This window comes from Felis catus, chromosome A3 (assembly GCF_018350175.1).
Source record: "Felis catus isolate Fca126 chromosome A3, F.catus_Fca126_mat1.0, whole genome shotgun sequence".
Lineage (NCBI taxonomy): Eukaryota > Metazoa > Chordata > Mammalia > Carnivora > Felidae > Felis > Felis catus.
In genome coordinates, this window is record NC_058370.1 from 2,920,413 (window position 1) to 3,365,166 (window position 444,754).

At 48.8% G+C, this 444,754-nt stretch overlaps 2 long non-coding RNA genes and 1 pseudogene across 3 annotated transcripts; 2 read left to right on the forward strand and 1 right to left on the reverse strand.

Annotated features, from left to right (window-relative positions):
- The first annotated feature begins 647 nt into the window (after positions 1-647).
- On the forward strand, positions 648-6,909 carry LOC109498505 (annotated as a pseudogene).
- A 141,397-nt stretch (positions 6,910-148,306) lies between these two features.
- On the reverse strand, positions 148,307-415,908 carry LOC123384245. 2 transcript variants are annotated; one of them, XR_006594993.1, is made up of 4 exons: positions 415,729-415,908; positions 336,075-336,215; positions 301,095-301,302; positions 148,307-148,528 (listed from the first exon to the last, which is right to left on the reverse strand). It is a non-coding gene; the product is annotated as an uncharacterized LOC123384245 (long non-coding RNA). The 2 variants fall into 2 exon arrangements; XR_006594994.1 differs by lacking the exon at positions 148,307-148,528 and adding an exon at positions 223,903-225,251.
- Positions 351,688-354,665, forward strand: LOC123384246. Its single transcript, XR_006594995.1, has 2 exons — positions 351,688-352,260; positions 352,922-354,665. It is a non-coding gene; the product is annotated as an uncharacterized LOC123384246 (long non-coding RNA).
- Positions 415,909-444,754: the final 28,846 nt, after the last annotated feature.

The window sequence follows — 444,754 nt, forward strand, 5'->3', positions numbered from 1 at the left end:
GATGCTAAGAGGGAGGCAGGACTTCTGAGGAAGCCCCATCCCCCAAACCCAGGGACACAGTGCCTTTCTAAGACTGTTGTTGGACCAGAATGTCACAGAGCTGCCTCTTACCCCCAGACTAACAAGCACAGAGGAATAAGCAACAGCAATCCTCAGTGTGGCCCAGGGGAAAGGAATAGAGACTCTTTTGGAGGCACCGACATCCAGGGAAGTCCTACAGCAGAGAGTACAGCAGTATCACTAAGAAAAGCTCTGACAAACCAGCCCCCACCTGAAATACAAGATAATACAGAGAAATTTGAAGCCAATAACCATAGCAATAACAAAACCCAAACCAACTCAATTTCTAGCTAGATTGGCTAAGTACCACCACACTAACAGCCCAGCAGAGGAAGGAGCCTGCCACATCCAAACATAAGTACTATTTACCTGGGTCTCTACCATCTCACATATGGCATTCAGGGGTAACTAGCATGCATGTACAAGCCAGAAATTATGAGACAAACAGAAACTCTGCCAAGAGACAAAATAATCAATATAAGTAGGCTCAGGAGTGGCTCAGATGTTGGAAATATACATGATTTAAAACAGCCATGATGGAGGCCTTGCAGATGCCTCCACCACCCAGAAGCCCCCTACATTGCCTAGCCATGGTCGACCCCACCATGCTCTTTGACATCACCACGGAGGGTGAGTACTTGGGCCATGTCTCCTTTGAACTGTTTGCAGATAAAGTTCCAAAGACAGCAGAAAACCTTCATGCTCTGAGCACTACGGAGAAAGGATCTGGTGATAAAGATTCCTGCTCTCACAGGACTGTTCCAGGATTTATGTGCCAGGGTACTGACTGGCAGCAAGTCCATCTATGGGCAGAAGTTTGATGATGAGAATTTCATCCTGAAGCACTTGGGTCCTGGCATCTTGTCCTTAGGGAATGCTGGACCCGACACAAGAAGTTCCCAGCTTTTTGTCTGCACTGCCAAGACTGAGTGGTTGGAGGGCAAGCATGTGGTCTTTGGCAAGGTTAAAGGGGATAGATATTGTGGAAGCCATGGGGCACTTTGGGTCTAGGAATGGCAAGGCCAGCAAGAAGGCTACCCCTGCCAAATGGACAAAACGAATACATTCGATTTGTGTTGTATCTCAACTGCCAGACCATTCCTTCTGTAGCTCGGGAGAGCACCCCTCCGCCCTCACCTGCTCAAGATCCCCTATAATCTTTGTGTTCTCACTGCAGTTATGTGGGTTCCATGTTTTCCCTTATTACCCTCCAAGTCTAGCTGGATTGCAGAGTTCAGCTTACAATTATGAAATTAAAACTGAACACCACCACCACCAAATAGCCATGATGGATGTGTCAAAAGTTTTGGAAGAGAAGAAAGACAGAATTCAGGGACAGTTGGGGGATTTCAGTAGAGAGATTATAAATAAAAGTCATGGTAGTGGAGATAAAGACTTCCTTGAATGATGTACATGGTGCACAGGCAGATTATGATCCCTGGCTGCTGAAATTTGCAGCCAACGAGAGAAACGTTGGTGTGATCCCAGACTAGGACAGGTAAGAAGAGGGCTTGGCTATCTCACTCAAGAACTTTGACATTCTTGGGAACCATAAAGGTCTTTGATCTTGGATATGAAAAGATGTGATCAGTGCGTTTGAAAAATAGTGCCATGACTATTGCCGACAAGGAGGCTCTTCTGGAAGCCAGTGTGAAAGAGGCTGAGTGGTGGGTGAGGGAGGTGGCAGGTGGAAGGGAACTGACTCCCAAGATGCAGGGTGAGGGACAGGGAGGCCTCACCCTCTCTCTGAGGGTTCCAGCTGCACAGGCTGCTGATGCTGTGATCCCACTTGGGATCTCAGAACCTTTTGTGGAGGAGGAGAGAACGTGAAGTGAGTTTCCACAGATGCTCCGGAGGTTCCCGTGGGAGAAGTGGACACACGTGGTCAGTTAGGGAAAGAGTGTTAGTGGTGGAGAAGCGCCAGTACCCCTGAACAGAAGAAGGTGGACTCAGCAATGCGGAGGTGTCTGTCCCGGCTACAACATCAGAGGAGACGCCCAGGGAGAGACGGGTAGGAAAAGGGTGAAGACTATTTCTTGCCCTTCCATATTTTCCCCTAAACTGGAAATAACTTGATTTCTTACTTTCCCTCTAACCTGTGATACTTTATCTTCTCTTGCTTTTTATTTATTTTTTACTTACTTAATTTTTAAGGTTTCCTTATTTATTTAGAGAGAGATAGTGAGAGAGTGTGGGAGGGCCAGAGAGAGAGGAGAGAGAGAATCCCAAGTGGGCTTCGCGCTGTCAGCACAGAGCCCACGAACCATGAGACCATGACCTGAGCCAAAATCAAGAGTCAGATGCTTAACTTATGAGCCACCTTTTCTTGCTTTCTCAATAAGCATGTCACAGGGAAAATACACAAACATGTCCACGTGTAATTAAATATTTCCCAAAGAAAGGCGGGCTGCTCTTTTGTATCGACAGTTCCCTTTCTGCTGGTTGCTGTGCTCGGCCTCCTTCTTTTAAATATTGTTCAGACTGTATCTAGCACAGTGTCAGCTCCTCCGTGGTGCCCGATGAGATTGGATGATGGTAATTATATGCGTCACTGGAACAGCACTGCTGTAAAACCAGCAGCCATCCCAACCCATAATGTCAGAGTTTAAAAAACAAAAACAAAAACAAAAACCTTATTCTTCCTTTATATTATAGCACTGGATCAGAATCACGGGTTTCAAACCAAATAATAAAAGTAATTTCCTATGATGAAGATAGGGAGAAAAATAGTATTCATTAGACACCTCCTATCTACCTGGGATTGTGTTAAACAGATAGATAAATGCCATAACGTAGTATAGAGATATAAAATATAGGGGCACCTGGGTGGCTCAGTCGGTTAAGCATCCGACTTCGGCTCAGGACATGATCTCGCAGTTCGTGAGTTGGAGCCCCGAGTCGGGCTCTGTGCTGACAGCTCAGAGCCTGGAGCCTGCTTCGGATTCTGTCTCCCTCTCTCTCTGCCCCTCCCCTGCTCAAGTGTGAGCGCGCTCTCTCTTTCCTCTCTCTCTCAAAAATAAATAAACATTAAAAGAAAATTTTTAAAAACTTCACCACAGTGTCAGGTGACTCAATGGTGGCATGAGAAGTGTTTAGCCCTTTCATTTGCTAAACTGCATTTCCTTTTTAAAATATTTTAAATGAACACAATTACCTTTAAAATGCACTTAAGGGGCGCCTGGGTGGCGCAGTCGGTTAAGCATCCGACTTCAGCCAGGTCACGATCTCGCGGTCCGTGAGTTCGAGCCCCGCGTCGGGCTCTGGGCTGATGGCTCAGAGCCTGGAGCCTGTTTCCGATTCTGTGTCTCCCTCTCTCTCTGCCCCTCCCCCGTTCATGCTCTGTCTCTCTGTCCCAAAAATAAATAAAACGTTGAAAAAAAAATTAAAAAAATAAATAAATAAAATGCACTTAAAATCTCTTTCTCCCTCTCATTACAAGAGGATCTACTCGAATTTCCACATCAGCTTACTCTAGCACATTCCACATCCCAGATTTGTTCTGGAAACATCCTGGGAATTGAGGTACTTATGCTGTTCTCTGCCATCTTGTGACACACAGGTATGACCTGTTTGGTCTTCTCTAAGATGTTTCCTTGATGGGGCTGTTTGTCCGAAAGGATATTTAACCCAAATCTAGGTTGTTTTTCATTTCTTTCATTTTTAAAACATTTTGCTACTATGCATATGACACAAACAGAAAACAGTAAAAATTTTAAAAGCACATCTGAATGATCGGTTACAAAATGCAATTGACTCGGCCATCCAGACCAAAACAGAATAGTTCTGCATTCCAGAAGCCTGCCTCCTGTGCCACTGAATGCCCTCTCCCCACTTCCCCCTCCACATCTTTATATCCTCTCTCTGCCTTCTTCTTTCTAGTATAACCACACAAATATACAGCTCTATATATTACAGTTTAGTTTTGTAAAATATTAGATAAAAGGGATGACAGTCTGACTTCCCTTGTGTGATGAGAGCAACTGTAGTATCTCCTTCAGTGCTGGCATGGTGACGACAGAATCGCTCAGCTTATGTCCGAACATGTAGTCACTGTCTCCATGTTACAACGGGTTCTTGTTTTGCTGGGTATAGAATTACAGGTTGGTGCTTACTGTCTGTTAGTCCTTCTCACTGTCTTCGGGCTTGTACGTCTCCTGTTGAGAAGAGGGTTGTCAGCATCAGTTCATATTGTCGTTTTGAAGAAAACTTGCCTCTTTTGTCCAGCTATTTTTAAGAATTTAAAAAATTCCCTTTGCCTCTGGTGTCCAGAAGCTTTACTGTAACGTACCCTCGTGTGTAATTTTTAGAATTTACTGTTTGGATCTGCAAAGCTTCTTGGATCTGTGATTTTTGTTTTTTCATTAGCTTTATAAAGTTCTCAGCCTATATGGGGCGCCTGGGTGGCGCAGTCGGTTAAGCGTCTGACTTCAGCCAGGTCACGATCTCGCGGTCCGTGAGTTCGAGCCCCGCGTCGGGCTCTGGGCTGATGGCTTGGAGCCTGGAGCCTGTTTCCGATTCTGTGTCTCCCTCTCTCTCTGCCCCTCCCCCGTTCATGCTCTGTCTCTCTCTGTCCCAAAAATAAATAAACGTTGAAAAAAAAAATTTAAAGTTCTCAGCCGATATAATATCACTTCTGCCCAGTTTTCACTCCTCACTCTCTGGTATTCCAATTCCACACACGCTGGCCCTCCCTCAGTACCCTTGGGGTGTCTTCAACCTTATCCTGTACTTTCCATAATTTGTTATTCTGTGATATCCTCTTGACTTTGACATTTGACCTATCTCCCACTTCACTAATTATTTCCATGTCCAATCTATATTAAATCCTCCAACTTAATTCTAAATGTTTATGTATTTTTCTATTCCACAATGTTCAATTAATTCCTTTTTTAAAGAATTTTGTAGGTTCTTTTGTAAGAATTCTCAAAGGCTCTGTTTCCTTGAACATGATCATCAGGTTCTTTACAGTCCAACAACTCTGGGGTGCCTGGGTGGCTCAGTCGGTTGAACGTCCGACTCTTGGTTTCAGCTCAGGTCAGGATCTCACAGGTTGTGAGGGTAAGCCCTCATCGGGCTCTGAGCTGGTGGTGTGGAGCCTGCTTGGGATTCTCTCTCTCTCTCTCTCTCTCTCTCTCTCTCCCTCTCTGCCCCTCCCCTGCTCTCTCTCTCACAAATAAATAAACTAAAAAAAAATATGGTCCTCCAACCCCAATCTCTGGATCCACTGTGAGTCTGTTTCTGTTGCCTGTATTTGCTGCTGATTTCTGCACATGTTGTCCTGCCATGTCAAGGTGCCCAGTTATTTCACGCAGTGTGCCAGAAGCTTGACTTTTTACAGAGCTTTGCAGAAATTATTCAGGTCCCCGTTGACGGATTTATGTTTGCTATAGCAATCCCAGAGCAATCCCATTTGAGAGATCACTAGAAGCTAAGGTGCAGAGGCTGTGGTGATCTGTTGACTCCTAGTCTGCCCCAACGACCTTAGAAAAGAAGCATCTCCTGATGTCAGCTTTCACTCCCACATCTTACACCCGCCATCCTTCATTCTCTTACTTTCTGTCGCAATCTCGCAGAGTTTTTAATATGTTCTATGATTGGTCTCATCCACTTAGTCTACCATTTTTAAAAAAGGTTCTTTATCGGGGCGCCTGAGTGGCTCAGTCTGTTAAGCGTCCGACTTCGGCTTAGGTCATGATCTCCTGGTCTGTAGTTCGAGCCCCTTGTCGGGCTCTGTGCTGATGGCTCAGAACCTGGAGCCTGTTTGAGATTCTGTGTCTCCCTCTCTTTCTGCCCCTCCCCTGCTCACGATCTCTCTGTCTCTGAAAAATGAATAAACCTTTAAAAAATTTAAAAAAATAAAAATAAGAAAGGTTCTTTTTCGATCCATTAAATAAATATCTGTTGAGTCCTAGTCTGTGCCAGACTGTGTGTCTGCATGCTGGATGTTCACTGGGGAGCCAGGGAGAGAAACACCACCCATGCAGCATTCATAGTCTAGTGTTTTAAGATTTAATTACTTGACCTCTGGTCCTATAGGACCTTATAAGGGCAGATTTGAAATGAATCCAGAAAGTACCATCATGGTCCACAGAAATGGCTGATCTCACAGGGTGAGCAGAGTCCTGGAACGATGTTGAGGGATCTTGCTGAAAAACACAGAGGAGAGTCCTGGTCATGTGACGACACGTATTTGTTGGGGCAGGAAGTCCAACGTGCCCTCCTACCCTTCCACCAGCACTGCCACCTGCAGACCATGGTGACAGTGACTTCTGCGATCCTGACCTGGCCCGCTGATGGTCTGGTTGTGGTAAGAGGACAGAAGGGGAGGAGTTGAAAGAACTTACTTAAGAGCCATTTAAAATTTAAACAGTGTTCATAGCCATCAAAGCCTCGAGGTGTTCTGAAGCAACACTACTCCCTCAGAACACTATTCCCTCATGTTTACACGATCTCTTCAAAGGCCCATTAGATCTAAACCTTTGATGTGTGACCGACTACTTCAGTGGTGGCTTTTTGTCAGCTCAAATTTAAATCCAGTGGGGAAACGGACAAATTGGCTCTTTTATCCACCACTTTCAGTATCAACTCACAATGAACCGGGATATTTTCCCCACTTAAAAGCTACATGATGAGTTTATGAGCAGGACAAAGCAAATAAATATTCTGCCCAGGAGCTCCACCGGAACACAGAGTCAGACTTTCGGGACCGGAGCCGTGCACGCCACTCTCCTCCAGCTGAGCCTGTCTGATTCCATCTCTTCCTTGGGAACACAAGCACAGCGTGTGGAGAAGCCACCGCCTCCGGCCAGTGTTGGGGAGGGTCCTGTGGACGCCGTGGCCCTGGGCTAATGCAGGCGTGCTGCTAAACTGAGGAGCAAGGGTCCTTCCGTAAAGGCCAGGGGACGATCGTTGCTGGAAGTGAGCTCGTGACGTAGAACTGAATCAACCCATCTCCAGCCCCCTTTGTTCTCTTGGACCAAACCGCAAGCTCACTGTAGATGCTGCACACACCTTTCTTTCTCCAGACGTCAGTGCTCGCTTTGGAAGGGGTGACCCAGGTGTGATGAGCGGGTTTGCACTGGGGACATCCAGTCACCTGCCCAGTGCTGGCGTCTCCTCTCCCGGCACTTCCTTGAGAAGACGCAGCATCCCTGTGAAAGCTAGTTTACCCACTGAAGAGGGTGCGGAAGAGAAGACACACGTAGACAAATCTAACGATGAAATCATTCACACGTCTAGAGGATACATGGAAAGCTTTGCTTTTCAAAAAGTCCTCTTATGGGAAATCCTTTTATATTAGTCAGCTCAGGCTGTCGTAACATGAGACCCCGGACTGGGGGGCTTAAACGCAGAAGTCTATCTCCTCACCATTCTGGAAGCTAGAAGCCCAAGATCAAGATGCCAGCAGGCTTGGTTTCTTCTGAGGACCAGGAGACTCTCTCCTTGGCTTGTACACAGTCGTCTTGCTGTGTCCTCACACGTCTTTGCTCTGCATCTGTGTCTCCACCCCCTCTGCTCTTGAGGAAGGACACCAGTCATATTGAATAAGGACCTGTCTGTATGATCTGCTTTTACCCTCAGTGACTCTGCAAAGGCTCTATCTCCAAATACAGTCACAATCCGGGGAATTGGGGGTGAGGACTTCTACATACGAATTTGAAAAGAATACAATTCAGCCCATGACACCTTTCTAAAGATGATGCAGAGCCCTAAAATAGATTCCCAACTTCAACTAAATGAGATCAATTTTTAGAATTCTGCAGCATAGAAATCACTGTAACAAAAGTAAAAAGGCAGATGAGAAACAGCGAAACACATTTGCTATTTATGTCACAAAGGTCTAATTTTTAAAAATACAGATGGATCAATAGATAAAGCCAGTTGGGAAAAGCCAAAGTCCTCTGGAAAATGGACACAAAGTCTAGAGCACTCACAGAGAGGGAAATAAAAGCTGTTTTTAAATTTTTTTTTCAACATTTATTTATTTTTGGGACAGAGTGAGACACAGCATGAACAGGGGAGGGGCAGAGAGAGAGGGAGACACAGAATCGGAAACAGGCTCCAGGCTCTGAGCCATCAGCCCAGAGCCTGACGCGGGGCTCGAACTCCCGGACTGCGAGATCGTGACCTGGCTGAAGTCGGACGCTTAACCGACTGCGCCACCCAGGCGCCCCTAAAAGCTGTTTTTAAATGATGGCCAAAATGAAATGCAACTATAAACAATCTTGAAATCACATTTTTTCCCCACTGATCACAATGACAAAGGTTTGATGACCCAAACTTGACCAGAGTGGAATGAATGATTTCGTATATATCGTAAGTTGATAGGACCTTCAGGTCAGACATTTGGCAAAGTCTATCACCACTGCAATTATACAAAACCTTTGACTGGCACTTCTCGGTCCCACAAACAATAGGCCTTCATACGTGCGAAGTGACCTACGTACCAGAACACTTGCGGCAGGGTCGTACGGGATGGCAAAAGACTGAACACCTCTAAGCAGGAGTCAGCAGGTCTGTTCCCAGTGAATACTTCACAGCGGTCAAGGGATGTGGGACCGCTCCGTATGTACTGATACGGGACCATCGGCAGTCTGTAGTAAGGGCGGTCAGTGTTTGTGAATGCTATTATCTGGGATAAAATGTTCACCCGGATGGATTTGAATGTTTCTGAGAGCACACACAGCCAACCTGGATGCCCCTAGGGGAGAGTCCGTGGCACCCGGGAGGCGGAATAGACAGGACACTGAACACCTGTCCCTTCTGGGACTAAACACCACGCAAACGTTTCAGCACAGAGCCCCAAAGCAAATATGACAAAATGTTAATATCTGTTCCAAGGTGGGTGCGTGGATGATCTGTTCTATTATCTCCTGTCGTTTCGTGCTCATTTGAAATGTTTCATAATTAAAATTTAAAAATAAAAAATCACATCTTTTTGCCTATTACATTTTAAAAAATGATTCCCACACATACGCACCTAAATTTGTCCATACTTTTCACTGTTCCTTCTATCTTACTCAACCTCTCATAATTGCAAGGGAAAGAAACACACGCCAACAGGCTTTCGACAAACAGAGAATTTAGTGGCTCCTATTTTCTGGAAAGGCCTGGGTGTCGCCTTCAGGTCCAATTGGATCTAGGAGCCCAAATGATGCCGTCCCTCGTGTCTTTCTCTTCCTCAGGCAGGTGATGCTGTTTACTTCTTACTGGTTTTTGTCAGGAAGCAGGGAAGAGAACGTTGCTCACCAATGGTCGTGAGGACTCTCACCACGTGGTCACAGTTGCGACTTCAAGATCTAGCCATGCAAATGCGTATTCCTCCTTCGCAAATAGCAAGCACGGTGTCGGCATGTACTTTGGAACCGAACAAAATCCTTTCCCCAACAAGCTCCTTCATGGCTGTCGGCATCCGGAAGGTCCTCACCCGGATCGGTTATTTCACTGGGGATTGTCAAGGGGCGATTTCCTAATTGTGTCGTCCCTTACTCATTTATCACCTGCTACTTTTCCGCAAAGAGTTTTCCTTATTAACAGAGGATAAACTGGTTCTGAGCAAATGCTTGATTTTTTCCCATTGGTGATCAATTTTCAGGGTAAGAAGCTCATTATAATTGTCCCTCGCAATGGTGGCAATCTTATTTTTCCCTTTTTCCATATCACAGTTAGGGTTCTCCACAATCTAACGTGGAGTTGGAGTTTGGGGTGCGGGATGTTTATTAGAGAGAAGCACCTGTAAAGGGGAGGGAGCACAGGGAGACACTGGAGAGTGCTGTAGGCAGATGAAGCCCCCCCTAACCCCCAGGGCAGAGGGTAGCTCCCGGGTGGGCAATGCCCTTCAGAACCAGGCAGCTGCCCATGGGTCCGAAGCTGGGCTGAAGTGCTGGGCCTTAACGCCCCTCCCCACTCGGCACTCCCACCACCCAAAGAACATCACCTTGAGCCGCAGTTCCCTGAACTTGAGGCAGGTCCTAAAGGAACCACAGCGGATGCCCTCTGCTGACCTGCATTCATGGCACCAAGTACTTGTAGGGCACATCTGGAGAGCATGTCCTCACCTGCCACTCTCTCCATCTGTGTGTTTTATTTGAATGTGTATTTACTTTTGAGATAGTGGGGAGGGGCAGAGAGAGAGAGAGGGAGACACAGAATCTGAAACAGGCTCCAGGCTCCAAGCTGTCAACACAGAGCCTGACGCGGGGCTCGAACTCACGCACCGTGAGATCATGACCTGAGCTGAAGTCAGACGCTCAACCAACAGAGCCACCCAGGCACCCCTCTGTGTATGTTTTTAATTTCGTGTTTGGTTCTGCTTTGCTTTATATTTTAATGACATTACGGGCTCATGTATTTTATGTTCTATATCTTACAATAAAAATGTTTGATTTTGATGTTCAAACAATCTCACATTTAACCAGTGGAATTTCCTATGACACACCATTATGTCTTTGAGCCCTATTTCCTTCTAATGGGAAACGATATGTATAAATTCAGATTTGAGCTTATGTGCTACTGCCCCGAGGTGCTATTGCTTCTAAACTCTCCATGGAGCGAGTGAGGATATGAGTGTGTGCGTGTTAAGTCATGAGTTTTTATTACTATTTTCTATTCAAATTCAGCATGACAAAGTTTATTTTCTTGCCTGTTTTGACTCTCTGTCTATATATTCCCTAATAATATTAATACTGTTATTTATTCTAAAAGATACGTAAAAATGGCATCAAAATTATGATGCCAAAATCACCACTAACAATAAAACCGCTGAGTGAATTTTAAGATTCATCTGGAGTTCTTTTTATCCTTAGAGTATAATCATCAAGGATGCGGAGTCAGGGTGCTTTTCAGAGATTACTCGGAATACTGTTTCTCTGTGTTACTATGTCACCACTTTGATACAAAATTAGGCCCGTTTGTTTCTGCTTACTTCCAGCCTGGGGGTTTGGGGTGTTTTGTGTTTTTTTTCTCCTTTTTTTTTTTTTTTTTTGATTTGCTTTTTGAATGCGTAAAGCATCTACAAGCTTCAAATCATTCAGAATACTTTGACATTTTTTTTCCCCACTGAGATTCCTTTTTTCTTCCTTAGTTTTGGGGCTTCTAAAATTGGCATATTTTCAAATTTCTTATCTGGGTACATTGGCATTTGTTATGTACATAGGGAGTAGAAAAGCATTTCCCTGAATGTGAATTATGAAACACCGCATTCGTGAGACGCTTCTCGAACAACAAGTTTGAGAAACTCTGTGGACCACCCCCCCCCCCACCCACACACACAACTACATTCACCTAACGCAGTAACGTATAATGGGCGCCAAGAGTGTCTTCAGTAAGGAAGGATGCTCGATTTCCTCCACCACAAATTACCACGGATGTTTGATCCCGGAATGCCCGTTGTATCACGCACCGGCAGCCCGCGGAATCAGTGCTGGTTCGTCCTAACTTAAATGCGACTCGTTCTAAGCAAAGATGAGGGACTCACGCCTTCTCATCACATCTTTGTTATGACTCCCAGGCCTTAAAATACTGGCACAGAAAAACCCATTATTTGGGTGTCTCTCAAGAAACGGCTAATGCCTCATAAGCACATACGTGGAATAGAAGCTCTGTCAGAGGAAGTTGGGTTTTTTGTTTTTGTTTTTGTTTTTTTGTGCCTCTGCTGACACGGCGCACTAAGGACTACATTTGGGTGGCACGCCTCAGGCCCTTGAGGCCACGTGGTGCATGAAAGAACGAGTGAACTGTCACTTTCTTAAGGAACGAGCCTTCACATACGCCGACAAGGTAAAGACAGCATCATATGTTTTCTTCGCCACCTACGTTTTGAAAAATCCATAGCTAAAAAATTTACAAATAAGAGGCTTAGTGAACATGTAAGATCTCCTGGAAAACCGTTTTTTTTAAACAAATATTTTTAACCTATAATGTGCAAACAAATATTTTTAACTTATTATGTGCAAAAAAAACCCAGTATATATAGACATATATACACACACGCTAACAAAATCTGGAAAAAAGATCATGTAAATGGGTGGATAAACACATTGCACATTCCATATTCTTCCCCAACGCATATTCCAGAAACACAGAGACTCAGGTAATGCTCACAAGTGTCCATAAATGGCTTCAAAGTCAAATGCGTTCAGGAATCTTCTTTTGGACAAATTTGAGCTAGTTTCTTTACTGCGAAACTCTAAAATGATTTCAAATTCAATAAATCCTCAGTGTACTAATATTTATTGTGGATCTCTAATCGGGAATGGATATTTTGTGTCACTTGCAAATAAAGTGTTTTATTTTTCTAGGTGAGTCATTTTGCAGGACTGATGTCTCCTTCCTCACTTCCGGAAACCTTGGTCAAGTTAAAGCACCAGGCACAGGACCGCTGACAAAGCTTCCCTCAACTGAGTCAGACGTGAGCCTAGCCCCAGAGTGACTGCACGTGAACGTGCCACAGCTGTGATTAGCACGTTGCGGACTCTCGTGGAAACCGTAGGCAACTCGCAAGAATGCACAGGGTGGGGGGTGAGCATTGAGGTGGAGACTCTGAGACAGACTCAGAAGGAAATGACCGGACATAAGAACATCGCATCCGAAATGTAGAGCATCCATGATGGGCTCTGGGGAGACGGGGAGGAGGGAAGAGCCAATGGGTGTGGAGACGGGTCAACAGAAGCTGGAGTGGAATGACTGGGGAAAAATAAGGAGAAGAAAGCAAGAACTGATCAGGAGAAATTTTGAGGGGTGCCTGGGTCGCTCAGTCGGTTGAGCCTCTGACTCTCGGTTTCAGCTCAAGTCATGATCCCAGGGTTGTGGGATCGAGCCCCACACCAGGCTCTGGGATGAGTGTGGAGCCTGCTTGGGATTCTCAATCTCTCTCTCTCTCTTCCCCTCTCCCCTGCTTGCGCTCACTCCAGCTCTCTCTAAAATAAAAAAAAAAAAGAAGAAACTTTAAAGTAATAACAGTTGAAAATTTTCCAAAATGAATGACACCAAAACACAGATCCAGAGAGCTCAGCTCACACCACACATAATAATTATCGATAAATCTACACCTGGAAATAACACATTCAAACTACACAGAAACAAAGGCAAAGAAAATTGGAAGAAACTAGGGGGAAAGGCTTTGCTGCATAGAGAAACATGGATACACTTTACCTAGTGCTTCCTGTCAGACACAGCGAGAAGAATGGTAGGGGTGAAATAGAGTGTTGACAGGAAGTTATCCTTAAAAGGGAAGGAAGGGCACCTGGGTGGCTCAGTTGGTTGAGCCTCCGACTTAGGCACAGTTCATGGTCTCACGGTTTGTGAGTTCGAGCCCCACATTGGGCTCCCTGCTGTCAGCACAGAGCCTACTTCGGATCCTCCGTCCCCTTCTCAGTCTGCTTCTCTCTCTCTCTCAAAATAGTCAAATAAACTTTTTTTTTTTTTAATGGAAGGAGAGCTATTTTCTCAGGAAACAAAACTAAGGGAATCCGTTGCCAGCAGACCTTCCCTACAGGGAATGGTAAAAGAAGTCCTTCAAGAAAAAGAAAGTGCTATGTAGGTCTGAAACTCAGGTCTACATGCAGAAAGGCGGAGCTTCGGAGAAAAATATAAATGAAAATAAAACATAACACTTTGTTTCTTATTCTCAACCGATCTAAAAGATAACTGTGTTTAAATTAAATGCTACACGTGCATTAGCAACAAAAATACCGGGTGATTAGAGCATATGAGGAAGTGAAATAAAGAACACACCGCCGTGTTGGGAGACACCTACGGGAGGGATCGAAGGTGCCGTGTTACAAGATGACGGCAGGTGTACACTGGAGGTGGAGGTAGATGGCTCATGCCTATTGCAAATCCTTTCAGCATCTTCCGGCACATATTTAAAAGAGGTTAAGTTATATCCTAAGAGAGGAGATAAACCGCAACTGTATAAATGCTTCCACGGAACCAGAGAAGAAAGAAGTGTGGGGGTGCGTGGGTAAAGAAAGCACAATGGTAACAAAAAGAAAACACATACATTTGTGGAGGATATTGATCCGACCGTATCAATCGCTTCAGATGCGAATGTTCTAAACACACCAACTGAAAGAAAAGGATTGGTCGAGCCTGTTAAAAACAAACACCTGACTATATTTGTCTGGAAGATGCCCAGCGTAAACACACGTGCAAACACTCAGGTGCGTTCAAAGTAGAGCCGTGGGGAAACATCCGCCATGCTAACGCATTAATAGAGGACGCCTGTAGTAGCTGTATTAATTTCAGACAGCACAGGGTTCAGAGCCAGGAAGGTTATATTGGATAAGAGTGGTGTTACCTAATGATAAGGCAATCGATTCTTTAAGGAGAAATGTAGTTGAACCTTGAAACGTTATGCTAAATGAAAGAAGACGGTGACAGAACCCAAACATCGTGTGGTCCAATTGATACGAAATGTCCGAAGCAGATAAATGGATGGTGACAGTAGGTAAGTGGTTGGCTGCCCAGGGTTGAGCGATGTGGGGACAACAGCGAGTGGCTGACGGGAGGCACAGGCTTTCTTTCTGGAGTAACAAAAATGTCTAATATTGATTGTGGTGATGGCTGCACAATTCTGAATACTCTAAAAACCATCAGGTCATATGTCTTATATGGATGGATGTGACAGTATGTAAGTTACCTCTCAGCAGAGTTGTTAAAGATAATAGAGGGAATTGGGTGTGGGGTTTATGGGAGTTCTGTGTACCGCCTTCACATCTTCTCTCTAATCCCAGAAGTCTCAGAGTAAACGAAAACATGGATTTGAAGAAGCAAGTCACACCCGAGCTGATCCCCTGCTCTGTGGTCTCTACTGCCTGGCAACTGGATGGCAGTGATGGGAGGCAGCTTCTTCACTAAGGGAACGTTCTGCACTTCTCTCCCTGAACAGAAGCTTCTTCCTCGGCAATAACTACTCTGCATTCAGATGGCAGAAATGTCATTGGGTGTCACACTGGGTCTCTGAGAAGACACCCGCGGGCAGTCTCCAAAAGTCGGTAGTTAAGTGAATACATCTCTCTATTAATTATGCATCTGCATGAGATTTAGAAGAGCCAACTGTGCAAAAATACATCATTTGGAAAAAAAAAAAAACTTTATCTGCACCTAATTTTCCAATTATACTTGTGCATGGAATCATATACCATTTGCTAGCTGTAATTGTTCCTCTAGTTAATAGCCCTCCACTACATCAACGAAACTGTACCAAAACATAATTCTATTGTACTTAAGCTAAAAAATCAAAAGTAAGTGTTAATGTATACATTTTTTTCAGCTTGATGTTCTAATTTAATTGACTTCTCCAAAGCAAGCAAATGATGCATGAATATGTGTCTAGATTCAACGTTCAAATGCTTCAGTAAAAAGGGAGAGTAGGTGGGAAGGCGGTTCCAGATGAATCCTACCAAGATCGAAGAATTACAGATTCTGTCTAATATTACCACGGATTTTCTCCCACTTCATACCGAATTGCTAAACCTTATCAAATGGCAGGATAATTAAGCCAGCCTAAGGGAATCATAAGCACGTCGCCAGGAACGCCCCTCGTCACGTCCACATACAGCTGTCAGCAATTTTGAATCTCAGACTGTTACACTTCCTTGGCAAACTCTAATCGATGAGCCAGCCACAGAGGATCAAGGGAGCTGGGAGGAAGTGCCACATCATCAAGTAATTGGCTTCATGGATCTGCCCAAATGAGTCATAAAACTATTCATCAATAGCCTGGGTTGTGTGGTCCTGAGCTGTTATGTGCGTAACCCAGGGGATCCTCAGATCAGAAAAGCTTACTGTACGATTCCTTTGGCAACCCATTCATCATCCCCACCTTAGACTAGAAGGTGGCGGGGAAGCAACTAAGGCCACGGTCTCTGTTCAACCAGGGCTCCAAGGCGCCAACTTCCCTGCCAATGTGGACATAAAATCTGAATACACTTACAATGCCATCCTGTAGAGGTTTTCTGCCTTGAAATTTTGCATTTCTCCCAACCCTCGTAATTACTGTTGGCCATAAAGACCCTCGTGCATATTCAGAAATGTGGCCATGCTTGTCCCCGTGGTCTGTGATGTTAGTTTTCCATCGGGTAATGTGGTCTGTGACAGAAATTTTACTTGGGTAAATTCCTGAGCTATAAAACAGTGCCCAAGTGTCTTCTGAACAAAGGGAAGACAACTGTGGGGGGAAACACGTGGGTGTCACTGAAGATTCCGCTGGTAGAGGGGGTGTCCCCTCTGATGGGCAAAGACAACTGCCCAAACTCCACAGAGACAGTACTTCTTTCCACTTGTTTCTAGAGACTCTGAAAGAGTAGACAAGTGAATATAGTTTTTGAGGATTTTAAAGTGAGAGCTAGTCATCAATATGTTTTGCTTCAGAGGAAGAGTACTCGAATTGGCACAACATCTTCGATATTTTAAAACACGTGTGAATTCCACGGTCTACAGCATGTATTGACAACTTAAATTTAACTTTGGAGTTGAAGCACAGTAAGGAGGCTTCTCTGTATCACAGAAGTAGTTCATTCCCTTCGTTTCTTCTTCCCTAACGCCTTCGTTTCGTCACGCCATGAGGCCGAAGAGAAGGGAAATCCAGCACTGCTCAGGGTGGGGGGGAGGGGAGACAGAGGGTGATGGTTTTGCCCCAAGCTGTCTGCTGCTCCAGGAACTGAAGTGTATGCTTTAGGTCGGGATTCTAGAAACAGAGCCTGAGATGGGGATTCTTATTCCAGTGGTTTGTTGGAAAGTGTTCTTAGGAGGAGGAGAGAGAGGGATGTGGGAGGGGGCAGGGGAAATGGCTCAGCTCGAATGCAGGCTCCCTGGGCAGCTCTGGAGTATCACTGAAACAGCTTCTCACCTTGAGGCTAGGAGCATCCGGGGAGGTTGTGGGAGAATCACTTGTCTCCCCGGGGAATTGGCAGTAGGTTGGAGGGGGAGGGAGAGAAGAAGGGTGGGCCACAGGCAGGTAGCATCCCGGAATGAAGAGCTCCCATCCAGGTGAGGGAAAGTCTCTGCTGCGAGCTGGCCCCTCTGCAGCCTGCACCCAGCAGCTGCTGTGGGGCAGGTCCACCTGCCGGGGAAGGGGATCTGGGTGGGCACCTACTGCATCTTCTATAGCGGCTGTTCCCAAGCCCAAGTCAGCCCCAGAATCATCCGGAGAGCTTCTTAAAGCCCACCTCCAGAATGTCCCACTCAGCAGCTATGGGGGAGTACCCAAGAACCTGCATTTCTACCCAGTTTCTCTGTGACGCTGATGTGCTGATTTTAAGACCACGTTTCGAGACCGTGGATCTACAAAATGGATCCATCCAGGAAGCGACCGGATCTTGTGCAAGACCTAAATTGCTCTTTGTGTATGTGGCTCCCTTTGGACTGAAACATCCCCCAACCCTCTTAACCACATTAACCATTACTTTCAGGCGTCACATTCAGGGCCACCTTCTGAGGGGTCTTCCCCAACCTCCCACGCACAGCACATCTCCCTATTACACACCTCAGCACCTTGAAGCTCGCTCTCTAAGGCTAAATGCAACGAACATTGCACATTTGCTTTGTGTTATTTGGTCAAAGACTCTCTTGCTGGGCCAGAAGTGACATGGGGAGAGGTTTCGTGACGCTTTGCTTGACATGATACACCCAGGAGTGTGCACTCGTGGTGAGGAGCCCGGAATCTGGGTGGGCTGGTTCCACAAATGCCCCCTCTACATACTTAGAGCAAAGTACTTTGGTGTTCATTTTATTGCAAATTGTTCTATTGCAAATAAACTCTAATCAGGTAAAGTTTTTTCATCATGTCAAGGTCTCAGTGCCTCACCTACAAAATGGGAAGGAGAGACCACGTCTTTGGGTGGTGGCGGGTGTTCAGTGAGGTAGCAGGCCCTGCCCGCTATGCAGTTAAGCGGAGGCTATGTGCTCACCACCATTATCGCCCAGCCCCGTTCCTGGGATGCAGTGAAGCACTTATTAAATATTTGTTGATAAACGAATGAGTAACATGAATATAAAAGTTGTACTCCCAGCGAAGTACCTGTCAAACAATTTTTGAAAACTTCTTCCTTAAATCATGTCAATTACACAAAATTTCCCAGCTGGAGCTCTGAGTCCTGTCCCTGGGACACCTCTACTCCTTCAGGCCTAAAACTATCAGTTTCTCACTGGGAACCTTCAAACCAATCCAGAAAAGTAACATTAGAACACAGAAAAGATTCAATTTACCAAACAAGAAGTGAGTATCCAAGTGCCTTGTTGTCAATAAAAGTGAGGAGACGGGGTATCTGCCCTTGGGACCCCATTGGGTCTGACGCTAATGCCACTCCTCCCCACACCTCCCCCTCATTATGGAAACCAGACTGTCCTCCCTCCTTCCTGAGATTTGTGCAGATTCCTTCCAACAAATGGTGTCCCATCGCCTTCTTCAAGGCCGGCAGCAGAAAGAGTCTCCTGTCTCTACCAGGTTGTCCAGCATTTGGACTCACTTTGACATGAAACCCTGTGGCCGCTGGCTGGTTTCAGGATCTCCCTCTGGCTGCTCACAGGTGACTTGAACGCCTTCCATGGCTTCTGGATCTCACAGGGAGTTTCTCTCTGCTAACACTTCCTTTAGCAGAGGTTGAGCCACTTTTCCATTCTGTTGGACAGGATGCCCCCCCCCCATGTCCATCCTGAAGAGTGTCTGTGCAGACTGAGCATTGCAGGTGTCCTTTGTTCTAGAAGCCGCACTAATGGTAAATCCCTTGGGGCTACTCGAGCCTGTGTGGGAGCCCCTTTCACAAGACTGTATTACCTTTGGTTCAAAGTTACCAAGTTTCTTATTAGTCATCCCAGGATTGTAGATTGTAGTGTTTTGATGTTGTTGCTACGGCTCATGATCTGTCAACAAAAATTGTCACTGCTCTTCCTGGCTTCGCATCCCCCGCAGGTGACAGGATGGAAAGGGGTGGGAGCCCTACTAGTGGCCCCACCTGTGACCCACCCTGTGGCCTCCAAAACAAACTGCAACAGACTTGGAGGCTTCAAACAACAAAACTCCTCCTCTCATGGCTCCGGAAGGCAAAAGTCCTGAATCAAGGTCTCAGCAGGGCTGTGTCCTTCTGGAGGCTCTCAGGGGCAGTGGGCGGAGGGGGGGGCATCTTTGCTGCTTCCAGCCACTGGGGATCGTGGGATCCTTGGTTTGTTGCCACCTCGCCCCAGCCACTGTCTGTGTCTTCATGTGGCTTCTCCCCTTCTCCCAGTGCCCATGACTTCTTCTCTTTCATCTTTTATAGAGACACCTGTCCTAGGATTTCAGCCCCACCCAGACAATCCAGGATAATCTCATCTTAACTTAAGATCCTTAAGTTAATTTAAGGATCCTTAACTATGCCTCAAAGACTGTTTTTCCAAATAAGGCCACATTGACGGGTACCAGGGGCTACAAGGAGGATATGTTCCCACCGGCAGTGGTACAGCCTCAGTCCTGAATCTTCTCACAGGAAAGAATCTAGCCAAGAGACCAAAAGGCATGAGCAAGCAGAGTTTCTTGAGTATCACAAGGTGATGAGTGGGAAGCTGGAGACAGGCTCAAGTGCCCAGAACAGAATTGGTCCCATGGCTTTTAGTGGTTAATGGGGGGTGGGGAGGTGGGGGTGGAATATTCATTACTTGGATGCAGGAAGAAATTGGAAGTTCTTCCAGCTCATGCCATCCACAATCTTGGGCCTGTCTATTTTGATCTGGCTTCTTGTGGAGGGTGGCCAGGACAGGGCTCTGACCTCCCCATGGCCATCGAGGAAGGCTTCTCCCTCCTGGTGGTGTGCCTGAGTGAAGGTCTTTTGTCTTAGTACCTAGCATCCCCTAAGAAAGCCCACGGTGGGGAAGGGAGGGGGCTGGCCAAACCATAATGCTCATTGTAGATTTTTAAACTTCTTTGCGCATGTGCATCCTGTGGCTTCTGTGTTGGAATTCTCCTTGGCCATCTGGGCAGGATGTGGGGTCTGGGGTGTCTCCCACCCAACATCCGCCGCTGGCCTCGCTTTCCTGTGGGACCCATGCCTCCCACAACTGTCTAACTGCCTATCACAGGTCAGTTCTGTCTTTTGGGGGCCATCAGCCAACCAACCACAGGGCCCAAGACAAGACTGGCATCCCTATCACACCAAAGTAGAGACTGCTATAGATAAGGGCTACACCTAAGATTTCAAGAAGATTTAATTTTTCCTAGAAATGTTTTAATTCCCCTTTGGTCGCTTTCTTAGTTGGCTCCCAGGCATAGGATGTAATTATAAAGAAACGGAATGAGTGTTTTCTTTTTTAAGAAGTCCCTGCCAAAATTCACACATAAATGAGTAATATCAGCCTAAAAGATGTTAGCTTGGGATGTTTCCCAACTATTCAAATCACAGTTATCCTCTGAACCACTTAATAAATGATGTTAGAAAAATCAGACTTATTACCTTAGAGCCTCACTTTGTATTCAAATTATTCAGACTCCGAGCTTCTTTCTGCTTCTAATTTCACTATGTCTCTTATTGTATCCGAGAGATTAGCAGCTTAAATACAGTTAATGCACTGTTTGCAAAGCAGTGCCCCCTCTCCCAAATGACCAAGGGTAAGAAATCGCTGAGAACATTCACATCTCCACAAGGCTATCTGGTCTTGAGACAAGATCTGCTGAGATCACCTTTTCTTCTGGATCTTTTGAACTGATAGGAGCTGTGATTTCGAATGATATCTTAACAGGTGTCACCAGGGATAAATTTTTTTCTTTGTATGGTGTTTGGAAATTCTGCCTAAAGGTCTGAATCTGCAATGTAATCCCTGCCTGCTTGCCGTGGACGACGTATTTAATCTTGAGCTTCGGGAAGGACGTCAGCCTCACTCTGGGCCGCTGGTCAGTTCTAGTGGGCTTGAAGAACATAGGTGGAATGCATCAGGACATTCTTAGCAGAAATGGTGCCCAGCGCAGACGTACCCCTGCATCAAGGGAGCCCTCCCACTCGGCCTGTGTTGGGCGACACCCCCCCCCAAGTGGCCCACCTCAGCTCAACAGCATACCGAACCCTCATCATGTCTGCTGAGGTGAAAGCAACGACAAAAATGAGGGCAGAAATCAGCCTCAGGAAAACCTCACTGTATTTCTACTTAAATATCGTAACCTCTTTCAAAGGAAATTTTCTGATCGGTTGCATTACCCACGGCCCATCCCATCAATTTTATAACACAAAAGCATCAGCAGTAAAAGACAGCTATTTATAGCATCGGCCAGAGGTACGTTCTCTCACTTTTGAGCGTAGACAGAGAATCTCAATTAAATATCAGCAAGCTGAATGCCTGTATGTGTGTGTGCAGGTACACACACATGCACACACGAGCACAGGCACACGCACAATGAAATCATCCGACAGACATTCACTTACCATCTGTTAATTGAATATCAAGAAATCTGTGAATGTAATTAAACTTACAAATTAGAGGACAGTTGTTTTAATAGATGAACAAAATTATGTAATAGGATTCAACAGTCAAATAGGATTTTTGAAAACTTCGGGCAAATTAGGAATAAAAGGAACTTTCTTAATACAATAAAAGCACAAGCAAACGTCAGCCTTAGTTTTGAAATGGTTGCAGTCAATATCAAAGAAAAATACCCTGCATATCATTTATTATGTACGAATAAAGACCCATGGAGAATTAGCTCAGGCACAAGAAAACCAGCCACTGAACACAGCAGGGAGCCCAGAAACGTGGGGCCCCGGAGGGGGTCAGGGGTGCCCTGTAAGGCAGGTGGGAAATGAGGGGCATTCGACAGATGGTACCAGCACACCTGTGCACCTCACCGAAATGCACATCCTTTCCTTACTTTTCATCACATCCCAGAGTAAATTCAAAGTTGGCTACAAACTGAAATTTGAAAAACGTGAAATTATTTCAAACATAACAAAAAAACCTCCTCAAGTAAATTATGACAGACTTTTCTGACTTTGAATGGAGACAAGGTTCTTGAATGCAACCAAAAGGTACAAACCAAAAAGGGAATGACTGAGGCTCCGTTAATGACAATGAACTTTAAAATATCTACAAAGCACAAGATCCCTTGAACAAAGCCAACGACAGCTACAGCCTGGCCTTAACGCACGACCGCATGCATGATGGGGAAGGAGGGTGTCCAGGGCGTATAGAGCAAGGTCCTACAAAGTAACTAAAAGAACAAAACAGACAACTGATAGGAAACAAATACAGACAGACAGTTCATAGAAGGGGGGCCCGAATGTGCACTGGACATTCAGTGAGATGCTCAAACCTACGGGTAACTAAGGAAACGCAAGTCAAGATCACAAAGAGACAGCCTTCCTCATCCGTTCATCAGATGACAAAAGATTTACTTGTTGGGTGCTAAGCACGGCTGAACATTTAAAACCAGCTTCCACGCTCTGTCGGCAGCAATGTGATGGAGGTGGGGGTTTGGCAACATCTGGTAAAAGATGCCAGGACACGAGTGTACTTCATCTCATAAACCCAAGCCCGGACACACATCTGGAAGAAGAGTTTTTGTTCCGAAGGTTAAGAAGACATATGTACCTTCCGGCCTTATTTGTAATGACAATAAAGTGGAAACAACGTAATAGTCCATGGGTACAGAGGTAAATAAGTGGTGATTTATTCACACAATAGAGGAGAGCGTACTATTAATATGGTCTGCAGTTACACGTGCCAGCATGAATAAACATAAAAAAAGTGAGTTAAGCAAAAGAGAAAGTTGCTGGATCTTATAAGCGACAGGGAGGTGTTTGCCTAGTATTTTAGAGTTACAGAAAATGTGATGCTATGCATTGCTACGAGCACGTACCTTTGTGGAAAATACACTTAAAGGGACTCCTGGGTGGTTCAGTTGGTTAAGCGTCTGACTTCGGCTTAGGTCATGATCTCATGGTCCGTGAGTTTGAGCCCCACGTCGGGCTCTGTGCTGACAGCTCAGAGCCTATAGCCTGCTTCAGATTCTGTCTCCCTCTCTCTGCCCTTTCCCTGCTCACGCTCTGCTTCTCTCTCTCTCAAAAAAGTAAATAAACATTAAAAATTTTTTAGAGGGGCGCCTGGGTGGCGCAGTCGGTTGAGCGTCCGACTTCGGCCAGGTCACGATCTCGCGGTCTGTGAGTTCGAGCCCCGCGTCGGGCTCTAGGCTGATGGCTCAGAGCCTGGAGCCTGTTTCCGATGCTGTGTCTCCCTCTCTGTCTGCCCCTCCCCCGTTCATGCTCTGTCTCTCTCTGTCCCAAAAATAAATAAACGTTGAAAAAAAAAAATAAAAATAAAAAAAATAAAAATAAAAATTTTTAGAAATGAAAATATACTTAAAAACCATGAATGGATGAGATGGTCCAACTCACAATGGCCATGACCTCCGGAGACAGCGGGGAAAGAAGGAAGGCAAGACAGAGGGAGGTGGAAACAGGTGGCTCCAAATGGGGATAAAAGGAGGTAAAATCGGGGTACTGGGTGGATGGGTGTGGTTGTGGGGGCTCTTAAACAGTCTTTGGGGCTGCCTGTGTGGTCTGATAGAGAGGGCAAACTTGGGCTGAATTCCTCCCTCTTATGGGCTTGGGCAGAGAGAATGTTTGAATGTGGGCCTAGAATCCGAAGGGCCCCCATCCTTCAGGCTTGGAGTGTCACGTTTGGACTCTGACTGCTAACACAAAGTCATGAGATAGAAAGACACACGCTGTTGACCACTAACCCCGTGGCCATTCCCAACTCCCTCTCCTTGTACACCTTCCCTTAGGGAGACCATAAAGCTTCCCCAGCCTTCTTTGCGGCTAGAGAAGTCTGGAGGATTCAGAACTGGCCGAGGAGGAACGCTGTTGGAAAGGCAGGAGAAGAAAGAAGTATTTTCTCCCTGGCTCCTCGCCAAACTCTGGATGTGATTCTGGAGCCTCAGCAACCCTCTTGTGACTTACAGGGAAGGCTATCGGAATTAGCAACTGCACAGGGCTGCCAACCAACTCTGGATCTCCCTCCCATCCATCTTAAGTAGGAGGATCGAACCTCTCTATTGATTTTTTTTCTCTGATGATAAAGCATCTTAATGAATGCACTCACTTTAGGTAAGAAGTAATCTGCTCACAAGTTGCCACGGTGCCCGTAGCATATAAGTAACATGGAGTGGCCGGAGACCTGTGCACGGAAGCAAACGGGCGCTATACCAATAACGTGTCCAGTCCCTCCCTCCAGCTCTCGTCCTCAGCAGAGATTCTGGGGACGAAGGACCCGCCCCGGCGTCATGTTGCCAACAGCGATCTACAACAGCGAGAGTGCCTGGGTCACTTCGCACAACTCTGACCACCGGAGACTTTGGTTCAGGGGGTCAGTTGAAGAGAAGAGAGCCTGGGGGCACCCTGAGAGATGTCCACCGCACATCACGCTCTGTGGCTTTTGTTTGGAGCACCGCGCAGGGCTTCGTACATTTCCTGTTCCCTGTCGTTCTCCGAACTCCTCCAGGGCCCACCTGTGACGTTCAGCACGAGAGTCAGAGCAGGGATCGCCAGCCTGGAGCGCGGAGCCGGTTGTTATGAATTACAAGTAAACCAACTATAAACGATTGTGGTGCACAAGGTTATATTTTACACTGATATAATCTACTTCCAAAATCCACCTTAATTAAACAGCAATCTTTTTGCTCTACTTTCAACGGTAAATACGTCCCCCCTTATCTGTACCCTCGGCATCATTAACGCCGCTCCAGGAATCTATTTTTAAAATCTCACTGTGACATCTTCAGCAGAAAAATGACCTGACCGTCTTACAGGGCGCCACAGCCGTTTGGCAGGATACGACAATTCTTTTTTCCTCCCCCGATAAATCAACGTTCAGAAAATGCTCGCTTCGAACTCTTCGATTCAATCGTACGAGTGGGGCCAGCACGTCCAGTCCCACAAAACGAAGGAGGGCTAATCGCAAACAACGTCCGTGCCTGTGCTTCTCAGGCACTACCTTTCACCTTGATCACGCGCCACGTTTCACCACCAAGGTGGGCCGAAGTCTCCCCCAGGGTCAGAGTCGCGTCCCGGGAGCGCAGGGAAGCGGGAGATTCCGCGAGCTGACGAATGCAGAGTGAAAGCTGCCAGCACGCACTGCAGGTGTAAATCAGACTTCCCCCCAAAGCATCTGTCTTTCCGGGGTCCTGTCCTCCTCGTGGCTCTCAAATCACCTACGTGGAGTGTGTCGAGCATCTTGCCTGCATCAGAAAACCACACCTGCTCGCCCCGGACCCATCCTTCCCACGGCGGTGGGAGTCACGGGGCGAGGTGGGCTGTGCGCCAGCCCCCGTGCCTTCAGGGCTGGATCCTTCCAGGCACCGTGCCGGTCCCCTGGCTCACATCATTTCCCTAAAGCCTCACAAGAACCAGGTGAGGTCTACTCCTCCTCATCTTATTGTTATTGTCATTGTTATTATTGCCTCCACTGGAGAAACACGAAAAGGAGGCACAGACACGGATGTACATGTGAATGAGCTCTGTCTCAGCGTGCAGGATCTCGAACGCTGACTTTCACCTACAGCAGGGTTCAGAAAGTCATTACCTTTCAGTCCTAAGTTAACATTCCTCACGTGAGGCAGGTACCGCGGTACCCGACGGGGGTTGCTCCTTTGGAGAAGGGTCCTGCCAGGGGGAGGCAGGCAAGAGCAGCGTGGCCACTGTTAGGGAAGCAAAGCAGACTTTCAATTTCTCATAAAAAGCACGGTTATAGAGGTCATGCTGAGCACTGTCTTTCCCCCACACTCGGCATTAGGTCCGTGTTTGCCGTCTGAGGCAGACTGAGCGTTCCGACCCTAGACCCTGTGAGAGGCACCGTGGGTGCCTGTGCGTTCGGCACCAGCCCTGCCACCCTGGAACCCACTAGGAGACCAAGCACAGAACAAATCCCAGCAGGTGCATAAGGGCCAATCTGGACGGTCAAGATTCCACTCCACGTCCACAGCCGACGGGCCCAGGGCCAACTCCAGACCGCGCAGGAGCCACGCCATGCGTGTCTCCTGGGATGGGAAACTGGGAAGGGGAGACCAGGAGCTTGAAGAGGCTGGTCACAGAGCTTCATGGCTCAACGGGCGATTCGTGACGGTGAGGGAATCAGAGAAGAGGGGCCTGGACAGACTGCGGCAGCCAGATTCCAGGACTTTCCATCTGTGATGCAATACGGGCTGCGGTCTCTCCCTCATCTTCAGACCACCCCTCCCCTCTGCCTGAACCAGCGAGGGTGGACGTCTGTCTTGACCACATCAGCAATCTCAGAAGATCCACTACAGATGTGCTGCTCAGGGTACGAATTTTTAAAGTCAAACCCATTTAAGTTTTCCTTTCTTCCTCAGTGACCCCCCCCCCAACTTTTGTTGGCAAGGGTCCACTCTAAAATCAACACCACACTGGATACCAGCGGGAGAAGCACAGTAAGGGGACACTCCCAGCGTCAGACCAGCAGTCAGGTGGGGGAGGCTGACGGACAGACAGACGAGCTAACACAGGGCCGGACAGGGCAGTGCATCCGTGAGCTGGGTGGGCCGAGGTGACGGGGACCTTCCGGCGTGGAGGCCAGCCCAAGGGACAAGTCCAAACGCACTGGGAAGGCGAGTCTGATGGCTCCTGAATACAGAAACAGATACCATCTAACACTCCCCGAAATAGAAAGGAAACTCTTTACAATTCAGGGTAGGCACTTGCTGAGCAGGAAGAACCCAGAGCCGATGCCTGGCAGTGTTGTGATGAAGCGTTTGTCCCCTCACATCACAGCCCGAACTCTGCCCTGGTCCCTTCACTTTTTGTCAGGTCTCTGCTTAAATGTCGCCTCACAGAGTCACTTCCTGCAGGCCTCTGACCAGGACGCCCCCCCTCCCCACACACATTCACTCCCTTGCCCTCTGCTCCTGGTATTTTTCTCCATGGCATCTGTCACCCGGCACACTGCTCGGAGTCCCTGCCCCAGAACGCGAGCCCCTGGAGAACCTGACTTCCTTGCACCGCGTCGCTCCACCCACGGCACCCTAGGACTGTGCCTGGTGCCCAGTAAGCTTTCAACAAACGCCTATGGAGTCCATAAATGACCCTTAAAGAAAATGCGATTCGCAAGCCCACCAACGAAACCCCAGAGACAAGCAGGGAACCTCAACACTCCAGCAGAGCCAATGGCAAACACGAGATGTAGCCTGGAGCGGCGTGACTCGCACCCGTCACTGTGTGTGGTCCTCAGGACAGCCCAGCGGGCGGGCACTGGCGCCCCAACTCCCAGGCGAGCACACGGAGGCTCGTCGGGAGCATGTGACTTGCTCGAGACGTGGCCAGACCACACAATCCACAGCGGAAACAAGACTGAGGTCTAGATCCTTCCAAAGCATGACCTCTTAGCTCTTCCCCTCTGCACCCAGGGAGGGAAGATTTGAAGCGGGTTTAACACCTTCTCGTGATTTCTGGAATACTTTCCAAGGGCTTACGTTGCTTTTGTATCTCCAGCCCGTCCTGCAAAAAGGCCACAAGGTCCCAGGTGTTCTGAGGCTCTGGGGACACGTGCCCCAGTGTCCCCGATGACTGCCCCACCAGCGTGTCCAGGGAGAGGCACATTCAGTTCTGAAACTCCAGGTCCCGGGTGGGAACCCTGCTTGTTTCTGTGGGAAATGGATTCGACAGAGGGATCATCTCACGTGTGTGGTTGTTTTAAAGTGCACTGAATTCTGTGTGAAGATTTCATTTGATTGACAGTTTTGCAGGAAGGACGGTTCCCAGATCCAGCACATGAGACCCACGTGTCGCCTACGCCAGATCTCCCGAAACCTTCACAGCAAAAAACCCCAAAGACCTAAAGATACAAGAACTGTTATTAAAGTCTTTCCCCCTTGACGCTAGCTTGTCAGGTTCCTAGTTTCTCTCTTTAAAAAAAAAAAAAGAAAAAGCCTCATCTATTATGATTTCAAATAGTTTTTTTTTGGTTTTTTTTTAATGTAATTTCGGAGAAAGGTTTGTGCTTTGGTTTAGTTTTTGCCTTGAGGAACATGGAGCAGGGAGGTCTGATTCCCAGCCATGGTCCCCATGAGAGTCTCGAGGTAGATTAACGGTCCCTCCACCCCCCTTGCCCGCCTCCTTTGCCTTCCTACCCACTCCTCCTGGAGCCTCCAGATGAGGCGCGAGGGAGCCTCACGGGGACCCCGGCCCCAGTCTACCAGTCTCAGAAATTTCCAGGCTTTAATAGTTCCCTACTTCTCAGTACTCAATTAACCTTTTATGAGTTAACATTTTCTCACCCAATATTCCAGATTTGCTTTTCTCCCTAGAGAGCACGAACGCACAATGATACTAATGATATGACCATATGCTCAAAACAAATAGCTTATTAAAAGCATTGTTGCCTGAGAAACTTAGGCCAGCATGTTTTTCCACTTGATGATACTTTTCCATAAATACTTCAGCTTGGTTTTCTCCTAGGCTTAATTACAAAATAACCATCCAACTTGCCCTATGCATTGTCAGAGTCAAAACGGTAGAATATATTTGTTTTCCATATTTTGAGCTGTCACCTGAAGACAGATCCCCAGGCTACATGAAGTTTTAAAATCCTTTAATATACATCGGCACACAAATATTGTTTGTAGGGATATAAAGTGGTACACCACCCTGAAAAATATTTGGTGATTTCTCATAAAACTGACCATTCAACTGCCATTCACCCCAGCGATTGTGCTCTGTGACGTTTATCCGGGAAAAGTGAAAATATATATTCACATAACATCTTGTATGTGAATGTTCCCAACAGGCTTATTTCTAATAGCCAAAGAGCGCAAACAGCCTAGAGGTCACTCGGTAGATGGATGGCCAATCGGTCCATCCAAGCCACGGGGCATTGATGCGTGCCGCAGCGTCGGTGAAGCTTGAGGGCATTGGGTGCGGTGAAAAAAAGCCAATGTCAAAAAAATAACAGACTCCCTATTTCCATTTATATAATGTTTCCAAAATGACAATGTCGAGAAGCAGAGAACAGATTAGTGGTTTCCGGGGAGAGGAAACCGTGGCTATGACAGGACCGCAGTCAAGTCCTGTGCTGATGGAAATGCTCGGCATCCGGACTGCACCCACGTCAATAAATGGATTGCGATGCTGCGCTGTGGTTTCACAAGACGTTACTGAAGGGTAGCCGAGTGGCCACCACAAAGTATGCTACTTGGCAAAGGGTTATTTTGAAAAACAAAATTTTTTTTTCCAACGTTTATTTATTTATTTTTTTTGGGGACAGAGAGAGACAGAGCATGAACGGGGGAGGGGCAGAGAGAGAGGGAGACACAGAATCGGAAACAGGCTCCAGGCTCTGAGCCATCAGCCCAGAGCCCGACGCAGGGCTCGAACTCACGGACCGCGAGATCGTGACCTGGCTGAAGTCGGACGCTTAACCGACTGCGCCACCCAGGCGCCCCCCAAAAAATTTTTTTAACATTTATTTTTGGGACAGAGAGAGACAGAGCATGAACGGGGGAAGGGCAGGGAAAGAGGGAGACACAGAATCGGAAGCAGGCTCCAGGCTCTGAGCCATCAGCCCAGAGCCTGACGCGGGGCTCGAACTCACAGACCATGAGATCATGACCCGGGTGAAGTCGGACGCTTAACCAACTGAGCCACCCAGGCACCCCGGCAAAGGGTTATTTTGAACCGAAGGCAGAGACACGATAAAGATTCTCTGTCCTCCTTCTATTTGCCCTGAAGCAGGACATAAGTTTGTGAAGGTGTCCTCTGTCACCTGACTACCAGGAAAGACAGAAGATGACCACCAGGGGCAGGTCTAGTCATCACCCAGAGTGGCCCCAGAGGACTTTACACAACAAACTTGACCATGCAGCCCTTCTCTTCCATCAGTGCCCCCTTCTGCTCACCTTCCCACAGTTTTCTGCCCCTGGAATCTCAAACTCCTTTTCTTGTGTCTGGTCACTTCTTTACAGGGTGCAAGGTACTTCTGTTAAGAGGCTATAGAAGCCCACATTCTAATCACCTTTCGAGTTGCTAGCGCTCCTGGGTAGTGTGATGGACATGCCATAAGCTTCGTTAATCTGTCTTTTGTGAGTCTAATTTGCAGCACGCCAGCCAATGAACCTCAGACGGGTGGCAGAAAAGACGCGTTGTCTACCCTATGTTACCATTGGGGAAAACTGGGCACAAGAGTATGTGGGCTGTCTCTGTATTGTTTCTTACAACTGTATGTTGATCCACAGTTGTCTCAAACAAACAAACAAACAAACAAACACTGACAAATTGTTTTCTAAAAGGAAATAGCCAATGTTCCTACCAGACAACAATTGACAAGCCAAGCTTCAGGACTAAGTCAAAGAACTGAGTCTTCAAGGAATTACATCTATATTCATCTCTGGAAGAGCCTTCTAAAACACGTCCTTAAAAGTAATAACAAGTTTTTTTTTTTTTTTTTTTTTTTTTTTTTTTTTTTTTTTTTTTTTTTTTTTTTTTTTTTTTTTATTTATTTTTGGGACAGAGAGAGAGACAGAGCATGAACGGGGGAGGGGCAGAGAGAGAGGGAGACACAGAATCGGAAACAGGCTCCAGGCTCTGAGCCATCAGCCCAGAGCCTGACGCGGGGCTCGAACTCACGGACCGCGAGATCGTGACCTGGCTGAAGTCGGATGCTCAACCGACTGCGCCACCCAGGCGCCCCAGTAATAACAAGTTTTAACCAGAGATATAAAATTCCTTCTTGATAGTCCCACTGCTTCGTAACTCTGCTCGGGGGCCAAGCAACTGCTAAAATTAATTCAAATTAGGTGTTAATGTTTGATCTGAAATAAAGTGTTACCTCTCCCAGGTACCATTTGCATTTCATTGTAAAGTTTCAAGTTAACCCAGAGGAGAGTTTTAGTGGAACCACAGGCAGATGGAAACACCGCCTTTAATGCCTTTCAACCCCACTAGGTGACGACCCACATCGGTGTTGGCCTGTCTGAACCCAGTATTGGGTAGGACCCACCCCCCACACCCCCCCAGGGCTGACTAGAGACCCAGCCACCCAAGGGAGGCAGGCAGTGTGATCTGTCCTCTGTGGTCCACCCTGAAGCCTGCCACACAGTTTCTCTCCTGGTGGGGACTCTTCCTTGCAGCCTCCTTCGCAGGGTGTTCCATATTGAGGATGGGGTTGGAAGCTGATGCTTTGATTGTCTTTGATGTTTTCAAAGGCAGGAAAGGCTGTCATCTTTTCGAGTGGCACTCAGCTCTAGGTAAAGAATGTTTCTGATTTCTAGAGTGTCTATCAGAGGCAATTATACCGTGATTGACCTGTTTGGCATTAAAATGTCTCCTAACACTTTGCTCCCATCTTGGGAGATGAAGATATTATTTCTAATCTTCTCAAGTCTGTCTGCTTTGAGAGTTCACCGGAGTTCTAAACTTTGGGGATGAAAAGCACCAGATGGTTGGTGTGTATTTTTTCCTGCACAGCTGACATCTTCAAAATCAATATTGTAAGCCCAGCATGGAGGGTGCAGAATCTTGACTTTATTTCAATGTATGTATGGTAAATAGCCAATTTGTCCCAGGTACAGTGGCAGGTGCCACAGGCACAGAGGTAGAAAAAGGCAGGGGTCTTGCCCACAAAGAGTTTCTAGTCTGGCGTGTGTGGTTGGGGGTGGGTGGGGACACGTGGAGAGGAATGTTACAATACGCCGTGCTATCCATGGATGTTGCCGGTCTCCTAGCCCCATAGCCCTGATGCTTCATGGCGATCCACGCAGGGACATTCCCCTCCTCTTAAACATGAACGTGTCCTCTGTTTTTATTCAGGATACACTTTTCTCCCAAATTTGTACGCAAAAGCTCACATCTTTAACCTGTTTTTCATATTGGGGCATTTCCACTTTCATTACTGCTTTATTTTGTGATTTTGTGATTCTAAATCATGGAGTAGCTCAAATGTACAAAGACACAGAGTTTTCACAAAGGGCGGGTTTGGATTTGGGAGGACACTGAACGTTGGTGAATGTGCTAGTAACGTTCCCACCCTTACCCAGTGAACCCCTTTCCTTCTCTCTGCAGAAGTTACCAGAGTCTGAAATGTGTAGATGTTTTCCTCTTTATGTTTCTTGCTCTGAGTTTTTACATGTGTATGTATCCCTGACATATAGTGTCATTTTATATGGTTTACTCATAATTAAAATAAAGCGGATCTGATGGTACAGATCCTTTGAAACCTCTTTTTATCCCACACCTGCATTGTAATTTGGTTATTTTCCAGATGTATTTGCACGGATGCATTTTAAGTGCTCTGAAACAGGGGTTGTCAAACTTTCTCTTCAAGGGATAGAGAGGAAATATTTTAGGTTTTCTGCACCATTGAGCTTGCTGAGAGTTTTACAATATTCCATTGTATCCCATAATTTGTATCCATTTCCTAAGTGATCTTTTAGTTGGTCTCTATTTTCTGTTATAACAATGCAATGATAAACATAAGTGTGCACCGTCTCCTTGTGCATGCGTGAGAATTTTTAGGGTATAAATCTAGAAATTACTCATTCGAGTTCTTCTTCTGTGCACCGAGACAGCAGCCCCTCCCCCATAGTAGACTTTTCATGAGCAAGAAAATTAATATTTTTGGTGTGTACCAGCCAGTGCATCAGGGCAAGGAGAAGGGACATTTGTTTGCCTTTTTTTTTTTAATCCACTGAGATGTCGGAGGTAATTTGTAACCATAGCAATACGGAGATGATGCTGGAGAATCCATTCCCTTAGTCAATTCCTCCAGTGATCATCTGTAAATGTGAAACACTTAATTGCCTTAGGTCTGAAAGGTTCTTTACCCAACCCACTCTCGGACGGCAACGCAGGTGGCTATCAATTGTAGAAACTTAGCATTTAGCAATCTGAAGTTTTCATTCCCTTTTATTCTAGCTTCTCTTGTGCTTGATGAAAAAGAAATCTGGTAACTAATTGTTATTTCTTTTAATAATCCTCCCCACCCCCACCATGATTGCTTTTGAGATTTCCTCAGTTTCTTTGGTATCCCGCCATTTCAGCCCAGTAAGGTTAATTGGGATTTATATTATTTATGCTCTTCAGGGCTTTGGGTGCTTGTTAACTGTATAGATTCTTGTTCTTTGACTCTGGAAATTTCTGAAGCATTACCTCTCTGATTATTGCTTCCCCTGCATTCTCTCTATTTTCATACCTGAAAATCCTACTAGATCTATTTCTGAACCCTTCTGGCCTCATAACTCCTGCTTCTTATTTTTCATCTCCATAAACCTCTCTGGTGCATTCTGGGAAAATGTCTAATTTGGGTGGCTTATCAAGAAACTGGAAATTAAAAACCAGTAACCAGAACGTGGAAGGTTGAAGAGGAGTGATCAGAGTTAAGGAGTTCTGACGTCTACATGTTCTTTGAAAAGAGAGTATACAGAGGGATGAATTTTCGACTTTGAAAGTTAAATACCTACTGTTAGAATGTTAAAGGTTACCACTGAAGGGATGTAAATAAAAGGCAAAACTTCCAAATCTGATAAAAGGCTACAGGGGGGAAAAGAAAACTCCTCAGTCTAAGCACCATAGGAGGCAGACATGACATTAAGACAGTATGATTGTACAAGCAAATCCAAATAGTTTTTAAAAACCACAATAACTGAAAAAAGACTATACTATTCACTTAAAAGCAAGAAATATTTAGATTGTTTTTTTTCCTAATTTGTTTTAATGTTTATTTTTGAGAAACAGAGCATGAGCAGGGGAGGGACAGAGAGAGAGGGAGACACAGAAACCGAAGCAGGCTCCAGGCTCTGAGCTGTCAGCACAGAGCCCGACGCGGGGCTTGAACTCACAAACTGCGAGATCATGTCCTGAGCTGAAGTCGGATGCTTAACCAACTGAGCCACCCAAGTGCCCCCAGATTATTTCTTTTTTTTTTTTTTTTAATTTTCTTTTTTTTTGAACGTTTATTTATTTTTGGGACAGAGAGAGACAGAGCATGAACGGGGGAGGGGCAGAGAGAGAGGGAGACACAGAATTGGAAACAGGCTCCAGGCTCTGAGCCATCAGCCCAGAGCCTGACGCGGGGCTCGAACTCACGGACTGCGAGATCGTGACCTGGCTGAAGTCGGACGCTTAACCGACTGCGCCACCCAGGCGCCCCCCCAGATGATTTCTTCAATCCAATCATATGCTATTTCCAGAAGATTTCTAAGATAAACGGAAGGTCCAATGGAATGTCCAAAAAGATGGGAAGTTATGGGGTTCAAAGCGCACCCTCCACAAATCATAAGCAGAGATAGCGAAGGCAGCTGTGTGGTCAGCCCCGGGAGGCGTTAGGATGAAGGAGACGCGGAAGGGTATGAAGTCACTACCTTGTGGAAAGTGAAGCGATTCACCAGAAATGGTGGAAAATTCTGGACTTGCGTGCACCAGGCAGCTTCCAGTGAATAAGTAAGTGTTGACAGAAAACCAAGAAGATGACAGGTCTGCTGTGCTCATGAGGAAAGCGATACACGTTCCAGCACAGGGCAGATAATGCAAGTGGTGTGGACGGAGAGGCTCTGACAAGGAACAGTTACAATCAGTGGAAGCCATTGGCCACTTGAGTCAGCCACCGAAAAATGTAGACTTCTTTCCACGTACCCTGAGAGTGTTCAAGCTAGTCTTCACAACTGCCAAATAATGAAGTGCCCACCAGGAGAGGTCAAATATGTTGATGTAAGTGTCCACAGCTGGGCGGAAGTAGAAGTCACTGAAATGAGGCAGGGAAGATGTTGAGCACGTTGCCTGATGTGGGAGGTTGAGTGGGAATTGAACTAGCCCCATCTTACTGGATCTTCGTTAGCTCTCCAGCTCTTAGCTGACTTCCTCGGCTTTTCAGAAGAGGCAAATCAGTCGATCGATCGATTATTGCATGAGCTGGAATTTACACAACGGTACGAAGAGAACAGTATTAAAAACTCAGGCACAAGTTTAAGGCATCAAGTTTACACTTGGCGGTGTAGTAAGACACCATCAGGTAAGTGGTGTTCTCTTCAGATCTGGGATATTTCCCCCACACCGTGTGGACAGCTGAATGTCTTCACATTTTGTTCACTCCCCCGCTGGACTGTGTGGGAGTCCTCCTTCCTGACCGCGTGCTACAGTGATCCAGAAGCAGGGGTGGAGCGGGGATGGGCAACACAACCAGAAGATTGGGTGCAGTAACTCCTCTGGGTTTTCTGATGATGTTCTTTCGGAGCTGGCTTTTCCTGTCCTGTCTTCCGTCTAGAAGATCTTCAATCCTGGTCCATGGGCGTGCATTCAGCCTTCTTCTTGGAGCATCACCTACAGAGTCAGGGAGGATCATGCTCTTCCCTCCTTCGAATCTGGTGGTTGACCTCCACCCGCCGAGGCGCCTCCTTCTGGGTATCTGCAGCCACCCTAGAACTTTCCGCTGGAGTGGCCTCTCTCCTGGGCACCCTTGTTTCCTTTGGCCAAACTGCTGCCTCTCACATGAGTTCATCAGAGGCTCCTCTTTCCTTTCCCCATGGCTCCATGCCATCCTCTCTCGACACTGGGCTGTGGTCTGACCCTCGGTATTCCTTCGAGGTTGTCTCACGTGCACCACATCCAGCAGGGAGCCCTCGATTTTGTGGCATGTACACACCCTTTTCTTTTTTGATGCTATTGTACGATTTCCTGCCTTTGGCGTCCTCTGCTGCTTTCAATAGGAACTTGGTTAGTGGGACAGGATATCTATAATCAGTGCTCCATTTTATTAAGATGCCTCTCTTATTTTGCGATTAGACGTGTAACTGGATCTTAAAACCAGACAAGGGAAACAAATCCAAGATGATCCTTGTACCCGTCATTTCGGTATTTTTGGTTTGAATAATGTAAACATCATGTAGCTAAAAAGTAATCAACAAAGGTCCCTGAGTACCATGGAGATGGTTTCTGGCAGCAGAAAAACACATTAGTTTTCCATCTCTATAAACTGAATGCTCATTTAGAAGAAACATGAAGTCTTTACTCTGAAACTACATATCATTAGGCAGATATTTTTGGACATTTGAATCTGAAATACATTTGTAAAAATTCTGCGCCCAGACACAAACCCATATGGCACAATGGTTATTTGCTTTCGGCGTGCCAGTTCTGCAAAAGTTTCCCATTTTTCTTTTCCCTTGTAATTTGTAGTGAAGCTTAAGCGATTGCAAGGAAGTTCTCAACTTTCCATTAAACAATAAGGCAAGTAATTAAATGGTGAAAATAGTAAGGTATAACCATAAGTTGTATTCTTAAGAGATAAGGCAATGCTTTTTTTTTTTAAGTTTAATTATTTAGAGAGATAGCGTGTGAGCAGGGGAAGAATGGCGGGGGGGGGGGGGGGGGGGGGGAGAGAATCCCAAACAGGCTCTGTGCTGTCAGAAGGCTTGATCTCAGGAACTGTGAGATCGTGACCTAAGCCGAAACCAAGAGTCAGGAACTTAACCGACGGAGCCACCCGGGTGCCCCAAGGCAATAGTTTTTAAACCAGGGGTGATCTTGTCACATACAGGACACGCGGACACATTTGGTTGTCGCAGGACAGTGGGGATACTACTGGCATCCATGTGTGGGGACCAGGATGCTGCTAGAAATTCCACCCACGCAGAGTAGCTCTGTGCACAGCAAAGTGGCATCCGGCCCCAAATCGGCCAATTATGAGCAGTGTCCAGGTTGAGGAATCCTGGAATAAGAAAGGTCTGATCTGATTTGGTTTTCAGAGATGCCAAGAAATATAATTCGAGAGAAATTATGTGCTCCCTTCCCCGAAGGCAGGCATACGCCTTTTCATTCTTACCTGTCCCTCCAAGATAGTCCCCACCAAGAAGCATCAGGTTAAAATCTTGCAGAGCAAGTACTGGCTGGTCTGGCATTTGGAAAGCAGCCACGAGTCTTTCTTTGTTTGTTTTAATGTTTATTTATTTTTGAGAGAGACAGAGACAGAGACAGAGCATGAACAGGGGAGGGACAGACAGAGAGGGAGACCCAGAATCCAAGGCAGGCTCCAGGCTCCGAGCTGTCAGCACAGAGCCCGACACGGGGCTCAAACCCACAAACTGCGAGATCATGACCTGAGCCAAAGTCAGACCCCTAACCGACTGAGCCACCCAGGCACCCCTGCAGCCATGAGTCTTAGAAAGGAAATTGGGTTTAGGTAAAAGCGTCCAGGGTCCAGCCAGGACTGTCACCTGGCCGTGGAGGAAATGATTTCACCCCTTCCAGTTACAGATCTGTCATCTAAGAGAGAGCTAATGACACTGAACAGACAGAATCATTTAGAGGAGAAATCAGATCACACAGTAAGAGCATCGTACACACTGGAAATGGTACGCACACTCAAGGGAAGATTTTGAGTTTATAATATTTCATATACTTTCTAGCTAGCCGTAGGTGTTTGAGCCTTCAAATTCATTTTTTAAATGCAACCTTTTTTTTTTTCTTACGGTGTATGGAAATAAAAAAGCACAATATAAATAACTTATATTCTCTCTTGGGTACTTTTACTCTACCTTAATTTTCCCGTATTTGTTTTTCCTTGTCCTTTCATCCAATCCACCTGTTGCTGGTGCGGACCAATTGAAATCCGGGCAGAGGAGAATCGCTCACCAACCTGCCCACCGCTGTAATCAAACCCCACGAATGGCTCCATCATTCATACAAAACCCAGGAGCGCACTCAGCACAGTCAAGAAAGCGAGTGAAGTTAGAGCAGGGAGTTGCCATTGAAATCATGGAAACTGTAACAGTCTTTCTTCTTGGTAAGTAAAAGCTAGAACTCATATTTTAAGTGGTAAATAGGGGGAAATGATTGAGTAACAATGAGAATGGACATTTACCATTTTAAGGGGGGAATTCTTCCTTAAAGCCTTCCCCAGAAGTGGAAATTAGAAAGAGAGGAACATCGGCCAAGGTGCTAACACAGCAGGATTTCTGTCTCACTCCCCTGTCCCCCAGATGGCAAGGGGACATTACCTTGGCAACAAGGAAGGAGGGAGATGCTCGAGGAGAACAGAGTGGGGACGCTTGGGAGTACTTCACTCTTGTAATTCTCCGGTGGCACTGAAGGGTAGACTCCTTGTCCCCATTTCACAGATGAGGAAGCCGAGGCTTAGGGGATGGGCCCCGCTCAGGCTTTCCCCCATCTGAGAACGTGGAACCCACGTTTGTCCAACTCTATGACATGTAACGCTTCAGCCGAGCCGTGGCCTTGTCACCAGAACCAAGGGTTTCTTGTGCCCACAGCATGTACTGCTGTGGAAATAATGGGCCACGTCAGCTCAAAGTGCCGTTTTCTCTAACGCCATGTTATACTATTAAATTCTTAGGCCTGATAATGCAACAGACCTTGGTTTCATTATACTGAGACCTTTGTGAAGCCCTCAATTCCCCCAGATATCACTTTTGTAGACTACCTTGCTTTGATTTCATCTTTTATCCATAGTTTTAGCACCTGCCTACCTCCTTGAGGGTAGCTTTCACAAGCAAAGTCTTGAAGGCAGTTTGATTACAATGACACAAGCGCAAATCCAGGAATGCCCACCCATGGGCCAGACCCACCTTACTCCATGTTCAGGCGGTATGCTCTCCTCCTCGCCTGTGCCAATGGTCAAGGCTCGGAGCGGTGGGGCCAATGGCTCTGAACTAGTGGTCAGACCCTGGTGGCCTCACCCCAGATCGGTATGCTCATCAAGTCTCCCAGGTGACCTCTGGCTTCAGAGAGATGTCCCCACGGATGTCACACAGACAACCAGCAGGTGGGTGGGAAGGTGTCCGTGGATGGCCTGGGTCGGAGCTCCGGTTCCAACCCCGTGGAGTCTTAGTGTCCTGCTCGGCAGAATCCCAGACTTGGAGATGCAAACCGCAGTGCTCCTAGCACAGCAACTGCGCGGGTCGTCAGCCCCGCAGCCCCAAAGAGGAAATGACATCAGTCAGCACTTGGTTTTCTTAGTCTCTGTCCTTTAAAGGAAGTCCTTTTATTATTTTTTTCTTTTTTTAATTAGGGGAGAAGAGTGGAATTCAAGAGAGTTGGGATCAGGAAATGGGTGGGGCCCCACGGGACCCTCTTCTGCAGATGTGACCAGAAGGCCACATGAGGCCCCAAGCTGAGGCCATTGCTTATGCACGGAGGAAGTGGCCGTGAGGCTGTCACTCATCGACAGAGCTAGTAGAGGTCTGCAGCGGCTATCAAGGTGCAGGATGCCTATTTCGCCTTAATTGTAATTATTCTCTTGGCGAACCTAGGCTTCTGGGCTACAATCGCCGGCAGTAAGTACCTTGTTAAAACCTAACTCCTGGAGTGAAAAACTGACCATCGTCCCCAGACAGAAGTGACCGTGCCTGGCCCGCCAGCCTCGGCTTCTGTTTACATATTTTCTCCCTCTTTTTTTGGTGCCGTGGCACGCGCGGTCAGAGTCCGTTTCAGAGACGGAGAAACGACGGACTGGCCGGAAGCTTTCTGATCAGCTTCCCGAGCCCTCGGGATGGTTAGTCACCTGCTCTGTCTGCCATTACTGCATTTTTTTCCCCTGGAGTATTTAGATAAAACCCTACATGCTAGTTCACGGGAAACATTCAAGAAATTAGGCTGTTTCGGTCGCCCTGCTACTACTCTGTGCTGGCTAGGAATTCACCACGTGAGGAGAAAGGGTCTTGGCGGCCGGACAGCAGGCCCCGGTTTTCCCAACTGTGGTCGAATTAAGTGGCTGAAGAATTGTACTTCAGGTGTGAAATGGCGGCTGTGCTGTTGAACTCCATCGCGGGGAAACCCGCGGAAATGCACTGGGGAGGCAGCGTGGGGTGCGTCTGTACACTCTGGGAGGAAGCCGGGTGACGTCCCGGAGGAGGAGACTGAGCAGGTACCCCGAGGGTCCGAGCTGACTGTGCTAAATTCTGCCCGCTTGGCCGCACACCTGGATTTCGCACACTGGTCCTCGGCACCTTGAGGCTCTGTGTGGCCAGCGTCGTGGGACCCCTGGATCAGAAACCGTGGCGGTGGGGACACCCTTCCTGTGCACGTGCCGTGTGCCGGGCTCCGGGCTGAGCATGGCACAGAGGTCATCCTCACTTTCAAACTGATGAGGGGCAAGCTGAGACATCAACTGCCCTCCAACGTCACCCGTGCACTTGAAAGTGGCTGCGGTGTTGGGCCTCGTCTGGGGCACCTGCTTCCCGGCATCACCGGCTGTGCCGTCAGGCAGTCCGGGAACAAAGCCTGGTGTCGGCACTAACGGGTGACAGGGGCTTGGACACCTGCTTGGCCTCTCTGCACCTCAGCCTTCTTGCCCACAGGTGATGCCACAGGGGTTCCGTTGGGAAACAGAGACGGTGTGAGTCTGTGGGCTCTAAGGGGTCCTTTTTCTTCTCTGCACCCCCACCCCCTTCCTGGGTGTCTTGGCCCTTAAGGAGATCAGGAAGAAATGGAGAGTGTTTGCCGTGGGATATGATGGCTTAACAGGGCAGGATTCGGAGACTCGGGAGTTTGGCCCTGAGTTTGGCCACGTGCCGACCAAGGGGTGCAGGCCACCTTTCGAGGTTCTGCCTCTCCATGCCACCCTGACCGCGGTGTGAAATCCAAGAACAGGCACAAAGTCATTATCAGGGCTTTCAAAATAAGATCTTCAAGGAAGTAAATAAGACTAGGTCTCCAAGCGGAAGAACCCCATCCCCTTCTCCACAGCCTTTGGGGTCTTAACGGCCAGATAAAGGGGTTTGCCTTTGGGCAAGCTTGACCTCCAGCTGCCCATGGACCGTCCAAGTGGCACAACCACACAGCTTGGAACCCCTTACCACCCCTGACACGCCACACTGGGTGCCCCCGCTGGCCCTGCTCCTGCCCGACCTCTGCATTCTCAGACTCTCGAAGACGAGGGACGGTACCGGCCGCTAAGAGGACGGAGCGTTTCCTCTGTGCGCTGGACACAGGAGGCCAGGCGCATGCTCCAGCCTCAGCTTTGCCACTAACCGTCTGGTCGACCTCCGTGAGTCCTGTTCCCCGGCAAGACAGCTTCTCCGCCCCAGAACTGAGCCGTCTGATCGCAGTCAGAGCACCCAAAGCACGCAGCCCTCGTCGGGCGGTCACGGCCACACTGCCCACAGCCACACACGTGCTGCATCCAAGGTGCCACGTGCATTCGCTCACTTCGTCCCGTGGCGAGGGTGATACCACTCAACAAATGTTTTATCTTTTCTATTTGCAATAATGTCGCTCGCATGCACGACAGAATGATGATTTGGGGCAGCTTCATTGCTTAAAGGAAAATGTTCAGTGATTTTTGGTCCGATGGGTGAAAACACAGGTACTTAAATGTTAAATGTTCCTCGTCAGGTCCTACCTACGTTTTGAGTTAGTCTAGCAAGTGGCTTTCTCACACTGTATAAAAATATACCTGCTGGACCCCCATGGTCCCTTCTTATAGGGTCCTCAACCTCGGCACTGCTGATGGTGGGGGCCAGACGGTCTCTCTTGGGTGGGGGAGGTCATGTGGTGCGCTGTGTGACGTTTAGCAGTGTCCCTGGCCTCCACCTGCTACATGCCAATGGCAACAACCAAAAATGTCTCCAAACATTGTCAGATGTCCCCCAGGGTGAGGGGGAAATTCACTGCCCATTGACAACCACTCCCCTGCACCAACTCCCCCAAATGTAGATGGAGTGAAGCATGATTGCTATGATAGAGATTTTGGTTGTTTCAGTTTTTAATTAAAAATTCTCACCTCAACAAAGAAATGCCATCAAAATGTCGAAAAACTGACTTCTTCAAAACTTTTGCTTTCCTCCCATTTAATTTATCTCCTTTGACTGTGATTCTCTGACGTTTACAAGCATTTGGTCAGCATGGATGGGGGTAATTAACTGCGAACCTCAAGCCCTCCGTGATCAGGAGAGGACACCTTTGCTTACAGGGTGGTGCTGAGCAAGGCTGTCTCATCTTGGGTAGACGGACGTTGCCCTTGATTGCATTTGAAGAAGCAAGGACACCTGTGATTTGATTATCTGGACGGAGCGGGTGTACCATAGGTAATTTTATTCTCTCAAATCAAGGACTTGTTGCAATAAGTAAAAAGAACAGTAACGTTTGGCTGAAGGCAGTGTAGTGTGATGGAAATTAATGGCACTGCCCGAGTAGATGGCCGGGCACATCTTTCTCTGGCTGCTGTGTTTTCTTAGGCATGCATTTGTGGTAACCTGCGTGACCCTGACTGCTCCGTGGAGCCCTCATCCCTGCCCTCTGAAATAGATTTAGCACATGAATGAGATGGAAATTCAGGCGCTCCTATGTGCTAGGTGTTGGCCACTGAAAACTCACCTATGCTGACAGAGGGCTTAAAAAAGATTGCAGAAGAGAACAATAAAGTCCTGAATCTGCCGCTCCTGTATTGCTCAAACCCCAGGAATGGCCAAGATCCCGAAGCACGGGGAAAGCCGGAGGAGGGGAACGCATCCGTGGTTCAGCAGAACGCCCGCATGACTGTATCTGGCTCATGTTCTCCCACTGACCTGGTCTGTGAGACATTCTCTCTGTGGACACATCCGGAGCCCGAGAAAGACAATTTGGAGTGTCCCGTCTCTTGCAGGAACTCGCGGGAGAAGGCTCGGTGTGGGCCGGAAGGACTCAGCTCAACCTGGAGGAGTGAGTCTAAGCTGTTCCCTGCAGACGAGAAAAGTGCTACCGAAAATTTGTCACCTAGATCACAGCCGCCCCAGGCTCCATCCGGGGGACACGGATTAATGCTGGGGGCATGAATGAATGCATGGGCGAGGCGGTGAGGAAATCAGTAAATCGCCTGTGGTGTTCATTTCAGTGAAATCCACCCTGGAAAAATGAAGGCGATGGTAACAATAGCCAAAGAAGAGCCGCAAAGGCTTGCAAGTTACTACAGGCTAAGCACCATTTTCAGGGCTTTCCACACGGTATCTCATTTAAGCCTGGTCAGCGCCCTATGGGCCAAGCACTAGCAATATCTCATTCTGAAGACGGAAACAGCGAGGCACAGAGAGGCTGCATCACTAGCCCAAGGTCACAGAGCTGGGGAATAGCAGTACAGGATTGAGAATCCCGGGGTGTCCCCCCCCCAGAGGCTGCGCTCTAACCTTGTTCCGTGTTTCCTCTCTATTAACGTGATATGGGGGCACCCGGGTGGCTCAGTCGGTTGAGCATCCGACTTCAGCTCAGGCCATGATCTCACGGTTCGTGAGTTCGAGCCCCACGTCGGGCTCTGTGCCGACAGCTCGGAGCCTGGAGCCTGCTTTGGATTCTGGGTCTCCCTCTCTCTCTGACCCATACCCACTCACACTCTGTCTCTCTCTGTCTAAAAAATAAATAAAAACATTTAAAAAAAATTTAAGCGATACGGCATTATTTGCTGTACCTAAACAAGCCTGGGTTCTGCACAAACACGGATTGATTTGTTTACTTGAGTTGTGAGCTCTCCTCTTGGTGGTTTATCACAATTAGCTGGGAAGTGTCTGAAGCAGAGCGAGTGTATGTTCCCTCAGCCCCCTCTGGAAACTCACTCGGGAAAGCAAAACCGAAGGGTACGGACGGGCAAGCGGGGTTCGGTGTGCGGGCGTCTGCATATCCCTGCGGAACATGACGAATGCATTTCCCACGGAGGGTACCGCCTGGATTCGGAAGCCTTGTTTGGAGCACGTAACAAGCCGGGTCAGGAAGAAAAACGGCTTCCAGGGCAAGATATGCCGTGGCCTCTGGGCCCTCGGCAGCAGTTGCTATAGAAATGCCCGGGCACGTGTTCTGGTGAGCACGATGGGAGTGAGATTAGTCACGATCTTTACTACTGGTTTAGGGCTCCAGTCAAAACCGTGTCTCCATAGAAAGGAAACCAACCGTCTCCATGAAAGTTAATCCATGATTGGGGGGGGGGGGGAAGCCAGTATATTTATAATTATCTGAGAATCAGGAATGAAACATAGAGGCCTTCTGTATTTAGCTCTTTCTGCTTAAATAATGCAGCAATGGGAGAGATTTTTGTGGGAAGTGTAATTTAATATCATTGAGTGGGGGAATTGGAACGTTTCACCCGCTCTGCTATTGAATGACACGCTCTCAGGCCGGCAGCAGACTTGTGTCAGGGCCGAGCTGAGGCCTCCCTGGGAGCTCAGTGGGGAAACGGAGGCACAGTGAATGTTGGGCACAAAGGGCAGGAACGAGCACTGTTTTGTAAATCTGAGCCTGAGGCACTGGCCGGGCGGTGTGAGTGCAGAAGGTCTTCCGGCTGAGGACAGGGGTGAGACGCACCTGTGTAGACAGTCCTTCCACACTCCGGGGTCCCTCCTCGGCGGTGAGCATGGGGCCAACCCTTTGCTGACACTGTCCGGCCCCAAAGCCGGTGTTTGAATCTCATAGTAGAAGACTTTTCATCTTAGGTAGAGGATTCCCAGCCCCCATCGAATCTCCCCAAACCCTGTGAGTTTCCTATTGTCGCTCCTGCACAAATTACTGTAAACATCGCACTTTGGAACACCACTCATAGTCGCCACACCCCTGAGTGTCGGGGTCCAGGCAGGCCCTTCCTGTGGTCGGGGTTTCCCACGGCTGCAGCCAAGGAGCAGCTGGGCCGCCCAGCTCCTATGGAGCCCAGCTCCAAAATGTGTTCACTTGCTTGTGGCCCCGGCTCCTGGCAGATGGCCCTCCCTGTGGGCCATTCACAGCTTGGCTGTTTACTTCTTCAGAGCCAGCACAAGCATATTGTTCTACTGGGAGTCTCTGATGTCAGAGAAGGATGAGATCCTCTTATAAAGGACTTTCCATCACCGGGTTATGTCAGGCCCACCCAGGTCGATCTCTATTTAATTATAGCCAATGAAATAGGGACCTTAACTGCACCCAACACCCCTTCACCGTTCTCAGGTGATATGATGTGCTCATGACAGTGACCTCCCATCCCCTTTGCCCTATTCTGCTGGTCAGAAGCAAGTCGCTGGTCTGCCTGCTCTGGAGGGGAGGGGATTTGTACAAGGGTGTGACTCATCACAGGTCACCTTCGGGTAGGTAGGTCTGCCACACCCTCTCAGCCCCGGCTCCAGATCCTTTCAGGGCACAGCAATTGGAGGAGGCCCGGGAAGTTGGAAGTGTGTGGGTTTTGTTCAGCTCTGGGATTCCCAGTACCCAGGCCCTGGGGCCCCAGATGGTCCTTAAGCCTCCTTCCACTTTGCTTTCCTGCTTAGGTGCTCCAAGGAGGCAGGGGCTACATGTCCCATAGAGGGGGCCCTGGACCACTCCCCCACCCATTCATCCATCTGTCTGGGTGTCATGGCTGACTGTGTGCCTACAGTGTCTCCATCCCTACCCTGGCCTGGAACGCCACACTGGCCCCCAAATTGCTTATAGTTCAGTGCGTGTGGTGGCGAGGGGGGACCAAGCCTGTCTTAGTTTCTGTTGGCATTACCCATGTCGCCTGGCCTGGCTCACAGAGAAGAGCAGTCTGTTGGTTGTCATAGCTCGGAAGTTGAGGGATGGCCTGTCTTCAGGCACAGCTGGCTCCAGGGCTCTCAGTCGTGAAAAATACGCAATCAATAAAGTTCTTTTCTGTCCCGTTCTGCTCTTCTGGTGGGTAGGCTGAGCCTCCTCGGCTGTGGGCTCTTAGCAAACACCACACAGCATCTACAAACACCCCTGACAGCTTGTGACGTCCTCACGCACAGACTAAGTTCACACACTCCTCAGCAGGGGACAGTGATTCACATCACCCCCCCCCCTTATCACCTCGTTTCAGCCAAGGCTTCGCTTTGTACCCCGTCACTTGCTGCCCTCCACTTGAAGGTGCCAAGACAGTTTTAGGGACAGAAAGCCAACTCAATGCATTAGCTCTGTGACCAGAAACACAAGCTGCAGGCATGGCTGGATCCAGGAGCTCTCATGATATCACTGGGGCTCTAGCTCTCTCTGTGCCTTTGCGCCGTTTCCCTCTCCTTCTCCAGGGAGGCTGTCTCTCCGCGGAAAGGAAAGATGGCCCTGAGGCACCAGGACCAGGGCAGCGCAAATTTGCACAGATTCAAGGAGAGGCTCACTCTCAGGGTCATGCCTGATAGCTACGTCCCCCCTTACACTTTGTGTCCTGGCGACCCCCCTCCCTCGCCCTAGAGCCAGCCCTGTGCACGCTTCAGCAGTTGGGCAGAAAGAGCTCTTGGTTCAAGCAGTTTCCATAGATGATAAGGAAACTCCGGTAACAAGTTTGACTGGCCCTGCCTGGACACACGATCCCACTTGCAGTACCGCTGACCAGACAGGACCCCTGGGCCCCCGGGAGCCGGGTCTTCTGCATCACGGTCCCTTGGGAACCACAAGTACCGGAGGGTCGGCCCCCAAAGCACAAGCTGGACGGGCAAATGTTAACACGTGGTCTCTGGGGTTCCACCCGAACCCGCGAGCACCTAAGTGCACCCTAGCTTTTATTACCTGGTACCGCTGCGTGCTTACAGATCTCAGCCCTTCAGTCAAACTCGGAATCCGTGAGGATGAGAGCGGTGCCTTACGCCCCCACAGCGCTGAACACAGAGCCTCGTGCCTCCAGGCGCCCGCGGAACCTTCCTACTATGACTTGATTCCGCACTGGGGCTGCTGAGGAAGTAGACTCGTACGCTGCCTGGTGGCAAAGCTTGACGGCTCCCCCGACTGGCGAGGCTAATCCGCATCAGGGATGGGATGACGCCGTTTCCACGGATGGCCTCTTATGGGTCACATGTGCGTGCAAAACGCAGCCTCCTCGCGGAGCTGCGAGAACCCGACTCTCTCTCTCTGTGATCCCTGCTTCGGAGAGCTCGGCCCGGTGGGGGAAACGCTGGATTCTACCTTTGTGCTTTGGGAACACCAAAACCGGGCCTCATACATCCCGGAGACACCTGCTCCTTCTAGCCAATGGGAAAACTGGGCGAATGGCAGCGTGGCGGGCCTCTGGGCCTCCGATCCAGAGCGCCTGGATCAATGAGGAAATATCACTGCCTGCCTTTGCTCTCGCTGAGCAGCTCGGGGTCTCGGCTGGGTCCCAGGGAAGGCTCTCCTTCCTAAGGACACCAGGGTCGCAGCTTAACAAAGGACGGGTCTTGTCGGTGGGAGGCAAGACCAGAAGACAGCATGGTGGGGAGCTTGGCAGATGCGTCCGAGCTCCGCCTTTTACGCGTCGGGTCGGGGAAGCTTCTTTGAGGAAAGACTGGAGTCAGAAAGAGTAGAGGTCTCCTCCCAGGTATCAAAGGGTATGAGCTCCCGGCGGGCAGGGCTCCCTGCGACACGCACACAGGCCTACTGAGGCCCTACTGTCAAAACGCCCGACGGCTGAGAAGCAGTGCTCTTCTGACGGCTCCTCAGAATAAGTGGGATGATGCCCAGACTGGGTGGGCCCGGTTCCCACACTGGCAGGAGCGGAGTCAGACGGGCACCGTGTACAACTGAGGGGCTTGTTACAGGAAACAGGGAGCATCGAAAAGCAAGGGGGAGTCTAAAGCCGACAGAGGGGGCTCCACGGCTGACAGATTTCCTGCCCTGCGTCCTAAGGGAAGGATGGACTGATGCCGTCTGGCGGTCGATACCTGAGGCTTTTTTTCTGTCTCAAAATCTCAGCTCAGACGCACCCTCTCTCTTTTCAATTGTTTTAAAGCTGAACAAAGTTTTCATTTGCTCTGACTTTCTCGTTGATGGTCTCTGCACACGATGGAGCGTCTCTTCTGTAGGACGAGGCCTCCCCAAACTCTGTTTGCTGCCACATAGTCCCAAGTGGTGTCTTAGGTGTTTTGTTTGTTTTTTCACCAAAGACGTGCCTTGTCTGAAAGGTCCAGGAAAAGTGGGTTAAATGAAGCAAAACCAGGGTCTCTCCTGCAGGACTTGTCAGGACCTTTAATATATCGCTGTGCCCCGTGAACCTTGGAGAAGGGAGGAGTATTCTGTATCTGCTTTCCATGGATGCATTTGACTACAGAACACGTCTTTCACGGAACATACCGAGACTTGGCAAATGTTGTTAAGCTTTTCCAAGCAAATGGCTGAGACGCCACATCTGAGTGGCGTCCATGGGGACCCCAGGGCACAGAGACCAATGTAGGTGATGAATGAGGACAGACCAGAATGTTGGGATCCCTGAAGTTCATAGATTTTTTATTTTCTGTGCAGACTTAGCATCATCCAACTTCCAACTGAGAGCCTCGTCTCTCCATCACTAAGTTCATCGCCATTTGGTCAAATACAAATATCTGACATTTTCCCAGTATTTAAAACAATTTTTCTGGCATCCTCTAAAGTTCAAGAACTTGAAGTCACATTGTTTTCTGCGTATAAGTAAAAATAACGCCAATCCCTTTCGAAAGATCCTTTCAGAAAGGACGTTTCCTGTTTCTCCTCTTGGGGGGGAGGGGTGGGACCACACCCTCCCTCTAAAAGAGACCAAGTCCTCATTTTGCAGAAAAGAGCATGGGTATTTCTTCTGTCAGTTTCTAGACGGAGACAGAATGTGCTGCGTGGCCCTGACGCGTGGCAGCAGGAGGGAGCAGACGGGGGCAGACTGCAGCCGCCGTGCCCCCCGCCATCCAGGACCCACCCCGCTCACCCAGTGTTCACGAAGCTGCCTCGGGGGCCGGGCGCCCCCACGATCCTTTTCCGTCACATCAACACTGTCAGGAGTCCAGCAGAGCTTAGGTCCCCACGTGGGCCCCGTTCAGATTTGACAAAGGCGCCCCCACCGGATGCCCCGGGTTGAGGCGCTGGCAGGGGGCACCTGCCCGACTCTGGCGCAGTTTCCAAGTCACTCCTTCAATGAGCAGTCCTGGAGTATCCGACCTGTGCCCGGCCCAGGGCTCAACCCTGGCTGCAGTGTGGACACAGAAGTGGTCTCGGTGTCTTGGGACTCAAAGGCCAGCAGGGAAGACGGTCGGTGACGGAGGGTAATGTGTGTTGACTGTCCTGCTGGGGAACAGTGTGATAAGGAGGCTGAGGGCAGGGGTGCCCGGGGACGGCTGAACCACACTCGCGGGGAGGCCCCGCAGGCCACCACATCAGAGCAGGGATGGGACTGCCAGACCCTGACGGGTCAGTGAAGGCACGGTCCTGAGCCAGGACAAAGGTCTGCTGTGGTTCCCACCCACCTGGCCCTCTCCAGTGGCAGCTGTTGGGGGCAGGGCTGGGCTGTCCATCCTGAAGTCAGGCCCCCGCTGAGCTGTCCCCAGCTGCCCTCACCCCATTTCTTAGGAGACACTCACACCCAAGGATGGCCGTCCCTCGCTCTCCCCCAAGCTCGGTCGAGGACAAACGCCCTGCGTGCTCACTGATTCAGTCCCTCTCTCTCCTGTTCGTTAAAGCATCTCAGGGCCACAGGTCAGAAAGTAACACAGCTGATGCCTGCACAGTTTGGGGCAGAGTCACCCCTCCCCTCGTTTGCAGACCCAGTCACACGGAGCAGGGGTCGTGTGGCTCTGAGCCCCCGGCTCTCACACCGCACCGCTCACTCCTGAGCAAATCTTCACTGAATTGTGGTTAGGATTACAACCCCAGCCAGAGCAGAGCCCGCCTGGGCAGCCTGCTGCTTCCGTGGCGAGGACGTGTCTTCGCCTCGTGGATGGCCCTCTATGCCCCTCCATGCCCGGCCTGGCCCTCTCCACCGGAGTGTCACAAGGTGAATGCCTACGGGGGCCCCGCAGGGAAGTTCAGGGGCAGAGCAGACACCCCACCCGTAAGGTGATGAAGAGCCACGGACATGGGACCTTTGAGTGTGGGACGCGCCGGGCAGCGTGAGGAGGGCGGCCGGCTGGGAAAGGAGACGCACGGACCTGTCTTCCAAGCAGAGGTGGGACCCCAGGGATCCCACATCTTCCTGTTTTCCAGATAAACTAGAAATCCAGATTTCATGTAAAATATCTCATTTAAACACACACACACACACACACACACACACACACACACACAACATTACAAATAAATTTGAAACTCAGTCTGGCGTCACCTGGGCCAGAGAAATCAGATCGATGGGCTTACTTTGGCCGAGACGGCCCCTTGGTGACACTTTCTTCCACCTTCTCACGTCAAGCCCCTGGCAAGGGGCCGCACTCCCTCACCACCCAGGGCCAAAGGTGGTGGAAACACGATCCAGGAAAGAAGCCTTCTGACTCTGACCTACTCCAGAAGGCCAGTGGGAGCTGCCTATTTTTAGGTCGCTACTTTGTCTCTGTACTGAGTGCAGGCGAGCAGATGTGAAGGCAGAAGGGATGTGCCCTGCAGGCTGCGGGGACATCAGCTCGGCGAGTCCCGGCCCTGGCGGGTTCGCGTCTGCCCACCTGCCCCGGCCTGGGACCTGCCTGCCAGAGACCCCACGCCCCTCCCCCTCCCTGGCACAGCCTCTCCGTGTTCCGGGCCCTCTTCTCTCCTCTGTAACGGAAAAGCAACAGTGGGCTGCCTGTAATCTAAGCTTGTTTTGTTTCCAGGCTGTTTATGATTTAACCTGCGCCCACGGGGAGGGAAACCGATGCCCTACCACGGCCGACACCGGCTAAACCCGCCAAAGAGCAGGCAGACGGTGCTGAGGTTCTAGGTCAGGGTTTGCTCAGGCCGGAAGATTTAATTTGCCTGACTGCGGGGCCTGTCAAAAGTTTCCACAGTAACCACTGGGGTCCTCATACAGCAGAAACTGCAGAGGAGGAAAATGAAATCCTGGGTCAATGTCTCTGTTTGGAAACATTAACTTATGTTCAGTTGCAGAGAGAGAGGGAGAGAAGGAAAGAAGGGAAGGGAGGGAGGGAGGGAGGGAAAGAGCGAAAGATCTGGGATTGTTGCAGCAGATTGGCCAAGGAAATCAACACACCCGATGGTGACATTCATAAGGAAACACTGGGAACCCAGGGTTACTCTTCGTAACTCTGAGGCCCCCACCTGCAGGGAAGGGGTGATGCAGGCCAGCTGAAGGAAGGTGAGGTGCCCTGGGCAGGAAGCTGCAAGGCCAAGGGACCCAGGCCTAGGGCGCCCCCCCCCTTGGTGTGAATGGCTATGCATGCCTGGGGGGTCAGGAGAGGGCACCCAAGAGCCTGGGGGTCACTGTGTCCGCCCTGGCTGTTCTGGTGGTTGTCCCCCCTCGTCTGTGATTCTGACTTCTCTGCTGAAGGACCCATGCCATGTGCCTGCTGGGGCATGGCCCTTGATCTCCACGGGGTGTCGGGACCAAGTAATGCTTTTGGGAATGGGAAGGAAAGGTTAACCTGGGGTCGGGCGGAGCGGGGGCTGGGAGGGCAAAACAGCGAGGAAGGGGTGGGGGGCACTGGACAGATGTGCAGTTTCCAGGACTGAGGCAGACAGTCACTCGAGTTTACAGATGGGAGAATTTCCCCGTTCCATGTGCTCCATTCCAAGCGGAAGCAGAAATGGATTTGCATTGCTCCCCAAATACTTAATATTTACAAAGTAAGTTCCCAGGGGACAATCAGGCACATACACACCAGCCTTCGGGCAAGTCGAAAATCCCCAGTGATACAACTGGCATCACACAGCCCAGGGTGACGCTCGGGCAGGGGCACACCTCCCAGGGACACGGAGCCTCAGTCTGATCACGAGCGGACATCAGAGAAACCAAACTCAGGGCTTTTCTACAAAATAACTGACCGACGTCTTCCCACCTGTCGAGGTCACCAAAGATAAGGAGAGACAGGATGGCCCCCCATTGCAAGAGATGAGGAAGGCACGACGCCCAGACACAGTTTGGGATTCCAGAACGGGTCCCGGGACAGAACAAAAGCATCAGTGGGAACATGGAGAGGTTCAAATAAGTCTCGTACCCTGTTGAGTAGTGTTGCGGCAAAAATGTAATTTCTCAGTTTTGGTAAAAGCTGTGTGTGGTTATTAACATAAGGGGGTCTGGGTGAAGGGAGTATGGGTACCCTTTGTATTATGTTTGCGACTTTCCCATTGGTCTAAAATTCCCTCCAAATAAAAATAATAAAAATGACCCTTTGGAAAAAGAAACACTTCTCAGAGGTCCTCCCTACATCATATCCAAGAGTGTTTAATATCCCTCATCCACAGACTCCTGACCTTTCTCTTTGATTCCATATTCACACTTGAATCATGCATGATGAAGTCATCGGTGTGCCTCAGGACACATGACAGAGGGCACTGCTGAAATCTCATAAATAAATTACCACATAGATGCTGGGGGAGGACGGTTTCACCTCCCTGCAGTTTAGGGAGCATTGTGTCTCCTTTGATGTAAAGGCTGAACCATGTCCTTGGTGCAGGTAGTGTCTGAATGGCTGTGGAAGACTGAAGGCCCATGCAGGTCACTGTGGTTGTCCCTAGAGATAGATGTGGGGACAGACAGATGCTCACCATTCCAGGGTTGACAGCTCTGGGCTGCTTGCAAAGAAGTGAGCTCAGAATCCTGTTGTGCAGATACGAAAGGCAATCTGAAAAAGGCGTAAACGCTGATGTCCTGCCACTTGCCCCACGGGGCTGGGTCTGAAAAGTTGGAACACGGCTCCATAACAGGGCTGGGGTTCGTGCTCTGCGGGGCGCACTGTTACGTGAAGGTTCTCACTGTGGGGAGATCCCCGCCTCCGAGAAGATGCCGATCCCTTGCTCCACACAGGAGGACACAAAGGGAGTGTATTTGTCAGCTGTTGCCACAATGATGCTGCATAACAAGCTACCCCATAACCTTAGGGCTTACGACAGCCAGCCTCCATTCCTCGCTCGTGGGTCTGTGGGTCACCCACAGGCTGGCTCATCTAGACTGGGCTGTGGTCCAGGCTGGGAGTTCAGTCCGAGTCTGACGCAGGTGTGGACGTTGTGGGACCACAGAGAGTGTGGGCTGGGAGCGATGGTATAGACCACTTGTGATACCTCCTCCAACTCTTCATGTTCTGTTGGCTTTGCCGTCTGTCTCATGGGAGCCGCACCTCCTTGATTCCCATCTGGGGAAATACCCCTGCCCACGGTGCACGATCCCAATCAGCTTGGTCAGCCAGGTGCTCTGCCCCGGCCTGGCCATGGAGGGGGTCTTCTGACTGTGCACGGGCAGTCAGGAGACCCTTTCCCCTGACCATCAGGGTGAGTCCAGGGAAGGGTACGTATTGGAGCTAGACAAACTGACTTCCTCTCGAGGTCAGTGACCACGCTGGCTCTTGCTGTGGTGGCTACCAAGCAGGGAGGCCACAGTCTGAGACAGCGATCCACCTCCCTGGCCACCCGTGGTAGGACAGGACGAGAGCAATGTGGACAGAAGCCGCATGTTGGGGAGCGAGGCCCTAACAACGTCACAGAGCCCCCGGGTTCCCTGGGCCTGACGCTCCAAGGTCTAAGCGATAAAAACCCTTCTCATAAAAATGAGTTTTGCTCTTTTTTTTTTCTAAGACACATTCAACATCCAAGTTTTACGAACTCACAACCATTATACATGGAGAAGGAAGCAGACTTTTCAGTAATTCATCTTTTTAAAACATAGTCATTCAGGGGCATCCCGGTGGCTCAGTCGGCTAAGTGTCTGACTCTAGATTTCGGCTCAGGTCACGATCTCAGGGTTTGTGAGTTCGAGCCCCGCATCAGCCTCTGTGCTGACAGTGCTTGGGATTCTTCCTCTCCCTCTCTCTCTGCCCCTCCCCTGCTCACTCTCTTTGTCTTTCTCGAAATGAATAAGTAACCTTAAAATAATTTTAAAAAACATAGCTATTGATATAGAACTTACACATGGACGCTTACCCATTTAAAGCATGTGGTTACATAGTATTAAGTAAATTCACAGAGCTGTGCACCACCCCTGACAGGCACACGGAGACCATCTCAGCAATGAACTGTTCAACTGTCTCGTCCCTCCAGAGGAACGGGTGAGACTTGATGCCCCGTGTCTCTTGTCCCTCTTCCCCCACGGGTCCTCTCTGGAAGTATTGCTTTTCCCCATCAACACTGAACCTGGGCCTGACCTGCTGTGTCTGCACGAGGTTATGCCAATGGGAGCCTCCTAGGACTATGCGGTCCAGAAGGTTCCTATTATTTACCAATCCAGGATATGTTAAAATGCTGGAATCTCTGAGAGGGAGAAGAAATTGTATTTTCGGTTTAACACTCCACCCCCCGCCCCGGGAATCAGCTCATGGGAGATGCGATCCTAGGACCTGAGATTCCGGGACCCGAGGCCACACTTGGCTGCATTATTTGGGCTCATTGCGTGAACCCCCGGTGAGCTATGCTGGGGAACCTGGTTGGATGCAATTTGAAGTGAATTTTGTTGGGCGATATCCGGGGACATTTCCGGTCATCACAGCTCGGGGGGGGGGGGGGCGTGCGCCATCACCCAGCGAGAGAGGCCAGAGACGCTGCCCAACATCCTACCGTGCTCGGCACAGAATGGTGTGCCTCACACTGTCAGCAGCACCAGGGCTGAGAAGCCTCGCACAGAAAGCTGAATTCTTTACCCCGACGAAACACACACATTTTCAAAAGGTATTTTTAAGGGTGAGACCAGAGTATGCTGTGAGTGGATATTTTTTTTTTTCTGGTGCCGACAGACCTATAATTTGTCCCGACACCTGATGGTAATAGGCTCTTCTCCACCATGTGAGGAAAAAAAAGACTTTACAGCTCCTTTAAGATGTCAGAGGGGAGCCCTGATGTCTGCAGAGGTCTCAGGAAAAGGAGCTCGCCCAGGAATCCGTTCTTCTCTTATCACCCTGCAACGTGTCTTGTCTTTCTCTGTCCTGCACAGAGGATGTTGGTTCATTCCAGCAGCCTGGTGAGAAACTAACATCTGACCCATGTGACTTTGGATCCTGGGCATAAATAAGAGGGAAGGCATTTTGCTGGTGGTGAAGGCGAGCTTTGAGATGCCTGACAGCTTGTTGTTGACCTCTGGGCAAAATGCAACTGAACTGAGTAATCCAGGTGGAGGTCCTTCGTAGAATCGTTGAGCTCGGGTTTCGTGGTCAGCTCTGAACTTGCTGGAGAATGCCATTGCCAGGGAGACCCCACATCATCAAAGGGTAGACCACACCAAAACCGGTGAGCTGGATGTGTTCGCTGGGCTCTCGGATATCAGTTCTCTCTTTTTTTTAATTTTTTAAAAATTTTTTATTGTTTATTTACTTTTGAGAGAGAGAGACAGAGTGCAAGCAGGGGAGGGGCAGAGAGAGAGACACACAGGCGCACAGAATCCGAAGCAGGCTCCAGGCTCTGAGCTGTCAGCAGAGAGCCTGATGTGGGGCTCAAACCCACGAACCGTGAGATCACGACCTGAGCCAAAGTCAGACGCTTAACCAACTGAACCACCTGGGGGCCCCTATCATTTCTCTTTTGCAGGTAAGGAATTTAAGGCTCAGTGCACAGTGATTTTTGCTGCCCAGTACGTGGCAGAGCAGTGATTTAAATCGAGGAGAAAATTCAAACACTCCTCTCTTAGTCTATTTCAGAAAACCCAGAAGACTTAACAACTAATGGAAAACTTATACATAAAATCCAAGTATTCTGGTAACAACAAGGATTTCTGGGGGTTTTCTCTTGATTCTCTTTGAATCTTACCTTTTTCTTGCCTTGGCTTGGCCACCTTCTAACCTGACTTCTTTATGCCCTGGGTATCTTACATTGTCTCCCCCCTGCCATGATGCATGGCCACGGGCATACTGCCCCCCACCCCCCCACCCCCGCAAGCCACTCCAGAATGGGCTGACAATCCTAGAAGCTGGGTGATGGCCCCGTACAGAGTATTTATTCAGTGCCTCTCAAAATATGTTCCGTAGATCATGAGACTGTTACAAGTGGCTTGTTTTGGAATTCTTTATTACTAGGGAAATACAGTTGAATGCCTACTCTGAACGCAGCGTCCCTCGTGATGGTAGGTAATGGAGCTAGTTGGATAAATGTGTGGGCATACGCAGCCCCAGACGTCAGGCTTATGGGGAGAGAACGGTCTTTATGGATCTCCAGGATGCTGTGAAATGACGGCCCCACGTGGTTGCCTAATAACTTGGAGGGTTTTCTTCTTGCGCTCCTTCGGAGGGTGGAAAGAACACTGGGGGGGAGTAGAGGTGCTCAAGCGGGGGTCTTCGGCTTCCTCCTGCCGCTTGATGCTGTGGCTGTGGCAGGCTTCCCTGGGAGCCCTCTGCCTGCAGAGCTCAGCAGAAGGGGAGAAACTGCTTCTAAACCAGCAAATGACAAATTTCCTTCACTTACGCGGGTGCCGGAGGAGCGGGTCAATGTGTGCTGCTGTTTAGATTAATCACAGTAAACACCGCTCCTGCGTCGACCTGTCACAGACCAACAACGGCTAAACTAGGTGTTATTTAATCATGTAACTCTGAACACCGGCCACCCTCTCTGCCCACAGAAACATGACTATCTGGTTCTTTAACAAATATCTGAAGGTTTCAGCTGCCAACGGATATTGATCGATCTCGGAGCTTCTCCCCAAAATCAATACGAGCATGTAGTCAGGCCTTCAGGCTTTGGGACGCAGGGAGCTGATGGTCTGGACTTCCCCCAGCAGCCGGAGATCTGGGCACCTGGGCGGAAAGACGCGCCCGCCCTGCCCCCGCCTCGGCCGCTGGTCTTGCAAGAACGCTGTTTGCTTGGGGAAATCAGAGACGCCCCCGGAGGAGTCGCGATTTACCGACCGAAGGAACTTCCATGGGGCTGGTCCTCATCTTCCCCTCTTATCACCTAAGCGATTTTAGTGGATGATATTTAACGAGATCCACATCGTTCAGACAGACTTCAAGCTGTGGCCCAGCAAGGCAATACCAATTTACTAAACATCCCTTCCAATTTTTTTTTAAACTGCTTCGTGCCACATAAGTTGCACTGCCATTGAGATAATTGGATCCTTGTGGCTCTTGATTTTTCACAGATACACTATTTTGAAAATAAATCATGAACCATCATCTTTGAATGTTAAAGTTAATTTGCACGGACTACGCCTTTCCACCTCGAGGCATGCCTGGGTCTGCCTCTCATCACAGGTGACCGACGACATCGGATCCTCCTTCCTTGCCATCCGAACCGCCAGGTAAAATCAGCCCGAAGTGGCCACAGTCCTTCTGACTTCTGGTCAACCATCTTGTCAGAAACGAGTAGGTCCAAATACTCAGCAACTTTGCCATCGGTTGAAACGATGGTTTCCAAACGGCATCCTGTTTTCCTGGGTGCTGCCGGAGGACCTTCTGCATCCATGCGGAGAGCGTGTGAGTTGTGAGCAGACAGGACATCTCAACGACCGTTCGGTACAAAGGAATAGGCCTCTCTGATACTTGAAGAACTCCACCACATCTTTCGATAGAGAATAGTATAGGACTTCCTTTTCCTTTTTTAAAAAAATTTTTAATGTTTATTTTAGTTTTGAGAGAGAGAGAGAGAGCAGCGGAGGGGCAGACGGAGAGGGAGACACAGAATCGGAAGCAGGCGCCAGGCTCCGAGCTGTCGGCACAGAGCCCGACGTGGGGCTTGAACCCATGAGCCACGAGATCGTGACCCGAGCCGAAGTCAGACGCTTCACCGACTGAACCCCCCAGGCGCCCTGGGATTTCCTTTTTCAAAACGATCTCTCTTTCTCCTTCTCTCTCTCTCTCTCTGCCTGCAGGTAACATAAACAGAAGCACAAAGCAAACAGCTGAATGGGCCCTTGCACAGCCTTTGATTTCAAAATGCTAATGCACTCCCCTCCCTAAGTTGCCCCACACCCTGAACCGTCAAATAGAAAGTGTCAAAATTATGGGCAGTTCTCAGTGACCAGCTAACCAGGTGCACGTCAGGACCGTAAAGTACCACAACGTACACACATCTCCCCCACATTCATTTCCTCTGCTTCCCGCGACCACGGCACCTCCATCATCCTTCAGCAGAAAGGCAGGAAGGAGGGAGAAGCATGCAGTAAATAAAAGGGCGAGTGCATTTTGCAGTCACGAAATGTTAAATAAAACGCTACTTACTGCAAGGCAGGGGCGAGGAGGCAGTGGGGTGGAGACGTAGCCCAGCAAAGCAGAATGAGAGGAGGTTCTCCCAAAGCCTCCCGACGGCCCCTCTGCTGACCTTAAACTTTCTTAGAGGAGCTCTTTGGGGAGGATGCCAGTGCGCGGATGGAGAATAAGGAAGTTGATGTGAGCCCCCCACGTGACTGCCTGGAGGCAGCGTTCTCGGCCCTGGCTCGCCAGCCGCGGGCCTGTGTGCGCTTCCAACTCACTGGCTCGAGGGGCGTGGAGCTCGGGTGTCCAGCTGGTGAGGAGGGGCTAGCTGACGGGGAATGACGTGGTGGGGACCGGAAGCCACAAGTGGCGGGCTCCTCTTCGCTTCTGTCAAGCAGCACCATGGCAGCACCTTGCAAAATTTAAGGAGCCCGCGCATCACCCAGGGATCGTGACAAAATGCGGGTGAAGCTTTGTGGGTGTGGGTGGGGCCAGGGTCCTGCAATTCCTTACGAGCTCTCTGGAGACTCTGTGCCGCTGCCCCATCCCCCATCCCAGAGCCACGCCTGCAGGAGCGAAGCCCCATGGGGGGAAATGCTTCTGGGTCTAGAAACATGGACGCCTGTAGAGAAACCACTTATCTTAGATCACAGGTTTTCATCTGTGGGTTCGTCACACATTTCGTGAGGCTTCTAGCGAAAAGTTGGCACCACCAATCAAGTAGAAAAATTGCAAATGACACCAGGAAGGATATAAGTTAGAGGTAAATCGACACCATCACCTCCTACCTGTGTTTGATTTATCGATCGCAAAACGAGAAGGTGGATTTATAGCCACGGGGGATAATAGTCCCAAGAAAGGGCCTCGCAGACTGTTCATCATTCGATTGTGCATTCAGACTTCCTTACAAAGCACCTACTATGAGCCAGATGTGCTCATGATTCTGTAGCTCTGTCTGGGACTTGCTGTTAGGGATGGTCGATTAATCACTGTGGTAAGGCAAAATACGAAATACTCATGTCCTTGCAGAAGTATCTGGGGCTTTGTCAAGACCCGATCCCATCCAAGGGAGGCCTCTGCCTACACACAACAGATCTGGGTGGTAAGAGGAACGAGAATCACCCTCTGCCCTTATGTTGATGTTATGGCCATCTCTTGCCCTCCCTTTCATTATTATTATTATTATTGTTATTGCACTGTATTTCTCTCTTCTTCCCTTGAGACTGACTTAGCGACATGAACGCTCAAAATACAAATAGTACCAGGAAAGAATAGCAGAGGTTAGCTAAGCACTCTTGGGCATGGTTCTGTTGCATCCTGCCCACTGGGAGTTGTTACTTGCGGGATGGGACCATGTGCAGTCGACTGGATTCCATGCCATCCCCACGGAGTGTCGTCTATTGCCACCATTCTTTCTTGGTTCCCTGTCCTAGCGACCCTCTGAAACCTCAGCCCACCATCGCAGAGGGTCAACCCGATGTTTGGGCCAGAATTTTTGCTGCCAGTGATGGAGAAGAAGGATGAATCCCTTGCTCCACTGCGGCTGCTAACTGCTCTGCCCTGCACTGAATCCAGTGTCGGGATTCAAATCATTATTCTTCTGCCTTTTTTTTTTTCCCCCGCTGAAGATCTCCCTTCTCCAAGATCTCCCCACGCCTGACCTCCGCTAGACCTCCAGTTAAAAGGGAGATCCGTTTTCAATGATGGGGACTTGCTGACACTCTTTTGCTACATGTATCAAATTTGCTTTTCAAACGCGCAGCTGATGGTCTTGATGTGTTTTCCTATCGCTTGTGCCACTCAGTGGTGTCTAGTTCAGCCTGGAAACATTTTCTTTGACGCTCTGTGATGTTTTCAAAGTTAGGAACAAACCCCATGCTTTTTCTTCTATTTTTTAGCCTTCCGCACAGCGGCAGGTCAAGCTGTGATCGCTGGTGGGAGCAGAGATGAGAAGCAGAGGTCCCCTGACCTTCGTGTACACTTGCTTTCCCAGAGACCGCATGAGACGCTCTGCAATGCCGAAGTGCAGCCCTGAGCCCATCCTCACTTAGGACGCCAGCTTGTGTAGCAACACGTCGGCTGGGTAGGTTAGAAGCATCAAATGGGGGCTCTCACGCTGACCCTCGGAGATGAGCTCCACTGAGCTCACAGACAGTTCACTTCATTAGCCGGCTGGGTGACCTTTCGCAATTTCCTCCTCCCCACGCCAGATGAGAACCCCTGTCCGCCCCACCGGGCACTGCGGGAAGGAGCCTTTGATGTCAGCGTGGGGAACACTCTGGAATCTCGGAAGGGTGGTGGGAGAGCCAAGCGCTGAAGTAGATGGGGGGGGGGGCGGTGGGACGCAGGGAAGGTGAGGAAGGGGCAGAGGGCAGGGGAATTCGAGGCTGCCCAGCGCTTCTGGGGCCAGAACGAGGGCTCCGGGAGGCTGTGGGTGCTCAGCGGCCCTGGGACGACGTCCAGTCAGCAGGGTGGGAACGGGGCCGCAGACCTGGACCTCCAGGTTATCCAGAGAGGAAAATCCCTCCAGCTACAGAAATCTTCCAGTTGCCCGTGGACTCCCACCTGCTGGGGTGCCCAGCCGGCTTGGCTCTTAATAAGCATGCACACCTGAGAGCAAAGACAGGCAGACTCAGCCCCTGTTGGGGATTTTGTCCATGTGCCGGATGGTGTGAGCTTCTTCCTTGAAAGATGCCGTGAAGTGGGCGGGTCCGTAAGTAGGAGGCAGCACATTTTCTGGCACCTGCAGTGATCTCAAGTAAGACTGAGAGATCTGGCTTGGGTTTGCAGCGGCGAGATCCTGAACCTGACTCTGAAGCAGGCCGCCTCCCTGTTTCCTCCCCTTCCCTCTCCCAAAGGAGCTCTGGAGCTGAATAGCCTTCACGGCTCTGGTCTCCATACGGATTATTCCTTTACTGCACAGCAGGTGCCTGGCATCATCCTCAGCACCTTACAAATAGATGTCAACAGTGCTCCCACTTTGCAGAGGGGGATACTGAGGCACAGGGGAGTGAGTGATTTCACAACCGAGATCACAGAGCTGGGGCCGCATGGCGGCATCCCACGGTGTCACCCGGACTCCAGGCCCTCCGCCATCGGCAGTGGCCGTGTGCTGTTCCTTTGAAGGAAGGGCTTGCACAGCAGGAGCGCTGAGCCAGCAGCTGGACGCCTGGTCCCAGGGGAGGGGCCTCCACGGGACAAACCATGATTCCCACTGCCTTGGAGATGGAGAAAAATGGACAATCCCCAAGCAGTATATAAATCCATATACAATGAGTTATTGACCATATAATTGGAGAAAATGCTCACCACGGGACTAGAAATTGTAATTAGGTCTCTGATCCCTGCGAGTCCCACAGAGAACAGTGATGTGATGCCAAGAGCGAGGCATTAGGCTGGGACTTGGTTTCTGCTGACCATCTGCACGGGGGCATCAGAGGGACCTCCACTCTCTCACCTTTCCCGTGGGCTTCTCGGCTGTCTTTACGGAAGCAGGTCGAGCCCTGGGCAGACCGAATGAGAATCCTGCAAGCAGTAAGTGAAGATCTTGGCAAGTGGGTGCTGGTTAATGCCTTCTCGTCACTTGACGCGCAGCCCGATGACGAAGCCGCCACGGATCACCGTCGACCAGGCCCTAGGCGGCCACGTGGGAAGAAGGCTGGGCGGCATTACAATCTATTAGCAAACACTGCATGGAATCAATATGATACCTCTTGCTTTTTCTCCCACTCGAAGGTCCCGTCCAGCCGTTTCGGACACCAGTTCATCATTAGCACGAGCTCTCGAAGCCGGGGAGGGCAGCGAGCACACAGTGGGCGCTCAATACGTGTTTGCCAAATGAATTGTGCTTATTAGACTGTTCAAAGGGAGGCTTTTATCGATCGCTCTGTCTTCAGGAAGCAGGGCGGGTGAGCAGCTTCCTAACGGTAGCACAATATCTGAAGAAATTTCTGTCTCCCCTTAGGCCTGGTTTTCAAAGTTTTCACTGCAAACAATACAGCTATTTAAACCAACAGCAAGTTGGAACAGTGGCTTCTCCCAGCGTGGTGGAAGCCAAAAGCTCTCGCGCGCGCAGGCTCTCAGCTTGTTCAGAAGTCTGCGGTGTTGTTGTATTTCCAAACTAGGTCTAGGGGCGCCTGGGGGGCTCAGCTGGTTGAGCCTCTGACTCCTGGTTCGGCTCAGGTCATGGGATCGAGCCCCGCGTCGGGCTCTGCGCTGACAGTGAAAAGCCTGCCTAGGATTCTCTCTCTCTCTCTCTGCCCCTTCTCCACTCGCTCTCTCCCAAAAATAAATGAGGAAACTTTAAAAATAAGTAAGTAAGTAAATTAGGTCTTGAATAAACAGCCTGAAGAATGGGAATCCTGCACGTCCTAAAGCTTCCGCCTGGGTGTTCTGTGCCCAGAGCCTCCCTTCGGGTCCCCAGCACGCCACCTGCCCCCACTGCCCACGTGGCCTCCCACATCGTGTCTGCCCCGTTCCCCGGCTGTATGCACACAGCTGTAAGCTTTTCTTCAGGCTTGTCTATGGGCTGCTGTTGCCGACGTATCGTGGGCCAAGCCCATCCCGCCGCCTGATTTCGTATGACCTATAAGCTAAGATTGTTTTTAATACTTTTTTAGACCTTAATTTTTCATATACTTCTGGATTTATAGAATAATTGAGCAGAGAGTATGTCGAGTTCTATACACCGGCTTCCCCGCCCCCTTGGCCCCGGTACACACTTTGCCCTACTAACGTCTTTTGTTAGTGTGGTATGTTTTCCACGACCATGACCCCATCTTGATACGATATTATTAACCAAAGTCCGGTGCTTCCGTGGGGGTTCACTCTCTGTGTCGTATAGTCGTGGAAGTTTGGACCCAATACATGGTGTGGATCCACCATTAGAGCTTTAAACGGAAGTGCTTCACAGCCCCCCAAGTCTCCTCGTGCCTCACTTGCTCAAGAAACCCAAAGGAACATCACACTTCATGACATGTGAAAAGTAGGTGAAATTCAAATCACAGTGTACCTGAAGTTTTATTGGGACCCAGCCACACCTGTTGGTTTACATGTGGTCAGCGGCTTCTCTCCTGTCGCAGCAGACTTGAGTCGTTACAATAGAGACCATGTGATCTGCAAAGCCAAAAATATTCCCAGCAGGACCAGTTTGCTGACCTCTGGTCTAGACTATCATTTCTGGAAAGTCCGAGGTGTTGGGTCTCAGCACTTAGTGAAAGGATTTGATCGTAGGAGACTTTATATCTTGACTGAATTAAGGCACGGAAGTCCCCTCCAGAATGTTAGCAGTCGTTTCCAAAGCCAGCTGTCTCCCAGAGCACTAGAGTCCTTTCTACCACTTTGCTAGTGGTGTTCATCTGTTTTGTTGCAGGGATCATCTGACCTACAGAAGGTTATCGGTTTGATGGTTTGTTGAAATGTGAGGTTAACAGAATTAAGAACCGTCCTGCTTAGTGGCAGAACGATTCCAGCATCATCTCTCCCACTGATGTCAAGGTGAAGACCATGCTCCCTTGGTCATCACAGTCCTATGACCAAACACCACCTGTCTGTTGTCTACACTGCAAAACGGAGAGTCTCTGACTTTCCTCAAATTGTTTTATGTATGTCTTTGATGTTTGGAGGTAGATATTACCACCTGCATTTCAGATACGAGGGAACTGGGGCTAAGAGGCGTTCGAAGCCTGCCCTGAACCGCAAAGTAGTAGACAGCTGAGTCAGAGAGGTCCAGAGCTAGGCAGGCGCAAGCCCGTTTTGTTTGTTTGCTTGGTTTTGCAGCGACAAATTAACTTCCAAAGTTTGTAGGAGTCTCTTAGATAAAAAGTCACTTTCAGTCTTTTATTAAGGATTTTGACCAAGCGAGACACAGAAGAAAAGTTTGAGAAGATTTGGAAGTTCCCATCTGAAGAGGCTTGTAAGACCAAGATAAAAATACAGGGTTTTCTGTTCCAATTAGAACTGAATGTTAGAATGAATTGCTATCAGGTCACTGTGACCCATAAAACTTGGCTCTTCTCTCTATGGGAAGCCTTTTCTTGTTGTTTTCGCTGAAAGGGCTTTTTCTTTTAAAAACCCGGAAAATGCAAAGCAGAAGAGAGGCTGGAAAGCTTGCCCAGTATCCTGTAAGGCAGCTGCAGTTGACTTCACATTCTGGTGCATCTTGCCTCCTTTGGGTGAGAGATAGCAATTTATGATCAAATTATCTGATTTCAAGAACTGTTCATTGGCCATTAGCATTGTTCTCTTGGCCTGGCTGGGAGAGTCAGGGACTCTGGAGGTGGGCAAGCTCCCAGGCGACCTCAGCGTTGAGAACCGTCCCGCCACACTCAGCCGTGTGCCCAACTGGGCATGGGGTGTTTATATAATGAAAACCTTCAAGTCTGACGATGAATTGTTAAATTTATCTCTTATTGAGGCTGAAGTAGACGTTTTTGTAACACTTGCCAGAAAACCTATCTGGGTGGTATATTTCATGAGCACATGGATGTTACAGACTGAGAACCCCCACCGACGCAGGGAAGCCCCTAGTTAAGGGGATTTCCCCCTTTTTTTTCATAAATGCAGCTGCTGCAATATTTCCTTCTGGCAGGAGCGTGGCAGGAGACCAATCTGAGACCACACAAATTTGTGTTTGTTTTTACGCAACCATATTTTCTCCTTCCAAAAATGGTCTCTGCATTTATCTTTAGTTTATCGTTTTAAATGCTTGTTAAAATGTGTCTCAATTTGGCCGTATTTAACTGATTTTCCTTGGAATATGGGCACATTTGCCGCCTGTATTCAGAGATCTTTATTATGTTTCCAGCGATTTTTCTCTAGTTATGTCATTGATGATTAGTTTTGTTTTGGTAGCTCTGGTATTTCCCACAGCAATGTCTATAATTCTTGGTCCTGGTTTCTTATCTATAATTATCCATTTTGTCCTATCTTCTCAATTTTTCCACCAGCGTTGTAAAAGGGCATCTCAAATTCTCAAATTTTCCCTGTGTCTGTGTGAAAATCTTAATGGGAACTTGAGAGAACCTGTTGGTTTTTTTTTTTAATGTTTATTTATTTTTGAGAGAGAGAGAGAGACAGAACACGAGCAGGGGAAGGGGCAGAGAAAGAGGGAGCCCCAGAATCAGAAGCAGGCTCCAGACTCTGAGCTGTCAGCACAGAGCCCGATGCGGGGCTCGAACTCACAAACCATGAGATTATGACCTGAGCTGAAGTCGGATGCTTAACCAATTGAGCCACCCAGGGGCCCTCAGAAAACCTGTTTTAAAGAAAGAATGCTGACCTGCCACCATTTTAAACCCCTACTGTGTGTGTGGCCTGGTTAAAAACCTTGGGAGAGTCCTAAACCATCCTAACTGGACATATGTTAAAAAAAAATCTTAGCCACCAAATGGCAATTAAAACCCAGGCTTAACGTTATAATAGAGAGATCCTTTCCCTTAAAGTGTAATAATCATAGGACACTTTTCTAGTTCTTGGGATAGAGAACAAAACCCAAATCCCTGATGTCCTGAGGGAGACATCTGATCAACAAAACAACTAAGCAAATTATCGAATGCATTAAAAGGTGCTAAGTACTTAGGAACGAAATAAGGATGGAAAAGTAACTAAGGCACTTGGGGGCGGGTGCGTACAAGACGTTTCTGAGTATATGCTTGTGTTCTTTGTGTTACATCTCTGGTCCCTGACACTCAGGAGCCAACACGAGTACCTGTTTGCCCAAGTTCCGTGCACAAATGACACATTTCGTGCACACTAGCCACTGCGGGAACTTTCTAGTTCAAGCCCCTGCCCCATCAACACCTTTAGGACAAAGGAACGGAGCTGAGAGACTTTGCTCCTTCCCCGGCTGACGGACTCGCCCGGAAGCCAGCTTCCTGACTCCCGCCACATGGTAATTCACCTCTGCAGACTAACTGATGCGACAGAAACAGAATCCACCTTCCGCTCGGATCCCCTCCACGGGCAGCAAGAGGGATGGGAGCGGCCCTGCGGCTGCTGAGGGCCACAGTCCCCCTTCAGGGTTGCCCAAGAGTGGGCTGGGGGCCGAAGTGGACAGTGAGCACCAAGTAGGTTTCAAGCCTCCCAGAAGCAACAGCTGTTTCCCCCAGAGTCTGAGACGCAGCGATATCGTGCACCTTGTCCCCATGGGAAGTGGGGGGAAGAATCCCCTCCCCCCGAAAATGTCCGCATCCTAATCCCTGCAACCAGTTTAGCTAACGAGGCAAGAGACCCTGCAGACATGATTTCGTGAAGAGTCTGGAGATCCTGGATTATCCGGATGGGCAGAGTTGAAGCAGGGGATGTGAGGACAGAGGCTGGCGTGGCAGTGACACCATCGCTGGCTGTGAAGTGGGAGGAAGGGCCACGAGCTGACGACTGCAGAAGCCTCTAGAAGCTGGAACCGGCCAGGAAACAGCCAGGAGGAAACAGATTCCCCCCTGGAGCCTCCAGAAGGACCCAGCGCTGCCGACAGCCTGATCTTGCCCCACGAGAGCCACACCTGACTTCTAACCCCCAGAACTGGGAGTTGTGCTGTCTAGCTGTCCACTGGCTGGCATTTGTTGCTGCAGCCACAGGACAGCCACGGGGGGAGTTTGTTTGGGCTTCTCCTCCAGCCAAGCCGGGCCAGCGGAGCGGACACGTGGAGCCCCAAGCCACCGTCGCTCTGGCTTGTGGTCTCAGCTGAGGGCTGTGGGCTCCATGGGGCAGGGATGTGGGTCTGTCTTGTTTGCTGCTGTAACCCCAGTACCCGTAATGGTGTCAGGGACACACCCCAATATTCGAACAAGCATAGTCCTACAGAAGCACTGTGTTAAAGAAAGGGGTTGAGGGGCGCCTGGGTGGCACAGTCGGTTAAGCGTCCGACTTCAGCCAGGTCACGATCTCGCGGTCTGTGAGTTCGAGCCCCGCGTCGGGCTCTGGGCTGACAGCTGGGAGCCTGGAGCCTGTTTCTGATTCTGTGTCTCCCTCTCTCTCTGCCCCTCCCCCGTTCATGCTCTGTCTCTCTCTGTCCCAAAAATAAATAAAACGTGGGAAAAAAAAAAGAATGAATTGGTGAGGGGCGTCTGGGTGGCTCAGTTGGTTAAGTGTCCGACTACAGCTCAGGTCATGATCTTGTGGTCCGTGGATTCGAGCCCCATATCGGACTCTGTGATGACAGCTTGGAGCCTGGAGCCTGCTTCCGATTCTGTATCTCCCTCTCTCTCTCTCTGCCCTCCCCCCTCCTCCCGCTGTGTTCTCTCTCTCTCTTTCTCTCTCTCTCAAAAACAAATAAACATTAAAAAGAAAAATTAGGGGCGCCTGGGTGGCTCAGTTGGTTAAGCATCCGACTTCAGCTCAGGTCACGATCTCGCGGTCCGTGAGTTCGAGCCCCGCGTCAGGCTCTGGGCTGATGGCTCAGAGCCTGGAGCCTGCTTCCGATTCTGTGTCTCCCTCTCTCTCTGCCCCTCCCCTATTCATGCTCTGTCTCTCTCTGTCCCAAAAATAAATAAACGTTGAAAAAAAAATAAAAAAAAGAAAGAAAGAAAGAAAGAAAGGGGTTGGAACAGGCTGCTTTCACACCTGACTTTATGGCCGGTTCAGAGATAAAGCCTGAAGTCTAAGCTTCTTTAGCTCAAGGGGGACCCACCACTGCCTGGAAATATGCATTTTGACAAGTGGCCTGGAGCCCTGGGAGATTGGGCTCCTAAGTGCACACACAGGCCTCTGTGACCGGTCTCCACCTGTCTTCCACGAGAGACGTAAGTCCCACGCATCAGAAGGGAGCCACCGCTCCACAGTCCCGCCTTTTTCCTTCTGAGCAGCTGAACCGGGAATTAGTGGAGAGCAAGGGGGCTAATGAAGGTGAGGGTTCCTCTGGAGGCCGCTTCTGCAACACACAGCCGTGGTATTTACATGAAAGATACAGCGTTTCCTGCCTGACGGTCTCCTCGGTTCTAGAGCCGGGACCGTGGCGGCTGTGAGACCCCACTGTTAAAAAAAAATAAACGGCGCTTCTGGGCATTACTTTTGGGTGAAAACTGTAGAAAGGATGGGTGCATTGTCCAGACTCTCAGCCGCTCCGTGACGCCGTGGCAGAACCGAGATGCTCTCGCCACTGACCCGCTATATAACCAGATGTCCTTTCCTTTAAAGAGATGACCTTTTGCGACAAGGGAGTAACACACCAGCTGTACTGGGGGGATTAAATCTTTGTGCTAGAAGAATGATTTATGCTCCAATAAAGCCAAACAAAACCTAATTGGGTAGGATGAGACCACCAAAAATTATGTTCACAATGAAACACAGAACGAGAACTAATTACCCCAGTGCAGTGTTCCATTTAGCTATAATTCTACAGTCAATTAGTATTCTGTTTAATTGTACAATTAATGAACATATAAATTAAATTCATAGTTTATTTCTACCACTAAATTACTTATTTGAATTGCCTCTCTTTGGAAAAAAAAAAAAAAAGCGACCCAGTGCACACATTATTGAAATGACTCCGTCATGTACATTCTGGGCACGCCTTAATTGTAAAACAGTTACTCCACTATTATGGCTGTGATGGGTGCTTGTGTTATTGGGAGCTGAATAATTTAATTTTCTCCTAGCAAACGAACAGGTAATAGTGTCGCTGACTGACATACAATTCTCCTGGCAGATTTCAGCTTCCATGAGTAGGTGCCATACCGCCCAGGGAGCGCCTGGGAAGGTGGCGAGCAGGGCGGTGGTTCCCATTTAGGATTCGTGTGGGTGCATCGCACTCGTGGTGGGTGACAGAACTTGCCGATAAGGAGATAGCAGGGCCGCTTCCCCAGCCCTGGCCAGCCGGTGGACACAGAAGGAAAGACAGTGATGATAAACACTGGGTGCCAATGGCTGCCCTACCCTCTCAGCTCCCTGGGAAGCCCCTCTTCAAGAGAACCTGCAGGTCCCCAGGTGGGTGGACGCTCATTCATGCACACGAGCAAGACTCCTGCCACCAGATTCTGTTGCCGGTGTGTGTTTGCCTCCGCGGCACCTCTCCCCTGGACCCTGGGTATGTGGGCAGCGCGGGTTCTCTCCCAACCCCTGGTTAACGGGTGTCCTGTCTTGAGAAGGAAGATGGCCCTGTCTCCTTGGCGCTGCACGGCACAAGGGGCCTGAAGTCTTGCAGAATTAAGTGGGAAAGCCGGGCTCATTGGCCCTGCTGTAACAAATCCCGTGCCGACTCCCCAGTCCCGTGCCAGGACTCCCCATGTCCTGGACACACGCAGCACCCAGCCCCTCCATCCTTGCTTCTTCCAGGAGGGCGGCCCCTCCCCCACGGTGGTCCATCAAGAAATTGGTCTCTGGTCCAGGTGCCCTGCCAGCTCTCATGTTTGCTCCCACGTTAAGCCCACGCTGGGATCCCCACTGCATCAAAGCAAACGCTTGCTACATTTCACTATGAAATCAGTAGACTTGGGTGCAGAGGGTGTGGCTTCCAGTGCCAGCTCTGGCACTGCCCATGCAGGTGACCTTGGGCGAGACGCTCCGTCTTTCTGAGCCTGGCTTCCTCATCAGTGAAATGGAGATGAGGGTGTTTTCCCCGGGGGGCCTGCAAGATTAAAGGAGCAAGTGTGTGGAAATGGAGAAGAACGCTCCAAAGTGCTCCTGTTTTTATGATGCAATTAGACTCGGCCCATATTATTGCCTAAATGGTGTCGAAAAGCAAAAATCCTATCAAACCAAATGACTAAGGTGACAAACGCCAACCAGAAGCTTCGGAGCCGGAATTAGATGCGCGGGAAGAAAGTGATCTGGGAACCAAACGCCCCGCGAGCCTCTTCTTTCGAGATTTGCTAGGCCCAGTCGTATGATTGATTTGGTCCGTTTTTCACACTTGAACACAGTCGGAACGATCTGATACAAACAGAAGCAACAGGCCGGCACCCCCAGGCGCACAGCAGCACCGCCCAGGGCTTGTGAGAGCAGCGATCTGGGCGGGAGTCGGTGGCTCTGTGACACCTGCAGACATGTGTCAGAGGAAGGGCTGCAGCAAAGTGGGCAGGCGAGCGAGACCATACCTGGACCATCGCAGTGGGAGCGGAGTCCCGAAGCCCAAGGTGGGAGAGTGTGTGAGCACTGGGGCGACCTCGTGAAGTCCGGGGGGCGTCAGCGGGAGAAGACTGGTGAGATGCATAGAGCAGGCTGAGTTACTCCTGAGACTACGGATGTGTTTCTCTGCGATCCGCTGTCTGTTTGCTAATCGGCACCCGTGAAGGTTAGGCTCCTCTTCCCGCCGGGACTGGGACACAAGGGTGCCGTCTCCTTCATTATTTCCTTTCAAAGAGGCAACTTCCAGACCCTTGAGAAAGGTTACTTCCTGGGCTGTAAAGCAGCAAGAGGCTGGGGAGAAATTTTCGTACATTTCAAAGGGGCAGAGAATGAATTGCAAGTTTCCTAAAGTAAATGCTGGAGGGACATGAAAGCTGGAAACCTACGGTCGAGAAGAATGTGTCTGTGTCTACGCTCTCGCCAAGCTGAGGGCATTGTTCGGGCTGTCTTGCTTATGTGGGCGTGGGTTGTGGGCTGCAGGCTGGTGGCCTGGGGACACTGCTGGCCGCCTCTCCTCCTGTGGGCTGTTCCGTGGCACCAAGGATGAAATTTATCTCTCAAGCAATCAATCCCCCTGCCCTAAATGCCTGAGTCCTAAATTCTCAGCAGTAATATACAACATGTGCTGGTTCAGTCTGTGTTATTAGCTGTCTCTTAATAACCTTTGGGTCAGGGGTGTTATTGATGCTTGAGTTTAATTCAAATTATAATGGGATAAATCATCTGCCGTCTACAATCCCTGTTTATTGAATTTCGTATGATCCATTTAATTTAGGCCCTCCCAACTCCGAAGGTTGAAGCCTATTGAAAATCCGTCTCTTTATCCTCTCATGACCTAATTTATGTTTTCCCCTCTAACACCCCCACCTACTTTATTGCTGCCACAGCCTCGAAGACTCCGTGAGGCAGAAGGCGGGGCTCAGAAGGTGAACATTTTTATTGCTTCATTTGGTATCCGATCAAAGCCAACCAGATGAAAACCGACATTCTGGGATCTTCTGCAGCCCCCTCCCCAGGGCTTCTGGCTCTGTCCCGCCATATATGACCCAATTAACATTTCTAGAGCATCCACTCTGCGTTTAAAATATCTTTGAAAACACAGAGCGCTTTAGAAAACAGTGTGGCAACCACAGACAGGAAGCGAGCCCAGATCTCGGCCTTCCAGGAGCACAGCACCCAGTTTCCGATGTCCCCGGGCAGAGCGAGTTAGTGTTGGAATGGAAGGAAACGCGCACAGAGAGAACACCAAGAGGCGTTGGGTGGGTGGGTGGGTGGTCTCCCCCGGGGTAGGACTGGGAGCGGGGAGAGCCCCCCCCAAGCCTGGGCTGGATTTGGAAAAGAGGTGGTCAGGGGACAGGAGAGAAGCGGCATTGAGAACAGATTTCTTGCAAAGGTGCCAACCGTAGGCTCGGAACGGAAATGAGACACAGCAGGGGCTCCGACAGACACACCTCCCACAGCCGGCAACCGGGAACCTGGGTGCGCCTGGGGTGCTGAGAGGGAGGACATTCAAGAGAGAAACGGGAGCTTTCAGCATCAAAGGTGTCTGACTCTGGCCGTACCTAGTCTGCCCCTGGGGCTGTCCTTACTAATACCAATAACTGAAGTCCCCAGCCACACCTTGGAGGCATGGAACGCAAAGGAAGGATGTTGGGTGCTTCCTCTGGCACATGATGTGATGATGGCGACAGAGCCAAGCGCTCGTCATTTGGGACAGCAGGGGGTTCGCATCGGTGCCGATGGGAGATATGTGTGAATGGACATCGGGACCACTTGTCCCCCACGGGCGAGGCTCTCGATCCCCGATTCTGAGTTCCCAGTCGATGGGGCCAGGCCTGTCACTGGGCACAGTCACCGCCCTGCTGACTCATGCCATTTAATCACAGGCAATTAGTGTGACTGACAGCCCTAATTAAGCCCTTACCTGAACAGGCTTCTTCCAGATGCATCATTGCAGAGAGCAGCCTGACCTACCCCTGATCTCTTTGATTTCCTGCTTTCTCATTGGGGCTGTTTGAGGTCTCATCTGAATTTCCTCATCACCTTTAGTGAACATTTTTATCCCATTTCTCTGAACGATTTTGAGATGCTGGTGCGTGGTGTTCACTTAAAAAGAAAAGAGAAAAAGAAAGAAAAAAGAAAAAGAAACCGTTTCTGTATTGTCAGTCAAGAGAACTCATCAGTACAGAGAGGGATTTTGCCTCAAAATTGCTAGATGCTTGGAACGGCCTTCAATACATCAATTTTTTTTTTCAGATACGATAATATTGCTGTTCAGCTGCAGACACTTCTGAGGCAATCCTTCCCTTTCTACATTTAAAAAAAAATCATACCTTCTATTTTTATGAGACTTTGAAATCCTTATACAAATTAGAGTCTTTGGAAAGGATTAATGGGAGAAAAAAATTACTTTGTATTTTAAAATATTTGAGGTTTTACTGACTTCTAAGACCAAATGCATTTAATAAAAAAAAAAACAAATGGAAAATTAAATCTTCCCTAATCTCATTTTGACTATGATTTTTATGATTGACCCCAGCTCAGTGCTGTGAGGTTCGCAGCAAACTACACAGCCATCTTGAGGGTTTTCCTCCCATCATTCTGCAGAAGACGCGTATGGTCTTTATTGACAGAGTGTTTTGTGAGAAGCAAGGGCTCTTGTATGTGTCCACTTTTAGGACAAAACAAATACGTAAAAATACATTCTCGATCACCGCGCATTTCCCAGAATTGAGGGTCCTTCTAGTTGTAGACCATCCTGCCTCCTCGATGTTTCTCCTGCTCCTGTCTCGTTGTCCTGGACCAGCTTCGCACCTCCGGCCATGTTTATTGAACAGCCTCCTAACCTGTCTCTCTGACCCTTGCCTGGTCCCCTGCCCCGGCCCGAAAGACGAAGGCCAAGCTCTTTACCCTACAGGCAGAGGCCTTGTTAAACCGCCTCCTTCTACTGTCCAGCCTCCCCCATCTCGTCTGCTCAGACACTGCCTCAGTGTCCCCGACTTTGCCCGTCCCTCTCTGGAGTCCAGCCTCACGTCCCCATCCCACCACCTTGCGGTGTCCTGTGTAGCGTGTCGAACGCCCCGCAGACCTGCAGCCCCAGCGGGCTCCCTTTTTCTGCCTGGAAGTAGCTGGGAACGGAATAATGATCTTCCCGCTCTGAGGCCCCCGGTGCTGGGGGCTGCACTGGCTGGGCATCGTCCTCTGCGATCTGTGCTGTGCTAAGAGCTGAGTACTTCTCAAGGGAGGACCTTCCACTCAGGCCCAGTGGATCAACTCGCCCAAAGTCAAAGCCACCGGTGAAGGTTTCCTAGTGCTGGTGACCGAGGGCCGGAGTCACCTCCCTGATGTGCTAACCTGCCGAGTACATCCAGGTAGCATGATGACATTGCACATGTTCTGCGTTGACCGGTCATGTAACACTTCCGCTAAACGGTGGGCTGACTACGCGTTTGGACCGAGCATTCCGGAAGGTAAGGGAGTGCCTTTGCCGTAATGAGGGCTTTCCAGATGGTGAATGAGTGATTTACTGGCTACGGAAAAAAATCAAGAGGAAAGCAGCATGTGGAGAATGGGCTTGCAGCCTGTGTTCCCCTCCCAGAAAGAGCCATATAAACAGCCGTCCACACAGGAGAACACCTCCATGAGAGCTCTGGTCCCAGGGCAGAGGCCACAGCACCAGGGTGGGTGGGGGGCAGAGAATGCAAATAAGAAAACATGCCTTGAAGAGGCAGGGCCCAGGGTTAGGGTTAGGGTTAGGGTTAGCCTGGGTTCAGCCCCGGGAACGGCGTGAAGTGAACATCCGTCTTGGCCGCAGGTGCAGGCTAGGCTCACCCTGTTAGAACACGGACAAATGACCCGAATGACGTTTCTCCAGAGAGACACGCAAGCGGCTAGTAGGTCTATTAGAAGGTGCTCAACATCCCTGACTCTCAGGGAAATGCAAATCCAAACTGAAGTGAGGTCTCACCTCACATCTGTCAGGGCGGCTGGTTTTAAGAAAAACAAAAGGTAACGAGTGTTGGTGGGGATGTGCACAAAGGGATCCTTGCTGCACCGCTGGTGGGAATGCAAACTGGTGCAGCTGTCATGAAAACCAGTATGAAGACTGGTCCACGTAAGTGTGGAGCTACCATGTAATCCAGCCATCCCACTTCTGGGTACTTATCCACAAGAATTGAAATCGGGATCTCAGAGCGACACCTGCTCTCCACGTTCACTGCTGCATCATTCACAACAGTCAAGACACGGGACCAGCCTAACTGTCCACTGATGGGTGAACGGACAAAGATGAGAATATATCCGCACACTGCAATGTTATTCAGCCTCTAAAGAGAAGGAGAGCCTACCATTTGCCCCAACACACGGATGGACCTCGAGGACATTATGCGAAGTGAAATAAACCAATTGCACAAGATGAATACTGTGTGATCTCACTCACGAGTGAAATCTAATATGCTCAGACTCATAGCAGCAAACCCACAGTGGTTACGGGGGTGGAGGGTGGGACTGGGGGACGTTTGCCCAAGAGGTATGAAGTTTCAGTTATGCATAGGAACGTTCTGGAGAGGTGCCCCACAGCACACCGCCTGTAGCTAACGATACTGTGTTGGATACTTGAAACTTTCCAAGAGGGTAGATCTTATATTAAGTATTCTTACCACAAAAGTGAAAGCAATAATAATAATAAAGGGAGTGGGGGGAAACTTTGGGAGGTGACAGTGTGGTTTCATCCCTCAACTCAACAAGTTTATACATTTACTATGTATGACTTTTTATATGTCAATCATACCTCTGTAATGTGGTTTTGAAATTTTTGTTAATGTTTGTTTTGGAGAGAGAGAGAAGGAGACAGAGCACGAGTGGGGGAAGAACAGAGAGAGAGACACACACAGAAGCCAAAGCAGGCTCCAGGCTCCGAGCCGTCAGCACAGAGGCCGATTCAGGTCTCGAACTCACGAACCGCGAGATCATGACCTGAGCCGAAATCGGACACTTAACTGACTGAGCCACCCAGGCACCCCTGTAATGTGGTTTTTAATAACGATCAATTAATGAATGTGCAGTTTAGAACTCAGCCGAGCACATAGGCTGCTGACTCCTGTAGCTGCCGGGATTCCAATGGAAAAGAAGAAAAATGGCCACGTTGGGGCAACATCTGAAACCCAGCTGGCCTGGTCTGTTTGCTCAGACGTGGCTTCCATGTGGAGCCACACGGAACTGCAGTTTCTGTGACGGTGAACCTGTTCCACGTGTCCCTGTTCTTCAGAACAGAGCCCCGGTCCGAGTCTCCGCTGTGGGACACCTCTCAGCCACGTCTGTGTTGCCAACACAACAACTGTGACAGTAGCCTTTGCTCTGTGCTCTCAGTGGCGCCGTCCAGGTGGGCCGGTGGTGGGGGGAGGCTGTACCCCAACTCCCCATGCTGAGCCAGCGGAGTGAGGACGCACTGCCATCCCAGCAGCCTCGTGGATGAGTCAAAGCCACCTTCACGGAGCACAGGCCAGGGACCTTGATGGAGGGTTTCCAGAAATCTTCAGAAGTGAACACCTGGGGGCCCCACCAGGAAACCCCTCCCTTACTGGATTAGCCTAGTATCATCTCGAGAACTGTATTTGCCACACTCCGGCTTGACCTGGGCTTCGTAGGAATCGTGACACACGTTTATTGAGCACTTACTGCATGCCCGGCTGGCACACGTGATGGCATTAAGCCCTCGCAATAACCTCATGAAGGGTTTATGGCTCTCACTCGTCAAGGATGGGAAACCTGGAGCCCTGAGCAGGAAATCACTCGCCTAAAGCCTCGGGCCCCGAGCAGCAAGGCCACAGTGGGAACCGAGGTGGGCGGGCTCCGGAGCCCGTATTCGCGGCGAAGACGCTGTGTGGCCTCCCCGTCTGCAGACTTGGCTTTGGAAACTTCCCGTCCAGAGGCTGTTGAGTTCTTCACAGGTAGTCTTGCCACAGTCGGGACGTGCCGACCCGCGCTGCTCTGTGGCATGTGTTCCGACTCCCGGACACTTTTACCAAAACGAAAATAATAGCTGGCTTGGCCTTCCTCTCTTTTTAAAAATGGAAATTGCTGTTGCCTACACACGTTCATCCTAAACACACACTCATTGCTACACGCATATTCGAGAAAATTCGAATGATGACGAAAAGCACAAGGTAAGATGCCCTCTGGAACCCCGGCATTAAGCCGCAACTGCTCTCGGTGGTTCGGCGACACGTTCAGCGGCCACACAGCCGCCACACGCAGACATGCCCGCGCATTCACGCGTGATCTCCTCCGCGTCGGTGTGGTCGGGACTGCAGGCCCGGCATGCGATTCGGAGTCTGGGCTTTCACTTAGTGATGTGCCAGAGGGCTTTGTCCACGTCGCGGGGACACAGCCACACGCCACAGAGCAGCACACAGCATTCACACGTGCGGTCCCACCGTAGGGCAGCCCTCGCCCACAGACACACACGATGTTCCTAGCTGTTATCCGATCTGATCAAGAACCTTCTACAAGTATTTTCAGCATTTGTCTTCTTGTCTCTTAAAACATGTTCCCACGTACTGACATTTCCAGAACACGGATGTGCTCTTTTGTATAATGACAGAGCCATCTCGACCCGGGTGTGGGGCTGGGGAGGGCTGCAGTGAGTGTAGCTTCCAACCTGGCAAGAAAAGAGCCGGAAAGCCCGCAAGTGCATGACTTTCTTGAGTCCAGCATCAGAGCAGTGAGGTTGCAAAGCAAATAACCAATCCCAGGCCTGGCGAGAGCCGGGCGCATGCCGGGGGAGAGAGGCCTGAGCGTTTGCTTACCTGGGCAGATGCCATGCAAATTGGTAGGGACATTGAATGAGAACGTTATAAACAAGATGCTGAAGGACAGGAGTGGGTCAGCTGAGGGGGGAGAGGCCCTGGTCTGCAGGCCGGGGGGAGTCCCACCGTCCCGCTGGCTTTTCCACTAGGAACCCACCACCTGTGCACAGAGCAGCTGGGAGGATGGAGGGATGAAGGGGGCGTGGGAGCTGAGATGCGGCGGGAATCCCGGGCTGCACCCAAGACGTGGCGCGTGGACTTCAGTCGGCAGTGATACACCAGGAAAGCTCTTGGTCTTGACAGACGTACCATGGCTGTGCATGGCGCGGTCATCGGTACCATGGCTGTGCACAATGTGGACGTCGGTCTCGTGGCTGTGGACGGTGTGGACGTTGGGGAAAGCTGCGTGAACGGCATGCAAGAACCCTGTGTTCTACCTTTGCAATTTTTCTGTGAAGGTAAAATTATTTCAGAATAAAGATGTTATGGGAAAAAAAAAGAATAGTCCTCGTTTTATTGGGAAGAAAAATGTTATTATAAACTAGTTAATTAGTAAGAGATACAAATACCTGGATATAATGTGGCAACTCTCTTGGCCCCCTATATCAATTGGCCTTTATTTTGAAATTCAGCATTCTTTTATTTTTAACGTTTATTTATTTTTAAGAGAGAGAAACAGACCGCGAGAGGGGGAGGGGCAGAGAGAGGGAGACACAGAATCCAAAGAAGGCTCCAGGCTCTGAGCTGTCCGCACAGAGCCCCACGCGGGGCTCGAGCTCACAAACTTTAAGATCATGACCTGAGCCGAAGTCAGACGCTTAACCGACTGAGCCACCCAGGCGCCCCTGAAATTCAGCATCCATAATATGTGAGTTTGGGGGGTTGGAAGGGACCCACAAATTTTCCCAGTTTTAACTTTTCCTTTGTGACTCACTGTGCAAATCATGGTACAGACTCCAGAATGATTCCTAAATCTGATGTCAGCTTTGGATCCTTGGGATTCCAATTTCTTCCCTTACTGGGGTGAGTTCACCCCGCAAATGAAACCACCCGTTTTGTCTGAACGGACCTAGTGGAAGCTGTCCTGTCCTGCTTCAGTGGGTAGGCTGGTGGCTGAGAGCTGGACACCGGTCGCCCAGCCTGCCTGCATTAGGGTAATGGTGCCATTCTTTATGACCTGGCCACTAGGGGTGAGGGGCTCTTGGGCCCAGCCATTTCTCCTCTCCAACCAGGAGAATAAGAGAGTTGCAGTGAGAAGCAAATGAGCCAGTACAAGAAACACACTTGGAACAGCACCTGAAGCAATTAAAATTCGTTTTATTATTATATTAGTTTTCTTTCAGCGATGCTGTGGTAACAGATTACTCCAGCATCTGAGGGGCTGGCAATGATAAGGCTTTGATCTTGCCCAGGTTCCCGGGGTGGCCGCAACTCTGCCCCACACTTTCTCTGCCTTTGATGGTGGGGTGGGCGTGGGGGTCCCAGAGCCTCCTGTGGGACTTGGGCATAATTGTGGACTCTCCTCCATGATTATGAGGATGGAACTCACGATTTGCTGCGCACTTTATTGACCAAAGAAGGTCCGGTGACCAAGCCTGGTGTTAAGGGGGGCAGGGAAGTAGACTCATGTTATGGGGGGGGCAGTGGAAAATCGGGAGCGGTCCATCAACCCTCCACAACTACTACAATTACGTTATCACACCCAGCGGTGCAAGTCTCCACAGCTGAGGCCGTGCGCAAAGATCTCAGTAATTCTCTTTACTTTGAAGACAGCCCTCCTTCCCTTAAGTCTTATTAGTGAGACTTACAGTTTGCATAAAACAACATTTCTCTTCTGCGTGGACTTATCCATCCAGCTGCTAGAGAAAACACACATTTCCGAACCGATTTTGCAAAGAATCCGCATCGCGGAGACAAAATGTTAGAAAAGATCCTTGTGACATGGTCTCGTGACAAGGTGTCCTGGCGCTCACTGCCAAGGGAGGCGGCTGCAGGGAGCCCACCGTGAGCCTTGACCCAACAAATGTTTCTTTGACCCATTTTGTCCAACTGAAGAAAAGCCAAGCAGAGCAGATCTGAAATATCGGGGGGATTCCGATCACTTGTGCACAAAGAGAACTCCCAGCTCTCTCCCCTCCTGACTCCCAGCCACACCCCTACTGAGCCAGACCCTTGATCTGCACAGAGGCCACAAAGGTAAGCTGGGCCTCAGTCCTGCTGGGGAAGAAGCTTAAGGGAACTGGAGAGGAGTACGTGAGTATGTGATGATTGAGCATCGCAGATCCAAGACTAAAAGCCACCGGAGAGGTGAACTTGGGGAGAAATCATTTCTCCTGAAAGTGTAAATTCAAAGCAACAGATAATCAAGAATTGGTTCTCCAATGTCGCAAGGGTGTCATCAAGGATTTTACGTCCTGATTCACTGACAATGACATAATAGTAATTCCTGGTTCTCAGGTTGGCCCTGATGAGGGTTTGGAGCACCAGTGTTTCTGAAAGCTGATAAGGAAGCAGCCATTCCGTAGGCTTAACTGAATTCTGTGTAGGACTCCCGAAGGCATTGATACTCATTCTTAGTGGCTAGCAACCTGACCCCTACCGAATAGTCCAGATTTACGGGAGACCCATTAGAGTCGAGCGGCAACTTGCGCTCATCCTGTCTGAAAATTGTGTTACTCGGGAGCTGCTGAAGGCTCACCAACTTACGCCCTGAGACTGCGTGTTTGGGGTAGGACCTCATATCTGCCTGTTCATCTAACAGTTGGGAAGACGCAGTGACCATTAGCCACTTAGACACAATTTATTGGCTCCATACGTGTATATATACATAAATACGCACCCACACGCGTAAAGTGAAAAGTACACACATCCACACCCTTGTGGCACCTCCACCTGCCATTTTCTCAGGACCCTGCACCTGCTCCTTGAGCAAGACAAGACGGATGGGGGCCAGGCTTAGAGACATTTCACCACACCCGATACAGGGGGCAAGACCATCAAGACCCCAGGGAGTGTAAGACCCAGTAGAGGGGGAATAATCAAATGTGTAGAACATAAAGGCACGAGGATGTACTAACTTCCTTCCGAGCACATAGCCGTGAACTTGCGCACACAAAAGATATCGACTTAACTCTTAAACCATTACAGTCCTTTGAAGCAGACATTGTTTGCACTCTATCGACGAGATAATGAAGCTCGGAGACGTACATTTGGGGGCGTATGTGATCCTTGCATAACTTCTCACACTGTGGGAAACCGTACCGTGTGTGGACACACATCTCCACACCCACACTTCTTACCCGGCCCCGGGGAACGGAGTTCTTACTAACGATGAGGTATTCATTTCGTCGTTAAAGCAAACTCGCTCACGGCTTTCTGGGATGCACGAGGTTTGCTTCCTCCTGGGCTCACCTGGGCAAGTCCCCTGTGGTCACCTCTAAGTCTTTACTTGCTCCTGCACCCCCACACCGAAAGCAGCTGGGGGGAAGCACCTCAAGCCAGCACTCCGCGCAGCCTGGCGGGTTTCCACAGCTCCCCACCCCCGTCCAGCGGTTCTCAGAGTGGGGTCCCCGGCCAGCAGCATCGGCATCACCCACCGAATCAGACACTGGGGTGGAGACTCGGCAGCCTCGGTTCGGACTTCTCCCCTCCTTCCCCTCCCAAAGGACGACACCCTCCCTCCCACCCTCCCTGTGCTTACGTGGGCTGCCCATGCTCTGTTCCAAGGCCGTCCCCTCCGACCTGGCACCGGGTCTCTCTCCTCTGAGATGCTCCAGGACATGGCTGCAGCCATTCACCCATTTTTCTCGGTCCTTTGGATCATATTTACAGTGTTAAATCTATGAGTGGTATGATTCCCGTCAAAACCCAAGAAACAGACCAACATGCAGATTCTTTGGATCCCGTAGCCCCTTCAGCCCACTTGACGTTGTTCCCCGCATACTGGTTTTCTCTAAAGAGTTGTCTACTCCTGTAGCAAGTTCCTCTCTTCCCCTTCTCTGCTGATCCCACGTCATCAAGCCTGTGTATCCCCTCCTCACCATACAGCTCTGTGAAGGACTCCCACCACCCTCCACAGCTGGGCCTCCGGGTCCCTTCTCATCTCGTCTGTCTGCGACCTCTGGCACCGCTGCTCATATTCTCTTCTCTCCACTTGGCCTCTGCGACAACGGACTTTCTTGGTCCCACGCTCTCCTCTCTGACATTTCTCATCTCCTGTACTGGTTACTCCTCATTTCTTTAACCTCGAAATGTTGGACCTCCTGGAGCCCAGGGCTCAGTTCTGTTCACTTCTTTAGATATTTCTACCAGGTCCCTTGGGTAGTTCTTCTCAACCTGGGCCGCTCATGGGAACCACCCGGGGAGTTGAAAAGTCTCAGTGCATCCTAGATCAATCCCATCAGAATCTCTTGGGTGCAACAGAGGCATCAGTATGTTTTCCGAGCTTCACAGGTGATTGCCATGTGCAGTCAGGTTTGAAAACCACCTTCCTGAGGGATCTCATCCTGTTTACGGCCAAATCATCTATATGCTAGTGGCCCGATTCTGGAGTCCCCAAACCCCTTTCCGGTATGATCCAGACTCCCACTCAGCACCTGCAATGAGGTGCCTAAGACACGACTCACACTTAAAATGTTCCAACTGAACTTTTGGTCCAGCACCCAAAATTCAACCATGGACTTCTTCTATCTTAGCAGGTAGAAAGTGCATCTCTCCAGGTTCTCAGGACAGAGACGTCAACTCCCCCTCTCCCTGTCCCACACCCACACCCAAGGGTAGTAAGTCCTACACCTCAGAGTATGTCCACCGTCTAACCACCCCCCACCATCCACACTGCTGCCACTGTGGGCCAAGCTGTCACTCTCTCCTGCTGGATGCTTCCAGCAAGTTCCCTCATGCTTCCAATCGCCCTTCCACTTTCTCTCTCAACATGGCCAGAACAATCCTTTCAAAAGTAAGTCAGTGCTTATCTGTCCTGTATGGAAACGCTCCCCTGGCTTCTGATGCCGCCAAGGGTAAAACCCAAGGGCGCCATTTCTTCTTTAGGGACATTTTTAAACCAGATTTGGATCCATAGCCCATCCCGTGCCACTGTTGATCCGAGATTATCAAAACAGATGGTGGAACTGTTCCCAGCTACAAAAACTGTTCTCTCTCTTCTACATGACAAGAAAACATTTTTAGATAGTTCTAGATCAGCATTTTCTAAACTTACTGGACCATGAAACATTTTTAAATTATAATATATTGATGGGACACCAAGAGGAGTTTATGAAATATAAATGTAGGCTTAGATTAAAGCAGACAGCATCAAAAAAGTTCTCAAAGGTGAATTAATAGCTTAAAGAAATGATAAAAATTTGATTCATATTCACTTTGCTTTAACACAGCACAGAACACAAATTGGGGGAAACTGCTTATGTGTGAGTTAATGAGAATAAAATATATGAACATAAAGTAATTTTTTACACTGTGCATTTTTGTTATGAAGGAAGACGTGGTCTTGAATAGTGATTTGGGGGGTCGATTTTAAATCACACAGCTGCTTAAAATTAGGGATGTTGCAGCTGAGTGTCTTCCCGTATGAAGTCCAAGATCAGGTCTAGTTCCACATTTTGTTTAATCAGAGTGAGATACGAGCCTTCTGCTTCTCTGGGCATGATGTGCACAGACTACAAAAATGGGAACTCTTCTCCTGGAGGTATGGGGACCAACTGAACCAGGTTGCTCCAAGACTCATTCCCCTTGGATTTTGTCTCTTCATCGATCCGCTCGTGGAATTTTCCAAACTGAATCTGGGTGTGCCGCACTTAGGAGCTCTCACTTGAAAAGTTTCGGAGAGTTCAAGAACCTCACGAGTTTTTGTGTTCGTTACCATTGCGGTTGTTTTGATAAAACTGCCTCCCTCCAGCCACGGGTCTGTGGGGAACCAATTTGTGCGGTATAAATATTTCAGACTCCATAAATGTTGAATAATGCCACAAATACACGTTGAAATATTCAGGCGAGATGCACAACACAGAGCAGTGGCCCATCCGCTGAAGGGACACTGGCAAGTGCTGCTGGGCTCCTCGAGGTGGCGCCTTGGGCGGATGGGAGGGGTGGGGTGTGGCGGCTCTGAGCCAGGAGGCCCGGGGCCACATCCTGGTTCTGGGACTTGGCGGCTGCCTCCCAGGGTACATCTCTGTACCTCAGCTATTTTATCTGCAAAATGGGCACAGTAGTCCTGAAGGCTTAAAGATTAAATGTCTGAAGCATTAGAGGACTCATACGTTCGTGAGCATTAGATTATCTTTCTAAGATAGATTCTCGGGGAGTGATAGGAACAATGACGTTTGGTGTCTTCATACAAATGTCTACCAAATGCATTTTTTAAAAAAAAAAGAAAGTTAAAGTATGACCCTCCCTTCCTCAAAAAGTTAAAAATAGAACTACCCTGCAATCCAGCAATCGCACTACTGGGAATGTACCCAAAGTGTACAAAACCCCTGATTCAGAGGGACACATGCACCTGATGTTTAATTTTTTTTTTAATTTTTATTTTTGCGAGAGAGTGGGGGAGGGGCAGAAAGAGGGATCCAAAGTGGGCTCTCTGTTGACAGCAGTGAGCCTGACAGGGGTTCGAACTCACGAACCACGAGGTCGTGAGCTGAGCCGAAGTCAGACGTTCAACTGACTAAGCCACCCAGGTGCCCCTGAACCCTGATATTTATAACATCATTATCTATAATCGCCGAATACGGAAACAGCCCAAGCGTCCATTGATTGATGTGCGGATAAAGAAGATGTGGTGTATGTGTGTGTGTGTGTGTGTGTGTGTGTAGACTTATACAGATACACAATGAAATATTACTCGGCCGTGAAAAAGAATGAAGTCTTGCCACCTGCAACAGCACGCACGGAACCAGAGGGCATAATGCTAAGCAAAGTAAGTCAGTCAGAGAAAGTCACATAGCACATGATTTCAGTCATATGTGGAATTTAAGAAACGAAACAAAGGAACAAAAGAAAAAAAGAGACTAACCAAGATCCAGACTCTCAACTACAGAGATCACATCACACCGACGGTCGCCGGAGGGGAGGGGGGTCGGAGGACGGGGGAAATGAGTGACGGGGACGAAGGAGCGCACCTGTCGTGATGAGCCCCGGGGGACGTGTGGGAGTGCCGAATCCCCACGTTGTACACCTGAAACTGATATCACGCTGTGTGTTCGCTAACTGGAATTTAAATAAAAGCTTAAGAAAAGGAAGCAGGACCCCCCCTCCCACTGCTCCAAAGCAACAGTTATGGGTATGTACCCTGGATCATATCTGGGGAACTACTGTCTTGAAGCAGATGCTATAGTGAGACTTTCTTCTTATCCTCAGGCACGTGTTAAACCGTCCACTGGACATGTCTCTGGAGATAATGATAATAGTAAGTACCATTTGTTGAACACTTTCGGTCCAACCACTATGCCAGTGGGTTGGGGTGTTGGCTTCTAATTCCTAACCCAGTCCTGCAAAGCAGCCATCACATCTCCATCTTCTGAGTGAGGAAATGTGCAGCAAGGGCAATAAATGACTTCTTGCACCCCTTGGGGGTGCTGGGCTGGGAGCCTGGAAGAAGCCCAGACCATCCTGTCCTAACCTGATACCTCCCCTCTGCCCCGCACCCTTGGGGATTTAGAAGACTGTAAACAACAAGGCATGAGGCGCATGGAGAAGAAATACGGACAGAGAGGGTGCTCGTTTGGGAAGGACCGAAGTTGCGTCCAAGAAGAGAGTCCGTCACGGTGGGGGGCAGAGGGGGGTGAGGTCCGGAGCACCCCTGGGGCTCCCGCTTGCCTTGATCCACCCCATACTCAGCCCGGGGCTCCCGCTCCTCATGGTGAAGGAACAGCACCACCTGTGGACCGAGACAAGGGAGAAGATTCCAGGCTGCAGAGAAATTGCCAAGGGTCCCCCGGCGGGAAGTCCCAAGTGCCAGATGCCACCTTGGGGACGGTGGACCCCGAGACCCTCGATAGATGCTTTATCCTGGTTGCTCCTGACTCCGTGCATCCATGAAACCCCAGAGGCTGTGAATCTTGACTCTCTTCCCCTCCAGCCCACAACTAATTCACTGACCTGCTTTTAGCACATCAAACTTTTAGACACGTCAGGATTAAAAACCACAGAATGTGCCTGTGGCTCCCACTCCCAAATAACACCCACACTCACGCTTCGAAAGAGGACAAAGCCAGCTCCGGCTGACTCAGAAGTTTAGTCACCTTGTCTCAGTGCCTCCCCCACCCCACCCCCTGGCTCAGTTCCTGGGGCAAACAGGCAAGAGAAGCCAGAGGTATCACCTCCCCAGGGAGAAGTTTGACGAGGGAGAAGGTGGATTCGTGCCTGACATGAACACCTCCACATTTGTTTTAATTTTCTTCCCTCAGGGATACAAATATTTAGGTACGCACAGACACCGAAAAGTAAAACAAAAGCTACGCATAATCTCATCTCTTGTAGATGACTATGGACCTTTAGGCTGGTATGGATCAGCCTGTGAGTATAGTTCCAAAATCTTTAAAAAACAAAACAAAACACCATGTGCATTTTCAGTGCGACAGTCCCTATACTACTCTTTCTCATGAGCTGCAGTAGAGTAGATAATATGATGCCATGATGTAGTTCGCTAACTTCTGCGTAAAAGGCATTCACGCTCTTTCCACGTGTTTACATTATAAATAACAATGCACTGAACATCTTTTAATGCAAATATCTGTACCTATGTTATATTTTTATAATTATTTCTTAGTCTCTAATCTTACAAGTCAAGTTTCTGGGTTGAAAGGTATGGATATTTTCAAAGATTTTAATTTGCGTTTCTAAGCACCTCGGCAGGAATGTTGTACCAATTTAATTTTTACAAATAATTGTTAAGTGTGCCTCTTCTGAGGCCAACTTCTTAAGCTTACACTTTACTTTTTAATCTTAGGACAACAATATTTTTAAAAACGTTTTTAGGGGCGCCTGGGTGGCTCAGTTGGTTAAGCGTCCGACTTCACCCGGGTCACGATCTCGCGGTCCGTGAGTTCGAGCCCCGCGTCGGGTTCTGGGCTGATGGCTCGGAGCCTGGAGCCTGCTTCCGATTCTGTGTCTCCCTCTTTCCCTGCCCTCCCCCCGTTCATGCTCTGTCTCTCTTTGTCTCAAAAATAAATAAACGTTAAAAAAAATTTAAAAAAAAGTTTTTAAATTCTGTTTTTGAAAGTTCATTATTTTTGAAAGAGAAAGCATGAACAGGGGAGGGGCAGAGAGAGAGGGGAACGGAGGTTCTGAAGCTGGCTTTGTACTGTGAGCCTGATGTAGGGCTTGAACTCAAGAATGGATAGATCATGACTTGAGCTGAAGTCGGATGCTCAATTTACTGAGCCACCCAGGCGCCCCAGGACAATAATGTTTTTAAACGTATTAGTTTATAATATTTTATATATTTTTAAATAGCGAGGTCACAGATTACTTTTGTATGTTTGAGAAACACACTGACACTTTTTTTCTGAGTTATTAGTAACAGCCCATCGGCCAGCTCTCCATGAGTATATTTATTTTTCAATTTATACAATAATACCTTAATGCTCAGCATGGAAAATCTAAACAACAGGAAACTTACAGAATAAGATGTATTGTTTTTGCATCTTCTGCTCTCATCTACTTTTCACTCCCAGCAAGGAAATGCTATTAGAAGACAAGTTCGTGGTCTTCTGCGGGGGGGTTTCCAGTGACCGGGTGGCTGGGTTCGGGCAAGTGCAGGGAATGCTCTGAGACGTGTTAGTAAATTGTCCCTCAAACGTGCACCAGTTTAACTTGTCACGAAGGTGCTGGACACTGCCTTTCCTTCAGACTCTGACCGGCACCAGATGGCTTCAATCTTAATTTTGCATTTGCAACATGACGATCCCAACTTACTGTTTGGATCTGTGAGTCCCCGATTAATTCTACAGGGCGTCAACCATGTCTCCACATTTACGGAACATTCAATTTCTTCTCTGAATGTCCTTTCCAGATCCTATACCCACGTGAGGCGTAAGCAGAAACCGTGGGGGAGAAGGCAAGCAGGTGGACAGTTATTTTAATGAAAAAAGTCAGATGGAAATGAATACTGGAAGGGGGTAGTGCGTGTGTGAGTGTGTGTTGCCCACATTCCATCCCTACTTCCCACTCACATATGCGTAATTCAATATAAAATATTAAATTATTTAACACGTAATAACAAATCATCTTATATATTTTCTAAGTTTATTTATTTATTTTGAGAGAGTGAGAGGGCAGGCAAGCAGGGGACGGACAGTGAAAGGGAGAGGATCCCAAGCAGACTCAGAGCTGTCAGCACAGAACCTGATGTGGGGTTTGAACTCATAAACTGTGAGATCATGACCCAAGTTGAAGCCAAGAGTCAGGTGCTTAATGGACTGAGCCACCCAGGTGCCCCTTATATATAAGTTAGTGGATCATAAAGAATGTAATAAATATACATATAGTTAAACGTGTATTTACTTATTTACTTTGGGGGGTGGGGAGGGAGAATGTGAGTGGGGGAGGGGTAGAGCAACAGGGAGAGAGAGAATCCCAAGCAGGCTCTGTGCTGCAGCACAGAGCCCAACACGGGGCTCAAACTCATGAACTGTGAGATCGTGATCTGAGCCGAAATCAAGAGTCAGATGCTTAACTGACTGAGCCACCCAGGTGCCTAGAACATACCTACATATATTGAATTTAATTTTTTCCATTACAAGAATTTAAATGAGAAACAGACGCATAGATTATATAATATCGCACCTCTAATGTGTGTAAGTGTGTGTATATATGTACGTATATGATGTCTGTTCCTTTGAATGGAATGGGCCATCTTGCCCAGCGGCCAGGGGTGAGGGAGAGCTGGAGGAAGAGCCTCAAGAGCCTGGCCGTCCGCATGAACCACGCTGACTCTGGATATCCTCGAGCATCCACTACATGCCCAATCCCGCGCTGGGCGCTGGGGTACCACCACGAGGAGCCCCATCCAGTGTTCCTACTAAGCACTGGGGACTTCAAGATATATTAACCACAACATTGCAGGAGACCTTTGGCGACCCGTGTGACAAGAAAACGCCCAGAGATGGGCAGGGAGCGAAGAAAGGCGGGCGCCTCCGTGACCTGGAGAAGACTCCGTTCTCCTTTTCTCTCCGAGTGGCACACGGAGCTCTCGGAACACGGAAAAGCCCAAATGCTGAGCAGAGGCTCATTTGCTCTGGCTACTTTCACATGTGTGCTCTGTGTGGACTCGGGGACAGCCAACGTGAGTCCTGACGCCGTGACACTGGGACAGGCTATTAAAGGACATGGGTCAGCCTGGTTCTTCACTGGGGATAGTTCTGCGCCCCGGAGCCATCTGGCCATATCTGGGGACATTTTTCGTGGTCACAACTGCCAGGCAGGTGCTACTGGCAACCCGTAGGCTGTGGCCAGGGATGCTGCTGAACATCCCACAGCGTTGAGGACAGCCCTCTGCAACAAAGACTTACTGACCGAAATGCCAGCGGCATCAAGGCTGAGAGTCCCTGGCCTTGGCCGAGAGAATCTGTCATGCTCTGGGCTCAGATGTCAGCTGTCAGCTTACATGGCCCCAGCTTACATCATCTCCGTTGAGGAATTCCGTGCTAGGATAGCGCACAAGCCACACTTGGGGAGGACAAAACAGGTGCTTTCTGGGTGCTTCATCTAGAATCCTCTTACCACAGACTTTGTTCTACAACTCAGGGCACATTAGTTCACACAGATCATGACAAATGGTGCCATTCACTTCATCCAGCCTTTTCTCAAAATACTTACGATCGCAAATCTGATGGTAACTGAATTGCTATATGAATTCAGCTCAGCCCGACTGATGTCATTACAATACTGAGGTGACTTCTCGGACCTTTAATCACAAGAGGTGCCATAATCCCACCATGTAGGAAGAATTCCTTCTGTGACAATAAACAATGTCAGCAATCTATAAATAATCGGTGCTTCTGTTCCACGCTGAGGGCCTAGCTGCCAATCCATAAGGCGATGATGGTGCCACATGCAGTGGGATCCATATTTACCAAAGTATTCTTAGCACTGAGTTCCTTCTTTGCCTTTTTTCCCCTCCCAGGCTGTAACGAATGAACGCTTGTCATTGACACTGAGTAGAGGGATTCATTCTGTGTCAAGGAAGCACGTACGTTTCCTGATGAGACACCAGCATATCCCACTTCTGCGAAGACGCGGTTACGTAAAACATAATGAAAAACTTTCATTACATTTGCAAAATACACTCGCGTGAAAATCTTGGTGAAATGTTGACCAAACCAGATGAAGGAGCTCGATAAGAAAATTCAAAGCATCCATTTCTTGCCTTGTTCATTCAGCACATACAGTTATTATGCACTTTCCATGTGTGTTTAGGAACCTGCATTTTATATATTACAAGGTGTGTGTTTTTATAACAATTGCATTTATCACTTTCCAAAATCATCACCGTGGAGATTATTTACAAGTGATTCCTTGTTCCAGCATAGCCCATTTTAAACGCTTTTTAGCCACAGATTCCACGTACACATGTTTTCAGGGTTGCGGAGATAGAGCGTTTGGGTAAACAGGTGCATCCCAGATGGGCACTGTGGTGGCAGGGCTGAGTCACCCCTGGGGAGCCACATGCAGAAATCGGAACTCAACGGATGAGAGAAACAACGTGTAGCAAGCAAGATTCTTAGCCCCAGAGTTCAGGTGCACAAGAAAGACAAACACTTTGTTTAGTATTTACTTTGTTTTCAGCCACTCTGTGCTGCCTTCTCCCTCCTGGCGGTCGTCACGCGGCTCAGTCATCGCTCTGGAGTGTGGGGTGTCCACTGCCTGCCCCACACCGCCCACACTGCAGCACAGAAGGGTCCACCACGCTCACCATCCAAGCACTGATTGTTCAAGGACACGAAGTCCTTGGATGAAGAACAACAGTGCAGACAAGACACCATTGCTTGAGTTGAATGTCAGGCTTCAGACCCTCCCTCAACCAATTACTAGTTGTGTGATCTATAAAGTGGAGATTAAACAATAGGAAATTCCTGTAAAAACTGTTGTCACGATTAAATCAAGGGCTGCATAGGAAACGTACCGCCACGTTGTCGGGGCTCAAACGTACACAGAGGCATGTGTCTCTGGTCCAGAGTTGGAGCTTTTCGTGTCACGTCTGGGCCGGAGCAGAGAGACACTGCACCTAAATCCCAACCTCCCTGGGCCTGTGGAAAACCCTGCCCCCTTGCGTGGCCCCCTCCCCAAAAAGAGCGAGGGTCTGGCTTCAGCCCAAGCTGGATCCAGAGACTCCAATGCCTGTACCGGGATTTGATCTTGTTTTCCCCACCCCCGGGCTCTTTCATAAAGGGCTAGTTGACTCTCCAACAGGCAGATGCAGTCCGCGGAGAATGAGGGGAGCCATCCCCACAACCTCGGAGTCTGTCTCATTGCTCGCTGCACCTGAGCAGACGACGGGAGAGGACGGTCAGATGTTCTCGGGGTGCAGAGTCAGGCAGAACGTTCCAGAACAAAACCCTCACCATGGAACCGTTCTGTCATCGCTTGCAGGGGGAGGGAAATGGGAGCAGCAGGTGTCTGGCGGGTAGAAGACCTGCCTGCAGACCAGACTCCATCCCTCGTGAGAGCAGCCTCCTCCTACTGAGTCTCAGGGACACCCACCCTCTGTCACCCTCACAACCATCCTGCTCATGAGGTGCTATCACCACCCTTTAGCACTAAGGAGACTGAGGCTTGAGAGGAGGGAAACCAGAAGCTTGCCAAGGGTCACTGCTGCTGGGTGACTTTGTGGTAGCCCAAGTTGTGCAGAGGGTGACAGGAGAGTTTGGGCAACGTTTGGTGGCGACGGTAACATCCACGAACTGCTTCCCAGGCCTGGTGCCTTGCAACGCTTCCTCCCGCACCGCTCACGGCTCGGCCCGATAAGGACCATGCTGTGTGCAGCAGCAGGTGGCTGCCGTGACGGTCCTTTACCCTGCCATTTCTAAAATGCTCTGTTCTCGGGTCTAACGGCCCCCAGCGGGCCGTGGTTTGTAATTCATTAGCGCCTTGCTTCTCTATTCCAGTCTTCCTTGCCCTCCGTCACCCCGACATCAGGAACAAAGGCCTGGAGTGCAAGCAGTGAGGGGAGGAGGGCAAGGGGACACTCTCACTGGCGGGCAGCCATTGTCCAGCCCCCCGGTGCCTCCCTCCCCTGAGCTGCTCCTCCACACCCACCCTCCCCCAGCCCCTTGGTCGCCTCCTGAACTTCCCTGTCCTTCCAACTTTTTCTTCCTCCCAGCTCCTACCCACGGCCATGGGGGATCGGTTTAGAAGTGGGTGTCGGACACCAGCTGAGATAACCAGGGTCCTTCCCGTGGCTCTTGAACCAGAGAAGAGGCCACCTCCCTTCTGTGACGGAGTATCAGGCACATTAACACCTGAGATCAGCTGGTGGCCATGTTCCCTCCCATGTGGGCTGAAAAAGAATGAAGCCAAAGGCAGAGAGGAACCATGAAGGGGGTGCGTCCTGCCTCTGAATCTTCGCTTCCACCTGCTCCTGAAATCCAACTATTCCCCTCCTTCCCCTGTCCCCATCTCTGCCTGCGTGGACTGTGAACCAGCACGTGCTCCTTTTCGGTTAGCTGGTTGGAGCCGAGTTACTGTTACTTGCAACTGAAAAGTCTTAGCCAACACAGAGCATTTTCCATAGCTACCCATCTTCTAGATGTCTGTTCCCTGTCTACGCTATCTGTTTGTGAGCCCCACATTTACAAATCACCTTTCTTTCTTTTTAAAATTTTTTTAATGTTTATTAATTTGAGAGGGGGGCAGAGAGAGAGGGAGACACAGAATCCGAAGCAGGCTCCAGGCTCCGAGCTGTCAGCACCGACGCGGGGCTCGAACCCACGGACCGTGAGCTCACGACCGGAGCCGAAGTTGGACGCTTAACCCGCTGCGTCGCCCAGGCGCCCCCACGAGTTGCATTTCTATACGTAGACATAATTGCAAGTCTGAGTGGAACAGACTGAAGCATCAGTCTGCAGTCCAGGGACAAAGCAGCCGTTCGTACCTCTGTAATCTCAACTCTCAGAGATCAAGCCGGCTCATTCGCCCACTCATCCACGCTTTCATTTAAAAAATTCTTATTCAGTGCTTTCTACCAGCAAAGCTCCTGTCATGACTATAGAGACGACAGAGAGAGACCAGGGCAGGACTGACCCTGAAGGAGCTAACGATGAGACACGAAGGAGCACAACCGTGCCCCAGGAGAAGTGGACAGGTGTCACAGCGGAGGTACAGAGGAGGCCCCCCGGGAGCTCAGAGGTAGCAGGTAGCTGGTATTACTCCAGACTCGGGGAAGATGTCATGGGTAAGATTTAACGTTGTCTGGCTGACAGCTAAGCTAAGAGAAGGGTCCGAGGGCGTGAATTCCAGGTGGGGGAAGAGCACTCTTCTCACCTGAGTCATACGCCAACAAAGAGCTAGACAGAGGCCTGACAGCTACAGAGGAAAAAAAGGCCGCCTTTCTCCCAGAAGCCTGGCAAGCCTGTTACTGCCCAGCCCTGAATTAAGCAGACGTGCCGTCTGGTCACAGGCACGGCCGGACCCCCGCAGCCCCCTTCAGAGGGAGAGACGATTTTAGCGCGTGGCAAAGATCCAGGGTGACCGCCGGGTCGCAAGGCGGACAGTGAGAGCGAAGAAAGGTGCTATTAATGATCACTGTGGAACAGCAATCGAAAATCAAGACTGCTCTGGGCAAACGGAGTAGGCCAGAACCTTCTTGCTGCAGACAGGGAGCCCAGCTCCAAAGGGAGGAGGCTGGCCGAACCTGCTCGGATCCTTCCCCTGGCTCGTTAGCCAGAAAGCCCGCTCCCCTGAGGACACGTGGTGGAGAGAGACCCAGGGGTCTAGAGAGTTCTGTCCTCGGTAAGCATCCAGATCGTAGACTATGTGGTCTACTAGGCATGATTTTTTCAGAAGGGAACGGCGTATTTACAGTCACACACAGTGAACGGCTACGGCGGGCAAGGACATTAGGACCAGGCGGGAGGCATCCCACGTGCCCAAACACACAGGTGCCACCACGGATCGCTCACTTACCCCGTGGCATTCCATTGGAGAACAGCCTCACATGACTTCGTGCATTCATTTAATGCCGTGAACAACCCTGCCAGCTGGGGTCCCCATCACTGCCGCTGACAGATAAGGAAACTGAGGCTCCGAGATATGGGTGACTTGGCTCAGGATGACAGAGCTGCCGAGCAGACGGGGCTGGGTTTGAACCCAGGACTTTAGCCTCCGTAATCCACGTGCCGCCCACCTCCTCCACCGAGCCCGGCTTCCCCGAGGCTGCCCTCACTGTGGTGTGATGAGAACGTCCAGAAGGGAAAGAGGGCCGGGAGCCCTGGGCAGCTGTTTGAGAGAGAGAGCCACGCACGTCTGTGTGCTACTCAGGACGTCGCTTGGCTTCAGAGGGAGGCAGAACAGAATGCAGTCCCACACACCGCGCGGGGCAGTGCTCGCCTGGGCTTAATTACAGGTAGTCAGCATGGACTCAGCAAAGGAAAACCACGCTTGGTCGATCTGATAGAATTTTTCAAGGAAACAGCACAAAGAGTCAACAGGAGAAAGCCTGGCTATAATTTACTTGGACTTCAAGAAAGCGTTTGATATAGTGGCTCACAAAAGACTAATATTCTAGGTCAGCAAGTATGCAATGGCGAGGGAGCTGCCTGAATGGGTAAGGAACTTGTCAAGATGTTCGAGATAGAGAGGATAAGAGTCGGTGCAAACAGCTCAGGGAAGGGAAGACGTGACAACTGGAATTCTGCAGACAGCAGCGCTCTGGCGGGCTTTGTTCATTTCCTGACTGTTCTGTTAGCGATGGTGGAGTTAAGAGAAGGCCAGTTGGCTTTTTCCGAGGGCCTCGAGCCTTAACTTTAAATTCTTTAGTCCGAGAGATAGTCCAGAGGTACGCACGGGTCAGGAAGAAGTTTTATTTGGCAGCTGGAGCTGAAACAGCAATTTTCACTGAAGTTGCTAGAGTGGATTGAGATTCTTCTGAGGATTTAAAATGGTCTGAGCCTTAGAATGTTGGAGCTTGGGTTTTTGCCCCCAGCATTTCTCTGCCCTCCTGGCAACCGCTTTGCAACTTCTCTCTCTAAGGATGTGTGCCCTCTCCACCCTCCGCGCACACCCATGGGAGGTTTTCATACTCACCCTTGAACGTGGGGTGCAGAACCCCAGCCCGATCGACTCACCTGCTGACCCCCAAGGGCACAGAGCTCAGGTCAAGGGGCACACGCCTCTCGAGACGGCCCAGTCAGAGTGGACCTTGACCCAGCTTGGAGACGGCTGTGATGGACCCCTCCTGCGGGGAAGCCCCCAGGACACCGGCAGTCTTCATCCGGGGACGTCAGTCTGCGGGCTCCGTGCAGCGGGGAGGCAGGCTGGGCTGCGGCCTCTCTCAGGAAAAGACAGCGCACAGGGACCCAGGTCCAGGTGCAATCACAGCCGTCAATATTTCCTTCACGTTGAAGCTGCTTTGAGTCGGATTTTCTGTTGCAGCACGAAGAATTCTGAGTGAAGCAAACACCCCCACCCCCTAAATCCCACAGTTTATGTATTACCGTCAGGTCTCCAGACACGGACCCTTTGTTCCAGAGCTTAACCTAGAAACCATAGAATGGGAGCAGCTCTGAATCCATCAGCAGTGATGGCCTCTGATGGTCCCGGGCCGCGAACCTCGCCAGCCCTAATGGGGTGCAAAGACCACACCCCAAGTTCTTCCAGGGAGACTCTGGAAACCTGCCCAGACCCACACGCCCGTTTCATATTAGAGGAAATGGAAGCTAACAGCGGGTCCTCTCCACGATCCCGTAAGATCCGGTTTCGGGGCAATAACTTGACTTGATTATCTGGTATAAATCGGGTTTTGTCCCAAACATACTATGCGCCTGATCAATTTGTCATCGTCACTCTCACCATTGTCATCAACAGCCATGCCCTCAGGGCATGCTGGACACTGTGCTGCCCGTCTCACCAGTGTTGCCATGTGGCTTCTTTGTGAAGTCATCTTAAACGTTAGCTGCTGTCATCAGCCTGGTTTATATGTGGGCAGTAATTATATACTCACTTGGTCAAAAGACGTTGTTTCTGTGCCTATAATATGGCTGTGCCTGTGCTAAAGCACTGAGGAAGCAGTGTCAGAAAACACAGTGTTCTCCTTCCTCCGTGGAGGGTGGGGGCCAGTGTGGCCAGGACGGGGCTTCTGGCTGCTGCTGGGGAGAAAGGCAAAGGAAAGCCTATCCAGGGTCCTGAATGAGGCTGTTAGGAACTTCATTCTCTGTCTCATGGGCCACGGAGGATCATTTATGGATTTTCTTCAGGAGGAAGAGGTGACGAGTCTTGCATTTTAAAAGAACCATTTGGAATAGTGTGGGGTTACAGACATTAGAAGCAACAGACAGAGTTGGGAAATACTTGGAGGTAAAACTTAACGATGTAGGAGGCATGGATTAGGGAGGATGAAGAAGAGGGTTGCCGGGGATGATGGCTGGCGCTTGAATTAACGCACAGGGGGAGCATGGTACTAGGAACCAAGACAGGACCACAGACAGATACCCAGCAGCAAAGACCAGGGGTTCAGTTAAGGTTACACTGAATTTGAGAAGCATTTGAAATGTAGCACTGTTGAGTGTTAGATTGGGCTGGGCGATCATCTGGGAGTCTTTGGTTTATAGATAGCGATTTGAAGCACTGAAGTGGATGAGACCCTCTAGGGAAGAATAAAGAGTAAGAGTCGGACAAATAAAAATAAAGACAAATAAAGAATAAAGAGTAAGGACAGAGCCTTGAGAATGCCTGCATTGGAAAGCCAGGTAGGCAAGAACAAGGAAGGCAGATCCGAGAGGGGGTGTCGATGCTGGGTGGGGTGGGAGACGTGGGGACACAGGCAGAAAGTGGCATGCCAGTCAAGTCCCGGTCAGCAGCGAGTTAAGGCAACTCAAGCTTGAATGCACAATGGTGGCGGGAATGAGGGTGTGGCTGGCGTGGGCAGGGCTGTGGTGAAAGGGAGTTTGGGGGTCAGTTGATAAAGATAGGAGAGCAGCATGTTTACGAGCTGGAAGGGAGGGTGGCCACAGAAACACTGAGGTTATGGGAGGGAAGAGAGTGTAATTTAGAACCTAAGTGTCACATGCCAACATGGGATTCAGAACCCAAATGAAAGAGTAGACCTCCATCCAAGGAGGATGAGCTCCCTCGCCAGACCAGGAGGAGACAGCAGAAGGGCAGTGTTGGTGGGTTCAAGGACAAGCCTGCGTGACCGGCCGGCCCACAGGTGCAGAGGCTAGCCTCACTCTCTGGTTGGCGTCTTACCACATCATGCTCTCTTAATCACCCTGATTATCACTTGTTTCAACAGCTCCATGACTTTGAGTGCAAACAGTTCTCAACAACATAATGCAGGTGACCTTTGTGGGAATATCTGCTGGTTAGCTGGGGTCTTGGGTACCTGACCCATTTTAATACAACACATTCAGGTAGTAGCCCCACGAACGTTGGTTGGGGTCTCCATGGAGACGCTCTTAAAGATTTGGATTTCCAGGCCCCAAACTCAGGGGGGGTGGCGGGGGACTGGTGATGCAAGAGGTAAACAGGTGTGCCAAGGGAAGCGACTTCTATACAATCGCCGTGTTTTGTAAGGTGTTTGGTCAGGTTTGGGAACAATGGAGTTAAGACATTATTGATGATAGGTGGTGTTTGATGTGGGTTCCTGGGCAGCCCGGTCTATACAAATAGAATAATTGATGGTCTCCATCATAGGCCCAGGATTCCCAGGTGTCTACAGACATTGATTTGTCACAGAGTCTTGGGCTGATTGTTAGCTGCTGGGACTCAGCCTTCGCTGCACACTAGACTCACTGTGGGGGAGGGAGGGTTTCAGCAGCTGAATCTCCACTGAGCTGAATTTGACCAGTGGAATTTGAGTGTCTAGGTGTGGGATTCACTAGTTTTCAACAGCTTTACTGGGACATAATTTACATACCACATAGCTCATCTGCTTTGAGTATACAATTTAGTGGTTTTAGTGTATTTACATAATTACATTTTCAACATCTCAAGAAGTCTCCTAGCTAATTCTAGCGCATGACCAGACTTGAGACCTGCAGTAAAGAAATCATTCACTGAGATGTGCTTAAACCAACCATATGCTGCAAGCATGGTGGTCAACAGTTAAGGTCCAATGGATCCAGTTCTGAACCAGATCCGAATGTATCTGAAGCTGTGGCTGCCTGAAAAGGACGGATAGAAGGTTATATGTAAATTACAAGGTCTATTTCCAAGTGCCTATGTCACTACATCCATCCATTCATTCATTCAAATGATATGTAACCAATAGATACTGATCACCCGCTATGTACCAACCATTGCAATAGGTGCCAGAGGTTCAGGGAAGAAGCAGGAATGGAGTAGGTTCAGGACCCCCTGACGTCTGCAAGAAAAGGAATCATGAAGCCACCTATCATTATCCTCTGATAGAACCCACCATATATGCACAGGGAATCAAAATACACAGGCCACTATCATTTAAAAGCCACCATGGGATTTTTGATTTGTGAGTTACAGGTGCCAAGTTCACCGGTGCTTTGCATGGTCACTGACGCCCACAAGCGGTACAGAGATGGACCCAGGGTGTTGAAAACTCAGAGAAGAGCCTGTGGCCGCTGAGTCTGGGAATGGAAACCTGTGAACCCATAGTTTAGCAAATGGCTAAACCGGGATAGGTCGGAAGCGGGAGCAGACAGTGGTGCTGTGTGGCTTGCAATTTTCTTCACAAACTCCTTTTGAACTTGAAGGAGGAGCATGTGTCTGGGCCGTGAGGGGAAGCTGAGGGGCTGGAGGGCTCTGCAGGTAAGGACTGCACCCGAACTGTCAGGTGCAGGGATATACACTGTGAGTCGCTCCAGCCCTGACGGGCAGCTTCTGTCGTGGGAAGCCCCGCCAGGCTGGTTGTGTGTGATGCCTGCTGAGGTGCCCTTCCTGGGCCACGGGGAAGACTTGGCTTATGCGTGCAGGAGGAGGGGGACATAGGCCAGCTCTCTGATCTTAGACACCTTGAAGCTGTTCCCCAGTAATAAAAGACCCTGTTCTGTCCTCAAGACGGAATGGTCCTGTAAAACCGCCTCCTACCCCCACTGGAGTCCTGTAACCCAGTTGAGAACATTTGTCATCAAAAAGGCCAAGTCATTCCCTCCAGCCCCAGCCTGTCTCCGCCGACACCTTCCCTACCCCACGGCGCCTGTCATGCTCAGGGAACAGCAGGGCAGATGGGGGCGGGGGCGGAGGAGGATCCAGCCCGGGTGGAGAACAACAGGCTTGTTATCTTCTCCCTCATTGTCTCCTGGAAGAAATGACCGCAGCTGCGCAGTCGGTGCGGCAAGGACTCCAGAAATGATTCATGTGTTGCTATGTTAATTAGGAGCGATCATTTTTCCACAGAGCAACCCAACAAATATGATGACCAAATAAATCTGTGTGCTTCAATGCCAACAGCAGCATTTAATCTGGAAAGGCACGGCTCCGTGCAGGAACCACCCGGGGAGAAGGCAGGTTCTGATTTCAAGGGAAACAGCACACCCCTGCCTGCCTCCTGAGCCGGGGAGGGGAGGCCCTGCCGGTGGAGCCTCTGAGTCTCTGCCTGGTTCTCCGGGTCGTGGCGCTGGAATCAACCGGGGGCAACAGCGACACGAACACCATGCATTCCTATGTGCCAGAAGCTCCGACTAAGAACGTGACAGGCATTATCTCATGAGACATTCTGATCGTGTTTTAGACTCATCATGATTTTCCAGAGAGGTGCTGAGGCTCAGAGAGGTGAAGGGATGTACCCCAAGATCCTCAGTAAGTGGCAGGGCTAGAACTCAAATGAGCTCAGAACTGTCAGGCGCCCCCTCTAAGCTGCTAGCGGCACTAAGAAGGAGCGGGGGTTCTAGGCCGCCGGAGACGGGTCGCCGCAGGTGCCTGCTAGACTTCCTCCGCAGGACGTCCCTCTCCTTGCTGAGAACTTATGTCCTCTTCGCAAGGACTTCTCTACCCCATGTCCCAGACTAGGGTGAGCTGGGCTACAGCAGAGGGACGAGGTCTGGGGAATCCAAGCCTGTGGCCTTGAGAAGGAACAGAAGGCCAGGGGTCAGAGAGGGGGGAGGCCAAGGCTGAGTCCAAAAAAGCAGACGGGTGATGGTCAGGGGCCCGGGGGCCCAGGGGCAAAGCCCTGCTGGAAGCAGAAACAAGGACAGGTGCCCAGGAGCCGTCAGGCAGACACGGGGTATGCGGTGTGCCAGCGGATACGGGTGGCATCCGGCAGCGGGGCTGAACCAAGGCCTCTTCTCCCTTTTAGAGGAGACAGAGCGTTGCCTCCAAGGACACCTGCTTCCTTCCGAGCCCAGAGGCCCCACAAGTGCCACCTTACTTACAACGCTAGTCTCGAGTGACACATCCTCCCCCACAAAGATTTTCTGTTAAAAACACTTGAGAAATGCTGCGTATTCTACCCCCTCGAACAATCCAATTGCCATTGTTATGCTAACGGATCTAGGCAGTCGTCCTGCACAAAAATTATTTAACTTCACATAATGCACAATTTACTCAATATACTTGGTCCTGATTTTTTTTTTTTTAAGAACCACGGACACCACCCTAGGGTTCCACACCGGGGAAGGCTTTGCTACCCTTGGGAACTTTGTGCGCCCCTGGGTCAGGGGCATGGAGATGTTCCAGTGGGGTGGCAGAGAACATTCCAGAGCCTGGCCCAAGGTTGGCTGGAAGTCAAAACTTACCCTGGCCTGTATTTCTCTGCTTTCGCTCCTGCAACTCGAGACCCCACGAATCCCCTAATGTCCCGCCTTCTTTTATATGGAAGCAAACAGCATTGCCTTTGGGCTTAGAGCAGATTTACTTTTGATATCTCCCTCTTTAATATGCAAATTGTACATAAGGTGGAAACATTTCTTGTTTCTGATGCTGAACCCTGGGAAGATCGCGCGAGCCTCCGTGGTGACAAGGGTTTGAGAACTTTCCGCGCCTCTGAGATTTGGGGAAGGTCATTTTCGGAACAGTTTCTGTGACATTTGAAATGGTGTCCATACTCCTGCAAGGGCCCAGTGGGTCTGACAAGCGGAGAACCCCAAGGATGGATAAATAAAAAGTAATAAAAGACTGCTGCCCATTGCGGGATGGTTGCCTCCCCGCACCGCCCCCCCCAAGCCTTCCAAGTAGCACCTTCACATATGAAAGCCTGGCTCTTGTGCAGTGGGCTCTGGGCTGGGTGTGGCTGTGCCCAGTGACACCTAGAGCAGAATCTGGGGAAGAAGCTGGGTTCTTCTGCATGGGAACACCGGTGCGCATTCCTGCAACTTGATTTCTCAGTTCCACCAAACACGGATGACAGACAGCACACTGTGTGCACAAAGGGCCTCAGGTGACTTTGTTCTGGGGGGGGGGGTGGTGGGAAGTAGGGCTCCATGCAGGGTGGTGGACCAGCTCACTCCCCGAGGTACGGACGCCCCCATGCAGACGTGTGAGCTTGTCAGGCCACGGGGGTCTGGGAAGCATCTGAACCCCCAGCGGGCACAGGGCTTGAGTGACAGGGACATGTGTGTGGAGGTCAATCCCCAGGGGTGGGGGGTTGCCTGCTGGACTCGGCTTGGAGGGGACCTCCCTCTGCTGCCCCTTCCTGACACCCACTGTAGGAGAGGTGATGTTCCCTTCAGGAGATGGGAGGGCATTTGTGGAAACGCTGGAATGGACGGGCTTTAAAAGAAAACTTTCTCAAAGTATTCCGTTTCGAGCTGGGCTCAAAATGCGGTGCTGCCCAGGTTGAGGTGGGGAAGAATCTAGGAGAGTGGGAAGCCGGCAGGACACCAGGTTCTCCTACTGGCTCCACCGAAACGTAAGTCACTTCCGTTGTCATCATTTGGGGCCCCAGTCCCAGCCCACAAGGCCTTACTGTGTCCTTGACCTCGGCGATGCCAACACGGTACTCCGGTGTTTAAAACCACAACCAGCCCCGTCCAGTCACCTCGCGATGGAAGCTCCAGGAATGTCACTGAACATGGAAAATAGGCTAAATTTTAGGAAAATCCAGGATTGCAAATCCCACCGCTACCGGAACCAACAAAAGTGTACTTGGAGGCGGTCGGAACTTCAAAGGCAGGAAAGACCCTCCGCTCTTGAAGGCACTGTTCTCAGCTACATCCCCTTGCAGGGAGCAGTAGCACGGAGACCCCAGAGTGAAGTTGCTTCGAGAATACTTAATATTTTGAATCCCTACTTTATTACACACAGAAACTGCACTATGTAGATAACTTCAGTCGGATCCAAATTCCAATTTGAAAACCTAGCGTAAAATGCACTCCCAAGAATACATAATTAGACAATGTTTATTGCAGCGGCCCCGGCGCTCAGAGTGTTGAATACGGGTTAATCTTGGATAGATTTAAAACACCACCTGTTCACTTCTGTTAAAAAATATATTATAATTGTAATTTCTGTTTCACTGAAGTACTTAATCCTCACGTATTCGGTTTCATCTTTTGAATATGTAGTCGGTTTCAGAATACCTCCCATCAGTCAGAGAGCCAGCGGGCGGCCCCTGCGTTGAAGATGCGGGTGTGTCTGTCTCTACGGGGTGGCGGCCAGACGGACCCACCGTTCACAGGCCTCCCAGCCCAGAAAGCCACCGCTGGGTGGTCACCAAGTCCTCTTCAGGACGGGGGGTAGGGGGGAGTCCCTTAAGCCCTTCAAGGGACTGAGCGTTTGCCAATGGGGCTGACTACTTCTGCGTTCTATGGCCTGTCTCCATGAAAGGCACAGGTGAAGGACCCCTTAAACACGTGAACTTGCTTCTCCAGGACAGAGAAGTTCCATGAAAGCTTTGCCTTTGACTTTCTCGGGTCAGTGTTTCCCAGATGGAAATAATCAAAACAAAGCACAAAGGTGCTTATAGCTAATTTTGCATTTGCCCTGCCCTTTCTACAAGGTTATATGCTTCCTGAATAAAGGCATATGGACTAGAAGGCATGAAGGGCTAGAAGGTGGCTTAAGGTACTTAGTTCAGCCCCTTGTCACTAAACCCAGAATCTTGGGATCATCTCCAGGGTTCCATGGGACGTATTGCCAGTAAAAGCCCAGGCTTTGGGCACACATTAGCCCGGTGACTCTCCAGTGAAGGCCACACTGCCTCCTGGAAGAAATGTGTCAGTGCCTGGAGATATTCTGGTGGTCGTAACTGGGGAGGTGTTGTTACTGGATCGTGAGGGCAGAGGTCACGGGTACTGCTAAACATCCAATTCACACGACGGCCCCACCACAGAGACTTCTCTGGCCCCAAATGGCAACACAGTGCCAGGACTAGAAAAGCCTATGTTAGGACAGGATATTGTGTCCCTCCCAAATCCACATGCTGAACCAAAAGCGTCATGGTATTTGGTGGTAGGGCTTTGGGGAGGAAATTAGGGTTAGATGAGGTCACAAGGGTGGGCCCCTATGAGGGGACCAGTGCCCTCGCAAGATCAGTACCCTGACCAGAGAGTTTGCACTCCATCTCTCCCCACAATGTGAGGACACACCAAGAGGCCGCCATCTATAAGCAAGAAAAGGGTCATGACCAGGAAACTAACTGACCATCACCCTATCTTGAACTTCCCAGCTGCTAGGACTGTGAGAAATTTCTGTGGTTTTTTCTTATGGAAGCCCAGAAGGACGGATACAGCATTTGGTAGCCAGCTGACCTAACGGACTTAGATATTTATTCGGGCCTCAGCTTCCTTGTATGTGAAAAGGAATGACAGTGATACCCCTCATTACCCAGGGGCTGGCAGGACTATCTGACGTGACAAACGGGAAAGCTGGGATGTTTGATGACTCCCCTTCCTTTTTCCATTCCCCGTTCAAACAGCCACCCTCATAAATGGTGCTCAGATCACTAGTGGCTTAGACTGGACTGTAAGCCTCCATGATTAAGACCTTCTCAGGTCACACCTAGACCGGGGTGAGTGTCCAGAAAACAAGTCTCAGGGTCTTTCTTCGTTGTGTTCTACAGTATCCCCCAAGAGGGTCAAGTCAGCTCACAGCAGGCACCTCCTCCCCTCGGGAACCGAGAGGAACCGTGGAGAAGCTGGAAACAACAGCCAACAGCCATCTCTTCAGACTCTGGTTCTACGGCCAGCTGGGGGTGCTGTTCAAACCACAACGCCAGGCTTTGCCCCCTTCACCCATCACAACGGTGCCCACCCCACAGGGTTGACTCACGAGGCCTCCGACACAGCCATCTCTGAAAAAGGGCATAGAGCTGTGCCTGGCACAGAATTAGCACCATTTGCTTTTTGGCAATAATGGCCACTGCCACTGATGTCTCGGGCGCAATAAGATAGGAAATGTGGCCAAAACCAAGCCAACAAGCTCAGGAACCTCTCGGAAGCAACCATGAGGTAGTCAGAGCGAGCACACTGGGAGCCACCAGCCCCAATCCCGAGCGACCCCTGAGATGCCCCTGGAAAGAGGAGCTGGTGGGGAAGAACAGAGTGGTCACCCCAGGGCTGCCTCAGCAGTTTTAAACCTGAACGACTTTGTTTTCCCCCCTAGAGACTACAAAATCCTGTGTTGCAGGAAAAGGAATCAGAATTGAAGAGAAATGGAAGAAGTGTGAGGCAGATTTAGGATATTATCTTCATAGGCTGGCCTTGTAGCCACAGGGTTGGAGAAGGTTTCGGGGGAAAGCAAAAATCGTAATTTTAGGTTCCTCAAATAGACCAATTTATTTATAAATGGAAAAATCCCTCAAAGTGGAATATTCTATAATGACATATTTAAAATATTTCTAAAGGTAGCCATTTTATACGGGGTTTATCTTGACTTTCTGTGAAGCATATATATCCCAAGGTTAGTTCATGCATTTTAAGGGGTTAGCCTATAGATCACAATGCGGAAGGAAGAAAGGAGCCGAGGGAAGTTTTCTCCTGGGACACACAAGGGGGGTGAGCCGGGAAAGGAAACACACACTTCCAGCACCACGAGAACAATCTGAAAATGATTACTTCTAGTCCCAGATCTGCCCACTATAACAAGGGGGAAGTGTTCCCTTTTGTGAAAGGTCTGAGTGCAGTGCTGTAACCTGAAATATAAAATGGATTTGATTCGCGTCTAACATTTAAGCATAACTAAGTAGCTTTTGGTGCCGGGTAGGAATTTGTTTACGGAAAGGTTAGGAGCAGGATTTTCGAGACGGCTGTAACGCTCTCTGGGGAGTGGAGCCTGCAGAAGTGTATTCCTCCTCGCCGTACCCTAAGCTTTCAGATGTTTGTTCTCAATTCTGAAACGTTTGTAAGATATTCCAGGTGTCCAGAGAAAGAGACATCAATCAAGTTGGATATCCTAGCCAACTGTTCATGTGCGCGGATGAACTGAAGGATAAAGGCCACTCTGAGTGGCTGGCGTTACCTGGGCGCCCAGAAGGAGAGGAGCACAGTCTTAGTGGCTGGTGGGTGATGGGGACCAACCAATACCCACATGGAGCTTCCCTGCCTGGAGAAGGCAGCCAATCAGTAACACATGAGGAAAAGAAGCACATCGCACAGTAATACGTCAGGAAGTGATAAGGACCATCGAAATTATATAGAGCAGGGCCAGGAGGACCAGGTGGGCAGGGAACAGGTTAGGCGGAGGGTGCTACCATTTTAAATAACATGGTGTCCACAGAGCCCATGGAAAAGGTGGAGATCTGTCAAGCAGTTGGCAAAGATGAGGAAGTGCGTTATGCGGTTTGTGCCTGAAAAATGTCCCCAGCAGAGGGAACATCGGTGTCTGCAGAAATGCAGGGAGAGAAAAAAAGAAAGGACAAAATTCCTCTTCATGTCGAGTGGGGAGTTCTCAATAATTAATTTTTGCGGACAGTTGTGGAGCAACCCAGTTTCAGCCACTCTGAAGAGGGCGCCCGAGTTGCTAAATCTTCCCCGCAGATACAGATTTCTACGCAGAGCTTTGGTTCTAGAACGCTCAAACGTGAGGACTATCAAAAAGAAAAACTAAACACCCAACGATTTGGGTGTTAATTGAGCTAATTGGTGGTTTAGATTTGGCGCTCTCGAGAGGTGTAAAATATTTATAAGAGAGTGAAGAAATGCCACACGCAGGCAGTGTTGAATAATAAATCTTTTAAATATGGGGATGGAAGTGTCATTTAGCATTTTCGTCATTTGCTTTCGTGTGAGCGTGTCAGATATTGTAGGCCGGCAAGATGGCGGACTGAATTCAGTGCGGGCGGAAGAGAGGGGAGCCGTTGGTAGCAGCAGCGAGGCGCCCGGGAGGGTGTGCACACGTAATTATGTGAGCTCCTTGGTTCGGTTCCACATTTGGTTTCCAAATTTGTGTTAAGGTAGAATAAACGTGTGAGTTACCTTTGATGTAAAGCCTTTGCTGTAAGGTTTAAATGCTTCTATCCCCCATTAGTCAGATTCCTAAAACACAGGTGATGAATCGCTGAGCGCCTAATACCTCGCAGTGGAAATTGGGATAAGCAGTCATCAGTCACCTGTGGAGGCCGCGGTATGACTCTGATATTTTTCACTAACACCCAATGATTCACACCTCTTTCATAGCACACAGAATATTTAGATTCTAAAAGCAATCACAGATTTGAGATATTTGAACTAAGTTTTGTCTTTTGCTGAGGCAAATAAATTTATGGGAAATATAATTGCGTACAACCTGGTTGCGTACCACAGTAAATATCAGTGCTGAAAAAGCTTGAGAGAGATCGCCAATTGTCCAAAGAATTGTCTGTGGTATATGTATTTTTAGAGGCAACCAAGTTCACTGTACTTATGAAACTGAACAATTTTAAAACCATTTATGGGCGATTATGAAACATTCTAAGAAGCCTCGCGGGTTTGTTTTCTAGTAGAAGATCCAGATGCCTCCAGCCAGCGATGAGCAAAGCTTAGCTACAACTCATATGCTGAATTGCCAATGAGTCACTGATGCCTACGTTCCCTTTTAATAATCCACCCCCAAGGACCCCATCGTGTCTTCTCCGAGGAATCATTTACCACAGTCGTTGCTCCGAGGAAAGGTTCAATGTATTGCCTAGAGTCCCTAAATCCTACGGACGGATTAATATAAGCTCAGAAAGGCTGGTATTCTATGTACATTCCGTGTACAGGTTCACATGCCCGTGCACGTACACTCCAGGTACCCATGCGTTGGAGTAACTCATGTTGCTTAGGTTGTGGATGGAATACCTGTGCCAACCACAGTGTATTTGAAGAGAGATGCCCGATGGCAGAGACCACAGTTCACCTGCGGAGCTTCTAGGACCACACACACCTGGTGTGAGGCAGGCTCACAGGCGTGCTTGTTGAAGCAAACAGACAACCCCAGCCTGCTAGTCAATTCTTCAACAAAATGCCAATTAGGCATAGCGCCAATACATGGACGCCTATTTTCATGACGGTAGGCTAAAATTCTCACTTTTCAGTGGCACATCTTGACTGCACGCAGGGAATACTGGGTTAGAAAAATGATCTAAATGTCCACCTGCTCACAGACATGTGGCTCAGCCTGTGTGTAAAATGTGCCATATGTCCACGGTCTTCTTCCCGTGACCATTTACTTTCCCGACTGGAGCACCCTGACCAGGTGCCAAGCCCTGGCAAGCAGCACATTCCTCTGCTGTGGCATCCTGGTTCTGCCCTTAGGACCATTACTAGCCTCACTCTTACACGTGGGCAGTGTCGTCGCATTGAAGGTCCTGTGTAGAAAGCCGGCTACTTCACCCACCCTGCAGGTCGTACAAAGACCACCCCGTGAAATCCAGGAGCACTCATCTCCTGGATGACTATTCTCAACTACAGTAATGAGGATTTTCCTACTGTTGCTGTTGCAAATTCAGATTTTCATCTAAACTGCTTGCTTGTGAATTAACATTTCTGAATACTAAAAGAGATGCCGGATTTTATTATCTTTGAGCTACAGGTGCTGGAACATGTAATTGAAGTTGGCAAGTTCTGCAGACTCCTCCCTACTCCCTATTTTCTTATCTACAATCTGTATAAACGCTCTAATACACACACACATACACACACACACACTGTTTTTAGGGATGTGTTTAGTTCCCACTGATGCTTACACTGTCCTTCAGATGCTCTGCCTTCTTCAAGACTGACGTGCAGGGGGTGCCTGGGTGGCTCAGTCTGTTAAGTGTCTGACTTCAGCTCAGGTCATGATCTCAATGTCCATGGATTCAAGCCCTGCTGTCCATGGGTTTCAGCCCTGCGTCGGTCTCTGTGCTGACAGTTCGGAGTCCGGAGCCTGCTTCGGATTCCGTGTCTCCCTCTCTCTCTGCCCCTCCCCCACTCACACTCTGTCTCTCCCCTCTCTCTCAAAAATAAATAAACCTTAAAAAAAAGACTGACATGCAGTTTTTTGCACTTCAATAGACATTCATAGGCATGGTCATTGATTCATTCACTTATTCTTTCAGTAGACTATTATTGATTGAGCAATTACTAAGTGCTAAAAACTGTGTAGGGGCTAAATATACATCTGGAACAAAACCATTTTCATAGCACTTACAATCTACAGGTGATAGACAACACACAAATAAAGCTATAAATAATCATATAATTACAAAGTATACTAAAGTCTATCAAGGAAAATGAAAACCAAGTGTAACCTGTAATGTTACGGATTATAGGTTCTTCTTGGACAGGTTGGTCTGGGAAGGGGATCTCTAAAGAGGCAGCATTTAAACCAAGATTAGGATGAGGGGTCAGCCCCATGGAGAGACAGGGCACTGCCCCAAATGGACGAATCCACAAGAGGTTAGCCATGATGCTGGAAAGACTTGAATGCCTAAGAGATGTTAGGTATTTAGAAAAACCCTTCAAGGAAGCATTCTGTAAGTATGAACTTAGTCTATTTGGATTTGCTGAGGGCCATAGAATTGTCTTTCCCAATTGCCTGGCCCCCTGTGATAAAATGTGTGCATTCCTGTTTTCAGCTATGTTGAAATAAGAATGCTTTGGGTCACTGGAGAGAGGGAAGAAAACCAGGGGCCTGGATCGTATGCCCTTCCTGGGGTGGCTGTGGGCAGTCATGTGCATGTATGATGCACCCTGCCGAAGCCATAGCCAAAGCACCCAAACGAAGTCTGCAAGCCACAGTGCCCTTTTGGAGCGCCATGGGATACCAGGATTTAAAGAAGTGTGAGATGGATGCAGTGGTGGTTTGAAAACATCCATGAATTCTTTGATAATCATTCCTTGAAAGGTGGAGCCTGACTCTCCTCCCCTTGATAACAGCTGGCTTACTGACTCATTCTATAAGTACAATGAGGTAGACGTGACGGTGTTTGACTTTGGGGACCAGATGATAAGCTCTTGCCTCCCTGGTCTCTCTCAGATCACTCTCTAGGTGATGGCAGATGCCATCCCACGAGACACTCAGGCAGCCCTTGGAAGAAGCCCATGCAGTGAGGAAGTGGGGCCTCCAGTGCACATCCAGGTGTGGGCTCCATCTTGGAAGTGGGTTCTCCAGCCCCAGTCAAGCCTTCAGATGATGCAGCCCCCCTGACAGCTGGAGTGCAGCCTTTTGAGAGAACCCTCAGCCAGAATCCACTAGCTGAACTGCTTCTGGATTCCTGACCTCCAGAGAATGTCGGATGATAAATGCTTACTGTTTTAACCTTCTAGGTTTAGGGGTAACTTGTTTCACAGTGAGACAGAGCTAATACAGATGCCAACGTAATAGTCTCCTTTCTAAGATGGCAGTTTGAGCTTTATTATTTCTTGAAACTATGACTGTTTTTAAAAACTTCATCTATATTTTTGGGCACCTGGTGGCTGACTTCAGCCGGGTAATGATGTATCTCACCATTCATGAGCTTGAGACTCACATCGGGCTCTCTGCTATCAGCACAGAACCTGCTTCAGATCCTCTGTCCCCCTGTCTTTGCTCCTCCCTGGCTCTCTCTCTCTCTCCCTCTCTTAAAAAATAAATAAACATTTAAAAAATCCATCATATTTAATGCACTAGTATAATCAATATAGAAAGACAATCTGAATATCCGTCTTTACATGTATACATTCAATAAACACATACGTGCGCATTGAATTAGTTACAACTTAATTTGAAGATAATAAGTCAAACTATACATTAAAATTAAGACAGACTTCTTTACATAGGGCAGGTGACATAATTTCTCTGACTTGCCCTGAGCTGTAAAATTGGGCTAAATTAGAGCCAACCTTGGGTCACCTGGATGGCTTGGTCAGTTAAGCACCCCACTTTGGCTCAGCTCACGATCTCACCATTTGTGGGTTCAGGCCCTGAGTTGGGATCTGTGCTGACAGCACGAAGCCTTCTTGGGATTCTCTCTCTCCCTCTCTCTCTGCCCCTCTCTTGCCTGCCTCTCTCAAAGTAAATAAATAAACTTAAAACAAAAGTTTAGGGGCGCCTGTGTGGCTCAGTCGGTCAAGTGTCTGACTTCCACTCAGGTCATGATCTCAAGGCCCGTGAGTTCGAGCCCCGCGTCATGCTCTGTGTTAACAGTTGGGAGCCTGGAGCCTGTTTTGGATTCTGTGTCTCCCTCTCTTTCTGCCCACCCCCCCAACTCCTGCTCTGTCTCTCTCTCAAAAATAAATAAACATTAAACTACAGCCAGTCTTAAGGCATTATAATCTGCTAATCACTATGCCTGACACATAAATAGTCATGTGTCGCCTGTTAGTGGTGCATTTTGAAGTATCTGGAGCAGCATCTTGGCTCAGCAGTCAGGCACCTACTTCCTCCCTCTATCTCATCGACTACCACAGGCTCAGGGTTATAGGAACAATAATGGTCAGTAATGTTTGAGGCTTAACTACATAGTGTTTACTGTTCAGATGGTACAAGAGTATTAGCACAAGAGGTAGAAGCTACTATTTTCATTACGTGCAATTTGCAGGTGAGGAAACTGAAGCCTTACTAACGTAAGTCATTGGGCCAAGTTCTCATAGGTCATATGTGGCCCAGATTCCAATACAGGCAATTAGGAATCTGATTCCAAGATCTTTTCTACTAAATCAGGTTGCCTCAGTGTAGGGAATATGATTCCCCCTCGGCGTCCTAGGAGAAAATCTTTACAGATGTCCCTTGCCCTAATGGAGGTGACCACATCCAATGTAAGTCATTGGAGAGGCAGAGAGAGGACTAAGTTTCCCCCTGGGGTCTTAGTCCCAGGGGATATTCAGAAGTGACTTTGCATCACTTGAGAGATGCAAAGTGGATCTCTAAGTCAAGAATTGGACATGAGCAACATCCAGACCCAAAGGAGCCAGTGAGGGAACCAAGAAGGACAGAGGGAAGGATTTCTAGGCTCGGGGGAGCAAAGAGAAGACAGACTATGAGTGACTTAGCTGTGTCTTCAGCAGCCACAGAAGCCAGTGACAACTAGACAGTGGCCTGGCCAGAACAGGAAACAGCACCTCCACGAAGGCCAGCCAAGACCCAGGGTCCACGAGCCACGCAGAAGTTCCCCATCCACCCTGATGCCATCTTGGAGAGGGGAAGAGGAAGGAAGCCGAACTCTCAAAACCTGAGCATCTGCATGGAAGGGAACGATCTAAGAGGAAGGGCAGCTGGCGAAATTGGAGAGAGCAGAGAATGGTAAGTGCAAAGCCCATTTCCTGCTGAGCCTGGGGTAGGATACTCGTGAGCAAGGTGAAATAATGTGTGCACCAGTTTAAAAGGCTACCTGTTCTTCACACTTCTTGGAGTGGTGTGAGCACATGGCTGACCCCGCCACTCAGAAGGTCCCGCCTCGGTGTCCACGGCAGATGTTACAAAAGTGACGAGGCGTGAGGAGCTAAGTGGGCAGAAAGCAACGAGGCTGGTGCTGCCCAATCCACACGTGCTTGCTCAGTGGGTTCGGGGACGAGGAATGATGTTATGGAGGTTTTCTCCAGGACAGTGAAATGAGAATCCTTCTGATGCCTGTTTCAGCCCCGACACACCCGCCATCCGGGCGCCCTCTCCCCTTCGCACTCCAGCACCCCTTTTGCTCCATCTCTGGGTTAAAACACTCCTTTCGATGCCGGGCACGGAGACACCTTGATGAGAGTTTTCTCATGTGCCCGCAATCGGCGATGCCATGGAAAGTCACTGTGGTAATGGTTAGGCTTCTATCTACCATGCAACTCTTGATGCCCGGAATCGTTCCTCCTAAAGAAAAAGGTCTTAGGAAAAAAGCAAGTTTTGCTGTCTTATCTGAAAATTGTGTGATCTCAACACGATTCAGGAAATCGGGAAAACTTCGGGGAACGTGGCTTTTTTGAGAGAGCAGCTGCAAATGCTTTTCGCGCAGCCGAAACCCCCTTTATCTTTTCAGATATAATTTGAAGCATATTACGCCGGTTTTAAAGAAGAGGTTCCCCGAATTATAAGCACATCATATAATGAATGCACTGTTTACTGTAGACAGGGGGCTTTAAGGTAAATTTGCTAAATATGGACTACGGGAAATGGCACATTTGTTTATTCACAATTGAGTTAGACAGTAAGAACTGATGAGTGTTAGGAAGCGTTAACGCAAGACATTTCCAGGTCTGGACTATCTTAGAGCAGCCCTCTCTGATAAGCAGCGTGTTCTTTCTCCCACATGGCCAGCTTTTGAGACATAATGGAAAAGAACCGTAAGGTACGAGTCTAAGGGAATGTTCTCTTACCGTGTGGAAATAAAATGAGGCTGTCCAGGTATGGCTTCATACCGCTTTCTTTGAATTTGGAAATTCATCTGTGTCTGACTTTACCTTTTTTCTCCAGTTAATCACTAGAAAAAAAAAATGCATTTGGCAAAGTGAACTATACACTCGCAGTGTAGAGTTGGTAGCCAAGTCTCCCGCGACGAGTCTATAGGATTCTCTATCGGAAGGTCGCACTGTTTGTGTGAAACTAACACTGCTGATATTAAGCTCCGCCTTCATTCAGGAGGGTGGCTTCTTCCTGGAAAAAGGCGTGGGGCCCCCTTGCGAATAAATCTCTTTTCTTACACCAACCTGCCTTCACTACCCAAAGGATAACAAGCAGGCCCATCTTTTTCTTTGTTGCTGAATTTGGTATTTCTGTTGAGGGCTAAGTGAACATTCTAGAGGAAATTATACTGATATTATTCTTTGTGATTTTGAACTGAAAAGCAACATGCGTCTTTGGTTTTACATGGTGTATTTCCATATATTCTATGTGCATATAAACACCTATATCTTCTACATGACTTCTGGTATCACTGGAAGGATTTCAGTGAATTTTTATTGTTTAAGTGGAGAGCTGTTTGCGAGCCTGGCTTTCAAGTCAATGTTTTCATGTGGGAACAGAAGGTGTAAAAGTGAAAATATGTCTCACTCTTTCCTTAAAATGGGACCTAAAAACGTTTTCTAAGAATGCATCATGTAGATTTGCATGTGATTTCTTTGGATTATCTCAGGAGGCATAGAGCAGAAAGCAAAATAGTATCCGAAAAAACACCAGAGGGTATGGTCATGGTGGGTGTATATTGATCAAGTCTTAGTGGCCATAGGGAAAAACAGGTCATGTTTTCAGAGCTTCTTTATTCGCGTTCTTCGCCCCAAGGAAAATAAATATGAATCTCTATTGCCGAATCAGAGGCAAAAAAAAAGCAATCAATTTAAGAAGTGTGGGGTCAGTAAAAGTGGAGGTGGCCCAGCACTGCCTGTAGGATTCCAAACACGGTTTGTTTGCTTTTATCCATTCGAGCGATATGCATCCTAGTTTAGCATGTAAGGATTCAACGAAACCTAGTTCTCTGCAAAGAGCAACATGGTCAGCATCAGACCTTCATTGGATACGGAGCGCTCGTGAGGATTAGCTGGAGTGCGATCCACTCTCACATTTCCACAAGAAGGGGGTCATTAGCCCAGCCATCTGGGGCGTGATACTTCACATGAAGATACCAGCTGCCCCTCACGTCTTGGGAGGCCAGGGTCTGTGTGTGTGGTTGTGCGTTTTTAGAATTCCCCCTTGCACGGTCATTATGAACCTCCAGCAATTGCCAGTGGATCTTGCACATGACATTTGGGGAGGTTCGTAGGAGGGAGATGGGTCCAAGTAGGACAGCAGAGCTGTCTACTACTATCCGGGCGAATGCTGGCACAATGGAAGCTGGTAACATGTGGATATGTCACCTCTGTCTTTTCCAGCCTCCTTGGACCAAGTCACCCAAGAAACCCTGGACTCCTGAGTCTCTGGGGCTTCTGGGGGTGGCACTTCTCTATGGCCAGATCCCACCATGCTGCCACAGTTGAATTTCTCTTCTGTCTTGGAATTCAAAATGAAGTTTCAATGCAGGTAGCTTGAATTATTCCATAGCTACACATAAAGAGTTCTCTCCTAAGCACAGCGAAGCATTACTCTGCTAGGGCCGCCATAACAAAGGACCACAGGTTGAGTGGCTTTGGCCACAGAAATTTATTTTCTCCTGGTACTATAGGCTGGAAGTCCAAGGTCCAGAGGTCAGTAGGCTTGGTTCCTTGTGAGGCCTCTCTCTGGGGCTTGCAGGTGGCTGCCTTCTCCTCATGTCATCCCTCTGTGTGGGTCCGTGTCCTAATCTCCTCTTCATATAAGGACACCGTTCACACTGGATTAAGATCCACCCTCAACGGTCTCTTTAAAGCCCCATGTCCAAATACAGTGACGTTCTGACATCCTGGAGGTGGGGGCTTTAAGGTTTGAATTTTTGGGAGAACACAATTCAGCCCATGACGGTTTCTGCGTTCTGGCTCGCTGATGAATGGAAGCGAAAGCTGAACATGGACATTCAGTCGATTAACAAATAATCACTGAGCACCAGGGAAGAAGTGAGCTGGAGGAGGTGTTAGGGTGTGGAGGGTATGGGTCCAGCCCTCAGAGAGCTGACTGGTTGGCAGACGGCAGGCGTCTCAAAGAAGGGAAATTGAGAGCTGAAGTCTGGATGGAGATCACCCTGAAATAAAGGTTCTAATTTTCATGGAAGTTTTCTCCCGGCACATCTTCCCTTCTGTCCTTTAGAAAAAGGCATTATTTTCTTCCCTTTTAGAGGCAACACGCAGGAGAAAGCGAGAACAAAGTCTAGCCCTGACACCAGCCACCTTGCCTCTGTGTGTTCGAGTTTGAAGCGCTGTTGTTTCTGGTTGCAATATTCAAAATGGATGAAAATGCGTAACAAAGACCGTGACTAACACTATCAAGATGGACCAGGATCCCGGCAGTCCCCTTCTGTGCAAATGTGATGAGGGTCTCCCATGTTACGAGAAATGAGTTTCTATTAGAGCCCAGTTTTTGTTACTTTCTCTTTCCTGGTGTTTGGCTTTCTACCATATAATGGGAAATTAGTAGAAACACATTGAAAACATCATTGTGAACAGGTGCGTGATTCAAGCAGCCGATGTTTAAGTGGCAGCTGAAGCATGAAAGCGACTACTAGCAGATAAATGTGTGTGTAATTTTAGAGTTAATAATTATGTTGCATAATTTTCTTTGGAAGAAGAGTTTATAATAACATTTTCTAAAAGTGCCAAGCAAAGTAATTACACACTTGGCAAGCCATAAAAACTCAACAATTTGGCAAATGCCTCATTAACCAAGTTCTCGGGTCAATACAAGGTTTTATTTTGTTTAAAGCAGGAGATTAATTTTTTAAAAAACAGGGCTTACTTATTTTATGGTTTCGTCATTTTTCTTGTAATTATGATTTTACTTGCTAATATAATGTTTTAAAATGTGATTCTTTCTCGCAAGTCAATATGGTAAAAATAAGACGGACATTTCATTCACGGACCTCAAACGGAGTTGATTCTAACAAGTGCAAGAAACTTCCACTTCGGTTCCCGTCCCCAAAGAGCCACAGTCATCAGCCCCACCTTCCCACCCTATCATTGAGGCAGGACTTCAACATTTTAGTAGAACAGCGTTTTGGCGGGCAATTAGCTACCGTCTCCGGAAATCATTCTGAGGCCAAGGACATAGTTTTGTGAGTTCGTCCACATTTTTGGAAAGTACTTCAAGTAGTCTTGCTTTCTGAGTCGTGCTGCCGGAAGGTCCTGAGAATGCGGAAGTTTAAACAATTCTTCCTACCAATTCTATGGATTCAACCGGTCCTCTTTCAGGAAGCTTCCGTCTCTACTGGTACTCTTGCTAATCAGCACCAGCTGGTAGCCAATTAAGTTGCAAGCCTGGGAGCACATCCCGGAAGGACGAGGGTGTGAGTCAGATGGGCCTGACTGCCCTTCATTCATTGGTTTGGTTGGTTACTTACCAGGAGGGCTCACACACATTTAAAACTATTGTTAAATAAATTCTACACATTTGTTTTAATTTTCTTACAAATGCAAAAGAAAGTAAAACCATAGGTAATGCTATCAGTTAGAGGATGTGAAACAACGAATCAGTCACAACCACACCCAGTAAATCCCCTTCTGCAGGTGGTAACTCTAAGTTTGACCCACAACTTATTTTCCACAATCCTTAGGCTTTACGTGCTCTGGTCTATTCTTTCAAAAAATGTAAGTATACTGTGCATGCTGGATCATAACTTGTTTATATCACTTAATGCTGTAACTTAGCAAATTGACACATCAATCCATAATGATTCTTCTTAACGGATCCCAGGATTTTGTTCTATGCACATACCATAACTTATTTACATATACCCTATTGATGAACATCTATGATCCATTTGGTTTAGGCACCTAATACTGCAAAAAATCCCCTGGGTACAAACCTTTCTCTGCTAAATTTTTATTTCTGTAACTTAGACATCAAAAGTAGGATTCCTCAATGCTCATCAGGAGAGTATCTGTTGGGATGAGCATCGGATGTTGTATGGAAGCCAAGGTGACAATAATGTATATTAAAAAAAATAAAAAATATATAAATAAACGAAAGAAAGAAAGAAAGAGAAAGAAAGAACGAAAGAGTAAGAAAGGATTCCTTAGTCAAAGGGTTGCATGCATTTTAAATTTTGATATATGTATCCAGATCACTCTTCAGAAAGATTGAGCCAATTTACGTTCCTGCCAACAGTGTATGCGAGCACCTAAGTCTCCACCACCCCTGTGTCTCTACACGTTATCAATCTTCTGGTTTGCTCTTCCATAAGCAACAAAGGTGTTCCACTGACGTTGTATTTTGCATTTAATTGCTGGTGATGTGTTGGATCTTTCCATGGTTTTATTGAGTTTGGCTCTGTTTCCTGGCCCAAATAAATGGATCAACAGATTTTCCTAAGATTCAAATGATCATTATTAATACTATATTGATTATGATTATTATCGACACAATAACTCGCTAACAGTTAATGAGTGCGTGTACTTGTTATCCCTGAATTTTCATGACTATACTTCTTCATTTGTGCATCCACTAAGCATTTATTAAGCACCTACTCTGCGCCATGCTGTGCTATGAACATGAAATGGTCAGCGATTAAACAGGCCCACGGGCCTCATGGGAGCAGGCGCCTACCACCTTCCCGACAGAGGAGAATAAACTGTAGCCTTCAGGTTCAATGGCACACACCTAGCAAGTCGGAAAGTCAGTTATTAGAACCCAAGGTTTTAACATCCACACTGTAGAACAGATATGAAGAAGAACCTCTTTTACTTTTCCACGGCGAAGACTATTTTTATTCACTATGGAGCACCCCCGTCAGAATTAAATTAAAACTAATTCAGCCTCAAATTCATATGTGGGAAGGGGTGATCTCTCGCTAAAGTAACTTTCGCTTTTATGGTACAATTTATCTCACCGCTACCTTATCTGTGCCTTGGTTCCTGAATGTCCAATATGAATTATGGCATCTTCCTATTATGAGAGCAAAAAAACGCCAACAGGTGACCTCTGAAAATCATGTTTGGAAACAGATAAGTGCATTTAAGTATAATTGATTGCACAAGTAATAACGCCCAAAGTGATTACACAGTCTAGTACTTACAAAAGTAATTACACTTCAGAAAATCAAAATTAATTTGTACACTTCTGATGCACTTTTAAGGCTGTTGACATTTTATTGTAGTGCTTCTAATGAAATGAAAATTATTAATAATTGTTCCTGCTTGAGTGTGACAAATGTCATTTGGCTGGAAAGGCAGAAGCACCACTGAGCACTGCCAAATTATAATGTTGTTCAAAGTTGGGGGTGGATATTAATATTCAAAATGGTATCAGGCATCTGCATAGGCGGCAGCAGCTGATACACCATATATCCTGAAATGGACGGGGATGGATGTCTACATAATTTTCTCCTCCTCTTTAATGGCCTGGCGATTAGATGGGCAAAGGACCACACGAAGCGTGAGCGTGAATCACGCTGACACACACCTGTGGAACAAGGGAGGTCACTAAGCAGATGGACACAACACGAGACAACCTTTTTTATCTGCGACCATCACCAGGGATCCCACTGGCTCTTCCGCAAGATATATTCAGGGAACGATTGTTACGCTCACAGGCACCCAGCGACAAATGGAGGCTCATCAGCATTCACTGTGCACTTACAAAATCTGAAATTAGTCATTTCCAAAGAAAAAGAAGCCAGAGGTTCACAGATGGGTTTTAATGGAAACCAATAAAATAAAAATTAAACTGAGTAAGCCACTCAGTTTGGAGGGACCTATGAAATAGCCTCGTATGTGTATATATACTCAGGTTGCCCTGGACCTTAAGCCGATACTCTTCTTCTTTCCACTGTGGCAAAATACACAGAACATAAAACTTACAGGGGCGCCTGGGTGGCGCAGTCGGTTAAGCGTCCGACTTCAGCCAGGTCACGATCTCGCGGTCCGTGAGTTCGAGCCCCGCGTCGGGCTCTGGGCTGATGGCTCAGAGCCTGGAGCCTGTTTCCGATTCTGTGTCTCCCTCTCTCTCTGCCCCTCCCCCGTTCATGCTCTGTCTCTCTCTGTCCCAAAAATAAATAAACGTTGAAAAAAAAAATTAAAAAAAAAAACAAAAAACTTACATGGGTGACACTTAGTACTTAGTCCCTTTGTTGTACAACCCTCCCTCTATCCAGTTCCAGAACATTTGCATCACCCTAAAAAGGAACCCTGCTTCCGTTAAGCAGTCAGCCCTTAAACCCCCTCCACATCAGCTCCAGGCAACTACTCGCCTCCTTTCTGCCTTTAAGCATTTGGCTTCTCTGGACGTTTCCTATAAAAGGAATCATACAACAGGTGGGCTTTTGCACCTGGCTTATTTCACTCAGCACCTTGTCTCTGAGATTTGGCCTCCCTGTTGCAGGAAGCAGCGTGTCGTCCCTTTTCACGGCTGAATAGTATTCCATTGTGTGCATATACCAGTGTGTTAACTTTTCCATCAGTTGATGGACATTTGGGTTGTTTCCACCTTTCGGCTGCTGTGAACCTGTATGCACAAGGTTTTGTCCGAACACCACGGTCAATCCTGACACTCTTCAGGAAAAGTCTTCACGGAGACCAGGGAGTGCAGAACGTTCCAGCCTCCGCAACCTTTGCCTGTGACGTGGAAGAAAAGTGGCCTTTGGAGGGAAGCTCCGTGTCACCTGCCCCAAATCTCCCCGGAGACTTTCCCAGCCTCAGCAGAGCACAGATGGTTTGTTCTCCTTATCTTCCCGGCTTCCCAAACAGACACGGAAAAGCCTAATGTGGCAAATATGTGAGACTTGTTTCCTGTCTTGGTTATTTCCTGATTCGGTCATGAGAAAGGGTTAGTCTGCGTAAAGGGGCTTGGACTTCGGATTAGGGGAAGGGGGCTTCACGCCTTGCTGCTTCTGAGGCCTGGCAGGCTGCCCGCCCACCAAGGACTTCAGTTTCACCCCAGCGACGTGAGCAAAGGCATCGAGATGAAGACCCAGCAAGGTGTCGGGACCCTGTGTCAGACAAGGACGCGGAACCACATACATCACGTCCGGCTGGGTTACGCAGCTGTGATGGAAGCCGGCTTGCCGAGTAAAGAGCCGCTGCGCCCAGTGCTTCCCAAATGTCCGAGTCCGGGCTTCCCAGTGGTGCGGGAGCTTCTGTCCCCTTGCAGAGGAATGGACTGCGTGTCAGGAATGCAAAGCTGGAACGGCCCAGGGTGGCCGAGCTGGGATCCAAACCCAGGCTCCGAACCTGCATTACCTTCGTGTTGCGTGACCCTCAACCCCACGGGGTTCCCCGCTCGGCTGGCTCAGGAGGACAGCCCTGTTCCGGTGAGTCCTCGGCTATCGGCTCCCTCACCCCGTGGGCTCATTCCTGCCACGCAGCACTGCTGTATCCACCCCTGCCACCCCAGCCGGCCACACGCTGGGGACGCGAGGGTGGCCCACCCCTCTGTGGACAGACCCTTTCTACTAATGATGACTGAGGGGCAAGGGGCAGCTGGCAGCTCACGAAGGACCTGCTCAAGGCTCTACTAGATCCTCCCGCGACCCCACCTCCTTGAGGACAAAAGCTCAAGCCCTTACCTGTCCCTACAACATCTACCCCCTCACTGGATTTCTTTCAGTTTCTCATGCACACGTCGCCTTTGTGAACAAATTCCTTTGTAAGTCTGTAGGCCCCTATTCACCGCTGAGAGGCCAGCTACGGAAGAATAGGAATACGCCTATATGTACAGTTTCTAGTACACAGCAGGTGCTTAATAATCGCTGTTGACTGAATACACATGACGGATAAGTGGGATGCTCCAGGGTTGGGAGGGAAGGGGTTCCCAGGACATGATATTCTCAGTCTCAAAGCCAGGACCCTTCCAGGAAAACCAAAGCACATTTCCTGAGCACAGAATTTGCCGTGTTGGAAGCAGGAGAGCGCTGGGCTTTGACCCGCCCACATACAAGGATCTCCAAGGTCCCGCTTCTGCTAATTTTCACTCCTGATCTTGCACTGTTTCCCCTTCCCCTGTTGTATCAGCCACCAGACCTCCAACAGCTCCCGGCCTTGCCTCTGTGTCCCAGCTCGGAATGCCTTCCCCTCTAAGAGAAAAACTGCGACCTGTCCTTCAACACTCCGGCCGGGGTCACCTCTTCAGTGGCAGTGCTCACTTCCCACGTAACGTGGACGACCGTAATGTGCCTCACTCTTCCCTTCGCGCTTTACTCCTCCTTTGGCCCCAGCATCTGTGCGGCACGGCCCCAGGCACAGAATGTGCACCTGTAACCTGGTGTCCCCTTTACACCCTGTGCTCCAGGAGAGCGCGGGCCGTGTCCTGCCCGTCCACTGCCATCTCCGCCGTGCCTACTGCAGGCCTGGGGGGCCCAGCTGGGCTCGGGAAGTGGATGGTGTCCCAGATGGCAGCGGTGGGGCTGCGTGGCGAATTCTGACTCCGCACTGCACTCACACACAATCACCTGCAGCCTTAGTCACGGGCCTGTGAGGTCAGGATCCCCGTCTGTGTTAGGATTCTCCAGGGAAACAGAACCAGTAGGATGTGTGCGTAGAGAGGGTGCAGGGGAGAGGGAGAGAAACAGAGGCACATTTTAAGGAACTGACCCGTGATTACGGAGCCTCGGTGAGTCCAAAATCTGCAGTGCAAACCAGCAGGCTGGGGAGCGGGGAAGAGGCCGTTCAGGCCCAGAGGCGGTCAGCTGGCAGGATTCCTTCGTGCTCAGGAGAGCTCACACCTGCTCTGTCAAGGCCCTCCACTGATTGGATGAGGCCCACCCACATTACGGACTGTAATCTGCTTTACTCAAAATCCACCAATTTACATGTCAATCTCATTCAAAAACACCCTTATAGAAATACCCAGAATGATGTTTAAGCAAATATCAGGGCGCTGATCCAAGTTGACACATAAAAACAGACCATCACACAGTCTGTTTCCAAATTAATACGTCCTTACACTTCAGGATCAGGAACTCAACTCAGAAAGGCAAGCAACTTTGCGCCTTTTATCTGGAACCTATCAACAGAAGTGGCCACATCAGTGATGCTCTGTGGAATCACTCACACGTGGGCTAGCCCACAATAGCGGACATACTAGAGCCACGTATGACCTTCTGCAGACTTGCCCAAACAAACTCTTCCCAGGAACGCTTGGAGTCTCCTGACAGTTTCTCAGGGATGTGTAAGGATTATTCCCAGTTACTCAAGGAATTCATCAAGAGTTCTGGTTTGCTATGATTCTCTTGGGAAGAAGCGAGAAGAAGCATGTTCATCAGCTGTTTTCCTATTGTTTATTTTGTCCTGAGCAACAGTCATGGCAATAAACTAATTATCTAGAGAAAATCAATGCAGATCTGTGTTGACACGAGCAGATAAGAACACCTTTAAAAGTCTGGAACATCTCTCCAAGTCGGTGTTCTCAGGCCGGCTATAGAAGGGTTGTGTTTATCGGTATTTGAATTAAGCACTGTTAAAATAATGCAGTGTTAAATAATTAGTAAGGTCTTGACTTAGGCACAGACTTTTAAAAGTTGGCAGTTGCTTCTAATGAAAAATTAATCAAGAGTCACATAATTTTGAAGCCACAGAACCCGGTAAGCAGCCCCTGTGTTTGCATGGTCACTGTGGGGAGCTCCGCTCTAGCTGGGAACCAGGAGGCCCTGACAACTCTCGGCAGGATGCATCTTGAACTAGGTAATTCAGGTGAAAAGCAGGATACCCTGTGTTATTAAGAGACCAGTTATGAACTCAAACGTATGGACTCAGAGGACCAGGGAGCCCCAAAATCTCCCCATCATCTCCTAAGAAAGACCTTAGGGTCTTTCTCACCGGTGCGCCCAGCCCGAGAGAGAGCTTCCAGAACACTGCTGAATCTACTAAGTGTCCTGCTGATCAAGGTCATTAGGTAAACCATCCTCCTGCTGAGACACACCTGTGCACACACTCACACTCATTTGCTGGCTATTGACGGATGAAGGGCCTCTGCCAGTCGACTTCACCTAGACACGCAGGCACACCTTTCACATTCCATTGCATGGAGCTTTCTGTCTTCACGGAGACAGAGGTCCCTATCCTTGGTGGCCTCGCCATTGGCGGGGGGGGGGGGGGGCACGTAGCAAGCAGAGTGTCTCCCTGGGCTGGGTCCTGACCAAAATCAGGCCCGGAACCTTCTGTGCTGGGGGAGTACACGGAAGGCAGGTGCCAATCACACTTTCTCCCTTCTTCTCAGTTTGCCAACCAACCCCCACCCCCGGGAGCAACCAGGGCATACCGCAACCCTGTAGGCCCCCATGCGGCCTCAGCTGGGACACTGAATTTTCATAAAAAGACAAATTCTGCATGTTTGCCTGAGACTAAACTTTGCAGTTTCTTTCAGGAACTTGTTCTTCAATGAGTTTATTTGCAAATAAACCTGTTCCTACGGCTGTTGCTTTATTCTGTGCAAAATCTATAACTGTACAAAAGCACGGACATCGTTATGGCTAGGCACGTGACTTTGTGCCCACGAGGACACAGACCTCATCCCACCGGTGTTCTGTGATCGGGAGGCTGACGGCTGTCCTAAATGGCTTCAGTCCAGGCCTTGGAAGAAGGACACCTCCCCAGGTTACAGGCCAAGCACTCATGGCTGCCGACTCCCTACGGCACCTCCTCGCCGTCCTGCTCCCTGAGAAACTCCCATACGGTCGGGGACAGAATTGTATCAAGCCCCCACGACCAGGAAGAAAAAGAAAGTCACAGATGTGCTGCCCTGATGGGGCTGAACTGCGGACACAGTAAAAGCAATTGCCTGGAAAGCAAACAAGCAGACAGACGCCATTTGTTTAAACCATTACGATCGGTCTCTGTTACTTGCACTTGAGTCCGGAGAGCCTTTAGCCAAAACCAGAAGAGATTAGAACACATCCGGCGACTATGGACCCAGAAAAGCTAGATTTTCCAAGGATTTCCTTTACGACCCAGGAGAACTCCCCAACACTCTAAGCTTCCCTTCTTTTTCTGCAACACGGGCGTTTCAGTACCTGCTTGACGAAGGGTTCGGGGTTGAGGGGTGGGAGTGACCCACATGAGAGCGTCCGTGACTGCCCAGCATTTGCCGTCACCGCGTGGCTCCCTGCACAGACTCAACTTAAATGTGGTTTTTCCAACTAGGAAGGGAAGGGGCCACCTGAACCCTCTCCCCCTTCCTGTGTCTCCTCCTCCTCTCCTCCCTCCCTCTGAAAACAAACACCAGGCAGTGAACATCCTCGCTTCCCTGGGAGGAACCCCGGGACTGGCGCCCAGGCCTGGTGATTCCTGGTTCTGGGAGCCAGCGAACCAATGAGGAGGGGGACAGGTTACCATGAGGCAGCCGCAGATACTGTCACCCTTTCTACTTTTGCTCCTGGTTTGAGACAGAGTGGTTCCTTTTTATGCAGATAATTTAAGAGGTTAATAACGGTGGCTTTCGGGCATGAAGAATAATCCATTACCAGCACAACAATACTACAGTAACGTCCTACGGTGATCTTCTGTAGTAATACAGAATATTTCTACGGCAATAGATATCCTATAGACTGTTTTCTGCAGTAACATTTTGAGTTTCTTTTCGCCCAAGTTAGGAACAAAGTGGCATGTTCTTCAGAAATTCAAAAGCACCAGTCGGCCAGTGGGTGCATCAGGTCCCGTTCTGGTTCCGGGATGGACACAGCCGACATCTGTGTCCTTGTTATCCAACTAACAATGAAATACCTCTCACTGGTTATTAAGCCATCGTGTTAATCTCCATTTAGACGCAAATAAATCTGACTCAAATTGTTTAAAAATTTTTAAGTGGAAAAAAAAAACACACTGTCAGGGACTGAATTGTCTCTAACACACATGACTGTTCCTAGATGTGAAGGTTTGGTGGTAAAATACCATCTACATTATTTCCCTGCTAACCTGTCATCCCAAAAGAAGAGCTCATTTAAATAAGAATGCAGCCTCTGCAGAGAAGAGTTGTCTTGCTACAAGAGCTGCCTCCTGGGTCCTGGGGCCAGACCAACGCACAAGTGCAAGGTCGGAGGCACCTCCAAGGAAGAAACAACCCTCTGGGGGAAGGCCTCTTTGGGGACGGGCGGATGTGGGGCTTTCCCGGGGCCAGCGCGAAGCCTCCTGCTATTTTAAAGAAAGTGTTGCTGGAATGTAGCCACAGCACGTGATTACGTGTTGCCTGTGTTCACTTTGGCACAATAACCACGACGGATGAGCGGTTTCAACAGAGACCACATAGCCCACAAAATCATGGCAGAGCGAAATAGACACTCATGACATCATTACATTCTAAAGCTTCCAAAGCTAACATTCAAACTCATTTGTTAGTCTCTGTCTTAAGAATAAACAGATCTGGCCCATCACAGACACACACACACACACACACACACACACACACACACACACACACCAGACTCACAGTGTCCATTTAATAACAGAAATACAATACTGCACATTATTTCTCCTCAGTTTAATCTTCTTCTGTGACAGCAGCAATGTGTGGGCTGCACCACCTGTGGCTGAGGATTTCTCACGTCAGCGTGCATTTCTGTTTATTGGCTCATTTTATCATACAAAACTGACACAGGCTTCTTATTAATCTGTCTCCAAAGGATCAAAACGCTTTAATAAATATGTTAGTTCCTTTAGGTCTGGGAAGAAACGAAACGCTTAGTTAAATGTGCTGTGACGTTGAATGAAGGAAGCCTCAGGTTCCATTTAACTCTAGCACCGGCTAGATCAATCCAGGGGACCGATAAAGTAGGCAACAGCACACTTTCTTAATGGCCAATTAGGGCCCACCTCCCTAAAGCAAATACAGACGAAAGATCTGGAGTGGAATACGGGGGTTTCGTTAGATGGCTGAATTCTCAACGGGCGTGTGTACCCCGTGTGTGGTTATGGCGGAAACCCATCGCGGGAGGAAAATGTAATGGGAGGAGCAGAGAGAGGGGGACAGAATCCGCTCCGTTTTCCTGGGAAAGGGCCTTTCATCTGGAACCAGAATCATCTGGGGAGCTCATTAAAATGTGCCTTCCTGGATGGACCTGGGAGAGTCCGGGCCCTCTCCTGCCGACACAGCATTCTTGAGCTCCGCTCCCTTTGCGCACGATACCTTGACAGGTAGTTCGCTCCATCAGGCAGGCTGCCGGGTCCCCCTCTCGCTCTCCAGCCCCTCCAGCATCACACTAATGGCCGTAATTGAAGGGGGTCCTTCCTGCTGTTCAGGAGCCCTGGCCCCAGCCTTCCAGATGACACGCGGGGGTCTCCACAAAAGGCCAGGGGCAGTCAGAAGGTTCTGGCACCTGTGCCCATCGCTACTCCAGGAACAAGGTGGTGTTGGAGGGACCAGCGGGAGCCATGACCTGGCAAGGCCGCGACAGCTCTCTGAGCATCCGGATCCGTCTCCAGCGCTGCCTGGTACGTCCCCTCTCGGTGCTCAGCCACCGCTCGTCCTGGCTTGGGCTCAGTCTGCCTGCCACCCCGGCCCCCTTCTCGTTTTGTCATTGAAAGTGACACAGCTGTGCACACAGCTTCTTCCTGCCCTCCCAGGGGTCCTGGAGACGCTTGCTCCACTGTGAGCAGACACCCGTGGGGCCGGGCCCTCATCCCCCTCCGTGTGTACAGCCTCCCAGGGGACAGAGCTCCCCAGTCACTTACTCCCAGGCCCCATCTCCGGTGAGATCACGCTGCTGTTTGGTAGCCACACAAAATGAACTAAGGAAGAGGTTCCCCGGAGAAATGATACAGGAGAGGCACGTCGGGCCATACTTGGGACTTTCATGATTCAGAAACGATGGCCAAGTACTTGGACTGTGGGACGGCTCTGTTACCAGGCATCCTATTTATCTGCCCCCGTTTTTCATGTACTAGAAAGTTCTATAGCTTTCTCTTCCCTACCTCTGTAATCACAACATGAAACACATCTTAGGAGTTTCTTACTCATTCAGAGTCATGAGGTGGTTTCCCTCTTTAGATTTTGCAGCTTGAAACATGAATCTCCCTGTTCAGAAACTCCCACCAGGGACAGAATTCAGGGAGCCTCCGCATGCATTGTAGCCACTGCAAGGGTGGTTCCTGCCTGAGCGCGGGGCCTCCGCAAAGCAGACTGTGAGGTGGAGGGTGGCCCCAGCAGGTCTCCAGGGAGCAAACCTGACTGTGAGGGAAGGAGGAGGGGCAGGGGTTTCATGCAGCTGCACACAGGAGGCCTCACCAAGCCGGCAGGGGATGCTGGAGCTGGAAGGGCCCTTCTGAGTCATCCAGAAGGCTGTCCCTTTGTACCCTGAGTAGACGGCCACTGGCTGCAGGCTGCCTGGGAAGGGGTGAGGCCCTGGGGAGTTGCTCTTCGGGCAGAGGCAGTGTCCACCTGCAGACGGAGGGCCGGGGTGGGGGGAACAAGGCCTCCATCCTGACCAGAGGGTTTGGGCCACACTCTGCGGTATCTACATGTTTACCTTTCAGGTTACAGATGCACTGCTTTCCTTTTTGTCGCAAAGCTCAGACTCTACGGAAACAAAGACATGGTCTTTCCTCCCCCTTGAAGTCAGATTTATTCCCAAAAGCCAACCGTGTCCAACGCTTTCTCCCCACCTTAGTCTGAGCCACATGATCTGCCCTGGACAGGCTTTCCCCTGAGCTGTGCCCATGTTCTGTATTATGGCCCGTTCGCCACTCAGCGGTCAGACCGATGTCACCCTCTTCTTGGGACACTCCAAAGTCCGTCATCTCACCACTGAGCTCTGAAGTCAGAGCCACGGCCCCGGGCCGAGGGACCCCACCGCCCATCAGGATTTGAACTTCTGAGCTCGACTGTTTCGCACTACAGCATCTGATGCAGAGGCCGCGTCATGCAAGTGGCAGCTCCAAGGACGATGATGACAAGGGGACAGTGAAGATAACTCTAATGGTGACAAGTGGCTCAGCCCTGGCCTGCAGCCCATCTCTATCCTGCTCTGGCTTCAGCTCTCTGTCTCGGTCGAGAGCCACACTGCCAGCCTGATTTCTGGGGAGGAGCCAGCATCACTCTGCACAGATCATGGGACTCTCCCAGACTCCAGGCAGCTTTGACCCCAGAAAGAGGAAGAGGGGTCACACACGTCCCTCCACTGCAGAGGGGCTTCCCTGGGGACAGCCAGGCTAGTTTGCATTGGGATGAACTCGGTAGTCGGAGACAGTGGCAACAGTGAGGGATGAGGGCCGTTTCGCGGAAGAAGCCATGCACATTATCTTTAGATGGGCCTGGGTGTCTGTGTGCTTCCCAGCCACGGGACATCAGGAGGAGAGGGCTTAGCTGCTATGGGTCTGACGTGGCCTGCTGAGTGCCAGATCCACGCACCTGTTGGGGTGGATCCCTTTGCAAGGAATGGGGAGTTGTCCCAGGAGTACGAAGTTCCAGGAAGGCAAGGTCAGTAAGTTCTAGACATCTGTTTTACAAAGTTGCGTCTTGACGACATGGTGTTGTGCACTTAGAAACGTGTTAGAGGGGCGCCTGGGTGGCGCAGTCGGTTAAGCATCCGACTTCAGTCAGGTCACGATCTCGCGGTCCGTGAGTTCGAGCCCCGAGTCAGGCTCTGGGCTGATGGCTCAGAGCCTGGAGCCTGTTTCCGATTCTGTGTCTCCCTCTCTCTCTGCCCCTCCCCCGTTCATGCTCTGTCTCTCTCTGTCCCAAAAATAAATAAACGTTGAAAAAAAAAATTTTTAAAAAGAAACGTGTTAGAAAGTAATCTCGTGTTGAGTGTTGTTACTACTGAATAAATAAATAGATAAACAAGACTTTTGGAGGTTACGGATATGGCTACTACCTTGACTGAGAGAATGGCATCATGCATGCATACATGTGTCCGCACTCACCAAATTGTGCACGTTAAACATGTGGGGGTTCCTGCATAGCAATTACACCTCAAGAAAGCTGTTTAAAAAAAATGTTTTCAACATCTCCTTAAATGGGATCCACCATCCACAGGCAGTCTAAAGTGGGTTTGGATCTCTGACAAACTTATCAGAGTAAAAAATGCCAGATTATTTGTTTTAAGTAAAATTAAGCCCAATTCTGGGAGACTGCCCAAGGCGATGCCTACCCTGCGGTACCTGCAAGGCAACACCATTTGGAAGGTGTGCAAGAGTTTAGGACTTAACTCACAAAGCACGAGCCCTCCAGGAAATGCCCCTCGTCAGGCCAGCACCTGGCCAGTGATGCAATTGAGGTCTAGGGAAGGAAGAGAAGTGGGCTTTGTGAAGCGTAAGTATGTGCACGGGCCACACATCACCCCAAGTCCTCACTGTGGGGCCAGTGCACCAGCCTCCCATCACACAGCCCAGAGCAGCAAGTTTGACTACGCCGAGGAACCTGTCCCTGGTCTCCTTTGGCTGAACGTGACCAGGATCTACAGACCCCACAGCCTTCCCCCAGCAGCCCCCACATCTCCCCTGCCCTCGAACCAGCTCTTCTGGAGATGGCCCAGTCATGTGTCGACTTAGTCAATAATTACCCATCGGAATCCCAGCCAGTCCCGGATTTTCCCCGATGAAACTGCCCGGCTCCAGAAGCAGCCGTGCCTCCTACGTGTAGAGGCCGTGAGTTTCCCCATAGCCTCGAACTGACAGGTTCCTGATCTGCTCAGAGAGCTGCTTGTGGCAGGGCAATTTATTGAGATATTAATTTGTGTTTGGTTTCTACATCTTTCCCTCTCCTCGTTCCAAGATGGTAGCCAGATCATTGTACTTCACCCATGGGAATCTCATGATTTCAGGCCAGAAGCAAAGTTATCCCCACATCCTGTCTCTGCCGATTATGAACACCCAAGCATTGTTTATAAACCCCAGGGCTGGTGAAGGCCAGCTTTCTCTGGAGGGCCGTCTCTGTTTTAAGGCAGCGCTGACAAATTCTTCATCCTACCTGGCATGCGCCACTGTTACTGGTTTACGTCTCATGGTCCGTTCATTCATTCCTCTGTCAAATATTCATTGAATGCCTACCTTTAGCCAGACACCACTCTCTTCAGGACTAGAGGAAGGGACAGCGGCCCCCGAACCAGCTTCTCACTTGCCGAAAGCTCTAAAATCTCTAAGACCTGAACTCTACAGGAAACATCCATTTGGTGTGACATGCCCACACTTTGTTTGGGACTGGGGATAGTTTTTGATTCTGTAAAAATCACAAACAGACATACACACAAACAATATTTTCGAATGGGTGGGGATAACACATTTAGAAAACCAAATGTATAATATATTAAAAGTAGTTACCTTTGAATGCTGGCGCAATCGGTGACTTTTTTCCTATTTATTTTTTGCACTATAAATCCTTACCACGAAAAGTCTTGATGTTTTAGCAACACAACACTGCACGTGTTGACTAGGTTTGCAGTTTGTGACGACTCATTTCTCACAACATCTGATCCATGAGGTGCAAGGATTGCCAACTACATTTCTTTTTGTTTCCAAGAAGAAGCACGAATAAATACTGATATGTGTCGATTTACTTAGTGTATCTACATAATATAGTTCTGCAACACTGAAAGGTAGGTGCAGCGTGGAAGCCAGGCTACCCAAACAGAGAGAAAAAAGCTGTCCATCAGGTCCTGTGTGGTTGGGGAGTGGTTATTGGTAACACAAAAATAAGGCAGAATGGCTCTTAGAAGGGTTAAAACTTCTTGAAACTCTCTACTGGAAGAAAAATAGAGAAGAAATCCCAAATAGAGGGTGCAAAGAAACCCAAAAATTCTCAAAAGAGCCTAGAGCATTCCATAACAAATAAAACTGGCCTTGTGTCATCCAGTAACTGAACATCTGGGGTTAGGGTGAGTTGGACCACTTGAGCTCTCCCTGCCCAGTGGGGGGCACTGCGTTCAGGGTCTGGGCTTTGACCACGCAGGATGCAGCCCCACCCACCTCCTGAGGTCCCGCAGACTGCCAGAGCCCCACTTCTGGGCACGCCAACTGTCTGCAGGATAAAGGGGGCCCCAGTGCACACGCCAATGACTGCAGCCTGTGGTGGTTCATTTTATGAGTCCTATGACAGGCCAAGGGGTGCCCAGATCCTTGTTCTTTCTGCCAGCATTTGTGAGGATGTTAATGGAACAGATTTGCATTTGAATCCACGGACTCTAAAGTGGATGGCCCTCCCCAGGGTGGAAGGCAGACCCAATAGGTTGTAGAACAAAAGAAGGAATTTGCCCCTTTTTCTTCCTGCCTGCCTGCTTGAGTTGGGACATGTCAGCTCACCTCCAGCCCTGGCTCCCCGGTTGGGATTTAAACCTTTGGACCCCATGGTCTCTGGCCCTCAAACTTGGACTGAATTATACCACCAGCTTTCCGGGGTCTCCAGCTTACAGACGGAGGAACCAACACATGAGAAACTGAGTCACAGAGGTTGAAGCGGACTGCTCTGTTCCCAAAGCTGGTGGGTACAGAAGGGACCAGGGTTAGAAACTAGGGGGTCTCACCTCAGAGCTCACACTCCTGAGCCCCAACAGTTTATCTCAGACACTTGAAGTCTTTCCCGGACCAAGACACATTCTCTGAAAACAGGACTTTTAGTGACTACCAAAGGTTTGATCTCCTGGCTACACAATGATGTCATTTAACCAAAGTCATCCTTTTATATTCAGATTATTTTCTGTATGTAATTATTGTAAATGAAATTGAAATAATAGGTCCACACTTAAGTCCTGATGCACAGCCAGTCAGGGCCGTTCTTGACCCTAAGCTCCAGACCTCGGCTGATCGGCACTGGAGTTGGAAGAATGAGAATAAGAATTTCAGAGATGAAAAGACAAGATAGGAATTCCCATTATCACCATATGGCATGGCCTCATTCAGAGAACCCAGCCCATGCAATAAAATAAGAAAAAAATCAATATGGTAAAATTATTAGCAAATAGAGGATTGAAATTTTTTGCCAGTGACATTGTCCATCTTGAACAGCCGATAAAAATCAACCCAAGTACAGAAATAATGAATATCCCCTAATGTGCTGAGTTACAAAAAAAGATAAAGATCAATAATTATATTAGCCAAACAAGCCAGGAAACAGAACTGATGAAAGGTCACATTCACAGCAGACGGGGGACTGTAACATGGGAGAAATCAGTTTAAGCAGAAATTTATAGGATCAAATTGAAGGTTATCATGAAATTAATTTTGAGGCTACATAAATAAATAATGCTACATCCTCTATGGCTGGGAAGGATCCCAATTTTACCCTGACGATCTATCAATTATAATAACAGGCAAATAAGATATTTTTCTTTTGCTAGACAAAGCATCTCATACTTTATGTTAAAGAAGGAGTAGATGCTAATGGCTATTAAAATTTTTTAAGTTAAGACACGAGAAAATATTGTTTGTAAAATTATAAAATTAGAGATGTCAAGCCATGCAGCGAGTCGGCAATGATGAGGGCAACGAATCGGGTGAGAGGAGAAGGTGGAGACTGCCCAGCACTTTTTAACAAGGCAACAGATCACCAGGTGGAATCCTGAGAGATGTCCCGACCTCTCAGCTTACCTGCACGAAAAGGGAAAGCAAACAACACCAAAACCAAGACAAGAGAACATGTCAACATCTAACTTGATTGCAGGTAATGCATTAAACTGAAAAGAATTGCATGTGTCCCCAGATATTCTGCATTTTAAGGAAATCCTAAGTAGTAAAGCAACAACCAACAGTCACAATATCGTAAACTTCATATTTAGTTGTAGAAAAAACAAAATGCTTTCGGTATAAAACACACTATGAAAATTGAGAGGTCTACCATATAACAGGCAAAAAAAAATGCCTTACAAGATAGAAAATGTTAATCTCTTTATATATAGTTAATTTACTAATCTTCACAAAAACAAGATAATGAGCAATTCACAAAAATAAGCACAGACAAGAATCACGACTAGCTAATAAATATATGAGGCGACGTTCAAACTCAGTAACGATCAAAGGAATCTAAGTTTAAACAGCCACGAATATCATTTAAGTTGCCACGATGGAAATATGTGCATTAAAAAAAACATGTTTTCAAGTCTTAGTGAAACGACAGCAAGAAAAGTACTTGAACTCGTTACTAGTGAATTCTTGAATTGGCCAAATGTTCCTGGACGACAATTTGGTAACAGGTCTACCAAACTCTTAAAATACTGCCTTTCTTGATCCAGCAGTCATGTACAGGTTCACCTGTCTGCTCATTTGACTGTTTAGGCAAACATTTATCACATTTGCCTATTTATTTATTTATTTATTTATTTATTTATTTATTTACTTATTTATTTAGAAAGCAAGGAAGTGAACAGGGAAGGAGCAGAGAGAGAGAGAGGGAGAGAGAGAATCCCAAGCAGGCTCTGTGTTGTCAGCACAGAGCCCTGATGCAGGGCTCAGTCCCACGAACCATGAGATCGTGACTTGAGCTGAGATCAAGAGTTAGACGCGTAACTGACTGAGCCACCCAGGCACCCCAAAAGTTGCCCTATTTTAAATTCTTTACTGGGATTATTTCACTTAACCTTCACAAAGCCCTGGGAAGTAGGGCTCATTGCCATCTTGCAGATGTGGACAGTGGGGTCCTAGGGGATAAGCCAGTCCTGGTAGAGCTGGCCTCCAATCACTCAGACCCTCCGGAAGCCCGGGCACATGAGTGGCTCGTCTCCGCCCTCCTGCCACGCACATGACAGGTGCACAGACATGTCCACTGCTTCACTGTTTATAATGGAAAAGAGAAGAGAAAAATCACTACCGAGCTAGAGAACGGAAAATCACACAATGTGACAGCAGACTTATAGTTATAGAGCTTTTGAATTATATATTTTCAAGTAGAACAATAACTGTTTAGTCTTCTGAAAAGTACCAAAAAAAAAAAAAAAGATGTAGAAGCAGAAGAAGAAAAACCATACAAACATCGATCACATTGTCCTCTATGTGGACAGTAAGGGTAACTTTTATTTGTGCTTTTTAGGGGGGGGATCCAGATTTTTTAAATGAACATGTAATGCCTGCGAAACTGCATACACATATGTAAGCACATGCAAACACATACCAAGTGATGCCCAACAGAGCCTCAGTGCGATGTCACATCGTGTACCGCAGGTCTGGGGAGGGGCGCATACTCAGGGACACTTTTCCCACCAAACCCCGCCCAGGACTTGTGTCTTCTTTATGGCCCTCTGTAGTTACAGACCCCTTTCTTTTTTTTTTTTTTAATTTTTTTTTTCAACGTTTATTTATTTTTGAGACAGAGAGAGACACAGCATGAACGGGGGAGGGGCAGAGAGAGAGAGAGGGAGACACAGAATCGGAAACAGGCTCCAGGCTCTGAGCCATCAGCCCAGAGCCTGACACGGGGCTCGAACTCACGGACCGCGAGATCGTGACCTGGCTGAAGTCGGACGCTTAACCGACTGCGCCACCCAGGCGCCCCTACAGACCCCTTTCTTAACCACCCTTGGTCCATGTGGCCAGGCAGCCGCTTGTTCCTGTGCACGTGGCGGAAGCAAACCCCAGAGGGGCTCTGTTACGGTCCTGCTGCGTTAGGTGAACTCTCAACTCCTCGTCAGCCACTACAACCTCTTGTTGCCCCTCATAAAGACATCTTGGAGCCTCTTTCCCATCAAACCCTTGGTGCTCCAAGGGCTCTAGCTGAACCAGTCTGCAAACTCTCATGACCACCTAGGCACAGCTGTGCCAAGAGAGCCCCAGGGTCATTTCTCATGCAATACCCCAGCAAGGTCCTCCAGGACTCTCCCATTCCCTATGGCGTAGGGTTCACATCTTTAGCAACAGATTTTTTTAATGTTTATCTATTTTTGAGAGAGAGCAAGAGAGACAGAGAGTGAGCAAGGGAGGGGGAGAGAGAGAGGGAGACACAGATTTTGAAACTAAATACTGCATCCAATCTTGATACCTGAAACCGACCAGGGTAGATCTGTTCGCGTCCCTCCGTCTGCCCTAAACTGAGCCGAGAAACCAACCGCGGGCTCTGCAGACAGTGCGGGGAAAGCACTGCCCACAGGAAAACTGGACACACCCACCGGCTTGTTCGGGCAGAATCAGGGGCTGGAGGAATATATATGTTTTCTTTGGGGGAGGTGTGGTAGTACCTATAGTTTATGAGGGTATGGAATCGGGAGGGAAGAAGAAATTAAAAAGTGGTTTTGAAGGGTTTAAAATGCACTAGACAAGAGACTGAGTTGTTTTGAAATGAGTTTGAGGCACACGCAGCCACGTCACGATGTCCTGCTGCAAGAATTAAGGCTCTGCACGCACACGCTTGCAGCGACTTGGACGATGTCTCCCATGACCTCTCTGCTACCGTGGTACCTGTTTCCACACAGAGCAGGACACTCACGTGGACTGAGGCCAGTAATAGCAGGTGCCACCTCTACTCACATTCCGCAGAGATGTTCTAGAACCCTGACCGGGGCTTGGCAAAGGATGGTCTCTGGAGGAGCTGGCACGTGCTTTTGTAAATAAAGTTTTATTGCAACAGAGTCACATCCATTTGTGTACCTATTACCTTTGGCCATGTTCCCGCTGCTCCAAGAGGGTTGAGTTGCTGCAACAGAGACCATCTGGCAAACAAAGGCTAAAATATTTACTATCTGAGGCTTTCCAGAAAATGTTTACTGGAGCCTCATCTAGAGCATCAGGCCAGGACTTGCCAAGGAAGGAGTCAACACTTGATTTGGCACCTTTAGCTATCAGATCTGTAACAGAGGCTGGGGAGTGGAGAGGACGCTGAGTCCCGACACCTGGGAAGAAGATCTCGTGGACTGAGGACCGATTCTGGCGGAACAGGGGCAGACAGACCCGTGTCCCCTGGAGCCTGAGGGGCTCGGTGTCCTCAGGCTTGAAGGCTAAAGGGAGGGAGGCTAGATGGGGTTTTAGGGGACACAGCAACAGTGCAGAGGGGGCCGGCTCCCACGGCACGTGTGCCACGGACCAGATGCAGGCAGAGAGGGAAGCGCACTCTCAGTGCCACCTGGGAAGGAGGGCACATGAGCCGAGGACAGCTGGCAGTGCCCTGCTGGAAGCCAGGGTTGCAGGAAGAGTTGAATCCGCCTGCCAGACGCATATGCCTTGGTTTCATGAAGGTGAACCAGGAAGCAAGCTCAGCGATGGGCTCGGGTGGTCTCTGAACCACCCGCAGCCGCCTCGCAGCAGGTGAGAGCAGCTTATGGGCATCGCTGGGGTAAGTTTTCTGCCCCCTCCCTCCTGCTCTCCATTATCTTCCTCAGTGCCCCGAGCCCAGGGATCAGAGGCCACACTTGAAAGATGCGGGGAGACCGGTGGGAGGCGCTGGCCCAGCCACCTTCCCACCACCTGCCTCCCGTGCCCCTGGGCGGGGAGGGGGGAAGCTTTACCTCTTAGGGAAGTGCAGGGTTCTGAGTATTATCTGCACGATATGTTCTAGTGACGAGGGGGCTCTTCTCTTACTTGAAAAGAATTCTCCTTATCTGAGAACGTAAGAAATATCCCAGGGCCTGCCTCGTTTTTGTCCAACAGTTGGAGGAAAGCTGGCCCACGTCGAGCTTATTTGAACCAACAGAGGAAAAAAGAACATCGTCTACCCTCAGGAGAAAGAAAAGTCAGTGCAAGAGGAATGAGCAGGCGTGGCTAGCACGAGGGCTCCCTTGGGGCACAATAGGGAGAGGTGGGGACTGCGGCAAATCCAGACGGGGAGACCCTCTGAGGAGACAGGCCTCTAGCTAACTGACGCTTCCTGGAGATTCAAACGCAATTTGCCAAATGTGCTAATTCTTCAGGAGAACCTAGAAATCTGAAATTTTATGCAAAATATACACTCTGAGCCTCATATTTTCCTTTTTCTCAAAACAGGTCGCGGCCAACAGGGGGAGCACCAGACAAACTCACCCATCGATCAGACGCTGTGGCACTTCTGGGAAATGGAACAGAATTGGCACCAATATGCCACATTTTATGCGAGTGAGTGCCTTTCCTTTGAGTTTGTCTTTATCTTTTTTTTTTTTTTTTGCATGAACATTTTACATACTACAGACATTCTGCTTCGGATTTTAGCAATGACAAATAATCGAGAAATCTTAAAGCTCGTGACAAATAATAGAAAGGAAACCACAAGACAATCAACGCTGTGTGCATTTATTTCTTCTTGCCTTTGCTTGTTAATTCACTTACTTTTCCAAATTTAAAAACAGGTATTTTCGTGGCATCGACAGAAGAATCCAGCTCACTTCCCCTGTGACTCAGGAAGAAGAAACGGGGTGGAAAACATTCCACCCGACATCTATCTGGAAACAAACTCAGTGACTATACTAGGATATGATATTATTCAAATAACATTATTCTTCCGTGGACTGCAGACTCTATTAACGGCTGTTCTATAAACAATAAAACCTAGTCACCCATGAAATTCATTTCTGTGAACGTGCTCATTATGGAGACATTAAAATAAAGGAAACGTATGTTGGAATTTGATTGATATAACACTGCATATTATAAGGAAATACTCCTTGTCAAAAGAACAAATATTAGCAGAAAATAAAGCCCAATTCGAATGCAAAGCTGAGATTAGGTGCTAAGTATATCACCCGAGCTAGATTTTCTCTGGGTCTGTTCACTTTCAAGTGATAGACGCAAATATGGAACTTCACATTCGTTTCCACACTGTTCCGCTCCGCAGACCCCCCTAGTGTGTTTCCGGAGTGACTTGCAGGGTCCCGTGGGCCCCAGAGGCAGACCCCGCCTGTCTACACCGCCCTGTGCGGGATGACGCGGAAACGCGTTGGTTTGCTCCATGTGAAATGGTGCACACAGGTGACCTTTTCATTGGGAAGTGCGGAAATAGAAATATGACTGTCGACAACTCTTTTACTTCACACGTTCCATTTTATTCCTGGCTGGAATCAAAGTTTGCTGTGTTCTCAGAAGGCCCGGCCTGCCGAGCCCTGGGCGTTTGAAACGAAACTCCCCCGACAGGCGAGCACACAAATGCTGCCCTTTGTCCTCAGATGCTCCCGCCACTTACACGAGGGATGGGAGCTCCCAGGTTGGGCCAACCTTCCTTTTCAAAACCAGAATGGAGCGGGGAGAGGGGGCACCGTGCTCCCCCAGGGTCTCTTTGCAGAGGGTTTCCACCGCTTTCTGTCGGTGCCACACAAGAGCTCTACACCGCGGCGAGCGCCTGGCCCTGTCTGGTGCCAGACGGGTGACAGCACCCTCGGAGCCGCCCCCTCGTAAAGAATTAAAGGAACGCGACGGGGAGGAAGGCGTGACAGCAGAGACCGTCAGGAAGCTCCAGCATGCACGTGGTTGCCATCCTTCGCTGTACAAAATGGACTCACCTGAGGGGACCCGAGTCTGATCTGATGCGCTGAGGCGGTCTCAGAAGAAAACAGAGAGCTTCCCTTTCAAGTGGACTATGCAGTTTATGAAACTACTTATGGACGGGTTAAGGGATGTCACTAAAACAGGGGTGCCTGTGTGGCTCAGTTGGCTGAGCGTCCGACTCCTGCTTTCGGCTCAGGCCATGACCCCAGGGTCGTGGGATCAAGCCCGGTGTTGGGCTCTGCGCCCAGTGCGGAACCTGCATGGCATTCTCTCTCTCTCTCTCTCTGTCTCTCAACCCCTCCCCACTGCCCAAGCACCTTCTCTCTCTCTCTAAAATATAAATAAATAAATAAATAAATAAATAAATAAATAAATAAATAAATAAAAGCAAATGAATGAATAAATACAGAATGTCACTAGAACAGACTCCCGTATGCCCACAACCCGGGTACACCTCCCCGTCTGCTCTGCTTCCCTCTCCTTCTACCCAAGAGAATCACTATCCTAAATTTTATGTCGACCATACTGTTTTTCTTCTAATTACATCCCCCCAGGTAGGTGTCTCTGAACGGTGTGAATATGCCTGTCTATTGATGAGATTATCTTCCCATGACTTTGGGCTTCACTGCCTGGTTTTGAGATCCACCCCTGCCCACAGCTGCTGCTGCACAGTGGCCCCTTTTTCTAGTACATGAAGCCATATGCCCACCCTACCGACCATAGGTATTTACAACAGGCTGATCAAAGCACAGTTAACAGAGTTACAGACCTGTCACCATTACCTAATTCCAGAAAATTATAGATCACCAAAACTTCCCTGAAATCACCAAAGACATGCCCATCAGAAGTCTCTCCCCTCCCCTGCTTCCCTAAATAGCCTTGGAAACCATGACTCGACTTTCTGTCTCCACGGATTTTCCCGTTCTGGACATTTCCTGTAAGGTATAGATGCAATCACACAGTATGAGGCCATGACGACTGGTTTCTCTCGATTATAGCACATATCAGGGTTTCATCCCTTTTTGGGGCTAAATGACATTTCACCATAGGGATCTAGGACGTCTGCTTATTCCTCAGTTGATGGCCATTTGCGTCGTTTCTACTTTTGGCTACTACAAATAGTGGTGCTATAGCGGTTTTGCGCAGATGTATGTTTTCATTTCTCCCCGGTATCCAGCTCAGGGTAGAATCGTTGCATCAGATGATAACTCTATGCTTTGCAGTTTGAAGAAACGCCAAGCTGTTTTGCAAAGTGACCGCATCATCCCGTCAGCATCAGGGTTCAGATTTCTCCACACCCTCGCCCAGTGCACCTTGTTGAGTTTAGTCTTCTAGCAGGGATAAACTGGTATCTCATTGTGGTTTTGACCTGCATTTCCCTGCGAGTAATGGTGAATATATTTTTATTTGAATATCTTCTTTGTAGAAACTTTTGTTCGCACCTTGTCTTTATTTTTAGAACAGTTCTAGACGTACAGATTACGGAAAAATTGAAGTTCCTACAGACCTCATGCCCAATTATAACACATTACATTAGTATGGAACATTTGTTACGGTCTATGAACCAACACTGATACACCATTACGAAATACAATCCACGGTTTATTCTCATTTCCTTACTTTGTATCTAATGTCCTTTTTAGGTGCAAGGTCCTGTCTATAATATCAAATTATACTTAGTTGTCATGTCTTTTTTTTTTTTAATTTTTAAATGTTTATTTAGTTTTGAGAGAGAGGGAGACACAGAATCCAAAGCAGGCTCCAGGCTCCGAGCTGTCAGGCTCGAACCCACGAACCGGGAGATCATGTCCTGAGCCAAAGTCCAGCGCTTGACAGACTGAGCCACCCAGGTGCCCCTAGTTGTCATGTCTTCTTAGGCTCCTTGTGGCTGTGACCATTTCTCAGATTTTCCTCCTACAGTCCTGAGGAGCTGGCCAGGCGCACACTCAGGAAGCCCTTCTGCCGAAATCTGTCTGACTGTTGATACTGGCCTTGATCCTCAGAGGTAAGCCATGTTTATCAGATTTCTCCACAACAAAGTTACTCGCCCCACTCCTTTTCCAAAACATACCTACAGTGGATTGAATTGTGACTCCCCAAAATATATGTCCTCCCAGAATCTCAGGTCTCGAGACGAGATCATTCTGGGCTAGAGTGGGCCCGAAATCCAATGGTAAGTGTCCTTATAAGAGACAGAAAGGTAGAAGGCCCACAGAGACACAGAAGAAAGTGACAGAAAAATTGAGGCAGAGACCAGAGTCTTTAGTTCACAAGCCAAGGGGCCAGAAAGACTGTGGACAGCCACCACAAGCCGGGAGAGACCTGGGGGCTTCTCCCCAACAGCTTCCAGAGGAAACCAACCCGCAACAGCCTATGTTCAGACTCGGGCCCCCAAAAACGTGAGACAATGAACATCTGCTGCCTTAAGCCGCCAAGCTCTGTGCACCAGGCGTGCTCACTGCACTGGGCATCCTTTCCTTCAGTGCTCGGCAGACAGAGCACAGAGACACCCGTGTGCGTGCTGACCCCTGCAGACATGCACGTCTCTGAGTATTTCTGCACACACTGCCTGCATCTGCACTACGTAAACTCGAGCTCTCCCAGGAGCCCTACCCCTAACTCATCCCCACATGGGTCATTCTAGCCTCGCCCTGTTGCATCTCAGGAAAGACCCACGCCGAAGCAGGAAGCCCAGCTCCCCTCCCGCACCGTCCACCTGCTCAGTGGTTGTGGAATACGTGTGCAGCAACATCAGACCCCCCCTCACACTGTGAAGCCCTCCTGCCCCGGGAATCAAGCTGACCAACCACAGCGCGGGGCAGACGTGCATTTCCTGTGGTCCGCGATTTCCAAACTACTCCAGTGGGCACCTCTTCCACGTGCACTTGACTGGGGTTGTCTCATGCCCGTTAACACAGTCAGATTCTCTCTTCAAGGTCTGCCTTCCTTCTTCGGATTCCCCAAACTCCTAAATTTTGTTTCTAAAATTGCATAAATTAAGTTTTACTACTTGTGCTATAAATGTTTATGGGTTGTGACAAATATATGCCATCGCGTATCCCCCACGACGGTATCACACAGAATGGTTTCACTGCCTTAAAAACCCCAGCGTTTACCTAGTTGCCTTCCCTTTCCACCCTGAGCTTGTGGCGATCCACCCAGAGGGTCCCTGCGGAGGCTCAATGGGAGGACCCTCCTGCCTCTTCCACTTCTGGTGGCTCCAGGTGTCCTTCGGCTTGCGGCCACGTCCCTCCAGTCTCTGCCTCTGTTGTCACATGGTCTTCTCCCCCATGCATGTCAAACTTCCCTCTGCCTTTCTCCTATAAGGACATTGTCACTGGATTTCACAGCACGCCCGGATAATCTAGAAAGTTCTCTTCTCAAGATCCTTAACTCAATCACATCTGCAAAGATCCCTTTCCAAATAAGGTCACCTTTACAGTTTCCAGGGGTCGGGATGTGGATGGATCTTTTGGAGAGTTTTCACTCCGCTCACGACGGTGACCTCTCTGGTCATGGGAGAGTAATAATCTTCTCACCGTGGATGTTCCGTCTCTGCCATCATAGAGGAGGCAGTGCAAGGAGAAAATTAAACTTCCCAGAAAATTGGGAGGCCCAGGCAGAGGTCAGGGTGCCTCAGGGTCACACGGGACAAGAACCGTGGTCACCCTGACAAGGAAACCTTCACACTTTGGTCCACATCACATGGTCTCAGATCAACCAGATTCCCCACATGGCCTGAGATCAGGGTCTCAGTTTCTATTCCTCAAAATGATCACACATTCAGCCTCAAGTGTTTTTTAATCATTCATTAAGAAATGATGCGTTGACTAACTGAAGTTTATAAATAGAAATGCATAGAGTATGTCCAAACCAATATAAATGGTGTATTTTAGAGAGGGTACATATTTATTGCTGCAAATTCACACACACACACACACACACACACACACACACACGCACGCACGCACACATTTTCAAAGCACTCCCTCCTGGTGGATAGAAGTTCGTGTCGACTGTGTTTGGTTTTCTTTTTGTGAAACTTCTGTACAGTAACCCAAAGAGATGGCTTTGCCTTTGGAGTGGGAACACCAAAGGGGCCGAGCATGAGAGGAGCCTTTGAGACATGAAAAGCATAGACTGAAGTTCAGGATGGGGGATTTATCCTGTCTATTCTATAGAAAATGTCCAAGCAATGTATTTGTGGGCTCCACCCCCTGAGCCTGAGCCTGAGCCGTGAGAACGTTGTGTTCCGTTCATTCCCCTTGAGATGTTTGACCAGTGTAAGTTGAAACGGAGCCCAGGCCAACAGCGTCCAACTTCTGCAGTCAACTTCTCTTGTCTCGTCTTCAAGAAGACAAAGCCCCGAGTAATCCGTCCTGCTACCCAACATACAGCACAAGTGACATTTTCAGTGAGAATACATCGTCAGCTGTTTTGTCTTGCTCATTCATCGTAGTTTTGTTAGATCCTTTGTTTCTTTGATGCTCAGAATATGGCACCATTTGGCTCTAAAATCTACATTAGAAGAGCATTAATTAAAGGCAGACACATTGCAATGGAGACAGTGTTAAAATTATGCTTGAAGGTACAATGTAATTAATTTTGTACAAGAGAAACATAAAAGAGAGAATGAAACTGGAGGAAATAGCATCACAACCCACAAAATGATAATGAGAACTACAATTGTAGATCAGCCAAAATATGGAAAGACATATGGAGTAATTAGACCTGAGGGGGGGACAGGGAATCACAACAAAGGGTCACCTGCTAAGTGCTCAGGAGTCCGACGGAGAACACGTGTCTCCTGTCACCACGCACATTTTCCTGTGGACAGGAGGGCTTGCACTAAGCCTCTGGCAGGTGGATGAAGAAGAGGGTTATGATGCGAATTTGCTAACAGCCTGGACAATGGCATTAGAGACGACTTGACTTAGAAGCAGTCCTCCTAATGAAATTATGAAGCACAGAAGATGAACCCAGATGAAGTCTGCCTTCCGCCCAAGATGCGGCTGGAGCTCCTGTAATGCAATGGGGCTCATTATGCCCAGAGACGTCAACACTACAAGGATGGTTATTAGGGCAAACTCGATTTACACAGTCCAGAATGGTTCATTTGAATTTACTGCATCTGTATTTCAGTGGTGCCCTAGAGTATTGTGACTGAAAGTTACAGAAACCTCATGAAATGGAGTCTAGTAAAAAAGAGAATGAATTTATACAAAACACTCCTCCTGTGGGAATTCATCCCGTGACCCTAAATCACCATGATCATGACAACGAATCACTTGATAAGATAGCTAACAGGGACCAAAGGAGCCAAGACAGCCCCCTTTGGAACAAGTGTGGACCAGCTGGCTTTTGCTTTTTGTCACATGGTTTTACTGAGCTAGCATCCATGTTAGACTCTCTCATGGTTCATCTTCCACGGGGAAAGGAAAACTACAGATATGCACCAACTGAGCTGCGAGACCACTAACGTTGGCAATCCTCACCATGCCGCATGGCATGCAGTGTCTCCTTTGGTGGAGGAGGGAAGAAGCCTGGGATGTGGTGGGCATAGGGTGGCAGCACCAGGGACCTGACCATTTTGGGGAGACAGCAGTGCTCACCTGTGTGAGTGCCCTATGGTTGTGATAGCAGATCTCCACAGGCTGATCATGCTTAAGACAGCACCCACCCATTACATCACACTCTCCGTGGGTCTGGGGTCCAGGCACAGCTTGGCTCAGCTGGTCTCTGCTGGGGTCTCACAAGGTGGAAACCAAGGCATGGGCTGGGCTCTCACCTGGAGGCCCAGGTGCAGTCAGATAGTGGCCGGAACCCAGCTCTGCTCACACCCTGCATGGTGAGGGCCTGGGGAGTCCTTGTGATGCAGATCTCCCCCACCTTCCAGGGACACGCCCCTCACTTCATTCTGAGCCCCCAGCACTGTCACCCCCGTACTCCCACCAGCAATGCACACACAATGACGTAAGCATTTTCTAAGATGATTTAGGACTTCTCCAACCATATGCTCTCAAAACTCTTCCTTCTACACAGCTGAACTCGAAAAGATCAATTTAAAAAGCAGAACACGTGACCCTTGGGCCTAAAGGGGCTGATACTCTCCCCTTTGCTGAGCAAGGAGTGGGTGCGGAAGACTGGAAGGTGAAGGATGCGCAGCCCCTGCCCTCGGGAAGACGGGCTCCCCATGACGGAGAGGAAGAGAAAAAAGGGACCAAGATGTGATTGGGCAGAATACATAACAGGGAAGATTCAGGGGATCCCGGGACCTTGAAAATGGCCGCCTGACCCAGGCAGGTGGGTGGAGGGGTGGGTGGGGAAAGCCCAGGGAAAGGAGGTGACATAGAAACCAAGACCTGAGAATCAAGATTCAGGTGAGGGGAAGGAATGGGGGAAGACAGGGTGCACACACAGTGGAAGGAAGGGCCCAGCAGCAGGTGACCAGGGAAGATAACCAGGTGGGATGGACTCTGGAGAAGGGGAGAGTGGATGACAGACAGCTCAGAGAGTTCAGGGGGATCTGCACCATCTGGGGCCCCGTTGGGCACCCTGAACAGGTGGGCCTTGATTCTGAAGGTCATGGACAATAGTTGAAACATAGGAATGGGCAGATTTGTGTGGAAATGTAAAATAAAACTCACCAGTCTCCTTCTCTCTCCCCTTGTCCCAGTAGCAAACCACTTTGGGGTTGCTTGGGCCCCTTCTCCAAAGCTCCAGCCAACCAAAGACGTGCCCGCTGCTCACCAGGGGGCCGGGAGGTTGAGGGGTGCCCATCCTAGAGCCCTGCAGCTGCACATACGACAGGAGTGTAGCCTCCCTGACCCTCCACCCAAGTGCCGCTTTGGCCGTCCCAAAAAGTATTCAGCGGAGACTCCAGGGCAGGAGCACAAGTCTTGTCTCTCTAGTCAAGTTTACGGTTTCGTTCTGGGCCCTGTTTCCTGTCTCATCGTCACTGTTTGCTGCCAGACTAAGGGATGTTCCCACTGACCTTGTTCAGGAGGACTGCTCTTGCTTGGAACCTCCTGCCTGACAAGTGGGCAAATGTCAGACTGGTCCCCTGGGACTTTGGTGAATTCACCTTGCCAGAGTCCATTCAAGCCACCATAGGATTTCTCAACAGTCATGTTAATTTGAAATGTAAGCAGTCCTCTTCTTTGACGCCAATCTTTTGTCAGAGCAGAAGATCCGCGATAAAAAATGATGGCAGTGGCTTTATATGTGATGTGTGTGGGTGCGGGGTTCACTTAATTTTTTTTTTCCCAGCTGGAATCTCTCAGCTACTTCCTGCATTGAAATCTACTTCTGGATGTTTGGTCTGTCATTCCTGCAAACAGAGCAGGTACCGAGCTGAAGAATCAATTCGGAAATTAAGATCTGGGCGCTGGATGTCATTGTGCTGGCCCTATATCAAAGTTCTCCTTCTTCTGCAATGAATTTCTAACGCCGAGCTAGAAGTTGCTGAAGGTCTGCAAATGGCATTCTTTAGCTTTTAACTTTCACATAAAACAGAATAAAAGATTATCGCACGTCCAAAAAAAGATCTGGCTACTGCTCGTAATAAATTCCTGTGCTTGCTCCAGATGCAGAATTGGACGGCATGTTGTCAACTCATTCATTCTTCATGGAGCCCGTTTCTATCCGGGCTGCAGGCATTAAAAAAAGATGTCAGATATGTATACATCATATTTCTCTCTATTTATACATATGCACACCCCCAGATACATCTAAATACATTCCCACAGACACACACGTACACATACACGTATTTTCTCCATCCCAACCAACTCCTCTCTCAGTGATATCTATTCTACCGCAGACGTTGCCAGTGAAATATTTCCAGGCATGATCCGGAGTGAATCTTTTGGGTCATCTTATCTCTTTCATCTGGTCCTGAATAATTTCTTTAATAGGGAATCCACTGTCTCCTGAGACAGACCATTTGATTGTTAGTGATCTCTATTAGAAATTCCTTTCTTACTTTGAGAAAATGTCTGTTTTTCTCTAATTTCCGCCTGTAAAAGGGTGCGTGGAACAAGTATGCCTATCTAACTGGCAATTATATGTAAGAGACTGAATGACAGAGTTCTGAAATGAGGGTAAACATTTGAAAGTCATCGGCTTATCCGCAAAAATTCTAACTTTAAGAGAAAAAAGAGTCACAAAGAGTATCCTGTGCAGTGTGAAAGACAGAAGATGAAACACTAGAAAAGATCTGCCTCTGAGGGTCCACTGAAGAAAGTGGACTAAGCCAAGTAGACTGTCCCACTGAAACAAGATGGCACACTCAATGGGACAGTTGAAGAGAGTTGGCGAAGGGACTATTTACAAAGATGTGGGCAAGTGAAGGGGAAGCCTCAAGAGATGGGGAATCACCACAGGGAAGTTGGCAAACAGTGGGGGACATGTCCTGGGACAAGGCAGAGGTAGGGATGGAGAAGACTCTGCCCAGCAAGAGCCTTTGTCTTTGATCATGAAAGACACTACTGTGGCCTGGACTGAAGGGAACCAGAGGGATAATATCCACTCTCTGACCTACTCATCCCCCACTGGCTATACCCACCAGGAAGCAAGGAAGCCCGGTCACTACAGCCCATGGGAGTCAGCGCCTGAGGTACTAGCAGGGTGGAAGAGAGATCACGTAAGAGCTGGGGTAGGAGCAGACCAAGGAAAACACAGACACATGATCATAAAGGGATTGATGGAGAAAATACTTTAAGGTAAATGCCCATGTGAAGAAATACACAGAATATTCTAGAATATTCTAGATTTACTGAGATCCCTAGGAGTCAGCCACAATTTGATAAGGAAGTCACTTTAGAAACTAATATTTTTAAGTGCCCACTATGTGCCAGTTACTTTGGGGATATGGCAGTGATAAAGAGGTGTGCGTTCCCACAGTGGGTGTCAGCCACAAATTAATGCCCTAAACCAACAAGTATGATGACAGATGGCAGAGGCCACCGGAGAAAACAGCTGGGGACAGAGAGCTCCATTACACAAAGCCCAGTTTGGCTTTATTTGTAGGCTATTAAAACCGGTATCTGGAAACCAGCACTCAATGATCACACAACACAGCATTCAAGGAAGAGAGAACAGCTAATACAAAGGCTCCTGTAAGTAAATAATCTCGGGACATCTGGGAGCAAGAAAAATATCAGTGCATTCACCACTGTGTGGACATCAGGCAGAACATTAAGTTATGGGATGGGAAAGGTGAGTAGGAACAGATTAGGTAGGACTCTGGACACCAGACAAGGGACTTGGGTCCTCCCTGCTCTGAGTAACCAGGGGAGGGCTTCAGGCAGCAGAGTGTCATGATTTGACACAAGTTTTTAAAAGATCATTCTATGGGTGTGTGGGTGGCTCACTCAGTTGAGAATCCAACTCTTGATCTCAGCTCAGGTCACGATCTCACATTTCATGAGTCAGAGCCCCACATGGGGCTCTGAGCTGGTGGTATGGAACCTGCTTGGGATCCTCTCTCTCCCTCTCTCTCTCTGCCCCTCCCCTGCTCATGCGCTCTCTCTCTCAAAAAAAAAAAGTACAAAAAAAAGATCATTCTAGCTGGCATATGGACAAAACAGAAAGCAAGGAGATGGTTGATAAGGCTATTTCAAGAACTGAGCAAAAGATTATGGTAGCCTGGGGTCCCAGTCCTCTGGGTGATGAAGACAGACAAGGTGTGGGTTGAGATGAGTCTGGGGAGTGATGCCAGTATGGATTGTTGATGAAATGTGGGCACTGTTAGGTTAGCGTAAGGCCGTCTGTAGAAATATGATGTGAGCGCTGTATGTAGATTTGTAAATGTAAATATCTAATGCCTTGTAATAATTTACTTAGTCCACCATAGCCAAAATATTACCAGTCTAATATAAATATGCAACCAATATAAAAACTATTAATGAAATATTTTACATCCTTATCTTTTTGAAATGAAGTCTTTGAAATTCAGTGAGCATTTTAAGTTTACAGTGAATTGTGGGTCAGATTAGCTACCTTGCAAGGGCTGAGGCCACACATGGCCAGTGGCTGCTCTATGGGATGGCTCAGGGCTTGAGCGAGTGAGTGAATGCAGGTGCCGATTGCCAAGATGATAAAGACCAGGGTGGGGGTGAGCTGTGAAACCCCTCAGAAACACAAGGGGAGACGCCAAGCACAGAGTGGGGTGCGCGAACCCAACGGTCCAGGGGAGACCCAGCCAACAGTTGTCCGAGTGTGGGTGATACACAAAGCCATGAGACTGGACAGAAGGTACAAGAACGTACCCGGAGGAGGACACGTAGGATTGAGCTCTGGGAAAGTTCGACATTAAAAGCAGGGTTTTCACCCCCTTCCTCGGCACCGTTGTTATCTGGGCTGAATATGTATTTGTGTGTATGGGGGGGGGGGGAGGGGCAGTCCTGTGCCCTGCAGGATGTTTGCCACCATCCCCGGCCTCTCCGTCCCCAACGACAGGCCTCTCCATGACTTCCACTCCAAGATGTGACAACCAAATCAAATATGTCCCAGACCTTGCTAAGTGCCCCCTGGGGGAAATCTGCCCCTGGTTTAGCAACTTACACGTGGACAGAGGAGGAGAAGCCAGTGAGGTGGGAAGGGTGGGTAGGAGGGCTGGCGCAGAGAGGGGACCATGTGTGTAGGGAAGGCGGTGTACATGATGGATCCCTTGGGGAGGGGGGCAGTTTAGCTTCCAGATGTGACTATGAAACAGGCAAAATTAACTTGAATGACGCATTTTATTTAACCCAGTATGCAGGGATGCCGGGCATCGGGCGATGAGTCTGATAATCCCTTGGAGGATGCTGGGCTGCGAGGTCAGTGAACGACTCTTTGATAAAAGAGGAATAAAACGGAGAAGAAATGTCTCCAGTGGTGAGGACGTGCCCGCACGGTTCTCTGCTCATGCGCCTCTGTCCTCGGTGGGCAAAGAGGCACCAGAGAAAAACATTCCTGATCAAAAACCTCAAATTACAGAAACACATAGAGAAGGGATTAATATTTTTCTGAAAACACGATGTCATATTTATTCCACTTTCTGTGACTTATTAAATCCCCTGCTACAGTAATTATAGCCATGTATTGTTAGAGAGGTATAAACACTGGAGGAACGCATTACTGTCGGAGATGATTATTAAAACTACAAAATTTTGCCTACAGACGAACACAGGCAGAGAAGAAAATTATTAAAACTCATTTCCAGGAGCCTGCGTGTGTCCTTGGGCTGGGTTCCAAGACAGAGCAGGAAACTGATACTCTGATAATTTTCATTTACAGCACTTTTATTAACAGCATATCTTGTCTCCACCAATTAATCTTTGCAAGGTTTTACTCCTTCTTCTGAATGCGGATTGGGTTTTGATTGTCCGCTTCTTGTGACACTTGCAACGAATGCACGAACATGTTTCTTAATCAGTTCTGCATGGTGCGTCCCTCCACAGAAACGGACTGAACTCCGAAGAGGGCAAAACAGTCCACCACGCAAACTAAGGGTTGGGAGAGAAAATGCATTATTCCTACAGTAATAATGTAGTAACATGGCAGTCCCTCCCTCCGTCTGTCTCCTTGTCTCTCTCTCTCTGTCTCTTTCCTCCTTGTCTCTCTCTCTCTGTCTCTTTCCTCTCAATGAAGACTGTCTCCTTGTCTCTCTCTCTCTGTCTCTTTCCTCCTTGTCTCTCTCTCTCTGACCCTTTCCTCTCAATGAAGACATTTCTAGGGAACGTCTAGGGACCTCTTACAAGCCCTTAGCAACCAACACCCTCTTTCCAGATCTGTTTATCCCACCAGGAAGAGGGACTGATGGCCATAGAGATGCGGACTTCCACCAGCACTGGGTTGGCCAGGGAGAAAGAGTCCTACTTTCAGGAAATCGAAGTGTCTGCAAGCTGAGCATCTCAGACCAGTGCATTCATCCAGGACAAGAGGGAGAAATAAAAAAATGCTTTGCTTAATAAATGCAGTCTTTGGCCAAGTGAGACCTATCTTCCAGCCCAGAAAATTCCTGAGCCAAGAGTTAGGATTTTGCTGACTGCTCACCAAATGGCAGAGACTTCCTCTGGATTGCTCATTTGTGCATTTTGGGTGCAGGTGGAATCTTGCTGAAGTTCCTGCCCACTTAAGAGTGAGTTCCTAAAACAATGGTACTTGAATACGCACAGGGAAATCTGGGAAGATCTGTTAAATGTGCATTTCTCTGGTCCAGCCAGAGCCTTACTGAGCAGGAAGTGGGGAAGGAGGGGCTGGGAGTCAGGCAGGAGCATCAGGTTCCTGCGACCACACAGATCTGAAGCACACCGGGGCAGGTCAGAAATCTAGTAATATTCAAAGCTGATGACAACATTTCTGGCTAAGAGTAGTCTTGGTTATTTCAAGCAAAGATTTTGCATCCCTCAATGCGAAGCCAGGCCTTTTAGGTAAATTCTCTATGAAAAGAGGCTGGGCACACCTATTTGAAAATACGTTAATCACTACTTTTAACATGCAGTGCCAGCCAGAACCAGGAGCCACTGGGGCGTGATTTTGCTCCCAGGACAGGAAATAAGTTGGCAGCCCCAACCCCATTTATTCAGTGGATTTAAAATGCCAGACAAGGGCTCCCTGCTTCAAATAAGAAACGTTAATACAACTGGCTCATCCCTCCACCTGGACTGTTTACAGAAAGCGGATTTTGAAGAATGGTTCCTGTTTGAAGGACTTTTCTAGGGAATGGCTGTTGTCCCAAGAATTATATTTCCAAATTAAAGACAGGTTTTTTTCCCCTCCTCTGCCTCATTTCTGGATAGCTGAGGGACATGGAGAAGCTAGAGATTATCATGCTCTATCAGCTTAACAGCCAAAATAATACTTTACTTATGTGGTTGTACATCAGGCTTTTAAATACGATGGCATGTCTAATAGAAATGAATAATGAATGATGTGTTTGCTTTAGTGCTGTTGATCAATTTATTTTCTGGGTTAATGGCTCGGTGATTGGTAGGGAAAGAAAATGTTAGGAGGCTGGAAGGCAGCTATTTAGATGGGTAAGGTGAGGCACACGTACCTGTGGACAGTGGCCGAGGAAACTCTCCACCCATCCCCATGACTTTAGTCCCAGAAACAAACAAACAAAAAAGAATACTGAAGTGAAAGAGAGTTTGTATAATACACACAAATAACTGTTTGGGAATCTCAGAAAATAGAATGCTTTTTAAAAAAATTTTTTTTCTTTTTACTTAGAAATTAAAAAGTACCTTTTTCTTTAGGCAATTTAATTCTAATATTGTGATAAATTATTGCGTGTTTTAGGGGTGATTTAATCTGTATATATCGAATTACTGTACACATGTCAATAAGTTATTTTGTAAGGGCTACCTGTAAATTAGAAATACATGTGTGTATGGGGCACCTGGGTGGCTCAGTTGGTTGAGCGTCTGACATCGGCTCAGGTCACGGTCTCGAAGTTTATGAGTTTGAGCCCTGCGTTGGGCTCTGGGCTGACAGCTCGGAGTCTGGAGCCTGCTTTAGATTCTGTGTCTCCCTCTCTCTCTGCCCCTAACCCACTCGCCTTCTGTCTCTGTCTCTCTCAAAAATAAGTAAACATTAAAAAAATTTAGAAATACATGTGTGCGTGTGTGTGTGTGTGTGTGTGTGTGTGTGTGTGTGTGTGTAGGCATACGGATTTGGAGATCTATGCCCATTTATTCAACTTAACTCGAATTTCAGGACTAAGATTCATGCTCAGGCAACATACTCATGGAAAGACAACACATTTTTTAAGACATAAAATTCTTCTTGAATTAAAGATTTTTTTTAAAAAGGATAAATAGAAGCAAAAAGATTATTGTAACTAGAACTTCGATTCACTAATTTTCCAATCACTGTTTTCCCAATGAACATTATCTCCCTTTGCTAGTAGCCAAAACCACCTTCCATTTCTGGAAAATCAAGGCAAAAGTACATGATAGGCTACATTTGGAGACACAAGAAAATGTCTCCTAATTTTAACAATCAAAAAGGGAAGAAGGACTTCCACTATGGTCCAGATAGAATCATAGGCACTGGACTTCCCTTCCCTTCCTGAACAGCTAGCAACAAGATAAGACACAGGACACAACACTGGTCTGCCTCTGGCCACCGGGAGGTACAGGACAGTGACCTCTAGAAACCAGCAGGTTCCCATCTCACTGCCTGGGAAGATTTTCCACCACAGCAAAAGGAGGGCAGTTAAACAGAACCTAGTGGTCTCACTGGATTGAGGCTACTGACCTCAGGGTTTACAGATGTAATAGGGTCGAAATTTGTAAGGCAGAGTTCTGGAAAGAGGGGAAAAGAGAGACAGCACGTACATGAGCTCACACACTCTGGGGACTCTTGGAGGATGCCCTCAAGACTCAGTCCTGTGGTGTGGTATGTGAGGAGGTTGCTGGTGCCCCAGGAAGGACCCCCAGAAAGGTGTGACAGTCACTGGAGCTCACTCACGGCCAGAAATAGTTTGTCTCCCCTCACACAGTGTGGAGGAATCTCCTGATCATGCCCAAGCAGTGGCAGAGATTATCCCTGGGCTTCAGTTTGCTCTGCCCTCGCCAGAGCAACACCTAAAACAAGGGGTTTGATGCTGATTCCAAGTGAGTTAACTTTGTGCCACAGGAAAGCCAGATAATATTTAAAGAAATACAGAAAATACTTTACAGCCAAAAAAATATACAGTCCACAATGTCTGGCATTCAATCAAAAATTATCAAGCATATAAAGAAACAGGAAAATATGCCCATCAGAAAGAAAGAATGAGGGAGAAGAAGGAAGGAAGGGAGGAAGGAAGGAAGGAGAAAAAGAAAGGAAGGAAGGAAGGGGGGAAAGGGGGAAGGAAGGAAGAGGGAAGGAAGGAGAAAAAGAAAGGAAGGAAGGAAGGGGGAAGGAGGGAAGGGGGAAGGGAGGAGGAAGGAAGGGGGAAGGGGGAAGGAAGGAAGGAAGGAAGGAAGGAAGGAAGGAAGGAAGGGGTAGAGGGGATGGAAGGGAGGAAGGAAGGAAGGAAGTCAGGAAGGAAGGGGGGAAGGGGGAAGGAAGGAAGGAAGGAAGGAAGGAAGGAAGGAAGGAAGGAAGGGAGGAAAGAAAGGAGGGGAGGGAGGAAGGAAGGAGACAAAGTAATCAACAGAAACAGACTGAGGAGGGACAGAGGTGACAGGTTGGTAGACAAGAATCCAACAAAACTAGGGGGATGCAAAGCAAAGACACCAGAGTCACAAGACATGTTAAAGAAATCCTCACGTGGGAGTAAAATGAGACCAGGTGGCAATGTTGGTGTAGACAAAGGAATGAAAAGCGCCTTGTGTGAGCAAATGTCATCGACTTTATATTATCATTTAATCTCTTTAAAAGATATATGTTTAACTGAACGTAATAACAGCGCCATCTAGGATTTAAACACACGTAAAACGAAAGAGTTTCAAGAGCGGCAGGAAGGCTGGCGGGTGGACTGGGACACACAGCAGAATCATGTCACTGTTTCACACCTGGGATGGTCCAACTGCTGTGTAAACGCAGATGATGGTCAGTTCACAACTGTGTACTATGAGCCCTAGAGAAATCATTGTTTAGAAAACACACATAGAGCATAAGCTAATTAAGAAGATAAAGCTGAATCATAAAACCAATCAGTTAACACAAAATAAGGCAGGAAAAGAAGGAAAACAGAAGACAAAGTTGATGGATTTTCTCAACAAACAGCCCTGGAAGAAAAGAAAACAGAAAAAGAATCCCAAACTTGACCTCACGCCACACATAAAATTTAACGCAGAATAAAGCATAGATTGAAATAGATGAGCTAAAACGATAAGACTTAGAGATGAAAAAGAACACATAGAAGAAAACTGTACTTACCTTGGCTGACGCAAAGATTTTCTTCAACTGGACACACAAAAAGCACACAATATAAAAATAAATACTTGATAATTTGGACCTCAACAAAATTTAAAACTTTTGCTCCCTACAAGCCACTGTGAAAAAAAATCAAAATGCAAGCTGGAGACCAGAAAAAAGAAATTGAAATGACTTGTGTCCGGAATATATAAAGAATACTTAAAATGGAATAATGACAGCCCACTTTTTTTTTAATGAGCAAAAGCTTGACCACACAGTTCAACAAAGACAGTGGCGAATGAGCGCATGGAGACAACGTGACATCATTAGTCATCAGGGAACGGCAACCTAAAACCGCTACATACCATCACCCCAGAACGGTGGAAATGGAAAGCACTGGAAGGAGGAGAACAGGAACTGCTGGGGGAAGTAAAACGGACAACCGGTGTGGAGAGCATTCTGACCGCTTCTTACAAACAAGCACGTACCCTGCGATCCAACGCTTCTACCTACGGTGACTTATTGGAGAAATGGAGCCATGCCCGCACGCAAAGGCTTGTGTGCAAATGTTCATAGAGACTTCCGGTAAGAGCCCCAAGTGGGCGGTGAATGGATTAACAAACTGAGGTCCCACCGTACAACTGGCTACTTCTCAGGGACAGAACAGAACCTGCACTACTGAGATCAGAGCGTCGTGGATGAATCTGAAAACGCTGAGTGAAAGCAGCCGGGCATAAAGGGTTATACACTATTTGATTCTTTTCATATGAAATCCTTGGAACAGGCAACGCTACGGTGATAAAAACGGATCTGTGGCTGCCAGGGACCAGGGGGCCGAGGAAAGGATTGTCAGGGAGCCTCCGGAGGTGACATGACCTGTGGCATGACCATGGCAATGGTTACTCGGCTGTACTCGTGTTAAACTCATTGAATTGTAGCTTACACTCGGTGCATTTCCCTGTATGTAAATAATAGCTCTATAAAGCTGACTACGGTAAATGTGGCAGGGAGGAAGGCAATGGAGGAAAGGTAATGACAGAAGGAGACTGAAGTCATGGCTGCCTTCGTTGTCAGAGAGGCAAACTCTGATTAGGAGCACAGAAGCTTCATTATGTTTCCAGCACTTGAGGGAAGCCAGCCCATTAGTCCGTGCTCTCTGTGAGCTGAAGAATGGTTGAAAATGGCCTTAATGATCGTGGAAGAGATAAGAGTCGATGTCCTGCACCCTGCCTGCTCAGTAAATGCTATGGATGATGGAAGAAAGCGAGGAAGGAAGGAAGACAAGAGGACGCACTTAGCGCTCACGATTGTCAGTGTTTACTCTGGGCTCCCCTCCACAAAGCTTTGAGGGGACGGCAGAGATCAAGACACATGCCCCGAAGAGGAGTCTGGTGCAGGAAACCAACTATCTATGGATAATCCTCCAAATAATTTTTAGAATTCCAACTGTGTCAATTGTACTGGAAAAGGGAATCACGTTGTAAGGGCTTTCGGGGATGTGGATCGTTTATGACAACGCTTGAAGACTCAGGTGAAAACAAGGAGGGAAATTATCCAAAGCAAAGGGAACCGCAGGTGCAAAGTCCCTGAGACAGGAATGACCACAAGGTTCTCGAGAATCCCAAGAGTCCGGGGTGCCTGGAGCTGAGAGAGCAATGGGGCAGATGGTGAGAAATGAGGATAGACCTGTAGTTATCAATTTCCGCTGCATGCAACAATCACACAAGCAGCTTTTCAAACAATATTTAAGCCTGGGCCCCGTTTCAACTAAAGAATCAGAATCTCCTTATTTAAAATAAAAGGCAAGAAAAAAGGAAAGAAAAGAAATCCTTTTCGATCGCCTCTAATTAGCAACCAGGGCTGAGAACATCTAATTATGGTAGTAGATGGGTAGTTGAAGGACGGATGATACGCAGACAGAAACACCTGAGCCGGTTCACGCCTTGGGTCAACGTCTCCACACGCGGATCTGAATAAAGATTCAGAAATGTACTTCGAACCGTTGCTCTGCACCAATCCCAAACAATTCCGCAAAGGTTGGGAGGAATGTGTCACAGAAATGAAAGCCAGGAGCATAAATCCTTCCAGAAGGGCTAGGAGGGAAGGCTCCAGCTGGGCGCAAATGTGTTGCCTTAGAGAATTTGTCTTTTCTGTTTCATCACAGATGATCTTTCTCCAACTCCAACTCCAGAGGCTTCTTTCTGGTCACATTCACCCCCTCGTGAACTTCTGTGCTAAGAGCAGGTGCAGACATGTGGAGACTGCCCTGGTCTGCCCCACCGAGCCAGCAGGAGTGACAACGGACACATCCATCATCAAGACGCACAAGAGTAGGGTTGGGACCGTGCACCCATCAAGTGCCCACCTGTAAAACAAACTTCTGTCCTCTCACTGAACCCTACTGATAGGTTGCTTGCTTATGCTTGAACGGATGCCTTTCGTTTCAACCGACTGAGCCCCTGACACACACACACACACACACACACACACACACACACACACACACACACACACACAGAATGGAGCAGAGGGCTCCCTTTCTCAGACTGAACTCGCTCAAGGAAGGGCAGGCTTTGCCAAGCTGCCCTGCAGGTAAGCTCTTAGGTCACATTTCCCAGCTAAGGCCAGGAATGGTGCTTCAAAGGAAATGAGAAGGTAAACATCATTAACAAGTTTGTAGCGTATTTGAAATCACAAAGATGGCCAGGCCACCTGTCTTCAACCTGCCAGCTCCTATTAAACCATCAAAGGCTTATTTGTGTTTCTTTGATGTGGGTTGCAAGCAAAATCCTACAAATGATGGTAGATTAAATGTTATGAATGGACCCAAAAGGCACAGCTGGAAACGTACCAATTCTCCATCTTGGGATCAAACTCTGTCTCCAATTAAATATCAGCCGCTTCCAGTTTTAGCTAAGGCACAGATACTCGATAAATCGGGCAACCTATTTGAAGGGCAATTAGCAATATTTTTATGTTTATCAAAATTTATAGTACACATGCCTAGGTTTCTGCTTCGGGCCACAGTGGGGTAACTTGTAGCAGACAATAGCACCGCTGAGAACAAGAAAGAGACACGGAGAAAACAACCCAAGAATCCTGTTTGGAAGCATTAAGTGCTGCCACGGCATCGAGTGGGGCCACCCCCACCAAGCTGGTGTTAGTATTTCCAGTCCCCTGCTGTGTGGACAGGGTGGGGAGGGCACGGGGGAGGGAACAGGATCTGCCGGGAGGCAGTGACATCGGCCAGCACACCTTCCTGCCACCTCATCCAACTGAGGAGATGAAGACTGTAGTGTGGGGCTGCCCGGAGACGAGGGGCTGAGAGCCTCTGGCTAAGGGGGACACTGAGAGGCGAACCCGACTCCCTGTGGGTCCGTCCTTGAAGCGTGCAGGATAACGGGCTAAGAAGCCACAGGAGGGCAGAAAAAGCAGGGCACGGTTTTCAGTGAGCTCTAGGGCTAAGAAGGGAAAAAATTATACGAATTCAGCATCTGTGAAGGAGGAGGACAGCTGGTGAACACCGAGGTTCTCCTCCGGGACCTGCGTGGGGCAGGGCACACAGCAGCACAGGCAAACAGCTAGACCCATGGCGGAAGCCCACCCACACGGATGCGGTCACAGTGTCACAGCAAGAGTGACCGAGCGCGGAGAAGAGGCGACGGATAGATACACGCTGCACCTCGTATGCACGTGGGAAGCGCCATGTGCCCTGGCTTCTAACACACACCAGTCACAAACCCAAACCAGGCAGGCTGCAGATCTGAATGTGAGATGCACAGCAGTAAACGTTTTAGAAGGAAGCCTGGCACGTCCTCACTTCTGAGGCAGGACTAATGGTAGCACCTAGAGCAGAGAGTGATTAATTACTTACCCTTAAAATTGACAAAAGACACGTGACGAGAGGGCACAGACAAGACACCAGGAGGGAAAGGTATCTGCAGTACATGTGCCCGGCAAAGGCCTTTGAGCCCGTGTATATGAAGAACTCTTGTAAATCCGTAAGAAAAAGACAGATGTCCCAACGGGGGGGGGAGGGCAGGAAGGAAAGAAAGAAAGAAAGAGAGAGAGAGAGAGAGAGAGAGAGAGAGAGAGAAAGAAAAGAAAGAAAGAAAGAAAGAAAGAAAGAAAGAAAGAAAGAAAGAAAGAAAGAAAGAAAGAAAGAAAGAAAGAAAAGACTGAACAGTCCTTTGTCACCAAATGGCCGTTACACTCATGAGAAGGTAATCAGTGACATTAATCATGATAAAATGCAAATTCAGCCCAAAACGTGCTGTCACTATGTACTTAGCCAGAGTGGTTGAATTAAATAGAAAACACCAAACACCGGTGAGGATGTGCAGCAACCTCTTGCGGGCTGCTCGTGGGACAGTGACTGTCACAAGCACTCCAGAAGTCTCTTTGGGCGTGTCTACTGAGGCTGAACATGCTGATGATCTACGACCCACCGACTCCTGGGGACCCACCCCAGGGACACGCTCACAGAAGTGTAAGTCACCAGGCTCTGGAAATATGTCAAGAAGGTTTATAGCATTATTTGCAACAGACAAAATACAGATGGAACCCAAATATTCATCAGCAGTGGAATGGATAAACTCTAGTACTATTTATATCTTCAGGAGAACGCACAAGCACTGTCTGTCACACACACACACACACACACACACACACGAGGGACAGGTGCCACAAACATAATGTACAGGAGACCACCTGCTGGGTGCTTCCGTCCCAGAGTTCATAAACAAGGGAGAGGGGGCTGTGGGGACAGAGGCTAGGGAGGTGGGCCTCGGGGGGCTTACGTCTGGTGCTACACCTGGGGACACCTGCTGTTTTAGTTGTGTGCTCACCTTGCACTGGGTGATAGTCACACGGGTGTGCTCTCTTTGTGTAAAGCCACTGATTTGTACACTTCTTTCTGATTTATACATTTTCTGTAGGATCGTTCCACTTCCGTAAAAATCTTATTATAAAAAACACACGTAGCCTGTGGCCCCAAATTCCACTTCTTAGAATTTATCCTGTAGATATACTTACATGGAGTAAAGATACACACATAAGCTGCTGTTTGGGTTTTTTTTTTTACAGCCTTGTTTATTATAGCCAACAACTGAAGACAGCTTAATGTGGTTCCATTTAAATAAATTAAGGTGCATCTATACAGTGCAGGATTCTGTGGCTGTGGACAAAATGCGGTTCTATACGGGTCGGTATAAAACAATCACCAAATATGGATTAAATGCAAGAAGCAAGGTGCAAAACAGTGGGCACTCCCATAATGGCTAAATACAAGAGACAGAGGGAGAGCTCTACATATATCTGAAGAACCACAATAAGCTGGAAAAAATGGTACATTCCAGACTGAGAGACAAGGCACTCTGGTCTGAACTCACAGAGAGGTGAATCTCTTTATATTTTTTGTTCTTTTTGACTTTTCAAATGGGCATACATGGTTTTCCAGTCCCACTCCCGAGGGGGACACACACACACACACACACACACACACACACACACACACACACACAAAACCTAATGCAGAGAAAGGACACTGTGAGGAATTCATGATCATACCCTTTGTGCCTTTTGCACTGATGAATTCAAGGCATTTCTCACATTTTAAATTAATTCATGGGCATTAAACATGGTGACGTTGTGCTATTTACTGTTAGCAACTGCGTAGTCACAGAAGCCTCCAAAAGCAGCCTGGGAGGAGGCGGGGAGGGAGGCTGCTGGGGACGGAGCTCAGGAGTACAGAGTCACTTACAGACTGGGATCCAGGCAGCTCCTTACAGCCCTGCAGGGATCAATGACCACATTCACAGGGGAAGGTGTGGGCTGTGCTCGCAAACACTCATGCGTCTGTGTGTGTGCAACCTCAGGGTCCTTGACCAATCGGATCCCCCTCTTTGGTGCCATAGGGAATAAATTCAATTGCTTGAGGAGGAGTATCGTCGGCAAAGAAGAATTTTGCCTTAAGCCAGTTTGATAATTAGGTTGAAAAACTAGAGGCCAAACACAATACATATATAGCTTATAATGTTTTTAACCTATTTCACAAGATGAAACTAAGCTGGGAAGGAACAGGGAATAAATCGAAGCATAACGTGAACTTGAAAGGCAGCAGTGGAAAGGACTCGTGAGTGCAGGCAGGCTAGGAGGGACAAGGGACCCGGGGACAGAAATGAAAACGAAAGCGGTTCTCCACAGGCCGGAGCTGGAATGTCCTGAGATCTATTTTACACAGGGCAGCACAGGTAAAAGCCACTGGCATCTAACGCGGTACATACTAGGTGCTCAGGAAAGATTCACTGAATCTGCATGTGTGTGAAATGCCCAGGAATGGTGCTACTCTGCTATACCCAAGGGCTGCTTCAAACACTGGATCAAAACTGAGATCGGGTCACAGATACAGAGAAGTGTTCGTGTGTGTATTATTCATATATGATGTGTAATGTGTATACTGCATAAATGCACATAATGTATATACCTGTGTGTGTGTATATATATACAATGCATATAATGTAGGATTTATATAATGTTACATATATTTGTATGTATTTATACATAAAGAGACTCAGAACTGGACAGAAGTTAAAGCAGAAAAGAGAGGTTTTCTTCAAAAAAAAATATTGCAACAAAGGAAGAGAGACATCAACACAGAGCTGGGTTCAACTCTGAACACAACCAGAACAATTGGGGATTCATAGCCAAGGGGCAAGCTGGGGAAGGGGGCATGCGGGCACCGGTGGGTGGACAGTTCCTAGGAGGAGAAATCAAGGGTGAGATGGATTCCGGCCAAGCCCACCTGACGGGATTCTCGCTGAAAGCAGGCCGGGGTGAGGGGCAGATATCCCCGGGGTGAGAGTGGAAATGAGGAACTGGTCAGGTATCGCAGGTGGGAGATTTTCACCTCACTGACTCACCAATCCGTGCCGACACTGGATTCCACACGGATGGGCCTTTTGGGGGAGCGGGGTCAGGGAAGCCTGACGAAAATGTGATCGGGCAAAGAATGTTAGTTTCAAGGATATCCTTTGCAGCATTGCTTATACTAAAAACACTTTCCAACAATCCACTAGGGGATGGACCCAGAAAACAACTGCACTTGTGACTGTGTCCATGCTACAGGGTACAAAGCAGCTGGTGTCAAAAATAAGCCCGTTCTGGGGGCGCCTGGGTGGCTCAGTCGGTTGGGCGTCCGACTTCGGCTCAGGTCATGATCTCTCGGTCTGTGAGTTCGAGCTCCGAGTCGGGCTCTGTGCTGACAGCTCGGAGCCTGGAGCCTTGCTTCGGATTCTGTGTCTCCCTCTCTCTCTGCCCCTCCCCTGCTCATGCTCTCTCTCTGTCTCAAAAATAAATAAACATTAAGAAAAAAAATAAGCCAGTTCTACACACTGAGGTGGAAAGATTTCTGAGATACAGTCACCGAGCTGCAGACCTATTGATATTTAACACACACACACACACACACACACACACACACACACACACACACACACAAAGACTCTGTACTTCTACAAGCCCATGTTTATTTTATGAATGCATACAGAAAGGTCTGGAAGGATCAGTAAGTCAGCAGCAATGAGGGAGCAGGGAGCAGGTCTGTCTGTGATGATCAAGGGGGACTTTATTCTTTTGTGTGAGGTCTGATAGTTTTAACAAAGAGAACCTGTTCATGCGATACTTGTATATATGTTTTTTATTTAGTGAAGCAATTGATAAGAGACCACCTTGAAAATTATACTGTAGTATTTAAATACAATGATAGCATTAGGTGCATGGATCAGTCATTATGTCAGGGAGCACCGTGCATCTAGAGCTATGTGATCCACAGTGATTTATGGGCATCTGGAATGATGTTCATTCACTCATTCATTCATTCATCCATTCATTCTACAAATATTCTTTGCACCAGGCAATATGGCGGCTTGAGACACAAAATTTACAGGCTGTTGGGGAGAAAAGCAAGACACAGGAAATGAAATTAGTAGCTGGGCTTTCTGAGTGTGTAAACATGCAGTGTTCCTGGTGCTTTACGGGGTACCACTCAGTCCTCCCGGTATCCCCGAGGATTCCCACAGTGCAGGTGGGGGCACAGAGGTGGAGAGACTCACGCTGGATGACCAGGCAAGGGACAAAGCCAAGAAACGAAACCAGGGACTCTGATGTCAGAGCCTGCTTCCCCCCAGGGTCCAGAAATGATGGAACACAACAGCACTTTACAAAGCGGAAGGCACACTCCCCGAGACTGTGGAAAGAAGCAAGTGGGAAGAGGCTGTGGGGGCTTTAAATTTCATGAACTGGCAAAAAGGATGGAGTGAAAAATCCATACTGGGGAACGGGCATCTGCAGAAAGTGTAGAAACAGGGAGCTATGTGACACTGAGCCATCTAACCAGGAGAGAATGTTCTTGTACAGAAACAGTAGGACCTTCACGTCTCCACTTTTGTGTATTCATCCTACAAATATTTGCTGAGTGGCTGCTATGCTTTGTCCACTGGGTAGGAACTGAGTATTCCATCAAGAGAAAAAAGGCATTGCCCCTATCTTCACAGAGCATCTGTGGGTGGGAATGTCAATACACAAACTAAGTAAAAGTTGTAGTTACAGGGTTCTGGTTCCAGCACCAGAGAGGATATGCGAAATGTCTCTGCTACTGTTGTTTAGAAATGTTGGTAAAACTAATAAGCATTATTTTCAAGACACAGCCCAGAGAGCTGGAAAGAACAAATGCCTTTGGGATTGAGACCTTCACAAAACGTGGACCCTCTACAAACCTCACCCTTAGTGAAAGGACCGTACAGAAAGGCATCATCTGCCCTGAACGCTACAGGAGCTCACCTGTTTCTGCCTGGACCCCGCCTTGGAAGGAAAAATTAAAGGTCTCCCCTGAGAATTGACCATCACAGCCTGAGTCTTAAATGGGTTTGGTATTTAAAATTTAACTCTCAGATTACCCCCAAGTCTCCAAGCCAAGGATATCATGAAAAAATTGGTCTAAAGCCAACAACAACCCTACACATCCAGCAGAGACAAGCACAAAATTGCTTTGGGGGAAACACACTCCCAATCAAGACACATAGGCTCCTCCAGCTAAACCCCAGTAAACATGGATTCACAATTCAAGTTAAGAGGCTCATGAAAGAAAACCCTCCACCTCCGTGAGCATGAGCGGACCCGACAAACAGCAAGACTCGAGCCCAAGCACTGCAAATAATGGAAGAATTCTATTACAAATTGAGTGTGTTCAACGTGACAGGAGGCACGGAGGAGGCAGCAAAGCCGTGAGAACAGAATAAGACGTGGGACAGCAGCGAGGGTAGGTTCCAAAGAGGGCGGGTCATGGCGTAGAGTCAGGGAACTGAAGACTCAACCCTCAAGGTTGATGCTGAAGGAATCGGGGGGCTGGCTGTGGAACCAGTGTCCTGTCCAGAAAGCAGCACAGTGGGGAGAGGAGCTGGAAGCAGTTGAGACTCGGGGATGCACAAAATAGGAAAAACTGGCCCAATGTACATTTGCCAAGAATTCCAGAAGGGGAGAAGAGAGGTCCGGGGTGGAGAGCAATATCCCAAAACAATACCCATCAACAATGCACTGCTGATGAAATATAAAGATGGGCACCAAACAGGGTAAGTTTGAAAAATCACATTAACAGCAACTAGAGAAAACAGACCAAACTGGGAACAGGATTCCCAACAGGCAAGGGAGGCCAGAGTGCTGAGAGGTAACCTCCAGCCATCCGTCTCGGATGCCTGAAGGAAAAGAGAGAAAGTCTGCCCAGGAATTTTTCATTGGAGCCTGCATCCCACACGGTCTGAGATCAGACAAAACACAGAAGAGCCTGGGAATAAAGAACCACAGAGAGAGAGAGGACCGAGGGTGCGATGCGATGGGCTGAAGAAGTGGAGAAGGGATGTGATTGAGTCACAGGACAAAATGTGGCCCATCAAGACGAGGTTGTCGGTTGTTGTGTTAGGCTCCTTTGAAAATGAAAAGAACAAGAAAAACCACCATGGAGGACCACAGTGGCACCTGAGGGCTTCCTTCCGCAAAGGACCATGACCTCTACACCCATTATGCATTTAAGGCTCTAATTATCTTGCTGAGCAGAGGAGGCAACTGAAGTTGAAGAAAGTTTAAACACTTAATCCAGCTACGGATGGATTTTCACTGGGGCCAGTTGACTCCAGGGCCACTCCGTAATGGTTACGATTCCACCTCCAGAAAGCAGCCCTCCACCTGCAGGGCTCCAAAGGAGAGGAGAAAAATCAGCAGGGGCTGCGCGGGCTCCCTCTGCCCACGGTCCTGGGCCCGGACAGCCAAGGGTTCTCAGCTCCTCGGGGAGCTAAGGACCTAACACAGCTGTGGTCCTCAACACAACTCCGTTGGCCAGGGCGTAGACGAGTACCAGGAAACACAGATAGGTTGTGCTGGGAGTAAAACCCGGCAGCAGGAAGCACAACGCTCAAGGCTCAGTGTCCTTGTTCAGCAATTCTGATCCGCAGATGACAATTAGCAATGACACATGGGAAAGATCAGGTTTTACCAAGACAGAGTTTAATTGGACCTTAAATAAAGGGTATTTTCATTGTAAGAGAGCAAAACAGGAAATCTTCTACATGTTAAGCAAAGTCCTTATTAGGGGATGCTGGTCAGCGTTATCCGTGGAGGCCGTGAAGTCATTACTGTGGGCAAAGTGGCTCAGGTCAGCACAGGCTTGCTTGGCCAGGACAGGGAAGGCCTGGGAGCACGGGCCCAGCCTGAGGGTAATATTCCACATTTGTCCAAGGGCAGAAAGTCAGCTGAGAATCTTTGTGTTACAAATCCCACAAAGACTGCTTCAAACTAGTGAAAACAGTTTCAGAAATTGTTTGATTATGGTTAAAAACAAACGAAATAGTAGGAATTTGGGGATTTGGGGATTTAAACATTCTACATCTATTTTTAAAACATATCTTCTTGGTGGAAACCTGCCTTGAAGTCCTTAAGGAACAGGCAGGAAATAAATGTGGGAAAAACAAACAAACAAACATGCCCGTCTTGGTGATCTGTCACATCCAGCAGGAGTTGCCCTTGAGAAGGAGAGTTAGCTGGTGTGGGGGGCTGGGTTCCATCCACACTACCAGCTCTCCCGCGGAGGACTCCTCTCCGTGGGTGTATAACAGCCACATCTGCTTTCCGCAGCCTCCGTTGGCCCCCAGCATCTCACACCCGTCCCATGCACCACCCAGTGGGAATTTCAGCAGAATTTCCGTAGTTCCCAAGTCAAAGGGCCACACAATCTGGGAAGGTGTTTAGCCATGTGTGGTGACAAAACGTCCCCAAGAATGTGCTGCTTGGCTTGCTTCAGTGAAAGCCAGGTGGAGAACACACAGGCTCACTAAAGTCGATGTCACGGTCGTAAAGAGAGTCGATGTCGTAAAGAGAAAGGGTTTGGAGTCAGACACCCAGTAAAGAAGGTTGCCCAGTCTTGTTCTCCTCACCCACCAAAATGGGGGCTGGTGAATTTTTCCGGGAAGGCTCAGATAGGTCCTGTGGGCCGAACGGTCTCTGTCATAATGACTCAGCTCTGCCATAGAAAGTGGTCACAGACAACACGTAAGTGAACAGCGTGGCTCTGTTCCCACAAAACCCTTACCGACGGGCAGTGCGATATGAATTTCATGTCATTTTCACACGTCACCAATTAGAGTTCTTGTTTTGAATTTCCCCATCCATTAAAAAGCGTAAAAACCCTTCTTAGCTTAAAGATCGCACAGACGGCGGTGGCTGTGACCCGTGGGCCACAGTTTGCCGACCCTTGAGCTAAAATGTGCTCTATGTGCCCGTGGGTCCATCTTTCTGTACGGCGGCCCTGTCCACAAGCAGGGGCACATAGTAGTTGCTCAGTGAATATTTATTGGCTGGCCCAGTGAGAGAGGGGGAAGAGAATACACCGCAGAGATTGAGGCACGTGCCAGGAAGCAAAGCACAAGGAGGCACAGGTCACCCGTGGAGAGGCAGGGCGAACTCTCTCTTGCCGACGTGGGCTCAGGTGACTCCAGGCTTTACAGCATTGTGCCTGCCCTCCCCCAGCTGGATTTTAAAATGACAGCTCCACCACATACTTATTTTTAGGCCTCTAAATTTCATCAGTCACGTCTGAAAATGCCATCTCTCTTCCTGTCATTAAGCCAAGGCATTATCTATGGACGGCCTACTATGTTCTTGGTGTATTTCCTCAGCACCTATCTGCAGAAGGGGTACACCCGTCAGCCGCCCCGAGTGGGCAGGGAGGGTAAACAAAGTCCCAATAATGTTCTGACCTACATGTGAATGCAGGTTAAGCCTCTCATAAAATGGGCATTATGAAGCTTATGCGGGAAGCACTGAGCAATCTCCTGGTGGGTGCACCTCCTTCCCGTCCCCCGATTTTCTGTGACTTCAAGGACATTTAGGTAGTTTGATGCAGGAGGATAAACTGGGACTGGAGCCTTGGAGAGAGATGTAGTACCGAGGCTGCAGAAAGCTGTTGCCACTGACATCATAGAGAACACGCTTTAGGCGGTAACTTCGTGTGAGGAATCCCGCGGTGTATACATGTCCCACCCCGCGCACGGAAACACGGTCGTCAGACCCAGGAGATGGAATTGGGAGTCTTCCTCTCTACAGAACACTTTCCAGGGGGCACCTGTTTGTTTTTGATAGCGGGAAGGGGTGCTAAAGAACATTCCAGAAGGCCTCAGCATAAATGGCAGGTGCTTGTGGGCAACCCTGGAAATGATCCAAATAACAGCCCAGATGTCCCCTTCCGTGTAAGGAGGAGTTGAGAAGTTTCCCCAGAGTGAACCAGTTCACATTTGGATCCTAACGTCAGGTTGTCGGCTGCCTGGCGATTGCACCTGCTGGGGATTTCAAACAGGTGCAATCCATGCCGGTTTAAGTCATAAAGGGCTAAGCGGCGAAGTGAAGGGCGTGCTTTGGGTAAGAGAGACAAGGTCGTGAGACCACAGGGGGTTCCTCTGAAAGGGGTTCGAGATGTCAATGTGATTTTTATACAAAATATAACGTACATACTTTGTGTACCCTGTCGTGTGCTATCTTTGAACACACAGCGTCGCCTGACTCCACACAGGGAGCAGAAACAAAGGGAGGGAGAGAAGATCTCAGACCCCATGGATCGGCATCTGTGGGAGCCGAGACAATCTTCCATCTCCAACAGTGAATCCCGCAACTGCTTGAACAGAGATGGTGTGCTGGCAGGTGGTTTGGAAATAAGAGCTTGGCAAAAATAGTAGGAAGCGCGCTGGCAGGAGAATGAGACATAGCCGTGGTCCAGACGTGTGACGGTGAGGAGGACACCTCAACATTCCACCGTCCTCTGCGGTCACCGACTTCTATCCCGAACTTGCATCGCTTACCAGTCAAAACAAGCTTTTGCCAACAGCCCCCACTAACTCAATCACATCTGAGAATCAAGTCCTGTCCGGCCGGCGAGAAAGACGCCAGGGTCAGCCTCTCCTTGGCTCCTGGGCTGCGGGTGTGCGGGCCACAGGAGACTCGGGTGTTTTCCCTTTTCTTCTTATCACAGCTTTCTCTCCAGGAGATGCTCTAGCAATGGAGCCCTTTTTAGTGTTCGTGCCTCCAGATGGAGAGGTGTGCTAGGTGCAACTCATGATTGGATAGATTGGTATTTTGGAGCCACTAAATATTTGATTTCTCTTTTTGGGAATGACACTTTAAAGTCCGGATGACGTTCTGAGGACCTGCCCTCAAGCTCACCCTAACACCCGTGGTCCTTCTGCATGTGGAGTGATCCTGGAGCATCCATCTTTCCTAATGCTCTCCCTCTTCCGCTCCCTCCCACCTCCCCCCCTTCCTCGTCCTTCTGCCTTTCTTCTTCTCCTCTCCATTTCTTTTTCTTTCTTTCTTACTACCCTAGCCAAAAATGGCCAGACTAAGGCACTGATTGCCAAACCAAGGATGGATGGACCCTCTGAGCCGGGCAGCAAGCACTGGGTGGAAGAGTGCAAGAGTGCTGGCCAGTGGACGCCTCCCACGTGAGACAGCGACCCACAGGCCAATCCAGTCCTGTATCTGAAGAAGAAGAAAGCTAGTTTGTGGAGGCCCAACATGTCACCCAAAGTGCCTCCTAGTTTCTCCATAACAGGATTCTCACCTTCATAAAAGTGGCATTTGAAGCCGCCAGCAAAATTAAAAACACCAGCTCTAAAACGGAGAACGATCGTGACTCACTGTGCCACGGTGGAGTGGGTCTGGAGAAAAAACAGGAAGTAGAATGGAATTATCGCGGTGTTTTGTGCCATCAGGGTAGATGCCATCCACCTTCTTCACGGAATGTGGTTATCCTGGGAAGCAGTATGCGGTCCCAACGGTGCCCTTAGCATCTCCGTGAGCCAGTGCGAGCTCCCGCAGGTGGATTACGCGGACAGGACACGGCGGCCCCTTCCTCCCCTAGCTGTGCATTTACCCTTGTCCCCCGCACACAACTTCAGATCCCAGCAGATACCAAATGGAATGCCAACATTCCTCAGCAGCTTGTTTGGGGAAAGCCTAGGACTTTTAATCATATTGTCAAAACTCAAATAAGCCAATGTATCAAGTTGTGTCTCCACAGTGTGGCCTAATTACCCGAGAATCATCCCCACCACAAAAAATAATAGCTTGAAAAAGCACTTTTCTTAATCACATCAAACCCAGTTGGTAGGCTTGCCTTGCTCATTAGAAACCAACAGTTAATAAGAAGAGGTCCCCAGATGATTTAGGGGAGAAAAAGAAATCTTTCACCGACTTGTTTAAGGTAAAGCTAAGGAAGGCCACTGGAAATCTGGGACCAGGGCTGTGGGAGGAACCATCATTTGTAGTGGCTGCTAAGGACAGTCGGAGCCGACCCACCGTGGACGGTTCTCCTGTTCTCCCAGCCCCATTAGGAACGAGCAGGACAATCGACTGTTTCTCCCACACGGTTCTGCTTCTAGCTCCAATATCTGTACACAGGTTTTCTGAGCATTAAATGTAACTGAACTTCACCTAAGACAGGTTTGGGAAAGTCATACGAGTGAATGTGTTTTAAAAATATTTCATAATGAGGAAATGTTGGGGCACCTGGGTGGCTCAGTCAGTTGAGCGTCTGACTTCGGCTCAGGTCATGATCTCACAGTTTGTGAGTCCGAGCCCCGCGTTGGGCTCTGTGCTGACAGCTCAGAGCCTGGAGCCTGCTTTGGATTCTGTGTCTCCCTCTCTCTCTGCCCCTCCCCTGCTCATGCTCTCTCTCCATCTCTCTCTCAAAAAGAAATAAACATTAAAAAATTTTTAAATAGAAATATTTCATAATGGGGAGATATATATGGTATGTTAAATTAAAAAGCAGATTGTAGAGACTGCCCATCAATGGCATAAAAAAATACATTCTTACCCCACAATTTCCTCCAAACCTACTGGAAACAAAAAGAAAATAAAAAAAATAATAGTAAGAGAAAAACAACTACATTATCAATGAAAAAGGAAATGGACCAAAACAAAAACATGACACTTAGCTGCCAAATACTTTGAAATCTGGACAGAGGCAGGGAAGACAGAGAAAGCTCACAGACTTCCTAAGATGGGGTCCCCATGAGGGGGGGGGGGTGGAAATCATCCACCAAAGCCTGCCAGCAAAGACAAGACATCCAGGTAAAACTTGAATCTCAGATAAAAAACAGAAAAACAAAAAACAATGAATATCTTTTTGTATAAATATGTACCAGATATTGTCTGGGACATATTTTCTTTTTTTTTTTTTTTTTTTTTTTTTATTATTTTTTTTTTTAATTTTTTTTTTCAACGTTTATTCATTTTTGGGACAGAGAGAGACAGAGCATGAACGGGGGAGGGGCAGAGAGAGCGGGAGACACAGAATCGGAAACAGGCTCCAGGCTCCGAGCCATCAGCCCAGAGCCTGACGCGGGGCTCGAACTCACGGACCGCGAGATCGTGACCTGGCTGAAGTCGGACGCTTAACCGACTGAGCCACCCAGGCGCCCCTGTCTGGGACATATTTTCACTAAAAATTGTCTGTTGCTCACTTAATATTCTTGAACTGGTGTCCTGAATTGTACTACATTGTGTCAGAACAGCAAAAGAAATCTGGCTGACCCATCAGTGAGTTTCGTTTGCTTTGCACGGTGTTTTCAATTTTCTAACTTACCCTCAATATATGTAAGTAAGGAGATTTCAGTTAAAAATTTAGGTCTTTGTGGGGGGCGCCTGAGCAGCTCAGTCGGTTCAGTGCCCGACTCTTGGTTTTGGCTCAGATCGCTGTCTCACAGTTTGTGAGTTCGAGCCGGAATCAGCCTCTGTGCTGACAGTACGGGGGCTGCTTGGGATTCTCTCTCCCTCTCTCTCCCTCCCCAACTCAATCACCACCCCCCTCAAAATAAATAAAATAAACATTACAAAAAAAATTTAAAAACATTTAGATTTTTGGTTCCCCCTGACAAATCTGATGATATGCCCACATGGACCCCAGTTCCCATCCGGCAAGACTAGGCTGGGGGTTTTCACTGTCCGCTCTGGATGCTCAGGTTTATTTGTTTGCTCTTATCCCACATAAGCCACTTAATTCACTGATATCACTGCTTAGGTCTTGGAAGCTTTGCTTTGTTTGGTGTTTGTGTTTGTTCATCTTTCCCTAGCACCTGAAGAGGCGGGTTGGAGGTACATGTAAGAATGTCCCTTTAGTGACCGGCTAGACAGCCGAGGGTCACCGTGGCCACGGGCTGAATGCTTCTCAGTACCCGGCCATTGTTGTGTCTGGGCTTGAGCCACCAGACTTAGAGAATCTGCTGGAAGTCAGGAAAAGCAGGATGTGCGGCCGAGGGCCTTACACGGAGCCCTGTTGCTGTCTTGGAAGACGCGATGAGCTGAGATGTCTCAGCACAAAGAAGAGAAAGCCAGGGGAGAGAATGGGAGGAATCTCTTAAAAGAGCCGGTGTGGCCCCTGGAAACAGTTTCCAGTAGCCCCACAGTCCTTCAGCCTTGTGTTTTGTCCTTCAGGTTTGTTTATTGCCTTACATGAAATTACAAAAAAAAAAAATTACCATTTTTGCATTAAAATAGCCTACAATCATCCATTTTTTGCAGAAGGTAATTGTTCTCTCTCTGAGAGAACACATAATTAGCCCATAAGCTGAAGGAAGATCCGGGATGGTTAACTTCCCTGGGTGAGAGTTCAGGGGCAAGTTTTGTTTTTTTAAGTTTATTTATTTATTTTGGGGGGGGGGCAGGATCAGGGACGGGGCAGAGAGATGGAGAGACAGAATCCCAAGCAGGATCCGGGCTGGCAGCACAGAGCCCATCGCAGGGCTCGAACTCATGAAGCCGTGAGATCATGACCCGAGGCGAAACCAAGAGTTGAATGATCAACCCACCGAGCCACCCCGGTGCCCCAGGTGAAAGTTTTTAAAACCTTTCCTTGCATTTTTCTGTATGGCTTGAATTTTATATAATAAGTTGTATCGTTTTTACCAAAATATTAAAGCCATTATTCTTAAGTGAACAGAATAATTTACGACTATCCAAACATATAATGTATGTACCTAGAAAAACTTAAAAACCTAGTTACCCTAAAATGTTAATGGCTGTCTCTGGGTGACAGGATTATGGGTCGGTTTTGGTATCGTTTCGCGTTTTTTGGTGAGTGTTCCATACTGTCTGCAATTAGCGTGCATTACACTTACATTTAAAACGCGAAAATGGTGTTTCTTCACAAGAGACTGAGAACTGTGGCCACACTGAGATTCAGGCACAGCCTCTGGGTCTGACCTGGCTGTAAAAGGTGGTGAGCAGGGAAAACTTCTCGGTTCTTTGTTTCCTTTAATGATCCTGCTGATGGCTAAGACGCCCAAGTCGCCCTAAGAACCCATTACCCATTCTAAATGGCCCCACATAGATCAATAAATATGTCCTTTTTACGAAATTACTTCGGCTTTCTTCCCACCTACCCTCATTTTATTTGGAGAGACCAGAAAGCTTCTGAAGCCGTCCGCCCTCTTGAAGTTAATGTATTCATTAGTTATAATTGCCTTCGAAACGTGCTCACTAATCTTAGTCTCCTAGTTACTTAATGGTTTTGATTGGCTGGAGAACACTTTTATCTGGGTTAATTTACTATTCATAGTACAATGATGGAGTATTCATTTTGCTACCCAGATTACAGCGGTAAATGGAGTTATACATCATCCACAGGAAAGCTACATGGGAGGTTAGTGTTAAAACGCCTTTCAGGCATCTTAAAGTAGAAAACAACATTCCTGCCAAAACTTTGTCACGCGCCGCATTTCCTGCCCGAACTTGAAGCTGTCCGTGGCCCTTCTGCGAATGGATGTGCTTCTCAACGCCCGGGAAGTACTCGCCCTGACCCCTTAGAGCGGCTCTCTCTGATTCCAGCAGGTGTGGGATCACAGGGAAAGCGTCTCCCGAAGGAGGCAAAGACGGGAGCAGCCAGAGCTCCTGGGAATGTCCAGGTTTTCTTCAACATAACCTGCCCTTGGAATTTCCTGCAACCCTTGCTCAGAACCTGACCCCCTGCCTACCAGGCTGTCCAGAGTCTGGACCCCCATCCCAGTCCAAAATCTCGTTCCTACCTTCCTGACTTCTGGTGTGCAGGCTCTATCTAGGGATTCCATTCTGCCAGGACTTAAGACCTGTCCTGGCCGTATCTAAATGTCACTTTCTCCCCAAAACCCAAAGGACTTGGCCCTCCTGCCTGTGCTCTGAAATCAGCATCCTCTACCTAAAATTCTTTAGAAGAATGGAGACAGACGGTGTGCGTAATTTAACCGGTTGAAACCGGCTTTCTCCAATCCCCATCGGAACTCCTAATACTTCCATTGGAGGCCCCACCATGAAATTATGACCCCCTTCTGCCTGCCGGCTATGTCAATGTCTGGACACAGGAACCCTGCCTCCTCCTGGCCCTGGAAGGCTATCTGCTTGATGTTGTGAAGCTAAATAGGAATGGGGAGAGGTCTACTTGCAGAGGTAAACAGAGGCTGGGCATCCAGGAGGGACCTAGACACACTTCTACGGACTGTTCTCCAACATAGAGAGTCAGTCACTCATTCCTGGGGACCTCAGCAAACTGCGAGAGGTACGGCTGATACGGGCTGGGGAGCCAAGAGTAAATGGGATGGGAGCTGAGAGCCTCGCACATCTGAGAAGATGACCCCAGGCCTCAGGTGTCTTCTGTGCAATGGGAACAAACTCTCGTACAGGACAAGGTGGCAGTGGAGCTGAAAACAGCGTTTGCTTTCCCCAGAGATAGGCTCTGCAAACAACCACTTGCGTTCCTTATCAGTGCCTAGAAGCCAGAGTTCTCTAGGAGTTAAAGACTGAGCTGGTGCGTGAGGATAGGTACGTACATCAAGTACATTGTAGCACTGCTGCCTGGCCAGTAAAACCCCCCACCCCCCACCCCCCCATCAAAACAAAAAGAACTAGAAACTAAGTGGATGTTCGTCACTGGGGCAAAGGTTGCTAAGCTATTATATAGCCACAGAGCAACGAGTGTGCAACAATTTTTGTAAAGGGTCTTGACTTGGAGAGACTCCTAAATGAATACGCTGTCCAGCCCATCCCTCAAAGAAATGATGGAGAGAAGTGGAAAGGAATAGTAAGTCGAAGGATTTGAATAAAAACGTCGAGTCACCATTTGCCATGGGTTAGACCAGGCCAACAGGGACTCAGGAGACTTTTACTTTCTCCGTGTTATTTTTGTTGGCTCTTATGACTTTTAAATAATGAACACGAATTATTTATAAACAGAGGACAGCCACTGAGGGTGTGGGAGTAAACACAAGATGTTATCTAACAAGAGGGCAGAGAGGAGCCCGTGGACGGGGTCTTACGCCCCTCAGGCTGGGCCCCCAGAGCTGTGTTGTAGACACAGGTGCATAACCTGCCTGTCGGGGGCTAGGGGGTGGGGGACTTTTCCAGAGTGAAGCTCCCCGGGATTCTGAATATTCAAGAGACAGAGATAAAGGGCCGGAGGCCCATCACGAGAATACAGAATGCTCGCTGACTGCAGAATGACCATTTTCCCATCCAACCTCTTGCCCTGAGCCGTCAGCCTCTCTACCAACGATCTGGGTATTTGGGGGACCTAACATCTTGCACAAACTGAAGTACAGTCTTCATTTTGTAAACGAGAAAGCCCGATTCCCTTCGGAATAGCAATCTGAAGCAAACAGAAACATCTGTTTGAATAATGAGCTGTGTTGTTGGCATGTTCAGGAGGCAGGAGGCAGCTGGTGATCAGATACGGACATCCCGGACCCTGGCTTGGCCGCCGCAGGCACTATGGGACAGCAGTGGGTGGGGGTGGGGGGTGTTGATTGGGGTCTGGGAAGCCTGCGCACATCTCCCCGAGGCCTTCCAGGGTCCCACGCCATCTCGGTGCCAAGATTAGCTCACCGTGGTGAGAATGATGGTGCTTTCTTGATTTTCAAGAAACCACCCCATCAGACCCGACTTGTCCACGGTCCCCTAAGTCAGCCCTCCCACCTTCGGGGAGCGATTATGGGTCTGAAGATGCATCTCCGTGGATGTTAACTGAGACAAATGTTCCGCTCTGTGCATTTTCCAATTTTAATTGAAGGAAAGTAACTAATTATCTCGGAGAAGCAGCCATTATACACTGGCTGCAGGCTGACCTTTAGCAGGAGATGCCTTAGGGCTTGTGGGGGCAGTCGATATGTTAACCAGTCATTAAAGCTCGAGATTTCCAAGGGGAGCAGAACATCTCCAACCCAGGACGGGCCCCAGCACTGGCTGCAGCTGGAGGGGAAGAACGAGCCTGTCATATTCCCGGGGAAATTGATCGGACGCGGTATTGATAGGTAATGACGTACAGCATCTCCCGGGGCCCCCATACCCGGGGGAAGCGGGGAGCGTGTGTCTGCGCACCGTGGGCAGAGTGGCATGTCAGCTCATTTGCACAGCGGGCTTCGTTGGCCCAAATCAGACAGGTGTGGGGGTATATGGAGAACAAGGCACAGTGTAAACAGATGTCTCTGGCACTTGGAGAGGCTGTGATACTGCGTGTGTGTGGCATACTGTACGCACACATACATTTGTGACACAGGTGAAAGGCCAGGCCCTCCTGCCAGGCCCATAAAACACAAGTGAGCTCACACAGCCTGGAAACACACCCCCAGGCCAAAATACAGAGTCACTTCTAACACTCACGAGACCAGTCTTACCTAAAATGATTTCCAAAGCAGAATTCCATGATCGCAGCAAAGGACAGAATTAACAACAATAAAAACCGAGGGACTGAGCATCAGCAGGGCTCGTGTGTCCCCTTGAGTGATGCGACCCCTCAAAGGGGGTGACAAGGGGTGGGGAATGAAGCAGAGCAGTGCCCGGGCCTGGCTGGTTTGGCAACGGGCGACAAGTTCAAAGGGCACTCTTGCCTGGACATGGGACCTACCCAGTGACCAGAGCCACCCACCCCATAGTCAGCAACTCCAAGGGAGGGTCCCCAGGCTTGGCGCTTTCTTCTGAATGAGGTGAAATGTTTCCCCCTCCTCCACACAGGTAGTCCAGGTGAGACCTTCCATCAGAATCACCTGCTCCTGAACCAAACCAGCCAATCAGAATCACCAGAACCCCTCCCCTCCCCCCAGGTCCCTGATCACGTGGCCCAAATCAACCAATTAGAATCGTGGGAACGCCTTTCCCGTCTCTTTTAGAGAAGTGATTATATTTTCTCCCTCTTTGCTGTCTGGACAGTCTTGCCAGTCTCCTTTCGCAGAGAGGGAGAGGCACAGGGTAGGGGGAGTGGAGGGGGTAGATATAAACCCTTATCGGAGGGAGGCACCACACAGGAGCCGCAGCCCCTCAGCCCAGCTCCATCTGTAGCTGCTGGGGCCGCTGCTCTGCTTTCTGGAGCCGGATGTCCCTGATCCCTGAGCGACAGGACTGGGTCCTGTCTCTTACAACCAAACCGACCCCAAGATGCTGAAAGAAAGTGGAATGTCGTCAGGTTTGTCCTCATCGCTCGCCTGTGCTGGGCAAACCCTATCCAGGAGTTTTAATCCAGCCTTTCTTTTCTTTTTTTTTACTTATTGATTTTAAGAGAGAGAGAGCAGGGGAGGGGCAGAGAAAGAGGGAGAGAGAATCCCAAGCAGGCTCCATACTGTCCGCACTGAGCCCAACTCAGGGCCTGAACTCAAGAACCCGGAGATCATGACCTGGCCCAAAACCAAGAGTCGGCCATTTAACAGACCGAGCCACCCAGGCGCCCCTAATCCAGCCTTTCTTGTCCCTCACAGAGCCTCCAGGCCTTACTGTGTTCACCCCACAAATGAGACCTCCCTCCGGGATGGGAAATAAAACACAGGAAATAAAAGACAGCTAGTAGCTGTGGGAAGGGAGAAGGTAAGTGTTTCAACACTGTGGGACCACAGAGGGCCTCCTGCCCTGGGGGCTCTGTCAGGTCAGGTGCCAGAACCCCCTGGTTGTGCCATGGGATGCGGGCCACTAGACCTCTCTGCTGGCTGGTTTTCTCCACTGCTCTGAGGGGACTGGACCTTCCTGCTTAGGGCAGGTGCCCGGCTTTCCCGAGACAAGTTCTACCATGATGTGGATTCTCAAGTCCCAGGAGTTCACGTGGTCTCATTTGTCTCACCGACCGTTTTACTGGGACAGGCTGTGTATGCCACCCCGCCCCTCACCCTGCAGGGGACAGGCAGGTTCGTCATCCCCGTCACACCAGAGGGGAAGCAGGCTGGCCCATGCTGTTGCAGCACTTGGTGTCTTTCCTGGTCACGATGCAGAAACGGTGGTCCCCGCTCTGGCCACTGTCCTGGCCAGATCGGCACCAGCAGGTGTGGCCCCTGCACGCAGCGGCCAGAGATTGGAGTCAAGATCCTGTATCTGACATAACGTTATCTCCCCCAAATTAAATCTGTGCATAGCATGCTTGCCCTGGTTGCAAAACTGTTTCTACAAGCGTGCATTCGAATCATGTCTTCCCCTTGCAAAATCAAGAGCAGGCTTTCTCTTTCATCAGTAACTAACACTTGTGACCTTAAGCGGTGCACAGTACTTGATTAGCTAACTGATGAGGAAATGAACAATAGTAATATCTGACCTTTAAAGGGCATCGGATGCCTCATAAAAAACATTCAGCAAGAAAATACAGCACAAAACACTCTGCCTACAACTTCACCACTTTGTCTGTCTTTCACTGTCTCCTTCATTTGGAACGCAAAACAAAACAAAATATTTTCTCGGGTGTGGAAATCTGCCAACAATCTTCCAGATCGGATGTGTTCCGCTGCCTAGGGATGGGCCGGCTGGGGAGACGGGGGCCCGAGGGGTGTGGGCTCCAGGCCGGACGCTGCAGGACTCAGGGACTGTGGTGTATATGTCCCCGGGACAACTGTGGGTTCCTACCCTGTATGGTGATGAGGACCCGGGTGCTTGTGGCCGAGCAGCGTCATTTGCAGAGTGAAATGAGGCCGTGCAGAGTCTGGCCCCCTGAAAACGTGGAAGCCACGTGGGCTCCGCGACATTCAGACCCCAAACACCCAGGGGAGGGCCCGGGACTCCCAGCTGGAGAGCCAGAGCCCAATCCGTGCCTCTCAGCCCATGGGCTCGGGAAGCAGCTGGGGATCTTATGAAAATGCAGATTTTGAATCGGAGGCCAGGGCTGGACCACAGTGGGATTTCTCATGGCTCCCAGGCGAGGCGGGAGCTGCCCGGCCGCTGGCCAGACTGGGAGCAGCTAGGCTGGAGACAAGTTGAAGCAGGTCCTCGTCCATCTCAGGGACACAGGCTGGGCTGCACGGTCCTTGAGCTGGAGCTGAGCCGGGGATGCCATGCCCGAGTGAGCCTCAAACACACTGCCTCCCCCCCACCCCCCTGCAGTGCGCCTCCCCCTACTTGCTGTCCCATTTCTGTTCCCTTCCTTCCCCTCCGCTCCTCACCTCCCAGTCCCAGTCAGGTCTGGGGGCCTCTCACACTACCAGCACCAGTGAAGCTCTGCAGAAGGTTCTGGATGGCACAGCAGTAGGCTCAGGTGGTAACGTTCACCTTGACCCCAGGGACCCACGTCCCCAGGTGGCTGTTCTCACTGGGATGCCACCACACCATCTGGATCCAAGGTCACAGATGCGGCTTCGCAGGGTCAGTCTGGTGTGGCTCCCGGGGCCCCGGGTATGCAGCGAGAAACGTGGGACTAGGGTCTCCTAAATGTGGGGACCACCACCGACCCAGCCACTGCCCTGCAGTGCACACTGTCCCGTTCCAGCCACCCCATCTCCCCATTCCTCTGCCCCCCAACCCCGCCACCAGCAGGGCCGGCCAGAAATGCCAAGCAAGGAGGGGACCTGGATCACGCCCCCACCAGGGATGAGTGGGCATCAGGGGCTGTGCACCCCTGCCCCCTCGCCCCCGGGGGAGCTCGGAGGTGTTTCACAAGGATCCCGGAGTCTGGTAACAAACAAACCCTTCGTTGGCCCCTGCCAACCCCCTATGATTCTTCTGGAATCTCCTTATAAGTGAACTCTTGGACCCAACTCCTTGTCTGAAGGCCTGCGTCTGAGGGCCCCAATCGCAGAGCCCCTGGGGCACCTGTCAGCCCCCGAGCTGCAGTGACGCTGTGTCCTGGGTCCCTCACTGGCAGGTGCTTCTTTTTGGCAAAGGTTCTTAGAGAAACGCCTTCGGGCGCCTGCTTCTGGCTCATGGAGTCCTCATATCTCCCAGGGGTGGGGGGCTTCCCTGTAGGCTAATGCAGTCTTCGGGCCCCAGAGCAGCGTGCCGAGATGCAGACAAGAGCAGATTTTGCATAGAAATCCCCTAATTTCCTCACCGAGGACATGCTGCCCAAACCAATAAATCCATTTGCTTCTTCAACGTATTGTCACGTACGCGGGGCTGGCTGCGGGTTTCAGAGGAAGTGTGTTAAGTCCACGTTTGCAGAGCATGAAAGGGATGTGGAGGCTCCGTGGCAATCAATTTTTCATAAATAATACACACGTGCAGCCTCATCACATATTCAAAGCAGCAGTCAAGTGGTCGGGGAGAATGATCATTTATTCTGTTGAATTTCTTCAGAATGAATTCTGGGACAGATCAAACAAAAAAGTTATAAAATAGGAATTATAGGTAATGAATGCCTGCTTGTTGCAAGGGAATCTGAGCACCTCGTGCATAATTAAAGCAGGTGAGGTCAGGGGCAAGCTCGAGGTGGCTTTACGAGGAATCCCTCTGCATTCTTTCATGGGGCAGCAGTGACGTCCATTTACGGTACAAGGCTTCATCATTTGAAGTGACCGGAATTCAAAAGCATCGTATTAATGTGTTGTGACGAGCACATCGTCAGCACAGGACGGCCGACTGGTGGCCGCGGTCTTCGTGTTTGGATTCCCTGAAGTTTTTCCTCTCTGCCCTCTTCCAGCTCAGGCAGATGGGGCTGCCTCGTGTTCTAAGGTCACCCCTCCCCTGGGGGCCATGACAGAGACTTGCCAGTGTTTGAATGGCATCTGTCTCGTCAGCAGGCAGGGTAAGGACGAGGCGGGAGAGAGCTGGAGATTCACGAGGCTTCTTCGATGAACGATTGGTTCTAACCTACCAGGTAAGTCAGACCCTTCAGCCTCTCACCGTCACTTTCTCTACATGAGCAAACTGTCACGGAGACGTGGGTCTAGGTGCACGTCAGTAACGGGTGAGAGTCCAGGCAGGTCTGGCATTCAGACTCAGCTGGGTCCAAATATTTTTTTAATTTTTTTTAACGTTTGTTTTTGAGAAACAGAGAATAAGTGGGATGGGGGGGCAGAAAGAGAGGGTGACACAGAATCCGAAGCAGGCTCCAGGCTCCGGGCTGTCAGCACAGAGCCTGATGCAGGGCTCGAACGCACGAACCGTGAGATCATGACCTGAGGTGAAGTCAGTTGCTTAACTGACTGAGCCCCCCAGGTGCCCCTGGGTCCAAATCTTGAGCCCACACTCTTCAAGCTGTGTCATCTTGGACAGTTACTGAACCTCTCTGAGCTCTGCCTTCACTTATAAAATGAAGCTAATAGGTCGGTGGGAGGAATAAGTTAGAAGGTGGGGGAAGGACTTAGCACTCTGGCGGCACATGAAGAAATGCCTTACCGAAAAGAAGTTCTCCCTGCAATTCTTGTCATCATCTGGCCAGGTGTCTCCCAAAGCACTAGGTCCTTCCTGGGTGCCCTGCACTCTGCTCACCGCAGAAACACCAATTCAGTAGAATTTTAAACTGCCTGTAACATGGGAAGCCTGCGTGGCAAAGTCGGGTAAGCGTCCGACTCTTGATTTCGGCTCAGGTCATGATCTCTCAGTTTGTGGGTTCGAGCCCCACATCGGGTTCTGTGCTGACAGCGTGGAGCCTGCTTGGGATTCTCTCTTCTTCTCTCGCTGCCCCTCCCCTGCTCCTACTCGCATGTGCAGGCTCCCCCCAGCCTCTCACCCAAACCTAACTAAATAAACACAAAAACAAATAGCCCATAACACTGAAGAAGCCGCTGAGCACTGACACAATTCCCATCCCACGACCTTCCAAACTCGGCCGTGCCTGTGGCCGGAGCTGCCGCGTCGAGCTCCCCGGCCTCCAGCACTTCTGCCCACGCTCAGCTGGCGGGGGGCGCAGGACAGCCCGTCGGGAGAGCGGCAGGAGGGCTGTGCAGCCGGAGACGCTCTGCCACTGAAGACCTCGGACCCTCACTCGTACAGGCGGAGCCCAGGGGTCCGCGCCCAGGGTGGGCCCAGAAGCGGTGGTGGGCGGTGCAGGGCGTCTGGCGCATGAAAAGCCTCCATCACGCAGCCTCCCTGAGGCCTCCAGGGAATGCAGTGGCCTCTGTGCTCCCACTCTGCTGCCTTGCTGGGGTGGACAGGGGCGCGAGGCCCTTCTCCCGGCAGGACGGGGAGAATGACGCCGTGCCTGGGCGGCTCCTGCTCCGGGAGCACGAGAAACTTCCACCCAAGGGCCTCTGAAGTCAACAGCGACTGAGCAGGCCACCTTGGGATCACCTGGATCCCAGATATGTAGTATGAACAGCTCTCAGCTTCCAGGGACTCTCTTGTCTGTGAATAAAGAGGCCCCCACTCCAATGGCAGCCATACAGAGGGAGTCACCGGGCCCATCTTCCTGCACGTCCGGCTTCGGAGCACCCTTCACCTGTCCCCCGGGCTGGCCTCCACCAGCAAGTGGCTGCAGCATGTCGCCGCCCCGACACACAGCAGAATCCCAAAGCCGAGGCTGGGTGTGAATGCTGGTGGCAGAACCCAGGAGGCCTCGTGCCTCCAGGACCCCCGGTGCACACGTGCAGGCATGTGCCTGGCCCCCCAGGTGCGGCCGGCGCCCCTGGAGCCACATGGACGTCCAGGCGGAGGGGCGGACGCGGGTGGAGACTCTGTGGGGAGAGAGAGAAGGGGAGGTGAACGTGGGACAGGCGGTCAGCAGAAATGGCCCCTTTTCACACTCGGCTGTCGGCGTCTGTGTTTGGATTGCGGGCGGTTCAAAGCGAGTGCCTGCTTTCCCTCCACTAAGTCATTTGAAATTAAGTCCACAAAGTGAGTATCAATCTTTGACTTAATCGTGACAGGCTGTCCGTAAATTTAAGGCGTAAACGTGATGGTGATTTCTTTTTGTTGTTGTCGTTCTCGTAGATTTTTTGGCACCCCCTCACAGAAGCACAAAGGATTCTCTTTGTACTGGCCCCAGAAGAGCCTTTTCTTCCAAGAGAAATAGAACATCTGGAGGCACCCAGGATTTCCGGTCCTTGGCAAAACCCGCCCCAGCGTCCTCACAGCACGTCAGAGCTCACAGCCTGCCGTGCTCGTGGCCGTGACTCTCAGCCACGTGTTGAAGAAGAGCACCAATGAAGGACCGCACAGCACTATGGGGACACTCGTAACCTGTCACCCAGCAAACCACACCGACCTGCCACTATCACTCATCACACCCTCCTCTTACTTCCTGAACTTGTATTAAAGCTCCTAAGAGCCATGGTCTGGGAACAAGAGACAGAGAGATGGGCCGGGTTTAGGAGTTCTCTAGAACTATTTATAGGGGTCACGGCTTCCTTGAGAGGAGTATTGGCTTTTCAGGAGAAACTCAGACAAACGTTCAGAGAGAGGGAAAACAGGAAACACCGAGGGCAGAGGGTGCGCCTTTGTGCCACACGGGTGGTGTCAGTGACACATCTGTAGCCCGATTCCACGTCCAGCAAAGTGAGTCCCTACCGCTGCTGGTCCCCTCTTTGCAGAAACAGTGTCAGGACCCTGGCCATTCTTTTTTTAAGTTTTTATTTATTTTTGAGAGAGAGAAAGCATGAGCACACGTACGTGAGCAGGGAGGGGGCAGAGAGAGAGGTAGAGAGAGAAACTCAAGCGGGATCCGTGTGCTGTCAGCACAGAGCCCAATGGGGGTCTCCAACCCACGAAGCTGAGACCATGACCTGAGCCAAAGTCAGATGCTTAACTGGCGGAGCCACCCAGGTGCCCCGACCCTGGCCACATTGTTAAGGGAAGGAGATAACACTCTTTATTGATGTTGTTAGCTTGTCACCTAACGGGACACTCTGCAGACCCACGGTCCCCAAAGCTGGGGTCTGAAAGAGCAGGGGGTCTCCTCACAATCCCGCAACCTGCTCAGCACCAACGCGGCATTCCAAATCGTGTCCACCCTCTGGCATCACTCCCCACCTCCTCCGGGTGGCCACCTTCACGGGCTCCTTCCTGCCTGTCCGGCCAGAGAGGCCCTCTCCTGCCCCAGTGTGCATCCTCTAGACCTACGTCCTCCTGGGAGGTCATAGTTGAGCCGTATTTGTCCACTAACTGGCCCAGCATCAGCCCTAAGTTTTTGACCAATACATGTTTATAGAATCCTGTCTTCCTTACGCCCATACCTATCAGCGCAATTCCACGCTTTCAAAATGCATTATCAGCTCAAGTCTTTTTTGCTCTTAGTAAACCCCTTCCCATCCCCACCTTGTGAACTTGAATTTGCGTTTACATTCTAGCAAGGTGCAAATTAATCCATTTCACAGACTGAGTTCCAGCAAATTTGAACCCTGGGTCAGTTTCCACCATTTGGTGGGATAACACATCCTCATGAAAACCACTGTAGGTTTGAGCAAATCACAGATGGGGTGCCCACTGGGAGGGGCTGGGGATGGAAGGAATGTCACACAGTTTCCATAAATAAGACCATCGGGGAGACTGGGTGGCTCAGTCAGTTGAGCATCTGACTTTGGCTCAGATCATGATCTTGCTTTCGTGGGTTCGAGCCCCACATTGGGCTCTGTGCTGACAGTTCCGAGCCTGGAGCCTGCTTCGGATTGTCTCCCTCCCTCTCTGCTCCTCCCCTGCTCAAGCTCTGTCTCTCTCTCAAAATAAATAAAGATTGGAGAAAAATTAAAAAAAAATCTTTGGTGTTGTCTTGCCCATGTTTTGGCCCCGTTCCCCATTACCATGGCGAATTGAAAGTCTTTGGAAAGGGTGGGCACTGATGTCATGCAGTTTTGTTCCTTTCCTGGAGAAGCATCATGTCAGGCACATTGTGGGGTGCTCCCCGAGTCTGCAGCAGAGGGTCACGTTTTAGTTTGTGGGGGGATGAGTGTATTGTACATCCCACAGATGTGTAAGAAGACTATTGTTTACAGCTGCATTTTCTCCTACATATGTTGAAATCAATGGGCCACACATCTGCACATGGGGCTCGAGGGCACCGGCCGGGAAGATTCATTGACGAGGGGACCATGCTTGGGTTCTCAGGGAGTTCTGAGGTGGAACCAACCCACAGGGGACCATCTTATTCTACAGGTTAATATTTATCAAATAGAAGCACCCAGCTCTATCTGGACCAAAACTAATGGGTCTTGATTTTTTTTGCGTCTTTGTTGCTATGAGAAAAGACAAGTTAGTTTCAATCTGGGAAACACCCCAGGGTGACAATTTTAGGTGCCTTCAACCACCAAGCTCACCTTCCTCCCCATTGTTTCCAAAATGGGGCAGGATTAAGCAGAGTGCCCCCCAGTGGCTCAATGCCAGCCCCTGTGTCCTCCCTGTGGGTTGGATACCACCTTTGTGCTAACCAGCAGACCTCCCTGGCTTCGCTCCGATAGGTACACGTCATCTGTCAGGGCAGGGGCCCTCCCATGTAAGGATCTCAGCCACAACAGGCCTGGAGATGTGTGGACACGGACCTTTGTGGTGTGGGCACTATGATCCAGGATCATGTGTTACATCCATAGCCACTGCTGTTTCCAGAGAGAAAGATAATATTGCCCAGGGCTGGCAAAGCTTCACAGGCACGATTGGACGTAAATTTCCCCCAAACGTCCATATCCTCTGAATGATAGCACCACTAATGCTGCCTTAAAAAAAAAAAAAAAAAGATGTTCCGAATGCAATGTTCCCAGATTAAAATATAGTATCTATCTTTATTCACAGGATAGTTTATCTCAAAAAAAAAAAAAAAATCTCCAAGCTACATTTTGGGAAGCAGACTCAACGGCAGCCCACAAAATGTATCTCTTAGGAGAAAGACAATGAAAATACAAATAGAAGTTGTCGCCATCAGCACAGAGGAGGAGGGCTTCACAGAAGTGCGGCCTTCACCGGCTTTGAAGTCTGGGCTCCTCCAGGCACCCTGGATGGCTCTCGCCCTGCGCGGCTGCACTTGGCGGACAGAACTGCACCGAACAAACATTCCTTGACTCTCCGCTACGCTCACCTCGCGCCAGGCACTTTGCCGCGTGCGTCATTGCCCATTACCTAACACAGAAACGACGGAAGCGTGAAGCGCGCGGGATCGAGAATAGAAACGGCGACGCTGCCTTAAGAGGAGGCACAAAGCAGCCGGAGGCCACTGTGTCGCTGTCTCTGCTGTGTGCCGTCTGCAGATCTCTGTGAGGACTGATGCTTTGAATCTTCAAAGCCTCTATGGCATGCGCACCACGACTGTCCCCATTCTGCAGGTGAGAAGCTGAAGCACAGGAAGGTTGAGAAACTTGTCTGAGGTCACACAGTGGGAGACAGAAACAGGGTTGAGATATTGGGCCAGTGCTCTTCTCATGTCTGGCAGACCCGCACGAGGGTATGAGTGCACCCCCAACACACACACACACACACACACACACACACACACACACACACGGCAACAATTTGCATCTCAAGGCCCAGGTCTGGTACCATCTCTCCCCCTGTGGTCTCTAATCAATCCCTGAATCTTCTTTTAAACAGTGTTGCCAAAGCCAGTGGGGACCACCTGACACTGCTCTAAGAATCTGATGAAAAAATTAAGGATCCTTTCCCCCCAAAATGCACACACCAGCTGGCTTGGAATCCCATGTCCAGGACCACACGGACCCCGTAATGCTGAGCTGTGAGGCCCCAGCTAAGAACCTCTACCCTAAAGGACGCCCTTGTCCGACCTCGCTGGTAAAGGCTTGAAGCCTTTATTGGTTTGATTTAGCTTGCCTTGTGCCAGTTCATCTTAAATTACCCCGAGATCCGCCATGGCGAAATTCTATTGATTGCTATTAGATTTGTTCTGTTTTCATCCTGATTCATATTCAAAACTGAATTAAGTTCTGTGGAAAAACACCCATCAAATGCTTCTCAAGGAGTAGAAAGCCATTACTATGGCCCTGAGATTCCACCCTATTTTTCTCCACCCACCCCCCCCCCCAGCCCACTCGGCTGGAGAAGGGAACATTAACTAATTGGATAATCAGCATGCAAATGAAGGAGACCTGGATTCAAGCAGCCAGCAGGGCTGAGTTTGCACTGGACCCAGGCCGGGGGCGGGACTCTGGTGACCTCACATCTCCCAGAATCTGAGGGAGCAGGGAGCTCACTCCACCTCTCGACCTATGGCTTAAATTGCCATCTTGAGAAATTGCCCTCCTGGTTGCGTTACATCCAGATGAGACGTCTGATGTGCTCACAAGCCCAGAAGGGGGACGCACGCCCCACGCTGTGAGCCTTCCAGAGAGAATAAACGAGATGACTGCCCGCGGCGGCAGGAGGAAGTGTGTGCGAGCCTAACTCACCCCTGATGCAACCCCAATCACTCTGGGAGCAAATTCCTGCTTGGCTTCTGTTCAGAAGCTGAGCTGCTCTCTCCCTCTTTTTAATCTTTATTTTTTCATCTTTTAATTTATCATCACTGTGTGATCGCTGCCTTGCTGCTAAATTTGTAGTGAGGTGCTGCAGACTTGTGGCCTGTGTCTGAATGGGCTGGTCCCGGCACACCCCCCTGCCCCCCCCCCGCCCCCCGCACGCCCGGAGCCCAGAGAGGAGCCTGGCTGTGCATCCCCGAGAGGTCCCGCAGCAGCTCGCGTTCTCTCCCCTGAACAGACACGGTGCACTCACCGTCTAAGGATCTGCCTTCCCTAATCTCAAATAAGAAATGAACAGTGGTTGAAATTCAGCTTTGAATCTCTCTGGTTCGAGTCAGCTGAGCCACTTCAAAAGGCTGTGAGTGCAAAGGAGGTGTGCGAGTCGGGGGAAGCTTTGCAACGTTTCAGACTTTGAGCTGAAACACTTCTCCAGCGGGCCTCATTAGCCCCCCTCTCCCCAAGCCACCAGCCAAGGCACCCCTTAGCCACGGGGGAGCAGGGAACAGGAGGACTGGGGGAAGGTCCCCTGTCCCTAAAGCACCACCCCTCTAAGATTCCTAATGAGGACACCCTTGGGGCTGAGGCTGAGGCTGTGAAAAGGAGACTGGCTTCCTAAAGGGGGAGCATGTGCCGGCAGAGGCGCCACGGTGTGGAAGTCCCCGGAGACAGGCACCTCCCTGGGAAGGCAGGGCATCGTCCATGTCCCCAGTGTAGAAGGGGCATCAGGCCACAGCCAGAGGGGGCCGTGCCTCCCTCGCCTACGGTCTCCCTCTGTCCTCTGCCACCAGCAGGCCACAAGCTGTGCCTCTACACCCACCCAGCCTCAACCCTGCAGAGGGACAGAGGAATGTGACCCAAGTCTGAATCTTTACATGAAGAGACCAAACATCCTAAACTGAATTCAGTAAATCCTTGGTGTGCGAGCGTAATTCGTTCCAGAAACACGCTTGGAATCCACAGCACTCGTATATCAAGGTGAATTTCAAGAACCATCGGCTCAGTTGTGATCATGGGACTTTCAGTGCCACGTGCGACTCGTATGGCAAGACATCACTCGTTTATCAAGCTAAAATTTATGAGAAGTGTTTGCTCGTCTTGCAGAAGACTCACAGCACAAGTTACTTGCAATCCAAGGTTTTACCGGATGTAAATTATTTCTTCAGACCGAGCTCACTGGGCTGGGCTGAAGCTTCCCCCCCACTTGCTATATGGCAAATGGGGGACCCCCGAGGACACTGGAGCAGCCGCTTGCAAAAACAGAGCATCCCCATGGTGTGTGCACATCTGAGTGAGGTGTGAGCGAGCCTGTGACCCAACGCCCACACACAGACCAGGAGCAGGGCCAGCGGGGACCCCCTCACCGGGAGGGCACAGGCCAGTGGGCATCTGTCCCGGCATGCATGGCTATGCTCCTGTCCCTGGTAACAGTGGAGACAGGGGGCATTGGAGGGGTTGTAGGGTATTTCTCCCCTCTCCCTACGGGGACTTGAGCTTTCTTGGTGCACAATGCACTCTCCCAACTGGAATAGAAAAAGGGAAGAAAGAAATTCATTGAAATCTACATGTTTAGGAGGAATATGTTCATCTTGGCTTTTAGGTTATAGTTAAAATGTAGTAACTTGTAGTAATTTGTGTCCCCCCAGAGTTCCTAGATTGGAGCCCTAATCCCAAATGTCACTGTGTTTGAAGGTAGGGCCTTCAAGGAGGTAATCAAGGTTAGATGAGGTCACGAGGGTGGGGATCTAACCCAACAAGACTGTGCCAGGAGCACAGGCACAAAGCACAGAGCAGGGGCTCTGGGAGGACACCGGGAGCTGATGGGAAGCCACAAGCCGGGAAGGGACTTTCACGGAGACCGACTCTGCAGGCACCTTGACCTTGGACTTCCAGCCTCCAAAACCGTGAGATACAGACTCCCTTTGTCTGAGTGTCCCGTCTGTGGTATTTGGCTCTGGCATTCGGAACCGAGACAACGGGCTTTCCTGAAACTTTCTTCTACTCTTTTCTAAAATGAGTTAGAAGCTTCCTTTGGTGCTTGGTATTCGCCATCACCCTGAAGGAGCACCCCACCTCAAGGTGGAGCCCCCAAATACATTTGTTAGTTTTGCGGCAGAAACGCCACCTGCTCTAGATGGAAGAGAAGCAGGGGACAGAACAGGAGGACAGAATGGTGGCCCCAGAGGCCGGGTGTTCGGCATTTTGACTGCAAATGAGCAATCGATGTGCTAAGTACATGCACATAACAGCCAATCAGCACCAAACCTTTCTGGAAGAAATGTCTACACCCTTCTGCAGAGTGGAGGGGCTGAGTGGGGACCGAGGCTAGGGGCTTCCTGCACGTGTAGGCTAGAAGTCATGGAAAGAAAGCTGGATTTATGTGTATATATATATATATATATATATATATATTTATGTGTGTATATATATATGTACATATATATACACACACGTATATATATGTATATATATAATATATATATGTATGTATATATATGTATATGTATGTATATGTATATATACAGATATATGTATATATATTATATTTATATATATTATATATAATATATACATATTTATTATATATTATATATATAATATATATTAATAAAAGACCTTAAAACCCCAAAACAACATTTTCATCTTTTGTATCTGAGCAACCAGGAAGCTGAGTGTGCATGCGGGTGCCCATGCGTGCACGTGCACACACACACACACACACACACACACACACACACACACACATACACACTTTCTAACTTGTTATTGTGAAACAACAAGCCCCCTCCCAGGTCTCCAGGTGGAGGAGGAGGGGTTGCTCGGTCACATTTGTAAGGAAGCGGCTGTCGTTTTCACCGGGCTGTGGTTTCCCCGGACGTGCACTGTGCCCACCCACCCCGGTCGCCAGCTCAGTGCCAGCAGGCAGACTGCCAGGCGCCTTCCGATTTCCAACCTGCAAAGGCCAACGCCGGTGAGGGCGAGGAGGAGAAGTGGGGGTCAGATCCCGAGGGAGAAGAAACCCAGACATCTGGGGGGTAAATGGATCAGGATAAGCTTCATCTCCGAGAGCTTTACACCAAGAGCAGTTACGGGGAATAAGAGAAAAGAGCTTCCCAGGGCTTTCCAGCAGGGTCAGAAGCAGCCATGTGCTAAAGTAAGTTTGTCTCTGGGGGCCACGGGACCCGGCGGCTGGGGAGACGGGGAGGGACGGGCGGGGAGCTCAAACGGAAAGAGAGGGCGCTTTCTGTTTTCTCACTATCTTTAGTTAGTTTGCAAAGAATGTATCAGATACCACCACTTTTCCCAGCACAGGTTTGAAGGAGTCAATGTTACTGCTGCATCAGACAGCCATGGTCGGGGTCCTGTCTCCTCTGCTCCTGTTCAACTCAGGGCAAGCATCTTAGCCTCTCTGAGCCTGAGTCTCAGCTGTCAAACAGGCACAATAATGACACAGCACTGGCCTCCTAGGGCTGCTTTGAAGATGAAAGGGACAGTGCCCATTATGGCCACTATAGCACAGGGCCTCATAGGCCGGGAGTGCTAATCGGATGTTAGCCCTTGGTACCGACGCCCTTTGCATGGAGTTTCCTTGCCTCTTATGTTAGCTTTTGCTTCAAGTTTGCTAAACGGTGTCTCTTTGCTCTGGGGAAGTGTTTGGTCTGAAGCCCAGGCAACGAACGAACAGCCCTCTGTCACCTAGGCTGTCAGGGGACATGTCACTGTCTCCCAGAGCTGCATCCTGCCAGCCCTGCCACGCACTTCTCCAGGGTCCCCGGCACACGGGCCTCCTACGAGGCCAGCTGTCGACACACACTGTAGAACATTCACTCAGCTCTCAGAAAGGCCTCCCGAGTGGGCTTCTCGGCAAAGGCTCCACTCTGTAAATTCCGGAGCAGATCGAGAGAGCCCTCGTCCTTCAGCCAAGGGTTGGAGGCCATGGAGGCAAACTCATCTGATGCTGTGAATCAGAGACTCGCTCGTCCACAAGCACTCTGGATGCAGAAGCAGTCTCTTGGCTGCTTCCAGCCCTGGGCCCATCTGCTACTCCGTGGCCAGGTTCCCGACCGTGAGGGTGGAGGTGCCAAGCCAAGGGCAGCAAGCGTCCCCAGCCAACCCAAAGCCCTCTTCCCCCTAACTTTCTCTGTGGTGACCACAGTGCGGTAAGCAGGTGCACCTCTCCTTATGCCTCATCACACGTCTGGACTTCCGGGAGACCCTCTCTTGCAAAGAAGAAAGATCGAGGGCTGGGTCTAGTGGTCACCAAGAGAGCATTCGAGCGCCCACAGCTGTAAAATACTGAGCTCGATTCCAAGAAGTTGTCTGTACCTTTGCCAGATGTGAATGGACTGCTGCCTGGACAATCGTTTCCTTTTGTAAGAAGGGGAGAGCCTTCTGGAATCCTGGAATTCAATCTCTACAAGGAGCCTCAGACCTGGAGAAGGTCCAGTCTCTAAGTTGGCAAAAGACATCATTCAGGACCCCGGGCAGTCACAGGGCTTCCTGAAGCAGTGCTGTATTACATTTTCCATCTGGCCGCACAGCAAGTAAAGGGATGAAGGGGAAAATTCTGGAGCAGACATCTGAGGCGCGTGCACTCTCTCTCTCTCTCTCTCTCTCTCTCTCTCTCTGTATTTTCTCCCTCTGTCTCTCTCACTTCCCACCATGTGCCCATGTGACAGGCAAGTGCCTCATGCTCCTGCTGAAGTTGAACAGGAGCACGTGTCCAGAGGGCAGGAAGCATAACCCAGCATTAGCTCCAGGAAGGATTGCGTTTTATAAAAATCCCACCTTCCCTGTCTTTCACCAGCTTCCTAGAACGTGCAGGAGAGAGAGGAATCTCCCAGAAGTTTCCAGGGCACAAAGCTATGAGGAGCACATTCACTATGAATTTGTTAATTGCATCAGAGATCAAGGCCAACAAGACGAACTGCATCAGTGTTAGAATACTCCCGACAGCATCCCCTAGACTCTGCTGTTTGCTCAACTAGACACAGACGTGGGCTGAATGGTCTGGCCTGACCTTGCTGACTCACCTAGCCCTCTGCTGACACCATCCATCTGCGCTGCTATGTTGGGAAAAGAGGCCCTCGAACCAGCAGTGCAAAGTTTCTGTGGGTGGTGATGCTTCCACCGGGCGCCAAGAGGTGCTGGTGGGAGAAATCCAAGAGCAAAGAAAAGACTTTGTGAGTTCAAGCTGTGGTGATCTGGAGTGACCCAGGATCATTGCACCCCAATCACTCAGTGTCATTTCCTTCCTTCTGGTTAACCTTACCTGGCTCTGATGTGTTTATAAGATGCTCTTTGTTGAGTGTCTGTGGTCTGGTAAGGGAAAGAGGGGACACGGTGTCCCCACAGACAGATGCATGCTTGAACTAGGAGCCTTTTTCTGGCAAAGGTAAACCTCTCCCTGAACAAGGAAATTGGTGAAAGAAAAAAAGGGGGGAGCCAGGATCACTGAGGTTCTAGATCATGCCCCTCCCTGCAAAGGGTGAGCACTGTAAGTCCTTTCTAAGTCCTACCTTGGGGAGGCCTCACCTGCCAGTGGCTCTCCTCTTGTTACCTTTGACAACTGCATAAGAAGCAAAGGCCCTCGGCCAGGCACTCAGAAGAAGGCCTTTTGAAGAGAGTGATCTGGACTTAGGCTTTTGATCTTACAGCACAGACTTACCTACTCATTCTGGAAAGCTCATCAGATTCAAGGCATACCGGGCCATACTAGAAATTCCTCTGTAGCCAGCACAAGCCATGAGAACACATTTTATAAATCTGTGAATGACCTTACAATGTCTTCCCTTGGAAAGCAGCCAAAAGGATCACTGAAATAAGCGTCCAGGCTTTGTACTGGCCTTGATTTGAAGTAAGACCCCTGGGAATTCATACCAAATGAAGCTTCTCTGACTGTTCGCAAGCAAGCCTTGCTTCTAGATTTAATTTCCAAAGGAAGGAAATGCATCCTGAAGACACACTTGTTAGTGGAGAACATAAGATTATATAGGTGATGGTCTTGAAACAGTATTCCTCATCCCCTGCCTCCAATGACATGCAAATCTAAATTCAGGTGGATAAGAGAGCAAAATGGAAGGGGGATGTCATATAAGCCTAGGAATAAAATACAAAGAAATATTAAAAACTAATACTAATTACTGGGGAGGGCAAGCCTTGCTAAATTAAGTCATAAAGTACAGAAACAAGGAAGGAAAGAAAGACGTGTTTGGTTACATGAGATTCTTAAATTTCTGTATACTATGCACATAGTTTGACGGCAAAAGATGTGGAAATAACCTGAAACATACACAACAGAAAAATAATTGGTGCCTGAGATAGAAAATTTTCTATAACTCAGTAAGAAAAATCCATTCAACACAATAGAAAAAAATAGTCTAGGAATGATTCTTCATAAAACCAATCTAACTTGGACTTAAAACCTCAGCTTAAAACCAGGCAAGGTGGCCTCCTGTGCCCTCTACCAAACCCAACTAAGCCAATGGGGGGTGTTATTGAGAAGCCACCCTATTGGGGAAAATGCCTCGGAGACAGTGAGAGTGCATCACTCTAATTGGAAAGCCTCCGTCCCATGAGGGACACCCCAGAAAACACATACAACTGCTTCGATAATCCTCCAACATCCAGAGTATGTGTCACATTTCGTGTAGGCCTCATGAAAGGAACAGAGTTATTTCTACCTTGATGTGACTCATTTGGGTTTAAAGACATCATCAGAGAATATCCTGAAGTCTCTGACGCTGACGGGCAGTTGTAATGAAAGTGTCAAGAACGATTTCTCCTGCCTGGCCCCCGTGCCTCCAGAAACACAAAGGGAGGCTCAGCACAGCAAGACCGAATGACTGGATGTTCTCGTTCTGTGAACTGTGGGGAAGAGAAAGTGCTGCTTGACTATGAGAGACACATTCACCGCAACCTGTTCTCTACTTAGTCTCTTCTCTGTCAAGGCATTATCCATTTTGCATGATGGAACTGTCATCAACAGATTCAATAGAACCTATTTTGTGGTCTGCCATATCTATTTTTCAGGGAAACAAAACCATTCAGGATAGAGTTTTGATGCCTTGGGCACTATTTTACACCTGGCTCGTTCCCCCCTCCTACCACCCATCCGCTATTTCCATCTTTTTTTGATTCCTGAATGGCAAATCCAAAGCCCCTGCAATACCCAAATCCAGCTGGAAAGTGAAAAATTAACTCTGTTTTCAAAATGTTGAATGGTTTTTGTGTGCCATGTGCTTAAGGCTTGCAGCTATAAAGCTTGGGAAAGAGATAACTTGGACACAATAATGTCTATAGTGTATTCCAACTCTAAAATGTTAGGATCCATCCAACAATAGAAATTGGCTAAATAAATTATGTTACAACCATAAGATGGAATGCTATCTGGCCATTTAATGTGATGTGGGAGAACATGAAATGACAATAGGAAAATGCTCATGATATAGCAAGAGGGAAAGCAGATTATAAAGCACTATGTACTGCATAATAACGGTTTTGTTAAAAATGAAAATAACAACCATGATTGTGTGCACACACCCCTATACCCATGATAAAAAAGCCTGGAAGGATTGACATTAAAAACTCACTGTGGCTACTTGTTAGTAGTGGGAACACGGGTATGTTTTATTTTTCCCATAGTGCTTCTGTGTGTCTGAAACCTTACTAGTAAACAAATACTGTTTTTCTAATCAGAAAAAAAAAGGCATTTAAAATATAAAATTGCCAAAATGCATAATAAAAAAATGATTTTATTGCTTCGGAGAAACTGGCCATAATAGCTAAGCTCTTTACTGTGGAAAATACACAAAACATAAAGTTTATCATTTTAACCACTTCAGGGTGTACGACACAGTGGCAGTTAAGTACTTCCACACTCTTGTGCAGCCACCACCACCATCTAGCTCCAGAACATTTTCATCACCCCAAGAGGAAATCCCATACACATTGAGTTCCCACCCCACTATACACCTGTCCCCTAAAATCTATAAATCTGTTTCTGTCTATGGATTTGCCTATTCTGTATGTTTAATGTAAGTGGAATAACACAATATGTGGCTTCTGTGTCTTTGCTCACTTAACACAAAGTTTTCAAGATTCATCTGTATTATAGCATGTATCTGTACGCCATCCCCTTTTATATCAGAATGCTATTCCGTTGTATGGCTATACTACACTTTATTTATCTGTTCATCCCTTGATGGACATTTGAGTTGTTTCCACCTTTTTGCTACTGTATTTAGTACTGCAATACACATTTGCATAAAAGTTTTTGGTTGAACACCTGTTTTCGATTATTTTGGATATATACCTAGGAGTGGAAATGCTGGGTCATGTGGCAATTCTAGGTTTAACCTACTGAGGATCATCCAAAGTGTTCTACAGAGTGGCTCCATCACTTGAAATTCTGATCAGCAATGCACAGTGTTCTAATTTCTCCACATTCTCACAAACACTTATTTCCTATTGATTATGATTATGATTATAGCTATCCTAGTGGGTGTGAAGTGGCATTATCTCATTGTGGTTTTATTTGCATTCCTCAAATGACTGTTCATGTTGCTATCCCATGCATTAATTGGGCTTTTAGTCTTTTTGTTGTTGAATTGTAAGTGTTCTTTGTATATACTGGATACTAGACCCTTTTCAGATATATCATTTGTAAATTCTTCCTCATTCTGTGAGTTCTTTTTTTCACTCTGAATAGTGCCCTTTGATGCAGGAAAGAGTTTTGAGATAAAAATGTATAAGTCCTCCAACTTTGTTCTTCTATTTCAAGATAGAGTTGACTATTCTATGTGCATTGAATTTTCTTATGAATGTATGCCCAGCTTTACTACTTTTACAAAAAGCCATTGAGATTTTGATAGCTATTAAAAGGAATCCATAGATTGTTTGGGAGAGTACTACAATCTCAACAATATTGTCTTCTATCACATGAACACAGGGTGTCTTTATATTTAGCTGCCTTCATTTTTTCAGCAATATTTTGTAGTTTTCATTGTACAAGACTTGTACCTCCTCAAATTATTCCTAAGTACTTTATTCTTTTTGATACTGTTGTAAATGGAATTGATTTCTTAATTTCTGTTTCAGAGAGTTCATTACAGAAATACAACTGATTATATCATCTATGAATAGAGACAACTTTCCTTTTTCCTTTCCAATGTTGGTGTCTTTTTATTTCTTTTTCTTGCCTAATTGCTCTGGCTAGGACTTCAAGTACAATCCTGAAAAGATAGTGAAAGTGTGAATTCTTGTTTCATTCAAGTGTGATATTAGCTGTGGATTTTACATAAATGTTGTTTATTATATCGGGGAAGTTCCCTTTATTACTTGTTTAGTTTAGTTTTTGTTTGTTTTTACCTTGAAAGGGCACTAGATTTCACCAAATGCTTGTTTTTTTTTTAATCTGCATTTATTGAAATGATTATGTGATTTCTTTTCTTTCTTCATTCTGTCAATGTGAGGTATTACACTGATTGATTTTGGTATGTTGAACTACACTTGCATTCTTGGAGTGAATCCCACTCGCTCATGGTGCATATTGCTACCATTGCTACTGGCTTTGGTTTGCTAATGTATTGTTGAGGATTTTTGTGTTTTATTCATGGGCACATTAGTCTTTTTTTTTATGTCTTTCTCTGACTTTGGTATCAGGGTAATGCTGGCCCTATAGAATAAGTTAGGAAGTATTCCTTTCTCTTCCATTTTTTGGAAGAGGTTGAGAAAGATTGGTACTGATTGTTTAGATGTCTGTTAGAGTTCATTAGTAGTCACATGGTCCTGGGCATTTTTTGTGTGTTTGTTTGTTTGTAGGTTTTTGGTTAATGATTCAAATAGTTCAGCTTTTAAAAGAACCGTATTAAAACATAAATTGAAGATTTTCCTTCAAATGTTCAATTCAGTCACTTTTAACTTTGGCCATGATGTTAAGCCCATGTGATTTTGCAATTTGAATGAAGAACTTCTTCATTTAACCAAACAAATTGCTTCCAAGTTTATGCATATTCCCGTTGACAATTAGTTCATAAAATCTTGGAAATGTAGGTTTCCTCTGACTTTTCATTGCACATTCAAGTCCTCTTCTATCTGTGGACCCGTTTTAGGGTTAATGACTTATTTAGTACAAAAGAGACAAATAAAATATGAATAGCTTATAATGTCAAAGTATGGAAGGTAAGTGAATAAAAATGTAATTCCAACTTTTAGACGTTAATAGCTATCAGAAGGCCAAAGTCACACTGTAAACATCACTCCATCCATTCATTACAGAATATAGTATTTATTCTATGGAATACCATGAGTGCTCCACTTAAATGCCTGTGCTGTTCATAACCCCATGTGAAGATTATATGTCCCTGGCCTCTGGGGTCCTTGCCACCCACCAGATTTCTTACCCATAACAGCGCTCTTCATGGGGATGATCTATTAAAATGCCTTTCAGCTTTGCTCATGTTTATTGTTGCTATTGTTTTGTCATTGAAATTGTTTGGTTGCAGTGATTTTTACCCGTCCATCCCATGTAGTTCCTGATTTCAGAAAATTCTTTCTTAGTCAAATTGTTGGGCTCACACTTTTTTTTAGTCCAAATATAACAATTCTGAAAATATATCTTATACCTGTGGCTACAATGGAATTTATGGGAAATTCAGTTTCATTACAGAAGCCGGACTTCCTACAAAACTAACCATTCACCTAGACACCTAGACAGTTGCTCAGAGAGAAGATATGCTTTGCATAAAAATAAAATGCAACTGAAGACACAATTCCCAAATAAGCAAATGAGCTAGTTCATTTGGAGGCTCATCGGTTAAAGAAGTGAGCTCCCAAAGGTCTGCTTCCTAGACGTGGGGGTCACGGCCAAACCAAACTTTCCCAGACTCTGTTTATTTCTCTGTAAGATGGATATGACACTAGTTCCTACCATGCTGGATTGTTGAGAGGATTGAGTGAGAGAAACCAGCTAAATCCGTTAGCACTATCTGTGGCAGGTAGTGAATAGTCAATACACGCTAACTGGTTAGAAGTAGCATCAGCACAAACAGAATCAAGAACATCAATGTTCTGCATTTTTCTGCGTATCAGATCCTCCGCAACTGTAAGCCAGTTACCTCTAGTGCCTTCGTGCTGAGCTTCTCAGCCAGCGTACTCACGTCCGTTCATTTGTTCATTCATTCATTCATTCATTCATTCATTCATTCATTCATTCAACAAATGTCCAGATAATAAATGCCTGTCGGTGCTAGCCCAAGTACTGATGATGGAATAGTACCAGGTCTCTGACCTAATTGTTTACAGCGGGGGTCAGCAAACTTATTCCGCTACTGGCCAGATAGCAAATATTTTAGGATTTTTGAGCCATACACCTCTGATGGAAGAGGCATTCATTTCAGCCATCGTACTGCAAGAGCAGCCATGTGTCAAAATGAATGGGCATGGCCGTGAGCCAATACAACTTTGTTTACAAAAACAGGCAGTGAGCAGCATTTGGCTTGAAGTAGACGATTTAGAGATTTTCAGTATAGAGTCTAACAAAGGAAATAGTTAAATAAATACAGTCAAGTATGAGAAATACTCCGATGGTCTCAAAGAAGGCCAAGGAAGTCTCCCCAGAAGAAGCAATACTTAATCTAGTACCAAATGGATGCACAGAAGACAGGCAAGGAGAGAGAGAACAGCATTGTAGGCAGAGGCATGGTGTGTGCGGGGCTGGGAGAAGAAAGAGAAGTCAAGAGACAAAGACGCAGAAACAGAGACGGATGGACAGGGATGAAGTTAGAGGAGCACCTCAAACTGAACAGGGCTCGAGTGCTGGGGCTGTGGGGATGAAGCTATAGAGGGGTGAGGACTGGGTTGTGAATGGTTCTGGCACTGGGACTCGTCACCCCTCACCACCTGGCGCACATCTCTGATGAGAGCCGCATAGGGCTGGCATCTCTCCATCTGCAGCCGTTCTCGGGGCCAGGCACCTTCATGACGGACCCCAGTAAACAACTGTCTATAATACCCTAACTTCTGAGTATCCCGAACATGCCAGTGAAATCTAAAAAGAGATCAATTAAAAGAAGGGCTAAACATTCAGGGACGTTGACTTCGTTTTCAACAGAAGAAAAATTTTTGACAGTGAGATAATTGTATGCCATAATCTTTCAGTTTTTCAGGATCATGGACTAAAAAAAAGTCACTTCATGCTCATTAAGGATAAGAAAATAGATTTGCAAGATTAGCATCCTCTACATTCAGATGCACAATTTCCATGTTCATTATTGGCCAACACAACAGTCCGTTCCCAAGGAAGAGTAATGGTTTGCTTTACTTGACATTTTGAGCTCCCACATCTGAGGGCCACGTCCCAGGGGACACACGTTGCCCCGTCACTTGGAAACAGACCAGTCTGCCCCCTCAGTCGGTCACCCCATGAGGCATCTCAGCACTGAGGTGGGCTCACACTACAGTGCTCTTCATCCTTTCCACGGGGTCTGGAAAGTGAGGACGTGGGTGTAGGAACATGAAGAAGACAGAGAATTCAAGAGCAGATAGTCACACTTGGCTTGGAAATAGTCCAGTGGTGGCCGGCCCTGCCTCATCATAAGTCAACACTCAGGAAAACCAACGTAGACCTCTGCATATAGACCCATATGAGCAGAAACAAGGAAAAATTCTAGCACAGAAAGCTGGCTTTTCTCCCAACCATCAAAATCTGAACATGTTCTCAAATATATATGGTAACCTATTCTCCTCTTTATTCTACTATTACCTTACATTTTAGCCTGAATTTAATTCTTAGCTCAGGATAGCTTATGAACTCATACATGCTCGTAAACAAATGTTGGAAGGAGAAGGCACAGCAGAAATGGTTTCAGCTGTTAAAATTCTACATATAAAGAGCTATTAGTGCATCGAACCTACCCTAACATTTCATTCTCTTAATGGAATTCATGCTGAATTTTGATAGCATGAAGTAAGAGATTTTATTTTCACGAAAGCCCATTTCTGTTGCATGACATTAATACATGGCTAAATAAACAAAGCATCACCAGGAAATAAATCCCAATTTGAAGTCTGAAAGGGCACTCCTATTTCTTGAATATTCTGAATGTCAACTTTTTGATGGAAAAAATAATACATAGTAGTGACTGTACACATAGGTCTATACTGGGTGTCTTTGCCGTGTGTCCCGAGTTTCATTTGTTGAATCCCTATGTTTTCTGTTCCAGAGCGTCTCGTGGCATTTATTATGTTCTCCTAAAACTGCAGCTCATGAAGGCGTTGGAAAGGTCACTGTTTCCTGGTTATGTTTTTTAAAAGAGTTTAAGTTAATATATATGTTCTCCAATAAAAGATGATCTTTCATGTGCATTTGTTTCTGAAATTGAGGCGTATCTGTTCCTGTTCTCTGGGAGCCATTGTTCACTTTCCGAGTGTTTCCTGAAGTTTCCCTACAGCAGGGTGCTCCCCTGCACATCTGTAATGAGGGCAACTTTGTTCCCACCTTTGTCTGTGGACAGGGGCACAGTAGCGAGGCTCAGACAGCACAGGGCTCTCAGGAGACTCTCTTCTGAAGACAATGGTACAAAGACCTTGCCATGGAGAAAGACAGAAGGTCATAAAAATTAGTGGCCTTAACACCCTTAGTTAAAAATATAAAAGAAATCATTTATCTTCCCTTAACTTAAAGTTTTATACTAGTCCGCCTGTTCTAAAAAAAGAGAACTCTAACACTGAGCTTTGCAGCGACCAGGAAATGTCGCTATTTATTTTATATTTTGGAATTCTGGTAAGATGGTATTTTTACATACTGGTCATTTCAATTTTAATTGTTGGTGAGATTTTTTTTTTTTCTCAATGTGGAGGACGATGACCATCTGTCCTCTGGTTTCACTGAAAATGGAGCAAGAAAAGAAGGGCTTAATTTCTACAGGCTGGCTTTCTTCTAAAAAGGGAAAGTTCTCCAAAGTTTTGCACTGCCACTTGGGCAAGAGAAGGCAGGGAAGTGCTGGCAGACACAGGGCAGGGGCCTGGCAGGCTCTGCTATCAAGCAGGGGGACCAGCAGGCCCATACTAGGAACCTGGTAAGAACAGAAATGCCCAGGGGAGCTGAGGGTCAGGGAAGTGTGCAGGAGGTGGGTAAGGGGAGCGGGACTAGGAAATCAAGACCAGGGAACAAGGTGAGGAAGACCGAACAAAGGCTCGGTCACAGAAAGGACACAGAAGAGCTTAGAGAGTCTGACCAGGGAGGAGTAGGAGCAGGTGGGAGGCCAGGTGGGGATGCTGAGAGGGCATGAGATTCAGAATCAGACGGCTCAGGGTCAAATGTGCTGCAGGGCATCTTACGGGAGACTCCTGGAGCCCCTGCCGCACATCAGCACAACGCAGACTTCCATGAAGCCTTTCCAGCTTTCCGGACGTTCTTGGTCTCTTGCTCCGAGCTGTGACAGTCCTTCACTCTGCAAAACTCTCCCACGGGCTCACCCATCGCCACCTGGTTTCTTCTTCATTATCCCAAAGCTCTTTGATCCCCAGGTACTACTTTCTTCATGACTTCTTGAGCCCAGGGACTGGTCAGGCGCACGTGTAACCGGATCTTCAGTATGGAAGACAGAGGCAAGAAAGCGACACAGTTCCCCCAGGCCAGGACCCAACTCTGTTTTTACACTTTTATTCACTGAAATTGAAAACACACAGGGTACCACTTGACGAATTTTCTCAAATTGAATACATTCATATAACCAGTACCCAGATGAAGAAACAGAATGTGATCAGCACCTCCCAAAAGCTCCCCTTAGGCCGTCCCTTTATGCTGTCACAAGGGCGACTACTGCCCCAGTTCGGGAAGGCTTTGAGCTGAACCTGCAGACATACCCATAGTGCACTGCTCCCAGAACCACAGCTGAACATCCAGGGGACGCTGGGGCTGAGATGCCAACCAGCGAGGATCAAGGTGAGCATCAACCCCAAGCCCTGAATCAGGCCTCGAGTGGCATCCTCCTTTCATTACGAGGCTCTGGCTCGAAAGGCAGCTATGCGAGACCGAGCTTCTCAAGTACAGGGAAGGACAGCGGGGCATTCGGTCTTGCTCAGCGGATAAAGCCAGGGGGCTGGAGAGTGACTCTTTCTTAGGGCTTCCAATTGCTCAAGACACAGCTTACTACAGCTCTTCCTGAGCCAGCAAACACATTCTACCAAGTCTCCTGCATATGACTGTGAGTAGGTTGTTTCTTGGTGAATTAGCCCCTTGGTGTTCACACTGAACAGAGAAGGAAAATGTTCCTTTTTTTTCCCCCAAGCAAAAGGATGCAGAAAGCATCCTCAAGGGCTTGTGCTTAATATCTTCAAGGCAGAGAACAACAGGTGTACTGCCTTCCAAATGTCAAGGAGCCCTGGACGAGCCATGGGGCCCCATTGTGCAGTATTCTTTGGTCCAAGGGATGCTTCAGAAATTCTGAAAACAACACCACATTGCAAATAAACACTCTGCACTTGGAGAAGGGTGCTTTGTTCTCCAGGTCAAGGCAGCTCGCACCAGCCCCTTTGTCCTTCAGGGAAGGGATTGTCATTGCCACGGTTCCTACAAGCTGCTGTGTGTGATTATCTCAAGGGCACTTGACAATCTCACCGCCTGTGTGTCCCCAAGGACTTTGTGTGCATGAACACGGGCTCCTGTGTTTCCGCAGCCTGTGGATGTAGTCCACTAGAATCAATTGAACAAAATCAAACCTGTGATAGGGGCCCATGATCTGAGCTAGAGTCAACCAGGTGCCAGGGACGCAGAGGGCCCTGGTGAGGGAGGTCACGTGCAGAGCCACTTGGGAAGGCTGATTCATTCGGCTCGGTGGGCTCTGGGGAACCAGGGCACGTCCAGCCCTCACCTTACCAACAATACTGCTGTGCCACGAGCGATGTGATTCTGTAACAGAGCCCAGCAGCTCACCACAACTGTGTCAGGCCCTGGAACGCTGTCTCCTTAACCTCCACAACATCCCTACGAGGAAGATACTACTGACCCCATAACATATGGGGAAAGTGAGGCTTTGAGGGATCACACAGCAGGGAAAGGCCTCAGCGGGATCCACACTGGACTCGTCTGCCTCCAGAGCCCGGGCTCTTCACAGCTGTGCTGTCCTTGGGGTGGCAACATCAACGCTGATCCTTGCACCCATGTTGGAAGGACCCACTTTCGTGGACCAGTGTCTGCTCTCAGGCTCCAAGTCACACTCGGCAGTGTCACCACCTGGCCGTGTTGCAATGTCACAGGCGGGAACCTTGGGTGGCAGGAAAATGACACGGCTCTTGGCGAGACGCGTCCTCTGTTGCTCCTGGTGTGTCAGGCTGGTCAGGGGCCTGCTTTTTCGATCTCCATTTACTCTTTTCTACTGAGGTGACATTCACGTAACTTAAAACCAACCCTGTTGAAGTGTCTAATTCAGCGGCATTTAGTACACTCATAGTGCTGTGCAACCACCACTCCTATCCAGTTCTAGAACATTCTCACCCCAAAAGGAACCCTGACCTATTACACAGCCACACCATTCTCTCCTCACACAGCCCCTGCCAACTACTCATTCTTCTGTCTCTGTCGATTTCCTATCAGTGGAATCACAGAGCATGTGACCTTGGGTCTGACTCCTTTCACTCAGTACGACATTTTCAAGGTCCATCCACGTTGTAGCATGTCGATACTGTCTCTTTTATGGCTGAATAACATTCCATTAGATCGTCCCTCTTAAAAGTGAAGTAAGAGGTAATGTGGTCTCAAAGAAAGAGCATTGACTCAAGAATCTGTGAAACTCTCATTCTTCTCATGGGATTATGGTTATCCTTCTGCATCAGACAGACCGACCTGGGTGCACACGTCACCTCCTCCGCCATGTGGCCTTACTTGAGACACCTAATTACTGTGAGGACCAGCATCCCTGCCCATTGGATAAGCGTAAGTGACCATCCCTAACTCACAGAGCTATAGTGGTAGCAAAAGAGGAAAACACATATGCAAAGATTGTCAAATTGCCTAATGTGCCATCATGATACCTAAGATGATACATAGTTTCTCCTCTTATTTGTGGGAAAACTGTCCCACTTACATTTATAAGTTGGGAACTCACCTGTACACAGCAGATGTGTGCCTGAGTTGCCCATGTAAATTAAAAGAATCAAATCCCCTATTCACTAAGCAAAGGAATTCTTTTTTTTTTTAATGTGTATTTATTTTTGAGAGACAGAGAGAGAGAGAGAGAGAGAGAGCATGAGCATGGCAGGGGCAGAGAGAGGGGGACACACAGAATCTGAAGCAGGCTCCAGGCTCCGAGCTGTCAGCACAGAGCCCGACTTGGGGCTCGAACTCACAAAATGCAAGATCATGACCTGAGCCGAAGTTGGCGTTTAACCGACGGAGCCACCCAGGTGCCCAAGCAAAGGAATTCTTAGGTGGACAAAACCTATTACTGAAGAAAATCTGCTCTAAGTTCCGTGGGTGGGTTAGCCACCTTCTAAATCAACGTTTTCATCCCAGAGTCCAGCACAGTTCTTGGCTCAGAATAGGCACCCAGCATAAGTGTTTGTGTAGGCATCGGCAAAGAAGGAAGAGGTCTTACACCTGACATATTTCGAGGAACGTTCTCCAAAACCCCTGGTTCTCAGACAAATGGTAACTGGCAGCCAAGTTACAGGCATAAGTATCCTTGTAGTCAATCCAACAAAAATCCCTCTGGGGGTGGGCAGTACTGTGGCTTCTGGCTGCAAAGTCATCATCTCGCAGGAGCAGAGCTGGTAATAGGTAGGCAACGGCTCAGATCACAAACTCAGACATGGTGAATGAGGGCTGAGCAGCGTGTACAATGAGGTGAGCCCAGCCATGGGGCTCACTTGGGCACAGTCCATCCATGTTCTCTCTTCTGTCACTGGAATACTTAACAACAACAACAACAAAAAACCCAAAACCCTGTCAAACTTAGTCATTTCTCAGGCATGAAGGATCCAGAGCAGAGACAGAGTCTCAATTAGAGGTGACTTTCAAAGAGCCCTTGGGTTCTAAACCATGGATCTACCGGGACACCTTCTGCCACCACCCAACGCTGCAAAAACACATTAAAGAATGCTTGAGGCGGTTCTGGAAGATAAGTGGCCTGTATTTCATTCACTCACAGAGCGATCTGATCTGCGGAATTTACACCAGTGATAATCCACGCACAGCGTCGCGTTCCCTCCAATCCCAGCACCGTAATCCCAGCAAGCAGCGACCGGGTCCCCTTATGGCAGAGCTCAGACGCATAATAAAGGGAAACAGGAATAAGGAAAAGTATCAGTAACTGAAAACTAAGGAACAGTGTACCTGGAGGTGCAAAACACACCAAGTAGAACAGGAGAAAAAAGACTTTCTGCAAGCCTACTGCAACAGGAGACAGGTCAGAACTCACCGGAGTGCTGAGGGCAAGAAGTGGAGGGGCTGTTAGTGCCAGGGGCTGATGGGAAGTCCTGGGGGATGGGTGAGGGCTTGCTGATGGACGGGAGGTGTCCGGCACACTGAGTCCTTCCTGAGTTCACGCATGTCTTCTTGTGTGACTGGGCCATCTGTGTTTGCCAACTGGAGCCCATCAGCGTTAGGTCCCTACTCTCTCCAGAAGATTCCATTGCAAAGGTCCTCCAGCAATTATTCTCCTGGGTTGGAAAGACATCCATCTCCGTGGGGTAGGGAAAGCATTTACAACGATGACCTGTCTGAAGTAAACTCTCTAAGAGAGGTCCAATGGCTAGCGCCGTGAAGAAGCCTGTCCACGGTTCAGTTGAGGCCACGTTGGTCAAGGGCTTCTGAAACCCTGTTCCCGATGCCAGGACCCTCTCAGAAAAGGGCCTTCTGAGACTTTTCAGCATGCGGTCCGGAAGGCCCCAACAAAATTTCTGAATTTTGAATTAAATTTTTGAAAGCAAAACATCACTTTACCAAACTGTTTGCCTCTCTGATGCCCCCCTGAAAGACTGAGTGGAGACACAGTTTCTTCATTTCCTGAGATTTAATAAATGCTACAAGCCCGGGCTAAAGAAAGATGTCCAGATACTGACACCAGCGGACACACTGCATCTCTCAGATATTTCGAAATATTTCTAAAGGCTGGTGAACTATATTAGGCAGAATGAATAAATAAGCATCGCCTTTGCGGCTGAGAGCCAGCTCCTGAAAGCCTTCCAGCATCATCAGTATTTAGCATTGATGGTCTTTGGTGGGGCTTTCCGGACAGCAATTAGCAATTCTGGAAAGTGAGACACACTGCCCCCTAGCCACACTGCGGACACCACAGCTCTGCCAACAGCCACGCGACGGACATCCTCCGAAGTCACCAGACGGCAGGAGAAGCAGCGAATGCCGAGGAAAAAAGGCAGGTTTGGGCCCGGCCGCGTGTCTTCTGCTGTTTGGACTCCGTGCTGAAGGAGCACCAATGGGCCTAATTCCCCGAGGAGCTGCACGTACCCATTGCCATTTGGCTTGGCCACCTCAGTGTTCTCAAAATCAAGAGATTTTGCGTAGAAATCTGGGTTTCCAGGTTCTCGTGGAACAGCACAGGGATCAGAGGGGGTGCACGCCTCGTGGCCTCACGGTCTCTGCACACCTCTGTTTCCCACACCTGGTCTCCTGTATGCACAGGCTGGATGTTTGCACAATAATCCAGCCCTAACTTGGTGGCGTTACATGACACCAACGATTTACTGCTGTTATTAATTCTCACAGTTCTGGGGATCAGCTGGAACCAGCTGGGTGGTTCTCACTTGGGGTTCCTTAGGCGGCGACGGTCCCACAGTGGCAGGCGGTGGAGAGAAGCTTCCTCACTTACATGTCACGATGGGCAGCCATCCTCCGCTGGAATCTCAGCAAGGGCTCTTTGTGGGAAGGTCCACACTTGGGTTCTGCAAAGCCAGGCTTGCAGGAAAGCCACTTGGTTCTAAGAGTGAGTAACCTGATAGACGGCAGGGATGCTCTATTCACTTTCCTAACCGGGCCTCAGTGTCAACCTTGGCTGTATTCCATTAACAACCAGCAAGGTCCTCGACCACCCACGTGAAAAGGAAAGGGGTGTCAGACCCCTCCACTGACTAATGGGAGAAATGAAGAATTTGGGGCCTTGTCTCAAAACCCCTGTGGTCGTTCCTCAGGTCACAAATTACATATATTCCTCCCACACGCCAAATCCACGCACTGTCCCCCATACCTGTCGAAAGCTGTTATCATGCATTAGGCTCAAGCTGGAGTCAGGATCCTGACCTCAAATCGGGTCCAGCTTTGGATGAGGCTGCTCTTGGATCACTCCTCTGGTCCAGCTTTCTTCGCAAAGACCCCTGATCTGCAACAAGTCATCTGCCCCCACAGGAGGCACGGGGCCACCACCCCCTCTGCGACGTTCCTGTTAATAGGGTGATGTGGCAGGCCATGGAGGCAGGCTGCCCAGTCCTGCTGCCTTCAGGGGCTGTCCCCGGTCCCCGGCTCTGCCCCGGGGCCTCTCAGTTCAGCTCTCCCAACTGTCCCTCCCTTGTCATGAATATATAGCTCGCATCTACAGCAGCTGGTTTCTCTGTTTGCTTCCTGAGCCAACATGTTTGGGAATCAAAGCCTTCTTTTCTTTTTTTTTCACTGTGTCTTTTCCCGTTAGTCCTGGCGGGCAGCATTTCTGTGCACAGAATGCTCTTCAATACCCTGCACATCTTTTGTGAAACTTATTGGAGTTCATGCCATTTGACAGAAGCCATGCCTGCAAATCTGAGCTGAGGCGTCCTGGTTACGATGACCTGGGGGTGGCTGGGGACACGACGGTCCAATAGGGAGGGCCTGGGAGGCCGTGGTCTGTGCAAAGGCTCTTCAGTCTTTCTGCGTCCCCAAGGAAATTTTAAAGTCAGATCCATGGCTGTTTCTTTACACCATGATTTTTACCAACAGACTCCCGGGTTTGGGTTTCCCTGGAAGCTATAGCATGAGTTGAGATTTGTGGGCTCTCTGAGAAGGGCTGGGATGAGAAAGTACTGAACCTGGGACCCACCGTGTCCCGATTCCTCTCCATCTGATAAATTATTTTTAAAGCTCATCTCTTCCTTCGCTCCTCTGACTACAGTCAGCTGGAAAAAAAACATGAGGGTTCCTGTGAACACACGGCCTGAAAGCTCACTTGGTAAAGAACTGCATTAACCATTTTCTGTTTTCTATAAGCAACGATGCTGGCCACGCTTTCTGGGACAACATAGTAAGGGCCTTCTGCCTGCTTCCAATCTCCCTTTATGCCCCCCCGACAGTCTCCGCTAGGCCCTCTGCCTCCCTCGTGCCACACCAGGCTGTTATATTGAAATACATACTGTACCTTATTTATTTTTTTTTTCAACGTTTATTTATTTTTGGGACAGAGAGAGACAGAGCATGAACGGGGGTGGGGCAGAGAGAGAGGGAGACACAGAATCGGAAACAGGCTCCAGGCTCTGAGCCATCAGCCCAGAGCCCGATGCGGGGCTCGAACTCACGGACCGCGAGATCGTGACCTGGCTGAAGTCGGACGCTTAACCGACTGCGCCACCCAGGCGCCCCAATACTGTACCTTATTTTTAAGGGGTACACTGTGTTGGTTTAATGCAGGATATATTGTGAAATGATCACCACAGCCAAGTTGGTTAAAAACCCCAACATCTCACGGTTAGGATCACGTGTGTGAGGCGAGGACACTTAAGACCTACTCTCTTAGCAAATTTCAAGTGTACAGTATAGTATCGTTAACTGTAATCACTACGTTGTTCATTAGATTCCTAGAATTTATGCATCTTTTTATTTAATTTTTTTAAATTTATTTTTGAGAGAGAGAGAGAGAGACAGAGTGCAAGTGGGAGGAGGGGCAGAGAGAGAGGGAGACACAGAATTCAAAGCAGGTTCATACAAGGAAGGTAACTGTGGTGAAGAGGAAGGTACTTCAGTCTAGAAATAATGACACTTTTATGGAGCCCCTGGGTGGCTCAGTTGGTTAAGCGTCAGACTTCAGCTCAGGTCATGATCTCAAAGTTTGTGAGTTTGACAGGCTTTGTGCTGACAGCTCAGAGCCTGGAGCCTGCTTTGGTTTCTGTCTCTCTCTCTCTCTCTCTCTCTCTCTCTCTCTCTCTCTCTCTACATACTAAATAAACATTAAAAAAAACAAGCAATAATACTTTTTGCCACATTCATTATTACAGTATTACAAAGAAACCTCTCTGTCTTAGAGGAACCCGTTGGCTGATTTATTAAGGGGGAACATACGCTTTCAAAGTTAAATGTTCTGTATTCAGAAGATTACAGGGGAAGGAAGAAAGGAAACTCACATCAAAAATGGGCAAGAGAATTGGGTCTCCTTGACCAGACTATGGATTTCATGAAAACAGGGTCAACATGTGACACACGTGTGGGTGGCAGAGTAGATGTCACAGAAGAAAAAATCAGTGACCTAGAAGACACAGTGATACAAGCTCTGAAGAATGAAACACAGGGAATAAAAAGATTCAAAACATAAAATGGAGTATTTAGCTACGTAATAATTTTAAGAGCCCTAGAATAAGAAGCAGTTCGAAGAGAAAAATATTTGAAGAAATGATGGTGAAAAATTTCTAAATTGGATGAAAACTATAAACTCCCAAATGTAAGAATCTCAATGGCCCTGAAGCACAAGAAACATGAAAGCCACACAAAGGTACAGCATAACTAATTTCTTCAAAACCAGTGATGGAGAGAAAAATCTTAAAAGCAATCAGAGATTCCAGACTAAAAATAGCTCACAGGTTCATCATCTAAGTTGTAGTTAACAAAGAGCACAGGTTCAGAGATGGGGATGTTATCTAGGAATGAAAAAGAGAAAACTGCTGACAAATGTACAGATTGTGGCAGAATCTTTAAAAACATACCCAGTTGATGGGACACCTGGGTGGCTCAGTTGGCTGAGCATCCGACTTCAGCTCAGGTCATGATCTCACCATTTGGGAATTCAAGCCCCGTGTCAGGCTCTGTGCCGACAGCTCGGAGCCTGGAGTCTGCTTCCAATTCCGTGTCTCCCTCTCTCTCTCTGCCCCTCCCCTGCTCACGCTCTGTCTCTGTCTCTCTCATAAATAAATAAACATTTAAAAACTTAAAAAATAAATAAATAAAAACATACTAAGTTGAGAAAAAGACACAAGATATTTTAAAAAGTGGCCAGGGAAGAAAGAAACATTCCATAAACAGGAACAAAGGTAAGTCTAAAGACCCCAGGGGAGAAGACGGCAGAGAGCATCTCCACTGAGGGAAAACAAACACAAGCCCGTCCACTTAGGATACTAATCAGAACAAAAGTATATTTCAAAAGTGAAGCTGGAATAAAGACACTTTATGTGTAAAAGGAAGGCTGAAAGGATTCATGATGAGCAGACCTGGTACAAGAAATATTAAAGGAAGTTCTTCGGGAACGAGGGAAATGATAATAGATGGAAACGGATTTATGTGAAAACCAATGAAGACCACAAGTGGGGAATAAGTGAGAAAATATATATTTACTCATTATTTAAGTCTCTTTAAGAGACTTTTAGCTGCTTAGAGAAGAATAACAACACTGAGGCATGGTGTTTGTAACACACGTGGAGGAAAATACACAACAATAATAGCACAGAACCTGAAACTCCACCTGAGTCACATCACTTACACAGAAATGAATAAAAATGAATCGTGGGTAGAAAGTATAAAGCACAAAACTAAAACTTGAAAAACTATAATAGGGGAGAAACACTTGGGGATTTAGGGTTAAGCAAAGATCTTGACACCAGCATAATTTGGTGGACTTCATCCAAATTAACCACTTTGCTATTCAAAAGGCCCTGTCAAGATAACAAAATGACAAATTAGAGACTGGGACACATATTTGCAAATTATATTTCCAACAAAAGCCTTATTTTAAACTATATACAGAATCTGTGAAAGTCAACATTTAAAAAATCCAATTAAAAACTGAGCAAAAGATAGGAACAGACATTTCACTAAATAGGATACAAAGATGTCAAATCAGCCCATGAAAAAATGTTCAACCTCTTTTCCACTAGGGAAATGGAAATTAAAAGCATACTGAAATATCACTACACACCATCAACGCAACAGAAATTTTAAAAATAGTGATTACACCAAAAGCTAGTAAAGATTTGGAGAAACTGAATTGTTCCTACATTGCTGGTGGGAACTTAAAATGGTGGAGTTACCCTGGAAAATAATTAGAAAGTTTCTTTTAAAATTAGTGATGGAATTATCAAAGATCGAGCAACAATACTCCCAGGAAATAATTCTAAACTTATGTTCATGTAGAAACTTATAGACACAATTCATAGCTTTATTAGCAGTAGTCAAAAATGGGAAGTTACCTAAATATCCTTCAGTGGGTTAACTGTTAAACTAACTGTGGTATATCCATACCAAGGAATATTACTGGGGAATAAAAAAGGAATACTGGCAACTACTTGGATTAATCTCAAGGGATTTACTCTGAGTGCAATAAAGCTCATCTCAAAATAGTTACATACTGTATGATTCCATTTACATAACATTCTCAAAATAACAAACTTATAGAAATAGAGAACAAATTGGTGGTTTCCAGGGTTAAGTTAAGCAGGTGGAGGTAGAAAAAGAAAAGTGCCTGTAGCTACATCAGGGCAACATGAGGGATCCTTGTAGATGTAAATGTTCTGTACATTGGTTATACCAATGCCAATATCTTGGTGGTTATATTGAAGTATATTTTTGCAAAGTGTTGCCTTTGGTGGAAACTCAGTAAAGGGTACATGGGACTTCTCTGTATTATTTCTGACAACTGTGTTATTTCTTACAATCTCAATGTACATGTATCTCAAATACAAATTTTAATTTAAAAAGATATATTGGACTTTATCAAAATTAAGAACATTGCTTTCTTAAGACACTATTAGGAAAATAAAATGTAAGCCAAGCCACAGAGTAGGAGGAAGTATTTTCAAAACATTTACCTGACAAATTATTTGTTTCCAGAATATGTAAAGAATACTTACAATTCAATAATAACAAGATTAAACAAGCAATAAAGGACACAAACAGGTAATTCACCAAAGAACATGTATATTGTTAAAGACACAGGTAAAAGAACATTCAACAGAATTAATCATTAGAGATAGTGAAAATTAAAACCACAATGAGATACCAGTGCACAACTAACATAATAGCACAAAACAAAAAGACTGAGAATTTTGAATTTTGTAGAGTGTTGGAATAAATAAAATTCTTATATGTTGCCAGTGGAATGAAAAACATTTCAGCTATGTTAGAAAATTCCTTGTCAATTTAGTATAAACATGCATTCAACCAATGACCCAACAATTCCATTTCTAGGTTTTTAAGAAAAATGAAACTATATGTCCACATAAAGACTTCTACATAAATGCTTTATTCCTTATAGTCAAAACTGTAAGCAACCCAAATAGATGAATGAATTGTGGTTTATGTACACAATGAAAAACTACTCAGCAATAGGAAAATATTGACATGTGCAACACAGGAAGAATTTCAAATGCATATCATTAAGTAAAAGAATCTAATTTCAAAATGCTATATAGTGAATTATTCCATTTATATAATTTTTAAATATATAAATTTCAAAAGAATTAAATCATATAGTGTATGTTCTCTAACCACACTGGAATTAGGTTAGAAATTAATGTCAATCATGGATAAAGATGTGGTTTATATATACAATGGAATACTACTTGGCAATGAGAAAGAATGAAATCCTGCCATTTGCAGCAACGTGGATGGAACTGGAGGGTATTATGCTGAGTGAAATAAGTCAGTCACAGAAAGCAGCATATGTTTTCACTCATATGTGGAACTCGAGAAACTTAACAGAAAACCATGGGGGAGGGAAAGGGAAAAATAATTTCAAACAGAGGGAGGCAAACCGTAAGAGACTCTTAAATACAGAGAACAAACTGAGGGTTGCTGGGGAGTGGGGAGAAAGGGAAAAATGGGTGATGGGCATTGAGGAGGGCACTTGTTGGGATGAGCACTGGGTGTTGTAGGTAAGCAACGAATCATGGGAATCTACTCATGAAGCCAAGAGCACACTGTATATACACTGTATGTTAGCTAAATTGACAATAAATTATATTAAAAAAAGAAATTAATGTCAATCAATAACCTGATAAAAACTCTAAAGTCTTATAAATTGGAGAACACACTTTGAAACAAGCCAGAGATCAAGGAATAAATCACAAGTGAAACAGAGTATTTTGAATGATATAACACTCTACACCCACTAGGATGGTAAAATAAAAAAGACAACATAACAAGTTTGGGCAAGAATATGGCAAAATTGGAACGATCAGACTTTGCTATGTGATTGTAAAATGGAACCGCTGCCAGTTTGGAAAACCTTTTGACGTTTTTCTCAAAATGTTAAACATAGAGTTCCTAATGACACAAGCAATTAATTGCACTCCAAAGTATGTCTAAGAAAACTGAAAACATATTTCCACACAAAAACTTGTACACAAATTTTCCTAGGAGCGTTACTCATGATCGCCAAAAAGTGGAAACAATCTGAGATGTCCATCAACATATCAGAAGACAAAGTGTGATTTCCGTACAGTGGAACATAAAAAGAAATGAAGGGCTAATGAAGGAATGCAGGGCTACAACAACATGGATGGACCCTGAAAAAATTATGTAAAAGAAAAGGCCACAGTTTGTATGACGATCATATGAAATGTCCAGAATAAGAAAATCCACAGAAACAGAAAATAGATTGATTAGTGGTTGCCAAGGGCTGGTGGGAGGCGACCAATGGGGAGTAATTAAGGAAATCAATTGACTTACCTTAGGAAATTATAAATAGGACAGCAATAATTAGTAAAATAGGAAATAGACAAAAGTAGAAAGAATTTTAACAAATTCAAACTTTTTTCTTTGGAAAGAGTAATAAAATTGCTAGACCCCCCCCCAATAATACTGTATTAATTTAATTTAATTTAACTTTTATTAATTTATTTTTTAATTTTAGAGAGAGAAACAGAGCATGAGTGAAGGAGGGGGGAGAGGAGAAAGAAAATCTTAAGCAGGCTCCAGGCTCAGTGTGGAGCTCAATACAGGTCTTGATCCCACGACCCTGGGATCATGACCCAGGCCAAAATCAAGACTCGGATGCTCACCGACTTACCCACCCAAGTGCCCAAACTGTGTTAATTTTAAAAAGAGAGAGAGAAAGAGAACATAAGTTATTGACATAAGGAATAAAAACATGTACATCCTTACAGACCCTACAGACATTGAAAGGACAAGGAAAGAGTCCAAATATCCATCGATGGATGAATGGATAAAGAAGAAGTGGTATATATACACAATGGAGTATTACTCAGTCAAAAAGAATGAAATCTTGTCATTTGCAACTACGTGGATGGAACTGGAGGATATTATGCTAAGTGAAATTAGTCAGAGAAAGACAAAAGTCATATGACTTCAATCATATGAGGACTTTAAGAGACAAAAGAGATGAACATAAGGGAAGGGAAACAAAAATAATATAAAAACAGGGAGGGGGACAAAACCGAAGAGATTCATAAATATGGAGAACAAACTGAGGGTTACTGGAGGGGCTGTGGGAGGGGGGATGGGCTAAACAGGTAAGGGGTACTAAGGAATCTACTCCTGAAATCATTGTTGCACTATATGCTAACTAATTTGGATGTAAATTCAAAAAAAATAAAACAAGTTAATAAATAAATAAATGGACAAGGAAATATTTAAATGGTTTTATGCCAATACATTTGACAACTTAGATGAAAAAGAAAACACAACCTACCAAAACTGACACAAGTAGAAACAGAACATCTGAATAGTCCTGCTGTTGTCTATCTGGGATGGTGAAAAAGTTTCTATATTGATTGGATCGCTGTACTTGTGTCAAAACTCATATAATTACACACTTCAGATTTATGCCATTTCATGGTATGTAAACTTTGCTTTGATCACTAAAAAATAAAGGAGTAGAGCCCAAACACTTAGAACCTATCACACTCTCACAGCTCTGTGAGTAAATAGCCCTTGCTATGATTATCAAAGCATGGGGCACAGAAGAGAAGCTCAGAGACTTGTCTAGAACCTTGGGACAGTGGTAAATTTCAGCAAATATGTATGACATGGGCAAATGCAGTTTGCAACGGCAACAGCTGCACAGTTTTCAATTAAAAACCGGTTTTCTAGGGCACAGATCCAACAAGTGAAGAAGGAACGGTCTATCAAATAGATACAGAGACTTCCACAGAAGTACTTTCCTGATGATGGATTCCCTGCAAAGGACCAAGTTCACACAGGTCTTGGCACAGATGAAGGGCTCCCTAGCTTCCAGCATTTTGCTAAGGAGGTGCACCCAGCAGGCATCAACAGGGCATTAAGAGGAAGAGGCACCTTTACCTGGAAGTTTGCAGCCAGGAAGAAATGCCCCAAGGGGCCCTCCACCTGTCTGAGACTCCACATTTTATCTCCTTGCTGCGTGTGATGCACAGATGACACTTAGCAACGTAACCAGACACATCGGAGCTCATTCAGCTTAACAAGCTGTACGTAGCATGAATGCTATGGGACGCCCTTCTCTAACATCATGGGTATCTGAGCAGATTCAACTTCACCTTCTGGACAACTGCTCTTCTGCAATTCCACATGTCCTACAGAGATCCCCAATTGGCTGGTAGCCCAAAGAAGGATGTCAGTAAATTTTGACTTCACGCTCCACTCCAAAGAAAATGTACACGCAGTGAAATGCACAGATCTTACGTGTGGAAGGCTCTGCATGTGATTATATGTGCATAAGGTCAGCGTGAGATCACAAGTCCCTTTAAAGTCCTATAGATCTGTGGCTTTGGGCAATGTTGCACCAAATGTGCAAGTGTGGTCGCCTGGGGCATCTGGTTTTTTTCTCCAGCTACTGCAGTATGAAAGGAGACTCGGAGAAGCCACTGTCCAGCAGGACAGCAGTGCTACTTTTCCATCCAGAGGACCTGTGATTCCTCCCGTTGAAGGTTCCTACCCAGCAGTGTTCTCAGAGCTGTGCATTTGAATATCCTGGGAAGCTTTCGAAGATACCGATTGTGCGTCTCACCCTTAAAGACTCTGATGCAACTGAGCAGACTGGGCCCAGACATGGCAATTTTTAAAACATTTCCAAGGTAATTCTCGTGTGCAGCCAGGGTTCAGATCTCAAGTGTACAAAAACTTCCATCTTCTAAACAATTCTGGGTCCCGGCCCGGCTCTGCCACTAATCACCTGTGATACTGACAACCTCCATTTCCCTGTTCCCCCGGTTTCTCTTCTGCATAAAACAAGGGAGGTGGATTCCATCAGTTTACAAAGTTGTTTGTGCAGTGAGACTTGAAAACATCATGCCCAGGGGACCCCATCGTGGAGGGAGATAAATTAAGAGTGTCTGTGATTGAGCAGAAACAGCCAGGAACACCTGTCCTCCCCCAGTGCTCCCTGGAGGCACTTCTGCAGAGTTCTGGGGCCTTGGGCAAGTCACGGGCTTCGTGCCTCTGACGTGCCCTGTAGCCGGACAGTAAGTCTCCACCCACCGATGGGGTCGACTTTGTGGAATGCGCAGGCGCCTCCAGCGCTCCCCACACTGCCGTCTGCACCTGTCCACAGTGAGACCTTCTGATGCCTCCTTGTAGCTACTTAACTGACGGTAAAAGGGGGTTCTTCTCTTTTTCTTCCAGCGGCGCCCACAAGCCATGCTCAGAGGGTGCTTTTATTTTTTTTATTTTTTTAACGTTTTATTTATTTTTTGAGACAGGGAGAGACAGAGCACGAACGGGAGGGTCAGAGAGAGGGAGACACAGAATCCGAAACAGGCTCCAGGCTCTGAGCTGTCAGCACAGAGCCCGACGCAGGGCTCGAACTCACGGACCACGAGATCATGACCTGAGCTGAAGCCGGACACTCAACCGACGGAGCCACCCAGGCGCCCTTCAGAGGGTGCTTTTAAAAAAAAAGTTGTTGGGGCGCCTGGGTGGCTCCGTCGGTTAAGCGTCCGACTTCAGCTCAGGTCACGATCTCGTGGTCCGAGAGTTCGAGCCCCGCGTCCGGCTCTGGGCTGATGGCTCAGGGCCTGGAGTCTGCTTTCAATTCTGTGTCTCCCTCTCTCTCTGCCCCTCCCCCATTCATGCTCTGTCTCTGTCTCAAAAATAAATAAACATTACCAAAAAAAATTAAAAAAAAAAAAGTTGTTGAGGAGCCCCCAGGTGGCACAGTCAGTCAGGCATCTGACTTTGGCTCAGGTCATGATCTCCAGGTTCGTGGGTTCGAGCCCTGCGTCTGGCTCTGTGCCAACAGCTGGGAGCCTGGAGCCTGCTTCAGATTCTGTGTCTCCTTCTCTCTCTGCCCCTCCCCCACTTCCTCTCTCTCTCTCTTTCTCTCAAAAATAAATAAACATTAAAAAATTTTAAAGACAGATAAAATAAATTGTTCACTAGAAAGTCCTGGAAGAAGAAGACGATGAGGTTTCAGTCCAGCGGGGAAAGTTGGTTTGGCTCTGGCCAGCGGGGGTCAGGACGAGATGTTCCACGGGGGCCCAGTGAGGCTCCTCGTAAGTCCTGTCTGCTTCTGCCGCGTTTGGAGAAAGTGCGGGCTCTGAGTCAGCAGCTCGGTGTCCAGTCATCTGTCATGCGGAACGCTCACACAAGTGTGCAAAAGACAGAGACGCGGGGATGCTCACGGCAGCGTCTGCCGGTATGCCCCTCCCATCACCATCACCCACACGGACCGTGATCTTTCCCACCCTCGGCCTCCACTGGTTCTTGGCTGGAGAGCTCTTCTCATTCCTCATCCAGAGAGCATGTGTCACTTCCTCCAGGAAGCCCTCCCTGATATCCCCGACGAGGCCACATCCACAGCCACATCTAGCCTACAGACAATAGTGGAAGCATTAACATGCGACTCCCCTTCTGGGTAGACGATTAGGAAGGATGCTGCCTCTGGCCAAACATAGCCCTGGGGACTTATGGCTTGGGGAGGGATGGTGGTGCCCCCAGCAGGTGGATACAGCCCTACATTAGGGCGCAGGGTTTGGTCAGCAAAGTGTGGGCTAGATTTCAGTCCCCTCTCATTATACCCTCTTGAGAAAGCCCTTGGTCAGTACACAGACCACACAACCGTGCAGGTGGCCCCCTTCAGAGCTTCCGTGACTCATTCCCATAGCACGCTTTTTGCGTGTGCTATGAACACCTATTTGCAGCGCCTACCACATTGTATTTGTGAGGTCCTTTGAAAACATGGACTGTGAAGGCAAAGACATGTTTAATTTTGCTCATGTTCTATTCCTAGCCTAGTTCTTGATTCAGAGTAAGTGCTCAAAGATGTACACTGGACAATCAGCAGACAGAAGGAGATTTGGAACACGAGGCATGTGGCAGTCTTGTCTGAACGAGCCTCTAACTTGTGGAGGCTGAATGATTCTCAAACCCAAAGGACAGGCTGTGTCCCAGAGGGAAGCCTCATAAAGGAGAGCCTTTTCCCTCAAATATGCAGACAGGCAAGAATCTACTCCATTTTGCTTCCAAAGCCTGAATAGCTCCTACTTGCAAAAAATACTGACAGAAAGAGCTTCCGGGGAATCTCCTCACTGAGCGTGCACATGGCTTCACATCAGCCCCAACCAGCCCCACGATCTCTGCCATCAGAGAGGTGACTTTAAATTACCTAAGAAAACTGGACATTCTTACGTTATTACAAGAAAGTAGTGAAAATTTGGAGGGGGGGGCTGGCTTCGTCAGCTAAGCATCTGACTTTGGCTCAGGCCACGATCTCACGGTTCGTGGGTTTGAGCCCCGCGTCAGGCTCTGTGCGGACAGCTCAGAACCTGGAGCCTGCCTCGGATTCCGTGTCTCCCTCCCTCTCTGCCCCCTCCCATTCGCACTCTGTCTCTCTCTCTCACAAAAAGAAGTAAATAATAACAATTTTTTTAAAGCAGTGAAAATTTAAACAAAAGGATGCGTACCCCCAACAGCTTTTCAAACATGCAAACGTCCCTTGTCTTCTTTCACAAAGTGATGGGGCTTCGTGATATTCCTGTATTGGCGTAAATGCATTTGCCTCATCACCGAGAGCTTACTTATTTGTACTCATTCATTTCCTTTGACCTGGACTTGCCCAGTCTCCTGTGCATCGGGGGGCATGGTGGTGGCTATTACAACCGTGCTACGATAAACATCGTTGACTACCCATCTTCGCATACATACGTAAGTATCTCTTTAGGACACATAACTAGAAGTAGAATTTCTGCATCTAACTGTGCAGATACCTTTACATTTGAAGCAATAGTAGGCAAGATCTACGGCTTTAAAGCACTAGCTTGATGCGTACAATTAGGCCGTGTGTGTCTGTGTGTGTCTGTGCACACGTGCTCAGGCATCTACCTATTTATACACACAGTCTCCTTCCTCCTCCCCATCACAGGGCCTGATGCAGGCACCCGACCCCAGCACACTAACGATAGACACTGCCTCTCAGAAACGGGGATGGTGGCCTCTTTCCCTGGGCTCAGGGGACCCATTTCCGCCTTCCTAAATGGTCGCAGGCAGCATCCTTCTGCCGCCTCACTCTCCACGGCCTCAATGTCTTCAAAAGTCACCCTCGTTCTTCACAGACATTCTTGATCTTCAGCTCTCCTGCCCATCTTTACTCAACAGGGTTCACGCGCCAAAGGAGAACAATGTCTCTGCGGGAGAAATGCTATAAGCAGTTCAGGAGGGAGCAGGTGGAGAGGAGAGGGAAGCCCCAGGGGGCGTCCACTTCAGAGAGCAGGAAAGGAGGGAAAGGGGGCTGGCCGAGAGGCACAGCCAGGGCAGGGCTGGGCTTCCAGCACAGGGGAAGGCTGAGCCATTCAAGGCAGAGGGGAGGACACAGGAGGAGGGGGCTCCGACCCACCGGTGCAGGGGACACGCAGGCACACCTGGGCACGGCTCCCAGGCCGATTTCGGTCTTCCCTCAGGAAAGAGCTCAACTCCGCTCTCCTGGGAAGGCCCCTTGACTCCCTTGGCTGGAACCTGCGAGCTCTGGTTAAACTTTGTGCATTCGTTCACTCCTTCACTCCTTCACTCATCCTACAAATGCCCACTGAGCACCTCCCGTTTTCTGGGTGTCGACATCATAGATTGAAAACAGAAGTGTATAAATGTGAGGGATTCTTACTCCAGCTGCACCTTCTAGAAGGGAAGAAGGGCAGGGGTGGAGCGGGCAGTGGGAGGAGCCAGGGATTGGGAATCACAAAGAACGGTGTCTCCCTTGCTGGTTCCTCAGACACTAAGCAGCACCCACTCACTGCCAGGCACGGTCTGGACACTGAGGACCCGGACGCGAACAAGCAATTTGCCCTTCCCCACCCCGCATGGTGTTCCAGTAGCTGACGTATGCAAAACCAAGAAAGGCTGTGTACCTGCAAGGACAGATACAGCCAAAGGTTAACAGAGCCGGAGAGTGACGTAGTGAGGGGGTCCCACGGAAAATAATAAGTAGGGAGGGCTTCCATGAGGGGTGGCTTCTGAGGTGAGACCAGAATGACTAGAGAGAAAATAACACCTGGGAAAAACACGCTAGTTAGAGAGGAGAGCCAGCGCAAAGGCCCTGGGGCAGGAGGAAGCCCCAGGACACAATGCTCAAGGAGCTGAGTGGAGGGGAGGAGAGGGCTGGGCAGCAGTGAGACAGGGGAGAGAGCAGAGAGGTAGAGGATAGGGGGGAGGAAGGAGGAGGAGCTGGTAGGGAAGGGGACAACGTGGGCCCTGCAGGCTGGCATAAGAATGTGGGTTTTGCTCTGAGTGTTATCCAGCAGCCGGTGGTTTTAAGCACACAAGTGACGTGGTCCAACCCGTTCTGAAGAACACTCAGGCTGCTATGTTGAAATCAGATCACAGAGCAGGTCAAGGAGGTACCAAGTTCCTGCCTCCAGGGTGTTCTCAGGCTATGCATGGTGTTGGGTGGTTCCTTACGTCCCCCCTTCCAGACAGGGACTTCCAACAGCCCCGTTTGTCTCAGGCTCCTGGCCCTCTGCACAGTGTTGGGCGAATCCGGGGTAAGTTTTGCTGAGGGAGCAGGGGAGGAGGGAAGGAAGGAGGCGACAGTTCCGCAGTCAGAAGGGGGCCGAGTCCATAGCATCACATTTATTTCCTAGATTCTGTTTGGATCTGCCTCCTGGTTTATCTTGCTTATTTTGCACATGACAAGCTGATAGCCATTTAGCAAATACTCGGCTCTATTTTGGGTGAGACCAGCATATGGCAGTAGGAACGACTGTGCCCAGAACCAGCTCCTGGAAGCCAAGCTCTGGCAAGCTCGTGGAGACTCAGTTCCACAAAGAGCCATGTGCTGAGAAACCACGGCTAAGAGCAGACGCAGTCATGGCCCTTTCTGTCAAAGCTCATGGCTCCACGGCGGGGGATCGGGGAAATGCAGCTGCTACAACTCTCTCAGAGCGTCGACCCACGTCCACCGGCCGGACACACCAGTGGTGCGAACTTCAGGACAGAGAGCATGTCTTCTGTTAGAGAGTCATGGTTGTGGGGGGTCACTTACTTACCTACTGTTTTTGATATGTGTGTTTGGATGGGGGACAGAGGGACAGTCAGTGGGAATTCATCAGGGATTCTGAAAGGATCTGAAAGAGTTTTTGACTCTCCATTAATATATATATATAATACTCTCCATTAATATATATGTGTATATATATATAATACTCTCCATTAATATATATACACACACACACATATTTTATATATATATATATATATATATATATATATATATATATATATATATAACGAACACAGAGCTTGCATAAAAATTCAGAAAGTTCCTGAAGCCCTTGCATGAATCTCTGGAGAAGAACTCAGGCCTTCAGGACACCATCCAAGGTGGAAACCCGCGGCAGTCAACAGAATCCATGGTGCAAGATGCGGGAACGCAGTGTTTTCCAGCGGGAGTTGGGAGAACGTATATGCCTTCGCTAAACCGATCGGCAAAATATCAAGTGTGGCTTTGGCTTTATCGCTGCTTTGGAGGGCTGACCTCTTTGTTTAATGGAGAAATCCTCCCGCTCCCCACTGGACAGGCTAGAGCACACACCTTACCAGCAGGGTGGAGGTCCCCGGGCGCGGCTGTCTAAATTTCAGCTGCTAAGCTGCGGGCAGGTGAGTACTGTGTGCACACTCTGACGGGCAGATTGAATGGTCCGCAGTGTAAATGGTCAGCAAAGGGAAAGTTCACAGCTCAGATCTGCTGGGGCCAACTTTAAAGGACGGGGAGGCTCAATTTCCATACTGCACACCTGGAAAGATGAGAGGATTTATTTCTGATTCGCACGAGGATGGAGTCTGGAGAGCACGGAAGGACCAAGAGACAGATCTCTACAAGGAAGTCCCTCCATGTCTGGGTCCTTTGTTCTCGTTAGGATGTCCACAAGAGCCCTTTTGACAACCCTCATGTTAAAAGGTGGGGGTAATTCCTGTCTCCTTAAGCATGGGGTGTCCTTAGTGGCTTGCTTGTAATGAACAGAATGTGCTAGAATGTGGATCCTCCTGGAGCTGGCTGTGTGGTGAGGACTGGAGATGCTCGACTATCTGGAATCTCCTCCTTCATGAGACACAGGATCAGCAAACATTCACTGAGTATTGACCGTGTTCCAGGGACGTGCTCTAGGGACACAGAATCATGTAAGGCGAGGTCCCCACAAGATGGGCACTGAGACATGAGACAGACGCTGTCACTGGGCTAACCCCTCTGGGTCTACTGGGGTTGCATTAGTAGGTGAAACTCCCCTGCTTGTTCCCCCTTTTCCAGGAGCAACACACAAGGACAGCCCAGAAGCAAACACTGGGCACAAAGGGGACTTTCCCCTCAGGAGCTGGGGGACAACTCCGCATTAGGACCACTTACCAAGTAACAAGTCCCCTGGTTCCCGCTTGGGGAAAGGCCGGTCCTACCACACAGAAGGCGGCCAACTCCTAATGTCCCAATTGGAAAAGACACTCCACTTGGTGGGAGAAGATCCCCACCTGAGCATTTGGGGCAGAACAGCCCCAAGGTTGAATTTTCCAGCATCCACAGACACACAAGCAGAGGCCAGGTGACTGCCTGGCAGAGAAGACTTGATGACATTCTTGCGGGAAAGAGGGAACAACTCTATAGTTGTCCTTTATGGGACACGACGGGATCCATGGCCGCTGACCTTGAGGAATGGAGCACTGGAAAAGGTCATGGCAACTGGTGACCTGGAGTTCTTTTGAGCCCCAACATGCTATTGAGATAACGTGGACCTGTGAGTCCACACGTGGCTGGAGGTATGCGGGGTGGCTTTGTGCAGAGCACAGGAAGCAAGAGGAAGGAGGAACACAGGGTCAGTGCGTGGGGACGGGGAGGGAAGGGAGGTGCACTTCGAGCAGGGACGGAGGGCCATCTGGGGAGGCATGGACTCTGTCTAGGACATGACGTATAGGGATGAGACTGCGCCGCGTGTCCCCAGCACGCCTCTGCAGTGCCCCACCTCCCCCAACACGGCACTGCTCTAGGGGATTTTCTCAGTGAGCCCTCCACACACTAGTCCGTGTAGCCACTGTAACCAAAGTGCTGAAGCCCAAAACCTGGACGTCACGCTTGCCAGCTCTTCCCGCAGCCTCTAAACCCATCAAACGCTGAGTCCAAGGATTCTGACTCCCAGAAGTCTGGGAAATGTGCCTCTTCTCACCGCCTGCCCCCCACGGCCACCTTCCAATCCAGAGGACCATCACGTCCTCCCCAACGGCACCCAACTTGTCCCTAGCTTCAATCCAGCCCCTGTGAAGCACCCAGGAAGTTTTCAGTCATGGGTTTGGTCATGTCCCTCTGCTGCAGAAACTCCACTGTGCCCTTGCTTGTGGGATCCAAAGAGTGCCAGCTGTGGGAGGAAGGGATTAGTGGGGTAGGACAAGTCTACATGGGGCTCTCCTCTGATGGAGAAAACCCTGGTCCATCGTATCCCGGATGGAGATGCTCGTCAGTGGCGTTGGCAGCCGGCAGCCCAGTGGGGCATTCTGCTCTCCCCAGCCTCACCCCCCACACAGCGGTCTCCTCCCCTGACTCCTCCAGGTCTCCTGGCCAATCCCCTTCATGGCCACGCACTCAGGCCAGGCCCCCATGAGCTCGCTGCATCAGACCATAGTCACCTGTACCTATAGCACCTGCCCTTCTCCATAGCACTTGGTCCAATTATCATTTTTTACAAGTATTTGTGTGATTTCCTCAAAATTAATCCTTTCCCCTGCTCTGGACTGTATACATCAGAAAGGTGGGAGCTGGGTCTAATTTGCAACTGGATCCCTGGGCCCCAAATGGACTGGACAAGGGTCTGGAACGTCACAGACGATCTGGGTTGAGCTTTGGAGCCCTGACGTACCCACACACCTGCAGAAGGCTGAGGTTACATGGATGCTGAAGGAACAACAGTCAGGGGAACGGGGCGGGGGGGGGGTGCTCAGTCACGAGGTCCCTTCTCTTTCTCTCTCCCAGCAGGAGGCCAGCTCAGACCTAGAGGAGAAGGCTGTGTGTCTGGGGCTGGGGGGCAGCCCCCTGGGCTCTGAAGACAAAGTGTGACAGCACAGTCATTAACCAAATGGTGTGATCTCAGAGGTGTGCACATAAAAGAATCTGAGGGGCGGCCTGGAACAGTGATATTGGCAGGCATCCGGAGGAGGCACCCAGGACCCCAGTGGGGGGAGACACTGATAATCCTTATCTCTAACCTGAGCCTCCTTCAGGCCCAGAGCCATTCCAAAGGCCAATAAACCTTTTACATTCTCACTTAAACTCCAATGTGGGGGCGTGCTCCTTTTGTTTGGCTTTTCAAAGGGAGAAGGACAAGGCTTAAGATAAGGCTTTGGAAGCTGTGAACTTCCTCCAGGGTTAGCAATGACCAGCAGTATTTACTGAGCACTTACTAGGAGCCCACCCAGGAGTTACTTTCAGCTCTTGTGGCCACACAGGCATTGCTATTTTCCCAAGGAGGAAAGGGAGGGGTGAGAGTTTAAGCTTTCGGGGTGCATGCACGGCTGGTAGGCGGCAGGACAGAAGCTGGAGCTGCCCAGCGGCTCCCACAGAACCTGCAGACGTGTGATTGGCCGCTTCCGTGTTACCTGCCGTGCCATCCACGAGGATCTTGCTGTCCAGTGAGGGACACAAGAGAAGAAGGGTCACTGACATTTCACACCAGATGATTCTCTGTCCTGGGGGATGGGGGCGGGGCGGGGGGAGACTGTCACCATCCTGGGCACTACAGGGTGGTTATCAGCATCCCTGGTCTTTACCCACTAGATGTCAGGACCACCTCCCCTCCAGTTATGACCATGGAAAGTGTCTCTAGACATTGTCTAGAGGCAGGGGCAGGGGCAGGGGCAGAGTCACACCCCGCTGACAGCCCCTGACACTGGGGACATGTGAGTTTTGCAAAGTAGAGACAAACTTCTAGAATGTTCTGCAAAGGAAGGCCCTGCCTTCTTATAATGGTGTGCAACAGCACACATTTTAAGAACCCTGAAACCTGAGCTCTCCACGCCGTCCTGGAAATTGACATGAGGGAACAGGATTTGGGGTAAAGAGAGTTTTTGAAAACGCAGATTAGTTTTCTCTCTCTGCAACCACATTCCTAGGGAAGCTCCACGCCCTAAATAACTCAAGGTGTGCCCTCCGTCTGTTCCTTGGGGCCTCTTCCCATAATATGACTCCCATATTTAGGTGCCCATGTGTATTTCTTACCAATCCTGGGATGATGTATGCACGCAGGTACCTGTGGGCTTAATGTCTGTCTTTTCTCTCAAATGGAAAATCCATTGGGAAGAGCCCTGTGTCAAATCCTTCGTGGCCCAGGGTCAAGCCTTGCACTGATCAGCTCCTCAGTAATATTGTTGAGTAGATCTCTGGGCATTGATTCTTTCAAATTCTTCCCCAAATCATCAGGATAAGTTATAAATATCCAAGTGTACACACTCACAAGTCACAACGTGGTATTTACAGAGAAGGGGGTAAGAACCTCACAAATGTAAAACCTGGGTAAATTTAGCTCCAACCTAATGGCCGTGTCATTGATTTCTGTCACACTTCACATCTTCTATTTTAGAAATAATAGTCATCAGCTCCTGTAATCAGAAGTCTCCCTGTAAACTTACTGATTTGGGGGGTACTTGTTGTTTTTGAAATAACACCTGCAGAACAATCATTAGAACCTTGATTAATTCTGTGCGACACAAGGAAAAAAATGAAATACATCTTTTAAAAAGCTGCAGGGTTTTTGGTGTGAATAATTTTCAGAGAGTATTCTAATAAGGGAATATACTGCTAAATAGGAAACAGTACAAATATTAGAAGAGGTTGTCATGTGCTTGTGTGGGGGGTGCTGTGCGTATATAGTGTGTAAATGGATGTGTTTACAAAAAAGTAGATAAACTATTGCGGAGAAAAATCAGAAAACTCTTGGTACCTTGCAGAAGATGATCAGGTTGACGTTGGTTTAAAAATTCTCCCAATTCAACAATATGGTGGAGGAAAAACAAGAATGCCCAAGGCTTATGTTTAGATAGGACAGAGAAGGTGAATTTACTTTGTTCCTTCCAGCTTCTTAAGAAATACCCCAAAGCTAGGAATTAAAGTCATAAGGAGACTCTGTGTACAAAAGAAACAGAGTCTTGAGTGATGGCTCCATTGGGGAAGCCAGACCATCCCCTGCGTGACCACTGGTGAAGGAGCCTCCCGGAGAGCCCCCCACACGGAGGGAGAGCCACAGATGACCAGGAAGACCCCCTCTCCCTCAGCAGGCTACCCAGAGTGGGGGCTGTCAGTGATGCCCCAGATGCGTGTGGAGAGCACTCCTGGTGAGGTGGGAGCACTTCACACTACATGCTCCTGCTGGACACACACACACACACACACACACACACACACACGCCTTTACTTTGGGTCTATTTTGGCCACTGTAATATTAACAAACTGACAAACTGGGAGGGAAAACCAGAGACTGATTTCTCAGGGGCTCTCTTCCACTGAAGCCCTCCCAACCCGTTTCACGATGTGCCGGGGATTTCATCAAAGTTAATGAAGAAGCAGCATGAAGGGCCAGCTGGCTTCCGGACTCGGCTTCCGCTCCTACCCAAGGAGCTTCAGCCTCTTCAGATCCGAAGGGAATCCTGTTTGGAGCGTCCGAGGGGCTGTGGGGTTGCACAGAGATTCGTCTTAATTAAGCCAAATTCAGGTTCAATCACAACACCCCTTCTTTAGCCATTTCACACACTTTAGAAAAGAAGCTTCTTTTTTAATCACCAGAGGAAGGCTGCACAGAACCAGGGTATGCCCGAAGCATGGAACCTGCTCCCATGTCAGGTGCGACTAGGAGATCTGGGCAACAATGGGGCAGATTCAACACAAGGAGAGCATGTGGCCACCCTGGAGAGAGGTCACGTGTTTACTTACCTGGAATGAGTTTACACCCCAGATTGAGCAAGTGGGCTCACCCCCACTCGGGGACTCAGACTGTTATCCCCTCGTCAGGCAGATTCCCAGGGTCTGGGCCTCTTAGGCGGGAACAACAGACACTTTGTTCGTCTGTCCGGTAAGTTAATATTCCACAAAATGAGCGTGGGAAATTAGGCCATCTCGCAGGTATTTTAGAAACCTGCCGTGCCATGGCTCCGTGCTCTTTCCAGTTCGTTCTGGTGCTGACTCAGGGTTTCCCTGCCCCAGAGGGAATGCGTGTGTCACAGTGACAGCGCCGCTAGCTGTGTCCTCTCACTCTGCAAGCCTCAGGGTGCTTCTGCTACCCATGGACTGTCCCCCCACCACCACCCCACACTTGCTCACAGTGTCGTGTTCCCCAACTCACCCTCGGAGGCCATCCAGGCCGACAAACGATGTCAGACGTGGGGATGGCTGCTCCCAAGCTACAGGGATTTAAATCCCTGATGCTCAAGGACCTCTCCTCCTCCTCCTCCTCCTCCTCTTCCTTCTTTTTAAGAATCCACATGTAAGTGAGAGCATGCAGTATCCATCTTTCTTTTTCTGGCTTATTTCACTGATCATAATGCCTCCAGGTTCATCCATGTGGTCACACACGGCAGGATTTCCTTCCCTGTTATGGCTCCGCGAGATTCCATTGTGCATAATGGAATATTACATATGTCATATACAGAGAAATATTATATATCTGGAGATGCCCATTCATTCAACAGACACAGGTGGTTCCCTATGCATCCCAACCGCTGTGCATACATATTATCACAGAAACAGACGTAGACTGGTGGATACAAGGGACCAGGGTGAGGGCGTTGGGGAGAGGCCGGACAAAGGGCGCAGAGGAGTAAGTTCTGGGGTCGACTGCAGTTAACAATACCATATCCTATACCTGACACTTGTTAACAGAGTAGACCATAAGCATCCCCATAAAGACAATGCTATGTGAGGGAGGTGATGGATGTGTTCGTTCACACAATAGGTTGTGGTGAATGTTTCTCAGGACGGAGCACAGTCATGGATGTTAAGAAAGGGCCATCCCCTCCCTGGAAGAAACAACCGCAATGGGAAAGAAAGTCGTGTCCCCCTGCCCTTGCCCTCTGTCGCCTACCTCTCTTCTCTCTTCTTCGATATAAGCCTGGGTGCATGAAGCTCTTCCTGGAGTAGGCCCAGGGTGCCTGCTGCTAACTGACTAATCTGAATCAGCTACTCCACGAGAGGAAAACAGTGGGTCAGCACCCCCAGCGGTGGCGCGGGGACCAGCAGCTGCAGGGCAAGCCCCTGTGCACAGACCCTGCTCCTGAACCTGTCCCTTCCAAGGCTGGATGAGACCCTGATCCAAAAGAAGCAGTGGGCCAGAAACGGCCAACTGTGAGTGCAAACAGCACGAAGATCAGAGCTGGATGCAGGGCTTGAACCCATGAACCGTGAGCCGAAGCCAGATGCTTAACTGACTAAGCCACCCAGGTGCCCCAGGCATTGGCTCATTTTTAAGCACATGACATCAGAGTCCAGAATGCTACTAAAGACAACTGCACAGTGAAAGTTCCAAAGCAGAAGAAACTTCTAGAGCCAGGCCTGGTGAGGAGGGCCCTGTTACAGATGAGAAGCCGGAGCGAGCCACTCTTCCTGGTATCTGTGGGCACAGTTCATCTGCACGTTCAGCCAGCAGATGCTCACTGACACGCCCCACCGGGCTAAGTCCTTGGCTCTGTGCAGTGGGAGGTACAAAGGTGAATGTGATTTAGTGCCAGCCTTAAGACGCCCCCCATCTAACTCGGCAGACACATCCTCAGGGTTCGTGAAACCCTTGCATTAAACTACTCTTTTCTGTGGAGAACGATTTAAATGCTTACTCTATGTGTGGGTGGTGTCCCTGTCCACTGGCTGTCATCTGAAGAGCTCGCCTTTCTAGAAGAGCCCACTGTGAAGAGTAATGGGGGTGCGTCTCATTATTCCTATTACATCCCCCCCAACTCCCCCTCCACCAACAGAATTGTGTTCTGGACACTGATGCTTGGAGAAGCATGACTTTGACACGGCCTGCCCACCAATGTGCAATCAATCCCCATGTTTCCAAGAGACTGGACAGCGGGCCTGGGGTGGAGCTGTGGCAGGGGGCTACCTTGAGCTACTTTATTGTTTTTTTAAATATATCGTCAAGTTAGCTGACATACAGCGTATACAGTGTGCTTTTGGTTTGGGGGGTAGATTCCCATGATTCATCGCTTACATATAACACCCAGCGCTCATCCCAACAAGCGCCATCCTCAATGCCCATCACCCATTTCCCCTCTCCCCCGCCCTCCCTTCAAACTTCAATACCACCTCCCACCAGTCAGAGTGGCCAAAATGAACAAATCAGGAGACTCTAGATGCTGGAGAGGACGTGAAGATACGGCAACCCTCCTGCACTGCTGGTGGGAATGCAAACTGGATCACCCACTCTGGAAAACAGTATGGAGGTTCCTCAAAAAATTAGAAATAGAACCACCCTACGACCTAGTAATAGCAGTACTAGGAATTTACCCAAGGGATACAGGAGTGCTGATGCACAGGGGCACGTGTACTCCAAAGTTTAGAGCAGCACTTTGAACAACAGCCAAATTATGGGAAGAGCCCAAATGACCATCAACTGATGAGTGGATAAAGAAGATGTGGTTTATATATACAATGGAATACTACTACTTGGCAACGAGGAAGAAAGAGCTACTTTAAACAAAGCCTGGTCTTCAGTGTGTGTGAGTGGTTCTCTGGGACAGGAGGTGTGTAAATGTGGCCTCTGGCCAGACTCCAGCCACGAGGCAATGAACACCCTCCGTGGTTCCCAAAAGCCCACCAGGCTGTCACAAATGGCTACAGAAAATTAAGCAGTTCTAGATCTCCCAGAGGTTCTCCTTGTGGGTACACAAGAGAAATCAAGTGAAGATAATATGGGTTTTTTTTTCCAGAGCTACGTCATTAGTAGAAATATTTCCTAAATTTTATCTTTTAACTTGAATAGTTATTTCATGGCCATCAAAGGCTTCTCAAGCACTTCTTAGAGATGATTTTGTCTCAGAACGGAATTTCATGCCCCATTATCTTGCAATGATTGTAACTTTTACATGATCATTATTCACTTTTTTTTTTAATGGGGGCATTGGGGCACAGGCAGCATTGTGAAAACACTAAGTTGTTTCCCTTACAGATGGGTTCAGAGTTGAGTGCTTCTGAAGGTACACCTATCCTGTTTCCAACGCTGGTAATGAGAATATTGTTAAATAAAGGTAGAAATTAAAAATTCAGAATATATTTTACATAATTAGTATTTTAAACTTGTGTGATTTACGCACCATTTTAAAGAATGCTTTGCCATACTGTAATTCCCACCATAAATCTCGCCCGTAATATATACATTAAAGCACTCTGAGATTGCTCTAGAATGTGAATTACTAAGTGCTGATGAATAATTTTGAATAATGTGACTGCTTTCACCATTGAGTGGAAAATTAAGATTGTGGTATTGCTCTATTTAGAAATGATTGGTTTGCAAGAGTGAAACTCACAGCTGTTGGCCTCCTCTGAATGATGGTACTTCCAGAACAGAGCAGAAACTAAGACTCGCTTGCAGGGTTTATCACGCTAAAATGTTCCTACGGCAAAATAATGTTTGCTTCTAGGTGCCCAGACGACCAGTAAATCTTGGACATCTCCAGGGGAAGGCTGGAGAGCCCTTGTCATGGTGTATGAGGGTGTGAGGGGGGGTGCATCCATGCGTGCCTGGCCACACGAACTCCATGATGATTCTGTCTGGTTTGTGACGACAGGAGGTGGGCACTAAGGCGAGGGCATGGCCTCGCATGGCCCAGGGCTCCACTCTGGTCCAATGGAGTGCTTTCCCAGGACAGAGAGCTTTCCTGGGAACCCAGACTTTCAGTGCTAAAACCAGAGAAGAGTCTGGGCCCAGCGGGGACTTCTGGTCACCCTAGATGACGATGATGATGTTGGTGACAAAGAACAGGACAATGATGGTTTTAATAATACTAGTGACAGCAACTGCTAACACATGCACAGCTCTGGCTATGGGCTGGCCCTGTTCTAAACATTTCAGAATGTTAACCTCTTCGACCCTCACAATGATCTCATGCAACACGTATGACTGTTTCTCACTTTACCAATGGGGACAGTGGGGTTCAGGTAAATTAGGTAACTTCTCTAAAGTTACACTTAATAAATAAAGGGGAGTTGGTGCAAACCCTGATGGTCTGGGTCTAATGTCCAGGCTCTTGATCACTTTGCTGATATATATATTTTTTTTATTTTTTAATGTTTATTTTTGAGAGAGAGAGAGAGAGTGAGAAAGAGAGAGAAAGAGACAGAGAGAGATATAGAATCTAAAGCAGGCTCCAGGCTCTGAGCTGTCAGCACAGAGCCTGACGCAGAGCTCAAATTCACAAAGCAGTGAGATCATGACCTGAGCCAAAGTCAGATGCTCAACCAACTGAGTCACCCAGGTGCCCCTCCCTTTGCTAATATTAAACCAGCAAGAACAACCACCAGTTCCTGACTGTTTAATATGAATCGGGTTCTTTGCTGGATATTTGATATACTTTGCATGCTTAATGTTCACAAATGTTGTGCAAGGTGCAAATTTATGTCCCGGCATAGAAAGATGTGCCCAAGGTCACACTATTGATGAGCGAGGCCAAGACTGGACCCACATCTCATGGACTTAACCACGAGGTGATCTGATGCGGCAGGGGCCCCTCCTGATTGCACTGCCAGCAGTCACTCCACACTGCCACACACTCACCATTCAATGGCACACACAGCTGGTGTCTCTTGAAAATGTTCTTGAAAAAGCAGTAGAGATTATTAGTTTGGGGGTATATTAATTTTATGATATCTCAAAACTTGACTACATACCCTTTTGCTGCCCATGTGACAGAAAGTACTTCTGGAACACATCTGCAGCAATGGCAGCTGTCTAAGAAAACACATTTGTGTGATTGTGTGAGTTGCTAACTAAACCGATGCCTTTTTGGAGACCACTATTCTTACTTGAAAAACAAAAAAATGACTGAGGGACAAATTGTGGTGTTTCAGACCTAGGTCTATGGAACCGGTATCAGAATTAGAATGTGGAACACGTCGGGGTGCCTGGGTAGCTCAGTTGGTTAAGCGACCATCTTCGGCTCAGGTCATGATCTCGCGGATCATGAGTTCAAGCCCTGCATCAGGCCCTGTGCTGACAGCTTAGAGCCTGGAGCCTGCTTCGGATTCTGTGTCTCCCTCTCTCTGCCCCTCCTCTACTCATATTCTGTTTCTTTCTCTCAAAAATAAATAAAAATTTAAAAATGAAAAAAAGAAGAATTTGGAAAACTTCCATTTTTCTCCATGAACTTTACAGCTTCCCAATACTTAATGATTTTTCTGAATAAGTCAGTGGTGATATTGATGAACATGAGATTTTGATATCGTATAATGGTCTATGTCCACATTTGGGAGATCTGCCCCAAGACTCACCAGCACTAACGCACACAGAGTCCGACAGACGTCAGCATGTTTAAATACGCCAGGGTACACTTGTGGGTTCATTACAACACCCGAGGTCATCAGTGCACAGTTTGGGAATTACAAAACCATCCAAATACATAAATGAATACTAGAAGATACGAGCAGCATTAGCAAACACCTTGACTTCATGGATCTTATAGAACACCACACTCAACAACCACAGAAGGCATGTTCTTTACAAGGGCATGCAGTGAGCTCCATGAGACAGACCCCACACTGGGCCACAGATTAAGTATCAGTTAACTTAAAAGTACTGAGATATACTGAGTATGTTCTCTGACTCCAACGGAATTAAATTAAAAATCAATAACAAGATTCCTAGAAAACACAATTCCGTATTTGGAAATTAAACAACACACCTCTAATTAATCCATGGGTCAAGGGAAAAATTAGGAAGTATTTCAAAATCAAATGGAAACAAACATACAACCTATCAGATAAGGTGGTACTTGAGGGAAATGGATAGCCTTAAATGTTTATATTAGAAAAGAAGAAAGGTCTAAAATTGATGACCTAAATTTTCCACCTGTGGATACCCAGAAAACAGAGTGCTGAGTAAATACAGGAATTATAAGGATAACGATAAAAATCCAGGACGCAGGAACCAGATGAGCAACAGAGACACTTTATACTGCCCAAACTTGGTTCTTTGAAAAGGTGAACAAAACTGGTCTTACCTAAACTGGTCCACAGAGAAAGAGAGAGACACACACTCCCGATACCAGAGATAAAGGGAGTGTCATCCTCACTTGTATTCTACAAGTGTACACGGGAAATACGGAATACTGGAAGTAACATTGCATGAATGAAATCTGAAAGCTTAGACGAATTGGACAAAGTCCCTGAAAATGCAAATTTAGCACAATTGAGACAAGATGCAGCAGAAATTCTGGATAGATCTCTGTCTTTTAAAAGGAACTGAATTTGTTAGCAAAACCATGTGTAAAAAGAAAACCTCAAGACCACATGGTTTCACTGGTGAATTTTATCAAATATTTAAAGAAGAGGGGTGCCCGGGTGGTTCAGTCAGTTAAGTGTCTGACTTCAGCTCAGGTCATGATCTCACGGTTCGTGAGTTCGAGCCCCGTGTCGGGCTCTGTGCTGACAGTTCGGAGCCTGGAGCCTGCTTTGGATTCTGTGTCTCCCTCTCTCTCTGCCCCTCCCCTGCTTGCACTCTGTGTGTGTGCGTCTCTCTTTCTCAAAAATAAATAAACATTAAAAAGAGGTTAAGGGAGAAATAGCATAATTTGTGCATAATTTTTATAGAAAATAATAATGTGAGGATAATAATTTCCAAATAATGTTATGAGGATAGTACAGCCCTGACATCAAAAATTGACGAAGATGATATAAAAAAGGAAAATTACAGACCGATATCCCTCGTGAACGTCACACTCCTTGGCCAACATGAACACCCTGAATGCAGAAATACACAAACTGGGAGGCATGTCACAACTAAATGTGGTTTATCCCTGGATCACAAATACATCTTCACATTCCAAAGTCAACATAATTTACCCTATCAGTACGATAAAGAAGAAAACATTTGACAAAATTCAATGCTTATTTATGATTCAGAACTGTCAGCAACTTGTCAGAAACAGAAAGGAGCCTCCTTGATCTACTGAAGAGCATCTCAGAAACCCTACTGCTAACGTCATACCTGTGAGCTATGAAACGCTAGCGCACCTGAGATCAGGCGCAAGGCAGACGTACCCACTTCCGCCACCTCTGCTCTACATGAGACGACAGTGTTGGGCCAGTGAGTGGGACAAAGACTGCTTCAGAGACAATCCTAAGGAATCTATAAAAAAAACCCCGTTAGACCTAATAAGACAATTTAGCAGAATCACAGGATACAAGCTCACTACAAAAAAAAAAAAAAAAAAAAATCAATTGTACTTAGCAAACAAGTAGAATATTAAGTTTAAAACTTTAAATAACAAACTCACAATATTCCATTTACAATAGAAACATGGTTAGAAATAAATTTGATGTGGGGCGCCTGGGTGGCGCAGTCGGTTAAGCGTCTAACTTCAGCCAGGTCACGATCTCGCAGTCCGTGAGTTCGAGCCCCGCGTCAGGCTCTGGGCTGATGGCTCAGAGCCTGGAGCCTGTTTCCGATTCTGTGTCTCCCTCTCTCTCTGCCCCTCCCCCGTTCATGCTCTGTCTCTCTCTGTCCCCCAAAAAATAAATAAACGTTGAAAAAAAAATGTTTAAAAAAATTTAAAAAAAGAAATAAATTTGATGAAATGCACATGACATATACACTGATAGCTTTCAAATATAGCTGACAGAAATTAAATAAGTCCTAAATAAATGAAAACATATAGCATGCACATGTACTTGGAAGACTTGATAATGTTAAGATATCAATTCTTTCTAAACTGATCTATAAATTCAACAAGATTTCAAGCATATCTTAGAAGAATTTTCTGAGAAACTGACCAGCTTATTTAAAAATGTCTGTGCAGATGTGAATAATTTAGAATCACCAAAGCAATCTCAAAAAATAAGAACAAAATTGAAAGTCACCTGACTTCAAGACTTACTATAATGAAAAACACAAGAAATAAGGTGCTGGTGAAGATGTGGAGAAAAGAGAGCTTCATGCACTATTGGTGGGAATGCAAACTGGTGCAGCCACTGTGGCGAACAGCATGGAGGTTCCTTGAACAATTAAAAGTAGAACTACCGTGGGGTACCTGGGTGGCTCAGTCGGTTGAGTGTCTGACTGGCTCAGGTTTGTGAGTTCGAGCCCCACATCGGGCTCTGTGAGGACAGCGCGGAGCCTGAAGCCTGCTTCAGATTCTGTGTTTCCCTCTCTCTCTGCCCCTCCCCTGCTCACACTCTGTCTCTCTCTCTTTCTCTGTCTCTCTCAAGAATAAATAAACATTGGGGCGCCTGGGTGGCGCAGTCGGTTAAGCGTCCGACTTCAGCCAGGTCACGATCTCGCGGTCCGTGAGTTCGAGCCCCGCGTCGGGCTCTGGGCTGATGGCTCAGAGCCTGGAGCCTGTTTCCGATTCTGTGTCTCCCTCTCTCTCTGCCCCTCGCCCGTTCATGCTCTGTCTCTCTCTGTCCCAAAAATAAATAAACGTTGAAAAAAAAAATTAAAAAAAAAAGAATAAATAAACATTAAAAAAATAAAAATAAAATAGAACTACCATATGATCTAGTAATTTCTACTGCTGGATATTTACCCAAAGAAAATCAAAAAGATACATGTCTATTGCAGCGTTTACAATAGCCAAGATACGGAAGCGGCCCAAGTGTCCATCAATAGATGAGTGGATACAGAAGACGTGGTCTATGTACATATATGTATACATGTATATATGTGTATATGCTATATATACATATACATAGAATGGAACTTTACTCAGCCATAAAAAAGAATGAAATCTTGCCATTTGCAACAACGTGGATGGAGCTAGAAAGTATAATGCTAAGTGAACTAAGTCAGTCAGAGAAAGACAAATACCATATGATTTCACTCATGTGGAGTTTAAGAAACAAACGAACAAAGAAAAAAAGAGACAAACAAAAAACCAGACTCTTAACTTTAGACAACAAACTGACGGTCACCAGAGAGGACGCGGGTAATGGGATTGGTGAGACAGGTGATGGGGATGGAGAGTATACTTATGATGAGCACGGAGTCGTGTACAGAGATGTGAACCACTCACTCTATGGTACACCTGAAACTCCAATGAGAAACGACCACACCCTCTCGAAATGACTACCACTGAAAAGAATGGCAACATTATATGTTGATGGGTGTGTCGAAGGACTGGGGCTCTCACACGTTGTTGGTCAGTGTTTCATCCATCTATATTATATATATATATATATATATATATATATATATATATATATATATATATATATAGTTTATTTACTTATTTTGAGAGTGAGAGAGAGAGAGAGCACATGAGCAGGGGAGGGACAGAGAAATATGGAGACAGAGGACCCAAAGTGGGCTATGCACTAAAGAGCAGAGAGCCCGATGTGGGGCTCAAACTTAAGAACTGAGAGATCATGACTTGAGCCCAAGTCAGATGCCTCACCGACTGAGCCCCCAGGTGCCCCAACTGTCGGTCAGTGTTTCTAATGAAGCTACATATGTACAGTGTGACCTGGCAATTCTGCGGCCCGAGCATTTTCCCAAGAAAAAATAAAAACAGGTGTCCACAAAAGACTTACACACCCCATAGCTTTATTCGCCGGAGCCAAAAACTAAAAATAATCTTGACATCAGTGAATGGGAGAATGGATAAACACTCCGTGTGTCTATCTACACAATGACTGGGGCTCAGTAACTTAATCGAACAGAGCAGGTACATAACCTGACTGAATCCTGAAAATCATTATGCCAAGTGAAACAAGTCTACAGAAAACAGCACGCAGTATGGTACCATTTATCCAAAGTTCTAGAACAGGCAAAAACAATCTACAGTGGAAAATAACCAGCAAGCGGCTGCTTCCGGGGAGTGGGCAGGGAGCGGGAGGTGATGGGAGATGGGCAGAAGGGAACTTTCCGCGGTGAGGGGGATGTTCAGCACCTCGCCAGGAGTCTGGGTTACTTACACACGTGCATTTGTCAGAGCGAAATGGGATGATTCACTTAAAATGTGTGCGTTTAGTTTTATGCAAATTTTACCTCAAAAGAAAAAAATCTAAATCAATACTAAACTCTAGTTTATGACACGTATGTTGAAGAATCCAGGGAAATGTGCGCTGACTTCCACAAGTGACTCTGAAATCCATAAAAAGCATATGATGGTTTGATGCTCGGAGGGGATAGAGAGACGGACGAAGCTGTGATAAAACAAGAATAGTAAAAGCTACATGGAGGAATCTCGTGCAGGCATTCACTGTAAAAATCCGTCAGCTCTTCCGTACGTGTGAAGTTTGTACGGTGGAACGTTGGAGGGGAAACAAAGTAGTGGCTGAGCGCACACTGGGCTCAGGCACTTGTGTCCCGCTCTGCTGGATGCAGCCGGCTCTGCAGATGGTGGCCCTGAGCCTTGAGCCCACCAGACATGCCCTGTGGCCGGGCGACCTGCTCGGTGCTCCCTGGTCGTGGTCCTCCCTCAGAGGGGTGCACAGCCACGGCGGGCAGGTGGGGTCCAGCACGGACGCCAAGTCATGAGAACACGGGCTCCAAAATCTGATCTCCGGGGTGGGGACTTAGTTCCATTTCTGATGAGCTGTTCAATCTCAAGCTGGTGATGTAAACCCTCTGTGCCAGAGTTTCACTGTCTGCAACGTGTGGGTAACACAGCGCCCTCCTCCTCAGGTTGTCACGAAAAACGTACCAAACCAATGCATTTAAGTGACTAAGGACAGTGAGTAGCACCATCGTCATTGTCACTGTCGCTCTGTGACTCTCATATCCTCTCCGTTCACCTCTGACACGAGGACACACAAGCACTCCCCAACTCCTTCAGCCAACATCCTAATTCCCCATAAAAGTAACCTCAGAAAATGGATGCCTGTCCCAGCAGCCAGCCCACCTCTGCCCTCAACATGCTCAAATCCCAGCATTGATGCGGACACTGGGTGTAGCTCCTGGCTTCTCTCTTCCAGTAACCTCACCCTCCATGCCTCAGCCACCCATCCCCACGGCTCTCTCCCGACCCTGTGGCTGGGGAAGCCACATCACCTCAATACGATCATGTGGAGCACAGCACTCTCCAAACACCACATGTATCTAGATGCGTATCAGAGCGACCCACCCGCTCTGGTCACTTTACAGCCAAACCCCAGCCATTTCTGAGAGTCTGTGAGACGCAGATCCGGGGGCCTGTGTGCTGTCCCTCGCCTTCCTTCCTCATGCAGCTTGATCCCTCCGAGGAGTCAACCCCCTTGGCCTCTGCCCACGCGGCCTATGTCCCCAGAAGACCCCTGCCCTGATTAACCCAAATGCTCTGCCTACGTGTGCCTGCACCCACCCAGCTGACCGTGGCAGTAGGCCAGCACAGGCATGTGTCCAGGTCGCTCTGGGACTCAAGGCCGCCCATCTTGCAAGGGCCAGGGGGCTGCCGGCCTCCCCTCTCCCCATGACGGCCTTCCCTTCCAGATCACCAAGGGAGACAGAAGCAACCAGAAAGAGACACAGGTCCTCCCAGCCATCGCTCGCCTGGCACCCGTGTCCCCATGTCTCCTCCGCCTGCTCACTCCTGCAAACACACACCCGTGTGCCCTGCGGAGGCTGGGGACCCTGTGTGGACACCAGAGCCCTGGGCCTCTCACAGCTTCAAGGCCACCTCTCAACCACGGTCATCCTGTCCTTCGTTACCAACTTCCTCCTCTCTACAGAATTCCTTCTGGCCACAGATGTGCCAAAATGCCTCCCACCTTGAACAAACCACGTAAGCTCCCTTCTCCCACAGCAGGTACCTCACTCTCTTCTCCCCTTTATGGAAAAGGTCTCCGAGGCTGTGACCATCCTCAATGTCATCACCTCTGTTCCTCCCATTTTCCCTGAAACCTTCCCACAGAAGGGCGTTCACACCCCCTACTCCCATCACCTCCTCCAGCAAGACCCGAGGGATCCCATCACCAAATCTCAGTCAGACTGTCACCAGGGGGGCACCCTGCATGTTCTTTCCTCCGCCCCCCGGGGCTCACGCTCACCTGGGACACCTCCCACCCTGACAGTCACTGTTCCATCCTCTTCTTGCACCACTGCTCATTCCCCGGTGAGCTCGCTCAGGCTACCGGCACCAGCTATGTGTCCATCTCTGTCCTACGCTCTACCCGCAGCCCACATCACGGACGCAGTCAGACAAACATCCGGGGCACACTTGGCTGTCCCATTTTTATTCCTCCTTTCAATTATACAACACAGACTGATTTAGTACCTACCACGTGCCCCACGTTCTTCTGCACGCTAGACATGTAGCAGAGAATAAAACAAACACAACTCCCCACTAATATTCTAGCAGGAGATTCTGTTCTGCTGTGAAAGACAATTAACAGCGCAAATGACTAGATTACACGATATGTTAGCAGATAACAAGTAGTACCGAAAACATACCGCAGCCACGGGGCAGGGAGCTGGGGGAGAGGGCAGGAGAATGTAGGTCTTTAGAGGATGGTTCAAGGAGCCCTCGGCAGAAGGTTACGCTTTATTTTTATTTTTATTAATTTAATGTTTATTTCTTTTTGAGAGAGAGAGAGAGAGCGGGAGCAGGGGAGGGGCAGAGAGAGAGGGAGACACAGAATCCAAAGCAGGCTCCAGGCTCTGAGCTGTCAGCCCAGGGCCCGACGTGGGGCTCGAACCCACCAGCCGTGAGATCATGAATGACCTGAGTTAAAGTTGGACACTTAACCCACTGAGCCACCCAGGTGCCCCATTTTACATTTGAGAAGAGACTAGGGAGCTGGCAGGAAGCTGGCTGGAGAGGAGTGTCGGGGGCAGCTGGAGGCTGCAGGGCAGGGAGGGGTATGGTGCAGAGGTCCCGGAGGCTCATGGTCAGGACTTGGAGAGGACTGTAGGGACCCTGTCTTCTGCTTGGGGTGACATGAGAGTCCACGGACGGGCTCTGGGCTGAGATACAATGTGGCCCTCGCTGCTCTGCAGGCTGATGGGACATGAACTTGGGTACAGGGGGCGCAGTGAGGATGGCTGGCTGCTATAACCCAGGCAGGAGTGATGTCGGCGGCCCAGGCCAGAGGGGTGGTGCTGTGTGGGGACAGCACGGTGTTCTGGTCCAACCAGATGCGTTGAAGAATCAGCCATGGGAACCTCAGGGGCGTGTTTGTTCTCAGCGTCCTGGTCAGCATCCTCAATCGCCCCCGATTGGCCCATATTATCTCCAATCCAAATATCCACCTTTATCCATCAATCTAGACTGATTTCACACAAATATTCTACCCCCAAAAAAGAAAACTGCAGAACAACAGAGGATTCCATTTGTGTAAACGAAAATATTGACTTTTGGGGGGGATGTATGCATATGTGATGAATTATAAGAAAAGCAAAGAATTATAGCATTTGGGGTAACAGGAGAAGGGGTACAGTTGATGGGTGTTCATGGGCTTCCTTGTGTTACCTGAGTAGGGTAGAGAACCCACTCATTGTCATTCTTTAAGGAATGCACCCAGTATATGTACTCTTCTGTACATATGAAATATTCAAGATCGGATAAGGAAAAAGGTGCATTTGGAATGGGAAACGTTCATCTAAATCAGGCTTCTCAAATGTGCATATGTATACATATGGAGATGCCTGATAAGTACCATAGAGATGTATTATATAAATGACATTGTGGTAAATGCATACATATTTCTATAAAGGTACATAAGAAATAAAATAGCTAAAAGCTAAAAATACTACTTCTAGAAAATAAGCATACATTGCTTCTCAGCCTTTTGGCTAAGATCAAGTGTAGAAAACGAGCACACAGTGGAAGGGGTGGAGAGAACCCCAACTTACACTTCTGCATCCACCCCGTCTTTGAGATCCTACTTAGAACGGTAGAAACCACACCTGTGCGTAGCATCTATCTTCTACCTTCTTCTCTACATTTGACTTTGTAAAAGTCATATATTGTATATATTACCTTTATAATATTATTAAATAGTGATTAAAAAATGCCACACTAGGGCACCTGGGGAGCTCAGTCAGTTAAGCGTCCAACTTCGGCTCAGGTCACGATCTCACGGTTTGTGAGTTGGAGCCCCACGTCTGGCTCTGTGCTGACAGCTCGGAGCCTGGAGCCTGCTTCAGATTCTGTGTCTCCCTCTCTCTCTGCCCCTCCCCCACTTGCACTCTGTCTCTCTCTCAAAAATAAATAAACATTAAAAAAATTTTTTTTAAATGCTACACTCAGCAACCTTAAGATTCTGCATCAATAATCACAATGAAAGTAAAGGTATTTGAAATTCCTTGGCCCCAAACCCTGCCAAAACCAAGAATCATCTCGTCAATACCGCAGTGCTGGAGTAGAGCCTGTGGAGCTGTCCCCTCTCATCACCTCCCATTGTGTGGGAGGGACAGCCTGTGGTCACTGCATCCCCAGACATAAAGTGTCAGGAGGCGTGTTCAGGCAGCTGTCCGTGGTGCTGCACTGCTGGCCCCTTCCCAGGCCGGAGATCAGGGCTGTCAGGGTCTCTTTATGTCTAATGTGCTATAAAGGCCAATGCTGAGACGGAACTTGGCATCCGGGTCACATTTGGCACAACAAACGAGACCTTGGGCCAGAAGCAATTGACTCCACTAATTTGTTGCAAAGAGGAGTGGGGACACATGAAAATGGCCATTTCAGATCACGAGTGTCATGAATACAAATGAAAAATAAACTCACAGTGTCTGCGGGTCGTGAAGCCTGTCATGCTTGGCAACTAGGAAGCAGGACTGAATTTAAAACCATAATCAGACCTGCTAATTGTTCACTCACTGCCAATCGTCTGAGAAAACAAACATATTAATATGGCTTTGACTTTTGACAAGTACTTGTGTGCATCGCCAGATGGGAGTGTACACAGAGATGAGAACACGGGAGGAGAGGAGTAAGGCAGTTTGGAAAACATCAGATAATGTATTGTTTTTGTACGTAACGTTTCCTACCTCTCAAAGAGGGCTGCTGGACTTTCACAGAGATTCCCAAATTCTTCATTAGAAAAACTTTTCGGGGGGGGCACCTGGGTGGCTCAGTCAGTTAAGCATCTGACTCTTGATTTTGGCTCAGTTCATGATCTCAGGGTTCGTGAGTTCAAGCCCCACGTAGGGCTCTGTGCTGACAGTGCAGAACCTGCTTGGGATTTTCTCTTCCTCTCTCTCTGCACCTCTCCTGCTCTCTCTCTCTCTCTCAAAATAAACATTAAAAAAAAAGAAAAACTTGGGGCACCTGGGTGGCTCAGTCGGCTGAATGTCCGACTTTGGCTCAGGTCATGATCTCATGGTCCATGAGTTCCAGCCCCACCTTGGGCTCTGTGCTGACAGCTCAGAGCCTAGAGCCTGCTTCAGATTCTGTGTCTCCCTCTTTCCCTGCCCCTTCCCCACTCACAGCTCACAGTCTCTCTCTCTCTCTCTCTCTCTCTCTCTCTCTCTCAAAAAAAAAAAAAGTTAAAAAAATTGTTTTTAAAGTAAAACTTTTCTTAACACCTTCTGGCCTATCAAGAAAAGTGAATAATACAAATATTTTTAAGGATGCTGAACTTTTTTACAAAGCTTAAGTTTTTAATTATTGGCTGCTTTGAGGAGCCTTCATAGGGCATATCAATTGGATCAGTAATTGTATAGCACCCTGAAAAAGTCATTGCCTCAGAGTACTAGTGTCAGAACAAACGATTTCCAACTCATGAGAACTCAACAGAGACCAGAAGGGTGTAAGAATGAACTCTCAGGAGCTGTGAGGCATTTACCTACAGCATGCCCAGTCTTAGACAACCCCACAGGTGGATTTCTCAGGGCATATTTCCAGATGAAGGAGTCGGGGAAGTCAGCCAAGTTCTTGGAATATCTCAACTAGTAAGTGCCCAACTTGGATTCAAACTCAGGTCAGCCTGTGCCCATCCCAGAAGTCCACACTTCCTTTCAAGCACAGTCTTCAAACATCTTTTCTCTCTTTATGAAACATTCCAGAATTGATGCAGATTCCTTTTGTCCCACAGGTCAGTCAGTGCCAGCCCACAGAGTGATGGATTTCCTTAAGACACTAGAGCCCAAGATTCATCTTCTGGTTCAAAAAATAAAGTTTATGTGCTTGTAAAGCCCGGTGTGTATACTGGTAAGTGAGCTAGGTTGAACAGCCTTGACTCTGACCCTCATCTTCCTCATCCTTCAGTTCATGGCACCCCTGCCTGCCCATCCCACGCCTGGACCAGTTCGGGACCCTTGTGCCGCCACCTCTGAACCGTATCCACAGTGTTCACTTTAAACGTAAACCAGATGTGCGGGCAGAACAGTGCTCCCCACAAAGATGGCTCGTCAGTGGACCGCAGGATGTGGAGAGTACCCTGGGCCACCCAAGTGGGCCAGCCCTGAAGGTGGAAAAGGGAGCAGAGAAAGACTGGCGGGTGCACCGTCATGGGCCTTAACCACCGAGGAGGCGGACTCCAGCCCACGCAGGCCGCTAGCGGCTGGAAGAGGCCAGGAGGTGGGAGTCTCCCCGGGAGCCTCCAAGAGGAATGCGGCGTGCGGGCATCGTGACTTCAGCCCCGTGAGCCCACAGGTGAGCCCCGGAGCTGGGAAGAACAGTGTTGCTTGAAGCCACTGTGTTTGCCGTCATGTACATCAGCTGATGCCACTCCCTGCTTACCAGGCCACAGCACTTTCTCACTGCTGTTGCAAAAATCTCAGCTCCTTGCTGAGCTCAGTGGCCCCAGGTGGGGGGACCTACCTGACACCAAATCCCCTGTGTGTCACGTCCCTCCTCCCCTCTCACTGGACGCCAGGCTCAGGGCCCCTGGTGTTATGATCGGGTTGTCCCTCCTCGGGGTCTTTGCCCTCGATGCCCCTCCCTGAACCACTCTGCCCCCTTTCTCTCCTCCAGGCCTCAATTTCCACGTCCCCTTCTCAGAGTGTCCTATGCACCGGCAGCAGCAGCTCCAGGGATTGCTACAAATGCACATTCTCAAGCCCCGTGGCACGCCTGCCTGATCAGAGACTCTGGGGATGGTGGGTCCCAGGTGCACTGGTTGACTGAGCCTCCTTTCCTCCCCTGGTTCCCCAGGGGGTGGCGGCCTCACCTATCTCCATCTCTGGTACCTAGAACGAGGCAAGCCGCACAGCAGGAGCTCAGTAAATATTTGTGGGATGGATTACTGAATGTATTTTCTAGAAGCCGCCAAGCAGGCACCACGCTATGTATAAAAAGATCAAAACAGCATGGCTCTGCCCTGCAGAACTTACAGTGGAGTGGAAAAGGTCTTTTCTCATGCAGCGTGGTGCACACCATGACAAATGCCTGTGACAGCCCGAATGAGGGCCCCCGAACCCATGTGACGCCTGGCTTGTGCCAAGCACAGGACAGATCGTGTGTGATGCATGTCCTCATCCATGAAACGTATACTGTCTCCCCTGCTTAGAACATGAGCCCCCCATACGGCTCGTTCAGAGCCACACCTATACCTGGTGCCTCCCATCCAGAGGAAGTCATCAAAAATGGGTTGGATGTGGGGTGCCTGGGTGGCTCAGTCGGTTGGGAGTCCAGCTCTTGATATTGGCTCAGGTTGTGATCTCACGGTTCATGAGTTCGAGCTCTGTGTGGGGCTCTGCACTGACAGCGTGGAGCCTGCTTGGGGTTCCCCCTCTCTACCTCATCCCCACTCATGTGCACTCTGCTTACTCGCTCTCGCTCTCTCCCTCTCCCTCTCTCTCAAAATAAATAAATAAACTTTAAAAAAATGTGTCAGGGCACCTGGGTGGCTCAATCGGTTGTCTGACTTCAGGTTAGGTCATAATCTCATGGTTTGTGAGTTCGAGCCCCGCATCGGGCTCTGTGCTGACAGCTCAGAGCCTGGAGCCTGCTTCTGATTCTGTGTCTCCCTCTCTCTCCGCCCCTCCCTGCTAGTACTCTCTCTCTCTCAAAAATAAATAAACGTTATAAGTATATAAATGAATGAATGAATGAATGAATGAATGTGTCAAATGAATGAATGGTCATAGATTCAGAAGACAGAAAAATCTTAGAGGAATGTGGACAAGGCAACCAGGCTTGGGGTGTTCCAGCTAAAAGGTGCAGCCAGAGCAAAAGCCCTGAGGGGTGGGCAGCTTGAAGAAAGGCCAGAGGGGTGGCATCGGGGGTGCCTCCGGTGACCGTGGGGTCGGCAAAGCTGTGGTCCCAGCTAAGGCACGCTGACCCACACCAGGCAGAAGCCTGCGGGGGGAGGGGGGTGCTTTACCACAACCCCCACGGAGAGTATTCCTGTCCAGGATTCTCCACACAGGTGAGGGGTCCCCAGTACAGGATGGGGTCCTACAGCGGGGGAGTCACTGGCCGACCCAGCCCCGGGGGCAGAAGGACTGTCTTCCCCTCCCAGCAGCTGAAGACGCTGCTGGAAGGGGAGAAGAGACTCAGCCCAGAAGGTAAGTGGAAACTTCCCACGTGAACTCTGAAAATAAGGAATGGGTGGTTTGAACTCTGCTTGAAACCATGCATTGGGAGACATTTGGTCCTTTCAAGGCCACGGGCTAAATAATCTGAGGCTTTTTCAAAGAGCAGTGACTCATCTGAGATAGATTCACCACCTCACCTCACAGCTGGCCTTGTGGGGACAAATTTGATGACGTATCTCCCTTCAGTGAATTTCCAATAAAGGCTTTTGCACACCTCTATTTATTTAAGATGAAAAATACAATAAAGCTCTTTATTATCAAACCTATCCTGATTCAGTCGAAGCCCCACAGGCAAAATCTTCACGTGCCCATGTGTGTAAACAAACACGGGCACTGTGCGCAGGGACAGGCACTTCTGCACACACATGACACTGAGCACGCAACGCCATCGTATATAAAATTACACCAAAACCCAGGGTACGTTTTTTCTCCTTACCAAAAATGTACTGGGCCATAGCTCTGTGAATATACTTCGTGATCTAAGCTATTCATTAAAGGTAATAGAACAGAAAAATAACTTTTGATACACAGCCATTCCAACACGTTATGTTTTAGAGTCTTTGCTAAATCACATTGTCAGAGTTCACTTTATTTTACTATTGAGTCAATGTGAAAGAATGAACCCTCTCTCTCAGAAATGTCTCTCCTTAACGCTCAGGACCTGCTCTGCTAAGTTTAATACAGTGACAGTTCCAGGCTTAATTTACTCCTTAGAACAAGCCATTAAGTATGCATTGCAGCTTTGTGCCTGCTCTGTGAACTGTCCCCTTTTCTTAAATACACAGCCACATAGTAAAGGTCCCCCAGGAGGGGATTTGAGCTAGGTTTGGTAGTTAGCAGAAAATCAGGCATAATGTGCACGCATCCAGAATCTTTCATGTGACATCAGGAATTTTGCAATCATCACCAAGAATCATAAAATACTTAGGAATAAACCTAACCAAAGATGTAAAAGATCTGTACGCTAAAAACTATAGAAAGCTTATGAAGGAAATTGAAAAAAATAAAAAGAAATGGAAAAACATTCCATGCTCATGGATTGGAAGAATAAGTACTGTTAAACTGTCAACATTACCCAAATCAATCTACACATTCAATGCAATCCCAATCAAAATTGCACCAGCATTCTTCTCGAAGCTAGAACAATCAATCCTAAAATTTGTATGGAACCACAAAAGACTCCAAATAGCCAAAGTAATATTGAAGAAGAAGACCAAAGCAGGAGGCATCACAATCCCAGACTTTGGCCTCTACTACAAAGTTGTAATCATCAAGACAGCATAGTATTGGCACAAAAACAGACACATAGACCAATGGAATAGAATAGAGACTCCAGAATTGGACCCACAAAAGCACGGCCAACTAATCTTTGACAAAGCAGGAAAGAATATCCAAAGGAAAAAAGACGGTCTCTTTAACAAATGGTGCTGGGAGAACTGGACAGCAACATGCAGAAGAATGAAACTAGACCACTTTCTTACACCATTCACAAAAATAAACTCCAAATGGATAAAGGACCTGAATGTGAGACAGGAAACCATCAAAACCCTAGAAGAGAAAGCAGGAAAAAATTTCTCTGACCTCAGCTGCAACAATTTCTTACTTGACACATCTCCAAAAGCAAGGGAATTAAAAGCAAAAATGAACTATTGGGACCTCATCAAGATAAAAAGCTTCTGCACTGCAAAGAAAACAATCAACAAAACTAAAAGGCAACTGACAGAATGGGAAAAGATATTTGCAAATGACATAGTGGACAAAGGGCTAGTATCCAAAATCTATAAAGAACTCACCAAACTCCACACCCGAAAAACAAATAATCCAGTGAAGAAATGGGAAGAAGACATGAATAGACACTTTCCTAAAGAAGGCATCCAGATGGCCAACAGGCACATGAAAAGATGCTCAGTGTCACTCCTCATCAGGGAAGTACAAATCAAAACCACACTGATATACCACCTCACGCTGGTCAAAGTGGCTAAAATGAACAAATCAGGAGACTCTAGATACTGGTGAGGATGTGGAGAAACGGGAACCCTCTCGCACTGCTGGTGGGAATGCAAACTGGTGCAGCTGCTCTGGAAAACAGTGTGGAGATTCCTCAAAAAATTAAAAATAGAACTACCCTACAACCTAGCAATAGCACTACTAGGAATTTACCCAAGGGATACAGGAGTGCTGATGCATAGGGGTCCTTGTATCCCAATGTTTATAGCAGCACTTTCAACAATAGCCAAATTATGGAAAGAGCCTAAATGTCCATTGACTGATGAATGGATAAAGAAACTGTGGTTTATACACACAATGGAATACTACTTGGCAATGAGAAATCTGGCCATTTGTAGCAACGTGGATGGAACTGGAGGGTATTATGCTAAGTGAAATAAGTCAGGCAGAGAAAGACAGATATCATATGTTTTCACTCATATGTGGATCCTGAGAAACTTAACAGAAGACCATTGGGGGGGGGGGGGAAGGAAAAAAAAAAAAGAGGGAGAGAGCCAAACCATAAGAGACTCTTAAAAACTTAGAATAAACTGAGGGTTGATGGGGGTTGGGGGAAGGGGAAGGTGGGTGATGGGCATTGAGGAGGACACCTGTTGGGATGAGCACTGGGTATTGTACGGAAACCAATTTGACAATAAATTTCATAAAAGAAAAAAAAAAGTAATTTTGCAATCATTAAAAAGTCAACTGCATGGGGGCGCCTGGGTGGCTCGCTTGATTAAGCGTCTGACTTCGGCTCAGGTCATGATCTCACGGTTTGTGGGTTTGAGCCCCGTGTCAGGCTCTGTGCTGACAGCTCAGAGCCTGGAGCCTGCTTCTATTCTGTGTTTCCCTCTTAGTGCCCCCCCCCCACTTATGCTCTGTCTCTGTCTCTCTCTAAAAATAAATAAACATTAAAATTTTTTTTAAAGTCAACCATATGGCTGTTCAGATGATATTTTCTCCTGCATAGATGGACTGAGAATTAATAAAAGTGACTACGTTATTTAACAGACGCAGTAAAGAGATCATCACCAGGTGAGGACCATCACTGCCACCGACGGCTTCCCCGGCCAGATATGGGGACATGTGGGGCCTTCTGAGAATGTGCAAACGCAGAGTACACTGTGCATACTGGGGCATACTGGGGCATACTGGGGGCAGGCGCGGGCTGGCAATTCCCATTCACCTTTGCAAACAACGAACCGCTGCGTTCTGACTCCAGGAATGCCTGGAATACAGACTGGCTCTAATTAACAACCGAGAGAAACGCTGTGGTATAAAATCGATAGAAGAAATGCAAAATTGAACAAATAAATAATGATCAAATGGAAAAGGTATCTGTAACTCTCAGTAAATTATATTTTATGGCATCAAAAACATGCAGTTTTTTTTTTCCCCCAGAAGAAAGGATCTAGAATTTCCAAGGTAAGGAAATTTGGCATAAAATACGAGAGGAAGAGGGTATTGAATTTAGAAGCATGTCAGGCCCAACAGGCACAGAAGCTAAACTAAACAGTCAGGAAAGGCCTCCAATCCCAAATCAGAGCACCCCCTCCGGCATGCTAAGGGCAGAGGCGCAACAGTGTGAGCTCCCGCCACCCCGCCAGCTTTCCTTCCTTCCTTCTTTCTTTCCCCAAATGCCCCTACGACAGCACCTGTGACGGACGGCAGGCTTCTGTCCTGAGGACGAAAGAGGCAGCCTCTATTCCCACGTCGCTCACAGGCCAGCGGGATCGTGGCTCAAAGACCAAGTAACACCCCACCTCCGAGCGGTTTCCCCAACTCAAACCGCAGCCAGATGTCGGCAGTGCCGGTGGGGTGAGACCCCGGGTCCCCAGCCCTCCTCTCTGGCACTCCCCCACCTGCCCCACCCCCGATCTTCCTTCTGGGCTCCCAACCAGCTTCACTCCAGCCTCAGGGCCTGCACCTGTCCCCTCCACCTGAAACGCTCTTGTGCTCCGTCACTGAGTGGCCGGCTCTCCGTCCGTCACCTGCCCCTGCTTGACTTCACGCCGGGTGAGCTCCCGTCGAGGCAAACAGCCAGCCTCGCAGACAGAGGCGTCCAGGCAACCGCTGGACACGTGTGGTGAGGGCAGTGCTCTGAGGAGGAGGTTTCGGCGAGCCCCGGCTCTGTTCACCCCGTGGGTGGCACTGCTGGTGCTCAAGGTCACCCAGAGTTGCAGAGCAGGGGCGACACGGGGAAAGGCAGAATTCTCACCGTTCTTAACAACATTCAGCTGCTTTTCCTGGAAACAACAACGAGAAACCAGAACACAGGAAAACTCGTGTTCCTGGAAGACTTTGATTAGCGGCTAGAGTTGTGCAAAAGCTTCTTCTGACCATTTCTGCCATCTTTTCTTAGCGGGCGAGCGACATTCAGAGGTCGTTACTCTGTCGTGTCCCTTCTCTCTCTCTCTCTCTCTCTCACTCTCGCTCTCTCGCATTTAAACTCCCCTCTTGGCTGCATCAACCTGAAGGCAGCTTCGGTACTTCCCTTTGAAAAGTCCTCCCACTTCTCTCGAGTGCTCCCCCAGCTACAGCCTCTGGAGGCATCCGACGGCGCCAGACCAGCTTCTCAGGCGCATCCGCTGCTGCGTCCGCTCCACGCCGCTCCTGCCCCTCGCCTGGCCCACGACCCTCCCCAGGGTCTCCAGAGGCCTCCGCCCGCCCACACCCGACCGCCCTCCTCCAGACCCTTGCCGGACCTCCCAGCGCCGACTTCCTTCCAGAAACACTCCTCCCCTGGCTACAGTCTCCAGTGTCCTGCCCGCTGCTCCTCGGCCTCCTGGTAAGGCATAGTCTCTTCTACCCAGCTGGCAGCCGTGGCATTCGTCAGAGACAGAGGAGGGGAGAGAGAGGAGAGACAGAGGGAGACAAAAGAGAGAGACAGAGAGACAGAAGACAGAGACATGGAGAGACGGGGGGAGACAGAGACAGAGAGAAGAGTGGAGTGGGAGACAGAGAGACGGTGGGCCTCACTCCCTCACGGGTGACGTCCTCACTGTCGCCCTGGAACCTCACCCAGGCCCTGGCCTCAGCCGCACAGGAAGGTGTGATTCTCACACGTTTACCTCCAGCCCAGCCCCCTCCTCTGACCTGCAGCTGGCGTCTCCCACTGTGCCCTTGACCCGTCCTCTAAACACAGGACCAGGGGGTCCCCAGTAAGTACTGACCTCCTGAAAGCACTGACACATGCCCTGGGCTGACAGACCGTCCACTCAGGCCCTGAGACCCTCTGGGACTGCGAGTCCCTACAACTTTTTCCAAATCCCCTGTAACTGGTGGCCTCCAGGCCTTTTCCCTATACCTGTTCCCCTTGGAGTGTGTCCGTGAGCAGTTCCAACATCCACCCCATTTGGAAGACAGGACCCCAGCAAGAATCCCCGGAACGCTGCTCACCTGCACTGTCCTCGCCGGGCCCTTGCGCCATGCCACCTGCTGACCATCCTGGCAGGGGACCTGCTCACACCGGCTCCCTGGAGCTGGCTGGGCACAATCGGTCTGAATCTGCTATCAGTGAAGTCAGGCTGTAGCTTGAAATGAGCAAATACTACGACCACTGTTGTTACGCCTGAGAAGAGGTAGCTGGCACTTCCCAGTTGCCATCACCCCATGAGCACCTTCAAATGTAAAGATGCTTCCTTGCGCTGACATCGCCATGCTGAGCACCTGCCTGGTTTCGAGTCCGGAAGTCAGTCAGGAGAACCTCCGCTCTCTGGTCCAGACGTCAGTCAGGAGAACCTCTCACCCGGAAGTCATTCAGGACTACCTCCCCTCTCTCTTGCTCAAGAACCTCCCCTCTCTGGTATAGAGGTCAGTGTGGAGAACGTCCTCTCTCTCTCGTCCAAAGTTAAGACAGGGGAACCTGCCCTGTCTGCTCCGGAAACCAGTCAGGAGTACCTCCGCTCTCTCTTGCCTGAAGCCAGTCAGGAGAATCGCCCCTCTCTCTCCTTCAAGAGAACCTCCACTCTCTGGTCCAGAAGTCAGTCAGAAAAACCTTCCCTCTCTCTCGTCCAAAATTCAGTCAAGAGAAGCTCCCCTGTCTCATCCAGAGGTCAGTCAGAACCTCCCCTCTCTCCCATCCGGAAGTCAGTCAGCAGAACCTCCACTCCCTGGTCCAGAAGACAGTGAGGAGAGCCTCCCATGTCTCTCATCTGGAAGTCAGTCAGAAAACCTCCTCTCTCTTTCATGAGCCCCCACACTGAAGCCAGAGTGTCTTAACCAAGAACAAATCAGACCATAGCCTGTTCCTGATCTGAATTCCCACTAACTTGCAAAAATGTCTCCATATTGGCCACTGGATTCCCACATGGGTCATTTCATTCTCGCAGTTCCAAGGGGACAGGTGTTTGGAAAAGGAGGAATGGCCAACATCGTTAATTGTGGTAAAGGCATCTCGTGCGGTGAGTACTAGAATGTGTGCACTGAATTCACAGGATGGAAGCCCTCTGCATCCTGGAGCAGAACGAGTTCAGCAGCCGTCCCCTCCTAGGAAGGGAGGAAATGATCTGTTCACTGACTTCCTCTCAGCACCTACGTCACATGTGGCAAGCAGTTGGTGCCCAATAAGTGCATCAAGTGAATGACTGAATGTCAGGTGTGACGGGCACCATCCCAGAGAGGACGGCAGCTGCCCGGCAGGACCCTTCCCTCGGCGCCCTCTGTGGCCAAGGATGTCACCACGCAGAGCATCCCACGTCTACGTACGTTGTGTGAGTCAGTTCAGAGAGTGTGTGATGCGTCTGCAGCTCTCCGTGAACGGCCCGTTTGCCTCTTGGTTGGCCTCACGCTCACAGGTCTCGCGGTGCCTTGATGTGGAGGACTGTGCTACGGGCTTCACCGTAAGCTCATGATACTTCGGAGGCTTCGCTGTGAGTCTGCTCCCGGGGCGGGAGGCGGGACGCTGCCCTCATGACACACAGTTTGTTCCGGGTCTTTTTGTGCAACAGTGAAACAGTACTCGTTTATTCTTGTTTTTAAAAATTCCCGGGTTACAAATTAAGAAATGAGTCCTGGGATCAGGAGTAGGCTCCTGCGTGAGGTCTTGTGATTCTTCCACCCTCACCTTCCACGGTTCAGGATGAATACAGCCAATCCCGGCGCGGAATGGGAGAGTAGTGGAGGGTATCCAACCGCCGTAGGGAGCGGAAGCTGTGATTCTGAAATCATTGTTCCAGGGCTTACTGCGACAAAGGGTCAATCAGCAATCTCCAAAAGCGACCAGAGGTGAGCTGGGGAGCCTCTCGCTGCCGGCCGACTGGGTCTCAGCTTCCTGCTGAGACAGGGGCCCCGCCCTCAGCGCCCTGCCACCTGGGCTCCCCGGGGCAGCGGGGTGTTCTTCAACACAGCCCACAAGGGACAGCCTCCTCGCCAGACAGATGTCACAATCTTTTGTAGGGCGATACCAGAAACGACATTCCAATCCTCGCCACATTCGGTGGCTGAAAGCGAGCCACGGATCACGTCCACGCTAGGGGGAAGGGACTTCCAGGGACATGAGTTCCGGGAGGTCATCTTCTCTGCCTGCCATGCCTCTAGACCCCAGACCCCCGGCAAAGGGTCTGAGGAAGAAGAACCCACGGTCCTCACAGTAAAACACGCATTCCCCTGCACCTGGCACGCCAACGTCAGTTTTAGGAAGACACGGCGAGGCAAACGTGGTTAGCCAGCGCCTAAATCATCCAGGTGTTTTTAGCCAAGTGCAAAGCTACTTATTTACCGAGTAAGAAAAAAACAATCCCGGGCCCTGTTAAGTCTTCAGCTCAGTGCCAAGCAGCATGCTTCAGTGTAGCAATGAGAACATTAAATAACAGAAACACAAAACAGCAGCAACAGCCATTTTTTTAAAAGGAATTTTGTAAATCTGAAGTCCAATATAGACGCTAATAATTGTTGTATTTACTCTGAATAACTCATCATAATGCCAAAGGTCTGGCTCATTTTTCCTGTCTGTTCGGTAAAGCATGTGTTTATAAATACATGTTGAGGTTCCCAGAGAGCAGTGTGCTCCATTCTTCATTCTGAGAGACAATTGATTAGCAGTACCTTGAAGTCATTTTTCAAGGAATAACCATCAATATTAACAGCTGCCAGCCTTTCCCATTTATAATCAGCTAAAAACAGTTCTTCCCCATGGGGAAAATGTTTACATTTCCAACCTGGGATTAGTTTCTAACTCCCAGGGTAGGAATCAGGCATTATGTTGTGGTTCCTTAGAGATTCAGCTGTCCAAACAGCAGCTGACACGGAGAGCTGTGTGCACATTTGGAAGGGGGCTGATTAGCGTGTGCACCTGCAGAGCACATACACTCCCCGCAACCTTGTTCTCCAGCACCGGCATTCTGCACGGGGCTGGACACCAGTGGGGCAGGGCAGAAGACACCCACCACTCGGGGTCGGAAGGACCTGAGTTTGAATTCCTGCCCCCCCCCCAACTTACTCATGTCCCCAGGCAATTGTTTCAACTCTGAGTCTCAGGCTCCCCGGGGCAAACCGTCGAGGGCCCACCACCATTTTGTGGGGTGCTGCAAGGGGAATGTGTGTGAAGTCCCGTGGCATTAGATACCATTACTTATGCTATTAGAATTTGGCAGGTGGAACTCTGCGGGTTTTGGCACTGTTTTTGAAAACTTTGTTTTATGAAAAATTCCAACCGTAGACAGAAATAGAGAGAACAGAATAATGAGCCCCATGCATCCATCAACGGGGATCGACAATTACTAACTCATGCCAATTTGATTCGTTCCACACCCACAAACACTCCTCCTTCAAATTATTTCAAAACAGAACTCAAACGTCATTTCGTCTATAGATATGTCAAAATGTATCTCTAAAAGATAGAGGCTCCTTTACATGCAATCTCAATACTATACTGCACTGAAAGTAATAATCTCTTAATGCCACAAAACATCCAGTTGGGAGTTGATTTCCTGATCATCTTATGTATTCTATTTTTTAATGCTTATTTATTTATTCTTGAGAGAGAGAAAGAGAGAGAGAGGGAGGGAGGGAGAGAATGTTGGGGAGAAACAGAGAGAAAAGGAGACAGAGAATCCCAAGCAGGATCCCATCTGTCAGCACAGAGCCTGACGTGGGGCTCAATCCCATGAACCGTGAGATCATAACCTGAGCCGAAACCAAGAGACAGACACTTAGCCGACTGAGTCCCCCGGGTGCCCCACTCGCCCCTTCAACTTTATTTTTTTATTTTTATTTTTTTCAACGTTTATTTATTTTTGGGACAGAGAGAGACAGAGCATGAACGGGGGAGGGGCAGAGAGAGAGGGAGACACAGAATCGGAAACAGGCTCCAGGCTCTGAGCCATCAGCCCAGAGCCTGACGCGGGGCTCGAACTCCCGGACTGCGAGATCGTGACCTGGCTGAAGTCGGACGCTTAACCGACTGCGCCACCCAGGCGCCCCAACCCCTTCAACTTTAAACTCAGGCCAGGACTTTCCAACCCTTGAAGTGTTGACATGTGGGGCCGGGTAACACTTTGCTGCGGGGCGTCCTGTGCATGGGAGGGTGTTCAGCCGCCTCCCTGAGCTCCGCCCACGTGATGCCAGGAGGACCCCCTCCCCTCAGTGGTGACCACCAAAAATGTCTCCAGATGTTACCAACCGTCTCCTGGTTGAAGAGGAGGCCTCACCTCCTGTGGAGAATCGCAGATTTGGAAGATGAGAGGCACTGCATCAGAAACAGTAAGAGATTGCCAGTCTTTTCTAGCGGGGCGACGAAGCCCCTAGCCCCTCAGTTTCATAGTCATTTGATAGGGACGGAGCTTGAACCGCACACTCCCTGCAAACCACAGAGCACAGTGGTGGTTTGCAAGGTAACTGGCAACTCCGGGGCACGTTCCCTGTACTAGATTCAGTTCTTTAAAAGTACTGGATACAAGGTTTTGCAACAGAAAAATAGGCTTGTATGTTGTGTTTCACTGGTGGAAAGAGAATTGTTTTCTCTTAGCTAGTCTCTTAGCCCAGCTAGTCTGGTGACAGCCGAGACAAACGAGTGAAGCAGGGGCCCACACGACCTCACCTGTGGGAAGAACATCCTCGTGGCAGCCCCAGGGAGACAATAACCAAGAGAGGAGCTCACTGCCATGTGCTCTCCCCGTCCCCACCCCCGCCCCCATCCCCAGCCACCAGCAGGAAGGTGGCAGCTCACTGTGGGGGCGGGAGCCACGCTGGCCGAAGGTGACACTCTGTGTTCAGAACACTTGTGTGATGGTCACACCCGCCTCCTTGGGGTCCACAAACATGCCACCAGCCATCATCAAGACCGTCCTCCATCCGGCCTGTGTGTCCTGAAACTGGACGACCTTCATTCAGGATCAAGATCTGGAGACTAGTGGGGATGATGGCAGGACCACTTAGTCTTCCGGGGCCCAGATTTGAATGGTATGTGAGAGTCAGCCCAAGGCAGGCTTCTCTGTCCCCTGAGTAGGAGTTCATCCGTCTACGGGAGGCTCGTGAGAACATCCGGCGTGTGTGTGTGCACACACTCACACACGCCTCTCGGGGATACTACAACACTGTCAGCTCTGAGCATGCGATGCATGAACTCTACACAAATGTGTTTAACAAACTGCAGGATTTTGAGGGGGGGAAAAGGATACCGATGCTATCTCTGCCTCAAACTGGTTTAAGGTCACCAGTAAAGGTAAGAAGGAGTGGTCTCAAACACCAACCACCCCTGGAATACTGAGAGATTTGCCAAACTCATAGTGAACAAGAAACACAAGAGCAGAGACTATCACAGAGACATTCCTGATGTGCCGAGAACCCGGAACGGCACTCTGTGCCCCTCATCCTTCATCATGGCCCTGAATCTCCACGACCATTTCAGGAACTAAGCATCAGCACTGCCCCCTTCTCAGAGATGAGAAAACAAAGGCTTGAAATCTTCCAGCCATGTTTCCTTGGTCTGACAGCTAAGAAGGAGCATGATGGGCGCTGAGTTCTCCAATTCCACTTCCCCAATCTTATTTAATAGTGAGGATTGCTTCTGGAACATGCACGAGAAAGTAGCCAGCAGGCCTTTCATGATAGACGGTGCTTGTAAGATAAACATCGATTTGGTTGGAATGACGCCCTCCACCTCCCCCCCCCACCCCCGTAGATATATAGCGTTTTGCTTTTAGCGTTTCCTCTCCTTTACCTGGAAAAAAAACACACATTGGCATATCATTTGAAAAGCTTACAAATGACTCTTGCAAGTATAATAACACCACTGATCAGTAGACTTGGAGATGAGGCACGCGCTGGGATAAAATTATTTTTCTCCCAAAGGGACAACACACTTAGTGATAAAGTGCCCATCAGCAGATCCTGCCCAGCAGTGAAAACACAGGCTATGGACACATAACTAGGGAGGGTGTGCGCAGTGCTCTCAGCTGGAATGCAGAATTATTTTATTTATGAAAAAGCACTTGCGAAATTTTGCTGAGAGAGGGGCTTACTTGGGAAGGAGAGTGCTTTCCGCTCAGATTTCTTTATTGCTACGCCACAGAACTCCAAGCGCTGCCCAAAAAACTGTCATCGTCAAGTCTGCGTTTCGGGGATCAGGAGCGAGCCATAAAAACTGACTCCCGGCAGGCTGCAACTTGATAACCATCCTCTAAATGAATAACCAGCTTCTTCCGTCACTCCTCGTGGTAGCTTAGAAATTAACACTCTTTAGAGTCCCACATGTTCAAGAGAAGCCAGTGCAGTGTCACGGTGACGGAGGGAGGGTGGCCAGAGGTGGGAGACATTTCTGTGGATTATGACAGCAGTGCCTTGTTTCCATATAGTTCCTGCTTTCAGACTGAACAGATGGAACCTTCACTCCCTACACAGTATGAGATATTCCTCCCCAAATGATCATCCTTGGTGCCATGTCCCAGGCCAGCTTTGGGCCATCGCTGTTACCCACAAGCCTGTGCCATGAAGTCTCGGGGAGGGGGAGTGAGAAGAGAGGTGCTTCTCTCTAATGTACCCTGACCTTCCTCAAGCCACACAATCCCCAGTGTCAGAGGACAAGTCCTGATGGGCCCGAGTCTTTCGTTTTCAAAGTGTGGTCCTCAGACCCCCAGGGCACCACATCTTCAGAACCCCTGGGTTTTCCACCTAGAATTAAGGATTTGGGGGTACAGCACGGAGCCCCAGGGAGTCTGGACGCGGCTTATTTGCAACACTAAAGAATGAGCTCCGACCACTCAGGATAAGCTGTGAAGACTTGTGGTATCTCTCTACTGATGCTTCTCCATGCTTCTCCCCACCCATCCCACACCCTGCGGGGGCAGACAGTATGGCAGGGACTAAGTTGACGGAGGGACCATGGGGATTTACATGGTTTTGGAACTTATAAAACTTGCTCAGAGTTTTGCCTCCTGGCTCAGGCCGGGTCCAGGACATGGCTCGGTCCCCACAGGGCCATAAAACCAGCTCTGAGGCCACAGGCCAAATGGTTTCCATCTTTTTTTTTTTTTTTAACGGTTATTTATTTTTGAGACAGAGAGAGGCAGAGCATGAATGGGGGAGGGTCAGAGAGAGAGGGAGACACAGAATCCGAAGCAGGCTCCAGGCTCCGAGCTGTCAGCACAGAGCCGGACACGGGGCTCGAACTCAAGGACCGCGAGATTATGACTTGAGCTGAAGTCAGATGCTTAACCGACTAAGCCACCCAGGCCCTCCCAACCAGTTTCCATCTTAATTCACCCAGCTCCGGGGCCCACCGCTGCAGCTGTGGAGGCAACTGCATCCCACACCCTGGCTTCCTCCTTGCACTTTGCTTCATGAGGCCCCAGAACACAGGAACTGGACTGTTCTCCAATTCCCTGCTGGCAAAGTGAGCTCTTCTCCACTCCTCAGTCATTGCATTGAAATCGTGGTGAGGCAGGGGACCCCGGCACCCTGTTCTGGCCCCCAGGCCCGTCTGTCGACAAGAATGTGAATTAGGAACCGGTTTTCCTGCCCAGCAGAGGGGTTCGTTTTCCTACTGCGTAAAACGAAGACTCTTGTTCAGGCTCGTCCATCCCTAACACACTGTTCCAGCAAGGCACAGTAAGTATTTCATCCTGTTAGACATCGGATGGGCCCATTACATGGACACAGTGTAGCAACGGGGCTCGTCCTATCCTCCGGGAGATAAAACAGTTCTCCCATGAATTCACTAACACACTCATTGAGCATTCACTATGTAAACGGCCAAATGGGGTTTACTGAGAAGCCAGAGGTGGGACCCTTGTCCTCACAGCTGACAAGTAGCTCTGGACAGTACCGCTGAGCTCCGAGAGACGGCAGGCAAGGACCCGGCTTGGCGTAGCACTAGGTGACCCGTCCAGACAGGGAAGGCCACTCACATGCAGGGGAAGACACTTCTCCAGGTGGGGGAGGGCTCAAAGGAGGAGGTCCAGGAGAAGAAGGGGGACATGAGCAGGGTTGGGCGGGGGCCCAGGTGGGGAACTGCAGCTGGAGTCACGAGACAGGCTGCATCTGCCCCCTCGCGGCACAAGGAGGAAGCTTGGTGGCCCCGGCATTTGGTGACGTGAAGGCGTGGGCCGGGTAGGGAGGCAGTTTGTCCACATCGCTCTGCCCTCTGTGTCCGGCCCACGTTGACTCTCCCAGACCCCCAACCAAAGACGGCTCAGTGGCCTCCACCTCCCGTCAGCCGGTGAATTATGACGGAGGTGGTGGGCATGGGGCCCGGGGGACGTCCCTCTGTAGGAGGAAAGGAAGGAGACAGATGTGCCGTCAATGCTGGGCAGCAAATTATCCAGGAGGCGACAGTGGGCCTGGAAAATTCACATTTGTGCATATTCACGGAGCCTTGCACACAACATGGAAACACAAGACTCTAGCAGAGAGGAATATGTTCCTTAAAGGGGAAGTTACTCATTCGCGGAGAAAAAGCTTCACAGTTGGTAGAAAGAAAGCGGACTAAGTCGTAGATTCAGAGGAACAGGACGGGCCAGTGGAAACTTAAAGAGAAACCCGCCAGACAAGGAGGGGCTGGCACAGACTTGCAGAAATGTCTGGAAGACCAAAGCGGGGAGGAGGGCAAAGGACACTCAGCTGGGGCCAGACTTCCTTCACTCTCAGTTACCTGGCGACCAACCCCCTCAGGATGGAAATGATTTAACGGTGAGCAAACCCACACGTTCATGGGTGACAATACCAGCTAGGCAGGACCGCCCTGGAGGCCCTTGAGGGAGGCGTTTAGAGAGGGCTGTTCACCAGGCAGGGCAGCCTGGCGGCCCGCACTGGGTTAAGTCGGGGGCCACCCGCAGGCAGACCTGTTCTTCTGCTTAACTGTAACAACTTCCTGCACAGGCTGTCCGCACACTCTCATCTTCGTGTTTGCTGGACCCGGCACTGGAGACCGGCAGGACCCGCTCACCCGGTGCCCGCTTCATGTTGTGGGATCGCACTAGCAAGCCCCCCTACTTCTCTGACCTCCCCGAGGGTCCCATCAGCAGTGGGATGTGACGGTCACAGGGAAAGGGAGGCCCGCCGGCAGTCATGATGACTCTGCGTGGCACATCTTCAACTGTCCGCGGTTTCAGGCCAGTGCTGGCAAAGGTACTCGCGGGTGAACTCGATCTTCCCCTGTGAGCCTCCCTCCCGCACCTGGAGGGAGGGCCCCTCGGCACAGTCTACATCCCCTGTGACGTTAGACTCTCCCCATGTCCACCTCTAAGCCGGGACCTGGGGAACAGAAGAGGATACACTCTGTAGCCACGAGCCACCCAGCAACCCGGGAAGGGCAGTATGGCACATGCTCCCGAAATCATTAATAGTCTTGGAACAATCCCAACTTCTAATCCCACCGATGAGGCCCTAGCCCCCGAAACAGCCGGATGTGTGCAGAAAGACAGAGGTAAATCAGTGCACTTGGTGGCGCGATGACACATTTTGCATTGGCACTGCTGGGGGCGGGACGCTGCTGGCATCTGCTGGGTGGAGGCCAGGGATGCTGGCAGATACCCTGCAGAGGCCGGAACAGCTCCCGTGGCAAAAAGTAATCCTGCCCAAAGTATCAACGGTGCTGTTGCGAGAAACCCTGATGCAAAATTGTGTTCATTGCAATGATTTCATAGTAGAGACAGACAAAAAAAAAAAAAAAAAAGGAAACGGCCTAACTTTTCCAACATAGAGACTTGGTTAAAATGCATTTAGTAACTGGAGAATATCAAATTAAAATACCTTTTAAAAAGTTCACTTTTTAGGAAAATTTAATGGCATGAGAAGATGTTCCTGGTATATTGCCGAGTAAACTGGTCAGTGCTTCCCAAGGATTCTGGAGGAAAGATTGACAGGCGGGCCTCAAGGGAAATACTCCAAGTGACACTGTAATGGCGGACGGACGTCACTGCACGTCTGTGGAAGTCCGCAGAGTGTACCACACCGAGAATGAACCCTAAGGCCAAGTGCAAGCTTTACGGTTAATGACAGAGGATCCCCACTGACCCAGCGCCCATACCTCCTGCACCCTCCCAGGCAAGCTGCCAACGGGAGGAATGGGGGAGCAGGAGGGAGAACATACAGGGGGAGCCTTGGCACTCCCCACGTGTTTCTCTGTGAAACTAAAACTGCTCGATGAGTCCATTACTTAAAATAATGATAAAGGAGGCTACGGATATCACGCTGTCCGTTCCACTGTCGCCTTGATGACATCAAGACTCCTCACTCAACCCCCCACCACCCCCACCTTCCAGGAGGATGACCGAGGACTGAGGACAGACACGCCGCCGGAAATGTGGGAGCAATCACCTAAGTGCAGGAATGACGGCCGGGTGTCTCTTCAGATGGGGAACTCACAGCACTGGCTCGCCTCTGTGTCTTCTACCGCTGAGGTGAGAAACATGCATCTCTCTCTCCCTCTGAGCGCTCAACCTCTGGGGAGGGGTGGTGCTGGGCCTCCCGCCCCGCCAGGAGGACGCGGGGCTCTGCCACACGCATATTGCCTGGCCAGGGGCCAGGCCGCCATCGGCCTCCTCAGACCGCGGGGGCCCGGGTTATTCGCGGAGGAGCTGGGCATTCCAGGGGACCTGCACGAAGGGGAGACTCCGTCGCCCTCCCGCGCCAGCTCACCGGGGCTCTGCGCCCGGGCTTCTGGCCAAGAGTGCCTGGGCTCGGGGAGGGTCCGGGCAGCCCGGGGTCCTGTGTGCAAACCACATCTTAATCCCTGAACCACCTCCCCAGGCTAACAGAGACTCCCGACGCATCTTGCAAGCACGTGCCTGGACACATGTGCTGCAGCTGCGAGGAAAAAACCACAGACTGAAACATTAACGGGACTCATGCAGTGTTTAGTTTGGGAAGGTGGAACTGTGGTTCACTTTCTCCCCAACATTTTGTTTAAAACATTTCAAGCCTAGGGGCGCCTGGGGGGCTCAGTCGGTTGAGCGTCCGACTTCGGCTCAGGTCACGATCTCACGGTCTGTGAGTTCGAGCCCCGCGTCGGGCTCTGGGCTGATGGCTCAGAGCCTGGAGCCTGTTTCTGATTCTGTGTCTCCCTCTCTCCCCGCCCCTCCCCTGCTCATGCTCTGTCTCTCTCTCTCTCTCAAAAATAAATAAAAACATTAAAAAAAAATTTTGTTAAATTTCAAGCCTACAGAAGAGTGAAAAGTACAACACTCACTTGCATCATTCGTGTGTGTTTTATGTATCTACGTGGATATACAGATATGGGACATTTATAAGTATGTATATAGAAACACACAAATGTTATATATGAATATATATAAATTATATCAATGTAATATATATTTATAAAATAATTACGTAGGGAATTTTAACAGAAGAATCACGTGTGTATATACATAAGTGCACTTTTCTTCTTTTTGGCTGAAGTGTTAGAAAGCTCCTTTCAGACACCACGTCCTCTACCCCTGTTACTTAAGCATTGAGCACCTTCCGAGACCCAGGGCATTCTCCAGCCACATCTCTGGCCTTGGTGTTGACAGGTCTGGTCCCTTGCACTGGGGGCCCACCTGTGGGGTCAGGAGGGCACTGCACTCCCCAGGGTTCCTCTTCCCTCCCTTCCCACCCCAGCCCCCTCCCCCCAGCTCCTGCCAGTCTCCCCAGGATCACTTTCCTACTGAAGCACCTGCTCACGGATCCTCTGCTCAGAGTGTGCTTCCGGACACCCTGACCCAAGATGCAGCGTCACCAAGAGAGAGGTCACTCCACAAATGAGCCCTTGCAAATGCCAGACATGTTTTTCTCTCGGGTCTTCTATTTCCTTCTTGTGTTGTTGTCTAGGTTGAATTTATGAAAGGAAAGCACACCCAGGGCTTCTCGGGGCAAATAAGAAACATTACCAATGTCCTCAAACATTTGAAGGCAGCTCAGGAAACGTGGAGTTCAGCGCCAACAGCTTCTAGAGGCAGCTAGGCTCGGCGCTGAGGAAGTCACACAGGGAGAACGTGTCGCTATTTCATGCTCGCGGCACAGAGACTTGCCCCTGGAGACCACACAGGGCAAGCCCCCATCTGAGGCGTGAGTACGTCTGCGGTAACCCACGGGGGCCCCTGCCTCTGGAGACAGCCTACCGTTTGCTGAGCTCCTGCCGACTGCTGGAGACGCTTTTCTCCCTCCCGGCTGAACTCTTCGGTGCCAACTCCACCCAGGGACCCCAGCTCTGGCTTCCTTTTTTTTTTTCTTTTTAATGTTTGTTTTTTATTTTTGAGAGCGGGGGAGAGGGGCAGAGAGAGAGGGAGACACAGAATCCGAAGCAGGCTCCAGGCTCCGAGCTGTCAGCACAGAGCCTGACACGAGGCTTGAACCCGTGAACCGTGAGATCATGACCTGAGCCACAGTCGACACTCAACCGACTGAGCCAGCTAGATGCCCCAACTCCAGCTCTGGTTTCTAAAGCCACAAGGGGAACAAATAATCCCTCCTTTCACACGCGAGGCTTTCAGAGGTGGCAGAAAGCTAGCTCTCCGGCTCCACCTTGTCCCCATGCTGGGTGTATGTGGCCTCAACCACACACTGTTCATTCCCTCATCCAGCAAACGCTTCAAGTGCCCACCACGCATCAGGCGCCGCGGTCGGTGCTGGAGACAGAGTGGCGAACCAGACAGGCAACCTGAAGCTTTTGAACCGGAGTGTAGACGATGAGCGTCTGTTCCTCATACCGCGGGGTCCAGTCCCACAAAGTCACCCTGCAGAACTTCCAAGCCGAGGGCAGGGAGAAGACTCTTGCACCTTTCTCCTTAGAACGTTCCCCAGGAGTCTTCTGCAGAACACAAGATCCCAAGAGATGCTCCCCAAACAGAGGTCCTAGGAGCACGTGAGATTAGCAAAGGCCGTCACATTCACTTCTGGAGTCACAGCACGCAGTGTGTTAGAAATTCAGCATCTTCCTGTTGTGCAACATCTATTTGACATCTTTTAAAAAAAAATTTTTTTAATGTTTATTTGTTATTGAGAGACAGAGCATGAGCAGGGGAGGGGCAGAAAGAGGAGGAGACACGGAATCCAAAGCAGGTTCCAGGCTCTGAGCTGTCAGCACAGAGCCCGATGCAGGGCTTGAACTAACAAACCGTGAGATCATGACCTGACCCAAAGTCGGACACTTAACCAACTGAGCCACCCAGGCGCCCCTATTTGACTTCTTTTAAACCAGTGTCTCCCCAACCTATTGGAACCACACAACTCAGTCTTTTTTTGGAAGAGGAGTTTTCCTGTTTTATCTTTTGCAACTAGAATGCCTTGAAGCATTCTTGCTTTGCCCTATCCTTAAAACTGGAGACAAAGTAAAACCTGGGCAGGCACTTTCCCTGACCCCTCCCCACCTTAGGGGAGGAGACAGGAAGTTGTGTGCTGGAGCCAGGGTCTGCATGATCAGCAGGAAATGAACGGCAGGCCCTCCGGGCACATCTTGAAGGCCTCCAAGCAGGGGTCCCTGTGTCCTCAGGAAGCGACAGGAGATGGGGCAGACAGATTGGTCTATCCTAGGCTCAGGGTTTTGGCTCAGAGGGGGCCGGTACCATCACCCACTGAGACAAACCAACCACCTGTGTGTGACGGTCCCCAGTGATGCGTTTGGCATCGAGAGTCGCTTGGCCTGTCACTGGACTCGGGCCCTGCAGGAATGCCCATCACTTCCTGCTGATACCACTGCCAGCTCAGAGCCCCTGGCCAAGCAACCCAGGCATTTGCGGAACCAGGATGGGGAGGGGGCCGCCCCAGCATTACCAGAACCCTTCTGGTTGTAAGTGACAGAAACTAAATACAGGCGGGTTTATTAAAAATAAGAACATTATTGGTTCCCGTGACCCGGCGACTCAGCACCAGGCCGGCTGCAGGGGGCCAACCTCTGCCGTCAGGTTTATGTTCAACCCCATGGACCACACTCTGGGGAAGCTCCCCTGGTGGTGACACAGCACACTGGCTCCTGTCCAGGTGAAGAGAGAAGCCTTTCCTGGGTGCTGAGCACAAGTCCCAGGGCCCACTCAACAGGCCGATGAGTGGAAGAAGCTGACTGGCTAGGCCTGGGCTGCGTGGGCTCTCTGTGGCCGGGGTGGAGTCAGCCCCACCCAAACCACGCAGACAAAGAGTGGGCACAGAGTGGGCCCCCAAAGGAAATTGTGAGTACCCTCACCCCAACACCCAGGAGCGGCTGTCCACTGTAGGGGAAGGACATAGCTGCCCGCTGAGCCAACCATGTCAAAGACACTGGAGGACAAATCAGATCTTTACTGTCGTTCCCAGACCTTGGCTTCTTCCTCAATACCAAGTCCCATCTCGCCCTGCTTCCCCCAGTCGCCTAATGATTACCTTACAGGGAAGAAAGATGGGCCCAGGACTATGCATGCTTAACAGTCACTTCGATGGTGTCCAATTCAGGGCGGGAGCAGACCTCCTCCTGGAGGGGACCCCTCAACATGCCCAGAACCGGGGCCCCAACTCTGCAGGAGGTCCGCAGGACAAGGCAGGAATCTGAGTGTGCGGCCAACGTCCCACATAATGCTCACGCACGTGGTCCTCGAACGACGCTTTGAAAAAGCCAGCCTGAATCCATGGAGAAGTGACCAGGGCCTGGGAAATTGTTTCATATCTTTAGAAGAACAAAACAGCCCGAGGATATACATGTAATGCACAGAATCAGAGGAAAAGAAGGGCGCGACGCAAGATGAAGGAGGGCTCTGTTACTGAGGAGAAATGAAGACGTCTGAAATACCTCCTATGCCACGCGCTGAGATAAAACAATAGAAAACCCCCATCACTGGGAGAAACTGAGAAATGATGGAAATGGTTAGGTGGGCAGTTCGGTCCTCTCTGGGGAGTCAGAAGATCTACTTTGGGGCCCAGGCAGCTCTGTTCCTCAGCACAGAGACCTTCCGTGCGTGAAGACCTTGCCTTGGGCTCAGACGTGCCCGCTTGTTAGGGTTGGAAGACTGGGAAGTAGAAGCACTGAGCGTGACGATAGAGTCCGGCATATAGACACACAGGCGTGTTTCCCTGCCTCGTATGGTGTGTGTACAGACACACACGCGCGCGCGCGCGCGCGCGCATGCACGCACCCTGGAAGAGTTCCACTAATTGCTGTGATATGAGAATTTTAATGTTGTGCTTGATTTTTATATAAATAAAAAACACAATAAAACTGCAAGTCAGGATGGACCAGGCCTTTAACGACATGTCATAGTAACAAATGGTCTCCTGATCACAGGGGCTTAAAACAGCAAAGGTTTGTGTCTGAGGAAGCAACACGCTGTCTGCGGGTGGGTGGGAGCTCTGCTCTGCTCCCCAGTGGGACCCCGTTCCAGCACCTGCTGCTCAAGGCAGTGGAGGGAGGGAGGGCCTCGTGGATGTCACACCAGCAGTGGAAGTGACACGTGCTGACTCCACTCACAACTGCCGGGCCACAGGTGATCACCTGACCCCTCCCCCCAACAACGGGGGACATGCCAGGAAACGTAACTCTACCAGATACATAGACAGGGACAATATTCATAGATGTATTTCTACCATCTACAGAGAAATGAGTATTGCTTCGTACTAACGACTAGTACACTCATAAACAATAATAATATGTAGTATATGTATGCATATCACATTGCCTGTGTATACAGATAATGTTACATGTACATATACTTACGTGCACAGGTGTAGTGCACACACATACTCCCCTCTATGCATATGTGTGGTGTGTGTGCACATGTACGTGGGAGTAGGAGTCAACTCACATGGCTTAGCCCACAATAAGCACTTTAAAAAACTAAAAATGAATTATGATCCCAAGCCACGGGTCCCTCTGCAGACCTTGGGCAGTGTCTAACCTCCCCCACTGCCCCCTCCACACTCACTTCCTTGAAGAGGGGGTGGGTGCCGGGACATCCTGTCCCTGGGTCAGCTGGAGAACCGCTCCACGGGCTACGCACACATTAGCGGGCCTGGCGCCGTGCCAGGTACCAGACGTGGGGCTGTGGCAATGTGAGCTAGCCCCCGCCTTCTCGAAGTTTACGTCGCACTGGGGGGACCGATAATGTGTGAACAAACCGTCAGGTAAGACACTCTCCAATGGTGATAAATGCTCTGAAGAAAATCAACCAGGTACTGGGGGAGGGGGAAGCAGTGAGGGGGGGGTGGTGGTGGCGGCAGGTTCTTTACGTGGACAGGCAAGAGGGCTCTCTGAGGAGCTGGTGCACGAAGGAGGTGCCATCGCAAAGAGGCGTGAAGGGGCGCCGCGCCTGGGGCCCTGCATCGCTCACCGGGCAGTGGATCCCAGAGGATGTGCTCGCAGGCCCGGCTGGGGGCAGGCGAGCTGCCAGAAGCCATCTACCAGGTAATTCTGCCCAAGCGGGGCTGCGAGCGCTTCCTGGCCATCTTCGTCTCCCCCCCACCCTTGCTCCTTTAGACTCCTGCCCAAACATGTGCGGGACCGTGCAGTTGGCCAGGAAGGATCTTCACTAAACGGCTCCCACCACCCTGAGTGATTGCTTTCCATTTGAGACAAATAACCACACGGTTCAGCTCTTCCCCGGGCAGCTCCCCGTTCCGAAGAGCCGCCTGCACATTAAAGCTTCCGATGCATGGCGCCCAGCCTGCTTAGGCCTTCTTTATGGCCTCATCAGCAGTAACCGGACGATTACAAAGGCTTCTTCTGTTTTTAAAAACAATGATTTATTGGACCCCTTCAACTCTTCTTTCCCGAGTCTGGGTATTACATGGGCATGTTTTGCTATAATTAAATTCCTAGATTACTGTCAAGCCAATTGTTTTACCCATCCAATCTGTAACAATGCGTTTTTATTGTCTCTTATTTTTTAATTAAGATGGAAATAGATGCATTCTATGAGATCCAGGAAAGAAATAAAAACAGCCCTCTTCTCTAGTCAATCCACCCCAATCAGAGGGACCCTGGAGGAGGGAGGTAGGAATCTTCAGTGAGCTCTACTTAGCGTGGAAGAATCCAGACATTCTGGGTTTGTCCACCCCACACTCAACAGGTATTTACTGAGCAACTACTAAATGCTGGCCACTGAGAAGGACACAGTGGTGAACAGGACAGGATGAGACTCTCCTCAAATGCTTACATTCTGCTGGGACTGACTTGTAACAAAGAAGTAAGTTTAAAACAGTAAGATGACAGTGTCCTTTATAAAGACAAGCCAACGGCACGCCTGATAGGAAGTGACAGTGACTGAAGGCTATGAAAATCAAGTGACCACGGAAGCCCTTTGGAAAATTATATTGAGATGAGATCAGAATTAGGAGGACAGAGCTAAACCAAGGAAAACAGCACTGATGACAGAAAGAAATAGCAGGTTCAAAGGCTCCGGGGCAGGGAAGACCTCAGCAGGTGTTAGAAGTGGCGGAGAGCACGGAGAATACAAGATGAGGTCGAGAAGCTTAAATGGAGTTGAATTTGCAGGAAAAAGGAAAAGAAGTGTCTTCCGGGAGCAGAAAGACAGGGAGGAGGGGACTAGGGGGGCTCTGGAAGCAGCCCCAGCCTTGGCTGTATCTTAGGGGCACACCTGTGCAGTACACCTGTTTCACACCCCAGACCTCTTGGCCAAAGACTCTTGTGGTCCAGGACGGGCATAAAACAGCATGGACCTTCATGCTGGGACACAGGCACTCTGGCCTGGTGACCGGTGGCCAGAGCAGTTTCCTCCACGCCTGGCTACGGCCTCCAACAAGGGAAGTTCTGCAAAACCCTGACAGAAGCTGACCCCCAAGAACAAGCGTGGCTGAATTTTCCTCTCACCAGGAACGATGAAGGCTCAGCTTGGTCATTCCTTTGATGTACAGAAAGTAAGGGTATTAGGTATTCCGTGCACTTCACAGTTGGGAACCTGATGAATCCCTGCTGCATTTGTAGCCTTGATACTAGAATGGTACCCGGTGTATCTAGGTGCTCAATAAATGATTAAAAGAAAGACTTGCCTGGATTGAGGACTTGGCCCCTTCTCCCACCCCCTCAAGGTGGCCGCGTGCATCCAACGCTCCACCCTCCACCCACGGCTCGCCCACATTCGAGCACACCCACTGCCCCTCCCTCGGTCCCTACAGATATGGCGACCACACAATTGGTGCCTGGGCAGCACGAAGCCTGATCACCTTCCTCCCTCCAAAGCCCCTTTCTCTGGCCCTCCTGCCCCTTGCTCCTCACTGCGCCCTTGGAAGTGAGCCGCATTCTCTGACCTTGGCCCAAGGCAGGGTCTGTAAGTCCTGCCAGGCTGCTCAGAGATTTGGTCCCGGCCTCAGTATTTGACCTATTTCCTACTTGCAACTTTTCTTCTTTGAAGGTATGCTACGAACAAAAGTAGCGCCCTGACATCCTGCCATTTAAGTCAGGGTCCACCTAGCGTGTCTAATCAAACATATGGAAGCACCGTGAGTGTCAGCAAAGGCAGGTTCCAGCTGTGGCTCCGAGGCCTGGGGTCTGGGAGGCCAGAGCTCATCAAGCTAGGAAACAGGGCCACGGCCAGCACCCCCTGGGGCCACCCTCCACGTGATCCCCGTCTTCTGTTTCGGTCTCTGCGTCTGTTACTGGATAGGAGGCCAGGGAAGTGAGTGGCTTCAGAATCCAAAGGCCCCAGGGTGATGAGGGTTCAGGCAGAACATCTCAAGGTCCGTGGATCTCACGCTCACCCTCTTCCCAAAGACTGTCTGTCTCCCTCCCTTCCATCACCTTCCAGCAACATAGCTTGAGTAAGTGCCAGCTTCCAGAGGGTGCAGGAAAGAAGCCTGTCCATTCTACATGCGTGCACCTCAGGTGTCCAGTCCTCCTGGTTTGCCCAGACCGAGGGATGTCCCAGGACGCAGGACTTCCAGCGCCAACCCTGGCTTGAGTCGGCCATCCTAATATGCTTATACGCCTGTGTGTGTGCACGTGTGAGTGTATTTACACACGTTGGTCAAAGCTGCCGGTGGACTTCCCACGCCTCCAGGACGCACAGTACAGGTGGAAGTCAGTCAGCACTTTCTGGACTAGGCAGCCCTTGGTCCCTTTCCCCCGGGAAAAATGGAAGACAGACGCTAGATGGTCCACGAGGAGAAGGAACTGAAAGGCTTCTCACAAACTCGCTACAACAGACCTTCTCAAACATTCCAAAGAAGAACTGTAGAGCTTCAGAAATCCTTTCTCTCATGTTCTTAGCCAGAAAATAAAGCACAGAGAGGTGTGTGCTTGGCGCTCGTGTGTGTGTGTGTGTGTGTTTTCAAAAAGGTATCTGGGGCTGAAACTTCATGCCCATGTATTAACAATAGCAGGGAGTGGGAAGAGTTTTTCTGCTGTAAGTCAACTTCATTTCTATTTAGGAATCATTTTTGTTTGTAGACTTGGGCCCTTTAAAGGATCCATCAGGTTTTTTGTCAAAGCAAAGGCACCTTCTTGCTTGCCTACTTTTTCTTCTGATGTAGAAAGTTCCTGGATCTTGAGCTAGATTTTCTGACTGAACCAATCCTGCTCTTAGAGTTGAGAGTCTCAGGAACCAGGTAAGAGAGGCTCTTATGAGCACAAACGCTGGCCTGCCTGACAAAGAAGGAACAGGGTGAAATGAGGAAAGAAGCGGCCAGGCATCTGGAAAATTCCACAGATGGTCAGTGAAACTGAAGTCGCAGCTGGCTGAGCAGGGTCCAGGGCCTCAGGTGGGGGCTGGGTCTGGGGAGGCTCAGGTCCCCTGGGCCCGGGGACCGATGGGGCACCTCTCAGAGCAAGCAGCCAGCCACACGGCCACACGTGCTGGTGGCCAACGGGGCCGTCTGTGTCTCCTGTGTTTAAGTAAAACGGGTGTGAACAGGGGAAGGAGGCTGAACCCGCAGCAACAAGGGGCAAAGTTTCGAGGGATGTTGAAGAATCCATCATTCTTCAACACGGAGGCACGGAGACACTACAGTAAAGGGGGGGGATTATCGAAATAAAGAGATGCGAGTATTCACTATGCAGGTGGATCCAGAGAAAACAAGAAGCTGAAGCTTCTCACCTTTGGACTTGACTAAAGCACGGAGACCTTGGCCAGACCCATGGATGCTCTTCAAAAACCTCTAAGTCCCTTTTGGAAAGTACTTGGTGAAAGCAAACAAGGGAATATTCTTAAACGTTACGCTCAGTTGAATCGGGGGCAAGTGAGGGAGGAGGGCAGGCTCCATCCTTTACCGACTCCCCGACCGCCAGGCACCCAACCACACCAGGGAGTCAACCGCCTGACTCAGGGCTCCCAGACGCCCATCTGTGGGACCCCACTCGCCTCTCAAGGTCTGTTTTCTCATGTGTACAATGAAAATAATGGTACCACCTTCTTAAAGTGGTTGTTGTACAAAACAGAAGACAAAGCCCTAGTGCCTGACACAGCTCAAGATTTCACCATTGGCACCGGCACGTTAGTTTCCATCGTTGGCCTTTTTGACGGGATGGATAGATTTTCCCCCAACGCGGTAATTATCCGGTTTATACTTTTATCTCATGGCTCATTTACAGAAACTTTTCTGGTGATCAGAAAAGAGATGTATAGGATCCTCAGGTTGTGTCTCTCTCCGTGTCTTAGGGCACGGAGCCAGCACGATTTTCCACCCTCAGTAACAGGTGGGTGATAACCCCCCAGGCCCAGCGTGGGCTGGTCACAGCCCCGAGCAGGTCCCCGCTGAAGCAGGAAGAGAAGCTAACAAGAAATGTTCTTTAGTCTTGCAGATACAAAACAAACCCCATGCTTTTCAAACAGAAAAGAAATATAGGCTAGCTGACAGGTATACTTTATTATACGTTGTCTTGATTAGTTTCTGGAAAAATCTTCAGATGTTTTATGTTATTTTAATTATAGAGACTCATTCCAAAGTCTTCAAATATTATTTTCTCATTCCCTGCCATATATCTTTGTAGACTATTTCTCTCACATATATCTTTATAGACAATTCAAGCTCTTGATATATTTCTATTCCCCAAGTCTTCAAAGCCATGGTTTCTTCTTATTTTTTTCATGACTCGTACCCTTCAGCACGCTGAGCTTTTGATGTCAGGTATCAATTTTTAACTTTTAATTTTGTCTCCAGAAAGTAATGTAAAGAGAAATATAAAGGTTAAAATAATACTCCTCATAAGCGTAGAGCTGCAAATTTCATGGCTAAAAATGGAAAATTAATAGTACCTTTTCCTTTTAACTCTTAATGCAGTAACCAGTTCTTGATTTCAGCAGCTCAGTGAGGGCCTTTTACAAAAGGATTTTACTGTGGTTTTATGGGTTCCGCATACAGGACAGGAGCCCTTCTTAGCTGGGACATAATAATGCTACATGGAAAATTGCCACTTTTAATGCAGCACTTTCAAATGGACTCCAACATCTCGGGTTTTTATCCTTTAAAGATTTCAAATTATCTGTGGGACCAACAGGTGCCACCTGGGACAGGAGAAGAGAAGTGTGTAAGAGAATTTCTCAGGGTGTATCTTTTGGAGATACTGTGTCAAAGACCCTCAGATGAGAGGAGGAAGGAGTCAGGAGAAGGTTCTTGCTGCTCTCGTCTCGGAGCCCATGGTGTTCCTGGAGGAGCAGAAACTCCACTGTAGACACAGGCCCAGGGCCTGACAGGAAAGAGAGGAGGGGGCTGGGGGAGAGAGAGCGTGGGCACGGAGACTCAGGGGCTTGAGGAGAGTGTGGGCACAAGGCTTGCAGGTTGGGGAGGGAGAGAGAGAGGGTGTGGGCACAGAGCCCCAAGGCCAGGGGAGAGAGAGAGTGCAGGCATGGAGCCCAGCTCCCTGGCTCTCTGGGCCCCAAGAGCACAGACCCCTCATGAGCGGGGCGAGTGTGTTTGTGGGTGTGAATCATAGGGAAGGGCCCAGAGCCAGGGTTAGGTCAGAGGAGACCAAAAACACGAGAGGTCAGGGAAGGTGCGCTCAGACCAGCAAAGGGTTGTGTGGACGGTTCCTGGGTGTGCAGAAACCAAGGGCCCACCACCACCGGGTGCCAGCTGACACCCAGGTCATCCTGGGAACCCTGTTTAGCGGGGAAGCCATCTTCTGCCACTGGGGAAGAGCCGCAACAGTGGCCAGCAAGTGAAAGGGGGCAGAACCAGCATCTTGGCTCCTATCTGCTGGACTCAGTGTATGAAGGTAAAAGTCACGAGGGTAATAAGCATCATCAGTGGGACTAAACATGGATGTGTCCTTTCAGGGCACAGCTCTTGAGGCAGAACTAGGAGGCCTCCCACTTCACCAACAGGAATATTGAGGCTCAGAGAATTCAGAAATGGCCTGAGCCACGCAGCAGATAGAGCCTGGGCGAGGATCCGAACCCGCATCCATGGGACTCCAGGGTGTTTGCTCTGTCTTCACCTCCGCGCTTGATCTGGATGCAGATTGGAAGTTCTTTCCAGATTAACGGATGAAGATGTGAGAAGAGTGTCCTGAGTAACTTGTTAACATCGTGCATTTGATTAACGCAGGCCACCGTCACCACTGGGGGTCAGATAAAAAGTACAAACAGCATCCTGATATAAATATCACCTGCCAGCTTTGACAGGTGTTCAAAATTGTTCTCAGGGTGCCTGGACATGGTGGGAGATGCCCAAGAAAATCAGTAGAAAGCTTTCTGAGCCAGCCTTTGCTCTCAGCAGGCCCTGATCTCAGGTCCCCCTCTGCATGCTTTGGTGGAAGGGCGCCGGCAGGATTAATGCAGAACAGAAGCTCCCGGCACACCACCTGCGTAATTTCCAACGAACACATTTGATGCTTGTCTTTGTCGTAGACCACAGGTTGTGCTGGGGATCATTACTTCTTCCCCTAACTACAGAAGGAATATTTATCCAGTTTTCGGGCTACTTGCCCCTGCACGTAATAATTTAATGGGGAAAATAAGGGCAGAGGGGTAAATGAGTGGGGGAAAAACCTGTTTGGTTTTTAATAGATTTTTTTAACAATCCAGAAACCCAGCAACTGAGAGTGAAGAGGGCTCACCCTTTCGAGTCAGAAAGCCTGGGTTTGAGCCATTCTCTAGGCAAGAAATCCCAAGTTGAACATCCTTACCCCTCGGTTTGGTTTCCTACATCTGGATCTGCAGCCCAGCCCTCCCGTGCACATCACTTAGCATGAAGACCCCTGAGTAACAATACAGCCCAGGCTCAGCCAGCAGAACCAGTAAGAGTGCTGGAGGATGGGGGGGCGTGTCCTAGAAAGGGAGCTTCCAATAGGAATGCTGGAGGATGGGGGGCGTGTCTTAGAGGAGGAGCTTTCAATAGGAGTGCTGGAGGATAGGGGCGTGTCTTAGAGGAGGAACTTCCAATAGGAGTGCTGGAGGATGGGGGCGTGTCTTAGAGGAGGAGCTTCAAGTAAGCCCCTGACCCACCTGCAAATCTGTGCCCTCTCTATCCCCTCTGTCTAGATCTAGGACGCTGCTATCCTCTTAGCTACTCAAACCAAAACGTGTGGGGGTCTCCAATGCCTCCTTGCTGGCCTCTTCAATCCACCTCCCTGCCTGAGGTCCCTTCTGCTAACCAGTGCCAGACTGCAGCCGGACTGTGCACACGGCTTCCTGACTCCACGTTCAGTGACATCACCCAGGCAGCTTGCAATCAGCCAGCGGTGAAGTTGTTTACATCATGGAATTGTAACACTAATCGTGTTTTTTTTTTTTTTAACGTTTATTTATTTTTGGGACAGAGAGAGACAGAGCATGAACGGGGGAGGGGCAGAGAGAGAGGGAGACACAGAATCGGAAGCAGGCTCCAGGCTCTGAGCCATCAGCCCAGAGCCCGACGCGGGGCTCGAACTCCCGGACCATGAGATCGTGACCTGGCTGAAGTCGGACGCTTAACCGACTGCGCCACCCAGGCGCCCCTCATCGTGTTTGTTTTTAAGACTGCTGGCTTACCAACGCACCACTTCTACATCCCAAATTAGTTTGCCTCTCCCCATCCCCACCATGACCACCTGGCTTCAAGTTATCACCTCTCACTTCAAAAACGGCCTTCTCCCATTCCTGCTCCTTCCAGCACACTCTCTTTACTGCAGCAAAAAAGGAATTTTAAACCTAGATTGGGCTGTCATATCCAATCCTTGCTTAACTTCCTACTAAACTTATAAGAAAAGTCTAAGCTCCTACCTGTGCCACAAGACCTGAGGGATCCAATCCTGTTTCTCTCTCCCCCACCCCCTGCGGTCCCTGGGCTTGCACCACACTGGCCTCCATTCTGTGCTGGACCATACTGACTACCCCCTTATCTCAGGGCCTTTGCACATGTCCTATCTCTGTCTAGAACGTGCTGACCAGCACTTTGCCTGCATGGCTTAAATGCTACATCTTCACAAGGTACTTCCTGGACCAGGTTTCTACCGGGTGGCCACACACATCCAATGCCAATTCACTCTATTACTGTTGATTTGGGTTTGTTTATAGCACCTTCACCAGTTATAACTCTTCATTTGCTTATTTATTTTGCCTATAGTCTGGAAACTCCCTCAAAATTATAAGCCCTCAAAGGATAGGAACTATGTCTATTTTATTCTGCTAGGTATCACTATAGCCTGTTACCTAATAGACACCCAAAACAACATTTATTGGATGGATGGATGGATGGATGGATGGATGGATGGATGGATGAACATGTCCTCAGAGCAGCTGAGAGACTAGGGGATCTGAACCTGGAGGCCAAGGTGAGGCTTTAAGAAGGCTAGAGCCCTTCTGAAATCATGGAAAATCTTACGTATCTGTAGATTTTCTTTCTCAGACCCTTCCAACTGTGATCCAAAAACAGCATCCTGTATTGAAAATCATGGGAGGAGAGAGCTTTCCCTGGACTATGATCACCTTAGAATCGGTCTCTGCCTTACACTTAGCTGCTCACTGGACCTGGGCTCAGTATCATGAATAGAAAGTCAACAACTCTCCAACAAAGAGTGCTCACCAGAGAGTTCTGTGGCTGTCTACTGGCACCTATGGCTGTGCACAAAGAGCAGGGACCCAGGAGAAACTTCTGAAATGGTTAGAGGCAGGCTCGTGCCCTTGCTGAAAGCATCACAGCCTCCCAGTGCGCTCAGCAGAACCCCGAGCTGGGGAGGATCAGACGCTGCCACTGTGCGGCCTCTACAGGAGGCAGGCTGGAGGTCCTGGCGTCTTGGGGAGGAATCGGGAGTTGGGGCAGGGGGGCCACTGTATTGACATGGTAGCAGCTGGAGGTCTCTACCACGGATTGCCCCCACTTGTAGATCAATACTTAATGCCCATATTGATCTCAATTGGTTTCCTCACTGACAATCAGCAGTTCCAGAGGAAGTGGTAAACATTCCCCAAATAAGAGAGACAATAAGGAAATCTGAGCAGAGGCACATTAAAAAAAAAGAAGAGGAAAGATTTTCTCTAAAATCATAAAATGTTTGTAACGATAACAGATAATGGAGTAGCATTATCTTCAGAATGCAAAGGTAGCAATTAAATCTCTGTTGGGCAAAATGTCCCCTACTGCCAGAGATGCACGCCCAACCTCAGAACAAAATCTCCTCTGTTGTTTTGATCCCCTACCTCTGTGATTATGGAAGCTGCAAGGACTTGGCTGGGGGTGGCAGAGAACTCATCTATTAGAAACCTTAAAAGCAAAAGAAAAGAAAAGAAAACATGAGAACGGGACTCAGGAGGGACTGATTACAATGTAGCTCCAGATGTGGGTAGAGGAAAAGAGAATGCATTTTGCCAAACTGACAGAGCTCCTGACCTGTAGCTCCCTCAGGTCCAGCTATGATTCCCTATGGATAGGGAAAATTGTGGTGTCTCTCTAGAATTGTCCCCCTTGACACATGGCAGGTCAATTTTTCCCAGCAGAAAGCAGATTTTTGCAATAAAGCATTTTGATTTTAATTTATCCTTGTGTAAATTGGATACTCTGAGTCTAGACCCTCATATTTTTTAATACTTGATGGGTGGGAGTGGGAACATGCTGCTATTTTAAATCTCTCAGCAATTTTCTGAACCATCTTTGGGAGGGAAGACTGCTCTTTTATTTCCAAAAAACAAAACAAAACAAAGCATTTCAATGAGCCCTTTGATTTTACAAAGGAGAAGCCAAACCCCTATTTGGGAATGGAGAGGTTCTAAATAAGGAGATGTGAAATAGCCCTGCATGATAATGTGAAGTGTGTCACTGCTGTGCGTGGAACTCACCTCTGACCTGGGAGTGTAATGTGGGAGATGAGTCTAGGACTTTGTGTGGGGGGCTAGGGGGAAGCAGGCAGCATTCTTTCTGCTGGTTCCAAAATGGTGCTGTTGATGGCAGGCAAGAGGTGGGTCCTGGGACTGGTGCACTGGATGCAGAAACATGGTATCAGGTTGAGGGTTAACGAGAAGCACATCTAGCAGGGACCAGCGGCTATGGTGGACCTGGCTTCAGATCACAGCCTTCTTTCAACTTTGGTCCCTCCAAGCTTTCCGTGAAGTTTTGATAAGCATGAAAGGAGCCTGATTTAATCCCACTTTAAGGAAACAGAGGAGGACCTTAACCCTTCCGGAGACTGTAACTGCAAAATGCTGGTGATGTGTGGAGGGCAGACCACTGGTCTGTCTGAGAAGAACAAGTACAGTGGACGTCAATGGATATAATCCTCCCCGGTTCCCTTCCCTGTCTTCATTCTCCTGGCATTAGAACTTCTCTTTCCAGCCTGAAGCCCTTTGCACACCAGACTTAGCCAATCAGAATGTTGTCTCCTACTGGCTCAATCCTGGCCAATGCAAAGCTTCCCTGGGACTTTCACTGGAACCATCAGATGCTGGCTGAGAAAGTTGCTGGGGAGGTGCTGTAAGTATAGAGGGGCTGGTAGCTGGCTTTGGTCCATGTAAGGGAGAGCCCAGCTGAAGAGGAAGAATGGTTGAGTTATTCATTCCTCTGGTTTCCTCTGTCTTCGTCCTCCTTCTGAAGCTCTCACTTCTGCCGTGGCTCCCTACAGCTCTCCTCCCTGGAGCCCTGTAACCGCCCCTCCCCCACTCCTTCAGGTCCTGGGATGGAAATGGTTCTCCCATTGTCGCTAGCCCAGGGGTTCCTCGATGTGCCGCTCTCTGGATGATATCTCTGCTGATTCTTCTGCTTTGCCAGTTTGTGGTCTATTTCCTTCCTGAACCCTGATCTAGTGAAGATTGGGCCTCTGTGGTCAAACAAGAAACAGGCCCTTCTGTTGTCAGCTGGACAATAATGGGAGTTAGTAAGCCCTAAAGAATGGAGCAGTTAGGAGCCACTTGTGTTAAATTCACGATAAACACAAGTTATGAAGCCTGGTCTTCGCTCACAGAACCTCCTGAATTCTGGGAAGTAACCACATCTATCTGAAGTTGCCTCTAAACTTCCCTTAGCATGCTCATCTAGGGCTTGCCAGTGCTGACTCTGAAAAACCAGGGCTGAGAGAATGACATCAGCAAGATGGTAGCACAGGAGGTCCCCTGTTCATATCCGCCCTCCCCCCTCCCCCCCCCCCCCCCCCCCCGCTCAGCAATAATAACCTGGCATCTATCCACAGACAAGAGTGCTTTTCTGGGAGCTTTGGGATCCAGGTAGGAAATTCTGGAACCCTATGCAGTCCAAGCGCTATTTTGAGAATGCAGGCCCATAGCCAGGTGGCTGACTCACTGACTACAGTCTCAACTATACTCCCAGAAACAGGTCCATGCCCCTGCAGGCTCAGCTATAGCGCCGTCTGCTATCTCTCCTGTCACCAGCCCCATATGCCAAGGGCTCTGGGAGAAGTTATACCCATATCTGCACTGGCTAAGAGGCCCGTAGACCTCAGTCCCAGCTGTGTACCTTGAAATGGCCAGCCCTTCTCAGCCATACACCAAGATCAAGTGGGGATTATCCCTGGGAGACAAGGATGGTTCAATATGTACAAATCGACAAAGGTGTTACACTATATTAACAGAATAAAGGATAAAAGCCATATGCTCATCTCAACAGACACAGATTAAGCATTTGACAGGATTCAACATCCCTTCCTGATAAAAACTCTCAACAAATTAGATTTGGAGGGAATGAACTTCAACAAAATAAAAGCCATATATGATAAACCCACATCTAACATCATACAATGGTGAAAAGCTGAAAGCTTTTCCCTAAGATCAGGAACAAGACAAAGATGCTTACATTAAACATAGTACTGAAATCCTAGCCAGAGCAATTAGTCAAGAAAAAGAAATAAAATGTATATAAATCAGAAGTTAGTTTGTCTCTGCAGATAACATCATCTTACCTATAGGAAACCCTGAAGACTCCATCAAAAATCTCTTCAAACTAAATTCAGTAAAGTTGAAGGATACGAAATTGACACACGAATATGAATTACATTTTTATACACTAACAACAATCTGTCTGAAAAAGAAAAGAATCCCATTTATAACAGGATCAAACACAATAAAGTACTTAGCAATAAATTTAACCAAAGAGGTGAAAGATCTGTGTACTGAAAACTATAAGATATTGATGAAAGAAACTGAAGAAAACATGAAGAAATGGAAAGATAGCCCATGTTCATGGATGGAAGAATATTGTTAGTGTCCATAGTACTTAAAACAATGTGCAGATTCAGTGATATTCCTATCAAAATTCCAATGACATTTTTCACAGAAATAGAGAAAACAATCCTAAATTCACATAGAATCACAAACACCCAGAAAGCCAAAGCAATCTTGAGAAAGAAAAAAAAAAATGGAGGCATCACACTTCCTTATTTCAAACTGTTACAAAGCTATAGTAATCAAAACGGTATCATACTGGCAAAACGAAAACAAAACAAAATCAGACACATAGACCAACAGAACAGAACTGAGAGCCCATGGGGTGCCTGAGTGGCTCAGTCGGTTAAGCGCCTGACTCTTGGTTTCAGCTTGGGTCATGGTTGGCTCGGGTTTTGTAAGTTTGAGCCACGCACTGGGCTCTGCACTGACAGTGTTGTGGGGGCTCCTTGGGATTCTCCCTCACTCTCCCTCTCTCTCTGCCCCTCCCCAATTCGTGCTTCCTCTGTCTCAAAATAAATAAATAACCTTAAAGAAAAAAAAAAAAAAAGAATTGAGAGTCTGTGAATAGACCCATGCATATACTGTCAACTAATAATATGTGACAAGGGAGCAAAGAATACTCAATGGAGAAAGCGTCTTCAATAAATGGTGTTGAGAAAACCGGATATTTTCATGCAAAATAATGAAGTTAGGATTCCTATCTTATCCCATTCACAAAAAGTAGCTGGAAGTAGATTACAAAGATTTCAGTGTAAGATCTGAAACCATAAACTCCTAGAAGAAAACATAAGAGAAAAGCTCCTTGACATTGGTCTTGGCAAGGCTATTTTGCATGTGACACCAAAAGCATAAGCAACAAAAGCAAAAATTTAAAAAGTGGCACCATATCAAACTAAAAAGTTTCTGCACAGCAATAGAAATGATCAACAAAATGAAAAGGCAACATACAGAATGGGAGAAAATAGTTGCAAACCATGTCCCAAATAAGGGGTTAATATCCAAAATATTTAAGAAACTCATACAACCCAATAGCAAAATCATCATCATCCTCATCATCAACGTCCACTTTAAAGATGGGCAAAGGACCTGAATGGATATTTTTACAAAGACCTGCAAATAACCAACAGATGCATAAAACAGTGGTCAATACCACTAAACATCGGGGAAATGCACATCGTGGAAAACCACAATGAGATATCACCTCACACTGAGTAGACTGACCATCATCAAAATTACAAGAGATAACGAGTGTTGGTGAAGGTGTAGAGAAGTGGGAAGAATCCTCGTGCACTACTGGTGGAAATATAGATTGGTACAGCCATTATGGAAAACGTACAACATGGAATTTCCTCAAAAAGTTAAAAATAGTATTTCCACATGATCCAGAAATTCAATTTCTGGGTATATACCCAAAGGAAACAGAATCACTATGTGGAAGAGATATCTGGACTCCATATTCGCTGCAGCATTATTCACAATAGTCAAGACATGGAAGCCATCTAAGTGCCTATAAATGCATGAGTAGATGAAGAAAATATGCTCCACAGGCAGGCACACATTCTCTCTCTCTCTCTCTCTCTCTCTCTCTCATTACACACACACGCACGCACACACACACACACACACACACACTCAAAGTGGAATCTTATTCGGCCACGAAAAGGAAGAAAACCTTGCCAGTTGCAACAACATGGATGAACCTTAAGGGCATCATCCTAAGTAAAATAAGTTGCATGGACAAAAGCAGGTACTGTGTGATCTCACTTATATGTGGAATCTGAAAAATCCAAACTCCTAGAAACAAAGTAGGCTGGCAGTTGCCAGGAGCTAGGGGCTGGTTACATGGGAAGATGCTGGTCAAAGAGTATAAATTTCCAGGTGTTCGATGAATAAGTTCTGGGGATCTAACATACAGCATGGTGACTACGGTTAACAACACTACGTTGTACACCGAAAAGTTGCCAAGGGAACAAATCTTAGATGTTCTCGCCATAACAAACAAGGGAAGTCTGTGAAGTGATGGATGTGTTAACTAACTTTATTGTGGTTATCATTCCACAATACGTAGGCATATCAAATTATCACAGTGTACACCTTAAGTCTGCACAATTTTATAGGCCAATTATATCTCAACAAACGTGAGGAAAAAAAGAAAAATAAAACCAGGCCTGCCTGCTGAGCTCTCATTTATTAGCAAACAGCAGCTGATGGGTAGGAAACCTGCTTCATCCCTCAAAGCTGAAACAACGGCAAACACGTGAAGACTCTTGTCGGGCACACGCACTGACTCCGCTCATCCCCTTCACCCCCATCCTACCGACGAGCAAACTGAGAGACTGAACCGCTGCGCACGCGGACTCAGCGGGTGCCGAACAGAGGCAGGATGCGCTGAGCCTGGCGCTCACCAGCATGCTGGTGGTCTCCCCTGCCTGTGTGGACATCCCTGTTTTTCTACAAGGAACCAGCTGGTCTAAGATGCTGGCAGGTGGCTGAAAGAGTTCATTCCCAATGCCTCTTGAACACCTTCATTTAGCTAGATTTGGGACCGGGAACAGTTTGCAAACTGGGTTCAACACCCGAATTTTTTTTTTCATTCATTCATTGAAGTGAAAGTCACAAAATGTACAATTAATCATTGTAAAAATGAGCAATTCAGTGGCATTTAGTACATTCATAATGTTGTGCAATCAGCACTCTATCTAGTTCCAAATATTTCTGTCAACTCCAGAGTAAAACCTGTACCGTTTAAGCAGCGTCTCTCCATTCCCCTGCTGGTCTTTGTCAATAAAGTTTTATTGGAACACAGCCACACTTACTGGCTTACTTGGCATCTACCACCATTTTTGTGCTACAATAGCAGAAGTGAGAAGATAACAGTAGAGACCTAATGGCCCACCAAGCCGAAAATATTACTGTCTGGTCCTTTACAGGAAACGTGTGACAACTCCGAGCAGTGACTTAGAGCACGAGCTTTGATGTGGGTTGGCATCCTCACTTGTCGCTTTGCCGTATGACTTTGGGTGCCTCCTTCCCACTCTGTGCCCCACTGTGCTCCTACACAAACCAGGCAGCCAATCTATGCTCTGTGCTCTGCATGGAAAGCACTTAGCACAGAGCCCGGCATTAGGCAGGCAATCAATGGTGGTCAATACTATTATCTTGACATTTGTGCCCTTATTTGATGTTCCAAATTACCCTGGGAGCCCAGAAAGGAGATATCTTTGTCTCCATTGTACTGATGGGGAATGAGGGCTTGAAACGGATCGGAACTTCCTCAGGTCACGAACCAGTGACAGCCACAGCCACAGCCACAGCCACAGCCACAGCCACAGCAAGGGCCTTGGGCTCATTCTCCCACTGCCTACACCCACCGGTCACCGTGTGCAGGGGCAGGAAGCAGAGAGAAAGAGCATCAAACCCAAAGATCCAACTCCGATGTGTCCCAGCCCTGCCCGGCTCTGGGAGTGGCGTGTGCCAGTTTGGGCATCTCAAGAACGTGCTGTGCACCTGAGAGTGGCTTCACCTCATTTCCCAAGTTCACGGATGTTGCTGACAGAGCGCCCACCTTGCAGAACCCCTGGCTGCCTCGATGTGGAGGAGATGAAAGAAAACAACGTGTTTCTATTTCATCAGTGCCCTGCTCTCCTGAGCCTTCCTTCCTCTGGTCACATTTGCAAATTAAAATTAAACCCCACCAGGAAAGGGCTCCTCTCCCCGGCTTCGTGCTGAGCTGGCTCTCGTCTCTTTGAGGTTTTCAAAGCTGCTCTTAAGCAAATTCTTTAAATCCTCTTCCAGAGCCTTGATGTGTTCACAGGGCAACTGCTCCCGGCTCTGGGGTGAATCCAGCACTTTGTAAAGTTCGGGGGCGGGGTGGGGGGGATGACAGTTCAGCTGGCCCTGCAAAAAGCCATTTTACAAGCAGTCAGCACACAGCCCTGCAGCCAGAGACCTGCTTCCTCACCAGCCAACAGAGGGAGGAGCTGGGAATCGGCCAGCTGATAGATGGCAATGCTCATTTCCTGGCACTTGAGCTATGGCGAGGGCTGGAGGGGACACTGGGGAATCTGCCCTAAGAGGTGAGCAAACAGCGAAATTCAGTCTTGCCTCTAACCCCTGCCTGGGGGTGTTTGCACAAAGGCAGGCAGGAGTGGTAATACTTTTAAAAGTTTGCCTGAAACCAGAGGTGCTGGGTTTGATTTAAACTCCACGAGCCTCTTACTTAGCAAGTGATTTCTCATCCCCCCCAAACACACGTGCACCTCCTTGTCCGGGAGCCACACAGGTAAGCGGCCGGCCGGCTCGCGCTTGAAGTGGATTCAAGCGCTTTCGTCGTGCCAGTTATAAAAACCGTAATTTTGATTCTCTGACTAAGAGAAGCACACAGACTCCAGGTTACTCTAAATTTCCCTCTGGAGACCCCGGCAGAGGCTCTGCTGACATGATTTGTCTTTCTCCAGTGCCACGCAGGCAGGCCCAGAATCACAAATCACCGCTTGTCTCTCGTACACACAGGGGAGGCCAAAGCCCTGTGCCTTGTGCGACAAAAGGCAACGTGATGGCTTGGTTGGAGTCGGTGGCATGGGACAGGCCAGCTGAGCCACTCCAGGCCTACGGACAGACAACTCAGCATTCAGGTGGTAGCACCCTCTCTTCAGCTTTGGCTGCTCCCAAATTACTGCCCACGAGACGGCTGAGAACAACAGACACTTACTGTCTCACCGCCCTGAGGTCCAGAAGTCCAGGATCAAGGGCTGAGTGTGGCTGGTTCCCTCTGGAGGCTCCGACGGGGAACCAGTCCCCTGCCTTTCTCCCAGATGCTGGTGGCTACCACATTCCTTGCAGTCCCCAGCCTGGAGAAGCGTGACTCCAGCCTCTGCCTCCGTCTTCACACGGCCGTCTTGCCTCTGTGTCTGTGTCTCAAACTTCCCCCTCCCTTCTTTTATGGGGACCCCAGTCATTGGACTCAGGGCCCACCCTAAATCTAGGATGTTCTCACCCCGAGGTCCTTACCTTCATTACATCCGTAAGACCCCATTTCCAAATGAAGTCACATTCGCAGATACAGGGGTTACCACCTGGATCTATCATTTTGGGAAACAACATCCAACTCAAGACCATAGCCAAAGGGATATGCTAGCCCCAACGCCTGTCCACAAGCTCACTTTCTGTCCTCAGAAAAGGGATAGTGGGCAGGACAGAAAAGCAAAGAACTGGGCCAGGACCAGGGTGCTGCTGAGTTCCCCCCAGCCCCACAGCTTTCTCATTGTGTGACCTCTGGCTGACGACCAGTGGCTTGGTTTCCATGGTTCACGTAAGAACAGACACCAGCCAATTGGTTTGCCAAGAGATCGGAGAATCCAGGGAGGCGTCCGGCAGCTCATGTGTTCAGTGACTGCCGCTGCTTCCCTGACGACGGTGAGGTTGACGGAAAGGACAACGGGGTCATCTCTAAACCATGCTGTTCATAAGCAGTGAGGTCTTCGATTCTATTTGTGACCTGACTTAGTCATTTATTCATGAGCATCTGGGAATTAGACACTGACTAATCGAAAGTTCATCAGAAGAACGGGTTCCACGCTTCCTGTTACAAGGGGGCTGGAAGGTGTCCCACGGCCAATGGCGAGTGGAGAGGGGACGGGTTTCCTCCTCAAAAATGGGCGAGGCAGGAATAGTGACACTTAGGTCCAGGCCTCTTCATGCAGAAGTTAGCGCCCCACCTGGAGGGCCTCTCTCAGAAGCCTCCCCTGGTTAACTGTTCCTACCTTCCTCGTCTACAGGGGTCGGGCTCAAAGTATGTGAGGATGAACATTCAGAATGCATAAGGCCTGCCAGATAAAATCAAGGCACCCAGTTAAATCTGAATTTCAGAAAAAACAACTATTTTTTAGCCTAAGTATATCCTAAATGTTGCATGGACGTAAGTTACCTGAAGAGTCATTGTTTATCTGAAATCCTAATTTAACTAGACATCCTGTGTTTTTATTTGCTAAACCTGGCAACCCTGGGATGGAGGTCATCTAGAAACAACCCGTGCATCCTGGCCGAGGGCCGACCATGCTGGGATCCTAAGAGAGCGTGGCAGGTTGCTTTGCCGAGGCTGGTGCCTCACCTCTCCTACCCTGCATGCGTCACTCCCTCATTAGAGATGGGCTCTGACACCTGTCCCCGTGAGGCGATGGGTGGGGGGCTTGTGACCTGCTTATAACCAGCAGCAGAAATGTCATGGTGTGACATGGGGGGCAACGCTGATGCCATGTCGTGGCTGGGACACTGGCTTCTGGAGCCCTGAGCCACCATGCATGAAATTCAAATATCCTGAGGCAGCCATACTGCCAGGAAGCCTGGGTCCGCAGACGGGCCACCTACAGGTGATCCGGCCGAGATCCAGGGAATTTCCAACACCAACGGTCATCCACACGAGGAAAGAGGCCTTCGGATGACACCAGCCCCCTGCCACTGAGCCAACCCCAGTTTTTTACTCTTCCTAATGAGACAGCATGAGGCAGAGACATGCTGTCCCTGACGTGGCCACGAAGGATGTCTGGGAGCGTCATGGAACGGCTTTTGCATACCCCCGAGCTCTGGCGTGGGGGGTGTCTGCTGCACAGCGGAACCAGGGGTCAACCAGGCCTTCAGTCACGTCCTGCTTTGCTCCAGCTCTAGTTACTTTCCTCCTCGTGCCCACGAGGCCATGGTGGGCAGAACCACGGGCCCCCAGAGATGCCCTGAAACCCAGAACCAGTGCCTTTGTCAGGTTGTGTGGAATGAGGATTACAGAAGGACTGAGGACTGTTCAGCTGATACCTAAATTCAGTGAGGCCATACGACACAAAAATCAATGTACAGAAACCTGTTGCATTTCTATACACTAATAATGAAATAGCAGAAGGAGAAATCAAGAAAACAATTCCATTTACAACTGCACCAAAAATAAAACACCTAGGAATAAACTATCCAAAGAGGTGAAAGACCTATACTCTGAAAACACTGAGGAAAGAAACTGAGGACGACACAAAGAAATGGGAAAATATTCCATGCTCATGGGTAAAATGTCTATACTACCCAAAGCAATCTGCACATTTAGGGCAATCCCTGTCAAATACCACCAGAGTTTTTCACAGAACTGGAACAAACAATTGTAAAACTTGTACAGAACCACAAAACACCCTGGATAGCCAAAGTAACCTTGAAAAAGTAAACCAAAGTTAGAGGCATTACAATTCTGGTCTTCAAGATATAGTATAAAGCTGCAGTCATCAAAACAGTATGACACCAGCACAAAAATAGGCACAGAGATCAAAGGAACAGAACAGAAAACCCAGAAACAAACCCAGAATTATGCAGCTAATTAGTGCTGGGCACGGCAGGAAAGAATATCCAATGGGAAAGGATAGTCTCTTCAACAAATGGTGCTGGGAACACGGACAGCGACATGCAAAAGAATGAACTGGACCACTCTCTCCCACCATACACAAAAATCAGCTCAAAATGGATGAAAGGCCTAAATGTGAGACCTGAAACCATAAACATCCCAGGAGACAACACAAGCAGTAAACCTCCTTGACACGGACCGCAGCCACCCCTTCCTAGATACGTCACCAGAGGCAAGGGAAACAAAAGCAAAAATGAACTACTGGGACCTCATCAAAATAAGAAGCTTCTGCACAGTGAAGGAAACAGTTATCAACAAAAAGGAAACCAAAAGAACAAAAAGGTATTTGCAAATGACACATCCGATAAAGGGTTAGTATCCAAAATGTGTTTCTGTATTTATACACTCCAACACCCAAAAAACAAATAATACAGTTAAAAATGGGCAGAAGTCATGAACACATATTTCTCCAAAGAAGACATCCAGATGGCCAACAGACACATGAAAAGACGTTCATCATTACTCATCATCAGGGAAATGCAAATCAAAACCACAATGAGCTATCACATCACACCTGTCAGGTTGGCTAAAATCAACAATAAAAGAAACAACAGGTGCTGGCGAGGATGTGGAGAAAAAGGACCCCGTGTGCATTACTGGTGGGAGCGCAAACGGGTGCAGCTACCCTGGAAAACCGTATGGAGGTTCTTCATAAAGTTAAAAACAGAACTACCCTAGGCTCCAGCAATCGCACTACTAAGTATTTATCTGGAGGAGACAAAAGCACTAATTTAAAGGGCTACAATGCATATCTGTGTTTATATAGCGACAGCATCTACAAGAGCCAAATTATAGAAATGGCCCCAGTGTCGCCTGATTGATGAATGGATAAGGAAGACGTGGGATATATACACACTGGAATACTATTCAGCCACAAAAAAGAATGAAATCTTGCCCTTTGCAACAACATGAATGGAGCTAGTGAGTATTATGCTAAGTGAAGCAAGTCGATCTGAGAAAAACTAATACCATATGATTTCACTCATAGGTGGAATTTAAGAAACAAAACAAACAAGGAGCTAAGAAAAAAAGAGACAGACAAGAGTACCAGACTCTTAACTACAGAGAACACTCTGACGGTCACCAGAGGGGGGGCAGTGAGAGGATGGGGGTGAAGGAGGGCACTTGTCCTGACGAGCACCAGGTGATGCACGGAGGTGCTGAAGCACTGTATCGCACAGCTGAAACTAACACCGTATGTTAACCAACTGGAATTAAAATAAAACTTTTTAAAAAGGTCATTAAGCTGATTGTGAGATGGGGAGATTATCTGGGTAGCCTCACGAAATCGCAAGGATAAGGAGCCGAAGCGGAAAAGTAAGAACTCTAGAGATGGCAGCACAGGAGGGACTCTGACCGGTGCCGTGGCCTTGACGGAGGAGGAAGAGGCCACGAGCTGATGAGGGCAGGCGTCTCTTGAAGCTGGAAAGGGCCAGGAAACGGATTGCCCCCAGAGCCTCCAGAAGGAACCAGCGCCCTCCCCACACCGTGACGTTAGCCCATCGGGGCCCATGCCAGACTTCTCTCTAGAACAGTGAGATACTAAATTTGTGTTTGAAGCCACTGAGTTTGTGCAACTCCGTTATAGCAGCCATGGGAAATGAATAATGGTTCGATGCCTTAGAATTTCTGATGAACAATGAAACTTGTAACTATAATGATGCCCGCACGAGATCGGCCCTTCCCACCCCTCCTTCCCTGAGGCCTGGGCTCCACCTCCTCCCCACCAGCCAGGATCCACCCCACCCCCAGCCTGTAGACCTTTCTGGCCCAGTCTGTCCGCCAGACATCGAGGCCTGCCCCCATACTCGCTCTCAGTTCTGCCTCCCCAAAGCTTCCCGCCTTAGTGGGCAAGGGGTCGACCACCTGCTTGTCACGCCAGTGCCACTCACCTGTCACCGACACTTGCAGGCTACCTGCCTGGCTCCTCCCACGGCTCGCTCCTGCTCCTCCACCCTTCCCAGTACCTTCCACGCCAACCACATGAGTCTTCTGTATTTTCTCCCCAAGTTCCGAGAGCCCCTGTCCCGACCACTTCCCTCAGCTCTTCCTCTGACAAGTTAAGGGCAAAAAGTTCCATCTCATGAAGAGAAACTGTCTGAATCCTGATGGTATTTTGAATGTGGCTTAGACGTTCTGTCCTGTTGCAAACTAGAGCCCACTCACAGAAAAATAAAGCAGGGCACCCAAGAACGTGCCAGAACAGCTTAGTTGGTCAAGAGACATCAGAGACCCAAACTGTACCAGGCACGCCCACCAGTAAGACACCTGTGAAAATCATTTACCCCAAAATGTGTAGGTTGGACACATATGGGCTCCATTCTCTGATTTCAAGTTTAAATGGGGGAGAAAAAGCTATTTCAGACGAATGGTCCATTTGCTGCGAACTTGCTCTTAATTCAGTCTATAAAAATGTAAAGGGATGAAATAATTTACAAATTCAGCTGCTTACACTCAGCAATAATTTACAGAAATGTACAGGATGAGGCCTCACAAGTGACTTGTTTCCCAATCTTCTTTCCATTTCCTCATGCCTTTTGAAAATAGACATTAAAGGTCAGTTTCAGAAAAAAAAACTGTAAATATAGCACCCAGACTGAATATTACCAAAGATTCCTGTAAGGACTTGTCTTATATTATTTAACATTTTAAGCACAGTTGCTGGGGTTAATTAGATTTCCGACCCTGAAAAATTTTAAGTGCCTCTGATGACTTACTTCCAACTGATAATTTTGTGTGAGAAACAGAAAAAGAATAACAAATAGACAGTGAATAAATACATTCTTCATATTCCTTCTTATGAGTAGAGAGAATATATTTCTGAAATTTAATTAAATATCAAGATGTCCACAAGATCTATAATAAACCACTTTGCAAGACCTCTAAATGTCAAGGAAAAGCACATTTTACATGCAACACCCCGCCCCCCCCCCCCCCCACGGTAAATCTATGAAGATTCAAGACTTTTTTTTTTAAACCTGCAGAACCCACAAGTACATATTTTATCTCAGAAGTACTTTTTCAAAGACTTGGGAGTAGCTTCTTGTTTGCAGTATGACAGAGTGGAAAGTATCTTAATTTATCACACAGCGGTTTGTGCCATTAGTTTTAGAGATATGCCAGAAGGCTTTAAAATAATGCAAGAGCTGAGGAGTTAAAGTTTAACGTGGCAGAGCTTGAGGAGAGGGCGATAAAGAATCTCTTTGGCCGTTTTTCCGCCGTCCCCGTGCAGACACGCTAGGTCCCCGGCGATACTCAAATCGTACGGGAAAGCAGGTGGCACTTGGGGAGGAGAAAAATGTAAAACAAAACCAAAACTAAAGCCATTTGTCAGCCCCGATGGCTTTATCACCTTAATAAGTAATGATGTCTCTGTGCCGCGGTCCCCACGTGTGGCCACATCTCCCCGGCGGCAGCAAGAGGTGAGGGGCGACAGGAACGCGACACAGAAGGCCACTGAACCGCACGGGGTGGGAGCTTCACCTTTTTTGGTGGTCTCTTCTCCCCTCTTCCTACACGCAGGACAAAGTCTCGTTTCACTGCCAACACGTCTCAGATGTTCGCCGATGTCCTTCACCACAAAAAGGGACAACCGGCCCGGAGCCCCTGGCAGGCCACCAACTCCAGGCAGCATTCTGCAATACGGTCCACTTTGCCCTGTTCTCTTCAGAGCGCCTTCCCTTCAGGGCAAGTGCTGCTGATCTTCCAGGCAGTTGTGCTGTGAGGCTGTGGCCCAGGACCAGGTGCAGTGATTCACCTGCTCATCAACATTTGAGAAGCACCTGTCTGAAGGAGGCGCCGGCACATTTTCCGCCAAGGGCCTGGGAGTCAACACTCAGCCTCTGCGGGCCATCTGGCTTCTGTCCCAGCTGCTCAGCTCTGTCCCTGTGGTCTGAAAACAGCCACGGACAGTACGTGCACGGCTGAGCTCCCACAAAAGTTTATTTCTAAGAACAGACAGTGGGCCAGCTTTGTTCTGCAGGCTCTAGTTTGCTGACCTCTGGTCTGAAGTTGTCTCTGCAAAATCAACTTATTTTTGTTTTTTGTTTTTTTAATGTGTATTTCTTAGAAGAAAATGTGAAGCAAACAGTATCCCAGGAATACTCTGCTGTCCAGTGGTGTGCTGGTAAATGTTTAACAACTGGCGGTCCAGACATTTAAAAAGCCCCACTTGTAGCAACTACAGATTCCCTGGGGATAAATGTTCCCACCATGGCCAATTTCCAGCTATTCACATATATCACTGAACACTAATCTATTAGGGCTCTCCAGACAAGCACACCGGTATTTACACATAAAATTTATTTATCCCATTATACCTTTACACTTCTCCTATTATTTATCCTACTTAAGAGATTTAGGAGAAATTGGCTCATGTGGTTATGGAGGCTGAGAATCCCCACAACCTGCCACCTGCAAGCCGGTGACCCAGGCAAGCCCGTGGGGTGGTTCCAATCTGAGTCTGAAGGTCCGAGAACCAGGAGATCCAAAGGTGTAACTTCCAGTCCAAGGGGAGAAGAGCCAAAGACTCCCCAGCTCAGTCAGGCAGAGAGAGAAGTCCACCCTCCACCTTTTTGTCCTACCCAGACCCTCCAAAAACTGCGCAATGCCCATCCAAATGGAGGTGGCCACCTGCTACATTCAGTCTAAGGATCCACATGCTAACCTCTTCTGGAAACACTCTCCCAGACACACCTGGAAGTATGAGCCAGTTATCCGGGCCCCTGAGGCCCAGTCAGGCAGATATAAATGCACCATCATGGCAGAATCGGGAAGGGACGTGCACAATCAGCTCTCTCGACCAGTGCAAAAACCTTGAAGGTGCATCTACTGGGTGGAGTGTGTCCAGCACATCTCGTCCACCTGGAGCCTCAGAATTGACCTCATTTGGAAACAGGGTCTTTGCAGATGTAACCAGGTGACGGTGAGGTCATAGTGATTTGAGGTGGGGGCTAATCCAAAGCCTGGTGTCCTTCTGAGAAGGGTAAAGTTTGGACACCAAGGCACACAGAAGGAAGATGTGAGGACGGTGAGTGTTGTCTGCCCAGTAAGCGGTAACTGCATACTCACGCGGCAGGACTCAGGGGTGTGTGGATATGACGGAGTCTGGGAAACACAGTGCCAGGTCACACGGGCAGTCAGTGTCACGATGGGCATTTGAGCTCAGACGTGCCCCTTACGAGAGCCCACATCCTTAGCTCTTTGACTATGTGGCTTCTCAGAGGGGAATGCAAAGGGTGATGCTATTAATCCAGCCTTGCAGGCGCACCACACGTGAAGGCTCGTGAGTCCTCTCTCTCCGTCAGTGCGGGACATCAGGGCAAGTCCAATGGCACAGATGAGCCCATCGCGGCAGTGCCCACGGACCTCACCTCCAAGTTCAGGGGAACCTCGGGATTTCCCACATCGAGCTTCCATCCAGAACTTCCACGTCTCAGCTGCTGGACAACAGCAGACCCGAAGCTGAGCAGAGCCACCACGGAAACTGTGTCCGCTCCAGCAGGAACTGCTCCCAGGAGTCGTGCCTCCCACCACCTCCCCTCCTTGGACTTCATTTTAAAAATTCTCTGCGAATCTATTTAGAAAAAAACAACAACAAAACACAGATATGGCTCTTCCTTTTCTCTCTTCCTCCCCCATTTATTCCAGGAGGTTTGGCCCTGGTGGTTGTTACTCTATTTGGAAGGCAAGAGGAGGTTAATTAGCTTTTGTAACCTGAGAACTCTCAGGGAAGATGTCAACCGATTCACTAATAGCTCCTCAAAGCTGGATGCGGTTGGAGGGGCAAGGTCCAGGAAGCACAATGCTCGGCCGGTTCGGTTGTGAACTCCACCCGGCAGGGTGGGGCAGGGGCTTGCAGGATGGTGTTCCCCTGAGCAGTCCAGGTAAAGATTCATCCCTCGCATGGGTCCTGTCCCCCGGCGGCCCCCAGTCCTCCAAGCCATGATGGATTCTGGGGCTGAATCTCACACTCCATCATAGAAACCATCCCTCAAACCCACACGTGTCACATTTGGGCTCCCTAGCATCTAAAACCATGGTGCACGGTAAGCCAAGGCAGAGGACCAGTGATGTGCCAGCCACAGCCTTCTAGGTTACTGCACCTGCAGACCGCCGTGTGAGAACGGGCCACTCCAGCGTCACCTGGGAGCCTGCTGGGAATGCAGAATCCCTGGCCCACTCCAGACCCGCTGAGTGGGAGTCTCTGGACATGGGGGCCCCACAGTGTGCATCTCCACACACTCTCTGTGTCATGTGGACCAAGTCCGAGTTGTGCAGCTCAGGCCCAAGCCCCTTCTGGCCATCTGAAACCAGCACAGAAATCACCATCTGCCCCAGACAATCTGTCAATCAAGATGCAAGCCGGTGACTGTAATGGAAAGCAAGGTCTCCATTAGATTATTTTTTGTAAATTGAGATTTCTTGGCAATTTCCTTCAGTACGTCCTGAAATCACCGAGCAGGTGGAGGTCTCCTTCCTGACCCTTGGCAGCACATTTTCCTTGACCAGCCTTCTGTCTAGAATATTGCGGTTGCCGTAATTACAAATGTACTGTGGCAGTCACACGTGTGTCCTGTGTCATTTCTCCATGCTTGGCACAGAGCTCTTTCTCCCCCAGTGCCTGCCAAGTGCTGCATAACCACCTGGCCACCATGACCCCCTTAGAGGACTCCTCTCTCTGGCCCATGAAAGCATCCTGAGCCCCTGCTCTTTTCCTGCAGGAATTCTGCTCACCATACATGTTTGTCTTCACCGGGGCTGTGAGAGCCGCGTTCTATTCATAATGGCCACAGGGGCCATCCCGCCATAGATGTCACAGAGTCAGCAGCAACAGCAAGTGAGGCGATGGCCTGTTTCGGTTGAAAGTCCAGCTGGGTCCACATTTTCTCCACATGTGATGAGAAGTGTTTTGAGTGGAGATGCTGTCAGAGTCTAGCCTTGAAGAGTCACAAGAGGAAGGGGGTCCGATTCAGGTCAGTTTGTCAGGGGCAGGACAGCCCAAGGATGTAGGAGCTTCCTGGGTGAGGGGCTGGGGCGGGACCGCAGATGAACAGGACAGAGGCAGGTTGGCCCTGGAGCCCCTCACTTCCGGGACCTCGGGAGAGCCCCAGTAATGCGTTTATGCTCACACGCTCTGCAAAACCTGCAAGGGGGAGACACTTCAACTTCAGTCGGTTCAGACCACGGTCTCGTTCTCCGACTCCCCTCCGTCACGTCTCCCTCACACCAGATGGTGTTAACGGGGCTTGGCACGCCTGGGACACGCTTATTAGGGTTTAGTGGCAGCTTCGTACGAATTCACCTCCACGAAGAGCTCCATGATGCCAGCCAGCCCGGAGCGGCAAGGCCAAGCCTCCCACGTCCTCGCTCGTGGGGCCCAGGGCCAGATGCCGCTTCACGACACAGGCGCTCAGAACCACGAGTACACCGCAGAAGAGAAACAAGGCTTGGGACGTGTGGAGCCAGGAGCCAGGGGGCAGGAAATCCTGACCACAGGAAAGTCACTGTGAGGACAGGACCCAGTTCTCATCAGCTGTCAGCAGCAACTAATCAAAATGAGCGTTGTCTCCTGCAAGGGGTAATGCATAACACATAGATACGAGCATCGACACACCATTTATTTTTTTGATGGGCTGAAATGCAATTCATCAGAATTCTTGTGTCCATAGGGCAAAAACTTGTCTGATGTGACAGTGAGCGTGTCCGTGAGTCGATCTGCATGTTGTGTGCAGTCCACTATCCATAATAATACTAATTACAACACTTTTGGGCTGCCTGGGTGGCTCAGTCCGTTAAGCATCTGACTCTTGGTTTCAGCTCAGGTCATGATGTCACAGTTCATGGGATCGGGCCCCCTGCTTGGAATTGTCTGTCTCCTCTCTCTCTGCCCCTCCCCCACTCATGCTTACTCCCTCTCTCAAAATAAATAAATAAACTAAAAAACAAAACAAAACGCTTTCACCCAACCACACCACAAGGCACACGGAATTGGCTTTCTATTCTCTCTCTTGAAACAATACCACACAATCTTTGTCACAAGAGGAGGCAACAAGTGTGCAAGAGAAAAACATAGGAGGAAAATCCATTACATAATCAGGCAACCAAGTAACTTAAAAATTCAACAGTTTTCTAGAATTTGGGATTTTTTTAAACACATCAGCTTTTTAGAATTTAAATAAACCCCTTTCCTAACCCATTTTGAAGGTCATTTTGTATTGTTTTTTAATGTTTATTGGGGGGGGGGGCAAGAGAGAGGGAAAGAGAGAGAATCCCAAGCAGGCTCCATGCTCTCAGTGCAGAGCCTGATGTGGGCTCAATCCCATAATCGGAGAGATCGTGACCTGAGCCGAAACCAAGAGTCAGACTCCTAACTGACCGAGCCACCCAGATGCCCACATATTGTTTTTTCATTGTAATTTTGAGCCCAGAGCACCTGTATCTGAAAGGACTGACTTGTCCATGCGTTTGCTCAGTAGGGATCACTGGTTCCACTGCAGGTGCCATGAGGCACAGCAGCCAAAAAGAGCAGCAGGCCCTCCTCTCTTGGAGAACGTGTTCCCACGGAGGGCTCAGATAGTCAATGTGGAGACAGATAAATATAGGACTGGGGGGGGGGACAAATGGAACTGGCCAGGGTGACCATCACAGAGCCCCGTGAGGGCGTGATGTTTAAGCAGAGACAAGAATGGGGAGGGACCAACAGGCAAAGCTGGGGAAGAGCAGTCCAGGCAGTGGAGTTGCACGTGCAAGTGTCCTGAGGTTACAGGGCGGGAGGGAGTTATCATGTTCTGGGAAGAGGAAGAAGGCCAGCAGGGTTGCAAGGACGGCAGGGAGGGATGGGTGCTGGGGAGAGACGGGCTACGTCTGCCATGTGTTAGCACTCCGTGTGCACAGCCACTGTCACATACACACGTGACCTTGAGTAAGACTGATACAGACCCCCGTGTTCTCGCTCCGGCAAGTTTCCGAACTCGCCCTTAGCCCGCTCTGGTTACATGCAAAAGCCTTCTTGACCAGGCATCCCAGAATTCATGTGCAAGCGTGGCTCTGAGTGACAAGCCTTGCCAACGTGGGCGGAGAGCCTTTCAATTCAGGACCTTTCATGTGACGCATCAGCCCGCTGGGTCGGCCTAAGGGCAGCCAGGCAGAGACACGGCACCATCTGGACACCTTCTCCAGACGCCAAAGCTGAATGGATTCTTTCACAACCTGGAGACCATGACCCTTCCCCGAACACCACCAGCCAATTAAAACCCCGATTTCCCTCCTCCAGAGACTTAATGCAGAACCAGTCCCTGGGTGCACGCTTGGGAGTCTGCATTCTGGTTCCTCTTTGGAAATGGTGACTCCAGCCCTGTGCTGCTCTCGGAGGGCTGTTCTTATTGGAAGGGAGGCGGTCCGGAGGGACCAAGAGAAGATGATGTGCGCAAGATCCCTGTTTCCCAGCAGCCTGCAGTGGAAGCAGGAACACCGACGTGGCCGTCCAGGGAGCCTGACACACGGCACCTGTAGATTCCACTCCAGGCGCCAGGAGAGACGCTCCCCGTGACCAGGACACAAGCTGGGGAGGAGCCCTTTGGAGCACAGCTGGGTCCTTCCCTACGAGGTGGTTGTGATTACAGTGGCTGCCGCAAGAGAAAACATGGGGAGCACCACCCATCCCAGCTGCAGTGAGCGGCCACCTCTGCCCTCCGTGGGACGCCGTAGGCACATCTGCAGATACGGCTCCAGGGTCCCTGGTCTTCACAGCCTTGTCTCCCGCAGGCCTCGAACCCCCAGAAGGTGGGAGCCATGTGGTTTCAAGCAGCCCCAGCACGTGGCAGGAGCCCGGAACAGCTGAGGGAATGCAGTGAGTCAGGACCTGGCTCGAAGACACAGAGATGCCGTGGGTCAAAGGTGAAGCCGCAGCGCCTATAAAACCTGGAGCATCTGCTGGCCTGCGCTCACCTGACAGCTGTCTCCATGAGCACATAAACGCTGCCCTGTATCTCTGAGCACACACTAAGGCATCAACACAGATGTCGAATGACCACGCCGACCGCCAGTCTTATCTGGGCAGACGTCCATGAGAAATCCAACATTTGGGGAGAGAAACCGTGATCATCCAAGTGGGAAGCCCACCGGACAGAGAAGGCAACATGGGCAGGCGTGGGCAGGCGTGGCCCTACGAGACACCGTCCCGCGGCACTGGGGTTGGCTGCCACCCGCAAGTGTCCACGTGCAGCCAGAGTGCCCTCCACCTCTCTGTGTGGTGTCCTGCCATTCGTCGGTGTGGCCACTACATCACAACTGACCGGGAACAAAGCGTGGATATTCCCATTAGCAAAGCCGCTGCCTGGTCTGTGGGTTGGGATAGGCTTTGCGGATTGAAAACCGGAAGATCGTACGTGAGGATCAGCGTGTTTTCTACAGAGGAGGCACAGGCACAGGCGAGACCCCCAGTGCCAGCCCCACGCCTGCCAGATGGGCCTTCTTCCAGTCAGTGCATCTTTTACCAGGTTCCCAACCCTGGGCCCAGCACTCTGCTTGGCAATGGGGGGCCTGCAGGCCTCTTTCAGCGTGGTGGTTAGTTCTGGTGAGGACGACCAACCAGAGTGACCAGCCAGAGCAGGCGTGTGAAGTGGCTGCACTCGTGATCAGTGCCACACGGGACGCCACACAGGACAGAGCAACAGAATCAAAGGGAAGGCCAAATTAGGGGTGGGGTGGGGGGCATGAGGGCCTCTCAGGGGAGATAAAACCAAGCTGAGACCAGAGAGAAAGTGCAGCCGGGCGAATAGAATAGGACCTTCTATAAGCAGGTGCAGCATGACCAAAGGCCCTGTGGTGTGTGTGTTGCGGGGATAGACCCTGATCTGCAAGGGACCTGGAGGGCAACCAGTGTGGCCGCAGCATGGGGTGGGGGATGATCTAAGGGGGGACACCACAGTGGGGGGGGTCATTGTGACCGAGGGCCTATGGGTGGGACACGGAGATACCATTCAGCGAGGGCCCAGCTTTGACAGGAGGCCTGGGGAGTAAAGGGGGAAGGCACGTGAGATGCTTTTCACGCCGTCCACAAAAATCACGTTTGCGAAGGTCCTGCGGTATGTGCATCCGAGCCTGGCTGGCTGCGTGCTGTGTTGGGCACGGCCTCCTCAGCGGTCCTGAGGCGGGGCTCTGTTTTTCCTGAGCTGCTGCCCATCAGCATGAACTCCCCACTCCGGCTTGCTCCACCTGATCTGTTCCCACTTTCCCCAAGTCACCGGAGCTGGGGCTGGAAACGGAGGACGGGAGAGAGAACCACCTGGTGTGGAAGAAAGTTCCAGAACTGCCTGTGGATTAGTTTCCCCTTTCCAGGTTTTGTACCTTAGAAATTCATCATTCCCTTCTTCCCCTTTCGAGTGACAGACAGTTCTCTCATGTGCTGCTGAGAAGATAATTCGGAATTCTGTTTATTCTAATGCGGTTCAAAATGTCTGTGACTAGCATTTGAAAATAGCTCTGGGTGTTAAATAGTGGCAGCCAGAAAGCTTCCGGAACCGGTGTCTCATCCTCTCCTGGTCTGCCAGCCGCTCCATCAGTCTGTCTGTCTGCATCTGCATGAACAGCGGGCTCCTTCTGCAGCAGCTTGTGGGGCGGGGCCCTTGGGGTGGTTTGGGATGCAGGGGGCAGGTGCGCGGGGCGCTCTCACTGGGTCACGTGCACGCTGCATGCCCCTGTGCTAAGCACCACGCTAGGCACCAGGTTGACAGCAGGGAAGGGGCCTGGCCAGGCCCTGTGCTCTAGAAGCTCAGTCTGACGGGAACGCATGTTAGGGAGGGTCGCTCACAGTCCCCATGGTGAGGGGCTCCTGTCCCAGCCTCACTCAGGGAAGCCGCGAAAGATCTGGACTGAAAGTGGCTCAAAGCCCAGTGTGAGTGAACAGCAACAAGGAAGCGGAGGCAGGGAGGTGGAGAGGCCGCTGGTACGAAGTCTGAAGTCGGAAAGCCCGAGGCCCAGAGTGATGCAGCATCCGTGGGCGAGCGCCTGGGGCAGATGTGGGGAGGAGGGCAGCAAGCCAGCGGTGGGATCTCAGAGACATGAAGGCCCGGTCGGGTGGACAAAGCTAGGGTACAGAGGGGAGACCCGGGGAGCACCAGTCACGAGATCAATGTCCACACCCGCCTCCTCGGTACACCTTGGACAGGTGGGCAGGTGAGCAGCTGGACAGATGAGTCTGAAGTCCTGTACCAAACACCAGGCTCAGAATGCTATGGCCCAGCCCCCCACTTCAGCTTCTTTTAATTGCTATTTCTGCTTCCTCTGTGACTCCCAGCCATGAGGACTGGCTTCTGGTTAGTTGAATTCTAAACTCCCGCCTGCCCCAGGACCTTTGCTCATGACTTTCCCTCTGCCCAAAACAATGGTTCTTTCTCTCCCTCTGAGCAGTCATCACCGCCCCCAGGAAGGCTTCCCTGCCCTCTCCCTCTCAAGACTAACTCAAATCCTATCATTCACTCTTGCAGCCTTCAAACTTTACGTGAAATTATATTCTTAAAACCCGTTACCTGTCTTCTCTATTAAATTTCATCTCTCTGAAGAGAGACAAGGGTCACATCTAGTTTTGCTCAACGTGCAATCTACAGAACAGGAATGAAATCAGCACTATTTAGTAGGCAAATGTGTCGACCAGTGATGCTCTGACAACCCAGCCCACGGGGGAGAGTGAGGTACCCACCCTGTAGTGGGTGTGTTTCCTCTGGACCCTGGTGGGTGGCGGGGAGAGGCAAAACTGCCTTCAATCACCAGAAAAAGTCACCACAACCCCCTTCTCTGGCATCCAGGCCTCCGCTGATCTCTTCCCATCCCCTGGACTAGAACCATTTCGCTGAATTTGGAAAAACTAAGTCATACGGTTTGGCATTTTCTCCATAAACCAACAGGAGATGAAATATTTGGACTGAACATGTCTTGTAAACAGCTTTCAATGTGAAAACCCAACATCAAAATGCAGAGACTACCGGCTCCCCCCAGCTCCTTGGGCACGGGCTTCCTCGTCACATTCGGGGAACATTTCCACCGGTGCCAGGGGCTGGGACACTCGAACCACAGCCACCGCAGAGCACGTCTGTCCCTCCATGGCTGACGTCTTTATTCCACCCATTCTTGGCCAACCACACAGGGGGCAGCCCCGAGAAAGGGCTCTTCAGCCAGTGTCCACCCCTGCTCCAAAGGGAACTTCCAGGATTTGGACTGAACATCGGGAACCAGACTACCTGGTCCAGGTCTGCTGTAAGCCTGGAGTCACCCATGTCTCCAAAGTTCAAGCCAAAGGAGTTCCGCTGCACTGCCAAGGCCTGCCAAGCGTTTGTCCCGGAGCCTGGCCCGGTGTGCGAACCTGCCTGGTGCGTGTCTGGGCATCGCGATGTGCCGGTGACAGGAAGAGCCGTGGAAATACCCAGAACGAGGAACAGTTGAATGCAGGATGATCCAGCCAGGGACTGCCCGGCCACTTCTGAGACTCATGCCCCCAGAGGGCAAAAAGGGGAGGCACAGGGGCTTAGAGACACGGCCCAGCCCCCTGGCCCACTCTCCGCCCTCCCGCCCTCCACTCAGCTCAGGAGGGCCTCCACCAGGCTTGGCTGCACAGGGAGCTCGCGGGGCAAGGGTGGACACCAATGGGTCTAATCCAGAATGCCCTCGATGGCCGAGACGCATTCATTCCCCCAAAGAAACTGGGGGTGCCACTGTCCAGACTGTCCAGAGAAGAGGGCTCAATGCCGAAAGGGTAAGAAGCAAATATCCACCATGAAAATCAAGTCAAAGTTCTCTCACAACACAGGTTTCCCAGCAATTCTCAATAGGATCTTGACACAGGGCTATAAAATAATATCGAGGCAACAATTTTACACCTTCCGTATTTCTCCTATTTCAGATCTAATTGACATTTCAGAAAAGACAAGGCTCTTTTAAGGGGTGGTGTCGGGCAGGCGCTTTCCGAGGAGAAACAGAGGAAACTCCACCAGGCTCTAGGCGCAGGGACACATCCCTGGTCAAGACGGGAGACTCAGATGCTGCACAGACAGCAGTCACACTTGGCAGCATAAAAACTGAGAAATTTGACATGGAAAATGCCTTTGCAAACACATCAACAGGTAAATGAAAGCCTTGTGGGTTTTTTTGTTTTAATTTTTTTTAATATTTATTTTTTTTTTTGAGAGAGAGAGACAGAGTGCGAGCAGGGGAAGGGCAGAGAAAGGGGGAGACACAGAATGTGAAGCAGGCTCCAGGCTCTGAGCTGTCAGCACAGAGCACGACGCGGGGCTCAAACCCACCAGCCGTGAGATCATGCATGGCCTGAGCCCCCCAGGTGCCCCTAAATGAAGTCTTTGTAAAAAAATAAATACAGACCTTCCTGGACTCACGATGGGGTTGTATCCCTATCAACCCATCCTTAGTTGAAAACATCATTAAGTCTAAAATGCATGCATACGCCTGACCTCCCACACCTCAGAGCTCAGCCCAGCCTGCCTTCCACGTGCAAGAACAGTCGTGTGAGCCCACGGCTGGGCAGGACCGTTCACCCCAAAGCCTATTGGATCATGGAGTGCTGACTGCCTCGTGGAATGTACCAAATACTGTCCTGAAGTGGGAGCCAGAGGGACGCCTGGGTGCAGAGTGGCCACCAGCGTATGGGTTGGTGACACTCATGGTCATGTGGCTAACGGGAGCCCGCGCTGCCCCACATCACAGGAGAGGATCGGACCACAAATCACTAACCCAGGAAGAGATCCAAACTCGCAATCCCAAAGACGCTTTCCACTGAGTGTATGTTGCCTTCACGCCACGGAAAAGACGAAAGATGGTGAGGTCAAACCATCGGCAGTCAGGAGCCGTCCGCATTTGCAACAGATAAGAAGCAATGGGTTAGCAGCTCCAACACACACAGACCTCTGACAGAAAGGACAAGAAGAAACAACCCAGCCATTTGTCAATGAACAAAAGGATGTGCACAGTCAGTAAATCTCAAGAGCATCGCCAACCGATCGACAAACGTGAAAACAATTCTCAAACTCACTCGTCTTCAGGAAACGCTCATTAAAGCCACAGGAGTCGTCACTGTACCCTCATCACACCGGCAATGATTTAGCGGAGTAGCCTCACCCAGAGCCAATGGAGATCCAGGTGGAAAGATCGCCAAGGGCTTCGCGGGGCTGGGGGAAGGTGCGCCCCGGTCCCTGCAAGACCCCTGCGGCTACTGGCTCCACAAGACGAACGTGACAGTGGAAGCCGCCCTTCCCACCGCCCGACCAGCAACACGGACCGCTCATCCCTTAACCTCTCATTCGGGAGAGCCTTCTTCGGCATATTTTGGGCACTCGCGCAAACCTGTCGAACGACACACACGGCATGTCAGAGGCTACAAGCTGCTCGATGACACCGAGGAAGGTTCCGGAAGAAAGTCATCCCCACTCGCCGCTGATGCCACCACGCTCCCCATCTTGTAAGCAGTCGCGCAGGAGCACTGGATGGTTGCTCAGGGCCTCCCCCTGACTTAAGGAACCTGGGAGTCTAGCCAAAGACGGGCCCCCAAGGTCCTCCCAGGAACACTTACCTCCTCGCCAACTCTGCCAGCAGGACACAAGGAGATGAAAGATGTGTTGTGGTCAAGGCACCTGGAGGTCTCAGTTGGTTGAGCGTCTGACTCTTGGCTTCGGCTCCGGTCATGATCCCAGGGTCGTGCGATCCAGCCCCGTTATCGGGCTCCATGAGCCTGCTTAAGATTCTCGCCTTCTGTCTGCCCTCTTCCCCACTCAAGCTCTCTAAAAATAAAAAATGAAATTAAAAAATTTTTAAAAAATAACGTGTAGCAGGCTCTCTTTCTCTCCACTGGCTGTTCCTCATCCGCTTGGAATACGGTGATTTCAATCCCCGAGCTTCTAACCCTGCTTTGTCCTCACGACCTTCGGCTTCTCCTCACCTTCAAATTTCTCAAAGACACAGCACCAGCTTACTGTGTGAGTTCTTTCTATTCATGCGTCCACCACTCTTCGTGCCCCGGCTTCCTCTCTCAGTAAACTCAGCGAGGCTCCCTGGACGACTGCCAGCACGTCCCTGTGGACCACAGCCAATGCTATCCCTGGTTGGTTTCTTTGACCTTCGAAGCATCTGATCTAATAGGGAGGGTTCTTTGTCACACATCACACCTGGAGCTCGGTGGGTGCCAGACCCGTGTCTGTGGGCCAGATGAACAACTGAACAGAGCAGTAAGTATGTGGATGGGAAGGAGTCAGGAAGTCCCCCAATAAGGCCCTAGCTGTATTTCCTTGATTTAAGGCAGAACAGAGGGGAACATGTGGAGTCTCTCTTTTTTCAAACTGACGTTAAAAAAAATCCTTACAATTCTTCCCATGGCTCCCCCAAAAGGGGGGAAAGGGGAGAACGGTGAGCTCAGCTTTACAGAAAGTAAATGTGTCCCTGTTACACACCACTGCAGATTTCACAACTAGGTTTGAGCACATTTGCTCTGACTACCATTTACTGGAAGAAAAGCTCCTCCAGGAGAAGCCAGAAAGACCGAGTGGATGGCGAGGACCCTGCAGCCCGACTGGACCCACGCACGCCTCCCCCTCCAGACACCGTGAGCTGGCCGTGTGATCTAGCCTGCACAAGACGTCCATGCGGCACGTGGCCACCTGTCAGCCATGCAAGAAACATGTGTCCAGGACTCACAAGGTGCCCGGCACCGGGAACCAGACAATGAGCTCTCCCGCCCAGACCCCAATGGGCAGAACCACACGACGGATAAAAGAATGAAGCACAACGTACGACTGGATGGTGGCAGCAGCCAGAAGGAGTCAGCAGGGAAGGGGGTGGGCTGGGCATATGCCATGGTAGACCAGGTGCCCAGACCCGAAGGGGGAAAGGAAGAGGGCAGAGGGGAGGCCCCAGCCCCGCTGGTGACAGGCCTGAGCTCTCGTCTTGCTCCCTCAGGTTCAGAGGTGTGTACCTGGTGTGCTGGTGGCACCTGGGCTTTGGTCCACACCAGTGTAATCACCCCCTCTCCTCCCATGTCACGCTGTCTTGATGACCGGGGCATCTCTGTGCAGCTCTCCAGTTTCCATGGGAACTATTGCCTGGCCTGAAGCTCAGACAGTGCCTGGGACCTGTCAACCTGCCAGGTGCTTGCCAACTCCTTCCTCCGGGTGACCGACCCTGCCACTCTGTGTTCCACAGAGGGCAGACCGACCACGAGGGATCATGACACAGACCATTTGACTCTGGTCTCTGTTGCTTCCAGAACCTTCTCAGACAAGAGAGCCAGGCCTCCTGGGCCATGTCCATGTAGACACTTTACTCCCCATGGCTCAGTTCTGCACACGGGGCTTAGATGCAGTGGGTCCCATTTCTATCTTCCCACACACACAACCCCCCAAAAAGGGAAGGAAAGAGGCCTCAAGTGCCCCAGTCCTGACCCCCCTGTAACCATGCATACTTTCCTCAAATATAGAAATACCCAGTCGTCACAGCCACAGCCTGGAAGGTAAGCTTCCAGAGGGGACGCAGGGGAGGGAGAGAGCCTGCCCCCCAGTGTGCACGGGTGGGAAGTGTGGGTGCAGACAGCCCGCACTCCAGGTCTACGCTCTGCTCTTAGCCAAGGTGCCCGGTGGCCTAATAGAAACAGAAACCAGGGCCGTGTAGCCCTCCCGAGTGGCAGAACGCCTGGCATGCTATCAACAGGTGTCGAGCGGAAGGAGGGAGGACGCAGAACAAGGAGCTGGAGGAGTGTCAATCTTCCTGCTGACAACAGCCGACCCAGAAAACCAGGACAGACGCTCGCGGGTCTGCCAATGCGTTAGTCAGATGCATAACTCAGACATAACTTATCCTCAGGTCATAAAAGTTGGGGGGGGGGTGCTCCTTCCATGTCTGAATCTCATGTATAAAATTTGCATGCATAATAATCCCTGCCAGATGCTCACAGGTGAGGGACTTCCAGCACCCACCTTCCTGGACACAGCAGGTCACTTCCCCAGGTCACTGGTAAGAAAGTCCTCCCACCGCCTGGGCACGTGTGCCGCTCACTCTCGTATATCCTTTGCTGCTGAGAAATTTAAAAGGAACCCCAGAGCTGCGGAGAGCCTCTCTGAGAAACCAACTCCCGGTGTGGGGCCCAATCTTTCCAGGTGTCGAGCATTAATGGGGCAGACCCCCCAGGTTGGGGAGCTCTGCGCTGTGGGGAAAGGTCACCCCGCGTCACTTCCTGATTGCCCCCGAGACACATGACGAAGAAGAGCGCTTAGGAAGGTTAGAGCCCTTCCCAGAGGATCCAACCCATCCCAGCTGCGGAGGGTCCACTCACACAGAAGCCCATCTGCACTCTGGGTCAGAGAGTCAACCCAAAGGCGAGGAAGACGACCAGCCTGGCCCCAGAGGGGGGCTGCCTTGAGCCCTCCAGGACCGACGCACTCCTTGGGGGCAGCCCTCCCTGCGAGTCTGCCGCCGGGGGCCGGGGGCCGGGAGCCTTGAGACGGAACCGCCCCCTCTCCCCGACGCGAGGAATGTGATGTTCGTGAGCATGAGACCTGAGGGCCAGGACGCCGGGTTCAGGTTCTGGCTCCACTGCCTCGCCGAGCCTCAATTTCCCCTCTCTAAACTGGGAATAGTAACATCTGCTCCAGAATAAAACTAAATCAGAGAATAAGGAAGAGTGTGAACCCACCACTGTCGTACTGGTATCGACCGAGCGGACACACGCAGCAGGGGCTCTTCAGCTCTTCCGATAAAGAGGAAAGCCTCAGTTCCATGGTGCTCTAGCCTTGACACCTCACATACACTCACGTATCTTTTCAATAAAGAAAACAGATCTGGGGCTCTGACCCTTTGTTAATTAATGATCTCTAGCCAAAACGTATTCGCTTTTTATTGTATTCATCCCATTATCCCCTGTTAATATAAATGATACTAGTTTTCCATGTGTGGTACTGATTCCCTTTAAAATAAATTCATTTCAGTTTAAGAAGTTACCTAAGGAAACGTAAGTGTGTATTACCACGTGAGAGAAGCCAATCTGACGCCAATCTATGATGTTCTGGAAAAGGCGACACTAGAGAGACAGTAAACAGATCGGTGGTTTCCAGGGATTTGCGAGGCGGATGACCAGGGGGAGCACGGAGGACTTTCAGGACCGAGAAACCACAGTGTGTGGCGCTATGTTGGCGGGCCGTGCCACCGCACATCAGTCCAGACCCACAGAATGCACAGAGCGCCAAGAGTGAACCCTCAGGTGAACGATGGACTTTGGGTGATAATGACTCGTCCACACGGTTCATGGACTGTAACAAATCCCGTGGGCACGCTGACGACGAGGGAGGCCGCGTCAGTGAGGAGCGGGTGGCATATGGAAACGTTTTTGGACTTTCCTCTTGCTCTCGATTTTGCTGTGGACCTAAAACTGCTCTAAAAAATAAAGTCTATTTTTTAAAAAGGCAACTAAGAGGAGACAATGAGTAAATAATAAAAAAGGAAATATTTCAAAGTGGAAAACCGTGAAGATGGGCCGTGGTGGCAGGAGATGTGGCCAAACCAAACCACGGAGTAAGGAAGTAAATGACTGAGGTTGGGAAAACACTGCCATTGGCACCTGGCACATGGGACCCAGTGCTGCCCATGCACACGTGAAGGGTGGGAGGGCAGGAGAGAAGGACCTTGAACCACAACCAGGGCACCGCACCAGGTGGAGGCAGCCTCCTGCAGGGCCTCCCGACACTGTACGCATGCACAAAGCCCCCCTGGTGGACCCCTAGAAGGTTCTGGGTGCAGCATGGCTGGAGGCTGGGTGGGGGTGGCAGCACAGTCACCCCCGGCTGCTGGGCCATGTCCATTTTCCCAAGGGCAGCAGGTCAAGGAGGTGCTGGTTTCTACTCGGCAACCGTCCAACCTCCAGGAACCTGTCTGGGGTGTTAAGAGGCAGTGGGGTGGTGGCCTCAGAAGCAACGCCAGGGACTATCTCCTGCTGGATGACAGCTGAGGGAGGGGCTTCCTATGGGCACAACGTCCAGGGGTGGCTTCTCAGCCTGAGCTCTGGAGCCTTCCAGGCCACGGTGGTTGGCGCTGGCCAGGTAGGCAGCCGTGCAGTGCTCGGGGAGATGTCCCCCAGTGTGAGCATCTAGGATCCCAGCCTTGACACTCCTCCCACCTCAACCAGAAGAGGGGCTCAGTCTGGTCCTTGAATCCTCAGGGGCACAGCCTACCCCCCAGCCTTGGGCATGATGGGCAGACGCAAAGACGGCACTCTTGCACGATGCATCTGTTCAGGGCAAGGAGCGCTGGGTGACTGACGACACCTGACCTGTCCTTCCTCTGCCCCTCAGGAGCTCCCTGCGTACGTTCTCTTAGCCTTGCCAGATCTGTCCTCCAGGCAAACCCATGCCCATAAAACCCCCAGGGGCCTTGTCCTCAACCACACGCTCGTCCAGGTAAAATGGCACCATCTGTGTTCTCCCGCCAGCCCTGTGGGTGGAGTGGAGGAGACCAAGGGAGCCACCGGACCTCCCCTCGCAATCCCTGTCCCGCCCTCTGCACTTCCCTAAGAAACTGTAAGGCCCCTCTCATCAATTCAAGGGTGAAACTGTTTTCACGCCGAAAAGACACGGATAGACACGGTTTCCATAGGAGAGAGAGAGGGAGACAGAAATGAGCCTGGATTGCAAAGGGCCAACCGGAATTTAATTTTTTTAACGCTATCAGGATAACCCTAGCTCTCCCCATCTCCACTTCACTCTGATTAACTTTTCTGGGACAAATACATGGAAAGAGCCCACCCCAGGCCCCGCGTAGCCGATCCATTTTCCTGCGGCCACTGAGGCACTGGCTTCACGGGTCAGGTGCATAATTGTGTCTCCTGAGCCGGGGCCTCTGCTGCTGCTGCAGATGCATTTGTCAAGCGACTCGATGTTACTTATCTCAACTGCCATTTGTCTCTCGCTGCGATTTTCATCGGGAACGAGCGCCTGACTGTCCACTTTGGTGGGGAACTCAATGCAGAGTCAATTACTGGAAAGAAAGAAAATGAGGAGCCTCGTGCCTCTCCAGGCCATCTCTTTGAGAACGCACTTCCAGGCTCCTGGTGCCACGTGGAGGGCTGGTGGGCCCCAGCAGTGCCTCCAACCAGGGGGCAGCCCGCTGGGGCTGCCAGCACCTGCATACCCTGTGCTCCTCGGAGACCCACACAGGACGGGACAAGCGGCAAGAACCTGAACGGCTCCTCCTCAGACTCCCACCGTTAAGACCCTGGAGCAATTTTATTATTCTATTCTAGTCTAGTCTAGTCTACTCTAGTCTATTCTAGTCTATTCTAGTCCATTCTATTCTAGTCTAGTCTAGTCTGTTCTAATCTAGTCTAGTCTATTCCAGCGTAGTTTATTTTAGTCTATTCTATTCTATTCTATTCTATTCTATTCTATTCTATTCTATTCTACTCTACTCTATTCTATTCTATTCTATTCTATTCTATTCCATTCCATTCCATTCCGTTCCATTCTGTTCTATTCCATCCCATTCCATTCCATTCCATCCCATTCCATTCCATTCCATTCCATCCCATTCCATTCCATTCCATTCCATTCCATTCCATTTTATCAGTCTATTTGTTCCTTCTCTTCACACTCTGGGAACCACAGGGGCAGAGAAACACAGCTATTAGTTTTCAACATAATTGGACCCCGTTACGGTATGTGCGTAATACCCTCCTCTCCAGCTCTGGGAGGTTTATCTAGAGCCGACCACTGTCTGGTGGAGCCACTGGGAGCTATGTAAATACATTTTCTCTCCGGAGAAACAGCATACTTTTGAAGGGCTTAATAACAGATACAAAAGGCTGGGCAATCTAGGAAGGAGGCGGTCACGGATTGGCTCAGCCTTCCTTCCACTTCTTCTGGATAATGTGACGGGTTTAAATAGTGCTGGGAAGTCCGCGTTGCTCAAGTTGTCACTTTAAGGCAGCTTCTTCAGGTAGCAAGCAATTATCCCATCAAAAGGGACTTAATTGTTCTCCATATTTGTCACATAAAAATGGAACTGTGCAGATACCAGGACTGAAAGACGGTCCCTGTATTTTTTGTTGCTCTGACTGGATATCCCTGATGCTTTAATGCCTCCCCACATAAATCCCCGATGCCCTGTGTAAACATACAACAGAGATGTGTGCGTGGGGGCAGCTGCACAGGGGAGCCTTCCAGACATCCTTGTGCAAGATGGCTCCACGACAGGGTCCTCCAGGAGCCCTGGTGCTGGGAGACTCTTGGTTCGCTTCACGGTCTCGCGGGGCTCACCACCCCCAGTGGCTGACCCGGTGTCTGGCATACAACAGGTGCTCAATGAATGTGTGTGAATGAATGAAGCAGTCAACAATCCATCACCTGGGCCCCTGGTTTCATTCCAGACGAGGGCCTTAAATGCCACACGTAAGTCTGACTGGACGACACACAGAGAAACCAGACTCGGTCTGCAGAGCATCGTGTGATGACAGTGAGCTCTCTTGGCTGATGTCGGCCAGTTCAGACCCTCTTGGGGACTTTAGACAGGTTTTCCGGACTGTATACTCTGTGAGAGCAGGGACGTCCCTCTCCTGGAGCACTCTCCTGGGGAAGCACTACGGTTGTGGCACAAAGAACGATCACACGGGGTCATACCCGGGCTTTGGTTATTCCAGCCACTCTGTATTATCATCTCTGCCTCCTTCTCCTTCTCCTCCTCCTTCTCCTCCCCCTCTTCCTCTCCCTTCTCCCACCCCTCCTCCTCCTTCCTCTCCCTCTTTCTCCTTCTCTCCTCCTCCTTCTTCTTTTTATTAAAAATTTTTAACATTTATTCAGTTTTGAGAGACAGGGAGAGCATGTGCAGGGGAGGGGCAGAGAGAGGGGGAGACACAGAATCCAAAGCAGATTCCAGGCTCCGAGCTATCAGCACAGAGCCCGACGTGGGGCCTGAACTCATGAACTGTGAGATCATGACCTGAGCCGAACTTGGTTGCTTAAGTGACGGAGCCACCCAGGCACCTCCTTCCCCTTCCCCTCCTCCTCCTCCTCTCCCTTCTCCTCCCCCTCCTCCTTTTTTGAGACAGTGAGAGCAAGCAGGAAAGGGACAGAGGGAGGGAGAGAGAGAATCCCAAGCAGCCTCCTCGTCAATGCAGAGACTGACACAGGGCTCGATCCATGAACTGTGAGATCACGACCTAAGCTGAATTCAAGGGTCAAGACGGTCAACTGACTGAGACACGTGGGTGCCCCACTCGCTATCTTTGAGGTGTTAGTTACTTCCCTAAACCAGAATGGACTCGTAGACATTTCATCCGTCTGCTATTCTCTCCCTCCTCCAACCCTCCTTCACATCCACCAAGGTCCTAGCCTAGGAGGCCTTCCCCAGTGACGATGATGTGATACAAGGAAGTGCCTGCTCTGGCATCAGAGGGACGGGGCCAGAACACTAAGAACCTGCTTTGGCCGTGGGGCTCGCTCCCTCTGTGATGGTGCCCGCTCGCATTCACCGCCCCCGGCTCTCAGTGTCTCCAGCTGCAGGAGCCCGTGGCACCACACGGCGGACCGGCCCCTCGCTCACACAGTCACGTGACCGGCCGAGGGCGAAAAGAGCCATCAGAGGATTGGAAGCAGGGTGACATCGCCCTACTGGCCATTAGCAGGCTCCCACTGGCCGCCGTGTAGACACCGAAATGGGGTAAGGATGGGCAGGAGCGGAAGTTCAGCAGCCAGGGCAGTTCCGCGGGCGCCCACGCGGTGTCGGCTAGAAGCTACCTATCTACGTCGGGTGGATTCTGGATGTATTTGGAAGGTGTTGCTGAAAGGCACAGCGATGGATTACGTGTGAGGTGTAGGAAAGAGGAACCGGATGACACGGTGATCTGGCTGGAGCACCTGGACGGACACTGTTGATATCCGCGAGGATGGGAAAGACTTCGCAGAGAAAGCTTCGGAGGCGGGAGCTGAGCTCCCCACGCATCAAGTGTGAGATGGGCTCCTGACGTCCAAGTAGAGACACGCCGGTGGCACTCGACTCTCGAGCGAGGGAGTGAGTGCAGACAGAGGAGGTCCTCAGGCTTAGCACAAGGCCCTCCCCGCCCGATGCTCAGGGACGCGGACGCCTGACCATCTGAAAGGCCCTGTGGCTCCTTCCCTGAACTCAGCCGCTCTCACAAAGGCGCCGCAAAGTCACCCAAAGGAGAGGAAACAAGCAACTTGAAAATGCGTCCCTTCCTCTGCTGCCACATCTCTAAATTAAATTTCAAGGACTCGCCAGGAAAATGTGCTCCTTTATGTGTTTCCATAAATCGCTCATTTCGATGCTGTATGTTTCTTTTTTTTATTATAGAAGGAGCTAAAAAAAGTTAAATAATCTACATGAGCAATATTTTACCTTTTAAAAGATACTGCCTTCTAACTAGATGGTGTGCAACGGGCTATGCAAGCAAAGCGTCCCCACGCTTGGTGTGTGAGCATCCAGGTGGCCGCTGTGTGAGACACGGCGTCTTCGTGTCGAGGGGCCAGCTGACAGCTCTCCGGGACCCTAAGGAGACCCGACCAGCAGGTAACTGCTGCTTATGCCTCAGATTCTGTCTACACTTCTTTTTCTCTCTTGGAAGTGAGTTCCCACGTTTTCAGGATTATTTTGTGTGAGCTGACCGAACAGAAAGTCACGTTTAGAGTTGCCGTCTTTGGAACAGAGAGAGAAATACACACGCGTGTGCGTATGTGTGACAAAAGTAAGCCTTCTTTTGGACGCTTCCTCCACTGAACAGTAACAACAGAACTGGAGTGTTTCCACCTGAGGATGTGTCAGGTGCTGTGGAGACTCTGACACGCCACCCCATGGGTAACACTGTTCTGGGATCTCTGGTCTGGGGATGACATCCTGGATGTTGGAGAGACCCGGGTCCCTGTGAGCTCCCGCCATCACAGTGCCTCCCAGAAGACTCCCTCTCAAACGGGACCAAAAACGTCCTATGAAGTGGACCATTTTTTTTTTTAAATTTGGAAAGAGGGAGCATGAACAGAAGAGGGGCGGAGGGGGAAGGCAGAGAGAGAGAGAGACAGGGAGAGAGAGGAGGGAGAGAAAGAGAGAGGGAGAGAGAGAGAGAGAGAGGGAGGGAGAGGGAGAGGAGAGGGAGAGAGGGAGAGAGAGAAAGAGAGATAGAGAGAAAGAGAGAAAGAGAGAAAGAGAGAAAGAGAGAAAGAGAGAAAGAGAGAAAGAGACAGAGAGAGGGAGAGGGAGAGAGAGAGAGAGAGAGAGAGAGAGAGGAGAGGGAGAGAGAATCCCAAGCAGGCTCCACACTAAGGGCAGAGCCCGACGCAGGGCTCGATTTCACCGTCCTGGGATCATGACCTGAACCAAAGTCAAGAAGAGTCAGATGCTAAACCGACTGAGCCACACAGGCTCAGTCTTGTGAAGTGGACAGTCATTACCACCGACGATGCCTTAAACATCTCAACACAAAACGCTTAGACATATGCTCACTTACTGTCTGCTCACCTCTGGGAAAACACACCCCCCGCCCTCTGGTTTCTGGCTCACAGCTACCATGCCTGCGGCGCACTTCCCACCCACCAAACGTGCTGTGAGAACGCAGGCAATTTGAGGCGTCCGCAGGTATCGCCATGAGTCAGAATTGTGACTCCTTCCTTCAATCCTTTATTGCAGATTCATGGAAACTTAATTTGAAAGAAAAATTTTACTACCTTGCACATTTTAAGTCTTTCCAAAGATTCAACTGTTTTTATAGAAACAAACACCTTCTTCCTGTTCACACTGAAATGTCATTGTTTTGTGTAATATTTAGTTACGTGATGTAATGACACGAACTGGTGCAATCGACATAAACAGATGTGGGAACAGACGTAACCGGCTCTTAGCGCACACACAAGGCCAGAGCCGGAGACGCACCTGAGGACCGCAGGGGGAGGTGGCCTGCAGCCTGCAGGTGGTCAACGGTCACCGCCTGGACAGAATCTGTTCATCCCACAAATCGGTAAATGGGGGCAGACACAGACAGATGGCTTTTCTCCGGCCAGTGCTCCCTGCAAGGCTGCGGCGTCCACCCAGCGCAGCACCTGGCGTAAAGTGGGCCCGTGATCCCCAGAAGGCAAGAGAACACGGAAGGGCATTAGTGCCCGCGGGCCACCCATGGGATCGGTGAGGTCAGGCGGGGGTGAGGGGGCCGCTGCACAGGGCTCGGGACAGAGACCTGTCTGAGAGCCCCAGCCTCAAGCAAGGAGCTTTGAGCCCCTCAGTCCTGGTGCTCTGGCGGCCGAACGTCCCAGGTCAGGTGCGTGGGTTCATCCCCTGGGAAGAGAGGAAGATTCTGCTGCTTCCTCCAGTCTGGCATCCGAGCAGCTCCACTGAGGCCGCAGATGATAGAGGAGGCCAGTGGTGCGTTCGTCCCCTGGTACAATCCTCCCGGGCTCCGCCCACCTCTCTGGTGACAGCAGGTGACGGTTAGCTCTGAGACTCGGTGCCGCAGGAGCACGCTGGCCAGGGGCAGGGCAGCCGAGCCTCTCCAGAGGGAAAGCATACTCTACCCGGAAAACTTCTGCTCCAGAGACACCCACAATGCAGATGCAAGAGAAAAGTTCAACCCAGGCTGAGGGGGCCGAGGCAGGGCGCCCCGCGTTCGCTTGGCAGGCCCGGCGGCAGTGCCCCCGGCCCCTTCTCACCTGCCCCGTCATGAAGACTCTCCTTTTCATCTGTTCTGTTTTAACCAAAGGGCCAGAGGGCTTCCCAAACCCTCTCCCAGGAAACAATAGTTACCGATATAGGAACAGATAATATTCCTCGAGCCCTCAGTGGTGCCAGGCATTGTGCTGAGAGCTTTGACTGAAGGCTCTCTGCAGAGGGTGAACGGTGCCCCCTCGCCCCCAATTACATCTGCATCCTGGAAGCTGCGAATGTCACCTCCTCTGGAAAAGGGTCTTTGCAGATGGAGTTATGTGAAGGGTCTCGAGAGGAGCTCATGCCAGATGTGACACAGTGGCGTCCTTATAAAAGACCAAAGAGGAGACGACGTACCGCGGAGGTGACGTGAAGAGGAGGCAGAGGTCAGAGTGACGCCACAAGCCAAGGATGGCTGGAGCCACTGGAAGTGGAAGAGGCAAAAGGATGTTCCACTAGAGCCTCTGGAGGGAGCCCAGCCATGCCCACAGCCTGATTTGGGATGCCTGGGCTCCAGAACTGAGAGAGAGAGAGAGAGAGAGTGTTTCTGCTTCTGAAGCCATCAAACATGTATCTGTTACTTCGGCTACAGGAAACTACAATTTCATCTGGCTCTTTCTATGGAAGTGAATAAGAAACAGCATCTTCCAACCCTCTTGCAAATGCGCTCTCCTCACGTTAGTCCCAAACACCTACACGCTGTTTTCTCCAAGTCTGATCACCAGGCAAGCTCGAGTGTCTTCAAGCAGCAGAACCAAGTATCCGTCTGAGACGGGGCGACTGTAACGGAAGACCACAGACTAGGGGCTGACGAACCACAGTTTCTTACAGTTCTCGCGGCGCCCGCAGATCCGGGGTTTGGTGGGACCCGCTTCCCGGTTCACGGTGGCTGTCTCTTCACCGGGTCCCCACATGGAGGAGGGGCGCTCTCTGGCTCTCTTCTTTGGGGCACGGATCCTGTCCGTGAGGCTTCACCCCCATGACCCGATCTCCTCCCAAAGGCCCCACCTCCCAATACCATCCCCCTGGGGATCAGGTTTCAACATTTAAATTTGGGGGACACAGTCTATGGCAGTATCTTAAAAGAATGGACATTTTAAATTGTGTTTACAGTGGAATAAACGCCACATGTGACCCGTCAGGAGCGGCTGACTCAGCAGGTGCTCTGCCCCGTGCGCTAAGTGGACAGAGCATCTGGGTGGTTTCGCCTCTAGCTTCCTGATACCCGCTACTGGCGTCACCTCTCTTCTCCACGTGGCCTGGGAAGAGCATATTCAAGGCAGGAATGTGGACCGTGATCCCACAGGCTGAGATCCAGACCTGGATTCGAGACCCGCCTCCACTGCCTTCCATCCCCGTGACTCTGGACAAGCTCCTTTGCACCCCAGCCCCCCATCCCTTGTCCGGGACGGAGCAGTTTACAGGCCTGAGTGCGGGGTCACGGTTACCGTCATGTCGCCAGGCTCGCTGTGTCTGCCGCAAGCCCCGCACAGCGGACACACAAACCAGGTGATGCCCCCCCGCATCCTGGGTTCTGCCCACCGAGAGCTGTTCCACAGGAACCTGCTTTCCGGCCCCAGCAGGTGCAGTCGGGATGGAAGTGTGTTACATTTCACCATTTGTAGCCTCATTAATTTCTGGTTTTACACATCATAATTAAATAATTAATCACAGCACCTCTATGAGTATGACGAATAAGCATAAGAAATGGGCCATGCGATGCCCTTGGAAGGTTGGCCTGGGACTCCCTGTATCTATTCCACCCCAAACAGCAAGGCTCTGAGCCCCAAATTCTCTCCTGTGAAAGGCTGGTTCCCCCCAAGCGGGCAGCGGGCTCCCCCCGCAAGCCTCCCCCAGGCCCACGCACTCCGTCTCTCTCTGGTCAGGCTGTGAGGTCACGCTTCCTGCCCACCGTCCACTCACCTGCACCCTGGCCTTTCCCTGGGGTGGGGTGCTGGTGGGGAAGGGGTGCGCGGCTGTAGCGTGAGGCTCTTCAAACTTCAAAAAAGTAGCCGATATCAAATACCCTTGGCCGTATATGGAGCACTCGCTGTTCGCCATGAGCATCGTTCCATTTGGCACCAGGCTTCCTCTCAAACGCCCAGTTTTAAAGAATGCAGACTCAGGCCCAAACAGCACCTTCCCCTTTTAGCCTTAGCTGGAGGCAGCCTGTGTGTGTGAGTGTGTGTGTGTGTGTGTGTGTGTGTGTGTGTGTGTGTGTGTGATTTCCAAGTGTAAGACGGAGGTGAGCTGGAGGAGGCTCTCCTTCCTGTGCAAGAGAGGCTAAGTGGCTGCAAGTCTGCACTCCAGAGTCAGTCCGCGGACGCGGCCACTGTACAAAAGCCAGCTCGTCAGCTTACCCCTCGGCCTACAATCCTTCAGGGACTTCTTGCTTCGGTCAAGGTAAAACCCAGCACCCTCGCCACAGCCTACCAGCCCCTGCCTGCATGGCTGCCCTCCCCAGCTCTTCCAGCCCTGTCTCTGCACGGACTCAGTCTCCAAATGTGGACATTCTCCTCGTCCACCCGCCCTACCCAAGAAGCCCCTCGCTGCCTCAGGACCTCGGCACATGCCAGACCCTGTTCCCGGAATACTCTCTCCTACCACTCCCCACCCCCCCCCCCCATATCACTTCCTTTTCATTTGTCTTCTCTCTTGTAAAATGTCATCCCCTTAGGGGAAATGTTCCCTTACCAGCCGCCACACCCATCTAGGCCAGGCCAGGCTTACCTCTTCACGCTCCCATTATGCACGGTACACTCTCGTCTGCAGCCCACACACGGCGACAATTTCACACAGACTGGCCTGTTTCACTTGCTTCTGCCCTGGAGACTGCTCAGCGTTACATCACGGCACCCAGCAAAGTGCCTGGTACACAGGAGACCCTCCCAGCTCCTTGTGAACCCACCAACAAACAAGATCTCCTTGTGACCTGTGTGGAGTCCACACACTAGTGAGTGTACTCACTACTCACTTGTTGGCTACTGACACAGCTGGTCCGAACTGAGGCTGCATTCGAGAACTCTAGCGACAAAGTTAATAGAAGCGATCATTGTAAGCGTAACTGAGGTGTTTTAAAACCAGGTAGCAGTGTGGCATTGGGTGCCAGGCACTGAACTTTGCAGAGGGACGTTCCCTCAACTGGAGGTGCTTTGAAAACAACTGAAATGTTGAGGAGACTCACAGCCAGGCCAGGGGAAGAACACGTGAGGGACGTGGCAGGTACTACGGGGAATACTGCGGGTTCGGGGCACCACGTCTGGCCACCTAACGGTCTGTCCTCTGGGGTAGGGCCGGCATTTGCACAGTGCCTCCAAGTGAGGGGCCTGGATCGTGGTGAAAGTTTGCAAAAGGAGATCTCAACCGAACAGAAGGAGGGACAGAAAATTCCAGAGGCTGGAAGGCTAAACCACATCACCTGTGCTGTGTGGAGCACCGGAGCCCCACTGGGCCTCATTTCCACATCTGTGAAATGGGGTGATGGTGTTTTCGATCTTATAAGTTATTATGAAGATAAAATTAGAAGTGATGCTGTCTTGGGTACGTGGGTGGCTCAGTCGGTAGAGCGTCCGACTTCAGCTCAGGTCATGATCTCACGGTTCATGAGTTCGAGCCCCATGTCAGGCTCTGTGCTGACAGCTCGGAGCCTGGAGCTGCTTCGGATTCTGTGTCTCCCTCTCTCTCTCTCTGCCCCTCCCCTGCTCTCTCTCTCTCTCTCTCTCTCTCTCTCTCTCTCTCTCAAAAATAAATAAACATGAAAAAAAAAGAAGTGATGCTGTCTTAGTCCATTCAGGCTGCTATAACAAAAAATACTAGACTAGACAGCTTACAAACAACAGAAAGTGTATCTCTCACAGTTCTGGACACTGGGAAGCTCAGATCATAGTACCAGTGTACTGTTTGGGGAAGTCTTCCTGGTTCCAAGAATCTTCTACTGTGTCTTCACATGGCAGAGGGGGTGAAGGAACTCTCTGAGGTCTCTTTTATAAGGAAGCGCATTGAACCCATTCATGACAGCCCTACTCTCATGACTAATCACCTCCCAGAGGCTCACCTTCTTTTTTTTTAATTATTATTTTTTTATGTTTATTTTTGAGAGAGAGAGAGAGAGACACACACACAGAGAACGAGCAGGGGAGGGGCAAAGAGAGAGGGAGACACAGAATCCAAAGCAGGCCCCAGGCTATGAGCTGTCAGCACAGATCCCGATGAGGGGCTCGAACCCACAAACCATGAGATCATGACCTGAGCCGAAGTCGGATGCTTAACCGACTGAGCCACCCAGGTGCCCGTCACCTTCTTTTTAGATTTTTTTTTTAATATTTATTTATTTTGGGGAGAAACAGAAAGAGACAGAACACAAGCAGGGGAGGGGCAGACAGAGAGGGAGACAGAATCTGAAACAGGCTCCAGGCTCTGAGCTGTCAGCACACAGCCCGATGCGGGGCTCGAACTCACAAACCTCAAGAACATGACCTAAGCTGAAGTCGGACACTTAACTGAGCCACCCAGGTGTCCCCCCAAAGGCTCACCTTCTAAGACCATCACATTGGGAATTAGGTTTCAACACATGAATTTTGGCGATATGTACATCCAGACCATCACAGAGGCAAACAGAATCACTCTGCAAAACACCTTGTGCAGGAAGGGCTCACAGCTATGGTCTTACCATCACTTGTCTCCCATCAGGGACCTCAGCTGCTTCTGAGGCCTGGCCCTTGCTCATTGGGGACCGAAGACGCAGCAGGAATAGTGGGATAATGCCCAGCACTGGGGTTGGGGACAGGTGGTGAGCCAAACGCCCACCAATCACCAAACCTCTGAGTGCTTTCTCTTTGCTTATTAGTTTTCGGACTTTTCTTTCCGTAACGACTGAATCAAGCTCAGTCAACAGTTATGCTTTTTCGGGATATTTATCTTAAAACAGCCAGAGAGAAAAGGCACGGGGTCTGCACCGCACGCTTAGGTCTTTGCACAGATGGCGGGGGGCTCCAGTCTGAGCCGCTGTCATGCTGCCTCCATTTCTTTCTCAGTAAATTTGCTTCCAGGGGAGTAGGTGTGAGCGCCAGGGGTCCCACTCCGAGCGAAATGTCCCTAAATGTGCTCTTTGCTCTCGTGTTCACAGCTACCTGTTGTTCCCACGTGAATATTCAAGGTCACGCACCCCCCTCTGCATTTTTGGTGGATGTGTGCCAACAGCTGAAAGCCTCCTGATGGCTGCAGGAACGAACGGCAGGTCTGTTGATTGCAAAGATGCGTCTTTTTGCGAAACCAGGTCTCTGGTTCTTTTAAGGCCGTTACTGAATGGAGATGTGTTGGCCGTTCACTAGGGTGTCAGACGCAGAACGTGCAACAGCAATCCGTTAACATGGTTATCTCACTTGAGAGTACACAAAAGAATTAAGAACGGCAATTTTTTCAGGAGGAGCAAATGGCATTAGTGCTCCTAAATACGATGACAAGGGTGGCACTGGGTGGCTCAATAGGCTAAGCGTCTGACTCTTGATTTCGGCTCAGGTTGTGGTCTCGTGGTTGTGACACAGAGTCCGTGTGGGGCTTTGCGCTGAGCGTGAATCCTGCCTGGGATTCCCTCTCTGTCTCTGCCCCTCCCCTGCTCCCATGCCTGTGCGCTCTCTCTCCTTCTCTCAGATAAATAAATAAATAAATAAATAAATAAATAAATAAATAAATGAGTAAAAATAGTAAAATAAAATAATTAAGTAAAATAAAATAATAAAATAAAAACAAAATAAAAACTACAGTCATAACAGTTACAACGTCTGGGGTACACTGAGTCCTCGGTTGGTGCCGGGCGCTGTGCACACAGCCCCTCAGCTCCTCTTGTGAAACCACAGTCCAGGCAGTCGCTGTATCTGTCTGAGCCGCCTGCTCATAGACATGGCCTCGGTCCACGGGCCCAGCTTGGGCTGACCCATGGCCAACTCTCCCATGCCTTCCGCACAATCTGGCTGTTTTTCAGACATGGTCAACTGTGATCGAACAGAACACCCTACATAAATACTTAGTCATGGGGCTTTAAGTTCAATTTTTGTTGGTGATTTTCCCCTGCTCTATGCATTTTTCAGTATTTTGCCCTTAGACAAGTGTACGCCTTGTTGTTGAGCAATTAAATGCGCTTACGAATTTATGACTCCTCGCAGGAACATGTGTTGAGAACCGTGTGTGTGCGTGCTATTTCTAGAGGGTGAGCGCAGCATGCCAAACCCGCGTGCTTCTCTCCTACGAGATTCTTGTGATCAAAGTCCAGAAACTCAGACGCAGGACAGCGCAGCCAGAGAGGAATCCCATCGGGCCAGCATGCTGGCCCCAGGGCTCTCCTCTGTGCCTGAGCCCAGCACGGCCCTCCCACAGCTCAGGAAAGAGCCCTCTGGGGTAACAGGAGGAACATGCTCATGGGCTGACTGAGCTCCCCCTGCACACCCCTCCCTGGGAGGGCTCTGGGGGCATAAACAGCTCCTGAGTCACGGCCCCTTCCGCAGAGGGCACACACAGCAGCTGAGGGGTAAGACGCAGACACAGGGTGGGGCTGAGCCATGCGGGGCTAGGAGATCAATGACACAAAGGCCTGTTAGCCTCCGATTGTTTGCTGCGTGATGAGCCCCGCACCCCATATCACCTCCCTTTACCTCACTTTGATCTCAGAACAACCCTGTTAGGAGGTGATTAGTTGTGCCCCTTTCACAGCTGAGGACACGAGGATTAGAGAGCTAAGCAACCTGCTCCAGATCTGCCATCCAGCTCCCACAGGGCACAGCCAAATTCAGACCCGGGCCTGAGCAAAGGGGCCACATACGGCCCACAACACACCATGCAGCCAAGGGGTCACACGGCCACGCGGGGCAGTACAGAGAGACGCGGTCCCTCTGGGTCTGGCAGAGCATCTCAGCAAGCACCAGAGAAGATGGGGTGAGTGACCCCCAGCGACAATACCACACACCCGTCCTCTCCCCACTCACGGTCCGTCTAGCCCTTGCCTCGCGGCTGCCCTCAAAGTCCTTCATCATTTCTCTGTCAACCGGCAACCCCAAACAACGCCATAATCCTCCCTAGGCCTGGTGCCCAGCTCCCCCCTGGATCTCTCTGACTCTAGTTCTCCGAGAGCAAACCTTCCCCAAGCCTGCTTTTCAACCACGTGGCTTATGCAGACCTTTCTGGGTCCTTCTAGGCCTTTCTGCCCACCATCCTGGTTCCCACACCCAGGCTGGGGCCCAAGCAGGCAGAGGTCACCCCCTGAAGCCTGAGCAGGGCCCTGTCAGGTCCACAAACAGATTTCTAGCAAGGGGTCCAGCAAAAAATGGGTGTCAAACTCAGCACCCGCCTTCCCTTTCTTCCTGTCCCGTCCTGAGCACAGAGCTGGGAGCAGCGGACGAGGGGCCTGAAGGGCGGTGGTGGCCAGAGGCGCAATCACTCCAGCCCAGGGCCAGCCCTGGACGCTTCCCAGAGGAGGGAGCCGAGTTCACGTGCACAGGGTGGGCAGCATTTAGGTGCGAATAATAAATGAACGCAGCAGGGCAGGGAGCCAGGGAACTGGCTGGCACACTGCACTCCGCCTTTAACTAGCCGGGGTCCGGCCAATGAGATTTTCATCACTGACTCGAGCCTGGAGAGAACTTACTGGTGAGACTGCGTTGGCGTTTCCATCAGAGGCTGCTGTTGTTATCAGAAGCACCTATTACCCATCGTGAAACAGCAAGCTCAAATTGGATGGGAAAATGAGTTTCTACTTCATAAATACATAATGTGAGCAGTGTCTTTTTTTTTTTTTCAAATTGACTTATCTCAGCAAATTTTGTCTCCTTTCATGTTAAAAACCTATAGGCTGATTCTAATTTAATTATTACAAGTTCTTATTAGAATTATTGACAGAATTCATGAGCAGAATGTGAAACACCTGTTTAATCCTGCGTGGGGTGTGGAACCAGGGGCCACATCTGTCACCAGACGAGCCTTCCGTCCCCACGCGCACGCGGTTTACCATAATCGCGGGCGGCGGATGACTGCGGGTGACGCACGGACAGGAGGCTGCCTGCTGACTCCAGGTGCTAAGAAATGTTACTGCCTCCACCAAAATGTCTAATTTCTAGGGACCCGGAGGCCAGAGCTGTGGCAGAGAAGCCGGCCCCTGGAGGACGGCGCAGGTGACCGCAAGCCGCCGGGACAGGAGCACCAGGTGCTGCCAGCAGCGAGGTCAGGACGAGACCAGCAGGGGAACCCAGGCCCCAAGCTGCTGAAACATATTAAGGTTCAAGGACTGGATAAAAAGTAGAACTGTCATATCCGGGCCAGAAGCAGGGGCCAGGCTGGGGGCCACAGATGCAGGAAGTCAGAGACAGCACAGGGGAGACAGAGGTGGTGAGAGGTGGGGACACGGCGGGCTTGAGGAAGACCGAGGTCAGCCAAGCAGCCAGAGCCCAGGAAGGTGGGCAAGCGGCCACCACAGCCCATCACACAGTGGCAGTCATGCATGCTTCCTTTTCCTCTCTCCCTCCACCCCTCCTCTTCCCTCCTCCTCCTTCCCTCCCTTCTCCCCCTCCCTCCCCTCCTCCTTCTTCCTCTGTCTGTCCTCCTACCCCTCCCTCCTTTTCAAGGAGGTCCCTCATGGGGCCCCCATGCCTCACCCCACACCCCCGCCCTGTGACTTCCCCCATTCCCTCAGCACCTGAAAGTGCCTGTCTGTTCGCTGACCTGCCTCTGTCTCCCCACCGCCACATGCGGACCCTGGAGAGCAGGACCCGTGTCTTGACCAGCCCTGCTTCCCCAACGCTGAGCTCAGTATCACAGACGCTCAGAAAAAGAGGGTAAGAAAGACAAGGAGTGTGTCCTACCCCTGCCCCACACTGGAACAGAACAAGACACCTATACATCAAGTTCATGTCTATTTTGAAAATCCAGGCTTTTTCCACCTGGTATCCTGCTTGGAATTCTTTCTCACAGGAAGGTGCCCAGGACCCTGAGTTTTGCACAGCTGACCTGACACTGTCCCAGGCAGCTTACCAGGGTGGCTGGAGCTCAAAATGCCTGTGGTTCTGGGGCGCTCGGGTGGCTCAATCGGTTAAGCACCGGACTTTGGCTCAGGTCATGATCTCACAGTTTGTGGGTTCGAGCCCCGCGTCGGGCTCTGTGCTGACAGCTCAGAGCCTGGAGCCTGCCTTTGTTTCTGTGTCTCCCTCTCTCTCTGCCCCTCCTCTCTCTCTCTCTCTCTCAAAAATAAATAAACGTTAAAAAAAATTTTTTTTAATGCCTGTGGTTCTGACACAGTGAAGCTGGTAGTCTGACTGGGTCCGCAGTTAGGTCAAACAGACGTTAAATGCAATGTGCCCACGATAACATATTCTGGGTAAAATGCACACCCCATTTAACGTCCTCACACGTGCCTCCTCATGTCCTCTCATCACCTGAACAAACCAGGAAACGTGCCTTCGCTCTCCTCCCCACGAAGGGTGAAATATGGCCCCACGGCGCCTGTGCTTCCTGTGGCTGATTTTTTGTTCCTGCCATGTCACCTTGACTCTTCTGGCACTTGTGATTTAGAAGCGTGTGCTCGGCTCAGCACAAACGAATTTTCAAGGCAGACGCAGTCTTCTGTGCTGTGAGGGCCAGATGGGGTTTTTATTGACTTGTGCCACCGTTGAGCATAATTAGGCACAGGCAAGAAACAACAGCCACCGAGGAGGCCAGGCTGGCGTTGTGGCGGCCGGGGCTGGCCCGCCCCAGAGAGAGGGCCTCGTGGATGCCCTGAGCTGAGGCCGGGCAAGTCTGCACACCCACATGTGCCCTCAGTTGCAGGGGGGCAGCGAGCGAAGGCAGCAAAGTTCAACGGCCACTCTGTTAGGGCCGCTCCCAGACACTGCGCTGAAGCTGAACCAAGAGCCCCCGGCTGGTCCCTCCTTGGTGACCGTCACCCAGGCATCCGGGCGGGCGGGGGGGGGGGGTGTGGGGACGGGAGTCCAGCGATGGGTAGCTCCTGAACCTCCAGCTACTCGGGCTGCAGAATCCCTCCCGGTGTGGTCATCCGTAGAACAGCCGTCACGGGAGAAGCCACGCAAAGCATCTGCGTGTCCTTGATCGACAGTCCATGCTGCTCTCCGGGTGGTCCTGCCGCCGGAGCTGCGACCACTCAGCCCCCTAGGTCTCTTCCCAGCACCCTCAAAGCCCCACTGCCTCCCTTGCCTCCAATCCAGATTTGTTTGCATTAATTTCAAATACAGGGAAACATACAGAATAATAATATGAACATCCAAAAATCATCATCGGTAATTAACAAATGTTCTCAGTCTGTCATTTTGGCTTTCTCATCCTGACCCTGGAAGCAGGTTGGTTAAGAAACTGGTGTGTATCTATCCAGTTCCAAACTATAATGCTTTGCATATAAATAGAAATGAGTAAGTATACATATTTATACATAAACCATATACATTTACCTATGCACTTCACACGCATGAAAATATGGGTTATATGTGTGTGTGCATATATGTTAATAAACAACATATGGCATCGTTTTATTCTTTCTAAAATTGGCATCAATGGTGTCACGCTGTATATCATTGTATGGAACTTGTTTCTTTCTCTCGACCTTGTGTTTCTAAGGCTTGTCCAGGCTGAAGCACATTGCAGAGGGATTGGCCATGCTCCAGGAGAGGGCACAGCCCTCCAGACTGCCAAGTAGGCCCAAGACTTCAGATGCCAGCCACACACTCGGGGTCCCCAGGGCCACCATCACATCTGACCACCTGGCTGCAAATCCTGGGGTCCCCAAGATTCCCTCAGGTTTGATAATTCACTAGAACACCTCTCAGAATGCAGGAAACACTGTATTTACAATTACAAATTTAGCATAAGTACAAGGATACAAGTAAGAGCCGACCACAGGACAGAGGCAAAGTCTGGGAGGGTCCACGTACGAACTTCCAGCCACTCCCCGTGGAGTCCTGGACGGAATTACTTCCTCCCGGCTTCCGTGTGCGACAGCACTGCAGAGCGTGGCTCATCCGGGAAGCTCACCCAAGCCTTTGTTTTCCAGAATCTTAACTGGGGCTTGACCACGTCCTGCCCACTTGGCTGAGATCAGAACTGATCACAACTGATATGATGGGTCCTAAAGACCCCGTCATAAATCACACTGCTGGACTGTCGAGTGGCCAAAGCTCCCATCAAACGAGGATGCTCCTGCCGGGTGGAACCTTCCAGGGGCCTCGAGATGACATCCCTGAGGCTGAGGGTGGAGACTGGACCTGCCTGGGTACAGCTGATTCCTCACACGCACGTAGAGACCCAGCCCCTTCGCTCTACCTTCCACGTGGAGCTCCATCACCCACGCCTCCTCTTGATGCTGGATCGAATCATGCCCCTGGAACACCTCTCCGGGCCTCAGCATGATGGCGACATCCAAATGTCCCCAGTTCAGATTCCTGGCCCTACTCCAGCCCTCTGGGAGATGATGACCAAAAATCTGTGTTTCCTTCCATTCTTTTTTTTTAATGTTTTTTCTTTTGAGAGACAGAAAGAACACAAGCTGGGGAGGGGCAGAGAGAGGGAGAGAGAGAATCCCAAGCAGGCTCTGCTCTCAGCGCAGAACCCAACACCGGGCTCGATCCCACAACTCCAGCATCATGACCTGAGCTGAAATCAAGAGTGGGACACTTAACTGACTGAGCCACCCAGGCGGCCCCCAAAATCTATATTTTTAATAAACTCCACCGACCATTCCGATGTTTACGAAACACTGAAAATTACTGTTATAAGCACACTCCAAGGTTTGCCGACTTAATCAGAACTATGTACGTGACCTGTGGATGTACCACGCACAGGTGTTAACGACAGGCAGTTCTCTCCCCCTCCCCCAATACTTCCCAACCGCGAGCCTCGTTCCAAGGTCCAAAAGCAAAATCAACAATACATGTGCCCAGATACATGGTGCTGTTTCTCCAGTAAGAGGTAATCCCAAAGTAGATTCTGACCAAACTGAATGAAAAAAACTCCTTGAATAAGATGAAGAAGTCCAATGTCTATTAATAATATTTAGGTTATTAACTTAAGCATACACATTTTTATCCCATAGAAAGTATCAACGTGGAAACATTAATTTCTCCATCTCGCGTCTGATGAGATGACTTCATTCAGACCCCGCGCACGTCTCTCCCATCAGCGTCTCTGCCATCTCCAGGGCGCCCATCTGAATCATCTAGCACACTTTTCCAAGTACCTCATTTTTCCTTTCATCTCAGATGTTTGCAATTAAGCACTTTTTGATTCCACACATGAATGTGTTTCTGGAAATTGCTTCCTAGTCCAAGTGCGTATTTGTGTGACACAAGGACGGTTTGCTTTTTTTCTTTTTCTGATACGTGTAAATCACATGAGCTCCAGAGTAACTACTCCTGTGCTGCTTTTTAAAGTGGTTCTTGACAGACCTGTGTCCAATAACACCCAAGGCTTGGAGACGCGAGGTCCCACCTCGTGGGATAATTGCCAAATCTGTGCTAAGTCGTCTTTATTGCTTTGAAAAAAAACCCCTCCGCTACCAATCCTGACATGTGCTCCCTCGATAAGCACCCAAGCTGGGACTGAATGAGGCTCTTTCAGCCTCAAGTGTGTTCCTGAGTCAAAACTGTGTTATTCAAAATAGGGAGAGAGCTGCATGAGATGAAAGGCATTTGAAACCCTGAAACACAAAGTCACTCCCATCTTCTGAGGAATGATTTAAAAAAGACAGTTCTTAAAGTGAGGCGTATGTGATAAATATCATCTCGTAGTTGAAATCTGATCATCAGGATACACAGCGAGAACACGCCACAAAAATTCGAATTCAGATTTTTAACTATGCTCTGGAGGAAAGAAACAAAAAGAAGGTAACACTGCCACACTGCAGTAGCACCCCCCAGGCCTTGAAAATAATTTAGACCTTTTTTCTAATGCTCCCAATACTATATGAACGCGGCAAGAGAAATAGTCTATTTTCCCCTATTAGAGTCCCCCCCCGCCAAAGGGATCTGCTGCCTCAGCAGTCACCAGGGAGAGCTTGAGAAGTCTGGAGAAGGAAGAGAGACTGCCCCTCCTCTCGGCAAGAGGGAGACCAGGCAGCACGGAGGCGGGGGACATCGCGGTAAGCCCAACCGTTCCCACTGATGTGCGTCCCCGCCAGCCACTCCAATGACCAGGAGCGACACCAGAGCATCAACATCCTTCCTTACAGATCCCGGCACGTCTCCCATCAAGAAACACGCTCCAAAAATACAACCGCTGAAGAGAAATCACAGGGAAGAGTTGCATTCTTCAGAGAAGTCCTGCGGAAGGGCTGTATTTCCAAGATGAGCTCTGTCAGCACAGCCGAGTCAGGGTGCGGCCAACAGAAGCATGTCCGGTGTCCCCAAGTGCAGGGACTACCTGCAGGGCATTCCCCCTCCGTCTGGAAATGGAGGGCATTGCTGGGCCACAGGTGCCTTTACACAAGGAGAAGAGGGCCATCTTGGCGGGCTCTCCCAGCAAGTGACATCCCGTGCCTCGTACGTCTGCCAGGAGCATGGGAGTGTTCAGAGGTCACTCTGATCTAGGTTTTATTTTGCCAACCACTGGGGAGCCCCACCACTGCAAGCTTCTTAAATCTCTGTTCTAGTTAGATGTGAACTAACTGCTCCCATGCACACCCGGGCTTGGAGAAGGGGGTCGGCCACAGGACCAGACCCTGGCATTCCTCTCCAAGAAGCACTATTTTTTAGTTATTGCATACAATCTCGAGATATGACACCGTTCCGTCCATTTTTAACAGAGGTGATTAAGCAGGTGGGACCCAACGTGCCGGGCCACCGCCACAGAGTCCGTTAATGAACGGGAGGGAGAGGAACTGTTTGGACTTCCTCCTCCTGAAGCCTGAGTACCTGCACACCAACACATTAAAACCCTCCCAGCAAATGCTAACTGTTCAAGAGCTACGCTCTGAAAAAGAACGGACTACAGAGCCTGCTTCCAAAGTGTCTAAAAGTGCTGTTTCCAGACTGAGAAAATGAAGGTTATTCTGGAAGCACATGCATTTAAAGGGCCAATGTCAAAAGTGAGCGTTTAATCGACTAATACCTCTCATTAAAAAGCAGTAAGTGCGAAAATACATGCCAAGGACGTGTGCGAGAACATTCCTTCTTTCCATTCATTCTTGTCCTTCTGCAGCATACATCTAGCCTGTGCTGGTGTTCCCCAAGGAAGCATCCTAGCAGAAGCAGGAAGGTGAGACCAACAGGGACAAAGGTGTTCCGAATGCCCTCCGTGATTGAAACTCTGCTGTTAGACTTTTGGCCGTGACTCCCCCACCACCCAGTCACAGGTGCCTGTATTTGAATTTCCATAGTTACCCTCATCCCAAACTTAAAATTATAGACTTTTTCCCAGCTGCTTTTTAAATGCGACATTATAATTTTGAGGAAGCATCATACGTAATTACATTTAATAGACAGAGAATTGATGGAAACACTTAGCCAGAACAAAAAGCCCGGACCTAATTCTGTAAACATGCTATTGTACAGTAACCCCCAATGAGTTTGTTCTTAAACCTCCTAATTAATTTTTAATTAAAAAGCTCAAAGATGCTATTATACTTGTTGTTTTAAATGGCGGTCTCAGGCAAGTGGAAACGACTGAGTGCTGGAGACAAATATCTCCCATTAAAATCTGTGTTAATGAGAACGGCTGTGTTCGGGGTTTCCGAGATGGAAACAGAAACAGACGCCACCATTTAAGGGAGCCATTGGATGAAAGCTTCCTTCCCTCAGCTCGTAGAGATGTGTGTACATGGAGGGTGATGGGTTTTGGTATACAAGCTGTCCAAACTTTTATTTAAACATATCCTTTTCCTACCCTTTCCAAAACCAAGCTAAATATAGCTTGCCTGTTCCATGGAGAATTGTATGTCACACTTTTGCAAGCCAAAGGCGGCTTCTGCTTCCGGAGATGCTCAGTCTCTCTCCTGTCCCAATGCCTTCCTGATGGGCAATGAAACCAGTCCCCTCTTCGCTGCCCAGGCAGACACTTCCAGCCTCCCCACCTCACCATCTCCATCCCTCCTCACGATCCAGCAGGAGCTCTGTGGTGATGCAGTCACGGAAACCTCCTTTCTCTGGCCACATGGGTGATGTCACCAGGGGAGAATTATTAATAGCACCACAAACAGCAAGGGTCTCTTTTCAACAACGCAATCTCTTTATAACAGAAGGGAAAGTGTTTCAGAAAGACCAACGCACTACTTGCCTGTGACTCAACCACGGTCAGGACGCCATCAGAGGGGTGCCCTCTGCCGGCCTGGCTGCGCAGGGAATGAGCCACTTGGAGGGGACTGTAACTCAGAAGCCGTGGTGCCATGCTCACCGGCTGTACTCTTTAATTAAAAGGGGAAGTTTCCGTGGCTGCCAGTGCCATTGCTGTTTCTAAAATGCCCGTGTATCACTGTGCGGGTGACGGCTTTCCCCTCTTCCGGTTTTCCAAGGAAAGTTCCCAGTGCTAGCTAGCCACAAATTCTGGGCCAGCGTCCCTCATTAGGACGAACTGTTATCTCACGTTTATGCTGTGTTCCCCCCTATGACCCAGGAGTTCTCTTCCCTGGCACTCCTGACATTTGGGGTGAACAGCTCTCTGCTGTGGGGCCGTTCTGTGCACCGTAGCATGTTAAGCAGCATCCTTCGCGTCTCCCTACTACATTGCCAGTAGTGAGCCCCCAACGTTGAGACAAGCAAAAATGTCTCCAAACATCGCCAGGTGTCTTCGGGGGAGGGGCAAAATCACCGCCAGCCAGCCGGAAACGACTACTCCAGATTTAACAAAGGTGGACTCTCGGTTAAGGAAACCATCTAGAGAGAAGCGAGAGGATGAATACTGATGTGGCAGGGACGATTATTGACACAACGATTCACCATAAGGCTCTCGGATTTGCTCAGGCAATTAGGAGGAAGGCTTCGTGTTTGTTTGTTTACCTGAAGCAAGCCTGTGCGTGCATGTGTGTGTACGGAGGTACACCAGCGCATGTTTGTAGAGAGACTGGCAGGAAGTAACGGGTGTTGGGCAGCAAGAGATCCCTTCAGCTAAACGTGGAGAGCTCATTTATGCCCAGCCTGCCAGGAGCACCCCCGTCCGTCTGGTTTTCTCAGAGAGCTGCTGAAATCCAGGACGGGAGCTGAGAGACCACATTAGAGTTCACCAGTGAGGCAACGCGGGATGCATGCGGGCATGTCGTGTGGGACGGCGTGTGCCTGCACCTGCTGTGGGGGGCGCGGGCCGCAAACCACACAGACCGACCTGTGAACCCACACAGACGCCCTCGAGTAGTTAAAAGGCTGAGGGCACATTCAAGAATTCCCCGAGAGGCCTGAGTTCTGTTCTCTTGTGCCTCACTCTACCAAACGGACGTGCTCTGAAAAGCTATGCCACGTTTTTTTGCAAATCGAAGGACAATTCGCAACATTTTTTTTAATGTAAAGAAAGGACATTCTTTCGAGAATGGGGAGAAAATCTTTCTGTTCGGTGGAACATCTCTCTCAATTTACCTTTTTTTTTTTCTAAATTCGGACGTCGGAGGTTTCGCCAACAAGGACCATGGAAGACACAGTGTAGTGTTTCCGTAGCACGTGGAAAACAGAAATCGATTATACACGAGAGGAACAAGTTTTCAGGCATTCGACAGTTAGGAGAGGTGGGTTTGAGTTCTGGCTCAACCAGACAGCCACATCATGCCTTCCTTCTTGATCTTCGCAGGGCAATAAAACCTGTCCTCTTTACCTCCCAGGGTGCGTGGGGGCCACACGTGCAGGAAGGGCTGGGAAAAACAGTCATTATTTGCAAATGCTGGTGACTCTTTAGCAAGAAAACATTTCTTCCGGTGGAAGTTAGAGAAAGAGCAGTGTAGATAACTGAAGACCTCTGTAGAATTAACTTCTGGGAAATTCCTCGCAGGTTCCCAGCTGCCTCAGCCCACAGCAAAGCTTATCTCCCTAGGTTTTGAGGTCACCTCCAGCCCTTAGCTTTCCCAGTTGATGACTTCTCTCTCTCTAAAAGTCCTATTTTTAGCTGTTTTCACAGGGGTACCCAGAGGCAAATATTATACAGAAACCGCCACATTCGGACTGTGATAATCCCTACCTGCCAGTTGGGAAGTTAACCTCTGTGTAAAGAAAGGAACTGGCTAAGGAATATGGCATGTGCAATTTGGGCAAAGCAATGCTAAGTCAACTGAAATCCTTTTTCAAGCATCCTCAAGCATTCCAGAAGCCCTTGACAATATGTTAATTACAAACCATTCTTATCTATTCAGAAAACCAGGGGAGACTCCTTGGCTTGAGGAAAGGCACTGTGTTGGGAGAAATAGAGCCACTTTCCTTCCCAACATCCTGTCCCTCAGTGTGCTCCCATTCCTAAACAGAGGGCCCCAACCTCATTCACAATTCCCAAGTGATGACTGTATTTCATTTCTTCTGTGACAAAATCACCAGGAAACGGGCAAGTGATACCTTGATCTCCGGCCCCTTCCAAAGCCAACTTCTAGCATACGTCAGATCTCTTCGATGATAAATCTCAGTCACTCACATTTTCACCCACCTCCATCGCCAATTCTCCCACGTTCTGGAATTCTCCACCCTTTGGGATTGCCTTGCAGCTATGTGAACCCAGCAGCCCTGTGATCGTGGGCCACGAGCCACGGCTTTGCAATTGGAGCAGGACGTCAGTGAATCTCTGCAGAGTCCCTGCCACCAAGCAGGACTGAGCATTGGACGAGTTTCCCCCAAGACCGGCTGGGCCTCTGCGATGCCTCGCCATCGCACGCGGCTAGGATCTCAGGTCTTGAGGAAGGGGTGTTTGAGTTTGTTTTTGTTTCTAAACTTCACTGTGCACCAGCCTTTTCCCTTCCAGGGGAGACAGACTGGTTCTGCGCATCATTACCAGCCTCAAGGGGCATTCTGGAACCTCTCTGAGAGGAGGTTCCCTACCGCGGCTGTTATCAAATCCAGCATCCTAGATTCTAATAAACCACCATGTTTATGAGCAGATCACCAAGACTGCAAATGTCTACAATATTCACTCACTCTTCACCCTCTGGACTCTGCCCATGAAAGAAGTTGGATCGGGGTACATTAAGAATTTCTAAGCCGTACTGTCTCCCTAGGGCAAGCGCCCACACATGAAGAGGACCCCACTTTACGCAAATGGACTATTCCCGAAGAGCTGGGGGCCTCGTGAGATGAGATCCATAGGTGTGCCTCATCACTGGAGGTATAATGAACATTCATTTTTAGTGTCTATCATCAATGGTAAGGTTCTTTTTTTTTAACATTTATTCATTTTTTGAGAGAGAGACACAGAGACAGAGTGAGAGCAGGGGAGGGGCAGAGAGAGAGAGGGAGACACAGAATCCAAGCAGGCTCCAGGCTCAGCTGTCAGCACAGAGCCCGACGTGGGGCTTGAACCCACAGACTGCGAGATCATGACCTGTGCTGAAATCGGACGCTTAAACGCCTGAGCCCCCCAGGCCCCCAACATGGTAAGGTTCTTGAAGTATTAATGTTTTTTTTTTCCTCTTCTGTCAAGATTGCAGTTCCATATTTCAGTCCATGAGCTATGAAAAATAAAGGCTGGCATTTCTGACTGTGTGCCATGCACTCGCTGCACAGCTTACATGCGTTAAATTCCCGGCTCTCACAGTAAGTCCAAGAGTTAGACAGTATCGTCACTTCATTCACAGATGAGAAACAGAGACAGGGAGTCAGCAACTTTCCCAGGTGCTGCGGGTCGAATGTTTGTGTCCCCCCAAATGACCCCCACAAATGCAACAGAAATGCTACTGCGTAAGGTGACAGTGTTAGGAGGTGGGGACTCCGGGAGGTGGTTAGGTCAGGGGGGTGGGGCCCTCATGAATGGGCCCAGTGCCATTATGAAAGAGAGCCCAGAGAGGTCTCTGACACCCTCCACCATGTGAGACACAGCAAGAAGACAGCCATCTAGGAACCAGGAAGCAGGTCCTCATCAAACACCAAACCCGCTGCTGCCACGATCTCGGACCTCACAAGTTCCACAACTGTTCAGAGTGTCTGCTTCTTATCTGTAACTCATCCTGTGCATTTGGTTAGAGCAGACTGAATGTACGGAGACACCAAGTCACTCCTAGTGAGAAACAGAGGCAGACAAGACCCCAGCCGGTCTGAGCGGGGCCCCTGTGTTCCTCAGCACGCGGTCCACCTACTACGACACCCAAGCACCTCCACCGCTCTTCCTAAGACACGCCCCCCAGTACGTGCTTAATCTGTGCCTGACACAACACTCAGCCTGGATAAATGCCTGAGACTTCCATTCACACACCGAGACAACTGCGAGTAACAGGAGACACACCCAGCATTGAGGCGCCCCAGAAGGATTAGACTAAAAACAAGACCCGTGGGTCAGGCCAGCCCAGTCGTGGCCAGGCCCCCCGGCTCTTGCCTGTACCTACGAGTGGAGCTCCAATGTGCTCCCCACTATGACCTAGGAGAGGTGCCCTTGGCTGGCCAGTCTCTGACGTCTCTCATCAGCAGTCATGAGACTTCAGGCAAATCACAAGCAGTGGCTGCCTGGAAAAGGTTGGAGGCTGTCGTCCAGCAAGGAGTCTGTGAGGATGCAAACACGCAGAGCTAATGAACCGAGGAGAGACGCATCGGATTTGCTTTCTTCGGCTCCGTCTACAGTGACCTCCAAGCGTTTTCATCGCTCCGGGGATAATTGATTTGTGAGCTCTTTGATTGGAAACACACCATTTTCACTAGGCGGAGGCAGCGCTCTATGGGGGGAGAAGAACATGTTTTCTCATGGGCTCTGCAGAGCCGTGCTGGAATAAATAAGACACCGCTGAGTAATGAGGTAATGACAGATTGTGCCTTAGTCTTGAAGGGCGTCATTATGTAGGAAGGACTCGTGGCTTGGGACTGTCCGCTATGGGATGCTCGACTGGCAAGCTCCAAGAAACAAGACCACAGAAGCCCGTGTGTGCCTCACTCCATCTACTTAGGTTCCTGAAATTCTGAGAGATTACGGACTGTCACCTACTCAACAAGGGGCTTAACTAGCTTGACTTTTGTTTAGTTCGTCAGAAAGACGGCTCCTGCCCCCAAGACCAACGCTTGTGGGGGGACTCAATACACTCTGACCCTAAAACGCTGACTCAAGTTACACCAAGATGTAGTCACACACATATGAGTAGTGAAGTCTCTTTGCTACAGAGGCAAAGCCTCTCTTCGCCTGCAATCCACGGATAAAACACCCTCCTGTCTGTTGCTGCAAAGGAATGAATTACACGAGGAATTGGCAATGAAAGTGCGTTTTCATTAGCATCTATTGGGTGCTAGGGAATTACCAATCAGAAGGAAAGCTCTCTCAGAGCAGCACTAAAGAAATGCATTTTCCTTCAGTTAACAGGCTGAGCACTGAGGGCTAGCAACTGGCACCTTTTGTTTCCCCCGGATGTCTCAGAAGGTGGTGGTCTTCACGACAGACGCGAAGGACCCTTGCGCCCATCCACAGCCAGCTGCCGCTTGTCCAGCAGGGGAGCAGGAACTACTGGTTTGTCTCCCCAGAGCCTGGGGGGCGACTGCCATCTTGAAACACCCAACGTCCGCTCCGTGCCAGGCACTGGGCACCTGTTGTCAGTGGTCAGTTACAGGAACTCTCCCACTAGCATGGGTGAAATGGAAATAAACTTCACATACACCCAGAAATCTCTCAGATTCCAGCTCATGGAAGGCTATGTGCTCTAAGAATTGCCCAAGGGTGCAGCCTCCCTCCTGGGATGGAGAGTGACTGATCACTCATGGGGAGACAGGACCACCCGGTCAGGTGTGCATCCTGGAGCTGAAGTGAGTGGCCCTGGTCACGTATGTGTTTCCCTGAGCTGATTGTCTAGTCTGGGTCATCTGAGTTACCCTGTGCTGATCTGGTCAGACCTGGTCACGTATGCTTGCCTCCCTGAGCTGACTGATTAGTCCTGGCTGCGTGTGTGTGTGTATGTGTGTACATATGTGTGTGCATGTGTGCGTGTGTGTGTGTGTGTTTCCAAGCTGATTGGTCTAGGTCATGTGAGCATCCTGAGCTTGGCTTGGCCAAGGTGCCCATCCCCAAAGGGAGGTGGAGAGATTGATCCAAATGAAATGCACTCTGCACAGGAAAGGGGGGGTCCTACTAGCAGAGATGGAAGCAATACTGGGCAGGCAGTCGTCAGCCACGTGGCTTGCATTCTAAGAGCCGTGTGCAATACTGGTATTATCTGCATCTTACAGGTGGAAACACTGGCCCAGTGAAGGGAGATGCTTGGCCCGGCCACAGAGCTGGTGAATGGTGGCCCAAGATTCCAACCAGGGCTGTGAAAGCCCAAAGTCTGCAGCATTTTCTGTAGCCTGCTCCACACTTCACCTCTTAGCTCTGGACTTCAAACCCTGCTAACGCCATTAACACACGACCCTCAAGAACAGGCTGCAGATACCGAGGGGTCACCCAGGGAAGGCATGTTATGAGCCTGTTTACAATCCCACATGGACAAACTATCTTCTAAAAATGCCCCGTCCCGGCCAACGGAGAGCAGGAGAGCAGGATGTGGCTCATACAACCACGACAGGGCAGGTGGGCACACAGCGCAGGTGCAGGGATCCGAATAGCACTAAAGGTCAGCTAAAGAGCAAGGAAGTGCAGGACAGGGAAATCGGTGGGGCAGGTTCCTGGGGCAGCTCAGAGGCGGAGGCATCAGGAGGCAGGAAATGAACAACAAATGTAGACATCCTTATCAAAGCTGAGATCCCTACAGGTAGGTCGCTGGGACTCATCTTGCACTAGGGATGACAGGGCTCCTTCTAGCAACCCACATAATAAATGGCCCCACGGAGGAGCTTGGGTCAGATACAAACAGAGCCCCGTGCCTGCGGCCACGTTCTGTGTCCCTTACCACTTCCCACAGACTGTCACGCACAGCCGCCATTTTTCCAACTTCGTTCTCCTCCTGCCAGCCCACCAGGTCTGACAACAGACACTGCTGCTCCTTGTGACCGTGGTCCAGGCCCTTGCACAGCAGGTGCTCAACCCAGGGCCAGGGAATAATGTCCACACATACTGAGCAGGGAACGGCTCCAAGGACCCAACCACATTTTTATTATTTGTGGTCTTCAGAGTCCTGGCTACAGAGACCACTGGCCCGTAGAATCCAAGAAGAATACCATTGACCTGGAAGGTGTCACCATGCTGCCCTGGTCCCAGCCTGAGTCAAGGGGAACCCTCAGGAAGGCATTACGATGCCACGTCCCGCTGCCTTTCCCCGTTCCCTCCTTCCCCATGGGCAGAAGGAGAACCTCCCATCCACTCATGCCAGGCACTCACTAAATAGTTCCTGAGCACCTACTGGGTGCCAGAGGCTCAGCTACGTCCTTTGGCCACACCGACGACTGAACAGGAGACACAGACCTGCCTCCACGGCAGAGCTCGCAGAGAATACGAGTGGACAGATCGACAAGGTATTTTAAGATGGCGACAATGTCATAACCAGAACCAGAGTGACTGAAAAAAGGCGACTTGCTATAAGATGCTCAGGTAAGCCTGTGACAGGAGGTGACAAGTGAGCGGAGACCAAGGAGCTGCTGGAATGCACCAGAGCAAGAGGGTCCTGAGGACAGTCAGAGGGCAGGGGCAGAGGCATCTGAGACCCGCCCACTGGGCCAAAGGGAAGCCCTCTGCACGAAGGAAAGGACTTTCTACAAGTATGTGGCCTTTGACTTTCACTCTGAGTACCAGATAACAGAGGCAGCTTTTCTGCCCCCGAGTTCATTTCCAAGTATGAGGCAATATCAGACGTTCGAGGGTCATTAATATCATTTAACAAGCTGCCCCTTAAATCCCCCTGACGTGTCTTTCCACCAGGTGAGAAGCCTCTGCCTTGGGGAGACTCAGGAGAAGGGAAGAGGGACCCTCATGCTCCTCACACACCCCTACATCCTGTTCCCTAGACCCTCGAGCACGGATGTGAGAAGGGCAGGCCCCGTCCCAGTGCCCGGGTCAGGCTTAGTGGGCACTCAGGAGAGGGATGAGCAGATGGCCTCTGGCTCTGCACACTGAACCCCTTCCCACACCAGCCCCCCTCCCCCGTACCGACCGCGGTGGAGAGGCGGGTCTGGGTGAGGGAGGTCCTGAGGAACATGGCCACGTCCCTGGGGACGAGAGACAGAGGCACACACTCAGGGAAGGGCCCAAACAGCAGAGCACCGGTGCAGATGCTGGCAGTGCGGGCCGGGCTGAGGAAGCCCCGCCAGGGGGCACTGTACAGTCCTGGTGTGAAGCAGGGTAGCGCAAGGAGCCAAGCAAGGGCTTCTGCAGATGAAGAACAGGAGACCAGCCCTCGAGAGAGGTTAGGGTGTGGGGCTTGGGTTTTACGAAGCCCGGGAAAATCAACAACAGCACCCGGGACTTGTGTGTTTCCACGTGCCAGGAATAACTCTGCCAAGCACTTTAGAAACGTGACTTCATTTAATCCCTGCGGAAGCACGCAAGGTAAGAGCTGTAGGGGTCTGTTTTCTGGCCGAGGTCACATTGCCAGGAGAAGGCAAACCCTGACCACCGCTGTGTTACGACCTAGGGTTCCTCTGCCCCGGCATGACAGACTTCCAGCCTGAGTGATTCTCTGTGATGGGGGCTGTGCACCGTGGGATGGTCAGCAGCCTCCCTGGCCTCCACCCCCTAGATGCCTGCAGACATCCCCAGGTGTCCCGTGGGGAGGGGACAGCCCCCTGGTCGAGAACCACTGGTCTCAACCAGTGCTCTGTGTTCGTCGGCCCCGGAGAGAGAGTCTGGGCCAGGGTGAATGAAGAGCTGAGACCATACTCACTTGAAGGTTCTCGGGGGCTGGGGAGGAAATTAATTCGGCAGGGAGCAGATTCCATACATCAGGTGGGTTGAGGCGTCTACAGCACTGTCAAAGCTCTCTGGAGGCTGCCGGAGGCTTGCGTCCGCGCCGATGTGACAGGCTCTAAAACAAAAAGATGTCAAGGGAGTGAGCGGTGACCCTGAAGATCGGGATGCAAGTGAAGTCTGCCGGCCGCCAGGAAAGGAGAGAAGGACGTGACATGTCAGAAGACACTACGTCAGAGAGCGAGAGAAGGAAAGGTTGGGAAGAGACTGATGTCCAACCACAGACGGAGAGAAGCGCGGTGCCGTGCCGCCAACGGGAAGGGCAGGAACCCGTGCGAACGGCCGACTGAATGTGACCGCGAAGCCAGAACGAAGGTAGAGCTGACTTCCACAGGTACTTACTTAAGAGACACACGTGCTTATAAATACCTGTGGCCGTGTGGCCTCAGAAGGAGCTCTCAGGATGAGAAGTGTGGTGTCCCAAACTTAGCTGCGGCCACCCAGGGCTGATGGCAAGCAGGAGCTCAGCACCTCACCTTGACCGGAGAGGGGCCCAGAGGAGCAGGTGGTCAGGACTCCCCACGAGCCGACACCCTTGACCCGCCACCCGGCCCTGCGCCACCCACCCCGCCCACACACCCGGACCAGCGGCTCTGCCCTCCGGAAGCACCAGCTTCTTGCCCGCTGGGAGGCCCGTGCTCAGCCGCCTGCCCAGCCCTCAAGTTCAGCCAGCGCCTGGCTTCCTGAGGAACAGCGGGCAAGCCCAGCACCCCGGCATCAGCCGCTCCCCCTGAATGTTTTCTTTCAGCGTAAAAGAGAAAGCGACTCCTCTTCCGGTGAATTTTCCAGGAAAGAGTCACCGTTTTCCTGGCTCCTCTCTCCTCTGTGGAAGCCTGGGAGCTCTTTACCTTTCTTCGCGGAACCCAGTGCTATTTATTCCTTCCAAGCAAGTGTTACACAAACAGTTCCCTCCAGCTGTATTTACTGTGCTCACAAGCCGTTGCTTGGACTGGGGAAATCTGAACCTGTGAATTCGTTTTGCAAAGCAGACGGATGTAATAGTTACAATGTTCCTGCCTCCGACGGAAATGTTTAGCTTAAATAAGAGAATGAGGCTGGCAGAGTTTCCACGTGAATGGACCGGGACCACCACCTGGCTTGTGGTGGAAAAGAAGCCACCGCTGGTAAGAGCTGGTGTCGCCAGGGCAGGGTGCCGTGTTTGAGTTAAGAGGGACAGATGTCGGAGGAAATCTTCCAGGGGGAGAAAGAGCTGTGACTTGGGCCCTTCTCTGCAGCCCCTACAAGGCCGCACTTCCATCTGCCGTGACCGCACCACTGACTCAGGGCAGACGCGACCCAATGAACATGGTGCAATCGTACCCCTATTATTTTTCTGTATCTCCAATTTATTCAGGGAGCAGGAGAGATATTTAACAATTACTTAGCAGCCTTCTTTACAAAACGAGAGGATGAATACAGATAACGCTGGAAAAGATTATTGAGAGCAGAATATTGAATTATCTGCGGATGGGAGCGAGTGCATGAATAATGCATTCTCCGCACCTCAGGTATCAGGGGCATCAGCCCCTCGCGGGTGTTCGAGGCCAGGCTGCTGGGCGGAGCATGGGCGGGGGGACGGCAGGGCAAAATGCTGACATCTCGGCTCTCCCCGTTTTGCAAAGAGCACAGAGCTGCACACGGAACGTGCCGCGCAGAAGCGGTTGCACGTCAACCTCTGTGCTTCTCTGCAGAGCATATTTAATTTCTGCATGGCTGTGGACAGTAATCAGTAATGAAGTCATTAAATGCAAGAGGGGTGGAGAGAGAACTGTCTTCCAACCTTCTCCATTAAATTCAGGTACTTTGGCACATCTCTAATTAAGATCGGGAGGCTTGAGTTCCAATTGACAAAGCACTCCATCCCCATGATACGCAGTCAAGAGTGCTCGAGGGCAGAGCTAATACAGTGAGCGGGTAATGGCTTGGGTAATTCCAATAAAGATTTCCAGTTACACTAGATTCTGGAGGTTAACCGGCACTACCCAGAGAAGGAGCCCGTTTCTGGGTGTGTGGCCAGGCGCCTCCCAGACTTCATGGCTCAGAAAGCTGCCCGGAACCCGAGGACACCGCCCTAGAACCCTTGCGCTCAGGACCCCCTCTTTCCAAAGGGGCAGTGTCTCTCCTCGGAGCTCCGAGATCCGCAGCATAAAATATTCCCAACTGGATTCACTCAGGGGAACAGAAAATAGTCTTGTCAAATCTGTGGGAAAACAGTGGCCAGGTAATTCCTGAGGGAGGGGGATTACATTGTTTTATTTTCCATTCATTTAGAAATTTGGAGAAAACATTTTGACATTTGCTGATTATCCCACTTTTCCCCTGAGGAACCGAGCTCGAGAGCATTAATTTTAGATCCGTATCTAAGAAACACATCTGACACGTGAGTGGGGGAGCAAGGGGTGGGGACGAGGCAGAGGACGTGGGGTGTTCTGGCTATTGTAGCTTCAAGAAAGCACTTCTATTTGGGACCAGGAGAGGCACAGAGCCCTGGAGAATGGGGGGTGGGGAGGCCTGTGAACGCAGGAAGGTTCCTCCGCCACCAGGGGTCGCTCTCCACACCCATTGGCTTCCACCCATAGGTGCCCTGCCTGGCAAGGCCAGCAAGCCAACTTACCTGCCCACCTGCAAGAGACAGACACCTGTCCAGGTGAGAAACTAACTCATGGTGGGCACCAAATCAGCCCTGCCCTGACAGTCCTTTTTCAAAAGACCAGGCACCATGTAAGTCACAAAAAGCCAGGTTTTCATAAATTGTCCTTCCAGATGGTTTCTGGTGATGGCCAACATGGAAGTCATTTGCTGGCATTAAGTCTCGCTCCACAGTGTGAATACGGCTTATCTCTGCACCTTTGGATACTCCAACAGAACCCAGACAGATTCCCACTTGGGCTGTAAACTGCAGTTAGGCCAAGTGGCCTCAAAAATCTCCATGAAAGCATATCCCTGAATCCTGTGCAGCTTTGATAGCCACATTATTTTCACTGGAGGGATTGCCATCTGTCAATTTTTTTAATGTGGAGTTCTAGAAGTTTATTTCACAAAAGACTTGTTACATTTCTATATCTGCCGACTGCTTTTAAGATAAATTTATAAGAAAATTTAAAAATTAACATTACCACATCCAGAAGTCTTCCTTCACTGCTTCAAGCAATTCAGTGAAATAGTCTGTGATGAGTATAAATAACGAAAACCATGCACAAACGTTTACAGCAAACAGGTGAGAGCCTTCCCTGACCCATGTCCCAGGCCGGCCCTGCCCCACCCCCCAGGGCGGGGGTGGTTTACAAATTTTTTCAAGCCAAGTTTAAAAGTTACGCTTTTGTCATGAGAAAAGAAGTGGTTTTAATAAGACATTTTAGAATTTAATAAAGTAACCAAGAAAGCAAGTAATAAAAGCAAGAGAGAGAAAATCTTGATAAAATTATCCCAATGAACATGACCACAGCAGGAATTAATCTCCAACCTACAAAGGAGGCACCGAAGCCACAGCACACAGCCCCTCTCCGGCAAAGACTAATGAATCCCCACTCCAAGGAACAATAGACGGCGGTTTCTGCGAGAAGCATCGGTATGTTAAATAGACAGTCAGATGAAAATCTTATCACATGGGGGAGAAAAGATTATGGGGATAGAAGAAAATGCAAAATGAACAAGAAGCAAATAAAAATGGATCGGCGGCTGGTTCTGCCATCCTGGAAAACCGAGTCCTCTCTGCTTTCGGTGGTGGCTGAATTTACAAGGAATTGCCTCCTTTAGGCATAATTTCCCAAGAAGGTTCTGGGGGAAACACCAGGCACATTCTTTGTCTGACGGCAAAAGTGGATGCTGCTGGGCCCTCCTCGGGACACACCTGCTGTGTGTGAGGATCCTGGCTCAGGCCGAGATGGACGCGGAGCCCAGGCCTCCAGCCCCCGCACCTCAGCGCTGCTCTGCAACCTGGCACTGGTCATGACACAGAACTGGAGGTCAGCCAGATTTGGGTTCAAATCCCAGCTATTCCTCACAGAAGCTACAACACTCGGCAACATACTTAAAGTCTATGACACGTGATTTACACACACACACACACACACACACACACACACTAAGGATTAAGTACGGCATTCTGGGGAAGGCACCTAGAATAAATACCCAACAACTAGTAGATAATGTAGTTAATGAAGAACACTGAGGTATGAAAATATGGCAGAACAGAGATTCTTAAAAGAAAATCCCAAACGCTATTCTCCCCTGTCCCTATGCACTGGCTAAGCACTAAGGAACAGTCTGGCTTTATGGTTTAGCGATTGATTCACCAGTTGATTGCCAATGAGCGTGGTGATGCCACCCTAACAGCCAAGCATTAACTGAGCACTTGCTGTGAGCTAGACTGCGTCCTCCACACCTGACAAGCATTATCTCCAACCCAATGGGACAGGCACCTTCATCAATCCTACCTCCTGACAAGAAAGCCAAGGGTAAGAGAGGTCAGTTTACCCAAGTTAAGCTGCTTCTGGGATTCCAGGGCCCAAATGCTTCCCCTTGACCCCAAACCACCCCATGTACATACCAACTTTATCCAAGGACCGCCATGAGCTTGAGCCAGGCACACGGGCCTTGATCCTGGCAATGCGGATATCAGAGCCGGCACATGTGGCTGTGGCCAGATGGCAGGAGGAGCCACAGGTGAGGTTAGCTGGCACCACCGCAGGGAGGCGCCCTGGACCCCGTGTGGAGAAGGCCCATCACTACCTCCGTTTTTTTCCCTTCCAGCAAATTACTGTGATGTTTCTGTTCCCCTGGTTTGGCCCATCTTTCCCACGAGCCCACGCCTACCCCTGCCCCCAGTGCTCCCACCCTGTGGCACACTGCAGGTCTCCACTGATGACCATGAGACAGACCAGTGGCTGCCTGAGCCCCTTCTCAGTCCATGGCTCTGCCCTGCTCCTCAGCCCCGGTCTTAGGTCCTCACCTCACGCTGGATTTGCGGGGCCATGCATCTGTCCTAGCTGCAGGACGTGTGACCTGGGCCCCATCCATGGCAGTAGCATGGCCCACAGTAGCTGGGGCAGGGGGCATTGCCAGGCCTGGGTGGGCTCCTGTGTGCATGGCCTGTGATCACAAGTCTCGGACTGTCCCAGGGGATTCTGTGAGCTCACCAGAGTCCTTCAGCGGGCTCATGGTCATTGAAATGAGCCACGAGCTAGAGAAGGGTCTGTTGTTTGCAACCAAGAACCATGAGCAAGATGGGGAAGTAAAGGAGATGTTTCTTAAAGATAACAGGGAATTAGTTGGGGTGGAGAGGGAGGGAAGGAGGGAGGGAAAGTTGCCAGTCTTTGTCAGACAAAATCTAGTTGTTAAACCTTTCCTGTGATCCTGTGTGTGTGTTTCCTTTCACCAAAGCCTCACATCTTTCCTGGCATATTTTCATAGGAGGCTGCTCTCCAGGCTTAACCCTGATTTTTGTCCTCTACAAAAACAGCAGTTTACAATGCACGCATGGACTTTCTTGGCAATAAGAATTCTTGGCAATGGCAAGAAAGAGGTTTTATTTTTCCCCTGGGCTGTGCTTGGCCACGTAGGAAGGGAAGCAGGTGGGTCTCCCAGGGAGACTGAGCAAGGAAAACGGGTGATTTCAGGGTCAGTGGAGGGTGCCCTCTGACCCCACACCACATAATGCACCTGCCACTCTGGCTTAGTGGGTCCCGGCCTTCCCGCTCCAGGGACAGAATCTGTTGGAATCAAGTTGCCCTATTTAAGGAAATGGTGTTTGACTACAGAGACCTCCAGGTGACAAAGAGGTGGCTGTGGCGGGGCCTCTTCAGGCAGGGGCGAGGGCAAGGGCTGAAGCAGATGAGGAGGATAAGGAGGGCACAGAGGCCGACACCCCTTCCAGGGTGGCCCTTCCGACCCAGCCTTGGGAAAGGTGAGAGGTCAAACCTCCCACACAGCCTGCTGGTGGCACAAGGAAGCTGTCACTCCAAAGGTGAGGCTGTGCCCCACCGACCTTCCAGAATCACAGCAAGAACAGAGACTCCTGCCCTCAGAACTGAAGAGTAATTTGTTAATGGAGCACCACGCGGGGGGTCTGCCCTCTGGACGGGTGCACGCAATTAGTTACCGTGCAGGTAGCAACTATCAAACTCTTATTAAAATGCGGCTCTGCACCACCCCCCACCCCAAGCGCCCCCGACTCCATGTGCCCAGCAGGCCAGCTCTCAGGGACACCCCAGCTCATTTATCCTCCAAGTCCAAGCAGCAGGTGGGGGCAGGAGGCAGGACGAGCTGGGGCATCGCGATTGTGGGTCAGGGAGACCACACTGGACGTGGTAAAAATACATTAGTTCCAGGTTTCATTTTTGTCGCTGCAGAAAATCTTCATTAGCCTCTTGTCCAAGGTCCTGGTGGTTTCCAGAAGGATCCTGAGGTGGGGAGGGTTTCTCCTTCGGTTTCTCCTCTAAGGCAGGAGGAGGAGTGTATGTTGAGTGGCTGAAAATCCCAACAATGAGCCTTGGGGTCCACACTTGGCTCTTTACACTGTAACCTGCCCACGTGCACCGCAGACTCATGGCAACAAGGTCTTGCCCCTGAGCCTCTGATGTGGGTGAGGCCGATGCCCAGATACCCGGAATCAGCGCCTTCTGCAGGAAAGACTGCTGCACACAGACCCACGGTTTCCCTCCACACCCTGCGCTTGCCCCGCACACCACGCCAGGCCCTCCTCTGCCCCTCAGCACACAGCGCCAGGCCTGCAGCACAGAAGGGCCCACCCACGGCCAGCTCACAGCCAGGCTGAGGAGCACGTCCAGAGGCCTCTACCCAGAGGGCAGGGCATGGTGGCCACAGGGAAAAGGGTGGGTGGTGGGTTCGAAAGGGCTCTGGAGGCCAGGCGCCTGGAGGCCAGACCTGCCAGCAATATTCAGCTGAGGGCAAGAGAGGGGACGGGAACAGCCAAGAGTAGCCCTGGAAGGCGGGCAGGTGAGCAGGGCAGTGACAAGATCCAGGGGGCCCTGCACTGATGTACTTACTGTACATGGGGCTCTTTTAACAGACCACACGCTCGTGGAGGGCAGACCTTGTAGGATTCATTTAAATGAATAGCTCCCATGCCTGGAGCAGGGCCTGCCCAGCTCAGTGAGAAAGCTGAACTTGAAAAACTAGCAGGGGTCCCCATGAGCCATCTGTATACTCCTAATGAATGCTGTCTTGTCCCCACCGTCCCCATCAGCCCATCCACCAATGGCCCCGAGCATTAGGGAAGTGGGTGAGAGACACTGAGAAGCAGGTCTCCTGGGACATCTGGGTGGCTCAGTCCATCAAGCCACAGACTCTTGATTTCGGCTTAGGTCATCATCTCACGGTTTGAGCCCCATGTCAGGCGCTCTGCTCACAACTCGGAGCCTGCTTGGGATTCTGTCTCTTTCTCTGCCTCTCTCTCTCTCTCTCTCTCTCCAAATAAGTAAACTTTAAAAAAAATAAATAAAAGAAGCAGGTCTCCAGTAAGTTGATGCCATTCAGAGCCCACCTACCCACTGCTCTGGCTCAGGCTGGTTCAGAACCTGTAGGCCCAAGGGAATCACAGCTGAGGGGATGATACGAACAGGAGCCCCTGGGGCAGACGGCGGGAGGGGCAGGGAGAGGGTGTGATTAGGAACCATGCGCATGGATCTCACATTTGGGTCCTCCAGTGCCCCTGCTGAGGCGTCCCCTGGGATCGCCGTCAAAGCGCTGAGGAAGTCCCCAGGGCAAGCGTGCACAGGGGCCCGCCACAGACATCCGTCACAGTGGATCCATAGGAACAGCAATTGAATCAGACGCCCCACCGTCCTCTCGCCGTGGTGGGTAATCAGGCCCCCCTGCCCTGCCATGTAGTGGGTCCAGGAACCTCCCTAAGGGGTGGGGGCCTCCTAAGAAAGGGACCTGAGGCTGACGGGCACTCGTCAGCACACTTTACAAACCCAAGACTCAGGGCGGGCGGCACTGGTAATATAACCCCTCATTCCCATGTACAGATTGTAAGACTTAGCTGCCCAGTCTCGGTCTCCTTGACTCCAACATCAAGACGTCGTTAACTCCCGGCTTGCCAGTCAGTGTCCGATGAGTGCTGGGCAGTGGTGTGAATGTTCTGGATGATTTCCGAGGGACTGAACAAATCAAGGGGGTCACCAGGGAATGTCTGGGGCAAAAGCAAACTGGCAGCAGCACCCAGAGAACTTTCAAGTCAAAATAAAGAGGTTTCTTCGCTCTCCAGGCACCTGCTGAGTGCCCCTTACCTGCCTGGTCCCCGCACAGTGTCCTGCATCGGCTAAAACACAAACTGCAGGGTCACACCCAGGTTCGAATCCCAGCTCCACCACTAACCAGCTGTGTCACCTGGGAAATGGCTCACCATCCCCAGTGTCAGTTTCCCCAATTATAAAAAGGGAACCGCATTCTTAATAGGATTCCTATAAAGATTAAATGAAGCAAAGAACATGCCATGTTTAGCTGGGGTCTAGAGTCGGCAATGGGGACATCTGGGGCCAGAAGAGCCTGTTTGGGGCATCTGACCTGGGCACTGAAGGATGTTGGGAACATCCTTGGCCTGTACCCAGTAGATGCCAGGAGTGCACACACGTGCACACGCACACACGCATACACACACGCGCAGGCACATGTGCACACACACACAGTGGTGACAACCACAAATGTCCCCAGACATTGTCGAGTGTCAGCTGGGGGGCAGAATCACCTCTGGTTGAGAAGCATGGCCTCCTTCAGCATTATTTCCTGCTGGTCCTCATGCAGCGACCAATCAGAAGCACAGATGAGGGGCACAGACACTCGGGCCACAGCTCCCTCGGGAGGGTAACACAGAAGCTGAAGTCGGTGGGAGTTACTCTGAGCCCCTGGATGACCGTGGTACGTATCACTCTCCTAGCCCCAAAACCCGCTTCTCACATCAGTGTGGCTACCGCCGAGCCCCTGCCCGTGTTGCCAAGCGGTGCTCCCCCTGCTGCCTCCAACATCCAGGCCTGTCCCTGTCACTCCTGCCCCGTCCCCCCACGGCCCTCCACTCCTCCCCAGAGATGCCTCACCACCATGGCTGCAGCCCTGCCGTCTGCCGGGAGCTTGCAGGACACAGGGCTGGTCCCTACTTCCTTCTGGGCTCTGCTCACCCCACGCCCTTCCAGGAAGACGTTTCTGACCTAATCTAGAGCCCCTCTCTCCAGCCCTAGGCTTGTTTATTTTTACAGCATGAATCCTGCTGGATGGACCTCAGGATTCTGCTTACTGGTCTCATGTCGTCTCGGACCTGGAACAGGGGCCCCCGCGGGCTGCCGTTTTATTTGTAGCTCCAGCCCGACTGCCTGGCTCTTAAAAAGCAGCTCAACAACATTTGCTGAACAGATCGAGGACTAAGATTGGCCAGAGTCCACTGGGGCCAGAGGAGGGAGTGTGGGCCCCCCAGACACACTCACAGGATTGATCTGATTCTATAGACGGCGGTGGGCTCATTGTCGATTTGCCCAAAGCCAGTGAATGAGGTGGAAGAGGCTGTGACCCCCCCTGCCAGGAGAGGACCCCGAGCTGGCCCCCCCCAAAGCACAGCCTTTCCCGACATGGAGAAAAGACCTGACTTCACAAATCAAAAGGAACAGTAGAAATCCAAAACCCTAGCACAGAGTGGCCATACCCTGCTCGCCCTCCCCTAGTGCTCTTGAGATACTTTTACATCAATCCACTTAAGTGCAGCACCTACCCGACCTTCCCCACAAAGACCTTCCCTGCAGCCTGAGAAGCTCCCCGCTGGCGGGCCTTGGAGAGGACACCCCATCAGCTTGTTTACAGATCCCTAAGAGTCTTCATTCTGCTTTTATTTTCTGTGTCTCTAGCTGCCTTTCACCTCCTATCGACCTCCTGTGGCCACACAGAAGCACCCCCTTCCCCCTTCCGCCCCTTTCCCCTTCCCCCCCTTCCCAGGGGCTGCGGGCTCCCCACCCCACACAAACCCAGCTTCCAATGGGACCCAGCCCCTCCCTGACCGCAGCCTCAAAGGGACACTAAGAAAGGAAGTTTCCAGCATGATGCGGTCACAACGGACAGGACGCTTTGCTCCCGGTACGGTTCTACCTCCTGTCATTTCTGACACGGGCCTGCCGGCGGCACCACAATCCCTGGGTGAACGCCTGGCCCACGCCTACCCACCACCCCCCCACAACGAAAGCAGCAGCCAGGTGGCCCTCTCCTCCCACAGCACATCTTCCCAAGGGTCTGGGAGCACACCACCCTCCCCCTGCCTGGCCCGCTCAGTCAACCCAGAAAATGAAGTGTGTGCCACGGCATCATGCAAAAGGGCTGGATGGACCAGATCCGGACAATACGCCTGGGAAGATATGGCTTAAAAGAGGGCAGGGCGAGACCCTCCTGATCTGTCTGGGGACCCTGGGGGTGCACCAAGGGTCGGCGTTGGCACAGCTAGCGGAAAACAAGGCCGTGTGAATGAAGAGGAAACAAACAGCTGTGCGTGGTTCCAAGCATGAGTCCCAAGGGGGTGGAGCGCAAGGCGGGTGTTGGAGACTGAGCTTCTTGGACAATCTAAGGACTCTGCCAGGAGGGGGTGGGGCAGCAGACTGGGCAGGAGGGGTGGGGGATCTGGTCTCCCATGGGATGCAGGGGACACTGTGTGTGTGTGTTCCCGGGCCTCACTAACTGGTCACTAACTTCCTTTTCCTTTTATCTTGCAATCACCGTCGAAGCCGTACAAAAGACTGCGAGAATAGTAAAGGAACCACAATATACCTGTTACCTCGTTTCACTAACACTTCACTTGGCCAGGTTTTACGTATGTATATACATATGTGCGTGCACTCGTACGTAAAGTAAAACCTTGGTTTTCGAGCATAACTCATTCCAGAAACATGCTTGTAATCCAAAACACTCATGTATCAAAGGAAATTTCAAGAACCACTGGCTCAGTTGTGACCACGTGACGTTCGGCATCACGTACGACTCATACTGCAAGACATCACTCCTTCATCAAAGTTTATTAGAAATGTTTGCTCGTCTCATGGAACACTTGCAGAGCAAATCACTCGCAATCCAAGGTTTTACTGTATTTCTAAATCATTTCAAAGTGGGTTGCACATACCATGCCCCTTTGTCAGTTATGCTCAGGGTCTACACCCTGAGGACAAAACCATCCTCTCACATATTCACAAGTCAGTGACCAGCCTCAGGACATCAACTGTCCCAAAAATGTCCTTATTAAACTTTGTTCCTGCACAGGATGTATTCCAAGATCACTAACTGTATTCTGTGGTCACCTCTCTTTATTTACCTTCTATTCTGGAACGTTCCTCGGCCTTGGTCATTCATGCCACAGAAGTTTTGAGGAACAGAGGCCTGTTTGTTACTTTCAGGCTGCGCATCAATCAGTTTGGGTTTCCCTGTTGTTCCTTCATGTTCATATGATGGTGCATAGACACCCCTCCAGTGGCCTTAGTGACAGAGTCAAAACCCCCAAAAACACCCAGGCATTTCTGAATCTCAAAAGGGCTTCTTCCCGTGTGCCCGTCTACCACGTCCTGCCACTGCTGGTCTTCCGTCTGTCTTGGATCCCACCTGACCATGCTGGTGGCCTAGGAATCCACTTGGAGAAGCCACAAAGGGCTGCCATGGCCCCTGAGAGGATGCAGAGCCCTGCTCTCTTCCATCAGCCTCTTTGGGGAGGCTCAGCTCCTGACAGAGGTGAGGAGGTGAGGGGAGAGTCTTGCCCTTGCCAGTGTCTGGGCCTGAAGCTCCGACACTTGGGCTGAACAGAGGGTAGGCTCCCCCAGGGTTGATCCCACTGGCTGCTCCCACAGAGGCTCCTACCTGGTCTGAGGGCTGGGGCCAGCTCCTCACAGACAGAGCCCTCTTCTTCCCTCCCCTGCTCTCCCAGGCGGTCAACTTTTATAGGACACTCTCATACTCCTCCTCCAGGGCTCCTGTTAGTGGGCGCAGACATTCCACTATCAACACTACGGTCAGGACTTCTGGTCCCCAAGTTGCAGGGAGGCCGGGAAGCGAGGCAGGAGCAGCCCACAGGGTGCCCCACCCACACCCCCTCCTGCCAAGGCTGCTGCCTGCAAGGCATCTCTGCCCCAGCATCAACCATGGAGGGTGGGCTCAGTGCACGCACATGACCCTGTCCTCTGCCCCCACCAGGCAACGCTGAGGCGTTTCCTACACTGTCCCCACACTGTCCCCACGGTCTCTCAGAGGAGCCGCACACCCTTTATTGGCCCCCATCCTGCCCTACTCCCTTACGAGCATTAACATCACTCAAATCTTGTCTCAGGACAAGTCCCAAACTCAGAGCCCCTGCCTCTCGAGAAAGGTCCCTCAGGGTCTCGGTGGCCATGCCTGACGTGGCCTAAGCCTCAGAGAGACACCGGCTGAGCCTTCTTGCGCAGACTGCTAGACAACAAAAAGGCAACTGAGCAGATTTTAAAGATCTGATTGGCTTTAGGACTCATGAATTGGGTAGCACCCCAAGCAGCAAGCAGAAGGGGCTCCAAGGAGCTGGACAAAAAAGAAGGTCCATCTAGAAGGAGGGCTGGGTAAGAAAGTTACTAGCAACAGAGAAGGGCTGTTGCAGGGAGGCTGCTGTCCAGGGGGAAAGCAAGGGGTCCCTGGATCCAGAAGGCCTCTTCTTTCTTTGGGGGGTGGAGAGGCCCCTGTGGCAGAGTCACTGGCACTGACGGAACATTCCTGGCTGGTTCAGACTACGTCTCTGAGGGGGGCTGAAATGCAGTTGGATTAGGCATTAAGCCCCAGTTTGGGAACTTCAGCGAAGTGACACTATTTGGGGCCTGTGGTTTTCTTTCTAACAACACCCACAGCACCCCCACCCCCACCCGGCCACCCTGCTCACCTCTAGCTCACTGACCTTGGGGCTGACCCCGCCCTTCAGAAGGGAGGTGGTGTCAGGTCAAACAAAACTTGCAGGCAGGTCTGAGATGCCTGAGAATTACCAGAGGCCACAGGACAGGAGGGAGGGGGCAGTTCAGGGGTCAAACTGAAACTGAGAAGGGTGTCATCAAGGACACCCACACCTTGGATGGGCTCAGAGGAGGGGCCCCTGAAGCCACGCCAGTCCCCCAGATGCTCCTGCTGTACTGCTGTACGTGGATGACCCAGGGCTCATCGGAGTGGATGGCAAGCATCCCTCATGAGTTATTAACAGCATCGGTAATGGTGAGACAAGACAATCCCTGGACCACTGGGAGGCGCCTCGAATTGTGATTCAATCGGAATAATCATTGTTATTGTAACGGTGAGTTAGAAAATGATTTTATGTTAAGAAACCAACGAGCGGAGACCGATTCTATGGGCGCACACATGAGCCTGGCCCGGGTGAGTGATCGGAGGTTGAGGGTTTGTCCTGGATGTTCAGCGTGTGGGGAGGAGGGCGGGACAGGGTGGAGGAAGATGGATATTTTCAATGCACATGCTTCTAGCACAACAGCAGCAAATCAAGGGGCAGTGCACCCAGGTGTCAGAATGTAAAGGACGGGCTGGTAAGAACCTGGGTCCTTGAACTTTCATTAACCTAGGAGACGCCGAGACTGAAAAACACCAGCGTGGGTCAGACACCAGGCTCTCAGGACTGCTGTGGAGCCAGTGTAGACAAGAAGAGTAGGGGCATTTACTCTGCTAAGTGCATTTCCAGAAACCTCTGTTCACCCTGCAGCAACCCCATCAGTCAAACGGCTAGCCAGGCTCGGGGACACAGCCCTGAGCAGCCCTGTACGTGGTGGAGCAGGGGCTCAAACCCCAGACTCCAAGCTTCCCTGTCCTTCCAGAGAGACAGGGCAAGAATAAACGAGTGGGGGAAAGAACTGGGTGTGTGGGAAGGGAAAACAGTGCAGAGGAGAAACCACATATCTAGCCCTGTGCAGCGGGGAAGCACACAGCCGAGCTCCTATAAGGTGAACCTTTTAACTCAGAAACAATCCAGGGCTAACAGGCTTGGCTATCCACTTGCTGCCACACTGTAACCAAGGCACGGGCCTCTGACCACTATTTCAAATGTCACAGAATGGATGCATTTGGAGTGGAATTTTAAACGGATATGTTCCTTGTTTCCCCCCTTGCATCCCTCTTCTGTCCAGAAAAAGGAGGTGTGGCCTGATGCATTACCTTCTAATGAAATTTCAACATATTTTCAGTACACTACAATTTTAGAGAGATGAAAACATAAAAGCTCTCAAAACACTTCAAAATGGAATTAGCCCGAAACATCTATTCAGGCTGTATTTCTTTGTGACCTAGTTTGTCTACTTAAGAAAGGAAGGAGAATCTCAAAGTATGTATGGGGATGTCTCTCCCTCTCCTGGGTTCATCTGCATCAATCGAGCAGTTCCTGAGCACGGAGTCGGGTAGGTGCTCTGCTAACCGCCGTAAAAGAACAATCTTAACCAACGAGCACAAGCCCCGGGAGGCGCGGGCACTTTTCCTTCTACATGAAAGGCCGGGAACAGAGCCTCTGGGAGGCCAGGTCCCTGAGCGGCTGGCGCGCACTGAGCCAGTCTGCAGGGCGGCGCCTCTGTCCTGATTTGATACCAATGTGGGTCTTTTTCTACACTAATTTTCTGTTGCTACTGCAACAAGTTATCGCAAATGGTGGCTTAGACGACCTCAGCGGATTCTGGAGGTCAGAAGTGGCTGACACCAAGTGCGGGCAGGGTGCGCCCCCCGGGGGCCCTGGGGGGTGGGGCCTCTCCTGTTCCATCACGCCGTGGGCACAGCGCACCACTGGCCGGCTGGCCGCTGAGGCCCGTCCTGGCTGCAGGGTCCCCTGCGTTCCACGACTCCGCACCCTTCCTGCATCTTCAAGGTGCACTGAGTCCTTCTTGCCCCTCCCACCCCCTCTTTCCCTTTGGCCTCACCTCTCCCACCTCTCTTGTGCCTCCTTCTTCCACGTTGAAGGGTTCATGAGGCAACGGTGCACCTGTCCAGACAGTCCAGGAGGGCCTCCCATCCCCAGGCCCTTATTTAATCTGTGCTCGGTGCTCCTTGGGCCACAGCAGAGGACGCGTCCACAGGCCCAACGGGTTACAGTGGACATCTTTGGGGGCCATTTCTCTGCCTCCCACAGGCTTCTCAGAGGCCTGTTCTTTACCACCCTTTCAACTCCTTTTCTGAAACATCCAAGCTGCTGGGATAACGCTGAAATCCATTCCTCTCTTCTCTGATGATCCGTCCACCCCTTGCTACACTGCCTGGTCCACTTCCCCTTTGGAAGTAACAACTGTTTCCTGGCTTTCTCGCATGTTTGTCAAGCTCCGCTTTTATTCCTGGTAACAGATCCGCCTCCCCCCACAACCAGCACTACCGAGATGGGCTCACGCCCAAGGTCTGCTCCTTCAGAACCTCCACTGGTTCCTGTCTGTTGGAGGTTTGCAGGAAGACTGTCTCTCCCCATGACATGGGATGGGGCACGGCATGAACCTTATGGTTCTGACCTCCAAGGAGGAGACCCGGTCACCACCCACCCCAATGACCTCACAGAAAGTCTCCTGGTCTGGTCACATGGGCAGTTGGGGGTCACGTGCCCAGCAGGAAACAAGTCACTGTGGCCACATACCCCACCCCGCCCCGTGGTAATGGAAGGGGGCAGTTAGCCTCACCTCAAACCCACAAATGGCTTTCTAACAGAACTGGGGAGATTACAGTAAAGAAAAGAAACCTGACATGTGTCACATTTTTCAGCACATGAGTCCATCACTACGACTTCACTGCCATCATCACTGCTACTCATTCGCAGTACTAAATGGAACCGGAAATTTCTGATGAGGAAAATGTCTTCTGGGGAGGGATGGAGGGACAACAGTCTTTTGCAAAGGCGTGTCGATGAATAAAAGCTCGTGCCTGAGGTGAGAACTGGACAAAAATACAGAAAAAAAACCACAGCATCTGGAGGACTTTTCCCCAGGGGCTGAGGACCTTGGTTAAGCCCACACCAAAACACAGTGACGAGGCCAATTACATTTGTAGTCATTTTAAAAAATAATAAATGATAAATCAACAAAAGGGCCCGAGCAACAGAGAAGGAGCTTCCTTTCCCCTCCTCCTCCTGGGAGAAGGCAGATGTGCAGGTAAAGATTGGAGTGTGTGTGTTGTGTGTGTGTGTGTGTGTGTGTGTGTGTGTGTGTGCACGCTCACACACATATTGGTTACTCTGTCCCCAAACACTGTGACTCAAAATTCTGAGAATCTGAATTCTTGTGTTCTATGCCCTGCTCATCCCCATAAATGTGTTCTGAGAAGAAAAACACTTAAAACTCATCAATGTATCTTAAACTGAGATCACTTCCCTAGAAAAATAGTCTGGGGAAATTAGTGTCAAAAAATAATAGTTTATGGTTCAGTGCCTTATTTTCTTCAAAGGGGCAGAGTTCAACCCCAACCCCACTGCAAGTAGTCGGGGTAAAAGAAAGGAATTTGTTCGAAACCCATTCTGCATTCAAATACGAACTGTCCGAAATGTGAGCAACTCGGCGGAAGGCCGAAACGTGTCTCTTCCTAAGTGGCGCTGGGCTATTTTTTCCAGGAAGGCGCGTTCTGCAGGAGCTTCACGGCCGGCTGCTTGTATCTAACATCAGCCCTGAAGCTGACGTGCAAGAATTTGGAGTACGGCCCCTCCTCCTACTCGAGAACGTTTCCGGCATTGCTCCTTTGTACCTCCGCTTTCCTACTAACTTTTCCGGCAGTAATGGAGTGGGTTTGCCTCTAAGAGAACTGACTTCATCCTCACAGGTGCCGAATGGAGTGGATGTTCTTCCCACCTCCGTTCTATAGACAACCAAGATGGGACTCAGGAAGACGGCCGTATTGAGTGTTCTGATGCCCACCTCTCCAGCATCTCCGACCTGACTCTGGTGCCAATCTCAGCAACCTCCCAAGATCAGGTGGCGAGTAGGTGGGAGAGGACCAGGTCTGGCTGGCTCTAGAGCACACGTTCCACTCCACCGAGGAATCTGGGGTACGTAACGGTCAAAATTTTGCAACCGATATGGCAGCTACTATTTGTCGCTGGAGCACACGTGGACCTTTTGTTACCCTTTTCTCCGCTGCAAGAAGAGACCCGGCTTCTAGTCTGCCTAGCATCCCATCCTGGCTTTCTGGCCTTGTCACCAATACAGCCAACATGCACCCCACCAGATTCCTCCAACTCTCCGCACCTGACAGGGTGCCGCATGTACTAACGGGATCTGTGAGTGTGTCCCCTTACGGATCCCATCGCGCTATCTGAAAAAACAGTGGGAAATCTACCAGACTCTTCGCAAGAAAAGTGAAACGTGGTTCACCGTTGGCTGTTCCCTGCAGGTCAGGCCCATCCACGTGTGACTCTGGAGAGGACGGGAGGTGGAGGCAGCCCCTTGTTTCCTGCCCACCCACCCTCACCACCTCAGGCGTGGCTCAGAATTACTCCCCTCTGTGTGTCTTCCACCACAGCGGAGACGCTGTTAAGACACCGCCTCGTCCAGAACAGCACGTCCTTCGTCAGCCCCTGTGACCTGCCGGGCCGGCACCTTGCCCCTGCTGGGACCTCATCACATCAGCTCTCCTCCCCCCCTCCAAACTCTCCTCCACACCAGGGACAAACCTCAACAACGCACACTGGGTGCATTCTGTGGCTCCCCCTTTCATCCCGAATGAAGTCCCAGTTCCACGGCTCTGGCCCTCCCTTCAGCCGTATCTCACCCGACCTCTCCTTTACACACCTGGACCATTTTCCAAATGGCACGCCTGACACTTCCCCCCACAGACACCATTCTGCCTCACTTCCAGTGTCACTGTGAGGACGCCACTTAACTTTCTGGATGGTAGCTTCAAACTAGTAAAAAACGGAGATCTGCTCAACTCCCTCACAAGATTGCTTCACATTATACATGTGGTGCAGACCTCGAAATACGTGCTACTTGGAGATGTTAACAACGAGGAGCCCAGGGCAGCTGGTGACTGCGTAAGACGGGGCCAGTTATGTGACACCCCCCCCCCAGTGCCTCCTCCCCCTGCCTGAAACACGGGAACAAGAGTAGGACCTACCTCACAGCGTTGCAGTGAGAACTGAGTGGTTTAGACCCTTTGCCGAGCACCTGATGCGTGATGGACAACGAGGAATCATCATCACTGACCAGGAGAACAAAGGCAAAAGACAGGAAGGTAAAATTAAATTTCCTTAGAACTTGCAACCTCCTTGAGGCAGGCAGACCACAGGAACTCACGACCGCATGAAGCATAATGCATAAAGCATTAACGTTAATGCTTTGCTAGAGGCAAAAAGCCACCTTAGCTTGACAACAGCCAGACCTCCAGGATCCCGCAAGACCTCTTCAACATGCGAACATCATCATTTTGGAAACTTCCTTTATTTCTACCTGCCCCCAACTTAAAAGTATATGAACAACTGCTGCTCACAATCCCAGTGCAGCTAGCTCTTCCTGCCCAGGGGTCCTCTCCCTGTGCCTTTAATAAAACCACTTTTTGGCACTAAAAATGTCTCAACAATTCTCTCTTGACTGCTCACTCCGAGCCCATATCACGTCACGTCACATCCCATCACCCACCACCACCAGCACCATCATCAAGATCATCCCTGGTGCACCAGGGGGACATCTGACCCCGTCGAAGCTCCCTGGGCTCAGCCTCATGAGCACCCGCATCGGCGCTTGTCCGATCTGTGTTCCGGCACATCTCTGTACAAAACCAGTAAGTAACTGCGGGGGCTAGTTTTAGCACTCCCCGTGAACCAAGCACCGCCCTGTGACTCTGGCACACACAAAGCAGACTAATCTCTCCCCCCAGGCAAGTAGGAGACTTGGAGCCGCCTTGTCTCATCCCAGACAGCGGCAAAGCCTTTCTGTTCTCGGCATGGCCAAGCAGCTACCTCCATCCCGGAGCGTGGCGGCATCTACAGGAGGTGGGCTGGAAGGAGGTCTGGGCAGAGTCCCAGAAACGGATGAGTGTCCTTCCAGCTGGATGACCAGTGGTCAACCTCCTGACCCCAGCTGAGAGGCAGTTCCCACCACAGAGAAACAAGTTATTGGTGCTACAGTTCCTACTGCTCCCTAATAACTAACCCTGAGACTTAGCTCTTCAAAGACAGTAACACCTATTATCCCTGTTTTGGGGTGGGGGAGTCATGGGAAGGGGACTCGGGAGCAGCTGTGCCTGGCAGTTCTCGCTCAGGGTCTCTCGCAAGACTGTAGTCAGATGGCGGCTGCCATGAGAGTCGCCTTCCCTCACACGCCTGGAGTCTGCACTGGGGAGACTCAGAGACAGCTGGGGCTTCGGCAACATCTCCTTTCCTATGCACCTCCCCCAGCATAGTGACTTCATGCTCCCGGGCGTGGCAGCTCTGAGCCCCAAAAGGGGTATGTTCAGCGAGAGACAGAACCAAGAAGATACTGCCTCTTGGACACCTTTTCCAAACGAGTCCCAGAAGCCATGCATCATCACTTCTGCCATATTCCCCACCCGGCTGTCACAGAGGCCGACCCAATTTCAAAAGGAAGGGACATGAGACGGACTTTCTCTTTTCTCTTTTAAAGTCTACTTATTTTAGGGGTAACCCGGGTGGCTCAGTCAGTTGAGCATCTGACTTTGGCTCAGGTCATGAGCTCACAGTTTGTGAGTTCGAGCCCTGCGTTGGGCTCTGTGTTGACAGCTGGGAGCCTGGAGCCTGCTTTGGATTCTGTGTCTCTCTCTCTCTCTGCCCACCCCCCACTCATCTCTCTCAGGTTTATTTTTGAGAGCTTGAGTGAGGGAAGGGAAGGGAAGGGAAGGGAAGGGAAGGGAAGGGAAGGGAAGGGAAGGGAAGGGAGAGAGAGAGAGAGAGAGAGAGAGAGAGAGAGAGAGAGAATCCCAAGCAGGCTCTGTGTTATCAGCACAGAGCCTGACATGGGGCTCAAACCCACAAACCATGAGATCATGACCTGAGCTGAAATCAAGAGTTGGACGCTTAACCGACCGAGCCCCCCAGGAGCCCCAAGACTTACTTTCAGTGAGGCAGGGGCAGAGTTCCGTAAGAACACACGGGACAGGGAATATCAGTGTGGCCATCTGTGGAATACGCAATCTGCCATAATCTGGCTCCCAGGCTGCCTCCTGAACCTCATTCCCAAGAAGCCTCACATCACTTCCCCTCTCTCTTGCCTGACTTTGAGATCCATCCATTCCTCCGTTCCCGCTCAAGATTTGATCCGGTTTCTGGCAGTAAACTCACTCTGCGAACAGTCATCCACATCTCTCATTTACACTTAGGCCAATAGCTTCCGAGCATTATTTGCCCACACGTGAAAACAGTGGTTTTCTTTCCCTGGAATGTACGTCAGATCTGTCTGGCTGGGTGGGGTGGTGGGAAGGGGAGCCCTCCGGGTTAAATGAAGAATGGGTTGCATGTCCAAGAGCAATTGAAAATGCTCCCCCCACACACACACTCGACCCTCACTGTAAACATGCTCCCATTTTAAGGTTTACTCTGTGGTCATAGAGCTAAGAGATAGAGGCGGTGAATCTGGGGTTTGAACCCAGGCAATCTGAGCCCAAACAATGTTTTAACCCCCATCCAACTGTGACCCTACCAAGGAAGTGGCCTCTGCATCTTTAAAGCCCTCATCAATCACCAGGATGACGAGCATGTTAACACAGGTTGCTGGTCCCAGACACTCAGGTCCAGGGAGGGGATAAGAATGTGCATTTCTTATGTTTTTAAAAAGATTTCGTTTTGGGGGTGCCGGTGGCTCAGTCGGTTCAGTCTCTGACTTCAGCTCGGGTCATGGATCTCACCATTTGTGAGTTCAAGCCCCACGTTGGGCTCTGTGCTGACAGCTCAGGGCCTGGAGCCTGTTTTGGGTTCTGTGTCTTCCTCTCTCTCTGCGCCTCCCCTGCCTGCTCGTACTCTCTCTCTCTCTCTCTCTCTCTCAAAAATAAACAAACATTAAAAAAAAGATTCTATTTTTCAGTAATGTCTACATCCAACGTGTTGTTGAGATCAAGAGTCACGTGCTCTACCTACTGAGCCCCAGCCAGGCACCCCATGAATCTTCATTTCCAGTGAGCTTCCAAGTGCCTGCCTAGGTAAGCTGGTCCACAGGCCTCGCTGACAACAGTCCTGAACTCTTATACCTGAACAGCAACGCTGCCCCAAAGATCAAATAAGAGAATTAAAAAAGAAAATGTGTTTCTTTTTACTCTGAATGCAGCAGGAAATAACTGCAGGAAGAATGAGTATAAGAAACCCACACCTTTGTTAAAACTTAAAAATACGGATGTTTTTGTATGCCTATGTTTTAAGTGCATATATTTTTGCAGTTCACAAAATTAGTTTCCCTTTTAATAAAAATTGCATGCGATTTTAAATAATCCAAGGATGTAGACTATGATTCTGAAAAGTAATCAGCTTTATGAAAAAGTGAAAGATGAATCATCCCTGTTATTAACATCACATCACCTTAGCGGTCTGGCCAGCGGCCGTCTTCTCTCGAGGTGGGCCAGGATCCCTGCACAACAAGCTGGAGACCAAAGTGATGGAATCCCAGGCCACATCTTTCTGGGAGCCCTGTTCTCGCCATTATTATTGTAATAAGAAATGCTAACTGGCGTCAAAAGGAAATCACGTGAACTGTCTGTGCAAAAGGACTACAGAAAATTTTTTATTATTGTTATTTCAATTTCTAGATATTTCATTGTAATGAGAGAAATCACAGGCCTGGCTGAGACTTAATCTGGTATTTTGTGGTGCCGAGAGGAATATTTTTCCCTCCTAATCTCTGCTTAAAGTGTAAGTAAGAGTGCCTCTATCCACCGCCGTGAACAAAAAGCACAAAAGGATTCAGAAAGTAATAACAAAGATAAATAACTTTGCAATAAAATTTCAGCTCCAGTAATTTCCCATTTATGTTTTCTCACTGAATCATGTAGTCCTGAGCTTTGCACTTTGCACGTGCGTGCTGCACTGTGCAGCCGTTTCATATCGGACGCTTCCCAGTGAGCCCAGTCGACACCTGCTCGGTGTGCCCGTGCAGTCGCGGAGTTCGACAGTCGCCCCATAACAGGCCTTCCTGTGCGATTTCCTGGTCTTTCTTAGGCAATCAATCTCAGCGTCTGAGACAGAATGAGTTGTCAGTCAACCTCTTCCAGCAAAGGGGGCCTCAGATGTGATTACTTAAGGCCGCTCACCCTTGGAAGCGAATGCTGAATGTGGTTTTCCCAGCTGAAACCACTGACGTGGTTTTCAGCCAGCGAGTGTGGGCCTCACCAGCCGAGCGACCGCCAAGTGCATCCGGGCACCTCAGGGAACGTTCCAGAGACAGAAAGGAGGTAGAAGGAGGGAGGGTGGGGGGCAGGAGCAGGGGGAGAGGGCTCCTCAGGTGGAGTATAGGAACAGCACTTCTGTTCTGTTGAAACAATGCCCTCAAACCCAAGATAGATTTCACCATGTATTATCACATCATATTACTTACAATTCCCATTCATAAGTTGATGGACATTGGAGGTATGTCCACTTCTACGCAACACTGTTCTGAACATTCTACGGGTTAAGTTTCATCAGCCTTGGAGAAGGGCGGGGGGCTGTGGAAAACAAACCTCCCAGGACAGAAGGGCAGCATGGACGCACCACGGCCTTCAGCAGAACCCCAGGGCTGAAGGAGCCCAGCACGGCCTGAGCGAGACCACTGTGCACCGAGCTCTCTGCACGGACGACCTCACTCACTCCCCTCCACAACTTGTGACGATTTCCTCATTTCACAGATGGAAAAGTTGAGGCTTTGACCAAGGTCACATGCTAGGACTCAAATCCAAGCTGTTCCAGCCACAAAGACTAGGTTTTCAGCTAGGATGCTATGGAGATCCCAGGGTGGCTCGTGGGGGCAGGGGGGGCGGGGTGGTGTGGACCCCTCAGTGCTCGTCTCTAGCTAGCCACCCTCTGCGGGATCACCCGCCCAGTGGCTCTGTCCCCCGACACCCACCATCCAGTGTAGCCCAAATACCCAACACCAGCTGCCGAGTCCCCTGTCACCAAGCCCCAGCCAGCTCTTCAAACTGCCTTCCAAGGCAGAGTTTTAATTCCCCCACACGATCTCCCTGAACCAAATCTCATTAATAAAAGACGAGAACTAAGTTTTAACAAAGGTCTTGCCGAGATGCCTCTGCAGCAGCAGACACTGTCAAAAACGTCCCCCTGCTCCTTGAGCAAGAAGGATTTTTCTCCACAGGGCAAAGCAATCTCCCTTCCTTCCAGCAGGTCCTTGGATCGCCAGCCCGGAAGCAGCCTGAGTGTAAACTCATATTTGTACGTGTGCTGTCACTTCCTCCCTTGTTGAAAAATACAAATCTCCCTGGTGTACTTAAAATATGCCATTAATTACCGAACACTGTCTGGGCTTGGAAAGAAAAGAAAAAAAAAGAGAGTACATAATTGGAGACTCCCTTTCACTCTGAAGATGTTCTGGGCAACATGGAAGGAAGTCACTGGAGTGTGACTGGCTGTCACCCGGAGCCGGCTGGTGACAGTGGCTGCGAGTGCCACACGGCAGAAAGCTGAAGCCTTGGGAGGCGTAGCTCCCAAGCCTTGGAAGCCTTGGGAGGGCAGAGACACTGTCCCTGCTCAAGGAGACCTTGGGTGGGCACTGAGGAAGCGGCTTTGTTTGACCGCATGGTCTGAAAACCTGCAGGGCCCAGCCCACGCTGCACATGTCCAGCAGGGGACACAGGAGTCTGCTCTGGCAGAAGAGGCACCAAGACAACTCCTTCTAAGCCAAACCTTCAAAGAGACGCCTGGTGTCCTCCCGCTCAGAGGTCTGCAAGGGGCCTGCCTTGCGCACGTCCTCCCCGTAGAGTCTCCTGCTTTCCGTTCAAGTTCACTTATGCTTGTTCCCCACATCGTCGTGCTCAACAGACAGGAGGGCGGCTAGGAGCCCTCCAGCCCCGGATCAGAGACGGCAGAACAGGAAGGCATGTGTTCTCGCTGCACCACGTGGGCCAGCGGTTTCAAAGGCCAGGGACGGTGCCGGGGCCCCAGCCACGCACGGCAGGTAGTTGCAGGCTGCTTCTCGCCCTCTCCACCGCCTTTGTGTTTTGCATCTCAGGAGCCTGAGTTCCGTGCGGTGCCCTGCAAAGCTGGGCTTAGAGACAGCCCCGTGGAGCGCTCGGGAAGAGAGGGAAGCGGGGGAAAGAGAACCCGCGGGCTCCCTGCCGGCAGCTCTGAACAATGGCGTGGAGCAGCGTGGGCCCCACACGGCTTAGATCAAGTAGAAGCCGTGTTCTTTTTCCTCCTCCATCAAGACAGCAGCCTGCGCGTCCCTGGCTGTCAGGCTTTGACTCTGGGCCGAGCGACCATCCTCCAGGAACGGCGTGCTATGGCCACGGGGCAGATGCTGTGGGCAGAGGTCGTGTTCAGGCCACCAACCGGAGCAGTGGAAACCCGAGAAAAGGGAGAAGGGCCCACAGTGGCCACTCCCCACTGCCTGGCTGAACACAAACAGGCCCGTCGGGCGACCCGCCTCAAAACAGCCGTGAGCCCTGCCTGCTCGCCTTCCCCCTGGAAGACAGTCCTGCACCTCCACTGCATGGCAGACGGCCTCTCCCTCCCCCACTGTCCTGACCCAAGACACCAATAAACTTCTGTCTCCTTTTTTCTGCCTCTGGTGAATCTGTCACCACCCGCACCGCCGACCCCCATCTGATTGGGTCGCCCCACACTTGGTGACCACCCCATCCAACCTGGAGACCCCACGCTACAAACTGAGGATGTAGGACTGGGGGGAGCCACCCTCCAGCTTCCTCGCCAGGCCCAGGGGTCTCCCTCGGCAGCTTGATTTCGCAGAGGACATTCCACGAGGTTGTCATTAAGGTGCCAACTTGTCCCCGTTTGCCCAAGACTCTCGGTTTTAGCACTGAGAGAGCATACCTGGGAAACCCCTGGTCTCAGGCAAAGCGGGACAGTGGGTCACCCCAACGCTTCCTGGACATTCCCACCACACTTTTACTCATTTGTTGAATAATCACTCAGCTTTTCAGTGAGCACCTACTATGTGTCAGGCACCGTTCCAACGGTGAACACAGCTGTGAACGGGAGACAGACAACACGCAACTCAAGTTGTCTACGGACTACGATGCAGGAGCACACGACATGGTAGTAAGTAAGTGCTGGGGCCACAGATAACCCGGGTAGGGGAGAGAGCGCGCCGGCGGTGAGGCAGCATCTGTTAAACGTCAGTGAAGGCACCACCAGCGTGAGGTTTGAGGCAGGAGCTGGAGGCCTCCAGGCAGCGCCCTGGGGAGTTGGTAGATGTACAGGGGAGCACATTAGATGGCCCGTCTCTTCCTGAGCAGCTTTATCAAGCACTGAAGAGGCAGGGTGACCACCTCTGCCAATCAGGCTTCCCATCCCCTACTGGGCACAATCCACCAGACCAGCTCACCCAAGTCAGACTGTCCTTAACCAGCTGTCCAAGCGGATCTGCTAGGTGACCCCCCGTGCATCCAAGACACCCACGTGTGGACATCGAGGTCGGGCTCCGTCGGCCGGGAGACCGTGAGCACGGCACACAACAGGGCATCCTGCCTGGCGTACGCGCGCCTGAACAAAGCGCACCGAGAAGAACCCGATCCCCGGCCACGGCGCTCGAGCAAGCAGGGCCGGGCAGGATGGGATCCGTGCAGAGCTCACGTTTCCATTCTGTCAAACCAACACGGAGCCGAAGACTCAGCAAGAGGAAGACCCTCACCAAGGTGAAAGCGACCGTTTGCATTTAGCGTTCGAAGCCTTTCCACATAACGCCTAACCTTCACAGAAATCCTACGATCTACCGACCCGATGGAATACGTGAACTCACAACAATGTGTTAACTGCGGACCGAGGCTCAACTAGAATACTCAGGGACCCTGGGGCACCCGGGGGGCTCAGTCGTTGAAGCGTCCAACTTCAGCTCAGGTCATTATTATCCCACAGCCGTGAGTTCAAGCTCCGAAGAAGGCTCTGTGCTGACAGCTCGGAGCCCGGAGCCTGCTTCGGATGCTGTGTCTGCCTCTCTCTCTGCCCCTTCCCTGCTTGCATTCTCTCTCTCAAAAATAAAATAAAAACACTAAAAAAATTTTAAGGAAAAAAAAGAACACTATGTATCCCAAGTCACACCCCGCAGCTCGGCTGGGAGACCCAGGACTTGAACCCAGCTGGTCTGACCTCCGAGTTCCTTCGAGAGTGCCACATGGATGCATTAATCCCATATGTTTTTATAAGTCTCAATTGACTAGTGACAATTTACGTGGTGACTAGGTATGCAATTACATCAACTTTGCAGCATAAACAAGTGTAAACATGCCAGACTTGGCAGAGAAGCACCAAGCCTTCAACAAAGCCTGTTCATCGGGCATGTGCCCTGAGGAACGTGGGACGCGGGCTCCGTCCTCGCCCTGCCATTACCTGGTCCTTCGAGTCTGTTAAACCAGGAATGCTTCACAGCCATAAACGGGTTAACGAGGAGACAGACCAATAGGTCTAAGCACAAAAGCATTATAATATCAGAGAGCAAACCAGCAGAGACAGGTATCTGTTTGTTTATTCCTGACAGTGTCGTTATGTGTTTTTCTATTAAAGGAACTTTTCTCATAGATAATTCAAAACATTATTTGAAAGAAAACGTACTTTGTTATTACTTGGAATTTAAAAAAGGCAATAATGTTGGAATCAAATGCAGATTAAAAATAAGGTCATGGAATAAATGATATAAAATCTGGCAATTTAAGTAGAGCCACACAAAGGTAGGTGATTCATGAATTGGCTGAGAAAGAGTGTCCAATTGATGTTTTTTTAATCACCTACTATGTCCTGGGAAAATTTTAAATTGTACTCTATTTTAACTGATGGTTTAAATGCTATGTTACAATCTGTGGAAGAAAATATTCATTCTGGGGGAAAGTCCCCAGAGGTGGCACTATGATGGGAGAAAAGACAAGTGTGTTAATTCCTCTGAGGCTGCACCCCTTCTTCCTTGCCACCCACACTACCTGAGCAGGAAAGACGCTCACCTCTGAGCATCCTCTGTGTCTGTAGGAAGGGACATGAGCCAGAGACTAGACAATGAGATGTTAAGCAAAGTCTCCTAAGAGTTGGAACTCCTGAGATAGAATCAGCTGGCACAGACCTTCCCTTATTCCTACTACCTTGAACGTCAATATGATGACTAGAGCTGTGGCAGCCATTTTATTACTATGAGGAAGAAAATGGCAGAGAAGTTACCTCTGATATTGTTGAGCTACTGAACCAATGCTGACAGCTGTCTCCAGACTTCTTGTCATTTAAGAACAATAAGCTTCAGGCACCTGGGTGGCTCGGTCGGTTAAGCGTCCAACTCTTGATTTCAGCTCAGGTCATGACCCCATGGTTCGTGGGTTCGAGCCCCTACATTGGGCTCTGCACTGATAGTGTGGAGCCTGTTTGGGATTCTCCCTCTGCCTCTCTCTCTCTCTCTTTCTCAAAAATAAATAAATAAAATTTAAAAAGAAAAGGAACAATGAGTTTAGTTATTCAAGCCACAGTGAACAAGCTTCTGTTTCTCTTAGCTGAAAATTTTCTTCTCTGGTATATTCCCTGCATTGTGTAAAGGGGATACAATGGCTACTTACTGTTCTTGATACTGATCACTACAGAAACAGAAGTTTACGTGTTTAAAAGTAACTATTACCGTCCATAAAAAATAGGACACACAGGTTCTAGGAAAAACGATCAAAGGCAATATAATCCATATAGCAAAGAAAACAAGGAAGTGTAAATACAGAAATAGGATGACAAAATGAAGGCCAAGTGTATCAGACCCATTATGACAAAAAAGTAAATGGGTTAAACCTTCTCTTAAATGACACCATACCTCCCACTGGCGCAAACGTATCCCAGTAGGTGTACACAGAGACACCGACATTAAGTGACACAGGAAAGTTACGGGCAGGACACAAGTACTTACGTATTTAGAAGAAAGTATCTCATGAGAGGTTAAACGAGAAAATCTTACCATCACGATACACACATGTAAGGATGGAAAGCCATCTGACAAAGTTCAACACTCATTTCTCACAAAATTTCTTAGTAAAATCAAATCAGAAGGAAGTCTGTTGTCATGGTAAAAAATAACCACCTTCACAAAATGCTACAAAGAGGAGTAAAACGCTTAAAGTAATTCATTCATGTCTGCAAAAAGGTAAGAATCCCTACCATTTTTATCATTGTTCTATTAAAAATAATTAAACATCTTAAAATGATCGACTGAAAAAATAAGAACTAAGATTATTGTTTCCATGCAAAAAAAAAAAAAAAAAAAAAACAGTCTAACTGGAAAACAAAAGAGAAAAAGTTACTTAGGTACTGAAGACAGTCCAGTAAACGAACTGCTAATAAATCAGTGAGTCCCTTTATGCAAAATAACCAGCTAGAAAAATATAATAAAGATTCCATGTATAACAGCCACGAAAATATAACATACCTCAGGATAATCTTAGCAGGAAATGTATAGGACTTCATGAAAAATATTATAAAATGTTGCTGAGAAATATAAAAGATGATAAAGGAATTGAAAGATACATCACATTCTTAAATGAGAAGGTATGATGTAGTAAAATATCAAACATTTTAAGATTAAACTATAAATTTAATGAAATTCCAATTGAAGTGCTAACATGAGGTTTTCCGAAGCTTGACAACATGATTCTGAAGTTATCAAGAAGAATAAATGTATAAGATCGGCCTAAAAGATACAAAAGGGAATGAGAGGGAGATGTTAGGGGAGGGAGGAGGAGAGGGTGGGAGGAAGGGGAGCAGAGGGAGCTGGAGAGAGACAGAGGGGGATGGAAGGAAATGGAGGGGGGTGGAGGGGATGAGGGGATAAAGGTTGGATGGAAAGGGATGTAGGGGAGAGAGGAATATGGGGGGAGAAGAAAGGAAGGAGAGGAGGAGAGAAGCAGAAAGGAGGGTAATGGCCCATGTTTGGATTATCTCAACAAAACACCAACACTAAATTAGAACAGACTGTTACCATCCAGAAACAATCATAGAGATCACCAGGACAGAACCAAAATTTAGAAACAAACCCAGATGTACTTGCGTGGTAGGAGTGATATTTAAAACCAATAGTAGGGGCACCTGGGTGGCTCAGTCGTTCAAGCGTCCGACTTCGGCTCAGGTCGTGATCCCACAGTCCATGAGTTCAAGCCCCGCGTCGGGCTCTGCGCTGACGGCTCAGAGCCTGGAGCCTGCCTCAGATTCTGTGTCTCCCTCTCTCTCTCTGCCCCTCCCCCACTCACACTCTGTCTCTCAAAAATAAACAAATGTTAAAAAACATTTTTTTTTCAACGTTTATTTATTTTTGGGACAGAGAGAGACGGAGCATGAACGGGGGAGGGGCAGAGAGAGAGGGAGACACAGAATCGGAAACAGGCTCCAGGCTCTGAGCCATCAGCTCAGAGCCTGACGTGGGGCTTGAACTCACGGACCGCGAGATCGTGACCTGGCTGAAGTCGGACGCTTAACCGACTGCGCCACCCAGGCGCCCCTTAAAAAACATTTTAAATCAACAGTATAAAAATGAATAATTCAATAGATGTGACAACAAGCTGATTATTTCAGAATGAAGCAAAGTTGTACTCCTGCTTCACGACTTATACAAAAGTAAATTCCTTGTGGATTAATGACCACAGAGTTACAAGGGAAGTAATAACTTGTAGAAAATATTTGTATCATATAGGTACTATATTAACACAGAAAGAGATCTCCTGAATAAGAAAATGAAAAAACACTGATAAAAACTGGTCAAAAGATATAAATAGGTAATCACAAAAGAATAGGCAAATGTTCAATCTCATGAGACATGAAATGAATCCAGAAACAATAAAACATTTATCACCTACAAGACTGGGAAATATTTTAAAGCTATAATACTTCTTGGTGGTCAAGTAAAGGGGAAATGGAAAATGTATAGGGCTGGGGAGTAGAAACTAGTAGGTATCACTCTGGAGACTATTTGATGCTCTCAAACTTGTAGGAAAATATTCTAAGAAATAATCGCAGACAAAGAAAAAGAAATTAAGAACGAAGATGTCAGAGATGTGATCGTTACATTGGTGAATGTTGAGAAAAAAAACGTAAAGGCCCAAGAACACAAAAATGATCATCTAAATTATGACATGCTGTGCGGCCATGAAAATGTTCGAAGAATGCTGAATGGCTTAAGGGAAGAGATGGGCGTACAAAGTTCACTGCATGCGTAATCACCACGTTGCTCGACTGGATGGTCGCTACGTGTCCACAGATGCATGTCTGTATCCAAGGATCCACTCCTTTCTTCATTTGCTGCCCAAGCTTCGTGCTGCACACACAACATGAGTTGTGTCAGAGACATCAAGACAGAAATAAACAATGGCCTCTCCCACCACTGTGAGTACCTAGGCAGCAGGTGCTAGCCCAGCTTGGAGTCTCAGTAGGTGGAGGGCAGGCAGGACCGCGCCCCTCCCCCGGGGGCACTCACCAGAATTCCCTTCTCTTCCACTGGGACCTGGTCCCCAGGGTGGGAAGCCTGAGTAGAACCACAGAGTTACAGTGTCTGGACAGAAAGCTCAAACGAGGGGTTCTTCTCAGAAAGGTGTGCTTTTTTTCCAGCTTAAAGACCAAGGCTATCCAGCAAGCCAGCGTGTGTATCTGAGGCAACTCACTTCGCTGAGGTTGCTTACCTGTTCAGATCCGTCAACGGCAGTAACTCACACCCCGCTGCCATTTCCTCCCCAGTTCAGGGATGTGGAGATAAATTTTCAGAGCAATGACAGGACTCCAGAGGCTGAGTACTCTCCCTAATGTGGGCAATCTGTCCCTCTGTGGGGGTCCACAGGAGCTGAAGTCCTCCAGGGTCAAGCCACATCCATGGCAGGAAAATGGGCTGCCTGCTTCTTGAACTCAAGTTTTGACTTGAGAGAAGTCAATGGTATTTAGGGGAAATATTTTTTTTAACAATATATTTTATTTATTTTTGTTTGTTTTTTAATATGAAATTTATTGTCAAATTGGTTTCCATACAACTCCCAGTGCTCATCCCAACAGGTGCCCTCCTCAATGCCCAGCACCCACCCTCTCCTCCCTCCCACCCCCCATCAACCCTCAGTTTATTCTCAGTTTTTAAGAGTCTCTTATGCTTTGGTTCTCTCCCTCTCTCTTTTTTTTTCCCTTCCCCTCCCCCATGGTCTTCTGTTAAGTTTCTCAGGATCCACATAAGAGTGAAAATATATGGTATCTGTCTTTCTCTGTAGGACTTATTTCACTTAGCAGAACACTCTCCAGTTCCATCCACGATGCTACAAAAGGCCAGATTTCATTCTTTCTCATTGCCACATAGTATTCCATTGTATACATAAACCACAATTTCTTTATCCATTCATCAGTTGATGGACATTTAGACTCTTTCCATAATTTGGCTATTGTTGAAAGTGCTGCTATAAACATTGGGATACAAGGGCCCCTATGGATCAGCACTCCTGTATCCCTTGGGTAAATTCCTAGCAGTGCTACTGCTGGGTCATAAGGTAGATCTATTTTTAATTTTTTGAGGAACCTCCACACTGTTTTCCAGAGTGGCTGCACCAGTTTGCATTTCCACCAACAGTGCGAGAGGGTTCCCTTTTCTCCACATCCTCGCCAGCATCTATAGTCTCCTGATTTGTTCATTTTGGCCACTCTGACCGGCGTGAGGTGGTACCTCGGTGTGGTTTTGATTTGTATTTCCCTGATAAGGAGTGACGTTGACCATCTTTTCATGTGCCTGTTGGCCATCTGGATGTCTTCTTTAAAGAAGTGTCTATTCATGTCTTCTGCCCATTTCTTCACTGGATTATTTGTTTTTCAGGTGTGGAGTTTGGTGAGTTCTTTATAGATTTTGGATTTCTCCCTTTAGGAGAAATACTTTTTAAAGAAGAGACACAAATCATTTGGGCACACTAGACATTGTGTACCAGCCCAGGATGTGCATGTTATCTTGGCCCAAAACAGACAGGGAGTCACTCATACAAATCTCCTCTGCTCTTTTAATTCTCGAAAAGTCCATGCTTTATTCCATTTGCCATTTTGCAACATCTATTTCTACATTCTGGGCACTGGACAAGGAGAGGCCAAGAGAGACAAGTCAAGAAAACCAAGACACAATCCCTGCTCTTAAGCATCCCACAGACTCCTTGGAAAAACAAATAAGTAAGTAAGTAAGCAGGGCTCTGTGAGTATAGTCAAAGATGGGGGAGTGGTGCTCTCCCTGCCCCCAGGGAGGCGAGAAAATATGCCGCAGAGAAGTGACATCTCAACTGTTAATAAAAGAGGCAGATGCAATTCCCTTGAGAGACACAACATGTAAAAAAGGCGAACCTGGGAGGAAGCAAGGAACCTGGGACGTGCCTGTCCTCTGACCACCCAGGTGAGTTTACATGATTTCCGGCATCCTTTGACATGACCACTAACGTCCAGTTTAGCACAGGCTGCTGTTTTTAACCAAGGATTCCTGGGGCCCAGGGGTTCTCAAAAGGCTCAGGGGACCCTGAAGCCCCTGAAATCAGCTATAAAACCAGGTATGTTTTCCTAGACTGCGATTTCATCAGATTCTTAGGGGGTCGTCACTCTCAAAGGCTCCGGGATCACGGAGGTGTGGTTAAATGCTTTCTTTATCTTTGTATTTTTAATTCCAATATAATTAACATACAGGCACAGAGTACAGGAATTCAACAACCGTGCACATTACTCTGTACTCATCACAATAAGTCTGCTCTTATTCTCCTTCACCTATTTTACCCACCCCCACCACCCCCTCCAGTAACCATTGGTTTGTTCGCTGTAGTTAGGAAGTCTGTTTTTTGGTTTGTCTCTTTTTTTCTTGGTTCATTTGTATCTTAAATCCCACATATAAGTGAAATCATATGGTATTTATCTTTCTCTATTTCACCTAGCATTATACCCTCTAGATCCAGCCCTAGTGTTGCAAATGGCAAGGTTTCGTTCTTTTTGATGGCTAATATTCTATTGTATATGTACACCACGTCTTCTTTATCCATTCATCAGTTAACAGACATTCGGGTTGTTTCCATATCTTGGCTATTGTAAATAATGCCGCCATAAACATAGGGAGGCATATACCTTTCCAAATTAGTGTTTTCTTTGGGTAACCAATAGTGGAATTCCTGGATCACATGGTAATTCTATTTTTAATTTTTTGAGGAACCTCCATATTGCTTTCCACAGTGGCTACACCAGTTTGCATTCCCAGCAACAGTGTACGAGGGTTCTTTTTTCTCCATATGCTCACCAACACTTTTTTTTGTGTTTTTGATTTTATGCATTCTGATAGGGGTGAAGTGATATCTCATTGTGGTTTTGATTTGCATTTCTCTGGTGATGAATGATGTTGAGCACCTTTTCATGTGTCCATTGGCCATATGGATGTCTTCTTTGGAGAAATATCCATTCATGTCTTCTGCCCATTTTTACTTGGATTATTTGGGGGTTTTTTTTGGATATTGAGTTGTATATTCTTTATATATACTGGATACTAAGCCCTTATCAGATATGTCATTTGCAAACATCTTCTCCCCTTCAGTAGGTTTTCTTTTTGCTTTGTTGATGTTTTCCTTTGCTCTGCAGAAGTTTTCTATTTTGCTGGGTCTGAATAGTTTATTTTTGCTTTGTGTCCCTTGCCTTAGGTGACACATCTAGCTCTTGCTTTGCTGGGTTGTGCCTTATGACAGCACATGAGGAAGAGAGAGCCACAGTATTTCCCCAAGATCTGCCTACGCTTTGGTGGAGTTGGGGCCTTTGTGGAAGGCCATATGTCATCTTCTTTCACAAACGCCCTTCCACTCTCCCACCTCAGCTCTCAGTTCCAGGTGGTAAAAGGAAGCTTACCAAGATGAAGCCCTAACCATGGCGCCTCCAATGCTGAGCCCTTGGGAAGAGCCGGGGGCAGGTGTACAGAAGCTGCAGCCAGGTGTGAGAACTCATTCACCCTCTGCCATCACCGGTGTCAGCGCTCCCGGCCTCAGATCCTCACCTGCCAACCACAGCCCCCCCGGCACCTGTGGCGAGGTATAGTCAGGCAGTAGAAATGTGAAAGCACTGGGGAAAATACCAGGTAGTGAGTGTGAACACAGGCGGAGGCCTCAGAGGGTGATTCTGAGAATGGAGTGCTGGCTGGATTTGAGTGTCACCCACCCCCTGTGCAGTGAGCACCCAGTCACAGAGCCCCAGTCCCCTTGCTAAGGGTGGGGGCTGCTTGGACAGCAGGCAGTGATAATAACGTCTTTGTCTAATGTGCTATACTATTCAAAGTGTATCCACGGGTATTTTGCTCAATTAATCTAATTAATCTTCATAGTCCCAATTATAGATCATTAGACAGAAAGTATAATATGTTCATCTAAGCAAAGAAAATGAGTGGTTGCTTTGCAAAAGAAGAAATACAGGTAACTAATAAATTCAAATTAAAACAAGATACTATTTTTCATCTGTCATATTGGAAAGAATTATTTTTAAAAGCTATTGCTTGACATTTTGTAAAACTTACTGAGTGACTACCACGCACCAGCTATGGGAAATCAAACAGCTATATCCTGGTTAAGGAGATTATAGGGAATGCCTTACAGTGCCTTCTGGCCCTGCTGAAAACAGCTGACCAGTATCTAGTTAATGCACACTTGGGGGTTGGGTCCTGCCTGTGCTCCTGAATTCCTTAGACCATGTTATCTATGGAACATCTAACCTTGTTCTCCACCCTGCTTTCAGCATCTGCTGTTTTGTGGTCTTGGGAACACTTTGGTTTTTTGCACGTTTTCTATGCTTTCTATATGTTCTTAGTGGCAAGTAGCCAGGGACATATTGTGCAATGTTTTTCCTATCACTTGTGCCTAATAAATACGGGAGCTTGCGAGCAGCTCGGGGAGACTTCCCTTAACCTCCCTCCCACCTCTCTTGACTTGGGGAGTCTTGAGTAACCCTTTCTGCCATCCCCGGCTCTGCAGGATGAAGCCAAAAGCCGAGCATAATTGGTGACCCTGACGTGATAAGCTGAACCCACACCAGGCAGTACGAGAGACAGGAAGGATATACAGACCGGAACCAGTCCAGTCCAGTCCTTGCCCTCAAGAGGCTTTGGTCTAGAGCAGAGCTCCTCAGCCTCTGCACAACTGGCAGTACAGGCTGGGTCGCCCTCTGTTGGGGGGACAGATGCTCAGCGCCAGCACGGCCTCCACACACCAGATTCCAGTAGCACCCTACTCCCAGTTGGGATGACCAAAACTGTCTCCAGACATTGCAAAACGTCTCCTGGGCAGCAACACTGCCCCCAGTTGAAAACCACTGGTCTAGAGCTAAGAAAACTGGGAAACTGCATTCATGAGCTGTCGGTGGGAGGAGTATTTTAATTGAGGGTGACGTGACAATGCGTCTTGAACTTCCTCAGACACCTTGCTCCAGTACCTTCACTTCCAGTAGCCAGGGAAACAGCAGGAGAGCTTTAGCGGAGCTTGGCTCCAAATGCAGAAAGCAAGCCTTGCTAGAAATTCTAACCTGAGTCTATACCACCCAGGATGTAGAGTTCAAGCTTACACTTCATCTAAGGTGCAGGAGTCCCACACCAAAATAAGCATCACATGTGAATCCAGGCTGACAAAACCCCTCTGTAGGGACGCTTTTACAACCAAGGCCACACGAAACTATTGCAGTCCACAGCCACGCCAGCTGGACATAAAATCAGAATTAAAGCTATAAACACACAGGGAAAAACTGGACTGTTAACAGAGGGCCGGCACGCACAACGAGGAGAACTGGTCTTTCCCAGAACTTGGAAAAACCACAGAATCTCAAAGGGATAAAAATTTAAGATGAGCCATTACGAAAGAACAAAATATTATTAACGAAAAGAATGGTGGACTCAGTAAGAAGAACCTAACAGAACTGCTGGACATGAAAAACACAGCCGGTAACACCTGGAACTCAGAAGGGGGTACGCCAGTGAGTAGACATAACTGCAGAACAGAGCCCAGTGAATCGCTGACCATGTGACCGCGCAACTGAGAAAGTGGAAGTAACGACAAGAGATTACGGGGCACGGACAGCAGATTAAGAAGGTGCCGTGCGTATTTAAAACAAGTTACAGGAGAAGGTGACAGAGATGGAGGGAGGCAATGTTTTTTTCTCAAAACTAAGATACACAGAAATTCTCTACAGAAAACATGTGAAATGTACCCATTCCCAGATGCAACACGGTAACATGAAGACTGCCCCGAGAAAAAGAGAAAACTGTAAAAGCAACCACAGGGGCAAGGGATTCTCTGCAAAGAAACAATAATCAGAACAGCAAACAACTTCTCCTCAGCAGTAATAAAAGTCATATGGGAATGGAACGAGACCTTTATGGCCATGAAAAAAAAAAAGCAAAAATTCTGCATTACCATAAACTATTGTTCAAGAGTGAAGACAAAATTAAGACATTTTCAGACACATAAAGATGGAAACAAATTGCCAGTCACAGACTCGGCATGAAATAATTCTTAAAAGAAGCTGCTGACCAGTAAGAAGTGAATGACAGAAAATGAGAATCAAGAGGCCGTGATCAAAATACTGATAAACGTATGGAAAACTGGCCGTTAGTGACAAAAATCATCAGGATTACCAATTTAGGAAGGTTAAAAAATAAGGCAAAAGTAAAATACTGAAAACAATACGTTGGAAAACAAGAGTGAGCGATCAAACCAAGAGGTTTACATATCTTCACACAACCTGCAGGGAGGGCAGAGACAGGCCTGAAGTTCAGAGTTCCCTGAAGCAAGAGTGAGTGTTAAAGCATAAGGTGGCTGTTAAAAGGACTTCGCCTGCATGTGGAAGGTCCAAACAAGTACCAGAAGTAAAGGGAATAAAGGAACTCTGATCAGTTATTCAGTCAGTCCTAGAAGACTCTTCTGAAAAGAAGGAAAAAAATTGTCAAAGAAAACTACAATAAAGAGAGAATACAAAATACCATTGTTGGAACTAGGTCTAAATTCATCAGTGGTCACAGTAAATGTAAATGGATAAAATACTACAGTTAAAAGGCAGATTTTGAGATAGGATTTCTACCTAGATGCCACTTAGAAGAGCTAAAATAACATCAAAAAAGATGGGAAAAGACTGGAAGAAGAAGGATGTCAGAAACGTGGCTGAACAAGACAAAAACCCAGTGGTCAGACGGGGGCCGGGCCCAAAAAGAACCCAGTTGACAACCGGGCATTGTCGGCAAAGCCACATACAGCCTGGCCTGTGAGGAAGTCCCCAACACGGACCCAGCATGGTCCAAAACTGCAGATGGTCGTTGAGAAGCCAAAGTTTTAAAATTCCTTGTCTAAAGTGAACTTCAGGAACTGTTGGAAAGGATCAACCAGGCTGGCCTCAAAACACAGCCTCAGTACCTACACCAGGAACACCCAAGTGCCAGGGTAGATGCATGAAAAGGTTTACTAAACTGAATGTCTTCAAAATCAAAACCTCACTAAACAAACAGGAAAAAAAGCCAGGAAAATATTCTCACGGGAGTTGTGGTGTGTCACGGAGAAAAGGTACTGTGGTCACATGTCAGTCTTGGGCTCCTCATGGAACTTAATCCGCTGCTCCTGAAACCCACATGGGTAAATAAAGGCAAAAGTGGCCGGGACAATTTTGAAGAATGTAGAAGAGGTGCTGACCTCTTTCTTCTCATTGGTTAAGACCACACTAAATTAAATACACATTATTGTCCTACGGGTAGAAAACTAGAACCTTGAAACAGGAAAACACAGAAATGACTACCTAAGAAGCTATTATGTAAGGCAAGTAGCATTAAGATCTCACGGTGAAAAGACGGATCCATTAATGACTGATGCTGAGACGGCAAGCTAGCCATACAGACGTTATCTCTATAGATCCTCCTGCACTCAGAAACAAACTCCACATGGACTTAAGACACGGATGTTAAAAGAAAAAGCAAAACTTCTTGGACAACAACAATCACCTCACGTTTCCTGAGTGATTTTCAGGCACTGGGCACTGTCCTTTTCAAGGACATTACATGAGTTAATCACACTAAGTCTGAAAACAATTCCATGAAGCCGATGCTATTACCCCCATTTTACAAATGAGAAAGCGGGGTCCCAAGGGATGTCTCTCCTGCGTCACAGAGCTACTGAGTACGGTGGCCTGCCAGCACAGCCCTGGGCTACAATACAGGGGGATCTCTACAGAAAGGGAGTGCGTACATACTTCGTAAATGAGACGCCTGAAGCACAAACCGTAAGAGAAAAGACAGGTAGGTGAGACTAGGTTAAACCTCAAAATCTCGGGGCACCTGGATGGCTCAGTCTGTTGAGCATCCGACTTTGGCTCAGGTCACGATCTCACGGTTCGTGGGTTCGACCCCTGCGTCGGGCTCCGTGCTGACAGCTCAGGGCCTGGAGCCTGCTTCGATTCTGTGTCTCCCTCTCTCTCTGCCCCTCCCCTTCTCATGCTGTCTCTCTCTCTCTCTGTCTCTCTCTCTCTCAAAAATAAATGTTAAAAAAAATTTTTTAATAAAGAAATTTAAAAAATTAAAAAAAATAAACTTCAAAATCTTTGACATTAGACACCATAAGCCACATAAAAGACAAGATCTAGTTTGAAAAAAAAGTCTTTGGATTGCAACACAGCTGACAAAGATATAGCATCTACATAAAGAACTAAAAATTAAAGAGGAAAACGCACCCAGGCCAACAGGAACACGGGCGGGGACAGAAGGGCAAAGGGCAGAGGTCTGCTTGTGTTTCTGAGCCACTCGGGAATGCAAACGAAGCAGAAGCAACGAGACCTGCCTTCCACACATTCACACATTCAGATCAGTAAAGTGCGTCTTTTTTTTTTTTAATTTTTTTTTTAACGTTTATTTATTTTTGAGACAGAGAGAGACAGAGCATGAACGGGGGAGGGTCAGAGAGAGAGGGAGACACAGAGTCTGAAACAGGCTCCAGGCTCTGAGCAGTCAGCACAGAGCCAGACGCGGGGCTCGAACTCACATACTGCAAGATCGTGACCTGAGCCGAAGTCGGACGCTTAACCGACTGAGCCACCCCAGCGCCCCTAAAGTGCGTCTTTTGACAACACCTTGCTGGAAAAGCTGTGAGCAAAGGGCAGTTTCACACGGTGTTGGGGGGTGTGAGCAGGACAGACACACCCCAGCAGCTGTGTGTCTTGGGGGGAGCTGCCGGGAGCTCACGGGCACCCCGCCTCCTCTCCCCATCTCTGCACACTTTGCCGTCAAAAAGCCTTCTATCTCTCCCTGCGTCTGCAGGCATCACTCGGTCCATCAGCACTCCACGGAAACTCCCACGCAGAACATAATGAGCCATTAAACACGACTTCGAAGACAAATGTTTAACCACAGGGGAAAACATTCCCAGTATATTGTTAAAGAAGGGTTCAAAACATTATGTACAATAATATCCAAATTCTAAGTAAAAACTAATACAGGAAAGAGGCAATATGCAAAAACTATACAATAAATATTCACCATGTTTACTTCTAACTAGCTTTATATGTACTCTTTTCCTAGTTGTAGGCCCTATTTCAAAAATTTAAATCTTCATTTCTAACAATATAATTTCTGTGATTAAAAATGGTTTTTAACAGGCTCCTGGGTGGCTCAGACAATTAAGCATCTGACTTTGGCCCAGGTCATGATCTCGCAGTCTGTGAGTTTGAGCCCCACCTTGGGTTCTGTGCTGACAGCTCGGAGCCTGGAGCCTGCTTCGGATTCTGTCTCCCTCTCTCTCTGCCCCTCTCCCACTCGCACTCTGTCTCTCTCTCCCTCTCTCTCTCTCTCTCAAAAATAAATACACATTTAAAATATATTTTAAAGAAATGGTTTTGAAGTCCATGTTTCCAACAATCTACTGCTTTGCGTATTTGTTATACGTATCACATATTTAAGTTCTAAATGCCCAGGTGTTTATATAGGCACACGTATATGTGAATATGCATTATTAAATACTTCTGTTTTTCCTATTCTGGGCTCTGTGTTCAGTGCTTCACCCGTACAGCCTAAGACCAAGGAGCATCCCGGAACTTGCAGGATGAGTTGCCAGGTCTGGCTGACCCCAACGCCTGCATACTGTCTCCTCATCACGCAGTCACTAGCCTGGGGAGGGGCACGGAGAGAGCTCTGACAGTCCATCTCCAGATGAGACCTGTGGATCCCACGTGCTCATATAGGCCTGCGGCTCCCAGTCTCCTGTGACAGTGAGAAAGGGGGCTTCTGGGCTACTCCCTCGAATCTCAGCTGGGTCCAGACCAATGTTCCAGGCCCACAGAGTGAAGACTCCCAACCACATTATGACCACACACGTGTTTCCCACAAACAGGCCCACACAATGCTGCCTTTACAAAGTCTCAGGCGTGTCATACACACGGGACCCACCGAGAACCGCCCCCACTCTGACACAACAGCAGGCCTGCAGACCCTGGTATGTAGACCCCACGTCCTCAACCACCGCAGCCCACGTCCTCACAGGCAGCCTCGTGAGCCACGTAACCGGGAGGTCATCTGGAGACCTGGGACCACTGAGCCCATTTCACCACTTCCTCCAGCTCCTTCCCTCACCCTTATTTATCACTAAAACACAGAATGAAAGACACCAGAACTTCTGACACCAAATGGCCAGGGTGCCACTTACCTTTTTCATGGCAGTATAAGGAAGGTGACAGGTGAAAGGTAATGACCAAATGTGATTGTGGCTCATTCATGGTCCATCCGTGGCTGCCTCTGCTCAGCAGCAGACTCTGCCCCGGTGGGTGACCTTCCCCCAGGGGTCACAGTCCACAGACCCACGATGACAGAGTCGACAGGCCAGGCAACCCACTTCACTTAAGCCTCCTCACGCGCGGTACAGCAGGAATGCCGCGCACAAGCCTGGGTGGGCCATCAGGGACATGACCGTAAGTGCTTTGCACAGTGTCTGGCACAAAATAAACGCTCAGCCATTGTTTTCTGTCATCATTGTCGGAAGCAGAATTTTCTAAGACCTGGGGGCAGCCACCGTGTCAGGTCGTGGTCATGGGATTCCATGGGGTCGTTTCTGCTCCAGCGCAAACATCCCATGGCAACCGTACGTTCTCTAGGTCTCAATTCAATTCGGCAGGTGTATTCCCGGGGCCCACTGCATGCCCAGCACCACGCTAGCAAGCACCAGCAACGAAGCGGCCCCAACCTCGAGGAGGAGACAGATTAATTCACAGATGGGCAGCGGCAGCACGGCGGACAGAGAGACAGAGGCTTAAGTCCCAGGGGCGCCTTTCGGCAGCACGGCCGCCTTGGCCACGCTCCTGAAACCTCTCCAGACCTCAGCCTCCCAGCCCTGCGGTGCGGTGTGATGACAACCCCTCCCTTGTTAGGGCGGGCCCAGCGAAGCAACAGTGCTTTCAAAGCTCTTTAAACAGTGTTTGGCAGAGAGTGAGCACTTAGTAAATGCTGGTGATTATGCATGGGCAAAGCACAAAGGGAGATGAGGCGAGGCAAGGCAAGGCAAGGCAATCTGGAGGCGGGGAAGGGGGAGGCATGGGGATGGCTCGGTCAAGGCGAGGTCTGCAGAAAAGGCAGGAGCGAGGAGTGGGCATTCCAGCGGGCAGACCCCCGGGAAGGGGGGAAGGCACAGCGTCTGGGCACCGCCGGTACCCTGTGACAAAGGAAGTTTCATCTATTGGAGAACACAGAGGCTGAAGAACAGGGAGGTGTTTCTAGGGGCAGAGCAGCCCTCAAGCCCAAGCTGCGATTTTTCCATCTCGTTTCAGGACAAAGGAGCTCCTGGTTGGGCTCCCTCTGGGACTCTCTGAGCGTGAGAGTCTCTGGATGAAACAGCCACTCCTGTTCCGAAGCCCGTTTCTCCAGAAGAAAACTGTCCTAAATCTTTTGTGACTGGTGGTTTATCCTCTCTAATAACGATGCAAATTTGAGCACCGCTTTAGCGTTTACAAGAGCTATACGTGACCCTGAAAGCAACCTCACCTTAAACTCCAGCCCTACTGGGTGGAAACCAGCTGGGGGATAAGGACCGGGTGGGCCTTGCAGCTGGTGAGGGACAGGCTGGGGCTTCTCCCCGACCCCGTGACCCCGGATCCAACTGCACGGATCAGTGGCACGGAGCACAGGCTGCCAAGTCCAACACGCAAATTCCAACCACGCTTCCCTCCGGTGACAGGTGCAGCGGTTCGGCTAATCAGGTAGTTCCCATGAGCCTCTGCTTTCTGATGTAGGTGATGAGCACCCGCCTTACGGGGCTGTTTCAAATGCTACATATGAGACTGTGAGCACACTGCCCAGCACATAGCAGGTAACCAGCAAGAACTGGTTGCTGCAGTAATAATAACAACGGCATTTGTTACGATTACCGCATCTGAACTTTTAGAATAGATCTTAAATCCACGCACTTCCTGTCCTCTGCCGTCACCTTTGTCCAGGCCACCCCCACTGCCAGCCTCTCACACGTGCTGCACTTCCAGTATAGTCGTGACAGGGCCGTAAGAGGAATGAGCCCATACATTACTCCCTCCCTTGCTTAAAGCCCTGCAACGATCTCCCACTGTCCTTCCAAAACCCCTCCCGTTGAGTTCGCAGCCCTGCACGATCTGGCTCCTGTCCAGACTTCTCCCAGACCACTACGCTTCAACCACGTTCAGCCCATTTCTTTCACTTCCTGGAAAATAGGAGGCCCGGGCCTGCCTCAGGGCCTTTGCACAGGTTGTTCCCTCTACTGGGCATTGCTCCCGTGTGTCCACCATCTTGGAATGGTTGTCTCCTCCTCGCCCCTTTGGCTTTCTCAGAGACGCTTTGTCCATAACCACCACCTGCAAAGCATCCTGTCTCAGACACCCTTTCTGTGTCACTCACTGCACTAGACGATAAAATTATTGTTTAGTCATTTGCTTTTATACTGCATTAACTCCAGTCTTGGGTACATACCAGCAGAAATCATTACCCATATTCACCAAAAGACATGTGCAAAATGTTCACAGTGTAATTTTGATCCCCAACCCGGAGGCTCCCCGAAGGCCCACGGCCAGTGAAACGGGTAAGCAAGCTGCTGTGTGTTCAGGTAACATCGGGCCAACCAACGAGAGGGAAAAGCTACAAGTGCACACACAACATGAGCGTGCTCCACAAACACGACAGACGGGGAAAGAAGCCCGTCGCAGAAGCAGCGCGTCACTTAACGCTGTTACGTGAAGTTCAACAAGCCAGGCAACACGAACCTATGATGTTTGGAGTCGGGACAGTGGTGAATTTGGGGTGCGGAGGGGTGCCGCTCCTGTTTCGAACCTGCTGCTTGACTGGGGCGCTGGTCACATTCACAGGGGTCGTCGCCCTGTGAAAATCCACTGAGCCACGAACTTCTCATCAGTGCACTACACTTGGATGAAAATGTAAAAACCACAAGGCTTGGTGACGACGACGTGTTTGCTCCGGGCTGTCTGTGTGGCCTCTTTCAGAAGGAATCCACACATTGGCTTCCGGGGTGGAGAGTGAGGGCCCACTGGGAACGATCAGCAGCTACAAGAACCAGATGCAAGGGTGTGACATACACTGAACTATCGCCTCTCTACTTGCCACTGAAGCATCTCAAGTACAGCAAGGCCATCAGCCAGGGGCCACTCTGCCCTCACTCCAGGGACATCTGCAGGTGTCTGGGGACATTTCTGGCTGTCACACTGGGGGTGGCTACTGGCACCAGGGGGCAGAGGCCAGGGATGCCGCTCCCCAACACACAACAAAGAGCCACACTGCTCTTGTTTCACCAGCAGAGAACGGGCAGGACACTGGTGCCCAAGGCCCTGAGGCTGACGAGCAGCGGACGCCACATGGGGGCCAGCGGTCCTGACTCCCGGCCTGGCCTGTAGCCTCAACCGAGTTTTCAGAGTCAAGCTGTCTAAAGAGGAGTTTCAACACAGCCCACCCACCGCTCCCCTGCAGATCATGTTCAACTAAGGAAATTCTACCCGATTCAAGAGATCAGCTGTGAGAACATCTTCAGGAGCGAAGAAAAGCCCTATCTGCCTTGTTACTGCTTTCGTGTTTAGCGAGAACTTGGGAGAAAAATATGATCAGCCACAGAGCCTCTCGAGAAACTCGTGGCGTTAACGTACTGTGCCAGGTTGACATGGGTTGAATAAAATGCTCGAGGAGGGGAACACTTCACGGGAGGTATAGACAGATCCTGAGTCGTTTTTCTTCATCATCCGGTGATGCTTTCCAGCGGCAGGAAGGGAGCGACACGTCTCTCTGAAGCCATTAATCTTCTTTCACCCAGAAGATCATGTTTTGTAGCTCTGAAGCCTACACACGCCGTTAACAAAATTTCAGCAAGAAGCTTTCTGGAAATAGTAGTCAGAGCACTGAGTAATCTACACATTCAAATAGAATAGAGCCGCCAGTATGGAATATTCTTATCCAAACAGTCACCGCAGATGAATTCATACACCAGCTAGACATGTCCTGGATCGCAATGAAGTTCCAACCTGTTGTTTCCCCCAGACCTCTGTCTTCTCAGCTTAAAAGGCTGGCATATAAACGCATGCAGAATTCCGTCATTATTAAAATGCATCAAGCCCAGACTACTGGCTCTGCCGGGCACGGTGCTGGGCGTGGAGGGCCAGAGGGAGGACAGAGAGAGACAGAGAAGACACAGGCAGGAACTGAGGCTCCCTGCCCCAGAGAACCTGGAAGACAGAGAAGAAAAAGGAAGGCACCACCTAGCGGAAGAGGACATAAGAACACAGTAAGAAATGTGTCAGAGTAGCAGGGTCCCAGCAACTCTCAAAGACCCAGTGTCTCGTGAATGGATCAGTGCCGCTTTGCAGACACTCCACATCCATCACAGACCACTCCCTCCTCTGTAACTGCAACGGAGCATCCTCGGGGGCCTTGCCTCTGTCCTGATGTGCTCATCTTTGCCGACCAAAGTGCCCGTCAGTCCCCAGGTGACAGGGGAGACACACGATCCAAGTTAGACCAGGCAGACTCTCTCCTGGCCGTAGGAAATGGAGCAGCGTACCTAAAGAACAGCTAGAACTCAGTTATTTGTTCAACAACTATTCACTGGCCACCTGCTGTGTGTCAGGCGTATTCTGGGCGCCCGGGGCGCACAGGGAAGGAGCCAGGTGGACGCCTGTCCCCAGGGGCCGGATATCTCCACACAGCAGGCAGGAAACAAATGCAATGACACACATGTGCCCTCAAGCAACAGCAGACACAGCGACACAAGGAAGCAGCAGCAGCAGACGGAAGAGGTGACACAAAGCGGTGGGCGCCAGTCAGGGGCACTTAGGGCCTCGACAGGAGGGGGCACTGAGCTCGGGCCTGGTCTTCCTTCCTCCTTATCATTTCTTGTTGAGGCTCCGGGTGGCTTCCGCCCCCCAGGTCAGGGGCAGTGAACCTGTGTCAGTGCAGGGCCAGATGATAAACATTTTCAGCTCTGGGGGGCGTGCGCCTCTGTCCCGACTCTGCCCTCATGGAAGCTCCCAGAGCCCCGCATCTCCCTTCCAGCGATACCTTATTTAGTGACAGACGGCAGCCTGCGTCTGGCCTGCAGGCCACAGTTTGTGCACCCCTGCCCTTGTCGTCAAGTCTGTGCTGGCTCTGTGCCCCCACTGTAGCCCCTGCTAATTTAGTGGGGTCCCTGCTCTCTTCAAATCAAATACTTTCCCGCCTAACCTGGAAAAGCAGACTTCTCTTGTTTGTAGCCAAGTGAACCTACTGGATCTAGAAGGCACTTCTCAAAGGAAGGAGAGCAGCACTACTTGTGAGTTATCTTACAAATGGCAGAAATCATGTAGGATTTGGCGGTGTCTTCAGGTCCCCACCCCACATTTTCTAGGTTGAGAGGGAAGGAAAGCTGTCCAAGGCCACTCAGCGAATCTAAAGTAACCAGGGCAAGGCCCCAAACCTATTGCTTTGTAGTTCAGTGCCCACATCGTAGGTCCCTTTCAGTTGGAAATAGCAGAAAACCTATTCAACGTTGATAAGACGAGGTTAATTCTTCCCACGTGTCAAGAAGTCAGAGAAGGTGGCTGCTGATATCATTCCAGAAGTCTAAGGATATCAGGGCTGGGGTCTCCACAACTTCCCTCGGTCTTCCTTCGTAAGTGCCAAATGGTTTCCACAGCTCCAGATATCACAGAGATGTTCGAGGCCAAAGAGGAAATGAAAGGCAAGTCTTTAAATCAGTCCTTCCTCTCCCAAAAGCCAAGGTTTTCCCACAACTGCCCAAAACAGTTGTGTTTATACGTGACCACTCCTAAATGCTTAGGATTCTGAGGAAGTACACATTCCCTTTCCAGCCTCTGAAGCAGAGACACAAAAGGGAGAAGGGGCTTAGGAATGATTTCAGGTTCGTCAGTTCAACGCATCAGGCTCAGTCTTCCTTCTACAAACACAAGACTGCCAACTGCCACCGCAAGAGCGGCTGCGATTCCAGAGCCGTCAGGGAACCCTCTCTCTACGTAAATTTTTTAATGTTAATTTATTTTCGAGAGAGAGAGAGAGAGAGAGACAGAGTGCGAGCGGGGAAGCGGCAGAGAGAGAGGGAGACACAGAATCCGAAGCAGGCTCCAGGCTCCGAGCTGTCGGCACAGAGCCCGACACGGGGCTCGAGTTCAAGAGCTGTAAGATCATGACCTGAGCCAAAGTCGGACACTTAACCGACTGAGCCCCCCAGGCACCCCGTGTAATCCTTATCACTAAAGCAGGGGTTCCAGAATCCAGTAGGCCATACACTTCACTCAGGGAACTTTATAAAAAACATATTCCCAGATTCCACTTGAAAACTATAGGGTAAGAATTCTGGAAACAGGGCCCAGGAATCTGGGTTCAAAGATGAACTCTTTGTTATAAATTTCGAGCTGTTAAAGTCGCCCCTCCAATCCCAATCCCAGCCCCCTATTCCCTTTCCACGGACCCCTCTGTGGCAGTACCATGTGGATCCTTCCAGAAAGAGTCTGAGCACATATGAGCACGCACCTGTATCTCCCCACTCTTCTCCACAAGCAGAAACCACCTACACACTGACCAGCACTCTGCTTCCTCACCTAGGCGCACACTGGAAATCGTTCTGCGTGAGCCCACAGAGATGCACCTCCACCCTCTCCGTGGCTACGTGGCGGAGAGTCTGTGCCTTGTCCGAGCTCCGCGAGTAACTGAGAATCAGCCCGCGGTGGGGCTGCCGGGGTGCCGGGCACTAGTCGCCACTTACCCAGCAGCAAGGACGCCTGTCTGGACATTTACTCACACGACCCTTTCCGTGAGCCCAGAGGGAGGATCACGGTCCAAGTCCATCTTACAGATGAGGATGTTGTGGCACAGACCCAACACCGCACAGACAGGATTCGCCCTGCGGTCTGGACTCAAAGTCACACCTTCCCCTTGGTCAGCATGATGTGAAGCCCCACCCAGCAGCCCCACAGGATGGCAACTTTTCCTGCGCACTTGAAGCAAGATCAAGGTCTGTTCACCCAGGATTCCCCCCACCATCATCTCCTGAGCTCTGGCCTTCTCTCCCTGTGTCAACTGCGCACCCCCTCCAATCTCCTCCAGGCTATCTCTCCTCAGCAGCTACAGAATTCACTCACCAGGATCCAGCCATCAGTTCACTTCGTGAAAAATCAGTGGAAGCTTTTGCACAGATGCCTGGCATGCAAATTCATCCAATGCCTCGGGAACGATGACCCTTGAGCACAGACTAGACAGAAGCACTCGCTTTCCTTTCTAGGCTATGACCTTCCGAGGGTAGGGATGATGTGACATTCACCTGGTGCACCCCAGGGTCCAGCCCACAGTAGGTGTTCAATAAATGTATGTGATATTGATTTAATTCCCCAAGAAAACAGGATTCCCCCAAATGCACCTCAAAATCATGGCTGCAATGATAGAGTTAAGTTTGTCATCGATTCAGAAATTGCATGTGGTCTGGTCTGCACCATGGCAGGCCCGGAGACAGATGAAAAGCATATGGTCCTTGTTTTCAAAGAACTTTCTCTCCTATGATAAGAACAGATGTGCACAGCGTTAAGTATGGGGTAAGGCAGAATGTGGTAAATTCTGGAGCAAACATACAGGGGGGTGTGAGAGCACAGAACCGAGTAACTGCCCACTGCTGTGACTTCTTCCTGAGAGCCTGCCTCCCCTTGGACTCTGAGACCGGTGCGCATCTGACCCCCCCCCCCCACAATCCAAGGAAGCTGCCAAGTGAATGAATGATAGTGACCACTGGGTGGCTGCCCAAACCATTCTCCGTGCTACATTTTAGGAAGAAGACAGCATAGCTCCATCAACCGGAGCCTCAGTCTGTGTCCGTAAAACCGGCACAGTAATATGCCTTCCTTGGGATTCAACAGCTAATCGTGGAAGGTGTGTCACCAAAGGGGTGAAAACAGCGAATGCTCGATCTGTGTCGGCCATGACTGCACTGCCTCCTTCACTCTGTGTACGAGCAAGTCCGACCTGTTTAGGGGGGATCCGGCTCTCACACCACATCACCTGGGGTCTAGCCCACGCCTGTTTCCATGGTGCCATGCTGCCCTGGCACCACATCTCCCTGGAACCCTGAGACCAGGCGAGGTACTGGTTCTCGTCCCCCAACACACAGAGTCTCATCACCGAAGAACAGGGGAAGCCATCACAGAGAGGGCACTGGGTACGTGCTTGCTAACCACGGATGAGCTGAAGCACAGAAGTGCGGAATCTGCCTGGAAGTTCGCTTCTCCTCAGTTGAATTCCTCCTCTTTTTCAGTTCGATTTCTTTCCCCGTGCTCTCTCCTAGAGGCTAGGCCAGGTAAAGGACTCGCGTTATACAGTGAAATATGAACCCCATGTAATCATGCCATCTTGTGCTGATTTTAAAGCAGGTATAAGGGATAAAGATTTCTAAAACTCAATACTCACTTTTGAATATTAATTATGTGCTGGGTACTGGGGATATGCAATTTATAAAACATTCTCTGCTCTCAGAGACTCACAGAAACAATGGGGAGGGGTGGTGGGCAGTCATAAGATAGTGAAGGGAAGGCCAAGAGATAGACAAAGAGTTATGGCAGCAGCCGCGATAAAACATTCAGTGGGGTCAGGTGAAGGCTCCAAGGAGTGACTTGGCAGAACAGAGTCTCGAAGGGCAATTAAGAGTTCACCAGGTGATCCAAGGGGAAAAGTATCGCATGAAATGGAAGGAAAATTTGCCAAACTCAGACTTACAATAGCACGCAGCACGTTCAAGCGACCCCAAACGGTCAGAGAGACCAGGATGGACCGGCCAACCTCTACCTGCCATGCCCGTGTCCCTGGCAGGCACTGCCGATCAATCTTGGCTCCGAGAGCTCTGATCCAGGATTCCTCCACATGGGGCTCCGGGTAGCCTCCCCCACAAGAGCTGGAATGAGGACAGGAAGCAAGGTCACACTGTAGGGCAAAGGGGAAGTCACTGCTACTTCTCAGCAGAGGAGCATTTTGCTTTGTCAGTGCTCTGGAAGCTCTGATGCCAAAGGAGAGGATGCGTTAGAGCAAGAAGGAGAGGGTCAGACAGGGGGCAGGGTGGACAGGGAGGGCAGGCAGATAGCAGCTCCTATGAGCCAGATCATCCCAAGAGCGGTGAGACACTGCAGGGACACAGGCTGAGGTCAGGGGACACTGGAGGAAGAAGAGGGAGGATCTGGTGTGACTGGAGCTAGAGACTCAGAAGCCCAGAAAGCCCTTAACTGGAACTGGGACTGGGACTGGGAGGAGGAGATGGGAGCCCCCACCGGGTACCAGTCTTAGGGGCAGAACCGCACGGCCACGGCTGGGGGTCTGGCCCCCACGGAGTCTGGCAGCCTGGATGCCAGTCCTGTCCCACTAACTCCTAGCAGCACAAAGTCGGGCAGAATCAGTACCATTCAAGGGCACAGGCTCTGGAGTCGAGGTGCTTGGGTTCCCACTGTGGCCTGGCTGTGAGACCCGGTCGAGGCTGCCTGACTCCCCAGCACTGAGCTCAGTACATGGGGAAAACATGTGAGGCACAGAGACCATGTGGCCCGGGAGCAGTGAGCAGTGGTGTGGATCCCCCTACCCTTTCCCTCCTCTGACCTGGCCAATGGCTGCCCCCAGTGTCCTACCGCCTGGGTCCACCCCCTACTTTCCTGCTTTGCTGACGCCCTACCTCCCAATCCTGGAGTCTGCTTCCGATGGAGACTCAACACTGAAGATCATCCTTCGCCTTGAACTCCAGGCCCCTAAAAACACTACTCTACTGCTGACCTCCGGCCACACTCAGCCATGACCTCCAGCGGTCCACTCCCGGACACCAGCCCAGGGTCCTCGCCTGGGGCCAACCCTGTTCCCCACCTCGCCTCACATTCTAGGTGATGCTCTGAGATGCGTCCACCTTTGCCGTCTATTGCCTTGGGCTGAAATGGGGTCTGAAATGAGACACAGTCCCACCCTGAACACATACATAGGGTCCTGCTCAGCACCTCGCAGCCGTTGTCGGTCTTGGGAGCACCAGTCGCTCTCGACCACCCTTTAAGACCCATCCGATTTTCTTCGGGTTTCTGTTCAGGGAAGGCACAGGTATCGAGCATCATGCTTGCATGGCACTGAGCAGCTGACTTTGCGCATGTGCACACTCAGGCTACACCAACCACCGAGGACCCCATTTCAGTGGAATAAGAGACTTGCACAAAGAAACAAGCTGACTTTTAACAACGCCGACAAAGCAGAGCTCTCCGCCGGTGCACACTCCACCCACCAGTCGACAGTACTCCTGAACTTGCAGACCAGAGAGGCTGCAAAGACCGGGAGAAGTTGCCATCGCCTATTTAGAGACACAGGGAACGACGGCAACATGACAGGGGCTCACTTTGTGGCGGGGTTTCCTTACCCCTGAACAACTCAGAATCTTCACTGGGACTCCCCAAGGTAGCCGCATCCCAGAACCTTCTGTGCTGAGAGGAGGGTGTGGATGCACTTCGCCTCTGAAAGGATTCGCGGAATAAAAACCTCTAAGGGCAAAGCCTCCTCTGCTGATCGCTCCCTGCTGGGCCTCTCTCTCCTTCCAGAGCAAGTCAGGGCTCACGGTGCTCTGAAGCCCGAATGTGCCACAGAGCCCGGTGCTTTGCTGCGAGCTGGGAGGGGGGGCAACCCGAGGCACAGCGGGTCCGCAGCGCATCGTACGCATTGCCTTCGCTTTCTGCCGGCCGCTGCCACCAAGCACGGAGGAGCAGGGCCCAGGTCGGGACACCTGACTGTGCACGGCTCCTCTCCACTTCACCCCCCCGATGAACCCCAGTTTCTGCCCGGGCAGAGAGGTTCTCTGGCTCATTGCCAACTTGGATCTGTCTCCCCGCACCCTGGAGGAGACACACCCCGAAGCAAGGGAGTGACACTCCCTCCCTTCCCAGACTCAGGGAACACCCCGCACTCCCATCATCGCTTGGCATTAACCCTGGAAATTAAGCACCAATCTGCACAGGACCACAGAGGCCATTGCCCCCTGGAAGGCTTAATTCTGCAAAATTATCATAGAGCTTTCCATTTGTTCTCTTTGGATCAAGAGGGTTTTTTGTTTCTTTTTCCTTTTTAAAAGTTTTTTTTTTTTTTTAGAAGTTAGAGATGGAAAAAAAAAAAAAAACAACTAAGCTGAAACCTAAATTATTTCTTCTCTCCTGAAATACACTGACTGGATGCACACTGTTGGAAATTCTCAAAGACTTATTTTCAAAGGATGCAATTCTAAAGATTTCAAAAAAGATGGTCAAATATAATCTGTTCTTTTTTCTTCTGAAGAATAGTGGATCACAAAGTTATCTGAGTTTTACAGCCGGGAAGGTAAGGCATAGTCGATCTGGGTTGCCTCAGGAACCAGAGCAATCTACTTTCCTTTTGTCTTAGAATGAAGATGCTTCTCTGGGCGGGAGCGGCAGGAGCGCCACCTGCAGGCCAAACCTCACAGCCCGGGTCAGGGCAGCCCGGGGGGGGGGGGGGGGGGGGGCTTGAGGGGACTCCAGCACCTGCACCCCTCCCCTCTTGGCCCAGGGGGCAGATGCAGGGCTCAGCGCTCAGTCACCTACCGGATAAGTGGTGACAATAGTACCAGGATTGGTGGGGGGGGCCTGGGGGGATAGCCATCGAGGTCCCGCAGAGTTAGCTGCCTGCCCCTGTCCAGCAAGTACCCGCACTCTGAGTTTATCCTGTAGGGATACTCAAAGTCCAAGAAATGTTCACCACGGTACTCATTTCCTGGTGAAATATAAAATCTGAACACTAAACAAATAGGGACTGTTTAAATAAATTAGGGCTCTCCAATGCCCAGGAGCCTAGGCAGACTTTACAAAGAACAAGGAACTTGGTAGTCAGGGAGTAGGATGCTCCCTACTCCCACAGCAAAAGGTCGTTATGCAATCTTGCCACTGTTTTACAGCATGCAGCCTTTCTATAAAGACGCAGGTTCACAAACGTTAACACCTGTAAGTGACTGGGTCTTTGAGCGCCTGGGTGGCTCAGTGGGTGAAGCGTCCGACTTCAGCTCAGGTCATGATCTCCCAGTTCATGAGTTCGAGCCCCGTGTCGGGCTCGGTGCTGACAGCTCGGAGTCTGGAGCTGCTTTGGATTCTGTCTCCCTCTCTCTCTGCCCCTGCCCCACTCAAGCTCTGTCTCTCTTAGGAGAGGACAATGAAGGAGTTTCTCTTCTCCACTTGGCACATTTCTATCATTATCTGAATTGTGTTGCAAACCTATGCTAATTTTGGACTGCTTATATGCGTTGCTTGAGGACATAGCCAAGCAACTCTCAGAGCATCTCTGGTCCCAGCATATGGGAAATGCCTCCATTGTGCCCTCACCCCAACGCTACTGCATTGGAGGACTTATGATGCTACATGCAAATGCCCTTTTCCCTGGGGACTGGAAGGCCACTCTTCCACCGGCTCCCGGCACCGCACTCAGGCGATGAGAGGCCGTGTGCCAGTCTGAATTTTGCCACTTAGCAGGAAACATCATTTTTGCTTCTGGGCTTTTGGTTGTCCTGCTCCCCCTGGTTTCCAGAAGTCCCGCGGGTGTCTTGGGGGCCATCCGGACCTTCCCCTGCCACCTGTGCAGCAGGCCCTCTCGAGAGCCCTGGGCATTTCCATGGATTTCTTTTCTTGTCTTTTTCCATTTCATCCTCTACTTTGCCTCTTTTCCATCCTTCCAGAATTTTCTGTCTGGATGCCAACCTTGTGGACCCTCCCCTCCCCCTCTGCCCCGCCCCCCTCCCCCTCTGCTGCACACTGGAACCCCTCAGGGTCTTCTGCCCACATCCTAAGCTTTCTAGTCCAGATCCCCACTTCTGACTTCCCGGACCTCTGGCTGGTGCTCACATCAGATGCTGCATCTCCCTGAACCCCTCCGTGAGTCCAGTTAGGTTCACACTGGGTTTTACTCTGCGAGTGACCCATCTCGTTAACAGTTTTTCTACCCTTTGCCTTCGGAGACACACGTGCCTCGTGTCGACTCTCCTCAAGTGTTTGCTGATATGTGAATATTTACCTATCTTTCTGTCAATCCCTGGTTTGCTGCCTGTTCCATTTATTGACTCCTAGCTCCTGCTGGGCAGGCTGGAGACGCTGCCTCCGGCGGGGCTCCCTGTCCCTCCCCAGGCCTGAGCTCCCTGGCCTGAGCCCTCCCCAACCGCCCTGGCCTCAGGGAATGCCATTCCTACCTAACACAATGGGAAAGGGGGAGAGCTGCCCCACCTGATTTATTAATTAAGACCCTCAGTGAATCCCGGGAACCCCCCCCCACTTTGCATCTCCAGGACCTTTGGCTCATTTCTTACCTTCTCAGCTCCCGCCCCCCAAGTACTGGCTCTAGTTTTGTTTCCCTGGAAGTCTGATTCTCTTTCCTTTCTACATTTCAAGACTTTCTGGCCCTTTGATGTTTCTTTATCTTGTTTGGGTTTTTAAAATATCTTTTTGGGCTTTCCACAGGAGATAGGATGGGATTTAACATGTAAAAACTAAATAAATAAATAACATCCCTGTGGTTATACAGCCTCCTCAACGTGAAGGAGGTAAGAAAATGCACGAGGTCATCATTACAGACTTTACAGGGTGGGGATCTGTGCTTGGCAGCCCCCAGTGGGGTTACAGGGCATCCCATAGAGTTACCCAGCTTAATTCTGCTTCCTGGCATTATTGAATTTGGAGAAGTTACTCTAAATAAATCCAAATGATAAATGTCAGGTCATAACATCTTATTTTATATCAAATTCGGCAATAACTCTTCAGTTGTCAAAAGAAACATATACTCGAAATGAGCCAATTAATCTTTTTGCTCCTTTCCTCTCCTCCCCTCTTTCAGCAATAAATTGTAGTAAAGACCATCTGGGCCCTAAGTTTATAAAACCTTGTGAAATAAACAAAGTTATTTAAAAGCCTAAGGTTTTTTTCTTTCCTATTAGGACCCAAGGTGGTCTTTCTCTTCAACCTAAAAGTTGGGTTTGGTCGCCAGGCCGTGGAGGTCTGCAGGGCGAGCCTTTCAGATTTCTCACTGAGTTCCTCGTTCACATTCGGTTCTCTCCAGACGGCGTAAGAGAAGCTCGCAGAAAGAAAGCCCGGTAACATCTCACAGGCTACTTTTCCCGGGTCGCAGCTTAGAAAGGAGCATCCTGACCCAGCGTTCCATCTTCAGTGTCCTCGGGCAAGGAGCAGACACCAGCTGTTGAGACGACGAAGACAACGTTGATGCAATTTTCTCTTCATCTGGCCATTTGTGCATAATCACGGGGATGCACCGGGCAATGATCTTGACAAGCAATTGAAAGTGCAAGGTGAATGCTCCAAACAGCCCTTCTAATGCAGACGCTGAAAGAGGGTCATTTCTTTGAAAGCAACCTCAGTGTCAACTCAAAGTGCCATTCCCAACATGCTCTCCATGCACTTGCCACGTGAGCCCGGAAGAACTGCCTTGTCGCGGGGACTGAGACTGTAGATCAGTCTCCTGGCTTCCCCTCTTGGTCCTCTTGTGGCCATTCCCCACCCAACAAGCAGAAGGACCCTCTCAAGACCTGAGCCAGGTCTCGCCACACCCAGCCCCAAACCTGTTGATGGCTTTCCATCCTGCAAATGACACTCCAAGTTCTCAACATGGCTGACGAGGCCCTCTGTGACCCAGCCCCTGGTCCCCTCCAGCACCCGACCCGTGTCATCTTCACGTGGCTGCAGCCACCCTGGCCTGCCTGATGCTCCTCAGACGTCCTCCCAGGATGGCTTCCAAGCATCCACACTCGCTGTTCCTTCCCCTATCCCTGAAGCTTCACCCGAGGGGGATTTGATGTTCCAACGTCACACCCACAGGGACCCTGCAACCACCTGTCAGGGGCCACAGGGACTCTGTGTCCCCCCACCCACCCGCTCCCTCCTGTTTTCCTCACAGGGCATTCTGACTCTGACCTCATCTACTGCTTTCCTCGCTTCCAGTTTCCACAGGAGAATGGGTGTTCCATGAGAACAAGGACAACATTTGGCTGTCTAGCCATTTCTACCGCCCTGCTGGCAACGAGGACACGCCCCATGAAAATGAGTGTGTGAAGGAAGGAAAAAACACTGCCAGTTATCTAATGAACTAAATTAGGGAGTCCCTCTCACAACGGACAGGCAGATTCAATTCCCCGGTAAATCCTTTGGCACAAAAACATGGCAAAAGCACTCCCCGGGAAGTTAAACATAGAATTACCATATGACCCAGCAAAGTCTACTCCTAGTATGTACCCAAGGAGCTCAAGGCTGGGGCTCAAATACCTACCTGCCCGCGACGTTCACGGCTGCCTCAGTGACGATGGCCAAAAGGCAGAAACAGCTCAAATATCCATCAACAGATGAATGGATAAGGAAAATACGGTATACACATATACCGGAATAATACTGAGCCCCCCAAAAAGCATGAAGTTCTTACCCTGCTACAACAGGGACAGACCTCGAAGACATGCTAAGTGGAGTGAGACCCGAAAAGGCACTGTATGGTCCCCCTCATACGAGGTATGGAGAGCAGGGAAATCCATGCGGACAAAAGGTAGAACGAGGGTCCTGAGGGCAAGGGGGGTGGGCACAACACTTCCGTTTGAGAAGATGAAAAATGCTGAGAATGGGAGCAGTGACGGTTGCATGCTGTGGTGAGTGTGCCTCATGTGATGTGCTCCACGGACGTGTGAACAGAAATACGTTTATAAATGTACACGCACATAGTGGTTATTCTATTTACCTTGATCTTGTGAAATTACATTCGTTTGTCCTCCGATTCTCATTAGACGAATCAGCACAAGAAAGAGTCTCTTACCATCTGCTTAACTTAAAATCTTAAAAAAAAAAAATCCTGATTTAACATCAGTTATTGGTTTTACAAAAATGAGTTCTGATAATTATGTACATAAGCCACTGATGCCTGATTTATTATGCGAGCAAGAGAAAATACGTCAGATGCTGAATCACTCTTCCCAATGTCATTTGTGAATATTACTCAAAGTTTTTATCCATATATTACTTCTGTTCCCTCAAGATAAAAAATAAAAATCGCTTCTACAAATGTTTGTCAAAATTGGGAGCACTTTAACAAATACCTTTCAATAGAGCACCTTCTAACATGTCATTAAGTATTCTCCTTTGAATACAATTTAGACCTTTTCAGTTACATCAGGAAATTCTCTAATATATTTCCATAAATTACAATAAATAATGTCCTTTTAAACTTCTGGGGGTTTTCAACTAATGTGTGATGTGAGTAATTCAAGTTAAGCTCTTTATTCTCACTGGGGGGTCCCCGGTTCTTCACACCAGCCACGCTCATTAGGGACAGAAGCAGGTCCCGACGGGGTATTTCAAAGGACTCCAGACCTGTGTGTGGTCATCCATCCTGGGTGGAAAGGAGATGGGGAAGGGAGGTTTGAAAGCCCGATTTAATGCTACTGTGGGACCAGGTCACCTTTGTAAAACCCCAGAGCAATTACAAAAGCATTTGCATCCGTAGGCACACAATAAATATTATTTGACTGGATACCCAGGGTTCCCTCAAGCCTGCTACCCACCACCCCAGGAAAGAGAGGGATTCTAGGCGCCAGAAGCACAAACGCTTATTTAATTGCCATACATTTTTTTAAATGAATTATGGCAAGATTTTCCACTGAACATGATGATGTAAAATGTTCTTTAAAAATAAATACATCAAAACTTAGAATGGTTATATTTAAGGAGATCAATACATAATTGCCCTAAGGTATAGGATTTGGAGAAAATCCACAGGGTGGTCCACACACGACTGGATTGGGGGCCATGCTAAACTAGTCAATGTTCCTTGTTCGCCATCAAACCTAGAAGCTGGGAAGGTAGAGAAGGGGTGCTGCCCAGCCCAGCTGGTGCAGGGACCTCTCAGGGGCACCAGGGGGCTGGTTCTGGGTCATGGCAGAGAGGAGACTTGGTGCCTCAGTGCTGTGGGCTGGAACACAGGTGGCAAGGAGAATGTCCCCTTCTCCTCCAGTTCTGCAACGTCCTGCTGTTGGGACCCCAAGGAAGCCAGCTGACGGAGGAGAAACGGAGCTCACAGCGCCCCATGGCAGGACAAAGCCAAGTGCAGATGGTGGGCAAGGAGCCCAGAGGGGCTGGCTTACACTCCCTGCTCTTGGAGTGAAATGGCCTCAGGCTGTCCTCCTGTCCTTCCGCACGCCCAACCATACACATCCGCACCAACGCAAATCCCTTACTCCTTAATGGAATATCTCATGCCAGCTCTTCTACAGATTCCTCTTATACCTGGAGCTGGGAACCACCAGCTCGGCACTGTTCCAGATCCGCAGGATGGGCACTAACTTGCCAACAGAAGTCTTGGCTCCCTTGCCTAGGATGGCCTTCCGCTCGCTCTAGTCGGCCAGGCCACCAAGCAAAGCTGCAGACCTGGAGGAAACCATCTTGCAGGAAGCTTACAAGCTGGCATAGTGCAAACTAGAGCCCATCCACCTTGCGGGATATAGACAACAGTTTTACGGCATCAGGATCAATTCCCCATCATAGCAAAGGTTCTCAGAGAACTTGGCACCCAGCTGCACATCCATCCAGCTGTCAACGTTGGCTAACTTACTGGTCCTCGGGTGCTTCACTTCCCACATCTGTAAAATGGGTTTAACAGTGGTGTCTACCTGGTGTTAGGTTTTGAGGGGGTTACACGAGATCATCTAGGTGAAAGGCAGAGCACTATGCTGGCTCACAGCAAGTGCCCCCTAAACGCCAGCCAATTAGGAAAGGAATTGGGCTTCAAAATTGAAATTGCAATCATGAGAAGGAAAGACAGATAAATCCTAGCTGTGGCACGGTCTACAAAAGTCCTGGCTGGTTCTCTGCAATTGCCACAGTCATCAAAAACAAAGAGAATCTGAGAAACCGTCACTGCGCAAGGCGCCTAAGGAAACATGACGAATGTCACGTGGTGTCCTGGGTGGGATCCCAGACCAGAAAAAGGATCTGAGGGAAAATCTAGTAGAGTCTGAGCAAAGCATGGACTCTAATAATAATGCATCAGTACTGAGTTGTTAACTGTGACAAATGTATCACACCGATGCAGGACGTTAATAATAGGAGACACTGGATTTGGAGTACGGGAGAACGCTTTGTAGTAACAGCAGTCTGTCTGCAAATCAAAAACTATTGTAAAATAAAAGTTTTGCCAAAAAAAATAGAAAAAAAATTAAGCCTCTCTCTTCCCGAGACACACAGCTGGCACCAAACAGAGCTAGTTTGGCCCCACGTGTGAGTGATGTGGGGGCCCAGCCTCCACCCTTTCTGGGCCGTGTCTAGTGTCGTTATTTGAGACAAGTGCAGACCTGGGAGACCAGAAGCTGGACAGTGAGCCCCCCAGTGAGGAGGACTCAGGTCTGCAGAATCACATACATGGCAGCACAGTGATGGAGAGGGGACCTATGGAAACAGCACCCCGCAGGTGAAAAGCAGAGTGTGGGAGATCCAGAACCTGTCTGCCTGGAGGTCACTTAGGAAAAATGCCTTATGTGTGCAGAGCAAGTGACGTCACCGCAGCAGCCAAGGCCCTGGCTTGGGAAAGGCTCTAGGGCAGGGCAGGCTCACAGGCTCGTCAGGACGGCAGCCGTCTGCCCAGAACAACTGTGAGCCTTGGAGGGACCCTCCTGCCAACGGAGTCATCTCCTCCGTGCTCAGGGCTCTCCACGTGCCCCAGGAGCCACGTCTACACAGGGGCCCTTCTTCCTCTGGCACTCGGAAGGCAAAGGTGGGATCCGTCTGGGGTTCCCGCGCTGGACTGTGGCAGATCTCGTGGGAACTGTCCCTACTCTGTCCGGAACCTGGCACGTGGTCTCTCCCAGGAGCTCAAGTGTCAAAGCATGCAGTGAGGTGGGAGGCGGTCCACATCTGTGCACCTTGCCTGAGAGCCCACGGTTCGCCCTCAGCTGTTCCTAGAATCATTCTGGCATCTAACACATTCCACAAGGACTCAGGAGTGTGGCCCAACGACACCCCACCTGGACAGCAGTAGGGAGAACCCAATTTTGGTCACCGCTTCTCTTACTACCCGGACCCATGTCTGTCCTCCACTCCTCAGTGTTCGGGGAGCGGACAGATATGTCTGCCCGCTGATCAGCAAGCACGCCCCTTCTTCTGGCTGTGCCCTCATTTTGTTTTCAGAGCCCACCTATTTCCCACTGTCAGGCCTGACCCACACCCCGTTTCTAGAGACGGGTCCCCTGTCCCACATTCAATCACAGAATTTACACCAGAGGTAGACACATAACCAAATCCAGTTAAATAACCTCACCCTCTAAGAGTTCACTGGACTTATGTGCTGTTTCTAGTCTGGTGCTGGGCTGGTCGGATGTGCGCCCCGGGCTGCTAGTGGCACCTCTGCTGGGCCCTCGAGAGACCCCCTGAGTATGAGGCCTCCTAGAAATGAAACCAGCATCGTGGCAGAGACAGAAAAGCAGGATAGCACCTGGGTTGGCCAGGCCTGTGGACAATTACTTCCCCTTGTCTTTGCCTAATCCTGTTTAAGCTGGATTTTGTGTGTTTGTTTTGCCTAAAAAGTCCTGCCAAATGCACTCACTTTGATGGTATTGTCAAAACCGAAGCAAGGGAGGTGCAGTGACCTGTGTTACACCACATGTGACACCACCTTGTTTGAAACCCGATGAGCTGGCCGACCCTCTGTCTTCGGAAGCTCGGTGCCTGTGGGACTATTTCCTTCCCACAACGCGGTGAGGTCTCCCCACTTTCCTGGCTTTAAGAAGATGGTGACTTAAAGGAGAAACATCTGATTCGGAAAGTCTAATGCCACAGGCATCAGCACTTAGCTCTTTTCTTTAGATGGGGGGACCAAACTGGTCCTTCAAAACCCAGGAAAGGAGCACCTCCAACACATACCATCCTTGGAACAAAGGGAATGTGTCTCCAACACGTTCAAAAAGCACTGGGTTTCAGAAAGTTGACTGTGTTTTGTGGTTTCTGAGAGCCCTGCGCGTACCAACACAGACAACTCTCCAGGGGGCGGAGGTCGGCTCTCTTATCGAACTCAGAACAATTCTTTTTGTTTTAATAAAGTATTACGTGGGACTGTTTTTGTTTTTCCTGGAAACCAATGTACTAAAAGTTCTTTTTACGAGACTTCCTTGAAGTCTCCACATCACAATTCCAACTCGGTCGCTGGAGGTTCTCACCTCCAACAGATCCTGCTGGAACTCCCTGTGGGGGTAGGGGGAGTGTGGGGGACAGGGAAGTCCCCAGCTCATCCTCTTTGGGAACTTGCCTTTGAGAACACCTCCCCTGCAAATTCCAGACATTCCATGTTGAGGAAAAACATCCCGTTTCTGGTGATTTCAAAGCCTTTATAAAAATTAAAAGCGGCTGCTCCCGATGAAGTATCTGGTCTTGCCTCCGGTGGGTATAAACACGCAAAATGACTTCATCTCTCCTTAAATAGGAACATTTCACCTCCGCACAGTGGAGTCTGGGGACAAGTGCCTCCTGCAGACTGTTCCCCACAAACAACCTTTTCTTAGGACTCAAAGGAATCTTTCGGATACTTCTCATTTGAAGTTCTATCCTTTTGAAGTAGCTCTGAATGGTTTCATCTCCTTTTGCCTTTCTTTTTGACAAACCTGCACCTTCTTAAACTTCCAGAGACATCCCAGTTTTTAGGGTAAACTCTTGGGCAATTTCTAAGGCAATTTGAAGGGACTTCGTCTAATCTGACACACCCAGTAAGGATCTCCTCATTTTCACTGGGCTTCTTTAATAGATTTTACTTGCTTTGAAAACAAATGGTGGCATGGAAATTGAAAGTAAAGAAGAGGAAATAAATGATTCTGATTTTTTTCACTTTAAAAAAAAGTTTTTTAATGTTTTTTTTTTAATTTTTTTCAACGTTTTTTATTTATTTTTGGGACAGAGAGAGACAAAGCATGAATGGGGGAGGGGCAGAGAGAGAGGGAGACACAGAATCGGAAACAGGCTCCAGGCTCTGAGCCATCAGCCTAGAGCCCGACGCGGGGCTCGAACTCACGGACCACGAGATCGTGACCTGGCTGAAGTGGGACGCTTTTTTTTTTTTTTTTTTTTTTGAGAGACAGATCATGAGCAGGGGAGGGGCAGAGAAAGAGAATCCCAAGCAGGCTCCTCCCTGTCAGTGCAGAGCCTGACGTGGGGCTTGATCTCATGAACCCTGAGATCATAACCTGAGCGAGCTCTCTCTGCCCCTCCCCTGCTCATGCATTCTTGCTCTCTCACTCTCTCAAAATAAATAAACATTAAAAAAATAATAAAGTCAAGTTAACATACCCAGAGTTTGGTAAAATGCTTTCACTGTTTCCCCATTATCTATGGAAAACTAAGCTCTCCTAGAGGCTGTGAGCCTTCTTTAAAGAGGTGAGAACTTTTACCAGAGGAGCTCGCAGCATCATGGGCTACTTCTGCCTTCCTGCAGCCTCTGCCCAAGCTACTCACCTCTCCGGTCTCATCGACCGTGGTGGCTGCGGGTCCCACACAACCAGGAGACCGAGGCTCCCCACCCTCCACTGCCCTCCCCTGAGCACTGGGGGAGCCACCTCTCCCACTGTGTGCAGTCATGGGCAGGCAGGAAGTCAAGGTGCCAGGCCACTGTTTAGCAGGGTGTAGTGGGGGGACTGGAAGTCAAACTGGCACAGTCTCCATGAGCTCTCTCCACATATGTTGACTATTAACCAGAATGAAACAAGATGGGACAAAGCTGACCTGATTCGCACCAGGTGCACTGAGCTGAGGGGCAGGATGTGTGGGGGGGGGGGTCCCCTGCACCCCGGACTCTGGCTCTGCCCTGATGGTGCTCCTTCCCCAGCCTGATCTCCAGCCTCCCCACAGAGTACGGAAGCCCATAGAACACGGCTCCCACTGGATTCTTCTCCTGCAGGACCAGAGCCTGTGGCCAGATTAAATGATTCCTTCCCACCTGGGAAGAGGCAGCTGGAAGTCCTCGTGTGATGTGGGAGACAAGGGCAAATGGAAAAATCTCCTTACTCTCTGCAGCCCATGGACAAGTCCTTGGGACCCGCAGGGTGACCCTCCTCCAGGAGCTCCAATGTCCTGACAATGACACTTTGCTAGGGGCAAAAAGGAATCTCAGCCTGACCCCCCAGGATCCTGTAAGTCTACTTTAACACATAAAAATTCCTTCGGAAACTTCCTTTATCTCCACCCCCCAAGATATGTGCTGGCAATCATCCTCCAAGCTTATGGCCCCTGATATGCATCTGAAGGGTCTCATGACTGAGTTTTTACTAAATAATAATAAATGACCTTTTCCTAACCCCTTTTAGCCCCTCAAGGTCCTGGAAACCTCACTTCCAAAATTCCTTAGAGACATACACTATCCCTAACCCTCTCTGAACCCAAAGGGATATAACAAGTCACTGATCACAACCCCAGTCCAGCTCTTTCTGCTCCCGGGTCCCATCCCTGTACTTTAATGAAATCACCTTTTTGTACCAAAGATGTCTCCAGAATTCTTTCTTGGTCATCAGCTCCGGACCCCACCACCACTCCAAAACTGCCCCACGCAATACCTCAAGGCATCTCATCTCGCCCCCGCCACTAGCAGAAGAGGCTGCCCAGAAGAGCCCCCAACTCAGAGATGCTCCAGAGCCACCTGGCTGTGAAGAGGACGGCACAGCTCAAGTGGGAAGTGTGTGTGCCCTGCACGAGGCAGGCCAGTTTGAACCCCAGCTCTGTTACCGCTGTGTGACCAGGGGTGGGCTACCTAACCCCTCTGTGCCTCAGTTCCCTCCTCTATAAAAGGCATGATCTCAAAGGCATGTGCTAAGGATTAATGACTTAACAGACATAAAGCACGGCATAGTGCTGGCCCAGTTCTCACTCCGTAAGTATCAGCAGGGTAACCCTGACTCTTATCACTGCTGTTACTGCCATCATTATTCCCGCGGCCCCCTTTAGCCTGCAAAGTCACTCTCGTTCAGGCTGTGGCCCTTGGTGTACAGATCGAAGACTGATTCCACCAGCTCCTTGTGAGCCGATCCCTCTCACATGGACAGACTCACAGAAGCCAAGCTTCTCCAGCTGAAGTGCAAGACCCAGATGCCAACATTTTGGCTGTGGCACCTCAGCTCTGTGGCTCTGTGGTTAACAACCCAAACGTGAAGTCAAACCACCCAGGTTCAAATCCCAACTCTGTCACTTGCTAGCTGTGGACGGAGGGGGTGACGCCACCTCTCTAAATGTGCCCTGGATTCTCACATCCGGGTAACGTAAGGATCAGCACAAGGCAATGCAAACAGAAGGTTTCACGGGGAGCCCGGCGCCTAGTAAGTGTTCAATAAGTGGCAGCAAAATGTCCTGTAATTATCACGGAATTAGAAAATGTTGCCTCTGCAGGACCAAGCCTTCTTTCACCACAGACACAGACACCAAATCAGATTCGGAATATCACTTGTTAACAATGAAAAGTAACTCTGACAGAGAAGGGAAGGCTTACAGCCCCTACGACTTCTGCGTTACTCCCGGTGGACACACCAATGCGAGCCATCACAAACCATCAGCAGTCGCCTGGGGATCCTGGAATAGAAGCAGCAAGAGTTGGGGTGCCGAAGAGTCAACGTCATCAGGCTGAGAAGATACGTGGGCCTCACACGACAGGCTTTGACACTCAGGGCAGAAGTGTCTCCAAAGCCTAAGCTCTCTCTACCCGTCAGAGAGGCTCTGAATGAAACTTCTAGTGTTTGCCAGTGGGATTCCTACCTGGCTCTGCTTCCCTGATGGAGCAAACTTTCTCCCAATGGCACAAACTCACTTTACATATGTTAATAGATTCAATCAGGCCCTAGTCTCTCGTCTGCCTCCTCACCTGGCTTTACCTCTCCGTTCTAGGGTGTTCCATGCTATTCTATTCCTGAGGCCAACTTATGTCAGTATTCTTAAATTCTGGGAGATGAGAAGGGTACCTCAATTCAGCCTCCAAACACTGTTCATACCTAAACACTTGGGACACATTAAGTGTGCCTGGGGTCACTTCAACCTCTAAAGCTGCATGTGTAATTGAACTCAAGTTTAAACAACTACATCATGTTTCTGCATAGAGAAACAGCACCAGCTCCCATGATGGGGTGTCCTGCTATGTGGCAGTCACTGCGGAGGGAAGTTTACATATATCTTATTCAATCTTAAACGTAAACCCATGGGCAACACCACTAAGCACCATAAAGGAAGAAACTATTAATGTGTGCACACCCTTGCAGAGGATTCAAGGGAATTATGCCGAGTGATATAAATCAGCCTCAAAACTGCACAGGGTATGGCTCCATTCATAGAACATTCTTGAAATGACAAGATTATAGACACAAAACTGGGTAGCGGTTGCCAGGGGCGGGTGGAGGGTGAGAGGTGTCTGCGGTTATAAGAGAAGCATGGAGCATGAGAGGTCCTTGTGATGGAAGTTCTCTGTCTCGACCTTGCTGGGGTCCACAGGAATCTACACGTGGCGTGAAATCACAGAGGACAACGTGTGCATACACACACACAAATGGGTTAAGGAGAAATAAAGCTGGTTGACTGTATCAATGTCAGCATCTTTGACTTGATGCAGCAATATATGGCTTTTCAAGATGTTATCACTGGGGGAAACTGAACGAAGGGTGAGGGTTTCTGCACGTTATTTCTACACCTGCATGGGAATCCATATAAGGACTAGGGGATGGCAGTACACAGTAGTGTTTCAGAGTATTTCCGGGCCGGAGAGCTTTGGTCTAAATGCCCACTCTGCGATGTAGGATTTGTGCCATCTGTTACTTAACGTTCCAGAACCTCAGACCTTCAGGTGCACAATGAAGGTGAGGGTAGTGCCTATCCCAGAGGGTAGTTTTTGTCTTGATCTCCTTAAGTTAACCAGGGTCAGTTTCCATTTCTTACTCAAAAAAACAAAAAACAGACAAAAAACAAAACCTTTTGATGGATGCATAGGCTATTATTTTATAACAGGAAATCCAGTGACTGAGACGGTACATGTTGTCATCTGGTTCAAGGTATAAATGACTAGTCTGCAGCAAGAAAATTCTTTCCCTGTAGATGCAGAAAAACCATATAAAATACATACAGAGAAAAGCTGAATTTTCCATAAATAAGCTTTGTTTTTCAGGATTAGAGAGAGAACTACCACGGATGGATGGCCCTGGGTCCCAGAGGAAAGGAAACCACATTTCAAAGAGGCTGGTATTTTACGATGCTTTCGCCCGGAGGTTGTTGCTAGTGCACAAGGAGTGTGGACAAGAGGCCAGGATCGTGGGCAGAAAGCCTGGAGAAACCAGGAGCTGGGCGGGCTCTGGGCAGAGGTGCAGGGCTGGGGACCAGCCGGTGCTGGAGGACGGACGCCAGGACTCCAGGGACAGGGACAGAAGGGAAGCACGGACACAGTTCAAGACTCTGTTCCGATTCTGCCCTGGAGACACCTGCTCGTTGGTAAGTAGGGATCACAAACATCTAAGACCAGCAGAAAATTGGCCCCGTGTCAGGGAAACGGTAATGCTTCCAGCCCATGAGGTGCTGTGATGAATCCGGAGCACGGGCCACTCCTGGAAAAGGGCGAATGGGAAGGCAAGGCCCTGTCTGGAAATGGTAAAAGGAATTCTGATTCCCCTAACACAACTGCACGTGAAAAGCTATATCAAAATTAATATTCTTTTCCAGAAGAATATGGCAACTTACAGAGGCTCTACTCCACTAATTAAACACAATTGTTTTAAAATCCTCTGTGTGTAAGACACAAAGAAAACACAGACAATGGAAACAGAGCCACAGATGATCTATATATATATATATATATATATATATATATATATATATATATTTACATATATACACACACATATATATATACTGTAATCATAATGCATGGATTTAAAAATAACTCTAACACATTCATGAAAATAAATCACAAAATAAAGAATTTTAGTGGAGAATTACCATCTATAAAATGTTGGAAAATGGGCATTCTAGAGCTCAAAAAGGCAATAACTGAAAGTACATTTTTTTTAAGTTTATTTACTTACTTTTGAGAGAGACAGAGACAGCGTGAGTGGGGGAGGGGCAGCAAGCGAGCGAGAGAATCCCAAGCAGGCTTTGCGCTGTCAGAGCAGAGCCCGCTGTGGGGCTCAAGTTCACAAAACTGTGAGATCATGACCTGAGATGAAGCCAAGAGTGGGGCGCTTAAATGACTGAGCCACGCAGGCGCCCTGAAAGTACATTTTCAATAGATGAGTCTGACTGCAGATTCAACACAAGCAAGAAGAGAGTAGGCAGCTGGGGCAGAGTAGAATGTGCCCAAACCGAAGAACAGGAAACAGGCAGGAATTGCACACGGGATGGTAAGACTCAGCACACGTATAACTAGAGGCTCGAAGGGATGAGGTGGAGAATTGGAGACAAACCCCAATTTGATGAAATCATGGCAAGAACTGATACAAAATATAAAATCTTATGCCAAAAACTTTATGAACCTTAAGAATGTGAATTTCTAAACAGCCACAGCTAGGGACATCTTAACGAAAGCATTAAAAATCTAGGACAAAGAGGAAAACTTAAAAGCAACCAGACAAAATAAACCACCTTATCTCACAGAAGTAACAGTAAGACTGACAAGCGAGATCAAGAAAAAGAAAGCCACACCTCAGTTCTCAAAACAAAGAGAAAGCCTGCCAAGAATTAAGAGGCGTTACCTTTACTGCAGTCAACAGTAAGAGTGATGGCTGACTTGGCAACAGAAACAGCAGAATCCAGACAACAAGGAAGGACACCTTCAAAGTGGTTAAAAAAGCTAACATCCAACTGAGAATTCTACGCCCAGGAAAACTGTCATTTGAAGGCGAGGACTAGATACTTTTCCAAACAAACAAAAATCAGTGAACTAACTAAAATTTGCAAGAGGTGTCTACAGGCAGAATAAAACCGAGCCCGTACAGCAGTGCAGATTCAGGAGAAGTGAAAAACAAAACATAAGTGTGTAAGTACATGGGTCAATCTCAAGAGCTCTTTAGATTACCTCTATGCCATCAGCATCATCACCACCCTCTTTTGTGGCATTGAAAATATGTTTAGATATGAAACAGAAATAACACAGAAGGTGATAAAGGTTAAACGGACTGTGTTCTACGGTCATTAAGTCATTCAGGAAGTGGTAAAAGTGCTAATTATGTCAGGCAGAGACACGGCAATGCCTCCAGGATACATGTTGTAATATCTAGTTGGACCATTAGAATATAGCAACATAATGTTTAATAAGCTAAAAAGGGAGAACATAAAATCACAAAATTACATTGATTAACATAAAAACAAGTAAGACAGGAAAGAAAATGGAACACAGAAAGGTAAGACATGGAAGAGAAAACAAGTAGTAAAACTACAGATATAAACTCAAATATATCAGTACTTATAGAAAATATACATGGACTAAATACTCCAGTTAAAGAAAACAATGTCTGATTGGGTTTTGTAAGTCTATGCTGTAAAAGAAACCCGCTTTCTGCATACAGACACAGGCAAGCTGAACATCAAAGCATGGAAAAAGACTCACACAAGTCAATCAAGAGAATGTCAGGATACTATACAGACACTGGTCAAAGTCGTTTTAAAGAGAGATGTGTTACTAGAAATACGCAGGGATATCTTGGATAGTGAAAGAATCTACTGGGAAGACGGGACCATGTGAAATGTACGTGCACCTAATTAACATCTATTCAAAATATGTACAGCATAATTTATAGAAATAAAAGAGGAAACAAAAAATCTACAATTGCTTTGATAGGTTTTAACATGCCTCTCTTAGGAAATAACAGAACAGCGGACAAAATGCCAAAGAGGATACATACGCTCTCTGCACCATGATTAACAAACCTGACCTAATTTACATGAACACTGCACTCCACAACTGCAGAATTTGCATATTTTTCAAATATATATGAGACACGTAACATATACACATGTCAAAATGAAAATGTGTGCCATGCAGCTAAGCCATGTTTAAGAGAAAATTTATGGGCTAAATGTACATGTGAGAAAGAAAAACACTGAAACATCAATGGTCTGATCATCAACCTCAAGAAATTATATTTGAAAAACCAGAAAATCCCAAGCAGAAGGGAAGGGCTACAAAGGAAAAAGCTGAACATAATCAAATAGGAAATGCATGTCTAATAGGGGAAACCAACAAACCAAAGGTTAGCATCTCAAGAAGACTAATAAAATTGGGAAATTCATACAAAGATTGATTTAAAAAAAGATAAAGAAGAAACAAATTACCAATATGAATAATGTAAGAGATGACGTCTTTAGAGAACCTGCAGACACTAAAAAATTAATCAGAGAACATTATGAATAACTTTACCCTATAAGTATGGAAATTTACATGAAATTGGTAATTTTCTTAAAGCCCAAACTTCCCAAAACTGATAAAATAAGAAACAGAAACACGTTTCTTATAGAAACACTCTTATAGAGCCCACATCTCTTATAGAGCACTTTAGGTCCAGAAAGTTTTATTGGTAAAAATGTTCCAAAAGGTTAAGGAAGAAAGTGTCAGTCTTACACAAGGTCTTTTAGAGAACAGGAAAAGATCACTTCCTAACACTTGTGCATAAGGCTAGAAAAACCTCAACACCAAAACCTAACACGGACATTATAGGAAAGGAAAATTCAGGCCAATCCCTCTCACGAACATAGATGTACAATCCTTATCACATATTAATAAATCTTTTCAGTGACATATATAAAGGATAACAAAAATAATGCATTGTGGCCAAGCTGGATTTATTTTAGAAACACAAAGTTGGTTTAAAACTGGGGGGAAAAATCCATATAATTCATTCTGCAATGACTTCTGGTACCAACTACCCAGAGGGGGCCAAACCTCACAAGTCTTCCGCCAGACTGCTCTTACTAAGACCACAGCTTCGTGTCCTGGACTTTCTTTACTTCTGACCAGCAGGAATACAAAGTCAGGAGTTCCCACAACCAGCTTAAATTGATAATTCACTGGGATGACTCTCAGAACTCAGGGGAGTGCTGCACTTACAATTACAGTCTTATTATATAGCAAAAGCACACAAATCAGAAGCAGCCAAAAGGAAGGACACATCAAGTGGAGATTTGGAGGGTCGAAATGCAAAGCTTCCGATCTTCCCATGGAGTCCTAGACAGCATTATGCACTTCAGGCTCTCACGTGCGACAGCACTCCAGAGTGTAGCCCACCCGGGAAGCTCACCCAAGCCTTCGTGTTCAGAGTCCTAACCACCGGGGCTTGACCACGTCCCGATGACCCAGATGGGTCCTAAAGACCCCATCATACATCACACTGCTGGACTATCCAGTGGCCAAGGCCCTATCAAACAAGGACACTCCTGCCAGGCAGGACGTTCCTGGGGCCACAGCACCTCCCCAAAACCAAGGGCAAACCTCTCTCTGGGTCAGATTAATTCTTCACTACTCAACCCCATCAACAGAATGATGGGGAGAAACATCATATGATCATCTCAAGGTATATTTGCTGAAATTCAACAACGTTCATGACCTAGAAAAGATCTGAGAAACCTATGATTTCTGATTCCATATTTAAAGAGCTTGGAGTCACCACTCCACTCTAACAAGTAGTAAAGAGCTGACCAGATGGAAACGTGAACACCTCTCCTTGGCTCTGAAAGAGAAGGGAAGACACAGGGCACACCGTTGCCCCCACGACTGGAATGGAGACAGACAGGTGACCACAGGGAGTCATGGCTTCCAGAGCAGAGACCGGTGAGCTCTGAAGCAGGAAAACCTAAACTGTACGGAAGGAATTGCTGGTGGTGTGGAGTGGACAAAAACCCCAGGGAGACCCAGTGGCAGGGAGACCCAATCATGGCCGGCTCAAATTTTTTACTTCCAGGAGCTCAGCCAGGTCCTCACAGTAAATGCTGGAGACAAAATCATTCCTGCCTCCAGACGGAGGAGTAGAAAGGACGCGTTCTGAAACACCTCGGAGCTCTCTGCCCTTCTTCAACAAGGCCTGCCCTCAGAGGACACTAGTTAACCAGGGCCTGCCCTGCTCAGGTTTTACCACAGCCTACCCGACCAGGCGAAGGACGATACTCAGCTCCAGCTTACTCTAGCCATCCTGGCCCACTGAAGAGGGGAGAAGAACATCCGAGAAACTCTTGGCAAGTTCCCAGTTCAGATGTACAGGCTCCCTGAGAGACTGGGGCCTAACGGGCAGAATGTGGACTGCTTCCCTTCTCCCTACACCTCACCACCGTGCCACTAAAGGCTGTTTACGGCAGGCCCTTTCACCCTTTTCACGTCCAGCTATCAAGAAAAAAAATTACAAGGCACACTCAAAGGCAAAAATCACACTGTGAGGAGACAGACAAGCATAGAGTGAGACACGGCAGGAATGTTGGAACTATCAGACCAGAAATTGAAACAACTCTGATTAATATGTTAAGGACGCTAGGGGTGCCTGGGTGGCTCAGTCGGTTGAGTGACTTTGGCTCAGGTCACGATCTCATGCTTCATGAGTTCAAGCCCCACGTCAGGCTCTGTGCCAACAGCTCAGAGCCTGGAGTTTTGGATTCTGTGTCTCCCTCTCTCTACTCCTCCCCTGCTCGCTTGCACACGTGCTCTCTCTCTTTCTCTCTCTCTCAAAAATAAACATTTAAAAACATTTAAATAAACATAAAACATTTTTTAAAAATATGTTAAGGATGCTAATGGACCAAGTAGACAGCGTGTAAGAACAGAAGGGCAATGTGCACAGGGCTGGAAATCCCAAGAAGCAGCAAAGAGAAAGGCTAGAGACAACAAATACTGTGACAGAAACAAAGAACGCCTTTGGCAAGCTGATGAGTAGCGTGGACACAGCTAAGGAAAGAACCTCTGAGCTTGAGGACATTGCAATGGAAGCCTCCCAGTCTGAAAAGCAAAGAAAATAAAGACTGAAAGAAACAAAACAAAACAAAACAAAAACAGAACATCCAAGGACTGAGGGACAACTACAAAAGGTGTAACATTTGTAATGGGAATTCTAGAAGAAGAAAGAAAGGAACAGAAGAAATATTTGAAACAGCAATGACTGAGAGTTTCCCCAAAATCAGTGTCAGACGCAAAACCACACATCCAGGAAGCTCAGAAACCACTGAGCAGTATAAATGCAAAAAACAAAAACAAAAACAAAAACAAAACCCTCGACCTCAGCATGTCCTTTTCAAACTACAGAAAATAAAAGATACAGGGGTACCTGGCTGGCTCAGTCAGTTAAGTGTCTGACTTCGGCTCAGGTCATGATCTCACAGTTTGTGAGTTCGAGCCCCCATGTCGGGCTCCGTGCTGCCAGCTCAGAGCCTGGAACCTGCTTCAGATTCTGTGTCTCCCTCTCCCTCTCTGCCCCTCCTCTGCTCACGCTCTGTCTCTCTCTGTCTCTCAATAATAAATAAACTTTAAAAAAAATTAAAAAAAAATATACGGAAAAAATCCTTAAAAAAAAAGCCATAGAGGGAAAAAAAAAACAAAAACACTTTACCTACAGAGAAGCAAAGATAAGAATTACATCCAACTTTTCCAAAACTGTGCAAACAAGGAGAGTAGAGTGAAATATTTCAAGTGTTGAGAGAGAAAAAAACCACCAACCTAGAGTTTTGCATTCTGTGCAATTTTCCTTCAAAAGGGAAGGAGAAACAAAGACCCTCTGAGGCAAACAAAATTGAGGGGACTTGTTGCCAGCAGACATGCCTTCAAGAGACGTGAAAAGTTCTTTAGAGAGAAAGAAAGTAATCCAGGTCAGAGACTCAGACCTGCATAAAGTAAGGAAGAGCACTGAAGAAGGAATAAGTGAAAGTAAAATGAAAACTTTTATCTTATTCTCAATTGATCTGGTAACAGTTTGTGCAAAATAACAATGTACTTGATTACGTGTGCTATGCGTACTTCCTGCATTCTACGTATACAGGCATCTGCACTATCTGTGAAGTACATGTACTGTTACTGGAAAAGGGACCTGAATCGTCCTAAGTATATACTGCAAATTCCTGTGCAACCACTAACAAAAGTAAAAAAAGAAAGTATAACTGGGGCACCCAAGTGGCTCAGTCAGTTAAGGGTCCAACTTCAGCTCAGGTCATGATCTCACGGTTCGTGGGTTCAAGTCCCACATCGGGCTGTGTGCTGACAACTCAGACCCTAGAGCCTGCTTCAGATTCTGTGTCTCCCTCTCTCTCTGCTCCTTCCCCACTCATGCTCTGTCTCTCTCTGTCTCAAAAATAAATAAAAAAACACTTAAGAAAAAGAAAGTACAACTAATATTTTAAGGAGAAAAAAATGGAATCACATAAAATGCTCAGTTAAAACCAGAAAATGCAGAAAAATAGTGAAAGACAAAAATGGGAACAAAAAACACGGGTAATAAACAGAGTGCAGTAAGAAACATGGTAGCTATTAACCCAATACCAACAACCAATTCGAACCCCAATGGCCTGAATACACCAGGTAAGAGGCAGACTGTTGGAGTGGATCAGAATGTAAGACTTAACCTCTATGTTGTCTGAAGAAACCCACTTTAAAAATGAAGACACACAGAGATGAAAATTAAAAGGGATGGAGACAAATACACCATGCTACTACTCATCAAAAGAGAGCAAGAGAAGCTGTGTTAATTTCAGACACAGCAGACTCTAAAGTAAGAAAAGTCACCAGGGAGAAGTTAATGGTAGAACCCTGAAAACTTTCTGCCACGATTGGAAACAAGCTGAAGGTGGTCAATCACTATCCAAAAGTGTGCTGGAGGTCCTAACCCACACAGTAAGTGGTAAGTAAATAAATACAGCAAAACAATTGGAAAGGAAAAAGTAAAGCTCCCATATTTGATACAAATATGTAGAAAATTAAGAAAAAATACACAAGCTAATAGAATCACTAGGAAAATCCAGCCTCACCATTACATGCATGCCGATATACAAACACAACCACATTTTCCACACCAGTGACATGTAACTAGAAATTAAAATGGAAAGAACTGATGATATTTACAGTATCAGTAGGACCATCCAATGTCTAGGAATAAATCTAACAAAAGCTTTGCAAGACACCTATAGAAAAAAATATAAAAAATTACAAGAAATTTATAAGCGCTAGGTAAATGGAAGGATGTATCATGTTCAAGGATTTTAAGACTTGTTTCTGAAAAGACATAAACTTCCTCAAACTTATGGGCATGTTAGAGATTCTATTCAATCTCACCAAAATCCCAGCAGATTTTTTTTCCGGGGTAGAGGGGTTGTGTAGACTGGCAAGCCAGTTCCAAACTGTATGTGGAAAAACAAAAGCAAAAGAAGGGCCATGGTAGGCTTGGAAAGATGCAGAAAACTGTAGGATCACAAGACCAAAAGTAGTGACCCTGTGAAGCTAAGAGGTTAACACAGTGGCACCGGTGCAGGGTAGCAGGTCCTCCCACCTGGGCACTGCTGACACTGGACACTGGAGACGACGACTCTCCCCTGGGGCTGTCCCGTGTGCTGCAGGATGGTCAGCACCATCCCTGGTGTCTACCTGTTAGATGCCTACAGTACACACACACACACACACACACACGCACACACACACATTCTTTCTCTCTCTCTCTCTCTCTCTCTCTCTCTCTCTCTCTCTCTCTCTCTCTCATGACAACTAAAAAAAGTCTCCAAAAATTGTAAAATGTTCCCCAGAGGGGGCAAAATTACCCCCAGGTAGCAACCACTGGAATAGATCAACAGATCCCAAAAAACTACATGGAAAATGAGGAACAGACCACACATTCCTTGATTCATGACAAAAGCAACAACGTCTCACACTATAGACAAAACTCCACTCCAAATGACTCAGAGATCCGAATGTTAAAGGTGACAATTAAAACAAAGTCTCTGGGCGACAATATACGAGAACACCTTCGTGGCCTCAGGCCAAAGATTTCTTAAATAGGACACACACTAGCACACTAGCACCAACCACAGAGCGGAAAGATGACATACTTTATTAAAAGTTAGAATTTCTGTTTAGCAAATGACACATTATGGAGGAAAAAGCCAAACCACTATGCTGGAGAAGATATTTCTAACATAAATATCTGACAGGAACTGCTAACCAGAATAAAGAATGCACACAGGAAGAAAAGGCACACAACCCAACAGAAAAACTGGCCGAAGACTTGAGACACTTCTCGAAAGAGAATATCCACGTGGCAAGAAGCACAAGAAAGGGGCTCAGCCTCGTTAGTCATCAGGGAAATGCAAATTACGGTTAGGATGAGATACTACCGTGATTCTATCTGATGGCTAGAGCGGAAAAGTCAGATGATGTCTAGCGGGACTGCGGGTGTGGAACTGAAACACTCCTGAGATGCCGGCGGATGTGTGTATTGGCAGCACCCGCCACAGCTGAGCATACACCCTCCACGGGCTGGGAGAGTAGCTGCGGCCGGTGACCGCCCAGATCCCTGTAGAGGCCAGTACCAATCGCCCAGCTTCTGTGTTTGCCGACTGATGAAGGCTCGCACCTTTTCCAGAGAATGACTTCATCGACGGGAGCCATCTCATCCGGAAATGCCCACAGCGTGATGCGCACCCCTCGGGGCGGGCCCATGGCCAATGCCTGGCTGATTACAGGTTACGAAAGTCCTCCAGGGCTGACTGCGGTGTCGTTCACCTGGAGTCAGGCTCAGGTGGACGCCAACCAGATAGACGGGCTGGCTTGGCTTCTTGCCCTGGCTTTCCTCCTCTCTCTCTTCCTTTACAGGTTCCTCCAGAGAACAATGTTTCCATAAACCACCTGCAACGGCAATACCCTCTCAAGTTCCGCTTCTGGACACCGTGACCTAAAACAATCAGCAACTCGTCTCCTAAGTGGAATCCACTCAACACAAGCGTGTGTGCGTGTGCACCCAAAACACAAACAAGGATGCTCACAGCACTGCTCATCATAATAGGCATCCTGGCTGTCCAACAATAGCATAATGGATAAATCACCATCTCTTCTCACAGTGCAAACACACTACAACCACACGCAACATGCATGCCTCCCCCCAGACATAATGATGAGTAAAAGGCATCAGGCACAAAAGAAAGCATACTCCCTGATTACATTTACATAAAGCCCCAAACAATCAGAATGAACCCTAATGATATAACTTCAAGAGTGCTTGCCATCTGAGGTAGTATTGTGGGGGGCGGGGAGGGGGTGCAGGAGAGAGTAAATGTTCATTAACTCTATGAGTATCATTTATATACACCTGTGTATGTGTGTCATATTGTAATAAAATGCATTTTTTAAAAAAGGTCTTATTCTGTATTCAGTAATAGCTTCTAACAATGTACCACCTGCAGCAAGTTTACTGATAACACTTTTTTTTTAATTTTTTAATGTTTATTTTTGAGAGAGAGAGAGACAGACAGACAGAGCATGAGTGGGGGGAGGGGCAGAGAGAGAGGGACACACAGAATCTGCAGCAGGCTCCAGGCTCCACACTGTCAGCACAGAGCCCAATGCGGGGCTCAAACCCACGAACTGTGAGATCATGACCTGAGCCAAAGTCAGATGCTCAACCGACTGAGCCACCCAGGCGCCCCTACTGATAATTCTTTACAAGGGTTTCTTTCTAGTATTTTGTTATCCCTCAGGCCACTTCCCACTGAAAAGGGTCACTGGGTCTCAGGCAGGTTTTCTACATAAAAGTTAGCTACCACAGTCCAGAAAGACCTGTATCCAGGTTATTCCTAACCCCCCCGACTTCCCGACTGAGTCAACCCTGGCGCTTTTCTGACCTGCTCGTGCCTCCGGCAGATGTCCACTACATGCCCACTAGGCACCGGGCTGCTCAGGGCTCTGGGACGAAGCAGTGAAGCAGACAGGCATGGCCCTTGCTCTGGAACAGCTCACAGCCCAGACAGGGATCATACCCACAAACTATCCTTCACTGGCCGCCAGGGAGGCCTTTGGGGGCACGGTGGGATATGTTCTTTCAGAATCGTTTGCGAAAGCACATTCCTTTGTGGTGACAGCTTGTCGAGAAAGGACAAAGAGGAGCTGCTGGAAAGCTGCCTTTCTGGCTTTGTCTTCCAAGGATAATACGCAGCTGAGCACGAGACTATTGGCACTGAGCACACAGACCAGGGAGAAAAGGCTGCCTCAGATTTCACCTAAACCTCCAGCAGCTTTGTGCCCCCAAAGGGGAGTAAAGGGGTCTCCAAAGTGTCTGCGATTGAATTTCCTTCCAGCCCACCCGAACACTGCCCCAGGCTCACATTTAATTCCACTTAAAGAAAATTTTTGAGTATGACATTTCTCAGGTGCCTACACGTGTGTACACAAATCCCGTCTACACTCCAGCGTGACAACACCCGTAACAGAGAGCGAACACACAGGGGGGTGCCACCGCCCTGTCAGCTGACACCCGAGACACAGTGAGGGAAACTGGGAATAAATGTGGGCACGTCACATGTTCCACAAAGTATCAGCCGAATCTTATGGAAGTGCTGGTCCAACCCTTTTTTTGACCTACAAAAATGGTGGCTACACGGGGTTCTACCTAACATTCACTAAGCACATTCTCTCATTGGTCAGCGGAAAGCTCAGTGGATCTCCTTAGCCAACCACCTTTGCCACATCGATCCTGAGGAGACTTCCCGTTGGAAACACCTCAACTACCTGCACAAACTCGGCTCCGGGGGCCAGCGGGATTGAGGCGGGCCCCGTCTCCTTCCCTGTATTCCCCACAGCCACCTCTCCATAAACCAGCGGAGTGACCTTCCAAATAATCAAAGGCTGAGAAAGTGAATGAAGTATGTAGCGAGAAATGTCCCATTTCATTGCAGACATGGCTCTGATCCTATCTGAAAGGCATCTCGGTGCAGCCTCACCCAGAACACACAATCCCAGCGCCCACACCATGGTGTATTTTCATGCCTGGCTTCCCAGGAGAAGGCATTTCTGTCACGGGTTAGAAAATGCAAGCATTTCCACCTCCCTCTTAACGATTATAACATTGTGTGTGTGTGTGTGTGTGTGTGTGTGTGTGTGTGTGAATAGATTAGAATGGGAATCAGTAGGCAGAGTAAAGAAGATGCCCTCACCAATGCAGGTAGACACTATCCGATCCACTGAGAGCCCGAATAGAAGAAGAAACGCAGAAGGAGAGTAAATTCAGTCTGTCTGCTTGTGGTGAGGCATCCGTCTTCTCATGCCCACGGACACTGGTGCTCCGGTGCTCAGGCCTTCAGACCTGGACTGAACTATACCGCTTTCCTGGTTCTCCACCTTGTTGATGGCAGATTGTGGGACATTTTAGTCACATGAGTCAATGCCTACAGTAAATCTTTATGCACACAGAGACACAGATATATACAAAGATATATATAAGTATATATGCATATGCATGCATGTACGTATATACGCATATATGTATATATGCATGTATGTATATATGCACATGCATATATTTGTATATATATATACAAGGACACATATATATGTGTATATATGTATATACACACACATATATATACATCTGTATCTCCTATTGGTTCTTTTTCTCTAGAGAAACAGAATAGCCCTGTAATGACCCTGACTAATATACTAGGCTATTAATTAGGAAGATCTAAATAAATCCTCTGCCCTACTTCCCTTGTAGTTGAAAAGTCAAAATGTATATTCATTAGAATTAGGTTCTTAGAGTGTCCCCTGCTGTGTTGATGTCAGGGGGATTTATCTATACTTCCTGATGCTTGAATAAAATCATTCTAACCATGGGTTTTGCATATCGCTCTCAAGGAAGACCTTAATGCTCATGCAATTCAAATCGCCATTCAGCTGTCTGTAATTTCAGTGACAACTGTCCCCTTCACACATATGTACACCACTAATCAAAGACACAGCATGAGTCTAAAGGGTAGGGAGATGATCCTCCGGTGGCAAATTTAGGGATTCTCTACAGCAGTAGACTTCAAACTGAATACAAGAGGATCTTGTTAACTGAGTATACATTAACCCAATCCCCAGTTACAAGGTTGTGGAGCAGGGGGTGAGCGTAACATAAAGACAGTCACCTACAGGTGACTGTGCGAATATTAGCCCCTTTCAAACATCCCAGCCCACTTCCAGCTCCTGCCCCTGCCCACTGCACCAAGGCTTTATCAGCCAGTTCCTTCCTTCAGAGGCAGATGTTGGCAGCATCTAAGAGGATAAGGCAAATCGGTTTCAAAGGAAATGTGAAAATCTTGCAAATGATGCCGGATTTTATGAAGTAGATAACGGTGATTCCAGAAGACACAGAATCTCATCCGGAAGCCCTCACATATGAAGAAGACATGGCGGAGTCAAGAACTGAAAAGCGTATGTACAACGACAACGCAGACATTTTGAAAGAAAAATTGTTTGAATTGAGACATGTTCTTGGCAGAGTGGTCATGGCCACTTCATGAGGGGCGATTAAAACACCCACATGTCTGTAAGAGGAGGATGGGTAACCAAAACAAAGCTCAAAAGTAACTCTGATGTTGAGGCGGACATAAGGTACAAATGCTCGCTGGAGCCTCTGTGGCCGGGGTGTGGGGCTGCCCTGCAACGCCGTCACCCCTTGCGGTGGGGGATCCCGAGGTTCACCTGTGGCCTGGCCCCACGCGCAGTCTTGGAGGAGGTCACCGAGAGGACTAGCCTGCCGGCCAAGGGGAGGAATCGGCGGCTCCTGACCCCTCCCTTGTCCCTGGGAGGTGGATCTGCCCACCCTTCCCCCACGCGGAGCCCTTCCAAGGAGTCAACCTCGAGAGGGCGCGAGGCCCAGAGGCCATGGGGGCCGAGCAGTGATGGAGACCAGTTGCGGCCTGTCTCTCAACGCGAGGTTCCACAGGCAGGGGCAGGATCTCCTCAACTCCCGCCCCCCCCCCCCAGCGGCCTCACAGGGAGGTCCCCTTGCTTATGAACCCTGCCACCTACCTAACCACAGCGGCCTGCGGCTTCGGCTCTCCTTGTCCTCGCGGAGCACCTGTCTGCAATTTCCCCGCGAAGTCCCGAAGGCGCAGGCCCCACAAGCTCCGCCCCAGCTTGGGAGGGATGGAGCGCAGATGAGCCAATCAGCTGGGCCGGTTTCTGGACACGTGGCCCAGCCCCAGCGCAGCCTGAGCCGCTCTCCGCGCTCGCGCTTGGCGCCGTCACCTGGGCTGGCGGGATGGCTACCGCTACAAAGAGAGAAGTGGCGGCCTTCGCCTTCCCGAGGCAAGCGCGGGGGCGAGACCCGGACTGGCTGTCGACCGGCTGTGTGCCTCAGGACTCGCCCCCGCCGCGGCCGGCCGCCGCCCCAGGGCCTCCCGGTGCCTTCCTGGGACCCGCGGACCCAGAGCGAGGCGTGCAGCCGGTGGATACGTGCTTCCGGATGCTGAAGACAAAACTAAGGTAAAATGTCTCATTAGATTTTGTTCCTATTGATTACATGTGCAGGTGGTAATAGTTTGGACATCATCAATATTAAGCCCAGCTCTTTGGTTTTTGGGTGTGACGGGGCTGCTGGAATCTCGAACGTTGCACGGGTGGCACTTCTGTAGACAAAGCGGGAGTACAAGGTGGGTGAAGCGAACGCGTACGGTGGCCGGGCGGTACTTTTGTCTAGCCCAGACCGCGTGGGCGCGCGGCGGGTGTAAACCCCGCGCTCGCCACGCTCTCTGAAGATATATCCGAAACAAAGGATCGCTCAAGCTGCTCCTTGGGGATGCGTGCCAGGGAAAGGGGGCGCCTTTTTGCCGTCTGGATCCAGATGGACCGGCTGCGGGGTCTCCGCGCGGGTTTTGCAGAGAAGGGTTTGGAGTTCCAGGACAAATGAGGAAGGGGAGAGAAATCAGGCGAGTGTCAGAGGCACCCCCGCTGGAGAAGGGTGGGTGGCGACAGTGGTTATACTGAGAGCAGGATGACCTTCTGTTCCACCGGAAGTTATTTTTAATTCTTCACCTGATTTCAAGGCAGAGGTTTTCCTCTTTCTCCCCACTCTCAAGTCTAGTACAAAAAAACCCAAGTTTGCTATATTCGCATATGTTGTATGTGAATAGGGTCAGTGTATGGAACTGGTAAAGAAGTTTGGTTCTTTTTTTTTCTGGATCCACATGGAGCAAAACAGCCCGCATTCAGCGAAACTGCTAGCCAGGAGGCGGCGAAGGCGCCAGGATAGGGTCCGCACTGCTCTTCCCTGCCCCACTCACCACTCTCTTCCACCCGCTGGAGACACAAGAAGGTTCCCCCGCCCCGCAGAGCATGTGATGGCGGCCAGGACTGACCTTGCTTACATCTCTGAGGACTGGGAGGTCCCAGCCAACATCAGGAACATAACAGTAAAGGCCTAGCAATAATGACAAAAAATAATACCCTGAGAATTATTTAGTAATTTCGAACTACAATAGCTCTTCCTTCAGAAATGCTTGAGATTGGCATCTATTTTGCTCTAGAGAGAACATTCCTTATTAGGGCAAAGTGAAAAGGAAAGCAACAATACCCCAAAAGAGGCAGAAAATGAAAAGCCACAAGCTTCTACCGGCGTAGAGAATGCAATTTCTCTTTGCTCATTCAAGAGCAACTGGAATATACCGACTACTCCATAAACAGCCGCTGTGGACTCACATGCTTTATCCCCGTCATTACAACATCAGTGTGTGCTGCCGAAAATGGCCAATTCTATAGCAAAGAATCATTCCCCAGGGAAACATCTGGGCCTCGTTGCTGTAGAAAATGCTTTGGAAACAGCATTGGGTCTCCTCCCAGATTCCTTAGGCTTCTGCCCAAGATGTGACCTGAGTTGTTTCTTTCAGAGTCCGTATAAAGGACGTTTTTACCTAATCTAGTCCAGATTCCTACTGCTTATTCAAAAGGTGTGTCCCTGAAGAGTTAAATATGCCCCATCTCCTGTCAACTCACCTGGTAACCCGCTGTTTAAAACTAGCCATCAAGCTCAGTAACAACGTCTACGGAACCCACGTTGTACTTGGGCTGTGCCGTGCCGTTTACGAGCAGCTTTCCGTTTTATCGTCACACCACCACCAGGTAGGTGTTTTTTATTACCCTCACTTTACGCTTGAGGAAGGGAGAAGCAGAGAAGTTGGGGAACTCCCTTCCCAGAATGGCAGAGCAGGCAGGAAGAAAGCTGGGTCCACCAGCGGGATGCTTGTCACCCACACTGTGCCCCTTCCCGATACACATGGCTTGTGGTGATCACCTGTGAGCCCATTTGGACTACTCATTTGTTAACCTGGGGTAGCGGCTTCCAGCTTCGAGGTGTAACAGAGATAAGTAAAGTCAGGCCCCTGATTTTAAGAAATTCTCCATCTGCCTGAGAATTATTTTGAAATGCAAAGGATCAAACCCTCATTTACTTGGTTTTTGAATTTGAAATGCCTTTTTGTACTGGTTTCCTGTAGTAGGGCTTGGGGTTTTGTTTGTTTTCTCTGAGCTTGGAGGCAGATAGGCCTGCAATCACAGACTGTAACTTTTTCATTGTCTCGTTTTCTATTATATTTTGAATTGAGAACCACCCTTTCTGCGAACTGTTCCATTTGCACCTGTCTGCTGCACACACACAAGCCCCAAACGATGGGGAAGTAAAAGTTTTGTCAAACCAGTTCTGTGACATTGGTGCATTTTACTGATTTCTGACTTGTGTTAGTGTGTATGTAGCCGGGTCTAAAGAGGCAGTGCAGGCTAGAATCAACTTTATTTCACTTGTACAGTGTCTTAATTCTAATTGAATCAATGGTTTAAAATTAGGAGATTTTCTGTAAAAACGCAGAGTTCTGGTTCCTTTTGAAAAATCAGAAGCTCTAGGGGCGCCTGGGTGGCGCAGTCGGTTAAGCGTCCGACCTCAGCCAGGTCACGATCTCGCGGTCCGTGAGTTTGAGCCCCGCGTCGGGCTCTGGGCTGATGGCTCGGAGCCTGAGCCTGTTTCCGATTCTGTGTCTCCCTCTCTCTCTGCCCCTCCCCCGTTCATGCTCTGTCTCTCTCTGTCCCAAAAATAAATAAACGTTGAAAAAAAAATTAAAAAAAAAAAAAAGAAAAATCGGAAGCTCTAGTAACACAGCACTGAGCCCACATGGCGACAAGGGCCAGAGCTGAATAGTAGCCATCCTTTTTGGGAGAGTCGGCTACTTCCATTCCTCTGTCCCTGCCACCCTCTCAGGGTTTCCCTGTCACCAAGGGCATCCCGCCAGTGCTCTTTTCTCCTGGTATGAGAGTATTCCCGTACCTGTGTCTTTATCCAAAGGTGAAAACTAAAACTCGATCTTCGTGAAATAATCTTCGTAATTACTTTTTGTATCTAGCCTGCCTTGCTCATTCACTTTGCCTGATCCCCCCACATGGGTTCTCACTTGTGAAGGAGATAAATTGTATTCCACAACAGACCAGTGGGAGCATGTGTCAGCAGGTCCTCCGTGGAGCATAAAAGCATGTGACTAAAAGCTCCATGTTTCCCACATGGACAAGTTATCTCTTGCTGTGCAACAAAACCTTCTCAAACTCAGTGGCTTAAAACAGCCATCTGTTGGCTTGTGATTCTGTGGGTCAGCAGGTTGGGTTGGACTCAGCTAGGCAGCTGTTGTACTGGTCTCACCTGGGCTCAGTCACGCATCTGATCACCTGGGGGTCAACCACCCGCCTCGCGTGTCTGCAGGTCGGCTGGATGTAGGTTGAGGCAATAAAAGTCACTAGCTTTTGTGTCTTTCATCATCTAGAAGACTAGCCCTGGCTTATTCCTGTCATGGCTCTTGTGGGGTTCCTGCATTAGTTTCCCCAGTTTGCCATAGCAGAATACCACAGACTGGGTGACTTCAACAACAGAAACATTCTCTCATGTTCAAAGGCTGGAAGTGCAAGAGCAAGGTTCTGGGAAGGTTGCTTTCTGGTGAGACCTTGAGTCCTGGCTTTCAGACAGCTGCCTTCTTACTGTGTTCTCTCATGGACTTGTCTGTTTGCACACACACAATGTGCTCTCTGTGGCATTTCCTCTTCTTCTAAAGACACCAGCCCTATTGGATCTGGACCCTGCTCTTACGACCTCATTTACCTTAAGTAGTTTTTTTAAGGGCCCCACCCCTAAGTATATTCACATTGGGGGTTAGGGCTTCAAACTATGAATTTGGGGAGGACAAAGTTTAGCCCGGAACAGTTCCCGAGAGCAACCAGAAGCCAAGCCCCTGTGTAGCATTCACTCTTTTCTCATTGATCAAAATAAGTTCTGTAGCCAAGCTCTGAGTCAGTGTGGGAGGGAACTACCCACATGCATGGGTACAAGGAAGCATGAGCAAATGGAGAGCCATGATAGCAACAACCCACCAGACCCCAGGCCAATTCTCTTGAACAACCTTATACTTTAAATTGTTTTATTTAAAAAAAAATTTTAATGTTTATTTGTTTTTGAGAGAGACAGAGACAGAAGACGAGTGGTTAGGGGCAGAGAGAGAGGGAGACACAGAATCCGAAGCAGGTTCCAGGCTCTGAGCTGTCAGCGCAGAGCCCGACGCAGGGCTCGAACTCGCAAGCTGTGAGATCATGACCTGAGGCGAAGTCAGTCACTCAACCAACTGAGCCACCCAGGCGCCCCTAAATTGTTTTATTTTAAATCAACGCAGTGAGAGTTACTGTGGCTCACTATCTAACGTTCCCTTGTGATGTTCTAGGCAGATCTTGGACACCCCTTCCTCTTCCCATGGCTGGTTGAGGGACGGACATGGACCCAGTGCTGAACAAAACAAATGTTTACTGGGGGTATCTGTAGGGAAGCTTTTCATGCTCCCAAGGGAAAGGAGAAGAGAAAGTCCCGTCTTCTTTCAGACATTGTTGTATGTGGGTATGATGATGCCTGAGCAGCTATAGCCACATCACTGTCCACTTAAGGATGAAGTCCACACCCAGAGGGAAAGGGAGCCCAGATAAATGCAGATAAAGGCTCCTGATGTCCATGCCTGGATCCCACTTTGCCTCTGGATTTCTTCTGCCCGGCATCATATTTGTCCTTATTTAGATTGGCCTGAGTCACTGTGTTCAGTCACTTGCTGCCTAATGCATGGATAGTAATTGGTTTGGCCAACCCATGAGGAGCCATGGAGAGCACACAGGCTTCCTGAGGAGCCTGGGACCCTGTCCTCACACTGGCCTTGGGCAGGCTCCTGTCTCCACTTCCTTCTCTGAGAAATCAGAAAATGCCTATTCTATAAGCCCCAAGCATACCTTTATGATCAGATGAGATAATGCATGTGAAAACATTTCAAAATGTATAAATTGTCAAATCAATGTAAAGAAAAGAGAAAACAGCCTCTTTAAGATGAAAGGACTGACAGCTAATAGCTAGAATTATGTCATATCAGCAATCCATCCATTAAGTCAGTAAGAGGACTTGTCAAATGTGTTTACTGCTACAGAGAATGAAATAACCACATACTATATAACAGACCTCTGCCTATAATTAACTTTTCAATTAAATAAAGACAGTGTTAGCATTGTGTGTGAGCAAAGTGGTTAAAGGGTGGGGGCAGTGAGCAGAACGAGTCTGTATCAAGTTAGGATAATTTCAGCCTCAAGAAGCCAACACCCAACTTCCCCTGACTTAGGAAATAAAAGAATCTATTGGCTAAACTGTAAAGAGTCAGCAACAGGGCAACTACCAGATTTCCAGGGAAGTGTGATTCCGTGGCTCAGTGAGAGATTCAAGCACCCCATTTCCCTCTCTCTGTGCCTCTGCCTCTCATGGTATCAGCCCCACATTCACAAATGTCCAGTCAGTAATTGCTGGATGCATGATCAAGGAAATTGTATGTGTAGTCATTGCACTTTGCTGTGGAGGAAAAAAAAAAAAAGCATGGTTCGATGCAAATCTTTAAAGTATATCCCAATTTTTATAATCTTGACTCAAGGTTCTGTTATTTTTCAATATTTTGGGAGCTTCAAGAACTGGATAAGACCCAAGACTTGCTTGATCATGGAAACATCCTGTGGTACTGATGCAGCCAACGGTTAGTTCAGAAACCACTTGCTTGGAAACTCTCGTCCTGGAGTGCAGCTTGTCTTAGTTTTGGTAAACACGCATTTGCAAACCTGCATTAGCCGAGAGGAGTTGAAATGCCCCAGCATCAGATCCCCACCTCCACCTCACACATAAAGAAATCTGTACCTGATGCGATAGCAACTGAGACCAATTCTAAAATCTCCCACTGAGATTTAAGGGAGTTTATAAAAAGAAGGAAGATCTTGTTTACATTAATTTGTTATCATCCGCAGTGGTTAGAATGCTCATTAGAACGGCATTTATAAAGGATTTTAAATTGGCTCAGGTCTTCTGATCCATTACATGAGTGATTTCCCTACACCAGCCAGAGATGTTAAGACAATGGTCTTTATACCCATGTAAATATTTTCATGCTGATTTCTACGTTGAAGGTTGACAGTGAGCTTGGTGTATAGGAACCAGAGACAGCTAAGTGCTAACAAGCATAAGCCACATCCCCAGGGTTTTGAACAACCATGGTCTGGTCTTTCTCAGTCCAATTGAATATGTATTTCTGTACATAAGCCAAATACCAAATGGAAATCATATTAGCTATGCAGAAATATCAGCAAACCTCAGTATCCAGTCAAGCAGAAAGAAACCACTATCAATTAAAGACTATCCTGATGCCACATAACATCAGACAAAATAAACTCACCCATTTCAGAGATTTACACCTATGCTTCCTAGTACTAAGGCGCATTGGGACAAAAGTCTTAAAATCAAATACTATTTTTATCCTGTTCACTCTGTCAGTAGATCTAGAATAAATCTCCGTTTGTTTAAACACAAAAAGTTTCCCTTTATTTGAATTATTCTTTTGAGTCACTTGATAGAAGCAGGTCATAAGACACCAGGAGCCACATATTTGTATCCCCAGTTATCTGGATGTTCTGAGACCAATTTCCAGTGTCATTGTTGGGGGGTTTCCCCCAACACACCCCTAAGCAATCCTTCAGGACTCCAGTTTGGTGGGTGTCCTATAATTCAGCTCAATTCTGACAGTGTCTGCTGGGACACAGCATCAGATTCCATGGGTGAAGGGCTCAGTCCTGTGTGACACCCTCCCCTTCCCCACTTCAGATGCCAGTCACAAGCCCAGATTGTTAACCTGACCAACCTAGATGGGGTACCAATAGGAGGTTCCGACAACACCTTCCTTGGGCTCAAATGATTTGCTAGAGCAGCTCACAAAATTCAGAAACATTTTACTTAATTACTGGTTCATTGCAAAGGATACTAGAGGTTATGAGTCACCAGCCAGATGGAAGTGCTGCACAGTGCGAGGTATATGGGAAGGGGCACGGAGCTTCGGTGCTGCCACCAAGCACACCACTCTCCCCAGCTCCACGTGTTCACCTGCCCAGAAGATCTCCAAGCCCATCCTTTGGGTTTTTATGGAGGCTTCATTCGATTGGAAGGATCCATTAACTCTTTGGCCAATGGTGATTGATTCAACCTCCACTCCCTTTCCCCACCCCTGAGAGCAGAGGGTGGGACTGAACATTCCAGCCCTCTCCTCACAGGGTTGGTTCCCCTGGCAGCCAGCCCCCATTCTTGGATGCAGCCCAAAAGTCACCTCATTAAAATAACAAAAGACATCTGTAGCTCTCAACTCAGAAATTCCAAGGGTTTTAGGAGCTCTGGGGGAGAAAAGGGGACAAAGTCCAAATATATATATATATATATATATATATATATATATATATTATTATCAATCTCTGTATTACACCAGTGCACATTCATATATTTCTGTTTGTATCCCCAGTGCACGGCAAATCATCTAGCATACAGTAGGGCTCAACACATGTGAGCTAATGTTTTATTAGTTAAAACTACCCACCTGTACAAACACTTGACTGAACATCTTCTCCAAATACCACCTTTCCAAGGCGGCTGACCACATCTTTACGGGTGTGTCGTAGGCATTGTTTGACCAGGTAGACAGTTCTAGGGCAGCATTTTTCATGTTCTCCGATAAAGTCATTCCATCATGTACGACCTTTGACAGTGCTAAAGCGAGAATAAATAAGCAGCTGTTAAATGCTGCCCCTCAGGGAAGATATCTGGTGGGGATTTACTTTACCATTCCTAAATTCTCACAGAACAAAAGGTTTTGTTTTGTTTTTTGTTTTTTTCATAAACCTTTAAAAAACACTGAAGATCTGCCAGAAAAGGCACATCTGACAAAGACTGGCTTTGTATCCTCCTCGGAAAAAACAAAACAGATCAGGAGTTTGGCATCTGTTTTCTCATCAAACTTCTCCTCCTTCTACCCCTAAATACAGAGCACCAAAGCTTCCAAGTCAGCCCTGCTACCACTCCCTTAACCTACAAATGACCAGGCTGGGCCACACCATGTATACTGACTTTGTATCGCTAAAACTACTTAAAATTCTGCAGTAGATGCCTGATATTTCATCTGCCTGCCTGGCATGCATTTCCCCTTTCCAAGTAGCAGGCTATGAGTTTCTGTCAAAGAACCACCCTCCATCATTTATGGGTTGAATCCATAATATATGTTCCACAGGTATGCAGAGGACCCAAGCTTGACCAAGGGACAGCATGCTCCTGGCCAAGCGATGTATTTGGGGACACAAATGTGACAGAAGCAAGGCAGACACAAAGCTGGTGCGCCTCCCCTGTGGCCGAAGCTACCGGGGACCTTTCTACCAGGTGGAAAGAGCTTGCCAGGAACTGAAGTTGGCACAGAAAGCAGAGCCAAGAGACAGGAGGGACATATTCCTGGAGACATCACTGTGCATCTGGTCAACCATACCTAAGAAGCTAGCCTCTGGTTTTGCCATCCAATGAGAAAGTATATTCCTTCTTAAACAGAAAATGAGCCTATTTTTTTGAGCTGGATTTCAGTAACAGGTACCTGGAAGACTTTAGAACAACAATATCTGTAGGGAAGTCCACGGAAAGACCTTTTAGGGAAAATAAATCAATTAAGTTTTGTAAACAAGCTAATTAGATGAGGGATAGGTTAGGGCTGTTTGAGCACAATCCTTTTTCACAAACTTAATCTAATGTCTTACAGTTGTAGACATTGTGGAGGTATTTATCTTGTAGTGTTCTGAAACCATCATTTTTATTCTAAAATTAGCCTAGTCCTATATCATACATTTAAAAAAGTTGTGTCTTTATTAACCTCTAGTTCTTCCAAATTCCCATTCTAAAGGACTCTTAGTATTTCCCCGTAATGACAGATGAAAGTGATGAGAACATTACAGCACAATTAGTAGTTGGCCCAAGAAAACAGAATTATTCTTTGCTGCCTTTGTATAACTGTTTCAAATGCTTAATATTCCCAGTGATTCTGAAGCTCTTTGCTCACACTACTTCTCTGTAGCATAAGACGTAATCGTTGTCATTTTTTCATGTTTGAAGAGTCTTTTCCATTGTAGAATTATGTAGCTGATACACCAGCTAGTAGCTGGCATATCCCCTATTAGATAGAAGTTGCTTTGGATCAACTTCACTTAATTCAGAGTAATTCAATTATTCTGAAGTGATTAATTTAGAGAAGAAAAGAGAAATATAGAGTCAGGTTAGGTTACCTTATATACCCAAGGGAATTATGAAATTCTAAAATGGAATAATGGACATATGGCAAGGATCAATAAAATAATAGACCATTTCTGAGCACTGAAAATACATGTCTCTTGTTGAGTCTTCAAAATGAAAGGGTCCCAAGGACCTAAAAAAATTAGTGAAAGTGCAAAAAATCCTACATCTGTTGGGCATTCTGGTAAGCTCATTTTTTTCCAGAAATAGCTCAGCGTATATCTCCAGAAGATAAACAATTTTAAAAATAATCATAACACCATCATCACATATAACGGATAACAATAACTTCTTAATATCTTTAAATACCTAGTGAATATTAAAATTTCTCAGACAGCCTCTTTTTCTTTTTTTACATCGCCTTACTTTTTCTCAAATTAGGATCCAAACAAACCCACACCTTGCAGTTAGCTAATATCTCCTAAATCTCTTTGTCTATAGGTCCTCAGCCTCTCTTTAACTTCTTTGCCATTAGTTTCGCTGATTGCATCCCTGTGGTGCCAGGTACAGTATTTTGGCAAGAAAACTCCGTAAGTGGTGTCATCTGTTTCCATCAAGAGGTAAAGGATGTCTGGTGGTTTCCCTCTTTGTGATGCCAGTAGTCATTGGGAGCGATGGCATGGTTCAATGATTTCACTTGAGGTTGAAAAATTGGGACGTTCTGATTCTGTCATTCCATCATCATTATTGAGTGGGACTTCTTCAACATAAAGAGAAATCTTCTCAAGTAAACCATTTGGTTACTCTGAGGTACAGTGCAAAATGAAGGCAGGGAAAATGCTGGATTCTTTCCCGTTATTTGCTAGTTTTCAGAATTACAGGCTGATTCTCTTCCATCCTTCAGAAGAAACCAGTTACTGTTGTCATTACATCTTCTATGCATGGTTTTATCAGACCTGATGTGTTCCAATCCACTGTGTCATTCTTATTGGTGCTCCCAGTGAGCCATCTCTGGCTGGGGAGTCAATTTAAGCAGGCTGTCAAGCCCTCTTACCCAGGAGCCTTTTTTCTCATTTCCTTTCGTAAGATAAGATGATCCAGTATCTTCACGTACATTTCCAGCCCCGGTTCTGGAATCAGCCATTTCTCTAAGGAGCTCTGGTCTGTTTCTGTGGAAAATCTCGTTGAGTGATCCCAGTATGGATGCGCTAGGAGCATCTGTCGCTGCTAGATTGCTCCTGGTTTCTGGGCTTGTTCAGTGGACAGAGGTAGGAAATATGTGTTGTAAGAGAAAATGCATCGGGAAGCTATACTGATATTTCCAGCTCAAATTTAAGGTCGCTGGTTTTTATTTAAATTCTATTTTTCGGGGCGCCTGGGTGGCGCAGTCGGTTAAGCGTCCGACTTCAGCCAGGTCACGATCTCACGGTCCGTGGGTTCGAGCCCCGCGTAGGGCTCTGGGCTGATGGCTCAGAGCCTGGAGCCTGTTTCCGATTCTGTGTCTCCCTCTCTCTCTGCCCCTCCCCCGTTCATGCTCTGTCTCTCTCTGTCCCAAAAATAAATAAACGTTGGGAAAAAAAAATTTAAATTCTATTTTTCACTCTTAAGCTGAATATCTTATTCACTGATGACATTAACATAATTCCTTGTTTCATCCTATAATTTACTTAAGTAGCTTCTAAATAGAAACACCAATATAATAATTAACAATATAATTACTGAAAAGGAAAGAAAATTTATTTGGTGTTCTCTTTGTCCTTAACATATATCCAACTAAGATATATAGCCAAATGGTTTTTGTTTTGTTTTGTTTTTATTAAATATTTATTTATTGTTGAGAGAGCGTACTTGCACATTTGAGCAGGAGAGGGGCAGAGAGAGAGGGAGACAGAGAATCCTAAGCGGGCTCTGCGTGGAGAGCCCCACATGGCACTTGAACTCATAAATGGCAAGATCATGACCTGAGCCAAACCAAGAGTTGGACACTCAACCCACTGAGCCACGCAGGTGCCCCAAATGACTGTTTTTTATATTCACTTAAATTAATGCCTCCCTGTGTGGCTTAAACCATTGACTCAGTGCATAGGTTCATTTCTTTTCATTTTGTGTTCGATTGTGAGGAAAGATTACATTAAAAGCAAAATCTCACCAAACCACAGGTAATAATTTCTTTAACATTTAACATACGTGATTCTTGTCATTTCTATACATAAATGTTATTACAAAAAATGGAATCATGGTTGCATAAGGCTTTATTTTTGCTTTATTCCCTCCAAAGTAGATCATAAGCCTCTTCCCAGGTCATGAAAACATTTCTAAATCACTGTTTTAGCAGCTTCATAGTATTCTATCGATTAGGTGAGTTGTAGCTCTCTGAGCTAACCTTCTGTTGTTGACCATTAAAGTGCTTATGATTTTTCACAATTTTAAACAACACTGTGATGAATATCTTTGGAACTAAATGTGTTCACACATTCCCAGATTACTACTGTAGCATAAATTACCACAAATGTATTCACCGAGCCAAAAAAATAAAAAATAAAATAATCATTTTGAGACTTTGGCGTCATGCTGTTGAATTGTTCTCCTAAAGTGTTTGGAACATCTCACATCCCTAAATTCTCACCAACGCTAGGGGTTATAATTCATTTTTTAATTTAGAAGGTAATTTAGCATATAATTGTTGATTATGTAGACATTTCTTTAAATGGATCACTGTAGGTATTCATCTATTCACTTTGCAACCAAAATGTAATTTAGCTTTTACCACCTGCCACGCCCTCCTGGACACAGCTCTGTCCACTACAGACACACCCCTCCCCTCGTGGGGCCCAGAGTCCAGGGGAAAGAAGCTTGAGTAAGTAAGGTCGGAAGGAGAAATGCAGGGCATCGTGAAAGTGCGCGCGATAGGGAGACCAGGCTAGTCAGGGCTGGCGGGGGGGGGGGGGGGGGGGGGGGGGGCGGAGCAGGAAGGATGTGGAGGTTTACACTGAGGCCCAACCCACAAGTGAGCTATAACTTGGGACAAGCAGGTGATGTGAAGGAAGAACACCCCAAAGGGACACAACAGCACCTGCAAAGATCCTGAGGTAGGACTCATGTCTTTCCCTAATATGCAAAGACCTCAATCATGAGACAGAATACAGGCCTATTGTAAGCAGGACCCAGTTTGTAGGAAACAGAGATGCACTCAGAAAGGGGAAAAAGGAAAAAAGAGCGGCTTCAGCACCTTGTCTCCGACTCCGCCCCCCTCCCCGCCTCTGCTTCCAGTGTCCATCCTCCTCTCCAACAAAAGCAGCAAGTGCCTCTCCGTCACCCCTCACGTCACCCCTCACGTCACCCCTAACGTTCTCCCCGCCAAACCATGGGATTGAGGTGATTCACAGCAGCTGTGCATCCTGAGCAGATTAGAAAGAGAAATCTTTATAATTACATGGGCTTGCTGTTATTTAAATATTTACCAACATTAAACACCAAAGGGCTGCAAATGATCCAGGGATTCATATTGTTCTAAGCTAATATTCTTTGTACAGTATTATGCAAATTGCATAAACTTTATTTTGTTGTTGCTGCAAGCAGTGTATCCCAAGGCAGCCATTCACTAAGTTGAAACAGATAAAGTTTTAATAATAAATAGTGATGATGAATAAGTCACAAAGTTTGTGCAATGCTAATGTACTCGCTCACCCTAGGGTAGTTTATTAGATAAACAAGTAACATTTCCTGATTTGCTTTTGCTCAAGTGGCATCGTTTTCCTGGAAATGTTTGCACAATAAATTATTTCAACCCATTAGGTGTTAACGGACAAATCATAGTCACTTGCAATCTGTCGTGAATTGCTGAGAATTGAGATTTAAACACTGAAATTATACATTAATTTTGCTTTACAAAAACAAAGCCGGTTAAGAGAAATTAAACTTGGTTGAAATGGGAACAAAACAGTATGTTTGATGCTGAATATTTTAAGCCTGCAAAGGAGGCTGTGAATGGTTTCATTAATATTCAGAACACTTGGGCATTCATGGCAAGGAGAAAATGCAAATGCCGGCACCCTGCCTTGGGAATACCCAAGAGCAGCAATGCAGCCTTGCAGGCAGTGTGTTTGCCCGCATGATGCCTGTGCAAGTTCAGGATGGGTCAGGGCCCTGCTCACCTGCGTGGTGATCTGAAGCAGGCCGACCTGCCTGGTGGTGTCTCCAGGGCAGAAGTGATTCTGTGCAACAAGGTATCCTCTGTGTTCATAACAACCCGCTTCAGTGTAGAAGGGTGATTAGAAAGTATCTTGGAAAATAACATCCGATAGCAAGTAGCTGGGAACGACCTCGTTGTGCATCAGAGGGACAGGGACGAGAAGAAAGTGCACCTGTACAGAACGGGTCTCCACAGGTAAGAAAGAGAAGGAAGTCAATCCATGTGGTCTGAATTCAATTTCCAAGATAAGGTGTTTTTTTTTTAACTTGCAGTATGAATTTTATTTGATAAAATCATACAGCAATGTGCACAAAACCGTAAGTGGTGATGAATTTGCACAAAGTGCACACACAGTGGTACCCAACATCCATATCAAGTGTCAGAGTATTACAATACACCAGAGCCCCCTCCCGCTTTCTCTGTCTCCCTCACACCCAGGGTGACCACCATCCTGACTTCTGACATCAGAGATTAGTGCTGGAAGCACCTGCCCTTTCATGTTTGGATTCTTTCCATCAGGGGTATGTCTAGGAGAGTTGTCCACATTGTTATTGTATAAATATGCTACAATTTATGTACTCATTCTCCTACTGATAGATACCTGGGTTCTTTGCAATTTTTTGGCTATTACAAATAGTGCTGCTTTAAATATTCTTGAACATATCTCCGGTGACTGTGAAAGTGTGTGTTTTTAAAGTAAACATAGCCAGGTACAGATCAGAGTGTTTGGGTACATCCACATTGGTATGGGGGGGTGTACATAAAAGGGACTGGGCCTGGGTGGCTCAGTCCGTTAAGCGTTTGGCTCTTGATTTTGGCTAGGGTCATGAGCTCATGGTTCGTGAGTTCGAGCCCCACTTTGGGCTCTGTGCTGACAGTATGAAGCCTGTCTGGGATTCTCTGTCTCCCTCTCTCTCTGCCCCTACCCCATGCATATTCATTCATTCTCTCTCTCTTTCTCTCTCTCTCTCTCTCTCTCTCTCTCTCAAAATAAATAAATAAATAAAGGACTGGATATGAGTTCATACACACAAACACACAAGCACACGACACTACATTTACTGGCGATGTGCAATCTGAGGTTGACAGAGTGCCTTTGGGAAGAATGTGTAAGGAGGACCCAGGGGAGCCTTAATTTTCACTGTTGATATTTTTGTACTAATCTCAATTTTTCCAAGTGTCTGGATTAGCTTTTGGTATAAAATTAGACAATCCAAGGTGGAGGGATATAATGAATCCAGGGTCATTTGGTTTCTAACTGATCATGTCATTACTACAACATTAAAATGGATTGTCCTGGGGCGCCTGGGTGGTTCAGTCTTTTGAGCGTCCAGCTCTTTCCAACTCTTGATTTTGGCTCAGATCATGATCCTAGGTAGGGCCGAGCCCCGCATTGGGCTCCATGCTGAGTGTGACACCTGCTTGGGATTCATTCTCTCTCTCTCTCCCTCCCTCCCTCTCCCTCTCCCTCTCCCCCCTGCCCCTTTCCCCCACTCCTGCTCTCTCTCTCTCTCTCTCAAATGAAAACATAAAATGTATTTTCCTTCAGCTGTGTGTCTCAGTGCTTTTCCAAAGTGTATTTCATTCAGTTCTCACCATGAGAGTGAAGAGAGCATTTGTGACCGTCTGTAGACCGTATGTGTGGCCTGATTTCACGTAATCACTGGAATCAACCTATGAAGTAAACTTTATGATACAACCCAACTCACTAATGAGGTGGTTGGAGATCAAGAGGTGGGGTGGTAGCCTAGGGTCACATAGGTTGTGGCCCCTCGGTCCAGTGCTCTTTCCAGTCACGAATGCCCAGAAAAGCTTGAAACACACTGGCATCAAAATGAGGAGAGACCAGGAGCGCCTAGATGGCTCAGTCGATTAAGCATCCGACTTCGGCTCAGGTCATGGTCTCGCGGTCTGTGAGTTCGAGCCCCACATCAGGCTCCATGCTAACCCCTCGGAGCCCGGAGCCTGCTTCAGATTCTGTGTCTCCCTCTCTCTCTGCCCCTCCCCCACTCAACACATACTCTCTCTCTCCCTCTCTTTCTCTCTCTCTTTCTCTCTCTCTCTCAAATAAATAAACATTAAAAAAATTTTTTTTTAAATGAGGAGAGACAAAAGAAGATGAGGGAAAGAGAAACTTGGAGGTTGACCCCCCAAGGGATAGAGGGGCCATCCTGGGACAGCCACCCTGGTGCAGGTCATATCCTCAATGATCCCTAGTTGTCAGTGCTCTCTGCCTTAGATGCTCTAGACGAGGGTCAGCCAGCATTTTCCATAAAGGGCCAGAGAGTAGATAGTTTATGCTTTGTGGGCTGTATGGTGTCAGACTTCTCAACTCTGTCTCATTGGAGCGTAAAGTACCATCGACAGTACAGAAGTGGATGGCCATGGTTGTGTGCCAGCCACTGGAACTTTATTTGGGACACTGAAATCTGAATTGTATACAATTTTTACATCATGAATATTCTCCTTTATTTTTCAACCATTTAAAAATGCAGTAACCATTTTTTTTAATTTAAATATCTGTTTATTTTTGAGAGAGAGAGAGGGAGACAGAGCATGAGCAGGGGAGCGGCAGAGACAGACGAACACACAGAATCGGAAGGAGGCTCCAGACTCCGGTTGTCAGCACAGAGCCCAATATAGGACTCGAACTCACACACCGTGAGATTATGACCTGAGCTGAAGTTGGACACTTAACTGACTGAGCCACCCCGGTGTCCCTTAAAATGCAGTGACCATTACTATTCTTAGCTCCTGGGGTGCCCAGAACGGTGATCCAGATTCGGCACGTTGGTTTCAGTTAGCCAACTACTGCTTTAAACAGATGCAAAAAACAAAAACAAAAAAACAGGTTAACACAGTCACTGAACAGAAGCTTATCAATTTTAGTCAAAATCCTTTCAGTCGTTAAATGGAAACCAAACTGAAAGTGGAGGAAACAAACTAGGGAATTCATGAATTTGTAAACGGGAAGCCCAGAGGGGTTGGTATTCAGACATGGCTGGTTTTCTCTCTGCCTCCTTCCTTCCATCTTCTTCTCCTCTTCTCTCTCCTCCTCCCCACATCCCCCTTCTTGTCTTCTCTTGGATTCACTTAGTCTCGCTAAGACTGTGGGCTCCTCAGTGCGTGTGATGTCAGCAGCATCTGATTCCTCGGACTAGACAAACACTCTCCCTCTTTAGCAGCAGGCAAAACCCTGTCCAATTTATCCTCAGACATCACCACCTGCTTCTTCCGTTTGACCACCCCCCCCCCCCGGTCATCTATTGAGTTTCTTGCTGTGTCAGATGAGAATAAAAAAATGGATAAATACAGACCCACCTTCGGGAACTTGAGTCTCATGGGAGAGACAGCAAAGGGAACAGGATGTGACAAGGATACACACGGTCCCCAGATGTCTCCCACATCCTCCGAGGTCCTCATCTCCCCAGTGATACCAGAGCAGGGAGTGGACAGAAGCCTGATGACTCATTCAAGTGTCCCTGGTGCCTAGCATTCAGTAATAACTTGATTTCTTCCTTCATATGCTTATTGGGACCTTACGGCGTGCCAGACATTGCATTAGGCATGGCGTACAGGGAGGTAGAATGGAGCCAGCGCCCTCAGTGCCCACATGAAGTATGTGGTCTAATGGATAGCACCTGCCACGGGGTCTCAGTGTCTTCCTCTGTAAATTAGAATTCTTCTGAATTCAGGCAAAGCCTACCTCCACTATGTGCTACTAGCTTTGTAAACTTCAGAAAGTCACTTACCCTGTAGAAGTCTCTAAGCCTATAAGGCAGGCATAAGGGCGGTCCCTATCTCATGGGGTTGTGGTGAAGGTCCGTTGAGATAATGCACATACAACATTTAGCAAAGTTCCTGAGGAAACCACTGGTGTTCAGTAACCATGATCTTCTATTACTTTGTTCTGAGCCAGAGTCTGAAATGTAGTAGATGCTCAGTAAATGCCTTGTGAATGGATTTCACCCCTTAGATACTCTTAGAACAAAGCCCAGTCTCATAGCCACCTCAGTTACCCCCAACCTATTGTCTCGTACCCCTGAAATCCATATGACCTGCATGTGGCTTCCTATTTAATCCTCACATACCAGAAGCTGCCATGGGTCCCTCGCTGTGCCCTGAGACTCTTCGCCAGAACCTCAGTTCACTTAAAGCTTCACTGGATGGTTGTTTGGACCTTACTGTGTGACTCACAGCTGGCCTCAAAACTACTCAAGTTGACAGCAGAGTGATAGATACGGCTTCCTCATGTTGAGTGTAAATTTTTGAGTAGATATGGAAACCAGCTGGCATCCAACAGTCCCTGCCATAAATTTTTACCTTGTTCAGTAAGAAATAATCAGCACGATACTGCACACAGCCCTCAAGTTCCAAGCCCCGTCCCCACAATTCTCTCGGAGAAACGCAGCCTATTCATGTATTTATGTTACAGCTTAATTGCTTAACGTTGATGAAAAACAGTGTTGTGATTGATAAAATCTTCACTATAATAATAAAGATAATAGAAAATACTGGCATACATATGTAGGAAGTCACAAGAGACTGTTGATAGCGTATAAACAATGAGAACAAGATAGATGTCCCACAGCATCACAGTTCTTAAAGATCCACGAGAGAGGGGAGAATAAATGAAACCTAACTGAACAAATGTCCCTAATGTGAGGAACCCTCTCAGAGCCCTGACCCAGTCCCACCACAAATTAGCCTGTCCTGCCCCCACACCAGCATCCTGACAAAAAAAGAGATTGAAGGGACAAATACTGTTTATTTGGTGTTAACTGTTCTTTTACATATGATAGCTGGTGCATGAATAAAAACTATGAGACCTAGAAAAAGGAGGAAAAGACCCATTAACAAAAGAAAACAGTCATTGGAACGGTGCGACAGATGGCCTGCTGTTGCATAGCAGACAAGGACTTTAATACAGCTCTGACAAGTGAGCTCAAAAATCTAGCATAAAATGGGGGTGCCTGGCTGGCTTGGTCAGTGGAGCGTGAGACTCTTGATCCTCAGGGTCATGAGTTCGAAACCCACCTTGGGCATAGAGATCACTTAAAAAATATTTTGAACAAAATCTAGCATAAGGTGGACAACATGTTAAAGAAATGGACAACATGCAAATAGGAAATTTTTGCAGAAAAAGGAAAACCTTAAATAACAGAAATGCAATAACTGAAAAACATCACATAAGATATTAATAGTTCATTCCACAGGCTTAAAAGGACTGGACACAGCAGAAGAAAAGACCAGTGAGAGGATATTATGAACTCTACACACTGAAACACAACATGGAAAAAAGCAATTTTTAAAAATGGAGGAGAATGCCATAGAACTATGGGTGAATACAAAATAGGCTAATAGAAAAGTGTTTGAAATCAGAGTTGGCAGTTACTAAAAAGTGGTGAAGGACATCAACCGGGAGATTCAAGAATCTCAGCTAATACGGAGCGGTATGGATAGGAAGGAAACTACATCCAGGCACACCATAATCCAACTGCTGAACTCAAAGGTAGAGAGTCTTAAAAGTATTCACAGGGTAGAAGATATTATATACAGTTAAACACTGACAAGCATGGAGGCTGACATCTCAACAGAAGCCATGGAGGACCACAGTTCAAAATCAAGAAATATGGAAGCTCTTTTCAGATAAAAGCTGAAATAATCCATATCTAGCAAAAATGCACTGCCAAAAATAATAGTCTAGGGGACATTATTTAGGATTATAGGAAATTATACCAGACTCTTGACTGTTTAAAGCACAGGTAATACAGTATTGAAAAGCTGGTAACATACACCGAAGTAAAATAAAATGATAATGAAAGCACAGAGCATGATGGGAAATAGATGGAATTATATGGCTATGTTTACATTGTTCGTGAAGTGATAAAATATTACTGGAGACAGTCTGTGATGGCTTAAAGATGAATATTGTAACATGTAGAGCACCGCTAAAATAAATACGAAAGATATAACTAAAAAGAGTTGGGGAGGAATACTACAATATTCAGTTAACCCAACAAAAGAAAGAAAACAACAAAGAATGCATGCAACAAGTAGAAAAAAATGACAAAATGGAAGGCTTATTAAATCCAAGTATACTGACAGCTATATTAAAAGTTAGTAGACAGAATATTGCATTAGAAGACAGATTGTCAGATTTTAGGGGGTGCGGTGGAAATCAAGACCCAACTGTGTGTTGTTGACCAGAAATCTAAATGCAGACCTACAGGTTGAAAGTAAATGGGTGGAAAAAGATGCGTCAGGCAAAAAGTAAGCATAACAAAATCACACAGAAAAAAATATTTTAAGACAAGTCGTGTTACTAGAGACCAAGAAGGCAGTTTCATAATTATTCAAGGGTCAGTTTATGGAGAAGATACAGCAATCTTGAGCGTTATGCAAATAACAAGAGGTTGAGAAAATGTACGTAAAAATTGGCAGAAAGATGAGAAAAACAGATGAATCCAGTGTTAGTTTGAGATTTTAACATTTCTTAGTACTTACTAGAACAAAAACACAAATGTATAAGGACGTAAAACATTTGCTCAGCACTACCAATAAACATGAGTATTCTAATACACATTGAACATTCACCAAGATAGGAAAAAAATGACAGGTCGTAAAAACAAATCTCTGCAGACATCAAAAGACCTGAAATATACAGACTATGCCTCTGACCAAAATAGTGTGAACTAATAAAACAATGACATCTAAAAACAATAATAATAACAAATCTCAAAATGGCTGGAAATTAAGCAAAATACAACCAAATGATGCATGTGTCAAAGAATATATCACAAGGAAATAGAAAAAGTAGTTCAACTGAATAATAAGGAAAACAAGTATTAAAATGACGTGAATACAATGCACATCAAGGGAGCAGAACGAAAGGTCCTGAAGAAGACCACTACGTTGATTTTTTGAGAGCGGCATGAAGTCAATTCAATGGGGAAAGAAAAATGTGTTAAGTAAACGTGAAACGACTGTATAGCTGTTTGGGGGGAAGGAAGGAATTTTTGACTCCATGTTGCTCCATACCAGATAATGATAATGATGGATTATAGACCTAAATGTAAAAGCTAGAACCATATATCTTCTAGAAGAAAACAGGATATTCTCACAACCTTAAGGTAGGCCAAGATTTTTCAGACAAAATGTGTAAAAAGCAAACAAGGAAAATAAAGATTAAATAGGATTCATAAAAAAAAACTCTGCTCTTTAAAAGACACCATTAGAGAAATACACAACCACAGAAAGGGAGAAACTATTCACAACACTTTTATCTAAAAAAGGACTTGTATACAGAATGGTTAAATAATTCCAACAAGTCAATAATAAAAAGACAGATGCCCCAATTAAAATGGGAAAAGACTTGAACAGGCACTTCACAAGAGGATAAATAAATTGCTTTATTAATTAGACATTTATCATTTCATGTTAAATGTGAAAGGGAGTTTAACACCATTAGTTGTTAGGGAAATTCATATTAGAACTGAATACCGCTTCACAAGCGTTGGAAAGACTGAAGTCAAAATTCCTGACAATGCTTAGTGCTGGCAAGGATGTGGAGTGTCTCATACAATAGTACTTTGGATGACTGGTAGTTCTGTATCAAGTTAAATTAACTCCTCTGTAACCCAGCAATTCCACCCCTAGGTATTTACCCAAGAAAAATCAAAGTATGTGTCCGCAAAAAGACTTGTACGAGAAGGTTCATAATGACCTTCGTTATAGTAGCCCATAACTGGAAATAATCCAGATGTCTATAATAAGAATCCAAATGTCAACAGGTGAATGGATGAACAAATTGAGGTATGTTCATAAAGTGAAATGCTACCTGTTGATAAAAAGGTATAAACTGTTGCTAAAACACAATAACCCATGGATGGATTACAAAAAAAGATACAAACAAATGTGTTCTATATGATGCCACTGATATGAGATCTAAGAGTAAAGCTATAGTGACAGAAATCACAAAGTGCTTGCCTTTTCAAGGGGATCAGTTGGAAAGAGGACTAGGGAAGTTTTAGGGGATGATAAATTGGCCCCCATCTTGTCCTGGGTGATGATTACATGAGTGTGTACAATGGACAAACCTCATTGAATTAAATGCTTAAGCTTTGTGCATGTTATTTTTTACTAAGTAATCCTTGATGATAAAAAAAAAAAAAGTATTTAAGCGTCTACCCTCCACATGCTGAGCAGGTACAACTTAAGAGACCAGTGGCAGAATCAATGGGACATGATGAGGTAGGAGACTCTACAGTGGTCCAGATCACTCAACAAACTCTCCAGGACATCCGGCGTTCACAACTCCTAACTCTTTGGGATGAGCTCAGCCTCCTCGATGAAAGCAAAGGAAAGGAAGCCAGCCGCTGCTGGAAAAGCCACCCTTCCAAAAACGAGGTCTGCCACTCCTCAGCCCCTTGCCACACCACGGTGCTGTGAGAGTGGCCATATCCTGCCCTTCGTTCCTATTGCGTCGCAACTCAATGTGTAAATTTCCCACCTCCATTTCAGAGTCAGAGGCAGCAGTGGTGAGGTCCCTGCCTCTGGGGGGTTTTAAGCAGAGTGGACAATGATATGTCTAAGGAGTTAACATCAATAGAGCGAGCCACTTGGTGGGACTAGACCAGCCAACAGGGTCCTGACAACATACACCTTCTACAATTTTATGACAAGTGCTCAGTATATGTTCATACGGTCTACTAAATCAAAACTGTGGGGTAATTCACACTTAATTTAATTACCTAAATTTAATTCTATCCTGTATGCATTTTGTTGAACTAGAGGATAGAATTTCATGCGTATTCATTCTGGCAAGAAATTCTGAAATTTTCTTTGATCATCTGCTAATTTTGCTGCTGTAACAATTAGCCATTGCTCAGCTGCCCTAGCTTCCAGGCAGAACCTGATGCTGATTTTAATTACTTAACCTAAGACCAAGGCAAAGTGAAATACCCACTGAGTCCTGTTCCAATTGCACTGCATTTAATGTGCAATCTATTGCTTGCAGGCTTGGACTTTGCTCTCCGAATTAAGCGTCACACGTTGTGGGGCGTTTAAATATTAGTTTCCTCGTTTCTTCACTTCTTTACTGATGACCTTTCACAGTCATCGTTATTAATTAGCCCAACAGTCAGTGTGCTGCCTCTGTCGCTGTGGTCCCTGTGACCCTCCCCTGTGGTCCTCTTGGGGAGCCATGCCGCCTCCAGTGCAGGTTTCTAAGGATAGTTCCTTTTAACCCTCAGAACAAAGAGGTCCGGGGCTTGTGGCGCTACCTTGTCAAGACATCCTTGTGACCGTTCTCGCCTTAAATCTTTTCCCCTTAGGTCCACTTCTATCACCACTGGAAGGATTGTTTTTAAACTTACCCGGTAATTGAGATTAATGTAGGCAGAAAGGAGGAGTAGCCAGACTTTATTTTACTTTTCACGCTAACCACAACCAGACCTGATGACCAAAGTTGGATGGTCTTGACTGGAGTTCAGTAATGATCTGGCTTAATGGATTTCTTGCGTTCACTTCACTTTTAAATTCAAGCTCTAGTTTAAGAAGCAAAAAGTTTAAATGGCTTGTCGCCACTCACTTGGAGCATCTTTCCAATCCTGTCAGCAGGCAGGGGCTGTTTATGCCTGGGTTTCCTTCCCACTGGCCACACCTACATTATGTCAATGGCAGCCCATCATCAGACCCATTTCCTGAACACACTATGGCACAGAATAGGCAGCACAGAGAATTTGCAGAGATATTCTGTTTTTGGATAACTTGCAAATATGCCCAAAGAAAGAGAAATCAAATTCTCTTCATTTTTTAAAGCAAAAAGAATTGGGAACACACGTGGGTGATCTCATAAACAGTGTCCTAGTTTAGAAATACAGATGTCCTCCTGATTGGTATCAGAAGGGCCACCTTGCTGTCCATTATCCAGATCATGGATTCCCTCCCAAAAGCCTACTTTTCGGCTGTGTGGGCTTTATAAGAGTATTACTCTGGAAAAGCAAGCTGAGGGAAGAAAAAGGGTTTCAGCTAGTCACAAGGAGAAGTCTCTGTGCGGCGAGGGTGTGCCTGCATCCACTGAGTACTAAACATTCAGGGAAGCTGTCTGAGCTCCATGATTTGGCTCATTGTCTGATGAGGCCAGATAAAAAGTTATTTCCCAGGAATGGAGAAAGAGAGTGAGACTCATGAAGTGGGTGTGCAAATGTGAGGGTGTCCTGAAGCTCACACGTGCGTGCACACACACACACAGATTCTGAATGTGTTCAGTCCATGAGGAGCCTGGATGAATGAACCCAAGCAGTCTCCGCTCCCAGATACAGTAGATCATCTGATCTGCAATATCTTCTTCCCTGCAGTTGGCCACTATCCTAAGAGAAAGAGCCATTTAATGCAGACTCATTGTGGTCATGAAGTATGTGCAGTCCAACCTTTTCCTTTGTCCCTGCATCAGGGCTTCAGGTAGGCATTCTAGACGTTAAGTGCTAACGAGATACTCAGCCCATGCAGACGGTGTGACTCAGGCCATAGTCCTCAGGCCATTGTTTCACCATAGAGTTGACAGCTGTGGAGACAGATGGCTATCGGGGGTTGTATTCTAGTCTGAGGCCTGAAGTACCCTGTTCTGAAAGGGCCAGTCCCCCGCTCGCTCACACTGTAGGTTCCGAACTTCCCACCATGCTGCCACAAATGCCCTCATCGCCTGTCCCGTGGTCTCTGCGTCTCTGCCGGTTTCTGTCATTATTCTGTATGTTCTACCTTGCTTGTTTTCGTATCTTTCTCCTTTTCTTTTGCTGTTTGTACCTTTGCCTGTTTCTCTCTCTCTCTCCTTGTTTGTCTATTATTTATGAAACAGATCCTCAAAGCTCCCTCTTCACGCAGAAAACTGAGTTTGAAGTGCTTTGAATGTTCTCCCTCTGAAATGAGACATCACTCTCTAGATGCCCTCATGCCCTGCCTACCGTTTCACAGAGTTTTTGGAAGGATCTCAGACCATGCAGGTGCTTGGAATATTGTTCAGCCGTATGCAAATATAGGAAGTATTAATATCATCTAAACAGGACTGACAGCCTCAAATTCTTTCTGTTGAGTAAGTGTGGCTTGCTCACCTATCTGGTGCTGCTGTACAGAAGCAGGGAAGGAGCAAGAGAGATGAATGATGTGGGAAAGAGCCCCTGTGCCCGCCCGCCCTCAGCAGACTGTGCAGAGGGCTCACAGATTGTGAGCAGTGTCATAAAGGGCAGATGCCAGGTGCCTTGATGGGGAAGGGAGCAGGTCTGCTTCATCTCAGGTCTTTGTTGGCTCAGGATGCCATAGCAAAATACCACAAACTGGTTGGCTTAAACAACAGGTATTTATTTTCTCACAGTTCTGGAGGATGGAGGTCTAAGATCAGGGTACCAGTATGATGAGTGTCTGACAGGGTCCTTTTTCCTGGCTTCCAGACGTCTGCCTTCTCCCGTGTGCTCACATGGCCTTTCCTCGGTTCATGCACGTGGAGAGAAGGAGAGATCTATCTCTGTCTTCCTATAAGGCCACCAATCCTATCTGATTAGGACCTCATCCTTATGACCTCATTTATCCATAATTACTGTAGTGGTCAGGGTTCTCCAGAGAAACAGAATCAATAGGATGGATGGATGGATGGATGGGTAGGTAGATAGATAGATGATGGATGGATGATAGATATCCTAGGAGATGTATATGTATGTTGTGTATATGTAATAGATACAGATACAGAATAGATGTAGAATATATAGATTCATAAAAATAGATAATAAGTGTCTTTATTTATGTAAAGAAACTGGCTTCTGTGATAATGGATACTGAGATGTCCCATGATCTGCCATCTGCCATCTGGAGACCCAGGAAATCTGGTCATAGAGTTCCAGTCCAAGTATGAAGACGTGAGACTCCAGGAAGCCCACGGTTTAATTCCTAATCTGAGTCTAAAAGCAGGAGAAGACCCATCCCCAGATCACACAGAGAGAATAAATTTCCCTTTGGACACAAGCATCCATAGCAGATGATCAAGAAAAGACTCTGTGAACTTTGGAGATACAGAGGAGCCCTGTCCTTTGAAACTCTGGGGAAAAGCCACTGCAGAGAGAGAAACAGAGAAAATGTTGGTGACATTAGTCGTAGGGGCCAGCATCCAGCCTTCGTGTCTGATTTGAGGCTCATGTGATATCCAAATGGGTGCATCAGTTCAGCATTTGAATAAAAGAGTGGAAAATTCAGTAATAATTCAGATCACTTATTTCCTCCCACAGCACATTTGTCAGAGATCTCCAAGATAAAAATCTGTGTGGCTTTCTATGTATGGCTGCCCTGTCTGAATCGTTGCTGGAATCACCTGGCTAGTGTACCCATTTTGGTGTTGGGGGGAACACGGAGAATCAGTTGGCAAGCCTACGGGCAGATTGGCTTCAGGTGTGCCCTAGGGAACCAGGTGGAATGATGTGCACCAAGATTCTGGATTTTTTCGAGGTAATACGCTTCATGTGACTTACCAGCGGAAGTGTGTTTGGCATGCCATTAGAGATTATGATTAGTCAGAACAAATTCTTCCTGTCTGGAAGCTGCGGGGTCCTAATGAATTCCTCATGGACATCCACACTGGCCAATTGCGAATCAGAAAACACTGCTGTTGGGGCACCTGGGTGGCTCAGTCACTGAAGTGTCTGATTCGTGGTTTCGGCTACATAACATGTATGGTGATGTTGAGGTTCATGGGATTGAGCCCATGTTGGGCTCCTCAGTCACAGTGTGGAGCTGGTGTCCCACCACTGCTTGGGATTCTCTCTCTTCCTCTCTCTCTCTGCCCCTGCTCTGTGTGTGTGCGCGCTCTCTCTCAAAATAAATAAATAAGCATTTTTAAAAAAAGAAAGTGCTGCTGTCACTGAGTCCATTTCCTCAAATCCACCACACGTGAAGTTGCCTCCTTTTTTTCCCCGCGAAACATCCAGGTTCTTAATATCCTGTGATCCACAGTCTTTGACCTGCTATTTCACACAGTTGTTTAGATAAATCAATTGAAGACTTCTTCCCACAGAACACATGATGTACAGAGAAGGGGGTTGGGGGGAAGCTTCCAAACTCCGTTAAAGGTCTGACCCCTCACCAGGAGTAGAGGTTTCCGGAAGGACCCTGCCCCTTTCTCCTCTCTGTTGGACAGACAGAGCCTTTCACTTTGAGGATGCATCCAAGAAGTTACATTAAATCTAATATGTAGATAGAACACATCCCAATTTTAATTGCTTTATTCTTCTCAACCAAACAAAACATGTAGAAGCCTTAACAGGCTGATAAGGGCCTCCAGGCGCCGTTTTAACAACTTGCATGTAATTTGCAGATTGCAAGCATTGGCAGAAGGGCTCTGGTATAGATCCTAGGGTGGGGTTGCCGCAGGGGAAGAAGGAAGAAGGAGGAAAATCTTTAGTACATGCTTGATAATGTATCTTAATCTCAGTGTTGCGAAAGTACAACAGTTTTCAAACGGGTTTGCGTTGATCTGTTTTAATACAGCATCTCTGGGAGGATGGAAACTAGCCGCTAGAAACAATTCAGTTAGATAATATGAAAATAACTGGGGCTGATTTGAGTACATTGTTTCAAATATGTGACCCAGCGAGAAGTGATTCCAACTTCCTGTGGTCTTTGCCCCTTAATTCTCCCCCAACTGAGTGCTGTTCTGAATCCACTCTCTCTCTGTCAGTGTGCAAGCTAAATGCGTGTTTCCTAGGAGAAAACATGAGTCTCTAGCTCATTCGGAAATGCTAAAAATTGGGTTTCTCTGAGCCCATGAATTATCATCTGAAGGAGATGATGGGTGATATATTTTGAGACATTCATGAAAGTGGGAATTAGCCCTTTTAATTATAGAGAAGAGACTTCTCTTTTCAAGTTTTTGCATATAAAAAGCCTGGACATCATCTCCCCAACACCAGTAAGAAAAAGCTGGATGGACTGAAAATCAATGACTTTCCTTGGAGTCATTGGGGAACTGAGTTTCCAGAGTAAATCGACCACTAATGGGGTTCAGGGCACACTGCCCCAAAATCCAGCCCCTTATTCAATCCGGCAGATGGAATATTTTAAGCTGAAGGAATCAGAGAAAATGTCAGAAACAGGAAGTCATTGTGACCTTTCTGTCTCATCTAAGGCAGAAAAACACAGTCCTCAGGGGAAAAAGCTGCAGCCAGAAGAAATAGAGGGCAGGGAAAGCCCTGCCACTGGAGAATCCTTCGCAAAGGTCACAGGCTGTCCTCGTGGCCTACTGAAAGACAGGTTTACCCGGAAGGTTGCAGAACACTCCCCGTCGCCCCCACTGCTCTCCAGCACACCAGTGGGACTCCAGTGTGACAACCAGGTTACAGCCCAAAGAGCCCCAAGACACAGGCTGTCTGGGGGAGGGGGGGGATTTGGGGAAGTTGAGGCTCAAGGGAGCCCACAAAAACAAGGACACTAGAGGAATTTGAAGTCTCTCACCTACAGCCGTGGCACACATCGGACAGCCCAGCTCGGAGCCCGATGACCTGTATCCTCACCCTAAGGCCTGTTCACCTCTGTTCCTTCTACCGGTTCCTACTACCTACCCTAAATCATCAGACCAGGAGTTTAAAACCACTCTGGCTAATACACTAAGAACTCTAACAGAAAAAGTAGAGCACGTGCAAGAACAGATGGTAATATAAACAGAGATGGAAACACATAGAAGGAATCAAAAGGAAGCATAGAAACCACAAACACTATAAAGGAAATGAGAATGCCTTTGCTGGGCTCATCAAGAGACTGGACAAAGCTGAGGAAAGAACCTGTGCACTTGAACAGATGTTAATATAAACTTCCCAAACTGAAATGCAAGAAGAAAACACACACACACATACACACAGGGAACATGGCATCCAGAACTGTGGGATAATGTGAGAAGGTTTAATGTATGTTACTGGAATATAAGGAGAAGCAACAGAGCAGGTGTATTTGAAATAATAATGGCCAAGACCTTTCCAGAATTAATGACAGACACCAAACCCGAGATCCAAAGAATCGAGAAACACCCTAAAAAACGCACTTGGGTGTATCATATTCAAACAACAGAAAAACAAAGACAAAGACAAATTGAACAAGACAAAGTGAGACAGGAGGGAGGGGGAAGAAAACAAAAAACAAAAACCTCACCTACAGAGGATGAAGAATATGAGTCACAGTGAAGTTATTGGAAACCAGGCTAACATAAAGAG